Source organism: Gouania willdenowi, chromosome 17 (assembly GCF_900634775.1).
Source record: "Gouania willdenowi chromosome 17, fGouWil2.1, whole genome shotgun sequence".
In the NCBI taxonomy this organism is placed as follows: Eukaryota; Metazoa; Chordata; class Actinopteri; order Blenniiformes; family Gobiesocidae; genus Gouania; species Gouania willdenowi.
Window position 1 is genome coordinate 31,880,293 of NC_041060.1, and position 576,716 is coordinate 32,457,008.

The following is a 576,716-nucleotide window of genomic DNA, read 5'->3' on the forward strand; positions in this document are numbered from 1 at the left end:
ATCGGACACTCTCCTACCTGTCTCCCTGGTCACATTAGTTGTGGTTGTCCAGTCATCTGGAAGTACCTCCTTACCACCCACAGCCTGTCTCAACTCCTCCCTGAAAAACTCACAACACTCTTCTTTTTTCAGCTTCCATCGCTTGGTTCTCTGCTCTGCCTTTGTCCTCTCATCTTCCTCACCACCAGAGTCATCATACACACCACCGTCCTCTCACCTACCACTACTTTGCAGTCACTGATCTCCTTCAGTTTACATCAACTACACTAGATGTAGTCCACCCGTGAGCTCCTACCTCCTCTCTGCTAGGCCACCATATGCTCAGCCTCTTCTGGAATAAAGCGTTCACAGCCATTTTCATCCTTTTTGCAAAGTCTACCAGCATCTGTTCTTCTGTGTTCTTATCCTGGATACCAAACACGGCCATTACCTACTCATTACGTTTTGTTACCTGCACCAACATGTCCATTCAAATCTGCATCAATCACCACTCTTTCATCACTGGGGATACTCAGTGACTCCTCATCCAACTTACACCAGAATTTCTTCTTCTCTTCTAGGTCACATCCTGCCTGTGGGGCATCACCACTAACAAGAATGAGCATCACAACTTCATTTCCGTAAATTTCCAATCCCTCAAAAATATAAAGAAATACACTTCAAAATATTAATTTTGAAGTGTTTACCCTTTAAATGAGTTTATTGGAAAAAGAATGAAGACAAAAGAGCTTGCATTCTTTGAAGGTACTACAGTACTACTATTGGCTGTGAGCATAATCGTCTTTTCTTTACAAACTATACAGATTGGAATTCCCCCCGAGAACAAATTAAATTTCTTGTGAAATCACCATATATCACCATATAAAAGTTTTCTATACATAATTTTCACTTTGGTAACCTGCATTAAAGAATAAGCATTAACGATGGCGTTAATGTTTGCTGTGTGGTTTTTTTTTTTTTCATTGTTGTTTTCTCTTTGTATTGTATTGTGTATACAATGTCATTTAGCGTCCACTAAATGACATTGTAATGTTATTGTTATTACTATGTTGCTTTTGTCGTTGTTGCTAGACTGCAAATTGTCATTGTAATTCCTTTCTAATCAAATGAGATGTCTGGAAAAATAAATTAAGCAGGATAAGATATGTAAATATGTAAAGCACTTTGTGACCTCTGTCTTTGAAAGGTGTTATAGAAATAAACATTACTTACTTACATAAGATAAGTCTGTCTATTAGCCTGGTCAGGAGCATGGAATAAACTTCCAGTTATAACTTATGCTATTACACCATGAGGTAACAGAGGGGTCAAATGTATCCTATGCAGGATTTAAGTGGTCTAATATGTTATCAATATTTTATGAAATACCCCCAAGGTGTGGTGTTAGCAAAGCAACAAAAACACACAAGGTGTGTCTGTCTCTCTCTCTGTGAGCAAGTATGAGCAAGGTGTGGTCTGTGTGATTGATTATAACGTGTGTGCATTTGTGTTAGTAAGACTGTCTGAAATTCAGGGTGTGTCAGAAGAATTCTGTCATATCTGCAGCCTGAGGCAATGGTTTACAGTGAACTAAGACTAGTGCGGAACAAAAACAGGCTTGCAAATACAGGCTGCTATTCGATGGTTTAGCCATGTAATGAATGTTTCTAGCATATTCCTAGATTTCTGAAACTGTTTGTTGTGAGAAAAAGATATTAAACATTATGTTTACATTCAGAGAATAATGTTTTGTCATGAGAAACTAAACTGAACATGTACATCACAGAGTCAAACTTGTGTGTGTGTGTGTGTGTGTGTGTGTGTGTGTGTGTGTGTGTGTGTGTGTGTGTGTGTGTGTGTGTGTGTGTGTGTGTGTGTGTGTGTGTGTGTGTGTGTGTGTGTGTGTGTGAGGTGATGATGACAGCTTCATGGCACTCACATTTGCATGTCACTTTCTTTCCCCACAGACACACCGGTGTGTGAGGCAGTATTAGCTCAAATTAACACTTTAAGCTTGGGACAAACTTTTTAAAATGAAGTGTTGGTAAATACCGGCCAAAGACAAAACAGAACGGCCAGTGGAGAGGGAAACAGAGAAGAGCGGAGAAATACTGCTGCAAACACACACAACCCTGGTGGTTCGGTGATCCCCCCTCTTAACTGCTTCCTCCGGCGGTCTTGCCCTGGCTGTCCTGCCGTCCAACGCGCGCCCCGGGTACTCAGGTGCCGTGCACTCCAGAGACTAGCTTCCCTTTCCCCAGGGAAGCCAATCTCCAGATTGTGTGTCACGTTACCCTCGTCTTGAGGGCAAAGAGAAACCGACCTGTTCCCAGTTTGTGGCTATTAAACCTACCTTGACTATTTTTTCTGATAACATGTAAATAATGTCATGAATGTCATGCTGTTCTTCTCTTTCCTGCCGCTGTTAAGCTTGTGTTTGTTAGAGGTAATAAATACACGGGACCTGTGTGCACATTTTTTTTATGTTTTCAGTCACCACCTGGGATTGTGGAGGTCAGCAGTCTCTGTCATCGTTATTTTGGGGTCGTGGGCTGAAAAGTTTGGGAACCCCTGCCGGACCTAATGGAAAAAGTCCTGAAGCATTCTTAAATCCATTATCCTCCACAGGGAACTCAGTCCAGTGCTTATTTGCCTAGCTCATCTGCTGCACGATGACAAGTTAACGATTTTCCACCCCAACATGTCCAAAGGCCAAGACCAGGGTGGGGTTACAACAAGACCATCTCCCTGTGGTGCTAAGAAAGCCCTGTACCCCGGGATGCGTCCAAAGAGAGTTGTGACGGGATATTGGTGACATGACTGATGATGAAGTTAAAGAGATTGTTGTTGGTGGTGACACTGACCCTGTGAGTACTGAGTGTGGACGGCAGTAGTTGGACAAAGAAGGGCTGGTCCAAAGAGCATGGGTATGTTATCATTCTGTGTGAAACTTCATCATCTTATCTCTATCTTAACAGATCACTATTGTAGGTGGAGGATGAAGCAGGTTGGAGTGAAATGATTACCCCCAAAAAAAACCCAGCATGTCATCAGATCTCATAAAAGCTCCAGAGTCATAGCTAGTGATTATAATATCCAATTTTTTAATATTTATCTCAGAGGGGCTCTGGCCCCAGATGGTTTTTTTAAAAGCTTCTAGGTTCAGAAACCGAGATCGATATTAATGTGGGAGGACCACAAGAAACAATGGTAGCTCCAGGCCCCCAGCTAGTGGAACACACTTGTAGTGGTGAGTCTGACTTTTCATAATGAGGGTGAAGTATATGGTTTACCCCCTTTTTCTGTGCTTCCATGAAGGTAGAGCTTCTACCAGAAAAAGACCCTGGTAGCAGGCCAAGAAGAGACACCTGATGCACTTCATCACCTTGTGTTCCATCCCTGCAAAGAGGGATTGTATGCAGTGTCTGGAAGGAAGACTTCCCCCAGAACCAGGAGTGGAAAGCCATTAAATGTGATGTGTACAACTGCATCACAGCATTAAAAAGGGCACTTTTTGAAATGAAGTACTGAAATAATGAAAAGTACGTCTGATTGCCTTTTATTATCACCTCACCCAATAATCTTGATGAGTCCCCACGAGAAACATTAACCAGTATGGGTGTGTCATGTATGTGGGTGTGTGTGCGTGTGTGTGTGTGTGTGCGTGTGTGTGTGTGCGTGTGTGTGTGTGCGTGTGTGTGTCTGTCATTGTATAGTTTTCAGTGAATCACAACTGAGTAAGCATGGGCAGTATGCACAGCATGTGCAGACCTGCAGCAGAAGAGAAGTAAAAAGTCAGGGGTTTGAGGAGCATTTCTCAGATCACAGTTCAGCATTTACAAACATGAAGCGTACCGGATTTTCCCTCTACGGACTGTTGGTGGCAATTTATGTGGCCCAGGCAACGCACACGTACTACTGTAAGTGTCCTATTCTTCTGACTCAATAGATTAATTTACAAGGCAGGTCCTGTAACTACGTAGTGTGAATGCTTGCTCTCAAAGGTGAATGGAAAATATTTGTTTGACAATAGGGTGGCTGTGAGCAGTGGGAATGAGGGATCTGAGCAATGGGTCTTTAAGGTTTCTTTTCTGGCAGTAATAGAAATACAATCCTTGCCTTTATGACGCTTTAATTATCTTGAATAGCTGGCATTTGTTCCCAACCTTTCTTAGAAAATGTATTTGCTACTTATCTATTCTCTTTCCTCAGGAATGCTTAAACACCCCTCTCTCTACTTAACGTTTTGATCCACTCCTAATGGTGGCTCAGGCTCATATTAGACTTGAGCAAAGCACAGAGGAAAATGCTGACAAGAAAACCTATATTATACAGATGACTGACACAAGCACAGCATTTTTAATTTTGTTCATTCTAAAAAATATATATTCCTGATACACACACCTCAAACCAGATTATGTCTAACTAGTTATGCCAAACTTCATATCTGAGTTTATTTTGTCCTTTTTCTTTAAGAATACCTCTACATAGTGTCGTAGAGCCTGATCCTAAATCTTCGGATACTTTATGCTTTAGATGTTTAGGAATTCCCTATTAAACTGAATTGGTTGAGATTATCACTGACAGACCATTTCTTACAAGAAATAACTTTTTGCAACCAAGACAATAACATTAGTGGATGTTTCTGATTGTCTTAGTGTGTTATTGATTATATTGGCCTGTGGGTGATCATTTTTGCTCCTGATGTTGTTTATAGCCAGGAGTGCATATACGGTAACAATTTTTCTCTGGTGCTCAGGGGAAGCCCTTGGGTTGTTGCTTGGTGCTCAGTCTTTTTAAAAACATGATCTGTAACTACCTCAGGATATGTGTGTCTGTGTCCAAAAGTTTGTCTCTTGAACGTTGGTTTGACTTTTGAAAATTGGTTTGTTTCTTGAACGTTGGTTTGACTTTTGAAAATTGGTTTGACTTTTGAAAATTGGTTTGTTTCTTGAACATTGATTTGACTCTTGAACATTGGTTTAATTAACAGTGCAAGATGTAAACACCATTATTGCTTGTACTAGTAAGGGTTGTGGAGCAAGCTTGTTGGAAAATGGATACATGGAAAGTCAGGGTTACTTACAAATGGAATAAAAGTTAGTGTCAGAATAATTTGAGTGTTCCGAAACTGCAGAAGGGAGGCAACACAAAAATGTAAGAATCCGGTTTGCTTCTCTGAAGGCATGTTAGTTAGGGTGATGGACAAAAGTACTATTTTTGTCTGAATTTGTAAACATGGGGATTTTGTGATTAAATAGAAAATTCTGGACAATAACGACAAAATATCGCCCCTTTCCCTCTGCAGCTAAGTTGCGTTGTGAGTGTAATGGGAGGTCTCAGTACTGCCTTCCGGATGCCGTTGGATTGCACTGCCTTGACTGTCAGGGAAACACAGAGGGCCGCCACTGTGAGCGATGCAAGAAAGGCTTTTTTCTGCAGGGGCTCAGCTGCACGCCGTGCCACTGCAATCCAACAGGTGAGAACATGCCTGGGCTAAAATTTCTAGCGGGGGGAAAAAGCAGCCTGTTTGATGCTTGTTTGCACTGTTTAAGGTTCTGTGAGTTCTGCATGTGACCAGACAGGACGCTGCAGCTGTAAAGAATTGGTAACAGGAGAAAAGTGTGACCAGTGTCCCAATGGACCAATTGGGCCAAATGGCTGCTCTCAAAGGTAAGACATTATTTCCACCAGATCCAAGGGATAATTAAAATACAAGTCTCTCTCCAGAGTAATCTGAATAAATGTTATTTTATGTATTTAGATGTTTTTCCAGGCAGTAACTATATGAAACAATATCATATATTTAATATTAATACTAAGAGTTTAGAGGCTAATTTCCAACCCCCATATTTAGGGTGTGATTTACTAAGATCCCCAGAAAAAAACGCTACATTTGTTCTACATGTTTGCTCGTGCTGTTTTTGCCGAGTGAATGAAGTCATGAAAAGATGGCAAGATGAAAATGTTTGTTTATAAGTGCTTTTCATGAGCACTCGAGGACACTGTAGAGTCAATAAACAATAAAACAAAAAATGACAATACGATAGAACATAAAAGCACAATATCCCAAAAATAGAACTAAAAATGACAATGACAACAGTAATGTTGATTGAGTAGATTTACTGAATTTTTCAGACGTCAACTCAGAGAGGATTCTGGACTCATGACTTCAACGTGTTTCTGCTATGGTCACAGCAGCCAATGTTCACCAAAACCTGGTTATTCTATTCACAACGTCTCCTCCACCTTCACAGACAGTAATCGTTTTTTTCCTAACTGTATTTTTAAATAAAATACCATATATTCATTATTTTGTCATTTTTTAATATGCATTATTAAATCTTTTAGGTCCAGAAAATTGGAAGGTGGCAACAATGCAGGGCTTAACCCCAGATAATACTCACTTTCGCTGGTCACCAAAACACCAAGACTTGGAGGTAATCTCCAAGAACAGTTTGCCAATTTACCTGTATGCCCCAGGTGAGAGAACAACCAGTCTTTTTCCTTCACCCACTTTTTTCACCTCTTCCCAAACTGACCAGTTTATTTCACTTTCTACAGATTCTTACCTTGGAAACCAACTGCACAGTTACGGTCAGAATTTGTCGTTTTCACTGCGCCTGGACCGTGGCATCCGTTATCCATCATCAAATGATGTCATCTTAGAAGGAGCTGGGTTGAGAGTTGGTGCTTCTTTAGGGGACTTACGATTTACTATTCCCTGTGGAAAGAAGATTGACTACAGCTTCAGGTTAGGAGACGAAAATCACGTGTGTGTTTTAAAGTGTTTCTTCTGTACGAGTACAAATGTGCAGCATCAACTGTCAATATAGCACATTTAGTAATTGCAAAATTGATTAGATTTACTGGAAGAGAGCAGACAAAATGAAAGCTAAAAATGTAACAAATATCCCAGAAAATGTTTTTTTCATGACATTAAAAACTCAGTGGAATATGATTAAATTTGTGTTCTTTTTGGTTGAATGAACAGGCTTGATGAGAAGCCCAGCAGTGGATGGAGTCCTCGGCTCTCCACCTTTCAGTTTCAGACACTGCTGCAGAACCTTACCGCCATCAAAATCCGATCAACATTTGGTGAAAATGGTAAGGTGTTCATTTATTAAATGAAATTGATCAAATTTTATGCTGCAATTTTTGTTCTTTAAGGACTCTTTTCCAAAAGCTTATGTTGTTTTTAAATAGCACAAATATGTTGATTTATCTACATCAAGAATATAAAGAATATAAAGATTCAATGACAATTTTTTAGCTGAAATATTTTCAATATTTAGCACACTAATTTACAGATAGCTAATTTTCCTCACTTTTAACATAGGAATTCATGTCAAACACCACATTATATGTACATTTCAATAAGTTTCATGTGTAAAAAAAAGGGCTTAATGTGATATATAATTATTTCTATTTATAAATCTTATATTTCTATATAAATTATTCATTGTATTTAAATTCTTAATGTTAATTCTGAGTGTAAAGCAAAACATTTAGAGAATATTCATATCACTAAGGAAGCCACGCCCTGTCCAACCCTCCAAAGCCAGTAGCACACTGGACTTTGTAATGAGCACAAAGACTAACAGGGATTGCCACTCCGTGCGTATATCTAAATTTAATCTGGGTAAATGAGTTATTCACGCTGCACAGTTGACATTATTTTCTTCATCCCTGCGGGATAGATTCTCTGTGGCAGGAATCATAAAAAGATTTCTTTATCTGTTAAATATTGAGAATATATCAGCAAGAACCTGTAGAAAATGTTTTCTTAACTACAATAAATATGTAATCTGGTGTATATTCTCAAGGCTGATCTTTTATGTGCTTAGGTCGTGGTTACCTTGACAATGTGCGGCTGGTGTCGGCTCGTCCAGGTAATGGGATTTCAGCCAGGTGGGTGCAGACTTGCAGCTGCCCGCAGGGACATGAGGGGGATTTGTGTGAGCGCTGTTCGCCGGGGTTCCGTCGCAGCGTCCCAGAAGATGGAGCCTTCAGCTCCTGTGAGCCCTGTAGCTGCACAGGTGGTAGCTGTGACCCCAAAACTGGAGATTGTTATTCTGCAGATGAAATTCAAGGAGATTCCAGCTGCTCAGAGGGATTTTACAGAAACCCCACGCAGCCTGACACCTGTGTAAAGTGCCCTTGTCCGCAGGGCATTTCTTGTGCGCTGGATCCTGGGGCCTCTTTGCCCCGCTGTCATGGCTGTCCCAAAGGAACCACTGGTGAGTGTGAAATGTGCAGCTTACTTTGTGAGTTGTAATTTCAACTGAACAAAACTGAAACTTAGTTTGAAACCTCTGGTATAAAACTCAAGGCAAGCTTTTCACCTCAGGTAAATGTAATCTGAAATGAATTACGTGCAGAAAGATGTTTTTTGGGGTCCGTTCCAAAATTTTATTGAGTGAGGTTTTAGTAAGATTAGTACGTACAGTTCTGATCTGCATGCAGGGTTGGGTAGGCACGGCGTTGCAAATCAAGACCACCAACACCATATGTTTCTACTGGCGTGTGTTAATCTAATAAAATCAACATCATAAAACACCATTAAAGAAACATAAACAATTATTTAATATAGCCTCCATACTCTCCCAACAAAATATACCTCATGACACGGCAGCACATCCGTTGTTTGTGTTAGAAACACAGAAACAAGGAGGAAATGACAACAACAACAACTCAGAACAGCCTCGGTGAGGAGCATCCACAAAGTCAATCCTTCCTTTTGTTCCATTCACTGTGAAAAGTACCAACAATGTTGTGACCTTACCTTTGCTAAAGGTCTGGTAGCTCAGGTGTTGGTCTCCCATCTTTTAAAAGCTGTCGTTTTTCCTCAAAAGAAAGTTTCTTTATTGCCTCTAGTGCTTTCATCTTGCCTGTTGTGTTATCCCGCCCACTCGCTAGAGAACGTAGCAGCAGCCACGCTGGATCAATTCACTAATGCACTCTGAGCATACGTATAGCATTTAGCATAGCACGGTTACGTCCAAAGGCAGCGTAGAGAGCTGCCTTTTTACGTGGTTTTCATCTTGGGGAACCAACTGCGCATGCGCAAAGACATAAAAACACGCTATGGGAACAGAGGCAGAGGAGCAATGTGCTTTTGGGAGGGGGTGTGGCCTCCTCCTGCCTTACAGCGGAGTGACACTGTGCAGCATCTCTGCCGTACTAGGAAAGAGCGATGTTTAGTCATTTGGGCTATGAAAAGCTCAAAATGCTGACATTTTCAAACTTATAGGTACTGTAGGCTATTGGAAATGGAAACTCAGATGGTATTTATAGGCGAGAGGGACCACATAACGGTAGAACATCTCCAACATCTTGCGATACCGGTTGAAATATCTGAGCTTCCTTAGGAAGATGAGTCAACTTTATGAATCATCGTAGTGAAATTGTGGGCTGCCAATCGCTGGAACCCAGCAGTTGGGTTACGGTTAAGGGACTTGCTCAACATCCCACAGTGATGGTCCACAGGTGTGATTCGAACTGGTGACCCTCCGATTACAAGCATTATCACAAGACATCAGTTGTCGATCATCATCTCATTGGTCTTTGCCACATTTGGGATCAAATAGTTCCTCCCACTCCACAAAATTCCTCCCCTTGGCCTGTTCTCCTCATCCTGTCCATTCCTTATACACCCAAGTCTGAACTGTATAAAGGGAACAGGAAGGGAGACAGTTCGGTCAGTACCACTGACCTTCACACAGGATAGAGCCATTCCAACGTACTGTGGTCTGTTAGTCAGGTAGTCAGTGATCCATGAGGTTGTAGGAGAGTCCGCCCGATCACCTACTCCCTCAGCAGCACCAGCTGGGTGGTGTTTAATGAACATGCAAAATCAAAGAAAATGATTCTCACAAAGCCACCAGAGTCATCCAGATAACGTCTGATCTTGTTGCAGTGGGTAGATAATGGCGTCCTCAAGCCCCACATGAAGCTGATACAAAAACTGTAGAGGATCTGTATAGATCTCTCCAGCTGCATGTTCCAAGACCTTCATCACGTGGTGGTGAGGGCCTCTGGTCGATTCACTGAGGGCAGATGGTGTCTACTTCTTTGGTACCAGTGCAGGGAAGGATGTTTTCCACACCACCATCATCATCACCCTCAGGTTCAGGTTGAGGAGGTGTTGTAGAACCACAGACAGCAGAGCAGCACAGGTCATAAGGACCCTGGGACTGAGACCACCCGGACTCAACACTTTTCAGCTGTCGTTTAACATGGCCGGAGGTGACAGAGATGGGGGGACGGGGCTTGTTGAAGATGGAAAGGTTCTCTTCCTTAAGCTCTGGTCCTGTAAAAGAGGCCTGGAAGTGTGAGGGATTTTCAGTATCTTAGCTGGTCCTAGCACTGCACACTTCAGCAGAACACTGTGCATCATCAGACAGATAAACCAACCACATAATCAATCCGCCAACCTCAGATAACGACCCTCATGGAGATTGTGTCTTATGGTATTTGGATCTTGTGGATATAAAGTGCATTTTAATGAAAACAAGACGCCTCAGAATGTGGGTTGTGGAGTTGGTTATCTCTACCTACTTGTTTCTTGGGCTGTTGTTTTATAATGCAACTTTCTGTTTGATAAAAACACAAGATTAAAAAAATGAAATTAAATCTTAGGTTACACAACTGTTTTTATTGTCCCACTTCTAAATGGTAAATGGACTTGATTTTATATAACGCTTTATCACCACTGAAACAGTCTCAAAGCACTTTACATATCAGCTCATTCACCCAATCACTCTCACATTCACACACCAGTGGGACAGGACTGCCATGCAAGGCGCTAGTCGACCACTGGGAGCAACTTAGGGTTCAGTGTTTTGCCCAAGGACACTTCGACACATAGTCAGATACTGGGATCGTACCCCCAACCTCTCGATCAGAAGACGACCCACAACCACCTGAGCCACGGTCGCCTATCAAATCTAAAGCATTTGATATAGATTTACATGTGATTAACCTTAACCGTTGTACTTGCTTATTGGTTAAGAACAGTAATTAGAGCCTAACCATTCAATTTGTTTTACTTTTAATTGATTCATCATTCACTGACTGCTTTACTATCACATATCAACAGTAGGGCTTCTAGTTTACCAGAAGGTGAATTATACTAAAACCAATGTTGCACCCAATGGAGAAAAATCACTTTGCGTTATTACTTTGTTATCTTTAGTGTGAAAATGAGTGAATGTCTCGTACGAAGGTATTTAAATGACTACCTTATTTCAGAAATCCCATTTCTTTGTGTGAAACTGTGTCTGGATATTTTTTATTAATACTTAAATGTAATTAAGTGCTTTTTGTTTTTGATTTCTTATGGTATGCAAGTTAGTTGTTTAGAAGATTTAATGAAGTTACTTTTCAATCAATTTTGCTATTCAGTATATTTTGGTGAAAAATCATGAAAACACATCAACAGTGATAAATGATGATGAGATAATATCTGCTGGTAATTCTAGGCCTTCGCTGTGATACCTGTGAAGAAGGATTTTATGCCGTCCAGGGGAGCACCGGCAGTCAGCCGTCCTGCAAGCCATGCCAATGCAATGGCCACATAGATCTCAGTGTCGCAGGAAGCTGTGATCGCAAAAATGGGAAATGTTTAAAGTGCATGAACAACACTATGGGCCAAAGCTGTGAGACCTGCATTAAAGGTTTCTACCACAGCCAACTCACCGATGCGTGCAAACGTAAGAATTATCTTCAGTCCTCTTCATATATAACTATTAGTTTAGTTCCTGTTTGATATGGGAAACTGAAAAGTCAAATATCACATGTGTATGTAAAACATGCACAAACAATGGACGTCTTATTACATGATTTACTGTCCATCCAGTGTTTCACTGACATTTTAAATTGGATTGTAAACATCTAGAAAGCACGTACATTGTTCTCCACTTCCCGTTTGTCAAAGTTCACAGTTCTTTGTTCAAATGTGATTAACAGTTGGTATCTGCACTCTTTCTCTCAGCATGTAACTGTCATCCTCAGTCGGAATCAGAACAGTGTGATGATTTGGGTCAGTGTAAGTGCAGACTGGGCTTCGAAGGTCAAAAGTGTCAATGGTCTAGCTGTCCCAGCTGTTTCAACCCCATCAAAAAAAAGGTATTGTTTTTGTATAATATCATCATTATTATCATATAGCACAGGTGACGTCAAAAAGACTGTTTAGCACATGTGCCACGAGCTCAAATGTGAACATTTCAGTTAATACAAGCCTAGTTTCCTTATTGTTCTGGACCTGAGCAGGTCTGGTCCTGGTTAGTAGGTGGATGGGAGACCACTGAGAATTCCAGGTGCCATAGTGGGGTGACAGTCACCCCAGTGGTATCTGTCATTGTGTCCTTGGGCAAGGCACTTCACCTACATTGTCTGGTATGAATGTAGTGAGTGAGTGTTGGTGGTGGTCGGAGGGGCACTATGGCAGCCTCACTTCCGTCAGTCTGACCCAGGGCAGCTGTGGCTACAATTGTAGCTTACCACCACTAAGTGTGGAGTGAAAGAATAATCCCTTAACTCTGTAAAGCGACTTTGAATGTCTATGATATAAAATTGATCCATTATTATTATTACTAGTCGAGGTCCTGCTGATGCCTTCCCCAGCTCTCATCAAGGCACACCCTGCATAGGATGCCAGTCTATGCAGGGTGTCACACTTCCTCAGGGTATTTTTGTGTCTCATGAAACATCTTTGATCTGTTGGCTTCTTAATAATTATAAGCCCCTCAACTGGCCTCAAGCCATGACATGTCAATGTTTTTGTACAGGTCACATGACTGGGTCATAACATTATTCCTCTTTTCTTGTACTTGCAAATAATATTTATTAATTGTAACATGAGGCACTACCAATGGCATTATGGGAGAATTATGACACTATGTATTATACGCAGCAAGTGAGTTAAAAAAAACTAATTATAGTTGAAATATTCTAGATGGAGGTCTACTCTGATGAACTAAAGAAACTTGAGAGACAAGTCATGGATGGTGATTTGAGACCATCTAACACAGCTCAAATGAAGGCTGCTTTAAGAGAGGCTGAGGAAATGGTAAATGACATGCAGGACAACGCAGAGCTGCTAGCAGGTAAGGAGCGTCATGGAACTGAATTGTTGTTGGTTTTATCCCAGGGGTCTGCAACCTTTACTCTACAAGGAACCATTTAACCTCATCTCACCTGGATTAAAGTCCTCCTGGAGCCATAAATACCTTCTCAATGAAGACAATATAGTGTATTAAATTACATACAGTCAAAATTATATAGAATAATGTTTGATTTAATTTGATTTGATTTATATTGATCATGTAAATGGAAACTTAAAAACAGTTTAAGATAAAATAAAATAAAACAGTATCTTGCAAATTCTTACGCATCTCAGTTTATATGAACACAATGTTGAATAAAGAAGATTCTTTCTAGTTAATGTATTTGAAAGGCTACAAAAATAACTTCAATTTGATAACACATGATCATGTGATCAATTCATGCTAATTGCTCATTTCTTGCCACACATAAAACATATTTAACATGTACATTGGTGGTTAAATGAATGTGTTCTCACACAATTAAAATCTGTATTTTCTTCCAGAATAGTGTTTTTGTTGGTTTAGTTATTTTACCAGGGATTTAAAACTTAAGGTTAGTCACAGGTGCAGGAAAGTTGATGATCTGTAGATGTTGCAGGAGGTGAAGTAATAAGGTGCTGAGTCATTGTTTAGGTTGACAAATTGTTATATCTTGATTTTATTTGTCATTAATCATTAATAGCTTGTATAAAAAATAACTCTTTATTTCAATAGTTTTTTTAAAGCTATAGGGAGCTTTTATAAAAGAGTCAAAGAGCCACAGGTTGCAGACCCCTGGTATATCCAATTATTGTTTACTTAACAATTGATTCCTTTGAAAATAAACATCATAACAAATATTATGCATACATAGTTTGGATTTGTGTGAATAATAGTACATTTGAAATGTATAGGCACTTTTAAAAGATGAATGCTAATAATAATTAGTTTGAAAAGAGAGAAAATGAGTTTACACCTTTATGTGACGCCATGTCTTAAGGCAGATGGGCATATTTGGGTAAGAACCAGCTTAGCAACTTCACAGCTCCAGACATGACAAGAACTGTAGCCTTTAAACCATGGGGCCCAAACCTGTGGCCTGCGGGCTATTGGCTTCATTTCATGCATATAGATGGAGACACAATCTGTAATAGAAGCCGCTAAATATTTGCACTTCATTTTGATGAAACATCTGTTCTCAGGCTGGGCGATTTTGCCTAAAAGAAAAAATCTTCGATTTTTTAAAGAAAAATTGGATTTTCGATTTAATTTTTAATGCACTTTAAAACGAATGCAGACATCAGATATATTGTCAAAAGTGCAACTTTATTGCTGTGATTGTCCTCAAGAGTTAAAAAGTATAGAACAATCCCAAAATAAAAAGTAAATGAGGCTCCGTTATTCAACTATTTCAAGCTTTAACCAGGTTTAAACAAACGTGCAAAAACTTCACAGTAGCTTCAATTTTCTGATTAAGAAATCAGATTTTTTTTATCACATATAACATTACAATTAAAAAAATAATAAACTGTTCCCTTAGCATCTCAGCATAGTGCGAATAAAACATGAAACATGCCTTTGGTGCACATATAGCCCACTCAAAGGGTAAACACATGTAAACAAAGAGGGGGCGGGCTCACATCGGAACACAAAACAGTCCGAAAAAATTGTGGTGGGAAAAAAAAATAAAAAATAAAAAATAAAAAATCTTTTTTTTTTAAACTCAAATTTGCAAAATAAAAATAGTTTTTATCTACAAATTCGATTGATCGATTAAATCGATTGTTTTTGCCCAGCCCAAATCTGTTCATTACCCTGACTCTACCTAGCGACAGATAATGACAGAATAATGTCAAACTTATGTATAAAACTTCAAATAAACCCATTTTTGTGTATATTTGGACTATAAATGGAATCATCTTTGAAGCGATAGATTTGATACCCAAGGTTAACACGTGAGCACAGAAAGAAAAAAAAAAACATTCCAGCGTCATCCAGGATGTCTCACACCTGTATTACTGTCCTTTTTGTGTCTGACAGAGCTGGAGAGGAAACTGATCAGCCGTCAATCGTCAATCAGCAAGAGTCAGCTGAACCATGGGAAAGACATACAGAAAATTGCTGATTCTACTGATGAACTTAAACAGCAACAACAGAAATATAAAACAAAGGCCAAACAGGTTCAGACACTTCTTGATGAGATGGAAACCAAGTTGGGGGAGGCCAAGAGAAGCCTTCAACGTATTGTAAGATTTATCTCTAAGTTTGCAATATTTACTTGTCACAATTTTTGAAACTTACAGAGGGTTGTTTGAAAATACTTTAAACTATTATCATTTTCACCAAAAGTGAAAACTAAACCATTTAAAGGTCCCATGTCATGCTATTTTTCACTCACTACTTGTTCTAAGAACCCCAAAAACATAGTATTTGAGGTTTATTTTCCCAAAGTCCCTCTGAAAAGTCACTTTCTGAGCAACTCTACACAAACAGGCTGATTTGTGTCCTACATATGCATATTCATGAGTGGGTGTGTCAATAGACGGGACACTGACTTCCTCCTCCCCGTACGGTGACGTAGGGCCAGAGGACGGCCCGCCCTCTTCCCACCCACTCCGTAGCTGAGCTCATGCTGCTTTATAAACACGAGACAGAGCGTGGGGGCGGGGCATTCACCGGTGCATACATAGACTGTAGAAAATACATACGTAGCACTGTGAGAAGGACGCTGAAACGCTCACCTTTGTGGGCGTGTCTGTTTACATGTCAATCACGGCAGAGAGCTTCCTGAAGGCGTGGCTTCTCCAGCTCAGTGCCGCATCAAATTCGCCAACAAATCACCCTCTAACTAACGATTGAAGGAATCAATAAAAAAACACTTTGGGCCTGTGTATGAAGCCCTAATAGACCTTTATCACATTTAAAGCACAGAAAACTTAGTTTAGCTTTACACAGGTCATTTAATATTTTCTTTTTTTGAAAGAAGTTAGCTAATTATAGTGGCTGTAAAAGCTCACAACACAGAATGACGAATGCCGCAACAAAACACGAAAGCTCACAACACGACACAAAGGCAGTCCGGTAAAATTTGGAAAGGATCAGGCCCGTGTAAGGATCAGGCACTGACACCAACGTTAACGTCACTCTTCTTCGTGGATTTTTTCTGGACTGCTTTCGTTTGTATTTGTGTGCGCTTTCTTTTGGTGTTGTGTTGTGAGCTTTTACAGCCACCGTAGCTAGTAGGTACCAACCACACGTTTACTTTAGTTTCAGCCGCTTTTGTTACAAAATGTAATGTCAAGAATTCTCAAAGCGGAGATTCAAGCTTTTGTAAATACATGATTTAATATCTTTATTAAAAAGATCTACACTATCGGTCAAAAGTTTTAGAACACCACACTTTTTCCAGTTTTTTATTGAAAATGATTCCGTTTATTGTGTCATTGCACTCTGAAATGAAAGCATAGAACACAGGATGGAATCCATGAACAACACTGTTCATCTGATGCTCATGAGGATCTGGTACCACAGTGTGTTCCAACACTGCTTTTATGCAGACAGAGGGGGTTGGAAGTAACCATGGAACACATGTAGGAAGTCGTAGCACCAGCTTTCAAGGCTGATTCAACCTTCATTGCTGCAGAACAGCTTTAAATTGTGAACCCACTTTGTGTTCCTTTGTATAATTCTGAAATGTAATTATTTTTCAGTTTTGGGTAACCAAACCTTTTTACTTACCTTACTTACCTTTGTACTATTTAAGCTATTCATTGGACTTGCACGACTTGAATTGCAATAAATAACTGGAAAAATGAGGGTCGAACAAAACATTGAGGTGTTGCAGGACGGAGAGCCTCCATGGCTGAGTTTGGACACCTTAGAATGAATGACAGGATGATGATAATGTGATTTAAAAGGTGGTGCTTTCTGTATAACAGGAGCTTCCTCTTGGCGATTCTCCGCTGGATTCAAATGTCCTGTCTAGGCTGATGCAGGCTGCCTTGGGCCTGGCAGATAAGTAAGTACATTTTATAGATTTAATGACTGATAAATTGTTTACCTACTTCAAAACATATTGTTAAACTAGTTTCTTTATTTCTGTTTTTATTCAGACATAACACAACCGCAAACGCTGTGGGGAAAACCGCCTCTGCAGCACTCGCGGATTCAGAGAAGAGTCTAGATCTTGTCAAAAATCTGGTCAACAAAGAAAACAAAGTCAAGGGTTTGGTCGAAAATTTGTCTAAAATGTAAGTCACAAAAAAAACTTTGAATAAAATACATAAAAATGTTTTACAATCAGAAATATTATTCATTCTAAAAGATGTTTTGCATTTAGCCTTCCTGTTTAAATCTAGTAAGGCACCAAAATGCGTGTCTTATTATGTCTTCAATATCCTAATAAACATGCTGAATGCTTTCTACTTTCACATAAATGTATGAATTCATTCAAGTTTTGCTTCAAGGAATCAAAACTAATATTCAAAACAAAGATGATGTGACACACTATAAAAATGCGAATCAATAACTAATAACTAATCCCATCTACATGTGCACAGGTTTGACCAGATTCCAGGTCAGGTGAAGGGTTTGGAGAAACAAGCCATTAGTGTTGCTAATGAGGCTAAAGACGAGAGCAAACGGGCAGAAAACATGCTGAAGGAAATTGGCAAAATGGAGAGCAACATCTTGCCTGTTTTAAAAGTAACAACTACAGTCTGAGGTCTAAGTACATTGGTCAGTCTCGGTAATACGTATGTTGTAAAAGGTGTTTTCTGTTCCTGCAGGATGACATTCGCACCATGGTCTCCAGAATGGACAAGGTGAAAAAACAAGTTGGTGAAAACACGTTGGGATTAGATGATCTGCGAGATGCCGTCCAACTAAACAAGGACAAAGCTGAGAAAGAACTCACGACGGGCAAAGCTGCACAGAAGGTACAACTAGGGAGTGTTGTTTTGTGTTGAATTGATTATTTAAAGCAGTGGTTCTCAAACTTTTTAGGTGCATGTACCCCCTTTTTATATTTCTGAATCCAAGTTCCCCCTTTGTCCGACTACAACTATTTAAAAACAACTATAGAACATAATGATGGAATGAACGAGTGATAACACATATTAAATAATCTCATTTTGTAAATAAGTGGAAAGAAACAATATTTAGGGCAATGGTTCACACACTTTTTTGGACTGTGACCCCAATTTGGTATCATCATTTTTTTACAATAGTTTTTGATCATGTTTGAGCTCTATTTTTTATTTTATATTTTTGCATTTTAGTTTAACTAGATTTCTATTTCACAAAGTGAAAGTATAGAAATACAGTTGTTTAAGATTGTGAGTTGTTTCAATAAAAAAAAAACTCAATAATTAAAATGAAAAACTAGGGATGTAACGATTCACTCAACTCCCGATACGATTCGATTCACGATACTGGGTTCACAATACGATTCTCTCACGATTTATTTTACAAAATGGGACTGTAGACAAATATTTTTTGGGGAAAAAACTAGAAAATACTGTATTATTTTCCTTTTATTTTTCATTGTCAAAAGAATCCCTTGATAAACTATTCAAAACAATGCAATTTAACTAAAAAAAATCTTGAATGAAATAAATAAAGGAATAATAGAAATGAAAATGAAGCCTATTAATTTAAATTCTGGTTCTATAATAAACAATGCAAAACTGCATAATAGTTCTTTTTCTTTTTAAAAGTGCAACTGAAAATGTATTTTGTGCCTTAACAATTGGACTTAAAAAAAAAACGTGATTACACTGATTTACGTCATATTTGTTTGGACCAGCAGAGGGCGCTGGTAACACAGTGGTCGGTTGGCATGCAGAAATTCTTGCAGTGAAGAAGAGAAGCTATGCTAGCAGACAGAGCTAATAGAAAAACGTGACTTTTACAGATATTCAAGTAATATTACAGATATTCTTTCGGTGCTAAAGGGGCAATTAATCATTTATTAACATATTTAAGATTAGAAGGCAGCCAGAAAGAAAGTATTAGCAGACTCCGCCCGACGCCTACACTTGTACACTTGCCCTCTGCTGGTTAAAAAAAGTACTGCGATTCAATTTTCAGAAAATCGATATCAACCGTGATACCTATGAATCGATTTTTAACTGCCTTACGAATAATCGTTATATCCCTATTAAAAACAGGTGCTTCCTATCTGATTAAATTCTTGACGACTGGTTGAAACAAACTGTATCATAAAAGTTATTTGTAGTCCTTGCTTCGACTTCAAAAATCCATCTATAAACAATTTGAGCAATGTTTGCAGGAAGTGGACAAGCTGAAAGACAGAGTCGACGTTGCCAAGGTCAACGCCGAGAATGCTTTGAAAAACATCAACCTCAACACAAAGGAGTTGGACAGTGCCCTCGACACCATACGAGGTACGACAATGACCCACAACCTCTCCCATATAAAGACTCCTTTTCAGGAAACATTTCTTTTCTCCGCAGGCTTTGATCACCAGATTGACACCAGCAAAGCTGCTGCAGACGAAAGCATCAAACGTCTTCCTAAAATCAGTGGCATTGTTAAGCAGGCTTCCAAAAACAACGCTGAGATGCTCTCCCACCTGGGGACCGTGTCTGAGGATTTCAACGATGCATTGGGAGCTATTAACAACATGGAGGCTCTGGTTAACAATCTGGAGGTGAACAAGAAGTGAATCAAATATCGAAACAATTCGTACAAAATAGGGCAAGAAAGAGGAGATGGCAGATTTCAACGAGCAGACAGTGGCGCATACAACATATAAGTGACTACTCAGCATATAGTCATTAAAGAATATTTCATTTCCTGAAGAAAATGCAAGCGATGATGCACTGCATTAGCTTAGCATTAGCTAACATTAGCATTAGCTAGCATTATCATTAGCTGGCATTAGAATTAGCATTAGCTAGCATTAGAATTAGCATTACCGAGTAATGGCAATAGCATAGCATTAACATTTAACCTAGCAAATAGCTTAACATTACCAATAAGGTTGAAATGGGTTGAAGGTCGTTGCTGGCCTGTCGTCTGTTGATGTTTGAACTGCTAGTCTGAACTAGCAGATGAAGATATATTTAATGAAACATATTGGCAAGTAAGAATAAGCAATATTGGAAACGTCTATGGATCTGTCATTCAGAATCCACCCCACCTTATACAGTAGCTGGAGTACAAATGAAACCCTTTACAGTGACACAGCGCTTTGCTCCAGTCCTGAAAAAAGAAGCCAGCGGGTCAGAAAATGGATGGATGGATAGAGTTGATCATCCTCCATTAAAAATGAAAAAAATGAGATATACTGATAAGATTGCAGATTGTTCGATTCCTTCTTTAATCACCCTGTTATTCTTCAGAAAACACTTGGTTCTCTTCCATCTCATGATGATCTGCTGAATGAAGCCACCAGACTTAATAGAGAAGCTCAGGCCCTGAAAACAACTATGACTAACACAGCTGTAGGTCTGTCATCAGAGCTGGATGAGGCCAAGAGGCTGGAGGCTGATGCTGAGGATGTGAGTTTCTTTGACTTTAAAATGAACAATGAATTAATACATTCACAAAGAATCAATCAGGACAGAAGCAAAAAAGGAAAGGATGGATGGAATGGAAAAGGGACGGATTAATAAAATGGTTTGAATGTTTTTCTGTGCAGGCATCTATTGGGGCAGCTGCTGCTTTCAATCATGCCAAACAGGCAAGAGATGTTGTTAGTAAAACTCTGCAAGATGTCAACACTCTACTCGCCAATATGAGTAAGTACAGGAAGTATTAGCTAAAAGTGTTTCAAGTAACTTGTGTAATCGCTAAACCTTTAACCTCCTTCTTCTTCTTCTTCTTCTTCTTCTTCTTCTTCTTCTTCTTCTTCTTCTTCTTCTTCTTCTTCTTCTTCTTCTTCTTCTTCTTCTTCTTCTTCTTCTTCTTCTCAGATAAGCCCGGTGTCAAGGTTGATGAAAAGCAACTTAAGCAGTTGGAGGACGAGCTGGCCAACGCTCAGCGAGAAGTGGAGGACAATCTAAGGCCAAAACTCCAAGACATGGAGAAGCTTGAAGACGCTCATCGCCGCAGACTCGAAGGGATCAAAGTTGACATTGAGACAATTCTGGCAGATATCATTAACTTGGAGGACATTCTGAAGTCCATCCCAAGTGGCTGCTATAACAGTGCACGTGAGCTGCCATGAAGACCATCACCTATAAAATACTCCCGTGTTTGGGTGCTGAATGGGATCTGGGTCAATGACCTTGAGCTGGGAGAGACTCCATACACAGACATGTCTCCTGCTTTGACGAGTCTGCCTTCATTCATTGTGCGACTTTACAACTCTTTAGGTTGTTTATTTTGTTGAGCAGTTTTGGGGTCAATTATATTTTGTTCAATCACAATTCAATAATGATTACAGTTACCAGCATTTTTTCCAATTACAAAAAAATTACAATTGTTTTTTATCCTCAGAAAGTCAATTACAATTCAGTTCTGAACAACTAAAGTTTAATTACAATTAATCACAATTAATGAGCCTGAAATAAATAACCTAATAAAAGTTAACCTTCCTCTTGTGTTAGCTTTCTGTTAGCATCTCTTATGATAACGGTCATGAATCAGCTGTAAAATACACTAAAAACAAATATTTATCATCTAATTTATTTCCTATCTATTGTTACCTTGTTACGCTTCATAATCAATGAAAATATTTTTGGTGTGGGCATCTGAGCCTTTTTTGTGTCAGTATACCCCTCAATTTAAATGTTTTTAAATGGTAAAATGTGGGAAAGCTTGATATGAAACATGTTTTAATAATTGTTAACTAGATACTGTATGTGTAGAACTGTACATAGAACTGTTACATGGTTCCCCAGTTTAGGGTTGAATCTTAATTAACAATTTTTATAGAATTTTCATGCCATTTACAATTACAAAGTAAATTAAATGAAATCAAATATGATTTCATTACGATTACAACAGCAACAGATTTTTAAAATTACAATTATAATAACACCATAATTGTAATTATTTATCAATTACACAAATACAATTATACCAATGCCATAATTGTAATTAATGATCAATTACAATTATAATTGACCCCAACCCTGGTGTTGAGACTCACTTTGCTAATTCAGTTGACTTTAAACTTTGCACTGCTTCTCTAAAAAAACATGACTTTTGTTTGTTTTTTTCCACTATATGTACGTATTTGAAACAGTATTAAGAGCTCTTTAAACAAAAGTATTTTAATAGTTTGTATTAACACATATTCTGACTTATTTTTAGACTTACATAATAAAATTTTGTTGTTGTTGATAATTTATGTCTAAATGTCTTTGGTGTTGGTTGGTAACATGAATGTTCACATTCTATTGTAAATAATGCTAAAAACATGTTTGTTTACAGTCTGTAAGAGAACAAGCACTTTTAAATCACTTTTCTTCTTTACAAACAAAGACATATACTGTATATACATGCATATCTATATTTTTACATCAACATTGTTTAGTTGAAGTTATGTGATTTAGTTTTGTAATTTAGGACATTTGTTTGTAGTTGGTTTTATATAGATACGTCTTTTTAGATTAATATTTTAAGAGGAAGAATCTTAATTTAATTTTGTTAGCTACTGCACAGAGGTGGAAAAAGTACTCAACTTATTTATTTGAGTAAAAGTACAGATAATTATTGTCAAAAACTATTGCAATACAAGGAAAAGAAGCATATTGTTCAAATTTTGCTAAAGTGAAAGTACTAAACTACTACAGTACCTGCCATAACATTAAGAAAACACACAAAACCCACCAAATCATATCAAAGACTTGTTGAATAGACTCAACATCTACAACAAATTCAACTGCATTCACCAACCAATATACCATACAATAAAAACACATCACAAAGCAACATCTGTATTTTTTAATCACATTGCAACATTTGAGCATCACTAAGTGCATTAAAAACTAATATAATAATTTGTTCAGCCAACCAGACCTTTTCTTTCTGTAACAAATATACACCTTTTCGCGGTGACATCATCATCTGGGACATTTGCCTCAGCAACGCCCTGCACCATTTTAAAGGTGCAGTCTGCAACTCTTATAAAAATGACTTTTTGTCCTATTTGTGGAGCGAATATCTCCCGACGCGGTGCCTGTTCAACCTGAAACTTTGTCGACGGCTTCCAAATACCCCAAGTTTGCGCATCTGTTATTTTGGAGTAATTTGGTAATTTCAAAATGTTTATTTTAATTTTATTTCACTTCTGGATAGCAGGTCTTGTGTATGGGGGGTTAGCGCACCATCTATATCTATTTCACTGAACAGCTCACGTCCACACACACACACACACACACACACACACACACACACACACACACACGCACACACACGCACACGCACACACACACACACACACGCACACGCACACACATTATCAGGACTCTACACAAACTTATCCAGTGGTGGCACTTGTGTGACCAACTTTCTCTGTTGGTTGGGGGGTTGTACAGCATAGACATATATGCTGATGAATAGTTGACTTAACTGGCGTACTGTAGTTTTGTATGACGTAAAGATTGACAGTGACTTGAGATATAGTTGCAAAATGTTTTAGTGTCAATATTAACCTATTTGTAATATTATTATTATAACAGTACTATTATTACTATTACTACTTTCACTATGAATATCATATCCCTATCTAATTGTACTGCTACTGTATTATTGTGATTGTTATTCTTATATTAGTTATTTATTTTATAGTTACTCGATTATCATATTATTTTGACAACTCTACTTAAGCTCCTCCCACTATATGAATACATACTTCCGACGGGCACTGTACTAGTACTACATGATGCACGACACACGATTTAACAGAGACTCGGCCCGAACTCAAAAATAGACGCAGGAGTGAAAAATTGGCTCAAAATGGGCCAAAAATCGGACAGTGTATGCCGGCATTAAAGGCACGCTGTGTACCTTTTGGCCACTAGGGGCGCTATATCTGTGGTCAAACATAAGACTAACAAAGATTGGAATCAGTTTGACTGACATATTACAGTTACACACTTGTTTTCAAGCTTGTGTAAAACTTTGGCACAGTTGTGGCAAAGTGGGCTTCAGCCTGAACATGTGCATCTTTGGCCTTATGTTTATTATTATCACCAAAACTGATGCAGTTAATGATCATACATTGAATTATTTGGCTTTATATGTGATGTTAATCTTTAGTTTTGTGGGCAGACTACATATTTCTGTAATTAAAACATGATTTATTGTCACTCAGTATCAAAAATGTTCAAAATTTCAAATGATCTGTAACCACTAAGGGTCCTACTTCAATCTAAACAAAAACTAGCCATGTCGGTCATGTAGAAGCTTAGAAAAATGTTATTTGTTATGGGTCTGTGATTTTCGGAGAAAAGTTTGTCCATGGATTCTCAAGCAGGGTCTCTTCATCATTCTCAGGGTCCATCTCTGCTGAGGCGATTAAACGTGATTCGCTTCTATCGAACTGGCTCTTGCACTGACGAGTAACGTATAAAAGTATAAAAGTATACGACTGGGTCAAACCATCCACAGAAAATGTTATGTATCAGAATTAAAGTAAAATGACAAAGACAGCTCAACATAAAGGCTGTTCTATGCATTCTTTACTTGTAGGAATGGGAGGGAATCACGCTGTTTGATGAACTGGGATGTAATGATAGAATAGTGTGAAAGAAGAGCAAACAGAATGCAGTTTATAAATAGTAAGATTTATTTATATATTTTGATGAAGATGTTGCAGACATAATTGTAAACTGTTGGTTGACTAAAATAATGTGTCACCATGCACTGTTTCAGTCAATCAATCATCTTCACTTGTCCAATGTTTATTAATATGCATTCAATAACTTTATCGACAGCCACTAATTCAAAGGTTGCATTACAGTTAGCAGTTAGAAAGAAAAACAAAAGTTAAAAACACAGAAATGAACAAGTCTATTAAGCAAAGAAATGAAATCAAATATCAGCAACACTTTACAAGAAACTGAAAAACACGCTCACCTGCACATACATTTATATCTCATGCTTTGCATTATAAACAGAGTGAACAGATATGGACAAATGTGGGAAACAATTCACACAAGAGTAATAATTCATTCATTGTTGTCTTGTATATACTTCTGTCAGTGTTCTTACAAGATACTAGATTTTCCCTTTTTTTTTTGCAAAAGTGTGTTAGATTATAAAATACACAAGAGTTTGTGCCAGAACTGGACTGTCAACGCATGCATAACAGAACGGGCCAAAAGAAAGAGAGAATGAAAAATATACATTACAATCTACAACCACAATGCTACAGCAGCCAATGAGATACTTTTTTTATTTATTTTTACAAAGGATGTTTATTAAGGATGCAGTCATCCATTCCTCCTCATCACATGTATTAACATCATTAAACAAGTACCTGCTGCCTGTAATTGATTGCATACCAATGGTAAGTGAAGTTGATGACGTGAACATAGATTTATTTATTTTTATCAGATTCCCTTTCATAGTGGAGAAACAGCTACAAAACTCACATATCCAAACTGGTGTAACCTCATTTGATCAGAATTATTTTACTACTTCTACCCATCCTAAAAACCCATTTATGAAGTCGTCACATAAAGTGATTTAATGTTTCAAATTGATGGCCACCATGCATAATGGTCACTGAGTAAAGTATTTTCCTGTCATTTTGTGCAGTTTGTAAACAGCTTGTGTGTCTTTGGAGTCATTCTGTTTGTTTAAGTGCTTGTTGTGGATGTCTTAGTTGTCATTTTGTGTATTTCAGGAAACTGTTTGCATTTTGCTGTTGATTTGTGTGTTTTCTGAGTTATTTTGTGTATTTTGTCAGACTATACGTTCCTTAATACAATTTTTGGAGATTAGTGTTGGGGGCTGCATAAAATTGGACCGAGGGTACATTTAGTCCCCGGGCCGCCAGTTGCCTATGCCTGATTTAGATTGTTCCATAATCTGACCCCCTGAAGTGAAATGCACCGTTCCCAATTTGGGTTTTTCAAATATCTCTATTTCTTGCAAGTTATAATTACTTTCACTCATTAATTTTTTCTGTCTTTTACTAAATTATACATTTTTACTAATTTTTGCTGTATGAATATTGGGTTTGTATGTTCCCTGTATCCATTTCCACTAGTAATTATAAGCACTCATTTCTGCAAAAAAAAATTGAATTTGTGTATGATTTACAGTTATTGACTTTTTTTGCTGGCTGTAAATTATATCAAATTGATGATGAGTGGCCGTACATGATTTAATGTTTCCAATTGATGGCCACCATGTGTAATGGTCCATTGAGTAAACTGGTCCATTTCAACAGTTGGGATGTTGAAAGAAAACAAACCATACTAACAGGAGGCAGAACACTATATCTTTCACAGAAGACAAACAAGGTGGTTGTAAATTAGGAGGCGGCTGATGGTGTATATGTATATACATAGTTGTTTAATGAAGCCCCTCCCACTGGGTTGCAGTTTATCCAGAAGCGTTAATGTAGAGCTGACTGTGCAGGATGTAGTCAATGACAGGCTGGCAGAGGTAGTCGATCACATGACCATCGCCATGCTGCAGCGCCAGTCTGAGGGACAAAGGGTGAGATTAGAGCTAAGGATAGAGTTGACAGTTACTCCTAGCTTTACCAAGAGAAGCGAGTGAGGGAGTTTGTTTATTTATTTCAAGACATTGAAACACATTTCTTTCTATTTAACTTTAAAAAAAAAGGAAAAAGATCAACAAAAAGTATGGAGGACGAGGAGTGCCACATTTAAATAAATAAATACGCCATTAATGAATGAGTTAAAAGTGTCAATCATTAATGAATCGTGCCAATAATTGATTAAATGTGTCAATAATTATTTAAATCCATTTGACATATAATTTTCATTCTGAAAAGTATGAAGTAAAACTACGGGCGCCCTGTCCAGGGTGTACACCCGCCTAGCGCCCAGTGTGAGCCGGAGATTTCATGAATCAGTTTTATCTGTTAAACTCGCTCGTCAAAGTCTGTGGGGGCGGGGTTAACATCAATTCAGCCAAATCTATTGCTTTGGTCTTCACTGTTTCCAATCATGGCGGCTACAACAATGGAGGATGTGCATGAACTTTCCAGGGAGTTGGTGAGAGAGATTTTAGACCTCGCTGAGAATGTAGAAGCAGTAATATAGAACAAAACCATCTAACAGATTATATAGCGCCATCCAGTGTATCAGCATAATGTTTACTAGCTGTGCCTCAATACATTGTCAGGGATCGTTTTAGCTTGACTTGATGTGCAGGCAACCAATCAAGTGTTAGGAAACCGCCCCCACAGGCTTTGACGAGCAAGTCTGACAGATAAATGTGGTGAGGTCGTGACGCTCTACCGCTGCTTGCAGCGTTCTATTCCTGTGTTCTGCTACTGTGTTCTGCTAACGCTAATCAAACTTGTTGTCATTGATATTCTAGCCTTGAAAACACTTGTTTTAATTTTTTACCGTACCGTTAAACGTACAAAGGTTAAGTAAAAAGCAATCTCGCCTCTTATAGGCAGTGTAATCTCCTTTAAACTTCCTTTTTGTCCTTAGCTTAGCTTAGCTTAAATTTAGCACCTATGGCTTCTCTCTCCTGCCCGGTGTGTCAGATGTTTAGTTACTCCTCGTCCTCCTTTAGGGACAATGGTAGTTGCATAAAGTGTAGCGTACTGTTAGATATGGAGGCGAGGATCAACAATCTGGAGAAGCGGTTCCGCACCCCTGATACCAAACCCGAAGCTAGCAAGCAGGACCTAGCCGGTGCGGACCGTGCTAGCGCTAGCTCTAGCTTAGCTTCCCCCCCGGCCAGCAATGAGTGGGTTACTGTTCGTGGTAAGCATAGTCGAAGGTCAAAAAGCCGCTCGGGACACCACCATGTTCACGTCTCAAACAGGTTCTCCCCCCTCTGTGAGGACAACACACTCACCGGGGAACAAACTCTGATAATTGGCGACTCCATAGTGAGAAACGTGAAGCTAGCGAAGTCAGCGGGCATCGTGAGGTGCATCCCAGGGGCCAGAGCGGGCGACATAGAATCAAATCTAAAGTTGCTGGCAAAGAGTAACCGTAAGTTTGATAGGATAGTCCTATCAAACTGGAGTGCCTGGAGAAAGACTTTGAGACACTCATGTTTACAGGGGAGCTTTAATTCCTCTTTAATTCAGAATAAAAGTTATTCTCATTAAACTGTCCTTGTAAACACTTCATTTTTAATGGAATTTAAAATTAAATAGGGAGAGAGCGCGCTGATCACTTCTTCTTCGGTCGTATCATAGACAGCGCCGCTTCTGCGGTTTAAATGATCAACTTAGGGAGTTACTAAAGGAAAAGTTCACCCAGAATGTAGGCGTATTCAAGAAGTTAACAGCTTTAATTTTGCCCTGCTAAATGAGGAAGTGTAGTACAGTCCTCTGCTGCTGCCATCACAGTGACGGCCGGGGGAGTTGTTGCTATACAATTCAAACATTTACCCATTTATATAAAGCATATAAATTATTTATGGTCATATACAATTTGCATTTGTACATAAAGAAAAAAATACTTTTACTTTAATCAACAGATTCAAGGATTCAAAATTGTTCTTTTGTCTCATACTCCATGTAAAGAGGTCTTATATTAGTCTGTTTTCTTTTTAAAGTGGTGCAATTTTTGAGGCTTTAGACCAATTACATTTATGTATATAATATCTTCCCTACAATATAAACATGTTCAAAATATAACAATTTTTTATAGTTTGTGTTTCCACTGTATCCATAATAACAATGATATTTCTCAACAAGAACTGTTGATTGATTTGTCACATGACTGTTCCAGGGTTTGAGTTTGTTTCTTTAGTTCCACATCTACCTGTAGCTCTTTGTTTTTTAGACTACTGACAACTTGTTTGTAGTTTTATTTCAGCAAGTTTCACTTTTACAGTTACAGTTGGGGACATTTGTAACTGAATACCCTAGTTACAGTACAGCAACCACATTAAACTGTATCTACTAAGTGAATTAATAAAAATGGCCTGTGTAAAGACTTTTTCAAATGAAAAAAGTATCATGTGAAATCTGACTGTTTATCTGCACAACTCAAAGAATCAGAATCGAACAGGGGTCTGCAAAAAAAATATCTTCTCAATGAAGACAATACAGTGAATTAAATTATATACAGTTAAAACCACATAGAATAATGCTTGATGTAATTTGATTTGATTCATATTGATCATGTAAATGGAAACTTAAAACCAGATTAAAATAAAATAAATTGATATCAACAACTTTTTGTAGTCATTTTGTTTGTTTAAGTGGTTGCTGTGTCTGTCTTTGTTGTCACTGAGTATTTTAGGAATTTCTTGTGTGTTTTTGTGTTCTTTTTGCAGTTTGCTGTTGATTTGTGTGTTTTCAGAGTTATTTTGGACCAAGGGCTACATGTGGCCCCCGGGCCACCAGTTGCCTATGTCTGATTTAGATTGTTCCATAATCTCAATCTCCATCCCTGAAGTGAAATGCACCGTTCTTTTGTCACTGTTCTCAATTTGTGTTTTTCAAATATCTCTATTTCTCACAAGTTATAATTACTTTCCCTCTTATTAATTTTTTTTGTCTTTTGCAGAATTTTGGGTAAGATTTTTAAATAACCTCTGTACATGATTTTAAAATATTGTTTTCTACCAAATTATACATTTTTACTTGTTTTTGCTGTATAAATATTGGGTTTGTATGTTCCCTGTATCCATTTCCACTAGTAATTATAAGCACTCATTTCTGTAAAAGAAAAATTGGATTTGTGTATGATTTACAGTTATTGACTCTACTTTTTTTGCTGGCTGTAAATTGTATCAAATTGATGATGAGTTACCGTACATAGTGGACTTGCTCTCTAAAGCAGCGATTCTCAACTGGTGGGTCGGGACCCAAAAGTGGGTTGCGGACCTGTACTGGGTGGGTCACGGACAGCTTGTGAAAAATAAATAAATACTTAATACGTCTTTTATTTTTAAAGAAACTTTTCTTTTGACAGGCATGCTGTGAAAAGCATGCTGCACAGGAAAATATATAGATTTATGTTTTAAAAATATATATATATTTGTGTTTTTAACAGCTTTTTTTCAAAAAACTAAATTTGGTTAGTTGAATTCTAAAATAAATCAGAAGGCAAATACGTATTTGGCAATTTAAAATTGGCAAAAATGACAACCTGTATCTGGACTGGTTGACAAGTCATATAATGCAGGAAAAACAGAAGACACTGACCTTCGCTCAAGGTCAAGGAAATGTTGTTTAATGGTACCAGTCTGAGCACTGTCTTTCAATTTATGGCCAAGTTATAGGGAAAAAAGTATTTCTTTTTGGTTTTTTGACCTTGAGCGAAGGTCAAGGTCACACATTGAAAGGAAATGTTGTTCAGTGTACCAGTCTGAGCACTGTATCTGAATTTGTTGAAAAAAGGAAAAAAGTATTTTTTTGTGATGTCATGAACTTTGACCCCTACTGATCTTTGTACTGGTAGGTGGTACAGCTTCAGTCTAATTAAATAAAATAACCCACTTAAGATGAGTTTTTCCTAAATGTAAGCATCAAACCTGTATGATATGGAAAATTTTGGTTTTTGACACTTGACATTTTGGCTCCAAAAAAAGTTGACAAATCCTCCTTGATATTTGCCCTATGAGATGATATACGTGTCATTAGTGCTGCATTAATAGCCTAGGAGTAGTTCTAGGACAAAGGAGCTGCAGAAGAAAAATAATAAGAACTACTACAATTGGTAGTGTTGTGGGAGTAAAGACCGGTCTTGGTCTTGAGACCAAATTTTAAAGGTCCCGTCTCGGAAGCATTTTGACTCGGTCTTGTCTCGGACTCGGGATTTTCCCTCAAGACCGTTCGAGAGCAGCACTAATTCCTGTTATTTTTAAACTTTTTTATAATGTGATAATAACACGGAGAAGATCGGGATAAAACAATCCTTTATTCATTCTTTAATCCACCCCGTATAATGACCGCGACCTTCCTTAATGTGACTGAGTGACGTGTGTCACACACACACACAAGCAGGAGAGAGAGGCGGAGCTAAACATGTCCGCTAACTTGTTGCTTGTGAAAATTGGTTTCACGAATCACAAAGAATACATTTGCAAAATCACAGCAAAGAGGAAACACTCTGTGGTGTGTAGGTGACCAGACATGTTATTTCTTGGCAGAAATACTTTTAAACACTTGCTGTACATTCAGCTGACATAAAAATCTTGTTTTCAAATATGTAGAATTTATCAGTAGCAGTTTTAATGTTTTAGTTAATTTTTTGCAGGCACCTTTTTTGTCCGTCAAATGTATTAAAAAGAAACTAAAACTAAAGAGAGAATGTTATTTAACTGTCAAACCTTGTCATAATTTTATTTATTTAAATATTTTTTTAAATTAAAAAATATATATTTATGGTCTTGACTCGGTCTCGGCTCCCGGAAGTCTTGGTCTTGTCTTGGTCTCGGTGCATTCTGGTCTTGGGCAAGTCTTGGTCTTGGATTGTGTGGTCTTGAACACAACACTAGTATTTGTATACACTATAATTGTTTTGGGAATTTTCAATTGCCAAATATAATTATGAATTAACTGTTAACTAACAAGGTGATGTGCACAGCATTTAAGAAAAGCCATAAACATCCCTAGCAACACCACGCTAACCTTTATAACCCACATAATGTCTTTTGTCTTCGATTCTGTCTGAGAAATAATTCTGGGTGTTTGAGATATTTTTTTGTTTAGTTTTATAATCTTTTTAGAATGAGTGTAAAAACCTCAATTCCATCTGGTTTGAAACTAATCTGTTTTTAAATAGTATGGAAAATTCAAATGTACGTACATTTATCTCTAGTGCACGCTACTAATAGTACAGCATGTTCCTCACCTGCTTCCCACTATCACACAAAAATATAGTCTCTCCAAATACACCTGTCGTAGATTATTATTTGCCGTAACTATTTAAACAGGTAAAATAGTAGAGGAAATCACCCTTCTCTGTCATTCATGCACAGACTATTATGTGTTTTTGTTTGGCATGTATAGCTCACCTTTTTAAATGCAGTTATACCGAAAAATGAAGAGTTTTGTGCTGTCTTTCATTGAGTTTTGCCATTTTCTCTAATCATCACTGCAGCCACGTTCATTTATATTCCTAACAACATTAACTGAAAATCACAGCTCAGCAGATATTTTGGGGCGGATTCACTAAGATCTGAAATAAAGGGTAGTAAACCGCGTGCGTCCCTAAATCCTTTGGTGGCGCTGTTTCTTCACCTGTTGTGGGGAATTCACTAAGATTGTGATGCAAATTGGTAGAAGTGGATGAGACCAAGTGGAGGCAGGTGGACTTCTCTGTCTGCTGCACAAACATTTAATAATGTAGAAAACAAAATAAACAAAATAAAAATGCTGTTTAATAAACTTTAAAACCTAATGTTACTTTTTGCTCTAATTTAATGTGGGTGCTCAACCAGGTCCTATAACTTTGCTCTTATCAGTTCATGGAAAACAGGCAGATTTGTTCAGAAACCATCCTATTGATCTGTTGATGCCATTGAGCTGAGTTATTAGCACTGAGCACTATTAGAAGATGATCTACTGACCATCATCCAGCAGGTCTGAGTCACGCACACTCTCAAATGAGAACGATGTGCCATCGCTGCGTAAATTACGACCTGACGTTCCTTGCCATCAACGAAAGGTTGACGGTCAAAACATAGAGAGGAAGACACAGGTGCTCCCTGGAGCGGTGTGTCCGGAGCGACATCCATGGAGCTCCGCGCAAAGTATCTTCTGCACAGCAATGTCACCAGACTCCACACGGGCAGCCTCATATTCAGCTTTTTCTCTCCCTTACACACACTTTACTCTGCATTTTCTTATTCAGTGGCTGTTAACTCACTCAGTGCCATTGAGGAGATAGCTTGTCATTTCAAATCCAAACGCTCAGTGCCATTGATGAGATAACTCGTCATTTGCGTTTTTTCATGGGGATTACTAGAAAACACCCTGGCGGAGGTCCCTCCTCAATATCTAAGCTGTGAGGTGAGCAGTACACCTTTAGATGAGAGTGGTGATGTGATGTGGAGATGTGTGGACCTGAGTGGATTTTTGATAATGTTGCGATCATGAGATAAAACCGTCAACTAACCGGGCCAAACGGGTCATCCCTGCGTAGCAAAAAAAAATGCTTTAAAGTCACTGACAGGGTTTTTTTTAGAACAAGCCTGTTTTCTCAGCTTTTTGCTCTGAAACTGAAGATTTGTGTGAAACTTGCTCTATTCAACGGCTGATTACAAAAGAACGAAACGAGCCAGAAACAAATTCTTTTTTTTGATGAAAGTAGAGGCTTCAATCTTTCAGAATATGGTGTCAGATTTCAGATAGTCATAGTAGAGAATATTCTGTGGGTCTTTAAAAATCAGTCAAAATGCTCAAAAAACGGCTGGCACTGAGGGGGTAGAAAATCTGAAAATGGCTGGCACTGAATGAGTTAATATTGACTATTGTTTTATTGAAATGATTTTCTTATACTAGAAAGGTTAACTGCAGCATTTTTTTCCATCGCCGCTGTGTTTTGTGTCAACATTTACTGCAGTTATGATCTCTGCGTGTGAGTTTGCACCTGCCTGTGGGTTGTACTATTTTTCGGCGCAGAAACAGTCACCGCAAACAGTTCCAGATTTGATCAATTGTTCACTGCATTAATTTATTTGCATTTCTACTTCCCATTTTTTTTGCTCTCCTTCTGTGATCTGCCTACATTACATGTTCATCAGAGGGAAACAGCCGTGATTCCCCGGGGTTTGTACCCCTTATTAGCGCGTGGACTGACAATTGCACACGTTTTAATACCCCTAAATCTTTAGTGAATCCGCCCCTTAGTGTATAAATATGAGTATTAAAGTTTTTATCCCACCTGCTTTTGGTCGAGCTAACGACAGACATTGGATGGTCGTTTGCGTTCTTCACCACAATGATGTTGTCCTGAAACAGGGGATTGCACAATGTTCCAACGCGCTCCTTTCATGTGTATTTTTGCATGTTAAAGAATAGGTGACTGTGCTCAGACCTTATACTTGCGAAGAATGGAGGAGTGGTTCATGATCTTCTCTGTGTCTGCGCCGTCTCGTGGAACAACAACAATTCCGAAGTCACCTACGATTACTTCCATCTGAACACAAAACATTTTGGCATTGCGTTAAAAAAAATCGGCATCGTTATCGTCATGCAATCAAAACTGCAAATCTCCATCTTCAAAAGACTTTAGGGTCATTAAACCTTTCAATTAGAAAATGCTGAATGTTAATGGACAGAAATAAAATAAAATGTATGAATTTTTAATGAACCCGTACAACCACTAATATTTCTTAGGTTCATCAGTAAATATATTTATTACTTACGTTTTCGTGTGCGTAGCCAAACAAGACTCTATGTGACGACATCTGTGTCTGTAAACTGGAAACCAGTTGTTTTTAGTTGTTGGTGCTTGTTTAGTGCTGGTGTGCACAAAATTGTGGACTTACACAAGAGAACAAGACGTCCAATGATTACCAATGGTTAAACTTATGTAATTACTGTAATATTTAATAATAATAATTAATAATTATCCAAATATGTAGCGCAGGTAATCTAGTCAAGACTCACACGAATCACCAAATGCTTTTCCACGGATCACATGGACAGATCGAGTTACGAGTTAGTTTACATTACTTTGTGCATTGACTGAATATTTACTATGTTCAATTAATAGAATTAATTTAGTTGTCAAATATTGATCAATAATTCTGGCCATCAGTAAAGATTAGAGCTGAAAAAGTGCAGATTGTCCGTCTCAAGATGAAATTCAAATTAAACTAATGCTGTAAACCTATTTTCATGGAGCGATATTAAAGTAGTCAATGAAGTGTCAACCAAGGGATTACACAAACAGTTATGCAAAATTAATAAAAAGTTGTTTCAAATTAAATAATGTTGATCCAAACATGCAGATCATTAAAAGTTATTTGTATGGCAATAAATGTGGGATGAAGACACAGATATAGAAGTAAAGAAAATAAGTTAAATATATGTACATTGATGTTTTTGAATAATTTTGGTTATTAACAGGAGTAGTGACTAAAACAGTTTTCTCTCTCAGAAGTCTGTACAAACCATACATATGTAGATTAAATCGCATATTTACTTTTGAAGGGCTTGTGGATGAGGAAATGGTGTTTGCATTTTATGAATCTCAATTATGGGTGAGATATAAAGTACTACAAAATGAGACAAGTGAAATTCATGGTAAAGCTATAGTTACACACATTGTGTGTTACAAGGAGGAATATTCCAGTCCAGTATAGCAGAATAGTAGTTAAAGGGAAAGCGAAACACTTTAACAACTGTATATTTTATATAATTTGTAATCAAGCATTTAAGTTTTGTTTTGTTAGTTTTGTTTTGTTTGTTTTTTTGTTAATTTGAGCAATGGAAGTCTTTACAATATCGCAATTTTTGTGACCATGTAATCCACTATGCTTGTGTAACGTCCCAGTCACAGAATTTTTTCCTTGTTTTCACTCTAAACAAAAGAGGATCACATCGGCATCTTTACGTTTTCCTGATTTTTTAAAGCAACCAAACGCAGCACAAGTTGACATTTTGACTGAAAACGCTGCTAAATGATCTAAAAAGCAGACTGAATGCTTCACACTAATAGAAAACAATGGACTGTTTTCAGGCAGTGGAGTCTAATGTTTCAGAATCTGGTTTTAGATGTCAGATTGTCATATTACAACATATTCTGAGTCTTTAAAAATTTGTCAAAATGCTCTTAAACAGCTGACACTGAGTGGGTAGAAATTTTGAAAATGGCTGGCACTGAATGAGTTAAGTGTGCAGGAGTAGGGGGTACATGGCTTCAGTTTAAAGGTGTGAAGGGGTACGGGACTGTGGAAAGTTTGGGAACCACTGCCCTACACCATTAAAGAGTTAAGGTTTTGGCATTGCCACAATATACAAAGCAATGCTACATACATTGAGTATGAAATGCGCTATATAAATAAATTTGCCTTGCCTTGCCTTAAAGTAATCGGGTGTGTCTTTGTAAACAACATCGAGTTTTTGATAGGGTAAGACTATAATGGATAGAAATCGAGCAGATACTGTACATGTAGTTGAGAAAAGCACGACATGGGATTGAGACAGGCTACAATTTGCTTACATCACTGTCCTTCCACAGGCCAGGGATGCAGAAGGATTCCAGAAGATCACTGCCACACAGGAGCAAGATGCGTAACTCTACCAACAAACAGGCAGGGGAAAAATAGACAAATAAACATCCAGTAAACGCAATGTTTACTGGATCCACAAACTACGAGGAGTTCACAGGAGGAAAGAAGAAAAACCAGGAGACAAGGCATGGACGTCAAAAGAAACACTCACCGATCTCTTCATAACGAATTGCTGTTCCCAAATTGGCATTTTCATCTGGAACAAAGACACAAAACAGACACGTACAGTAAGTAGTGTCTATGTGAGTCACCCTTACACAAGTAAACATTTCACTGCATAAATAAGTATTGTAATGTAAAAATAAACTCACAAACACATCTTTAATAAAAAAAACTTTATGATCTATTTTTCTTACCGACAAAAGTGAAGCGTTCCATGTGCGGGCGGATGCAACAGATTTTGCCGAAATTCTCACTGACCTTCCCCCACAGTTTGACTGAACAGATACAGTAAGTGGTTATGATCATGCTGTTCAGAGACTATACTCACACTATAGATGTCACATGACTCACTGGCTGTGGGGGCGTGATTCATATTATTGTGGTCCTGGTAAATGGGCGGAGCATGGTTCTGTGGCTGACCAATCACAGGAGTAGATGGGGTGTTGACATTAGACAGAATGCAGCCAGTGACCCTCTGTGGAACAAAGCAATAAACACATAAATCAATAAATAATAATAAAAAAAAATCTTCAACTTTGCGTCTTATTATTTACTTGTGTTCAAACTCCCACAACTTGAATCATAAAAACACAAAGAACTTAAATTTCACAAACTGTTTTTCTGCTTTATCACAGGGAGTGTATTCCATAAAGGAGGGTTAACAAATTCTGAGTCTATCCATAAACTCTGGGTCAACATACCCAGTGATGGGAAACTCTGAGTATCTGATTCCATTACAGCTGGTATGAAGTGGGTCAATCAACCCTGAGTATGTAAACCTTGGGTTACTTACGTGCACGTGCGCAATAAAAAGCCATCATCAATGAATGGAAGGTTACATGAACTACCATGGCAACCACCCGGAAGAGAGTGACTTATTCACCCTGATGGGTGAAATAAGCCGGCGTTTGAGGAATATGAACCTGTTCTAAAGGTGGGTTCACACTGAACACACCTTCAGTGACTATAGTTGCTTAAATCAGCCGTGATTAGTCATGCTTTTTGGTTCCTTCATCACTTCATCGTTTCAGTGATGTGACGAGCGGTGAATAATATGAATAAAATGTGTCTGGGGAGACGTGGCAGCAGCATAGGATGGTTGCATAGAGAACCCTCCCGTTACACTGAATATAAAGACAGTGACTGCCGCTTCATATCGCATCATTTATATGGATTTTTAATGTAATATTGTCGCCAGAGTCATCTCAACGTCCAAAAAATATGTCATAAAAAAAGACTGAAGCAGGACGCAAACCCCTATGCTTCCAATCCAAGTCTTAATTCACAGCGCCATCATCTCTCCTTTACATTCTCCACAGATTTGTATTCAGGGAACTTTACTACAGATGTCAGTAGATGTTTTAATGCAGATCAACCTGTCAGTGTCTTTCACTTAATGCTATGCATCCACAATGTTAAGAAAACTACCATTGCAAACAAAATTTAATTTTTAATTTTAATTTAAATTGGCACAACAATTGTAATGATGTGAGCACATCTGTAATGTTACAAATGTGTCTCAGAGAACAGTGTCAAGGTACATTAAAGTGTTCAGAAGCAGTGTTTTGGTGGGCGGAGCCAGGTAGAAACCCAGGGTTTCTTTGACAAAACCTGCCAGCGACCGGGTTTAGTTCACGTACAATGTTACCATGGTGACATACTCAGAGAAGAACATACCTCGCGTTTAGGAATGGGATACTCAGAGTTTCCCTCATTTGAGCCCAAACATACTCAGAGTTTGAACAAAACCTACTTTATGGAATACCACTCTGCTGCACAAACAGCAGCACAGCCCTATGCTGTTTGCTAAATGTCATTAAGAAATGTCCCATATCAATTACATAGGGTTCGGGTCAATTAGGGTCACAATAATCAAAATCACTCAAAACACACAAGATGACTACAAAAATAGCCAGAATCTATGAAACAACAAAAATGAAAAAATAAAAACCATTAAGAAAAATTCTCATTGGACAGGCAGTTTTCATTACATTTCCATTTCCCATGTTGTTGAAAGTTGCTACAAGCATGATGCGCATCAGTACAGAGTCCCACTGTAACTACGTCACTGTTTTGTAGTCCGTTCCGCTGTAGTGATTGCACGATGCTACGGTAAATTATATATGTTTTAAAAACCAAATGTTACCATTTATTCTGAAATGTGAGACAAATTACAATCATAAAATCATACTTATGTGTTAAAACGTAAGACTTTTGAAACATTGATTTAAGACAAATAAGGCCTTATTTTTAGATTCATGAATGTAATGCCTTTTAAGACTTTTTAAAGATCTGCAGGAACCCTCTATTAGCAGCTTGAAAAGTAACATAGCCTAAAAAACAACATATGGAGTATAGAGCATATACAGACTTTAGAGTTGATTACTTTGAACGCGGCAAGCTGGTGGTTCACCAAATCCATACAAAGCAATTAGCTTGAAATAGTTCAGGGCTTCCAAGCTTTAAATACAATAAGAAACGACAGCATCTGCTGGACAAACTACAGAATTATGATTATCCAACAGTGAGGTGTCTCAAATCTGTGAAGATTATATCTATTATTTTTACCTACTGAGGCTTTATTTGTAGCTGTGACAGTTTATCAATGTTAAACTGTCAAATACATCTTTAAAATCTGATATAATCCCATTACCAAACAGTATATTAAAGCTGATAGTAATCTATTATTTTATTATTTATTTATTTTTTTGTTCAAAGTGTTTTTATTGTAGACATGATACAAATCAGAAGAAAAGAAAAAACAATGTCTTTTTTTTTTGGCGTATAACCTCCCTCCCCCATCCCACAGAACATTCCCACCCTGTTGCACCTTTAAAAAAAAAAAGTTTGCAATAGAATAGAAATATGAATACAACATCATTCTGATAAAATAAGAGAGGGATCCACCTGTTTAATGGATGGGTTGCCAGAAACTGAAAAACTTACTGGCACAACCTCTTGCAGAATAACGTATCTTCTCCAGTGTTAGATGACATAACAGATCAACAAACCACATTCTAAAAGATGGAGGGTATTTGTCTTTCCATTTAAGCAGTATAAGCCTTCGGGCAATAAGTGTAGTAAACGCAACCAATTCTTTTTGATTTTGATTAAATTTAGAAAATTGTGGTACAATGCCAATTATTGCAATTGTGGCGTCCGGTTCAACATTAATCTGAAATACATCAGAAAGAAATCTGAATATGGATTCCCAAAAGTGTGTCAATTTTGAGCAAAACAAAAACATGTGAGATAGTGTTGCTGGTTCAGTTTCACAGCGATCACAGTCTAGGTCAGGTTTAAATTTCGTCAGATTCACTTTTGACCAATGCAACCTGTGAACAATTTTAAATTGAATTACCCTATGTCTTAAACAAATTGAAGAAGAATAAAAGAATAAAGAATAATAGTAATCTGTTATTTTAAAGTAGTGGTAATTTTTTTGGGGGGTATTTTCTTAGGCTTACTTATCTCAATCTTTAAAATTCTCACACTGACAGATGAAAAAACTCTGCCATCATGACAATAACATCTGTGCCCTGGATATAAAACCTATAAGGAACATGTCAGTAATCTATTTGTGATGTACTATGGCGTCACTCAGGGAATGACATTTTACTCGCTACAATACGAGCAATCGAGAATGTGACATATTAACTAAGGCAGGAAGCACTGACCTTTCAATCTGACACGATGAATCACCGCTACACCACACGGGACCAGTGGGGTCATGATGAACAAGAGAGGACTTATGCACAGTATGTTACAGTATAATAAAACAAATGCTTCATTAATAAGACCCAAACTATTTAAGTCTTACAAGCAAATTAACTGCTTCTTAGTTCAGATGGATTATTATAATGCATATCAATATTCATCCAAATAGAAGATCTGTGGTGACTAAATATGTACATGCATATGTACAGTAATGTTCTTACACAGTGAGAGTGAAAAAAGGTCAACCTCATTGATTTGACATGAGGAAATTGCTAAAAAAAAAAGAATATTGACATTATTTAGTGGATTTTTTTTGTTGTACAATTATGCTCTTTGCTCCAAGAACAGCCTGTACCCAGATCGCGTCTCATCCTCATCTGAGAGTAGATCAAAATTTCTCTTCAATTTATGAACAAAAAAAAACACAGAATATCTCCGTTATGTAGTATTAAAATATAAAGACTCATCTAAGATAAACATCATGTCACTCAGACACCTTAAAGCTGCAGTATGTAAGTTTTTTGGTGTTATTTTGTGAGAAATCCATAATCATCTTTGAGCATATTGTAATCCAAAGTGTTCTGAGTGGACAGTGAATCTCTTCTTCTCCTCGCCCTTTAAATGAAATTTAGAAATACAGGATGCCGAAAAAAGTCACAAAGAGTTGCACAGTTGTACGCGTGCATGCAAGTGTTCACAAGAAGACCGATGAGTTTCATTCAGGAGGGGAGGGGGGAGTGTGGAGCGTATCAGAATTCTACATACTGCAGCTTTAACCCGACCTAGCCTCAATGAGGAGGAAGAGACAGACAGCCTACTAACTCTTTTTTTCCCATAGTTTTGTTGAGATCTTTTAAAATATTTTTAAACGTTTAAAAAAAAATTATCAAAATGTGGCTTTTTTTTTTCCTTATATTGAATAGGTTTAAAAAAATTGAACTAATAATTATCGATATGGACTGTTATAAAACACTTATATTGTGATACATTTTTCAGGCATATATCGCCCAGCCCTACTTCAACACATAGGCAGGTATCAAACCCACAGCCTTTCTGATGCATCGCAAAGTCCGAATTACATTGGCAGCTGTTTGGGGAAGGCTGCCAGTCAATTCTGATAGATTGTTTAGGGCTCTTAACACTCAGACTCATGCCATAAACAAACTAAAAAGTAAGCAGGATGCCACTTTGGAAAGTCTATGCGAGATGGAATCTAACTTGGAGAAGATAAAGCTCAGCTTTCGAGATAAGGCCACCATATTGGGTTTACTGCTTGAGAGATGGACCCCAAGGCTGATGGAAAATTGTTTGGCTTGGCTCCCCTCAAGCCAGCCATTCAAGGTTGGTTTATCTGTCTATTCTCCAGGATGTTTGTGTCAAATGACACTCCGTCCCCCCCTCCTCCTTCACTTCCCCACCGCTACCATCTGGAAACTTTGTTTCTGAATCTGATCAACCCAAGGTCGTTTCACTTCATCTGCGACGGGCTGAACTGTATAGAATGAAGCATACGAGATCATGTTTCAAAGCCTTTCTTTGGCCCACCGTCCCCCCTCCCTCCCACGTAGTGGCAGTAGGAGGGGCGAGCGAGGCGCCTGTGAGACGCGTGCCCCCCAGCGGCTAGCTGCAATCCTTTCCTCAGCCCCAAACCCTCAACCCTCCTCTCCCCCCTCCTCCAAATAGAAATTAATGTCATGTTTTCCCACCTTCATCAGATCGCGGTGATGCTCCAGGACACTGCATGTGGTCTGCCAGGTCTCCTGGTAACATTCCCAAGGGTCCACCCTACACACAACACAACCACCAAAATAAACTATGAATAGAGATTTTTAAAACTATGCTGTAACTACGGGAGAGTGACGTCAGCTTGACTGCTAAATGTGTACTGCAAATCATCTTTGTGCCTGGGGTTGAATAAACCTTTACCTGGTCAGCAAACCTATCATAAAGTGCTTTACATTAGCCCTGTTTTCTCTGAGAAAAACAGTCAAATCTAAACATGTGCGTAAACTCTCAGTCAATAACATTTTTGCATGGCCACATTTATGTAACAATACAGGGTTGCCTGCTGGCTTGCTTTAACAAGTTCAATGATAAAGTGAATTTTTTTTTTTTTTTGTTGAAGTTGTTATTTTTCTCAGCATTTTGCTCACTGACTATTCCTGTGTGAAAGTGATCTAGATCCTGTGAAAATCTCATGTAGATCAAATATCAGGGAAAAAAGGCACATTTTTAAATGTTTACTTATTATGGATATTTTGTGATATTTAAAAATATATTTTTTCATCTTTTTGTGCAAAGATGTAAAGTTGAATCGTATTTGCCAGACCTTGCCTGGATGTCTCACCTGATCCAGTCAGAGGATTGGACAGCCAGCTGACACATGTTGAGCCGATGTCTGCCAACCACGAGACCCTACAAGGACACAGAGCAATGCTTGCTGTCTGCTGCACAGATCAGACCTTCAACATGCAACATACATACAATATGTAGAACAACAAAATGTTAAGTGCTTTAAAACAGTTTCTGTTGTGCTTAAAAAGCTGTCATTTTATTTGGTTTTAGGATATTTATAGATGAAAGTCATTTCATTAGAAAGCTTCATATTTTGTGAGGATCAGTTGTTTTTCAATCCCTGTGATGATAGAGGTCTCTGTGTGTGCCTTAGATAGTCATCCAACTTCACTTAACTGGTCAGACACCAAGGGGTCTATTCTCCCGTCTGGACTTAAGCGCTTTTTTGCGGGTCTGGGTAAAAGCCGGAATTCTGAGCTACGCACGCATGCACGCACGCACGCACGCACACAGAGATAGATATTCCTTGCTTAAACTGACCAAATCTTAATCAATAAACCTGATTAGATTCAGTAAACCACTGAGCCTTAAGGGGAATTTGTAATTGGATGATATTAATTCTGTTCTCATACATCTTTATATGACATATAATTAAAAAGGAGCATTCAGAATAATCTATGTCCTTACAACTTACATATACCTTTTAATTGTATCTTACTTTATCTTTGACATACATTTTTGTTAAATTATGTTTTTTTTTATTTATTAGTATTTATTTTGTTTCCTCACAGAAGTAAAAATGAATATTTTATGAAATAATTGATTAATATTTCTAAAAAACGGAATAAAAAAAAAAAAACAATGTGGAAAACACAAAATTTGGGAAAAAATTAAAAAGTAATTTGGAAAATACATCACGAAATAAACAGTCCCTTGAACCATTTCCTCATTGAAAAAAAATATTCCTCCGTCAGAGTTTTAATTAATCGCGCAGCAGCAGCTAAGACACATGTTAGGTGATCATAGCTGCAGCTCCATGACGCACGAGTCCGAGTGGCTTCAAATGTAACTAAGTCCAGATTTCTAGTGCAATATCATGTTTCACCTTGTCAGGGCGCTGCACTTATTCCAGGGTTAGAAGTGCGTAAGAGGATAGGACTTAAGCAGACGCCGGCAGCCCCCAGAGCGCCCACCCCCCACTTCGGCGCTGCAAGCCGCCCCGGACCCACATGCCGCGAGGGACGGCCCCAAGGCAACCAGGAAACGAGACAAGCGCCAAGCCCCACCCGCAGGGAAGGGGCACCCCCACGCCCCACCAGGCCGGCACCGCCCGGAGAGACCCCGCAAAGGGAGCCCCCAGCAACACTCCTCCACGCCCCCCAGAGACCCACCGCCCCGCCACGCCCGACCGCACCCCCCGATCCCCACACGGTAGCCCAGCCATCAACAGAGGGGCCGGGCCCCCACCTGACAGGCCCAGATGTGTGAATTTACCCACCACGCTGTAATGGTGCCTCTCCATTCCCCAATGGAGAGGCACTTCCCTATCCCCTGAGTGAATGTATGTGTTTAGTGAATGTATGAAGTGCTATTAAAAAAGGGTGGATGGAGGGGGGCGGTGCTCCCCATCCAGCCTATGTGTATATATGTGTATGTGGTGCAATAGCTCCGGAGGGTGGAAGTGGTGGTCCCACCCTCCGGGGGGTGGTGTGTTGAGGTGTAATTAAAATTGGAGGGATTAGTAGGGCAGCCAGAAGTGGGAGTGCCGCCCCCGCGCCACTACTTAGTAGCGCAGGCGGCGGCCCCCTCCACCCCCAGCCCCACCATCCAGCCCCCCAAGGGTTTGGTATGTGAGTGTGGTGCAACAAGTGGGTGAGCCAGACCAGCTGGGAGTGAGTGATGTGAAGTGTCCATGTAGGAGGCCTGTCTGGTAGGAGCCCGGCCCGTCCACACGGCGGGCCACCGGAGAGGGCAGACGGCGCAGACGGGCACACGGCACCGCGGGCCCCAGAGACTCGCCGAGCAGCACAACCGGAGACCCCCCTCGGCACCCCCCCGGACCGCGGCGGCCATACGGAGCATGGCGGGACCCCCCCCAGGCGGAGCCAGGCACCAGCCACATCCCCCAGCAGTCCAGGAGGCGACCCCCGCCGCTAGCCAGCCCAGAGCGGCCCGCCCCGCCAAAGCAGGCAGCGACCGCGCAGGAGAGAGGCCAGCTCCCACACCAGGGCCAGCACAGGCCCGCAAGACACCACGACATAGCACCCTCCACAGGTGGGCGGCCCCGGCCCCCCCGACGAGAGAGGATGCCACCAACCACCCAAGCAGGGCCACCCCACCAGCCACGGACTGATAGGTAGGCGAACCCATGCTCCCCCAGCCAGGCACCGCAACCCCACATCAATGTCGCCAGCAGAGCCCCCCCCACCCACGGAGACCACCCCCAATCACCCCCGCACCGACATGAGACACCCCCGACGCCAGCACAGCCCGGAGGACAGCGGGCCCCAGCCACCAGCCCCACCCCGCCCAAGGCGGCGCGGCACCTCGCCGAACCGCAGCCCGTCGCCGGGCAGACGGTGGGGGGGCGCACCCAGAGACTCACCCCCGGGGCACCCCCGCCCAGACACGGCACCCACGGGGCCCGGCGCCCCCAGCCAGCAGACCAACCACCCCGACGCGGATCCGCCAGGACAGGAGCCACCGACCGCGCCCCCACACACACCCACCTAGCCCCAGCGTGGGCGAGGCCCCACAACTAACCTCTCCCTCCCCCCGAAGCTACACATCAATTTTTTAAAATTCATTTTTTTTTTAGAAATATTAATCAATTTTTTTCAGAAAATATTAGTTTTTAACTCCTGTGAGGGAACGAAATACTAATAAATAAAAAACCCATAATTAAACAAAAATGCATGTCAAAAATAAAGTAAGATGGACTTCCGGTGACGTCATGGTTGGAACAACAGGTTAGAGACGAGGCTCCGTAAGAAAAAAGTTAGAAAACAGTGACAACTGCAGATACAAAAAACTTTCAGGGTGGAAAATAGCCCGTGAACAAGATGTCCACCGCTGCGAAAACGAGAGGACAAGGAAAACCAGGACAATTGAAAGAAACTGACAATAAACCACTGAGCACGAACATCGCTAGCTTAGATGCTATTAGCCGCGAAGAGCAGGTAACACAAGAGGCCGAAATGTCTTTGTTACAAGAAATGAGAAAACTTCGCGAAGAAAACAGTCAGGGGCATAAACAAATAACACAGACCCTTGAACGCCTGGAAAAGACCGTGACTGATATTAAGGAGCAGCTTGGTGACCATCAGCAGAGCATCGGTGAGAGTGAGTGCTGTGAAGATGCGGGGGCTGGCCAGCACCGTGTTCTACGATACCTGTTTCAACGTGAAAAACAACTCACAGCTGTTGGTGATGATTTACAAAACAGGCTGAGAAGAAACAACCTCCGAATATTTCAAATACCTGAGGAGAGTGAAAGCGGAGACGTGGTTACGTTTGTGAAAGCCCTGCTTCCCGAAGTACTGAAGTTACCACCTAACTTGGACATAAAAATTGAAAGGGCACACCGCTCACTTCAGTCCAAACCGACAGATCCAGCGGCTCCCCCCAGATCAATCATTGTGAGATTCCTCGACGTAGCGGTGAAAGATATTGTTCTGCAGCAAGCATGGAGCCAAGGAAAGTTGATGTTTCAAGATAAGAGGATTTTCTTCGATAAAGATTATTCTCCTGAGCTACAGAAGAAGCGAGCTAAAGTTCACGCAGTCGTCAAGCAGTTAAAGCAGAAGGGCATTCAGGCAAAGTGCCTGTATCCAGCGCGACTGAAAGTCAAGATGGACTCGGGAGAAAAAACTTTTTCCTCGCTGACAAATGCCGTTGACACTTTGAGAGGGATGGGCGTAGAGGTGCAGTGTGGAGAGAAGGAGCGCATCGAGGAGAAACTGACAGGAGGATGGAACATCAGCGCAAAGAGGAAAAGAACCAGCATGCTGGCGATAGATGACTTGAAGTCCATGATTCTGGAAGAAGATGAGGCTGAATAGTCGGAGGTATATAACAACTAAAATTCACTTCAGTTCGATTTTAAATCAGGGCTGCTAAAGGTATACATATTGTTGAGCGTGTATGAACAATGCATAGACTGAAAGTAATAATAGCATAATACATAATAAAAATGTAAGTTGTCACAAAGCAAAAAAAAGAAAAAAAGAATAGAAGATCATCTGACGGACTCTTGACGTTTACATGAGTGGTTCACACTCACTAAGACTTTTCTTACATGCTAGTGTAATATTGGTCATTGTTGCACATTGTGTGCTTTTCACCACAGAGGGATTAGGTCACAACTCTCTGTCCCATTATCACCAGGGGTCAGACATGGTTATAGTTTATTTCTTGTGTCTGACTGGAAATTTGGAAGTTCTGTTCTATGTTCATAATGTTATTGTTTTGTGTTATCTGAGACAGGTTGCAAATTTCTTTTTGTTTAACTTTGTATATTTGGAGTTAAATTATTTTATTTCTTTTTGTCTAACAGACGCTTGTGAGAGGTTGTTTTACATTATATATATAAATACAATGACGGCATTACTTAATTTAATTACCTACAACATAAAGGGAATAAACAACCCAGTTAAAAGAAAAAAGATACTTGGGCAGTTGAAGAAAATGCAATGCTCTATAGCTTTACTTCAAGAAACACACCTTACAGCAACAGAACACCAAAAATTAAAAAGAGAATGGGCGGATCAGGTTTACAGTAGCTCTTATGGGAAATGCAAAAAGAGAGGTGTAGCTATACTGTTTAATAGATCTGTGTATTTTCACTGTGAAAAAGGTCATAGGAAGGATTGCTGGCTGTAAATTAACTTTTTTGAATGCCTATGCACCAAATGAAGATTGTCCAACATTTTTCAAAAAGCTTGCAAATTTGGTAGCAGATAATGGGGAAGGTGTGTTGTTAATGGGTGGGGACTTAAATTGTGTACTGAATAATAGAATAGATAAATTACCATCATCCTCAAAACCTCAAAGTAGAATGTCTAAAAGTCTAATGAATATGATGAAGGAATTAGGGTTGATAGATGCATGGCGACACCTTCACCCAAAAGAGAGAGATTTCACTTTTATGTCACAGGTGAATGGAAGCTACTCGTGGTTGGATCACTTTCTGGTGTCTAAAAAAGACACATACAGAGTTAAAAACTGTGTTATCAATCCAATATCTATTTCAGATCATAGCCCAGTGCAAGTGACACTTGATTTGGGAATGGAGCCATGTAGGAAGTATTGGAGGATTAATGTTTCATTATTGACAGATGTTAATGTAAGAGAGGAAATACGTTCAGCAATACTGGAATATTTTGCTTTGAATGACAACGGAATGGTCTCACCTTCTGTTTTATGGGATGCAGGGAAAGCCACAATAAGGGGGAAAATAATATCAATAGGATCAAAGTTAAAGAAAGAAAGACTTAAAAAACAATTGGAATTAGAAACTGAAATCAAGAGATTAGAAAATGAACATAAACAAAGTGGAAAACAAAAAGTATTTAATAAACTAAAAGAGAACAGAACCAAATTGGATGAGATTCTGACATATAAGGCAGAAGGTTTATCGATAGAAAATACTTTGAATTGGGAAACAAGGCTAGCAGGTTATTATCATTTCAACTTAAGGCACAAGCAAGTCGAATAATTCCTAAAATCAGACAACCTCATTCCAATGATGTCGAAACTAGTCCAAAAGCTGTAGCAAATACCTTTGCCAAATATTTTGAACAATTATATAAGGGTCAATTTCAGGAACTGAAAGAAGAAAAAATACATGATTTCTTTAATAATCTTAAACTAGACAAATTGACGACAGATGAAGCCTCTGCGTTAGTAGAGCCAATTAGAGAAAAAGAGGTAAAAGAAACAATTATTAAATTAAAAAACAATCAGTCGCCAGGAATAGATGGGTTTGCAGGAGAATATTATAAAGTGTTTGTCGATGACCTCACTCCGGTATTATGTAAGTAATATAATTATGTGTTAAATTCAGGGAACCCTCCAGAGTCATGGTCTGAGGCTATCATCACAGTCCTGCATAAGGAAGGAAAAGATCCATTGCAATGTTCGAGTTATTGTCCTATTAGCCTCCTGTGTGTGGATTATAAAATACTATAATTTTAGCAACTAGAGTACAAAAATACATTAAGAAATTGGTAAAACCGGATCAGACGGGGTTCATTTCAGGTCGTCATGGGACAAATAATATAAGGAGAGCATTAAACCTGCAGTCACTTATGGTAAGGGGTACTCAAACGTCAATGCTTCTCGGCTTAGACGCTGAGAAAGCATTTAACCACGTAGATTCTCAATTTTTAGAACGAACATTAGCTGAGATGGGCTTCGGTGAAAAATGTACTAGTTGGTTCCGACTGTTGTACAAGAACCCCAAATCAAGAATTAGAGTTAATGGACATTGTTCTGACTTTTTTAATATAGAGAGAGGAGTAAGACAAGGTGATTCTCTCTCACCCATTCTTTTTGCTATCAGTATCGAGCCTCTAGCGGAGGCATTACGGCAGGATGTTCAGATCGAGGGGGTTGAGGATGGTGGGGGGAGAGTTCATAACATCTCCCTCTTTGCTGACGATATCCTGCTCTTTATAAAGCATCCTCTTACTTCAACACTTTGATTAATGCAATGCCTAAAAGAATATGGAGACATATCCGGATACAAAATTAATCAAAATAAATCAGAGGCAATGATGATATCAGGAACATGGCCTAAACATCTAAACGAGATAGCGTCATTACACTGGTCTAAACAAGGATTTAGGTACTTGGGAAATATTATAACACCGGAAACAACAAAACCTTTTAACGCAAATTATAATAAGCTAATTAAACAAATAAAAAGTGATCTGGCTCGCTGGGAAGTTCTTCCTTTGTCATTGTTTGGCAGAGTTGAGACCGTAAGGATGAATCTTCTCCCACGTCTCCTATTTTTATTCCAGTCGTTGCCCATAAGAGTTCCAATTTCCACTTTTAATATGTTAAACAAATTCATTTCTCAATTTATATGGCAACACAAAAGACCCAGAATTAAACTTAAAACACTTCATTTGGCTAAAAGTAAAGGAGGTTTGGCTTTGCCAAATATAAAATTTTACTATTGGGCAGCTCAACTAGCAGCAGTTGTGACTTGGATCGGTGGAGACGGGGAAGCAAAGTGGACTCAAATAGAACAAGGGGAAGTTAAGGATGCTCAACTATCTGCCCTACCCATTATGGATATAAAACAGGTCAATAAAAGGAAGATTAGCAATGAATGGATAAAACATACAATAAAGGTATGGGCAGAAGTAAAGAAAATGCTTAAGGATGTTGGAACAATTTCTCGAGCTATGCCTATTGTGGGTAATGTAGATTTTCCACCTTCAATGTGTGACCATGGTTTTAGGAGATGGGCAGCTAAAGGCTTCATTATTTTTAACCAACTCTTTGAAGAAACACATCTAAAATCTTTCACACAACTTCAGGAACAATTTGATCTTCCCTCAAGTGATTTTTATAGATATTTGCAAATTAGGCATTACATTACAAACCATAAGGAAAAAGAAAGAATTGGCAAAATCCCAAACAGCATAGAACAATATTTTATCACAATTTCTGAAAAACACCTCCCCATTGGTAAACATGTTTCTCATCTTTATAAAAGATTGTCAGCAGACATTGTTGAAAATACTTGGAAAAGTGGGAATTAGAAACCAATACAGTCATAGAAGATGAGCTATGGGACAAACTCTGTGATCAGAATCAGAAATGTTTTTAATGGCCATGTACAGTTTTAAGGACAGTACAAGGAATTTGTCTTGGTAGTTGGTGCACAAAACAAACAACAAAAAAAATAAAAAAAAAACCAAAGAATTACCCAGCAACAATAATAATAATAATGATAAATATAAAGGATGAGGGATAAATAAAGGATAGATAGAGAATAAAGGATAAATATAAATATAAATATATATATATATATATATATATATATATATACAGTGCAGCAGATAATGTCATCATGGAGGTGGTGATCGGGTGGGGGGGGTTCAGTGGGTGCCAAAAGGGAATTAATAGTCAACAGTGGAAGGAATTCGAATGGAAACTTAAAATGCGTTATTTTTATACTCCTCTGGTTATTTTAAATTATGTGAAAGATCCCTCTTCAGCTTTATGCTGGAGACAATGTGGTAAAATAGGTGACCATACACATATATTTTGGGACTGTCCAGTAATCCTTGCATATTGGAAAAGTATTAAAGAAGAGATGGAGAAAATTGTAAAAAGAGAAGTCCCCTCAAATGTACTCTTTTACTTACTGGGTGTTATATCAGTTGATGATTTCGATGCTGACCAAAGATACATTTTACGCGTATTACTACTTGCCAAAAAAAATATTACTGTTAATTGGAAGGCTCTGAAATCACCAACAGTAATTGAATGGAAACAGAGACTAAAACAAATGTATGTGATGGAAAAAATGACTGCATCATTACAAATGAAAGCTGACCTTTTTAATCAGTGATCAGTGCTGGTTAAACAATATTTAAATCTACAGATTAAAGGAAAAAAAAGGGAGAAAAAAAAAGAAAAACGGAGGAAGGAAAAAAGAAGAAAAAAAGAAAAAGCAAAAAAAGGAAAAAAGGGGAAAAAAGGAAAAGAAAAAAACTGCCCTAATGTAATGTGCGGTTACTGGGGTGTGTGTGTATATGTATGTGTATATGTATATGTATATACATGTATGTGTATGTATGTGTATGTATATGTATATGTATATATATATATGTGTATGTGTGAGTATGTGTATGTATATGTATGTATATATATAGATATATATATTTGTTTTTTTTTGTTTTTTTTTATTTATTTTTTTTTATATATTGTATATCGGATATCACTATATTGCTGTGTATTAGTGTGCCACGTATGTTGAGAAGTGAATGGTCATATTATGTGCATCGTATGTGTACAGAACACTTTTATTTATTTTCATTATTATTTTTTGTTTTTCATTTGTCTCAGATAATGTTCTTTTTGTTTTGTTTTGTTCTGTGAAAAATATAAATAAAAAGTTAAAAAAAAAAATAAAGTAAGATACAATTAAAAAGAAGATATAAGTTGTACTGTGAGGAAAAAAAATTAATACCAATAAAAAAGAAAACTATTTTGAAACAAAAATGTATGTCAAAAATAAAAATGTAATTTAAAATAATGAGTAAGATATAATTAAAAGGTAGATATAAGTTGTACTGACACGGATTATTCTGACTGCTCCTTTTTAATTATTCATGTCATATAAAGATCTATGACTATATATGATCAATGAATTAATGTCACTCAATTTACCCTCAGGGATCAATGGTTTACTGAATCTGAGGAGGTTTATTGATTAAGTGTTGATCAACTTAATTTAAATTAACCTAATTTAAATTATCCTGATGACATCATTCCAGAACGTAATGATAAAACAAAAATAAACGGAGCACAGCAACGCTATGAGAAATGGAAGGAGCTTTACAGACACTTTAAAGTTAAACTGGCACTGGTCTGTTCTGATTTAGCAGTCAGGGATGATTTGTGTATTTTTTTTGCCAGGTTAGACGAGGTTTAGGTAATGTTTGAAGCGGTTAGGATGAGAGTGGGGAGGAACGTCCTTTCCCTCACGGTGACACCAGGTTTCCATTTTCATTGTTTGATTTCGTGATTCCAATAAAAAAATAAAAGATTTTATAGAGCCCTAGTGTAGTTGTTAGTGCACTCATACTTGCTGTAGCAAAAAAAAGAGAGAGACTTGCTGCAGCGCATACAAGCGTGTGTCCTGTAACCATCTCTGATTGGCCAGCAGCCCAGGAAGGCGGTTCTCTGCAATTCTGGTGGGTGAACATGTATATCACTCAAATGATGGAGACAGAAGAAAAAACCTCCAGCATCTGAGGTTACGTTATCACAGTAATGAAAAACTTAATATCGATGCAATTAAGGTTAATCGTTCAGCCTTAACACTAGTGCATTCATGTCAGAGTCTTTAAAACACCAGAAAACTTTCCAATAACACAGGATAAATTCCATACATTTGTCACTTGTGTCTATTGAGAAAAAAGTCACTCAGAGTTCCACAGTTGTGTGCATTCACGAGGATACCGGTAAGGGACGATAGGTTTAGAAACAGGGAGGGATGGGTGAGTGAGGTTGTTTCTTTATAGATCTAATGATTCTACAGCTTGATGAGTCTGTAGGAGTCATGACATTGGACCATGCCTAGTTCGGTGGTTTGTGGTGTCTAATGTAGTCATCTTATTTTTAGAAAATTATGCCTGAGATTTTTTCAAGTTATGCTGCTATATGTTTAAGATGCTGGTAAATCTTCTTGGGTACACTTATGCTTTAACCAAACAAATAGAATGCACCCATGCAATAGTTTAAAACAAGGGCTGCTTCATGACATGTACAGTGCCGGAGAGATCTAATAGGTCTGTTAATCTAGTCCTGCTGCTGTGAGGTAGAGGATATGAACAACCTGATTGTTAAAAAGTAACGAAAGGTATCAAGCTGTGCTTCATTTAGAAAGGAATAGAAAATCTCTTCATATGAAAGCTGACTATCTGTAGCATTTATTATTCATGCAGTATTTCTAAAGACTGAGCAAAAGTAGGACAAGACCCTCATTAATCCTGACAGGGAGTGTGGTAAAAGGACACGGCAGCAGCAGAAAGCTAAAGAACACTCTTACAATGTATTCTACTGATAGAGCCAAACATGGTACTGCAAGGGTTTTTTTCTTTCTGCAATCTGATGCAATTTTGAATGATTAAAGATAACAGTCATATTTTCTTTAGATCTGCAGCTTGGTTATTGCACAAAGCTGCTGTATACCTGAACATATCTTCACATTAAAATTCAATTACAAAAAAAAACCAACTACCAATAGCTGGAATAAGGTCATCTTCAACAACTCAGGTGATGTTTGATTATCCTCTCCCAAAAATGTCTTCATGGGTATTAATCAGTGACGTGCCGTGACCACTAGGGTTGGGTAGGCACGTTGCAAATCGAGATCACCAATGACAATTTCATGTGTTTCTGCTGGCAAGTGTTAATTCAATTCAAATCAATTTTATTTGTATAAAGCAATTTCCAACAAAGTAATCTCAATGCGCTTATCGAAATATAAAATTCATAATATGAAAGAAAAAACCCAACAAGATCCACATGAACAAGCATTTAGCCATCTAACATCAAAATCAACATCATAAACACTATTAAAGAAACATGAACAATTATTTAATATAGCCTCCATACTCTCCCAACAAGATATATCTCATGACACGGCAGCACATCTGTTGTTTGTGTTTGAAACACAGAGAAAATGACGACGACAACTCAGAACAGCCTCAGTATCCACAAAGCCAATCCTACCTTTCACTGTAGAAAGTACCAACAATGTTCTGACCTTACCTTTGCTGAAGCTCTGGTAACTCAGGTGTTGGTCTCCATCTTTTAAAAGCTGTTGTTTTTCCTCAAAAAAAAGTTTCTCTATAATCTCTGGCGCTGTCATCCTGACTGTAGTGTTATCCCCACTAGCCCACTAGCTAGAGAACGTAGCAGCAGCAGTCACGTGGCATCTATTCACTAATGTACTGTGAACTTAGTTATAGCATTTAGCATTGCGCGGTTACGTGCAAAGGCAGCTCTCTACGCTGCCTTTGCACGTAAATGGTTGTCATCTTAGGGACCTGACTGCGCATGCGGAAACACGTAAAAACACGCAATGGAAATGGAAGCAGAGGAGCAACGTCCCTTTGGGAGGGGGCGTGGCCTCCCTCTGCCTTACAGCAGAGAGAGAAAAAAAAAAAAAAAAAAGACTGTGCAGCCATTCCAGGAAATAGCGCTGTTTAGTAATTTGGGCTATGAAATGCACAAAATGCGTACACTTTCAAACTTATAGGTACTGTAGGCTATTGGAAATGGAAAAACAAATAATTTACAAAAATATTATAATTAAAACAAATAATCAAAATAACAATTCACCCTTGGGTAGGCACTGCCTACCTTGCCTATCCTAATGGCACGTCACTGGTATTAATAAAGTATATATGTCTAACTATTTTGTTGATCTTTACCAAATTAATTTCCAGAGTTGAAAGTAATGGATTACAGGCACTCACATTACTGTAATTACTTTTTTCAGTATATTTCTAAATCAGTAATTTTACCTGTACTTAAGTACTTTTTAAAATAGGTAATTAATTACATTTGTACACCAAACCATTACTGAGTAAATTCTTAATTTTTGGGATTATGTTTTGTTTCCGCTTCATGGTTTCTTCTAGTTTATGAAGGCACCTTGAACATAATCCACATGTTTTTAGTCGTGCCATTTCTGATCAATGCCTAGCAACTTTCTTGGGTTCAGGGTGGTGTTTCTACCTATGATATTGTTACCCACATGGCACGTTTGGCCTGGCACTGTTTTAGAGTTCATAATAGTAGCAATACGTAAAGCCTTATAATTTTTGAATTCATTGGTGTTATTTTATTTAAAAAAGAATTGTACATTTTGACAAACCTTTTATTTTGTGCAGATGCCTTTGTGGAAAATTAAGTCTTGTAATAAATCTATTAAAATGTGGTTTCTTGCTTTTTAAGTTTATACATGAGATTTACTGTATGAAAAGGAACCATGTCAAGATTTATTATCAAGAACAAACATGGGGGATGAAAGTAACTCGTAACTTTTACTTTAAGTACTATTTAATTGAGCTACTTTTTACTTGTACTTTAATATTTTATGTATGACTTACTTGTACTTTTACTTGAGTCCAATTTCAGTCAAGTAACTGTACTTTTACTTGAGTAGGATATATCAGTATTCTTTACACCTCTGTTAATTTCATCATTACTCTATCAATGTGATTCTTGCCAGAGGTGCAAATGGTCAGGTGGAATCAGCAGTGCTTTCTGTCGAGTTTCACAGGCTTAGCCAAAACAGAATTAACCAAGAAAGGCAGGAACTTAAATAGAGCAGGGAAAACATATCATAAGGAGCAGGTGTCCATGCAGGTAACAGGAAGTGGCAACAGAGGAGGTGGAAGATAAAGGAAGACTATAGACTAAGGGGATGACATGGATGCTCACACTTACTTAAGTCATTCATTTCAATATCCACATAAATGTTGACTGTAAATACTGTCACTGTCTGATTTATACTCACAGGTTTTCCATAGGAGTCATGTACTGGGGAGATAATTCCACCAATCACAATGAAGCGTCCAGTTTTGTGGAGATAGTCTCTGGCTTTTTCTGCAGAAAATACAGAGAGGAAAGCAGATGAAATATAATAACACAAACTATTAGAAATATTTCGTCATTTGTCTTTTTGTTTAGAGTTTTTGGAACACCGTCTAAAGACAAGCTATTCTATCTGTAGTACTCTGCTATCTTATCTTACACCTCACGGAACTTTAATTTGAACAGAGGATCTATTTCTTTGCTATGATCGTTTAATTTTACAACACAAGTGAAGTACATGCAGCGCTGGTCTCAGCAGAATGAGCACTGGTCACGGTGGATGTGTACATTTTATGTTCTTAGGCTGAGCGTACCTCATACAAGATTGGTGTGAAGAGTTTTGGCCAGTTTGGGCAACTGAGCTTTTACAGTATGTGAAATCAACAAAATGTGGGGGTGTGGTTTTTGAGTCATACTGTAATGCAGCTAAAATACTAGTGATGCACCAAAATTCCGGCCACCAAACATTTTTGGCCGAAACCAGAAAATGCACTTTTGGGCCATTTTCGGGCAAAATTTTTTGAAAACACTTGGATGAAGCGTGCGCGTTCATCTGGAAATGGGAATGGTCCGTGGACTCACGGAGCAGCTGTGTTTCAATACATCTGAGCACTAAGAGTTGATGGAGCACGTGTGTTTTATGTTTCTGTCACACCAATACCATAGTTATGTCACGCGTAGCCCTCCGTTAACAAAGACTACACGGCAGCCATGCGCATCGCTGCACCTCAGCAGTAGAATCTGGTTTCAGTCTGTCAGAGCACGTTTCACAGAGATGCTTTTTACAACATCATGACTGTACTTGGTCCGCGTTATAAAAATCATCACTTGGAGGGGATTAAAGTGGCGCGCACACACTGCGATCTTGAAACTCCTTCACACAAATCTTCAATTAGCAATCAGTCTGCAGACCTTAAAAGGTGCAGCGTCTGAGTTGTTCTTGGATAGAAGGAGTCTAAGGCAGATACAGTAAGAGAGAGTAAGAGGAGAGGGGTCCGAGGAAGGAGGGTCCGAGTGTGAGGTGGTGGTATAGTTGGAAGTAGGGGTGTGACACTCAAGAGACGAGACGAGACGATATTGGGTTCACGAGAATGAGACGAGTTTGAGAAAACTACAATAACAAAATCTATGACTTGACCAACAGACTTTTTTTTAACTGAGTGGCACATGCATTTTGAAATGTTCTATTAAAACTCTTTATATGCATGATGTAAGCATGAGCTTTTAATAAACATCTTTTTTCAAGTGCAAACAATATTATGTGCAAAACCAAATCAAAGTTCTACTCTGTCAATACAGAGTGCAAATAGTGCAAACAGAGCCTGACCAAGTATGTCATTAACAACATGCTGCAACTACACAGCCATGTTCTTTTAACTCTTAAACTTCTTCCACAAATTGAAACGAGAACTCAAATTTCCTCCTCTTCTTCTTTTCCTTCTCCTGCTTTAGGTTCAAAGACACATTACTGCCCCCACAGGTCACAAATAAAAGTTTAGATAGCTCACAAAAACAAAAACAAAAAATTCTTGTGAGAGATTTTTAACGCGATGAGAAATCTCGTTGAGTTTAATCTCGCGGCACAATATCTCATCACACTCCTAGTTGGAAGTGCTCAGGTTTTTGATGGAAGTGATCATGTCATCAAACATTGCTATTCACTTTTAGAGAGATTGGATGGAGTCCAACCTGTTCTAAACAGAAACATTGTCACAAGCTTTGTCAATTCTTTGCAAGAATTTGACAGCGCCGTATGCAAACGGCACTGGTTTGACAGCTACGTACAGTCAAGGGCTACAATGACAATCAATGATGCACTGATTCACACAGTGCTGTATTTTGTGTTGTGTTGTCCACTGAGTAATGGTTGATTGGAAGAGCTCATACACTTTTTTGCAAGTTGTGTTGTTTGAAGGCAATATTTGCTTCCTTAAAATGGTATAAGTTGATAGATCTATGAATATGACATTGAATGCAATATTTAAATTCTACCATGAGGGAACAATAAAGTAAATAAAGATGTGGAAATGTTCATCTTTCCCAGTCTATCCAAGCCCTCAGGAATGTTCTAACAAAAGCCTTAAATAAACTTAAGAAAGAGAAGCCACATGAATATATACTACATGTTGTTGTAGTAATTTTTCTGTTCTGATTGACTCAGATCTTCAGATTAAATCACTCACAAAAACAGCTTCTACCATCTAAAGAACATCTCCAGTTTGAAAGGTTTCATGACTCAGAAAGATCAGGAGAAAACGGTCCATGCTTTTATCTCCAGCAGACTGGACTATTGTAATGGTCTTCTGACAGGAATCCCCCAAAAGAGAATCTACAGCTACAGCTGGTTCAGAACGCTGCAGCTCAGGTCTTAAGCAGAACAAAGAGGTCAGAACACAGTCCAGTTTAAAAGTCTTTACACTGGCTCCCAGTCAGCCTCAGAATAGACTTTAAAGTTCTGCTGCTGGTGTATAAATCTGTGAATGGGTTTGGTCCAGAATACATCAGTGAGATCCTAGTCAGGTATGAACCCAGCAGGTCTCTCAGATCTATGGACACAGGTCAGATAGTGGAGCCCAGAGCTCACAGTAAACATGGTGATGCTGCTTTTAGTTGTTATGCTGCAAAGAAGTGGAACAAACTGCAGCAGAGCTGAAGTCAGCATCTAATGTAAACATTTTTAAATCAAAGTTAAAGACTCTTTTTCTACTGCGCATGATTGAGGAATATTTTTAATAATGTTATTGTTGATTTCAAACTGTTTAATGTGTTAGTGTTTTAATTTATCATTAAACTGTTTAAAGTTCTCCATTGTACTTTTTAATCTTTTAAATTTCTTGTGTATGAAATGCGCTATACAAATAAATTTGCCTTGCCTTGATAAAGCCATTTGGAATATCAGCAGAACCTTAATTCTGTCTCTGATATTTTGAAAAAGTGATCACTGCTGACATACAGTATACTCTACAGAGTTTCAAGATTTTATTATCATAACTTTAGTACTGAGCAGAAACTCAGGATTGTTGTTTTTCTCTTCTATTAATAACAAATAATAAAAATAAAAATTCTTTCTTGATACATACTGAAGGCTAAATCATTTTAAGTCATTTAGAAGAATGTCCCTCCACTCTGGTTTTCTTGATTGATTCTACTTTATAAATCCCGAGGGGAAATTCAGTTTCAGTTATGTCCTGACCAAGTGTAATGAAGCAAGTCCATTAGGGCGATCGTGGCTCAGGTGGTAGTGGGTCGTCTTCTGATCGAGAGGTTGGGGGTTCGATCCCAGTACCTGACTATGTGTCGAAGTGTCCTTGGGCAAGACACTGAACCCAGTGGTCGACTAGCACCTTGCATGGCAGTCCTGTCCCACTGGTGTGTGAATGTGAAAGTGATTGGGTGAATGAGCTGATATGTAAAGCGCTTTGAGACTGCTTCAGTGTGGTGATAAAGCGCTATATAAATCAAGTCCATTTACTTGTTGGACAAAAGACGTATGCACATTATGTTTTTAAAAACAAATGTTTATTGATTGTCTTTCCCTTGGTTGTGGACCTGCAACAGAGAGTAAAGTATGAGTGAAACTAAATGTAAAATGTAGAATTGTGTGATAAATGAACTTACCCTGTATCTCTGGTCTGGTTCCAGGTGTTCCGGCTAAAGGAGTCCCCAGGGAGCCGGAGCACTTTAAGAAAGTTCCAGGAGGGACCATTGTGTGAGGAGCAGGAGGGGTGTTTGATTTAAATGTTGTGCTAAATTAGATGTATTTTAATACAGACACAGTTAACTTAATGAAACATATATATTTGGTAGAGGTTATGAAATGTGTTTACATTGTTAGATTTGTAATGCATAGTTTGAAAGAATAAAATTGTTGTTTTTAAGAACTTGCCCGTGCTTCAGAATAGGCTGGCGCTTGATCACATGCCAGCCTATAAAAGGTGCTCAGCTGCATTGTTGGAGAAGAGTGCTGCATGAACTGAGCTATGTTTGGAGTGCTGCACATGGTTTAACCCTGTTTTTGCCTATAGTTTCTTGTAAATACTTTTCTACTTTTGAAGTAATTAATAAATACACTTTGGTCTGCACCTGGAAACGTGGCCTCAGCTCTACTCTGTTCCTCTGACCACTTAAATGAAACGGCCTACCAATGACACCAAGAAACATGAAAAGACAATCACATATAACATAGGGTGGGACAGGAACAGGGAACTGTGGAGCAGCCAGCAGCAGGGCGGCGCTCCGTTTCTTAGATGAGTAATTTGAAACAATGGGTAAGAAGAAGAGGTAAAAAAGACAAAACCAACTAGGCCCTTGTAGAGGGGGCGGAGTTTGGGATCATGAAAAAACTCCTCAGCAAACATTGCGACAAAAACCAACAAACACAACATTCAATTCAATACAACAGCACATTAGCACCAGGGGGATAGTCTTTAGGATGGGTAGTTCATCTCAATGCCAATGACGTGGGACAGCATTGGCGTAGAGATGACCTCGAGAGTTCGTTAGCCAGGATGAAGATCCCAGGTGTTCATGGGAAAGTGAGGTAAAGGTCAGAGCGTTAAATCAACATACCGTCCATAGAACAGTGTGGAGAAAAAAAACAGACATTGACAACAGGCTATTTATCTCAGGGGGCCGAATCAATGAAGATAAGTTGTTTTCAGACGGGCTAGTCACAACATTTATTACCAGCCTTATTGTTCCCGGTCATTCATATCCAATAATCCAATAATGTGGCCATTTCCCTTGACAAACTCTCCTCTCCTCCTTAAAATTTCACCATGGTGGATTCCATCTGATAGTCCTGAGAGTTCGGCCCCTTCCGTCAATGACTAGCGGCTTTCCAATAATGCTGCCAACGTAATCCAAATTTTGCAATAAATCAGGAAAATGCAGTCCTAAGGACATACGGGCTCTCCTATAGCCCGTTCTCCTTGTTGAGAAATTTGACCAATAGCGTTTAGCGACCAGCTGATCAATTCCATGATTTAGATGCAGATAGAGGCTTTTATTAGATTATGACAAGACAAAAATAAGACAAAGAGCAGCACACAAGGAAAAAAGGAGGAAAAAGCATCAGTCTCCTTTGAGAGCAAGGAGGAAAAAATAAAAATAAATGTTGCTGCCTAAATTAGTGCTATAGATGATCATAATGAGGAACTGACTTGTTTATTGTTCTGTTTTTTGAAGTGGGGTAACAGTGTAAAGGGCTGCACTGTTAATGAGATAATCTGCTTCTTCGGGATGAAATACACTTGGACAAGTGTAATCTGACGGTAGAGGGATGCTGACTTTCTCTTAACTTTGCAATAGTATTGTCAGCCAAGGTTGTGCTATAGGGTGCACATATAGCGGGAAGACAATTGACAGTGATCTCCCAAAGGAAAGTTATGAAATATTAATATGGTCAAATGAGCAATGGTGTTGGCGTATAATAAGAATTGACACATGCCTGTAGTGATTATTCAGCATTCATCACAGGGAAAACACAAATAGAAAAGTTGTTCTTGGGAGGAAACAGGAGTACCCAGAGAAAACCCACACAGGCACGGGGAGAACAAGCAAACACCAGACAGAAAATACCCAAGTTTCCACCCTGGTGTGTGAACCCAGGGCCATCTTGCCTTGAGACTAATGTGCTAATCATTACACCACTATAGCATCCTAACCCAAGCATCTCTCAGAAGAAAAAAATGCATGAAATGATGTCTCTTCTGTGCCAGAAAAATCTAAACAGAATAAAGCAGTCATTTGGAAGTCAAACGTCAGAATAATACAGTTTCCTAAAATCTGAAATATGATCATTAACCTAATGAACAGTGTGTAACCATTTCTTAAGTATTCAGACTGTGTACATTGGTAAATTTCTCGTACAGTTATCTTAGGAATTATATTTTACCCAAGTTAGATGTCTTTTAATTCCCCTTTCCCTCAACAAACAAAAAAGTATTTTGCCTCTGGCAATGCCAAAATCAGAAGGATTTCTGCCCGACAGAACCACTGATGTCTATTAGGCCATTGGATAGCGCATTGGTCAGAAGAAGTGAAGCCACTTACCACCATATTGGTATAACAAAAACATTTGGCTGCTCAAATTTAACATTTTCACGTGGTTAAAAACTGACATTGAGCAACCCGTAAAATGAATTGGAATTAAAATATTTACTGTTAATATTATGTAGCTAGGCATATACTGTATGTAGTCTTTAGTTGTTATACACTTGCATCGTATGTCTGCTTTCTATCTGGTCATATGCTCTTGGTACCATGTATCAGGAATCAAACGTATGTAATATTGATAATGATAATGAGGAGCTGTGGACCATGGGCAGCAACTTCAGCCATCGCATCATATCACCACAATGCAAGACGGAGCGCGTCAGGCGTTCATTTGTGCCCACTGCCATCAGACTGTTTAACTCCACTGTTTAACACAAGAGCTGTCACCACACTGACCACCCCTCCAACCCAATTCCTTTGATTGTAATTTACAAATTGTTGTGTTTTTTGTTTTGTTGCTGTTTCTGTTTTTTCTAATTCATGTCTGACCTACAGTTCTTATATCTTGCACAATTATCTTGTGTTAATATTATTGAAGGAAACAATACAACATGAATTATAGCACAATCAAACAAACACACATCCCTTTTGAAGCTGTGCGCTGGATCAAAAAGTCCAAAGATGCAATGAAAAAAGGTCCGCAAAACTGCGTGGTTAGTTCCCAATTTTAATTAATTTACACCAAAAAACGTGACGTTTCGGGTTGAACGCCCTTCATCAAGCATGAGTTCAGCGATAGGCACACCTGTTTTTGTAGTGTGCTTGATTGAACAAGGCAATCACACGACACATGATACATGTCAGTGTTAATAAACGGACATTTATATTGCAAGTATTTACAGTCGCCATGTATACTAACTTTATACACTTTATATATATATATATATATATATATATATATATATATATATATATATATACTGTATATATGACAAAATTTTACATTCTTGACCATACAAGCATCAGGGTACCCGTCATATAGTATGGAAATGTTATACTTTATCATGTAGGTGTGTCCTAGACTGATCTTAATGTGGTGTAGTGGCCAATGTGGAGATCACAGTTAAAAATACAGTAATAGATGAGTAAATTACAATATATAAAGAGTGAGTTACAATAAATAAATGTCCATTATTATGTTTTTTGGTGTAAATTAATTAAAATTGGGAGCTAACCACGCAGTTGTGCGGACCTTTTTTTCATTGCAACATATGAATTATACACAATAGAGAGCGGTTTCCAGAACTTTAACAACTTATGTCATAATATGCCATTAAGCCTGTTATAACAGTTACAGAAAGATTATTAGCAAACCAAACCGATGAAGAATATATATTTGAATAAAAGGGTATAAGGCTGAATATCACACTGTTGGTCTGATAACAAGGATTATGATTTGGGGGCGCACGGTGGATTAGTGGTTAGCACATCCGCCTCGTTTGCATGTTCTCCCCGTGCTGCGTGGGTTTCCTACGGGCCCTCCAGCTTCCTCCCACAATCCAAAAACATGACTGATAGGTTGAGTGGTGTCTTTAAATTACCCATAGGAGTGAATGGGAAGTGAGTGGTTGTCTGTGTGTGTGTTACCCTGTGATGGACTGGCACTCTGTCCAGGGTGTACCCCCACCTAAAGCCCATTGAGAACCAGACATAGGCACGAGCAAGACCCAGGAAATGGATGGATGGATTATGATTTGTTCATTTAATATTTTATTTGACTCCACCAAAACAAATAGGTCCATAACTGGAAGGGAGACAAGATTGTTGCTAGGCAACACATAATAATTTCCTAACTGACAGTTGACTGTTTTTATAACACCTGAACATTATGGGTTTTTTTTTTTTTGTCATTTGTCATTTTCATTAGTTCACTGTATTGTTTCCTATTGAATTTAAGTAACTGTGCCTGATTGTGACGTCAGAGCATTAAAAATAGAGCCAAATCGAATCAGAAACCCGCAGTTAGCTGTTGTTTGGTATACCAAGATGGCGGCCGGTGACTTAAACTACGTGTCTGGGCTTGTTCACAAATGCGTTATCTAGTGGTGTATTATAGAAATGAGTGGTTCGGACCAGCCATGGACCGAGAACCAGGGCTTCAGGATCTTCTGGGTTTGAGTCCTCTACAGGGTGGAGCACATTCCCGTCATGTAACGGATAGTTTGGTGCGTGATGTCAGAATCGCAGCACATTTCAGCACCACCCTCACGGAGAGCACCATGACACATCATCTACAGACCTGCCATTTTACAGCCTGTATACATCATTTTAACAGCTAAAAGACGACATTGTGTCCCTGTAAACATCAGCACTTATACACAGTGTGTGCGAACGAACGCTTACCGAACATATGAATGTGTCCCTTGGTGATAGGGTTGAAGCTACCGCAGGACAGCAGAATCACGTGCGTCTTTTTGGATTCTGTCATATTTTCCGGTGTTTCCCGTGTGCGATTTGGTGTCAGTGTGGCCCCGGTCCGTGTAGCTCTGTAGTACCGCTGGTTGTTGAGGACTGGCGGTCTCTGCAGTGTGTGTGTGTGTCTCTGCTCTATGTGTGTGTGATGCTGGAGGAAGCAACGTCATGGTTTTAAAGAGACATTCACAGAGTGAACGTTATTGATAATGATTGGACAGGCCTCAGCAATTTAGCGCCCTTGGTAAGATTTTAGGTGGCGTCGCTTTGCGTCACATTAAATTCTACTGCCAAATTAGACATCCTCACACAAGAAAATAATTATACATACGTCTTTCACCATCTCTTTTTTTTTTTTTGGTTGACAACGTTTGTAATTTTATCCCAGAGATCTTTAGTCTTTTAATAGTGTTTATATTATTCATATTACACATATTCGGACTCGGGGGGCAGCTCAGCAGCAGTGTGGAAGCGAGGGCAGTCCCCTCGCTTCCACACTGGTGTAGGTCACTTATTGCTTAGATATTGTCAGTTTCTTACATTTTCACTATTTTATGGATACGTACAAGTGTATAATAGGGCACAATAATGTAGAAATTACTCTTTTTCCCGCTTAAAATCTGTGGCCCACTTGAGATCAGGCTGTTCCGTATTTGGCCACTAAACTAAAAAGTCTTTGATACCCCTGATTTCCATCATCATTATAATGATCCATCGCTCTCTCTCAAAGTACCCCCTGTCGTGCCATTGCGTACCCCAGGGGTACACGTAACCCAATATGAGAAACACTGCTCTACACAATCCGACAATCACACATCTTCTGGCCAATCTGGTGATGGGAAAAACACCCAAGTGGTCCATGAGGAGGCCTAACAGGATGCTCATAACGGCTAATCCGCACAGTCACTGACAAGGCCACACATGGGGGGCACCAATGACGGTCCTGAGCCGGAAAAGGAGGGCTACCAGGTGGAAAACCTAGTGAGGGAACCCGGGTAGCAGAGTCGGCGCCAGACAAAAAAGTTATTCTATATATACATGTTTGTTTTTTAGTGAGCGGATGGTCCACAACCTCGGTACCAAACAACTCCACCATGATTATCATTTGGTCTTCGCCAGGGTGAGTGTTTGTTCTCATCTTATTTTATGTGTTAAGATGCTAGCAGCTAGCAGTAACGGCTATAATGTAAACAAACTTAACAACAACGTTAGCCTTACGGTCAAGGACAGAAGAGGTTTGTTTGTCACATACATATATACTACTACTGAATAGTACTGTGTACAGTAAGTGTGCAGTAGGGGTGAAAAGAGAAGGTAAATAATATAGTAAATAAGCATTTAACAACAACCTAATGCTATACAAACACAGCCTCAATAAACAAAGTTAGCTCTGATGAAATTGTCGCTACAGACATGGGCATTAGCAGACTCTGCTTCTCTCGACCGCAGACCTAGGTTTAAAATCCACTTTTTAAAGCATTGTTCTGTGAGGTTTTTACATTTCTCACCTTTGTGAACGACAATCTTCGGTATTCTATAAAATCTCTTTTCCCTTTCCTCGGTTAGAACGATTGGAGCAGCCGTAAACTCCACAAAACATAGGCATTTGGATTATTTCAAGCGACTTCACCTCCTGCCCTCCATCTGAATTTTGCGCTCTCACAATGCACCAATGTGACATCACGTGAAAGTAACCTATTAGTTGTGCTGCTTCCAGTGATATATATTATGGTACAGTTTTTATCCAATCATATTTCAGCTAGCTTGTGTTGTCAGGGTCTATGAAATCTAAAGCCTTCAGAATCAACAAAACAGGCTCCCGTGCGCTGTCAGTGAATGGACAGTCAGTTGCGATAGCCAATCAGATCTCATAGAGTAATAAAACGAGTGGGGTAGGGGGGCATAGTAGGTCAGCAGGGGAAGCACGGCCCGCAAATGCCCCCCCCCCTGACGCCGACACTGCCGGGTAGACACAGCAGCAGGGGGCCAACCACAGCATGAAGGCAGAGTGGGCACCGTCAACCAGTCCAGGTCCCTCCGACCACCCAAGTCAATAATGAAGTTCTTTGGCCCCGACTTCCCAACCCGAAAGGGCCCATCATAAGGAGGATGGAGAGGGGAACTATGGGCTCCATGCCGGAGGAAGACAAACTCGGCTGCCATGAGATCCTTGGGGAACTGGGACCAGGCAAACAATGGTGCACTGGAACAGGAGCCAACACCCCCTTAGCAGCCGGGCAGGGTTGGGGTCAATTATAATTGTAATCGCGTCATTGATAATTAATTACAATTATGGCGTAATTATAATTGTAAGTTAAAAAATATGTTGCTGTCGTAATTGTAAATGAATTGCAATTGTGCTTAGATAATCGACTTTGTAATTGTAGTTGCCATGAAAAATCTACAAAAATTGTCAATTATAATTTAACGCTAAACTGGGGAACCATGTTACAGTTCTATGTACAGATCTACACAAATGTAGTTAATTATTAAATAATGTTTCATATCAAGTTTTCCCACATTTTACCATTTGAAAAAAAATGAAATCTAGGTGTATGCTGACACAAAAAAAGACCCAAAATATATACATTTTCATTGATTATGAAGCCTAACAAGGTAACCAATAGATAAGAAATAAATTAGATAATAGATATTTGTTTTTAGTGTATTTTACAGCTGATTTAGGACCCGTTATCATAAGAGATGCTAACAGAAAGCTAACACAAGAGGAATAATTTCTATTAGGTTATTTATTTCAGGCTCATTGTGATCGGAGCCATATAGAGAGAGATTTGCGACAATGCTTGACCGTCACGTGATTCATGTAGACTCAATTTGTTCCCGGAAGTTATTGATACGCTGATAATAATAATATCCAATATGATTATTTAAAGTCTTACCATTCAAAAGTGCATCACAAACTATCTAATCCGCACGAGCTTCATTGCGCTGCAACAGTCTACTGCTCACTTCCTCTTCTGCTTCCACACTCCTCTCCCAAGCTTTTAACGTTTGATTATGTCATTTCTGTATTTACTTTATTGTTGTTAGTTTCTTTTTCTGAATTGTGTAGTTGCTTTTAACAACTGTAAAGTGTTTTAGAGTTTTTGAAAAGCGCTTGTAAATAAAATGTATTATTATTATTATTGTGGGACAAGCAAGATTTCCGAGTGTGAAAAGGACAGTATGAGTTCTCACTTTGAAAAGGTACATTTACGAGGTACACAATTCACTAACCAGGTTCATGATTATTTTTATTAAAGCTGATATCCGGAGTTTCTGAGAGACGTGTCGATGTCCCGCCCTAAACGGCTCCACTTCCTCCCCCTGCCTCTGCCAATCTACCAGAAGCCACGCGTCTACATTTCTGCACGTGCAACGCAGAACATAACAAGGTCGCATCGGGTCACGTTGATATAGGTCTATGGGTCATCGTTATTTCTTATTCATCGTTATTCTTTTGGCGATGGACATTTCTGAAGTAAGAGCCAAGTCTCGAGTTCTATGGACACAGGTCAGATAGTGGAGCCCAGAGTTCACAGTAAACATGGTGATGCTGCTTTTAGTTGTTATGCTGCAAAGAAGTGGAACAAACTGCCAGCAGAGCTGAAGTCAGCATCAGGTGAACATTTTTAAATCAAAAAATTTTGGTCATGTTGTTGATGTAATGTGTTTGTTGATTTTAATTGATTTTACTGATGACTTTAAATGTTCTTATTGATTTTAAGCTGTTGAATGTTTAATCATGTAAAGCACATTGAGTTGCCTTGTGTATGAAATGCGCTATACAAATAAATTTCCCTTGCCTTGCCTTGCAGTGCCTTGCCAAAACCATATTTACCTGTTTGCTGTTGTGACGCGCGGCCTTGTTTCTGTGCACAGTTACGCATTCACTTTGATTGACAGTCTCCGCTACATGGCTGGGCGATCACGCCGCTTTTTTACATTTGTATGTGGGTCTATAGGACGAAGGCGGGACTTATATACTTAAATGTATATGAATGACCACCCCGGCAGTAGACCATAGTAAAAGACTAGTTAGGTATTTTTTCACATTTCAAAAGAATCATACATAAACATAGATTTCTCAGAAACTTCGGATATCAGCGTTAAGCTATTATTTTTAATTCGATTTACAAATGTGAATGAACTGCACAAGATGGACAGGTTGATAAGTGAAACAGCTTGAAAAATCGGGAAAAACCAAAATTTTCAGCTCGTATGCAGCATTACCTTCAGCAGCTAACTAGGACTTTCTGCCTCGGAGACCGACACCATGTTTACGTAAAAAATCTTTCAAGGAATCAACGCTCCAATGGGTAAAATAATCTAAATCTCTGTCAAACTCACTGTCAGCCAAGGCGAGTTTATCCCTCTTGATCTTTGAACGCATGCGCGAGAACCGAAAGTTCCAAGAGTGTGAAAAGGCTTATTCACCAAATGTGTTCCAAAAGTCACGTGAACAGAGAGAGCCAGGGTTGGGGTCATTTATAAATGTCATAGTGCAATTACAATTAATGTGTAATCATAATTGGAATTGTAAAAATCTGTTGCTGTCATAATCGTAATTAAATTGTAATTGAGTTCAAATAATTGACTTTGTAATTGCAATTGCCATGAAAATTCTATAAGAATTGTCAAGTATAATTTAATGCAAAACTGGGGAAACATGTTACAATTCTATGTACAGATCTACACATATGTAGTTACCAATTATTAAAATATGTTTCATATCAAGTTTTACCACACTTTACCATAAAAAACTAATTGAGGGGTACACTGACACAAAAAGGGCTCAGATGTCCACACCAAAAATATTAAAACCTATATTCTAATTGATTAGCAAGCCTAACAAGGTAACCAATAGATAGGAAAGAAAGATGATATTTGTTTTTAGTGTATTTTACAGCTGGTTTAGAGATGCTAACAGAAAGCTAACACAAGAGGAATATTAACTTTTATTTAGGTTATTTATTTCAGGCTCAGTAATTGTGAGTAATTGTAATTGAAGTTTAGTGATTGAGAACGTAATTGTAATTGACTTTCAGAGGACAAAAAAATTGCCTATTTTTGTTTCCTCACAGGAGTTAAAAACAAATATTTTATTAAATACAAAATTAAAAAAACGTGGAAAACAATATACAACTACACAAAAATAATATATTTTTTTTAATTTACTACTTTGTATGCACTCATTTCACAATACAGAGGCAAACTGTACAATAATGCACAATATCTGTAAATGTGCATAATTATTTACTCATGTCAAATAAAATGTAACAAAGACAACTATATTACTCATGAAATATTTTTAATGCAGTATCAATATACCGGCATTCTATCCATGCGCAGCGGCCCTATTTGGCCAGTTTAGGTCACGTGATAGGTCAGTCATTGACCAGTTTAGGTCACGTGATAGGTCAGTCATTGGCCAGTTTAGGTCGCGTGACTAAGACTAAACCTTACCCTAAACCTAACCCTAACTTTATTTTTTCCAATATTGGATGATAACCTAAACCTAACCCTAAACCTTACCCTAACTTTATTTTTTCCAATATTGGATGATAACCTAAACCTAACCCTAAACCTTACCCTAACTTTATTTTTTCCAATATTGGATGATAACCTAAACCTAACCCTAAACCTTACTCTAACCGGACCCTAAACCTAATCCTAACCCCAACCCTAAGACGCTACGTATGTGTACTTCGGTAACCATACCAACGGTTGATTCTACGCTCTGACCCTTCCCCTACTTTCAGGAACACCTGGGCTGGCTCGGCTAACGAACTCTCGAGGTCATCTCAACAGCAACGCTGGCCCACGTCATCGTAATGGAGAACTATGAAGAGTCTGCAGCTGAGTCTCAGCAAACCAGGCTTATCTCAATCAAACAAACACTTTCACTCCTACATTCACATACACAAACTTTTTTTTTCACTTCTCCTCTTGCCCCAACCCCTCCTCCTTCTCTGCAGATTGTGGCAGGAGGGAAGTACCCCTGCCTGCAGTCCGCAGTTCGGGGCGGAGCTCATTGCGGCATGCTTTTGTGCTGTGTGATTCTTATACAGTTAAAAATAATCAACCTCAAAATAAATAAATTGTGCCATATAAATAATTTTATGTCACATAATTTTATAGGCATACAAAATAGATATGGGTTAGGCTTAGGACTAGGGTTAGAGTAAGTCTGAATGCTATTGGTTTATTGAACATTGAGCACCGCCCCGAACTGCAGGCTGCAGTCAGGGGCTTCTAGCAGGAGGCGAGCCATAAGGGCAGCGCCATCCTGTGGCTGACCTGTGAACTACCATCTTATAAGACCCATACCTTGTGCTGTTGTATTGTACTGAATGTTTCGTTGCAATGTTTTGCTGGAGAGTTTTTTCATGATCCCAAACTCTGCACCTCTCTACAAGGGCCCAATTTGTTTTTTGTCTTTTTTACCTCTTTCTCTCACCCGTTGTTTCATATTTCTCATCTAACAAACAGAGCTGCTCCACAGTTCTCCAGTACCTGTCCCTCCATGTGATATGTGATTGTCTTTTCATGTTTCTTGATCGGGATATAACTCAAACTGAATTTTCCCCTCGGGGATTAATAAGGTATAATCAATCAAAAAATCAATCAATCAATCAATCAATCAATCAATCAATCAATCAATAACACTGGGGGTTGTCCGTACGACAACCGTACAAATAGACACTTTCTATTTATTTACAAAATATTTCAAATAAAATTTTAGGTACAGTATAGAATTTCCCTCTGTACCCCCTCATCTGTCTCTCTCTCTCCCTCCTCCCTCTCTCTACCTCTGTCTCTCTCTCTCTCCCTTATTAACAAAATTAGCCCCCCCCCCCCCCCCCCCCCCCCCTCTCCCTCTCTCCCCCCCCCCTTTCCTTTCTCCCCCTCGCTCTCCCTTCCCTCCCCCCCCCCCCCAACCCACTCCTTCTGGCCGCTCTCACCGCCTCATATCTCGGTAGATGAGCAGAGCCGCCTTCCCTCCCCGGTCCCTCACACCTTCTCCGACTCACCTGCGCTGAAAGTCCTGCTCCATGTTTCAGTTCCTGGGTTCTACCACCTCCACCCTCTCCACTTCACTCTGACACAACAAGTTTTGCACCTGAATGACGGGCGGCCGGTTCGACTTTGACGATGGTGGCACCTACTGTGGAGGCTGGGAGGATGGCAAGGCTCACGGCCACGGTGTGTGTACCGGACCCAAGGGTCAGGGCGAGTATTCTGGTTCGTGGTCGAACGGGTTCGAGGTGGTGGGCGTCTACACCTGGCCCAGTGGGAACGTGTACCAGGGGTTCTGGGCGCAGGGGAAGCGGCACGGGCTCGGAGTGGAATCCAAAGGGAGGTGGATTTACCGGGGAGAGTGGGCTCACGGGTTCAAGGGACGGCATGGGGTCCGGCAGAGCCTGAACACACCCGCCAAATACGAGGGTACCTGGAGCAACGGGCTGCAGGACGGGTACGGAGTGGAGACGTATGGAGACGGAGGTGAGACACACACACAGAGAGAAAAACTTTAACTAAGTGTTACTACAGTGGGTAATGTAATGATAAACATTTTGACAGTGTAATACATAAGAGAATGAGGGGGTGGGTGTGGGGGGGGTGATATTATTATTGCACAGTTGTCATTAGGCCTCAGGCATTCGCTACCATCTTAAAATAGACTGGAGTGTGTCATAGAAATGGCCACATGGATTCAGTAACACTTCTCAAACCTTTGGCTGCACATTTTTAAAGTATGCAATGCAACTTGAGAACAAATGAAAGAACACAAGACAAGAAAGATGATACATAGATAGATGTTGGTGTGAGATGCTTTAATCTGTCATAAAACTCTCAGTGAAATGTAATATCATATGTAGGTTTTTTATTTATTTTTTTAATGTGGTATCATTTAAGTCAGTGGTTCTCAAACTCTTTTGGCTCTAGTCCCCCCTTTGTCTGACGACAACATTTTGCTGAGAAAACTATTTAAAAACAACTATAGAGCATAATGATGGAATGACTGAGTGGTAACACACATTTTAAAGAATGTCCTTTTGTAAATAAGTTGAAATAAACACTATTTTGTGCATTGGTTCTTTTTCTAATTGTTTTGTTAACATGATGTTTGAGCTCAGATTTTTTTTTTTTATTTTTATTTTTTTTTACTGCATTTTAGTTTAAGATTTAAGATTGTGTGTTGTTTTAATTTTAAAATAACAATATTTTAAAAAATTAAAAAATTGATTTTAATTTTTCAGAAATTTCAGGCGACCCCACATAGGTTCCCAACCCCAAGGTTGAAAAACACTGATTTAGTGGCTCCTGAATAGATTTATTTCTATAGTTTTTATTATTTCTGGTCATCTCATGCCTGGGGTCTCTCTCTTAAGTACCCCCTGTAGTACCATAGAGTATCCCTAGGAGAACACGTACCCCCATTTGAGAAACACTGCCCTACACTACAACATTTTGCTAAGACAACTATTTACAAACAACTATAGAGCATAATGATGAAATGTAGCGCATATATTAAAGAATCTCATTTTGTAAAAGGGTGGAAATAAACAATATTTATTTCATTATCTCATTTTGATATTAAGAATTTCTGGCGACTACAAATAATTTTTTTTCTAGAATTTGTTTTTTTATTACTTTTGAGCTCAGATGTTTTTTTTTTTTTTATTACTGCATTTTAGTTGAACGAGATTTATTTTTCACAAAGTGATTGTTTTTAAGATTGTGTGTTGTTTTAATTTAAAAAATAATAATTATTAAAAATAAATTAAAATCTATTCCAACTTTTCTGAAATTTCAGACGACCCCACATGGTGTCCCGACCCCAAGTTTGAAAAACACTGATTTAGTGGCTTCTGAACAGATTTATTTTTATAGTTTTCATAATTTCCGGTCATCTCACTCCTGGGGTGGGACCAAGACTGACACTTGTTAATTTTCCACTTTTTCTCTCTCTCCCATAATGTGCCCCTAGGAGCACACGTACCCCCATTTGAGAAGCACTAATTGAAGTGATATTTAGCATATAATATCCTGAAGATATTCTTTTTTAAATAATTTGTAACCATATTTAGCTTCAGTTTTTTTTCATTAAATCAAATCTCATTAAAATTATTAAATTATTCCTATATTCTTTTAATTTTTTAATAAATACTCAAACACTTTTGGCTCATTGAATCACAGTGCGACGTGTTGTCAAATCATTGAGTGCAGAGCGAGTACATTTCATTGACTAATTTTCACCAGCGTTTATTACTTTCGAAAACGAAAACGGTTTTTGAAAGTATATTTGTTTGCGTGTGTGTGTGTTTGTTTGTCTGTTTGTGTACACAATAACTTGAAAAGTTATGAACAGATTTTGATGAAATTTTCAGGAAATGTTGATAATGGGTCAAGGAACAACTGATTAAATAGAGGTGATGTTCTGGCTTCCAAAAGAAAAAAAAAAAAAAATATATATATATATACTGTATATCCCATTAATTTCCCAATCCGCACTGTGGAACTCCTGTTAAACATTGTACACAATAACTTGAAAAGTTATGGACGTATTTTGATTACATTTTCAGGAAATGTTGATAATGTAACGTAGACCGTCCGTATGCCATATAAGATTCCATTAATATGTGGATAAATGTACTGATTCCTGATCATTTTAAAAAATCAAAAAATCCCTGTCATCATTGGCCAAATTTCAATTTGAAACATTCTCAGTTTGTAATTGATTGATCTTTGTGAAGTTTGTCTCAGTTATGTCGGGTTGGAACTAGGGATGTAACGGTTACCGGTATCACGGTAAAATTTTCGATGGTGAAGGTTATCGTTTATGTTTTAATTACCATGGTAACTGGTTGATAACCACAGTGTGGAAAACCTGTGAGATAGTTTATCAGTCTCCTTACACATGTGCAGACATGGCAGAGGGAGGACGTGATACTAGCGGCCTAATACTACTAATACTAATCGAAATCATCACAGCCTTTTTGTTTAACTTTAAACTAGTGTTAAAGAGTGGGACATTATGTTAATTAAGTTAATCAGCAGTAATCTGCTCTGTGAAGAAGTTGTAAAGTTTTTCTGGAGGCAGGAGAATAATACTAATCGATAAATGCAAATCATTGTAATTAAAAAGTAACTAAATCTCAGAACCACTTTTATTTGGGTATTAAGTGGTGCTGTTGATTGTTTCTATTCCAAGTCAAGACATTTTAGTCAAAGTATTTCCATTTGGCACATTTTGATGTAAAAATGAGTGACTATGTGTAACTTAAAACCCATCTAATATTGGCGGTGGTGACCTTTTGGTGGCTATAAAATCTGTAGGAAGGACTTCCTGCTACTTCCTGCCCTCTCAGCCCTCAATATAAAGAAATGATATAAACAACTCAATGCTGTGATAGTTGTGGCTCTGTGCTTCTATGAAGAGTTGATTCTGGTCTAATCAGAAGGTAAATCATGTTATGTGCATCTGCTGCACAGCCATTGTGTACCTATCCCTGTCTGTTTGGACTCTCCATCTGGCATACCGGGCATCGTCCCGGTGGGCCATCGATCCGAAGTGGGCCGGACCGGTCCATCACGTTTTTTTATGAGCGAATGGAGGCAGACTTTACAGGGCTCTACACTAACTTTTCCAGTCGTGGCACTGGTGCGACCAACTTTCTCAGAATTTGGTCACACCCCTTTTTCCTTTTTTTTTTTACCCTCTTCCCCTGGTCAGGGTTCTGCAACCTTTACTCTACAAGGAACCATTTACCCTCATCTCACCTGGATTAAAATCCTCCTAGAGCCATAAATACATCTTCTCAATGAAGACAATACAGTGTATTAAATTCTATATAGTTAAATTTATATAGAATAATGTTTGATTTGATTTATATTGATTATGTCAATTAATTATCTTACCAGGGATTTAAAACTTAAGGTTAGTCACAGGTGCAGGAAAGTTGATGGTTGATATTCATTCAATTGTAGAATACTGTAGATATTATGTTGAAGGTTAAAATTTATGTAATCAATTGATTAATAATAAATGGTCAGTTTTTCTCATACCTACTGTTGTTGAAGCCTTTTCTAAAATTCCCCACTACAAAATAAGTAATAAAAGTATGTGTGATTCGTGCTGATATTGTATCGGCCAAAACTCAAGGATGCAATATCGGTATCGTATCGGAAGTGAAAAAGTTGTATCGGATCATCCCTAGCAGACATGTTAACAGGTGACCAAAAATGGTCCAAAAGTGGCAAAAACGTGGCAAAAAGAGTAAAAAGTGACTGAAATGTGCCAAAAGCAATCAAGAGTGGCCAAAAAAATGGCCAAATAAAGAGAAAACAGGTGGTATGTAATGGCAAAGAGTAGCTTCAAAGGGCAATATGTGCCAAACAATAGTGAAAAAGGGCAAGCTAGCATTTTAATACAGTCTTTTCGGAGACAAAAACGGCAAAATGAAATGACTAATGAAAACTTTAGACTTAAATTAAATCACGTAGGCCATATCATCAAGGATCTAAAACAAGCACACAGCGCTAACATATGAAGACGGTGCAACTGCTAATGCTAACAAAACAATGACAGGGACATCTTATCATCACACTTTTTAGCGTTATTTACAGCTTACCGAAGTGCTCTGTTCGTCGTCTCCAAAGATAGAAGGAATTGAACCCTCAATCAGACAAAGTCTTTCAGCAAATCCTTCTTTATACTGGTGGAGGTTGCAGAAGCAGTCATCCTTGAAGTGCTTTGAACACACAAAAATGATCTTACCCACAGATGTGGGTACATTTCTGTGAAAAATAAAACTCAACCAGACACTTTGAAAAGGTTCTGATGGTGGGAGACGGTGTAATGAAGCTTGTGGGTTACTACATCCAACAACTGAACATTTTGACTTATTCTCTCGTAAGTTTGGCATCCTGGAGCTTGGACTACAAAATAAAATCGAGAAATAAAAATGGCGGATTGCTCGAAGTGTTGGACCTGGAGTTGATGTACTAATTTGGCAGTTCCGCTGCAAATACTGTGATGTAATAGTTCAAAAAACATAATAGAGAATAGAAAAATTTAAACAGATTGAAAAATATGAGCAAAACAGAATATAAAGATATCTACGGAGCACCTGAAGAGACTAATTTATTTTTTTCTGTACTTCTAAACACTACGTAAATATACAACAAAATGCATTTAAGGGCTAAAAAAAGTGGATTTAGCATGATATGTCCCCTTTAATGTTTTCAGGGGGAATAATAATTAAAATGAAGGCATAAAGAGCCATAGTTGAGCATCACTGACCTAATAACAGCTTCTACATGGTGTCTGTCTATGGTAATGTAGTCTACTGGTCTGGATAGAAAATGCCGGGGCTGGATTTTGGTCCTAGTCCACCTCTGTCTCTGGCTCTGGGATTAAAAGCACTATGCAACTCTTTGTCTCCCTGTGTGCATACATGTTGCATATATTCTTGACCATATAGTATATTGGTATATTTTAATTGTTGTGTTGTTCAGATTTTAGAAGTGCTAAAAATGTTCTGAGCAATTTTAAAATGTGAAAAACACATTCTACTGGATTTCTTTTCCAAAATCATTTCTTTTGTATTTTTGTTGAATGACATAGTGCCTTAATAGTGTGGCTACTACTTATTACTTACTCAGACCTTCTTTCTCTCTAATCACAACCACATAGCATTTGAGAATAAGCTGCGTCTGTTTTAGAGCTGCGAGCCTTAGAATTTGCATTCTATAATATGTTATTTCATATCTGCTTAAAGTAAAACTTTACACATAGCAGACTAACAACTTGGTGGTGAGGTCAAATGGAGTCAGTATTTCTGACAAGTGTAACTTAAGTAACAGAAATAGAAAGCTCTGTCATGCATTTTCTTCCCAGGGCCAGGTTTCACATTTAATTTAACGACAAACAGTTGCCACAGTTTGAAAAAGCATCATCATCATTAGTTTGAAGTGGTATATACTGTACATGCTGGGCCTGATAATAATATAGTGTGATAATGGAGTGGCAGAAGCAGCTATGACTTTTTATAAGTGTTCTCCAGCTTTTGTTAAACCACTTTGACTGTTTTTATGTAAATGCTTTCAGTTTCAAAAAGAGTTTTTTTTTAGAAATTAGTATTTTACTTTTTTTACTTTGGTTTGCTTCAGAATGTAGTCAAACAGCTATTCAGCTGCATGTTGTCTGGAATAGTCCATCTAATTCATCTAATTCTTACAAAAAACTATGTAATATCGGGCCGATATATAGACTTTTTTCAAGATCGGCCATTGGCCAAAAAAAAAAAAACTATTATTATTATTTTATTTTTTTTTACCATCACCTGCCGTCCCTAAGGAAGGGTAAGAAACACTTTATTATAGGAAGAAGGGAGGATATAAAAAGAGAAGGAAGTGTTACACCTAAGTGATTGTTTAGCCCTAATATTTAGATGTAATAATCACATGACATTACTGTGTAATGGGAGCCATTAATGTGAACACATGAACTATAATTAAAAAAATATAGTGTTTCACAAATTGGGACAGAGTAATAGTGACATTAATATTTATGCTAATGTTTATTTCACACGTCGTGTGACATGTTAGTTTTTATTCTTCCATACAAGTGTTAAAGTTGACCATAAACAAATCAGTGGCTCTTTGTGGTTTGAGGACAGTACTTTGCGTACTTTGTACTTGGTCTATTCCTTTTAACTTTTATGAAGCCCTTAGCGTTAGCTCTTAGCCCAGTCTTATGTTTTGGTGGGTTTGCTTAGCTTAGCTCAGTTAGCTTTAGTTGAGTTTACAGAGCGTTTGAACAACATCTGATCACAGCTACAGAAGATCTGTAGGAAACAGTTGTTTGTTGTTGAGGACTAGACCACAGGGGATTGTAGCGTCTGAAACATTGTTGGTTCATGATAACTATAGCTTCTAATACTGGCAAATATTCTGACCCCTAGTGGTGAAAAACAGATACATCTTTGCGTCCATTTCTTTTTGTCTAATCATTACAGTCTAGAATTATGCCATCAGGATCATTTAAATTAAGTTAATCAATAAACCTGATCAGATTCAGTAAATCATTGATCCCTGAGGGGACATTTTTATTTTTGACATACATTTTTGTTAAATTATGGTTAGCTTTTTTTGTTAGTATTTATTTTGTTTCCTCACAGGAGTTAAAAACCAATTATTTCCTGAAAAAAATTATTAATATTTCTAAACAAAAACTAAAAAACAGGATTGTTAAAAGTTAATGCGGGAAAGACAGAATTCAGAAAAAAATCAAACGGAATTTGGAAAAATATAAAATGGATTTTATAGGACCCTACAATGAGATAGAGCTGCCATACAATGTTCAGTGTCTTCAACACATAGACATGTATAACATTGGAATTGAACCTCCAACCTCTTGATCAGAAGACAAACTCTCTACCAGCCATAAATGTCATTTAGTTGACTAAAATAAACTGAAATAACTGAAATAGTCGTAGCACATCTGCCTCACAGTAAGAAGGTCCTGGGCTCAAACCCAAGAGTTTGCATGTTCTCCCCATGCTTGTGTGAGTTTTCTCCGGGTACTCCGGCTCTCTGATACAATCCAAAAAACATGACTGTCAGGTAGATTGGAGTCCATATTGCCTGCAGGAGTGACTGTGAGTGTAATTGGTTGTCTGTGTTGCCATGCAAAGGACTGGCGCCCTGTCCACGGTGTACCCCCGTGGGCAAGCGGGTCAGACAATGGATGGATGGGTCTTTATGACCTAATTTTGACTAAAACTTGCATTTTAGTCAGCAGACTATGACTGAAACCAAATGAAATTTTGCTCTCAAAATTAACACTGTTGTATATACTCAACTGTACATACAGTATATTTACAGACACATTATACGGTATATAATATTTAACAGTGCATAAAAGAGAAAAATAAATGTGCACTTTGCTATCAGAGATTTTTTAATTTTGTCGCTATTAGAATGATTTTATGTATTTGGGCCTCTCCGGTGGGGGCCTGGCCCCTCTGTTGGTGGCTGGGCCACTGCATAGAGCAAAAGCACATCAAGATGGTGCGGTCGGGCGTGGCGGTGGGTCTCGGGGGGGCTTTGCCGGGGTCTCTCCTTGCGGGGTCTTTCCGGGCTGTGTCGGCCGGGTGGGGCGCGGGGGTGCCTCTCCCCCTTGGGTGTGGCTTGGTGCTTGCTTTGTCTCCTGGTGGCCTTGGGGGCGGGCCCCGCGGTGTGCGGGCCCGGGGCGGCCTGCCTCGCCGGTTTGGGGGGTGGGTGTGCTGGGGGGGTGCTGGTGTCCTCGCCGGGGTTGGGGCGGGGTTGCTTGGCGCCTCGGGGTGATGCTGTTTACTGGGGGGCGGCGCTAGCTGTTCCGGTGGTGGAGGTTGCTGTCGGCCGCCTGGTGGGTCTATCCTGCCGTTTGCGGACTGGTGGGTGGGTCCGGGGCATCTTTGGCTGGGGGCTGCTGTCCCGCACTTGATGTGTGCCGTTGGGGTGCCTCCGTCCCCGCGGTGGGGATCGCCGGTTGCTCGCGGGCCGGCGGGGGGCGCTGCTCCGTGGCTGGCGCTGTCCGGGGGGCGGCGGGCCCTGGGCTGCTGGCCGTGGGCTGTCCGGGGCTGTGCGGTCCTGCTGGGCCGTGGCCGGGTCCCGGGCGGGGGTGGGGGATGCGTCCCGGGGGGCTTGGCCCGGGGGCTTGCCCTTGGGGGGTCCTGGTCCCGGGGGGTGCTCCTGGGGCCCGGGGTGCTTGGCCTGCTGGCCGGGCCGGTCCTGGCGGGGGTCTTTCGGGGCGGGTGGCGCGTGCCGCGCCCTTGCGTACCTACTGGTGCGGCCCCTGCTTGGGCAGTGCCCCGTGAGGTAGGGTGTCGGGGGCCGGAATAGGGGGCCACATCCCGGCGGGGCGGTCTGGCTTGGCCCTTGGAGGGGGCCCTGGCTTTAAAAAAAAAAAAAAAAAGAACTGAAGCTCGTGGCGCGGGCGGCATCAGTGAAGGGTGATCTGGGGCGCCGTGGGGGGCTAGGTTGGGGTGCCTGGGGGCCGGCGGGGAGACTCCCAGCGGCCCCCTGGTGCCTTATGCGGCTTGGGGTGTGGTCGTCCTCCCTGGGCGGGCTGCTCCTGGTGCTGCATCCGTTCCGGGTCCTTCTGGCCTGGGGTCGGGCCCCTGCTGGCTCTGGGCTCGCCGGCGGGTGCCCACTGGCTGCCTGTTCGGCGCGGTTCTGGTCGTCTGCTGGGTGTGGGCTTCGGCTCCTCCGCTGGGGCCTCGGGCAGGGAGTTCTCTGGGCCCTCCCCTCGGGGGGTTAGGCGCGGGGGTGGGGTGGGGGGGTGGGGGGGTCGATGGGGTGGGGGGTCTGGGGGTTGGGGGTGGGATCGGTGGCGTGGTGCGCTGGGTCCTTGGCTCCTTGGGGCTTTCTCGGGTGTGTATGGGGGGGCGATGGCTGCCTCTCGGCTTGGGATCTTGGGGGCGTTCGGGGGACTGCTTGGCCGTGGGGTGGTCGCCGGGGGCCCTTAGGCTGCCTGCTCTTGCTGCTGGCCTGACTGCTTCTTCGGGCCCGGGGGCGGCTCTTGGGTTTTGCAGTGGCGGTACTTGGAAATACATTTGTCATGGATGCACTGGCCTTGGGCTGTGGGATAACACTCATACTGGGCTCAACCTTAGACACGTTGTTCCCAAATACCTGTTTTATGGAATTTCCACTCACCTCTTCCTCTGTTCACAGCCACCACCATTATTCCTAAACCACACACTGGTCACCAAACTGGCTTGACAACACAACAATAAACACAATATACACAACCACAATTTCACATCGCATCACTTAAAACTATTCCTCACCCATTCCATATCCTATCTTGTATCCCTCTTCCCTGCTAACTTCCCCACCCCCCTCCAACCCCTCACCTTGGTGTAACACTGCCCTCTCTTAAAAAAAAAAAAAAAAAAAAAAAAAAAAAAAAAAAAGAATGATTTTATGTAAGGATCTTCTGACATAGGACACTTAAGAAAGATCAAAGAAGTTTACATTTCTGCTTGGAACAAGTTTAACAAGTAAACAACATCATTTTGTAGTTCTGGAAATGCCAACATAAATGTATACACACCTGAATAAAAGCATTGTCTCATACTGTATGTACACACTGTATCATGCCATTTGTCAACACATGGTGGAGGCACCTCATACACAGGCAAACAATCTGGTAAAACAGTAAGAATCATGGAGGATGCATTCATCGTTGCTCAACTTTTTGGATTTTTCACACTCACAATGTTTCATTTTTTCAGCCTTATTACGTTACGATATCAAAAGGTAAAGAGAGAAAAGAATGTCATGAGGTCATTGGCCCCTATTTTGGCGACCTAAAGCGCAGTGTTTTGATCACAGCGTTTGATTTGTCAGACTAGTGCTTTGCTCTCTGCACTGTTAGAAATGTACTTAAAAACAGGCTTGGTGTAGAGATTTTAGAACACAGTTCAGTTGTAGGACAGCACGGTGCAACCTGGACCAATAATCAACAGCATCCCTGTCAAGTTTTGGATTTGAAAATAAGGGCTGGGGGTTTTTTGTACCCCCCTCCTCCCGACACGCAGTGATGACCCGTTTAGCGCGGTTAGTTGATGGTTTCATCTCATGATCACATTATCAATAATCCACTCAGGTCCACACATGTTCTGTGTTAGTATGTGGAGCTGTGAGCTGCTGGATATGTCACAATATCACTCTGTAGCACCATAATCTCACTCGTTCCTGTTTCTTCCTGCTTTGCTGGGTAGCATCAGTGGCTAATCTCTCATCTAAAGGTGCACTGCTGCCATCTTCAGGGCACAGTTGGTCACTACAACATCCCACAGCTTAGCTATTGATGAGGGACCTCCGCCAGGGTGTTTTCTAGTAATCCCCGTGAAAAAAACGCAAATGACGTGTTTCTCGTCAATGGCACTGAGTGAGTTTATATACAAGTCAACACGTTGCATATTTACTGTTAATTTCACGTTGCTTGTCTTTAAGTTAGACATTAACATTTTATTTTCATCACATATTTTCTTATAATTTCTCATGCTCACTCATGTGGTTCTCTGGTATTCACTAACGACTTATTAGACACATTTATTACAGACTTTACATTCTTTAACACTTTTTAAAGCAGTGTATATTTGTGGAGCTTGTGAGTAAATGATTTTTCATGGTGACTTAAGTCGTTCCTTCCGCTGTGGTAGACGTTAAAATCTCAGTTATTAATCTAACAGAATGTGTAACTGTGTCCCATCCTGCTGCTATTTAGGAAGATAAACTCTGTGTCACATTTTACAATGTATTTACACCAGTTCTTTGGTTTTTTTTTTCGCCGGAACGTCTTCATTCATTCATCTCTCTTCTGAGTTGTTTCCTGGTTTGTTGCCGCTGTCGGCACTAATTTCGTGAGAACTGTCACTCAGGCCATTTCAGGTGACAGTTCTCGCGAGGCTAGTGACGGCGTTCAGTTTAGTAAGGCATCTTTTAATTATTATTACATTAAAATACGGGATATTTATGGGAAAATATATGGGAAGATGACGGGAAAGAGGGGTAAAATATGGGAATTTCCCAGCCAAAACGGGATACTTGACAGGTATGATCAACAGTCCTTTTCTTAGGTAATTTTACTAATATTGTTCTTTCTCTGTAATGTTATGCTTTACAAAAAAATTAACTTTTTCCCTGCATCAACAATGTGCAAAGAACTTCATCATAGTATGATGCCCATAATACTGCCTGCCAAACTGATTTGCTTGACCTGACACTTTTCTCGTTGGCTAACTGAGCAGTGAGAGAAAGATTAATATAACAGATAAATTCATCAACAGTTTGTCGTGCTGTTTGCTTAGCTTTTATAGCAGCATTGATTTGTTTGCAAATGTCTTGTCCAGTTTCCCATGCTCCTTCTTAAAGTACCGCCAAACTTTAGACTTGTGTGTCTTCATAGGAATGCTAAATATCTCCTCTTCACCTGCTGTCTCGCTTACCTGCATGGTTTCTGTTTACTAAATGCAGCTGCACCAAGCCAAAGGACAATGATGGTGTGTTCAATGCACCTCGAAAAAACAGGTGCAGAGGAGATCAACTATACAGTAACCAATGTAACGTGGGTTTTTTCCAATGCAAGGTAGTATCGATATTGATCCGATATCAGCATGAATCATACATTTAAAAAAAAAAAACAGAGAACAATAGTCAGCAACAGTAGTTATGAGAAAAACTGACCCATTTATTATTAACCAATTGGTTACATACAAATTGTATTCTACAATTTAATAAAATAGGTAAATCCGGAAATTTTAATCTGATATCTAATATTTGTTTTCAGACTAATATCGGATCGTTATCCAATATCGATATCGGATCGGGACACCCCCACCTTTCATATTTGAACCGATACTGTACTGGTTCCTGGAAATCGGTATCGTTACTCAATGGTACCAGTTTTCATACTTTTGTGTGTGTTTGTGTAGAGATGTAAGGATACAGTCAACCAACGATTTCATTCGAATCCCGATATTGGTTTCAAGATTCGATTCGAATTCCGATTAAAAAAAAAACAAACAAAAAACTCAAATCAAATGATGCACTTAACTCCTTTCAGTTTGGAGAAAAAAAACAGATTAGTTAAAAAGAGTTTTAACAAATATATTTTCTTCTTAGAACCTTCTTAGAAATTGTTTGAACTCCAAAATAAACTGCACATTTCTTCATTTATCACCATGCAAAGTTGAACAAATATTTCTATTTTTTTAGAACTTACATAATAAAAATGTAAGAAAAGTTTGCTTTTTGTTTGCTCTCACTTAAAGGTACACTGTTTAACCTTTGGCCACTAGGGGCACCAGCCTCCCTTGTCTTTTGATTGTCTATGCAGACAGTAGTTGACCTGTAACTTCGGGATAAGGATTGGCTCTAAGGGCTGGGTTGGTCGGGCTGGGGTTCGAAGTGGGGCTGGGCTTGCGGCGCGGCTGGAAGAGCAGCCGCCGCCCTCCTCTCCCCATCGCCAGAGTCCCGGCGCTCGGCCCTCCTTGCCGCGTCGGTGGCGGTCCCCTCCTACTCCCTGGCCTCGCCGATGTCGTCGGCCCCTTTTGCCAGGGGTTAGCGCGGCGGTCCGGGACGGGGGATGGGTGACCCGGCGTGCGCGGAGCAGTGTCTGGCGCCGGGTGGAAGGCCGGTCGGCGGAGTCTCGGCGGCATCTTTTTAACCTCCTCAGAAGCAGTTTTAAACTTTTTGCTCGCCTCGGGAATGACCGGGAGTTGAACAGGCGGACAAAGTGTAGCAAAGGCCTTAGCCCAACAAGTATATCCAAGCCTGTGGTCATGTGACTGTCGTAAAGTGATACGTTCTCCAGGCATTCTCCAGGTCACATGACCTGGCCAAAGACGGTCCGTCTCTCCAAACTTACATAGTCGGTATTTCAAGAGGGAAGCCCCGCTCGGAGCACTGATACTGTCAAGCGCTGTATATTGGCCTGAGGAATCATTTAAAAATAACTCATATGGGTCAACTCTTTAGGTCAAAAAGTCCTCAGTGTGCCTTTAAAGAGTAACTAAACTCCAAAACCACTTTTTTCTGCTGAATACAAATGTATATTTGGGTATGAAGTAGTGCTGTTGATTCATCCTCGTCCAACTCTCTGCATTTTAGTCAAACGATTTAAATTTGGCACATTTTGTTGTAAAATGTCAGTGACTGCTATGGATTGAAATGGCTATTTCATTTTTGCTATTGGCAGAAAACAACATTATGTGACGTTTTAGGACCATCTTGCATCACAAACAAGCACTGTTAGCCCCACCCCTTTTATAAAAAGTAGCACCTGTAGGTTGATTAAAAGAAGAGCGAGTAGAGAGGAATATTGAGTAGGGGTGTGACGAGATCTCACAAGATATATGTATATACATATATATATTGGTTTTTTTTGTGTGTGTGTGCTATCCAAACTTCTATTTGTGACCTGTGGGGGCAGTAATGCGCCTTTGCTATGTCGAGCCTGCCAAAACCTAAAGCAGGAGAAGGAAAAAAAAGAAGAGGAGGAGTAGATTTTAGTTCTAGTTTCAATTTGTGGAAGAAGAAGTTTATTAACAGTTAAAAGAACATGGCTGTGTAGTTACAGCATGTTGTTAATGACATACTTGGTCAGGCTCTGTTTGCACTATTTGCACTCTGTATTGACAGAGTAGAACTTTGATTTGGTTTTGCACATGATATTGTTTGCACTTGAAAAAAAAGAATTATTTTATTTTAACTTTTATAAATTTTAGTTTCAGTTTCAATTTGCAGAATAAGTTTATTAAAAGCTGACGCTTACATATTCCATGTAAAACATTTCAAAATGCATGTGTAACTCACTTAAATAAAAGTCTGTTGGTCCAGTCATAGATTTTTGTCATTGTAGTTTTCTTAAAATCTCGTCTCGTCTCGTTCTCGTGAACCCAATATCGTGTCTCGTCTCGTGAGCTGAGCTGAGTATATCGTCGCTAATTTCCCTCCTACTGGCAGGTCAGGAGAAAGCAGGGGTTTAGTTACTCTTTCAGGGCAGGTTGACAGTGGGTCTGATGGACCTGTAAATGAAAACAAGCATTTACATAACGTTACAAAGTGCAACGAACTGAGCTGATAATGATAACTATAATACAAGTTAAAAAGTCAAGCTAATGTCTAATGTCTCACTTGCATCACCAATGTAATGGCTATTTCTTCCCCCATGTTGCTGGCTGCAGACGACTAATATGTGTTTAACCAGGTGTTTCCTCAGATTAGAAAGATTACATAAATGTTGATGTATGCATAATATGCATCGCATTTTGAAAAGCGGAGCCATTATTTTGAGCGGTTTTGATCAGCCATTGCTGAACCATCAGCTACTGACGTCATAACGCTCTTGTGCGTGCAATGCTTTAAAAGTGCAACTGAAAATGTATTTTGTGCCTTAACAATTGGACTTTAAAAAAAAAAAAAAAAAAACTGTGATTGCAATGATTTACGTCATATTTGTTTGAACCAGCAGAGGGCGCTGGTAATACAGTGGTCGGTTGGCATGCGGATATCTTGCAGTGAAGAAGAGAAGCTATGCTAGCAGACAGAGCTAATAGAAAAACGTGACTTTTACAGATATTCAAGTAATATTACAGATTTTCTTTCGGTGCTAAAGGGGTAATGAATCATTTATTAACATATTTAAGAGTAGAAGGCAGCCAGAAAGAAAGTATTAGCAGTCTCCGCCCGACGCCTACACTTATGGATAGCTGCTGGTTAAAAAAAGTACTGCGATTCAATTTTCAGAAAATCGATATCAACCGTGATACCTATGAATCGATTTTTAACTGCCTTATGATTAATCGTTACATCCCTAATTAACACCTCACGACCAGCTCCCGATCAGCAATCGTAGGTTGTAAGGATTTCAAAGATGTTTGAAATCCAGTCGCTCCTCCTTGAAGCAGGGCCACGGACTGGCGTAAACGCTCACACTGCGCATGCGCAAACACCGTAGGACCGCTGTAAAATTGACGGACTGTACTGCCCACGTCTGTCCAACCAGCTCCTGGTCCATCACATCATCGTCTTTTCTTTTTTAAAGCTCTTCTTGCTGAGATTTGCGAGTGTCTCTCCTCTTCCGGGGTTTTCTTCTTCGTCTGTTTTAATGGCGACGCTTCAGTGTTCTTCTTCTTCTTCTAATTTGTACGTTGCATTTCCTGACGTGTCGTGTATGAACGTACAGTGTGAGCAGTCAGATCGTGTCAGAGTGTCGGTCCGTACAGTGTGAGAACATGAATCGTGAGCTGCGCACATTCAGGCTCTGAGTCTGAGTCGCACAGTTTGAGCTGGAGCTGAGTGCAACGATTGAAAAAAATCGCACAGTGTGAGATTTTTTCAATCTCACACCTTAACGGTCACTGTGCAAGGATTTGTTTAGGTCCTGAAATATGGTAGCATTAGATTTGACGTAGAGCGCGCTGAGCGGAGTAATGGAGCGCATGTGGAGTGCGCTTATCGAACCTGAGACAGGGGGCGGGGAAGAACGCGCCAAGTGGAGTGATAGTGTACACACAGCGCATGTACGATTCCACCCAATACCAGCTGCAGTTCGCGTGAGAGGCTTCTCAACACAAAATTGGATAAAGTCAGATATGAGGGCCTGATACTGTGGAGGACCTCATCAGAATCAGTATTGAGGGGCCAGAACTGATGGACTATGATGCCAGGGTTAGGAGACCCCACTATAAGAGCTGGACCCTCTGAATTGAATTCCATGGGGTGAAGCAATGCAGATGCTAAGTTGTTTATGCTACTATTAAGTTAGAATAAAATAACAAAACAGGCTTCCAGCATCCATCCCACCCCTACCACTCCCTCATACGTTCATACCACAATCACAACCACAATCATCCACACATTCATAGTGTTGTGACAGGAAAGCCAAATAAAAATATAAATAAAAAAAAAGGAATGAAAAATAAAATAAGATCAATAACACTAATCAAAAATACAACACAATTACCAAACATTTATAACATAACAAATGGCACACCTTTAAGAAGTACACCTTATAACTATATCTCTAACTCAAGTAAGCAAACATTTCATTTCTTTTCATACTCAGTTATTCTGTTGTTTTTTGTTGCTATAATTATTTCTAGCATATCCTGATGATAAACTCTATTTTTAAAGTGTTAATAAATAAATTTGATATCGTTTAAGCTTTTAAAATAGACATTTTACCCAGCAGGATAATCATATTCAAAAAGTGTGTACATTTACCATCAAAAACACATAAAATATTCTGTGGTGTGATTCCCAAAACAATATTCATAGACCTTAACCATGACTGTACACTGACCCGAACGTGGACAAAAATAAAACAACTGCATCAGTCACAGCTTGTTGCAGAAAAACTTAATTTTGACAGTTAAACTTTAAAACATTTTTCAAATATATCTCGAGTCACTGTCAATCTTGACTTCATACAATCTACTGTACACCAAATTCTGTGGCACCACTGAGAAAGTTTGTGTAGAGCCCCCCTGACCCAGCGGAGCACCCACAATAAATTAGGGGGAAAAAAATTGTTTTAACATTTTTATTTGTTTATGTAGTTTTCTACATTATTAAATGTTTGTGTAGCAGACAGAGAAGTCCACCAGCCTCCAATTGAACTCCTTGTGTTTCTGTGCACTCACCTCTCCACGTTAAACGAGCAAAATGTCTATCAGAATCAGAATTTAAATAGGGTGGTCTCAACTAGGAGTGTGATGATATCTCAATACAGCGATATTTTTTCTCACGATCGATTATCGATATGCTTGCGCTAAGTATTGATTTAAAAAAAAAAAAATTACATTTCTTTCTGCTTTTTTACTAAGATGTGCAGGTAGGTTTTCGCATATATGTTGTCACTGTTTGTTGAAGGAACCAATATATTGTTTACTGGAATATTGCACTATAATGGTGTCATTGGTAAGAAAGACCCTATTTTTTGTTTACAGAAAGCACTATTGGAGATACTTATTCATTTACGTTGGTATGTTGACACTTATTTACAGAAACGTTGCACTAAAATAGTGTCACTGTTCGTAGGACACTTTTTCAATTTATTGTTTTTCAGATATAAAATAAAAATTGTATTTTTTCACTTAATCTTTTTTTTCTTGTTATGTCATAGATTATTGCAGATTTATTTTTGACCAATATATCGATAATCGCAGTATCGCCATATCGTGAGATAATCGTCATTGTGAGCTTTGTATCATGTATCGTATCATGAGGTACCCAGAGGTTCCCACCCCTAGTCTCAACCATGTCTATATGCGCACCTACTAGTGGCTGAATGTTAGTGAATTCCCCACAGCAGGTGAAGAAACAGCGACACCAAAGGATTTAGGAACGCACCTGGTTTACTATCCTTTATTTCAGATCCACCCCTATTAGGGATGCACCGTAATGAAATATTATGGCCGAAGCCGAATAAAATATAAACGCTTGGCCGAATCCCGAATGTCGAATGCGGTTAAGTTTTTCACTATTTTTTTTTTTTTTTGAATAGTGCATAAATAGCCTAGAATACATTTTTAGACATGTTTTTTAAAGAAAGTAAATGTGTATTGAATATTCTGACATCTTTTAAATATTCCAGTAGCCTTTTGCGTCACACGCTACTGTTCGGCCTTGCTTTTAAGTCACCAAACCGAAGGCTGAACGTAGCTTTTTTTGCAGTATTCGGCCGAATGTATTCGTTTACAGAATATTTGGTGCATCCCTAGCCCCTGTGTGTATTATATGTGTATTTATGCCCATTTGCACACACACTTTGAGAACATTGAAATCAGTTTGGGGGATAGAAGCTCCTGAGTGATTGGATAAGTGTAATTCTAGAGGAAAAGCAACATTAAAATGCTAAATTTTACGATATGATGGACATAATATTGTAAAATATTTAATGGACGCACTATTTAGGGTGTGTTCATGCATTTAGCATGAACATGAAAATGTGCCCTTTAAGTCCTCATTAAATCAATAGTATTGACTACTGTTGTCACTTTTTACACCATAGAAACAAGTTGAATGAAAGCATGTGTCTTTGTAACTAATATGTGTGTATTTTATTTTTTGGTCACATTAAGTATGGCGGTTGAGGAGCCACTTGCTATATGAAACCATCTCTGTTTCCAGGCTAAGGGCTGCTTGTCTGCTAACCTTTCCATATTTAGTCCAGCTTAACACCCCAATGTGGCAGGAGAGAGTTCCTCTTTTAAACATTCTCAGCCAGTGCTTTAAGATTTAGTCTTAAGGGGGGTTACACACACTCCTACAGATGGTTTACACAGACTTCAATCTCTCTAACATGTCTATGTACTGTACTAGAAAAGCAAAGTAACAGGAGAAAATGGACGCTAGCAAATGGAAGGTCCAGAAAGCAATGAATAATCACATAATCACAAATGTGAAAAATTAATACAAGCTAACTATAGCATATGGTAAATGTAGAAGGACAAAGAAAAAGCTTGATGACTTAATAGGAGTTTGCACGCTCACATAATGCACTCAGCAACCGAATCCCAGGACACAAACATGTAAAACAAGTACTCGTTCAGATCTTATATTTTCTGGAAGAATGATAAGTTGATGGTTTCTGGCTTTGTATTTTACATTTAATAATAAGATTTTTGTTTTGATTCAAATAGCCTTGATATCTACAAATTATTAAAGGTTTCTGGTGTCTTCAGTCAAATTTTGACTATTAGCTGTTGAACTGAACTCTCGTGCTATCTGATGTCTTCATGTTTTAAAATAGCACATTCTGTAACTAAGGCCTGCAGAGTCTGAGCCAGAGCTTTCCCAAACCAGGCCACTCAGTTAACTGTTTTATCACCTAAAGGCGTGCATTGTTGGTAGTTTTACACAACGCTGTCAAACAGCTGTCAATACATTTAAGACCTGAGCTTGATATTCATGAAGGTGTTTTTAATGCAGTTTTTTAAAATCCAAAATTAGATTATAACGGTAACTCAAAAGATTTTAAATTATTCAAAGATATATTAAATTTTTTTTTATTTTTTTATTTTTTTCAGTAAGCACACACAAATGTATTATATTTTCACTGGCATTTATTTGTTTGTTTGTCTGTTAGAAGGTCAGTTGTAGGCAATTTTGACAAAAAATGACCTAATTCTATTAGTCTTTTTTTGATTAATCTTTAATATGACTCAATCAGCCCACAGACTTTATCTTGATCAAATCTGAATTGTGCATTTAATCAGGATTTGTTTTAAACTTATGACGCCCATACATTTGGACCTACCGTATTGTTATTAACGGGGTTATACATTTCTTAACATTACTCAAATGAAAAACTTGCAAATTCTATCCCAATGTTAGTTCTGTGGGGGTATGTTACAAATCTAGATTACCTGTTATCACGCTAACTTCCAGGGTTTAATCAGTGTTTGCTTGACTACAAAGCTTGCTAACGTCTATGGAGCTAAATCACCATGGAAACTTATGCTGAACGACAAACCTGGTCGCAAGCAGGTTTTTCTCTGGCTAGGATTTTAACGAGTGCTAAAGTACCGCCTCCTGACCAATCAGATCTTTTAAAAAACGAGCTGTCCAATAAAACAGCTGACAGCTGATGAGAGAGAGAGAGAATATTTAGACATCAATGCAATCCTTTCATTTACTGATGACATCCTATAGGAAACATAGAGATTTTTATCTGATGGACTGATGAAGTCTGCATGCATCGGGCTCTTTCACACTGATTAATTAATTAAGTAAAGTCAAGTTTTCTGTGGTGATGCAAAGAGCTTCAGTTCTGTAGATAATATAAAATATAAATATATTCAACCTTATGAATTAGGCTGATATGTATGAACGCAGCATCAGAGCCACGGACAAGTTAAAAAGAGAAGAGAAAGTGAAACTGATTCTCCGTTTATAATCTCACTAATTAAATATTATTTACACTCATCAATTCCTGCATTAATTACTTTTTGCTTTTACTGCAGTAACTGTTTTGTTTTTGGTCTGAATTTTGTATTTTAATTCTTCATATTTTTAAAGAATTATTCCTCATTTGTGACGTTCTACAGTTCCTCCGTGTGATTGGTCTGACGCTGTAATATCCACCTCCGTCACTAGAGCGCGCTGGTTAACCAGACTGAAATCAACACGCTTTCCTCAGCGTGATGATTTTAATGAAAGCATTAAAAAAATGGGGTTTTATAATGTTTATTTTTAATTAAAAAATAGAATCATACTAAATATTACCAGCAACTCACAAAACAACAAAAACACACAAAATAAGAGAAATATATATACTGAATAATAAAAAGGACAAACAACACAGAAAAAACAGTGAAACACAAAATGACATAAAAAAACAACCAAATTACATCAAAAACACACACACTGAGGCAAAATTATACTGAATAATAAAAAGAACTGACAAACAACAGGTGGCACTAAATACAGTTTCATTCCATTTATTTACAAAATGAGATTCTTTAAAATGTGTGTTATCACTCATTAATTCCATCATTATGTTTTATAGTTGTTTTATCCACAGTATTCTGAGCAAAATGTGGTTGTCCAAAGGGGGTACTTGGATTTAAAAGTTAGAGAAAAAGCCAAAAAAGTTTGAGAACCGCTGTTCTACACGATTAAAGTAGTTACATGTATTTATTTTATTCAATTATCTGTTTTTTATTTATTTATTTTCCCCATTTATTTGTTTTTATTTTTGATTTGAGTTGTCCATAATGTATATTCACTGTCTTGTATTTTACTTTTCTCTTCTCTGTGCTGTTGTGTTTGGGAGGTTGGGTTGGTGGGTGGCAATGGTGGATATATGTGTGTTCAAACTTGTGAAATAAAAAATCTAAAAATAAAGTCTGGGGGGAAAAAATACATTTCTTAACAGTATTTAGTGTGAATGATCATGGAACCATGATCAGAATCACTGATCCAGAGAACTGCCAATATCTGGCAAAGGGGATATTTGATGTGTAGGTTTTGCTCTTGTTACTACAGTAGTGTCAGAGTCAAAACGTCACAGTCTCAAACAGAGAGAAATAGGATCATGCCCTCTGGGCCATGTTTTCTCCATCCAAACAGTGAATCTAGGATCCAGGATTTTTGATTTAAATTGAGTGGTCAGATTCAGCTAGGTCATTGTAGAGACAAGGTCAATTTTACATCCGTGCTTTGCTGTGATAAAGCCTGAATAACTCATTATTCATGGATATTTTCACTCCAGTGTTATTGATGGAGCTGTGCACAGTGCATTGTGAGTGGCACTGCAAAAAGAGAGTCAAAACAATGTGGGATTTAGTTTATTTGCTGTTGGCTGGACTTTTTTAATTTAGACTTTAAAAAAAAAAACTGAACACAATAAATTCAACTTTAACAGGGAATCTGATAACCTGGTAAGAGCCAGATTGATGTGTAGCCCCTCCCTCTAACTCAAGCTCTCCACATTGATCTGCGTCTGTGTGCGAATCCTTTCAGAACCAGGGAGGGACATGAACAGAATGCTTGAAGCTGATTGGGCGAAGCGCCTATCCACCATGATTTCTTTTAGCCAATCACACAGTAACATATGATGATGTCATCAGCATGTGCCGCAGAGACGCTGCTACAACAACAACAAGGCTCCACTGGTGAAAATGTTCTTTTGGGATAGTGATGCTGCGGACATTATGTCGTTGAGTGACTTTTGCCATTTTTGCAACACGAGTATGTGAGTTAAGGTCACGTTAACCATCCTCCTGCTTCGACATCTTTTTATTTTGATTCAGAGCTATGCTAATAGCGGTAGCCCAGCTCGTTCCTCTCCCCATAACTGCGCATGCGCCAGTTTTGCGTCGGCGCTTCTGCCTACGTCACACCTAGATATCCCACCCTAAACCACAAGACTAGCTCATTATTGGTTCTAACCGTTTCGGTTCGGATTCAAAAGGCAAAGGTGGGAACAGTACAAGATGGATTCTGGTGTTTGTGAACACCAGCAGAATCCATCTTGTAGGCAAGGTTAGGAATCTGATGCATGTATTCAAACCATTCGCCAATTTCTTCACAGCAGCATGTTGAAGCTTTGCATAAGCTGTAATTAAACACAATGTGCTACACCTGTGACCCACTGTTCCTCTCTCCACTAACCATCAGACCACAGGTGCATACTGTATGTGCGTTTTCTTCAGCACAAATCTTCTTTGAACTCTTTAAAAGTTGTTTCAACAACATTTGTTCATGAACGCACATTAGTAGGAATAAAATATACCATGACATCTTATTTGAAAGAAGGCTGTATGTTTTTTACCCAAGCTCTTAACCTACTTATTAAAGCTGGAGCCCATTTTTACCAGTTTTAATACACATTTTTAACAATCATCACACACACACAATCACTAGGGGAATATCCATTGCCTGGGCCAAAAAAGCTAGCTTTACTTTGTCTGCCTTTAGCTATGATTACGGCATTTATTTATTTATTGTGGCATTGTTTCCACAATGTAATTCTGCAATGTTACAACAGTTGCATTAATATCTTGTAATGATGACTGGAGAATCAGCTCCACCACTGTGCAAAATGTCTTCCAGTACATCCCACTGATTCAAAATGGGCTTTAGTTCTAGTGTCAATGTCACTCCCTGAACCACTCCAATCTGAGATGAACTGTGCATGTGCGTGAACCCATGCCTCTGCTACACAGGATAACAACAGTCACAGAGGCACGGTTAGCATGTCGGCAGTATTACACAACAAATAGAGCAAAGGCTCGCAGTTTGTAATTCCTGTAACGCAGAAATAAGCCGTGGTGTAGTCATTACACGTTGACATGAAAATGTTACACATGATGCACTTTATTATTTTTGTAGAATATTTGACTTTTAGGAGCTTTTATCTTGTAAACTGTTGCAGATTATTTTTAGATTTATATTTTTTTACATTTAAATATCCACAAAACTGCTGCATTTGGACATTTACAAGGAAACTTAAAACTCAGGACACTTTATTTGCATTGTTAGTTTGCATTGTAGCTTATTATTTTATCTTCTTGCCAAACCATGTGATTTTCTTTATTTGTAAAACTAAAATAATGCTGGGCATCATTTTAAAATTTGATAAATGAAAGACTAAAGGAAGTGATCTAAATTAGTATTTTGGACAGCAATGTTCTAAACTTTTAATTTATATTTGAGATAACTACCACATGTGCAGTTAAAACAACATTTTTGTATTGTTTCACAGGCATTGTTCAATGTTTTACAATAAAATAAGATTGGAATATTCATGGTGCATGCTCTTTAAAAAAAAATGGAATTGGCCAAAAAAAAGTTGATCGGCCAGAAAATTGCAATCGGTGCACCCCTACTTTGAATATGTTTGCGTCGTCAGGGAAGAAAAAAAATCCATTGCTGAATAACCTGGCCATTTAGTATATTTATGTTGTCAGCTGATCGCCTAACATTGCTGAACCGAGACCTGACCAACCCCAGATCATAGCTCCGCATCTCTTTTCTTACCCTGATTCATCTATCACCCTGAAATGATGTCATTCTGGACTCAGACCACATCACATTTTTCCATTGTGCTCTTTAGCAAACAAACACACGACTACTGACTGGCAGTTGGAGGGGAGGAGTCACAGAGACAGTGATGCAGAAACAGGTCAATGTCCAAACAATCATCTAAATAGTGAGGAAGGCGATAAGGGACTGAAGCACACCTCAGTGGAAACAAGAGGGAGCCGAACACTCGCAGGGAACACATATTGATAAGAACAGGAGGGAACTGCCACCCGCAGACAGAGAAAATGGGAAGAAAAACAGATGTAAAAACCCACATACATGATCAAAACAGAAAGAAGTTCAGATCATAAATGTTTTCTTATAGCTACACAGCTGTTTAGGCCCAATCACTTAAGTTCCCTTTGCATTGTGCATGTGGGAATGCTCTTACTTTCACTATTAAACAAAAAAACAAGGTCAAAAACCAGCAGAGTCAGAACTAATCACTAAGAAACGCTGGATTACTGGTCAGGAACAAACACAGACAATCAGAAAGTGAAGGAGTTGAACGAAATAGAAAGACTAATGACCAGTGTTTGGAATAACGCCGTTTAAAATAACAGCGTTTTTTTTTCTTCAGTAATGGGGTAATCTAACTAATTACTTTTTACGCCGTTACAACGCCATTAACGTTACTGAACGTTAAATGCTGTGCGTTACATGCATTGATTGAATAAACTGTTGTACGAAAGCATCCCTAGCTTCATACGCAGCTGTAGTGAGGAGGTGAGTGGTTATGATTGGCTAAGGCGGCGTCATGATTCATGGTAGCCAATCAGAGCCAGTGTTTTTACACATGTGCCAGCGCACGCGACACACACACACACACACTACAGATTGGATGAAGCAGCAGAGATGGTGAGCGTGGAGCAGTCTGATGATAAGTTGTCATTTTTAAGGTGGCGATACAAACACTACTTTAAATTAATTGTGGTCAAAGACAAGAACGTGCATGTGAAGTGTTCATTATATCCAGGAGAGAAGACTTTGTCCGCATCCGTTGTAAGCAACTCATATTTAATGAAGCACCTCACAACGACACACGCATCTAAAAAAATCTGAATTCTTTGACATATAGCAACTTTTTTTTTAACAGTAACGCAAATAGTTACTTTCCTTGGTAAAGAGTTACTTTTATTATAGAGTAATTCAGTTACTAACTCAGTTACTTTTTGGAACAAGTAGTGAGTAACTATAACTAATTACTTTTTTAAAGTAACGTTCCCAACACTGCTAACGACTGATTGGTGGCAGCTGGGAACTGATGGGGCAGGCTAAATAGAGGGTGAGGCAGTCTGGAATGCCTGATTCCTGAGACTTTAGATGTGTCCCTGCCATCAAGGACTGGAGTTGCCCACCCCTGATTTAAACCTTCAGATTTACATATTTTTCACGACCACAGCTCTCATCAAAGTGCTAAAGGTTGAACTAGAGGTGGGCTATGTGGGAAAAAAATAATATTACCATTTCTTTGATTCAGACCATTTAAACACTTATTAACTATTTAAAACCATCGTCCTAAATGGAAAAACAGGGATAAAAGATGATTTAATTCAGGGTACTTTTCAAACGTTTTCAAAAATGTATGTAAGCAATTTATCACACAAGTTTGAAGTAAAATTAACATCAAACAAAAAGGCTCACATGCGAAACTTCAACTTCTTTTAGTCACACAGTGTTTGTTTAACAAAAGTTGTGTAGCATTAGCATTAGCAACACTTGCTACATAACAAGGCAGCAGTCTAGTGATTTCTATTTGTTATCGAGGTAACACTCATATTAATAAAATCCTACTTTAAGCAGTGTTTTGAACCCCTCATTTCACACAGTTTAGACAATCATGTCCTTTACAACATCACACATTACTGCTTTGGTTACATTAGGCCTGGGTGATATGGACCAATATTCATATCTCTATATTTTTTCTTAAAATGGCTATAGGTGATACAAACCATTTATTATATATTTTTTTCAATTGTTTTACAAGAAAAACAATAATTGTTCGTGGAGAAAAATACCACAAAGACCCTTTTATTAATCACTAGCAGCACAATATAAACATTTTGTGCCACTTTTGACTTTTTCCTTCATTAAGGCTAAAATGTGTGATTAAATTCTAAAGTGTGGCGTCTTTCAGGGCAGCTCTGAGTTGCTGAAAGTAGTTTTAAACCACATTCAGTACGTTGCCCCTTTAAGAAAGTAGCAGCCTGGAATAAAGGTGCAATGATTAGTCGACATTGTCGACAAAAAGCGTTAACAGAATTAGTCACCGACAAATGTTACGTCATTACCTTCATTTTTCAAGCTGTGGATGGAGCTGGACATTGTTTTTCATGAAGAGTGGCACATCTCACCTTCTATATATCTTTGCTCAGAGCTAGGGATGTAACAATTAATCGTAAGGCAGTTAAAAATTGATTCATAGGTATCACAGTTCATATCAATACTGTGAAAATTGAATCGCAGTACTTTTTTTAAACAGCATATTTATCCTTCTCTTGTCCAGAATCCTAGGTGGCGGGCGGAATCTCCTACTACTCTCTTTCTGGCCTCATACTACTCTTAAACATGTTCATAAATGATTCCTCACCCCTTTAGCACCGAAAGAATATCTGTAATATTACGTGAATATCTGTAAAAGTCACGTTTTTCTATTAGCTCTGTCTGCTAGCGCATAGCATCTCTTCTTCACTGCAAGAATATCTGCATGCAGTAGTAGTAGTAGGAGTAGTAGTAGTAATAGTAATAGTAGTAGTAGTAGTAGTAGTAATAATAGTAGTAGTAGTAGTAATAGTCGTGATAGTAGTAGTAGTAGTAGTGATAGTAGTAGTAGTAGTAGTAGTAGTAATAGTAGTAGTAGTAATAATAGTAATAGTAGTAATAGTAGTAGTAGTAATAGTAGTGATAGTAGTAGTAGTAGTAGTAATAGTAGTAGTAATAGTAGTAGTAGTAGTAATAATAGTAGTAGTAGTAGTAATAGTCGTGATAGTAGTAGTAGTAGTAGTAATAGTAGTGATAGTAGTAGTAGTAGTAGTAGTAGTAGTAATAGTAGTAGTAGTAGTAATAATAGTAGTAGTAGTAGTAATAGTAGTAATAGTAATAGTAGTAGTAGTAATAGTAGTGATAGTAGTAGTAGTAGTAGTAGTAATAGTAGTGATAGTAGTAGTAGTAGTAGTAGTAGTAGTAATAGTAGTAGTAGTAGTAATAGTAGTAATAGTAGTAGTAATAGTAGTAATAGTAGTGATAGTAGTAGTAGTAGTAGTAGTAAACAAATATATTTAAAAAGCTGGAGCTAACCTGCCTAGTTGTGGAGGTAATTAGGTTTAAACCAATCACATAGTTCCTTTTACTTAAATAAAGTCCATGAAATAAAATAATACATAATAACATCTTGTTTCAAAGAATTCTTACAAGTTAATAAATGTCAAATGTTATCCAAAATAATCACATTTACTGTTCAGAATAAACACTAGTATCAACAGAAGGCAGACAATAATATTTCAAAGTGGGTACGTCACTAACTAACTGATGAGTGCAGAGTTAAACATGCTCTCAGACGTACACACAGACATAATAAAACCTATTTGAAAAGATTAATATCTTAAATCATGAACAAGAAAATGTATCCTAACTTTAATTTTCTTGATAATATAAATGTACACTGCAACTATTATACAGACAAGCAATTCAACTTAATTACGATAACTTAGTACAGCAGAGTAGCGTCTGTGTTTGGAATGCCAACAGCTGATTAGCATACGGCCTTCTTTGGCTGTACAAACGCTTTTGTTATTGGTTTAAGCCAAAGAACTTCCCATTCATCCTATGAGTCCAACAAATGCTGCTTCAGCAGCAGAAGCGGAAGAATAAAGCCTGGTTTATTTGACGGGTGTGGGACGTTGCAAGGTGTAAATGCCAAAAATGACGCCACCGCGCACCCCGTGCTAAAGGCGCGCGCTTTCACGTCACCTGGTCGTGCACCTCCAGTATTTTGAAATTCAAGTGCACAGAGTGCTTTTAGAGGCACTCAGAACACATCCAAAGAACTCCTGAATAGCAGTTGTGTATTCTGTTTGTAATATGATGCATGTTTCTTTTATTGCTTTATTTTTTATTGACTTTGCTTGTTTCTTAGTTTTGTAGTTGTGTGCTGTGCTGTTTGTATTTTATTAAAAAATCAAAATCAAGGACATCACTCTATAAAAGCAAGGAACTTCTGTGTGCGTGTGTGTATGTGGAGCGCAGTGTCTGTTCGACCTGAAGCTTTTCTTAACTGCTTGCACATAGCCCGAGTGTGTGCATCCATTATTTTGGACTTTTTCGGTGTTGCCAAATGTTTATTTTCATTTTATTTTGAGCTCCCTATTTCAATCGAGTGTGATGTACTGAGTGCGCATCGTACTGAGATTTTTTATGCACAAATATGCGCATGCACGCACATGCGCACTACCGGAAAATGAATTATTAATAATTCATTTTTGTTTTTAAAGTGAATGGACACGTTTTAAAAAGAAGCGCAATATTGAAAATGGTTTTGTACTGCTAAAAGTTATTTAATTTAATATTTATTTATTATTATTATACTTCCGGTTACGGTTTAAAACAAGATAATGTTTGTTTGTCGCGAAAAGCTGATGATCTCTCAGATTCTTTTTATTCACCGAGAAAGGAAGTAAAATAGGACCTGCGTTCCATCTCAGCTGGTGCCCGTGTTACCTGGTGACAAACTACCGGCCGTGAACTTGATCTTTGCTGTAGAAAAACGTTCAGATATAAACAATATTTAGTCTTTTTTTGTTACAGTCACGTCGTTTCATTAACACACAGGAAACAACAGATAAACATACAAAGCGGAAACAGTTCTTCCTCTTTGGTTTTTAAATTCTACCTCATTACAGCAACCTAACAAAAACACTTTAAAAATTCTTCATCATCATCATCATCAAACATACATAGTCCATAGCAGACACAACACAACATATATATCAACAAATAAGACAAATGTATTCACAAGACACAAAAATAACAACAAAAATACACAGAATTCCAGAAAAATATACAAAAACATAACCAAAAAATCTACACAAAATATCACACAAAATACAACTACAAATACATCTCTCTATAAAAGCAAGGAATCTCTGTCTGTCTGTCTGTCTGTCTGTGTGTTCCGCAAATATTTTTGCACATCAGGATCAGACTGACCTGAGAGTTTCAACATGGCTGCTGCTTGGTTCAAGGGTGTGCAACGTCGTATTTGTTTGGACTGCTGATGCTGTTAAGTAATTATTTCATAAATGCTTTACAAATTCCGTGTGCATCTAAACTGACTGTTGTGGATTAATGACACTAAACAAGTCCAGACCGAGTCTGTTCTGGTCTGAGGAGATCTGGATCCGCTAGGACAACAAACTGGAATGGGAATAGATGGGGTTCAACTCCCTACCGTGTCCTTGCTAAAAGCCAAAATATATGAAAACACAATAGTTATCACTCTACACATTTCACAACAAACCTGGCTGTGCTCTCCATGCAGATGCCTCGTTGCATGCAACGGGCGCACAGACCATCTTCTTTTACGACGGGGCTTTTGTCTGGTCAATAACCACAAACAGCAATTCCTGCTCCCTCCTCTGTGCCTGACTTACTGCCGCCATCTTTATTGTTTGTTTATTTCCTTCCGCAGGAGGAATACAGAGCCGTACTGCTACTATTTCCTGTAGAATTTTCTCTACCGCCCCCTGTCTTGGCTGCGGGTAGTGCAACGGCAAATGCGCCGAGTATGCGCCTTTGGAGTGTGCGCGCGGTCGGCTAACGAGCCCTTTAATCATAGCAACACTCAGCTGTTTGAAACATTCACCAGAGTCGCTTGTTGCAGACACGTCACTTCTTTCTCCTCCTCACTTCTTTGACCAGAGAAATAATCTAGTTAAGATGGTATTCCATTAAGGGTGGAGCGATTTATCCATTAGATCGATGAATTGATTTGTTTGAATCGATCTTTGCTCAGCAACTTGGCCTTAATATCGTCCTTGAATTGTATCGGTAACAGCGAATCATGATTTGAATCGAATCGTTGCTGAAAACAAATACATACGTACATCCCTCACTTGTTCCTCTGGTTTAAATCCAGAGTGATTGTCACATGTCCACAAGTGTGAAATTATATACTTCAGTATTTATTATGGTTATGACTAACTTCAATTTACTACATGTTTACATCAATATCCGTGCCTTCTACTTGTTACATTACAGCTGTGTCTTTAGTTTCTTCAATTTTACGGGGAAAAATTGACCAAACATGGGGCAGAGAGAGGAAAGTCAAAACCTGTAGAAGCTGCGTTGCAAGGTTTAGATTGTTGTGTTGAAACTAAGGCCTTGTTCCCACGTAGCTGGGTATTTTTATAAACATATATCCACCATCCTCTGTTTTAAAAGATAGTTATGTCCACACATCGTTTTAAAAAAAAATCCATCCACACAAAACTGTATAAATGTGCTATCCACAAGCGAATGGACGTGACTTTCTGTTGTTGGCAGCTTTATGTATTGGGGTCCCGAGTCCACCGTTATAGATTTGCACACCTGCCTAACAACGTTTGAGACCCTTCCCATGTAGGAGGCCTGTCTGGTGTGAGCCATGCCCGTCCATGCAGCAGGCCACTTGAGAGGGGCGATGGTGCAGATGGCACGCGGCCGCTCGGGGCCGGCCTGCGGTGGGGGTCGCTTCCTGGACCACTGGGGTGGTCCCCACTGTGCCTGGGTAGTGGGGGGTGCCGCGGGATGGGTTTACGGCCGTGCTGCTCAGCGCTTTCCTGGGGCCTGGTGCGCCCGTCCCTCCCCTCCCCAACAGGGAGCAACCGTGCAGCAGATAAACCCACGCCCGCACCAGGACCAGCACAGGCCCACACGATACAACACCGTTCACAGGGAGGCGGCCGCGGCCCCCCCGGCGAGAGAGAACGCCATCAACCGGCCAAGCAGGGCCACCCTACCAGCCACAGACCCACAAGCAGGCGTACCCAAGCACCTCCAGCTGGGCACCTCTACCCCACACCAATGCCACCAGCACAGTCCCCGTGACTTGTGACTTTTGGAAACTCCGGTTTTCTATGTCCACACTCAAACGCAAAACCAGAGTTTTCCCAAATCTTTACTTTAGTTTGAGTTTTCCAAAAGCCCTGTTTTTAATTACCTTCTCCTCCATTTTGGTGTGGATGATTGGCCAACTGTGTGACTCTCATGGTGAATGTATGAGGGTTGGCAGCTATGGTTAATGCTTGTGGGAGTTCAGAGTTATAATGGTTCTAGGGGGAAAAAACTGTTTTGTAAGCTGTTGATCCTTGACTTGATGCACTTGCAGTGCCTCCCCAAGTGCAACAGGTCAAACATATGGAACTCAAGATGTTGATGATGTTTATAGCCTTAATGAGTAAAGCATGATCAAAATTGCAATTAATTTAATCTTCTACCTCAATTTCAGTTGTTGCTTGATTATCCCACTCTCTACAGAGTTTATTATGTAAATATTCATAATTAAAAAAACTGCAAAGAACAAGGGTTAACATTTATGGAAAAGTGAAAGGTCGAACTTATAGCACTTTGATATGCAGCCAGAGACAAACATTGTCCGATCATTTCTTCAAAGCAAAGCACATGTCAAAAATGAAACCAACAACTTACTGGTTTTAAAACAGCCTGAAACTGTCACATGTATGGTGGAAAGTGCCGGAGCTTGCTTATGGCTCCTGTATACTGTATGTTTTAATGTAATGACTCTTTATTGGCCACTATTTATACATAGCTTTGTAAGCTCAGCCCCATGTTGGCTCACAGCGTGCCGTGCGTCATACAGTATGTGGTGAAGAAGCATGCAGAACCAAATAATGGGGTGGGCGTGTCATGAGTTGTTCATGGTTCGAACTCTGGAATTAAAATTCACAGACTCCACACTCGTGTCTACTTTTGGATTGACCTACACAACATTACAGTACTCATTTTGAAGAACTGTAACAATCTGTAATGGGAATGTACTGTGTTTAATAGAGCTAGCAAAAGTACAAACATCCGTTACTTAAAGTGTAAGTACACCCCCAGATTTTTGCTGATCTGCCACCAGGGGAGAAATTTAAAAAAGTGAGTCAATGAATGAATCATTAAATGTGCGACAATGTGAAGACAATGCTTTGGAGACATCAGTTACACAAAGTATGTTATGAAGGTGCATTTTGTCAAATCACCCTTGTTTTTTTTTAAAAAGGTAACTCTTTTTTTTTTTTAAACATGGGTTGGTATTTGATTTTGAAAGACAATCTTCTATCCTGTTACTTATGAAATCAATGCATAAATCATTTCATGTTGTGTTTTTGTCTTTTTTTTAATGTTTTCTCTGTCACTTGAATCATGCTCTCTGTTTTTGCCATAGGTACCTATCAAGGTCAGTGGACTGGTGGGATGCGTCATGGCTATGGCGTACGTCAAAGTGTTCCATATGGTATAGCTTCTGTCATCCGCTCGCCCCTACGAACTTCACTTGCTTCTCTTCGCAGTGAGCAGAGTAATGGTACAGTTTTGCGTGAGAGCCTATCTGACAGTCCTGCTGGGACACGTGGTGGATTTGTACTCAACTTTCACTCAGATGGAGATGGTTCTGATAAAAAGAAGGGTCTTTTCCGCCGTGGGTCTCTTTTTGGCAGTTTACAGCGACTGCGAAAATCAGATTCACGCTCATCCATTTCTAGTAAACGGAGCTCATCTCACAGTGATACCAACATGAGTCGCATCAGCTCAAGCGATGCCAACTCAACCATTAGCTTTGGAGACGGAGACGCAGGTGATGATTACTTACCTCTGGAGGACAATGTAGATGCCACAACCACTGAGTCCTATATGGGTGAATGGAAGAACGATAAACGCAGTGGTTTTGGTGTGTCAGAGCGCTCAAATGGCATGAAATATGAAGGTGAATGGTTAAACAATAAGCGCCATGGCTATGGTTGTACTATCTTTCCTGATGGGACAAAGGAAGAAGGAAAGTACAAAAACAATGTATTGGCTCGAAGTATCAGAAAGCAGCTGATCCCACTGAAGAATACCAAAACAAAACAAAAAGTGGACCGTGCCATGGAGGGAGCACTGAGAGCAGCAGCTATTGCCAGAACCAAAGTAGAAATTGCCATCTCCAGGTAAAATAACGTTGCATGATCACCAGATAGATACTGCTGAAACATTACATTTGTAGCACACTTAATAGTTGTAGACTGAAAGTAAAGTATATATGAACAAAGTTTATCATGTAGAGGAAGACAACTGTTCAAACGAGGGACTGTTTTATTCAATTTGGTCAGTTCTCCATATTTGTTCTGTTGTCATAATGGTATTTTGTTTTTGCTCCCATTTTCATGAGTTGAACTCAAAGATCTTTCTATAAAACACAAGGAGTGGCCTTTTATTGTGGCCACCCTGAGGCACACCTGTGCAGTAATCATGCTGTCTAATCAGCATCTTGATGTGCCACACCTGTGAGGTGGGCTAGATTATCTCTGCAAAGTCCTCACTATATTTGTGAGAAATATGTCTTTTGTGTTTATAGAAAATGTTTTAGATCTTTGAGGTCAGCTCGTGAAAAATGTGAGCAAAAACAAAAGTGTTGCGTTTATATTTTTGTTCAGTGTATATACAGTACATATTAGTTATTTGCTGGCGGTTTGTGTTATATAAAGTTTCATTCAACATTCTTGGAAGATTTTGGAAAGCATTCTAAAGTAATGACTTTGACAATTTTGACAATCCAGTTTTCAATTAATGATATCATCTTTTGATGATAAAAGGATAGTGTCACTTACTTTGCATTCTCAGTTTGCTATAACATATATCCGAAATACGATCAAGACTTTCTATGGAGAATTTTCTCTGTCCAGAAATATAAAAACAAAAACAAAACAAAACCATCTTTTTCCAAAGAAGCACATTTATTGCCAACAATCTCCTTTCTCAACTTTTAGCACATATTTTGTAATTTTTTAGCAAAATATTTAGGGATGCACCAAATATTCGCCCACCGAATATATTCAGCCGAATATTGCAAAAAAAGCAACATTCGGCCTTTGGTTTTGAGTTAAAAGCAAAGCCGAATAGTAGCGTTTGATTTTGAGTCGGAAAACTGTGTGCACGTTGCTGCAGAACCACAGTAGCTCCTCCTTTCCCCACACAAACACAGCAGACTCTCTCCTTACCGCTGTCCGTCCGCCACCGTGTAAAAGTTGGAAACCGTCCCATTCCACAACGGAGTCCGTTGTTAGCGCTGTGAGCCACGAATCCGTTAACATTCCCATTGTTTCCTCCTCAGTTCACAAGCGATGTCGGGTCTCGCTGCATAGGCTGGTGTAGCATTAGCACGGAGTGCTAACAGCTGATGTGTGTGAACAATGGCCGTGGCTCCAAGCAGTGACTCCCAACACGATCAGCAGCAGAAAAAGTAGTGCGGTTTGGGCGTCCAGTAGTGCAATTAGTATTTACATATATGGCAATAAAGTATAATGTATATTCTTTATTAAACCGCAGTGTTTGTTTTAGCTGTTAAATAGTTGGAGAGGGAGGAGCTCACATTCTAGGAGGCGTGTTAGGTGACGTCACCTGCCAACGTGGGCAAAATCCAACTCGCCCTTTTAAAGCTGACTGAATAACAAGGGAGGGAGAAACAGAACTTTTTCAACTTTGTCCCTCTAAATGAGGCTAAAGGGATGTATCTCACTGTAGCAAAACCATTATAAAAGGATTTTTTTTTAATCATACCTCCCCTTGAAAAGGCTAGTCAGGCTGTCAGAATATTCAGTAAACATTTACTTAAAAAAAAAAAAAAAAAAAAAAAAAAAACATGTTTAAAAATAGATTCTAGGCTATTTATGCACTATTAAAAATAATAGTGAAAAATTTAACCGCATTCTAAGCGTTTATATTTTATTCGGCTTCGGCCTCAAATTTTCATTTCGGTGCATCCCTAAAAATATTTGTGGTCTGCTGTCACATTAAATTACTCACACATCTTACAGTTATCCAAAGAGTGATCATAAAACACTATTGAGACAAATACAAAAAATGTCATCCATGTCATTTTGGGATGCAGAGGTTCAAAATCAACTTGTAACAGTTTCCATAAAGAACGATTGCCTTAAATGTGTCTCTTTTAATCTTACTGGTGGCACACTACAGAAAATGTGAGATGCAATTTTTAAAGGTTGCAGTGGTGCTATAGGCAATAAATGCTGGACATGGCTCAGGAACGCACAGTTCAACATTTCAGCTTGGATCATATTTGTGACCTTTGCAAACAAACTTATGGCGACAACGCAGAGGAGAAAATGGAAGTAGTGCAAATTAATGTCCATATATGACATATTAATTATTAAACATTTTAAACATTACAGTGGCTGTGTATTAAGACAGTAACTAAATGCTAATAACTTTTTAGTAACATCTTAGTTTGTGGGTTGTGTGTATTTTTGCAGGACGTCCCATGCTCGGGTCAAAGCCGAAACTGCTGACCATGCAGCACAGACAGCCAGTCAGGATTCAGATATTGCAAGAGCTGTGGCCCGTGAACTTTCTCCAAGCTTCCATCAACCAGGTACCATAACATTTACTCTGGCTCACTTACAACTTGAGTGATGGTCAAGGGCTTAGATGAGGAAGATCAATTGAGTTATTTATGCAACCAAAAAGTCTGACATCAAATATTTGGAAATTCATTTTTATTTTATTTTTTACAGATGGGGGTCCAATCCCATATAATAAAAAGACAATTTGTAACCTCTGATAAATGCTCCAATTCACACAACCAAGACTGTTGACCATGCAAATGGTTTAAGAACAGCATCAAAATGAATATTTGCTTCCTAGTAAGTTTGAGACAGGAATGGCCTTCTGCCCTGGCTCCTTTTCTGCTTCTCAGTCTACAAGTTCTACAAGTTCTCGATGACTGTAGAGGGCTTCAAGAGGAAAGTCAAGAGAAAGATCATAAAGAGAGCTAGGCTTCTGTCCAGGGTTCTTCTCACTCAGGGCTCTATTCTCCCATGCGCGTAAGTCCAAAAAGCCGCGCAGCGACGCTGTTTCTGGCTGCGTGCTATTCTCCACCTGTACTTAAGTCAGTCACTACGCGCCTCATCCCAGTTACACACTGTGGGTGGAGCAGCCATGAAATGTGGGTGTTCCCATTTAAATATGGCTTTACGCGTATTCTCCCGTCCGCGTAAAGGCAGGCATACACTGTGCGATTCTTGGCCCATTTTGAGCCGATTTTCAACTCGTGCGACTATTTTGTGGGATCGTGCGAGTCTCTGCTAGATTGTATGTCATGCATCGTGTAGTATACATGGGTCACGAGAAGCGATTAACACGTCACGACCAGCTCCCGATCAGCAATTGTAGGTCGTAAGGATTTCAAACATTGAAGCGCGTAACTGCAGGTGCACAAAAAAGCACTTCAGTCCAGATGGGAGAATAGACCCCATAGCTTTTAAAGCAAGAATAGGAAGCTGCGATTGTAAGGCAGTGGTGGCCTAATGGTTAAGAAAGCTGACTTGTACACAGAAGGTCACCGATTGGATGCCACTGTAGGTCGTCACTGTGGGCCCTTAAGTGCGGCACTTAAAAGCTCAAACAAACTCTGGCAGACTCCACGCAGAGTCCGCCAGGCCCATTAAGTGCAAAGCTAACCGGGGGTTTCCACCGGATACGTCTCCGCTGCGCCACAGCACTGATCCGGTTTTGCCAAGCTGTCCGCCGCCCGGTAATCCCCACTGGTTGCGTTTTGAGTGCTCCGGTTGGACGACTGTGACGTCACGAGACAGAGGAGTTCTCACGATATTTATATAATTGCGCGAGTTAAATGTATGTGTTATAAACGCAACAATAAACAGATAAACAGGTCAGTTTTAGGAGAACAAGAAGGTTGGACTCTGGATTTATCATAGCCACATTTTTTATCAACAGCCAACAGAGAAGAGATAAAACTGCACCAGTAAAACATGAACTAAATCAAAGTTGCTGCAGTTTACAGTGTAGTTACAGTATGAGAGGAAACAATTGCAGTGAATGTGACTTTGTTTTTACACATTATGACGTTTTGGTGATGTATGTACTTGAAATATAATCTGAAGTGTTTTATTTTGAAAAGTAACCGGATATTTTTATTGCGGAGTACGTGCTTAATTTCCTGTTTAGCTTCATCTGCTCTGTGCTGATTGATGCGTCATGCTCCGGTGTCCGCTAGAAATAGAAGCCCTGCGTATATCTGACGGAGGGCACCGGACTGTCGGAGCTGGGAAGGAGCAGACACGCAGCGCAGCGGACCTGGTGGAAATTAACAAGTAGACTAAAGTGGAAACCTATCAGCTCCGGTGACGTAACACAGCGGAGCCGCATCTAGTAGAAATTGGGTGTTAGAGTCTGCTGTGTCACACAAAACACTGCTAGGCATGTATTTTTCTCATCAACCCACACTAAATGTAACATGGACCAGCATTTCACCCGCCTGGTGAAACAGAGCAGGAGAGATGAAGTCGAGCATTAAGGAGAGACTGGTAGACAAGCCATGAAAGTACCGACACCTTTATAACATATCCCAGAACGAGTACAAATACTACAAAGAAGTGCTAAGAATTGTGGGAAATTTAGGGTTTCTAACATTCATGCTGGACAATACCTCCAAGAGCTCATTGAGATGAAAAACCTCTTTTTCAAAGTCTTTCAAAGCATTTTCAGGACTTCCTTCATACCTACAACCATCAGACTTTATATGTGTATTTATAGATGTGTGTATTTATTTATTCTATTCTATTTGCAATTATTTTGTTTTCAGTGTTGCTTTTTTTATAGCTCTTTCTCATTGTACTAACCCTGTGTATTTGCTGCTGTGAAAACAAAATGTTCCAATTGTGGGACCAATGATTTATTGTTGTATACATTTATCTTACTTGTCCTTTATGTTTATCTTATGTGGTGAACAGTGAAGGTTACCAGCCAATCACTTATTATCCATCACATTCATTTTTATTAAGTACTGTTCCCCATCTCACTATCATAGAAAACCTTTTAATCCATACGTAAATAATAAAATATAATATAGTATTTTTAAAACATTTTTTATTGACAGTTTATTTTCGTTAGCTGCCTTGTATAACTGATCAAATATGTTGCTGAAATAGTTACAAATAAAATTCTAAATGAGTACACATCAAGCTACAACTATGTTGCTTAAAATTAATTCTACTCACAAGACAATATAAAAAAGCTCTGGACAAATACTGTTTAAAGTCAGTCAGTTGCCTGAACGTTGCCTGAAAGTTTGTAGTAGACTTTTACACTTGCGAGTTCTACCCTTTTGTTTGGTAAACTGAGTGACATGCTGCATACCCGTGCCCAGTGGCCCCAACCTTTTGTGTGCCACGGACCACTGTCATACCAGATCAAGTTTCTGTGGACATGAAGGGGAAAGTGGCTTGTGCAGAAAGTTTGAGGTGGCGTGTTTATTACTTGCATCTCCCCAACAGCATCTCTGCGCTACCCTTCCTCACCAAATTAAGGTATCAAGGTACCAAATGGTCCATTGATCATTACCGCATTGATCAGCACCGGAAAATAGTATGACCCACAGGCAGGTGCAGACACACGCAGAGATCATCGCTGCACTGAATGTTGACACAAAACACAGCGGAGATGGAAAAAAAAGACTCCAGTTAACCTTTCTAGTGTAAGAAAATAATTTAAATAAAACAATAGTCAATGTTAACAGCCACTGAAAGTGTGTAAGGGAGAGAAATGCAGCAGAAAGGATGTGCTCGGAGCTCCTGTGTCTTCCTCTACATGTTTTCACTGTCAAACTTTCGTATCACGTTGATGGTAGGAGCATCAATTTACGCAGCAATGGAACAATGTTCTCATCTGAGAGAGAAGGGGCTCAGAAGGAACTGACGGAGCAGACACATTAGATTATGGGGGAAAACAACATTAGGTTTTAAAGTTTATTAAACAGCGTTTTTATTTGTTCATTTTGTTTTCTACATTATTAAATGTTTATGCAGCAGACAGAGAAGTCCATCTGCCTCCAATTTACCTTCTTCAAATGTCGTTTTGTGCTTCTGTGCACTCATCTCTCCACGTTAAACGAGCAAAATGTTCATTTAAATAGGGCGGTCTCAACCACGTCTATACGCTCACCTACAAGTGGCGCAATGTTAGTGAAATCTCCACAACAGGTGAAGAAACAGCGCCACCAAAGGATTTAGGGATGCACCTGTTTTTACTCCCTTTATTTCAGATCTTAGTGAATACGCCCCTTAGTTTCCCTGTGATGCCATTAGGTCCGCCTCTATGTAATAGGAGAGAAAGATGGGTGGTGGTAGCCAGGGGTGGAAAATAACAAATTACATTTACTCTTGTTACTGTAATTGAGTAGCTTTTTTGTGTACTTCTACTTTTTTGAGTAACCTGTAATTTTACTTTTACTTAAGTAAATTTAGTTTCAAGTAACAGTACTTCACTACATTGGAAATAGATTCCGTTGCAGAGTAAAATAAATCCTGCACGCTCGTCCCATGTCTGTTTTCGTTACATAAATTACAATATTTAACCATATTTTTCATCAGTCCCTGGGGGTTTACTGGTGTGAGGCCGAGGGCTCCGCAGCACCTCATCTTCCCTCCCACCGCAGCCTCTTCCTCCCTCCCGTCCTCACGGGGTGATCCTGCCTATCGATCTCTCTGGTCTCCCTCCAGAGTCTCCCGTGCGCCTCGTCCTCCAGCAGTGCCTGATAAGCCACTGTGTGTCTTTACGCATTGAGAGTGTGTTCCTTTATATAACAGCTACAGGTGTTGCAGCCAATTGATCAGCAGTTTTGCACAATGATCATGTGATTTCAATTACAATTATTATTATTAATATAAAACTGTATTTGCAGGCATGCGCATTTCAATCCCGGGCGTCAGTATAATTTTTGACATAAGCACTTACCTCATCGAATTTACATTCTTGACATTTATTTTATTTTATTTATCCAGGTTAGCCACACCATGTCTTGTTCTCATGCACGTTATTTTGAAATGGTGGTCTTTAATAATAATTTAATAAAACGGAAAATTGTGTGCCCCTAGGGGTACACGTGCCCCCATTTAAGAAACACTGGTATAAATGGTTATTACATAATATACTGTACATTTCCGTGTGGAAAAATTCTTTAAGACTTAACGAAATGTTGGTATCACCTGAATCACATCTGTAGAGTCACTGTGTGCTCACATCTTCTCATGCCAGATTAGGTGAATGACCTTCACAGGCTTCAACAGTATCTGGGAGTCTTATCTGGTAGAACTTCTACTTAATTTGCATTGTATCCATTGTCTTAAAGCTGCAATATGTAACTTTTTTTTTGGCATCATTTGGTCAAAAATCCATAATCATCTTTGAGCATATTGTAATCAAAGTGTTCTGAGTGGACAGTGAATCTCTTCTCCTTTTCCTGGTCCTGTAAAATGACATTCAGAAATCAAAGATCTTTTTACAAATTCATGCTACATGAAAACATGAGCTGTTTTTGGCAGAAGCCTCCATAACAGCGTGAGACACAACAGTTACACGGTGAATCAAGAGGAAAAAGGCAGACCGAGGTAGAGAAGCAACAGTTTACAGCCACAAACACTGAGGGAGGTCAGTACCACACACACACTTGTGTCAGGGAGAGAGTGAGGACAGATGGGATGAATCGTGTGTAAACCAAGAGAAGCTTATTCAAGATGAATAACTTTTATAGCCTGGATGCAGAGTGATGATCAGTAGGCAGCTGGGATCACAGCCGCCTCTGTGTGCTATCTGGCGGGGACGGCAGCAGTCGCTGCTAAGGACAGTAACTACAGAGTGATACGTGTATTCATGTTAGAGTCTCTAAAACACCAGAAAAATCTCCAATAACACAAGATAAAGTTCATACACTTGTCACTTGTCTATATTGAGAAAAAAGTCACTAAGAGCGTTCACAATAGACACCGGTAAGGGAGGTTTTTTGTTTCGGTTTCAAAACAGAGCAGAGAGAGGATTCTGCAAACTGCAGCTTTAAGAATCAGATGTAACACCCAGTGAGAATAACACTTATGCAAGACTGCCTTGTTTTTGGCACTTTCTCTGATTACCGGACTCAAAACGCTACTCACTTTGTTCTTCTTCTTCTTGTTGTGTACACTAGTTAAAATCACGACTCCGCTGTTATTCGTGAACGGATCGGGCTGAAATTTGGTAGATATACAGTTTTTCTCGAATGTCAGGACACATTTCAGGAAACTGCCCTCCATTTTCTCTAAACTCTAAACACAAAACACTTTTCTCAAGCTAGCTCCACAAAAACTCGCAGTCTCTTTACAAAACTAAACTCTCACTCCAAAACCCAAACTTTCACCACAAAACTGTTGCTCCTATGGCCAAAACCAAACTTTGACAACAAAATGGTCCTCACAGCTTGCAAAAATGTAAACACTATTGGATATCTATCACACACTTCAATAAAAATTGAAAACACAATGTTCAGGGTGTGATGTTCTCAGTACCCCATCATTTGTATAGTAATCACATCTGTATAGTAATCAATAGTAAGTCACAGATTATTTTTAGGGGAATAGAACCTCATTTATTGACAACCTGTACAAACATACTTTTTCCAAAACAAATTTCAAAAGAGAACAAAAGCATACATGGGGATACATGTCACAAATTCTTACAGTAAAGAGGTTCTATGGGGTCTGTGGGGGGGCCTGTGCAGGGGCCTGTGGGGGGGCCTGTGCGGGGGCCTGTGGGGGGGGCTGTGCGGGGGACTGTGCACGGGCCTGCGCATCACGTCGTCGGGTGGGGTCAGGCCACAGGACCTCGTCCACATCGCAGGCTATGTTTTCCCTCGCCAGGCAGCGGGGGAAGAAAGCTCTGGCATGCCGGACCCAGCCTGAGTAATCCCCCACATCATCACAGGCCAGGTCCATGGCCCTGAGGAGGTTCTCTCTACTATATGGTTGCCGGTCATACACCTTCCACCGCCATGATGAGAAGAACTCCTCTATGGGGTTGAGGAAAGGTGAGTAGGGTGGCAGACATACATTGAGGAATTGTTGGTGTATATTGAACCACTCTCTTATCTGGTTGGTGCGGTGAAAACTGACGTTGTCCCAGATGATGACATAGATGGGAGGAGGCTGTGCTGGAACCAGATTCTGCTGCTCACGGTCAATCAGGATGTCCCGTCGGTCTCCCAGGAATGTGAGGAGACGCTGGGTGTTGAAGGACCCAAGGAGAGCCTGCCTGTGGAGAAGCCCTTCTGAGGTCATGGCTGCACATAGGGAGATATTCCCCCCACGTTGGCCAGGAACGTCCACAATTGCTCTTTGGCCAATTATGTTACGGCCTCTCCTCCGTCTCTTGGTGAGGTTGAAGCCAGCCTCATCCAGGAAGATGTATTCATGTTGTCTCATCATGGCGTCCAACCCCAAGATTCTCTGTGGAAATGAATAGAGTATGGGTAGTGTCACAGAAGGAGTACTACAGTACACTGTGGGCTACTGTGCAGTACAGTGAGCTTGTACACCCACTGTACTGTGAACAATCAACATTGTATACCCGTATGTATACTTACTTGCACATACTGGAAACGTAGCTCTTTGATTCTGTCCGAGTTACGCTCAAAGGGAACTCTATAAGCTTGCTTCATGCGTAGCTTCTGGCGACGGAGGACTCTGTCTATGGTGGCCAAACTGACTCTGTCAATACCTCCAAAATTTATGTTGTCAGCTATGACTCTCTCCTTTATTTCCCTGAGTCTGATGATGTTGTTTTCCCGGACCATGTCCACAATGAGGATCTCTTGCTGTGCTGTAAATAGGGGAGCCCTTCCACCATGATGTGGCAATCTTTCAACCCTATAGAAACAAATATGCTTTCACTCTTCAAAAAAAGACTTACAATCTACAATACAAACATCAATGGAAATGTCCAGTCTCCCAAAGCAAACGTAATGTGGTGAAACCAATTTAGATTGTGGGCTACAAACATTTAGACAAAGTAACTACAGTACATACCTGTTGTGTTGTCTGAATGCCCGAATTATGGTGGACACTGAGAACCTGCTGAGGTTGGGTTGGACTCTTAGTCCAGCTTCTCTCAGTGACATTCCATGGACAATGACATGGTCAATGACAGTAGCTCGCATTTCATCTGTGATGATTGTACGTGGTTGTCTTGCTCTTCCTCCTTGCACTCCTCCTCTCCCTCCTCGCCCTCCTTGGCCTGCTCCTCGCCCTCCTCTGACACGAACTCCGCCTCTGTACATTCTGTTGCCGTTTGGCACCTTCAGCAAACTGTGCATTCTAAACTGGCCTATATAGGTGTTGTCACATCATTGGCAGGTGTCTTCAATTTTGAGTCGTTGTGCATTCTCAAGCGGCCAATATGGATGGTGTCACATGTGTCTTCAATTTTGAGTCACAGTGTTTAAGCAATGACACCCGTGCTTTCATTGTGTTCAACTTTTGATGTCTGAGTCTACCATTTTGCATTGTGTGAGCAAAAGTGTGTTTTAGCAAGTGTGAAAGTGTTTAGCATAAGTGTGAATGTGTTTAGAGCAGTGCAAATGTGTTTAGAGTTCTGCAACATGTGTTTTGGCAAATGCAAATGTGTTCAGAGTTTTGTGAAATTGGAGATTGAGGTGAAATGTGTTTATAGTTAAGCCAACTAGAGGCCAGATTTATTAAAGTGTTTAGGCAACTGGTCATTGTGCTCAGAGATCTAGAAATTGTGCTTTAGCAATCGAGAAAAACTGTAATCTATGGATGTGTACGCATGGACGCTCGGAGCCCGATTTTTGATTTGGGGCCCCAAAAGAAGAAAAAAAAACGAAAGTCGATTTCTCATTTATTTGCAAGTCAAACGACGGTTGGTGGTACCGAGTCATTGGCACATACCAATACTGTATATAAATTACCCCGTACGTGTCAAAGGGTCGCCAGGGGACCCCCGGGGTCCCATTTTTCAAATGACTACTCCGTTAGTTCTCGTTAGATCAGAATGCAGTTTGGTATGAATGATTATGATGAGATGCTCGGAGCCCTTTTTTTAAAATGGGGCCCGGGAGCCTACCCCCCATTTCTGGTAATTTCTAATTTTATGGGAACATAGTCATGTGATATATCGTTTCAAAGGTAATTCAACATAGATTACAATTATGCCTCGCACAATTCGAATAGGGGCCCGTGGGCCCATCCCCCTTTTTTCGGCAATTTCTATGAAAGTTGTTTTCTCATTTATTTGTGAGTCAAATATTGCGACAATTGGTGGTACCGAATCATTGACACATACCAATATGTGAATGGGACCCATTACTCCATATGTGCCATGGGGGCGCCAGAGGGCCCCCGGGGTCCCAATTTCAGATGACTACTCCTCCGTTATTGCTCATTGAATCGGGCTGTAATTTGACATGGATATTCTGTGAGCAGATGTCAAGAGCTTCTCTGAGACTTTTTTGAAAGGGGGGAATGGGGACCCACCCTCTTTTCCGCTTATTTCTAAATTTATCGGAACATACTTAGTCGTGTGATATGTCGTTTCAAAGGCAATTCAACCTGGATTACGATTTTACGTCACACAGTTTGCTTTGCTTTACTTGGTGGAGCCGAGTCATTTGACTAAATTCTCGGGAACGTGGTACGTGCTATTCTGCATGGAGACATTCCACAGGCCCGGCCGTAGTTCATCGGAACTTGTTTTGTGAAGTTGTCTCTCTTTGCAACAAAGAAATCACACAATAATTATATCTCAGGTCCTACCCATCAAATCATTATGATGTGAAATTTCTTACCACACTGCAGGTGTTCCTGAAGCACAATGTCTATAATATGACAACTAAAAAATGCTATGATAAAACAAAAGCTGCTTCACCCTGGGGTGGTCAATGCTTCTTCCATTTGTCAGTAAGCCTTTGCCTTTGAACAATGACAAAATATCTAATGGTGTTCCCTTGTATGTGTTTCCAGGACCTGATTATATCAGACAAAAGTACAATGAGCCACTGGAGGTGAATGAGGCTCCAGCAGAGACGAAGAAGGAGAAATCTCCATCAAGCAGCCCTCATTTCTACCGGAAAGGAACAACACCATCTCAGTCGCCATCTCAGAGCCCCGGTCCCAGCCCTCCTCCTTCACCCAAAGAATATAAAAAGACCATCTTCAGCAGTAAAAGCCCTCCCAGCGCTGCTCCCACAAAGCCTCCTGGGAATAAAAATAAACTACCAACAGCTGAGTCATTGGCAACAGGTAAATGTTTTTTTTCAACAACTTTTAATATAATTTAATTTTCTGTACAAACAATACAACATTCATACAGTTTTAAAAAGATATTTTTGTCCCACATCAACAACTAATGAGTAAACAATTAATTGCTGTATAGAATATTTTTTAGTTTTTTTTAATAATTTATTCATTATATTAGAAAAAAACTGCATTTTCCATCCTCCACTGCAGGAGTGCCAGAGAACAGGTCATGTGATTAATGTTTTAACCTCTTCAGCCCCACCAGACCAACCCACAGGTGGCAGAATGAATGAATAAAATAACACATTCTATACCTCTTCGTATTTCTATGAAACTCAGCTAAAACTGTAGCCAACTCAAAGTCAGACAATAGACAGCACACACACCAGTCCATTATGTTTAAAGAGGGAAAACTCCGCAAACTCTGCCTTTTTCCAGTCCTATTTTTCACAAAATAAACACAGAGCTGTATAACAAGATGCAACATGAAACTGCAGGCCGAGCTGAATCCACTGATATGCAGGTTGAGTATGTTATGTACCAAAACAATGCCACAAAATCAGAAAATACACAGCGGAAAAGGTCAGCAATAATTTCGTAACAAAAGTCACCCCAATGTGCATAAAACTCCATATTTTTCTAAATACAAATCATGTTGTCAGATAGATCCTGCCATTACAAACATTCAGGCATTTCTCAGTCGAGAAATCCATCCAATGAGCGAGTGCTCGTGCGCAAAATGGCAGGTCCCTCCTTCTTCCAGCTCTGGTTGGCCAAGGCTAAAGCCTGGTCCCATAGTGTTTGATATCACCAATTCCTACAGGTTCTGAGCTTTACAAAGCATTGTTGAATAACACCCATGCGTAACGGCATCAAAGAGTGGAACGAAAAATAGCAGAAACATGAATAAAAATGTTTATTTTGAGCCAAATTGGTCAAACATGAGACTAATAATGATCAATTTGACTGAAATATTACAGTTACACACTTGTTCCCAAATTTGTGGAAAAATTTGGCACAGTTGTGGCACAGTGGGCTGAACTTTTTTGTACAAAAACATGTGTATCTTTGGCCTTATGTTTATTATTATCACCAAACTTGCTGAAGTTGATGTCCATACATTAGTTTAATTATTCCTGCTTTTGTAGCCTTCCCTACTGAGAATTGACTTTATAGTGGATGTAAATCTCTACAGATTTCTGTGTTTAAAACATGATTTATTGTCACCAGTGTTGGGAACATTATTATAGTTACTCACTGCTCCAAAAAGTAACTGAGTTAGTAACTGAATTACTCTATAATAAAAGTAACTCATTACCAAGGAAAGTAACTATTTGCGTTACTTTAAAAAAAAAAAAAAGTTGTTATATGTCAAATAATTCAGATTTTTTAGATGCGTGTGTCGTTGTGAGGTGCTTCATTAAATTTGAGTTGCTTACAACGGATGTGGACAAAGTCTTCTCTCCTGGATATAATGAACACTTCACATACATGTTCTTGCCGTTGACCACAATTAATTTAAAGTAGTGTTTGTATCGCCACCTTAAAAATGGCAACTTATCATCAGACTGCTCCACGCTCGCCATCTCTGCTGCTTCATCCAATCTGTAGCGGTTGTGTGTGCTGGCACATGTGTAAAAACACTAGCTCTGATTGGCTAACATGAAACATGACGCCGCCTTAGCCAATCATAATCACTCACCTTGTTTCTAACCCACCTCCTCACTACAGCTGCGTATGAAGCCAGGGATGCTTTCGGATAACAGTTTATTCAATCAATGCACGTAACGCACTAAATGGCGTTGTAACGGCGTTAAAAGTAATTAGTTAGATTCCCTAACGCCGTCATTTTAAACGCCGTCATTCCAAACACTGATTGTCACTCAGTATCACATATTTCCAAAAGTTCACATCTGTAACCACTCAGGGTCCTATTTCAATCTGAACAAAAATTAGCCATGTAGGTCATGTGGAAGCTTAAAGAGACATTATTTGTTATGGGTATGTGATTTTCATTGATGTAATAACATTGTGTGGCAGGACCATTGCTCAGGTATGGGTTTCAATTAGAGCTGCAACTAACAATTATTTTTGTAGTTGACTAATGTATGCATTATTTTTTTGGATAGTCAAATAGTCGCGATTATTTTTCTGTTCTGAAGCACATATTTTGGGCTGCACTTTTTAACACCTGCTTAAATCCTTCCACCTGTGAACGTGTCACTGTTGTACTGTGTGAATTAAAACAATACGTAAAACATGTATTTGTGGTGCAGTTGTTACATTGAACACAAAATATAATTGAAAAAACAACAAAATCATGAATAAATTAAATATCACTTAAAGTGTAAGTTGTCCTTAACAAAGTAGTAGTAATAAACAAAGAGTGTAAATAAGTAACTTTAAAAAGATGGAGCTGACCTGCAAGTTGTGGAGGTAATGAGGTTTAAACCAATCACAGAGTTCCCTTTACTTAAATCAAGATAAAAATAAAATAATAAATAATAACATCTTGTTTGAAATAATCCTTACAAGTTAAGAAATGTCTAATGTTATCCAAATCACATAGTTGATAATAAATGAAAGAGGTTTACTGTTCAGAATAAACACTAGTATCAGCAGAAGTAGAAAAAAACATCACTAACTCACTGATGAGCTAAACATGCTTTCAGACGTACACAGACACAATACCTGTTATTAATTAATACCTATATGAATCACAAACACATTAGCATTTGATTAGAAATGAAAGATTGGGGAAATATCAGTTTTAATGACATCACCCCCCATGTACAAACCATGTCCGCTGTGTTTCTGTTTGGTGGTTCCCTCCCTCCCTCCCTCCCTTTGTGTATATCTGTCGTACTTTATTGATTGAGAGCCAGGGGCGTAGCACCACATTTTGGGCCCTGGGTACAAACCATCTTGTTGGGCCCCTACTGTAAGTTATGTACACTTCTTTTTTTTTTTTGCCTGGAAACTATACTAGTATTCTCTACCTTTCTTTTTTTCCACATTAACCTAAAAGTTCCCAACCTTTTTTGGTTCATGACCCCATATTAATATCACAAATGTCCAGCGACCCCAGATATTCTTTTTTTTCAACAATTAGTTTTTGATCATGTTTATTACAGTGTATTACAAATACAGAGTAGCCAGGATTAGTGACACCTTAGATATTTTTGTACTGCATTTTATTTGAACTAGATTTATTTTTGAGAAAGTTTAAGTATAGGATACAGTTATTTGACTTGTATTGTGTGGGATGTGTATTTGAAAAATAATAATAAAAAATAAATCAATAAAAATACAATTTTAGTCCTTTTTTACCGACTTTTTTTTTTTTTCCACAATTACTAGACATTATAGGTGACCCCACTTTAATTTCAGGCGAACCCACATGGGATCCTGACCCTAAGATTGAAAAAAACTACAATAACCTAATGACTTCATATCCATTGCTTGTATTTTATAAATCTGCTACTATATTGTAGTGGTTTATTGAATATTGTGTTTGTGACATATTTTTGCTACAATTTAGGGGTGGCTGGTAATTTTTTATTTTATTTTTTGGGTGGAGGGGGTATAACTAAAACACACACAAAGAAAATGTGTGCAAAGGTTAATAAAAGTTAAAGATTAGGGATGTAACGATTAATCGTAAGGCAGTTAAAAATCGATTCATAGGTACCACGGTTCACATCGATGCTCTGAAAATTGAATCGCAGTACTTTTTTTAAACAGCAGAGGGCGCTATATATTAATCCTTCCAGAAGCGGACGTGACGGGTGGAATCTGCTACTATTTTCTTTCTGGCCGCCATTTACTGTTAAACATGCTCATAAATGATTCTTTACTCCTTTAGCACCGAAAGAATATCTGTAATATTACGTGAATATCTGTAAAAGTCACGTTTTTCTATTAGCTCTGTCTGCTAGCATAGCTTCTCTTCTTCACTGGTGGAATAACTGCATGCCAACCGACCACTGGGTTACCAGTGCCCTCTGCTGGTCTAAATAAATATCTGACGTAAATACAGTAAAATGACTGTTTTTTTTTTGTTTTTTTTTTAAAAAAGTCCAATTGTTAAGGCACAAAATACATTTTCAGTTGCACTTTTAAAAAGAAAAACTATTATGCAGTTTTGAATTGTTTACTATAGAACCAGAATTTAAATTAATAGGTTTCTTCTTCATTTGTATTATTCCTTTATTTATTTCATTCAAGATTGAATACTATATAAAAGGAAAATAGTATAGTATTTTCCCCAAAAAAATAAAGGAATATTTTTCAGTCATTTGTCAACATTCCCATTTTGTAAAATAAATCGTGAGAAAATCGTATCGTGAACCCAGTATCGTGAATCGAATCGTATCGGGAGTTGAGTGAATCGTTACATCCCTAATAAAGATAGAAACATTAGAATCATGGGGACACTGGCTACCTACTGAAAGACTTGGTGGAAGCAAAATGTTGTCTTCACTATATTTTTTATTTTTAATAATTTAATTTGTAATTAAGATTTGAATTGCAAAAGGAATGTTCCAACTTTTAAATGCGAAACAGTGCACAAACAAAACAATATATTGCCTGATTTAACCTTCTCTCCCTCTCCTTTCTTTCTTTCTTTGCGTTTTTGGCCTGGTTTTCCTTTCATGAGGAAAATCATGCTGCTGTGCATCTCCCTCTCCTTGTTACATCCATGTGGGTCGTACCATTTTCACTGTTTCAAAGGGGGTTGGTATCTAAGGTCTGATGCAGCATGAATCATTGTTTTAGTGCAAAACTGTGCTTAACAACCAGCTTATTTTCACACAGAGCCCTTTTCATTCCAATATAAATAATCTAAAAATGTTTAAAATGCATTTTTGTACATATATATAAAACAGACTTCTTATGCTGCGTTCACACCAAATGCGTCTTCTGCGGCACCGGACACATCTGCCCCACGAAACGTACCCTAACCCTACTTGCACAAAGTTGATGACGCAACCCTGCCCCTAACAGTCAATATATGGTACTGCAGCAGAAAGAAAGAAAGCAGGAAGCGGGCTGGATTTGATCAATAATTTACAAGATTAAACGATGCGTCGACCCCATAAAATCTGAGTCGATTAATTTTTGTAGTCGACATTAACGATTGTGTCGACTAATCATTGCAGCCTTAGCTTAATTTCCTGAGAAATGTAGCTTTGTTTGGGCTTATGCGAACAAGTGACCCAAGCCAAGAGCGCATCATCCATCCATCCATCTATTTTCAGACCCACTTGTTCCTGTTTTTCAGGGTTCCGGGGGTCTGCCGGTGCCTATCTCTGGTAAAGCGCATCATAAAAGTTGCTAATTAATTCACAACTCTGGTGTAGAACTGTCTGACGTGAAGCCCAAATAAAATAATGCATATGCAGACAAGGAGCGATCATCAGATTTTAACATGTTTCTTGTAATGAAGGCATCTATGGCTTTAACAACAGCTGGAAGAAAACACAAGAACTTGTGACGCACTGAGGAGAAAAAAGTGAGGGAGTCACTGTCGTGCTTCACCTTTGCGTCTTCTCCTTATTGCTGATCATATCCACACTGTACGAACTGAGTTATAGTGCATTATAAACAAGCAGCTCTGTAACGGACGGGAAAACTGCTGTGAACAGAAACAAAGTCAAAGTTAATAGATTTGTGTCAACAAACTTGCAATTTGTCATTCTCATTACTACAAAAGTGTTTTTTTGGCCACAGACATGTACAAACCACAGGAGTTGGGAGCGGTTGCAGCTAAGCCAGGAAGCAGAAGAACACAGGAGAAATGGCCATGGTTACATTATGTTTTTTAATTCAGAATTAGTTTATTCTGAATTAAAGTGTTCTGCTTCGTGTTTAAATGGAGATAGTAATTCCAAATTGAGGTTTACATGGAAAACCAGTTTATTCGGCTTCATTCAATTGACACTTTAGGTCTGGGGGTTGGGAATGGTTCTGATTGGACAAGGGGCGAACATGATGTATCACGTCTATCGGGGGGAAAAAACAACATTAAAGACCACATGAGAACTGTTTACACTTTTATTTTGATTGTAGTTTTGAAGCAGCAGCTCGACATACTTAGGTCAGTCAGAGCCAAGTGGTTAATGCAACAGCTGCTCTACCTCCACTGTACAGGATGTTGAGTGAAAAATTAACTTTGTAACGAACTGCGCATCACTAGTGAAGCTCTGGTGCTTCATGCCCTGATTAAATCTCAGTTTAAAGAGGATTTCATTTTTATACTGAATTTAAGGGAAATTAAAGCTTCCATGTAAACGTGCTCATTGTTTCTGATTTGTGAGCCTTGCTAATAATAATAATAATAATTCATTTTATTTAAAAGCACCTTTCAGGCCACCCAAGGACACCTTACAATAAAAACAGAATAATTAAAACAGTGCAATACATTAAAAACAGTATAATACAAAGAAGAGAAAACAAAGCAAGGAAGATGAAATTTGGGATGAGGATTTACAGAGAGTGGGCTGATTGGAAGAGATGAGTTTTGAGACTGGATTTGAAGAAGGTATGTTTCTGATGTCCGGAGGGAGGGAGTTCCAGAGTTTGGGAGCAAAGCGACTGAAATCTCTACTCCCCACGGTACTGAGGTGGGCAGTGGGTACAGTGAGTTGGATGGTGGATGAAGATCTGAGGGAGCAAGAGGGGGGTGGGGGGGATGAATTGATTCTGATTTTGATGGGGGGGCCAGAGGAGCTGCTGAAGGACAGGGAAGAGATGAGGTCGGAGGACTGGGTTCAGATGATGAGACGGGCGGCAGAGTTCTGGACCAGTTGGACTTAATGGAGTGATTTGTGAGGGACACCGAAAAGGAGTGAGTTACAAAAATCGATCCGGGAAGTGACGAGGCTGTGAAGCAGGATAGCAGTGGAGTGAGGAGTGAGAGAGGGGCGGAGACCGTTTATGTTGCTGTCGAGGATGACACCCAGACTCTTGACCTGAGGGGAGGGGGACACGGTGGAGCTGTCAATGGTGAGGGAGAAAGAGTTTGTTTTGGAAAGGATGGATTTGGTGGCAATGAGGAGGAGTTCTGTTTTATTCGAATTAAGTTTGAGGAAGTTGGAGGTTAATCAGTTTTTAAATTGTGAAAGGCAGCGAGTATGAGAGAAGGGCGGGAAGTTGAGTCAGGTTTACTGGACAGATAGAGCTGGGTGTCATCCGCGAAGCAGTGAAAATTAATGCCAAATTTTCTGAAGATATTTCCGAGTGGAAGGAGAAGGGGACCCAGGACGGAGCCCTGGGGAACACCAGAAATGACATGGGAGTGCTGGGAAGTGAAGGTTTTGAGTTGGATGAACTAAGTGCGGCCTGAGAAGTAGGAGTGGAACCAGTGGAGAAGAGTCTATTGAGGAGGATGGGGTGAGAGATGGTGTTGAAGGTCGAGGTCAGATCTAGGAGGATGAGGATGGAGATCAAACCAAGTCTGCTGCCATGACGAGGTCATTGGTGATTTTGAGGAGTGCCGTTTCAGGGCTGTGGAGGGGACGGAAACCGGACAGCAATTTTTCATAGAGGCTGTTTTGGGTGAGGTGGGAGTGGAGTTGAGAGGTGACAATTTTTTCTAAGATTTTTTAAATGAAGAGAAGGTGGGAAATGTGGCAGAGGCTATTGAAATCATTAGAATGGGGGTGATAACTACAGATTTAAAGAGAGAGGGGAGTGCATGATGGCTGATATGAAGGGAAGCAGAGCAGTAGGGGATGGGATCAAGCTGACAGGAAGAGGGTTTGGATTTTTTAATAATATTTTTTGTTTGCTAATCACCACTATTCAATTTGAAATGTGTACAAATACAAGCCTCTTCTTTTGAAAAACCTTCCATTATTCTGTATTCACAGGTATAACAAAGGCTGCATCAAAACTTTCTCTCAAACAAGATGCACGTCAGCAAGAGCTCCATCCAGCCACAGCGACTACCCTTAACAGTTACCCAAGTAATGGGCAGATTCACTCCCAGTATCATGGCTACTATGTTAAGGCAGATAAGATTCCACCACCTGAAGATCTCCTTGATGTGGAAGTTGACTTTCACCCTTCAAGTCTAGCACGTTTACCACCACCAGCAAAACCTCCTAACCCATCACCAGTCCCTCCCAAAGAGAACTTCAAAGCACCGGAACCTCCCAAACCAAAAAGACAGGAGACAACCAAACAAAAGAATCTTGCAGAGACCAAGAAAGCAAGTATGGAAATAACCTCTGAAATCCTAGAGGAGGAACTGGTAAGTACAGTCAAATTACAGTCCTGGTTACTATATGACCCCATTTTAATCAGTGTTAGTGAATACTTCACCAAGCAGGTATTATAATATTTAAGCATAAAATAAATATTGATGTTAATAATGTCTTTGTTGTAATGCTAGTAGTAGTTGGTAATGCTTTTATGTCCCACCAAAGAAGTAAATTGTGAAAATTTAATATTACTTTCTTTGTATCACAAAATCCTGCTATAAAATAAAAAAAATTATTTAAAAGGTACCAATACTGACTTTTTCAGAATTAGAATTGTGCTGACTTTGATTAGGAAAGATACACCTGACAACTATAGCCTGAAGTCAACTTCCCAAACGAGGCTAAACACAACAGGTCGACACCAGCACAGAAAAAACATGTAAACAAACATCATCAGTGGACAGAAAGAATGTTGAGGGGCGGGGTTAATTACATTTTTCAGTTACATTTACTATTTCAATTACCCATGTTCAATTACAATTATAGTTACAAGCATTTTTTCCAATTACAATTAAATTCCAGTTATTTTTTTATCCTCAGAAAGTCAATGACAATTACATTCTCAATTACTAAAGTTCAATTACTGAGCCTGAAATACAGAACCTTATAGACGTTAACCTTCCTCTTGTGTTAGCTTTCTGTTAGCATCTCTTAGGATAATGGGTCATAAATCAGCTGTAAAATACACTAAAAACATATATTTATCATCTAATTTCTTTCCTATCAAATGGTTACCTTGTTCGGCTTCATAATCAATAAAAATATAGGTTATAATGTTTTTGGTGTGGACATCTGAGCCAGTATTCCCCCTCGATTAATGTTTTTAAATGGTAAAATGCGGTAAAGCTTGACATGAAACATATATTAATAATTATTAACTACATATATGTAGAACTGTACATGGAACTATAACATGGTTCCCCAGTTTAGCGTTAAATTATAATTGAATTTTTATAGAATTTTCATGGTCATTCCAATTACAATGTCAATTATCTAAACTCAATTACAATTTAAGTATGATTACAACAGCAACACATTTTTAAAATTACAATTAAAGCGAAGTGACGCGAAAAACATTCCAGACACTCCAGCGTGTGAGGAGGTCAATAGGACATGTTCAGGGAAAGGAGAACATTAGTCATCAGATTGTTGCTGGCTGATGAATCTACACAGATGATATAAATCTCCAATGAATTGGCACATAAAGCTGTTGTGGGTCTCACTGCATAGCACCTGTCCAAACATGGGTGTGTTTGCAGCTCATCAGCATCTTCTGTGACCAGAATACTCATGCAGTGTAGGGTTGTGCCAGTCAAACTTTGACCTGGTAATGTAACTAGACCCAAACCCAACCAGATGGGTGTGGATTTGTACCACTGTGCCCCTACCTTTGGTGCTCACTGCATGTTCTCCTTGACTGTGTGTGGCTTTTTTCTTAGGATTCCAATGACTTAAACAGCAGCGGTCAGCACTTTGTGTAATGTCTTGTATAGTAGCATGAGTGTGATTCATAAGATCATAATAACTAAATGAACTGCTATTCTATCCACAGGGTCCCAACTCAATCTTGGTGGCTCTTGTGATGCTGTTAAATGTGGGCCTAGCAATCATTTTTGTCCACTTCCTCACCTGACCAAATCCTGACTCAGGTAACAATGGAGCGGAATGTTTATGTCATTAAAGGTTTATAGTCTTCCAGTTAATGTTGACTCTATGCTGTTACTTTTTTCTTTGTCCTGACTTTTGGGGCAGGATCATAAAAAACCGGGGTTTTGCCAATATTCCCAGCTTACTAAAACCTTTGGGTGCAAGCATGAACTATTTATAGTTCTGTAGAGCTGAACTGTCTCAGTTTGATGCTACCATCATTTGTTCCTGTGCAGTATAAGGATCTGATTATGTACAGTATGTGTGATATACAGAATAATGATTCCTAAATTTAAAGAAAGTAATGTTGCCGTATGTATTGACATTTGTTCATTTAGGCTGATATAGTTTTATAAGAGTTTCAGAGTGGACACAGTCTGTGTCCACATATTTCTAAACTTCCACTTTTCTGACATCACAGTGAACTCATTCAAGCTCACTGTCTGAGCCTTCATCTCTCAATCAGCCAGAAGAGCCTTAAAAAAACAAGCCACAGCACTGGATGGAACAGTCAACACGAGTGAAATGGAGGATTGAAAATGGAGGCGAGGAGACGGAGCTGCAGTAGGTGAAGAAAAATGCATGGACGGGCAAGAAGTGGAAAGAGCACACAGAGAGAAAGATGAAACCAGTGCCACCATTACCCTTGGATGGACTGTCTTTAGTGCCTGAGGCCATGCTGATTGGACTGGGGATGATTTGTGACTGTGCTCAGAGTGCAGTGAAAGCTAAGGCAGGCGGTAGCAGGTTGGGAAAGGGCCTCTCAGCACCATGCCCATATTCTCTGTCAGGGTCAGAAATAAGATGAGCCCCAGGGAACAGGAGAAATGTGACTGCCTGCAAAATGTGTGTGTCCTCTGTGTGGCGTCCATTTTCAACCCACTGTTAATCAAATGTGGAAGGATTTGAAATGTTGCAATAAAAACTTTGTGCCTTGTCAAGCTGAGTTGAAGAGAATTTGTTTCATAAGTTGTCGTGCGCTGAGGGCGTGTCATAGTGTTGGATTCTGAGTGAGAATCACATCATTTAAATGAAGCCAAGCCTGCGTAAAGTTCATGTGTTGGTTGTGGTGGTGTGGGGGTGTGGGGGTGTGGGTACGGGTCTTGAGCCCAGATGCACTTTGAGCTGATGGAAGCCAACAGCTGCTTTATCCTTTTACAGAGTGACGTGCTAGCTGAGGCAGGAATGTGAGGCACTGGGATAGTTTTCCCCTGTGCAGGCAGTCCACAGCTAGTCGCTGTGTTTCAACCACTCAAAGGATTTGTTGTTTGCGTGTTTCTTAGCTACGGCTTATTCAACTGGTCACTTACAAATAAGGTAAACAAGTTATCCCACGAAAGGTTTGTGGCTCTAAAAAAACATGCAAATGTGATAGCAAGAGCAAACAAACATTGCAGTTGATCTAACATGCGCAGCAAATATTGCATCTGTCAAAAGCGTTAGCGTTAGCAAAAAAAAAGGCAACAGAGAGGAGCAATCTACTGCTTTGAATTTTTTTTACAGCATTGACTTTCTCAACCATTGGGTTTTTCCTGGATATACCTACATGTACAGTATGTTGTCGTCTTAAACTAAACAAGCTTCACATTCTGTATTGCATTTATTCTTTCCAGTTCTTAGAGAACTGGGAAGTTGAATTTTCTGGTGCACACAACCATTAAAGGGTACCTGTAGTGAAAATGTATAATTGTTTAATTTATCACCAATGAACAAAATATGTGCAACTTTTCATTAAAAAAGCACATTAAAAGGACTTTTTAGAATGATTTCATACCTTCAGGCATCAACAATGGAGAGTCGCCATTTTGCACATGATATGACACACGTTCATTGATTCCTGTTAACTGTTGTTAGGCAACAGTGTTTCGTTGGTCCAGTTTCTGAACAATGGCGGAGTGTAAAGCCAATGGTTTCTATAACAAGAGGAAAAACCTACAAAAATTTATTTTGCGTCTTTAAGCCAAATAATGACACTAAGTCAGAGTTAAACAGACGTTGGCTCTATAATATCTGTACGGGATACGCTTAAAATGTTTCCGTTCAGACAAAATTTGGTGGTATGCGAGGACCGCTTCAAGCTGAGCTGCTCTGAGAGGGACCTGCGGGCTAAGCTAATGGGCTAAGTTAATAGACTAAGCTAATGGCCTATGTTAATGGGCTAAGCTAATGGGCTAAGTTAATAGACTAAGCTAATGGCCTATGTTAATGGGCTAAGCTAATGGGCACCAAGCTAAAGTTATATCTGAAATCAGATGCGGTCGCGACAGAATTTCTTTACAGAAAATCTCAAAGCATCTTGTAAACGTACCTGTTCAGAGCACTACTACATTTCTGCTTACATGGGCAGGTGCCATGGCACTAACCACGCCCCCACCAGATTGTTCCCTCTTACTTCCTTGTAGCTAAATGTTGAGCTTTTACCTTTTCTTTACGGCGCCTCAGGTGCTGATCCTCGGCGCATCCTCCCTCCCGTCAATGAACAGATACCCTTTCACGCAGCTTTCATCACAGTTCATCACCATAATGTTACATTTCTAACACAGCCTCGTTTCTGCTGGTAACAACAGCTGTGTCCGTTAGCCTAATTCTGATGCTGAGTCAGCACAGAAGCATACAAGAAGCAGGTAGTTGGTGAGAAAGGTGATGGTTAACATACAACCTGGATGGTGCACTTTTATCATTAAAGTAGAGGTTACACACTGCTGCTTAGCGCTGAGAGCTAAACTACACTCCCCCATAATGTAAACAGACCTGTGGCACCTCTACCTCCCACAATGCACCAGTTATTTAAAGTGACAGGCTGGGCCGATCAACGAACGTGCGTTACATCCTGTCCAAAATGGCGGCTCTCTATAGTTGATGCCAAAAGGTATAAAATTATTGTAGAACGTCTTTTTAAAGTGTTTTTTAATAAAAAGGTGAACATATTTTGTTTATTAGTAATACATTAAACACATTTTTTGCTATACACATTTTCACTAGAGGTTTCCTTTAACTTCACCTGGCTTATCCCTGGGTCTCATGATGACAGAATACATTTATAAATGACATCATTCCCCATCCCCGTCTTAATCATCATAGAATATATGCATAATATATAGAAAATATTCATTTTTGCAAAGTCAAAATACAATTAAAATGAGACATATTTTTGCTATATTTACTTCAGGCAAGTAAAATCTAAGCTTGAAATTTTTAAAATTATGTGAAATATGTACAGGTTGTAACAGCACGTGCAATCTATACGCGTATGCACCTTTCTTAGTGCTCTTTATTTGAGATCTTAGTAAATCCGGTGTAATTCATACTCAAAACTATGGTATTAAAAAGCACTTGTGAAGTGCTTTAATGCTGGTTTTTATAAACAGAAGTGAACACATCAAACTTGTCTGTATCCATACATAAAACTTTTGAAGCAACGGAGCACTGCTTCAGGAGTCAATCCGTTATCACCTTAAACTAAGTCACACTGAGCGGAATCTGAAGCTAAAATAAAGAAATGGGTTAGGGTTAGGAAATGTTTATTTATTCATAAATGTATTTATTTATTTAATTGGGGGTTTGTTGTTTTCACTATTGAGTCTCAATGCACCTCATGTACTGCTTCATTTCTGTATTTCTTTAATTTTTTTATTGTGTTACCGTGCAAGTGAAAATGAGGAAATTTTCCCATGTGCACAAGTCAGAAAAGACGCACAGCAACACTGTTTCTGGAAGCATGCTACTCTCTCCTGCACTTAAACATAGTCGAGCCGACATCTGAGCATTAAGTGCAAAGCTCAGATTTTATGAGCGCATGGACTTGTCCGCGTACCTGGTGTCACACAAAACACTGCACGTACCGACCTGCATTTCACCGCCTGGTGAAACAGAGCAGGAGAGATGAAGAGCAAGAAGATCCCAGAAGGAGTGTAAGGGCTACAGACAAGTGCTAAGGATTGTGGGAAATGTAGGATTTTACTGAAAATTACTACGACGTGGTGTGCTCGAGTATGAAAGCTCTAAGGAGTGCGGACAGTCCACCAGGAGTCTGCTCCCGGATGTTCGCCCAAGTATGTTTGAGCCTCACTTATTCTGGCGAACTTGTAACTGTAACTGAGTCCATATTTCTTGTGCAATATAATGTTTCACCTTATCGGGGCGCTGCACTTACTCCAGGTTCAGAAGCACGTAAGAGGAAAAGAACTTAAGCCACTGGGAGAAGAAGCGTAAGCAGATTTGAATGGGAACGCTCACATTTCAGGGCTGCTCCATCCACAGTGCGTAACAGGGATGAAGGCGTGCAGTGACTGACTTAAAGCAGAACTAAGTAACTTGTGCTTAGCGCTCCCCCTAAAGGTTCCTTTGGTTATGTCACTGTCGTAAACACCCTGCACCCCCCGCCCCCTGCCCCACCCCACAGCTACATGAGCACCTTTGCTCTCCCAAGACAGTAGCAACCGATCACTGAAAAATCCTAATACAACAGTGACACTGAGGGTGCTTTACACATATATAGTCTCATGTGACCATGTGAACAGTATGAGGAAGAGAGATGAGTAAAATAAATGAATGATGTGGGAGTAATATGGAAGGGAGTGTGTAAATGTGTGTGATGTGTTTGTTTGTGTGCTGACAAAGCAGCTCTGGAAATGGATGGATGGACAGATGGATGGATGGATAGATAATTGTGTGTGTGCTGCTTGATGGAGTGCCGGGTTGCGAGTGTGTGCGTGCCTGTTGCACATCCACACACACTGTAGTCGCGGCGCCGTGACAACAGTGTGTGTAATTGCTGTGTGCTGCTGCTGAGCTGTCACTGCATGGAGTTGCTCTGTTCCTCAAACAAAGGTCTTCTCTGCCTTATTTTTCTTGCTCCGCCTTGATATAAGTTTGTGAAAAGTGAATTTGTAGACAACTGTGTGCAGCCACGGGGCTGGTCATAATCTAGCATTAGTTTGTACTGGGATGCCGTAAAGCAGGACGTCTTGCCACCGGGTCAGAGGCAGAAAAGTTGTAAGTACTGTTTTCTGGCCAGAGACAACATGGAGAAATGAAAGACCCCCCAATCACCCCATAAACACTTGTATTACCCTCACAGGGACTACGAGAAGGACTTATTAAGGTGAAAAAGTGACTTAGTTCTGCTTTAAGTACAGGGGTAGAATAGCGTCCAGCCAAAAACCGCTGCTCTGCGGCTTTTCTGACTTCTGGGAGAACAGAGCGCTGAATGAAAACACTTTGTGAGTGTGAAGTTGTGAATTTTTCACTGGATGATAGTGTGACTTCCTCAACCTCCATGAAGGTCTCAGTCCTGCCAGCTTCAGATGGCTCCTTGATTTAAACTGAACCAAATACAAACCCACCTTGTAGACGCAAAATTTACCAGAAAATCCATCTAATCATTTTCAGACCCGCTTGTTCCTGTTTTTTAGGGTCACTGGGAAAAGAAAATCCAACACTGTTTCATTTTACTTTTATAGACCTATTGCTGTGATTTTGCTGATAGTTGAATTTACTTTTAATTAAAGCCAAAGATAAAAGATGAGCTGATGATGGAAATTCTATTCATTCAGCCTTTTTTTATTTCATCATTCTAAAGCATGACAGAACATAGTTTTATGTTGTTTTTTATTAAAAACTGTAGTCTATTATAAAGTATAATGTGGGTTATTTTGGGTTATTTTTTTACTGCACCCTTCACAGATATGACATCTGCCAAAGCTTCTTAGTTTCCAACAGCAACACGTGCAATAACTGCGTTTTCATGATGAAATAGGCTCTGCTTTTAGTTCATAGGTTGACAGATAATCTGAAACACAACTTCTTCTCAAGTATTTAAGTTTTGCTTTGAAATAATTAAACAGATCAACTGTTTATTTTAATTTTAAATGGTTTTTAATTCAATAAATAAATGTGAGTCAGTGGCATGTCTCTGATACTTTGAGTTTTGGTGTTAGAAAATATTCTTTTAGCCCTGCAATCCTGAACAAGCAGGTCAGAAAATGGATGGATGGAATAATGATTTGTGTTGGAAATAAAGCCACTCATGTAGAGATCTATGTGATTCTAAATCAGCTGCAAATGTAAATGACTTTTCTCTACAGCAGAAAAGAGGAAATCAAAATCATCTCATTGTCTTTAGTCTCAGTGTGACGTGTGTTGTTTACACTATTTTAATCAAATCCAATAGCATTTAGCCATAGACCTTTATATTGTCTTGCTCCTCCTGCATTGACTTTATACTGTATGCTAATGTTTGTTATTCTTCTTTCTTTGACAGTCATGATTGATAATGATGTATAGTAATGTAATCATTTTATAATTTCACACAATGGTGACCATACAAAGCCATTTGCCTGAAGTTGTTCTACCTATTGATGAAAGCCAGACTATCCAGTCTCACTAACTGGTTTGGATGTCTGTTGAATCCACTTCCTTTGGATCTGACACATTTACATTTTATTTCAATGATGGCTCCTTGTTCCTGAGAATAGACCATCTGAGCAACCAAATCTTACTTTATTGCCACCGACAGTCTTATATTCCATCTGACCAGTACTGTATGTCTTATAACTGGGCAAGGTAGAAGTTTCCTACATCATATATTTACAGATTGTATGTGTTTGACGGGAATTTTAATCCCAATCAAGTATTAAGAGTAGTTTATCACATAAGGACTAAGAAATGACCAAAAGTCATTCAAAGGTCTCATGTCATGTTATTTTTCACCATCTCCATTTGTTCTAAGAACTCCAAAAACATAGTATTTGAGGTTTATTTTCCCAAACTCGCCTGTTTTTCAGAGTTTTAGCCTCTGAAAAGTCACTTTCTGAGCAACTCTACACAAACAGGCTGATTTACAGCCTTCTTATGCATATTCATGAGTGGGCGTGTCCATAGACGGGACACTGACTTCCTCCTCCCTGCACGGTGACGTAGGGCCAGAGGACGGCCCGCCCTCCTCCCACCCACTCCGTAGCAGAGCACATGCTGCTTTATAAACACGAGACAGAGCGTGGGGGCGGGGCATTCACCGGTACATACATAGACTGTAGAAAATACATACATAGCACTGTGAGAAGGACGCTGACATGCTCACCTTCGTGGGCGTGTCTGTTTACATGTCAATCACAGCAGAGAGCTTCCTGGAGGCGTGGCTTCTCCAGCTCAGTGCCGCGTCATCAAAGTGGAAACGCATCATCAAATTGTAGCGAGGTGTTTGAGCTCACCCTGTAGTAAGAAAGGAGCAAATCACCCTCTAACTAACGATGGAGGGAATCAATGAAAGAAACACTTTGGGCCTGTGTAAGAAGCCCTAATAGACCTTTATGATGTTTAAAGCACAGAAAAGTAGATTTAGCGTAACATAAGCCCTTTAAGTACTGGGAAGAACATGAGTCGATGTACGTGTTCTATCTTCTCTGATGTTCCTTACAGCACACAAACAAACCTCAGACGTTCACTCTCGTCTCAATAAACGCTTTCAAAGCATTAATAAAAGCACCGGTTGTCATGGCACCAAGTAGTTTAATGTAGAAAAACAAGTTAGTCAAAGACAATATTTTCGTTATTTGTTAGTCTTTAACAGTTACAGTTGCAAATCAATCTACTGTACATCAGTGTAAGTGAGCGTTGGGGTTGTTTCTGTTCTATCACGAGGTAGATCAGCCATCATTTCTTTTTCAAGAGATCTTTTGTATTTTCTGCAATCAAAACACTTGTTTCATGACCTTGAGGGGGTTTTTTTCCTGAAAGTACGAGATCAGTTATCCAGAAAGGTCATGTAGATTGACTATGGCATCCTCTTAAACTACCCCTCTTCATCTACAAATGGGTTAAATGTGTGTCTTTAAATTTGGTAGTTTCTTTCTTGAGTTTTAAGTTCCTCCTTTCCTCAAAGAACTGCTGTTTTTGAACAAACTTTTCAGGTACTGAAGAAAAGGTTGTGTTGCAACCTTTGCAGGAATCCTCTCATATATGAGCAGATGCTGGTCTAGTAAACCTCTAAAACCTAAAACAGAGGTCTCCATAGACCAATTTCTTTCAGCGTGCTATGTTAATATGAGAGATTGTGTTATTTAGTGTCCTTCTACTCAGTTTATTGGAATGCTAAAAGTTCCAAAGACGCTAGCTACAGGTTAAATATTTGTGTGACAGCATGGTCTACTGTAGTAAGAAATGTGTTGTACATCATGGTGTGCTAGGACCCACTCTGACTTCTCTGTGCATAGATATGGAAGAGATGGAACTTGTTACATATTTTTACCATGATTTGAATTTGGTGATGCAAATTTTAAAATGTGTAGCTCAGGAAGTAGAGGGCTTGTCTTCTGTTCAAGAAGTTTGGATTGCGAGTCCATGGCTCTACCCTCCATGTGTTAAAACTTTTTACTGTCATTATTTCAATCAATCAAACTTTATCTAACAGCACAAATTACAACAAAGGTCATCTTATAGTGCTATCAAAATATAAAATGGATAACAATAAGGAAAAAACCCAACAAGATCCACATGAACAAGCATTTAGCGACAGTGGGAAGAAACAACTCCCTTTTAACAGGAAGAAATCTTCAGCAGAACCAGGTTCAGACGTGGCAGCCATCTGCGTGTACTGGTTGGGGTTAGTGGACAGAAGGACCAACAGAACAGGATAGAGAGATAGAACATCAGAGTGTCTCAGACTAGTTGAGCCGTGAACCACAGATCAGGAACTGCCATCATCAGCTTTACGACACCTGAAATAGAGCAGAGAGAGAAGGACGAGGAGAAGACACTGACTGCAGAAAAACATGATACATTATTATCAAGTCAGCCTGTCTTGGCCTTGGACCTCACTATCAGTGGCCTAGTTAACACTTATCATAAAAGTAACAAATCTCTTCCTGTTTATTGGTAAGCTAACAGCAACTCCAAGTTCTGTAAATGCGACCGTTCACAGACGAGCTCATGTCTGCTCTAGTGGTTTGATTATGTTATGATTCTATTTAACCATCATGGGATAAGTACCGTATTTTCCGGGCTATAAAGTGCAAGAAGAAAAATCCTCACAAATTCCGCAGCCTAACTTAGGCCGCACTCTATTGGCTGATGAGGGTGGCCTTCAGACAACTCGGCCAATCAGAACGGGCAGGTAGGCGGTCTGCTGTACTCAAGTTAGGTTACAGGGAAATGTCAGTGTTTCAACTGATAAGTATCTTTACTACATGAAGTCTCCTCCTCACTGCTCCACGTCTACATATCAGTTCATTTACAGCTTTTTACTGGAACCAGACTGATACACCACTTCATCTGCTCTTCTTACCGTGAACTACCACTGAGCGATCACAGCGAGTCAGAATACGGACGTGATCGCTTCTGAACAAATCCAACGTGGTAATTTGGTAACTTTATGTTATGTTACTATTACAAACTGGATGACTTTTACTGTAGACGTCTGTCCGTCCTCATTACAGAAGCGTCTCCATCAGCCTCAGAGTCCAGAGCAGCGATCAATCCTGAACAAACCTAACGCAGTGATTTAACAACTTTATGCTGTTTATCTTTCTATTACAAACTGGATGACTTTTACTGCCTCCATGCTGCTGCTGGGGGTGCTCTCTCTGTCTCTCTCTCTGTCTCTCTCTCTGTCTCTCTCTCTCTGTCTCTCTCTCTCTCTGTCTCTCTCTCTCTCTCTCTCTCTCTCTCTCTCTCTCTCTCTCTCTCTCTCTGTCTCTCTCTCTCTCTCTCTCTCTCTGTCTCTCTGTCTCTCTCTCTCTCTCTCTCTCTCTCTCTCTGTCTCTCTCTCTCTCTCTCTCTCTCTCTCTCTGTCTCTCTGTCTCTCTGTCTCTCTGTCTCTCTTTCTCAATTTTGTGGCGGCGGCATGAAGCTTATAAAATCGTGAAAAATCCACAATTTAGCCGCGTCATTGTTAAAGCCGCAGGGTTTAAAGTGTGAGAAAAAAGTAGCGGCTTATAGTCCAGAAATTACAGTAATAAGTAAAGAAAAAGGTGCATAACAACTATTATTCTAAAGCTGTTTTCCTTGATTGTCAATAATGTATTGCCCTAGAACATATTTTATTTAATTATTAGTTATAGTGTACATTAGAGACTTTTCAAACTGTATTTATTCCTCTATTTACATTAATTTACATTAATTTACAAGTGTTTTTTTTCCCCGTAGTTTATTCTAAGGAAATCAATAATACCTTGGCCATTGTGTTTTTATCACTAACTGTCTGTATTGTCTATGTTTAAATATGGCAAAAGAGGCAAATAATACTTTATTTTGAAAGTGGCTTGACAATGTTTTGCTGTCATCTTCACTAAAACTCTTACACTGCGTCTCACTGAAAAGTTGTCAGAGAGATTAAAACTGAATAACGAATATCAGCGTTTGATTGGGATATAAAATAGTTTGGAGATTTTTATTTGTTCATACTCTGAAAAGCCTCAGAGTCAAAGTAAATAAAGTTACTTTATTAGTTTTCACTCAAAAGTTTGAATCTAATCTTCAAAACCTTTAAACAGCATCTTTCTCTGCTTCATTTCTCCATACTCAGCGCTTGTATAGTATCATAAATACATATTTACAATGCTAAAATATCAACAAAAGCAAAGAATGTAGCCCAAAATCCTTGGAAATCATTATTTAAATACCAAATACCAACTATCATTAGTACGTAAATAGTGCTTCCTTTGTAATTGTCAGAAGTGTGATTAAATGGCCTGTACAGCATAAATTAAGCCTGTTTCACTAAATTACAAGAAAAGACAGTATTTTATTAAACAATAGGACTCTTTGTTTGTGATAAATTTGTCCAAAAAATAGGAACATTTTTCTTTTCTTCTTTATTTATTTATTGATCAATGCCTCCGAGTACCCACTACAATGTGCTGAACACCTAGGAATATGTCTTTTATTTATTTACATTACATTTATTTATGATTTGAAAAATGTTCAGTAGATTTTGGATTAGTTTGGACTATTTCTTGTATTTATTATTTTCCTTGTCACTTTCTGAATGATATAAAGAGTGATTGTTAACCTGTCATTGTTGTTGTTAAATACTGATATATACCTTGTTTAACTGCTGTTTTTGTTTGTTTGTTGGTTTAGTCCATAGTTTTCCTGAGTTTGCCTGAAATAAATTGTGCTGTACTGTTTGTAACACGCCTGACTCAGCCATGTATCATCTAATCACTGATGGATTTAGTTTTTAATATTTGCAATGATATTATGACTAGCTAAAGATCTGTGCAATCAAATTAAATGATCTAAAAATGAATAAAAGCATTAAAAAACATATAGTAGATATTTTTCATGTCCTATCTGAGATATTATATGTAAATAACATAAAAGTGAATCCAGAATCTAGCGCTGAATTTATTTTGCCAATGATATTTTTTTTTTTTTTCAATGTTTAACAAAATTCAATGTTTAAAAAAATTCAATGTAAAAAAAATTCAGTGTAAAAATATTCGGAGTCAACATCCGGGTAACCAAGGAGAAGCAATCGATCCCTGTATCAAATCAATCAATCAATGTCCAGTCAATCAAGTTACACTCCATTGGTCAGATTTATTAACATTATACAGTAATGAACTATTATTAGTGACACATTAGACGTGAAACAACAGTGTTATAAGGAGGTTTAGAGCGTTCGTCTTCCTGTAGAGAAATATCGTGGGATGAGATTGAATGAAAACATGTTCAAAGCACAACTATATACGACATTTACAAACATCTTTTTTATTTTACAAACTACACTGAATAATTAAAAAAAAACAGACAAACATCAACAACAAAATGACACCAAAAACACACAAAATGACACATGATGATAGAAATGATTAGAACATGAACTGAAAATACAAAAGTTATTCTTGGTCTCACATCAGGCAGGAAATGACCAGAAATGATACAAACTATAGAAATAAATCTATTCAGGAGACGTTAAATATTGTTTCATTCCACTTCTATCATTCACTCTGTCAGGTCTTTGTTCACAGAATTCTGAGTAAGATGTTAGTCAGACAAAGGGGGTACGAGGATTGAAAAGTTAGAGAATGGACACCTATGGAGCATTTATCCTCTAAAAAACCACATTCACACATGGAAACAGATCCACTACCTTCTGGGTGGAGCCATCACTAATCCACAGCTGTTAGCTGATGATGACATGACAAATAAGTGAAACATTACAGACTTACACAACAACAGTTTGAACATGTGATACACATGCTACCGTGACACCAGTAGCGTGTAGACAATGACTGGGAAGAGAAGTGGGACTTTCCGTAGCCCCGCCCCACACAGTCTTCAGTTTGATTTGTTCCAACTGAGAAGTTGTGAAAGTTGGCGAGGCTCTTCTAAGACCAGAATAGTAATGGTGTCTGACAGCTGCAGGCCTTCCTGGAGACCATTGTAGCATTTAGAGGTGAGGCGTCTGCATGTGTGCTCTGCTCCACTAAATGAATGACTCGACACTAAGGTGTGCCAACAACAACAAGCCGCCATGTTGACTGTGTCTACGTTAGTAGCATATATAGTTGTACACTGTGTTATTCACTAGTGCTATATGTATTTCTGCCATTATGAATAATCACAACCTCAAAATGATGCATTTTGTAAAAGAAATATTTTCCAACATCAATAAACCAAATAAAATGTCTATCGTCTTTAAAGTGACACAACTAATAATTACTAGTAAAACTAAGTAATGGTCAGTGTATGTTTTGGTCAATGAATTTTCCATTCAGAAAAGGAAATAAAAAAACAGGTTATTTGATTTTTGTTTTCAAATTGAAAAACTAAAATTGAAATTCAAGGCATATTTCTTCATCAGGTTAAATAAGGGATAAACAAACATTTAAATATGGTTTGATTTTCAATTTTTGTTTCTAAAACCAAAAAACAGAAATACCAAAAAACAAAAACAATAAAAACACCAAAACATATGAATCATCTTTATATTTTCCCACTATGGTGCAATATATTAGCAGTGATTTCTGCAGATGTTTTGCCATTTCTAAAATGATTTCGGAGTACGATTCCAAATACATTTTTAAACAGGAGGGAAAATATCGAGATAATTCATTCATTCACCAGAAAACCAGAAGCACCCTCATATGTGCTCTTATTTTGAAAAGAACAACTTCCGGTCTCACCATAATTGAAAAACGGGCGTTGTTGTTTTTTTTGGTCCTCTGATATTTCAGTTTTTTTGGTTTTTGAAACAAAACATTTAAAATCAACGGATTCTAAATGTTTGTTCATCCCATCTTTAATATGTGGATAATTATCATTTAGTCAAGCTGTTGTGGAAAGAGTTTTTTTTAACATTCGTGCAGATTTTGTCGAAAGGATTTTGTTTTTCAGGTGAAAAATCAGTGACAACTGTCGATATAGAATAAATGAATGTCATGTGCTCTTGGCTTTTTAAAACTGTCTCTACTTTGTCATGTCACTTTAAAAAAGCACCTGATAAAAGACGACAAAAGCTGATTTTTTAGAAATGTGATAAATTATACCAAAGACCTGTTGAATATTACAAAAATCTAAAATACATTACAAAATGTATTGCAAATTCTTATTGAATATATTAGGATTAGTGTTTAATAGCTATCACATAAGATGGTTCAACTCATTCCTGAATAACACATCACTATGGAAAGTCATTATTAGTACATACAGTAGAAAGTCATAATCATGAGAAATAAAGCCATATTTATGAGATAGAAAGAAATAATTATGAGGAAAAAATTATTTTTTTTCTCATATAGTCATAATTATGAGATAAAAAGTCATAACTATGAGAAGGAAAGTCATAATTATGAGATAGAAAGTCGTAATTGAGATGGAAAGTCATAATTATGAGAAAGAAAATCATTATTATGAGAAAGAAAGTCATTATTATGAGATAGAAAGTCATAATTGAGAAAGAAAATCATAATTATGACAAAGAAAGTCAAAACTTTGAGATACAAAGTCATAATGATGAGACTCAGATTTTAAACTGTCGCTACTTTTCCACGTTACTTTAAAAAAGACCTGATAAAGTAATAATAAAAAATTATGAAAAAGCTGATTTTTTTTAGAAATGTCATAAATCATACCAAAGACTTGTTGAATATTACAAAAATCTGTTTGTGAATTCAAAATACATTACAAAATGTATTGCATTTTTTATTGAATATAGTAGGATTTGAATGCAAGCTGAAGGCTGTTTAATAACTGTTTTATAACTAACTCTCCTGATAAATGAAGGCAGGTTTTCTCTTAATATGCAGGTTTTTCCTAAAATGTCTATGATGCTAATTTTAGCCACTAAAAAAAAAGTCATAATTATGAGCTAGAAAGTCATAATTGAGATAGAAAGTCATAATTATGACAAAGAAAATCACAATTATGATAAAAAAATATTCTTATGTAAAGTTGCAAAGAAACGTACGAAAATGTGACAGAATCATTTTGCAATAAAGACCTATTTATGTACTTATACTATTTTCTACATTATGTACCATGTGTTGAGAACATAATAACAGTGTTATTCAAAGTGTCTTTAGGAATGGTAACAGTTAGTGTTGGTAGACTGCTGCAAATGCTCACTTTGTATCTCATAATTATGACTTCACTAACTCAAAATTATGACTTGCTGTTCTGGTGATTTTTATTTTATGTTTTTAGTGGCGGACGGGCTTCCATAAATGTCTATAGTCAAATGTTCACAAGTTTTTGTGAACGTATTATAATCAGGGACATTGTGGTTAAAAAAAAGTCTTTGAGTTTTTAAGATGGTGCTAAAGATAGCGTTATGATGCTAAAGTGGGAATTATTCTGCTCAGTTTGACTGGTCATTGTTTGTAATTTACCGGTTCATTAGACATACTGCTGTTTTCTGTTTACGGTACTTTGATCTTGTTTCAGGTGGAGCTTAAAGCTGCAGTATGTATGTTTTTTGGCATCATTTGGTTAAAAATCCATAATAATATCTGAGCATATTGTAATCCAAATTGTTCTAAGTTGACAGTGAATCTATTCTCCTTCACCTGGCTCTGTAAATGAAGTATAGAATGATGCTGGACTTCAGCCAATCAGAGATCTTTCTACAAACACATGTGCTCCATGAGCTGTTTTGGGCGTTACTATTGGCTGCTCGAGTGAAGTCAGGCGTGTTCACGTACCAAGTGCAATGTCATTGCGGTATTGAGGAACAGACCGCTTTGCGTCCTTGCCGACGGCAGCAGCCACGGCTCAGGGCAGTAACTACAGAGCGATACGTACATTCATGTTAAGGTGCTGTCACACCGAACGCGAGTGAAGTGATCAATGTAAATGACGCAACCTCAAGTTATCCCCCCTCAAGCAACATGACTCGTTTGATTTGAGTGACTAGGTCAAGCGTGACCACGTCGCTCAAAGTTGAAAAATGTAAACTTTTTACGCGACATTAAGCAACAACTCTCCTGTCCTTCACTGTGTGTAGAGCGGAGGCTGCAGCCCATCCCTGCTCCCTCCCGCCACAGTTCAGACGGCTGCAGCGGAGGCTGTACAGCTTCCTCAATTAATCGGGGCAAAATTAAAGCATTTAACTTCTTGAAAACCACAGTAACTACTGATCATAACACATTCTGAGTGAACTCAACATTTAATATCTCCGTAAGTTGATCATTTAAACCGTAAAAGTGGAACAAGAAGGAAAATGATCAAGTGATCAACCCTCTCTCTCTTTCTCTCTACCCTGTCACCGACTCAACACCCACACACACACACATTGTTCCCTGGTGATTGCGTCAATGAAGTGATGGAGTGATGGAGTGACCAAAAAGCACCACTATGCAAGCGACTCATCAGGGGCGATTTTAGTGATTGGAGTGCTGCGGTCTCGTTCGGTGTGAACGCACCTTTAGAGTCTCAAAAACATCACAAAACTTTCCACTAACACAAGATAAAGTCCTCACATTTGTCACTTGTCTCTATTGAGAAAAGGAGCGGAGGGAGGATTCTACATACTGCAGCTTTAAATCTTTCAAACATTGTTACATGAACTCTGCTCCTTAAAGCCATTGCTGCTCTGTCTGCAAAGAAAAGCTTTCAATAAATGACAACAGTAGGCAGCCGACCTACAGTCTCTGTCAGTCACTACTACAATCTATACCACACAGAATGCTGTCACTCACTACTACAATCTATACCACACAGAATGCTGTCACTCACTACTACAATCTATACCACACAGAATGCTGTCACTCACTACTACAATCTATACCACACAGAATGCTGTCAGTCACTACTACAATCTATACCACACAGAATGCTGTCACTCACTACTACAATCTATACCACACAGAATGCTGTCAGTCACTACTACAATCTATACCACACAGAATGCTGAATATGGCCACAGAGCTTTAGTTGTCTATAATCATACAGAAAGTACGACAGGGCTTATTTAAAAGCTCAAATGTGGAATGGATAATAAAATTCTACCACATGCAATGACACAATAAACGTAATGGGCCGATAAAAAAAAAAGTCATTGGTAAGTGACAAATGAAATACAATTACAAAAGCTTCTGAAATACAATTTGAATATATTAGGGTTAGGGTCAGATCTGGAGGAGATTAAACTATTGAAATAAGTCTTAGGTTGCCCCCTGGTGGTAAAAAAAAATAACCAACAGAAGCTCTTTTTTCTTTACTACCCAATAATAAAAAAGCAAATCTATGGTAAACAACCAAAAGTAGGACAAAAAGTCAGCAGTAATTTAAAATTATTTGAGCAAAAAATAAAATATATTTACATTGTTTTCACACTTCATATTAGTAAAGGATTTGATCCTTAGGGAATATAATAAAAGTTTTTTTTTTAAAAATAGGGATTTTGGGATAATTATCATCTTTTTTTTTTTTTTTTTTTTTTTTTTTTTTTACAAAATTTTCCTCATCACATGTGAAAACTATTGTTGATTTTATTTTATTTTTTTCTAATTTAATAACAGAAAAATCCAACTCAATGAAAATTTGGTGTCAAAATAAAGATCTTTATATTTTCCCTCAGTAAAAAATATATATATATATATATATATATATATATATATTGACATATTATACCCTCCAATTAAAATCAACAGTTTTTACATTATTTTTCATTTCTGATGCTTTTATACTGGCTGTGTAGTTGCTGTGGACTTATAGCTACACATTCACACCAGAACATTTTACATTTAGTAAAGTTTTGTATATTTATAAGTTTTGTGGAATATTCATTTGTACTTTATAATTAGTGTCAAGGTTTGTGTATTCTGATGCTTTAGTTTAACACATATTCTGATGACAGAAAGTAGAGCTGTAGAACAGTGGTTCTCACACTTTTTTTGGCTCAAGTCCCTTTTCTCTTATTTCTGAATCCTAGTACCCCCTTTGTTTAACTACAACATTTTGCATCGAAAACTATTTAAAAAAAACAATATAGCATAATGATGAAATGAACGAGTGATAACACACATTTTAAAGAAACTAAATAAGTGGAAAGAAACAGTAAATGCAGTGGTTAACAACCTTTTTTGGATCGTGACCCTATTTTGATAGTTTTCAATCATGTTTGAGCTCAAATATTTATTTATTTTTACTGCATTTTAGTTTAACTAAATTATTATTATTATTATTATTAACTATTTATAATTTTCAGAAATTTCAGGCGACCCCCCATATGTTGAAAAATAGATTTAGTTGTGTTCAAGACCACACTATCCGAGACTTGCCCGAGACCAGAATGCACCGAGACCAAGACAAGACCAAGACCTTAAACATTTTTTATAAATTTAAAAAAATATTTAAATAAATAAAATTATGACAAGGTTGGACAGTTAAATAACATTCTCTTTAACTAAAATATTAAAACTACTACTGCTACTGATAAATTCACAATTATTCTACATATTTGAAAACAAGACTTTTATGTCAGCTGAATGTACAGCAAGTGTTTAAAAGTATTTCTGCCAAGAAATAACATGGCTGGTCACCTACACACCACAGTGTTTCCTCTTTGCTGTGATTTTACAAATGTATTCTTTGTGGTTCGTGAAAACAAATTTCACAAGCAACAAGTTAGCGAACATGTTTAGTGTCACACACGTCACTCATATCTTCATTATACAGGGTAGATTAAAAAATGAATAAAGGAGTGTTTTATCCAGTTCTTCTTGTTATTATCACATTATAAAAAAGTTTAAAAATAGCATTAATCAGTGCTGGTCTCGAACGGTCTTGACCTGATCCTGATCCTGATCCTGATCCTGGGCAGCCAGAGTCAAAATGCTCCAGAGTCTGAGACGAGACTTTTAAAATTTGGTCTCAAGACCAAGACCGGTCTCTACTACTACAACTAGCCCTAGAATAGAAGCATAGGTGTTAGATGGCAACAAAACACACTGCTTAATTAAACAGGAGGAGGAGGAGCTGTGGTGGGGGTGGGTTGCCAGGCGTTTGCAGACAAAGCGTGCGGAATTAGGCGTGTTTTCAGTGGTTTAAATCCATGGCCATGACTCACTCTAACCAATGGGAAGCATGGAACATGATCAGCTGCATGATTAACTGAATTAGGGAATTGCTAATGTCAGCTGGTGGGACTGGCTAGCTTGACTTCTGTTCCTGCCTAACTAACACAATGCTCAATTTGTTGAATTGGTGAAGGTGATGAATGTAGATACAGACAGGGTTCCCACACTTTTTCAATCCTTTTCCAAAATATTTTACCAAATTTCCATGACTTAGTTCTGAACTTCTGGGATCTATTCAAGACCATTAGAGTGTAAGCATGAGCGGGCCTTTCCAGAGTACTAGTGTGTCACGGTTAGTGGCACAGGGAATACAAATAGCATCGTATAATGACGCAATTGCCTTTGACACCCATTTTGCGATATTGTTTTAAATAACGACGCATCAGCTATTGAATGTAACATTAAACAACATTTAAGTGCTACCATGTTTAATTATAAGATCGCAATGTCAATTTGCAGACATTTATTAAAAGTGATGTACAACACAAGGTGTTAGTGTTAACGTCCCATAGTAATAGCAAAGGTTGGATTTTAAACATGAAAATAAAATAAGCTACATTTCCAAAACAGTTCAATTACTCCATGAGTTTTCAAGACTGGAAAATCGGTTTTTCATATTCCATAACTTTTCCAAGAATTTCATGACTGTGGGGATCTTGTAGAGAGTTACTCATGCTTGATATAGGACGAACGGACGCACACACACATGTTCCGGGTGTATGCTGTGGGTGTATTGCATCGTTGTTTGTTTCCGTCTTTTGTCTTGTATGTTGCAAAGCAAAATAAAAAATAAATAAAGAAGGCATAGTCTGAAGGCGGTTGAACTAGTAGTATTTTACAACATGAACAACACTTAAATAAATTACATAATTCCTACAACAAACATGAGATTCCTTAGTTAAGTTTGACAAAGTAGCTTTATCTTCTCTGCTAATTCCAGACAGTGGAGGATTCGGGTTTTCTCCTGCTGCAGCTCGTCCACGCTCACTTGACCTAAGATCTTGGCAGAGAATTTTATCAGGTCTTGCATGAAGAGGCTAACTGGCCCTCTGGGTGCAGCAGGGACTTGGGTCAAACTGAAGGAGTCAAAGTGAAATGTGACGTTTTTGGCTCTGGGTAGTCCCGGCTGTCGCTCCTCAATCCATGTTAAAGGTCTGAAAAGCACAGGAAACGAATCATTTCCATCTGTTCAGTGTTTGTTGGTTTGTGCACATGTACAAGTGTTGCCTTACTTGTTGTCAGCAGTTAGGAGCTTGGCAGTCATCTTAGTAAAGCTTTTCACAGGGTCCTCCTCCAGTGTGGCTGCAGTTACTGTGAGCTCACCAAACAAGTCCACCAACCAGGTGAGTCGAGATAGCCCACTGAACGCTGCAAAGCCAAATCCTGGTTTCAGACGCCCACCTTCAAACACAAACAGCCGTTATTTCTCTCCCACACGCAGACATTGTCTACATTCACAACCAAACAAAACTAATATTTGTTTGAACAATAACAGCTCTGTGAACCACGGTTGGAGTCAATTACATTTTTCAGTTACAATTACCGTTTCAATCATCCATGTTAATTACAATTTACAGGGACCAGCATTTTTTCCAATTACAATTAATTTACAACTGTTTTACAGTATATCCTGAGAACTCAATTACAATTACGTTCCTAATTACTAAAGTTAGATTACAATTACTCACAATGACTGAGTCTGAAATAAAACTTAACTTTCCTCTACTGTTAGCATCTCTTATGATAACAGGTCCTAAATCAGCTGTAAAATACACTAATAACAAATATCTATCATCTAATTTCTTTCCCATCTCTTTGTTACCTTGTTAGGCTTCATCATCAATAAAAATATAGGTTTTAATATTTTTAGTGTGGGCGTCTGAGCCTTTTTTATGTCAGTATACACCTAGATTAAACTTTAAATTGTAAAATGTGAGAAAACTTGATATGAAACATAATAATGAACTACATATGTGTAGAACTGTACATAGAACTGTAACATGGTTCCCCAGTTTTGTGTTAAATTATAATTGACAATTTTTAAAAAAATTTCATGGCAATTGCAATGTCAATTATCTAAACTCAATTACAACTTTATTACGATTACGACAGCCACAGATTTTTTTAAATTACTATTACCATTACGCCATAATTGTAATTCATTATTAATTACGCAATTACAATTATAATTGCCCCAAACCCTGCTGTGAGCTATAAGGAGACTACGTTGAACATCCAGGACTGTATTACCGACCACAAAAGTGAATCTGACAGTAAATAAACACAGGTAGGCCATGTTCAAGCTGAACTAAAGCGTCTCTTCTCATCTGCCATTAGTTTTTAACACTTTTGTCAACAGGGCTCTTGTTTTGAAGTTAACCAGAAGTTTCGTTAGTAAATAGCGAACAATATGGAATCTCCGGAATGTCGGACTTAATTATGTACGTGCGCGTCACTTTCTCACTGAAAATGCTTTCAGAACTTTCAACAATGGAGATATTTAGCCTCAGTGTGCTTCAGGTTTTTGTTATTGGAGGTTTGAAAAACATCTTGGGAAACTTGGAAGTATACTTTAGTGGGAATAGTCATTATCCTAATCATACTTATAGTAGATAGTGGTGAATAGTATGTTAGTAAGCCATTAGTGTAGTTTGATCTTTTAAGTGATCTACTGCGAGTCCATTATGCCTGTAGGAATTTACATAGAAAACAAGTCCCAACTCATAATCTTAAACTATTACCTGTAAAGTGAAGAGTGCCTTCCTTCAATACTTTGTCCTGCACCTGCTTCTTCAGTAGCTTGTAGTCCTCTGAAAGCAGCTCTATGTGTTCTTCATGAAGAATCACTCCTGATGTGCACACAGGTCGTTAATGGGTCAGTTTCTAATCACAAACTGATACTAATGATTTGTGTTGTGTGTACTTCTAATTGACATGGAGCTTTGCACATGTGAGCATAGATATTACCTTTACTCTGAGCCAAGTCCCAGAGCTCCACTGCTGCCGTGTGATTCGTGGTCATAGGATATTCAACACAGACATGTTTCCCTGCCTGCAGAAACATTCTAGGACAACAGGTAGAGGAGAGGATAGATATATATACACAGTACAGTGCACAAATAGAATCTACAGTGTTTAAAGAGTCCTTATGCTAGGGTTACACAGAGAGCAAACACGTTACAAATGTCAAATCTGACTGATGACAACAGAGCACAACCTAAGTGGACAAGGTTTGTAATAGCTACAAATGTGCCCATAATCATTGATAAGTGAACACACTTATCGCCCCGTGCTGAGATCCTTTTCAGCACGTAACAGAGCTTGTGTATCCGAGTGTTTCCTTACTTAATTTCTCACCGTTTCAAGATGCCACAGCTGAAAAACATGTCACAGCTGGGACCTCCTCCTGCTGCTCCTTAGAGCCTAAACATACTTGGGTGAACATCTGCAGAACGGACTCCAGGCCAATTAAGGGCAAAGCTCAGATTATAGAAGCGTAAAAGGACTACAGAGAAGTGCTAAGGATTGTGGGAAATGTAGGATGTTACCAGAAAGTACGACGTGGCGGTGCGCTCCAGTAGGAAAGCTCTGAGGAGTGCTGCCAGTCCGCTCCGCCTATGTTCCACCGGAGTGTGTTTGGGCCTTTAGAAGGGGAGTGATAAAGATGGAACAGAGGTGCAGCTTTTTGTTCTACATCTACTCCATAACTCAACGTAACACTTCCTGTTTTCAAGTTGGGCTGTACCATTTATATGCAAACGGTGGGGTTGCGGGGGACAGTTATGCAACCATTATTGTAACAAAATGTGTGAGAGCGTAATACAATCTGCATGTCTGTACATTGTTCCATGTGTGTTTTAATCTGTGTGTAGAATTTGGATTTGTAAACAAAGTTGTCTGTGTGTCTGTATTGACATCCGTATGCGTCATCAAACCGGGACACACTGTACATGTGACTTTTGGAACACATCTGGTGAACGTGATCTATAACTTAATCTTGTAACTTGTGTAATACCGCTACAAACCAGCTGGTACCAAGTGACAGACACTCCAATCGGAGGCCAACTTCATAAAACATTTTGATTTTTTATTTAATAACTTATGTCATATATGCTGGTCAGATAAGCAGCATTTTTTCTGTTTTGAAAAGTCAAATATTATTGGTGAAATCGTGTTCCATTTGTGAGATATTTGGATATTCATGGAGAAATTACAGCGAGACCTTAAGCACGTCACATTCTGTCAGATCGAACAGGACTAGAACAGAAATCCACTCCACCTTGATTCCCTCCCCAGGTTCTGGACCATGTTTCCACTAACAATAGTTTTATGGTCCTGCTCCTGTTTTCATACAGTCTGTGGATGTTTCTGTAACTCACTGCTCACGCCTTTGTTTTGTCGTGTAGTGTAGTATCCAAATAAAGTGGTGACTGACTATTGACTGTGAGGAACAATAGACGTTAGAACTTCTACAATTTCACACTTTTGCAAAAACAACTACAGCTTTTTTTTGAGGGCAGTAATTTATTTGTTGTTGCCAGTTTTAATACCCTGAGCCACTAGCGCCAGGCGTCACACACGGAAATTTGAAGAAACAAGGAGCACCAGTAGATTCATTATATGTTTCGTTTATTTTTATTTCTGTTTTGATTTTAAATTAGTAAAACAAAATAACCACACCGTTTATTTGTTATTTTAATTCTGAAACAAAGTAACCAAAGAACAAACATTGGAGTTGTATGTGTTTGTCTGTTCCCTCTTTTGAGGCAACGATTTATCAAGTCATCATTTAGTATCCATAGAGACGCTGTGGGACCTCGTAACTGATCAGTGGTATTAATCTCTTTGTTAAGACAAATAAAGCGGTGCATGTACCGAGCGTCCATTTCCCCTGTTTTTCTTCGGATTTTTTTTTAAGCAATAGTTTCCTCTTGTTCTGTGTTTTTGCAGGTGGTTTGGTTGACAACAACATGTCTTATGAACACGTGTCTTATTAATAAATTATGGAACGTATTTATACAACATATATGACTTATAAGCTACAGTTATAAAAATATACAGTATATAAATTGTCTTGTGAAGTTGGCCTCCAATTGGAGAGTCTGTCACTTGGTACCAGTAACAACTGGTGGTTTCTAGTGGTATTACATGAGATACAAGCTTAAAAGTTACAAATCACATTCACCAAATGTGTTCTAAAAGTCCTGTGTGCAGAGACAGCCAATGGAGCGCGATGACACACGCATACGGATGTTGATGCAGACACAGATTGTATTACATACACACAAATAGTTTTGTTACAATAATGGCCCCATAGACAGTCACATAACCACAGTCTGATGATCTGATGGAGGAATATGGAGCACGGTGGAGAGATGTGAACTATCCAAGATGTGATGATGTGATGAATTTGGGTGTGTGAAGACAAAGTTGTGTTCAAAATTATTCAACCCCCACTGCAGTTAAGTATTTTAGCAAGTCTGACATTTATTTTTTAACCTTGTTTATAATCAGATCAAATAAGAACTTGTAAAATAAACAAGTTCAACTTAAATTACAAGAATTTTTTTGTTATATACCAACAAATGTCCTTTTTGTGATTGCCTCACTGACAAAATTATTCAACCCCCTAAAGATTCGACCCCCTAAAGACCACTCTTTTGGACAGAAGCTTCAATCAAGTGTTAAAAACACCTGTAGATGTGAACAGAACCATAACGGGCAACAATTAAGCAGATTTAAAAGGCCTGCGATACTTGGACAGTTAATGGTGTCTTTGCAACATGGTGAAGTACAGGGAATTGTCAAAGAAGTCAAGAGAGGTGGTAATTTCTCTTCATAAGCAAGGATATGGATATAAAAAGATAGCAAAGTCAATAAACATTTCAAGAGACACAATTGGAAGCATAATTCGCAAGTTTAAAGCTAAAGGCAGAGTGGAAACGCAACCTGGAGGATGTTGTCAGCAACTGTACGGTACCTGAAGCGAAAGGTGGAGAAAAACCCCCGGGTGATAGCTGAGGAACTGCGACAGGACTTGTCAGAGGGAGGTACTCAGGTTTTGGCCCAGACAATAAGGCACACACTGCAAAATGAAGTCCTCTGTGCCAGAACTCCCAGGCGCACCCCCCTGCTGACTCCAAAGCACAAGAGTCGACTCCAGTATGCCAAAAACCACGTGGACAAGCCACAACGGTTTTGGGATACTGTTCTTACTGTGGAGCATGATGGGGGGGTCAGTCAGGCTCTGGAGCTGTTTCGCTTCTTCAGATACAGGGAATCTCCAACGTGTGCAAGGTATCATGAATTCAACTGCCTACCAGGAAATCTTGACTTTAAATGTCATGCAGTCAGAGACAGAACTGAAGCTTGGGAGACGTTGGACCTTCCAACAGGACAGCGATCCCAAGCATACCTCCAAATCTACCAGAGCTTGGTTGCAGACAAAGGGTTGGAGGATTCTGGAGTGGCCATCACAATCGCCCAACTTAAATCCCATAGAAAATCTCTGGTGGGACTTGAAGAGGGCAGTTGCAGCACACAAGCCAAGAAACTTGTGTCTCGCTATGTTTCATGTCTGAAGGATGTTATTATTGCCAAAGGGTGCTGTACCAAGTACTAAATATGTATGTGACTATGGGGTTGAATCACAGAAAGGACATTTGTTGGTATATTAGAAAAAAAAAGTCCTTATTTGATCTGATTACAAACAAGATAAAAAATAAATGCCAGACTTGCTAAAACACTTAACTGCAGTGGGGGTTGAATAATTTTGACTGGATATACCCATTTGGCAACATTTGCCACACTCATTGTGCTGTGTACCATATTGTGACTATCCACGTGCCCATGTCTGTGACCAAATGTCACAAAGATTGACAATTTGCCACTGAACTGTGTCAGAGCTCTGTGTATCCCCAAAGGAGAGAACGTTATTACAGATGCGATATGTACCTGACACTGTCCGCGTGAAAAACATTCTCTGTGCAGATGAAGGCCACATGAACGTCATCCCTGCTCAAAGCCTCCTCCATTGAGATCTGACTCACTCCTTGCTGAGGATCCAGAGTTCTCCTGTTAGAGAGTCCACAGTAACAATGCTGCTGCAATTCAATCTGAATTCATGTACGTACACTTTGAGCAACATCCTCTTACAACAGCTGCTCCACTCTCACCAAGATTTAAAGGAGCATAGGGCAGGATTTGTGTGTTCAAAACCAAAAAGAATGAGCCCACACACTTATCTCCCTATTGCCCTGAACAGGCTGTGTACTGCATGATTTACAGAAATTCATGTTCTGAATTGCCCCTCGTATTCCTGCCTGTAAGTTTAATTGTGGGTCCACCAGTTGGTATGTTTGTATATCTCCCCCCTAACTATCTTTGTTGGCTACGAGCCCTCAAACAGTCACCAGGAGCTGCAACGTGGCAGCCCACTGCTCTCTTAAATCTCACTGTCATTTTCACAGCATATTTTATTATTATTATTATTATTATTATTATTATTATTATTATTATTATTATTATTATTATCATCAATCCACAATTCCCACTGATCTAAGAGTTCAGTAAAAAGATTGTCTTTTTTTCATAATCCAAGATATTCTTCCTAAACTTTTATAGCTAACCATTATTAGATCATCAGTCGTGTTGAGTGTTTAAATACACATCTTTTCTAAAAAAAAATTTTTTTTAAAATGTCTTCAGCATTTAAAATTGAGATTAAATGTTCACATATACATTATACCTGTACATTACCGAGATATGAAGCCTTTGACTGTGAGTTTTTCAGCTGCAGTCCCAACCAAAGGTGCCAACATATCTCGAATCCGCACCGTTCCTGCTATACCGACACCAACCACCACTGCCCCAAGCATTCTGAGAAAGAAAACCATGAGAGACGTTAACGACCACATAACACGTCCATGTTGCCACTCACATCTGAGAATTAGTTCCTATTGTTACATACAAGTACATACAGATTGATGTTTTCACATACAGTAAAATATAAATGGACTTGATTTATATAGCGCTTTATCCCCACACTGAAGCAGTCCCAAAGCACTTTACAGATCAGCTCATTCACCCAATCACTCTCACATTCACACACCAATGTAAAATATACACATATATACTGTATCGTGGCAGTAATCAACTAAAGTTGCATCTGTCTGTTTGCATACATGAGTCCGTAACTTATTTCAACAGTTTTCTACGATAAGGCATTGTATGAATTATCACTTATTTCCTGAACACAAGTGCAAACTTTACCTTGCCTTAACCTATCAACATTTCTAAAACTTAAAGTTTACGTACAACCCCAGGTTTTTGCTGACCTGCACCCATCATGTGACCTAAACTGGCCAATGAGGGCGTTGTGTACGGATAGACTGCCGGACAATTGACACGCATTACGTACTGACAGCCACTGCCTTTAAAAAATGCCTTGATTGTGGGCGTGGCTCCTGGAGCACCAAGACACACCCACTTAGAGCACAGCGCCACATGCAGAGACAGTCGGGGATACTACATGATGTGGCTGTACACATACATGCACACATAACTTGATTAATTCTCTGATTAGACGAGAATCAGCTCTTTACAGAAGCACAGAGTCAAATACATTTTTGTATTCAGCATAAAATAAAAATTGGGCTTTAGTTACTCTATGGAAAATGAAATCTAGGCATATTATGCTCATCTGTAATTGGGTGGAGTTTATTGGTTCCAGTGAAGCACACTTTTCTTTATAGCTTCACTACCCCATTTGTCCAACTACAAGATTAAATCAACAACAGATCATATTGATGGGATGAATGCGTAACACACATTTATGAACAGTATTATTTAGTCAGTGCATTATCATTTTTAGCTACCCCATTAACCCTTTATTTTAGCCCTGACCTAGAAACGGTCCGGAAAACATACCCATAATCCCAGGAGCTATTGATACATTTCTGTCTCAATAGACACGTCCTATAAATAATGTCTACATCAGACGAAGGCAACTGGCGGCCTGTGGGCCACATGCTGCCCACGGTCTAATTCCGTGCGGCACAAAATGACTGAAAAAACCCACAAAAAGCTGAAAAATACACAAAATCTAGGCCAAAAAACAAAACCACTTCAAAAATACAAATAAACATAAAAAATGACTCCAACAACACACAATCAAGCAAAAAACACAAATTGACAGCCAAAACACCAACAGATAACAGAAATAAATAACACAAAAGACTCCAAAAACACACAAAATAACAAAAATACACAAAATGACTCCAAAAACACATGATTACAAAAATAAAAATACAAAACACACAAACTCTTTGTTTTTCTTGTATGAACAAAAGAAAGTGTCTATTTTTTACAGATGCCGTACGGACAACCCCGGGTGCTAGTTGTACGGTTAGAGAAGTACACGTACGTAACGTCTTAGGGTTAGGTTATAACCCAATATCGCAACAATTTTTAGGGTTAGGTTTAAACTTTACAGTTGGGTTTAGTCTTAGTCACGTGACCTAAACTAGCCAATGACTGACCTATCACATGACCTAAACTGGCCAAATAGGCATTGATACGGCAACCGTACGGATAGCCACTGCCTTACTGAAAAGATTTCTAATTATTGTAAATGGTTGATAACGTGACCCTCGGATCTGACAGTCACGTTTTTGTTCATCTCTGGTTCACATGGTCAATAACTAATGTTCAAGTCCTTTCACACGTCTCCATGTCACCACTGACAGCTTTCTTTCATGTATCGTGTAGACATTGGCTATTCGTACGGAAACGTATCAATTGGCTCCCGAGCGCCCCCTCATTGGCCATTTCAGGTGACGTATTAGGTGCACCACGTGACTTAAAGTACCGTCAGTTTTATTTTAGCTCATATTTATTTTTAGCTACTCCGCTAACCTTTTTATTTTAGCTTTAAACCTAAACCAGGAAATACCCTATTTTTTTTTTCTTTCGTTTATGTATTTTTAACCCTAACCCAGGAAATAACCATCCATCCATCCATTTTCTTACCCGCTTATTCCCGTTTAACAGGGTCGCGGGGGTCTGCCAGTGCCAATCTCCAGCTCTCATAGGGCGCTTGGCGGGGGTACACCCTGGACAGGGCGCCAGTCCATCACAGGGCAACAGAGACACAGACAACCATTCACTCTCTCATTCACTCCTATGGGCCATTTAGAGACTCCAATCAACCTTACAGTCATGTTTTTGGATTGTGGGAGGAAGCCGGAGTACCCGGAGGAAACCCACGCAGCACGGGGAGAACATGCAAACTCCACACACAAGTGTCCACCCCAGGGCTTGAACCCAGGACCTTCCTGCTGTGAGGCGGACGTGCTAACCACTAAGCCACCATGCGCCCAGGAAATAACCTGAAATGTTTATTTTCGTATATGTATTTTTAAAGGTGGAATTTGCCGTGTTAAATATGTTAAAATATGTTAAAATCAAAACATATTTATGATAAACGCGGAAGTGTCTATTCATACGTTTCCGTACGAATACGGAAGCGTATGAAGTGTCTATTCATACGTTTCCGTATGAATAGACATTATCAGACTTTTCCCATAGAACGTTCGACTCTACGTCTCTGTTACATGTAAAGACTGAACGGGGCTCACCTGTATCAGCTGCTGGCGACAAACTCAAACTGTACTTCTGCCTTTCGAAGCCTCTCCTCTACCGAGCTTTGACCCACAGCTGATGAGTTAATACCGATAATTAAACCCCTACAGCAGCGGAGCATTAGCTGTATAATGATGGGTGGACACTCGCTGAGAAACAACCACATTTAACCCTGACGCACAAAATAAAAGATCATCACGTGATTAATGACGTCCACGCTTTGGTAACAGTTACGGGTGTGTCACGTTTCTTTATTATTTCTTTGAGGTTATCTTCACATTTTCAAAGGGCAGCAGTAATGACGCCTCTAGTCTCTGTTATACCACTGGATAACGCATCATTTTTATTTATTGATTTTCTGGCTTACGCATTATTGAACACGCCTATTCACAAAGATGAAGTCACCGGCCGCCATCTTGGTATACCGAACAACTGCCAGCAGGGCAGGCTACGGGTTTCTGATTCCATTTGGCTTTTTATTCCCCAGGGTTGGGGTCAATTACAATTGTAATCACTGTAGGCTACACTACATTATATCCATCCATTATTTATTTATTGAAGGAATTAAAATGCAAAGAACAAACAAGATTAAGTTTTTGGGTGTGATGACGATAGATGATAAATTATCATGGAAATCACAGATTACACAAAAGTTAAAATATACAAAATGATGGCAATTCTCCACAAGGTAAAGCAGTCACTGAATCAAAAGTCTGTGTATATATTGTATATTTTACATCTCACTGATTGTTTCATATCTGACTTATTGCATTGACGTGTGGGACACTGCCTGTAAATCATACAAATATATTTTTTCTTTTACAGAAATGACCACTGTGAATTATGAATGGAAGTAGATACAGGCAGGGAACATACAGTACAAACTCAATATTTATACGGCAAGAATGTCTTAATTTGGTGGAATATAACATTTTAAAAAACCATGTACAAAGCTCATTTAAAAATCTTACCCACAAATATGCAATAAAAAATCATTAAGGAAAAAAGTTATTATAAATTGATAACAGTGATAAAAAAAAGGTGCTTTTCAGTTCAGGGGGTCAGACTATGGAACAATTTTAAATGACGATATCAAATGATCAAGATCACTTAATATGTTTGAGAAGAATGTGAAATATAATATGCTGAAGAAATATGAAACAGATCATGTAATTGATGTTTCAAATTAGATGTGACAATGGCTGCCCCAAGTGTCCGCCCAAGGGTTTGAACCCGGTACGTTCTTGCTGTGAGGAGGCGGTGCTAACCCCTATACCGCCATGCATCACTCATTACATGACAGTATTAGCATTTTTGCTTGGAAATGAAAATTCTACTATTAAAGTCATTTTTCAGAAATAAAATGTCATAGAATTCCCACAATTGAAATGAATTTTAATTCATATGATGTTGATTTTACATCATTTGGCTTCTCTACAGCTTGGGTAGGTCCACTATCTATCTGTCGCTAACAGAATCATTCAGTGACACACCCAAACAGCTGTCGAAACAGATAATGAAGATTGTAAGATGGCAAAAATAACAACAAAAAGTTGTATCACTTGTTAACAAACAGCTTGTTGACCTCCTGTTGGTGTGAGGGGTGATTTATTCCTAAACCTTTAGTTGCTACTGGTGCGTCAGTGAGGGAGACAATCTGCAGCTCGTGATTTTTGTCCAGCAACGGCAGGATTTCTATAGCAACACATTATTAAAATTGGCTGATGACAGCTAATGTTCCCAATTTCTGGTTGAATGATCCAATGCTTGGTGAGTTTGGCTTCACAATGATATGAAAAGCTGACATTGATAAAGCAACATCACTGCTTTGGTGCTACAAACCAGTTTTTCCTGTGGTAACTTATCTGATGCCCTCTCATGATTCAGTACATTAGATGGAGCTTGTGGACCAACTTTAACAGTTTGGATTCATATTGGAAATCAAAATCAAGCATGCATAATGCACACACACACAGAGGTGGTGATAAAATGTTGATTTTACTCTTTTTTTGTTTTTCTTTATTTTATTAATTAAAGTGATAAGTTGTATCGATTTACATAGATATTTAGTATATATTAAATAAAGAATTGCCTCATTTGCACCTACACACATACTCCATTCACCTTCTCACTCGTACTCATTCCTGCACACAAACACTCAGTCAGCAGTGCACAGCAACCACTGCCCTGCTCTATGTTAATAAAAAAGAAATAAAACAAGCAAACATGGGAAAAAAACACAGACCATAAACAGAGTGCTACCATTAATGAGCGATGCTGATCAATAACACCACCAACCATAACAAAAGGTTTTACTCTTGACTTTTATTTTTTATTAACATAAGCATTTTACATTCTTAGAGCCTCAAACGTTAAATGCTTACAATATTGTTTGAGGACAAATTTTGCAATTACACATTTTGCTGTGACACTGGGTTTCTCCAAATACACAAATCCTATGAAACTCTGCAATGTTTGCAGAGGCCACAGTTTTCCCAGACTTGGCAGCCATTTTTAAACTCAAAGGGTTGAAAAAAACTTTACATTTTTCCAAAAATCATGCCATTTTCCTTAAAATGACTTGTTTGTTCCTGTTTTCAGGGTGGCGAGGGTCTGCTGGTGCCTATCTCCAGCTCTCAATGAAAACACCCTGAACAGGGCACCAGTCCATCACAGGGCAACACAAACAGACAATCACTCACACTCGCATTCACTGCTACGGGTAATTTAGAGACTCCAATCAACCGAACAGTCATGTGTTTGGATTGTGGGAGGAAGCTGCAGTACCCGTAGGAAACCCACATAGCACAGAAAGAACCCAAGTGTCCACCCCAGGGCTTGAACCCAGGACCTTCTTGCTGTGAGACAGACATGCCAACCACTACGCCACTATAGGTCCATATGAATAAAATGATATATAACTGGCCTGTGGCCTACAGCATCTTCAGGCTGTGTGCCCTTAGCTTTAAAGTCTGTTAAGCAGTCACCAAATTTATCATATCAAAAAGCTGCATGTAAAAAGAAGACAATATTTTAATAATGCTCAAATCAGTTTATTTCATAATTTTTCAACATATATAAAATTTAAAATATTTGTAGCAGAAAACTAACAGTTTGATCAAGTTCTTGCAAAAACCCTAAGTTTCCTGGTCAACAGCAGCCTGCAAAGCCAAAACGGCGTCTGTGGAAGACAAAGTGGACTCAAATAAACATAAAAAGTATGACTGAATGATGATGAATTCTTATAGGCCAATATGAAGCTGCCCTCTTAATAGCATCAGCAGAAATCATAGCACTAGCCTTGAGTGGATGAAGTACGGCTTCTTCCGAACCTCTTAACAAGGCAGTTGTACTTACCCAGTAACTTGTGGGCATGATCCAGCAGGTCAGGAAGTCCTTTTAATGTACTGTATGAGATCTGGTCCATTGCCTTTACAAAGTCACTCCCCCTCTAAGAGATAGGAGGACACATTTAAAAAGACAAAAACTTGTGTGCTGTACAGCAGACATAGGCAACTGGTGGCCCTTGGTCTATTTTTGTGCGCCCCCCAAAAATTGTATTTCAACAAGTTGGAAGAAATATATAGCCCAACATAACACACAAAATAACTCCTAGAACACACAAATCGACAGCAACATGCAAAATGCACAAAAAATTCCAAAAATTCCCAAAAGACAACAAAAACAGACACAACTACTACTTAAATAAAATGACTACAAAAACACACAAAAAAAACAACACTTTACAAAATAGCTATAAAGACACACAAACAACAGATATCAACAATAAAAATGCAAAATATGAAAGAAAAGTACACACAATTACAACAAGAACACAAAAAAATAACAAAAAAACTGACAAAACCAGACCAACCTTATTACCCTTGTATTAATGCTCAGATCTGTTGTTATTCTAGCCCTTGGATCAGATACAATCACATTTTTGTGGCCCCCGCTGTAATAGAGTTGCCCATCCCTGCTGTACAGAAACAATGGAGGTAAAAACAAAACAAAAAAAACAAACAACAACCTTGAGCTGTGCATGAACTTTCTCCTCAAGCTCTGCCACCTGAGATATTGCACCGTCACTGGATTCCATGGATTCCTACACCACAAAATTATTCCAAACATTCATGAAAGACTCATAATTAAAAACAAGCTTGCTGTACAAACAGACCTCTTCAGACAAGCTTTGTGCAGGCTCTTGAGCTTTATCTGTACCCCTGGCTTTGGAGTCGCCCTTCAGCTCCTTTACCCTATGAAAAAATATTTTTGTCCAATTGAAAGTACTTCATTTGAGAACAAAATAGTTGCAAACTGAAACACCCCATTAGCTAAAATAGTCACCTGTCTGCATAACGTAGTGTGTTCATTGTATATGCACATGAAGTCATGCCTGGAGCCACCAGGGCAATCTGTGAAAATAGGGAAATGTATACAAACACATGTAAACCAGATCAGTCAGCAAATATTGTGGAAATAATGCTGTAAATTAGAATTAAACACGCCAAGCTTGGTTTTGATGTACCATGCATGTCCTGGACTTCTCCCCAATGAAGGAATCTCTAAGGACTTTTGTCAAAGTGCTCATTCGAAAAGGGATGTGATCACTATTCATTCCCATTGAGCGGATGCACTCCTGCAAAGACCAAGAAAAGACAAAGTTTGTTCGGAATTTTAATTCTTTTAACTGAAATCTGCTTAAAGGTCCAGTATCATGCTATTTTTCACCAATCTTCATTGGTTCTAAGAACCCCAACAACATAGTATTTGAGGTTTATTTTCCCAAACTCACCTGGAGTTTTAGCCCAGAAACCGAAACTGAACCTCCCTTACCGGTATATTCTGGGCGCTCTTAGTTCTTTTTTCTCAATATAGACTAGTGACAAATGTATGGACTTTATCTTGTGTTATTGGAGATTTTTTTTTTTTAGAAACTAACATGAATGTACGTATTACTGTAGTTGCTGTCCCGATCAGCTGCTGCAGCCATAAGCACATACAGAGGCGGCTGTGATCTAGGCTTCCTGCTGTTCCGACCAGACTGACAACCATCACTCCACTTCCAGACTGTAGAATTAATTCACCTTGAAAAAGCTTATCTTGGTTTACACGCATCTGTTCTCACTGTCTCTGACACCTGTGTGTGTGTGTGTGTGTGTGTGTGTGTGTGTGTGTGTGTGTGTGTGTGTGTGTGTCGGACCATGCGCAGTCAAGGGAAAGTGCATTGCATTTTTTTTTTTTTTTTTTAAATGACTATTGAAACTGATACCATTGCTATTTTTATGACCCCGCTGTATACGGTATTACCGCCCAAGCCTAGTAGGCGTTGACACACGCTACTTCAGCGCTGCTTCAGGGTGTGTGTTTATCACAGAAGCAGCAGCAGTAAATAATTAACAGTCTTCCTTCTCCTCGTCTGACCACAGGGATAGTCCATTTAAGACGAGTCCAATGCTAAAAGTTACACTGATTGCGAGCGCTCTTCATTCTATCATAATTTGTGAGATGTTTCGCTATGGGATGTATCCTCCATCCGCTGCCCTCAGAAGCATTAATATCAATCTGCTAATCCGGATTGGCTGGAAAAACGTACCCGTCCGCCAGGGACACTCCCACCTCCTATGAAAGGAGGAGGCGGACAGACACCCTCCACTTGAACACCTGTTCTCTCTCTCAGCATATCTTGCGTTTTTGTTTCATCAGCCTAACTGTCCACAGGCGGATCTTCAATTTTCAGTCGACAGACGCTGATAGGGCTAACGCCTTGCATTGGACCACACCAGGTCGTAAAAGAAGCCAGCCCTTACAGGTGCCTCATCCCTCGACTGAGGTGATGGAGAGCCACGGGCTGCTCCGTATGCCGCCGGTAGAGCCACTCGTTGCGGCGCACCTGCTGCCATGACAGCGCAGGCTGCCTACCCATGTTACTGACCAGAGCAAACAGTCTCCAATCTGACCTGTCTGGCAGAACCTACGCTGTGGCTGCGCTGTTGGTCAGAGCGCTGAATGTCCTCTCCCTCCTCACAGCTTATCAAGCAGAGCCATGTGAGGAGTTCGCTCAGTCACAGGACCCAGCGATGATGGAGGAAATATTGACCGCTGCCGACATGTGTCTCCTTACCCAGCGCTGCTCAGTGCAGGCCATGGGTAAAGTGATGGGCAACATGGTTGTTCAGGAGCGAGCACGTTGGCTTGACCTAACTCAACTGCCAGACACAGGGAAAAGCAACATCCTGGATGCTCCCGTTGTCCCGGAGGGTATCTTTGGCTCTGCACTGTCTTCAATGCAGCAGCGATGTGAGGAGAAAAAGAGGGACAATGAAGCTTTCTGCCTCAGTCTTCCCTGAAAGCCCCCAGTCACATCTCCACCTGCACGACAGAGGGGGTTCCCACAAACTGCTAAGACACCAAGACCGTTCGCTCCTCGGCCCGCCTCGCCGCAGCCTCAATGAGACTGGCCCGGTAAACCCTCAGCCTCAGCTGCTGCGCCGGCACAACCTGCTCAATGCACACAGGTGAGGAGGAAAAAGAAAATGACCTGACCGCTTTCTTTCCCCCCGGCCACATCCTGGGCCGGGGGGAGTGTCTGTCTAGGACATTAGTGCAGCAGTGAGTTGGACCTCGCCCCTCATGTTAGTCCGCTTGAAATAGCATAGAAGAGAGGAAACAGAACTTTTTCAAGTTTTGTTTCCTCCTTCCCCACAGGCTAAAGGAATGTATATCACTGTAGCAAAATCATTATAAAGTGATTTTTTTAAAAAAGTGTGTGACAAAAAGTTCAGCGTTCCACTTTAACTTTCAAAACAAGGATGATTTTTTGGCAGCCACATCTTGGTTCATGCACGGCTAACACACATTGGTCCACCCACCTTGAGAGCCAGCAGGCTGCGGTTTATCTCTGCAGTCTCCACCAAAGTGTTACGATCATTGCTGCTAACGTCTGTGCCTCGCTCATTACCGGCAAGATCAACCAGGGAGAACTTGCCGTACAGTGTGGTGACCCAGTCATTCCGCCGTAGGATGATTTGAAGGACTGCGTGAGAGCGGGATGATTTGGCGTTGGCTGAAGTCTGGCCTGAGGTTCTGAAATACAATTTGGTAAGAACGAATTATGAAAAACCCTGAAATATTTGCTACATAGATTTTTGTAAACTTTTTTTGCTCTTCCAGAAAACATTTTGTAGCAATACAAATACCTGTATGCACTACCGATCTGTATAATTTTGATCACTTCCTCTGCTTTAGTAACATGTGACTCCTCCAGTCCCACCACCTGAACCTGCTGTTTGTCATCTTCCAAAACACGAAGCTTGGCCTTCTTGTTCAGTAGGTCATATACCTGATTTCAAAAAGCAGAATTGTAGCTCCAGGATTTAAATCATTTGGCTAAAACAAAAAAAAAAAGAAGCTTTCTTACTTTGCCGTTATAGATCTCAAAGAAGCTGACGTACACAGAGACATCCAGGTTTGAATATCTGCTGTGGTTCAAGGAGGCAAAAACATCCTGGGCTGTAAAAGGAATCATAAGTTCAAATGAAAGTCAATTTTGGTTAACTGCTTTGTGGCGTAGAACCTAAGGACCAACTTTCCCTTAAGGCTCAAACATACTCGGGCGGACACCCGCAAAACAGAGTCTGCGGGCCAAATAAATGTATAGGTCAGATTGTACTACCGCGCTGACTTCTCCGTGTAATTGGTGTCACACAAAACACTGTTCGACATTGTATCGACCTGTATTTCACCCGCCTGGTGTAACAGAGCAGGAGAGATGAACACGAGCTTAGAGGAGAAACTGGCAGACGAGCTACAAAAGTACCGACACCTTTAAAACACGTTCTAGGAGTACAAGGACTACAAAAAAGTTCTGAAAATCATGGGACATGTAGGATTATAATGGAAACTACTATGCGGTGGTGTGCCCGAGCATGTGAGCTCTGAGGAGAGTCCACGCAGAGTCCATTGTGCGTGGAGTGCACCCAAGTATGTTTGAGCCTTTACACGTCCAATACGCATGTTTAGTTTTATTTGATTATAGGAATGTGTGAAAACCAGTGTGCAAGCTAAAACATGAACTCAACATAGATTGATAAAGTGAAATCTATGACTTCATCTCTGCAACTCAACTAAATACAGGGATACTGTGTATACCAGGGGGTCACCAACACGATGCCCGTAGGCACCAGGTAGCCCTCATGGATTATGTGAGGGGCCCTCAGGGGCTCTCGTCACTAATGAGCTCCATCTGATTAACTTTTCAGGATTCAAACTCACAAATATAAATACATATGTAGTTAGTACTTAGTAAAGTCAAATACTGCTGCACCTGATAAAGTTTTAGTACTAGATTAACCATCTTCATTCAATGTTTATTTTCACTAAAACACTGACCAAAGTTTTTAAGTGCTGCAGATTTGATGTATGGTCAGTGGTATGTAAAATAAGACATAATTGTTACATTTTTCAAATGTTACATGCTATACGATCATTTAAAAGTTGTTTGTTAGCAGCTCATAGAACAGGAAGATGATACATTTCAATGAAATGTAATTAAAGAGAAATAAAAGAAGAAAATAAAGTGTAAACTTATACACAATTCCAACCTTTTTAAGTTACTGCCAGTCTTCCTTATTATCTTACCCTCTAATTAAAGTGAAACCGTGAATATTTAGTATGTAAGCACTTCTTACATACTAAATATTAGTATAGTAACGCGTAGCCATTTGGACTATACAGTACCTACAAAGTAGCTCAGTTTCAGAAAGGCTGGTGAACCCCGGTGTATACAATCTTATTACAAAAATAATACAGTAAGAACTAGTTCCAGTGAAAGCATTCAGACATGAGCGACTGAAGCAGGAGCATCTCAGGATTGTTTTCTGTTACCTGCAAGTGCGTAGATACCTCGAGCATTGTTTTGCTGCTTCCCATTGAAATCTCCACCCATTGTCTAGAAAAAGAACAAAAGTGAAAAGTTAACATTCACTCAGCCGAACCACCAATTTGTATTAGGAGGAAACTTACATGAGTCTTTCCGGAGCCTGTCTGACCATAGGCAAAACATGTAGCCATGCCTCCTTCAAAGACAGATTGTACCAAAGGTTTGGCGGTAAACCTGAAACCAAACAAATGAAGAACCCATTCAAAAATGTAGATAATTAGATATGCTGCATAAAACACACAAGTGAATATTATTATTATTATTATTACAGTTTATTGGGACCAAAATTAATAACTTGATATTTCTTCTCATAATAGTTTGAATTACAAAATATAACTTTAGATCATTTTAATTCAAATAAAGTCTTATCAGAAAGACAATTCTAGGTTAAATTTGCTGAAAAAATAGGGATGTCTTGTTACAAGTTTTTCACTCCGATAAGATCCCGATATTGCAGCCTTGAGTATTGGTCGATATCGATCCAATAACAGCACGAATCACACATACTTTAATTACTTATTTTGTAGTGTGGAATGTAACAAAAGTCAGCAAAAGTAGGTATGAAAAAAAGTGACCCATTTATTATTAACCAATTGGTTACATACATTTTAAACTTTAACATAATACCTACAGTATTCTACAATTTAATAAAGATAGGAGATTGTAGATGCAGTCCGATAAAATCCGATATTTGTTTTCTGACTGATATCCGATATCAAAATCGGATCGGGACACCCCTAAAAAAACTTGTGTGTGTATCACAAAGATGAGCACCTAGCAGCCCCAAAAGTAAACGCACAAAATGAAAACAAAACATACACAAAATTACTACAAAAACAGAAGAAAAAAAAAACACACACACCACAAATACTTAATAGGACAACAAAATACACAAAAGGTGAAACAACATGCACAATAGGACAACACAAATGCAGATTGGAAAGCTTGTATACTGACCCAGTGGAGGTAGGGCGGTATAGAGAATTATTTCTTATTTCATACTTGTTTCACCAGGGAGTTGTCTGTACCAGGGTTGGGGTCAATTCCATTTTTCAATTATCATTCTGTTTTCAATTATCTAAATTCAATTACAATTCATATATGATTACAGTGACCAACATTTTTTCCAATTCCAATGATTATTTTCACTTAAAAACAGCCCACATGGGATCAAAGTACTTTACTAGTGATCTTGTGTAGTTTGTATATGTAATTTATGTCTGTTGTGATGATTGTATGTATGTGTATGGAGACGTTTTAGCATCTTTAAGTTTACATTTTAGTGCATTTATTAGAGGTCAACCGATAGGGGATTTTCACAGACCGATGCTGATACCAGTTTTTTTTTTTTTTTTTTTTTTAAATTTAGCCGATGGCCGATATACTTTTTTTTAAAAGCACATTGATTATGAAAGACAATTGAAACACTCATATGATATAAATGTATAAATTAGAAATTAAATTAAATATACCAATAAAACGCTTAACATTTATTGAACTTTAAATATACCCGTATAGAACCAAGTAAAACAAAAAGTACAGGACAAAGCCGTAAAGCACGACAACAATATACAATATGCAAGTAGTGGGTTTAAACTAAATACCTATTTTAGGTATAACCATTCATTCCTTCCCTCTGTTCACAGCCACCGCCATTATTATACCTAAGCTTCACACTTGTCACCATATGCACAACTACAACATCACATCTCACTTTAAAACAAACAACTCTTTCCATTTCCTACCTTGAGTCTCTCCTCCCTGTTCCCTTCCCCCTCACCTAGGTGTAACACTGCCCTCTCTTGTTATATCCTCCCTATAATAAAGTGTTTCTTACCCTTCCTTAGGGAGTGCTGGTGATGATATATATATATATTATTTTGGCCGATGGCCAATCTTGAAAAAAGTCCATATATCGGTTGAACTGTAGCATTTATTATAGTATCTTATGTAAAAGCCCAACTGGGACAAGAGTTTGAGTTTTGCAATAACTATAAACTCTTTGCAGTAAATATCAGTTACATTCACACTATTGTGACTATGTAAAACTGTATCGTCCAAATTTAAATAAATCCATATCCAAAGTTAGAATATATTATGATTATGCTGTAGAAGCCATTTTAATCACATTTCTGACAAATGGAGACAATAATTAGCTACATTTTACTATTTAGGTAGTCACATTAAAGTTGCATTGGTATTTAAAAAAAACCAAAAAGACAGTCTTCAACATCCCCTGCCAGATTGATTAAATGACCTAAATCTAAGAACTTAGATGTATATTGCACATAACAAAATATTATCACATCAGAATATAAAATTACTAACTCTCCTAAACGGTTTCCGAGAAAAGCTGTCCCCTTTGAAGATACCTCGAACAGAGTAAAGCACAAGGGCAACAACTCCGAAAAAAATAATTCCGTGCTTCTTATTTTCGAACTACATCAAGGTATTGATATCATGAAGACACACAACGAATTTCATTACCCTATCTTAAATGGTTTCTGAGAAAAGCTGTCCCGTTTGAAGATACCTCAAACAGAGTAAAGAAAAAAACGGAAAAAGGGCAATAACTCAGGGAAAAATAATTGCGCGGTTCTCATTTTCGAACTCCATCAAGGTATTGAAACCTTAATTTGGTTTTTGTGTCTTAAACGGTTTCCGAGAAAAGCTGTCCTCTAACGGACGGACGCAGGGAGCTCAAACCTATATTCCCCTTCACCATGTGTGGCATGGGATAATAAATTCCACTTTAAACTACTGCTTAACTTGTAAAACTATCAATATAAACATGAAGCAGTTCAATATACACGTCAAATAAACAACCACTTATATCAAACCAACTTAGAAAGGGTAATAAAATGTGTACTTTACTTGTAGACAAGCTCATTGGTGGAGCTCTCGTCAAAAGAATAATCAAAGTGGAAAACTTGGTTGTCCAGATACTTAGTGAGGTCAACTTTTTGTTTTGGCTCATGAACCATCAGTTCTCCTTTCCCAGATACCGTCACCACATCAATCTCCTTTTTAATCAGCTCTGAAAAACACCAACAATTCAACATGAAAAAAAAAAAGGATACAAATAAAAACATTAATGCACATTTACTCCCCTCTACCTTGCTTGTTTAATGGTCGTTTGCGGACACACACAGAAATCCTGTGCGGTTCATTCTGTAAAATAGAAAATAAAATTAGGATGATGAAAAACTAGGAGTAGACATCGCAAAAGACATGGTTTAAGGAATGTAGCATCTAACGCACCATTTGATTAGCTAAGACAGGGCGGACTTCCAAGGTTTCTCTGAACTCTTGGATCATCTCGTAGAACTTCTGGTTTGGTCGAGAGACCTCTCCCAACTGAAAAGGAAAAAAATACAAGAACATAACTATAGAAGAAAAGGATCAAAACATAAAACAGATGGAATGGGTTTGTAAGAAATAGAAATCACCTTTGCCATCTTGGTTTGGTTGTCAGGAGGCTTTATAGCAGAAGACTGCCTTTTTTTACTCTTCATCATTTCTGGAGGTGCCACAGACTTTCTTCTGCCTGCTACAAAATTACAAATCAAGCAAAGCAACACAAAAGATGAGTAGAATTCAAAACTGCTTTCAATACAAAGTGAATACTTGAGGAATGCTAATGGATATCGTTTCTTCCCACATCTCAAAGACACTTGAGGTTCATAGAAGGTTTTAAAAAGATTATGTTCTCGTTTTTTTTTTCCCCCTCTCCGATTGTATTCATGGTTATAATCTCCTTTTTCCCCCCATTAGAGCACAAATCGGTTACTGACCTTTGGGAATTGGTGGAGGAGGCATGACCTCAGGTTCACCGTTTTTCTTTACAGACTCATAATTAAAGGGAAGCGACTGTAATGGTTCATCGGGTTTCCTACACTGCTGATTAAGAGTTTCTGTTCAAACACAACAAAAAGCAAAAACATCAGCTTTTCACCTTTGACAACAAGAAAAAGCCCTGAAAGTGTTCTCTAATGGGAAGATGCTCAAACCCAGTCTGACTTTAACTTAAAAAAGGTATCTATTGAACCAACACATCAGTGAATATAACTTTACAGTTTATCTTTGGTCCATGTTATCTTATAATTGGTCTGTGACAGAATATAAGAGAAATGTAACTATACAGAGTAAGAAATATGTTTTTTAATAACCAACAAAAAAATGACTTTACCAAAATGCAACCCAACAGTGTCGGTGATGGCTGCTGATGAGCACGGGTCAGGATGACTCGTTTGTTTTGGAGTAGCAGACTCCCTGATTGGTACAGCTGGAGGCTGAAAGAGACATGTCTGCCGTGCCAGGGAATGAGAGGAAACTGAAAAGGACAAAAACCAGAGTCAGCAAGCAGCAGGATGGGTGTATTATTCCCCCAAACACCAATACAATGAGTCCGTGCACAGTAATGGATTGTTCAGTTGTAGGGGTTAACCACAAAACCAACCACTTTTGGATTCTGAGTGGTCAGTCACTTTTAGGTGATATCAGATGCACAGAATACCAAATGACTCATAAATGTGGCATTTAAAATAGATTTTATTGATCTCAGTTACATAATAAAGTTAAAGAGCAACTAAACCCCAAACCTTTTTGCTGAATACATATTTATTTAGGTATTAAGTAGTGCTGTTGATTGATCCTAGTCCAACTTTTAATATTTTAGTAAAAGTATTTAGTTGTAAAATGTCAGAGTTACGGCTCTCTAAGGGTTGAACGCCAACCATTGCAATTTAATTTTGCTATTGGCTGAGACGGATTATTTGGAACAGCCTTCACTGTTGGCCCCGCCCCACTTATAAAAGCCCAGAGGAGGGAGGAGGCTTTCCTCCAATCACAACCCTCAGTGAGCATTGATTGACAGCTTCAATGAAGAACTCCATGTTCCTGCGATTATGTTTTTGACTCTGCTTCTATAAAAAGCAGATTCTGGTCCAATCAGAGGGTTCATTAGGTTATGTGTGTATAACAGACACAAAGTATGTGTATCCCTGTTTGTCTCTACGTGTGCGCTAATGTGCATGTACTTCTAGCTGCCGTGTGTGTGTGTGTGTGTGTGTGTGAGGCTGTGGTGTTCTGAGGCTCATGGTGGGAGTAGAGCATGGACTGTTTGTGAGTAATATAGCATCTGTGTGTGCGGTGTGCTTATGCTTGTGGGCTGCGTATTGTGTGTAGTAGTTGAGAAGACAGTGGTCTGTCACTACCGGCACTGTGTGCTGCCTGAGTGGGCGTGTCTTACTGCTACAGCAGTAACGCCCATAATCAAGGCATTTTTCAAATGAACCCCGTAGTGGCAGGTCAGCATTTCTGCAGGGGTTAAGTTAAGCCTAATTTAAGGTTCTGCGTAAAATCCCCCGCCGTAGACGCACAGACCCCATCCCCAGTAAAGCCTGGTTTAAGGTTCAGCGTCAGGACCTACGCCGGGGGCAATGCCGTCAAGAGGTTGGCCCTTTTACTTCTGCATGGAGGGAATGCCTCACTATGCGATTGGCCATCCTGCCGCTAGCGGGTTGTGGCTGTGTTGTTGTTACAAATGAGAATTAAAAAGCCCTTGTTTATCTTCAGGTCACAGAAAAATACATTTTGTTAAAGCATCTTAAAACATAATTTATTTGTGGATTATTACTTACCTACTGTACTTAACCATGTGTGTAGTGTTGGATACAAACATTAAAACAACGCTTTCAAAACGTGCACTTTATTTTTCAATATAAACACAGGAAACTCATAAAGTATAAAAGTGTATCGAGCTGACTGTCGACTGCTACAGTCTACAGTTACGCTGAGGTGAGGGGCCCCCGACCCTGCTGTAGAGCGGAGAGAGAGCAGCGAGGTAATCGGGTTCACGGCCGCCGGAAGTGGGGAGTTGAGAGCGGGACAGCGCTGTATAGATCACTTTAAACATAACGTCATGTCTGCTCCTCTGGTAGCCTCCACAGAATGTTGGTCATTGTTTACTGTTAATGAAACACACACTGTAGGTACAGGGATGAGAAAGTAGTAATAATAATAGTAAACTCACACTTTTTGTCTGTGATTGACTCCGTTTGGCGGTGCTTCATGAAAGGAAATAATAAAACTTTTAGTCCGTCTCGGTTCTCTCTGTGACTCAATCCACTGTAGAAACAACTCTCATATCTAAAAGTTGAAATATGGCGGTGTGACTGGGAAAGGCAGTGACCGGGGCTGAGGTTTGGAGCTGACCAACGTAAGGTTATGGGGGAGGGGTCTGCGCCTACGGCAGGAGATTATACGCAGAACCTTAAAATTAGGTTTAACCTTATGTGCGCCTCCCAAAAAATCCTGACTACACGTCGTCGCCTTGACACGTAGTCACCTAGGGCTTTGATAATCCCATGTTTTTGGCACATATATAGTGCATCAGTGTGTGTCCCCCAACCTCCATTACACAGAGGGGATCCCCACTAATCCTCCAGCTTTTTGTGAGGCTGAGCTCCGCCCCTTTCCTCCACCTGTTGAACAGACGTTCTTCCTATGGAGAGTGATCCACATTTTCTCCTCCGCTTTTATGTGTGATCGTTTATTTTTCACCTGTCAGTTTGATGAGGCAACGCAACACGATCTGCCTTTCTCTCATTCGTAATGTTCACTGCGTCACCAAATTACGCTCTCCTGCGTGTGTCCACCTCAACATTTAATACCTCCACTTTACATCCACAGTGAAATTTGTTTTATTCGCAAGTTTTCCCCCTCGGTCCACCATGACATTCGTATTATTCATTTAGGGCGTTCACTTGACCTTGTATGGGCACCAAATGGGCGGAGTTGATTGTGATTTATAAACCGAAACTGGCGTGGAACATAAGTGCGCCCTCGTTTATAAATCGTAGAAAAAGGATTCGTATGCATTTCCTGGTTTTTAGCGTACGCCAGCTGAAGTGTGCTCACCAAGCACACTTTTATAAATGAGGCCCCCGGTCACTGCCTTTCCCGGTCACACCGCCATGTTTTAACTTTTAGCGTAGCGATACAAGAGTTGTTTCTACAGTGGATTGAGTCACAGAGAGAACCGAGACAGACTAAAAGTGACAGTTTTATTATTTCCTTTCATGAAGCACCGCCAAACGGAGTCAATCACAAACAAAAGGTGTGCCTTTACTGTTATTACTACTACTCTGCCTCGTCCCTGTACCTACAGTGTGTGTGTGTGTGTGTTTCATTAGCAGTCGACAGTCCGCTCGATACACTTTTATACTTTATGAGTTTCCTGTGTTTATATTAAAAAATAAAGTGCACATTTTGAAACTGTCGTTTTAATGTTAGTGTCAAACAAAACACACATGGTTAGGTACAGTAGGTAAGTAATAAAACATTTTTCTGTGACCGGAAGATAAACAAGGGCTTTTTAATGCTCATTTGTAACAGCACAGCCACAACTCCCTGGCAGAAGTAAAAAGACCAACCTCCGCGTCACTTTGCCGGCGTGCCCCCGGCATTCGTCCTAACGTTGAACCTTAAACCAGGCTTCACTCTTTATAAAGTCAGGCTGCCGGTCAACTCTGCAGTGAGTTCACAGCTGAAATGTGTCACGACTATCATAGGCACGCACAATCACAACGTGAATCTCACACACAGCCTTACAGACACCACTCAGGGGCAAATGGCACTGCTCTCCCACCACCTCACATACACAGCGTTAAGTACACGCACATGCAGAAAAACGGGAATACACACATGATGTGTCTGCACATATACACAGAGCTTGATGAACCCTCTGATTAGCGCAGAACCTGCTCTTTATAAAAGCAGAGTCACTAACATCATCGCTGAAGAAAGGAGTTCTGCATTAAAACTGTCGATCAATGCTCACTGAGGGCTGTGATTGGAGGAAACCCTCCTCCCTCCTCTCAGCATTTATAGGAGGGGCGGGGCCAACAGTGAAAGTTGGTGAGGCATGATGGTCACAATAATCTGTTTCAGCCAATATCAAAATTTAATTGTAATAGCTGCGTTCAACCCTTAGAGGGCAGTGACTGACATTTTACAACTAAACAAAAAAATTGAAATACTTTTACTACAATGTGAAGAGTGGGACTAGGATTAATAAACAACACTACTTAATACCCAAACACAATAACATGTATTCAGCAGAAAAAAGTGAGTTTGGGATTTAGTTACTGTTTAAGCATCATCTCCCAAAACCAGTGAACAATGACAACTCAATGACAGCCCATAATGCCTCTCAACTTGTATAGTGTCAACTATGAGAAACCAAAAGTAAAATTGAAATGATTGCCCAGATGTACAAAGACCCACATGCATTGATTTTCACTTATAACCTAAATAGTGAGAATTTAACGTCAGCAAGATTATGGAACCTTGATTTGTCTCCCAATTATTTAGGCAGTATTCAAACTGAAACCAGGCAATGCAACGCTCCTGCAAAATTGCATGTACCTTTGATTTTAACCCAAACATCTTAACTATAAAAACTTGATCCAGGAGATTTGCCATCATATACAGAACTTAAAAAGGACCATGTCTGTTTCCTGCATTGCCTGGTATGGTCTGAATGGAACAAGAATGCCTCTCTAACCTGACTCTTCAGTCGTGCCGATCATTGCTGCAGGAGCATTGGGAAATTAGTTATTTGGTGATGATAATGAACACAAGTTTATAGATTATTGACCCATTTTATGTACGTACAGGAAGCAAGAGCAGGAATCCTTGATGATCGAAGTCGTCCGTCATACTTAGAGGACATAAGACACAACCCATCAGTCATTTAGTAACTCAAAGAGGCAAAGTTAGATTAACAATGGACTGCAAAGTGTTTGTTTTTTATCTATTTGTCTTGCAGGGCTTACCTTTCCCTTTATAAGAGGTGGTGCTTCTGTACTGCTTGTGGTGACTGAGTTCATATGGTAAACAAGTTCTGGATTGAGTTTACACAAGTCATTTATCTCAACCTACAACAAAGGACACAATTTTTAAAAAGGTATTATCTATTTCAGAAAATAAGGAAAACTGAAGGTCCATCTTACCTCTTTCATTTTAACCATGTTCCCCTGAGTCCACTCTACCATGGCAGTTTGTGTGACTGCATTCACCTTACGTACTAAGGCAAACTGAACCCGACCTGGTTTGGAAACAGAGCGTTAGTCAGATTAAGTTGGTGATTTGTGTCAGATGCTGACATCCAGAGCTCTGCCTAACTAATGATCAAAATACATTTAAGAATTAGGATGTTTTTGAATGGCTACCAGAGTAATGAACCCTTCCACTGCGATTTTTGGCCCACTTCGAGCCGATTCTCAACTCGTGCGACTATTTTGTGGGATTGTGCGAGTCTCTGCTAGATCGTGTAGTATACATGAGGTCACGAGAAGTGATTAACATCTCACGACCAGCTCCCGATCAACAATCGTAGGTCGTAAGTCGCTCCTCGTGAGGGTATCGCACAGCCGAAGCAGTGCCACAGACCGGCTTACCGTAAACGCTCACACTGCGCAGGCGCAAACACCGTAGGACCGCTGTAAAATTGACGGACTGTACTGCCCACGTCTGTCCAACCAGCTCCTGGTCCATCACATCATCGTCTTTTCTTTTTTAAATCTCTTTTTGCTGAGATTTGCGAGTGTCTCTCCACTTCTGGGTTTTTCTTCTTCGTCTGTTTTAATGGCGACGCTTCAGAGTTCTTCTTCTTCTTCTAATTTGTACGTTGCATTTCCTGTATCAAGACCCCGACGTGTCGTGTATGAACGTACAGTGTGAGCAGTCAGATCGTGTCAGAGTGTTGGTCCGTACAGTGTGAGAACTTGAATCATGAGCTGCGCACATTCGGGCTCTGAGTCTGAGTCGCACATTTTGAGCTGGAGCTGTGCACAACAATTGAAAAAAATCGCACAGTGTATCCCAGCCTTTAAACATCCATGTTTGCTCTTTGATGATGACCTATCGATAGGATGTAAGATTTTCAACCATATCCCAGAGGTCAAACATCTTTTAAAACAGATGAACGGGAGTTCCCTATAATTATCAACACAGTGCCCACGGGCACCAGGTAGACCACATGGACCAAGTGAGGGGCGCTCAGGAGCTCTAGTCACCAATTACCTACATCTAAAGTCTGATTTACTTTCCAGGATTCAAACTGAAAGATAAATATATATGACAGATGTAGTTAGTAGAGTTAAATACTGCTGCATGTGATCAAGTTTTAGTATTAAATGAATCATCTTTAAATGTTTATTTTAACTGAAACCTTGTGACAAATGCTTTTAAGTGTTGCAGATTGGGTGTATGGGTTGTGGTATGTTATATATAATATGATATATAAGATATATATTTAAAAACACAAGGGGGATTTTTGTAAAACATGACAATTTTTGATGAAATGTAATGAAATAATTGCATAAATTAGGAGAAATAAAGTGTTGCACATTAAAACTTAAACATTTCATACCTTTTTACAGCTACCCTTCCTTATTATCTTACGCTCTAATTAAAGTCAAACCATGAACATTTGGTATTTAGTAAGTACTTTTCTAATTGGTAGCCCTTCAGACTATTCAGTACCTATGAAATAACTCAGCTTCAGAAAGGTTGGTGACCCCTGCTCTACATCATCGCTGTCTTATTTATTTATTTGTTTTTGTATCTCATATGACCCATTTACTTTACGCATAAATTAATTAGATAAGCTCCACTGTGCCATTTACTCAGTTTCTCCAAATACCTGCATTTACTACGACGTGGTTGTTTAGGAACACTTTAAAGGAGGCGGCCCCCTGTTCATATCCGGCCCCCGAGCCACATGTTTTTGTTTAGTTAGCATGTGTAAATGTAAATAGGCTATCATGTGTCTGTAATGTCTAGAGTAGATAACACACTCTTCATAGCAGCTTGTGTGGAGTTGGTATATTTTATTAAACTCAATCTCTTTTTACTGAAAATGCAGGTAACCTATCTCTGCTATAGAACCCCTACAGTTTGCCTACAGGCTGAACGTTGGAGTGGACGACACACGTTTTCAACAGCATTCGTCCGGTGCTGCTGCGAGGGAAGCTGGAGGATGTGGGAGTGGAGGAACATCTGGCTGTATGGACCAGTGACTACCTCATAGACAGACCGCAGTACGCAAGGCTGCGTAAGTGCATGTCTGATGTGGTAGTCTGCAGCACGGGGGCCCCACAGGGAACGGTCCTTTCACCGTTCCTCTTCAGCCTGTACACGGCGGACTTCTTCTACTCCTTCTGGAGAAGGAGAAGGGCTCCACCACACACACCGGTGAACATTCTGGGCTCGGACATTGAGCAGGTGGTCAGTTTTAAGTACCAGGGTGTTCACCTCAACAATCAAATGGACTGGTCTCACCACACTGACCTGTAGCCATGCACAGGAAGGACCAGAGTCACCTCCACCTCCTGAGGAGACTGAGGTCGTTAAGGTCAGCAGACACTTCCTTTGGACATTCTATGACTCTGTGGTATCCTGTACTAGGAGTGTGACGATATCTCGATACGGCAATATATCACGATATTTTTCCGCATGATTGATTATCGATATGCTCGCGGTAAGTATCGATTTTTTTTTTTAACCTTTCCTGCTTTTTCACTAAAATACACTATACTGGTGTCACTGGTAAGAAAGACCCTATTTTTTGTTTACATAAAGCACTATTGGAGATACTTATTCATTTACATTGGTATGTTGACACTTATTTACAGAAATGTTGCAATGAATAGTGTCACTGTTCATAGGACACTTTTTTTCATACCTACTGTTGCTGACTATTGTTTTTGCCTTTTCTAACATTCCACACTACAAAATAAGTAATTTTTTTTCTTTAATAAAAAAAAACAAAGTAATAAAAGTATGTATGATTTATGCTGATATCGGATCAATATCGGTATTGACCGAAACACAAGGATGCAATATCTGTATCGTATCGGAAATGAAAAAGTTGTATCGTGACATTGCTATTTGTTTCAGAAAGCGTTTTAATTGCAGTGGATTAAGGGTTGTTTTATGACCATCATGTTTTGTGACTGTAAATGTACTTTGTATTTCTATTGTAATTTTGTGAAGCACTGTTACTTCTCTGTCTGTGAAAGGTGTTATACAAATAAATATTACTTACTCTCCTTGGACTGTCCGTAAATATGTATACATCTGTATCCTTTATAATTTTTCAGAGGTGTAAAGAGTACTGATATATCCTACTCAAGTAGAAGTACTGTTACTTAATTTAAATTGTACTGAAGTACAAGTAAAAAGTAACTTAGTTAAATAGTAATCAAAGTAAAAGTTACTAGTTACTTTCATCCTACACATTTATTTTTGGTGATAAATCTTGGCACGGTTTCCCTTGAAGAGACAAAATCTTGCACAATTGGAACCCAATTTAATTTCCACGTATAAAATATAAGGTTTGTAAGAATATAAATATATATTTTTAAATAAAATGACACCAATGAATTAACTTTAAAATAAATAAAAACAATTATGTGTAGAAATAGAAATATAATTTACTTAAGTACAAGAAAAAAATGACTGATTTAGAAATATATTCAAAAAAGTACAAGTACCCATAAAAGCTACTCAATTACAGTAATGTGAATACTTGTATTCCATTACTTTCACCTCTATACTTTTTTATATTTTTTTTCTATTTCTATGTATATATAGCTTCTATTATTGTATTGTTTATTTTATCTCCGTTATTGCACTATTTTTGGGTGTCTTTTAGGTTTTCTGTGTGTGGCCTTCTGTTTCTTTTTCTGATGTGAGCTGCCATGACAGTGAATTTCCTCACTGTCAGATAAATAAAGACACTCTACCACACGATATACAGTAAACTCATATCAGTCAATATTGATAATTATTGATTTGTCTTTTTAACCTATTCAAAATAAAGACCAGAAGAAAAAAGGCCAAATTCAAATACTTTTATTTTAAATCTAATCTTTAACATTTAAAAAGAGGTCAACAAAACTATGGGAACAAATTAATTAAAATTTAACTGTTAAATGTGCAAATTAAATAAATGCTTAATCAAAGAAAATGTGCAAAGCATTTTGTAAATAATAAATCAGTACACACACCTGAGGTAGACATGAAACAAACAGCAGGGTATGTAGGGCTGCTCGATTATAGATAAAATAATAATCACGATTATTTTAGTCATAATTGTAATCACGATAATTTGTCAACCAAAAAGTTATTTTTTTTTTGTCCAAAACAATGTCAAATATATTCTATTATAAACATGAATAAAACATGTACCCCTGAATTAAACAACTCAAAGTTAGCATTAATAATCAGTGTGTGCCAAGCTTTATTTGTTGTAGATGTCCAAAATCGTAAAAGTTTGTTTTATTTAGCAAAAAAAGTGTATGTAACGTAAAAAAATATATGTATTATTATTAATAATCGTTTTTTTCTCAATTATGTTTTTTGTAATTGTTGGGTGTAATAATTGAAATTGTAATCAAATTTTGATTGATTGCACAGCCCTAACGGTATGTATTAAAAAATAATAATACATGTGATAAAATATAAATCACTGCTACTGAATCTTGTTTATTTTATATCTGATAATGAGTTACATACAGTTACAGTATGATTGACAAATGTCACTCTGATTTCATATAATTAAACCAGATCTAGTTTGATGATTTAATCATTAATTACTGAGAGAAGAACTAACAGGATATTTAGGTGTAATTATCACAATAGTTACATTAATGTTTAATGGGACCAGATTTGTCTGTGAACACGTGATATATAATTAAACAATATTGCGTTTCACATGTTGGGACGGATGAATAGTGATGTTAGTTTCATATATTTGTTCACACTGTCATGTTGGTTTTATTCTTCCATACAAGTGTAAAATCTGATCATAAGTACGTTAATCTGTGGCTCTTTGTGTTTTAATGACAGTAATACTTGGTATATTCCTGATATGGAGTGGTTAGCGTTAGCTCTTAGCCCAGTCTCATGTGTCAGTGGGTTAGCTTTTAGCTGAGCAGCGGTGGCAATTACAGCTCTATCGCGATATATATCGTTATCGTTTTATCGCCCTTGCTTACCCTACGTTACATACATATCAATCCTCATCATGCTAACGATACGCTATCGGACATCCTAACACAAGGCCTTGCTTTGGTTATTTCCACCCCAGTCATTAGATAAAAATATTTAAAAGCTTACCATCACTGCGGCGGATCTGTATGGACAATCCAATAAGTCTGGAGAGATTGTTTTCCATTTTTCCTACTGTAAAAACACGATAAAAGTCAAGGAAGTGCCAATAGTCAGTGTTGCAGTGGCAGAAAACTGCGTAGTTTGGAGCAAAAACAATATAAATAGTGTTAGCTGGCTTGTATCATTAGCATATGTTTATCTGTTCCTTTTCCCTATAATATATAATCAAACTCACGATTGTGTTTGCTACTACTACGACTGCTACTGCTCCTACGACTGATGCTGTTGCTGCTGCTGCTGTTGCTGCTGCTGCTGCTTCTTTTTCTTCTTCTTCTTCTACGGTGTCTGAGGGTTTGGTGGTTAGCGGTCGAAATTTAAATTTCTTCTTCTGTTGATTTTATTGGCGGTTGGCACTCCCAAATCAGTGCACTATCGCCATCCACTGGAAGTAAAAGTGAGCACCTGTAGTAAAAGCACCTGTAGTGAAAGCCTCCTACAGGTTTACTAATAGCGTAGTAAATATTTACACGTAGACGTACAATATTTTGCTATCTCTATGATAAACCCAAATTATAATCCTAACCCTGAAAATTAAAGGAAATATTATTATCTTTTTTCAACATGATGGACGCGCATGCGCATTGTCTACCGTAGGAAACTTTCACGGTCGGTTTATTCTACACGACACCGGGAGTCTGAAAGGACCAACATACAATAAATAAACCAAATATTGACATAATAATAATAATAATAATAATAATAATAATAATAATAATAATAATAATAATAATAATAATAATAATACTTTATGAAGAAATAAATCAATAGATACATTAAAAAAAAAAAAGTAAATGTCGTAGGGTTTTCTCTGGGTTTGCGGTGAAGTTACATTTTAAAAGTGCCTATTAGCAATTGTTTTTTTTTCTTCCATTCATTATAGAAAGGATATAGTGACATAATTCTTTGTGGAATATGAAAAAAAAAATGGTTGAGTTTTTAGCAATTTATATTTGTGTATGGAAAAAAAACTTCCCTAGGATGATAATTGTATTGATTACTAAATCATGTGAACCATCAGCACTCAGCATTGGGAGCTGGTGGTGATAAAGTCAGTGATCACCGAAGATGAGTGAGTGGAAGCAGCAAAAGGGACATACTACTGCCAAAAATAAACATTGAATTTAATTGTTTCACTGATAAAAAAAAAGGCCCATACATGCTTTTCTTATCTAAGACATTTGAATAAACTACTTAAAACAGTGGTACTCACTTCTGCTCACCTGTTGTAAAATACCTTAGAAAGAGCCACAATCTAGAGGTGACAAGTGGCAGAAATTGGTTAAAATGGCAATAAAAATAAGTTACATGGAGGAAATGGTGAAAATGCACCAAAAATGAATGAAAAACAGTGGAAATGATGAGGAAAGATAAAACAAATTGTCAGAAAGTAGCAAAAATGGAAAAGAAGTGACAAATAAAGGTCCAAAAGTGGCAAAAACTTGGCAAGAAAAGAGTAAAATGTTACTAAAATGGGAAAAATGCAGTCATGAGCAAATAAAGAGGAAACATTTGATATGTAATGGCAAAAAGGCAGCCTGGATGGGCAGAATGTAGCAAATAGGGCAAAAATGTGCATCAAAAAGAGGCAAAATATAAGATGAAAGGACACGTGTTATTTATTCGGCAAAGGTAGCTTATTTGGATGAAAAAATGGCAAAACATGGTGAAAGAAAGGGCAAAAATAGGGGGTATGGATATTTATTAGCAAAAGACGCTAAAATCTGAAAATAAAAGGGGAAGAAATGGGACAAAAGCAGTCGCAAAATGGCAAAGAAAATTGATTAAAAAAATGGGTTAAAAAGATTCCCCATTCTAAAGTTTTGTGGGTGAAGAACAATTTATATTGTTAGTTAGTATTCACAAATCTAATTTGTGTATAGCCTCAGAGCAGACATTTTCCTTTCTGAATAAACTACCATTGATTATGTTGAGCAGTGGACTGGAGTATGGTTGGTTGTCCACTAGATGGCGGTACAACATTAAATTACATAAGCTGGAAACTGATAAACTATGCATTTGGTCACATAAGTTATATCTGTGCAGCGAAGTCCACTTTAACAGTTTATCGTAGTCTCTATGAGTCTGTTAAATATGTTTTATTGTAGTTATTTTTTTTAATTAATACTTGTTTTTGTAGCTGCCACCTAGTGTTGCAATTCCGCCCCCAGGTGGCGAATGTGAGAAAATGCATGTGACTGTGACCTGTGACGTAGAAGAGCGGTGCATTGTGGGAGTGTGTGATGTGTGAAAGAGGTGTATTCTGGAAAAAAAAGTGTGTTGCCGCGCGGATTATAAGGAAAAACATTTAAAAACCATTATATAAATATGTATATATATATATATATATATATATATATATATATATATATATAACACAATTGCTTCGTAATAATAGTAATTAATTGTTATATATCAATGATTTGTCGATACAATTACATTTCCAAATATAAACCAACCCTCGTCTGCTGTAACACTTGATTGGCTACAGTTTAGTGACGTTTGCGGAAGTAGGAATGAACTTCTCAAGGTATGGTAAGAAGAGCGTGTTGTTATGTTTGACTGTAATTCTCAGGGTAAAATGAATGTATAATGTGTATATTAATACATCTGAAGCTCATATGAAGCATAACCAGCTCACGTGTCTGTTAAAAAGCTGACACTGAAGCAGAGTGACCTTGGTTCGTGTTAAAGAGCTTTCTTTTTACCATGATACTGTTATCATATATATATATATATATATATATATATATATATATATATATATATATATATATATATCATTGGCCACATTGTGAGGACACGGACAAGTTGTGCTTTTTTGATAGATGTTTATAAATGAAATATTAACCATTAAGTCAAATCTTGTGCATACCTAACGAGCACAAAAAAACCTTGTTTATGGACAATAAAATACTGATGTTGCCAGGTGAGATTGTCATGGAGATTGGAGAAAAACAAAACTAAACAATGGCCAGGATGGTGGTCCATCAAAGCATGGTAAAATATAAAATGAATAAAGTTTCAGATAACCTTGATTAGAACCCTGCATTAGGTTTTGACATGATTTAGAAAGACATTTATTTGGAAGAAAAAGGAGATATTTTAGAGCAGTGATTCTCAACTGGTGCTCGGGACCCAAAAGTAAGTCGTGGACCTGTATTAGTTGGGTCACAGGCAGCTGGTCAAAAATGAATAAATACTTCATGTTTCTCATGTTGGACTTGTCTTTTATTTTGAAAGAAACTTTTCTTTTGACAAGCATGTTGTGAAATTCATGTTACACAGGAACAAATATAGATTATATATATATGTGTGTGTTTGTGTGTGTGTTTTGAACAGCTATTTTTGAAAAACAAAATTCTAAATTTAAAAAAAGTGGGTCGCAATTTAATGACCGTAGCAAAATGTGGGTCCCAGTGTGAGACCAGTTGAGAACCCCTGTTTTAGAGGTTGCACAAGTTAGTCAAAGTTTGCTGGAAATTGACTGATTACTTTATACATTATATACATGATACCGTTAATCAAGCTGAATATGAAGGGAAGCAGATGAGGGATTTTGTCACTTTGAAACTTTTTTTTTTTGGGTCACTTTCTTTGAAACTTTGCATCTGCCACAAAAAGTAACATTTTTATGCAGGTTTCAGTTTGTTTTTTCAGAACAAAACCACCAAACAAACCATTCCAACATGCCTTTTTTATTTGGCCTGCTATGTTATAGTATGGTATTTTCAAGTGTTTAGTAAATATTAATTAATTTACATAAAATAAATAATTTGGCCAGATACGGCACCAAATGCTTGTCTATGTACAGTATATCATCTTTTTTGACCACCCTGATGGTCAGTTAAGCTATCAGTTTGCCTGGAAATGAATCATTAACCTTAAGCATCCTTTTCCTTTTAGTTCTTATACATGTTTCATAATGCACTTTTTTTAATTTTTTTTTACCAAACATTAGGTTTTTTTTGTTTTGCAGTGGAGAAAAAGAAAATGAGGGTGTCCACCGACCAGTTACAAAAGCTCACCATCTTCACCACCATGCTGACTGGTGCAGGGGTCATGACCATGTACTTCCTCATGCAGAGTAAGCGTTACCCACTTCTCACTCTTTTTATTTACAATGAGCAAATGTTTACACCGTAAAATAATAATATGATATAAAAAGTATAAAGAAATTAAATAATACAGATATATACATATTTATAGACAGTCTCAGGAGAGATGCCTTAGACCAGTGGTCCCCAACCCTGGGCCGTGGACTGATACCGGTCCGTGGGTCAATTGGTACCTGGTCGCACAGAAATAATACATAATTTACATTATTTCTGTTGTTTTTATGTATTATCTGAGCCTGAACGATGTTTTATTTTGGAAAATTACCAGATTCTCTCTGCTACATCTATCTATCCCTCACTCTTGATGCATGTCAGGATGCCAGCCTCTGTCACCAGCTGGAGCTTCCCCTTTAAGCACATTTTAAAGGGGATGCTCCGGCAGGTAAGTTACCGCTAAAGTGAAACCTCCAAGATAGCAAAATTAACAAAAAAACAAACATCTTTGCGCATTGTAAAAGAAAGAAAGCTACATTTAACAAACAATACTAGGAGTTCTACTTAAAATATGGATTTATTGTGACAGGTAGTTCCCACGCACTAAGCCTGCGATGGAACCGTCTCGTTGCAGAGAAACGAGCTCAGGTCTCCTACTGATTTAGCGTTATGGGGAGTTGTGTTTTTCATGCACTTTATATTTGTTTTTGTGGCATATCTAATGTTGTAGAACAATTTAAATATCTCGGGGTAGTCTTTGATTCCAACTTGAATTTCAAGCAGCATGTTAAGAAAATTGAGCATCTAAAGGTCTATAGACATGCCATGATATTCAGCCACATAAACTACTGTTATACTACTTGCTCTTATACCTCAGAGACTATCCTGAAGCCATTAAAGTCTCTCTTCAAGAGAACACTAAAAGTTCTGGACAAAAAGCCTTTACAGTATCATTATTGTAACATCTTACAACATTCTGGATTTTAACAGTTATCAGGTATTCATGGATGCTTGCCTCATCTTTAAAGTTTTAAATATGAGGGGACTGCAACGTACAAAGGCGCAGGACTAACTTTGGCCAAATGGTGGGTCTATCAGAGGCACACAGTCATAGAACAGGCTACCAGCCCACGTCAGAAACTGTGATACCTATTTAAAACTACACTGAAACAATGGTTGAAAACTAACCAGACATGCACTCACAGTTAGATTATTCACTTTTTACCTTGGGCCTCAAAGTCTTAATCTTAACCTATATGTAACTTGTCTATGTTCTACGTGTAATGTGTAATGTCCTGTGATTTATTTATTCTTTGTATTGTGTCTTGTTGAATGTGTACTGTACTAACCTGCCTTAGGACAATGGATGAAAATTAGCCGTTGTGCTAACTCTGGCATATTTACGTTGTTGCTCTATGTTGACATGTTGATGGATATGCATTGTCCTAATTCAAATAAATAAATAAATAAATAAATGAAAATGTTGAAGGCATGTTTAACCCTGACGCTGCTAATAAAGTTGTATACACAGTGGATTCATGTTTAATATTTAGAAAATGACAGGTTTTTTTGTTTGTTTTTTTTTGGCCACATCTTAAAGGCCGATCCGAGAAAATATTGTCAGACATTAAACCAGTCCGTGGGGCTAAAAAGGTTGGGGACCCCTGCCTTAGATGGTTTTATTGTCCAGTCGTACAGCGCTGGAGATGAATGACCTGTGGCAGCATTCAGTCCTACACTGTGGGTGTTTGAGTTTACCACTGAAGGAGCTGCTCTGACCCTCCACAGTCGGTGTTGATTTGATCAATGTTCCCGTCATTACAGACATCATAACATAGTGTACTGTACTTCTCTTTCTTCTCCGTCCTCTGGCTTTTCCTCAGAGGAATACTCTGTTTAGAGCTGCTTGTAGTGGCTTTAGAGGTAGCCATGAGATTGTGAGCACTTGTGAAATTACATGATGAGCACAGACTTGTAAAAAGTAACTTATATTTAGAATAGAGCTCGATCAATTAATCAGTTCGGTCGATTAATCAAGACAATTTTAGCTATCACCGATTAATCATTATCGTCAATAGCCTGGCCGATTACTCAGAAAAATATACAAAATTACAGAAAATGACAACAAAAGTACACAAAAAGACAATTACTCTGCAAAACACTCCAGAAAACAACAACAGAAATACACAAAAAATACTCCAAAAAAATGTCAGCACTAATACACGGTATGACTCCAAAAAACTGGACAAACACATAAAAGGATTACAGAAATGCACAAAATGCTTCACAATGAGAAAGACGACAACAAACATACACAGAATGACAGAAAAACACACAAAATTACCATTAAACCTCTTTGTTCTTTCCTGTATTAATACATGAATGTTAAACATGTGGCCCTCCGATCAAACAAATGCATTTTTTTCAGCCCCGCTGTGATAAAAGTTGCCTACCTCTGATGTACAGTATATATTCTGTGTATGTAATCATCTTTTTTCATATAATATACACATACAGTATATATTTTGATATATCTGCTATCGACAGATACTTTGGATATCGGCTTTTTAAAAAGCCCAATATTGGTATCGGCATCGGTCCTAAAAATCCCATATTTTTCGGGCTCTGATTTAGGAACTTTTAGGTGGAACTTGTAGAAACAGGGGAGGGTCCCCTTAAAGAACTAAATATTAACCTTTACCAACTGTGTCAATGGTTTGTGCATCTTTCCCTATTGTGAACATTCTGATGAACTGATTATACTGTGCTTATTTACCTTTTCTGTGCCTGCTTAGAAAAATTTGCTCAGGCTGAATACCATCGACTAGCTTTACAAGAGCTGGAAGGGTGTCAGAATGCCATGAAAGTCCTGGGGGCTCCACCTTTGAAGGTCCACAACATTCACCTGACAGACAGAAATAACCGTATTGATCAGCACGTTGCACGGGTAAGATGTTTTACACTCTGAGTTTAAGATGAAATGATAGAGATAATACTGAATACTTATACTTAAACACAGTGTAAAGCCAATTCTGACATTTTCTTCTTAACACATTAAATATGTCATAAATTAAATTAAATTCAATTCAACTTTATTTATATAGCGCAAAATACAACAAAGTCATCTCAAAGTGCCGAACAAAATATAAAGTCCATAGTAAAAAAGAAGAAAGAACCCAACAAGATCCACATGAACAGCATTTAGCGACAGTGGGAAGAAAAAACTCCCTCTTTTTTATAGGAATTAATCTCCAGCAGAACCAGGTTCAGAGGTGGCAGCCATCTGCTTCTTCTGGTTGGGGTTAGTGAACAGAAGGACAAACAGAATAGGATGGAAGGATAGTCCATCCAAGTGTCTCAGATTAGTTGAGCTGTGAGCCATTGATCAGGAACCGCTATCTCCAGCATCAAGACACCTGAAACAGAAAAGAGAGCGGTGGGCGTGGCGAAGGCACAGACTGCAGGAAATATATATATATATATATTTGGGGCGGATATCAGTGTAAATGGTGTGAAGCAGTGTGAGCAGTATGATGGGTATGCAACAAGGAACAGAAGTTGGGGGGTTGTCTACAACCTGGCACAACCGTGTCCCTGGACAAAACATCTCATAAATGTATTCTTTAAAAGATGTACAAAGGCATTCAACTATTTATTATGTAATTGTGGAGCAAGGTTTCACAAACTGTGTTTCTAATTCCAGTGTTCAGCATTTAATGGGCGGGACAGAAATCATAGCCGCGTTATGTAACGGAGCCATCATTAGCATTAACCCGACCCTGCTGCTGAAGCACACCAAACTTCCACGGCCTTCGGCGGGCGCAATTCGGCCTATGGACTATGGACTAGGGATGTAAAGATTAATCATGAGGCAGTTAAAAATCAATTGAAAGGTGTCACGGTTCACATCGACACTTGCAGTACTTTAAAATATATATATTTGAAATTCAGGACACACCACCGTGTTTTAAATCAGAAGTGTGGAAGCATTTTGGCTTCCCCAAGACAAAATGAAAGAAGTGAGAAAGAAAGAAAGAACATGTGAAATCCAGAGGGGAACAGAGAGGAAAGGGAGAAACAAGAGAGAGAGAATGAAAGTCATAGTTTGTTTATTTATATTATTTCTTTGATATGAGATTTGTTCAAAGTCCAATTGTTAAAGTACATTTTCAGTTTTAAAAAGAAAAGGAACTATTATGCAGTTTTGCATAGTTTAATGTAAAGTGAATAGGCTTCTACTTCATTTGTATTATTTCTTTATTCAGTATTTAGTTTTAATTAAATTGCATTGTTTTGCATAGTTTGTCAAGGGATTCTTTTGACAATAAAAGACAAAAGAAAATAGTACAGTATTTTTATTTTTGTTTTCAGTCATCATTTGTCTCCAGTCTCATTTTGTAAAATAAATCGTGAGATAATCATATCGTGAACCCAGTATCGTGCATAGAAACGTATTGTGAGTGAAGTGAATCGTTGAATCCCTAATTCAGACTCAAGGGAATAAAACGCATTCGCTGGTGCCGCATTTTCCATGAAATGAGCACGTTTATACACCACAATTTGGTTTCTCCTTGCTCTCTCCTATAGACACAGTAAGGAGGCGGTGCCCTTCGGCGTGTGGGCGTGGTTCCAGCACCTCTAACTGACACGCCCCCAGTGTTTCAGAGCAGAGAGAAGTGCTTGTTTTTCCACGATTTTATTTACTTGGTAATTTTTTTTCATTTTTCAAATTTGGCTCAGTGGTCAATGACACATGTTTCTGTGGTGTGACAAACTCATAACACACATTTATTTCTGCTTTACACAGACTTTAAATCACTAGTTGTACAGAATCTCACTGTATTAGTAGGCCATTAAAGATAACACTGAATTAAATAATTAAAAATAATAATTCCTGATAGGGAAAACATGTTAGGAAAAGTTTAGGAAAGTTTAAAACCACACTAAATTAAATTATATAAAATCATTTTGTTTTGTTTTTTTTAATGGCATGCAATCATTTAAACTGCATTTTTATAAGAGAAATTATCCTTTTTATTATCACAATGTGATAGTCTAATCTATTCTAACTGCTATTTTTTTTTTTTTCACTAAACATAAATTTTGCTTTGTAAAATGTTTTTTTTCTCTTTTTTTTTTCAACGAACCAAAAGTAAATGTAATTGGACACCAGTTAAAATATGTCGGAGCTTCTTTTGTGCGATCTTAGACTGGGGATGTAATTCTGTGATCATGTCTGAAATTCTTTGTGTTTTTAGCTAAAGATCCCTGTGACGGGGGAGAGAACCGGTGGTTATCTCTATACAACTGCATTTCGAGACTCTGACACAAACAGGTTAGTACACACAGTTACAGTATGTGAAGGATAATTCATTTTATACCATCAAAACCTTTTCCCCATTAATTAAAAATGTCTTCATATGGTTAAAAACCTCAATATTAAAATGTTAGAGGAATTTTGTGGTCTTTGTTTGATCAGATAATCTGGGCCATGACAGTGACAGTAGGGTGGTCCATGATATCATGGTAAAAAAATAAAGTATTGTAACCCAGCTCCACAAGTTTAAAAATGTTCTTTGTCATGAAAAATGATGCAGTGCAAAAATGGAGCAGACGCATGTTTAGAGGTCACTCAAAGCGCCACAATTTCCCTCCATACTCCAATTTAAGCGACACTTATCCAAAAAACATTGCAACTGTAAAATAACAAATATACCATTACTGCTAATGATTATCACTTAAAGCTGATATTCGGAGTTTCTGAGAGGATGTCTTGATGTCCCGCCCTAAACAGCTCCACTTCCTCTGCAATCTACTAGAAGCCACACCTCTACTTTTCTGCATGCGCATTGCAGAACATAATAAGGTCACATTGGGTTGCATTGATATAGGTATGTGGGTCAGGTAGAGCCAAAATCATATTTACCAGTTTGCTGTTGTGATGCGCGGCCTTGTTTCTGTGCACAGTTCTGTATTCACTTTGATTGACAGTCTCAAAAACAGGAAGTTGAAACCTATTGGCTGGGCTTCCATTTGTATAGGTGTCTCTAGGATGAAGGAGGGACTTATATACATTAATGTATATTAGGGCTGGGCGATATATCGAATATACTCGATATATCGCAGCTTGTAGTCTGTGCGGTGTTGAAAATGACCATACCGTTAAACTCGCGGACTTTTTTTTTTTTTTTTTTTTTTTTTTTTTTTTAAATATCTTAGTGGCATTATGCACAAAAGGTGCACTTAAATTTAGTGTTGTTTTGAAATGTCATCTTAATGACAACATGCACAAAAGGGCACTATTTGTTTTAAAATATTGTAGTGGCATTATGTACAAAAAGTGCACTTTAATTTTGTGTTTTGAAATGCCATGTGAGTTGCATCCTGCACTAATGTCTTGTTTTGAAATGTCTCTGTGACAATTTTGCACAGAACGTGCACTTTCTGTTGACAATTTTATGTTTGAGCCACTCACTGTTTAATAAATACAGTTATGTCAACTTTGACTTAGTTGTGATATCCCCTTTTTTGCATGAAAGTTTAAAATTGGCATATATTATGCAGTATGATCAAGAATGTTTTAATGTAGACATATAGAATCATCATACTGGTGTGATTTTGTGCATCAAAGTGTTAATTCAAGGGTAATGCAAAATATCGAGATATATATCGTGTATCGTGACATGGCCTAAAAATATCGCGGTATTTATAAAAGGCCATATCGCCCAGCCCTAATGTATATGAATGATCACTGGCAGTAGACCATAGTAAAAGACTAGTTTGGTATTTTTTCACATTTTAAAAGAATCATACTTAGATTTTTCAGAAACTTTGGATATTAGCTTTAAAATGTAAGATTATTGCATAAAAATGCAATATTAAAATGTTATGGTTATTTAAGCAGGTTCTGATGTTCTTCTTGCTGATCTTAGTTACAGAAAAGCTGTGTGGAATCTACAGATTGTTTACAAACTTTATTATTATGTCGTTTATAAACCGTATTAACTGTCAGCAGACTGTTTACAGGTACCTTCTAATTGGTCAAGAATATAACAGCCAAAAGTAGAAGTTTGGCTGCTACACAAAGGAACTGACCAGCTGTCTGCTACGCTGGATGAGTTAGGTATACGAGATCAAGTCCATGGTCTAGTGTTTGATACCATTGATAGTAACACAGGTTGGAGAATGGTGCATGCATTCATATTGAGTAAATCACTTGGGTTGCTTATCACCATCATGTCATGGAGCTGTTACTTTCCAGTGGTTTCCATGCCTTGTTTAGACCAGCGAAAAGCCCAGATGTGGTGATTCTAACAAAACTGATCATCTGTTGATCAGTCGGCAGCACAGGAAGTTGCCTCTGGTGACCTGTTTGATCTGCACACTAATGTTCTTCAAGCAGATATGGTGGGAATTTGCAAGGCAGCTGAGGAGTTTGTCAAACTTTGCATGATCTTCCTGGGTGGCGCAGATTTAGCAGATATCTCCTTTCGAGCACCTGGAGCATTCCATCACACACGATGGATGCAAAGGTCATCTACGGTCTCAACATTTTCTTGTTTCAGCAGCATTGACAAGTGATGACAAAACATTTTGAAAGAAAAACAACACACTGCAGACATTTTAAACCATGGACTTGGGTTATAGATCATTCTGTGAGCTTAAAATAGTGAATTAGTAAAACAATTGTCCAAACTTTTATTTCTCATTGTGTAAAATTATTCCTTTGAGTGACCTCTAAATATTCACCAATCAAGCTAAAAAAAAATGGCATAAATGTTAGTAGGCATGCATAGAAGAAAATGAAAGTTGTGGAGAAAAAGTTCCTCAAAGTTTTTATTTTTGAACCACCCAGACCACCCTACAGTGTCAGGTTTCAAATCAAGGATTCTTACCACACGTCCATTTCTATAAGAGTTTCAGGAGAAAAAACCAAAGTTGTTCTGTAGGATGTCTGAGCTCCAAGGTTTACCACTTTTTCAACACACACACACCCACACACACACACACACACACACACAATAATAATGTAAGGTATGATTTATTTCATGCCTGTTGTTAAATACGCCTCATATTTGTACTTTTTCCATACAAGTCTTTGTACTTGAGCCCCTGTTGTGTTAGTTGTAGTTTTTCAATATCACCTTCACACTCTTCGTCACAAACTTGGCAAGCCTTGTGGGCACTGTTGTGTGCCATCTTTGGGAGTTGAACTATCCGAGTCATCTTGAAAGGCCTTTTCCAACTACAGAATGGAATAAATGCATGAGCAGATTTGACTTAAGCTATTTTACAGTCTTTAATTTCTGGTCTTGTCCCGTGCTTGTAAGGCCTGATGGAGAGCAGTGGGACAAACATTTGAAATGAGGGTTGTTTTTGCTGTGCTGTGCGGTAACGGGAGGTTAAAAATGTCCGAAATATTTGAAAATAAAAGATAGAGAAGCTGAGGTCATTTGTATCCTATCCTGCCCTATGGATTCAAATGATTTTCAGTAAAGTGATTTACAAACTTCTGATATGTCAGTAAAAACATACCTGTGAACTGTAGCTTCTTCAGTGTTTTTGGTTTGCATTCTCTGCAGGTGGAACCTACATCAGGCAATTTTAAAGCTTCGAGAAGGACAGATAATTGACCTACTGAAGTCTCCACCAGGATCTGCACAAACCTCAGAAGAGGGGGAGGACTTCAGTCAGTAGCACTGAATTACTTAACAAACTGTTTTTGATGACTAAAGGAGTGTGTAAAACAACCTGCAGAATGAATTCCCTGGAGCCACAGAAAATGTGTAAGCAGGAACAAGGAAGTTCAAAGTCTTTCAACCATTTGTTTACCTTCTGAAAACCACAAGAAGGCCTAAATACACGCATATAAAGTCTAAGGGATCAAAGACCTCTTTAGTGTACTTATGTTGGTTCAAATCTGGAGAAAAATCAATGTTTGCTTTTAAATGTTTTTACATGGTTTGTTTGTTAACTTTAACAGTAGAGACGTTTTGGTGTTTCCACATCCTTCACCCTGTTTGGGACTGGTAAAATGGTCAATATTTACTCTACTCTATCTTTTCTTTGTGTTTTTGACTGTTATCAAATACAGTTTTTCAATAAGTTTTACATTATAAGTTCCCACTCTGTACATTATTCCCCAAGTCATATTTACAAAGATTTTGCTTGTTCCCTGTGACCACAGTGATTAGAATTTGGAATCATGCTTTAAATGCAAAATATAAAATGGTTATGATTTTGTTATTGTACAATGCAAATAATTTATGGCAGGTGTAGAAAAAAAAGCTGATATCAAATGTATACACTAAGTGTGTGGTACGACCGCTGTCAATCCAGAAGTTCTTCACTTGCATTAAAGTGAAGCATGTGTAAAATGGCAAAGTCACTGCAAATCAAAATTATATTTATGTATTTATGAGCAAACATTACACATACTTTCCTTTAATAAAGGAAAACCTTGTGCAGAACCAGACTTTGCCTTTAAAGGTTTTTAGATTTGTCGCAACACAGATTGTAATTATGCCTCCAACATTAGAATTATAAAAAACAACTTCCTTTAAGTTATTTAATAAAAAATAAATCAAGCAATCATTGACTTTATCTTATCCTCAACCAGCTTCTAAAAACCACCGTGAGAAAAAATTGGGTTGTTCTCAGAAACTCAGGAAAACCAGATACAGTTTGCTGAATCCTGATTGGGCCCAAGAACGCCCCACTGACCCCAGAGGCCCCTGAGAGTGGGGCCCCAGGGCGTAGTTGACCAATGTCCAGCGACACCAACCCTGCCACCCTCCAGGTAATATAATAGTAATCCTTGAGACACCCTTTAAAAAACTCCCACTTCGACTCTTAGCGACCAAAGATGGCCCCCCTCATATAAGTATTAAAGGCCCCATGTCATGTTATTTTTCACCATCTCCATTTGTTCTAAGAACTCCAAAAACATAGTATTTGAGGTTAATTTTCCCAAACAAGCCTGTTTTTCAGAGTTTTAGCCTCTGAAAAGTCACTTTCTGAGTAACTCTACATAAACAGGCTGATTTATGTCCTACTTGTGCATATTCTATAGACGGGACACTGATTTCCTCCTCCCCGCACGATGACGTAGGGCCAGAGGACAGCCCGCCCTCTTCCCACCCACTCCATAGCAGAGCTCATGCTGCTTTATAAACACGAGACAGAGTGTGGGGGCGGGGCGTTCACCGGTACATACATAGACTGTAGAAAATACATACATAGCACTGCGCGAAGGACGCAGAAATGCTCGCCTTCGTGGGCGTGTCTGTTTGCATGTGAATCACGGCAGAGAGCATCCTGGAGGCGCGGCTTCTCCAGCTCAGTGCCGCATCAAAGTGGGAACGCGTCATCAAATTGGAGCGAGGTGTTTGGGCTCCCCCTGCAGTAAGAAAGGAGCAAATCACCCTCTAACTAACGATGGAGGGAATCAATGAAAGAAACACTTTGGGCCTGTGTATGAAGACTAATAGACCTTTATGATGTTTAAAGCACAGAAAAGTTAGTTTAGCTTAACATGGGCCCTTTAAAACAAATAGTATATCATTCTTTTATTTATTTTTTACTTTCAAGACTTTATTTGTTATTTTAGTAGGTTTTGGTATGTTTCCAGGCCCTTTTTGGAGTAGTATCCAGCTGCAGCTCCTGAGCGGAAGCCCCTGATGGGACACAAGCCCCAGGCTGGACAGAAGTGACGCAGAATACCAGTACCCTGATCCACTCTTCTGGCAACTTTGCAAAACTTACCTTACTAACCCTAACCCCTAACCACTACAGCCTCCACTTCCTGGCTAAATTTGAGGTTTGTTGCATTGAAAAATAGCTTCTGTACATTATTGCATAAATGACCATTTTTTAAAAAAACATTCTAGTTTCTTATTTTGGAAAAATAACTTTATTCTGCTTGTCAAATCCCTGAAAACATTGAAAAATTAGTACTCACTGAAACTCTGTACACTGTTGGCGCAATTTATGTCAATATAATTGAACTTATGTCCTGACCCCGGTACGCTATTGTTGATACGTTATTGTTGTTACTGGAAAATATGTGATACTATTTTATTATATTATTTGTATTTTTTATTTTATCCTATTTTATGCTGCTGGATACTATTGTGTTTTTGTCATAGCACAGATGGCACCTGTTTTATTTCTGGTTGGGACACAAAATATGCAATATCTTCCCAAAAAAGCATTGTAAAGTGGAATAGTTGATCGGTTTATTGCACCCTTAAATAGATCATAATTTATAACAACATTTATTTTGATTCATTATAATTTTTGGAACAATGGCAGTTCCTTAAAAAAACTCATACTTGGACCAAAAATGGTCCCTCTGATATAGGTGTTAAAACAAATGATATCTTTTGTATAAATTATATATGTTTATCAACTCCAGATCCTACCATGATAACACAAAATATGCAATACTTTCCAAAACAGAGTTGAAAATTGGAATATTAGAGATTACAGACTTGAATAGGTCAATGATTTATAACACTGACTTGAATGCAATGTATAGAATGTATTAGAAACACATTTAGCACAAGCTAACAGAAATCACAAAACCTCAGCTGTATCTAAACACAAAAGATTGACAACCAAACAACAAATACGTTTTACAACTTCTAGCATAAGCCAGTGTTATGTGCATTCGGCGTGCATGTCCTCCACATTTGGTGCAGTGGTTCTGCAACATCTGCTTTGTGGGCTCAGGATGCATTGCTTGTGCTTTCTGGAGGGCTGTGGCTGTGGAAATTGATTTAAGTGTCGGTGGGCGGGGGGGGGGGTTAATAAGCATTTTCACACTCTGGTCAACAAGCACGTTCACTCTGTTGATATTTACAACTTAACAGCGTTTGTAATTTTAGTCCAGAGACCTTTATTGTTTTAATAGTGTTTATGTCATTAATATTACACATATTGGGACTCGAGGGGATGACCAGGGATTTCCGCTGTATGAAGCTAGGGCAGTCCCCTCGCTTCCACACAGGTGTTCCCTGGTGGACGAAAACACCGACAACCTGGGTCTCCAGCGTGCAGAATTTGCACTCTACCAGGAATGATGCACGTATCCCAGCACTTTTGTAAAACCGATGAGAGAAACAGTGTCAAAGCCACAGACCTCCTCTGCTTCCACACTCATTCTCACAAGTGTTTAACTTGTGATTTTTATGTATTTTCTGTATTTACCTATTTATTGTTAGTTTATTTTTTGCCTTGAGTAGTTGTGCTTATAAATAAAATGAATCATTATTATTGATGGGACAAGCGAGATCTCCGAGTGTGAAAAGGACAGTATGAGTTCTGACTTTGAAAAGGTAAATTTATGACACAAGATAAACACTAAACAGGCCGATAAGTGAGACCGCTTTGGTTGGTACTGTTTGAAAAGCCAGAAAACCCCCCTGAATTTTCAGCTCCTGTGCAGCATTAGCTTTAGCAGCGTAATCTTTAGCAGCTAACTCAGCATTTCTGCTTTGGAGAACGGTACCATGTTTATGCAAAAAAATCTTTCAAGGAATCAACGCTACAACGGTAAAAAAAATAATCTAGATCTCTGTCAGACTCGCTGTCAGCCAAGGCCAGTTTATCTCTCTTGACCTTTGACCTCGTGTGCGAGAACTGAACGAGAACAAGATTTCCGAGAGTTTGAAAAGACTTATTGAGCATTTGCATTTATTCTTCTTGAAACATTTTATTTACAAATTTAATCAAAAATATGCTAAATTCTCCAGGTGTTCAAACGTAACAGATTTATTTTATTTCCATGTACCAGTTTTCTACAAATAAAACAAAAACATACATGGAATTTGCTGGTTTAAAATCCCGTCTTATTATTATTGAAGGGACATTTGTTTTACTTTTTACTTAAGTACATTTAGTAGCATGTACTTTTTTTTTTTTTTTAACTTTTACTCAAGAAAGGGAGCAACTTCAATACTTTTATTTTTACCAGTCATTTTTTTATTCAAATATCTATACTTTTACTTAAGTACTGAAGACTAGTACTTTTGCCACCTCAGGTAATCCGTTACTTTCCCTCTGTGTGTTTGTGTACATGGGGAGGGCGGAGAGAGGGGGGCGGGGTGTTGGGGATCCAGCCCCTCCTCCTCCTTCTGTTCCTGTATCACAGACATTGGACCAAACCAAATGCTGTGAATAAAGGGGGTGCATCGATGAATCGCCTGATTCAGCCGTTGGACAGCTCCAGGTTCTGTCGGTGTGTCCGGTTGAGCACCTGCGCCTCTGCTGAGCCTTCAGTCGGACGGTGGTCGAAACCTGCAGGTTAGAGTTTAGACCTCGGTTTAGTCCATTTGCGCCAGTAAAACGGCTTTTATAGACATTGAGGGAAGGACGTGGGCGGAAAGGTGAAGCTTCCTCTCCAGATAAGAAAGGAAACAACGTGAATCCCGCAGAGGGACCGAGAGCTGCCCGTCTTTGTGTGGAAGGATGGCGCAGGTGGTGATGGTGCTGTGGGTTCTGTGGTCCGCCATCAGCTCTGCATCCTCAGCAACGAGTAAGTACACACGCACACGCACACGCACACGCACACTGAGCGAACACGGTGGACGTGGGCTGGGATGGCACATGGTTAATACAAGGATGCTGAGTCAGCGTCCTCAGTGCGGAGATTTTCTACGTCAATTGAAATCCCAGGTCATATGTTGGTGTTATCAACGCATTCAGCAGAGATGGGCAACTTCTAGAGCTGCACGATTATTATCATCATGATTATTTTGATCAATATTGTAATCACGATTATAATCACAATTATTTATCATGTTAGGGAAGAGTCTGTTTCTTTTGCACTACTTTAAAAAAAACAAACAATACATGAACAGTTAACGGTGAAAAAATGAAGATTTAGATTTTTTTTAAAAAATTATACAAAAGAAAGAAAGAAATTAACCCAAGAATTTAAAATGTATAAATGTCTGTGTCACTACTGTGCCAGGATAGTGGAGTGTTTCTAAGGCTCCGCACTCACCACTAATGTGGGTTTGAATTCCACATTTCAATTTTATTTTTATTTTTTTATTTTAACATATTTAACACGACAAGTTCCACCTTTAAAAAAACATTAATGACAAAAAATAAATAAAAGAGGTAGCTAAAAATACAAATGACGGAACTTTAAGTCACGTGGTGCACCTATCATGCGATCTAAACTGGCCAATGAGGGGCGCTGCGTATCCATGGCAGTCTATGGATACGTTTAACCCGGATGCGTGGCCATATTGGAAGCACTCGGAGGTAAACACTGCGATGGATAAATGTCCGAAACCACAGAAAAGCTCCTCAAAATGCGCTACAGATGCAAATGCATACAGGGACGGACTTGGTCCACAGGGAAGGACACAATATTTAGAAAAGTTACGGTTTATTGGTGTTGCAGATCCATTCCAGTTTGCTCCCTCGTCTTGGATCAATAACGACCTGGAGAGTCTTCTGTCTGATATCATCCACTACCTGGTTTTAACCCTAACTCAATCTGGGTTTGATAAAGATCTGACCTTTTACCTGGAATACAATGAGAAATACAGCACATTTTAGCTCTACATTTTAACAACTGTGTTGCTACTGTAGCAGGCTATTAAATGTAATTATATTAAGTCAATAATGCGACATACAGTAGCTTGATATGAATTATATTATTATCATCACACTAGAAAATGAGTTAAAAGCCGCTGCTGTCAACAATTCAGTTAACTGACAAGAAATGGACGAACAAATGTAAATGTTCAGATGTTTGCCCCGTAGATCCTGGTTTAGCTTCGCTAACCACAAGCTCCTCCTTTCCTCTGATAACTTTTGACATTGTTCTCCCTGATCTGGTATAACTATTGAAAGTCAATAAAACTCCTAATGTTTTTCACAGTCTGACCGATTGGCACAGCCAAAAACACGGAAGTAATTTACTATTTCCTTTCATTTGATGTTCGGGATCTGCTTTGTTTATCTGCTGAGTACCTCCAATATGGCCACTTCTGGTTTGATGACGCGATATGAAAACCCTCCATTACTGAGTGCTTTGGCGAAATGCAACTCATTGGAAACAATTACAGCTCACAGCTCTCACCAATCCACCAAATGACTCAAAGCTGCAGCTGACTAATGATTTAGAAAGTGTCTGATTTGATATGCAGTGCAGCCCACATTTTAAATGTAAATATTGCTGACGATCAGGTTAATTTAATTGTGGCAACCACGATTAAAATTTGATTAATTGTGCAGCCCTAGCAACTTCTATCAGAGCGAGGGCCACAAAAATGTGATGTCTGATCCGAGGGCCACATTATCAACATTCATAGCATTGAGAATAATAACCAATCTGAGCATTCATACAGGAAAGAGTGGTTGTGTGGGTTTTCTTGGCGTTTTTTAATTAATTTAGTCTATTTTCTTGTCAATATGGCAAATTTTTGTTGCCTTTTTGTGTGTTTTTTGAGTCATCATGCACGGTTTTGCTATATTTTTGGTGTCATTTTTGTCCTTTTGTGTATGTTGTTGTTGTTGTTGTTTTTGTAGTAATTTTGTGTTTAAGTGGTTGTTTAGTATGTCTTTGGTCAACGTTTTGTGCATTTTTCTGTCGTTTCCTGTGTTTCTGGAGTTTTGTGTGTTATGTTGGGCTTCATATAATGTCATGAATTATAATTGTGTTTTTGGGGGGCCGCACAAAATTAGACCGTGGGCCGCCAGTTACCTATGTCTGTCATACAGTGTACAGAGTGATACACTCACTGGTGACTCCATCCATCCTGAACATTTCCATCAACATAATGTGGGAAACATGGTTTTATACTCAATTGATCCATCCTTAAATAAGCTTAGGTGTTCACTTTCTTTTTTTTAATGTCTCTAGCTGTTAAAATGTTATTGAATCTTTTTGTAACACCTAAAAACATTTGTCACAATGTTTTAGTGAAAATAAACATTTAAAGATGGTTAATTTAATACAAAAATGTATAAAGTGCAGCAGTATGTAACTCTACTAAGCCACCGACTACATCTGTAATCTGTGTTTATTAGGGATGTAACGATTAATCGTAAGGCAGTTAAAAATCGAATCATAGGTATAACGATTCACATCGATGCTGTGAAAATTGAATCGCAGTACTTTTTTTAACCAGCAGAGGGCGCTACCCAGAAGTGTTGGCAGCGAGCGAAATCTGCTAATACTTTCTTTCTGGCTGCCTTCTACTCTTAAACATATTCATAAATGATTCATTACCCCTTTAGCACCAAACGAATATCTGTAATATTACGTGAATATCTGTAAAAGCCACGTTTTTCTATTAGCTCTGTCTGCTAGCATAGCATCTCTTCTTCACTGCAAAATATCTGCATGCCAACCGACCACTGGGTTACCAGCGCCCTCTGCTGGTTCAAATATCTGACCTAAATACAGTAAAATGACTTTTTTTTTTTTTTAAGTCTAATTGTTAAGGCACAAAATACATTTTCAGTTGCACTTTTAAAAAGAAAAAGAACTATTATGCAGTTTTGTATTGTTTACTATCGAACCAGAATTTAAATAATTAGCTTCTTCTTCATTTGTATTATTCCTTTTTTTATTTCATTCAAGATTTATTTTTAGTTAAATTGCCTTGTTTTGAATAGTTTATCAAGGAATTCTTTTGACAATGAAAAATAGTATAGTATTTTCCCAAAAAAGTAAAGGAATATTTTTCAGTCATTTATATACAGTCCCATTTTGTAAAATAAATCGTGAGAGAATCGTATCGTGAACCCAGTATCGTGAATCGAATCGTATCGGGAGTTGAGTGAATCGTTACATCCCTAGTGTTTATCTGTGTGGGTTTGATTTTAGATGGAGCTCATTGGTAACGAGAGCTGCAGAACAGGCCTGAGGGCCCCTCACCATGTTGGTGACAGGCAGATGTGCTAACCACTAGGGCTGGGCGATATATCGAGATTCAAGATATATCGAGTTTTCCATTTTTGGTGATATAGAAAATTACAATATCGATTTTAATATATTTCATAGCTTATTATCCTCCGCCACAAAGTGTGGAAAGGGGATGTAGGTTTGTCTGTCAGTCCGAGTTAAAGTGGACAGCTTTTCTCGGAAACTGTTCAAGATAAGATAACCAAATTCGGTGTGTGGCTTCAGGGTTTCAGTACCTTGATGGTGTTCGAAAATGAGAAGCGCGCAATTATTTTTTCCGGAGTTATTGCCCTTGTGTTGTCTTTTTTTTTACTCTGTTCGAGGTATCTTCAAAGGGGTTTAAGATAGGATAACCAAATTCGGTGTGTGGCTTTAGGGTATATATAGATCCTTTGATTGTTTGAACATTGTGACATATTTTGTTGGGCGGGGTTTAACCTGGAAGCAAACCACCATAGATTTACATAAACACTAGATGACTTACCCCGCTGTTAGACAATGGGGAGCGGCGTAGCAACGTGGTGGCCATCTTACTTCAGACAGTTGGCCCCCCACTATTACATCGGGGTCAATGGTGCATGTACTATTTAAATAACCCTAACTTGCTCAATTTTAAACCAATTTTAAAACGGCACGTGGCAATTTCAACATGTACATCCTATGTCATACCTACGTATAATAAGGTTTGTAATAAGGCAAACCGTTTGTAAATCCCTCAATATTTTTTTGGAGTTAAGGGTTTTTTTTTGTTTAAGCTGATCACTCATCATCCAACAGCTAACGTAGAGCGGGTCAGAATATCAGAACGTCAGTTGAGCTACGGTGGCGAATCCCGCTTGCGTCATCTAGTGTTTATATATACAGTACATCTATGCTTTAGTCAGCGCTGCTTCCTGTTTTTGCCTCCAGCCACGTCACTCGTGAGGTGGGCCATTAAGGGGTCTATACCGTGATGGAGTTATTACCCTTGTGCAGTTTTTTTTACTCTGTTCAAGGTATCTTCAAAAGGGACAGTTTTTCTTAGAAACCGTGTAAGATAGTAATTTTAAAGGGGACATATCATGGTTTTAAATCCTTCCTTTTTAGATATAAATCATACAGTTGTGGTCTATATAAAGCGGAACTGCACTGCTTGGGTCTGAATTCCTCATTATTATAGCTCCCCAGGCCCCTTTTCTACCCCTTTTCTGATGTGCTTCTAAGAGCAACTCGTTTTGGTGCGGTCTCTTTAAATGCAAATGAGACACTTCATACCCCGCCCCCTCTCCAGGTTCAACTCCACCCTGCTCGGCCATTTTTGTAGTTTGATAGAAGAGATATGGCTATGTAGCGGCGCAGAAAAAGTTTATTCACACGTTATTTACACAATGTCAACAACAGAATACTTGTCCATCCAGCCTTACATGTTCCAGCCAGAGTCTGACCCAGCGGAGCGAGATGAAAATGAAGATGATGAACCTGCAGAACCCTAACAAGTGAGCTAACACAAGCACCGAGCTAACGCTAGCGCCAAGCTAACGTCACAAAATGCATTTTAATACAGTCTTTTTGGAGACAAAAACGGCAAAATGAACTGACTAATGAAAACTTTAGACTTAAATTAAACCACGTAGGCCATATCATCAAGGATCTAAAACGAGCACACAGCGCTAACATATGAAGACGGTGCAACTGCTAATGCTAACAAAACAATGACAGGGACGTCTTATCATCACACTTTTTAGCGTTATTTAGAGCTTACCGAAGTGCTCTGTTCGTCGTCTCCAAAGATAGAAGGAATTGAACCCTCAATCAGACAAAGTCTTTCTGTAAATCCTTCTTTATACTGGCGGAGGTTGATGAAGCAGTCATCCTTGAAGTGCTTCACGCACACAAAAATGATCTTACCCACAGATGTGGGTACATTTCCATAAAAAATAAAACTCAACCAGGCACTTTGAAAAGGTTCTGATGCTGGGAGACGTTGTAATGAAGTGTGTGGGTTACTACATCCAACAACCAAACATTTTGACTTATCCTCTCGTAACTTCAGCATCCTTGAGCTTGGACTACAAAATAAAAGCGAGAAATCAAAATGGCGGATTGCTTGAAGTGTTGGGCCTGGAGTCGATGTCCTAATTTGGCAGTTCTGCTGACGTTATTGTTCAAAAAACGTAATAGAAAATAGAGAATAGAAAAATTGAAACAGATTGAAAAATATGACCAAAACAGAATATAAAGATATCAACGGAGCACCTGAAGAGATTAATTTGAACTTTTCTGTGCTTCTAAACAATCTAAATATACATCAAAATGCATTTAAGGGCTAAAAAAGTGGATTTAGCAGGATACTGTATGTCCCCTTTAAATTCTGATGTGATAATATTTTCTTATGTGTACATTTAAGTTCTTAGATTTAGGACATTTAGGAAAAGCTTGTGAGTTATAATGACAACCAATCTGGTGGGGGATGTTGATGACTGTCTTTTTGTTTTGTTTTAAAACACTTGTTCTAAGAGTCGCTACTTTCACTACTTCTCAGGACAACATTAAAAGCAGTTAGATGGATTTCTGAGAGCGTCCACCCAGACCCACTCAAACTCATTTTAATTCAGAGGCCAAATACGGACCAGTTTAATCTCAAGTGGGCTGCAGAGTTTAGGTGCTACACTAAGCAATTTTATCATTCTCGAGTTTACACTTCCACCTATAAATGAATTTAAAGTATGTAAGGCACCGACAATATCCAAGCAGGATCTTAAATTTGTTAACAAGTTTTATTTAATTTGGGGAAATTTCAGGGAAAATTGTATGATTTTGGCAAAATTGAGAGTACTTACAACCATTTGAAGTTAAAAATGACCATCTTGTGCCATCTTGTGATATCAGCATGGAAAAACTCTAAGCACTCGAAAATATATGCAGTTTCATTGAAATTGTGTATTTTGAGGTACTGAGATACTGTATCTACAACTGAATTAGTTGGTAATTTACAGAATGAGTCATGTTTTTGCCCTTGATTTTTACTTTGTCCTGCGGGCCGAATTGGGAGCTTTAAAGGGTCGGATTTTGGCGCCAGGCCTTGATTTTGACACAGGTGCCCTAAACAAGACACACTACAGAACTCACTCACACATTCTGTCCTTTCTAGGAGAAAAAGACAAAAGTGGCACATTTGTTGCAACTGTTGATTAATCAATGTGCTTGTGTGGCAGATGCAGTATTTATTTGCCTCATAGTGCCTTAGTGCCAGCGAACGACAGTGACAGTGTGCCAGCTGTTAATTTCCATGGGATATATTAAAGTATGCAAGCAAAGGTCAAGCTTCATCATTATTCTTGACTGAATGTGGAACAGCACTGTAGTGTTTAGTGCTTCCGGCTCACGCTTTGGATATGGGTTTTCTTCAGGTACTCTCCATAAAGTTCTTCCTCTCACACTTTAGAAACATGTATTTTAAATTATTTGGAGTCTATAAATGAGAGCGTCAGTGTGTATGTGTTAGCATAAGACTCGTGTGCCTTCCTCTTTGCACCTCAGGGGGTTATTTACCAAAGAAGGGGTTCTATAATACAAAAGGAATCAAATATGAATACAATTTAATGATCAAACTTCAGGTTTTCTAATGAAGAATACCTCTTTCAATGTTTTTTTTTGTTTCCACAAGGCACACTAAAAACATTCATATGCTTAGTTTATTCTGCAATTATTTTTAGCTGTCACTCCAAGTTCAAACCAGTTTTGTGTTTTTGCTTATTATAAACACTCAGGATTCACAAAGATCTGAAATAAAGGGTGGTAATCCAGGTACGTCCCTAAATCCTTTAGTGACGCAGTTTCCTCACCAGTGGCGTGGAATTCACTAAGGTTGCAGCAATCATGAGTGCACGGGCAGAACTGGTGCAGACCGCCCCTATTCAAATGAGCGTTCTGCTCGTTTAATGTGGAGACGTCAGTGTGTACAAGCACACTGACATTTGAGCAAGTTAAATTTGAGGAAGGTGGACTTCTCTGTCTGCTGCAAAAACTAAACAGAAAACTAAATAAACAAATAGAAAGTTGTTTTAAAACCTAATAATATTTTTTCCCCCTAATTTAATGTGGCTGCTCCATCAGGTGCTGTAACTTTGCTCTGATCAGTCCATGAAAAATATGCAGATTTGGAGAAACTCTCCCCCTGGGAGATACTATTCATATTAATTAGAGGGAAACGCCCTAAGTGGAATGAGTGCACATTCTGACGCGCTAAAGAGGCACAGTCCTGATTCCCTGGGATTTGTACTCCTTATTAGCGTGTGGAGTAACGTTTGCACACATTTTAATACCACTAAACCTTTAGTAAATCCAGCCCAGTGTGGGGATTTTACAAAGATTCAGATTACATGAAGATCTTTATAAAATGTTTTGTGTGTCAATCAGTTATTGTTAAAAAAAAAGATACCCAAAAAAACAAAGTCTGTTGTAAAAAGTCAAATAATCTTGAAAAGCAAGTATAGTAGTAGTAGTAGCAGTGAGGCATACTTGAGACACTGGAGTACGTCCATGCAGATGCCTGATCATGCTTTGAGGCAGATGTGCTAATCACAACACAACTGTGTCATAAAGTTTAAAATTAAACTACACAATACAGGCTTTTTCAAGCACAAATGAGGCAGATGTGGTAACAGCCTGATCATCCACATGTAGTTTCCTTCTGCTGGTTAAAGTATTTTAACAAGCTTGAAACAATAAATTCAAAAAACAACATAAACTAGAATATTTGCATTTCCTGAAGAAAATGCAGGTGCTGGCCTGCGTCACATTGCATTAGCATTAGTATAGTATTAGCATTAGCTAGCATTAATAATAATAATGGATTGGATTTTATATAGCGCTTTATCATAGACACTCAAAGCACTTTACAGAATTAAGGCATTATTCTTTCACTCCGCACGTTGTGGTGGTAAGCTACTATTGTAGCCACAGCTGCCCTCAGCAGACTGACGGAAGCGAGGCTGCCATAGTGCGCCATCGGCCCATCCAACCACCACAAACACTCATTCAAACACTACATTCATACTAGGCAATGTGGGTGAAGTGTCTTGCTCAAGGGCACAATGACAGATACCACTAGAGCAACTGTCACACCACTGTGGCACCTAGATTTCTCAGTGGTCTCCCATCCCACTACTAATTAGGCCCAGACCTGCTTAGCGTCAGAGATCTAACGAGATCGGGCAATGACAGGCTGGTATGGCCTCATAAATTAACATTAGCATTATTTTAGTATTAGCATAGCATTAGCTATCATTAGTTTAATGTTAACCTTGCGTTAGCATTAGACTAGTATTATCATTAGCTTTGCATTAACATTAACCTAGTATTAGCCTAGCAATGGCATTAGCCTAGCATTAGTCTAGCGCCATCATTAACCTAGTATTAGCAGTAACCTAGCATTCACAATAATCTAGCATTTTTCTTTTTTTTCCCCCTTTTTTTCTTCTCTTTTTCATTTTTTTTCCCCCTTTTTTTTTTTTTTTTTTGAAAAAATAAGCACTCACCTAGCAATAGCTAAATATTAGCAATAAGGTTGGAGAAAGTTGAAATGGTTGAAGGCAGTAGCTGAACATGTTAAAGGTCCAAATCAGTTGAAGAATGCTGGGGATGAAGGGCTTAAAAGTTGAAAAAGTCAAAATTTCCAATAGAAATGAATGGGAAAGAAAAAATGTAATAAGTCAAAAAGTTTAAAAGTTACAAATGATAAAAGTACAAGCATAAATCTCGGGAACGTTTTTAATTTTTTGATAGCTTATTTGGATGTGTTAGCGACAATGGAAGAAAAAACAATGGTGAGGATGCCTCCTGCATCCTCACTAATAAAGGTTAGTAGCCTATTACTGCTTGGCATTGTGAAAAAAATGGATGTCTCAGTCTGAATGGGATTCCCCTCAATTATTTTTCATGGTTGTCTAATTATCCCAGGGGTCGGAGAAGAGCATGGTCTGATCAGAGCACCACAGTGATAATCCTTCCTGCTCTGACCTGTAGTTAAGGATGAAGCTGACTCTGAAATTGAGCTTTGGCAGCAGTGGGAACACTGGACACACTGAGAATGCTCACTGCACATCTCAGCTAGTCCCACTGTCTCTGTGAATGATGTAACAATCACCTCTGTCCATTTTGAACATCTGCAAAATGTTTAACGCAATAAATGTACAGAGAAGAAATGTAAAAATGTCTTACATTTGCAGGAACAAAAGAGATCCACCTGCTATAGAAGGAGCAGAAAATAACTAATGATGAGGCCCTGGCAGGAAACCTTTCAGAGTTGACATGTTCTCTTTCTTTCACAGTTCAATGACATGTACACAGTGACGTGCCGTGACCACTAGGGTTGGGTAGGCACGTTGCAAATCCAGACCACCAATGACAATTTCATATGTTTCTGCTGTCAAGTGTTAATTCAATTCAAATCTACTTTATTTGTATAAAGCAATTTCCAACAAAGTCATCTCAATGCGCTTATCAAAATATAAAATTCATAATAAGAAAGAAAAAACCAAAACAAGATCCATATGAACAAGTATTTAGCCATCTAACAAAATCAACATCATAAAACACCATTAAATAAACATAAACAATTATTTAATATAGCCTCCATACTCTCCCAACAAGATATATCTCATGACACGGCAGCACATCCGTTGTTTGTGTTGGAAACACAGAAACACAGAGAAAATGACAACAACAACAGCCTCAGTGAGGAGCATCCACAAAGCCAATCCTTCCTTTTGTTCCATTCACTGTGAAAAGTATGAAACATTTTCTGACCTTATCTTTGCTGAAGCTCTGGTAGCTCAGGTGTTCGTCTCCATCTTTTAAAAGCTGTCGTTTTTCCTCAAAAAAAAGTTTCTTTATCGTCTCTAGCGCTGTCATCCTGCCTGTAGTTTCATCCCGCCCACTAGCTAGCGAAGGTAGCAGCAGCGGTCACATGGGATCATTTCACTAATGCACTGAACTTATGTATAGCATTTAGCATAGCGAGGTTACGTCTAAAGGCAGCATAGAGATCTGCCTTTGGACGTAAATGGTCGTCATCTTGGAGAACTGACTGCGCAGTTTTATTTGTAAATAAAATGTGTTCCCAGAGCAAATTTCATTTTAACATTTTTAAGAACTGGTACTTGGAAATAAATTGAATCTTTTACCCTTTATGAATGCCTGGAGACTTTAGCACTTGAGTTTAACATTTTCAAAAACTTGAAAATGTTAACTATAAAACTAAGGGACCTGCCTAACAGAAAAAAGCTCAAACTACAAAAGTTTTGCATCTTTTTACGTAGTGACGTCATCTTTGAACATCTTAGAAGTAACAACCTCATTTTTAAAATATAAAGAGTAGAAAGTACAGATATTTGTTTAAAAAAGTAAGGTGTAAAAGTAAAAAGTTGCCAAAAAAAATGAATACTCAAGTAAAGTACAGACACCAGAAAAAACGAATTAAGTAGAGTAACAAAGTATTTGTACTTTGTTACTTGTCACCTCTGACGTTAGGAACTTGCCTGTAGGATTGAATGGGAGTGTGTATGTTTTTTCTATATTCGTTCCTGTCCAGCGAGTACCAACAATATAGACAAAATTTCGTATCTCCATTTTGCTGTCAGATATCTGGATATGATGCTATGTGGCTATGGCGACCATGACTGCAGGAATAAGCTAGTGTAAATACTGTAAGTGTAGATGGCTAAATGAATGAAAGGAATATCTGGTACCCAGACATTCATGCAGCATTGCTATTTAGATAATAGATATTGTTATTTTTACTAAATAGATAGTGTCTTGTGCAATTATCCGTTCTTGCTATTTCTTTACGTGGCTGTGGAAGTTTGTTGTATCTTGGTTTTGTTTGTGGGCTGTATGTTTAACACCCCTGGAATAGAGCCTAAATACTAGATAAAATGCAGTAGACAACTTCAATATTGTACTTGGTGCCAATATCTCTTTAACCTCATATTTTAAAACTGTAACAATAACCTGCGATCTGTTGAATGTTTTATCATGTAAAGCACATTGAGTTGCCTTGTGTATGAAATGTGCTATACAAATAAATTTGCCTTGCTTTGCCTATTGTCTGTTCAGAAAAGCAAATATCGAATATCTGGTGAAGATCCTTCTAGCAAAGCTGGAAAGAAGGTCACCACTAAAAACTGGCTCAACACCGAAGGACCGAACCTCAAAAAATGATGATAATTATGGATGATATTCTTTAGATCAAAAGACTTGCCTTCAAATTAAAAATTAAGGAAGAATGCTGTGATTTAAAACTGGGGAAAATCGTTGATAATTAAAAACAAGAAACATTGTGGTGTGTGACTATATAGTCACACACCACAGGCCTTGTTCATGTTATATTGTACACACCCTTTAAAGGTCCAGTATTATGCTGTTTTTCACCCATCTCCATTTGTTCTAAGAACCCCAACAACATAGTACTTGAGGTTCATTTTCCCAAACTCGCCTGTTTTCTGGAGTTTTAGCCTCTGAAAAGTCACTTTCAGAGGGGCTTTCATGCACATGCATGAGTGGGCATTATTTTGCTATGTTGCATCTTGTGGTGTGGATGGTGATAACAAAAAGGTAGTGTGTGGAGCAAATATCTCTCCGACGCGGTGTGAGTTTGACCTGAAACTTAGTCAATGGCTTCCAAATACCACAAGTGTGTGTATTTGTTATTTTGGAGTAATTTGGTGAAGCAAAACAGTCAAACCGTTAATTTTAAGATTACGGCTCCCTCGGTAAGAGTGCTGTATTGAGAGCGCTACTTGGTGTTGCAAAATGTGTATTTCTCGTGGTACTTCCGTGTCTCTCTTAACAACCTGCGACGGATTGCGACGTGTGTGAGAGATGACAATAGAAATGCACAAAACTACACTAAAAAAGATACAAAGATACACAAAATGATTCCAGAATCACACTGCAATGGCAACAAAAAACAATAATTATACAAAAAATGCACAAAAAGACAACAGAAAGATACAAAAATACACATAATGACTCCAAAAACATACATTGCAGAAAAATACATCAAACAAAAAAAATATAAAAATGAGTATAAAAAACAACATTTATCATGCACGTCCCATAAAATTAAACCAGGGAAATCGCACACGCTATTTTATGTTGCACCCGCAAATAAACCCCTTTATAACACTACAGAGTACAGAGTATGCACACCTCTTTGTACATCCAATCTTCAAACATATTGTCATTTGGCCATAATTGACAACTGTACTTATGCTCCCACATGAATGCATACTTCCGACGGGCACTGTACTAGTTCTATATTAAACCGCAGTGTTTGTTTTACCTGTGATGTAGTTTGAGAGGGAGGGATGAAGAGGATTGTCAGGAGGAGGAGTTTCCGCGATGTCACGTCACAGCGCGAGAAAACTCCAACTCGCCCGTTTGGAGCTGATTTTTACAAAATGTGGAATAACAATGGAGGGAGAAAACAGAACTTTGAACCTCTGAATGAGGCTAATAGGATGTATATCACTGTAGCAAAGTCATTATAATGTGTTTTTCATAATGCTGCGCCTTAAAGAAGTAATGTCTTGACATTTTTTTTGTTTATCATTTCCTTTTATTTCATAATGTTTTTTTTGTCATGTGGAAAAAAAGGTATACTTACTAAATAGAATAAAAATTGGAAAAATAAGAAAAGTACATATCTGCAAAATGGTAATAGAAATTAATTTTAAAATACAATATGTTCAACTCTGTCTTTTGGATAATGAAGCAAATGATTGTGCTGAAGAAACAGCAGTACTTGTGTTTTTTAACTGCTTTAAAAACAAGAGCTGAAAGAAAGTAAGCAGGGTCGTAGAAGTACATTTGCACAATGTAAGAGAAGAGACAATGGTAGTAGCTGTTGTGGAGGTTCTTAAGAGGACAGATAATCTTTCTTTTGTTATTTTAAGCAGTTATGTCATTGCTTTTTGTATAGCATACGAAGGGACTTATTACCATAAACTGCACCTGTTTCCACACACTTACACACACACACACACACACACACAGAGACAACCGTTAGAATATTGTCAGTAATAAACGGTGTGTTGTGCATACTTTGAGTTGCTGCCATAAGACACAGGGATGAAGGTGACATTGTTTGTTTTTGCTTTTTTGTCCCAGGGAAATGTGAAGACAGCTTGGCCACGCCTCTTCCTTACAGCTCTTTCACTAGCTCATCAGTATATGGTCGAGGATATGGAGCTGGTTATGCCAAACTCAATCGAAAACAAGGTATGTCACATTTTGCACATGCCCTTTTATTTATTCTTTTTTTCATTTTTAACATTAATTTACATGCACTCTGTAACTGTTTAGCCTTTTTTGTTACATTGACTAGCTTTTCCCCCATAATGCACCTTTCTTAAAAGTCTCAAACGCTGTTTGAACTTTCACTTCCATTTATTCTGATTTTCAAAGGCGTTCCTTTGTTCCCACTGTCAACACCACTGTTTAACTCAAAAACAACCATTTTCCTTAATTTGTCTTTTTTTGTTTTTATATTACATTTTTTTCTAATTTATGTCCGTCTCATAGTTGCACTATTATCCTATGTTAGTATTTTTTCTTCTTCTGTTTACTTTTGCTATTCGATGGTGTTGCTGCAATGTGTGAATTTCCCCTCTGGGGATCAATAAAGGTTTATTCTGTTCTACTGTATTGTATTCTAACAACTAATTAGACCTCACTTTACTGTATCATTGAGAGTAAAAAAGGTCATTTTTATCGATCTTATTTTTTATTGTATATTTTATTTTTTGCCTTAATTTTTCCTTTCTATATTTGTATTTAGCTTTCTTGTTTGCTTGCTCTTTGTGTCTTTGGCTGCTGTGACGTGTGAATTTCCCCACTGTGGGATTAAAAAAAGGATCATCTAATCTAATTAGCTTAACATATACCAATTTATACAGTTTCCTGTTGTTGTTCTACTGCAGCAAAGGCAGGTTGTTGCCTCCAGCAGTCAGCAAAAAAGTGTGTGTGGACCAGTAATCAGTTGTGTTTTTTATGTTTTTAAAAGGATGTGATAATGATGATGAGCATACATATATTAGCTGTGTGGTTCTAGTTTCAGCCTGGCAGGAATTGTCAGTCTGGCTGTGGCAGTTCCAGCGACATTCATTTTGTCTTCTTTTTGAATAGTATGTTGAGTTGTTTTGTTTATTCAGACAAGGTTTTTCAAGAATTTTTATCTCCTGACATGTTTCGACTCTCAACTGCCAGTCTTCCTCAGAGGAGTTTCTGCTGATCGCCTTTGATGGTTCCTTTGAAGTTTCACTTGACTTCCATGTCATAGTTCCAGCAACATTCATTTTTGAATAGTATGTTTTGTTTTGTTTATTCAGACAAGGTTTTTCAGGAAACCGTGTCAGTGGCACTTTGTTTTTTACTTTAACGCTTGACACAACAATTTGCTTTTTTAAGAAAAAGACATATTTTAGGCCTCATACATTATTAAAACAAAAAAAAGATGTAAAATTTGAAAATTTCTCTCAAATTTTGTTTTCATTGCCACCGTAAACACTTTGTTTGTTGACATTTTTGTAAATTGCATTGTGGGATGTGGGGCCTATACTACGAAGCTGGATAAACATATACAGACTATTTCTCCGTTAGCGTGCTTCTCTTAACTCAGAGGTCTGCAACCTTTACTCTTAAAGGAGCCATTTTGTCTAATCTCACCTGGATTAAAGTCTTCTCAATTAAAACACTAGTGTGTTAAATTCTAGACAGTTACGATTATATCGAGTAATGTTACATGAACAACATTTTTTTGAGTTAAGGTATTTGAAGGGCTACAAAAAATAACTTGAATTAGAATAAACACATGATCATGTCGGTCAACACATGCTAATTGCTAATTTATTGCAACATATCAATCATGCATATATTTTGTGCCTTAACAATTGGACTTAAAAAAAAAAAAAAAACAGTCTGCACTGTATTTACGTCAGATATTTGTTTGGACCAGCAGAGGGCGCTGGTAATCCAGTGGTCGGTTGGCATGCAGATATCCTTGCAGTGAAGAAGAGATGTTATGCTAGCAGACAGAGCTAATAGAAAAACATGACTTTTACAGATATTCACATAATATTACAGATATTCTTTCGGTGCTAAAGGGGTAAAGAATTATTTATGAACATGTTTAAGAGTAGATGGCGGCCAGAAAGAAAGTAGTAGCAGATTCCGCCCGCCGCCTACACTTTTATACGAGAAGGATAGATAGCGCCTTCTGCTGTTTAAAAAAAGTACTGCGATTCAATTTTCAGAGCATCGATGTGAACCGTGATACCTATGAATCGATTTTTAACTGCCTTACGATTAATTGTTGCATCCCTAATTAAAACCTATGCAAATGTCATTCCAGCATTAATAAGGGGTACAAGCCCCAAGGGAATCAAGACTATGCGTGTTGAGCGCGTCACAATGTGCCCACAATCCATTTAGCACCTTTCCCTCTGAATAATATCAGTATAAGTAGGCGGATCTCACAAGGGGAGCAAAAAAATGGGAGGAGGACAGCCGAAAACAGTACGACCCTCAGGCAGGTGCAAACTCACACGCAGAGATCATATGTTTACTGAATGTTGACACAAAACACAGTGGAGATCGAAAAAATGCTCCAGTTAACCTTTCTAGTATAAGAAAATAATTTGAATAAAACTATAGTCAATATTAACACCCACTGAAAGAAAATGCAGAGTAAAGTGTGTGTGAGGGAGATAAACAGCTGAATATGAGGCTGCCCATGTGGAGTCTGGTGTGGCTGCGGTGCAGGAAGTCACTGTGCGCGGAGCTCCATGGATGTCGCTCCGGACGCATCGCTTCAGTGAGAACTCTAGTGTCACAATTATGGCGGGAGCATCAGGCCAGGATCAGCTGACCAGCTGCGTAATTTACACAGCGATGACACAATATTCCCATTTGAGAGTGTGCATGACACAGCGCTATTCAGAAGCTCAGACCTGCTGATGATGGTCAGTAGATCGTCTTCTAATAGTGCTGATTGACTGATTGACAGACTCTGTTGCTACAGTAACTCAGATCAATGGCATCAACAGATCAATAGGACAGTTTCTGTCCAAATCTGCCTGTTTTCCATGAACTGATAAGAGCATAGTTACAGGAACTGACGGAACAACCACATTAAATTAGGTTAAAAAAATTAGGTTTTAAAGTTTATTAAACTTTAAAACCTAATTTATTAAACAGCATTTTTATTTTCTTATTTTATTTTCTACATTATTAAATGTTTGTGCAGCAGACAGAGAGGTCCACCTGCCTCCGATTTCACTTCTTCAAATGTCATTTTGTGCTTCTGTGCACTCACCTCTCCACATTGAAAGAGCAAAATGTTCATTTAAATAGGGCGGTCTTATCCATGTCTATACGCGCACCAATGTTAGTGAATTTCCCACAACAGTAGAAGAAACAGCACCACCAAAGATTTTAGGGACGCACTTGGTTTACCACCCTTTATTTTAGATCTTAGTGAATCCATCCCACAAAGTACAGACAGACGGATTGCATTGCACACAGAAATACTTTAGTTACAATAATGGTCCTTTACAGATGACTTGACACCAATGGGCAGGGGGAGGCGAGCTTTGATTATTGGACAATCTATTTAGCTCTCTGCCAAGATGGATATCACAACTACTTTTAGAATTATGACAGAATAGGCTTTTCTCCATATCTGTAACTACTGAATATCTCCCTTTGCACAGTTCCCACGCAAATGTACCATTTTTTGCAGGTCGTTTGTGAAATTGTTCGACTGTAGATGCTATTTTAGCTTTTTGTAGGTCACAACTGTTGTGACTTTTGCCTTGGCCAATATGTGATGGGCTTGCAAGCGAAATCTGATCTGATCGATTTGTTTTTACAGATATCTGCCAATCAGTGACGTGCCGTGACCACTAGGGTTGGGTAGGCACGTTGCAAATCGAGACCACCAATGACAATTCCATATGTTTCTGCTGGCAAGTGTTAATCAAACAAAATCAACATTGTAAAACACTATTAAAGAAACAAACAATTATTTAATATAGCCTCCATACTCTCCCAACAAGATATATCTCATGACACGGCAGCACATCCGTTGTTTGTGTTGGAAACACAGAAACACGGAGAACATGACAACAACAACTCAGAACATCCTCAGTGAGGAGCATCCACAAAGTCAATCCTTCCTTTTATACCATTCACTGTGAAAAGTACAACAAACATTTTCTGACCTTACCTTTGCTGAAGGTCTGGTAGCTCAGGTGTTGGTCTCCCATCTTTTAAAAGCTGTTGATTTTCCTCAAAAGAAAGTTTCTTTATCGTCTCTAGCGCTGTCATGTTAGTGTTTTCCTGCCCACTCGCTAGAGCGAGAGAGAACGTAGCAGCAGCGGTCACATGGGATCAATTCACTAATGCTCTGTGAACTTAGGTATCGCATTTAGCATAGCGAGGTTACGTCCAAAGGCAGTGTAGAGATCTGCCTTTGGACGTAAATGGTTGTCATCTTGGGGAACTGACTGCGCATGCGCAAACACAAAAACACGCTATGGGAACAGAGGCAGAGCAGCCGCTTCCTTTTGGGAGGGGGCGTGGCCTTCTCTTGCCTTACAGCGGAGTGAGACGGCAGCCGTCCCAGGAAATAGCACTGTTTAGTAATTTGGGCTATGAAACACACAAAATATGGACACTTTCAAACTTATAGGTACTGTAGGCTATTGGAAATGGAAAATAATTTTTTTTTAATTATATTATTATTAAAACAAATAATCAAAATATCAATTCACCCTTGGGTAGGCACTGCCTACCTTGCCTACCCTGACTGCACGTCACTGCTGCCAATAATGATCAGTTCCTGGATCAATGCATTATCTGTACAAGCTGTATATTTTATAGTGTGTTTACCTGTTGTATAAAAGACTGTGAACACACAGTCATAAACAAGTCCACCTCAACAGCATGTACCAATTAATCCGACACAAACAAAGTCATCTTAAGAAATGTTTTTTTTAAAAGTGGAAAATGTTGTGAACATTGAAGAAAAAGTTTCTGTCTTTCATTTTGCCCAAAATCTTTTTTAGGTTCTGGGGGTTGGTCGCCCTTGGATACTGATCATTACCAGTGGCTACAGGTAGACCTCGGATCCAGGAAGCAGGTGGTTGCCATAGCTACGCAGGGTCGCTACAACAGCCTCGATTGGACCAGCAAGTATCAACTTCTTTACAGTGACATGCAAAAAAACTGGAGGCCTTATCTGCAGGATAAAAACATTTGGGTGAGATGTGTTCCCATTATATGTTACTATTCATACCACACAATTTATCCAATGAAAACTGATAAAGTCAATGTAGTTGTTTTAGTGACCGCACCCTTTGACTTATCTAACTGGAATGTGTTTTCTACAAAAAGTTTGTGTCCTAAGAATATGAAAAAAGAAATCACTTTTTTGCAGAATAAAATGTTACCAATATATTCATAAATGAGGTTTAAATGAAAGCTGAGTTTCTATCACAACTTTACTTTAATGGAAGAGTTAATTATAACTTTTATCTTATTCTCCCATGTATATTAGTCCAAAAAGCTGCGTAGCGGCGCTGTTTTTGGCTGTATGCTATTCTCCCCCTGTACTTAAGTCAGTCACTACGCGCCTTCATCCCAGTTACGCACTGTGGCTGGAGCAGCCTTGAAATGTGGGTGTTCCCATTCAAATCTGGCTTTACGCACATTCTCCGGTGTGCTCATTCCTGGAATAAGTGCAGCGCCCCAATAAGGTGAAACATTATACTAGAAATATGGAGTTGGTTACATTTGTAGCCACACAGACTCGTGCGTCATGCAGCAGCAGCTGTGATCACTCAGCTGTTGCTGCGCTATTAATTAAAACTCTGATAGACTTCTGTCCACGTTGGTCACAGTGATTCAACTATTTTCATACTATGTCCAACATAAAGTCACTGTTTGATCCACTACAGAGTGAAACAAGCTGTCATATGAGGATGAGGATGCACCAGAAACTGTTCCCACACATATTTTAATGAGGCTCAGCTCAGGTCGCTTTAAACAATTTATATTTAAAACAGTGTATTATGGAAGCCAATAGTTCTGGTTCACTGCGAACATCCCTCTGTTTTAAAGCAGGACGCTCTGTGGCCGAGTTATTTCCTCATATCTCCATCATCTAACTCTGTCACGCTTTACAGCGATGATGATGATGATGATGATGATGATGATCAAGGAGAGATATTTTAACTGTGACTCAGTCACACTGCAATAATCTGATCAATGATTTGATCAAATCAACCTGTTATATTGTTTAACAATGAAGGCATTTCAAATTAAATTAACTTTATCATTTTCACGGATTTCAATGACATTTACAAGCGTTGGGAAAACTCCATGTTCCGTGATTACGAGACAGCCCAAAAAAAATGACATCACCGCTTCCTTTCCTTCAGCCCGCCTTCATTCACACATACGCGCTTTGTGGCTCCTTACGCGCGGTGGGCGTGTCAGCAGCCTGGACTGGAGAATACGCAAAGGAGAGAAGCTCGTAACTGCAGGCGTGCAAAGAAGCGCTTAAGTCCAGACGGGAGAATAGAGCCCTTAGAAAACCGTGCCTGGTGTTGGCCATAGATGTGTTCTTTTAGTAAGCTATGATCATATTAAAGGCTCAAACATAGTTGGACTACAGGCCAATTAAGTGCAAAGTTTAGATTTTACAATCGTGCGGAGTCCGCTGTGTCCCAGAAAACACTGTTGTATGTATTTTTCACATCGACCTGCATTTCACCCTCCTGGTGTAACAGAGCAGAACAGATGAAGCCGAGCTACAAAAGTACCGACACTTTTAAAACACGTCCCAGAAAGAGTAAATGGACTAGAGAGAAGCGCTAAGGACTGTGGGAAATGTAGGATTTTACTTGATACTACTGCGCGGTGGTGCACCCTTGGAGAAGTGCGGACAATCTGCTCCGTGTACGTTTTTTGCCCGAGTATGTTTGGGACTTAAGGCTTTGAATTTATCATTTTGGGCCCTTGAACCTATCAAATGTGTAGTGGCCTGGCTGAACTCATTCACCCTGACACAGAGCTGTGTCAGCAACAAAGTCCAGGTGTCGATCAGGACTCAGCCACTGCCAGGAGCCTTTAAGGACTGGTGTAGGGGACAAGCAGGCCTGTGGTCGTTGCAATTCATTGTCTTCTTCCCCCTCCGACACTGTAGCACACACGCTGGCTGTCCCAAGGCTATTTTGATGTCCCCACTGTGCCCTGCCCCCCACCTGTAGCAGGCATGCGCTGACCGTGCCATGCCTCTCTTTTCTTGCCATTTAACTTTGGATCAGATCACTTTTTCTTCACCTCTGCAACATTTAACCCAGTGAAACTTGTGCTGTGATAACATACTGTCACTCATTTATTGGTAACACTTTATAATAACTATCCGTTATAAGTAGTTAATAGATCATTAATAAAGTGTTAGTTAATGAGTTATACATTGCCTGTTGAATATTTGTTAACAGTTTAACAATTCAACGGTGTCTTATAGATAACCAATAGATAATTTACAAGCTGTTACTTAAGTTGTAAATTACAAGTTAACTGTATGTTAATGATTTATTACTACAGTGGGAAAAATAAGTGTTTGATACAATGTCGATTTTGCAAGTTTTCCCACTTCCAAAGACTGGAGAGGTCTGTAATTTTTATTATAGATGCACTTCATCTGTCATTGACAGAATATATAATAAAACATCGACAAAAACACATTGTATGATTTTCAAATACGAAATAGAAAAATGGAACTTAATATTTAGTTCAGAAACCTTTGTCTACAATTACAGATGTCAGACATTTTCGGTAGTTCTTGACCAATTTATATAATTTTATATACCGTATTTTTCGGGCTATAAGGCGCACTTAAAATCCTTTAACTTTCTCAAAAATCGACAGTGCGCCTTATAATCAGGTGCGCCTTATGTATGAAATGAATATGTCAAAATGTTTTAGTACAACTTTGGTAAACTATGATGCTGCACCTCTTGATGGAGTTTTGGCACTTTAGGGCAACCGTAGTCAGGCGCCTTGTGGAGTGATATGTACCAATACTGTGCTTCAACATACTGAACTGAAAAAGTGAGTGTAATGTTCTGTATTTTATGTGTTAAACCTGAACAATGTTGAGAGTTATTGTTAATGAGTTGAATAAAGTTTGACTTATCTGACTATTTTCTTTCACTTAATGCGTCTTAATAATAATAATAATAACAAACCGGTGCGCCGTATGTTCCGGTGCGCCTTATGTATGAAAATAGACCCAGTCAGAGTAAATGAGGAATAGTTGCAACTTTAGAATAACGTCCCAATAACGTATATAAAGTTTTAACTGATACTTAACAAGCCATGAGTAAGTAGTTTAGTATTAATAGTTCTATTAATATTTTATAGGCACAGTTATAATCCAAATCGTAAGCAAATATTCAACAAGCTATTTATAACTCAGCGTCTAACAGTTTATTAATGATCTATTAACTACTTATAATGGATGGTTATTATAAAGTGTTAGTTTATTTATTTTTACATTTTTTATTAATGATGCAACTACTGTGACCACTAAACATATACTATCATTTTTCTGGCCTCCATCACCCAAATTCCATATCCTTCTATTTTCTGCCATAATTGAGAATAATATTCCATTTGTCAGTACGCTTGTTTGGATGTAAATCCCTTCATTTGGTAATTTGACCATTTATGGTAGAATGTGATATACGGTATATAGGGTGGGGTATGAGCTTTCTAGATAGAATTCTAAGGAAGTGTTTGCACACACAATTTCATAGACCAGATTTGGTTTTTGGTTTTGGTTCACAACCTTTACAGTACTGATATAAATGATTGTTTTTAGACATTTGAAGGCAACGGGAATAGTGAAGGTGTGGTTCGTCATGAGATGCAGCATCCCATTCTGGCGCGCTATATCCGCTTTATCCCATTGGACTGGAACAGAGATGGGCGTATTGGAGTGCGTTTGGAGCTCTACGGCTGTACATACTGTGAGTAATAAACACGGACCAACCTGTTATAATGATTTGTTCAACACATTCACATAATCATATATACATTACAATATTATGTAACAATCTGTGTATGCATGTAAAGTCCTGAGTGTATGAACATGGACAGTATAGCCCCAGAATCAGTCATTTTACTTCTACTTAAGTACCATTTAAAAGAAATAAAGTGATTTGTTACATTTAATTTTTTTTTATTTTTGTCGCTTGCTTCAGGGTCGGATGTGATCAGCTTTGACGGCCACAGCGTGATATTGTACCGCTTCAGGAGTAAGAAGATGAAAATAGTAAAGGATGTCATCTCTCTGAAGTTCAGAACTACAGCTGGAAATGGAGTGCTGCTTCACGGAGAGGGACAACAGGGCGACTACATTTTACTGGAGCTCCACAGGGCAAGACTGCAGCTCAGCATTAACTTAGGTAGCTCCCTGCACGACAACAAACCTTTTCACACTCTCTGAAATCTCGCTCTCGTTCAGTTCTCATGCATGAGGTCAAAGGTCGAGACGGATAAACCCGCCATGTCTGGTGTAGGAAGCGAGTCTGACAGAGATTTAGAATATTTTACCCGTTGTCGCATTGATTCTTTTAAATATTTTTTGTGTAAACATGGTGTCGGTCTCCGAGGCAGAAATGCTGAGTTAGCTGCTAAAGCTAATGCTGCACACGACCTGAAAATTCAGGTTTTTCCTAACTTTTCAAACTGTTTCACTTCAAATTTGTAAATTGAATTAAAATAATATCTTAATAAAAATAATCATGGACCTGGTCAGTGAATGGTGTACCTCGTAAGTTTACCTTTTCAAACTCATACCGTCCTTTTCACACTCGGAGATCTCACTTGTCCCATCAATAATAATAATATATTTTATTTATAGGCGCTTTTCAAAAAATCAAAGACACTTTACAGTTGTTAAAATAACTACACAAGTCAAAAAATAAACTAACAATAATAAAGGCAAACACAGAAAATACATAAAAATCACAAATAAAAAGCTTGGTAGAAAGAATGTGGAAACAGAGAAGATCTGTGACTAGGGATTGGAACTGATAAGAATTTAGCAATTTTGATTCCATTATCGATACTGCTTATCGATTCGATTCTCTTATCGATTCTCAGTGGGTGAGGGAATGAAATAATACAAATGGATTTGTTTGCTTTAACTCTTTATTATATTATCTTTGTCTCTTTAATTTCCTGCAGAGATATCAACTCTCTTTTAATCCACCAGGTATTGATTGTTTTCACTGGATAATAATATATACAAAAGCGCTATATAAAATTAATTAATTATTATTATTATTATTATTACAACAATACATTTTACAAACATTTGAGAATATTAACAGTGCTCCTTTTGAACTTGAACAAATTGATCCAAAACTAATTCAGACATAAAACAAATAATTCTTCTGTATAAAAAGAACATATTAACCAAAAGTACAGCTGCACTTATTGTTATGTATTTAAATGGTAAAACTTTAGTTTAGCCTTTGTTTACATTTCTATAAATAGACCTTCAGAGACGTTGTTACATGTGACGTCATCAGCCGTGTGTGTGTGCGTGTGCGTGCGTGCGTGCGAGAGAACGTGTTTGAGAACATACTAAAGACAACGATCAGTACCAGTCCGTCTCCCGTGTCTGATTACTTGTTATGAGGACATGAACTGGTGATGAGGTGTGTGTTCTTGCTGAAGTTTGTTGAACTTTAGCGTGAGCGTACAGAACCCAGAAGTGACTAGCGTAGCAACAGAGACGCTACAAACACAGCACGGAGGACAGCACAGCTGTGGGTTGAGGAGGTGGATTCTCCATGGTGGACAGCAAACAACTATATGGTGGAAGGAGCTTCACTTGGTGCTAGCATAAACACAATATACAGGACCTGGAGGAGTTTATTGTTACGTATTTGCGACGTAAGAGGAACTGATAAGCGGAATCGTCAGGCAAGCAAACAAACGATTCCTAGGAATTGGATTACTGGGAGCCGGTTCTCAGAAAGAACCGGTTTTCGATTCCCATCCCGATCTGTGACTTTGATACCGTTTCTCACATCGGTTTAACAAAAGTGCTCGGATATGTGCATCATTCCAGGGTAGAGTCCAAATTCCGCCCGCTGGAAACCCAGGTAGTCTGTGTTTTCATTCACCAGGTGTCACCTGTGTGGAAGCGAGGGGACTGCCCTCGCTTCCATACTGCTGCTGAGCTGCTCCCATCAGTTTTTAAAAGTGCTCGGATCGGCTGAAAGTGGCATCAGCGGAAAACCCTGGTCGCCCCTAGAGTCTGAATATGTGTAATAATAATATAAACACTATTAAAACCCTAAATATCTCTGGAATAACATTAGAACATTAGGTTGGAAATATTAACAAAGTAAACAAGCTTGTTTATGTTTTTATCCCTCACGACCTATGACCCCCCAGGTCACGCATGTGCAGTTCCAGGGTGTGAAAAGGCTTATTATCATGCATAGAAAACATGTTTTTTCCCTTCAAACTTCCTCAAAAAATGTACAACCTTTGATTTGCACACTTCTGTCACCAGGCAGCAACCAGTATGGGTCTATTCAGGGTCACACAGCTGTGACCAGTGGGAGCCTACTGGATGATGACCACTGGCATTCAGTTGTTATCCAGCGCTACCGAAGAAATATCAATTTCACCCTGGACCACCACACGCAGCCCTTCCGGACTAATGGAGAATTTGACCATTTGGATCTGGACTATGAAGTAAGATTTGATTTGGTCATATTAACCTCTGTTCATCATTTGATAACAGGGTTGAGGGTCAATTACATTTTTCAGTTACAATTACGTTTTCAATTGCTCATGTTCAATTACAATTCAATTACGATTACAATACTAGTATTTTTTTCAATTACAATTAAATTACAATAATTTTTTATCCTCAGAAGGTTGATTGAAATTACGTTCTTAATTACTAAAGTTAAATTACAATTAAATACTATTACTGAACCTGAAATAAACAACCTAATAAAAGTTAACCTTCCTCTTGTGTTAGCTTTCTGTTAGCATCTCTGATGATAACGGGTCCTAAATCAGCTGTAAAATACACTAAAAAAAAATATCTATCATTTTTTGTTTTTGGTGTGGGCGTCTGAGCTTTTTTTGTGTCAGTATATGCCTCAATTTCTATTTTTTTAATGATAAAATGTGGTAAAGCTTGATATGAAACACATTTTAATAATTAATAACTACATATGAGTAGAACTGTACGTAGAACTGACCCAGTTTAGCGTTAAATTATAATTGACCATTTTTATAGAATTTTCATGGCAATTACAATTACAAAGTAAATTCTCCAGACTAAATTACAATTTAATTATGATTATGACAGCAACATATTTTTAAAATTACATTTACAGTTATAATTATGCCATAATTGTAATTAATTATCGATTATGCGATTACAATTATAATTGACCCCAACCCCGTTGGATGATAATGTTAGAGTGTTGCTAAGCATAAATCATGTTCTGCTTGTACTATTGGTTGTTCTGAGCTGTGCTGAAATGCATTAAAACCCTGCTTTCCTGAAAACTGGACCGTCACTTTTCCTGCCTCGGTACACAGAGGAGTTTAGGATGCTTGAAGTCCAGATTGTCTGGTTTTGTGTTCACACATTGAGTTAAACTGCACCATTAGCTGCCTCCTGTTGTCAGCTGTGGTTCCTAGTTCAACATAGAATAGCCACAGTCAGGGTGGAGCTATAGGGGGGACTGGGAGGGCGGCACACCCCCGGCTTGGGGCCCGGATAGGAGGTAGGACTTAAGGGAGCCGGGTCTCTACCACGGCTCAGGGGAGCTGGAGAAGGCGGGCCCTCCATGACATGTGCCCAGAGGCACCCAGAGGATAGTCAGTCACCTATCATGCAGATTTATACAAGTTTATATAGATCTATGTCATGTGACGTATGCATACTAAATTAGATGCATGCTCGCGCAGGCTCGGTGCAAAACAACCAAAAGACTGCTGAGGAGACGAGCGCTATCTCAGTCTGGATCCAGTAAAAAGTGACCATAAAAAGCTGTAAATGGACTGATATGCAGACGTGGGACAGTGAGGAGGAGACTTAATGTAGAGATGGAAACTCATCGTTGAAACTGATCAGAATACGCAGAAATACACGGAAACCTTAGCTAACAGGATCCAGCAGCCCGCCTACCTGCCTGTTCATAACAGTTATAAGCATCTGGAGACTTAATGCTTTTAGGTTTTCTTTGTTTATACACAGGGTTTTTCTATCAGATACTGTATGTATAAATGTCTGGTCATTGAACATCGGGCCAGGAGCGCACATCGGATGACACTCATTTTCAGGAATGCTGCATGGATCCCACAATCGTTCACCTGTACTTAAAGTGAGTTTCCTTAAATAAGCTGACGCGTCCTCAGGTGACAAACTTTCTACATGCTACGAACTATTTTAGAGTCTTAACAGCGGTTCATTCATTGCCATTTTTAAAATTTTCAAGCGTCACATATGTAAACCACGTGGTTTCTGCTCCGTGAATGCGCGCTCACGTCAGTCACGTGTCCCGTTCATTCTCCAAGTTGAAACTCATTAAAAACCAGTTGAGGATCACAGTGGGACAGTAGAGACTGAGTGGACATGGTCATGTTGTCCATAGAGAATGAGAGAGCAAAGAAAATGAACATACAGAGCATCACGGACGAGTTCGCAGAGCGCAAGGCTCATCGTATGCTCTTCAAATAGTGGTGAGTAGGCCTTTAGTACTTATAGTGTTTGTGAACATGTGGGCCACTGTGCCAGTTTTACTAAACTTTATAGCTACTGATACAGGCTCTGAGTTGAAATGTTAGTGGGTGTCAAAATAAAGCGGTCGCTATCCGTGGTGCTGAGATGCTTATAATATGTGTTAGTGACCATCCTAATGTTTTTGTTCTCTTGTTTTGTTAGACTTGATGGACTTCAAAATGACATAGTCACTCTCCATGGTGCTGAAGCTTGCTAGCCCCGCTGTTTGCGGGCATGTGTATGTTGTAAAATGATGTTATCATGAGCTTTATTGTTTGGGTTTAAAGGTCATTTGCCCCGCCCCCGGCCCGGCTCTGATTTGTTCCGCTACTGGCCAGAGTAAAGGGAGAGGAAAGCACCAACTGTTTATGAAGGAGAACCAGAGCTGTGCCCCGTGACTCAACGTGTTATTGTGTTTTCAGATTAGCTTTGGAGGGGTGCCTGTATCTGCCAAACCCAGCTCAGGAGGAAAAGAGAACTTTGTGGGCTGCATGGAGAGAATCACCTACAATGGAGACAACATCACCAACTTGGTGCGCAGGAAGAAGGTGGACACCACAAGCTTTGTAAGTTTGATTATTGCCAGTAGGTCAAATTTACATTTTACTTGAATCTATGTTGTTTGTGGTGGAAAGCTTGGACCAGTAACATTATGGCCTAATAACTTAGGGCTCTATTCTCCCATGCTTCTAAGTCCAAAAAGTCACGCAGCAGCGTTGTTTTTGGCTGCGCGCTATTCTTCCCCTGTGCTTAAGTCAGTTGCTGCGCGCTTTTATCCCAGTTACGCACTGTGGGTGGAGCAGCCCTAATATGTGGGTGTTCCCATTCAAATCTGGCTTTACGCACATTCTCTTGTCTGCTTAAGTCCTTTTCCTCTTACGCACTTCTCACCCTGGAATAAGTGCAGTGCCCCGATAAGTTGAAACATTATATTGAATTAGAAATATGGAGTTAGTTACATTTGAAGCCACACGGACTCGTGCTTCGCGCAGCAGCAGCTGTGATCACTCAGCTGCTGCTGCATGATTAATTAAAAGTTGTTGGTCACAGTGATTCAATTATTTTCATACTATATCCAACGTAAAGTCAGTTTGATCCACTACAGTGTGAAACAAGCTGTCATATACAGATGAGGATGGACCAGAAAATGTTCCCACACATATATTAATGAGACTTAGCTCAGGTCGCTTTAAACAATTTATATGTTTCACTGCAAACATCCCTCTGTATTAAAGCAGGACGCTCTGCGGCCGCGTTATTTGCTCAAATCTCCAGCGCATCTAATTCTGTCACGCTTTACAGCGATGATGATGATTATGATGATGATAAAGGAGAGAGATTTTAACTGTGTAATTATTATTATTACAGGGTTCCCGCAGATCCTTAAAAAGTCTTAAAAGGCTTTCAATTCATTAATCTAAAAATAAGGCCTTAATTGTTATTAAAATATCTTTAATCAATGTTTCCAAAGTCTTAAATTTTAACTCATAGGTATGTTTTTATGATTGTAATTTGTCTCACATTTAAAAATAAATGGTAACATTTGTTCAAAAAAAAAAAAAAAAAGTATAAAGAACATGGGAAAAAGTAAATTTAACGAAAATTGCCTGTCCAACAAAGATTTTTCTTAATTTTTTTAATTTTTTGTAGTTTTGTTGTTGTTTTATAGATTTCTGGATATTCCTGTCACCATTTAGGGCGTGTACTTCAAAGTTAGATAATGATATCTTGAATTCATCTCCGTTAGCAGGCTTCACCTAACCAAACATTTTCAGAAGCTGTTCTACTAATCATGATTACAACCTAAGCGAGTTGATTTCTATGGAGGACCAAACCTGCCAAAAGTGTAAACAAATAAATAGATACATGTGTAAATAAATATTGGAATAAATAAATAAAAGAATAAATAAATAAATAATTAAATGCATGAATAAATTAATGAAAACTGGTAAATAAATGATTAAACGTCTTAAATTTATTTCCACATTTATTTATTTCCACATTTCTGTGTCCGTATGCTAATGAGGTAGGAGGGACTAACCTCAGTCTCTTTCTCTCTTGAAACCACCCAAAACAATGCTCCGCATTTACAACTGGGTAGTACTCTCCATTCTGCTCCATGGCTTGGAGACATGGCTACAAGAATAGATGGTTTTGATAATAGGGCTCTCAGAATCATTGAAAACATCAGCTGGTCCAAGCGGGTCTCCAACAAAGTGCAAAGAGCCCACACGTGTCAGCCTAGAGCATCTTACCTGGCTGCGCAGAGACGCAGCCAGGTAAGATGCGGGTCGATGCGGGTCGACATCATCGCAGACAACACAGAGTTGCCGTGGAGGATGCAGATCTGCTGGCACGGGACCATCACCTGGTTGGCTCAACGCAAGGGGACAGAAGACCGCCCTCACCACAGGAGCCCTAGTTAGTTAGTTTAGTGATGCTTGTAAAAAGTGGCCTGATCTGTCTACTACATGACTTGGGCCCTGGCTTGATCTCTATTCTTCTCGCGCTACATTCCCTAATATTCTCAACTCTCTGTCCTTCTTCACTGCAGCGAAACCTGACTTTTTCCTGCACTGAGTCCAACTCTTTTCCCGTGTTCTTCAACTCCACCTCCTTTTTGCTGCTGCCAGGACAGAGTGACAGCGACACTCTGTCGGTCAGTTTCTCTTTCCGGACGTGGAACCCCAATGGGCTGCTGATGTTCACAGCACTGGCTGATGGCTGGGTGGAGGTGGGGCTTACTGACAGCAAGGTGACGGTCTATATGAATGTGACGCAGAAGAAGAATACACGTATAGACATCTCATCAGGTAAACCCAGCTGCTTGTTTTGTTGTCATCCATTGTGGTTTTTCCATTTATAATGGCTTTCATTATTTTTTCCCTCCAGGTTCAGGGTTAAATGATGGCCAATGGCACAGTGTCCATCTGAATGCACTGGAAAACTATGCAATGCTGACAGTGGATGGTGATGAAGCCTCTACAGTAAGAACGGCTATCCCAATCCAGATACAAACCAGAGGGAATTACTACTTTGGAGGTAGAGGCTTTAATAGTGTGACTAAAGCCTGTATTCATGTGGGACAGTTTTTCTTTTCTGACTGCAATTCATCAGTCATTAGTGACTCTTTGACTTTTCCACTCATCCTCAGGTTACTTCCTGTCCTCCAACACTCGATCATTCAAACGCTCATTCCAAGGATGTATGCAGATGATCCACATAGATGACCATCTTGCAGACCTGAGAGCTGTGGAACAGGGGATCATAGGCACCTTCGAAAATGTCAGCCTGGACATGTGTGCTATCATAGACAGGTACAGTATATATTTATGACCAGCAAACACCAGGGCCCTCATGTACAAAAGATAGAACGGCAAAAACGTGCGTATGTCAAAATCCATGGCAAAATTTTGATTTATCAAAACTGGAGAGAGCGTGGAAATGTGTTCCAGTCCTGAGTCCTCAATGTTTCAGAAGTCTTACATTTTATCACATAAGTATGATTTAATCATTGTAATTCATCTCACATTTCAAAACACAGTAAATGATAACATTTATTTAAAAAAAAAAAATATAAATTACCGTAACATCGCAATCAGTGACGTGGTTGCAGAGGTACTCTGAGCAGATGTGCTTCATACTTGTAGCAACTTTCAGCAACACGGGGAAATGTAAATTGCCTGTCCAATGAACATTGTTCTTTATGGCTTTTCTTAATGGTTTTGTTTTTTGTATTTTTGTTGTTGTTTAATAGATTTCAGGCTATTTTTGTCATCATTTGTGTGTTTTAAATGATTTTGTGTATTTCAAACTGACCCTATCCCTATTGGGGCGCCCATGGATTAGTGGTAGAGTAGGTCGGGAGGTTCGAATCCCGCTCTATCCAAATAATTGTTGCTGTGCACTTGCCCAAGGACACCCACTTTGTCTTGTATGAATGGGTATGAATTGTTTATGAATGTTGGTGGTTGTCAGAGGGGCCGTAGGCTTGAAATGGCAGCCACTCTATCAGTATGCCCCAGGGCAACTGTGGCTACATTGTAGCTTACCACCACCGGTATGACTGATGTGAGTGACTGGCTTGAATGAATCATGGTTTCTGTACGCGATTTGAGTCTCCTTGAAAAACGTGCTAATATAAATCTAAGCCATTATTATTATGTAATCAATGTAGCATTTTTTCCCCCAATTGTGTTTACTGTGAAGTTGATCTTAAATTTATTGTCAAATGGCAATAAAAAGTCTTGTATTTAATTTAACTGAAGCTGTAGGAACCCTGTAAATAATATGAACCTCTGAGCTGCTGTTGAAATGTATCATTTACACATTTGTTGTGAGTTACAGTTTTTTCAGGTCATCTGATCTCTGAGTGACAGACATGTTTACGTCTGAACACTTCGTTAACGCTTCCAGTTCAGCATCATTAGTACACACACACACACACACACACACACACACACACACACACACACACACACACACACTTATGACAGAGACAAACATGGAGACACACAGAGGGACGAAGACAGACAGGGAGACATAAGTGTTACTACATCATTGTGGCTATTTTTTTAACATTTATTATTTTTGTGCTATGTAAATTATGCTTCTTTAATGTGTTTTGTGTGTACATTGTCCAATGTCACGCTTGCTTTGGTGATTTAAATATGTTTGTCATGCCTATAAATACCTGCACGATTTTGACAAAAAAACCTATTTGCGATTTTTCTGACAGCTATTGCGATTCGATTTACAAGTTTTAAAATAGTTAATACATTTAAATGCATATGCGTTTTATTTTTTTTTATAAAGTATCTATCTATCTATTAGCATTTCCATCCATCTCTTCTTTAATTCGTTTCCCACTTCTTAACACACCCACACACAGTCAACTATCTTCACTGTTGAATCATCTCTGTCATACATGTTGCTGATCATTTTAAAAATCTCTTCTTTCCTGTGTTACTGGTGGTGAGAGTCGCAGCTTTTTCTGATCCCACTGAGTGGAATCCCAGTGTCGATCTCATTTGAATATGATTTATATATGTATATGAGGGAGGGGGCACATGTGTGCTCACATCCACACTGATTGGGAGATTCAAAGGATAGTTGGGTGGATCCTACGCACAGTTTCATACATCATCATTGTTACGAGCATACGCCTGTCTCTGGTTTAAGACATACGCTTATTTCATGCCATTTTTCATGCAAGTCTTTGTACATGAGACCCCTGGACCTGTGTTCTTCCTAACTGTCCTCCTGCTTGGTTTTCATGTGTCCGACAGGTGTGTTCCTAATCACTGTGAACACGGCGGTCGCTGTTTGCAGACGTGGGATTCATTCAGCTGTAACTGCAGTGGAACTGGCTACAGTGGAGCTACCTGCCATACCTGTAAGAGCACACTGCTGCAGATAGGGATTGGAACTGATAAAAAAAAACTGTAGCGATTCCGATTCCATTATCGATACTGCTTATCGATTCGATTCCTTATCGATTCTCATTGGGTGAGGGAATTAAATAATACAAATGGATTTGTTTGCTTTAACTCTTTATTATATTATCTTTGTCTCTTTAACTTCCTGCTGAGATATCAACTCTCTTTTAATCCACCAGGTATTGATTGTTTTCACTGGAGAATAATAATATACAAAAGCGCTCTATAAAATTGATAAATTATTATTATAATTATTACAACATATGACACATTTTGGCTACAAACATTTGAGAAAATTTACACTGCTCCTTTTGAACTTGAACAACTTGATCCAAAACTAATTCAAACATAAAACAAATAATTCTTCACCTAAAGTACAGCTGCACTTATTTTTGTGTATTTAAACGGTAAAACTTTGTTTACATTTCTATAAATAGACCTTCAGAGACGCCGTCCCTGTTGTGTTACATGTGACGTCATCAGCCGTGTGTGTGTTAGTGTGTGTGTGTGTCTGTTAGTGTGTGTGTGAGTGTGTGAATGTGTGTAAACGTGTGAAAGAGCAAACTAAAGACAACGATTAGTACCAGTCCGCTTCCCGTGTCTGATTACTTATGAGGACATAAACTGGCGACGAGGTGTGTATAAAGTCCGTGCAAGAAGCAACTTTAGCATGAGTGTACAGAACCCAGAAGTGACTAGCGTAGCAACAGAGACACTACAAACACATCACGGAGGACAGCACAGCTGTGGATGGAGGAGGTGGATTCTCCGCGGTGGACAGCAAACAACTACATGGTGGAAGGAGCTTCACTTGGTGCTAGCATAAACACAATATACAGGACCTGGAGGAGTTTATCGTTACGTATTTACGACGTAAGAGGAACCGATAGGCGGAATTGAAATACAAGCAAACAAACGATTCCTAGGAATTGGTTCTCAGAAAGAACCGGTTTTTGATTCCCATCCCGATCTGCAGATCATACTGTCATTCCACCATCTAGGAATTATGCTTTGATCTCGAGCCAAATGTTGTATAAAAATCATATCCGTAATAGGATTGATGATTCACGAGAGAAAAGTGGTTTGTGCATCTGTAATGGCAGATTGGAGAAGTTGTAACGACAGAGTAATAAAAGAAAAACATGCGAGTCGAGTCTACACATTTATGAATATCTTTTCTGTGACTTCACATTCAGATCACGCATGTGTGAATATTTTCTTTGGGTTTAAATCTTAAATCTACAAGTTTACATTTTTTTCAACCATCATTTGTGACATGAACTTAATTTGATGTGTGGGGATTTTTTTATACACAAGCTCACATCACATTCTACAACCTCTCATTTTGCAAGCTCTTCATAAATGAGTTGTATAGTTGGTATAACTACAAAGATGTTTTACGTGGTCGTTTAACAGCAGCTATGCTACAAATAGGGGTTTAGTAATGTGTCAGCTCAGCTGTATGTCATTGCCTCTCTACTTTAGCGCTGTATCAGCAGTCTTGTGAGGAGTACAAGCACCAAGGAAAGAGTTCAGGAAGCTACTGGATTGATCCGGACGGCAGTGGCTCCATCGCACCCTTCAGGGTCAACTGTGACATGGAAGGTGAGGATATCATCAGATGATTGGCTTTTGGGTAGAACATCACATCGATGCAGTGTTTACTGTACACAGAGACAATGTGAGCCATCTTTTTTAATAGAAGAAAGAAGTGAAGTATGGAGAAACCATAACAATGTACCTAATGGGAAATAGACAGAACATGTCAATGATTAAGTGAGTTCCTCAGTAGGCCAATGTTTTTTCTTTCAGAGGAAAGGGTTTGGACCACACTAAAGAACAATCTGTCGCCCCAGACGTCAGTGGTGTCAGGTGGAGATGAAGATGGGAAAGCAACGTTGCAGATTTCTTACAACGTGACAGCTGAACAGGTACTTGATGAAAACGAAACTCTGCCCCCTCTGGGCACACTGGCATGTTATGAAGCTGAGCATGCTCCTTAGAAACGTCTATGCTATAGAGCAGTGTTCCTCAAACTTTTTTTGGCTCAACTTTTGAATGAAGGTACCCCCTTTATCCTACTACAACATTTTGCTCAGAATTTTGAGATAAAACAACTATAAAGCATAATGATGGAATGAATGAGTATTGTAATCAAACACATTTTAAAGAATCTTGTAAATAATGGAATGAAACAGTATTTAGTGCCTCCTAAATAGATATATTTTTATAGTTTTTATCATTTTTGGTCATCTTCTTCCTTTTGTGGGACCAAGACTGACCCTTACATTTTCAGGTCACGTTCTAGTCATGATCATTGCTATCATCCTTTTTTTCTGTCTCATTTTCTGTGTCATTTTGTGTATTTTGTTGTTGTTTCTGTTCTTTTTATTATTCAGTATATTTTTGTCTTATTTTGTGTGATTTTTGTGTTGTTGGTATGATTTAATTTATTCTCTCAGTGTGTGTGTGTTTCTGGTGTTGTTTGGCTGTTTCTTATGTCATTTTCTATGTTTTTCACTTATTTTGTGTGTTTTTGTTGTAGTTTTGTGAGTTGCTGGTAATATTTACTGCAATTATCATTTTTAACTAAAAAATAAAATTAAAAAACTCCATATTTTTAATGCTTTCATTTCTTAATTTTCCTTTCTCTCTCTCTCTCATGTACCCACTGTAGTGCCATTGTTACCCCTAGGGGTACACGTACCCCGATTTGAGAAACTCTACCACAGAGTAACTGCAATAGGAGTGTCAACCTCATTATATTTCAATGATAATGCTTTGAAAAATGTTTTAAGGGGCACATAAAGACAGTTATTTGCATCCTGACCAGGTGTTCTCAATCACAAGCAGTGCAGAGAAGTGTGAACAGTACGTAGCGTATGCCTGTCGAATGTCCCGTCTGCTAAACAGCCCAGGTGCAGTATCTTCTTCATTTGACGTGTTCAATCGAGCTGCAGATCTCTGTGGGTGTGTCACTCTTCAACTCTGCTCTGCCGTAGATGGAGGTCCCTTCACATGGTGGGTGGGAAGGACCAATGAACGGCATGTCTACTGGGGAGGCTCTGGACCAGGGATACAGAAATGCTCCTGTGGTATTGAACATAACTGCACTGACCCAAAGAAGTACTGCAACTGTGATGCTGATTTGCGTTCGTGGTGAGTGCAGCTTTTAAAAGGTTAAAAAGAAGATCACAGCCACTGAATTACATCCAAAAAACACTCAAAGCTTTTTGTTTTGTTTGTGCTGCTGTGTGCGTGCATGTGCAGGAAGGAGGATGCTGGTCTGCTGCTCTATAAAGACCATCTGCCTGTTAGTCAAGTTGTGATTGGTGACATAACCAGGGCTGGATCTGAGGCCAAACTAACAGTGGGACCTCTGAAATGTCAGGGAGACCGTGAGTGTTTGACAAGCATAAATGTTGTCATTCTAAATGTCAACACGAAGCAATGTGTTGACCATGTCCTGCTGTTTCTGCCTGAAGGAAACTTCTGGAACGCAGCTTCTTTCACCAGCCCTGCAGCCTACCTCCACTTCCCTTCCTTCAAAGGGGAAACCAGCACTGACGTCTCCTTTTACTTCAAGACATCCTCCAGTCATGGAGTCTTTCTGGAAAATGTCAGAACCAACAACTTCCTTCACATTGAACTCAGAGGTTTGTCTCAGCGTGTCAACACTGAATCATGTACCGTCATTTCCAGGCTATAAAGCTCACTGTTTTATTGGCCGCATTACAATAATTTAGCAATTTTCTAAGAAGAATCAACGCAAATGCCACAGCCTAACTTAGGCCGCACACTATTGGCTGATGAGGGTGCCCGTCAGACAACTCGGCCAATCAGAACGGGCAGGTAGGCGGTCTGCTGTACTCAAGTTAGGTTGCACGGAAATGTCCGTGTTTCAACTGATAAGTTTCCTTTACTACATGAAGTCTCCTCCTCACTGCTCCACGTCTACATATCAGTTCATTTACAGCTTTTTACTGGAACCAGACTGATACACCACTTCATCTGCTCTTCTTACCGTGAACTACCGCTGAGCGATCACAGCGAGTCAGAATACGGACGTGATCGCTTCTGAACAAATCCAACGTGGTGATTTGGTAACTTTATGTTATGTTACTATTACAAACTGGACGACTTTTACTGTAGACGTCTGTCCGTCCTCATTACAGAAGCGTCTCCATCAGCCTCAGAGTCCAGAGCACCGATCAATCCTGAACAAACCTAACGCAGTGATTTAACAACTTTATGCTGTTTATCTTTCTATTACAAACTGGATTACTTTTACTGCCTCCACTCTGTGTCGTCGCTATGACGAGGCAGTGTGCATCATGACAAAATGAGTGATCAGAATGATTCAGTGGGAGCAAGAATGATTTAATGTTAATAGTTTCATTGTTCCACCTGGTCTAATGTGACGGAGCTCAATTTTGTGGCGGCATGAAGCTTATAAAACCGGGAAAAATCCACATTTTAGCCACGTTATTGTTTAAGCCGCAGGGTTCAAAGTGTGAGAAAAAAGTAGCGGCTATGTTGCTGTCATTTTGCATTGTTTCCGTCTGTGAAGCTCTTTATGTAGAAGTGAGCTAGAGCAATTACAAATGACTGGTACTATATTAAAGAAAAAGTGAACAATAAGCTACAACTACTAACAGTTTTATGTTTGAAGTCATTGAATTTTCCACTTAAAGAAGAGAGAAACAAAGTGCTTGCATTTACACAGATATCACATGGCATAAAAATACAGAAAATAAAAATATTCAAACACAGAAATCCCGAGACCTATTTCTAAATTTTTTAACCTTAATTTTATTTTTTAATATTTTTCCATTTACTTATCATCACATGATTTCAGAAAAGAAAGACTAAAGGATGTGGCTGGTCCCCACAGGGAGTGTGATTTTAAGTTCTAGACGTGTGTAATGTAATGACAGCCATAATGAACCACACCACATTATGATGCTATGTGCTTCTCAGACCATTGTCCTCACTGTTTATATTATGGTCATTTTAATGGCATTAAAGAAAGGTAATATGGGACACTATTCATCAATTGAAAATTAAAACTGCTTAAAAATACTTTCACTTGATATGATTAAAAACTGTAGCGTTGTAGCACCGTCAAGCTGTTTTTCTCTAAATAAAAATACTAATATTTACAGACTCACCCAAATAAATACTGATTCAGATCTGTCAAAATAAAAAAGCTGAGCAAAATTGTTCAGTAATAATATAATCGCAAAAAGCAATTAAAACTGCAAGCAGTGATAACGGCCCTCACACCTGCCGCGCTCGTCTAGGCACGAGGCGACGCCTTCCTACCGGCACGTTTAAAGTCAAACTTCATCCCGTACATCACGAAGTCTTGTTGCGGAGTGGGGCATCTGTCTCCAGTGAACATCTGTGTGGTGCCGGTGAAAATGATGATGTTTCATAAAATGTCTTTACGCTCTAGCACAGGGGTTTTCAAAGTGTGGGGTGTGCGTCCGCTGGGGGGTGCCAGAGTTTTTCAGGGGAGGCGCGGTGTGCGAGAAAAAAATAAACAGGAAGAAATTTTGGTAATATTTCTCAGAAAAAGCAGAAGAAGAAAGGGGGAGTGTCTGTGACAGCCTGTATTCAGGTATTTCTGAGGCTTTTTGTCTCTTTCTCCTCATTGTTGTGTCTATGGTTGGTTTCTCAAGCATCTGACCACAGGTGTAAGTGTGCATAGGTGTGTGGGAGTGTCTCAACTTTCTATTAAATTCATAAAAGCTTTAAAGGCATGACGAAAATATTATATTGCCAAAGCAAGTGTGACATTGAACAATGTACACACAAAAAGACATTAAAGAGGCATCATTTATGTAGCACAAAAATAGTAAATGTTTGAATGAAAAAAGTGCTTTTCTATCACCACCAGGGGGCAGTAAGACTTGTCACGTGAATTGTCATGTCATTGCATGCGGAACGTGTTTTTCGTTCTGCTCATGAGTTTGGGTTTGGATTGAATGAGTTTCGGTTGAGTTTCCGGTTTTAAAATTGATGAAACTTTAGCACCTCCTGTAGGCCTGGAAATGTTGTAAAATCTTACCGTTTTAACAACAACGCTTCTCCAACTTGTCAAGAACATTAATCTAAAATTTCAAGTGTAAATTATGAACCGTCTAGGTGGAGTTTGCTATGAAAGACATTGTGGTTTGGCCAAAAATTGGCTAACTTTGGCCCGCTAAATTCAAAATTGCAGACGTCTTGTTGAATATAGATTATAGATCCATTTTTGCTAGTCCATCCAGCTAGTTTAAACCAGTGGAAAGTTACAAACTCTAGGTGGCGCTAATGAGTCCTGATATTGCATCAAAAAACTACATTTCAAATTATTCACCAAACTACTGTACATATAGAAGTACAAATCTGTACAGAAACAATAAAGCCTTCACACCACATTTGGTGCTCAGGCCCTAAAAAGAGGTGGAAGGAGTTTTGCCAACTCATCAGTTTGGGTTTTATAAATGTTGAGTGACACATGAGAACTGAATGTGAACAATGCAGATGTATTGTCATCGCTAACAGTGATTGCGTTGCATCCTCAGGAGGAGCTGTGGTCCATTTCTCCCTTGACGTGGGCACGAAGCGAGTGGAGGTCAGTGTTCACTCACCAGTGCCTTTGAACGATAACCAGTGGCATCGTGTGGAGGCTGAGAAGAATATTAAAGAGGCTGTGCTGAAGGTAGATGCACTGCACAGAGAGGTTAGAGCTACTCCAGCTCAGGGACAAGCTAAGCTGGAACTCTACAGTGATCTATACATTGGTAAGCTGTCACACACGGCTCCACCCCACCATATGCAAAGTGCCACTCTAGTGTTTTATTATGCCCCAAAGTTCAGAACTATTGGATAAATAATTTTAGAATATTGTCTGAAGTCCATAAAAGTCAGACACCATAATACTAAACAATTATAAACAATGTTTTCTGTCTTATAACATTATCACTGCCAAGAAGTTGCTTCAAGTTCTCACACATTGGAAAAAGAAAGAACCTATAAAAATGTGGCTTGGTGAACTTAAAAATACTAAGATAAGATACACACTAATAGATGTGTGGTCTCCTTTCTTACAATACCTCTCTGTGAGACCCTGTTAACCTTAATGTCTAACTCCTCATTATAATCATCTGATAGTTTGTCCAGTTGGACGTTTGGATGGTGGGTAGGTGGGTAGGTGGGTAGGTGGGTAGGTGGGTAGGTGGGTGGGTTGGTTCCTGTGTATTTTGTTGTTGTTTGGTTGTTCTTTTTATTGTTCAGTATATTTTTCTCTTACTTTCGTGTTTTTGTTGTTGTTTTTGTGTGTCGTTGGTATTATTTGCTGTAAATTATTCTCTGTGTGTGTTTTTTGGTGTTGTTTGGTTGTTTCTTATGTTGTTTTGTATATTTCTCTGTTATTTTTGTGTATTTTGTTGCGATCTTGTGTATTTTTCTCTCATTTAGTTTGTTTTTGTTGTCATTTTGGATATTATGTTGTTTTTCTGTTCTTTTCATTATTCAGCACATTATTTTCTTATTTTGTGTTTTTATTGTCATTTTGTGAGTTGCTGGTTATATTTAGTAAGAAGAATAAATATTCATAAAACTGCATATTTTTAATGGTTTCATTTGTAAATTTGCCAACCCCAAGGTTGAAAAACACTGATTTAGTGGCTCCTGAATAGATTTATTTCTGTAGTTTTTATCATTCTCTCTCTCTGTCTGTCTCAAGTACCTCCGGTAGTGTCATCGCATACTCCTAGGGGTACATGTACCCCCATTTGAGAAACGTACCCCTCTAAATAACGTGTCAGTGTTTGAAGCAGTTCAACCAACAAGACGTCTGCTCTGCGTTGCCAGATAGAGCTTGTAATTGTACCAATAAGCTGTCAAATATCCATCAAAATGTTGCCTACATTGCCTCTCTAAACCCAACCTGGCAACACAGCTATTGTTGTTTTTCCTCTCCGCTCAGCTGAAGCGTGTTGTTGTGGGTCAAACAGTCAGTGACACGTTTCTATGTTCTGTCTGTACCAGGGGCCTCCAGTGGTCAGAGGGGGTTCCTCGGCTGCATGAGAGCTCTGAAGATAAACGGTGTGACCATCGACCTGAACGAGAAGGCAAAGGTAACCCCTGGAGTAAATCAAGGTTGCCATGGTCACTGCTCCAAGTATGGGATGCACTGCAAGAATGGTGGGAGGTGCATAGAAGAGTACAATGGATACTCATGTGATTGCTCCCTCACTGCCTATGATGGACCTTTCTGCACTGATGGTACCCGCCTCCAACATCAACATGTCCCAGTCCACTGCTCACGTCATTGTGTGCTAAAGTATGCTGCGGTTTTGTGTGTGTGTGTGTGTGTGTGTGTGTGTGTGTAAGATGTCGGTGGGTATTTTGAGACAGGAACACTGGTGCGTTATGACTTCCAGTCTGATGCCGTGCGGGACCCCAAGAGCCTGTCAGATGTAGGTGCTCCACTCGAAGCCAACCTCACCCAGGAGGAGCTGGTGTTCAGCTTTAGCACCTACAGTGCCCCCAGCATCCTGGTCTACATCAGCTCCAGGACTCAGGACTATGTGGCCGTGGTACTGAAGCACAACGGTACACATTTCAATTATTTCTGACATTTAATGATTAATGATTATACAAACACCAACGGCATGAAAAAGGTGACAACAAAACCCATTGTAGGGGGGTCTGGGGGGGGATACTCCCCCGGATAATTTTTTTGATTTAACCACAAATTAAGCAATCTGGAACACTCTAAATAGTACAATAAGGCAAAATACACTATTTTCTTCAAGCCTAAAAAGTTGTGGTTTGTGAAAACTTACAATATATATATATGAGTAGCTAAAATTTGTAAAATATTAAGTTAATTATTGCCATTTTCTGAATTTAAAGTTTTTTAATTTTGTTGTGACATATTTCCCAACTGCACTCTATCACTTAATACATTTGACATTAACATTAGTAAACGGATTAAACCCATTAGATAATTGTAGGTGCGTTTCCTAATTAATACATGTACTAGTTCAGACATAAGCAACTGGCAGCTTGGGGGCCAAATGCAGCCCTTGGTCTAATGTTATGCGGCCCCCAAAGTAAATGTACAAAATGAGAAAGATGAGAAAAACAGAAAATACTCAAAACTACTACAAAAATGAGCAAAAAGCAACAGTAATACACATAATTACTCAGAAAAATATACAACTTTACAGAAAATGACAGCAAAAGAACACAAAAATATAGAAATACACAAAAGTTACTCTGAAAATGCAAAATGGTAGCACAAATACACAATGACTGCAAATAAACCTATATTTTAGAGGAAAGATACACAAAAAAACTACAGCAAAGCACAAAAATGTCTGACAATGAGTAAGACAACAACAAACATACACAGAATGACAGAAAATTACGATAAAAACTCTTTGTTTTTTCCTGTATTAATGCTCAGATCGCTCATTATTCTAATGCCGACATGAATGTTGATCATGTGACCCTCCGAGCAAACAAACCCATTATTGTGGCCCCACTATGATAGAAGTTGCCAATATATTTGTACAAGTTATAAATATTTGATAAGAGTACATGTACAAAAACATTTAAGCAATAAAAAACAAATGAAAGTTAGAACTTATATGGTTGAAATTAAATAATCATTCAGTTTCCTTTGCACATTTAACTATATAAATAATCAACTAAGGATAACAAATTCACTGTCTTTTAAAAAAATATATTTGACAATCATGTTTCTTCTCTAACGTAATAAACCATAAAGGACAAAATACAATAAACAGGAACTGATTCCCTGTGAAAACTATATTTTTATGCATTTTGTAGTTGTTTTATACTTTGACATCCTTTAACTAATATTAGCCAATGAGAACATAAACAGGGCGTACTAACCTGGTATTAGATATAAATGTATGTGATGACACGGCAGGTGTTTTATGAGGTTAGATGTGTTCCCTCCTTTGGCTCCTGTAGCTTGATGAAGCTTCTCTTTACCGTCTGTACTTTGTTTAAAGTTAAAATAGTTCCAAATATAACTTTTGGAGTTTGTTTTTTGAGCAAAATTAGTGATGCCACTGATGATTGACACTGCGGCAAACTCGCCGCTGGGGTCTGGTGCTTCAGCCATGGTGAGTGTGTTGTCTAGTGCAGTGACAGTGTGTGCGTCTGGGCGAGACACAACTTTAGGCTGTTTGTTCAGCTGACAGAAACACACGAACAGCCAATCAGCTAACAGACGGGTGGAACCAGCGTGTGGAAACAGCCTATCATATCCGCGGACGTCACCAGTGACAGGCAAACACGAATTATTCAGCAGCTGTGTTGTTTGGTTGCCATGTTGGTTTGTTTTAAAGTGAATAGCATGCAGTGAGCGTAGACTGTGCAGTAAGAAGCCAGGAGGACAGTAGAGGCAGCCGCTATGACGAGGACGACTGGGATTGGTTATCTCTGTCAGTCAATCAGAGTTACTAGAACTACGGCAAACCGCGAGGACCAAAGTTTATTATCGTGGGAAAAAAAAAAAAATAGAGGAAATATAAGTGTGAGAAATGTCAAGTGTGGCATGTGGTGTAAGAATGGGTCAAATTGCGTGACTGTCACACTCAAAGTGTGAGGCTTGGCAGCTCTGCAGTACATATACTAGGAGTCATCAACCTTTCTGAAGCTGAATTACTTCATAGATACTGAATAATCTGAAAGGCTACCAGTTAGAAAAGCACTTCTTAAATACATAAATGTTCACGGTTTCACTTTAATCAGAGGCTAAGAAGGCTAGCAGTAACTTAAAAAGGTAGGAAATGTTTAAGTTTCAACATGCAACACTTTATTTCTCCTAATTTATTCAATTGTTTCATTTTCATTACATTTCATATAAAATTATCATCTCCCTGTTTGACTAGCTACTGACAAACGACTTTTAACTCATCATATAACATGTAACATTTGTAAACAACACATTATATATATCATATTATATATAACATACCACTGACCATTAGGGATGTAACGATTCACTCAACTCCCGATACAATTCGATTCACGATACTGGGTTCACGATACGATTCTCTCACGATTTATTTTACAAAATGGGACTGTAGACAAATTTTTTTTTGGGAAAAAACTAGAAAATACGGTACTATTTTACTTTTATTTTTCATTGTCAAAAGAATTCCTTGATAAACTATTCAAAACAATGCAATTTAACTAAAAATAAATCTTGAATTAAATAAATAAAGGAATAATACAAATGAAAATGAAGCCTATTAATTTAAATTCTGGTTCTATAATAAACAATGCAAAACTGCATAATAATTATTTTTCTTTTAAAAGTGCAACTGAAAATGTATTTTGTGCCTTAACAATTGGACTTTAAAAAAAAAAAAAACCCGTCATTGCACTGATTTACGTCATATTTGTTTGGACCAGCAGAGGGCGCTGGTAACACAGTGGTCGGTTGGCATGCAGATATCTTGCAGTGAAGAAGAGAAGCTATGCTAGCAGACAGAGCTAATAGAAAAACGTGACTTTTACAGATATTCAAGTAATATTACAGATATTCGTTTGGTGCTAAAGGGGTAATGAATCATTTATTAACATATTTAAGAGTAGAAGGCGGCCAGAAAGAAAGTATTAGCAGACTCCGCCCGCCGCCTACACTTATGTAACCAGCCCTCTGCTGGTTAAAAAAAGTACTGCGATTCAATTTTCAGAAAATCGATATCAACCGTGATACCTATTAATTGATTTTTAGCTGCCTTACGATTAATCGTTACATCCCTACTGACCATACACCAAATCTGCAACACTTAAAAACATTTGTCACAATGTTTCAGTGGAAATAATATTTTAAAGATGGTTAATTTAATACTAAAACTTTATCACCAGTATTTAATTCTACTAAATGCATATGTATTTATATTTGTGAGTTTGAATCCTGGAAAGTAAGTCAGATTTCAGATGGAGCTCATTGGTGACTAGAGCTCCTGAGTGCCCCTCACATGGTCCATGAGGGCTACCTGGTGCCAACAGGCACCGTGTTGGTGACCCCTGACATATAAATACACACATTTAAACATATACATACAAATATACTTATATATGCACATATACATACATACACACTAGGGATGTAACGATTAATCGTAAGGCAGTTAGAAATCGATTCATAGGTATCACGGTTCACATCAATTCTCTGCATTTATCCTTCACTTGTCCAGAAATATAGGCGGCAGGCAGAATCTGCTACTACTTTCTTTCTGGCCGCCTTCTACTCTTAAACATGTTCATAAATGATTCCTTACCCCTTTAGCACCGAAAGAATATCTGTAATATTACGTTATATCTGTAAAAGTCACGTTTTGCTAGCATAGCATCTCTTCTTCACTGCAAGAATATCTGCATGCCAACCGACCACTGGGTTACCAGCGCCCTCTGCTGGTCCAAACAAATATCTGATGTAAATACAGTGTAGACTGTTTTTTTTTTTTAAAGTCCAATTGCTAAGGCACAAAATACATTTTCAGTTGCACTTTGAAAAAGAAAAAGAACTATTATGCAGTTTTGCATTATTTACTGTAGAACCAGAATTTAAATTAATAGGCTTCTTCTTCATTTGTATTATTCCTTTATTTATTTCATTCAAGATTTATTTATATTTTATAAAGATAATAAAGGAATATTTTTCAGTCATCATTTGTCTACAGTCCCATTTTGTAAAATAAATCGTGAGAGAATTGTATTGTGAACCCAGTATCTTAAATCGAATCGTATCGGGAGTTGAGTGAATCGTTAAATCCCTAATACACATGCATGTACATAATATGTAAATTATATTAATATTTTACTATTTAATATTTACTACAAATGTTATCAAATGAGGTTTAAATACAAAATATAGTGTGGCAATATTTCAATTCATAATATACTCTATTCAAATATATACTTTTTCTACTCGATTTGTGTGTGAAATATGTGATGTTTCATTATTGAATGAAACACAGCTGAAAAATAACTCTTATACAGTAATCATTGTTCATTTATGTGTGTGTGTGTGTGTGTGTGTGTGTGTGTGTGTGTGTTTGCACTCACAGGGACTCTCCAGATTCGTTACAGTCTTGGGGGGCTGTCTGAACCTTACACCGTGGATGTGGACCACCGTAACATGGCTAATGGGCAGCCCCATTCTGTCAGGATTACAAGGAATTTGAAAGAGATACGGCTGCAGGTGTTTATTTTGTCATATGTGTTTAATTAATGATAGAGATATTCTAACAAACAGTAGATGCTACAAGAAGAATGGCTTTTTTAAATTGTATTTATTTATTTTAATGTGTGTATCATTGGTTCTTTGGTTATTCTGTTTTAAAACCAAATCAAAAAACCACAAATAAACAGTGTGGTTATTTTGTTTTACTGACTTAAAACCAAAACAGAAATACAGAAAAATCATTAACCAGACAAGCAGCGTTTTTCTGTTTTAAAATGAAATCTTGTTCTGTTTGTGTGATATTTGGATATTTAAGGGAAAACAATGAACTAGAGCTTCATGTTTTAATCTCACCACACACAGAGGGCCCACAGACGAACGTTTAATACCCGACAAAAAGAAGCAACACAGGAGTCACATTACTGATGAACTAATGAATTGAAATGTTATTAATACATAAATAAAAAATAATAATGAATGTTATGTAAAACATGATATGTGATTAAAGGAACCAGAGGTGGTGAATGAATCTACTGATGTTCCTCATTTTGATCAACTTCCGTGTGTGTTAACGGCTGCCGTTAGTGGCTAGCAGTATTATAACGTGCACAAAATATCTTATTTTACTGCCCTCAAAAATCTGTAATTGTTTTTGTGTCAAGTCTGTTCCTCACTCCAGCCTCACAGTAGATAGTCAGTCACCAGATTATCTGGATACTATTTAGACCATAACACTGTTTGGTAAAGTTGGCAGATATTCACAGATTCAGACTTCGAGCATCAATAACTCTTTAACGAAATGTCATTGACACACATTTACGCCTCTTTACCATCGGTGTGAGGTGGACAACATGATATAAGATCATTTTATCAAACACAGCAGAGTCTTTGGGTCCCCTCTGTGTAGTGAGCCGTAAATATCCAAATTTCACACAAACAGAAGATTTCATTTTGAGACAGAAAAACGCTGCTTGTCTGGATTTAGATTTTTCTGTTATGGTTTTAAGTCAGTAAAACAAAAATAACCACACTGTTTATTTTGTTAATTTGATTTGGTTTTAAAACGAAATAACCAAAGAACGAAGGGTACACGGATTTATTTTGTACCTGCATGTATATTGGGCTGGATAGTGGATAACTGGTGTTTAACCCAGTCCTGTCTTTTATTTTCCAGTTGGACCACTACCCCATGTCCACGTACAATCTGCCAGAGGCCTCTGATACCCAGTTCAACTTAATTAAAAGTATTTTTCTTGGAAAGGTCTTTGGTAAGTAAGCAGCTAAACATGGTTAACCTAGTTGTTGTAATATTATCTATTTCTGTGTGTTGTTCAGTTTGTATAATTATAAGCTACTCTATATACATCTCTGTTCTTTCTGAGGTTAAGGTATGTGCCTCAATGCTCTATTTAATTTACATCCAGGGACCCCAAGGTCATAACATTCCTGGAAAAGTTATGGAATAATTTAAGTGTTTTGGAAAAGATTTGGAAATAGTCTGATTTATTTTAATGTTTAAAATGAAAACTTCACTATTACTATGGGACGTTAAGCAAGTCCTTTAACCCTAACACCTTGTGTTGTACATCACATTGGATAAAACTGTCTGCTTATTGAAATAGTCATCTTATAGTTAAACATGGTAGCACTTAGTTATTGTTTAATGTTACATTTAATAGTTGATGCATCGTATAAATATTGTAAAATGGGCCATTGTACGATGCTATATGATATATAGGTGATGCACACACTGTCAGACCTGCTCATCTTTGCTCGCTAATGGTCTTGAATAGATTCTAGCAGTTCAGAACTAAGTCATGGAAATTTGGCAAAATATTTTGGAAAAATTATGAAAACTCATTGTGAAAAAAGTGTGGGAACCCTGCACATCCGTCCATTTGTCTCTAATTAAAGGCTAATATTTTTCATATTTTTTCAGAGCCTCCCCATTTCAGTGTCAGTTTACACATTTTTACTTCATTTAAGTTTCCTTCATCAGATATCATTACAGTCTATTAAACGTTTAATGGAGTTACCTATTCATTTCATATTTGTACAGTACATGTGCTGAATCAAGCACTAGATTTTGTGTGTTTTTGCCCTTAGACCACCTGTTTCATTATATTATATTCAGTGTCAAATTGCAATTTCTGCTTGATTTTGTTGGAAAATAAATAATAATGATAATTATAATAATAATAATAATACAAATGATTTAAAAGATAATAATGAGGGGTGGTGTTTAGCTCAGTGGGTTGAGCGCCCGCCCCATAAATGGAGGCTGTAGTTCCTCACCTGCAGCCGGTCCCAGGTTCGATTCCCGGCTTGGGACCCTTTGCTGCGTGTCATTCCCTGCTCTCCCTTTCCTGTCAAGCAACTGTCATATAAAGGCCACTAGAGCCCAAAAAATCCTTTAAAAAAAAAAAAAAAATGATACCATTTATTATTCATTTTCAATTTCCTTTCTGTACTTACCGCTGAAAATCAAAGGCCCTGCACAAATATAAACAGCTGGATGGTGTGACACACACACACACACACAAAGATTACAGTTAAATAAAATAGCTGTTTGATCAAAGAGATCACCTCATGGTGATGAGCACATGTTAGCATATATGTGCGTAATTTGTTTTTCTTCCTTTCAAAATACCACGTTGATCTCGTGAACCCAACATTACGTATGGTATCATGAACTCTATGTGTGATAGGGCTGGGTGATATAGAACAAAACTCGTCTTGATATTTTTTCTCAAAAAGGCGAAAAACAATATAAATCTTAATATTTTAAACTCAATAAATTTTTTACCAGAAAGTCAATTCTGGGTTAAATTTGCTGATGAAAAACAATATGTGCTTTTTATCCTCTAAGGCAGTGGTTCCCAACCAGGGGTACGCGTACCCCTAGGGGTACATGAGCACATTGCAGGGGGTACGTGGAAAAATTAAGAATTGAGTTCCAAGATAATGTAAAAATATTCTCAGTCATTTCATAAGTCCGTCAATAAAATGGTACATGTGTAGTTTAAATGCCTGTTTAAAGGGGACGTAATCAAAGAACCTCCTTTTGTGTTAAATGTCATAAAAGTTATTTATAACACAGGCAGGTTATTTATTTGTTTTGTATTTATTTATTTATATTACTTTTTTTTTCTAATTTCAACTTTATTATTTTTCTTTAATGACAATATAATCATAATATATTAGTATTAATAATACAAAAGTTTACTATAATATTATTTCTTATATTTATAATTTTTATTGCCTTGAAGGCAACATAATGTTATGTTTAATTTAGGTTAAATAAGAAGATAACGCCTGAATATTAACTGTTCATTTTATAAAGATGAAATAAAATGACTTGCGTTGAATATTCAGTTGTGTTATGTTCTACTTTTGGAGAATCATGAACACGTGTGAGTGAGGGGGTTCTCATGGTATGACACAAAGTCTCCGGGCGTACACAAGACAAGAAAGGTTGGGAACCACTGCTGTACGGGACAGCACGTGTGAGTGAGTTCTGTAGCGTGACGTATTTAGGGGAAGATCTGGGTTAAGAGGACGCACTCAATAATCAAATAAATCAGCGTTTCATGTTGTTCTGAGAAGCAACGACTCCTAAAACAACTATATTAATACAAAATAACCTATAAAAAAATATAGATATACATCTCAGAAATATGGATACATCGTAAAGAAGGACATTGTTTGACTGTACTATTGTAATAGTACATGTAATATTTTAAGTACTTGTATAATGTGATTTCTACTTTGTGATCGTATGAACAAAAACAAGTTAAAGAAAATATAGATATATCTCCATATTCTATGTTGTCAAAAAAGAAAACTTGATGTATCTTGAATCATGATATATTGCCTCTCTATTGTATGGTCCCACCCCTACTACAGACACATTTTAAATCCTGTCCTCTTATCTTTGTCTGCATGTCACATGTGTGTGGACCTCCCACATTGCTGTGTTTCTACAGAAACAGGACAGATTGATCCCATATTGATCGACCGCTACAACACACCTGGTTTTGTGGGTTGCCTGTCCAGAGTTGAACTGAACGGCATTGCTCCATTGAAAGCCGCGTTGCGGTCAGGAATGACAGCACCCGTCAGCACCCATGGAATATTGGTTCCTTCCAATTGTGGGGCGTCGCCTTTGATCATCTCTCCCATGGCCTCAGCCAGCGATCCCTGGCACATGGACACAGGTAGGAACCATTGCAAGGCCATTTAAAGTTAAAAACAGAATGATATCTATTAATTCTACTCTTCCACAGCTGGAGTTGTCTTCCCCTTCAATGAGAACTTGCCTCGGGTTGATGGAGTGGATCAGAACACAGTCCTGATTGGAGGTACAGTGAATGCTTTCACTCAGATTTTTGCCTCTGGTTCAGTCAAGGACACAAAACCTAGTGTGAAAATATGGTTTTCATGAGAAAAGTCATATTTTTTTGTGCTTAAAATGACCAGATTATAATTAATCTTGACCAAAGGTAAATCAAAAATACATTTTAGCTAAAAGGGAACCAGAAAATCTCTAGAGATGAACCGCACAAGGGAACCTTTTTTCCTGTCTGCACTTAAGCATTTTTTACACACATTTACAGTATTTTCCGGGCTATTAAACGCACCGCTGTGTTGGCCACATTCCAATCAATAGGTTTCCAAGAAAAATGAACATGAAGGCCACTCTGTGACATAGGCCACACCCTATTGGCTGATGAGGGTGTCCTTTAAAAGACTCGGCCAATTAGAACGGACATGTAGGCAGGCTGCTGTACTCCTGTGTATTTCCGTGTATTTTGATCAGTTTCAACTGATGAGTTTCCTTTACTACATGAAGTCTCCTCCTCACTGCTCCACGTCTACATATCAGTTCATTTACAGGTTTTTACTGGAACCAGACTGTTACACCACTTCATCTGCTCTTCTTACCGTGAACTACCACTGAGCGATCACAGCGAGTCGGACTCTGAGTCAGAATACGGACGTGATCGCTTCTGAACAAATCCAACGTGGTGATTTGGTAACTTCTAATATTACAAGCTGTGAAAGTGACCATAAAAAGCTGTAAATGGACTGATATGCAGACGTGGAGCAGTGAGGAGGAGACTTCATATGGAGACTTCAGTTACATTTGTAACTAATCTCTATGGAGAAAAAAGTCACTAAGAGTTCCACAGTTGTGCGCGTGCATGCAAGTGTTCACAAGAAGGCCGGTGAGTTTCATTCAGGAGGGGAGGGGGCAGTGTGGAGCGTCTCACGATTATACATACTGCAGCTTTAAGTGCTTATTTACCAGGAGGCGGACTGGACTTTCTGGAAATCACTGAATGTGGAGTTTTCTTAAAACTTGTAAATATCAATAAAATCCATGAAAATGATAAAGCACATTTTGTATTTGAAAGGCGTTATTCATTGAAGAACACGTTATTTTATCCACAGTTTAAATATTTCTTTCCCTAATACTAACGACTAATGCTGCGTTCACACTGCAAGCCTTAATGCTCAATTGCGATTTTTTGTTCAGATCCAATTTTTTGTTTGTCCGTTCACATTACTATTTAAAGTGTGACATGTATCAGACTCTAGTGTGAACGGTTTGTGTCCAATCTGACCCGCGTGGGCGTTGTCGTGTTTGTCTCAAAGGTTTTGTGCAGTGAAGCCGGAGAATGAATGAGCAGGTGCAGAGGAGGGCGACGAGAAAGAAAAAGAGACAAATAATGTTTTGACCCAAACCTACAGATCTGACATACATTAGGTATTTACATCAGAGCCCAACCAGAAACCCACAGTTAAAACCTATTTACCTGGCAACAGCCTCGTCTCTCTTACAGTTGTGGACCTACAGTATTTGTTTTTTGCAGAACCAAATAAATGATGAAATAAAGAAATCGTGTAATAGTGTTGAATCTTAAAATGTGCTTGTAGGACTAAAAGCAGTATCACACAATGTAAGACTCGTGCCTACGACCAAAACACACCAGTGCTCTCAGTACAACTGTGATATTGCTTAAATGTAATGTATTGAGTTTTCTCAAGTCTTGAACTGGTAAATTTGTAAGTTATGAACAAATTAGAAATTCTCATCTCAATCAATGTTTCGAGGTAGTGATGCAGAAACGCTGGAATAAATTAATATGCTTATTATTAGTATAATCAAATTCATGGCTTTATGATTAAATACTAACCTCACTAATATTAAAGCATTGTAATTGTATAAAATGATATTATTACTTCAAAGAATAAATCAATCGCTGAAAGACAGTCAAATTAAACATTTGCATTTAAAGCTGCAGTATGTTTTTTTTTTTTTGTCTTCGTTTGGTCTAAACTCCATCCTAAATTAGATCATATTTTAATCCAAAGTGTTCTGAGAGTGCTCTGGTCCCCTTGGTTCACCACTTAGCTGTACCTTTTTTTGAGAATCATAAAGAACAAACTTGGACATCCATTGTTTAGTTTAGTATGGTAAAAATAATAATAATAATCCAGAAAGAATTTATAAAACAGCTCAAACTCAAATCCTCATTAAAGGTCCAGTATTACTCTATTTTTATTTTCACCCATCTCCAAGTGTTCCAAGAACCCCAACAACAGAGTATTTGGGGTTTATTTTTTCAAACCTGTTCTCCGGAGTTTCCGCCCTCTGAAAAATCACTTTCAGACCACTCTTAAAAACAGGCTGTTTTAGGGCCTTCGTGCATATGCATGAGTCGGATTCCAACAGTTGATTACCACAGCGGTCGTCTTTTTCTATCCACACACTGCACATTACAGTAAAACGCATTTATTACTACACATTTACGGCTATTGTGATTGTGAGTCCGAAAAACACTGCTTCTGTGTGTGTGTTTTGTTTTACCACTGTGTCTCATTGGGTCACGGACACCTTGGATCATGTCAAAGGTGATACGAGGTGATATAACAGCTACTAAAAATTCAACTTGCGCGGATTATCTACATACTGAATAATCTACATACTGAATAATCTATATACTGAACGTAAACACAGTATATTAACTGTGGATAAAGGGCAGTGATGGTCTCGTGGTTAAGGGAGTGGGCGTGTAATTGGAGGGTCACTGGTTCAAATCTCACCATCGCTGTGGGAGGCTGAGCAAGGAGCTCACATTCTTATATAGGGTAGGAGGAGCCAGTATTGTCAGGAGGAGGAGTTTCCACCTTATGAGTCATAAAGCGAGAAAAATTCAACTGGACCATTTTGAGCTGACTTTTTACAAAATGTGGAATAACAAGGGAGGAAACGGAACCTTTTTAACTCTGGCCCTCTGAATGAGGCTAAAGGAATGTATATCACTGTAACAAAACCATTATAAAGTGACTTTCTACTCACCTTCTAATTGAAATGCTTTATTTTATTTTCAGGAATTATCTCTGTGGTAGTCTTTGTTGTCCTCTGCATCATGGTGTTTGCGATCCGACACGTGTTTCGTCACAAAGGCTCCTACCACACAAACGAAGCCAAAGGAGCAGAGTCTGCAGACTGTGCGGACGCAGCCATTATCGTTAATGACCCAGCCTTCACTGAAACCATCGAAGAGAGCAAGAAGGAGTGGTTCATTTGAACCATGGACTCATCTGTTCAGATGTACTTTTATAAACATGGGGAGAGCGTAGCAAGAGCACAGGCCACAGGACTGCACTGCAGGGCCCATGTGGAGCAGTTTTCTATGCGTTTATTTGTGATAAGGACAGTGCCATACAGCTGCCAGCGCTGGCTGAATGAACACTAAACGAACATTTTCAGACTTTTTTTCTTTTCTTTCTTATTTTTTTAACCACATTGTAGGTGAACTTGCATCATCAAACTATTTATTGTATTTAAAGGATATTTATTTGATTGCTTCATACATTTGTACATCTTTGTTTATATTTCTGCTGAAAAACTTGAAAAAAGATGGTGATTGTGTGTTAAGCCAACGCCAATGTCACAAGTCAGTCACATTGTTTGCCTTCTGCTGCAGTGTATTAGTTTAATCTTAGACGACTGAACACTTTGAGTGTCAATATGTAATGTGAGACAACGGATACATTGATCTTTGTTAGGTTCAAACTGTAGCATCTCCTTTTTGTTTGTGTTAGAGAGGTTTGGGGTTCTTTTCTCATTGCCTTGCTGACTAATAACTACAGCTTCTAAAGAGTAAATGAAGCCCATTCAGTGTACATTAGCGCCTTCTTAGTAACCGCTGCACAAACACACACGTACACACAGTGTGCCAACTAAGCTCTACCAACATTAGATACTTTTAAAACAAATTTTTAAACTTAAAAACGCCATTTTGCCACATTTCTACTGGCGGTATTGGATCTACTCTTTTTTTGGACGTTTCCACTGGGAAAGAGCACCTCCTCCATGGTACCCTGTCCTGCCTTTTTTAGTACCTCCTTTGATGAGGTTCCAAAAAAAGCTGCCCTGGGGCCTCATTTATAAAACTGTGCCTAAGTAAGATCAGCTGGCGTACACAAAGAAACTGTCAGACTTATAAATAGAAACGCACGGGAAGAAACTCCTTACTCCGCCCATACAGTGCCTGTAAAAGGTCAGGTGAACGCCCTTAATGAATATTCACTATTACAAATTTATAAATCATGTAATTTTAATTACAATTATTAATATAAAATTATTTGTAGGCGCACACGCACGTCACTCATTCCCTGGGGTGTCAGTATAATTTTTACTCATTTTGGCAAATATATCCTGCATATATGATATGTGTTGTGAAATGTGTTCAATTATTTCACACAAATGTATCAATTTCACAGAGCTGTCATTAATGTCATTCTTCTCCTGTTGGGGGCGGAGTTTCCCATTTCTCATGATTTTGTGCGTACGGCGGGTCAGCGCTGCCGTGGAGCTGCGCACATTATCTCGCCAGGTTTGTTTGTTTTTTTTTCTATAAATCGCAAATGTTACTTATAAATGGCGTACGCTTTTATTTGTACGTACGCAGCGTTTATAAATGAGACCCCTGGACTGAAAATGTGACGTAGGCTGAAAGCAGACACTGATTGGTTCAGAGAATCGCTGAGTCATCAACTCACGCACAGAGACGAAGCATTTAGCCGCCATTGATTTTTGTTGGCGATTGTGAGGATGGCAGCAAAAAAGTTCAATCTGTGGAGTCTGGCAGTTTTAGCGTTGGTGCTCAATGGAAATGCTACGGAAAACTGTATCGGGTCCCGAAAGCGAGGAGTGCAGAGTCGTGTAGAGCCGACACCGCCAATAGAAACGCACCTATTAATAATAAACCTAAGGAGTCTAAATAAAAAGTTCTCAACGTTTAAATTTAACCAGATAGTTGAATCTGAATTAATAGAAACTCTGACATGAATCTTCTGCACAACTGCCATCACGATCATCAACTGATGTAAAGCCTAAATTAAGATCCATACATTGTTAGTAAGTCATAAGGATATGTTAGTGTTCTCGTTTATTTTTGGATAATCTTAAAAGATGTATTAGACTTTGACCTATGTCTTGTGTTTTATTGTTTTTCTGGAGCAGAAACCGCTGTTTAGAATAAAATCTAACCCCAAAGGTATAGAATCGAACCTCTGCCATGTTTCATTGTTAGGATGAGTGACGATCAATTTAAGCAGATGTTTTGTCTCCTCTGTATGGGACGTCCTAACAAAGCCCAGGATTACTGAGGATCCTCGATGAGGGGTTGGGGTCAATTACAATTATGTCTTCAAATATCCATGTTAAATTACAATTACAGTGATTGGCATTTTTTGCAATTATTATTTCCCCCCCTGAAAGTCAATTACAATTAAAGCTGTAAGCAGCGTTGAACGGGTCCTCACAACTACACACGTCGGGACGTGGCACACGTTGAGGTGTGTAGCATGTCGGGGTGTGGCAGAAAGTGTTGAGACGTAGCTGACCATTTTCAAGGATTATATCACAAACGCAATGTTCTGTGCAAATATAATGTCTATGATTTCCTTTTACCAATAGGTGGCGCTATGACTATGAATGATGGTTAGGTTAAACCATAACTCAAGTCTTAATAACTACTATAAGCTTTGCACTCTCGTGCCACGTGATCCCTCTATGCTGTGAAAAATTCCTGGTGAGAAACGTGTTGTGGTAGAAAGAAACAGCAGTACTTACTCAGATCAGCCAAATCCTCAGTGTACTGAAGTAAGAGTTCTTCAGTACACTGAAGAAGATGATGCCAGAATTTTGCAGAAAGTTCCACAGTGATGATGTCATCAGTCCAAGCTGGGAGACAATACAATTTTCAAGGGGGCGCTATTGAGTTATTTTTCCATTAACATGTGCCATTCCCCCAAAATATCACATTTTTCTCCAGTCCTAATATACGTACACATTTTCAAGAGTTTTTGAATGTGTTAAGGTCGTCAAAATGCGGTCATTTCGCCGTAAAAATTAAATAATTATAATAAAAACAAAGTGTATTACAATAGGGTCCTACGCACCATTGTGCTCGGGGGCCTAATTACATTTTCAATTATTAAAGCTAATTTACAATTACCATGTTAGGCTTCCTAATCAATGAAAATATTGGTAATAATATTTTACTTCGAGATTTTATTTCTTTGTTAAATGGTAAAAGATTCTGAGAAGTGACAGGAAAAGTTGATTTGAAACATTTTAATAATTGTTAATTATTCTAGGTGACACATACAACTGTAACAGGTTGAAGTTTAATATAATTGTAATTGACAGTTTTTATAGAATTTCCATGTCAATTACAAAGTCAATTATGTCAACTCAATTACAATTGCAACTATCTATTCCAAATATGATTACAATTATAATGAAGTTATAATTGTAATTAACTACCAAATACGCAATTACAATTATAATTGAACCCAACCCTGCCTAATGATGGGTGAACACGTTGGTGAAAAAGTTTATGTATTTTTCTAAAAACAACAACCTGTGACTGTATTCATGGCTTTTCTGCATTTCATTGATAAATGCAGGTTCACTATGAATATAACTAATTTTATTTTTGGATAGTTCCTGCACTCAGCTTCTATCACATGTCAAACTCAAGGCCAGGGGGCCAAATACGATCCTTTGGAGCATCAAATTCGGCCCCCAGAAGAAAGTAAAAATGACAGAGAAAACATGAATCATTGTGTGAATGAAACTTAACTTTTACAGGTGCTCACAGTTTTACGATGCTTATATTGCATGATTACTGTCATTTTTAATAAGTGTTGAGGGAAAAAAAATCTAAATTCTTACAAAATCTTTCAATTTTCCTCAAATGATTACATAACATTTTCCTTAATTAAATAGAAATTTGTCACAAAATCGAGAAAATTTAAAGTGAAGACTGATATCTGTCACTTATTGCTTGGATATTGACGGTTTCTTACATACTTTGTATTTTATGTAAACGTAAAAGTGCAAATAGGGGAAGAGACCTGGTAAAGAAGAGATCATAAGGCACAGACTGAGAGAGGGAAGCAGTTTTGGGACACAAGCTCAAGCTTGATCACCCTGTAGCTGGCCACCGTTGATGGGACGTCTAGTGTTAAAAAAGGCCAGAACGCCCCCTGACTCAAAGGAACACTACTGATGATGTGTCCCAAATTACATTCTTCCCATATCTGAGACACAGACCTCATGTTTGCTACCATCTTTTGGCACAAAGAACAGTTTAACATCATGTCCTGTGTTTAATGATTCTATTTTGGATACTTTTGGTTTCTTACATACTTATACTTTATGTAAACGTAGAAGTGCAAACTAGGGCACAATAATGTTGACATTACTCGTTTTCTCGGATAAATATGTGGCTCACTTAAGATGAACTGCTCCGTATTTGGCCCCCTGAAATAAAATGAGTTAGACACCCCTGCCTTAGACTGTTGTCTTTTAATACAGTGCTGCTTCTCGTCACACACAGAGAAAAGTCAGCGCGCTCACTCCAATGAAGAGTGATGAATATTCCCACCAGATGTTTTGCAGAAATGGCCTTTGTGAGGGAAACATTCACTCTTTTCTCTGATCAAATGTTGCTAATGAAATCCTTCCTTTGTGTGACACTGCATGCTGTTGTTTCAATGTTATATTACAACTCTAAATAGGAATGTTCAAGTCTCTAATGTTAGGATGAACACTACATTTAGATTTGCCTTTTACATTTTTGGTTTTGCAGCAGCAGGTTTTTCTCTGATCAACGACGGCTTCACCCACTCATGTTTTCTCTCACACGTGAATGTTTGGATAAAAATGAAAGTGCTCTTTGTTTGAAACTCCTCCTTTTTTTCTACACTATGTGATGTTTCTACACTACATTCTGAATTGATAGCTTGCACCCAGACCTTTGATTGTATTGCCGTTAGATTCAGTCGACTAGAACAAGGTGTAATGGCATGCTTTCTGACACTGAAAGGCCGTCGTGTTGCTTTTTTCTTTTCATGTTAGATGTAAAATCTTGACTCTTTCTATTGAGTAGACATTAAAGTTTGAGGTCAAGTCTCTTCATTTGAAACGTCTCCTTCTCTCTGAAAAATCACAGCTGATGTTTTCCGTGCACAATGTAATCACAAAGTTTGAAGAACAATATAAGGTGTTCATGTAAATAGGCTTATTTATTAAAAATGGAAACAAAAGAAACACTTGTGAAAACCAAATATACCTTTGGTATACTATCAAGATACTCAGTCTATAGCAGAGTTTCTCAAATGGTGGTACGTGTACTCCTAGGGGTACGCAATAGCACTACAGGGGGTACTTAGAGAGAGAGGGGAATTAACAAATGAAAGCATTAAAAATATGGGGTTTACCAGCAACTCATAAAACGACAACAAAAACACAAAATGAAAGAAAAACACACACGATCACTACAAAACACACAAAAATAACAGAGAATCATACAAAACCACATAGAAAACAACCTAATGACAACAAAAAAACACTGAGAATCATTTAAATAATACCAACAACACACAAAAACAACAACAAATATACTGAATAATAAAAAGAACAAACAAAAACACACAAAATGATGATAGAAATGATCTTGATTAAAACATGAACTGAAAATAAAAAGGTCAGTGTTGGTCACACATCAGGGGGTCCATCACTGTAAATGTAAACTATAGAAATACATTTATTCATTAGGCACTAAATTATGTTTCTTTCCACTTATTTACAATATGAGATTCTTTAAAATGTGTGTCATCACTCATTCATTCATTCATTATGATCTATATTTGTTATTTCACAGAATTCTGAGCAAAATGTGGTAGCCAGACATTAAGGGGTACTAAGAACCACTGGTTTAGAGTCTATTACTGTAGAAAAATATAATGAAATGCACACAGACAATTAATTAAAAACTAAGGGGACAGTTTTCTTCACAATTTTAGTCAATGAAAAAAGTTTGCTGTTTATTTTTCATTTCTAAGTTTTATAGTTTCTGGTGGTTTAGATTGGTGTTTCTCAAATGGGGGTACGTGTACCGATGGCAGTACAGGGGGCACTTGAGAAAGAGAGGAAAATTAAGAAAAAAAGAAAGAAATCTATTAAGGAGTCACATCAGTGTTTTTCAACCTTGTGGTTGGGACCCCATGTGGGGTCACGTGAATTTCCTGAAAAATGTAACTTTGAAATTATTATTTTCAATGAATGTGACACAGACTGAAAATAACTAAAATGCAGTAAACAAATCTGAGGTCAAACTTGATCAAAAACTAATTCTAGAAAAAATTAAATGTCTTTGGGGTCACCAAACATTCTTGATATCAAAAAAGGGTCAAGATCCAAAAAAGGTCAGGAACCACTACAGTAATACTGTTTGTTTCCACTTATTTACAAAATGAGATTCTTTATAATGTGCGTTATCGCTCACTCATTCCATCATTATCATCTCTAGTTGTTTTTAAATAGTTTTACTTTTAAAAAGTATGAGAAGCACTGGTTTAAATCATGTCCCCTTAATCATTAAAACAAAAGTGATCAACTACTGAATCTTAAAAAAACCAAACATTTATTACATCACCATTGACAAATGCTATAAAACATATAAAAGGTAAAAATAATAAAGTGTGAAGGGGAAAAGTTCAGAGCCAATGAATGTGGGACGTCAGTTTGTGATCAGCGTTACCAGGCTTCGCTCTCGTCTAATGTGATCAAACCTCCAAAGTAAGCCGTCACTGTCTTGAGTTTGTTGTTGAGGAGGTTTTGCTCGACCTCCACCTTCCCTCCTGTCCCTGCCAGAGAAGCTACCTGTAAACACAAAAACAATCCATTAAATACCCTCTGAAGTCGCATCATCACCTCATGTCAAAGAAGGTTTGGGTTATCGAGTCTTTATTTATTGCCCCTTATCAAATGTTAAAGCAAACACAGCTCGACAGGTTGTAAATGATTCTGTTACTCATCAATATGAACAGTTTTTCTAAGTTTATCTGTTTGAAACACGTTATGCATTAAAAGAGTCTTTGTCTTGATGTGTAAAGTGTGTTAAGTGATATTTACCATTAGAAAGGTTGTGAAGCTTGTCCAAGTACATCTGCTAAGCCATAGTTTATTGTCATATATCATTAACAACACTTTAAAGAAGTCCCTCCCACAATGGGGACGGAATTAAAAGGTTTGATTAAACGCTACAAAAACACAGCAACAAAGATACATAGGAAATGTTTCTCCTTAATCCGTGAACCAAATCAAAACAACCAATAAACAGTTTATTTTGTTTTACTGACCAAAACAGAAATAAATAAATAAAAATTATTTTGGATATTTAAGGGAAACCATGGATGAGAGCTTCATGTTGTAAGCTCACCACACAGAGAGACCCACAGACGGGGGCAGACTTTGACTCTGCCGTTTGATAAAATGATCTTGTATCATGTTGTCCACCTCACACCGATGGTAAAGACGTGTCATTTGTGTGACGATGACATTTCATTAAAGAGTTATTGACGCTGGAAATCTGAATCTGTGAATAACTTTACCAAACAGTGTTATGGTCTAAATAGTATCCAGATAAACTGGTGACTGACTATCTTCTGTGAGGCTGGTGTGAGGAACAATAGACGTTAGAACTTCTACCATTTGACACTTTTGCAAAAACAATTACAACTTTTTAGACGGCAGTAAAAAATATATTTTGTCCACACTATAATAACATGGAAGTTGATCATAAGAAACGAGGCACACCAGTAGATTCATTACACCACCTCTGGTTCCTTTAATCACATAACTTGTGCATGTTTGACATAACATCCTTTATATTAATAAAGTTTCAATTCACCAGTTCATCAGTAATGTGATGATGCGTTGCTCCTTTTGGTCCAGGAGTAAAAGTCCGCCCCCCTCTGTGGGTCCCCTCTGTGTGGTGAGATTAAAACGTGAAGCTCCAGCTCTAATTTCCCCGTAAATATCCAAATATCACACAAACAGAAGATTGAAATTTTCTGTATTTCTGTTTTGGTTTTAAGTCAGTAAAACAAAACAACCACATTTTATTTATTTTAATACCCAAAGAACCAAGGGTACATGGATGCTTCTTCTATTGGGAAGATTTCATTCCTTATTTTTATATCAAGTTAAGTGTTATTTTTGTTAATAAAAAAATAACAGCATTCAAACCTGATCCATGTCAGCGTTACGAGGCAGGAAGTAAACAATGTTGTCTGTTATCAGCTTGGCCAGTTGAAAAATCTGAAATGTATGAACAGTTAAAGAAGACGACCATTTTGTTTTTATTATCTATCTACCAATCACGTGAAATTGTTTTGTTTTATCTAACAAATAAAACACGGGGACACAAGGATTTAACAAATGAGAGAAATCTATCCAGGACTTCTTGCTCTAAATGGAAAAGGTAACGGACAAACACTGGTTAGCACATACTACTAGTAGTGGTTACTGGTAAAAGGGACACCAGCTGTGAGTTGTAATAACACACACATTATACTGTACACTACACCTACAGTACACGTGTAGGAAACCAAAGGATATCCATCAGGCTCCATCATGGTCCTGATGTCAAACACCTCAGCTGTCAGGTAGTCTGGACCTCCCCATGGGGGGGACAGAAAAACCACATCTCCATGGAGATGAGGCGCCAGCAGGAGGAAGTCTCCTTGCACGAAGTCGATTTGCTCGGCAACGTTGTAAACATCAGCGTTGTGCCTCGCCATGTCCAACCTTACTGGATCAATATCAATGGCCAAGACTGGTAGAGAAGAAACGCAGTGAAAAGTGAGTAAGAACGACCATTTATTGATTGATATGCATTTCACTACAGAAAATAAATGTATTTACATCAGTTCAGATACAGTGTTTTTCCAATACAAACCAATAAATAGGATGAAGTCTGAACGACTTGTTGTTAGAGTAACTAAACCCCTGCTTTCTGCTGACCTGCCACTAGGGGGGAAATTAAAAAAATACCTTGATTATGGGCGTGGCTGCAAGACACGCCCACTCACGGCCTACAGCACTGACAGTAACAGACCACCGTCTTCTCAACTACTACACACAATACACAGCCCACAAGCATAAGCACACCGCACACACAGATGCTATATTACTCACACACAGTCCCTGCTCTACTCCCACCATGAGCCTCAGAACACCACAGCCTCACACACACAAAGACACACACAGCAGCGAGAAGTACATGCACGTTCACAGACAGGGATACACACACTATGTGTCTGTACATACACACAGCTTAACCCTCTGATTAGACCAGAATCTGCTCTTTATAGAAGTAAAAAATATCACAGCAGCTGAAATAAGTTCCTCATTAGAGCTGTCAATCAATGCTCACTGAGGGCTGTGATTGGAGGAAACCTAGGAAACCTGTCTTACTAAATTGTGACGAGTGAGACTAGGATAAATAAACAGCACTACTTAATACCCAAATACATATGTATTCAGCAGAAAACAGTGGGTTTGGGGTTTAGTTACTTTAAAATAATGAAATTCTCAATGAGACATTCCTAATTTTACCTCTTTTTCCAGTCAGGGCGAACTGGATGGCATTTCCTCCCACACCACAGAAGGCGTCAATCACCAGCTGAGAGTCTGGGAAACAATGCTTCACCTTTACAGCGATGTGTTCAGCAATCTTCTCTGGTGTCACTGAAAACCAACCCTCTGAAACACACGTGTGGTATAGAAATCAGATGGACAGAATCTGAGATGTAAACGTGCCGAGTCAGAGGAAAACTTTTCGTCTCGTGTTTTTTTTAAAACGTGATATGAATGTAAATGTTACTGAGGCGGGCCATTGGTCGGGCTTAAAGCAAGCAGAGAAGATGTGAAGATAAGATATATCACCGACTACGCACACAAAACTCACCAAACTTTTCCCCTTTAACAGTTGTTTGAAGTGTATAGTAAAATTAACAAAACCCTTTCCTTCTTCATGGCTTCATTTCAAAGATGGAGACTCCATCATTTGTAATAAATATTGCTAAACATTTGAATGCACGAGGGGAGTAAGACGTCATATTTGATGAAACATCTGACGACATGACGTGGTGTAATTAAAAGCATGCGCTGTTTGCGGGGATATGATTTATATAAATAATAAAAACTGTTAATTTCATGTCATAGATGCATAGTTGGGGTCAATTATAATTGTAATTGTGTAATTGATATCTAATTACAATTGTGAAGTAATTAGAATTGCAATTGTATTTGAAAAAATGTGTTGCTGTTGGAATAATTCAGATAATTGACTTTGTATGTGTAATTAGTAAGTAAGTAATAAAAGTGCAACATCATAATAGAATAATAAAACATGGGTACATAAACATCATAAGAACAGCAGCATTAAAGGATAATAAAAATTAAAATCCAGTAACTAAAAGCTTTACTGTAAAGTGTAGTCTTCAGCAGTTTTTTTAAAAGTGTCCCTGAGAGACTGATGCAGGTTATTCCAGAGTCTGGGAGCTACAGCCTGGAACGCCAGGTCTCCTCTGGTTTTAAATTTAGTTTTTGGGGTCTTTAGGAGACCCTGACCTGAAGACCGAAGGCATCGCCCTGATGAGTAGGGGCACAACAAGTCTGAGATATATTTAGGGGCCTGACCATTTAATGCTCGGAACGTGAGAACTAATATTTTATATTCTATGTGAAACTTAACTGGAAGTCAGTGCAGAGTAGCAAGAATGGGGGTGATGTGGGATGTTCTAGAAGCACCAGTTAAAAGTCTGGCAGCAGCGTTCTGAACGATCTGGAGTCTGTTTAGGGTCGACTTATTAAAACATGTAAAAACAGAATTACAGTAGTCAATACGAGATGATATAAATGCGTGTATGACCAGTTCCAGATCTGATTTTGATAATAAATGCCTCACTTTAGAGATATTTGTCAGGTGGTAAAAACAGTTTTTAGTCAGCTGATGACAGTGTCCCTCCAAAGACATGGACTGATCAAAAACAACCCCAAGGTTTCTGAGGCTGGTTTTAACAGATGAGTCCAGATCACCAAGAGAGTTTTTAATCAGAGGATCTTTTTATCAGGAGCAATGATCAGAGTTTCTGTTTAGTTTGAATTTATCTGGAGATAATTTGATGACAACCAGTTTTTGATACAGGATATACAGTCTAAGAACTCTGATAAAAAGTGAAACTCAGTCATTAAAGGAGCAGTACAACTGGATATCGTCAGCATAAAAATGATAAGACACATTTTTAAAACCACGGATCAACCGACCAAGAGGCATCAGATACAATAAAAACAAAACAGGCCCCAGAACAGAGCCCTGGGCTACTCCACATGACAGGTTGGACATATTAGACATTACATCATTAATAGCAACATTAAAGGTTCTTCCATTAATGTAAGAGGTAAACCACTGGAGAACAGTACCAGAAAAGCCCATTTTTAAATTTTGAGTTTATCAACCAGTATACTGTGATCTACAGTATCAAAGGCAGCTGTCAGATCAAGTAAAACTAAAACTGTGTAACGACCAGAGTCAGCGGCCATCATCACGTCACTAGAAACTTTCAGAAGAGCAGGTTCAGTGAAGTGGATTGATCTAAAACCAGATTGATATTTATCATAAAAATCATGTTGTTCCATGTATGAGGTTAGCTGCTTAGCAACCACTTTCTCCATGATTTTAGACATGAAGGGAAGCTTAGATATGGGCCGGTAGTTGTCATTAACTTGTTTTTAGATAAGGCTATAGTAAGGCATAAAAATAAAAAAATAGGATTTTTTTTAAAGGCATAAAAATGGGGAAAAAATAAAAAGTTCTTCTGAGATAAGGCTATAGTGAGGCATAAAAATTGAAAGATTTTGGAACTTTCTTTCTGAGATAAGGCTATCAAAAGAACTTAAAAACTAGAGCGGTAAGGTTATGTTTTACCCTCCGTTTATCTGTCTGTCTGTCTGTCACTTAGCAAGATAAATTGAAAACTTATGAATGGATTTGGATGAAATTTTCAGGAAAATTGATGACTGGGACAAGAAAAAGGTGATTACATTTTGGTGATGTTCTGGCAACCAAAAGATAATATATAGAGTATATCCCATTAATTTTCCCATCCACACTTTGGAACTTCTTGATGATGTTCCACAGTGACGATAAGTTCTCTCAGAGTCAACAGCTCAATGTTGACAGGCAGCCATGGTAACACAGCTCAATGTTGAGAGGTAGTTATGGTAATCCTGAGTTTACCATGTTACTGTGAATGGAGCGTGTTCGCTGAGCTTGAGTTGCTTGGTGGTGGTCTTGCGCTCTCTGAGTGCTTTTCTAGTTGTATATGTTACACACATTGTGGTTGGCGTGAATATTTAATTCTATTTTTTATTTTGCACCCCCCGGCAAGAATCTCAAACTCCGTCTATGCTTAAAAGCTGAACTTTGCATCGTGACCCAGTGCCAAGCACATCCTCAGCCGCCGCAAGTGTCGCCACTCCTGGATTACATGAAGAAAGTCCCAGTATTACCAGTGTCTGTTTTATATTTGTATTTTCATATTTAAGGCATTAATATTGTCCAGATGCATCACTCCTAACTGTTGTCCACGCACAAAATGGGGCCTGAAAGACTTCCATGCAAAATTTGTGATTTATAAAAATAAACGTCTATAAAAAGTTTAGAATAAATAAATAAAATAAAATAAAAGAAACGTAGGGTGAAAATGTGTTAACTTACCCTGGCGTACAAATGAAAAATCAATTTATGAGCTCTTTTGCATTGACCATTTATTGTAGAATGTGGGTGCTTTGAGGGAAGGATATGAAGTGAATTCACCTGTGAAACCTTTTGGCTGTGCTGTGGTTTATTAAGAGAAAGGCATGTACAGATGAGTTCAGCACGTTCGAAAAAAAATGTTTTTTTGTGATGCAGCACATTTTCAGATTTTTTAAAAATGGATTATACACAATGTTTTGGTTAGTACTGGTTAAAGTCTTGTTAGAAAAATACCAAGTAGTAACCGGCATCAGAAAAATACTCAACTGATACCCAAACCTAGCCTCACCCAGACTCTGCCTGCAGCAGCCCCCAGGTTAAATGAATTGGAGACCCCTTTCTCAAAATAATGTCTGACACATTTTAGCGTTTCCGATAATCAAACAATATTTAAAACTACACAAAGACGACCATATTGATCTAGGTAAAGTGTGCGCACCTCGATCCAGCCTTATTCCTTCATCAAAGCGAGAGAAGAGCCTGTATCGCTGAGCCCAGTATTTGGCCAGCTCGGGTTCAGCTGCCATTTCTGCTGGGACCATCTGCTTCCATCCATGTTTACTCTTCTTACGCTTTTTTCTGTCTTTGGGAATTGAATCTACAGGGAAACACACACAAACTACTCAACTGCACCAAGACGCCATTTAAAATGATGTCAGGGCTCGTTACCTTCGGCTTTATCAGGCAGGAGAAAGTCTGGCATTTGCAGATTTTCTAGCTTTCTCCCAGGTTGTTCCTCGTTCTCTGCATCTACACTCCCACTTTCTAAAACGCAGAACGTGACTCGCTCTGTGGACTTCTTCCCACAAAGCTCAGACCTAGAACATTCTTCTTGTTTTTCTTCTTTGACCTCCACACTCTTTGAGTCCGTGTCCTGGCCGTCTTCCTCGTCCGTCAGTTCTTCTTGACATGAAGTCATCTGTGACTCTCTCTCAACAGCTTTGAGGAACTTTTGGACCTGTTAGAAAAACACAATTACCTTTATCCTCAATACTGAAACAGACAGAAATGAGCAGGAATGTCTCGGGTGCCCGAGTGTTTGTGTGTGCGTGCCCACAAGTGTTTGCGTGTGCGTGCGGGCCCACAAGTGTTTGCGTGTGTGTGCATGAGTGTGTGCAGGGGCCTGAGTGTTTGTGTGTGAGTGCACAAGTGTGTGTGGGCCCAGAAGTGTTTGCGTGTGTGTGTATGAGTGTGTGCGGGTGCCCGAGTGTTTGTGTGTGCGTGCACAAGTGTGTGTGTGCCCACAAGTGTGTGTGGGTGCCTGAGTATTTGTGTGTGCGTGCACGAGTGTGTGTGTGTGTGTGCCCACAAGTGTTTGCATATGCTTGCACAAGCCCACAAGTGTTTGCGTGTGCGTGCATGAGTGTGTGCGGGCACCAGAGCGTTTGTGTGTGCGTGCACGAGTGTGTGTGTGCATGACTGTGAACGAGCCCACAAGTGTTTGCTTGTGAGTGCATGAGTGTGTGCAGGCGCCTGAGTGCTTGTGTGTGCATGCACGAGTGTGTGTGGGCCCACAAGTGTTTTTTAAACACTTTTAAATAATGGTCATATATAGTTTAATGTTTTTACCTAAAGTGTGAGTGATGGACACTGGTCTGTAATGGAGTGAGGCTGGATTAATTACATTTAGACAGGGGTTAAAGTAACTTATCACATTTGAAGCTGAAGCTTCTCTGATCCTCACCTTTAATCCAGGTCACATTTTTCCCTCGACATATTTTACATTTTAAAAAGCTCATGGAGAGAAAACATGAAGAGACTTTAAAGGAAGTGAAGACTGAAATTAACACAAACAACAAACATGTTCTCACTGCTGATATATGGACACATGAAGCCAAGTACCTTAGGGTTTCCTGCCACTACATTCACAATGGGACGATTAAAGGCTGAAATTAAAATTGTGTTTTTTAAAGTCTGATTCATTGATTAATTTAATGACCAATTAATTGATTATGAAAATAATCGTTAGTTTCAGCTCTATTCACACTGAAAGTTTGTTTGGTTTTTAAATTCAGATGCATTTCATTTCTTTGCCTTTATTTCCAGGCTTGCCCCTACATACGATGCATGCATGAGACACCCCAGAAGCTCCATGGACCATACCAAGTGTGTAGTAAAGTGCTACCTTGCTCAGGGAGATGCTGATGTGTGGCTGTGTGTCATCTCCACCCGTCTCAGTTAACCTGGGCTGCTTGTTGACCCATCTCATATTCTTGCGTTGCCTTTTGTGTTTGAGAGCTGTGCCATTTCCAAAGCTGAGCACACTTTTGAACCTTTAAAACAAATAATTAAAAGACAGAAAAACAGTATGTGTCAAATTTAGATGAAAGCTTCAGAAATAAAATGACCTTTAGTACTCTGTTTTTTATTTATTTATTTGATTTCAAACAAAGACAAAATTCATCCTTAACAAATCTGAGACTAAAAGAGGTTGTATGAAGTAATGTGCAGGCGGTAAAATGTTAATAACGGGATTATTATTCCCATCATATTCATATTTAATGCTTTTATCCTCTGTCATCAACCCCACATGGTTCCCATTGGTTTACCTAAAAACATACTGAATGTTTTCCGTGCAATATGCAGGGATGTAGATAGTGTGTTTCACCTGCTGGGAAAAAGGTTCCAAGACCAACCACCCAAGTATTTTAGATTTTGGTAAATTTTCTGCAATGCATTGCATTTAAAACTGGCAACCAATGAGAACCAGTGACACCGTCTGACTTGCTACCAATCTTCATTTAATTTCTCTTCTGCCTTTGTTCACTAAAGACAAATACAATTTTTTTATTATCAAAATCCATATTATAATACCGTCAGTGATATGTGATTACAGAATCTCTCCTGGTCCTGGTCACACTGCCCTAAGCAGGCCAGATACCATCGTACACTGATAACATTTGCCAAGGTCTCTTCTCAGAGACTGTCATTGTTATGCTTAGCACTATCAGCAGCATACAAAACCCTGAGAGCACAGAACAACTACAGAGTCATTGGGACACACACACATGGAAACCTCTGTATCCCAGACCGGTCTGCCTCTAAAACCCTTTGACCAAATAAACCCAGCATCCACATCTGACCAGTAAATCCTACATCCTGACTCCGTCTCATTCCATTTAAAACTGCCACAACAGTCAGTCTGCCCCAGGGCAGCTGTGGCTACAATAGTAGCTTACCACCATTGAGTGTGGAGTGAAAAAATAATGCCTTATTTCTGTAAAGCGCTTTGAGTGTCTATGATAAAGTGCGATATAAAACCCAATGCATTATTATTATTATTACTAGTGCAGTGCCAGTCGAAAGTATGTATTCATATAATGGGAGGAGCTTAAGTAGAGTTGTCAATTATGGCCAAATTAGTATGTGTTTGAAGGTTGGATTGACAAAGAGTACTCTGTACTCTGTGTTATAAAGGTGTACATACTCTGTAGTGTCATAAAGGTCTATATTTGCGGGTGCAAAGAAAAATAGCGGGTGCGATTTCCCTGGATTTATTCTATGGGACATGTTAGAGTCGAGCATTGAAATTAACCTAGCATTAACCTAGCAATAGCTGAACATTAGCAATAAGGTTGAAAAAGTTGAAATGAGTTGAAAAGGTTGAATTGGGTTGAAGGAAAAAGCTGAACATGTTAAAGGTTTAATGGTTCAAATTGGTTGAAGCATGGCTGGGGATGAAGAGGTTAAAAGTTGAAAAAAGCTGAAATTACCAATAGAAATTAATGGGAACAAAAAATATGTCAAAAAGTTTAAAAAGTTCCAAATTATAAAAGTACAAGCATAAATATTGAAAACTTTCTGAATTCTTTGATAGCTTATTAGTCATAATCGGACAAACGGTGTAGGAGGAGTTAGCGACAATGGAAGAGAAAACGGATAACAATAGTTATTAATTACAGTTATATTGTTTAATATTCAACATTTTTTGTATCACACGAACAAAAAAAAAGCTAAATCTCTCACCATAGCTCTTCTCATTATATTTCGTTTAAAAACTGGACATAAGGCAATACGTAACCTATGTGTTTCTACCATGTGCTTTGTTGTTTTTACTTATTTTAAATTCAAAGAAGTGAAAAAGTCAATTCTAAAATCAAAATTTTAATCACGTAATATTATTAAAGTCATCATCAACATTATTATTTAGTTTATACCTTATTTTCTGATCCTTGGTAGAAAAGAAGAATACTCTTGTGTAAATTTATTTTCATTTTGAACAAGTGATGGTTGCAATGTTTTCACTGGTGTCTGTCCATCTGTCTGTCTGTTGATGTGGATGTTTGTTAGCAGGATATCTCAAAAACTTCTGAAAGGATTTAAATTAACTTAGCTGATAGACTGTCAAAAGGAAGCAGTGGTTTCATTTAGGAGATATACAGTATCCAGAACAAGTTTTAAAGCATAATGTGGATGTTTGGCTGGTTCTACAGCACCACCTGCTGATCATGAGTGTGACTAAAGTATTGGTAAGAAAAATTCTGACTTACACAGGTTGTGAGTTGTGTTTGAGTCCCAGTTTGCTCCAAGCTTCTTTAGCAGTCAGACACGGATTCTCTTCTATATCCAGCTCATGACTGCAAAGAGAAGAAGGCCGATCATTAAAAGATTTCCTGTCATGTATCTTAAATAACTAATCCTTACTCTTTTAAAAGGGAAAAAGCTCTTCTCATAAATACAAATATTTTCAGAAGAGATTAACCACTGATTAAAAAGTCAAAACCTACTAAAGCGGATACCGTATAATAGCGTTAACCTAACCACAAGGAACAAAGCCCTAAACCTAAAAATAGACACTAAAAACTAAGATTCACCATCTACACATAGCTCTAATGGGATGCAATGGGATGATGTCCAGTCAGACACAGTTGTGCCAGGTTGTAAACAACCCCGCACTTCTGTTCCTCATTGCATAACCCATCATACTACTCACACTGATGTCCAACCCATATATCATTACGTGCAACCAGTACAAGACAAAACCTAGTCTGTAGCTGTAGCATTTCAGAGCATGGAGGATACCGCAAGACATTAATGTTAACGTTATCCCAACCACTAGGAACGAGTGTATCATAGTGTATCATGTTTTTCCTGCAGTCTGTGCCTTCTCCTCGCCCTCCGCATTCAGAGTCAGAGGTAGCATTAACATACACTTTCCTTTTACCTTAAGAAGTGTGTGTGTGTGTGTGTGTGTGTGTGTGTGTGTGTGTGTGTGTGTGTGTGTGTGTGTGTGTGTGTGTGTGTGTGTGTGTGTGTGTGTCCGGTGCAGATAGATTATAAGCTGTATGGCGTTTTGAATGATTGGCAAAATAAACGTTATAGTCCATATTGACAGGTGGACGGTGGAGGATAGAGGTGAAGTGCACACACACGCGTGTCCGCTGCAAAAGCAAACAGTCGTGCATCGCTCCGCTGTAGGACTCTCTCTTTTAACATGCTCATACTCGTATGTGTTGTCCTTTTGGAAGTTTAAGAGAAAAATAAAAGGTCAGACTGCAAAGGAAAAACTCCAATAGATGCCTATGTGTACAGCAAACATACATTGTGTTTCATTTACAAATCAGGACGAACTACTAGGGTATCACAGTGGTATGTAAATGTGTTCTTTCATCGTGCGTGTGCTATTGCTGCTGCTACTGATATCACGGCAAGTTTCTGGTACGTTCACACCAAACGCATTTCGGACGTCAAAATTGTGCCTTGCACGTTGTTGGACGCTTGTGCTCATTGAATACAGACGCTTGTCACCTGTGTCAAAAATGCTCAGGACGCGCATCCAGCGCGTCGAGGGGAGGGGCTTCTCTGTTGTCGGTGGTGCTCATCGAATGGATGATATTGTTACGTTCATAATTCACCCAGTGCCTGTGATATGGTGGGGAACATAATGTTGAGAAGGCTGTTTCTGGTCAGATGTATTTTGGTGTGAGTCAGTGTGTGCACTGTGATGTTAGAGGGCTATAGAGAAATGTGGTTGAATGGAGAATATAGTTTAGAGTTCCTTGCTGAACACGCCACCTCCAACCCCCGTTCATCGGCTCTACATTATTGAAGGGTGGCTTGGTTTTATTTACGTCATTTCTGAATTCACCAGAGCTGTGCTCGGACAAGAGTTGCTTTCAACACTATTTCCGTGTTTCCAGTGCCCAGTTTGACGACCTGCTGACCTGCATCGGCGCTCGCATCTCCGACCAGGACCCCAACTACAGGCGCTCTATGCCCGCAGAAGAGGGCCTGTCCAACTGTCTCCGCCTCAGGTTAGTGTTTTTTTTCTCTTCTCATTCTGAATGTGTAACGTTTGGGGAACGCTCCTGATTGGTCGACGCGCCGCGATATGCCCCAAAAGTTGAACAATCCCAACTCCAGCGTCTGCCACGCAAAAAGCTTCAAAACGGGACGCAAAGCGGGACCTCCGACGCTCCCTCAAAGCGCGTCCACCATGTATTGTGAATGTACACCTGCCGCTTTTGACGCTTTCGACGCGTTTGGTGTGAACGCGCCATTCCTCCTTGTCGCGTCAACGCGCTGCCGTCTGGTCGCACCCGGGATAAAGGACGAGGGTTAAGGGGAACAGCTACCTACGACGAATGAGTGCATGTCTTCACTGCCTTGCACTTTTGAGTTAGTTATTCTCAGGCGCCGTCATCTTTGTTTTGATCAGACGACGTATCAGCGTGCACATTTTGCGTCAACGTATTTTTTTGCGTTGACATCATCAATGACGTCGACACGTTGTCGTGGCCCTAACTCTGATGGACTGATCAATGGTTCACGGCTCAACTAGTCTGGGACACTCTGATGTTCTATCTCTCTATCCAGTTCTGTTGGTCCTTCTGTTCACTAACCCCAACCAGTCGAAGCAGATGGCTGCCACCTCTGAACCTGGTTCTGCTGGAGATTTCTTCCTATAAAAAAGAGGGAGTTTTTTCTTCTCCCTGTCGCTAAATGCTTGTTCATGTGGATCTTGTTGGGTTCTTTCTTTTTTACTATGGACTTTATATTTTGTTAAAGACATCACATTCTGGATGAGCTGTTACTTTCTCCTTCTTAACCAGGATAAAATCGAAGTGATTTTATTTGGTCCAAAACACCTTAGAGAGAATTTATCAGAGCAAATAGTGTCTCTAAATGGCATCATCATATTAAACAAATCTCAAGGACAGCCTTCTTCCTGCTCCTTAATATCTCTAAAATCAGGAATATCTTGACCCGGGGTGATGCTGAAAAATTAATCCATGCATTTGGTACATCTAGACTAGATAATTGTAACTCAACTTTCAGGATGTCTCATTAATTTACTAAAAAGTCTCCAGTTAATTCAGAATGCTGCAGCTAAAATACTAACTGGAACAATGATGGCAGTTCCTGATCTGTGGTTCACAGCTCAACTAGTCTGGGACACTCTGATGTTCTATCTCTCTATCCTGTTCTGTTGGTCCTTCTGTCCACTAACCCTAACCAGTACACGCAGATGGCTGCCACCTCTGAACCTGGTTCTGCTGAAGAATATCTTCCTGTTAAAAGGGAGTTGTTTCTTCCCACTGTCACTAAATGCTTGTTAATGTGGATCTTGTTAAGTTTTCTCTTTCTTATTATGAATTTTATATTTTAATAAGCGCATTGCGATGACTTTGTTGTAAATTGAGCTATACAAATAAAGTTGAATTGAATTAAAATATACCATTTTCCTTTTACAGTTGTGTTGGTCTACCCCAGTGGTTCCTTAACAGGGCTACGTATACCCCTTGGGGTACAGGAGCACGTTGCAGGGGGTACTCTGAAAGATTTAACAATTCATTTAAAAATAATTGGGAAATGTTTCTAGTATCTTTTTAGGCTTTTTTTGGGACACATTCTCTGCAAACCAACAGAACTATTTCATAATAAAACACTACATTTTCTTGTAATTTATTGAAACAGGATCATTTTATGCTGGAGAGGCCATTTTATTACACTTCTGACAATAAGAGACAACAATTAGCTAGATTTCACAAAGGAGACTGTATTTACTTACTATTGAAGTAATCACATAATTGGTATTTAAAATTTCCACTTTAAATTCCACTCATTGTTTTAAATTGGTAGATTAAGCCTTAGGAAACCAATGTTGTGAACCAATGAAACACAGTTAAGGGGTTAGAAGAGCACACTGTTCCACAAATGAAAAAGCATATGAAATTATGGAGAGGGTACTTGTGAGATGAAGAGGGGTACACATGATTAGACAAAAATGAAAGAAAGTGCACGAGGCAAAAATGATTGGGAACCACTGATCTATCCTTTACATTTGTGCTTGTCATGCAACACAGAGCTTTGGATACCACTGTACACAAAAAACTCACCTATGTCTGACTTTAGACAGTCCTCCTCTGGGTAGTTTATCATCATCTTCATCATCATCCTCTCTGTTCATCATCCTCTCTTGTGAGCCAGCAGGTGTGTCAGGTCCACCCCCAGGCAGCTGAGCACCTGACACGTGCACAGACTCATGTTCAACATTCAGCATGTCGTACACTATTGTCAGTGATGAGCAGGGATGGGCTCAATTACAATTACGTTTTTAATTACCCATGTTCAGTTACAATTCAATTACGATTACAGTATCCAGCATTTTTTCCAATTACAATTAGAATATTTTTTTTCCTCCTCAGAAAGTCAATTACATTTATGTTCTTAATAACTAAATTTCAATTTATCACAATAACTGATAACTAACCTAAAACCTCTTGTTTTAGCTTCCTGTTAGCATCTCTTATGATAACGGCTCCTAAATCAGCTGTAAAATACACTAAAAACAAATATCTATCATCTCATTTAGTCCCTATCTATTGGTTACCTTGTTAGACGTATTAATCAATTAAAATATAGGTTAGTATTTTTGGTGTGGGCGTCTGAGCCTTTTTTGTGTCAGTTTACTTCTCAAGTTTTTTTTTTTTTTTTTTTTTTTAAAAATGGTAAAATGTAGGAAAGCTTGATATGAAGCATATTTTAATAATTATTAACTACATGTGTAAAATTGTACACAGAACTGTAACATGGTTTCCCTGTTTAGCATTCAATTGTAATTGACATTTTTTGTAAAATTTTCACTGCAATTACAATTACAAAGTCAATTATCTAAACTCAATTACAAGTTTATCACGATTACAACAGCAACATATTTATAAAATTACAATTATGCCATAATTGTAATTAATTATCAACTAGGCAATTACAATTATAATTGACCCCAACCCTGTTAATGAGAGAATCAAACACCTGTTGGGTCAGACGTGCTCTGCTGTGAGGAGGCAGAAGACGTCTTACGATCATTCCCACCATCGGAAGGACCGTCGCTACCACAGGATTCACCCTTTGAATTCCCAATGACATCAGTCATACTGACACATGGCTGCTCTGCTGCTGAGGGACACTCTTCCACCACTGCCAACTGTTGTCCAAACATCTCATTTAAAATCTCCACGTTCTCTTCTCTCTTTTCTTCAGTCGGACACGTTGGATCCCCATCTACAGACGTGGTATTGTCAGTGCAGGTGGTCCAGCCTTGTGCTGCCCAGTATGAATACTGTTCCCAGTAGGAGTAGTACATCTCGGTGGCATGCGAGTCCCAGGCACTTTTTTTCTCAGCGGAGTCCCAGGGAGCGACCGATGTTTGTTCATCCTCTGGGTGTTTCTGCAGCCAGCTGCTCCACAGCAGAGCTTCCTCATGCTGAGCTGTAGAGATGCACCGTATGTTATTTAAACACATTGATCTGACTCCTCCTACAGGACCTCCTCCTCATGTGTTCCTACAGCTCAGGATAAGAAACACTTAAAGAACCGCTAAGTTTTAGAACAGACAGGCAACTGGCAGATGTGGCAAGGGTTGGGGTCAATTATAATAATATAATTACCTACAATTATGGCGTATTTAAAATTGCAATTATAATTGAAAAATCTGTTGCTATTGTAATCATAATTGAGTTTAGAAAACTGACTTTGTAATTGTAATTGACATGAAAACTCTTTCATTGAAACATTTTGTTCTTGTCACAGAAAATAGGCCTAAAAAAGTTGACCTGACTGGTCTGAACTATTTAAAGGATATATTTAGTATAAGGTAAATCAATATAAAGATATTGGCTATGTCTTAAAGAAACAATAAATTAATATTTCACATCAACAATAGTAATCAGGTTTCTCACCAGGAATTTTTCACAACATAAGGGGATCGCGTGGCACGTGAGGGAGTGCCACCGACGCATAACATTTTGAAATGTATAACTTTCTGAGGGGCAAGTTTAGTGAAGTAATGCTAAAGTTTGTTTTTTGTTGTTTTGTTGATCTTTGTTCCAGCCTTACTTTAAAGCTAAATGTTATTTGTTAAATTGGTGAAAGGTGATGATGAATGTTGCTAGAGAGTTACTCATGTTTGGTACACAGTGGGTACGGAAAGTATTCAGATCCCTTTAAATTTTTCACTCTTTTTTTCATTGCAGCCATTTGCTAAAATGAAAAAAAGTTCATTTTATTTCTCATTAATGTACACTCAGCACCCCATCTTGACAGAAAAACCAGAAATGTAGAAATTTTAGCAAATTTATTAAAAAAGAAAAAGTGAAATATCACATGGTCTAAGTATTCAGACCCTTTGCTCAGTATTGAGTAGAAGCACCGTTTTGAGCTAGTACAGCCATGAGTCTTCTTGGGAATGATGCAACAAGTTTTTCACACCTGGATTTGGGGATCCTCTACCATTCCTCCTTGCAGATCCTCTCCAGTTCTGTCAGGTTGGATGGTGAACGTTGGTGGACAGCCATTTTCAGGTCTCTCCAGAGATGCTCAACTGGGTTTAGGTCAGCGCTCTGGTTGGGCCAGTCAAGAATGGTCACAGAGTTGTTCTAAAGCCACTCCTTTGTTATTTTAGCTGTGTGCTTAGGGTCATTGTCTTGTTGGAAGGTGAACCTTTGGCCCAGTCTGAGGTCCTGAGCACTCTGGAAGAGGTTTTCTTCCAGGATATCTCTGTACTTGGCCGCATTCATCTTTCCTTCAATTGCAACCAGTCGTCCTGTCCCTGCAGCTGAAAAACACCCCCATAGCATGATGCTGCCACCACCATGTTTCACTGTTGGGATTGTATTGGCCAGGTGATGAGCAGTGCCTGGTTTTCTCCACACATACCGCTTAGAATTAACGCCAAAAACTTCAATCTTGGTCACATCAAACCAGAGAATCTTATTTCTTGTAGTCTGGGAGTCTTTCATGTGTTTTTTGGCAAACTCTATGAAGGCTTTCATATGTCGGGCCACTCTACCATAAAGCCCCGACTGGTGGAGAGCTGCAGTGATAGTTGACTTTGTGGAACTTTCTCCCATCTCCCTACTGCATCTCTGGAGCTCAGCCACAGTGATCTTTGGGTTCTTCTTTACCTCTCTCACCAAGGCTCTTCTCTCACCATTGCTCAGTTTGGTTAGACGGCCAGGTCTACGAAGAGTTATGGTTGTCCCAAACTTCTTCCATTTAAGGATTATGGAGGCCACTGTGCTCTTAGGAACCTTGAGTGCTGCAGAAATTCTTTTGTAACCTTGGTCAGATCTGTGCCTTGCCACAATTCTGTCTCGGAGCTCCTTGGGTAGTTCCTTTGACCTCATGATTCACTGTGAGCTGTAAGGTCTTATATAGACAGGTGTGAGTCTTTCCTAATCAAGTCCAATCAGTTTAATTAAACACAGCTGAACTCCAATGGAGGAGCAGAACCATCTCAAGGAGGATCAGAAGAAATGAACAGCATGTGAGTTAAAGATGAGTGTCACAGCAAAAGGTCTGAATACTTATGAACAGGTGATATTTCAGTTTTTCTTTTTTAATACATTTGCAAATAATTCTACATTTCTGTTTTTTTCTGTCAAGATTGGGTGTTGAGTACATTAATGAGAAATAAAATTAACTTTTTTTATTTTAGCAAATGGCTGCAATGAAACAAAAAGTGAAAAATTTAAAGGGGTCTGAATACTTTCCATACCCACTGTATGTATACTGTATATGATGTGATATATATATATATATATATATATAGATCCTCCACTAATAAATACTCACACACACACCGTATAGACAAGAAAAAACATTTCATTTATAAGTAATATCGGAACAAAAACACGCGCGCAAATGACGCGCAAAGGACACACACATTAGAGCTTTAATCGGGCTGAAAAAAGAAGACAGGCCCCGAGAGAACACGGCCCGAACCATCTGACTAGAATGATGCCGATGTCTCTCTAAGCCCAACAAGTTTCAACCAAACGGTATTTGCATCCGTGCGCGCATCTAGAATGATTCGTTGTGAGTTAGAAACATAAGGAACAGCTTAATGTCATGCTACATGCTGGTTGAACCTACATTGGACGGCGGATACAGGCAGCATCGGGGCAGCTAAGTGGCTGCAGGGGTCCTCAGGTAAAGACGGGAGCATCTGAGCAAATTGCCTTTATTAAACAGATGGTGCAGCTGATGTATGTGTTTCTGGGTTATGCAAATTAAAAAGAAAGTTAAAACAACCTGTGCACGCCTGGAAGTCACTTTTCTGTCCAAATGTGCAACAATTATTACGACAGTATCGATTAAAAAAAAAAAAAAAAAAACCAGAAAATCCATTGCTCCGTAGGGGAGCAAATTTACAATGTCAGGGCCACTTACGCTCAACAGCACTGGCGAGAACCCTGGTAATAGAACTTTTGTAATTAAGAACATAATTGTAATTGATTTTAAGAGGATAAAAAAATATTGTAATGGGACAAGAGGCCTGTCAATGTAATTGTATGAAAATGTAATCTGAAGTTGGATATTGAAGATGTAAGTGTAATTTGAAAATGTAATTGACCCAACCCTGGATGTGGCCCCCAAAACAAATACCCAAATTTGTAATTCAAGAAGTTGGAAGTAATATAAAGCCCAACATAATACACCAAAATAACTCCTAAAACATACAAATCAACAGCAAAAATGCACAAGTACACAAAAATAAAAAATACAGGAAATGACTCATAAATACAAAATTGCAACAAAGAGACACAACAACCGCTTAAACAAAATGATGACAAAAACACATAACAGAAAAGCTCCAAAGGCACACAAACTGTCAACAAAACTGCGCAAAATGGAAAATACAAAAAAACAACATAAAAAATGCAGAAATAGACACCAAAATGCAGAAAAAACACAATTACAAAAAGAACACGACAAAAACACACATATTGATTTAAATAACACAAAACAATTAAAAACTGACAAAACCACAGACAAAAAAACCCTTCCCCTCCTTTATTAATGCTGAGATCTGATTGGTCATTATTCTAAATGCTGACATTAATGTTGAAAATGTGGCCCTTGGATCAGATAGAATGACATATTTGTGGACCCCACTGCGATAGAGTTGCCATCCCTGTTTTAGAATGTCAATAATAAGTTCATAACATTAAATGTGAATGACAAACCATTAGGACATTCTCTTGATTGCAGGGCAAGTGATTTAGTAGCAAACTTTTTTTTTTTCTTTACAAATTTTTTCTTGCAAAAACCACCAAACTAAAGCATCTCTTGTTTTTGCGTCCGGGCACAAGGAGCAACAGAGCGCATGGGGGGCGTGACGTTGGACGTGGGGTGGGGGGTATAGCGCGCTGAGCTCACAGAGCTTAGTGAGCACATGTGGGGGTGCTTATCGAATAAAATCAAGATGTAACAATTTGTTAATCTAAAATAAATCACGTTGTGCAATGACTCAGCACTTCCTACAACATCTACAGATCATCAACTTTCCTGCACCTGTGACTAACCTTAAGTTTAAATCCTGGTAAGAAACTAAACCAACAAAAACACTATTCTGGGATTTTACAATAGAGATTTTAATTGTGTGGGAACAGATTAATTGAAACCACCAAGGTGCAGGTTAAATATGTATGTTTTATGTGTGGCAGAAATGAGCAATTGGCATGTGTTGATCACATGATCATGTGCTAATCAAATTTAAGTTATTTTTGTAGCCTTTCAAATACATTAATGTTCTTTATATAACATTGTGTTCATGTAAACTGAGATGTGTAAGAATTTGAAGATGTAAAATACTGTATCTTGATGTCAATTTATTTTTATTTTAAACTGTTTCCATTTACATGAAAAATAAAAATCAAGTCAAATTAAATCAAACATTACTCTATATAATGTTAACTGTATATAATTTAATTCACTGTATTGTTTTCATTGAGAAGATGTATTTTTCAGCTCCAGAAGGACTTTAATCCAGGTGAGATGAAGTTAAATGTTTCCTTGTAGAGTAAAGGTTGCAGACCCCTGACCAGGGGAAGAGGGTTAGGAGACCCCACTATAAAAACTGGACCCTCCAAATTTAATTCCATCCCGTGAAGCAATGCAGATGCTAAGTTGGTTATGCTACTGTTAACTTAATTCAAGTACAGCATTTCTGCAAAATAAAAAACAGAATACATGTAACCTGTTGTTATGCTTTGCTGTTATTTAAACATTTTTGTTACGTCTTATTTTAAAATTATATTTAAAATTAATGACCTGATATTTCAGCCACTACTTGTTGCAGCAAAACCTAATATTGACACTAAAACATTTTGCAAACATCATATCTTGAGTCATTGTCAATTGTTACTTCAACTACGGTGCGCCACGTACGTCAACTATTCACCAGCATGCATGCTGTACACTGCATCTGAATTGTTTAAGTTAAAATTCATTTTAGTACTGTAAAGAACCAAAATAAGAAAAAAAATGTCTGTCCAAATATTTATGGACCAAACTGTATATTGAATCAGAATCAGAATCAGAATCAGAAATGTTTTATTTGCCATGTACAGTTTTGAGGACAGTACAAGGAATTTGACTTGGTGGTTGGTGCACAAAACAAGCAACAAAAAGAAATAAAAGAAATAAAAACAGAACAACAAAGCACAACCCAGCAACAATAATAATAATAATAATGATAAATATAAAGGATGAGGGATAAATAAAGGATAGATAGAGAATAAAGGATAAATAGGATAAATATAAATATAAATATATATATACAGTGCAGCAGGTATCAAGCTGGTGGAGGTGATCGGGTGGGGGGGGGGGGGGGGTTCGGTGGGTGACTTGGGGTGTGGTCATGTGGATGGTGGCAGAGGGAAAGAAGCTGTTTTTGTGTCTGGAGGTTCTGGTCCTGATGGACCGAAACCTCCTACCAGAAGGGAGAGATTGAAACAGTTTATGACCGGGGTGGGAGGGGTCGGCCACAATCTTTCCTGCACGCCTCAAAATCCTGGAGGCGTACAGGTCCTGGAGGGAGGGCAGATTGCAGCCGATGACCTTCTCTGCAGAGTGGATGATACGCTGCAGTCTGGCCTTGTCCTTGGCCGTAGCTGCAGCGTACCAGATGGTGATGGAGGAGCAGAGGATGGACTGGATGATGGAGCTGTAGAAGTTCACCATCATCTTTGTTGGCAGACTGAACTTCTTCAGCTGCCGCAAAAAGTACATCCTCTGCTGAGCTTTTTTGATAAGGGAGCTGATGTTCAGCTCCCACTTGAGGTCCTGAGTGATGATGGTCCCCAGGAAGCAGAAGTACTCTACAGAGCTCACTGTAGAGTCTCCCAGGGTGAGGGGGTGAGGGGGGCTGGGTTCTTCCTGAAGTCTGCTATCATCTCCACTGTCTTTAAAGCATTGAGCTCCAGGTTGTTCTGGCTGCACCAGGACACCAGCCGGTCTGTCTTAAGGACTTAAGTCAATATCGGAGCCTGATAACTGGGCTACAATCAATCTCATGCAAACTGGTAAATGTGCTCCGAATACTGACGATGCAATGTCAGTTAACTGGAGAATATGTATTTTATTTTTGTCAGAAACATCACGTGTGATTGTCGCATCTTATTTTTCTGTAGCGTTAGATCTGATGGTAAAATCAGATCATCGTTTTCAATAGACTGTAACAAATAGGTCTACAAATTCATTGAGTCGCATCAGAACAAGACTTTGTTAAAGAATAACTAAACCCCAAAACTCAAGGTCGACCGATATGGGATTTTCAAAGGCCGATATCGATGGCCGATATCTAAAGCCGATATTTGATGTACTTTTTTATTTTAAAGCGCATTGATTATGAAAGACAATTGAAACACTTATATGATATAAATGTATATATTACAAATTAAATACACCAATAGAACTCTACATTTATTGAACTTTAAATATACCCGTACACAACCAAGTAAAACAAAAAGTACAGGACGGGTAAGTAGCAGTAAAACACGACAACAATACACAAGTAGTGGGTTTAAACTAAATACCTGTTTTAGGTATAACCATTTACTCCTTCCCTCTGTTCACAGCCACCACCATTATTATACCTAAGCTTCACACTCGTCACCATATGCACTACAACATCACATCTCACTCTCACTTTATAATAATCAACTCTTTCCCACCCTTTCCATTCCCTACCTTGAGTCTCTCCTCCCTGTTCTCTTCCCCCTAACTTAGGTGTAACACTGCCCTCTTTTTTTATATCGTCCCTATAATAAAGTGTTTCTTACCCTTCCTTACGGAGGGTTGCTGATGTTCCAAAAAAAAATAATTTATTTTTTTTTTTTGACCGATGGCTGATTTTGAGAAATGTCCATACCCCATTTTTTCTGCTGAATACATACAGTATGTGTTTGGGTATTAAGTAGTGCTGTTGATTGATTCTAGTCCAACTTTTAATATTTAATAAGTATTTTAAATTTACGTATTTACTTGTAAAATGTCAGAGTCACTGCCCTCTAAGGGTTGAACGCCGGCTATTACAACTGAATTTCGCTATTGGCTGAGACGGATTATCGCGTGTCACCAACTTTCACTGTTGGCTCCGCCCCTCCTGTAAAAGCTGAGAGGAGGGTTTCCTCCAATTTAGGGACACTTTAAGGACATTTGTTGGGAAATAGTGGTTTTCTTACCCCAGTAGCTCTCCCAGCCATTGTCCCGAGTATCTTCTGCCACATCAAGTTGAACAATCGTTTCTTTTTTATCATTACTGTCAACTATATCATGAAGGAAAAAAATACAATTGATGACTCAAGCCAATCTAATAGTGTATGTTTAATGTATTGTGTAACCACCTCTTCTTACTTTGAACATCAACAGGTAGACTTTCTTGGCGATCTTCCTCATCAGCTGACTCGTCCCAGAACTGTGTGAGATTCCTGCCGGTTTCCATGGCCTGTCAAAAACACCAGCACATTCATTAGTAAGGATGCAGGAGGCATCCTTTCTCTTGTTATCCATTTTTTCTTCCATCTGCACCAACTACTCCACAACATTTATCCGATTTTGACAACTAAGCTATCAAAAAATTCAGAAAGTTCCCGAGATGTATGCTTGTACTTTTATTATTTGTAACTTTTAAACTTTTTTACTTATTAAATTTTTTCTTTTCCATTCATTGCTATTGAAAATTTCAGTTTTTTCAACTTTCAAGCCCTTCATCCCCAGCTATTCTTCAACCGATTAGACCTTTAACATGTTCAGCTACTGCCTTCAACCCATTTCAACCTTTTTAACTTTATTGTTAATGTTCAGCTAATGCTCAGTTAGAGCTATTGCTAGGCGAATGCTAGACCAATGCTAATGCTAGGAAAATGCCATTGCTGGGTTAATGCTAATGCTAGGCTAATTCTATTGCTAAGCTTATGCTAAGCTAATGCAGTGTGACGTGGTCCAGCACCTGCATCTTCACTTGCATTTTCTTCAGGAAATGGAAAGATTCTGGTTCTTCATGTTTCTTCATTAATGCCCAAGTATTCTAACGAGTGCACACATTCAAATGCACATGCATGGACTACACGTTATTGGACTGTGGAGAAAGCACTGTAAGACATGAAGAATGTCTCAGACAGAGCAACAGAACAAGCCACTTTACCTTCTTCTGCCTAACTGCTCTTCTCTGCTCAGAGGAGCTGGCAAAGGCCAACGGCAGACCCATCATGGACATGAGCTGGGACTCTTCATCCAAAACCTCTTCCTCCTCATCATCATCATCATCATCTGCCTCTGTGAATTAGAAAATATTTCCCAAAATTGTCTTTCCAAAGTTCATCGCCACTTCTTCCTGAATTGTGTAACCGACCTTGAGCTTCGGGGTCAGCCTGTTCTGAGAGAAGTAGTTTGTTATCAGAACGATACAGCTCTCGATCCCTGAAAGACAACCACGAGAAGAGAGAAATGTTCAAATCATTACCCATAAAATCTTACAGTAACATCAACTCAAAAACAATCAGCTAATGTTTCCAAAGACTAAAATTAGTCGTCTTAAAATTAGGGATGTCCCGATACAACTTTTTCACTTCCGATATGATTAGGGATGTAATGATTCACTCACTCCAATATGATTTGATTCATGATACTGGGTTCACGATACGATTCTCTCACGATTTATTTTACAAAATGGGATCGTAGACAAATAATGATAGAAAAATATTCCTTTATTTTTTTTGGAGAAACAAAACAAAAAATACTGTACTATTTCCCTTTTATTTTCATTGTCAAAAGAATCCCTTGATAAACTATTCAAAACAATGCAATTTAACTAAAAATAAATCTTGAATGAAATAAATAAGGAATAATACAAATGAAGAAGCCTATTAATTTAAATTCTGGTTCTATAGTAAACAATGCAAAACTACATAAAAGTTTTTTCTTTTTAAAAGTACAACTGTTACGGCTAGGGTGGGGGGTGCTATGGGGCCTCCCGGGGGTCGTGTTGGGTGGGTGCAGGGGCGCGGCGCGTGGCTCTTGGCCTGGTGGATCCGCGTCGGGATTGGCTGGTCTGCTGGCTGGGTGCACCGGGCGCCGTGGGCGCCATTCCGGGGCGGGGGCGTCACGGGGGTGGATCCGTGGTCTGGGTGTCCGGGGGCGTGCTCTCCTGTCATCTGACCGGGGACCGGCCGCGGCGCGTGGCGGCGCTGCGCAGCCTTGGGCGGGGTGGCTGGTGGCCTGGGGCCCGCTCGTCCGGGGGTGCTGGCGTCGGGGGGTGTCTCGCGCCGGTGCGTGGGTCGTCGGGGATCGCCTCCGTGGGGGGGGGGGGGGGGGGGGGGGCTCTACTGGCGCCGTTGGTGTGGGATGGCGGTACCGGGCTGGGGGTGCTTCGGTACTCGGGCTTGCCGGTCCGTGGCTGGCGGGGTGGCCCTGCTTGGCGGTAGATGGTGTCCTCTTTCGTCGGGGGGGCCGGGGCCGCCTCCCGGTGGAGATGTTATATCGTGGCGCCGGGTGGGCCTGTGCTGGCCCTGGTGCGGGCACGGGCCTCCCCCCTGCTCGGCCGCCCTCCTTGGCGGCGGGGGGGCGTCGCTCTGGGCCGGCGTGCGGCGGGGGTCGCCCCCTGGAGCACCGGGGGATGGGGTTGGTGCCTGGCTGCGCCCGGGGGTGGGCCATGCGGACGGGCCCGGCTCACACCAGACAGGCCTCCTACATGTACACTTCACCTCACTCCCAGCTGGTCTGGCTCATTCACAGAATGCACCACACACCCATACCCAACCCTTGGGGGGCTGGATGGTGGGACTGGGGGTGGAGGGGGCCGCCACCTGTGTCACTATGTAGTGGCGTGGGGGCGGCACTCCCACCTCTAGTTACCATACTAATCCCTCCAATTTTAATCGCACCTCAACATGCCACCCCCCGGAGGGTGTACTCACCTACACCCTCCGGCCTATTACACCACATACACATATATCCACAGAGGCAGGATGGGGAGCACCGCTCCCTCCTTCCCCCTTCTTTTAATTACACCCCAATACATTCACTAAACACACACATTCACACAGGGGATAGGGAAGTGCCTCTCCATTGGGGAATGGAGAGGCACCATAACAGGGTGGTGGGTTGGTTCACATATTTGGGCCTCTCCGGTGGGGGCCTGGCTCCTCTGTTGGTGGCCGGGCCACTGCTTAGAGTAAAAATACATCAGGATGGTGCGGTCGGGCGTGGCGGTGGGTCTCGGGGGGGCTTTGCTGGGGTCTCTCCTTGCGGGGTCTTTCCGGGCGGTGTCGGCCTGGTGGGGCGCGGGGGTGCTTCCTCCCCTTGGGTGTGGCTGGGTGCTTGTTCGTCTCCTGGTGGCCGTGGGGGCGGGCCCCGCGGTGTGCGGACCCGGGGCGGCCTGCCTCGCCGGTTTGGGGGTGGGTGTGCTGGGGTGTGCTGGTGTCCTCGCCGGGGTTGGGGCGGGGTTGCTTGGCGCCTCGGAGTGATGCTGTTTACTGGGGGGGCGGCGCTAGCTGTTCCGGTGGTGGAGGTTGCTGTCGGCCGCCTGGTGGGTCTGTCCTGCCGTTTGCGGACTGGTGGGTGGGTCCGGGGCATCTTTGGCTGGGGGCTGCTGTCCCGCACTTGATGTGTGCCATTGGGGTGCCTCCGTTGCTCACGGGCCGGTGGGGGGCGCTGCTCCGTGGCTGGCGCTGTCCGGGGGGCGGCGGGCCCTGGGCTGCTGGCCTTGGGCTGTCCGGGGCTGTGCGGTCCTGCTGGGCCGTGGCTGGGTCCTGGGCGGGGGGGGGGGGTGCGTCCCGGGGGGCTTGGCCCGGGGGCTTGCCCTTGGGGGGTCCTGGTCCCGGGGGGTGCTCCTGGGGCCCGGGGTGCTTGGCCTGCTGGCCGGGCCGGTCCTGGCGGGGGTCTTTCGGGGCGGGTGGCGCGTGCCGCGCCCTTGCGTACCTACTGGTACGGCCCCTGCTTGGGCAGTGCCCCGTGAGGTAGGGTGTCGGGGGCCGGAATAGGGGGCCACATCCCGGTGGGGCGGTCTGGCTTGGCCCTTGGGGGGGCCCTGGCTTTAAAAAAAAAAAAAAAAAAAAAAAGAAAACTGAAGCTGGTGGCGCGGGCGGCATCAGCGAGGGGTGATCTGGGGCGCCAGGGGGGGCTAGGTTGGGGTGCCTGGGGGCCGCCGGGAGTCCCCCCCGGCGGCCCCCTGGTGCCTTATGCGGCTTGGGGTGTGGTCGTCCTCCCTGAGCGGGCTGCTCCTGGTGCTGCATCCGTTGCGGGTCCTTCCGGCCTGGGGTCGGGCCCCTGCTGGCTCTGGGCTCGCCGGCGGGTGCCCGCTGGCTGCCTGTTCGGCGCGGCTCTGGTCGTCTGCTGGGCGTGGGCTTCGGCTCCTCCGCTGGGGCCCGGGCAGGGAGTTCTCTGGGCCCTCCCCTCGGGGGTTGGGCGCGGGGGTGGGGTGGGGGGGCCGATGGGGTGGGGGGTCTGGGGGTTGGGGGTGGGATCGGTGGCGTGGTGCGCTGGGTCCTTGGCTCCTTGGGGCTTTCTCGGGTGTGTATGGGGGGGGCGATGGCTGCCTCTCGGCTTGGGATCTTGGGGGCGTTCGGGGGGCTGCTTGGCCGTGGGGTGGTCGCCGGGGGCCCTTAGGCTGCCTGCTCTTGCTGCTGGCCTGACTGCTTCTTCGGGCCCGGGGGCGGCTCTTGTCATGGATGCACTGGCCTTGGGCTGTGGGATAACACTCATACTGGGCTCAACCTTAGACACGTTGTTCCCAAATACCTGTTTTATGGAATTTCCACTCACCTCTTCCTCTGTTCACAGCCACCACCATTATTCCTAAACCACACACTGGTCACCAAACTGGCTTGACAACACAACAATAAGCACAATATACACAACCACAATTTCACATCGCATCACTTAAAACCTAACAACTATTCCCCACTCATTCTATATCCTATCTTGTATCCCTCTTCCCTGTTAACTTCCCCACCCCCCTCCAACCCCTCACCTTGGTGTAACACTGCCCTCTCTCTTTTACATCCTCCCTTTAATAAAGTATTTCTTACCCTTCCCTAGGGAGGGCTGGTGACGGTCACAATTATGCAATGAAATAAATAAATTTATTTAATTGCAATAATAAAATATGCATTGCTGTTAAAAGATTGCACTTCTTGTAGTGTTAACCTTCGACAGCATGTGTAGACAAGGTAAAAAAAAAAAAAGTACAACTGAAAATGTATTTTGTGCCTTAACAAATGGACTTTAAAAAAAAAAAACAGTCTGCATTTGTATTTACGTCAGATATTTGTTTGGACCAGCAGAGGGCGCTGGTAACCGAGTGGTCGGTTGGCATGCAGCTATTCTGTGCAGTGAAGAAGAGATGCTATGCTAGCAGACAGAGCTAATAGAAAAACATGACTTTTACAGATGTTCACGTAATATTACAGATATTCTTTCATTGCTACAGGGGTAAGGAATCATTTATGAACATGTTTAAAGAGTAGAAGGCGGCCAGAAAGAAGTAAGTAGTAGATTCGCCCGCCGCCTCAGCATTTGGACAAAGAAGGATAAATATAAGGCGCCCTCTGCTGTTTAAAAAAAAGTACTGTGATTCAATGTTCAGAAAATCGATATGAATCGTGATACCTATGAATCAATTTTTAACTGCCTTACGATTAATTGTTACATCTCTAGATACGATACAAGATATTGCAGCCTTGAATATTGGCCGATATCGATATGATATCAGCACGAATCATACATACTTTTATTACTTTTTTAGTAGTGTGGAATGTTAGAAAAGGCTTGATCAAGTGATGTTACTCAAACAGAGAACAATAGTCAGCAACAGTAGGTATGAGAAAAACTGACCCATTTATTATTAACTAGGGCCGGGACAACGCGTCAACGTAATCAGTGAAGTCAAAGCAAAATATGCGTGCCGATGCGTCGTCCACCCAAAACAAAGATGGCGGTGCAGTCTGACCTTTATTTGTACCTTCATAAAGGACACAACACACACACACACGAGTATGAGCATGTTAAAATAGAGAGTCCTACAGCGGAGTGATGCACTCCCGTTTACTTCCGCAGCGGACACTTCTGTCCATTTCAGGACAGGACACAGAAACGCGCATGTGTGTGCACTCCACCTCCACTGTCCACCTGTCAATATGGACTATAATGTTTATTTTGCCAATCATTCAAAACGGCATACAGCTTACAATCGATCTGCTCAGACACGCACACAATTCTTAAGCAGGGCTCGAGACTGCAACCAAAATGGTCGCATATGCGAGTATTTTTTCAGTGTGCGAGTGAAAATTCAATCTGGTCGCATCCGTGCGAGTTCGTATAGGGCGACCTTATTTCATACGAAGCGGATGAGCGCTTCGTCACATCCCACAAAGTGAACTTCTCTATCTTTCTCTCCGCGCTGCGGGATTACCATAAAACCGTCTATAAACAGGCACTGCAAATTGATGGCGAGGTTGACCAAGGATTTCGGAGTCGAGGCTGGCTTGACCGCAGTGCTGCGGGTGAGGAGACGGTGCATGCTCACAAAACTTTGCAGCGGGTATAAACACCAATGTGCTCCTTTGGAGTGCGCGCGGTCCACGAACGGAGCCAGACATAACGAGTCCTTCACCGAGTGCACACTCATATTGAGGGCAGCAGTAAAGGAAAAACCACCCGAACAGTGATAGACCGTACAAGTTCATCAAAATCAGCATGGAGGGATTAGAACTGATTAGAGATGTAACGATTCACTCAACTCCCAATACGATTCGATTCACGATACTGGGTTTCACGATACGATTCTCTCACGATTTTTTCATTTACAAAATGGGACTGTAGACAATTTTTTTTTTGGGAAAAAATTAGAAAATACTGTATTATTTTCCTTTTTTTTTCATTGTCAAAAGAATTCCTTGATAAACTATTCAAAACAATGCAATTTAACTAAAAGTGAATCTTGAATTAAATAAATAAAGGAATAATACAAATGAAAATGAAGCCTATTAATTTAAATTCTGGTTCTATAATAAACAATGCAAAACTGCATAATAGTTTTTCTTTTAAAAGTGCAACTGAAAATGTATTTTGTGCCTTAACAATTGGACTTTAAAAAAAAAACAAAACGTCATTGCACTGATTTACGTCATATTTGTTTGGACCAGTAGAGGGCGCTGGTAACACAGTGGTCGGTTGGCATGCAGATATTCTAGCAGTGAAGAAGAAAAGCTATGCTAGCAGACAGACTAATAGAAAAACATGACTTTTGCAGATATTCAAGTAATATTACAGATATTCTTTCGGTGCTAAAGGGGTAATGAATCATTTATTAACATATTTAAGAGTAGAAGGCAGCCAGAAAGAAAGTATTAGCAGACTCCGCCCGCCGCCTACACTTCCAGATAGCTGGTTAAAAAAAGTACTGCGATTCAATTGTCAAAGTCGATATCAACCGTGATACCTACAGTATGAATCGATTTTTAACTGCCTTACGATTAATCGTTACATCCCTAGAACTGATGGACCATGACACCAGGCCAGATGTTCAGCTGTGGTTCTCCCAGGGCATGTGTCTGCAACCTGTGGCTCTGGGGCCTAATGTGGCCCTTTGACTCTTTTGCAATGGCTCCCTATAGCTTTAAAAAACTACTGAAATAAATAGTTTTTTTGCTGTTTTTTTTTTTTTTTTTACAAAGGCTAATAATGACAAATAAAATCAAAACATAACAATTTGTTAACCTAAAATAAATCATGTGCAATGAATGACTCAGCACCTTCCTACTTCACCTCCTGCAACATCTACAGATCATCAACTTTCCTGCACCTGTGACTAACCTTAAGTTTTAAATCCCTGGTAAGAAACTAAACCAACAAAAACACTATTCTGGAAGAAAAAGAAGATTTTTGTGTGAGAACAGATTAATTTAACCACCAATGTACATGTTAAATATGCTTTATGTGGCAGAAATAAGTAATTAGCATGTGTTGATCACATGATCATGTGTTATCAAATTCAAGTTACTTTTTGTAAACTTTCAAATACATTAACTAAAAAAATCTTCTTTATATAACATTGTGTTCATGTAAACTGAGATGTGTAAGAATTTGAAGATGCAAGATACTGTTTTATTTCTTGATGTCAATTTATTTCATTTTAAACAATTTTCAAGTTTCCATTTACATGATCAATATAAATCACATCAAATATTTTTCTATAGAATTTTAACTGTATAGAATTTAATTCACTGTATTGTCTTCATTGAGAAGGTTTTTTTTAATTATTATTATATTAATTAGCATGCATGACTATGCTGTACACACATTTCATCTTGTATTTGGCTCCAACAAAACAAGTAGTTCCAGAACTGGCGGCAGAGAGACAAGGCTGTTGCTGGGCAACTAATGCTGAACGATTAACCTTAATAGGAATGAAAGTTGTTCTACTGTTGTGGACGAGACCAACGATGTCAGGGATTGTAGAGTCTGAAACATCGTAGGTTAATGATAACTTCTGATACTGTCAAATATTCTGACCCCCCAATGGTGAAATAATTTGCCTCCATTTATTTTTGTCTAATCATTACGGTCTGGAATAATGTCATCGGGATCATTTAAATTAGGTTAATATAAATTAAGTGGATAAAAACAATCAATAAACCTGATCAAAATGTGGAATGAAGAAACAATTTTGTTGTTAGCAGGAGGTCTGTATTATAGACCTAAAAGTGTTTCTATTAATTAAACATATAAAAATAAGAAAAAAACATTTCAAAAAATGCATTCTAATGGGAGATTTTAATGTTGATTATTATTAGCTAAATCTAATAATTAAAACAGTACGTCACACACAGAGAGAGAGAACAGAGAGAGAACAGAGAGAGAGAACAGAGAGAGAGAACAGAGAGAGAGAACAGAGAGAGAGCAGAGAGAGAGAACAGAGAGAGAGAACAGAGAGAGGAGAGAGAGGAGAGAGGAGAGAGAGACAGAGAGAGACAGAGAGCGAGCCACAGAGAGAGAGAGAGAGAGAGTATATTATTATTAAATAACTAATAATTCAATTTATTATGCAATTTAATGCAATTCCTAATATGAGAGAAGTGATAACTGAGTGCGTGACATGAGAAACCCGTAGTTTGCTGTTGTTTACATTGCACTACAGGTAGTTTTAGAGTACCAAGCTGGCTCGTGACTTACTGAATAAAGGCTCTGGAGCAGCGGCAACAGACGGTCAGTGTAGATTCCTCTGAGTGGGTGTGGGAGAGGAGAAGCTCCGCCAGTAGCTGCACCCTGCTGCGCTCCAGCATCATGGCTGGACCACAGCTTGTAAAGCCCCAGAAAAGCAGCACACAGTGCCAAGCACGAGATGAGCCTAGCTAGCTAGCAGCTGCAGCTACAGACCACACCTCCTACAAACCACGCCCACACCACGCTACGGTGGCTTTGGAGGCCCATAGCACTTAGAAAGTAAACACAAGACAAACATTCACAGTGCATTATTATTTTCCTCCTAGGTGCTTCAAGTACCAGATGTTTGGGCACATAGCTGCAGTGCGTCGTGGCAAACGTGCTGTTGACCAGGGCTTGTGTGAAGAAGGTGCTAAACTAAAACGTGTAAACGTGAGAGCACAGCTCAGCTTATAGAGGCTGTGAAATGAATAAAAGAACAATGGAAATAATAATAACATGCTGAAAATGAAAATGGAGGTTCAAATGTGAAGGCAGTGAGAAATATATTTCACTCTCAGCTCAGAATGTGTTCCTATAAGCCTTTTCACACTCTGGAACTGCGCATGCATCTTTTGGGGGTATGTTACAAATCTTGATTACCTCTTATTGTGCTAACTTGCAGGATTAAATCAGGGTGTGCTGGACTATGAAGCTCGCTAACATTTTACGGAGCTAAATCACCATGGTAACTTACGCTGCCTGGTCGAGAGCAGGTTTTGCTCTGGATTTTAGCAAGTGATGAAGTCCCACCTCCTGACCAATCTTCTCTTAGAAAGCGAGTTGTCCAATAAAAGGTGATGTGTGAACACGTCACTGTGTAGATCTGTAGACATCAATGCAGTCCTTTCATTTACCGATGACATCCTTTAGGAAAGATCTGATGGACTGATCTACAATCAGCTGATGTAGCCTGTGTCTTGATCGTATGTGCAAACTTTTCATATATTAGTCATATATTAATTCAATGAATTAATACATGACTTCACTCATCCGCACATATGGATTGAGACACAGGCGTCATCAGCTGACTCTGTGAGTGCTTAAAAGCGTCACATTATTTCTGATATTAATCCATTGAACGGGATATCCCATGATCCAATGTATTAATATGATAAATAATCTCACGCTTTTAAGCATTAACAGTGTCAACAGCTTTCTGCCTGGGTTCTTTCATTCCTGCCTTTTCTGAAACAACAGTGTTGTTTTTGTTCTGAATTATGGATTTTAATTATTCATCAATTTAAACTTAAGCAACACCTAACCTGGTCAGACCAAGTTATAAAGTGGATCAAATCTGAGGGAGTATAAAAGGTCCGCCTCCTGGTGCGCAGCACTACTGTTACTTTTTACTGTCATCATGGATTTAAATTAATTATATTTATTTAAGATTACAAGCTGTTCCTCCTCTGAAGATGCTCGCTCTGTCAGTTTTCTCCATTATAGTAGTTGGTCAGACGCTGCAAACTCCACCCCTTTCATGTGAAGTGCACGTACTCAGGCTGAAAACACTTGGCTTAAAGTTGTGACTGACTGTTGTGAGACAGCTCCTCTCTGACAGGAAATGTTTGGTTAGTTGAAGCCCTCTAACAGAGATTAATCCAGGATCTAATTATCTTGATTCGTAGCATAGGGCCCAGGTGTTTTAATAATGTAGCCTTTTCACACTCCAAAATCTCGCTCTCGTTCAGTTCTCGCCCGATAGTTGAATTGTCAAGAGGGAAACCTGAATTTTTAGCTTGTGTTCAGCATTAGCTTTAGCAGCTAACTCAGCATTTCTGACTTGGAGACCTATACCATGCTTACCCAAAAATACTTTAAAGGAATCAACTCTGAAACGGGTAAAACAATCTAAATCTCTGTCAGATTTGCAGCCAGCCATGGCGAGTTTATCTCTCTTGACTTTGACCTAATGCGCAAGAACTGAACGAGAGCGAGATTTCCGAGGGTGTGAAAAGACTTGTCATTGCCCAATTCTTTCACGGGCGGTGGACGCCAAAGATGGCTGCCTGAGCCAGAGTGCGTGAGGACACAAGGCACCAAACTTACGAAAAAAGTAAAAGTAACAAAAGGAACTTTTATTTTACTCGCTTCTCACCAAACTGTGTTGCAATTCTCCCACGCAGTCAACGAGTGAGTGTGGATTCAAGAGGCGGCACGAAGAGACCGAACTCACAACAACGCGGGGCAGATGCACAGTCGTTTGCCGCTGGTGACCATGATTACGCTCAGACTGCAGGTGGTTAGGACAATATTGAAGAGGACTTTTCCCCGCTGCCTGTTACACCATCCAAATCCTTGGCGACCAAAAAGAAAGCCTGTGAAATTGAACTGAACCCCGCTATGTTGACGCAGGTTTAAGACACTTAGTAACAATAGAGCTGATGCCATTGAAAGCAGAATCACTTTCCTGGAGGACAAGCTTGAATGTGTGACCGTGGACTTGAAGACTGTTACTTACGAGAATGGATACTTTGGAACAGAGAGTCACTCAAGTGGAGCAGCCTATCGCGGCCATGCAAAGGAGGATGGACGTAATGGAAACCTTCATGAGAAGACAAAACCTGAAACTGGACGGTGTGCCTGAGTCCATACGGGAGGACGACATCCGTGCAGAAGTGATCAGAATCTGTCAGAAGGTCGTACCTGACATAAAGGACCTGCTGGTGCGGGACATTGATGTCGCTCATCGCCTGGGGAGACGCAGCGCCGTGGAGGAGAGAACCAGGCCGAGGATCACCATCCTGCTCTTCATCTCTGGGGAGAGCAGAGACGCTGTCTGGAAGGCAGCGAGTATGTGCCCCCACCTGCAGCAACATGGCCTGTGATTCAAGGAGGACCTGTCTAAAGGGGACCGTAAGAGTTGAAAAAATTTGTACCCCTATGTCAACAGTGCACGCGAGGCCGGGAAGACGTGGGAGGACGAGCCTTCATCAAAGGAGAAGGAGAGATTATTGCAAATGACTAAAACATGCTCAAAGAGAACCAGGTTAGTCCTGACTTTTGTTTAACGACCATATTTGGCTTTAATAAAGAACTAATACCTAACCAAAGCAAAGACAGTGATGACTGATTTTGACTGAGCCAAAGAGACTAAATTACTGATTTATAAGCTGCTACAGGTGTCATGGGGCTGCCTTCTTTTTTTCTCATCCTAACAGAGGAGTCAGAGACTAAGTCTCGTTTGCTTTTCTTGAAACGTGCAGATTTTTATATTGGCAATATTCAGCAGGTAAACAAAGCGCAGGCACACTAGCAAATCCTGAATTTTTAGAGGAAATGGTGAATTATTGCCGTGTTTTTGGCTGTACCAATCGGTCAGACCGTGAAAAACATTTGGAGTTTTATAGACTTCCAAAAGTTATAACAAATCAGGGAAAACAATGTCAAAAGTTATCAGAGGAAAGAAGGCGTATGTGGCTAGAAAAGCTAAACCAGGACCTACGAGGCAAAAATCTGAAAAACATCCAAATTTGTTCGGTCCATTTCTTGTCAGGTAAGTGAATTTAAACTTAGATATTGATAAGTGCTGTAGACCTGGGGTTGTTGGACTAATGCATATCAAACTGGAGATCCTTGAAATGAAAACCTCTTGGCTAACATTACAACTTGGGTTTCATGAATCATGATATCATACAGTTTAAGGTTAGGTTGATTAAGACATTATTGCATTACTTACTTTGGCCTTCACTACACATCTGTCATTGATAACTTGATACTGCATCTCCCTCACCCGTCCACAAACCATCTGGTTATAGGCTTCCAAACATCTATAAGATTTAATGTCTTCTGCCGTGTATGGGCTTAGCGAGAAAAACAGGTAGTTGACAATATCTGGATACATAATAGACAGAAGACTCTCCGGGTCGTCATTGATTCAAGACGAGGGAGCCGACTCGAATAGATCTGCACCACCAACAAAGTGTAACTTTTCCAAACATAGTGGACCAAGTCCTTCTCTGTATATCTTTGTATCTATAACACATTTGGAGGAGCTTTTCTGTGGTTTATCCATCGCAGTGGTTACCTCCATGTGCCTCCAACATGTAGTGTTTTCCCCCGAGTACTGCCATAATGACCGCGCATCCGGGTTACTGCCCAGAATGTGACATCAGTGAAAACCCTCTATGGGGAAAATATATATATATATATTTGGTAGTAATAGATCAGCAGTGGTTGCTATACTAAAGGGAAACTTCAGAGGGAAAATCATCAAATATCTCACTGACGTTAATGGTTGATTGGTTATATTGATTGTTGAAAATGATAATGCGGTGTTTATTTTGGTAAATCTATGCAACAAATGATAAAAAAAACCGAATACAACTTTATTTCAAACCACTGAATGCAAAGTGAATACCTGGTTCTCTAACTTTCCCACAGCCAAAATCATATGGGGCGGGGACTTTAACACTGTAATGAATGTCAGGGATGATAGATGTAAAGACAAATTAAATAAATAATGTATGTAACAGGATGGACTTAGTGACCTTAAAACTTAAATTAACTTACATTTCCTTGATATTAAGAACAATTGTTATTTAAGTATAAGTTTAGTTTTTTCATCAGTTTGAGATTAAAAATGTAATGTCATCATCATGTAAAATAATCATGGGAATATTGTACATTTGTATCCATGTGTATTTGGAGGGGCTAAAACATCTACAAATGAATTATTTTGTAATTTACTCAACGATAGATGTTTTTTCTGTGATTTTTTACTTTTTCCCGCGGGCCGAATTAGATGCTGTAAAGGGCCGGATTTGGCTTCCGGGCCTTGAGTTTGACACGTATTCTAAACTGTCAGAATGTTCCAGTAACTTACTGTGAAGCTAAAATTCATCTATAGCAGTGGTTCTCAAACTGTTTTGGCTCTAGTTCCCCCTTTTCACTTTTGAATGCAAGCACCCCCATATGTTCGACTGCTCGAAATTCTGTGAAAAAACAACTTTAGAGTATGATGATGGAATGAATCAGTGATAACACATTTAAAAAAATCTCATTCTGTAAATAAGTGGAATAAAACACTATTTAGTGCCTGCTGAATAGATCTATTTCTATGGTTTTTATTACTTACGGTCATCGTACAGCCTGATGTGGGACCAAGACTGATCTTTGTATTTTTTCAGTTCATGTTCTAATCAAGATCATTTCTATCATCATTTTGTGTTTTTTTGTGTCATTTTGTGTATTTTGTTGTTTTTGTGTGTTTCATTTAATTATTTTTCTGTATTTTTTACTCTTATTTTGTGTTTTTGTTGTAGTTTTTTTGTGTTGTTGGTATTATTTAAAATATTCTTTCTCAGCGTGTGTGTTTTGGTGTTGTTTTGTTGTTTCTATATCTTGTTTTGGATATTTCTCTGTTATTTTTTTGTTGTTGTGTGTGTGTTTTTCTCATTTAGTGTGTGTTGTCGTTTTGTGTGTGTGTTGCTGGTAATAGTATTTGTGTGTGTGTGTGTGTGTGTTTAGTGTAATTTAGTGTATTTTGTACTTTTTCTTATTCTGTATATTTTTCTCTTATTTTGTGAGTTTCTGGTAATATTTAGTATTATCAGTTTTAACTAAAGATACACATTATAAAACAACATATTTTTAATGCTTTCATGTGTTAATTTTCCACTCTCTCTCTCAAATACCACTTGTAGTGCCATCACGTACCCCTAGGGATACACGTACCCCTATTTGAGAAACCCTGACCTGTAGGCTAAAGCTGAAGAGAAAGAACTAACCGACACACGTAGACGTCCTATTTCTTCATTATTTGTCCCTGTTGATTTGTTTTTAGTTAAACTTAAAAATAATGTTTAAATTGTTTAACCTACAAATCTGTTGGTATTACAGTATTTAACTCAGGGCCGGTTATAGGCAGGCATATATGAGGGGGCAGTCAGAAATGTGAAGGGACCTTCATATGTACACATCATGCTCCAGCACTTTGTTTAACCTGTGTTTATAGTAACAGTGTTTCTTCATTGAATTGTCTTGTTAGCTACCTTATGTGTCCAACCCCAAACTAGAGAAGTGGATTGACCTTAGTCAGGCCTCTACCTTCACACCTGTCCAACTTGGTTGTCCCACCTGAAGACTAAGCTTCCTAAGGTTCCTAAGAGCACAGTGGCCTCCATAATCCTTAAATGGAAGAAGTTTGGGACGACCATAACTCTTCTTAGACCTGGCCGTCTAACCAAACTGAGCAATCGTGAGAGAAGAGCCTTGGTGAGAGAGGTAAAGAAGAACCCAAAGATCACTGTGGCTGAGCTCCAGAGATGCAGTAGGGAGATGGGAGAAAGTTCCACAAAGTCAACTATCACTGCAGCCCTCCACCAGTCGGGGCTTTATGGCAGAGTGGCCCGACGGAAGCCTCTCCTCAGTGCAGGACATTTGAAAGCCTGCAGAGAGTTTGCCAAAAAACACATGAAAGACTCACAGACTATGAGAAATAAGATTCTCTGGTTTGATGTGACCAAGATTGAAGTTTTTGGCGTTAATTCTAAGCGGTATGTGTGGAGAAAACCGGACACTGCTCATCACCTGCCCAATACGATCCCAACAGTGAAACATGGTGGTGGCAGCATCATGCTATGGGGGTGTTTTTCAGCTGCAGGGACAGGACGACTGGTTGCAATTGAAGGACAGATGAATGCGGCCAAGTACAGCGATATCCTGGAAGAAAACCTCTTCCAGAGTGGTCAGGACCTCAGACTGGGCTGAGACAGAACTGGAGAGGATCCCCAAATCCAGGTGTGAAAAACTTGTTGCATCATTCCCAAGAAGACTCATGGCTGTACTCACTCATATTAATGAGAAATAAATTAAAGTTTTTTGATTTTAGCAAATGGCTGCAATGAAACAGAGTGAAAAATTTAAAGGGATCTGAATACATTCCGTACCCACCGTATATCATCTTCGTGTCCCCTTTTCAATGGATTTTTCTGCTACATTTATTTGAGGGGGCGTTGCCCCTTCTTGCCCCTGCCAGGAGCCGCCCTCGATTTAATTTTTTTTTTTTAGCCATTCAGCCAAAGTCATTTTTGACTTATGTGCACTTGTGTTTTTTAAACATGAACAATTTGTTTCACCACAACACAGGGGGAATCTAATTATCCAAAATGTACTGGTGCACCAAAATATTTTCGTACCTAACTAAACACTCATTAAAATTCCCTTTTCACTACTATGCCATTGGCACATTAGATTAAGAAATTATTAACAGCTCTCCACATGCAATTATTAGATTAGACACAATAAGTGACTTCTTCCAGAGCTTGTTTCTACTGCTCTATATTTCATTGGCAGCAAAAAATGCCAAAAGCAACATTTATTTTGAAGAACTTACAGCTATAGTTTTTAAACCAGTGAATAAAACCTATAACATCACTTTTTGTCTGATTGAGTCTGTGTTTCATTAACTGTAAATTCTGGTTATATGTTATTTTCAACAGGATTGGTCAAATTCAGAGACAGAGGCTACATTGTATGTGACATTACATCAGTGGTTCCCAACCTTTTTTGTGTAGTGACTCTATTACAATTTTTTTTCTTTCTCCAATTAGCATTTAATGTTTGTTGTTGCCAGGATTAGTGCTCAAAGTGACAAGATGCACCAGCTCAGGTATCCTTATATCGTTTATGCTATTTTTATACTTATTTCATTTCAACTAGATTTTTGTTTGAGAAAGTCAAAGTATAGAATACAGTCGTCTAAGATTGTTTTGTATATGGTGTTATAATTTGAAAAAAGAATAAAGATAAAAAAATCTTAAAAACACATTTAATCAGTATTTTTCTATTATTATAAATTGGACATTTCAGAGAACCCCATTTGAATTCCAGGCGACCCCACATGGGGTCATGACCCCAAGGTTAAAAAACACTGCATTCCATTATGTTTTTTTTAAGTGTGCAGTGGTGGGGGGTACATGGATTCAGGTTAAATGTCTGAAGGGGTACGGGACTGTGAACAGTTTGGGGAAACACTGTAAATGACAAACTATCATAGGAGTCTGTTGTTGGGTGAGTATTGGCAAGGATGTTGCAATACGATACAATATTATCACGATATTCTACCCAGTTAATATCAAAATTAAACATAGAGATGAAAAAATCAAATTGCTGTATATGTTCATCAGTAGATATTGATCATTCAGAGGACAAATTAAGTCAAAACTATTTGCTTCAAAACATCCTATTTATTATTAGTGTTTTTGCACATTTTCTGTGAAAAAAAGAAAACAGTGTTACACACTGACATCATAACATAAAGTGCAACCAGTTTCTTTTCACTGAAACTACTGTGTAGAAGTCTCAAAGTAACCATGACAACATAATGACGGCATTGTAACAACTATAAGTGAGAACATTAAGGATAAATCACCCTGAGTTACTGACAATGTGCAAAAATAAGAAAAAATAATTTCTCCTTTTGTATCAGTTTAAACATTGATCTGAACAGATGATATGAAAATAAAATGCCTATATACATAAATATTGCAGGCATTACACACTGCCATCATAAAATCAAGTAGCCATTGCAACACATTGAAAGCATTGTAACCACTGAAATATTGCACAAATACACAAAAGTATTAATTAAATATCAGAAACAATAAATAAATAAATTCATTTTTTAAATAAAAAGATCTATTTAAAATCAGCACTCAAAAAAATTGCGATGTATCGTGAAATGGTTTTTTTTTTTTCACACCCCTATTGTTGAGCAATAGTTTAACTAGATCCACTCAGCATGGAATAAATAAAAAACAGGGTTTTACGTGTATTGTAATGGTAGAAAACAACCTGAACTGGAGTGGGTACAGAAAGAACGCACACAATTATCTCACTAACAATGTGATTTTATTACCAATAAAGCAAGCTGTGGTTTCTGTAGGGGGTCAATGAACTAATGTAACTAAAAGACTCACGACCCAACAGTATTCAGGTCAAATATCTGATAAAATGGTTCATATGAGTTCAATGACTTTATACAATACAAAAATACAAAGACTGTTTTTCTTTCTTCAACGTTTTACTTCATGAACGCCACGTCTGGGATCTTTCCCGCCGTCTGAAACAGAAACAGTTGCTACTTTAGACATCAGCACATTTAAACCATGACGTGGATTGTTTAGAGTCATGTCACCTTTAACTGAGTGAAGATATGTGCTGCTTTGTTCAAGTCCCACTCGTTGTCCTGCAGACACCTGCAACACACAGACAGTGTTTACCAGTGAGCTGTGACATTCATCCCAGTCTGGTAGACGGCATTAGGAGAGGACACTTACTTCAGGGACCATTCCAGCTTCATGCCTGACTTCAGGGAGAAGGTGCTGACCACCTCCTGCTGTGGGGCAGTGAGGGTGGGCACTTGGCTGGAGGAAGGGGGCGGGACAGGCGCCACAAAAGCTCTGCTGATCTCCTTCGTTGTAGCCATTCTGATGAAGAGCTGGTCGTTGATGATGCACAAACTGTTCAAGTATGAATGAGGACCACAGGGTTCAACGGTTAGAGACTTTCTATGGTGTTAATATTACAGTAATATAGGGCCACAACAAGGCTGCGTCCCTATAGTCCCTCCTAACTCCTTTCCTATCCACTGTCCTTTAACACCTGGAAGTGTTTAAGTGGTGGCCATGATAAAAGAGTGTTCAAATTTTCTGAGGAAAGAGGCGTGGCCGTAGGATTATTACATCACCTCGTGGAAGTGCGTCTGATTATCAAAACAAACGTGATCATCTTTTCTTAACTCCTCTCCTAACGCCTTTCCTTAACTCCATGACATCTTCCACAGGGTTAAGGAAAAGTGCATAGGAAAGGAAAAAGGAGGGACACAGTTCATCTTTAGTTTGACTGCACTGACAGTAGTCAGCAGGGTTGGGGTCAATTACATTTTTCAGTTACAATTACGTCTTCAATTACAATTCAATTACGATGACAGTTATCAGCATTTTATCCAATTACAATAATTTTTTATCCTCTGAAAGTCAGTTACAATTACGTTCTCAATTACTAGTTTAAATACAATTAATCAATTAATTACTGAGCCTGAAATAAATAACCTAATACAAGTTAACACTAATACACTAAATATCATCTAATTTATTTCCTATCTATTAGAAATAGGCTTCCTAATCAACGAAATTATAGGTTTTGATATGTTTAAAATGATAAAATGTGGGAAAGTTTGATATGAAACATATTGTTAACTATATATGTGTAGAACTGTACATAGAACTGTAACATGGTTGACCAGTTTAGCCTTAAACTATAATTGACAATTTTGATAGAATCTTCATGGCAATTACAATTAAATAGTCAATTATCTGAACTCAATTACAATCTAATCATGATTATGACAGCAACAGATTTTTTAAAATCACAATTACAATTATAATTATGCCATAATTGTAATTAATTATCAATTAATCAATTACAATTATAATTGACCCCAACCTTGATTATATTGTTGCTACAATACAAATTTGATATATTTGTTAAAGTTGTTTGTTATTATTATCATTATTATTATCATTGATATGAGAACTAAATATGGTAAATTGGAATATTTTGAGATTATATTATTTAATATTTATTACCACACAAAAGTACTGAAAAGTGGTATCGTTGAGTACCGATACTGATTTACGAGTACCGAGTATCGCTTTAAATGTGAAAGGTGCCCATCCCTAGTAATCTCTACAATAACAATGGTTGTTGTGTAAAAGCATTATTGTTTATCATTTTATTTTATGGACAAATAAATATACATTAGGTAAATATAGGAATACACAGAAAACACATGTGGTGATACAGTATTTAAAGATATGAAATTGAACATGTTCAATTTCATGTTTGTTCATCCAGTCATACTAGTGGAGGCAAGCATTATCTGAAGCTACAGCTGCCAATCAGCACTTCGGTTTTACGTGTGTAACTTACCCAGAATCCACTGCTGGAACTGTGATGAAAACTCTGGAGAAGGCCCTTATAGATTCTTTAGATTTATCATCTACAACAACTGAAAAAGCCCAAAAACCCAGGAAAGCGTTAGTGAGAATAGATGAGTTGCAGTGGATCTTCTTATAACCATGACGACTAAGATACTGACCTTCTTTGAAGACTCCGCCCACTGTGAATGACAGCAGCGTTTTCTGTGAAAACAAAGCAGTTTGGCCGAGTGTGAACAACACAAATGATGTAACTCAGTGTGTGGCAGATCAGACGTGAACTCACTGTGTAGGCGTTTACGTCCACGGTGAAAGAGGTGATGTCATGCTGAGTTTTTGGCAGCTCGTTAAGGAGCGCCACCACATTCAGCCGTGTGTGCTTCAGCAGACGGAAACGCATCGCTAGGGCAGGTGAAAACAAGACAAACATCAGGTGGGCTCCATCATTACTAGGGTTGGGTATCGGTTACTACTCGCTACTTTTTCAACGCTTCTGGTGCTTAATCGTTATTTTAAACTAACTTCAAAATCTCAAAATGCCCTTTTATTAACAGAGCCAAATTTAACACATTTAACTAAACAAATAAACTATTATTAGATCAAATTCACATCAGGGTTTCCCACACATTCATTTATTTGTGGCGGATAGTGTCACGCACCTTCTTTCAGGCCGTGTTTTGTGCATGTGCTACGGTTAGAAATGAGGTCATTGATCAACAATCTGAGCAGCGGCACCGACGTCATGTGTATCAAGTAATGTTTGACACCAAATTTTTTGTTCTTATTGGACCCGGTTACTAGCATTTCCATGCTAACTGGTCCCATACTAGTTCCAGGTTTCGGTACCCAACCCTAATCATTACAAGTCATACGTTCACTTCAGGAGAACTTACTGGAGTCTTTGGTCCTCTTCAGGTTTCTACTGTCTTTGAAATATTCTCTCAGACTGCCCCTGAAAAACAAAGACATCAGCAGCACTCAAACACAATGTAGCCATTTTATCAAAGTTATACACGTGTGTGTGTGTGTGTGTGTGTCCTTACCCTGATGGATTCTGGACATTGCATGGTGTTGTTAGTGAAAATAATGCCTCATCATGGTAGGCCCCCAGCAGTGACTGTCTGTCTCCAGAGTCGTACACACTGTAGTACCTGTGAAACAAACAAAACACACTCTGCATATCAACACCAATCACTGATGTCATTTCCTACTTATTGTTAGAAACGCTGTGAAACAACAGAGAAAAGTGTTAGAAACTCACTGTTGCAAGAAGCGCTGAATGTAGACTTTAGCGTCATCAGAGCCAAAGCAGCTTCCCTGTGTGATCACATGGTCAACATTTAGCAGGAGAAATGAGACGTTCATCACAGAAAAGAAAAGGCTTGAATCTAAAAATATAGTGGCTTCTATATTCTTTTACTTTGACAAGTGACGTTTTGAACACAACAGACAACTCAGCATCACACTGACTAACCTTGCAAGGTGGGAGAGTGGTGGGTGTGTCCACATCAAAGCCAATGTGTGGGGGGAGGTCATTTCCATCCTGATGAGGGACAATACACAGTTTAGTACAAGTTGGAAAATATCAGTTCATTTGGCGATTATCTGGTGTTATATGAAACACGACTGACACTGGCCATAACATTATCCTTAGAAACCACTGGACCAAAACACAAACTAAACTCAAGGTACCAGAACAAAGCCAATCTGTGACCTCTGAACTAATCTGGTTGGTCCATGTGGATAAAAACAAACTCAAACTAAATGAACCAGTAATAATAAATATATAGTGACTGGTACATCGTACTCAGGTCTGAAGCTGTGGAACTCATTATCCACAGAATTTAAAACCATATCGGAGTTTAAAATGTTCACTTCTAGGGTTTAGTCTTGGCTGAAAACAAACCAAAGTAAATAACTGTGTGAATGTATGTGGGATTGTTTATGTGTGTGATTGAAAAACTTTTATACAAATGTTGTATTAATGCATTTTATTATTGTAAATTGTGTAAAAAGGCCCAACCAGGGACATGAGCTGTGAATTAGCATTAGCTAGAAGCTCTTTATGCGTCGCATCAGCTGTAAACCTTAATCGTAATTATGTTTATTGCATCGTCTCTGAAAAATAAATAAATAAATATTTGGGGAAAACAAAACTACTTAATTATTTGAAGACTTTGCATCTTGTAAACAACTACACTATACTGTACTTATAGCTGCTAGATAAGATCTTTTTATTTTTTATTAGTTTTTAAATCAGATAAAAACATACTGTAGCCCTCAGATTAATATATGGAAGATATATCTAAATGTAAAAGGTTGAAATTGTTGCTTGAAAGTTTATTTCATTCAATAGTTAACAATAATTATTGTTCCCAGCAGATTTAACAGAACTGATAATTGACAAAAAGACTTTAAACACTAAGGTCCTCTAGTATCAAAACTCTGGTGGTAGAAATGAAGAGTGAGTGACCATGAACTGCTGATGAATGAATAAGTGAGTAGACCTACCAACTTCAGAAGCCGGGGAAACTTCTGGCGCACAGCACTGGTATGTAAACAAAATTGAAAAGCAGAGAAATTAGTGTGAGAATTCAAAGTTGACACAATAAGTTAATCACTGTAGAACTCAGTAAGACCTGCTGCTCCACTAACACATTCATTTTGTTCACTGCAACACTACGCTGGGCTGTGTAGAACAGCTGGGAGATCACATTTCATTTATAAACATCTGTTTCAGTATGACCAGCGCCAGGAAGGATTTCAGCTTCCTTATTGTTGAGTATACGCTAACATACATGCCTGACCATGTCCCACGTTCACCTGAATGCCCACCCTGGAGTGTACTTACCAGCAGGTATACTCACCCTCTGCCCCACTTTGGTGATACACACAGATTTGACGTGGCAGAGCAACACATACACAAACACGGTCTACCAGTTTGAGCTGAAAACTGCCAAACAAATGGTTTTTTCTAAAGACAGAAGTGATACGCTGCTGGGAGAGAGGTGGTTACCACCAGTCTGGCCTTAACTCCTCCCACTCTGGTTAAGATGCAGGGCAACCAACGAGTCACCGTCACTCAAGAACAAAATGGAGTCTGGGTGAAAATTATCAAGTACATTTTACAGACACAAAGTAAAAAAAAAAAGCTGGTCAGGATGTGTTGAGTGAGTGAGTCTGATTATCAGCAGAAAAACCTGAAGACAGACTGAAACCAGAAGGACAGGAGGTGTCTCCATGTGCTAAACCCAGCAGTCCCACCACACATCCCAGTTACTGTTTCTGTTCAAAGAAGGCCTGAACCATTAATTGCATTTGCGATATTATCGCAATATCATAAAACACAATTTTCTGATTGCAAAGGCTGCATTTAAAAAAAAAAATTTTCCTTGTCCTGTCGTGTTAAGTTCAGAGAGTGTTTAAGAAGTGCTGTCCACATGTTTACATGTTTCATGGAAAGTGAAGTTAGTTTGATATGTTGAAGAGGTAAAGCCACAGATTTGTTTGCTTTATTATTGTAATCTGTGCTTTAAAATGTATATTTATTATCTATTTAAAGTTTAAATAAATCTGAAATTGTTTATTATGAAACAGATTGATTTAATGTTTGCGTTCATTGATAAATTCATGACAAGATCGCATAATCCCATATTAAATCACAATATTGAGGGAAAAAAAAAAAAAATCGCAATTCAATTGTTTTCCAAAATTGTTCAACCCGAGTTCAAAGCCAAGGTAACTCGGTCAATACATTTAATAAAAAATGTTTTTGAAGTGATTATGTTTTCATAAACTAGATTAATGGTAGAGTTTTGAGAGTAAATGTAGCTTAAGAGTGATTGTCGTCTTCACTGCTCTCCCTTGGATTGAGCTTTGTGTACTGATCACATCACAGGCTTTTTCAGGCAAAGGTGGAGCTTCAACCTTCCATCCAAACACATTTACATCTGCAGTTTAAGATATGAGCCAAACGCTCCACTTCAATGAAAACAAGAGGCTTGCCTTAGGCCTACACGAGAATGTGTGTGGAGGCGGACGGTTGTTACGTCTTTGGCTTGCCACTGATTATGAGCCCCGCCCCTCTCCACCTCAACCCAACAGCATCACCCGTAGAGTCCTGTTGTCTCCATCGTTCATGACTGCGCTCAGCGAACACAATCCCACAGAACTAGAGGCTGAGTAATCGTGACTGTGCCTGCCTTAGGTTGTCCCGAGGTTGGCAGTGGGATCTTACCCGTCATGGGCTATCCAGCCTTCCATACCCGCCTGTACAGGGAGCTGAATGGGCCATCTTGCTAAGAGAGGAGGGGCTGTATCGTCTGTGGGTTTCCTTGATTTCAGTGAAGTTTAGAAGAACAGATGCATTCATTGCTCTCTCCCACATACATGATATGGATGGTTTTGCAGTACTGCTCAAAAGATCCTACAAGGTTTTCATTTTTAAAAAATGTTAACGATCTGTAGAAATTGGTTATATATTTAAAATAAATTCACATATATATATAACACCTTAGCAGTTTGCTTGTGTTTTGTAGCAGTTAATAAGATAACTAACCAGGATGTGAGAACAGGAGAGCTGGGTAGAGCTTCACGGGAAAGCGTAAAAAGAAAGATATCCCACAGAGAGACAGTGACAAGACCAAAGTGGTGAGAGCGCTAAATTCTGCTCTGGTCACGTCCTTTCATTTGATTACAGATGACATTTAGTTTTAAACATGAAAAAGAAATGTTAATCACAGGAAAGGAAGTAATTTATAAGTCACCAGAATGTTTTTTATACTAAACTATAGTGTGTCGTAAAGTACATGTAGAGGAAAGTCCACGTGCACAGAAACGTGAACAGGGTATAAATGTCTTTGGTGTTTTTTCCCACTATTTGGACCCTGGTGTGAGATGTGCAATAGTTTTGCTGCTTATTGTAATATTCTGTACGTATAGGCTTTGCACCGATCTGATCAGGTTTATCAGATCGGCCGATATTTAGCATTTTATGCAATTAATGTGATCGGCTGTAATGTCTTAATTTGCCGATCGATCAATTGTCGTAATGAAACTTTCTGTCAATGCTCCCATTGCATTGTTTTATTGTCTCATTTACGCCAAAGAGTTGTTTGCGTTATGTGACACGGCTTTATAGTATTTCACTCTCATTTGTGCATAAAGGTGAAAACCTATGTGCAAACCACTAAAATGTCTCTCGGCCTATAGCGGAGCGGCTGAGCACTGGACTTCTTCCCCAGTTTACTGGCTCTGAAAGCTGTCAGTGTGTGTGTGTGTGTGTGTGTGTGTGTGTGTGAGTGTACACGCTTGTTTTGTTTACTCAGCATGTTAAAAGGGAGAGTCCTAGAGCGGTTTCGCTTTCATACCAGAAACTTCAGTCCGTTTCAGGGTGATGGTGGACACAGAAGAGTGTGTGCGCCCCACCTCCGCTGTGCACCTGTGAATACAGACTATAAGCAACAGCATGTTTTGCGATGCGACAGTCAGGATATATGTGTTTGCTCCTAATGCTAATGCTAATGGAGGTGTGGTCTGCCTCCGCAGCTTCATCTCCAACTCTCTCGTAGTCGACACAGCTGCAGTTCAAAGACTAAATTAAATGGCTGAGTTCACATTTACACCAGTGCTCGGTCTGCATCACATTTTTAAAAGTGGAGTCATGACGCTCTTGTGCGTGCAACGTTATGTTCAGGTACTGTATGGAAATAACCAACTCTTCCACTCCCACAGTCACAAAGGCTGCGTTTAGGTCCTGAAACATGGTACCATTTGATTTTCCGTGAATCTGTATCAGGTCGTACCAAAGGAATTTGGACATTACTTAAAAAACAAAAACAAAACAAAACCAACCTGAATTCATATGATCGGATCAGTAATCGTTTTTTTTTTTTTTAAACTCACTGACCGGTGATTGGCTAAAAAAACCTGATTGCGTAAAGCTCAATGACATGTGAAGTGACAAAACCATCAACCCCCAGTTAAGTGCACTGTTAGACCCTGTGATTTAACAACCATACACAAAGCACTTTTCTCCATTTGGACATTGTTGGGGCTTCCTTGGTTTACAAGTTCTCCATCAACTGGGAAAATTCAGTCATTCATTAGGAACAAAAACACACAACAGCAGGTTTGACGTACGGTGGTTGCATGTCGTGGGAAACTCAGATATAAGACGTTGGATTAACAAAAACTGCCTTCGATAACAAATCATCAAAACATTAATTTTTTAATCAAATCTTTTTCAATCTGCAAATGTTTACACAACAAATGTATTTCACGGGCTGAACACCAATAACTGGGCGTCTGTTTTAATGAACTATGGAAACATTAGCTTCTTGGATGCAGAGCGGTCAGTCAACTATTTTTAGGAATCATAAGAAAACAAGTTTCCAGAACTACATCTGGTAAACAAACTACATTCAAATATTCAGGATTTTAACATTACAATTACAATAACAACAGTCACAGTAAATCTACTGAGCTCATGTGTAAACATCTCTAACAACCCAGAATAGAAAACTGACCTGACGTATGAAGATGGGTCTTTGAAAAGGTCACAGAGAGGGTTTCTGACCAGCCACAGCTCCACCAGTTTCAGCCCCTTCAACTTGTCCAGCTCATGTTCGCTTTTCAGCTGAGGAACAAACAGGAAGCCGGTGGGCGTCAACACATGAACCTTCAACACTACTACACAAACATGACAATGAAAGCCTTGGAGCGGCCAGTCTTACGTCGTTGTGTGAAAGGTTCAGGACCTTCAGATGAGGCACTTTGGTCACAAGCTCGCTGAGTTCATCCAGTCTCTGGATGCAGTTGTGACTGAGGTTCAAACTTGTCAACTGCAAAGAAAACATTGATTTCATTAGGTCTGGACTTCACTTTGATGATCTAACTTTTAAAGTATCCACAATATATGAAGATACACAGATTGTTGCTGATTGTCGTACGACCGTTACCTGAGGAATGTTTCCTTCAATGATCTTAATAACAGCCTCCATGTTTGTTTTCCTGTTTAAAACCACTTTGATATCCCGGGACACCAAGTCTGTTTCAAAGTAAAAGTAAACAGATAAAAGTTTCAACATTCACGTCCACTTATGAAATAATCCACAAGGTAATATGTAATCATGAACAACACAATTCTGAAGATTTAAAACATTTTAGGTAAAAAAAACATTATAACATTATGAAACCAACTGTAATCAATGAATAATAATTCTAACCACAAAAATTTAAACTGTATATAATGACCTGGTGCTTCCAGCCTGTTAACCCAGAAACACAAGCCATTTAGATTGTGTTTTAAAAAGCAGTGATTGATAAATACTTCCACTATATAAAATAACACATCCCCAATAAAAGGTGTTTCCTTTGAGATGTCAAAGGACGTGGCCAAGTGAATAATCTAATGCCAAAAGAGGTGGTGTGGTTACCTGGGTCTGTGTGAATACTTTTCAGATCCAAAGCTTGTTGTGAGCAATCAAAACGTTTTGACATGCATTGCTAGAAAAAAGAGGAAAAAAAAAAAACCATCTTTAAAACAGTTCAAAAACATTCTTTTAAATCAGGGATGCTCATGGTTAACTATTTAACCATTAACAGACAACAACTTTGACCAATTAATGCTAACATATTACTTTCTGCAAGTCCTAAAAAACAAGATGTGCTATTGTATGTACTATTTTGTATGGATGTTAACATTTGGTTGTGGCATTATTATTTAAAATAACTCAAAATTTCCAGTAAATTCCTATACATAATTCCCATGAAAAGTTTCTATTTTAGAATATTCCCAATTTAAAATTCCTTTGGACATTTACTGGAAATCTTCCACCTCTTTGCAAAACTAATTGTGTCACACCACAGACAAAACAAGTGCATCCAAGAGAATATCAGTTGTTTGAGTTGCTGTCAAACATAAAATGTTTAATATTATAAGATCAGAATCAGAAGTACTTTATTTATTGCAGGTGGAGATTACTTGAGTTACAGGCACTCAAGAAATATTATAAATAAAAAGAATAAACGTTAAAGAAAGAAAGAAAGAAAGAAAGAAAGAAAGAAAGAAAGAAAGAAAGAAAGAAAGAAAGTAGAGAATCACACTCGCCACCACAGACTCACAAAACATCCTCAGCATTTTTCTGCAGATGTTGAAGGACCTCAGAAGTCTCAGAAAATAGAAGAGGCTTTGGTCTTTCCTGTAGAGGGAGTCAGTGTTCCTCCCCCAGTCCAGTTTATTGTCTATTACCACTCCCAGGTATTTGAACTCCTCCACAATGTCTACACTGACCCCCTGGATGATTTGTTATCACTGACCTTCAGATGTTCCAATTCTTCAACCTTCAGATCAGGGAAGAGGAAGTTGGGGGGATTACTGCGGTTGACGTATACCTCCACCTTGAGGAACATCAGTCAAGAAAAAACAAGATCACAAACTAATGAGTGAAAATGATCACGTAGAGCCTGTGAGAACATTTAGCAAACAATTCACTAAATGCAAAGAATACATTTATCAGTAAACATTGTTCACAGTGAGATGAACTGAACAAACACTGAGAACCAGTTGGTGGTTTTGACTGTAGTTTTCAACTGAGCTCAAGACTAATTACAGATCCTGAACACAAAGTTCTCATAGAAGTGAGTTTGTGTTTCCAGTTGTCACCACAAACGTACCTTATAGCCATCACAGTCTGTGACCTTGCGAGAACACTTGCGCAGGGCACTGGCAGTGATGAAATTATCAACGTAGAAATGAACTTTATTGTGGTCTTCATGGTACTAGTAAATAGAAAAAATGCAATTAAAACATAACATTTAGGTGATTGATAGAGATATAAAAAGTATTAGTGATTATCGCAAGTAAATAAAATACAGGGAAAAGTGTTCAAACTAAGAAGCACGCTGTTATAATCAAAGTATACAAAGGATGATAAATACAATGATAAAGCAAAGGCATTTCCTCCATACATCGCAAGTGAAAACAACAGCTTTTTATCTCAATCACTTATTAGTAAATGATAAAATCCTGCCAACACTCACCTGAATAGGAGTGTAAGGGATGGAACAGATGTCCTGCAGAGCTGGCACTAACCACTTCTTGTCATACTTTGTGCCGTGAGGAATCTGTTGACAAGGCAAACAAATTGGGATCCTGTTAGACCAATCACAAAGCAGATTAACCAGATGTGAGTGTGAGCTTACACACCGTGATTTTGAACCAGCCAATTTGGCTTCTATTTCTTCCTCTGAAAGATCCTCTCCATCCTCTTCCTCTGCCTCGTCTCCAATCTCTGTCCATACGGCCGTCTCCTTTCCAAGATTCTCTCCCAGAAGGATTGCTGAACAAGACATAATAATACTGATGATGATGATTTCTGTACAAGAGCAAAACGCAAGTGACCAAACAGTGCTAAGGATTGTGGGTTTTCACAAAAATTTCACAGGAAACTACTACGTAGTGGTGCACTCCAGGCAGAAAAGTCTTTTTTTTTTGCAAGTCCAAGTCTTTGGTCACGAGTCCAAGTCAAGTCTCTAAAAAATAAAAGTCTTATGTCTCTTCTGGTTGTAATGAGCCTTCTGTCATCTGCTGCTATCTGGTTTCAAGAATACTGCACAGTTATATCTAAGAAATTCAAAGCATTGACTGTATTATTATCACTCCTTTATCTATAGCATACAGTACCAGTACTGATTAGTTGTTATATGATCACTTTAAACAGGCTATTGCAATACCAATCTTTGATTTGTGTACTGCAGACTCTGCAGTCAGCTCTCCTTTGTTTTTGGTACAGTCCAGTTTGAAGTTGTTGTAACCAAATGTGATGATAAATGGTACAGCTGCAGGTTGCACACCTTTGAACCAAGCAGCAGCCATGTTGAAAGTCTCAGGTCAATCTGAGCCTGATCTAGGGCCCAATAAAATCCACGTTAACGGAATCGCAGACGGAATCACGGAATCGACCAATGAAAATGGTAAAACGCAGAAATGGAAAAAATCGGCATGAAACACTGTCACCATGGGGCAAAGAACTTTTTTTTAACGGGGAAATGTTTCCGGGGACCGCTTATTAGGTGCACCGCCCTCCCTCCTCCTGTTCAGGTTGCATTAAACTCATCTTAAACCACCACAAACACCCTCTAAAAAGCAACACAAATCATCACTGACTCTTAACTACAGAGCCTCCAGTGCCCGTTTAACTTTGCTGTGCCTGTGAAGCTCCGCCCGTAATTCGTGTAGCGCTGCTCCATGAGAACGTGATCAGCTTTAATCGTCTTCCCCTGCTCAGTGTTCGAACTGTTGTGTCTGTCCGTGCCTCATAGGTACACAGTCACAGTCAGCTAGCTACCTCAACTACAATCGTTTCAGTGGAAACTTCCGGTTTACAAAATAAAAGTCAGTTGGAACAATGTTATTAGAATGTTACATTCTAACAACATCTCATCAGAGCTACAAGAAATAGGATCATTTAAATTAGGTTCATTTAAACTAAGTTAAATTAATTATCAAACCTGCTCAGATTCAGTAAACCATTGATGCCCAAGAGGAAATATACTGACATTAATGCTGTTCTCATCTTTATATGACATAAATAATTAAAAAGGAGCAGTCAGAATAATCCATGTCAGTACAATTTATATCTATTAATTGCATCTTGTTTTATTTTTGACGTACATTTTTGTTTAGTTATGGTTTTTTTTAATTTACTAGTATTTATTTTGTTTCCTCACATGAGTTTAAAACTTATATTTTCTTTAAGAAATGATAAATATTTCTAAAAAAACGGAATTTAAAAAATGTATTTATAGGGCCCGACTTATCCACAGATATATTTGAGACACACACACCTTGCTTTATAAATAGATACTGTAGTAAGAAACAGGATTGTGACAATTAAATGAAATGTCTGGGTTAAAACATGTGGGACCATCTCCAACTGTGAACCAACATTTGAAAAAGCACGTCTTATTCACATTGGCTTGAGCGCTGCATAGCTATTAATTATTGTTGTATTACTGAGATACTTTTTCTATTATAATGTATGAATTGAATGTTGTTTCAGGAAAACCATCCATTCTTAGGAAGACAATATTTAATGAAAGTCAACACTTACTATCTTTGCTGAGAACTGCTGTCCTGAGCGCTGTCGCTCATGGTCACATCTCTATTGATGCCAAGCCTGGACCACAGTCCAGATCCTCCAAATCCACCACGGTGGTTCCCCCGATGCCGGTCTCTGCAGAACGACGATCCCTTGTCGGGGCCTCGGCCTTTGCGAAAATGTTGGAGTGCAATTCTGTCATTGTCTTCTGTAAAAGAAAATCCACATCATAAACCTATAATTTTAGTGAGTTTAGTACACATGCATAGCCATAAATGCAATGTTACTAATAATAACAAAATTCATTCTTTCAGATTTTGGCCTTGGTTTTTTTTTTTCATTTTTGATTTTGGCCAAGAATTTTCCTATAGCACGGTGGATCTCTATGCTTTGTCTTAGATTGTACAATGTGCAGTGAAATGTATTTTTGTACCAGCATTCAGTTGCCATAAAAAATATTAAAATTATACATTTACGATATAATTATATAATGAAATATTTTAATAAATGAATTGACTAAGCAAATTTAGTCAGTGAAATTAAATTAATCTGTGTCGATAAATCAAAAAATCAAATAAACAGTGCTGTTATTTTTATTTTATTTTACTGATTTAAAACTCAAATGAAAATACAAAGAACGTGAGCAGCAGCTACGAGATGAAACATCCAAAAAATAAATCCTAAACAGTAGAGGTGTCCCAATCCAATAATGATATCGGTCCGATATCAACCAGAAAATTAACATGGATTTTATCAGACTGCATCTAAATTCTCAAATATATATATTATTAATTCAATTGTAGAATACTGTAGATATTATAGGTGAAGGTTAAAATGTATGTAGCCAAGTGGTTAATAATAAATGGGTGATTTTCTCATCCGTACTGTTGCTGACTATTGTTCTCTGTTTGAGTAACATCACTTGATCAAACCTTTTATAACATTCCATACAACAAAATAAGTGATAAAAGTATGTATGATTTGTGCTGATATCGTATCGGATTAGTATCGGCCAATACTCAAGGCTGCAATATCGGTATCACATCGGAAGTGGGGAAAAAGTTGTATTGGGACATCCCTACTAAACATTCCTAGTGTGTGAGGAGACATGGTCCAGGACCTGTGGAGGGAAACCAGGTGTAGTGGACATCTGGTCTGGTTCTGTTCACTCTGACAGTGTTTTTGGGGTTTTGTTTATAGATCGGGCCCTATGTCCCCACAAATATAAATCCATCCGCCTTAATAACTAATACTGAGATATTACATAACCTAAAAGGATCCATAGATTGTAGGTATAGTGTAGTTTGGCACATGGTTTACTTGTATTATGACAATATACCAGCTGTGTACAGAGACTCCATGACACTGTGTTACTACCACTCTGGACCCTATTCCCAGCTCTGCTGACCTCCCTCCTCATTTTGAAGTCGTCTTCCTCTAAGGCAGGGGTGTCCAATTCCGGTCCTCGAGGGCCACTATCCAGCATGTTTTAGATGTTTCCCTCTTCCAACACACCTGATTCAAATGATTAGGATCGTTATCAGGCTTCTGCAGAGCTGGATGAGGAGTTGATCATTTGAATCAGGTGTGTTGGAAGAGGGAAACATCTAAAACATGCTGGATAGTGGCCCTCGAGGACCGGAATTGGACACCCCTGCTCTAAGGGAATCAGCAGATGTTTGATATTAACGCTGAGCTCCACAGAAGTCCCTTACCGTTGTAATTAGCCATGTTCCTGTGACCGTCTTGTCTTTCAAAGATAAAAACTCGGCTCCGTCGAACAGTCCGTGGAAGACGGACTTCTTTGAACACAAAGTATAAACCCAACAGAAAGACTAATCCACACTGCCCCAACGTGTGTGAGAAAAACACACACAAATGGCTTCGATAAGACGATTTCAGCTTCTAAGTTAGAATAGAACGACTTGTGACGTAAAGATGACTACTTCCTGTTTACTGTCAGCGCTCGGTCCTTTCAACGCATGCGCATAGACTACGTCACTTCCTTCGCTCGCAACAGCTGGGACGTGATATTGGAACGTAAATTTGACCATACGATGTTTGTTAAATATTCCAATAGTACGCATTTAAATGTATGACTGTTATTTTGTGTTTTTAATTGTAAATTTAAATAAATACGACATTTGTTATATATTTATAATATATTATTTTATTAATATATATATATATATATATAAAATAAATAACATAATACACAACATTGACAATCAAAAACCAAACATCAAATCAAAAACAAAATCAATCGGAATTTACTCAAAACATAAATTTCAAATGATTTTTAAATAGCATGGTTTCAACCTTTTAAATAGTACAATGGAAACATGTAATTACTGAGAATTAAAAAGCCTTATTCAAAACGGAGAATTACTTTTATGTCATTTTTTATTATCATTGTTATTATCAATATTATTAATAACATTATTCTTTTTGTTTGTGGGCCCAAGGTATTTCCAAAATGTATACGGAATTATTTATTAATTTTTTACATTATTTTTATTATCATAATTTTTTTTCACAATAATTATGAATTGAATTCAATACCTGAAAAATGTAATTATTAAGTAAGAATTAAAATACCTTATTTTGATTTGAAATATTTTAATATTGTTGTTATACATAAAAACATACATAAGTTGAGAATCACTGCATTATTATGATGTAAATTTAGGTAAATGCCAAGTATTTTTTAACTATGCTAAAGTCAGGATAACACAGTTGTTAGCTAAATTTGCACAATAGATATATGTACTACAAACAGTTGTACTGTAGTATATTCATTTCGGATGGCTGGCAGCCTTGGTGGTAAATATGTCACTTAAAGCAGAGCTCTTATTATTGCTTTGTGTGAGCAGCTCCTAAATCAGTGGTTCTAAAACTTATTTGGCTCAATCCCCCCTTTCTCTGATTCCTGAATACCCCCTTTATCCAACTGCAACATTTTGCTTAGAAAACTTTCTAAAACAACTATAGAAGTAAGGAATCTCTGTCTGTCTGTGTCTGTGTGACTCAAATATCTCTGCGAATCAGGCTCAGATTGAACTGAGACTTTCAACATGGCTGCTGCTTGGTTCAAAGGTGTGCTACGTTGGATTTGTTTGGACTGCAATGAGACCGTTAATTAATTATTTCATAAAATTGTCCACCGGGATTGGACAATTTCGTCAAATTTTAGAACTGATGACATCATCACTGTGGATAAAGCCTTTGCTGGCTTTGATCACGGGGAAACAGGCACCGCAGGGTGTGTGTGTGTTTAATTCAGAAATAAATTTGCATTAGGAATTAAGTGTTTACAGGGTCAGTTTAAAGAGAATTTAACTTGTATTCTGATTTTTTTTTTTTTTTAACAATTATGAATTGGATTCAATACCTGAAAAATACCTTATTTTGATATCAAATATTTTATTATTGTTGTTTTACATAAAAACATATAAAATCTTGTCAGAACTTTTTTTATTTATCACCAAATGTTTTGTTTGTTTTACAAAATAATTATTATTTACAACAATGACATCGTCTCAATGATACATATTATTTTCTTTGATGTCTGCAGTGAAGCGCACATACTCCACACAACAATGTCAGGAAGTTTGCTTTGTCCCAAAACAACGAGTATGCGCGCATATATGTGCTGGCGCACTACCGGTAAATGAATTTTTGCTTTAAAAAATAAATAAATAAATATATATGAGTATAATACATATATATATATATATTTTTTTTTTTTTTTTTTTTTCAAAGTGAACTGACGTGTTTTAATTAGGTTTGTTTTATATATGACTTGTTGCACACTGTTGGTCTCTTTTTTATCATATGAGGCTTTCATTATCAAGTATAATGTACAGATAATGCAGTTCCCATTCCTTTTCTCAGACTCGTTCAGAACATTATGCTTACGTCTGATATCATAATCTCACTGCCTACTTTAACAATTGATCAAGTTAATCTTGTTGATAAAAAATGCAACAACAAAATTGTTACCTATATTTCAATAAACAAATGTTTTGTCATTTTAATAGAAATATTAGACATGACTTAGAAAACTCATTTAAACACAAACCTTTTTCTTTTTACTTATTTTATCCTATTGCCCCAAAAATTAAAGAAACAGTTTTTAATATTATTTCTGGCATAAACAACATTTTGTGCATAAAATATACAATTTTGACACTGAACCCTGCACTTTTTGTTCATCCTCCACAGAAACAATTTATTTTTTCGTTATGTAAAGACAAATGTTTTTTGGACTGACATTCACAGCTGGCTGTCTCTAAAAATCAATGTACCACCCTTTTCTTCCAAAGACATCATTTATTTCATAGACAATTTGGACTCACGTATCTCTGATGTTATAAATGTTATTTTAATAAATATTTTATTCAAACTTGTAAATGGAAAGATTCTACTCCTTTGTGTAATGTGTTTATTATTTGGTTCACAACCTACTTCAAGTCTCTTAAATTAATCAAACAACATACCAAAAAATCAGCCAAAATGTATAAAAGAAATAAAAATGTCCTTGCTCTTTTAAGATGCCATTGCCTTGTATGTGCCCTTTTCCTTTTATACATTTTCTTTTTTTCTTAATTGTTTATTTTGTGTATTATTGTGACTTGTACACTGATTTAAAATGTATATGTATTGTATGTATTGTTTGTAAAAATAATAATAATAATAATAATAATAATAATAATAATAATAAATAAATATTAAAAGTAGAAAAAAAGTGTCGCAAAAGCTCCATGGAAACACCTTTTCTGCAAATACACGTCACAGAACATGACGTACATGGTCACATGACGTGAGGTTCCTGGTCACATGACCACTTCTCCGTCGAGAAAGCATGACGTGGTACGTGTAAACAGAAGAGTAGACCGGGACATTTATTAGTGTTATACCTAAATAAAACAATAAAACATTAGTGCTACATTAGACGTGAAACAACAAAGGAATACATCGAGTTATGAGGAGATTTGAAGTCTTTCTGCAGCGAAGTCTCGCGGGATGAGATTTCACGGTAGGCTCCTCCTACCCAAAACAACCTTCAATGAAAATTCGTTCAAACCGTAATTATATTTTGTCGACATTTAGAAATATCGATTTCATTTGTGAAACTCTGTAATGGAAACCCAACTAATGTCTATGGTTCCGGCGATGAGATGAATGATGAGGGTAAGAAGGTTGTTTAATTTGACAAAACAACATTAGTATGAGCAGCGTTTATTCTTACACAGCTCGTGACAGAATGAGCACTGACACGTTTCGGCTGTGTGTACAGCGTGACCGCAACACCAGACATCTGTCTTCTTTCCAGCTGTGCGTCAGTAGATGATCTTGTTGGAGCGCGAGCCCTCAGCCCGTAGAACCCCATGGTTCCGTCACCGCCTGCTTGGTCCGTAGCTGCTGTAACTGACAGTGGAACAGGATGTCTGAGTTCTGTCTGACTTCGGCACAGGACACCGTCTCCTTCTTAGTAAGAATCTTTATTCAACTTCAGTTTTCTCTGTAAATCATTTAGCGAGAAATACAAATAGTAATAATTCCGTTTTGTTCTGAAAATATCAGTATTATGACAAGGAATGGAGCTTCTTTAATACGTGTTCATTGTCCTGTGTGATGGATAAAGTACAGATATAGAATTAAACTTTCCTACGTAAACTAATAAAATAACAGTGTTTCTCAAATGTGGGTACGTGTACACCTAGGGGTACGCGATGGCACTACAGGGGGTACCAGAGAGAGAGATAGAGAGATAGAGGAACATTTACTAATAAAGTGTCAGTCTTGGTCCCACCACAATTACTTACAAAGTAAGTAATTATTCTTTTTTTAATTAAAAAAAAAAGAAAAAAAAAAAGGATTAAAAGCATGTATGATTTGTGCTGATATCGGATCAATATCGGTATCGGCTGATTCGCAAGGCTACAATATCGGTATCATATTGAAAATGAAAAAGTTGTATCGGGACATCCCTAGCTGATATATTACAGAATACCACTGCAGTGACACAGAACATAGAGAGTATTCACACTATGTAACAGTCAACATTAGTTTTACTGAAGCTATGACAAAAAACACCCCAACAATTTAAAGAAAAGGTGCAGTTATTGTCAAATTCCAGTTAAATTAATTAAAAAGTGCTATTAAAAAAAAAAAAAATAATAATACATATATATATATATATATATATATATATATATATATATGTATAGACAATGAAACCTCTGTTGTAATGAAAATATTATACAGTATAGTATGTAAATAGAGTTTATAAGATTAGTTTATTTCTGCTAACATTTTTGATATAAAATCTGCTGCTATTTGCTTTTTTCTTTACTCGCTTGTGTTTTCTTCTGTCGTTAGCTGTCGTTAAACAAAGCAGCTGCTTCACTGGCTTCATCATATTGGCTTAGATTTATTGCAATAGGGCAGATTTTGACAGATGTATGCTAGTTTAAAGTGGACTTGTGGCACGTTCTGTGATATTTCAATGTAAGGATTCTATGGTCAAATATTGCATGATTCTATATTTTAAAGAACGGTTGGTAATCCCACTGATAACAACAGACGTCACCCATCATCATCATCATCCAGCATAAACACTAAGTGCATTATTTTAGGAAGAAATGGCTTTGTTCCTAATGCACCCTCACTAACTGTGATAAATCTATGACACAGGAAGTGGTGCCCATTGTTAAATCTCCAGTAGTTAGTGAAGTTTTCCTCTCTGTTACAGATGTGTGTGTTCAGCGCTTTGGAGGAGTGGGCTGGTCTTGGTTCCATCGCGGACTATTTAAGTGTCCTGGAGTACCTGCTGTGGGTTTTTACCCCCCTGGTCATCGTCTTCATTTTGCCTTTTCTCATCGTAATCCTGATCTACCTCTCTATTCTTTTCCTTCATGTTTATAAGGTGAGTCAACACTCTTTGTGCACTGAACGTATGTGCCAAGAAATACTGTAATTACTGGCAAATGAATTCCTAAGAACTTAATCACAATCACAAGATTGTAAATACAGTTACATTTAGCAGAATATTTAACCCAAAGCGACAAACAACACAATCATTTAGGGTTAGGGGTAGGGCGGCTCAATTAATTGAAATTAGATTATGATTTTGATTATTACACCCAACGATTACAAAAATAACATAATCGAAAGAAAAAAAAACGATTATTAAAAAAAAAAAAAAAAATATTACATGTTTTATTCGCAAAATAAAACAAACCCACTATTTCGGACATCTACAAATAATAAAGTTTGGCACACACATTATTAATACTAACTTTGAGTCGTTTAATCCATGCACATGCAAGCTCCTCCCCTCCGCCCCACCCCTCTCAAAGCTAAAGATAGCCTGCAGGCTAACACGAGGAAAGTTGTTGCTAGTGGTCTTGAAACATGGCAGGAGAAACGCAGCAAAAACACTTGGTAACAAGTGGCAAGTCAAACTCTCTTCTATTGGAACACTTTGGGTTTGATGATGAAGACCTAGAGCAAAAACACATCACGTGCAAGAAGTGTTTTGTTTTGTGCAAAAGTGAACATACTTGATTTTAGTGTTTGAAGGATTTTATTTATATTTAAAAAATATATTTTATGTTTTTTTTTGTACAAAAAAATAAATAACTTTTTGGCTGAACGTGCGCATGCCATAGGTTGACAGTCTGAAGTTGCATCCAAACATCTCCTAGTTTGTCTTTTGTTGCCGTAAATAAATGTCATTGTCACGGGTACGTGACCACGCTAAAGGATGCACACAAAACATAGGAAAATGGAACATTAGATTACCTGTCTAGAAGGAAAACAGACACTCTTTTCTGGTGGGTGTTCCGCAGCCATTCACTATATATCGCGGCAGCCAATGAGGAGGCTCCTTTGTGGGCTCTGCTCACCCCTCCTTTCTCTAAATCCTGTGATTGGAGCTGGAGGAGGTGACCGCCAAGATTTGGCCTTCCGGGGTTTTATTAACTAAAATATTTAATTATAATACACAGACAGCACGCAGACATACGATTTTTTCATACATGGTTACTTTTATAATATACTATATGATGCTAATAAGAATCTTTTTTTATTAAAGAAAATAATTTGAGTACCCCAGCTTTAAGGTGATAATCATTTGTTTTGTCAAACCGCTGCATCGCATTGGGTCACAAACACATCAGATTTTGTCAAAGGCAATACGAGGCGAAATAACGGCTACTAAAAATGGAACTGATTGTGAGCGATCACACTGTGCTTCAAATTATCTATATACTGGATAATATTTATACTGTACGTAAATATAATAACTTTAGATAAAGGGACTAGTGGTTAAGGGAACAGGTTTGTAATCGTAGGCTCACTAGTTCCAATCTCCCTGGTCCATCACTGTGGGATGTTGATCAGTCCCTTATCTGAACCCTAACTGTTCCCTGGGTGCTACACCATGGCTGCCCACTGCTCCTCAGGGAGGTGTAAATACAGAGAACGCATTTTATGTATGTAGTTTCACATGTATTAAACCGCAGTGTTTGCTGTAGCAAAACCATTATAAAGTGAGTTTTTCATAATACTACCCTTTCAAAAAGAAGAGTTCATATGTTTTTTAAAGTAAATTTCATCAAACATTTCATTCATTTCATTATTATATGTAGTATACTGTATGTATGTGAACATATAGCCTTTACATTCAATCTCTGAAGATCCAAACCCCTGTGAGAGTGTGATGGTCTGCACTTTGTTTCCAGCTGCATCTCACATCATCAGCACCAAACACAGCTGCTCACTTCATTAAAGACCCAGGTTAATGAGTCACCCAAATCCTCTGAGAGGCTGCTGTTCATACATCAGGGATGTAAATTCAGGAAAACTTTCCAGAATGCAGAGATAAACACAGGAACAGCACTTAGGACCCATTAGCCCACCAGTGCCACCCCACCACAAGATTAATTGGTGCATATCTGTGGTGTTCTCAGCCATAGGCCACGACCCTATGGTTGAGAAGCATTGCCCCAATAGCTCTAATAGGTTCATGAGCACATATAGATGGAAGTCTGTCTCAAGAAATCCAAGTACTTGATTGGTATTTTTACTTAAAGTGGTGACCCATTATTATTAGACACAGGTCGTTTTACTGTCATGACATACTTGAGAGTTTTTCCACCTCTTCTCTTTTTGTTGGACTTTCAGGTTTGGGGTCAATTACATTTTTCAGCTACAAATTAGTTTTCAATTACCCATGTACAATTATGATGACAGTGACCAGTATTTTTTTCCAATTAGAATGAAATTACAATTATTTTTTATTCTCAGAAAGTCCATTACAATTACGTTCTCAATTACTAAAGTTTGATAACAATTAATCACAATTACTGAGCCTGAAATAAATAACTTAACTTGTGTTAGCTTTCTGTTAGCATCTCTAATGATAACAGGTCCTAAATTAGCTGTAAAATACGCTAAAAACATATCTATCATCTAATTTCTTTCATATCTATTCCTAATCATGAAAATATAGGTTTTGATATTTTTGGTGTGGGCAACTGAGCCTTTTTTATGTCAGTATACCCCTATCTTTAAATCTTTTTTTAATAGGTAAAATGTGGGAAAGCTTGATATGAAACATATTTTAATAATTGTTAACTACACATGTGTGGAACTGTACATAGAACTGTAACAGAGGTCGACCAATATGGGATTTTCAAAGGTTGATGCAGATACAGATTTAAAAAAACAAAAATCGGCCGATATCTAAAGCCGATTTTGAAAGCCGATATAAAGACAACTGAAACACATATGATATAAATGCTGCCCACACGGGTGCCTTTATCCTATTAATTATATCCTTATCCTATTAAGGATATAATAGGATTAGGATTATTGATCAGGCACAACTATATATTATATCCATATGTTATTATATTGGCTTTATATTTGTAAGCCTATTGGCTTCTACGTACCTCTCCCATGCACATGCTATTATTATTATTACTTTTTTTGTGTTGTATATTCATACATCCGAATTGATGTTTTTAATGTTTTTTGTTTTTTGTTTAATGGCTGATCTTGAAAAAAGTCTTTATCTATATCGACCAGATATATCGGTCAACCTCTAAACTGTGACATGGTTCCACAGTTTTGCGTTAAATTATAATTGACAATTTTTATAGAATTTTCATGCCAATTACAATTACAAACTAAATTATCTAAACTCAATTACAATTTAATTACAATTATGACAGCAAAATTTTAAAAATTACAATTATAAGTGCGATTTATAACTGGTCGTGGAGTGGCTCATACATGGGAATAACTTTTATTTTTCTTCCATCAAACACACCATGATCCTTGTTGCTTTGATGTACATCAAATGATTAATGAGCAAATCTGAAAAGAAAAAGAGGATTATAATTGATTGACAGGCTTTATTTTCCAAATGTACCTGCAGAGGAAGAATCAGCTGAGGGAGGCATACAGTAACAACCTGTGGGATGGAGCCAGAAAGACCCTGGCTACTCTGTGGGATGGACATGGAGCCATATGGCATGGTAACTAACTAGCATCAATTGCTGTGCTTCAATGTAAAGTGGTTTCTTTATGTACTTTTATTTCTCAAAAAGTACAAAAATGTCATGGTTTCACTTTAATTCGAGGTAAAGATAATGGCAGATTACAGGCAGCAACTTTAAAAAGGTAGGAAATACCTACATTTAACATGCAACACCTAATTAATGCTGGTGCAGGGCTCTCGCCAGCGTTGTTGTAATTTTGCTCCCCATGGAGCAATGGCGCCCCCTACATTCAGTTTTCAGTATGTGGGATTTTGTTGTTTTTTCCTTTTTAATCGGTACCATTGTAATATTTGTTGCACACTTGGACACAAAAGGAACTTCCAGGTGTGCATGGGTTGTTTTAACCATCTATTTAAAGGTAGGGTAGGCGATTTTCAAAAGCTAGCATGATTGTGAATGTAGCCTCCCCAATAGCTCCGCCTTTACCCCCTCCCCTCTGTGCTCCGTCTCACTCACATGCATGTGCACAGCTGCTGCAGTAGAGGAGCTCAGCTCATCGCTTGTATTGTGTAGAAACGTTGTTGTCTCATTCAGCAGTAAGTAAACAATAAACTTTACCATTATATATGTTAAAAACATGTTTTAACTCTGTCAGCGGTGACGCGCTTTCAGTGTGAGCTCGTGAGAACGAGCAGGGAGACAGGGTTAAAAAAAAAAAACGGTTTGTTTTTTTCCATTGGTCGAAGTTATTACAGATTTACAGCTGCGACAGATGTTGGATTTTCTTCGTTCCTTTTTCAGAGCACATAAGATTTTCATTTCTGTCAGGACATAAAGACAATTTCAACCAAAACTGCCTACCCTAGCTTTAATACAGGCGTGTCCATAATAGTCCCAATATTACTGCAGGTATAATATATATATATATATACACAGTATATAGTAAAATGTTAGTTCTTCTCTCTCCCTCTCTCTCTCTCTCTCTGTCTCTCTCTCTCTCTCTCTTTATATATATATATATATATATATATATATACATACATATACAGGTGCATCTAAAAAAATTGAATATCATGAAAAAGTTCAATATTTTTGGTCACTCATTTCAGAAAGTTAAACCCAAAAATACAGTGTCTGAGACACTGTATTTTGGGTTTTGATTATCTGTAAACCATAATCATCAACGTTTCAAGAAATAATGGCTTGAAATATTTCACTCTATGTGTCATGAGCCTTTATGGGTTTAACTTTCTGAAATGAGTGACCAAAAATATTAATCTTTTTCATGATATTCTAATTGTTTGAGATGTACCTGTATATATACCAGGCATGACCCCTCACCAATTGATTTGATTTGCTGTTGTGTTCATGTTCGAAATAAAATCAGTGTATTTACCACAATGAAAATGAAAATAACGATAGTAATAAAAAAAAAAAAATCAAAAATCAAACAAAGCAAAGTAAGAATAAATGGTTACAAAATCCTGCACATGAAGCCTGTACATGTTTGAAAAGGAGTAGAGGAAGTACAACCTTATATGACCCTACCACTTGTAATAACAAATAACTTTTGGCTTTATAGTAAGGCAGTAATAAAGATTAAAAAACAAAACAAAACAAAAAAAAGTACTTAAGCATTATTTCACTAAATTTGGCATCAAAATTCTCCTGTTGAACCCTTCTATTGTTTAATTTACAAATGACCATTTTAACAACACAAACACCAAATCTGCAGCATATTTTGTTAATTCAATACTGAACTTATCAAGAACAGCCGTGTGTAACTCTGTTTAGGCACTGACTACATTTCACATCTGTATTTATCTGTGAGTTTAAAGTAAATCAGATTTTAGGTGGAGCTCATTGGTGCCTCTGGTAGAACAGACAAAAATACAAGTTAGAGGTTCCAAAGAGCACCATATCAGGATTTATTGTATCTCCCTCATTAATCTCTCATGTAGCTTGATTTGTGGAACAGGCTATGAGATTCACGGGCTGGAGAAGATTCCTGACAAAGGAGCCGCTCTGATCGTGTATTACCATGGAGCCATTCCAGTGGACTACTACTACTTCCTGGCCAGAGTTATCATTCAGAAGGGACGGAGCTGCCACTCGGTTGCTGATCACTTCCTCTTCAAGATACCAGGTGCACACGCTCATGCATTCACACACAGTTTCACAGAACTCAGTGTCTCGGTGTGAACGCTTCACAGCATTGTCAGCAGCGCCACAAAGCTTCACCCAGTTTGATCATAGCAGGAGTGTGTGTGGGAGCAGCCAAAGCTCACATGTACCGAGCACTGAGACACAGCAGGAAGAGCACAGCAGAGTCTTCTCACATGTAACATGTGCTGGTGTCTCTAGCTGCGTTTGCGTTACAGATTTTCACAAAATAAAAGCGATATATCTAAATGTCGACAAATATTATTGCGCTTTGAATGTGTTTCCATTTAATATTGTTTTGGGCAGGAGCAGGAACTCCTGTGAAAATCTCATCCCGCGAGACTTTGCCGCAAAAAGACGGACGCTCCAAACCTCTTCATAACACTCCGTATTCCTTAGTTGTTTCACGTCTAATGTGGCACTAATCATTTTTAAGTATAATACTAAAAAATGTCCCGTTCTCCTCTTCTGTCCACACGTACTTCGCCATGTTTTTTCAGAGAGAAGTGGTCATGTGACCGTAGAGCTGGGTTATATGCCTGAAATATGTATCACGATATAAGTGTTTCAATTCAGTCGATATCGATAATTATTGATTTGTTTTGTTTTTTTAACCTATTCAAAATACGGACCAGAAGAAAAAAGGTCAAATTTAAATACTTTTATTTTAAACGTAATCTTTAACATTGAAACAAAACTATAAAACCCCAAAAATAAACTGCTCAATGTACAAATGTAAACATTAAACAAACAATATGTGCAGCACATTTGATAAATAATCAGTGTACACCTGAGGTAGAACTAACATCTCTGACATGAAACAAACAGCAGGGTATGTATTAAGGAAATATTATGGGGGCCATTTTGGCATTTATTTCCTCATTTATAATGAAATTATTTTCTAAAAAAATAAAACAAAAAAGCACATGAAATAATATAAACCACTGCTGCTGAATCTTGATTATTGAATATCTGATAATACGTTCGATAAAGTTATGGTTGATAAATATCTCTATAATTAAACCAGATCAAGTTTGATGATTCAATCATTAATTACTGAGATCAGAACTAACAGGATATTTAGGTGTAATTATCACAATTGTTACATTAATGTTTAATTTGATCAGCTTTGTCTGTGAACACGCAATATATAATAAAATAAAATAATTTCACACGATATGTGACATTAACTTTTATCTTTCCATACAAGTGTTAAATCTGACCATAAGTAAATCTGTGGCCATTTGTGGTTTGATGACAGTAAGTCGTGTACTTTTCACTCGTCTCTTTGGTGGTTAGCATTAGCTCTTAACCCAGCGCTCACTGACCGCTGCGTTATCATTTCATGTGGTGAATCATGAAACTACTAATGTGCACAGCTACTCAAGCCGTCCCTCTGCTTATATCCCCCAGAATGCATTGTGATTTGGGGTCGCGGGTTGTTTCCAGGTTTTTTTTTTAATGGATTTCAGTAAAATTGTCCAAATTCTATCGCACATATTTTCTATTGATTTTGATTACATCTCTATAGCGATATATATCGTTATCGTTTCATCGCACAAGCTTATGTGACCATGTACGTCACGTCCTGTGACGTGTATTTGCGCATTTCCAAGGGTAATGGAAACGCAGCTTCTGCTACGTCAGAAAAAGTGCCAGAACAGATCAGCTATGTCCAGGACTTTATTGTTGGCAGTGGCATGTCACCGTGACGACAATGGCACTTTATGCCAGTGGTTCTCAATCTTTTTTCTCTTACTTTTGAATGCATGTCCCCCCTTATGTCTGACTACTACATTTTGCTTAGAATTCTGTGAATTAACAACTGTAAAGCATAATGATGGAATGGATGAGTGATGATAACACATGTGAAAGAATCTCATTTTGTAAATAAGTGAATGAAACAGTATTTAGTGGCTCCTCAATAGATTTATTTCCATAGTTTTTATCATTTCCAGTCATCTCCCTCCTGGTGTGGGACCAAGACTGATCCTTGTATTTTCAGTTCTCGTTCTAATTAAGATCATTTCTATCATCATTTTGTGTGTTTTTGGTGGTCGTTTTGTATATTTTGTCTTATCTGTTCTTTTTATTATTCAGTATATTTTTCTCTTATTTTGTATTATTTAAGTTATTCTATCTCAGTGTGTGTGTTTTTGGTGTCGTTTGGATGTTTGTCATGTTGTTTTGCATGTTTCCCTCTTTGTTGTCGTTTTGTGTGTTGCTGGTAATAAGTATTTTACTCTGTTAGTGCGTGTGTTTTTTGTGTCATTTTGTTGTTGTTTGTCTGTTCTTTTTATTATTCAGTGTATTTTTCTCTTATTTTGTGTGTTTTTGTGTTTGTTTTGTGAATCGCTGGTAATATTCAGTGTGATTATCATTTTTAACTAGAAAAAAAACTTTTTCATGCTTTCATTTGTTAATTTTTCTCTGTCTCTCTGAAGTGCCACCGTGTACCCCTAGGGGTGCAATACCCCAGTTTGAGAAACACTGCTTTTTGCCATTAAATTGTACAAGTTTTTAAAGACAGAAGTAGATTTAAATATTACAATTGAGGGAAAAGATGCAGAAGGTCATAATGTGCATTGATTCTGCTACAGTGGTGGTGCACTTCATGCCAGGGTTGGGGTCAATTATAATTGTAATGACATAACTGGAAATTAATTGCAATCATGACATAATGTTTTTTAAAAAATATGTTGCTGTTGTAATTGTAATTGAGTTCAGATAATTGACTTTGTAATAGTAATTGGCACAAACATTTTGTAAAAAGTGTCAGCAAATATCTAAAAATTGTACTGAAGAAATTGAAACATGAAGCCCAGCATATTACACAAAATAACTCCCAAAACACACAAATCAGACGCAAAATTCACAAAGTACACAAATAACTCTCAAAATACACAAAATGACTCATAAAATGACAACAAAGACAGGTGCAATAATGACTTAAACAAACACAATAAGCACTATAACACACAAAACAACAAAATGTTACAGAATAGCTCCAAAGACACACAAAACTACATAAAGTGACCCCAAAAACACACAAATCGACAACAAAAATGCAGAAAATGACAGAAAAATACAATACATTAAAACAAGAACACAACAAAAAAACAACAAAACACACAAAATGACTAAAAACTGAGAAAACACCAAAACCACAAAGTTAAAAAAAAATAATAGAAAAAACCCCTTTTTCCCGTGTTAATGCTCAGATTGGTCATTGTTCTAATGCTGACATGAAGGTTGATTATGTGGCCCTTGGATCAGACACTATCACATTTTTGTGGCCCTCCCTGTGATACTTGCCCATCCCTGGTTTACACGTACATAGTTAACAATTATTAAAACATGTTTCATATCAAGTTTATCTCTCAGTTCTTTTGAGAATCAATTTAACATAAAAATAAATCAGTTGAGTGCTATACTGAGAGGAAAAATGCTCAGACTCCCACACCAAAAACATTCATACCAATATTTTCATGGATAAGGAACCCTAACAAGGAAACCAAGAGATGAAAAACAAATTGGACGATAGATCATATTTTTTGTGTATTTCACAGATGATTTGAGACGTGGGTGAAAACCGAACAGTTATCATAAGAGATGCTAACAGAAAGCTAACACAAGAGGAAGGTTACGTTTATTGGGCTTATTTTGTAAAAGCTAAGTAATTGTAATTGAACTTTAGTAATGGAGAACGCAACGGTAATTGATTTCAGGGGAAAATAATAATAATTTCAATTGTAATTGGGGAAAAAAAATCCTGGTCAATGCTTTTGTAATTAAGTTGTAATTGAACATGGATAATTGAAGATGTAATTGTAATATAAAAAATGTAATTGTCCCCAACCCTGCTTTATGCTGCCACAGACCAGGGAAACATTGTTAGATGTTGAAATCATGAAATGATAGCATTTACAAACTAGTTGTTTAAGGTGTGTACAGACATTTGAATGCTGACTTTTCATGACTCATCAATGTGAGAAGAGCTGGTTTTTTTCGATGCAGTGGTTTTACTACTTTCTTAGTTATTGTTCAGCAGATTCATTGAAATGATGCTGTTCTGTCACACAGCAAAGCCTTGATTTTATACATATTTTAGCCATGTTTGTAGAGAGCAAACATTTTAAAATTAATTTTGTTCATTTGTGCTTTGGCGTCATGTGACTAATTATTTTATTTATAATTTTACAGTAGTTATTTCCTGCTGTTGTACATTTTATTTGCTCTAGGTATTGTAGTTTTAAAATGTAACCATCCAGGAAATGACTTTTGACTGTTTTCTCTGCTAAATGTTTGTAAACTGCTGTGATTATGTTTTTAATAGCTTCTTCTACAGTTTTCTATAGCTGATCCTTATCTTTGTCAAATTCAAGGCTCGGGGGCCAAATGCAGCCCTTTAGAGCATCCAATTTGGCCCACAGAAGACAGTAAAAATTATAGAGAAAACATGAATTATTGTGTATAATATATATTACCAAATAATTCAGTTATAGATATCGCAAACTCATAAATTCAATGTAAATCCACATTAATTTTAGGGGCTGGAAGTTTTTCCACGCTTATATCACATGAATGCAGACATTTTTCATGAAATTATGGAAAAAATCTTGTAATTTCTCACAAATATTTACACAAAATTACACAAAAATTGGTTCCAAAATCAATAATTTTCAAAGAAAAGATCTGTCAGGGACTGATATTGAAAACTATTTAATTCAATTAAATTTTATTTATATAGCGCAAATTACAACAAGTCTTCTCAAAGCGCTATCAAAACATAAAACACAATAATGTTGAAATTGCTCTATTTTTTTCCCCACATAAAATCTGTGTCCCACTTTAGATCAAACTGGCCCGTATTTGGCCCCTCAACTAAAATGAGTTTGACACCCCATTTTATATATATATATATATATATATATATATATATATATATATATATATATATATATATATATATACAGTATATATATTGATGCTGCAATGATCACATTTCTCAGATGAGAAACTAATAAAGTATTATTTTGTCTTTCTTTATTCCAACTTAGTCCCGACCCCGGCCGTCGCGCCGTTCCCCGGTGAGGGGGGGGCGACGACGGCAGCACGGCCAGGGAATGGGGGGGGGGTGTGCCACCGTGCCATATACAAAATACGATTTTCATTTTATTTTATTTTATTGACTCAGATTGTGTTCTCTCAAAGCCTTTTATGTCCTTTCCCCACAGGTTTATCTCGTCAGCTGGTGTTTTTACTCTAACTGGCTGTGTTTTGAACTTGTAGGTTTCAAGCTGCTGTTGGAGGTCTTCAGTGTGATCCATGGTCCTCAGGAGGAGTGTGTCCGTGCTCTGAGGAGTGGACATCTGCTGGGGATTTCTCCTGGTGGTGTGCGGGAAGCTCTCTTCAGCGATGAGACCTATCCTCTCCTCTGGGGCAAACGCAAAGGCTTTGCCCAGGTCGCCATTGACGCCCAAGTGGTGCGTCAGACTCATCACAGCTACCCACCGATGTTCATACCAGCTTAGTTCACGTTTGCCCTCATTTATCAACCTTGCGTGAAAACGGGTGCAAATTTGAGTTCACATTTGGTTGTACGATAGGACCAACGTGGGATTGATGAAACATTTGTATTTGACTTGTATTGTAGTACTCAAGACCACATTTTAAAGGTCTTGGTCTTGTCTCAGAAGCATTTTTACTCAATCTTGTCTCGTCTCGGAGTGCTCGGACTCGGGATTTTCCGTCAAGACTGATCAAGACCAGCGCTAATTCCTGCTATTATTTTTTAATGCGATAACTAGGAGAAGAACTGGAACCTTTTGTCCATCAAATGTATTTAAAATAAACTAAAACTAAGCAGAGAATATAATTTAACTGTCAAACCTTGTCATGATTTTAAAATAAAGAACTGTTATGGTCTCGGCTCCCAAAAGTCTTGGTCTCGGGCAAGTCTTGGTCTTAGATCGTGTGGTCTTGAGCACAACACTATATTTGACAAATCCAGGCTTACAAATGATCGGGTGTTGATAAATTCGGCGGCTGAATTCGATCGTCATCAATTTGTTATACCCCGCCCACTGAGGTTAAACAATAAAAGAAGCTTTTCCATGATGAAAATCGGCATCCTCAAATCTTGAAGCGGAGAAAAACAAACATATGCTTTATGACGGTGTGAAAACTGAAATTAATGAAGCGCAGTTGAGCGCTCTATGGAAGAGGATCAGTTACTGAGCAGGTGACGTCTGCCCCCCTGTGTGCGCTGCAAGCAACTTCACAGCAGAGATTCTGGAGACACACAGATGTTTATATCAGTCAGTCTGCACGCTTTAGGCAATAACACATTAAAAGAAAATAACGACCGCAACCCTTAAAAAAAACAACTTAAACATGACTAAATGTTGTTCCTTGTGTGTGCTTATTATGCCTTCAGCCAAACTCACCTATAATTCATCACATTACCGTTTACTGCAGCGCATTTGGAAACGTTTAAAGAACTATTTACATTTCAAAGCATGAATGAGGTGTTATATCCTCTGCTGCACCGGGTGAACCTATGCAGTCCTGCTCGGTAGCAGAGTTTATTGACAGGGTTATTGGGTATTCCGTGAAAGGAAAACCAAAAAAGTTGGTATCGGTAATAAGGTTGGCTTTTTAAAATTGAATTTGTTTTAATGATCCATTTAGATCTGTTCTGAATGTGTGTCTGCTTATGTTTAAATGACAGCTGAGGCTTGTTTTTTTACTTTATTTTCAGTCTCAGTCAGATTTTGCTGTGCTGCAGCACAAATCCACACACGAAGTCAGACGTGACGTCAGACCGTAGCGTATGATCACGTCAGAATTGATAAATACCGAAGCTTGCGTAAATTTGGTGGAACGTATGTCGTACGCTCAGATCTGAATGAACGGACTGTTGATAAATGAGGGCCATTATGTTCTGTGTTGATTCACATTGTATGAGGAATTTTAGACGTGTTTCTCAATCTTTTTTGTCCCGTTTATTCCTTTTGTATTTTTGTCAAATCATGTGTACCCCTCTTCATATCATAAGTACCCTCTCCATAATTTCATATGCTTTTTCATTTGTGGAGCATTAATTGGTGAAGTGTTTATCTAGTAGTTGGTCAGGGAAAGATCTGCCTCACTCGTCCCTTAGATAGAAAATAAATGAAACCAGAGGTCACGAGTGAATGTGGACTTCATTGACTTGTCTAAATTATAATGCTTCAGTTGACACATAATGATTATTTCACTGCTATTTTGTTTTCTCTCCTCAGCCGGTAATTCCAATGTTCACACAAAATGTGCGAGAAGGTTTCAGATCTCTAGGAACACTCAGTAAGTATGTTTTTCTTTTCCTGTTATGGGTTTTGTTGGTTTGCCTTCGTTCAGTTAAAAATGATAGGATTTATCCCCCTTTACAAAAAGCCATCCATATTATAAAGCTGTAATACTGGCAGTGGGTCAGGTACAACCTGTCCATGGGCCACATACATTTGTTTTTTCTTGAAATACCAGACTGTGCTACAATGTGGGGAAACGTTTTTTGTCAACCTAGAAAAACTTGTTAATCTATTTTTGATCAGTCACACTAAATTAAATTGGGGCTTTTTTGCCTTTATTGGTCATGTATACGTTGTTACACAAATATTGAAATTTGTCCTCTGCATTTTAACCCATCCCTGGGGAGCAGTCGGTAACCATTTTGCGATGCCTGGGGAGCAGTTCGGGGTTAAGGGAATTGCTCAACATCCCACAGTGATGGCCCAGGTGAGGTTTGAACTGGCAACCCATCGATTACAAGCCCAGGGTTATGGTTAGGGGTAGGGTTAATATTAACTGCTATTAACTAGGGGTGTTGGAAAAAATAATACATTCGTCTGTATATCGTAATATTATGTCACGCGATTCTCGGATTGATTCAAAATGCGTCCATATCGATTTCTTTTTTTTTTTTTTTTTTCCTTTATTTAATCTGGAAAGTCTTTTCCACTGCAGGAGACATTGTAACTGCACAAAGAAGTGCTGAAACCTGGACATGTTGACCAGCTTGTGTTTTTTCAATAAAATCTAAAAATAAAGTACTAACTTTTTGCATTTATTTGTCGTTCTAGGCATAAATACCTCAGTTAAGTTGCACTAAAGTCATTTTGCACTAAAGTCAAAGTTGGTTTAAAAGCCACAGGCAGATTGTTTGTTATTTTCTTATTTTAAGTTGTTGGCACATGGCATGTTAAAGCCAATGTTTTGAGTGTAAAATATGCCAATAAAATATATTTCATACATAATGTTCTCATCAAATTTACAGATTAGTTGTTTCTTAAGTCATATATTTAAAAATAAAAAAAATCACAATAATCGCCATATACTTTAATATCGGGACATATCGTATTGTATCGTGATCTATTTATAGGGATATTAATTGTATCTCCAGATGCCTGGCAATACACACCCCTACTATTAACCACAAAAAGTCCTTTTCATATAACATTTCATTTTTGTGTGTAGAGAAACCATGTCGTCTTACGCTTCCCAAAGTTTAATGAGCTGCGTATCAGAAGAGTATTATTAGCAGTTATACACACAATTACATCAACACCATCATGACTTTTTGAGCATTTCTCTCCCCCAGCAATTCATTCTCTTTTGGTCATCGTCTAATCTGACTTAGTTGAGCTGTTGACATTCAAACTGATTGTTTATTATGTATTTGGACAACTGGCTGAACATATCACATCCATGTCTGCTCATTATTTCATTAATAAACATCAGATAAAAAGTCATACATTTAGTTTTTAGACTCGTAGTCTCTCAGCTCTTAACATGAAGCGCTTAGTGTTGTCGGTTTGGATGAACTGGACAACCACAGAATACTAGTGTGTCTTTTCCTTACATTCTCTTTGGTAAATCACAATTTGCCTTATCTGTGTAAAAAAATAAAACTAGAATATTTGCATTTCCTGATGAAAATGCAAGTGAGGATGCAGCTGCTGGCCCGTATCACACTGTATTAGCTTAGCATTAGCTTGCATTAGCATTGACTAGCATTAGCTAGCATTGGCATATGTCTGGTATTAGCATAAGTCTGGACTTAGCATTAGCCTAGCGTTAAAAGCTGAAAAAGCTGAAATTTCCAATAGAAATGAATGGGAAACAATTTTTTTTTTTTTTAAATAGGCAAAAAGTTTAAAAGTTATAAAAGTTGCGGAATTCTTTGATAGCTTATTTGTCAAAATTGTACAAAAGGTGTAGGAGGAGTTAACGACGACGGAAGAATCTATATTTTTATTTGTAGAGTCATTACAGTAAGCACAGGTTCCAGAAAGCTGGGTTAGAGTTGAACAAAAACTCACTTAATGAAAGTGATTAAAACGTGATCACACACATGAGTACAGAGCCAATTTGTTGCCCATTGTGTCACTGTCAGTCAAGCATAGACCTTTACTAATGCTTTGTGTTCACCGTCTGCTATGACTTGTCTAGGGTTTTTCCGTTGGCTCTATGAGAGGTTTCGCCTTCCTGCAGCACCTGTTTATGGTGGATTTCCTGTTAAGTTTCGAACCTTCCTTGGTGATCCTATCCCCTATGATCCAAACATAAATGCCGTGGAACTTGCAGAAAAAGTAAGTTAAACAGCGACACAACCTTTTTTCCTTTAGTTTTCCAACTCATCCTTTTATTCGGGGCCAGGCAGCATAAGCTGCTAGGAACCTATTGTTCTTTCTTTTTTTTCTTATTCCTCCTCCTCTTCTTCTGAATCCTACTTTCCATGCGTGCTCAAACAATCACCACATTTTGCACAAATATCCAGTTTCATGCCAGATTGCCTCAGCCTCAAAATCCGACCAGTCGTCACAGTCCTGTACATTACATTGATCATTAATTTATACCTGTAGTTATAGCCACATATAAACTACACACATGTAATGGTGTATTTACTGTAATTTGTAAAGTACTTTACATTTAATAATCTCAAAGTGCTACAGAGACAAGGGCAGAAAAATAAATACATTCAAGAGATAAAAGCAATAATAAAACAGAGATGAAATCAATAAAGCATAATTTGGCAAAAAGCTTTTGTAAAAATATAGGTTTTTAGGCCTTGTTTAAAGTTTTACGCTATTTTTCACCCAACTCTATTTGTTCTAAGAACCCCAAAAATATAGGATTTGAGGTTTATTTTCCCAAACTCACCTGTTTTCTGGAGTTTTAGCCTCTGAAAAGTCGCTTTAATGACGCTTCTAAAAACAAGCTATTTTAGGGCCTTCATGCATATGCATGAGTGGGCGTGTCTGTAGACGCTGACTTCACGTCTTTCTCTGAGATGTTTGTTTTACCGGTGAGGTAGTTTGAGAGGGAGGAGCTTACATTCTTATAGGGTAGGAGGAGCCAGGATTGTCAGGAGGAGGAGTTTCCCTCATTATGACGTATTAGTGGGGAAAAATCCAACTGGCCCGTTTGGAGCTGACTTTTTTCAAAATGTGGAAAGCAGGAAACAGAACTTTTTTTCAACTTTGTCCATCTGAATGAGGCTAAATGAATGTATATCACTGTAGCAAAGCCATTAGAAAGTGATTTATTCATAATACTGCCTCTTTAAAAATGTTCGAGAAAAGGATTTGATATCCTATAGAACCTGTTTTGGAGCCATGTAATGTAACCCTCGTCTTCTCTAGCTGGTAATATGACAAAAATATCTGTGCCAGTGATAAACTGGGAGAAGTGGAGGATTTTCATCTGAGTAAAGCTTAGCTCGTGACGCAGTGGTTGACCAACAAGAGTTCTGCGTCAAGAGAACGCGTTTCTTTGCAATTTTACTGCGTGCGTGCGTGCATGTGTGTGTGTGTGTGTGTGTGTGTGGGGGAGGCGGTTTCAGAGCTGCATAAAAAGTCCTTGTTTATCATCTGCTCACAGTAAACACTTTTAAGTTTTAAGCATCTTAAAATGCTATTTCTTTCAAGATGAATACCGGTACTTACCTACCTATCCATGTGTGTATGGTGTTGGAAACAAATATCAAAATGACAGTTTCAAAACGTGCACTTCAATATACAGTGGGTATGGAAAGTATTCAGACCCCTTTAAATTTTTCACTCTTTGTTTCATTGCAGCCATTTGCTAAAATCAAAAAAGTTCATTTTATTTCTCATTAATGTACTCAGCACCCCATCTTGACAGAAAAAAACAGAAATATATAAATTTTTGCAAATTTATTAAAAAAGAAAAACTGAAATATCACCTGTTCATAAGTATTCAGACCTTTTTCTGTGACACTCATCTTTAACTCACATGCTGTTCATTTCTTCTGATCCTCCTTGAGATGGTTCTGCTCCTTCATTGGAGTTCAGCTGTGTTTAATTAAACTGATTGGACATGATTAGGAAAGGCTCACATCTGTCTATATAAGACCTTACAGCTCACAGTGCATGTCAGAGCAAATGAGAATCATGAGGTCAAAGGAACTGCCCAAGGAGCTCAGAGACAGAATTGTGGCAAGGCACAGATCTGACCAAGGTTACAAAATAATTTCTGCAGCACTCAAGGTTCCTAAGAGCACAGTGGCCTCCATAATCCTTAAATGGAAGAAGTTTGGGACAACCATAACTCTTCTTAGACCTGGCCGTCTAACCAAACTGAGCAATGGTGAGAGAAGAGCCTTGGTGAGAGAGGTAAAGAAGAACCCAAAGATCACTGTGGCTGAGCTCCAGAGATGCAGTAGGAAGATGGGAGAAAGTTCCACAAAGTCAACTATCACTGCAGCCCTCCACCTGTCGGGGCTTTATGGCAGAGTGGCCCGACATATGAAAGCCTTCATAGAGTTTGCCAAAAAACACATGAAAGACTCCCAGACTATGAGAAATAAGATTCTCTGGTCTGATGTGAGCAAGACTGAACTTTTTGGCGTTAATTCTAAGCGGTATGTGTGGAGAAAACCAGGCACTGCTCATCACCTGCCCAACACAACCCCAACAGTGAAACATGGTGGTGGCAGCATCATGCTATGGGGGTGTTTTTCAGCTACGGGGACAGGACGACTGGTTGCAATTGAAGGAAAGATGAATGCGGCCAAGTACAGAGATATCCTGGAAGAAAACCTCTTCCAGAGTGCTCAGGACCTCAGACTAGGCCAAAGGTTCACCTTCCAACAAGACAATGACCCTAAGCACACAGCTAAAATAACAAAGGAGTGGCTTTAGAACAACTCTGTGACCATTCTTGACTGGCCCAACCAGAGCCCTGAGTGCTGAGTGTACATTAATGAGAAATAAAATGAACTTTTTTTAATATTAGCAAATGGCTGCAATGAAACAAAGAGTGAAAAATTTAAAGGGGTCTGAATACTTTCCGTACCAACTGTAAACAAATGCAACGAGCAAACAAAGTTTTATATTGCAACACTCATGGATCGAGCTGTAGAAAACACAATGTCATGTCTGTGCTCCTCTGCATCTGTCATTGTTTGCTATTAATGAAACACACCATCTATTTTTAATGAAGCACACATTATTTATGTGTGTAGAAGCTGGCTGCTGTGTGTGTGCTCGTGTCCTATCTCCATTTTATATCCATGGGTACTGGGCCATCTGGGCTGGTCTTCTTCTGCTCATTGGAGGTTGTAAATGAAGAACCTGGTGCACTAGTGCTACCTCATCATGTGATGAGAAGCTGAATTGTCTGTAAGGGTTCCATTGCTGTATCCATGATCTGAGCTGTTCTCAGTCATTTTTAAAAGTCTCTGAAATCGACTGTGGAATCGAGGGCACAACCACCTGAGACGGAGTCTCATTCACAGTTAATGTTCCTAGAGTCTTTCATTACATGTTGTACTCATGTTCTACTGCAGTATTTACACAGAGTGTCTCAGAACAACTTAGAGTAATTAGACGTGCCAAAGATCCTGTATGTATGCTAGGTGAACACTCATGGTGACTTGCATCTTTTCCATGTTGTCAAAGGAGTCGTGTCCTCTTTTAGTGTAAATGTATAAATGTACAGTGTTTGACAAGTTATTATGAAGTAAATGTACAAAGTACATCACAATATATATAATCGCATATGAGCTTTTGGATAAAAGTAGGTTTTGAATATTGAATTGACTGAAATAGGCTTTATATTGGTATTGTATGTAATCATAGTTTTGGTTTTAAATCACTTTGTAAACCTTACCTTTTTAAGGGGCTTTGTTAGTACGTAAATGAATTTTATGTGCTTATCTGAATTATTTGTTTGGTAATTATGCAAATGATAATTTTAATCATTGCTCAGCAGCACTGATTTGTCATATTTTAAGTTTCCTTCATTTCTTTCATCCCTCCAACACATTATTTTAACATTTTAAATATTTATTTAGATTTTTCATACGTATTGTATTAGTTTTATGTAAAAAATAAAATAAAATAAATGAAAAAGTTAACTAGGCCTCAATCTTGAGCTTTAAGTTCCAGTATTATTCTAGTTTTCACCCATCTCCAATTGTTCTAAGAACCTCAACAACATAGTATTATATATTATTATTACCGTATTATTGTACTCTGAAAAGTCCCTTTCATGACGCTTCTAACTGTTTAACTGTAGCTGTTTTTAGGGCCTTCATGCATATGCATGAGTGGGCGTAAACACAGCAGCAGGAGAGTAAATCATTAACAGTCGCTTCCTTCTCCCCCTCACCTATTCTGACCACAGAAATAGTCCATTTAAGGTGATAGTCCATTGTTTTGTCCGACCGCATTGGGTCACAAACACGTCAGATCATCCCATAAAAGGTGATACAAGGCCATGTAACGGATGCTAAAAGTGAAACTGCACCCTGCACCGCAGGGAAGTAAACTCTCAACAATCAGCTGTTTCAAACACGAGCTGATACGTTGCTTTCTTTTTTTTCCACTTGTCTGCACATGCTGTCAAAGGTCAACACTACAAGAAGTGCAATCATTATGAGACAGCAATGTATGTTTTGTTATTGCAATGAAATAAATTTGTTTATTTTATTGCTTAATTGTGACCATCACCAGCCCTCCCTAAGGAAGGGTAAGAAACATTTTATTATATGGAGGATATAAAAAGGGAGAGCAGTGTCACACCTAGGTGAGCGGGTGGTGGGTGAGGGGAAAGGGAGCAGGGAGGAGAGGGGAGAGACTCAAGGTAGGAAATAGAAAGGGTGGCGAAGAATAGATTATTTTACAGTGAGAGTGAGATGTGAAGTTGTAGAACACATTGTGCTTATTATGTTGTGTAATCAACCCAGTATGGTGACAAGTGTGAAGCTTAGCTATAATGGTGGTGGCTGTGGACAGGGGGAAGGAGTGAGTGGTAGTACCTAAAGCAGATATTTGGGATTAACGTGTCTAAAGTTAAGCCCAGTATGAGTTTTATCTCACATCCTAAGGCGTGCAGTGCATCGTAGACCAGTATATGTGCAAAAACCGCTACTGGAAACCCAGGAACTGCCCCGGGCCTGCAGATGCAGCCAGGCCGGCAGAAAGAGTGGGGGCCAGGGAGCCCCAGGCCACCCCCCCACTGCCGAGCAGCCCCCCAGACGCCCTCGAGATCCCAGGCCGAGAAGTAGCCACCGCCCCCCCACACACACACCGAGGAAGCCCCAAGCAGCCGAGCACCCAGCGCATCCCGCCCCCCCACCCAACCCCCCGAGGGAAGGGCCCAGAGAGCCCCCCCACCTGAGACCCCAGCAGAGGTGCCAAGGCCCACGCCCAGTAGACAGCCAGAGCCGCACCAAACGAGCAGCCGGCGGGCCCAGAGCCAGCAGGGACCGGAGCCCAGAGCCAGCAGGGACCCGGAACGGAAGCAGCACCGAGAGCAGCCCCCCTGATACGTTGCTTTCTTGTCCTCCTCACCGTTTCTGACCACAGGAATAATCAATTTATGATAGAGATGTCTCGATACAACTTTTTCACTTCCGATACGATACCAATATTGCAGCCTTGAGCATTAGCTGACACCGATATCGAACTGATACGACATTAGCACGAATCATACATACTTTTATTACTTATTTTGTAGTGTGGAATGGAATGTTATAAAAGGCTTGATCAAGTGATGTCACACAAACAGAGAACAATAGTCAGCAAAAGTATATATGAGAAAACTGACCCTTTTATTATTAAATAATTGGTTACATACATTTTAACCTTCAACAATAAAATCTACTGGCGCCCTGTCCAGGGTGTACCCCCGCCCAGCGCCCTATGAGAGCCGGAGATTGGCACCGGCAGACCCCCGCGACCCTGTTAACGGGAATATGCGGGTATGAAGATGGATGGATGGAATAAAATCTACAGTATTCTACAATTATATATATCAGAGATTTTAGATGCAGTCCAATAAGATCCGATATTCATTTTCTGAGTGATATCGGAACGATATCTCTATCACATCGTGACACCCTTAATTTAAGATGATATTCCATTGTTTTGTCCTACCGCTGCATCGCATTGGGTAACAAACATGTAAGATCATGTCATAGGTGATACGACACGTTAAACTAAACGTATAAATGTTAACTGTGATATCAACCTCCCTTCGCTACGTTTGTTTTATATGTGAGGTAGTTTGAGAGGGAGGAGCTAACATTCTTTGGGTAGGAGGAGCCAGGATTGTCAGGAGGAGTTTTCACATTATGACCCATGAGGGGGGAAAGTCCAACTCGAGGGAGGGAGGAAACAGAACTTTTTCAACTTTGACCCTCTGAATGAGGCTAAAGGAATGTATATCACTGTAGACTAAGGCTTTGTTTACTCCTGCTGAAACCTTTGGCCTTCAACCTTTTATTTTAAAGCTTCTGAGTCAAACCTAGTTCTCTGCATACCTGTCAAAGTTTTGGATTTGAAAATAAGGGACATTTTCTGGTTCACTACGATCCGTCCCACGCGCCCAACCAAGCTCTAGTGTCCCTTATATTTTAAGATAAGTGTACAATAAATCTAAAAACCCACTTATCAACCACTTACTAAATACAATTATGTGATTATAATCTGGTAGGTCAACCTTTATTAACATTGAAATGCTGTGAACATTCCTACTAGAGCTGGATGATATGGACCAAAACTCATATCTTAATATATTTTCTCAAAATGGTGATATACAATATAAATCTATATAATTTATTAAATAAAGTCTGACCAGAAAGAGAATTCTGGGTTAAATTTGCTGATGCTAAATGCTACACAGGCTCATTTATTAACAAACAGTTGATCAATATGTGACACTCATTAATCATCTAACTGAGCTTTACATGTTGTTCTGAGAAGTAAAAGCAGCGACTCCTAAAACTAGTATTTTGACAGATAATAAGCTATAATATATATATATAAATATATATTGAAAATAAGGGATATATATATATATATATATATATTGATGTATGAAATAATATAGTTTTCTATATCGCCAAAGTAGAAAACTCGATACATCTTGAATCGTGATATATCGCCCAGCCCTAATTCCTAAATTATAAAACAGCCTAAATAAAAACATAAATGTGTATATGAAGCACATGTGTTTATTTAATATACTTATAGTTTATATACAAGTCAACACGTTACATATTTACTGTTAATTTCACGTTGCTTGTCTTTAAGTTAGACATTAACATTTTATTTTCATCACATGTTTTCTTATAATTTCTCATGCTCACTCATGTGGTTCTCTGGTATTCACTAATGACTTATTAGACACATTTATTACAGACTTTACATTCTTTAACACTTTTTAAAGCAGTGTATATTTGTGGCGCTTGTGATTGGATGATTTTTCATGGTGACTTAAGTCGTTCCTTCCGCTGTGGTAGACGTTAAAATCTCAGTTATTAATCTAACAGAACGTGTAACTGTGTCCCATCCTGTTGGTCTTTAGGAAGATAAACTCTGTGTCACATTTTACAAAGTATTTACATCAGTTCTTTGATTTTTTTACTGGAACGTCTTCATTCATCATCTCTTTTCTGAGTTGTTTCTGGGTTTTTTGCCTCTGTCGGCACTAATCTCGCGAGAACTGCCACTCAGGACATTTCAGGTTTCAGTTCTCACGAGGCTAGTGACGGCGTTCAGTTTAGTAAGGCATCTTTGAATTATTATTACATTAAAATACGGGATATTTACGGGAAAATACTAATACGGGAAGATGGCGGGAAAGAGGGGTAAAATACGGGAGTTTCTCTGTGTGGAATAAATTCTGGGTCTTTTACGCATTTACATTTAATTTGCCGTTTTCAACAGTTCTCATTGATGTTTAAGTTGGTATCTGTGGTTTTTGCTCTGCAGGTGCAGCTGGGAGTCCAGTCCCTGATCGACAGCCATCAGCAGATCCCTGGAAACATTCTGCGTGCTTTATTAGAGAGATTCCCCTCCAAACACAAACCACAGTAAACATCAGCAGAGACAAACTGGCCGTGGTGGGACAAATGGCTGCAGTGCGCACAGTCGAGTCTGATTTTATTTTTTTTGTAAGAACAATAATGGTGAGGGCATCTTTTTTTACTGCTCTGTCATCTCAAACCATTGTGGTTAAAGCATTGATACATTTTTTTAATTTTATTTTTCTACTAATTTATGAAAAAAAGAAGGAGAACACGTAAGAATCATTGTCATCTGGGTGCCAATGTTTATCTCAGAGTACAGTATAAGTTAGCACAGGTCAAACCATGACTGTCTGGAAATAATAATTCTCACTGTTATTATGAAACTTGAGGTTTGTCCTGTCTGCTCCTCTGCAGACCACGCCTTTAGTGGTGAAAAGATACACGGCTTTGTGTAGCTTTGCAGATTATTGCAGAAATTGTAGCATTTTTATTTTTTTACCTGAAGGATTACATGAGCTGAAGGATTTGGTCCCGAGAACAGAAATGAAAAAACTCATCGCCTCTTTATTTTACCAATGGTCTTTTTTTTCCTTTTTCCATCTTGATGTTCTGAATGATTTCCTGCACTTTGACCAATTCTGTAATCTTGAAAATGTCCACAAAAAAAAATGACAATAAAGCTGATTTCTTTGACATGAGCCAAATTATTATGACACAAGAAAAGAACAACCTAGTTATCCAATGTTTGTATTCTTAGCAGGGTTGAAGTTAATTACATTTTTCAGTTACAATTACATCCATGTTCAATAATGATTACAGTGACCAGCATTTTTTCCAATTACAATTATTTTTTTATCCTCAGAAAGTCAATTACAATTACAGTCTCAATTATTCACAATTACTGAGCCTGAAATAAATAACCCAAAAAAGTTAACCTTCTTGTGTTAGCTTTCTGTTAGCATCTCTTATGATAGCGGGTCCTAAATCAGCTGTAAAATACACTAAAAACCAATATCTATCATCTAATTTATTTTTGATCTATTGGTTACCTTGTTAGGCTTCATAATCAATGAAGATATAGGTTTTCATATTTTTGATGTGGACATCTGATCCTTTTTTGTCAGCTTATCCCTTAATTTATGAATTTTTTTAAATGGCAAAATGTGGAAAACTTGATATAAAACATATTTTAATAATTGTCAACTACATATGTGTAGAACTGTAACATGGTTCCCCAGTTTTGCAATAAATTATAATTAACAATTTTAATATTTAAATATTTAATATCTATTCTCAATTAATTTATTATGTTTTCCTATATGTAAGCACTGGTGATATGCTGGACATTTCTGCATGTCATGCGTCAATGCCTCAGCCATCTTTCATTCATGTTTTGCTCCAATAATCCAGAAACACAACGGGTTGGAACGTCTCCACCACATCGTATCCTTCTGTTTAATCCAAATCCAGACGCTCCCTTGCTCGGCCTCATCTGCCAACTCCTTTAAGGCCTTTTTTCTTTTTTTTTAGCACGGGACCAGTCACTCCTGAAGTCTTACAGAGAATGGATGTTCCAATGAAACCTCTACAGCTGACTTTTAAACAGCTTTTCTTACCTAATGCATTGAGCTCATTGTCAGTCCTGTGATATATGCTGTGAAAAGCTGTCTGTGTCCAATACTAAGTTGTGGAAGATGTTCAAATTGAAAAAAACAGTCTCAGGTCCTTAGGAAACCTTTCTGTTACTATTCCATTTATTTGAATATTTGGCATGTCTGAGTACATATTTTACCCTAACCATGGACTTACTTTCCCTGTGTTGGTGTTAATGTTTTCATTCTTGTGCAAAATAAAGATAGAAACGTATAAACTTGTTTCATGTGTTGATGATGCCAAGCAAAATAAACAAGTATTGACAGTTAAAACAAACATGTAAATGACTTTGCTACTATTTAACATGCCTGTACAGAAGGAACTTGTTCTTCTGTGTCTAAAGGTATGTAAGAAATCAACAGACATTCCTGATATCAAAGGTTTTGGGTGGTTTGATCCATTCGTTTTCAAGCCATTGACAGGATCACCATCACACACCCCAGTACCCCCTTTTTTTTACTTTTGAATCCAAGAACCCTCTTTGTCCAACTACAACATTTTGCTCTGAATACTACATGGTTCCCACGGATCCTTAAAAAGTCTTAAAAAGCATTAAAATCATGAATTTATATTATATGTATGTCATTAAAATGTCTTAAATCAATGTTTCAAAAGTCTTACATTTTAACACAAGTATGATTTTATGATTGCAGTTAGTCTCACATTTCAAAATACATGGTAACATTCATTTTTAAAATGTTTTATAATTTACTGTAACATTGCACAATCATGACAGTACAAGACAGTGACATGGTTGCAGCGGGAAGCTCAACCACATGGGGAAATGTTCATTTTATTTAACAAAAATACAAAAATTGCCTGTCCAATGAAGATTTTAATGGATTTTTTTTTTTTGTATATATATATATATATACTGTATATCTGGCTATTTTTTGTAGTCATTTTGTTTGTTTTTTTTAGAGTGATTTTGATTATTTTAGTCTGATTATTTTACTGTCAGTTGTACATCTGCATGTCTTAACTTTAACTTCAAATGGCAACAAAAAGTCTTGGATTTAATTTGACTGAAGCTGTAGGAACCCTGTACTATGAAACAACAACTCCAGAGCATTATGATGGAATGAATGAGTGATAAAACACATTTTAAAGAATCTCATTCTGTAAATAAACGCAATGCGGTATTTAGTGCTTATTGAACACCATTATTTCTTTTTTATTTTATTTTATCATTTTAGGTCATCTCATATTTTCAGCTCACGTTCTAATCAAGATCATTAACATCATCAATGTTATGATTATCATTTTTAACTAAAAATAAAAATCATGAACCCCATGTTTTTAATGCTTTATTTTCCTCTCTCTCAGGGGTACCTGAGAGTGGAATATATATATATATATATGCTTTTTCAACCTTACTGCTAATGTTCAGCTATTGCTGGGTTAATGCTTAGCTAATGCTAGGTTAGTGCCAGTGCTAGGCTAATGTTAATTGTTAATGTTAATGCTAGGCTGATGTTAATTTTATGCTAATACTATGTTCATATTAATGCTAGATAATGCTAACGTTAATGTTAATAGCTAATGCTAGCTAATACCAATGCAAATTAATGCTAATGCTAGCGAATGCGAACGACGCGGGGAAGCCCCCGCATCCTCGCTTGTATTTATTCAGGAAGTGCAAATATTCTAGTTGTAAGTATTGCTTTATTAACGTACATACGCACATTCACATTGTGATCAGTTGAAACCAGAAGTTTACATACACTGTGCAAAAAGACACATAACACTTTTTTTCTCGCTGTCTGAAGGTAAATCAGACAAAAGCTCTCCTGTTTCAGGTCCGTTAGGATTACCAAAACTATTTCATTTTCCTAAATGCCTCAATAATGAGAGATCATTTCTCAGATCATTTTTAATTACTTTCTTCAAGGTCAAAAGTTTAAAAGTACTGTCTTTAAACAACGTGGGGAAGCCCAGATGATGATGTCATGGCTTTGGAAGCTCCTGATAGGTTAACTGACAACATGTGAGTTAATTGAAGCCACACCTCAAACACTCTGCTTCCTTGTTTGAAATCATGGGGAAATCTGAAGAAATCAGCCAAGAAATCGTGGAGCTCCACAAGTCTGGTTCATCCTTGGGTGTAAGTATAGACATCATGGGAATGTCCAGTCATCACACCGCTCAGGAAAAACACGGGCTCCGTTTCCCAGAGATGGACGTGTTTTGGTCCGAAATGTGCAAATCAACCCCAGAACAAAAGCTAAAGACCTTGTGAAGATGCTGGCTGGTAAGAAAGCGTCATTATCACAGTGAAACGAGTCCTGCACCGACATGGGCTGAAAGGCTACTTAGTAAGAAAGAAGCCATTACACCTAAAGAAACATAAAAAAGCCAGATTACAGTTGGCAAAAAGACATCAAGATAAAGAGCTTAACCTCTGGAGACATGTCCTGTGATCTGATGAAACTGAAGTGGAGCTGTTTGGCCATAATGACCATCATTACATTTGGAGGAAAAAGGGGGAAGCTTGTAGACCTGAGAACACCATACCAAGTGTGAAGCACAGAGGTGGCAGCATCATGCTGTGGGGCTGTTTTGCTGCAGCAGGAAATAAAGCTCTTCATAAAAAATAGACGGCGTCATGAAGAGAGAACATTACGTAAAAATATTAAGGCAACATCTCCAAGACATCAGCCAAGAAGCTAAAACTTGGGTGCAAATGGGTCTTCCAAATGAATAATGACCCTAAGCATACTGTCAAAATAGTTAAAAAGTGGCTTGAGGAAAACATAGTCAATGTCTTGGGGTGGCCATCACAAAGCCTGATCAGTTACACCAGAGTTCCAGCACAGTACTGTGAGAAGCTTGTGGAAGGAAACCCAAAACATTTGACCAAAGTCATGCAGTTCAAAGGCAACGCTACTAAATACGTATGTAAACTTCTGACCTCGAAGAAAGTAATAAAAAAAATATCTAAGAAAAGATTTCTCTCATTATTGTAGCATTTAGCAAAATTAAATAATAAGAGCTTTAGTCTGATTTCATTTCAGACAGTGAGAAAAAAAGTGTTACGTGTCTTTTTGCACAGTGTATGTAAACTTCAGCTTTCAATTGTACATAAGACAACATGTACCAACACATAGGCATACATGTCCTACACAATTATGTACTGTACACCAAAATCATGAACACACATTTCAGCCTGTCCCATCCATGCAGTCAATGTCGACTGGTGTTCACATTGATTTTGTAAACTCTCCTCAGCTCTGTACGGGTTCTCCGTCCACTGAAGACGACTCAACAAAGCAGGAGAGCATCGAACAAGACTCTGACTGACGTCATCAAATGCAGTGAAGAAACAACAACTGAGCACAAATCAGACTTTTCCATCAAATGAAGACTTGTTTGAGCACCCTTCACTCCGCCTCTCATCCTGTTCCTTTTTCCTATATCATCAAAACATTCTGAAGCTTTTATGTATAAAAAAATCCATATTAGACACAAACTGCTGTGTAAAAGTTACTTTCATAAGATGTGGTAATGTTTTTTATTAAGTCAAATATCAAAGTGATAACTGCTAAATGCACCTTCACACTATCACGGCTTAACTTTCTCATGTCCAGCATCTTGTTAACACAATGTGTACATTGATAATAACCACCTCCAACGTGAAGTAAACTGATAGAATCCATTAATAAGCAGATTAGTGTTTCCTATATTGTGTGAACCAAGGAGATGGTTACAATAATATCCAATTGATTTCATTCATTAACAGGGTTTGTGAATTTCTTCCATATTTGGCTGAACACATAATAATAATAATAATAATAATAATAATAATAATTAAAGCCGCGAGCAGCGTCATAGGGTCCGATGAAGCGGCCGGGGGCGGTAACCGACGGTCACGTATACCACTGTTGGGGATTTGGGAATTGGCCTGGAGTTGTAAGCGTTTTCGTATAACGGCGTAGTTATAGCGAAGGATTTTCCTGTGTGATTATAGGCCCCTCCCACTGGCCATGATGGGTAATTTGGTCATCGAAAGTTGTTTATGGATGGACAATCATCGTGTGTATCAAATATGAAGCAGTTTGAACTTTGCATTGGAGCGTTATAAGCATTTTCCTATTACAGCGTGTTGATGGCGAATAATTTTCCAGTGACATTTTAGGCCCCTCCCACTGACCACAGTCTGTTGTTTCTTCAATAGGAATTTGCTCCCCTCTGTGTAGGTTCATCCTACAGTGTTTTGAAGTCAACACGACATATCGTCTGTCCGCTACAGCTGCTCGTGTAGGACGACCACAGAAGCGGCGCCCTCTGAGAGCGCAAGGCATTGTGGGTGTTTTTGGTCATTGTTTGTTGTTTGGGGCTGTATGGTCATCATGTGTATCAAATATGAAGCACTTTGAACTTTGCATTCTGGAGTTGCAAGCGTTTTCGTATAACGGCGTAGTTATGGCAAAGGATTTTCCTGTGTCATGATAGGCCCCTCCCACTTTTCACAGCCTGCTCTATTTGCCATAGCAATGTGCTTCCATCTAATAAGATTCATCCTACAGTGTTTTGAAGTCAACACGACATGTCGTCTTGCCGCTAGAGCTGCTGGCGTAGGACGGCCCAAGAAGCGGCGCCCTCTGAGAACGCAAGGCATTATGGGTAAATTGGTTCTCGAGTTTTGTTTATGGCTGTACGGTCATCATGTGTATCAAATATGAAGCTAACCGTGTACATGACCTTAAATGACACCGGTCGAAAACACAAGGCATGATGGGAAATGTTTCAAAGCAGTCATGACCAAGCTTGGGCACATGTCCTTTGTGTGAAATTTGAAGCTGATCAAAGTTTGTGTGTCAGAGTTATGGAGATTTGGAATTTTTTGCGTGCTAACGAAAATTAGCATTGCATTTTTGTGGCGGCGCCACGACCAAACCGTGACAGATACGAAAATTCTTTCGATAACTTTTCATCTTCAATGGGTCCTATGTGGTGTTGCCAAGTTTTAAGCGAATCGGATGAATCCCCTCAGACTAGATAGCGCAGATGCGTTTCGAGGGCGAAACGCCATTTTTGACCTTTGACCCAAGATGGCTGACTTCCTGTTTGGTTTTGGGCGGGGTCACAATGTAACTTTTTGCTCATTCTGGGGCGAAGACTACATGTGGCGATTTTCGTGCAAATCGGTCAGACCTGGCGGTCGTGTGGTTCCATCGTTTGTTTTGGCGGCGAAAACGCACGCATAGCGTGTGTTTTCTTTCCGTTTTTTTTCACACCACCAAATTATCAAATTTTTCGCCAGGCCTGAGGTGCGTGCAAATTTCAGTGAGTTTTCGGGCATTTTTAGGGGGTCGAATTAGCGATCAAAGGCGGACGGGGTATAATAATAATAATAATAGGAAATAAAAGCGAAAACAAAGATGCTTTACAGGAGACATAAGGACTGAAGAACATATGTTAGTTGAATGTGGTGTGAACACGTGGGTTTTTAATGTTTGTAGTGGGTCTGAGGCATGGATGTTTGGGGGGAGAGAGTCCCAGAGTGTGGGGGCGGCTGAGGTGAAGGCTCTATCCCCTGCATTTGACAGCATAGTAGGAGGTCAGAAAGGTATGGAGGGGCCAGGTTATTAAGGGATTTGTAGGTGATGAGCAGGATCTTGAAGTGGATACACTTTTTTATGGGGAGCCAGTGTAGTTGTTGAAGTACAGGGGTGATGTGGTCACTGGAGGAGGTTTGGGTGAGTAGCCTGGCTGATGAGTTTTGAACATGTTGGAGTTTTTGTAGGTGGGTAGAGGGAAGACCATGGAGGAAGGAGGCTGTTGCAGTAATCGAGTCTGGAGGAAATGAAGGCATGGATTAGGGTTTCTGGTTTTGGAGAGGGTGGGACGAAGGCGGGCGATGTTTCAAAGATGAAAGAAGGCTGTTTTAGTGATTTGGCAAATGTGGGGCTGGAATGAGAGTGTAGGGTCGAAAATGACTCCAAGGTTTCTGATCTGCGAGAAGGGGGTGACCATGTGACCAATGATGGAAAGTATGAAATCCTGAGCGGGGGGGGTGGGGCGGGGGGGATTTAGGAGCAATGATGATCATTTCTGATTTATTGCAGTTCAGTTTGAGAAAGTTGGTGGTCATCCATGATTTTATTTCAGAGAGGCAGTTTGTTAGGGCGGAGACTGAGCCAGGTGATTGTTTTTGTGGAAAGGTAAAGTTGTGTGTTGTCAGCGTAGCAGGGAAATTTTAGTCCATGGCGGCAAATCATACTTCCAAGGGCAGAATGTAAAGGATGAAGAGGAGGGGACCAAGCACCGAGCCTTGAGGGACTCCGTGGGTTACTGGGAGTGTGTGGGATGTGCATTTGTTTATGAAGATGTATTGGAAACGGTTTGTAAGGTAGAAGTGAACCAGGAGAGAGCTGAACCAGTGATGCCAATGAGGTACTGTAAACGGTGGAGAAGGATCAGGTGGTCAATGGTGTCGAAGGCAGCACTGAGGTCAAGAAGGAGGAGTATAGAGAGGGATCCAGAGTCTGAGGCAAGCAGAAGGTCATTGGTGACTTTAATCAGGGCTGTTTTAGTGCTGTGGTGAGTGTGGGAACCAGATTGAAATGTCTCAAATGACGCAAAGGAGTGGAGATGTTGTTTCAGTTGATGGGCAACACATTGCACGAGGATTTTTTAAATGAATGGGAGGTTAGAGATGGGGCAGAAGCTGTTGGGATTTTCATGGTCCACTCCAGATTTTTTAAGTGTGGGTGTGATAACAGCAAGTTATATTGTGTAGTTTTATTGTGTTTTTAAATGTGGCACTTTGAGATTCCTTGGAATGAAAAGTGCATTATAAATAAAATTTATGAGTGATCTTCTTCAACACCTCGCAGGCGGTATCGGAAACAGACATCCGTGGTTGGCAACAGAATCCCCAACCCTGCTCTGCCGAAATCCAGCGTAGCTTGACTCAGCCCATCTTCCAACTGCATTTCAAAATACAGCAGCAGCAGACACAAAAACTGCTTCATCTCATTCAGAGCAAAGAATCGTCCGGGACACATGGAGGAGCCTGAGCCAAATGGCATTAGGAAGTACTTGAGCTTTTGGCCATTCTTGTAAAAGTCTGTCTTCATTGTGTTGTCCAGAACGTAGCGATCGAACTGGAACATCTGGAGCACAAAGGGGAAGAGAATGTGTTCAAGTACACAAGAGGCAATGTGTTACATATTATATCAGACAAAGGCAACTGGTGGCCCTCGGACTATCTTTGTGTGGCCCCCAAAAACTAAATTGTAATTCATGATGTTGGAAGTTATATGAAGCCCAATATAATACACAACAACAGCAGAATGTCAAGAAAAGTACACAAAAAACAAGAAAAAACAAAAAAATTAAAAGTACAAATTGGGTTGGTTTAAATCCTACGTATCAGACAGAACCCACTTTGTTCATGTTAATAATCTCTCCTCAGCACACGCCAGAGTTAATCATGGAGTTCCACAAGGTTCAGTTCTGGGACCAATACTCTACATTATATATGCTTCCACTAGGTAACATTATCAGAGAACATATTATAAATTTCCATTGTTATGCAGATGACACACAGCTTTGTCTCTCAATGAAATCTGATGAAACTCATCAGTTATTAAAATTCCTGGCTTGTCTTAATGACATCACATCCTGGATGAGCCACAACTTTCTCCTTCTTAACCAGGATAAATCCGAAGTTATTTTATTTGGTCCAAAACACCTCAGAGATAAATTATCAGAGCAAATAGTGTCTCTGGATGACATCACTCTGTCACCCAGCACCACAGTAAAAAACTTAGGCGTTATCTTTGACACTGACTTATCCTTTAATTCTCATATTAAACAAATCACAAGGACAGCCTTCTTCCACCTCCGTAATATCTCTAAAATCAGGAATATTTTGGCCCAGAGTGATGTTGAAAAATTAATCCATGCATTTGTTACATCTAGATTAGATTATTGTAACTCTCTACTGTCAGGATGTCCTAGTAACTCACTAAAAAGTCTCCAGTTAATTCAGAATGCTGCAGCTAGAATACTAACAGGTACTAACAGGAGAGATCATATTTCTCCAGTATTGGCTTCTCTTCATTGGCTTCCTGTAAAATCTAGAATAGAGTTTAAAATCCTCCTGTTAGCATACAAAGCTCTACATGATCAAGCTCCTGTGTATCTTAAAGACCTGTTAGTGCCCTATTGTCCAGGCAGAACACTCCGCTCTCAGTCTGCTGGTCTCCTGGAAGTTCTGAAAGTATCTAGAAGTAGAACAGGAGGCAGATCATTCAGCTACCAAGCACCTCACCTTTAGAACCAACTCCCAGTCTTAATACGGGAGGCTGCTACTCTCTCCACCTTTAAAAGTAAACTCAAAACCTACCTATTTGCTAAAGCACATACCGTATAATAGCGTTAACCTAAACACTAGGAACAAAGCCCTAAACCTAAAAATAGGAACAAAAAATTAAGATTATATAGTAGAATACCAACATTATATTCAAACACGATCCACCATCAACACATACTGTAGCTCTAATGGGCTGCAATGGGATGAATGTCAAGGCAGACACAGTTGTGCTGGGTTGTAGATAACCACCCACTTCTGTCCCTCGTTGCATAACAAATCATACTGCTCACAATATACACTGATATCCACCCCATATACTGTATCCTGATCAATGGCTCACGACTCAACTAATCTGAGACACTTGGATGGACTATCCTTCTATCCTATTCTGTTTGTCCTTCTGTCCACTAACCCCAACCAGAAGAAGCAGATGGCTGCCACCTCTGAACCTGGTTCTGCTGGAGATTTATTCCTATAAAAAAGAGAGAGTTTTTTCTTCCCACTGTCGCTAAATGCTGTTCATGTGGGTCTTGTTGGGTTCTTTCTTCTTTTTTACTATGGACTTTATATTTTGTTCAGCGCTTTGAGATGACTTTGTTGTATTTTGCGCTATATAAATAAAGTTGAATTGAATTGATAAAACACACAAAATGACAACAAAGATACACTAAAACACACCAAACAACACATACAAAAAGACTTTAAAATTACACAAAAAATTCCAACAAAAATATAACAAAAACACATGTAATGACTTGAAAAACACAAAAAAAAAGCCACAAAAATTTGCTATATTGGAAAGAAAATAGCCAAAATGAATTAAAAAACACACCAAATGTCTAACAACTCAAACAACACAAAGGAATCCAGACAAAAAACTACAACAAAGCTCTTTTTTTCTTTCCTGTATTAATGACATAAATGTTGATAATGTGGCCCTTGGATCAGACCGTCACAGTTTTGTGGCCCTCGCTGAGATAGAAGTTGCCCATCTCTGCATTATAATATCATTATTGTGTAGTGAAGTCAACACTCTGATGTATAGTTAAATATGTCACCATTGTTCAATGACTATGTTCCTGTGCAAAAGTCACCAAATACTAAATAGACTTCAGTCAATGTAATGAAATTGCATCTGCAGCTGTGCAATGACACCTATATTTGAGGTTCTTATGAAAGGCTTTTTATTTCCTCAAAGCATTTTTTTTTCTGCAGAATTTACACAGATAATCAAAGTAATCTTTGAGACGTTTTTCTATGAGAGCTTAAATCTATAGCATTGTAGATCGACCAGATGTTTGGTTTTACTCATACATGCCATGTACCTGTGGCTCCTCGTAGATCTCAGGATCCAGGTGCATTGTCTGTGGATAAAGGGCAATAATGTCTCCTTTTCGGACAGCAATTGATCGATTAGCTTCCAGACGCAGATTAAAGTCCTCCTGGGCTACTCGAATGTTTATGGATGCTGAGGAGAGACGCAGGCTCTCGTTGATGGCGCTCTCTGTGGAAGACATTCATATTTTTGGAGGAAACTTTACAACACAGTTTACATTCCTTTGCGTTCACATACCCAGGTAGATAAGCTGGTCCAACTGGTCTCTGCTTAGTTTTAAATCTCTATCACTGCTAAACTTAATGCCGTGAAGTCGTAGAACATCCTGGATCTCCTGCCGAACAGCCTGCAGCGCCTCTGGGTGTCTCACCAGGTAGTACATGGCCCAGAAGGTGGCAGGGACAGTGTTACCAACTGATGCCCACAGAATGGCAAAGTGATGAGCTGGGGGCGATAACAGAGACATACTTAAACCAAATCCCTCCTACTTTTATATTAAGCCCCTCCACACATCTTCACAAACCCAGAACACATAAAACCCCTACAACCACTGCAGTTAAGCACTTGCACTGTTTGATATGTTATAAATACATCAGTTCTGTCTCTATGTTGCCTTGTATATTAAATGCACTGTAATGTACAAAAAACTGGCCTTGCCTGTGAGAAAATACATTTCCATTTATCTTAAAGGGTTCGTAAGACAGAATACATTTTCTATATGACATAATGAAGATTCAGATATTTAAACAATATGAATGAAATATCAGCACTGGTGTGATTCGGTCGTACATAATAACACCAGTACTGATATTTCATCACAACAGTACGACCTCGAGTGTGATATTGCTTTCATACAACAGTTCTACAAGCGCATTTTATCAGTTAGCAGTAAAAAGTGACAAGAGATTATGATTTGTTTGTTTATTTAGTCATTTTGCTCCACAAAGTGGAGAGTTCACACACTTCATTCACACTGCAGGCAAATGTGACCTAAATCCGATCTTTTTGCTCATATGGGATCTGTATCCGATCTGTTAAAGACAGTCTGAACAATACAATTCTGATTTTAATAAACTCCCCAGCACTGAAGCCACTGACATCCCTATCCCACCACTGTTGACTCTGACTCTGCATCCAAACACTCTGCTGTAAAGATGTAGCACATCACAGTAAACAGCTAGAGTAATAAACCTTCTTCTTTTTCACTCTCTTTAAAGTTATGAAGTGCTGACTTTTGTTGGAAAGAACATTTCTCAGTGTGACTCACAGTCCTACACTGGACGCCTCCATATTTACTTCTGTAAACACCGTGGGGTCATGTGTCACCTTAGGACCTCTTCTGTGCATGCGCTTCACATCAGCGTGCATTCCGGTCATACTCCAAACTGATTGAAGACACATTTATTATGTAATATGAACGACCACACACACAATAAAAAAGCCCAAGATGTAACGGTAATTAACGGTATTAGATCAGCTGTACAGCGGAGTGATATGATCCGTAAGAAGTCCCGGTGCTGCTGTTGCTCTACATCAGCACTCTTGGAATGTCTGTCGTCCAATCAGATCACTTGGTAGGAACTAACTTCTTAAAGGGCCTTAGTTAAACTAAATCTACTTTTCTGTGCTTTAAACATCATAAAGGTCTATTAGTCTTCTTACACAGGCCCAAAGTGTTTCTTTCATTGATTCCCTCCATCGTTAGTTAGAGGGTGATTTGCTCCTTACTTACTACAGGGTGAGCCCAAACACCTCGCTACAATTTGATGATGCGTTTCCACTTTGATGACGCGGCACTGAGCTGGAGAAGCCACGCCTCCAGGAAGCTCTCTGCTGTGATTGACATGTAAACAGACACGCCCACGAAGGTGAGCATGTCAGCGTCCTTCTCACAGTGCTATGTATGTATTTTCTACAGTCTATGTATGTACCGGTGAACGCCCCGCCCCCATGCTCTGTCTCGTGTTTATAAAGCAGCATGAGCTCTGCTACGGAGTGGGTGGGAGGAGGGCGGGCCGTCCTCTGGCCCTACGTCACCGTGTGGGAAGGAGGAAGTTTGTGTCCGTCTATAGACACGCCCACTCATGAATATGCACAAGTAGGCCGTAAATCAGCCTGTTTGTGTAGAGTTACTCAGAAAGTGACTTTTCAGAGGCTAAAACTCGGGAAAATAAACCTCAAATACTATGTTTTGGGGTTCTTAGAACAAATGGAGATGGTGAAAAATAGCATGATATGGGACCTTTAATAATCTAACTCATCATCAATGACATTAGTAAAACATTTACAGTAAATATTTATATGAGAACAGGTTAAGTTGTATTTTTATGGAAAAAAAATAGAAAACGTGCGATCAAAGTAATAAATTGTTGTGCTTTGAGATTAGGGAGCTGTGACAACACGCTGATGAAAACCCAGCAGGCACTGAATCTGTAAAACCTGCTCGAGTCATTGTAAACTAGGCATCAATTGGGACTAAAACCCATGATCTCAACAACGAAACAATTAAATAGATATGTGTAATGCCTGGAATAAAAAGAATCTTCCAAACAATCCCAAACTGACTTTATCCAGACACTCAAACACAACATTTTAAAAAGAGCAACACGTCCAATTAAGGTTAGAGAACAAAAACATTTTAACTACCTGCTTTATCCTGGTCCCCCAGTGTTTCGTACTGCTCGAACAGTTCAGACCTACGTTGGATAAACTGAGACGTACTGGACCAATGAAACATCTGTCTCGGATGGAAGTAGTTGATGAGCTTTTTCCGAATGGCTTTGGTCTGACCCAGCAGCCAAATAGGGATCTGAGCAATAAGGAGTGGGAACATGTTGTCAAACTTTAAAAAGTCCTCCTTTAGCGTGCTCATGCCTCTGTGGCGACTGGCAGATGGTGGACGACCGTACATGGTCAGAAAGGTGGCTTCAAACATCACAGAGTAACAGAATTCATACATGCTGCCGCTCCTCCAGCCTTCCTGTCCCATGTGATCCTGACGAAACAGCAGCATCAGGTTGGACATCATGCTCTCAGTCAGTAACGTCAGGTTGTCTCCCTGCAGCAGTTGGAATGATCGTGAGATCTGCTCCTTCAGACCAGGAAACCTTTGGTTGATGACGGGTGGGTAGCCAAAGGTGACAGGGGCAACCTTCTCGGAGAACTCATGAAAGTCAAGCTGCCGACCTTGTTTGATGACATTCGGGTACAATAATGGGTTCATGATGAAGGTCATGTATTTACCTGCAAAGCAGATCAAGAAGTAAATTACTAAATTAGTAATGGACATTGATGAATAATCAATGCGACCGTGGCTCAGGTGGTAGTGGGTCGTCTTCTGATCGAGAGGTTGGGGGTTCAATCCCAGTACCTGACTATGTGTTGAAGTGTCCTTGGGCAAGACACTGAACCCTAAGTTGCTCCCAGTGGTCAACTAGCGCCTTGCATGGCAGTCCTGTCCCACTGGTGTGTGAATGTGACAGTGATTGGGTGAATGAGCTGATATGTAAAGCTCTTTGAGACTGTTTCAGTGTGGTGATAAAGCGTTATATAAAATCAAGTCCATTTACCATTTTTTACTTTTAGAAATAAAAAAGCAGAAACAAATAATCTCATAACTTTGGCCTTAGAAGCTGAAAAATGTTTTTTTTACCCTTGTCATGTCATAAATTCAGAGGTGTAAAGAATACTGATGTATCCTACTCAAGTAAAAGTACTGTTACTTGATTGAAATTGTACTCAAGTACAAATACGTCATACATAAAATACTCATGTACAAGTAAAAATTAGATAATAAATCTTACCACGATTCCCTTGCACACAGTAAACATCTCATGTATAAACTTAGAAAGGAAGAGAGCAAATCTTAATTTATTTTCCAAAAAGTAATCTGTATGAAATAATAATTATAATAATAATTATTTAAATAAAATAACACCAATAACTTAAATTCAAAATTTAAAAAAATGTCAGGCTCTAAGTATAGCTACATTATGAACTCTGTTTAATGCTGTGGTACATGACGTTTAATCTGATTGGTCAGCTATGATGTGATGCATTTGATTATTGTCTGATCATTTCATTTTTGGTAGTTTCACAATGTCTGTTGATCATTTTAAAACAAAAAATAACAATTTACTCAGTAATGGTTGGGTGTAGAAATTTAACTTTTGCCAATAAATGTCAAATTTGTTCCTATTTTTTGTCCATTTTAGCAGGTTCTTTTTTACACTTTTATCCAATTTTTGTTCTATCTTTAAACATTTTTGGCCACTTTTCATCTAAATAAGCTACATTTTACCAATCACTTGTTTTCTTTTTGTCCAACATGTTGCCTCTTTTTGTTCCACATTTTTGCCTTTTTTCAATATTGTTTGCCACTTTTTGCCCCTTTAAGTTGCCCTTAGCCATTACATACCACCTGGTTCCTCTTTATTTGGCCATTTTTTGTCAACTCTTGACTGCTTTAGGCCCATTTTTGCCACTTTTCACTAGTTTCATGCCACACTTTTGCCATTTTTGGTCTATTTTGGGCCACCTGTTAACATGTCTGCCTCCATTCGCTCGTCAAAAAAAAAAAAAAACGCAGCGGACCGGTCCGGCCCACTGGGACAATGTCCGGAATGCCAGATGGCCAGTCCACCCATGGCCTCTAGTTTTGAACAGGAAACGGGAATACCACTATAACAAATTACGTTAGCTAGATTCATACAGTAATGCTAACACCATTGTTTACAGCCAAAACATGTTTTAGATCAACAATCAATAACTTTGTAAAGGTTGTGTGGTGACATTTCTTGTAATGTGATAAAGTTATTTCTAACGTGTCCCTTACAGAACTAGTGTGAGTGTAAGCAGTGATGGTGAGGTGGCAGAGGGGGCATTGTTGCTTTTTAGACACGAGTTCATATTTGGCACTTGTATTACTTTGATAGAAAACTGATTAAAAAGTTCAAGCTGATAAATTAATATTGAAAGTGTAAATACACCCCAAAATTGTTTCTCTCTCTCTCTGCTGAATTTGTATGTAAATGGGTTTGAAATTAGTGTATCTGATTAATCCTAATCCAACTCCTATGAACATATTGACTTATTTACAAGGACATGTGTTTGAGACGATGACTATCATTGGTGTTACTTTAAGTAAGGCCACTATAACATGTGTCTGCAGCACTTGTTTCATGTTTCATGTGATTGTCATAAATTGAATAAAAACCTCCTGAGAGCTGGACCAACACTTTTAATGACTCCCACCCAGGGCCGCGGCCAGGGTTTTTGGGCCCCATAAAAAGAAATCTCACTGGGTCCCCCACATTTTCAAATTGATACTGTTTTACTTAAAACTATGCATTTTAATGATATTTTTGACTATCATTAATTAGTAAGGGAAGCACGGAAAATACAATGACATTTATTGAGATTCAATTATTTGTTCTGTATTCCAAAACAATCTCTTACTTTAAAAAATAAAAATACATGTTAAATTTTATGAAATGTTATTGTTCCAAAAAAATTAGAATTTTCTGGCTATATTTTGTGTTTTCAGGCATTAGGGGTTCAAATCGCTCTGAAATAATACAAATTACCAGCTTTTTTTTTTTTTTTCAGTAATATGAGCTACTATGGGGAGAAGAGTGAGTCGTGGAGAAATTTCCAGAAAACAAGTAAACAGTGTTACCAAATGCCTTGTCGATATGTGCGATTGTGCATTAGTGTTAAATGGTCTACACGTGTGTGTGGGGGTCACAAAATGACCCTTGACAAAAGCAGTTTCTGTTCAAGCACAAACAGAACCACCAAGTCGGGTTTGGCTCTTTCAGTCACGTGTTTGTTACACGAAACGTCACCGCTAGGCACCAGAAGCTTCTGCTAGAAAGACTACAAACAAGTTGGCGCACGAGAAAGCCAGGAGTTTGTTTAATTCAGCGGTAAATTTTATTTTAGACGACCAGCAACGGACAGTAATGCACGCCTTTAATTCCCAAAGAGACATTTTCACGGTGCTACCTACTGGTTTTGGAAAGAGCTTAATATGTCAGTTGGCCCCACTGCTAAAAAAAATATGTCGCTATCTGAGAATTCGGTTGTGGTCGTGGTGTCTCCTCTGCTCGCACTCATGGAACAACAGGTAACACAGGCCTCCAAGCTGGGAATTACCGACATGCAGACGGGAATGAATACCGGCGCGGAGCTCTTCCGTGGCAACACCATGTACCCTCAGATTCTTCACGCAACAATGACACAAGTCATTAACAACAATCTCTGTCGCACTAGCCATTTCAAAAATACTGTATGTTTATTTTTATATGTTTCACTTCCGCTACCCTTGGATCGGTTGACTCAGCTGCCTGTTAACTCTAGAAAATGGCTGTAGTTACATGATGTGTTTTAATTTGGAATTATAAAATCGGAATTAAATCATTCGGAATTAAAGTGTTCTGCTTCGTGTTTACATGGAAATGGTAATTAAATATAAATAAAGTGTTTTCTGATTCTACTGCTACAAAGAAGTGATTCTGGTCTACTCAGAGGGTTTATCAGTTACGGGTGATATGACCCTAGACCATGTGCACTTTGTACCCTTTTTGTTTGTGTGTGTGTTGTTTGTGGCCAACTCCAGTCCTCGAGGACCTGATTCCTGAGACTTTTAGATGTGTCCCTGCTCCAACACACCTGGTTGAAACCAATGTGTGGTCATCAAGCTCTGCAGAAGCAATGATAACGAGCCATTCATTTGATTCAGGTGTGTTGGAGCAGAGACACATCTAAAAGTCTCAGGAATCCAGCTCTCGAGGACTGGAGTTGGCCACCCCCGCAACTAATGTCTGAACACAACATTCACTGTTGAGTGTTGAACACTGTTTTACGGGTCCGTTGGAAGTGGTGAGTACAAGGGAGGAGAAGGTTGCAGCATCCACCTGGAGCCTGGAGATGACCAATCAGAAGTCCCAGCTTTCTCCAATCAGAAGCAGCCACTTTGTCACCAGCTGTCCACGCCCACCGCCTCAATCACACTCACACGCACACACAAGCTCCACGTGGGAGGAACATGTTATAGGGAAAGGTTGTGTGTTGAATTCTGACAGTAGTTCTGATTCATGTTGAAGTTTATTTTGTTCTGCAGCAAAATTAGTAATAGTGTTTATTTCTGATCCTGTGGATAATATAGGCTTTATGAAATACAAATAATTTACACGTTATGATGTAGGCTTACTGAGCTGTATGAATGCAGCACGGTTCACTAGAGTCATCGGAACCATAGACTGCACCCAACATGAAGTGGATACGTGAATAATAGAATAATGACTGTCATCATAAAATGAATTAACGCATTAACAAAGTCTGCAATTTATTGCCAGAATTCCTTTCTGGCTTTTTGTTATTATTAATGGATTTTAATTATTGATATTTATTAGGAATCCGTGTACCCTTCGTTCTTTGAATATTTAGTTTCAAAACCAAATAAAAAAAACTGATAGTTTTTGTTTTTGTTTTATTAATTTAGAACCAGAAACAGGAAAATGAAAAAATCAAAATACAAACAAGCAGCGTTTTTTCTGTTTTAAAATTAAATCTGGTTCTGTTTGTGTGATATTTGGATATTTATGGGGAAACTAGGACGAGAGCTTCATGTTTTAATCTCACCACACAGAGGGGACACACAAACAGACTTTCACTCTGCGGCGTTTGATGAAAAATAATCTTGTATCATGTCGTCCACCTCACACTGATGGCAGAGGTGTAATTTGTGTCAATGACATTTTGTTAAAGAGTTATTGATGCTGGAAGTCCGAACATGTGAATATCTGCCAACTTTACTGAACAGTGTTACGGTCCAAATAGTATCCAGATAAACTGGTGACTGGACAGACTTTTACTCCCGGTCCGGACATAAAAAGAAGCAACACATACTGTAAGTCACATTACTGGTGAATTGAAACGTTATTAATACATAAATAAATCAAAACCAAAAAATAGATGTTACATAAAACATGCTCATGATATGTGGAACCAGAGGTGGTGTAAAGAATCTATTGGTGCTCCTCGTTTCTTGAGATCAACTACCGCGTGTGTTGACGGCTGCTGTTAGCGATATCTATAACGTGCAAAATAAAAATGTACTGCCCTCAAAAAAGCTGTAATTGTTTTTGCAAAAGTATCAAATGGTAGAAGTTTTAACATCTATTGTTCCTCACACCAGCCTCACAGTCGATAGTCAGTCAGCAGTTTATCTGGATACTATTTGGACCGTAACACCGTGAAACAAAATGTAAACGTGAGCAGCTTTTTACGAGCTAAAACATCCACAGACTGACGTTATTTTATACGGAGCAGCTGAGCGCTTTGTCACATCCCACCGAGTGCACTTTCTCTCTCTCACTCTCCGCGCTGCGGGTGAGGAGACGGTGCGCGCTCACACGACGTGGCTGTGGGTAATGTAAACACCAATGTGCTCCTTTGGAGTGCGCGCGGTCCATGAACGGAGCCAGACATAACGAGTCCTTCACTGAGTGCACACTCATATTGAGAGCAGCAGTAAAAGAAAAATGCGCTGAGCTCAGCGATAGAGCGTACAGGCTCATCAGAATTATCATGAAGGGACCAGAACTGATGGACTATGATGCCAGGCCAGATGTACAGCTGTGGTTCTCTCAGGGCATGGGTCTGCAACCTGTGGCTCTGGTGCCTAATGTGGCCCTTTGATTCTTTTGCAATGGCTCCCTATAGCTTTAAAAAACTACTGAAATAAAGTAATTTTTTTACAGAGGCTATTAATGATTAATGACAAATAAAATCAAAATATAACAATTTGTTAACTTAAAAAAATGACTCAGCACCTTCCTACTTCACCTCTTACAACATCTACAGATCATCAACTTTCCTGCATCTATGACTAACCTTAAGTTTTAAATCCCTGGTAAAATAACTAAACCAACAAAAACACTAACAGAGATTTTATTTGTGTGGGAACAGATTCATTTAACCACCAATGTACAGGTTAAATATACATGTTTTATGTGTGGCAAGAAATTAGTAATTAGCATGTGTTGATCACATGATCACGTGTTATCAAATTCAAGTTACTTTTTGTAGCCTTTCATATAAATTAACTAAAAAAAATAATTTCATATAAAGCATTGAGTTCATGTAAACTGAGATGCATAAGAATTTGAAGATGTAAGATACTGTTTTATTTATTGATGTCCATTTATTTGATTTTATTTTAAACTATTTTTAAGTTTATCTGTATACAATTTAATACACTATATTGTTTTCATTGAGAAGATGTATTTTTCAGCTCCAGGAGGACTTTAATCCAGGTGAGATGAGGTTAAATGGTTCCTTGTAGAGTAAAGGTTGCAGACCCCTGACCAGGGGAAGAGGGTTAGGAGACCCCACTATAAGAACTGGACCCTCTGAATTTAATTCCATGGGGTGAAACAATGGAGATGTTAAGTTGTTAAGTTGGTTATACTACTAATAAGTTAATTTAAGTACAGCTTTCCTGCCAAAAAAAAAAAAAAAAACAGAATACATGGAACATGTTGTTATGCTTTATTGTTATTTAAAAAAAAATTGTTACGTCTTTTTTTAAAATTATATAAAATAAATTACCTGTTATTTCAGCCACCGCAGTGCAACCAAATTCTGTGCTGGTGCGACCAACTGAAAAAGTTGGTCGCACCTTTTTCTGAAATTTATTTCAGTGCCAACACTGGAAAAGTTAGTGTTGAGCCCTGCTATTGTGTGTGGAGACCTGGTCCAGGACCTGGGGAGAGAGGTGCAGCGGACTTTACTTCTCGCTCTAATTTCCCTCGTCACACAAACAAAACAAGTTTAAAAAAAACAAAAAAAAAATGAATAACTTATCTGGTTTTTGGTTTTCCTGTATTTCTGTTTTGGTTTTAAATCAGTAAAACAAAATAACCACACTGTTAATTTGTTATTTTGATTTAATTTTAAAACGGAATAACAAAAGAACAAAGGGAAAACGGATTGTTAGGAATAGTTGTCTGTTCCTTCATGGTGAAGTCACTGCTCTGCAGGGTTCCTCCTTGTTTGTGATTGGTCAGATGCTGCAAACTCCACCCATTTTATGTGAGTGCGCACTGATCCAGTTTGGCACAGATATGTTTATCCAGCTTTGTAATAGAGAATCCAAAGGCTAAAGACCATAGAAACACTCAGAGAATACTTTACTGACTTCAAGCCAATTGGAGATTTAGAACAAATGTCTCCTGCCTCCACTGCATCTCTGAACAACAGGAAAAATGTGCTATTTAATTTTTTAAACCTAAATCAGATATAACACTTGTTGGACACTTTATTCCTTGAAAATTTTTATGTCAATTTATTGTTATTTATTAAGGTTATTCAGATAACAGGGTTGAGAACCTCACTTGATCACTAGTACACATTACAGTGTAATATTCTTCCATCGTGTCATACTTTGAGTTATCAAAAAAAAAGTGAATTTCCATCACAGAACACAATTTAAAGGAGCAGCATTATTCAAAATTGGGGTTAATTGGGGTTCTTAGAACAAATGGAGATGAGTGAAATAATGCATAAAATTGGACCTGTAATATACCCATATTCTAGTGCTGAAGAACTAGTGATGCTAAGCCTGGGTTACTGCCCTATTCTACAGATTCTTGGTTGAATTTGATGAATAATTATATATACATCTTTATCTTTATTCATAAACGTTATCGTTATTCCTCCTTCATTGTAGTAAACCAGATTAGCCTTTGATGACCTATCAGTAGTGTAAAGATATGAATGTGAAAGTAGAAAGTACCTAACGTGTCTGAACATGTAAACAGAGAAACAACTTTACAACCAACCTGCAATCAAGACGGTGAACACATCTCCAAACTTCTTTTTGTGTTCTTCCAGAAATGTGTTTGCATTTTTCCCAAACTCCAGAGCTTTTCCAATGAAAGGGATCCAGCCCTTTATTAAAGGGGGTTCGTCTTCTCTCCTGCAATACACAAGACATACATATTTCACTGCAGTAGTGAGACAGGACCTTGGATTTTGGGATCTATAGAAGTGAACAAAAAGAGATGGCTCCTATTTGGGGGTTGATTTGCCCAGACCTGCTTAGCCTCTGGGATCTAATGAGATCGGGCAATGACAGGCTGGTATGGCCACTCTGTAGAGAGCATGAACTGCATGAAGAGTATGAGCCATTTTTTTAGAACATTGTCAAAGAAGCTCCCTTAGGCATTACTGTGGTGTTTCCACCTCTGAGGAACAACTAGACTCTAAGTCTAAACCACAACTGAAGCATGTGCAGTAGGTCAGCTGACTTCATACAAATGATGAACAAAGAAATCTCCACATAAACATAAAACCTGCTTTTAATAAGCACGATAATAACAGAGAACGTGGCAGAGAAATTGCCACATCAATTACATAGGATTAGGGTCATTTTTCCTAGTGTATAGTGCAGATGTGCAATTGGCGGCTCTCAAAGTAAACACACAAAAATATACAAAAATATAGCCGCAACCGGCAATAAACGGCCCTCACCTTCACCCTATAACAGTGAATTTTACACTATCAATGCATTGACATTGATTTGTTTAGACAGAAATGTATTATTGAGATACAGTATAAACTTAAGACAAATTTATGATTTTTGTTGTTGTATTAACACATCCAAGAACATTGCTGGAGTTGTAGTTGTAGTGGTATTGGTAGTAGTAGTAGTAGTAGTAGTAGTAGTAGTAGTAGTAGCAGTAGCAGTAGCAGTAGTAGTAGCAGTAACAGTAGTAATAGTAGTAGTAGTAGCAGTAGTAGTAGCAGTAATAGTAGTAATAGTAGTATTGGTAGTAGTAGTAGTAGTAGTAGCAGTAGTAATAGTAGTAGTAGTAATAGTAGGAATAGTAGTATTGGTAGTAGTAGTAGCAGTAGTAATAGTAGTAGTAGTAATAGTAGTAATAGTAGTAGTTGTAGTAGTAGTAGCAGTAATAGTAGTAATAGTAATAGTAGTAGTAGCAGTAGTAGTAGCAGTAATAGTAGTAGTAGTAGTGGTATTGGTAATAGTAGTAGTAGTAGCAGTAACAGTAGTAATAGTAGTAGCAGTAGTAGTAGTAGTAGCAGTAATAGTAATAGTAGTATTGGTAGTAGTAGTAGTAGTAGCAGTAGTAATAGTAGTAGTAGTAGTAGTAGTAATAGTAATAATAGTAGTATTGGTAGTAGTAGTAGCAGTAGTAATAGTAGTAGTAGCAGTAGTAATAGTAGTAATAGTAGTAGTAGTAGTAGCAGTAATAGTAGTAGTAGTGGTATTGGTAGTAGTAGTAGTAGCAGTAGTAATAGTAGTAGTAGTAGTAATAGTAGTAGAAGTAGTAGTAGTAGCAGTAGTACTAGTAATAGTAGTAGTAGTAGTAATAGTAGTAGCAGTAGTAATAGTAGTAGTAGTAGTAATAGTAGTAGTTGTAGCAGTAATAGTAGCAGTAGTAGTAGCAGTAGTGGTATTGGTAGTAGTAGTAGCAGTAATATAGTAATAGTAGTAGTAGTAGTATTGGTAGTAGTAGTAGTAGTAGTAGTAGCAGTAATAGCAGTAATAATAGTAGTAGTAGCAGTAATAGTAGTAGTAGTGGTATTGGTAGTAGTAGTAGTAATAGTAGTAGTAGCAGTAGTAGTAGTAATAGTAGTAGTAGTAGTAGTAGCAGTAGTAATAGTAGTAGTAGTAGCAGTAATAGTAGCAGTAGTAGTAGTAATAGTAGTAGTAATAGTAGTAGTAGTAGTAGTAGTAGTAGCAGTAGTAGTAATAGTAGTAGCAGTAGTAGTAATAGTAGTAGCAGTAGCAGTAGTAGTAGTAGTAGTAGTAGTAGTAGTAGCAGTGTGTTAAAGTTTGAGCTGACAAGTTTCAAGATTTAGCCAACTTCCTATTAACACAAAATGGAATCTCGATACAAAATAACACGTTAAAAAATAAAGCATGAGTCTTTTTGATGGAGAGGCCAAAACAAAAGTTCATGAAAAATTCCAGACATTTTTTATTTTTTCCCCCCATACTAAATTGTAAACGCACCAATTTCCGTCATTGAGCTGGTTTAGGGCCGAGAGTTTACCAACTGATTTACATTTGCAAATCAAAGTTTGTATGTGCAAATTGGAGCATTTTAAAAAAAGATTAATTTTCAAAAGGTTTTGGCCAAAATGCAAGTCATCAAAAATCTATAAATTGATGCCCCACTTCTCGAGATGTTCTCCAGAGATTTTAAGCCCATCAGTGAAACACCCTAGGAGAAGTGCGTTAAAATACGTTTGCCCGATATTCAATTGTCTTCACTCTGTTGGGGGCGCTAACGCGCCAATGTCCGTTTTTTCACATTGAGCTGGTTTATACGGTGGCTGGGAAGTGTCAGGTGAATGCATTTACAGAAACGAACACAAGTCACAACACGAATGCAAATCGGCCACAACAGAAGTGTTTCCGCAATGGAAGTGTTTTCGACGGATGGGTATTTTGCTATGATAGCCTGATATGAAAAATATAAGAGTATCCTAATCAACTTTCACTTACTTTCATACGTGTTTCAATGTCTTCTTCTTGTTCTTCTCTGTTCTGGTGGATTAAAAACATCCGCCAGAAACGTGTCCGTCTGTATTACCGGTCCGTCGGAAACACTTCCGTTGTGGCCATTTTGCATTTGTGTTAATTTCTTTAAATGCATTCACCTGACACGTCCCAGCCACCGTAGGTTTAGGACTGTGAGTTTAACAACTGATTCACATTTGATGCAAATCCAACTTCATATGTGCAAATGGGAGCATTTAATAAAAAATAAAAAATACATAAAATTAGGCCAAGATTTACGGCTCCACCTTGCAAACACTGAAAAAGTTATCAAAAATCTATGGCTAACTTTTGAAGTCCCACTTTTCTAGAAGTTCTCCAGCAACTTTGAGCCCTGTTGGTGAAACGCCGTAGGAGGCGCTAATGTGCCAATATCCGTTTTTCCACATTGAGCTGGTTTAGTCCCGGGGGTTTAACAACGGATTCACATTTGATGCAAATCGGAGTTTGTATGTGCAAATGGAAGCATTTTCCAAAAAATTTATATTTTGTCATTTTTGCCCAAAATTCACGGCTCCGCCCTACAAACACCGTAAAAGTTATCAAAAACATTTTTCGTGTCCCACTTCTCGAGATGACCTCCAACAATTTTGAACCCCGTCAGTGAAATGCCCAGGAGAAATGCGTTAAAATACAACGTGTGCGATTATGGCCTCGTGACACGGTTAGCAAGATGGCTGCGTATGCTAAACACTCCGTCAAGCAGTGTTTATTTTATCCTGATGATTTTGTCCACGACCACGAACTAACGGTCGTAATGTGTCAGAAGACTGCATAACTGCACAAGGATGTCGAAACCAAAGAAGAACGCCACCAGTGGCGATATTAAAAAGCATTTGAGGGCTCAAACAACAAACCAAGATGGCGACGACGTCGGGGCCACGTCCTAAGTAAATTAGGAAGGGTGACAAATTCCACCCAATTATATGACATCTTCAGAGGATGTGGAAAGAGGTTTCAAAATATTACAAGCTGTTGTTCAGCCTCGGTGAGAATAAAAGCATGGTCTCATGGGTATGGGAAAAAGATTTAGGGAATTATTTTGATGACCAGGACTGGGCAAAAATATTTGCAAATGGTCGTATTTTATCCAAAGATCTAAGAGCGAGACAAACGCAGTTCAAAATATTACACCGCTTTTATTGGACAACAAGTAGATTATTTATAATGGGGTTGCTAGATTCAACACTATGTTGGAAATGTAAACACTGTAATACTTTAATACATGTGATGTGGTCTTGTCCACAAATCCAATTGTTTTTGATGAGAATACATAATTGTACACTTTCATTTCTGTCCATCATTGTATGTTCTTGGACACTCAAAGGTTTTGCTGAACTGGCCTAATTGTGTTTTTGTAGTTTTATACATTCATTGACATGTACATATAATTGTGTCTTGTTAATGGAAAAATAAAAAAAGTTAAAAATAAATAAATAAAAAATACGTGAGCAAAAATAGCAATTTTGCCATTTTCAATTTAAGATTCTGGACTTCCTGTGTATTTTTTGGCATGGTCTGGATAATATTTTTTACTTGTCTTGTCATGGTCTACTTCTGTGTTAATTGTCATGATTCTACAATTAATTCATTTTGTGGCAATTCTTATCTCGTAATGCATTTTTGGAGTACTTGGGGGCGCTGGAGCATCAAATTTTTGCATTTTTAAAATCGGAAACAGCCTGAAATTAGAGAAGCGTGCAATTTAATTTTGTTTGAATTTTTGAGACTCTACATAAGGGTTCAGTGGGTGAAAAGTAGGTCAGCGGTTTCTGACACCGTGAAAGAAAGAAAGAATAAACCATGAACTATACATTTTCGGAAAACGCAGGAGCATGCCTACAACATGCCATGGGTCCCTGGTCACTGACGGGCACGTGGCGTTCGCATAGGCTCCGCCCCTTCCCTTGTAGCATGGCCACTACAAGAGCAAGAGGCCCTTCACCAGCTTGTGGCGCTAGGGCCTAATGACAGTAAAATACACAAAAAAAGTAAAAACAGATGCTGCCTATTACCAGAACTCTTTGCTATCTGTATCGAGCCCTTGGCTCAGGCAATTCGGCAAAATAAAGAAATAAAGGGAATTACAATAAAAGGGTTAGAACACAAAATTGGACTTTTTGCGGATGATGTAATAGCTTTCCTTGAGAAAAAAAATACGTTTCCTATATTGATGACACTTCTTAAGGAGGATTTGGGTCTTAGAAATGTTTATTATATATCCTGAATATATATATATATATATAAATATAATAAACATTTCTTGGACCCAAATCCTCCTCAAGAAGAGCTACAAGTGACGGGTTATGGGATTCCAATGTGCAGCAATGCACTATATCTTTGTAATTTCCCTGATGAAAGTCTAGTGGGAAACGATATATATCTGGTTAAGATTCTTCTAGTGGCTTCTAAAAAAGCTATTACCAGGAACTGGGGAAAGACCACCAACAATAGCTGACAATTCTTGAAGGAATCGACACAATGGAAAAACTAACTCATTAACTGTGACTCCAAGAAGCTCAAATGGACTGAATACAAAATACAGAATGGCAGAACAATTGGTTAATGGTGTAAATGCAGTGTTGTTACCCAAACAAGGTTTTTGATGTTGTTTTTGTGTTCATAAAACTTAAAAAAAAATTGAGTGAAAAAAAAGTAAAAACAGACTAAAATAATCAAAATCACTCAAAAAACACTAGATGACTACAAAAATAGCCAGAAATCTATCAAACTACAACAAAAATAAAAGCGATTGAGAAAAGTCATTAAAAAAATCTTTGGACGGGCCGTCCTCTGGCCCTACGTCACCGTGTGGGGAGGAGGAAGTCAGTGTCCCATCTATAGACACGCCCACTCAGAAGTATGCATAAGTAGGTCGCAAATCAGCCTGTTTGTGTAGAGACTAAAACTCTGGAAAACAGGCGAGTTTGGGAAAATAAACCCATCTCCAGATGGGTGAAAAATAGCATGACATGGGACCTTTAAGGATCTGTGGGAACCCTGTGCTTGTAGCTCGTTATCAGGGTTTCTGTAGAGTTGTGTGACATCACAATCATTAGATTCAGGTGTGTTGCAGCAGGGAGACATCTAAAACATGTAGGATTGACGCTCTCGAGGAGAACCGGTAAATTTGATCACCCAATAGTTATTTTTTTAAAGAGGACATATCATGCTAAATCCACTTTTTTAGCCCTTAAATGCATTTTGATGTATATTTAGATTGTTTAGAAGCACAGAAAAGTTCAAATTAATCTCTTCAGGTGCTTCGTTGATATCTTTATATTCTGTTTTGGTCATATTTTTCAATCTGTTTCGATTTTTTAGATTCTTTATTACGTTTTTTGAACAATAACGTCAGCGGAACTGCCAAATTAGGACATCGACTCCAGGCCCAACACTTCAAGCAATCCGCCATTTTTATGGTTCATTACAACGTCTCCCAGCATCAGAACCTTTTCAAAGTGCCTGGTTGAGTTTTATTTTTCACAGAAATGTACCCACATCTGTGGGTAAGATCATTTTTGTGTGCGCGCAGCACTTCAAGGTTGACTTGCTTCATCAACCTCCACCAGTATAAAGAAGGATTTGCTGAAAGACTTTGTCTGATTGAGGGTTCAATTCCTTCTATCTTTACAGACGATGAACAGAGCACTTCGGTAAGCTGTAAATAACGCTAAAAAGTGTGATGATAAGACGTCCCTGTCATTGGTTTGTTAGCATTAACAGTTGCACCGTCTTCATATGTTAGCGCTGTGTGCTCGTTTTAAATCCTTGATGATATGGCCTACGTGGTTTAATTTAAGTCTAAAGTTTTCATTAGTCAGTTCATTTTGCCGTTTTTGTCTTTGAAAAGACTATTAAAATGCATTTCGTGACGTTAGCTTGGCGCTAGCGTTAGCTCGGTGCTTGTGTTAGCTCACTTGTTAGGGTTCTGCAGGTTCATCATCTTCATTTTCATCTCGCTCCACTGGGTCCGACTCTGGCTCCAACATGTAAAGCTGGATGGACAAGTCTTCTGTTGTTGACATTGTGTAAATAACATGTGAATAAACTTTTTCTGCACCGCTACATAGCCATATCTCTTCTATCAAACTACAAAAATGGCCGAGCAGGGTGGAGTTGAACCTGAGAGGGGGCGGGGTATGAAGTGTCTCATTTGCATTTAAAGAGACCGCACCAAAACGAGTTGATCTTAGAAGCACCTCAGAAAAGAGGTAGAAAAGGGGTGGAGCTATAATAATGAGGAATTCAGACCCAAGCAGTGCAGTTCCACTTTATATAGACCACAACTGTATGATTTATATCTAAAAAGGAAGGATTTAAAACCATGATATGTCCCCTTTAAAACTTTGATAAAACATTTATCTCTGACCTCAGTGTTTGCCACTTTACTTGATGTAGTAACGTAAACTTCTTTAAATTTTTAAACAGTAACTAAAACCTGTGGTTTTGTCTGACGTGCGTCTAAGCTGGGGCTCCTGGAGCTGTTATCACACGATCTGTCTATACTATCAAATCTCCAAAGAACAATCTATGCTATGCTTGTAACTACGGTAACTACTCAATACTCACTATACTTGTGTAACCCTTATCCCAAGTAGCTATGTTATATATTCCTTAAGTGTGTAGTACTATGAGACAGGGCCTGAGTTTGTCATTTAAACCGTTTTATTATTATCCTTAAATGTACTTGCTTTATATTTGACCATAATTTACCTTTCTTGACTTAGTCAATTAAACTTAAATAAGGACACCACTCAACCAAACTTTAAATGTAATAACCCTGTCACAGATATTTATTTATAAAAACAAAAAATAAATATTTTAGAAGTCTCTATTTGGGAAACTAAACACAAATGCTTAAAGTATTATATAAACAAAATTGCTCAAATAAAATACCGGAATAAAACTTCTTTAGTTTTTGCTTTTAAACCTTAAAAAAAAAACCCATCTTCTTACAACATTTCGTCAGAGGTAGAAAGAAAAAAAAACAAACATTTAAGCTTTTAGTTCACACCAAAAACCCTTTTTGTAGCTTTTAAACAAAAATAAATACATTTAACTCAAATTTGGTATTTTTTAAATAAATCTTAAGGAAAATTCACTCTTTGAATAGGACTAATAAAATTAGAAAAATAAAAACACACACACATTTTACCTAATACAAAACTGAAAAATTGCCAAATCAAAACTTAATGTGGGCCCACACAAAGCATGAGTCGAAGCTAGAATGTGTTGGGGCCTAAAACTAAGATGGCCACTTCACTCGGACAAAAAAAAAAAAAAAGGAACGTGCAACTTCAGTTCAGTTTGTACTCACGAATCCCAAACGAATAACAAACGTGGATATACAGTCACTTTATGCACTGTAGCCTAAATGTGTTTAGTATATTTACTATATTTGCAATTCTCTCATCGACATGACCCGGTAGCAGGATTCTCAACAGGAATGTTTCACAGCGTAGGGGGATCGCGGCCCGCGACTGAGAGCCACCGGTGTGGAAAATTTAGAAATTTTGTGAAGTAAAGTTTAAGTTTTTTTTTAATCTTTGTTCCAGCCTGACTTTAAAGCTAAAAGTAATTTACTGAATTGGTGAAGACTCATGATGAATGTAGTTAGAGAGTTACACATGGTTGGTATAGGACCTCCACTAATAAATACTCACACACTGTAGAGACAAGTAATAACATTTTATTCAAAAGACTGATTCCAAGATGCACTTTTCAAATATAAATGAGGTATTATGTGGGACCTGCAGTAATATTGGAATAAACACACACGTGCATGGACACGCAGAGGACGTGTAATGACCTTTGGCCCCCACAAAGACCTGGGCCAAAACTAAATACAACTATTTATTATGGTTTTCTTTCTTCTTCACAATTAACAACAATAACAAGTAGTGTAACGTAAGGCTTGTGAACTGTGCATAGCTTAGTACAGGGCTATTCAATTAAAAATTGACTCGGGCCAGATTTTCAGACTAAGGACATGAGCTGGGGTGGACATTTTTAGCAGACAGTGAGCAAAGTTAACCATTAAAAATAAACACAAATAGAAAAGATAACGAACACACTGGATGTTTATTAACGTATTGCTACATCCAAAAGGACATAAACACAGCAGAAGAGCAGTGCTTAACTAAACCTGTGTTGAAATATGGTTTCTTTAAATTTTACATTTCAAACACATTAACACAAAACACATTTTGATACAATACAATACAAGCACATGTTAAGGTACATGTGAACATAAAAACAAAGTGCAGATTAGAAACGACAGCTTTGGTTTTGGTCACATCTGAAAGTGCAAAAAAAAGTAACTTAGCAACTTTTCAGAACTTGAGGTATTTTTCTTCTCTTGAAATAAAAAACAGAATTTGTCCATATTTGGTCTCATCTGAGACGGTCACATTCTGAGTGCATATAATCAAAAACAGTGGGCACGGTGACACAGTTACTATCCCATTGAAATTAAATAAAGCTGACATCAATGTGCATAAAAAAGTGCAACTAAGTGAAATAATAAGTTAAAAGAAAATAGTCACATAAATACATAAAACTACATTTTGTTTCTGCTATAGCACACTACTTTATTGCACTTAACATTAGGCATTACATCTCAACTTATGTAGATGTGAGTGAAACACTTTGGATGTTTGGCTCATAAGATGTCAATACCATCCGAAGGCAGTGGTTAAGAGTACTGTCAGTCAGAGAGCAACGAGAGCTGTTTTTTATCATGTTCATGTGTGAAAAGCTTGATTCACATGTGGATGTTGATTCAAACATACTGAGAAAGTGGACTGCAACTTTCTTAATGTTAGGGAACTGGTGTACATTGACATTACACCAGAACCTTGCAGGTCCATTGCTGTGAAGCTCGTGAGCCATGGTTCAGGATGACTGCATATCCACAAGCTCGAGTATGAATTTCCCCTCATCAATAGAGGGGACCACTTGCTTTGCTTTGGTGGATAAGTCCTGGTGTGTTGCAGCAGTGAAGGGATTTTTGGCAAAGCTCATCACATCTGTGGGCAGAACAAGCCTCTTGAGTCGACTGGTAAAGTTCTCTTTCTACCGAGCAACGAAACCTGTCATCACGTCAGTGATATGGAAGGTGGATGAGCCTTTGGAGAGCCACCTTACGTCGTTGTGCAACAATAGGTCCTGGTGCTCCGCAGACATCCCCGACAACAGCTGGCGAAATAAGCAATGTTGGAGGCTCGATGTTGAGCGAATAATGTTTATTATAGCCATCACATTGTCCATTGTCTTTTTAAAATGGCCGCTCAGTTTTGCACACAATACAGTCTGATGCACAATACAATGCAGGGTTGTCATCTGAGGCGCAACAGCGGACCAACGTGCAGCCAAACCGCTAACTTTTCCAGCCATGGATGGAGCCCCATCCGTAACAAACATGCACACGCGCTTCATGTCCAGATCATTATCTTCAAAAAATGATGATATTTTTTCAAACAGTATCTCACCTGTTGTTTGTCCAGCAGTTCCTCTTTGAAAACGTTCCCGTCAAAAAGACGGACATACATGCAAAGCTGTGCTGTGTCAGTTCTATCTGTTGACTCGTCTACTGCTACAGTCATATTATCAGCTTTTCTGAGCTCTTTTAGCAGCGTCTCAAAGACATTTGTGGCGAGAATGTCAACTCTGCGAATGTTGGAAGTGTTAGACAGGGGTACCTGTTTGATAGCAGATGTCACACTCTTCTTAACTTTATCGTCGGTTAAGGCTTTGTCCACGACAGCCAACATGCAGTCCTTCACAGTTTCTAAGTCTGTGAACGGCCTCTTTTTCTTTGCCAAGATCCATGATACACGAAGGGAAGCTGCTGTGGCTCTTTCCTGAGTTTTTAGCCGCCCTCTCATGAGGTCCCTCGGTAAAGTTTGTTCGCAGCATGTTTTTCAGTGTGGTGTCTCCGGACATTATGGTCTTTCAGCCCTGCAACGCACTCGTTGCAGAGTAAGCACATTGGTTTGGCGTTCGGACCTGGTGGTAAAGTAAATAAATACTTGTCTGTCCATGATGGATTAAACCGACGGTTTTCCTCTTCAATTTTCGTTTCAGGGTAGAAAAACACATGCTGAGATTTTCACCTGCATAGAACTGCTAACTCCGCCTCAACAACAACACAATGCATTGTGGGTTGTGTTGCATTCAATGTTTATAATAATGTAGGAATTTTTGTAAGAACATTTCAGTGTTACTAAAATATGTTTTTCTATACTTCTCGGACCCAAGTCATTTAGCAGTTGCCTTTGGGCCACTTGAGGGTTGCTTTCGGGCCGCATGTGGCCCGCGGGCCGCTAATTGATTAGGGCTGGCTTAGTAGACTGTTTTACAAAGTAGTGCAATTTAGAGTTTAGTGTACTGTCATAAAAGGTAAAATAAAAATAATAATACAATAAATTATTATAGGAATAAAAACATGTATTATCAGGGTAAGATTAAACAAAAAAATATAGAAAAAATGTATTGTGCAAAATTATAATCATGTGGATTCTTCATATAATAACTTTTCCACGTGTCTTTAAAACTTTTGATCTTCTCATCCTGTCCCGTACACTGACTGTTTTGCTCTTGCCAGCTGATAAAGACTGAAACCACAAGAACTCTGATCTCGAGGTCGAAGTGCCCGTGAAAGCCGGGAATCTGGCTTTTATACTTCACAAGATGTTCCACAAGGCTCAAACCAATGAGGAGATTCCATGAAACTGCCCCGTCCAAGTTTCACCAGAGATAACACGCAAACCCCTCCTTACCTTTGGGAACCTTAAACTCTAAGCCCTGCCTTCACTCTTTGAAAGAGTCTCTTTAAAAACTGATGTTAGTCTCTCTGCCTCACACACTCTGCAGACAGCTTAACTGGCATATCCTCTCTGTAAATGACCTGTGTCTTTAGCCCCCCCCCCACCCCCCCCCCCAAATAAATAACTTCTAGGAATACAGAAACTTTGTTTCAAACACTTTATTCCAAAAGCAGCACGAGAAAAATCCACAACAAACTAACAGGTGTTTGTACACAACTACACATTGACCTAAAAACACACCCTAAATTGGGTTTCACTTTTTAGTGCTTTGTTGAAACTAAAAACGTACCCGTGTTGCCTTGGTGTGGGCAAAGTCATGAATCATGTCCTCATATGTTGGATGTTCAATGGTGTGGTTTGTGCTTATCACTGCCAAATTGCTTACACTTTATTATAATTTAGCCAAAAATCTTTTATTCAAAGGGATAATAGATAAATACATGAATAAATACAATAATAGTTTGGACACATTTGATGATTTATCTGATTATTTGTTAAATAATAATTACATTTATTGCAAAGATGTAAAGGAGAAAATGACAAAACTATTTATTTGTGGGTTTGATTAGACCAGGGATCTGCAACCTTTACTCTCAAAGGGGCCATTTTGTCTAATCTCACCTGGATTAAAGTTCTTCTGGAGCTGGAAAAAAATACCTTCTCAATGAAGACAATACAGTATAAAATTTAGGGGTGGGAATCTTTAGGCACCTCACGATTCGATTCAATTACGATTCAAGGGGCTTCGATTTGATTCTAACGCGATTATTATTCTATGTTTTATTCACAAAATATCTGTTGCATTCACTGTGTCCACACACACTGTATAAAAATATATATTATTTGTAGTTAGAAAAAAAGAGATACATTACCATTCATTATCCTATATTACACTAATGGAAGAAGTATGTGAACTGAAAATGTACAAGATTTTGAAACAAAGGGAGTAGCAGCCTTTCTTGTAACATAACTTAAATTGAAAAAAAATGTCACTGCTATCCTACCCGCTTTCTGCAGCGATGCTATGACTTCTGTTTTGGTTGGTTGTAAAGCTTCGGGATAGCCGTATCAATAAAGTACTGTAGGCTCCAAAGTATGCAGCAGCGAACGAAAGCCCTGGTTTTCCACGACCGAATAAGGACGTAAATCCTTAGCCACAAATGTTGCAATGGATTTGTTAATCCACTTTACCTTTTCCAAAGAGGGTGGAAGCTTTGTTGTGACCTGTCCGATTGTTCTCTGGTTAGCAGAGCAACTTTTAGCCACAGCAGCAGCCGACTTCGCCTCCTCCTCCGGGTGAAAGCGTGCTATAGGGCTTCTCATGTTCGTTGTGTTCCCAATTAATTTTAATTTAATGTTAGTGTAACAGAGCTTATATACAGGGTGGCTCTTGTCCAGTTCATTTCCACCGTGGACATTAAAGAAACATCAGATTTGAAGCTGCACGGGGCTGGTCTTAACTCCCGCACGTCCATGCTTCCTTTATTGTGATGCTCTCTTTAAAGTGTCTCTCTGGAAACGCGCTGCAGGCCACAGTTCCGCGGCCTTTTTGTTTCGCATTTTTGTTCAGACTTTTAAACGAACTCTAAAATTTCGATTTTCGATGACTGGAAATTAAAGAATCGATTCAGAATCGTCCACCTCCGAATCTCGATGCATCTAAGAATCGATTTTTTTCTCCCACCTCTAATAAAATTACAGTATATACAGGTAAAATATTATTGAATAATTTTACGAGTTAATGGATTTCAAGGGCTACAAAAAAAACTTGCATTTGATAACGCATGATCATGTCGTTCAACACATGCTAATTGCTCATTTCTTGCCATATCAAGCATGCATATTTAGTCAGCATGTTGGCAGTTAAATAAATCTTTCCCCACACAAATAAAATCTGTTTTCTTTCAGAATTGTCTTTTTGTTGGTTTAGTTATCTTACAGGGATTTAAAACTTAAGGTTAGCCACAGATGCAGGAAAGTTAATGGTCTGTAGATGTTGCAGGAGGAGAAGCAGGAAGGAGGCACAGTTATTGCACAATGTGATTTATTTATAGGTTAACAAATTGGTTTATCATAATGTATTTGAAGGTAATGTCATTAATCATTAATACCCTCTGTAAGAAATAACAATTCATTATTTTAATATGTTTTAAAGCTATAGGGAGCCATTGCAAAAAAGTCAATAGAGTCACATGAGGCTCCAGAGCCGTGGTTGCAGACCCCTGGATTAGACAATTTGATGAACCCCATGTGAGACTCATTGGTCACTAGTTAAAATAGTCCCTACCTATAACATAACACCAGTAATGCAACCGCAGACATCAGTAAGTAAACAAAACTTGCTCAAAGAAGATTCACGTAACCCTATCCGTCACCAGAAAGAGGCCATAAAAACGATTGTGTTCAGGAGAAATATGAAACAGATGCTGCACAGACTGAGAAATAAAAGCCTTAAAAAATAAAGAGACATTTTCTAGTTTCAGGAATGTCCCTCATTCCACTTCTCATCGTTATTGACTCGTTTCTTCGTTTTCTGTCAACATTTTACACACTGTTGTTTGCTAAAGCAACATTTAAAGCACATTTTAAGTGAATATCTACAGCAGATACCACAGCACACTTTCACAGGTGTGGAGAAACACATTCCTCCATGATTAATCAGGAAGGATTATACTGTACAAGTCTAATTAAAAAAAGGTTATAAGAGTGAAGCATGTCTAAGAAATAGAGAATTGAGAGGAAAGCGTAAAGATTCACTATTGGAGCCGACTTCTTCACTCAGAGCGGAGGGTCACTGAGAACCGTTTAACTTTCACGCACGGTGCACTGCGTGCACGTAGCATAGCGAATAACCTTAAATCTGCTCTTTTCTGAAGGGGCTCTGGCAGCCTGCGCCCAAGGCTGCAAACAAAGCGTGTTCTAAACTGTCCTTGTGCGCTGACGTCTCCAGGTGTTTGGACACCTTTGGGTGACGTGGCGGTGAATGTCAAGGTGCGTTTGTGTGTTTCAGCCCAGCCTCAGAGCAGTAGCGCAAGTTTCATTTTTTGTGCCACCCCCTAAAGATAGCCGCCCTGGGCGGCTGCCCATGTTGGCTATATTAAAAACTGCCACTGGGGGGCCCTGTATAACCCCTGTATAAATCTGCATCATGGGTGACTCTCCATACTCTGTGCGCCTCTGGGCACAAGTCATGGAGGGCCCGCCATCTCCTACTCCCCTGAGCCATGGTAGAGGCCCGATTCCCTTAAGTCCTACCTCCTATCCGGGCCGCGTGCCGCCCTCCCAGCCCCCCTGTAGCTCCGCCCCTGCCTGTGGATGACATCACGGGGTTAAGGAAAAATGTTAGGAGACTTCCTAAAGAAGTTAGGGAAAGGCCATCACGTTGCTTTGACAATCAGAAGCACTTCTACTAAATGACGTAATAATATGACAGCGGCGAAGGTTAGTGACGTCTGCCATGGTGAAAAAACTACAAATTTCCAAAAATGGACTAAAAGCGCATTTATAACAATTTCCCCAGTGTCCATAACCGCTGATATAATCTCAAAAATCACAAGGTTTGAATGTAAATGAAAGGAAAAGAGGCTACCAGGCTACGAGGAACAAAAGTGAAAATAAAAGAATGTCACATTGACAATGGTTGCTCACGCTCACATTTAGAAATCAGCATATCCAAAACAAGTATGATTTCATGAAATTGTTACACTTATGCACGATATAGGCGTACATAACATTGTAGGCATATACTGTACATGTACAACCACACAAAGCATATGCTGAATAAAACATGTTTACATGGGAGCTTTAATTCCTCTTTAAAGCTGAATAAAAGTTAATTCCTCTTTAACCTGACCTTGTAAACACTTAATTCCTAATGCTAATTTAATTCCAAATTAAACTTAAAATCTGATTTAAGTAGCTGGTTTATTCCGATTTTAATTCTGACTTAAATATTTCCTTTTTCTTGTAAACACTTAATTCCTCTTTATTGGGGCCAAGTTACGCTAAGTTGACGTTTCTGTGCTTTGAACATCATAAAGGTCTATTAGTCTTCTTACACAGGCCCAAAGTGTTTCTTTCATTGATTCCCTCCATCGTTACTTAGAGGGTGATTTGCTCCTTTCTTACTGCAGGGTGAGCCCAAACACCTCGCTCCAATTTTGATGATGTGTTCCCTCTTTGATGACCAATTTGACGCGGCACTGAGCTGGAGAAGCCGCGCTTCCAGGAACCTCTCTGCTGTGATTGACATGTAAACAGACACGCCCACAAAAGTGAGCATTTTTTTTTTTTTTTTTTTTTTTAAATAAAAAAAATAAAAAAGTGAGCATTTTAGCATCCTTCGCGCAGTACTATGTACGTATTTTCTACAGTCTATGTATGTACCAGCGAACGCCCCGCCCCCACGCTCTGTCTCGTGTTCATAAAGTAGCATGAGCTCAGCTACGGAGTGGGCGGGCCGTCCTCTGGCCCTACGTCACCGTGCAGGGTGGAGGAAGTCAGTGGCCCGTCCATAGACACACCCACTCATGAATATGTATATGTATGCCACAAATCAGCCTGTTTATGTAGAGTTGCTCAGAAAGTTACTTTTTAGAGGGTAAAACTCTGGAAAACATGCGAGTTTGGGAAAATAAACCTCAAACACTATGTTTTTCGGGTTCTTAGAACAAATGGAGATGGATGAAAAATAGCATAATATGGGACCTTTAAGTTAATTCCGGTCGTTCTGCGCATGTGCAAAAATATGGCGATGACGACATAATCGAGGATGGCTGCCCGGACTCCAGCCGAGATTATTTATTTAATAAGAGCCTCAGGAAAGAGAAAAGGACGGAAGTATAACCATGCGGACATTCACACGAACACACACGGACCTCAGTAAACAGAACAGGCTTCACCGGACGGCAGGCACTAGGACCCGGAGGCGGAGTAAATGCGTCCCCGTACTGCATTCACAGGCTGTAATATCACCAGTTTATCATTGTACCTGTAGTTAGAGCTACTATCTTTCCCAGGGAGCAACTATTTATCCCTGGTGGTTGTTTTCCGAAGTTTCACTGGGCTTTCTTTACCGGTGATTAGTTCCTATCTCTCTTCTGCTCCGCGGACCAAACTGAAAAAGTGTTTTATTGTCAAGCTGCTGCTTCAAAACTACAATCATAATAAAGGTGAAAACAGTTCTCATGTGTGGTGTTTTGTGTTATAACCGACAATAAAAGGTTTGTTGTGTGTTTTTTCCGATAGACGTGATACGTCACGTTCAGCCCCCTGTCCAATCAGAGCCTTCCCAACCCCCGACTTAAAGCGGAATTAAATAAAGCCGAATAAACCAGTTTTTTTCATGTAAACCTCAATTCAGGAATTACTATTGCCATGTAAACATGAAGCAGAACACTTTAATTCCGAATGATTTAATTCGGAAAAACTAATTCTGAATTAAAAAATATCATGTTTTATGTCAGTTATAATCTGATAATATGGCTTACATCAGAAGATATGGGTTTTACATTATTTAAAGTTGTTCAAGGCATATTATTGGATTAGAACTTACATGATATGAATGTATTTTCAGTCTTCTGTGAGCATGTCCCATTAAATGTTGTCACTGCAAGGAATTGTGGGTCAGCATTAAGTGGTCTGCTTTGGTAAATGATGCATCAGTGTTTCCTAGGCTAAAGGAGGTTATAAAGGAAGCATTGAGCCTCCTTTCCTCAGCTTAAAGAGAATTGGAACACTCTTTATCATGGCCGTCACTTAAATACTTCTAGGGGTTATGGAAAAGTGGATAGGAAAGGAGATAGGAGGGACTATTCCTAGTTCTCATAGGAAGGGCGGGGTTAACAGGGCTGATTCGAGGCATGAAAAGCCACCAAAACATCACAAACAACTATTCTAAACCAATAGCAAAATGTGATTGTAATAGCCCTGTTTTAACCTATAGAGGGCAGTCACACTTACACTTCTACAACAAAATATGCCAATTTTTTAAATATGTTAATTACACTGTTAAGAGTTGACAAGAATCAATCAACGACACCAATTTATACTTAAATACAATTGTTTTCAGCAGAAAAAAGTGGTTTAGTGGTTAAGTTAATGTTTAAATCTGGGGAAGATTATTTTTTTAAATCAGATAAATCCAGTGTAGGCCTCACAGACCAACCAATCAGAAATCATTTGAGTGACTTTTGCCGTTTTTGGAACACGAGTATGCGAATTAAGGGCACGTTAATCATCCTCCTGCGTCAACATCTTTTTATTTTGATTCAGAGCTATGCTAATAGTGGTAGCCCAGCTAGTTCCTCTCCCCGTAACTGCGCATGTGCCAGTTTTGCTTTGGCGCTTCTGCCTTCGTCACACCTGGATATCTCGCCCTAAACCACAACACCGCCTCGTGATTGGTTCTAATCGATTCGGTTTTGAAAGGCTAAGGCAGGAACAGTACAAGATGGATTCTGGTGTTTGTGAACTGAACACCAGGAGAATCCATTTTGCAGGCAAGGTTAGTGGTGGCGTAACCGTTAAGGAGTCATGCTTGTAATCAGTTCAAATCCAACCTGGGCCATCACTAGATTTACTATGTTGGGGGGTAATAACTGTAAATAATCTGATTTTAATATTTAAACTATTAGAATTATTCCACATTTGTAGAATAATAATATTGAAACGGCAGAGGTGACAAGTTACAACAATTATTTTCTGGTATCTTGTTACGTTTAAGGCCTTTGAAAATAATGACACGACGTAAAAACACGGAAACATTTTTAAGTTTTTAAAAAATGTTGAACTCAAAGCTGCTATGGTTTTTATTGAGCATTTGCACTTTTTTTCTTGAAACATTTTATTTACACATTTTTATCTATAATGAGAGCTAAATTATTCAGGTGTTCTAAAGTGGAACAGATTTAACTTGTTTCCATGCACCAGTATTTTACAAGTTCATTTAAAAAAAAAAAAAAAAAATATATATATATATATATATATATTTTTTTTTTTTTTTTGCTGGTTTAAAAACCATGACTAATTATTGAAGGGACATTTTACATTTTTACACAAGTACATTTAGTAACATGTACTTCTTTCTTTTACTCAAGTAAGAGAGCAACTTCAATACTTTTACCAGATTAATTTTTTAATAAAGTATCTATACTTTTACTTGAGTACTGAAGACTAGTACTTTTGCCTCCTCTGTGAAACAGTAACACTTAAAACTGAGTTAGAAGTGATTTTAAAAATGTAAATGCATTCAATGAAAAAACATTTTGAAAATAAAGTTTGTAAAATATACACAGTAAAAATGTAGCATTTCCATTTCATCTTGGCAGAACCAAAACTATGTGAACGTGTGATGGCCTGCAGATTGTTTATCTCAGATCATCTCACAGTTCAAATCCACAGAAGGACCAAACACAGCAGCTCACTTCATAAAGACCCAGGATAAAGAAACTCATTTTGCACTGAATCAAAACACACAAATGCCTTGTCTGCATTATCCCAAATCTTATAAGTTCTCTGAGAGGCTGATGTTAACACAACGGAGAAGTAAAGTCAGGAAAACTCACAGAAAAATCCAAAATAAACAAAGGAAAAAACTTAAGAATCAAATGATCCAGTAAGGAGGAAACATAACCATGATGGTGATGGACTACATGTGTTATTACAGAGTTCTAGAGACAGTGAGTGTGTGGGGGGATGAAGCCACAATAAAAAAAAACACACACTGAGGGCTAAGGCTTAACCCTAATACCAGAGGTGTTACTGTACTTAAGTATTTTTTTCTGGTATCTGTAAGTTACTTGGGTATTGTATTTATTTTTTGGGAAACTTTTTACTTTTACTCCTTACATTTTAAAAATGAGCTTGTTACTTTTAAGACCTTTAAAGGTGCAGTCCGCAACTTTCAGATCCCTCTCTCCCCCTCCCTCCCCGCTGCTCTCTTGCCCTGCCTCCAAACTTTTCAAAGTCCCTCCCTCAGAGGAGCTAAAAAGCTAATGTTAGCCAGACAGCAACATCACAGAAATATAACATGCTCTGTTAAAAGCATATTACTGCAGCGCTTCTCTCTATATATGTGCACACACCTCAGCAGCAGCAGCAACAACACAGTGTCACTTACAGCAGCCACACGGAGGCTGCTGCGCGCACATGAACAAACACATGCACCACAGAGTTCTAGTGTAACAATTACAAATCAAACATAATGTAAATCAAGCAGCAGTAATTACCTTTCAAGCAGAAAAGTCACCAATTCCATGTTCTACTCCTCCAGACCATACACTGTAAAAAAGACGGCACTACAGCCGTCTTTTTTTGATATGAAAGTTATATATCATATCTAAATGCTTAATCTTATATCTAAATGTTAAATCTAAATCTAAATGTTTAATCTAAATCTAAATGTTAAATCTAAATCAAAATGTTTAAATCTAAATCTAAATGTTAAATCTAAATCTAAATATTAAATTTAAATCTAAATGTTAAATGTTAAATCTAAATCTAAATCTAAATGTTTAACTTAAATGTTTCACACTGTTGTGTTGGGAGTGTACTGTGAAGGGCAGCTTGTCCACCTGCCATGACCGCGCGCTCGATCTCCGTCGCCGGGAGAGAACCAGCCAACAATATCACCCAGGTAGGCATCGGTGAAGAGGTGGGAGGGAACGGCTGTGTGTGTCTCTGCTTGTGTATTGGTTGAGATTACAAGGGGCTGGGTCAATTAGCATATGTGCGAAACATTTAAGTTCAACATTTAGATTTAACATTTAGATTTAGATTTAACATTTAGATATAAGATTAAGCATTTAGATATGATATATAACATTTTGATATAGATTTAAACATTTAGATGTAACATATATTTACATTTAGATTTAAACATTTAGATTTAATATTTAGATTTAAAATTTAGATATAAGATTTAGCATTTGGATATGATATATAGCATTTAGATTTAGATGAAATATTTAGACTAAGATTTAACATTTAGATATAACATACAACATTTAGATTTAAAAATTAGATTTAGATTAAATGTTTAAATATAGATTTAACATTTAGATATAACATATACCATTTAGATTTAGATTAAAATATTTAGATTTAATGCTCTTTTTTTTTTTTTTTACCTCTGTGCTATATATGAGAAAAGTGAGATAAATAATGAAAATGTCTGAGCTACAACTTTTAAACTAAATTTTGACACTTGGCAACCCATAGTTTCCATGTACCAGTTTTCAACAAGTTCTTGTAAAAATACAATATATGGAATTTGCTGGTTTAAAATCCTGTGTTATTATTGAAGGTACATTTGTTTTACTTTTTACTTTCACCAGTCATGTTTTATTCAAGTATCTACACTTTTGCCACCTCTGGTCCAAACTGTTGTATATGCGTCACTTTGGACAAAAACGTCTGCTAAATAAAATTGTATTTCTTGTACTCTCACACTGTGGCCCTGAAACGTTATTTTGTATGTATTTTCCACTTTGGGAACAATAAAGTTTTATCTTGTGTAATCTTGTGTTACCCTGAGTTGTGAACGACTATTGACCAACATTTTAACGCCACCGAGTTGCAAAAATAAGAAGAGTCAACATGTTCTGTGAGTGAGGAAAAGATCAGTTGGTGAGAGAAATGACGATGGTTCTAATGCTAATGATCCAGAATCCAGCACTGAACACTGACCTTCTCCTGCCGACCAGGACCCACAGGACTGGGGAGAGGAGAAGCAGCAGCAGCAGCAGAGGAACCATGATGCTGGTAGTGAGCAACATTCTGAACTTACTGGTACCAGCGCATCCGCACTCTGAGCACTAACACAGCATTACATCACATAATAGTTCCGCTTGGGACCTTCAAAATAAAACCCGTTTGCTACCAGACTTGTTTAATTTTGTTACCTATTTGCAATTATTCCCAGCAAACTTTTGAAAATTTGACCTGAAATGTAATTTATTTTATCATTTCAATGAAGATACAAAATGAGGAACCATGAAGAAGAAAATGAAAATGCAGTTTGGATTATTTATGATTTAAAAAAGTAAAATACAACTATGTTCTGAAAATGAAAAAAGCATTTCTGTTAATCCATTTTAAATTGAATTATGGTACAGATATGCTTCCCCCCTCTCTCAATTTCAAACAGAAGTGGCAAAAGTACTAGTCTTCAGTACTCAAGTAAAAGTATAGAGACTTGAATAAAAAATGACTCTGGTAAAAGTACAACTATTGAAGTTGCTCCCTTACTTGAGTAAAAATAAAAAAAAAAGGTATAAAATGTACTCAAGTAAAAAAAAAGCAAAGAGTAAAACAAATTTTCTTTCAAAAATAAGACAGGGTTTTTAAATCAGACAATTCCATATTTTATTTATTTTTTAAACTTGTAGAACACTAATACATGGAAACAAGTTCAATCTGTTGCCATTGAACGCCTGGAGAATTTAGCATTCAAATAAATACAACTTGTAAATAACTTTTTTAAGAAAAAAAAATGCAAATGTTAAATTAAACCCATAACAGCTTTACGTTTAACATTTTTAAAAATTTAAAATGTTAACTAGAAAACTAAGGGACCTGCAAAACAGAAAAAAAGCATCTTCAAACAAGCTTATTTTTTAAAATGTAAGGAGTAGAAAGTACACATTTGTTTAAAAGAGGTGAAAAATTAAAAAGTTGCCAAAAAAGAAAAATATTCTAGTACAGATACAAAAAAAACTACTTAAGTCCAGTAACAAAGTATTTGTACTTAAGTTACTTGTCACCTCTGTTTTCAAATTAATTAAAAACCACTTTATTAGCATGACAAACAAGTTTACATTGCCAAAGTGTGACAGAACGATGAACATAAAAGAAGGATAAGTGTTAAAAAAAAGTAACTTTTGTAACTTTTTTAGTTGTGACTTTTTTGACAGGTTCATCATTTTTCTTTTAATTCAAAGAAATGACAACCACATTAACAAAAATACAGCAACTGAATCAAAACACATTCAGTTGATAACATTAACAATCAAGAATCGAGCAGAAAAAAAAAATAAAATAAAACCAAAGCAACTGTCACAAAAAACTAGATCTCAATAATGTAGGACATTTTTACAGCAGGTATAAATTAGACAAAGTCGGCATAGTTTTTAAGTAATGAATAATAAATATTTCCAACTCATGTACATAATATCAGTGATGTGCCGTCAGGGTAGGCAAGGTAGGCAGTGCCTACCCAAGTCGGAATTAATATTTTGATTATTTGTTTTAATTATAATATAATTATAAATCATTTATTTTTCCATTTGCAATAGCCTACTGTACCTATAAGTTTGAAAGTGTCCACATTTTGTGCGTTTCATAGCCCAAATTACTAAACAGCGCTATTTCCTGGAACAGCTGCGTCTCACTCCGCTGTAAGGCAGGAGGAGGCCACGCCCCCTCCCAAAAGCACATGGCTGCTCTGCCTCTGTTGCCATAGAGTGTTTTTATGTGTTTGCGCATGCGCAGTCAGTTCCCCAAGATGACAACCATTTACGTCCAAAGGCAGATCTCTATGCTGCCTTTGGACGTAACCTCGCTATGCTAAATGCTTTACATAAGTTCAGTGCATTAGTGAAATGATCCCATGTGACCGCTGCTGCTACGTTCTCTAGCAAGTGGGGAGGGATAACACTACAGGCAGGATGACAGCGCTAGAGACGATAAAGAAACTTTTTTTTGAGGAAAAATGACAGCTTTTAAAAGATGGGAGACCAACACCTGAGCTACCAGAGCTTCAGCAAAGGTAAGTTCAGAAAATGTTTAATACTTTTCACAGTGAATGGTACAAAAGGAAGTATTGGCTTTGTGGATGCTCCTCACTAAGGCTGTTTTGAGTTGTTGTCTTTTTCTCTGTGTTTCTGTGTTTCCAACACAAACAACGGATGTGCTGTCGTGTCATGAGATATATCTTGTTGGGAGAGTATGGAGGCTATATTAAATAATTGTTTATGTTTATTTAATGGTGTTTTATGATGTTGATTTTGTTAGATGGCTAAATACTTCTTCATGTGGATCTATTTGGGTTTTTTCTTACTTATTATGAATTTTATATTCTGATAACGCATTGAGATGACTTTGTTGTAAATTGCTTTATACAAATAAAGTAGATTTGAATTGAATTAACACTTGCCAGCAGAAACATATGAAATTGTCATTGGTGGTCTGGATTTGCAACGTGCCTACCCAACCCTAGTGGTCACGGCACGTCACTGTGTAATATATATGAAAAACACGATTGCCCGTAGAGGTGTGTGAGTTTATTAAAATCATCAAGACCTAAAATAGTTTGTCAGTTAAACACAACAGTAAAGCTGTTATCATCCATCCGACTGTTTTATTCAAACTTTAAGGAAACAGTTAAATCTTAAACAGCAGCACTTACAATAATAAAGAGTCATGTGCAGTAAATATATAATAAATAAATACGTTTAAAGAAACAAACAAGCAGCGATGAGATCTGAAGAACAATAACAAGTAATATCGTGACTCAATAGTGTGATCTGTGAAAACAAAGAGCCCTGGCAATAATGCAAGGTGTTATGTTCTGTTGGAAGTTTAGTTATTCTGTGTCTTTGTTTATTTTGAGTCTAGTCTGGTGTTAACTCTTGTCTGTGTTTCAGGGATTCCTGCTTGTGGCTCCACCCCCCAGTGATGTCTGTGTGAGTGCTTGGTGATTGAGTAGCTCCCTCATGTTTGCACCCAGGTGTGGCCCATTCCTAATCAGGCCTCCTCCACTATTTAATGAGTGCTTGGTCACAGTGTGGTTGCTGGTTCGTTGTGTAATGTCAGGTTCGCTGTTGTCTCCCTCCACGTGTGCTGTAATTCCTGTTCTTGCTTCCTGTTCCTACTCCCCTGTTTTTTTGGATTTTGAGTTTAGATTTGGGGATTTTTGCTTTAAAGAATAAACATGGACTGGTTCCAAGAACGCTACTCGTCTATCCTGCCTCCATCTCTCCTTGCATTTGGGTCCACACCCACACCGGACCGTGACACAAGGTGGTTGGTCATTATCTTTATTACAAAGGACAGAATGTTACGGTGATAAAGGCCTCAATAAAAAATGGTGCGAGTAACAGTCCTGCCACATCAGTGACACACTCAGAATCAATAACAATCAACAAGAGCCAGACAGGGCAGGATGTGTCAAGTGAGTAAAGCTCCAATGGTTGCTACGACAACACATCCCGTAAATAACTTTAGAAAACACTTTAAAAGGTCAGATGAGCAGAAAAAGCTCAACATGGAAAAATGGATATGTTTAAATCTATATATATATTGGCTCTGGATATGAAAAAATGTATGTTGTATACTACTGGTCAAAAGTTTGAAATGACTTTGTTGTAAATTGCTTTATACAAATAAAGTAGATTTGAATTGAATTAACACTTGCCAGCAGAAACATATGAAATTGTCATTGGTGGTCTGGATTTGCAACGTGCCTACCCAACCCTAGTGGTCACGGCACGTCACTGTGTAATATATATGAAAAACACGATTGTCCGTAGAGGTGTGTGAGTTTATTAAAATCATCAAGACCCAAAATAGTTTGTCAGTTAAACACAACAGTAAAGCTGTTATCATCCATCCCACTGTTTTATTCAAACTTTAAGGAAACAGTTAAATCTTAAACAGCAGCACTTACATTAATAAAGAGTCATGTGCAGTAAATATATAATAAATAAATACGTTTAAAGAAACAAACAAGCAGCGATGAGATCTGAAGAACAATAACAAGTAATATCGTGACTCAATCGTGTGATCTGTGAAAACAAAGAGCCCTGGCAATAATGCAAGGTGGTTGGTCATTATCTTTATTACAAAGGACAGAATGTTACGGTGATAAAGGCGTCAATAAAAAATGGTGCGATTAACAGTCCTGCCACATCAGTGACACACTCAGAACCAATAACAATCAACAAGAGCCAGACAGGGCAGGATGTGTCAAGTGAGTAAAGCTCCAATGGTTGCTACGACAACACATCCCGTAAATAACTTTAGAAAACACTTCAAAAGGTCAGATGAGCAGAAAAAGCTCAACATGGAAAAATGGATATGTTTAAATCTATATATATATTGGCTTTGGATATGAAATAATGTATGTTGTACACTACTGGTCAAAAGTTTTAGAACACCAGGGGACAAGTGACCTGGTGTGCGCGGGGCGGTGTCCAGCGCCAGGCAGAAGGCAGTCAGCGGAGGGGGCCGGGTTTCAGCAGCGTCTTTTTAGCTTCCTCAGAAGCAGTTTTAAACTTTTTGCTTGCCTTGGTCATGACCAGGAGTCGAACAGGCGGAAAAATACTAACAAAGACCTTAGCCCAGTGAGTATACAGTATCTGAGCCTGTGGTCACGTGACTGTCGTAAAGTGATACGTTCTCCAGGTCACATGACCTGGCCAAAGGAGGTCCGTCTCTCTAAACTTACATGGGTGGTATTTCGAGAGCAAAGCTCCGCTCGGAGCATTGATACTGTCAAGCGCTGAGGAATCATTTAAAATAACTCATAAAAATGGTCAACTCTTTAGGTCAAAAAGTCTGCGGTGGGCCCTCAAAGTAAGTCTGGAACAAAGATGAAAAAAAAAAAAAAAACTTTAGCTTTGCTTCAAAATAGTTTGGCCCTCAGAGAGTTATAAAATTCTACGCGCCAGTGGCTCTCGCTCGCGTGCCACGCAATCTCCCTACTCTGTGAAAAATTCCTGGTGATAATCCCGCGACAGTCATATAAATAGCAGTGTGTTTGCAAGCGAGGTTAAAAAACAACACATTAACACTGCAGTTGGGCATCCACAACGTGACATCACAACAGTTGATCCAACAAATCATAGTATGACAAAGAGAAGGCAGGAGCTGGCTTCTGTGCATTGGTGTTTTGTTTATATGGCTCCTGCTTATTGAGACGCAATGGTATGGTTTGTAACAGATGATCAGTTGTGATTGTTTTCATATGTAAAACACTGGTTGAAAAACGGTGCAAAGCCTCACTTCATTGTTTGACCAAACCCAACAACTTTTGGTTCAGTTTTTGGTTTGGAATTAAGAGTGGGAGAGGCATGGAGAATTTGGGGGTCACCAGTAAAAAGAGCGAGACAGAAAGTTAGCCGCAGTTCCGAGCCAGCTGGAGCCGTCCTGTCCTGATCCCATCCGACTCACTGCCTTGTCTGGCTCCTGAGATGGACTCTCGTCCTCTGGTAGGTAGTCCGGCAGGTCTAAGTTCTGCTCCACCTGGACCGCTCCATCTTCAGGGAATGGATATAGAATCTGTGAAAACGGGAATAAAAGCAACACGCGCAGACACACACACACACGTCATTGAATGCTTAAAGATCATTTCCTTTTTCTGTACTTGGATCCAACATAAATATGCTTAAAGGGAAGTATTATGAACAAAATCACTTTATAATGGTTTTGCTACAGTGATATACATCCCTTTAGCCTCATTCAGAGGACCAAAGGTAAAAAAGTTGTTATTCCACATTTTGAAAAAAGTCAGCTCCAAACAGGTGAGGTGGAGGTAAAACAAACATAGTGAGGGCAGGTTAATATCACAGTTAATATCTTTATGATCAGTTTAAAGGTTAGCGTGAGCGCTCACAATCAGTTCCATTTTTAGTAGCCGTTATATCGCCTTTATGGGATGATCTGAAGTGTTTGTGACCCAATGCGACGCAGTGGTAGAACAAAATAATGAACTATCGTCTTAAATGGACTATTTCTGTGATCAGATGAGGTGAGGAGGACAAGAAAGGGACGTAGCAGCTAGGGATGGGAATCGAAAACCGGTTCTTTCTGAGAACCGGCTCCCAGTAATCCAATTCCAAGGAATCGTTTGTTTGCTTGCCTGATGATTCCGCTTATCGGTTCCTCTCGCAAATACGTAACAATAAACTCCTCCAGGTCCTCTATATTGTGTTTATGCTAGCATCAAGTGAAGCTCCTTCCACCATATAGTTGTTTGCTGTCAATTGCGGAGAATCCACCTCCTCAACCCACAGCTGTGCTGTCCTCCGTGCTGTGTTTGTAGCATCTCTGTTGCTACGCTAGTCACTTCTGGGTTCTGTACACTCGCACTAAAGTTCAACAAACTTCAGCAAGAACACACACCTCGTCACCAGTTTATGTCCTCATAACAAGTAATCAGACACGGGAGACGGACTGGTACTGATCGTTGTCTTTCGTTTGCTCTTTCGCACACGCACACGGCTGATGTCACATCTAACAACGGGGATGGCGTCGCTGAAGGTCCATTTATAGAAATGTAAACAAAGGCTAAACTAAAGTTTTATCGTTTAAATACATAATAAGTGCAGCTGTTCTTTTGGTTAATATGTTCTTTTTATACAGAATAATTATTTGTTTTATGTCTGAATTAGTTTGGATCAAGTTGTTCAAGTTCAAAAGGAACACTGTAAATATTCTCAAATGTCTGTAGCCAAAATGTGTCATATATTGTATTAATAATAATAATAATAATAATAATAATAATTAATTAATTTTATACAGTGCTTTTGTATATATTATTATCCAGTGAAAACAATCAATACCTGGTGGATTAAAAGAGAGTTGATATCCCTGCAGGAAATTAAAGAGACAAAGATAATATAATAAAGAGTGAAAGCAAACAAATCCATTTGTATTATTTAATTCCCTCACCCATTGAGAATCGATAAGGAATCGAATCGATAAGCAGTATCGATAATTGCTAAATACTTGTCAATTCCCATCCCAAGTAGCAGCTCATGTGAGAGTTCGAAACAGCTGACTGTTGAAAAGATTACTTACCTGCGGCGCAGCGCGAACGTTCACAGGACTTTAGTAGCTGTTATACCGCCATGCATCATGCAAGTTCGGCATCTGACTTCATTCGCGAAAACGCCATGAGAAGCCAGAACTACATTAGAGACAGTCCAAGGTGGTCTAGGAAGACTATACTGTCCAGTAACAGTAGAAGAGTGTTTAAAGGCTGTGTTAATAAGAAAAAAATATCCCAAAACTAAGAAGCAGTGGGGATACTCAATGCTCAACAGCATACCCTCAGTCAGCTGACCTCCTGCAAACACTTCTGCTGCGGTTCAGTCTCCATCTGGCATTTCTTTTGAGGTGGAAACAAGTAATGTGTAATGGGGCTTCTTTGACATTTTGACCATCATTCTAAAAACACAGCTCATACTGAATAGCTATGGTCGGTGTTTTGTAGCTCAAAATAAAATAACCCTAAATCCAGTGTCTATTATTTAGAAGGTTGTATTTGTGTACTTAACATCAAACAGAGGGCTACAAGAATAATTCAAATCCAAAAGGTCTAGTTAGTATTACTAATGGATAGACTGCTCTTATATGAAATGTTTAAATGGCTCAGTCTACACTTTGCTCTGGAATCATACATAACATCAAAATGTGTCCAAATTGTTCTTAGTTTTCTTTCACTCTTTTCCATCACTTCCCTTCTGTGTGCTGCTAGGGGTGGGACAAGATCTTGCAATATTAAGATGTGTGGAGATTTGTATCGCGTAGGTGTTCATTTCCCTTTAGATCTGACATGTTGACCGTCTACCCTTCGTTGTTCTTCTTCTAGTCGATAGATGCAGCAGAGGCATGTTGCTGCCCCCACAGGTCAGCAAAGAAAGTGTGTGTGTGGACCATAGACACTATGGTGTTGTAGAGTACTCTATGGATGAATGTGAATGAATGTTTGTAAAAGGATGTCATGATGATGATGTTGATGATAAGCATACGTTAGCTGTGATGTTCTAGTTTATTAGTCATTTTGGAAATGGAACTTTAAGATGTTGTACTTTAAAAATTATAAGTCTTATCGTATCATATCGTAAACTCTTTGTATCGAATCATTACATAACCAAACCGCTAGAGTGGACATGGGCTCATCTGTAAATGGTCGCATTTTCTGGTTCAATAAACATGAAGAGATTCAAATTCTGATGTAGCTGGTTATGATTTACAGTCCACATAAACAGGACTGAATCATAACATAACCTAACCACTGGAGCGGACATGGGCTCGTCTGTGAACGGTCGAGTTTACAGACCTTTGAGTCGCTGTTAGCTTACCAATAAATGGAAAGAGATTTGTCACTTTTACAATAAGTGTTGACTAGGCCACTGATAGTGAGGTCCAAGGCCAAGACAGGCTGACTTGATAATACTGTATCATGTTTTGCTGCAGTCAGTGCCTTCTCCTCTCCCTTCTCTGTCGGCTCTATTTCTTCTGTCGTGAAGCTGATGATGGCAATTCCTGATCTGTGGTTCACGGCTCAACTAGTCTGAGACACTCTGATGTTCTATCTCTCTATCCTGTTCTGTTGGTCCTTCTGTTCACTAACCCCAACCAGTCACCGCAGATGGCTGCCACCTCTGAACCTGGTTCTGCTGGAGATTTCTTCCCACTGTCGCTAAATGCTTGTTCATGTGGATCTTGTTGGGTTTTTATCTTTCTTATTATGAATTTTATATTTTGATAAGCACATTGAGATGACTTTGTTGTAATTTGCGCTATACAAATAAACACAGAGTCTCCCGTGGACTCTGCGCTTGTGGATGCTCTGCAGAGAGGGCAGCGGAGTCCTGGTGATCTTCGTAGCAGTCTTCACTACTCTCTGCAAGCGTTTGCGGTCCATGACAGTGGTGTTGCCGTACCACACGGTGATGCAGCTGGTCAGGATGGGCTCAACAATGCAGCTGTAGAAGTTGCTGAGGATCTTTGAGGACATTCCAAATTTCCTCAGCCTCCTCAGGAAGTACAGCCGCTGTTGAGCTTTCTTCACCAGCTGTGTGGTGTTGAGGGTCCAGGTGAGGTCGTCTCTGATGTGGACCCCAAGATATTTGAAACTGCTCACCCTTTCCACTTCCAGCTCCTGGATAGACAGTGGCTGATGAGGACGCCTCTCCTTCCTCATGTCCACTATCAGCTCCTTCGTCTTTTCCGTGTTGAGGGTGAGGTTGTTGTCCTCACACCACGTCACCAGACTGGACACCTCCCCCCTGTAGGCCGCTTCGTCTCCACCAGTGATACGTCCTATCACTGCGGTGTCGTCCGCAAACTTCAGGATGGTGTTGTCCTTGTGGGAGGCGACACAGTCGTGGGTGAAGAGGGTGTAGAGGATGGGGCTGAGGACACAACCCTGAGGAGTGCCAATGTTCGTAATAAGGCTGGCTGAAGTCCTGGACCCAATCCTGACAGACTGGGGCCTGCCAGTAAGTCCTGGAGCCAGTCACAGAGGGAGGGGTGGAGTCCAAGGGAAAACAGTTTGTGGGTGAGTTTGTGGGGGATGACCGTGTTGAAGGCAGAGCTGTAGTCTATAAAGAGCATCCTGATGTAGGAGTCTTTATTTTCCAGGTGGGAGAGGGAGAAGTGAAGGGCAGCAGCAATGGCGTCCGAGTTGGACCTGTTGGGACGGTAGGCATACTGCAGGGGGTCCAGTGTGTCCGGTATGCTGCTCCGAATGTGTGTCAGCACCACCCTCTCAAAGCACTTCATGATGATTGGAGTGAGTGCTACTGGCCTGTAGTCATTCAGGCAGGTGGGGGGGCTCTTCTTGGGGAGGGGGACGATGGTGGTGGTCTTGAAGCAGGAGGGCACGGTGCTCTGACTGAGGGAAAGGTTGAAGATGGAGGTGAGCACGTCTGTCAGCTCGTTGGTGCATGCTCTGAGGGCCCGCCCAGGGATGTTGTCTGGTCCTGCTGCTTTGCGGGGGTTTATCCTCCTCAGGGCCGTGCGTACCTCGGCTGATGAGACGACCAGTGGGGGGTGGGAGGGCGGTTGGGGGTTAAGTAGATGCCTCCTCTCTGTGCTGGGGTTGGAGGTCTCAAAGCGTGCGTAGAAAGTGTTGAGGTCATCTGGCAGGCTGTCTGAGGTGCTGGTGGTGCTGGAGCTGGTCCTGTAGTCAGTGATGTGCTGCAGGCCTTGCCACATCCGCCCGGAGTCAGCAGTGGAGTAGAAGTCATCCAGCTTCTCTCTGTACTGCTTCTTGGCCGCTGTGATGGCCTTCCTCAGTCCGTACTTTGCAGTTTTGTACTCACTCTCATTGCCAGATGTGTATGCAGCAGAGCGAGCACGCAGCATGTGTCGTGCCTGACTGTTTATCCAGGGCTTCTGGTTGGGAAACTTCTTGACTTGTGCGGTGGGTACGATGTTGTTGACACAAGTGCTAATGTACCCAGTCACGTACTCAGCATAGTCCTGTACGTTGACAGAAGAGTCCTCCAGTGTGGCTGCAGCTCTAAACACATCCCAGTCTGTCCTAGCAAAACAGTCCTGCAATGTGCCCTCAGTCTCTGGGGTCCAGAGCTTAACCTGTTTGGTGATCGGGGGTGAGTGCTTCAGTCTTTGTCTGTAGGCCGGATACAGGAACAAAGAGATGTGGTCCGATTGTCCGAAGTGGGGGCGGGGTGCAGCCCTGTATGCCCCACGTATGTTGGTGTAAACATGATCCAGGGTGTTTTTCTCAAGGGTGGGAATGTCCACATGCTGGTAATATTTGGGAAATACAGACCGTAAGTTGCAGTGGTTGAAGTCGCCGGCGGCAATCAAAACGGCATCGGGATGTGCCGTCTCGAGTTCGCTGATGACGTCGTGGAGTAGCGCTACGGTAGTGTTGGCTCGCGGCGGAATGTACACAGCGGCCAGAAACACAGACGTAAATTCCCTTGGTAGGTAGTAGGGACGACATCTCAGCAATAAAAACTCCACGTCCGGTGAACAGTGCTTGTGTACGGTCCGTATATCTCCGCACCACGCGTTGTTGATAAACACACACACACCGCCTCCTTTCCTCTTACCGGAGGCTGCTGTCCTGTCTCCGCAGTGCACCGAGTGAGTCTCGAGCTGCACCGCCGACTCCGGGACGTTGTGTGAGAGCCAGGTTTCGGTGAAAATGAGGGCACAGCATTCTCTCATTTCCCGGTGTGTTGACATCCTGGCTCTTAGCTCGTCCATATATCTTGTTGGGAGAGTATGGAGGCTATATTAAATAATTGTTTATGTTTATTTAATGGTGTTTTATGATGTTGATTTTGTTAGATGGCTAAATACTTGTTCATGTGGATCTTGTTGGGTTTTTTCTTACTTATTATGAATTTTATATTCTGATAACGCATTGAGATGACTTTGTTGTAAATTGCTTTATACAAATAAAGTAGATTTGAATTGAATTAACACTTGCCAGCAGAAACATATGAAATTGTCATTGGTGGTCTGGATTTGCAACGTGCCTACCCAACCCTAGTGGTCACGGCACGTCACTGTGTAATATATATGAAAAGCACGATTGCCCGTAGAGGTGTGTGAGTTTATTAAAATCATCAAGACCTAAAATAGTTTGTCAGTTAAACACAACAGTAAAGCTGTTATCATCCATCCCACTGTTTTATTCAAACTTTAAGGAAACAGTTAAATCTTAAACAGCAGCACTTACAATAATAAAGAGTCATGTGCAGTAAATATATAATAAATAAATATGTTTAAAGAAACGAACAAGCAGCGATGAGATCTGAAGAACAATAACAAGTAATATCGTGACTCAATAGTGTGATCTGTGAAAACAAAGAGCCCTGGCAATAATGCAAGGTGTTATGTTCTGTTGGAAGTTTAGTTATTCTGTGTCTTTGTTTATTTTGAGTCTAGTCTGGTGTTAACTCTTGTCTGTGTTTCAGGGATTCCTGCTTGTGGCTCCACCCCCCAGTGATGTCTGTGTGAGTGCTTGGTGATTGAGTAGCTCCCTCATGTTTGCACCCAGGTGTGGCCCATTCCTAATCAGGCCTCCTCCACTATTTAATGAGTGCTTGGTCACAGTGTGGTTGCTGGTTCGTTGTGTAATGTCAGGTTCGCTGTTGTCTCCCTCCACGTGTGCTGTAATTCCTGTTCTTGCTTCCTGTTCCTACTCCCCTGTTTTTTTGGATTTTGAGTTTAGATTTGGGGATTTTTGCTTTAAAGAATAAACATGGACTGGTTCCAAGAACGCTACTCGTCTATCCTGCCTCCATCTCTCCTTGCATTTGGGTCCACACCCACACCGGACCGTGACACAAGGTGGTTGGTCATTATCTTTATTACAAAGGACAGAATGTTACGGTGATAAAGGCCTCAATAAAAAATGGTGCGAGTAACAGTCCTGCCACATCAGTGACACACTCAGAACCAATAACAATCAACAAGAGCCAGACAGGGCAGGATGTGTCAAGTGAGTAAAGCTCCAATGGTTGCTACGACAACACATCCCGTAAATAACTTTAGAAAACACTTTAAAAGGTCAGATGAGCAGAAAAAGCTCAACATGGAAAAATGGATATGTTTAAATCTATATATATATTGGCTCTGGATATGAAATAATGTATGTTGTACACTACTGGTCAAAAGTTTTAGAACACCAGGGGACAGGTGACCTGGTGTCCAGCGCCAGGCAGAAGGCAGTCAGCGGAGGGGGCCGTGTTTCAGCAGCGTCTTTTTAGCTTCCTCAGAAGCAGCTTTAAACTTTTTGCTTGCCTTGGTCATGACCAGGAGTCGAACAGGCGGAAAAATACTAACAAAGACCTTAGCCCAGTGAGTATACAGTATCTGAGCCTGTGGTCACGTGACTGCCGTAAAGTGATACGTTCTCCAGGTCACATGACCTGGCCAAAGGAGGTCCGTCTCTCTAAACTTACATGGGTGGTATTTCGAGAGCAAAGCTCCGCTCGGAGCATTGATACTGTCAAGCGCTGAGGAATCATTTAAAATAACTCATAAAAATGGTCAACTCTTTAGGTCAAAAAGTCTGCGGTGGGCCTTCAAAGTAAGGCTGGAACAAAGATGAAAAAAAAAAAAAACTTTAGCTTTGCTTCAAAATAATTTGGCCCTCAGAGAGTTATAAAATTCTACGCGCCAGTGGCTCTCGCTCGCGTGCCACGCAATCTCCCTACTCTGTGAAAAATTCCTGGTGATAATCCCGCGACAGTCATATAAATAGCAGTGTGTTTGCAAGCGAGGTTAAAAAACAACACATTAACACTGCAGTTGGGCATCCACAACGTGACATCACAACAGTTGATCCAACAAATCATAGTATGACAAAGAGAAGGCAGGAGCTGGCTTCTGTGCATTGGTGTTTTGTTTATATGGCTCCTACTTATTGATTTACAGTCCACATAATTGATTTACAGTCCACATAAACTGATAGTGAGGTCCAAGGCCAAGACAGGCTGACTTGATAATACTGTATCATGTTTTTCTGCAGTCAGTGCCTTCTCCTCTCCCTTCTCTGTCGGCTCTATTTCTTCTGTCGTGAAGCTGATGATGGCAGTTCCTGATCTGTGGTTCACGGCTCAACTAGTCTGAGACACTCTGATGTTCTATCTCTCTATCCTGTTCTGTTGGTCCTTCTGTTCACTAACCCCAACCAGTCACCGCAGATGGCTGCCACCTCTGAACCTGGTTCTGCTGGAGATTTCTTCCCACTGTCGCTAAATGCTTGTTCATGTGGATCTTGTTGGGTTTTTATCTTTCTTATTATGAATTTTATATTTTGATAAGCACATTGAGATGACTTTGTTGTAATTTGCGCTATACAAATAAAGTTGAATTTTACACACACACACACGCACACGCGCTAATCGTCTGTATTAAATAAATAGTGCTGCTGATGTATGTGTTTCAACAACATTGGGGGCCCCTACACTCAACAGCGCTAGCGAGAACCCTGGTAATAATTCCTGTATACAAACAGTGATAATATAATCTTTTTATTTAAACAACAGCAATATCTGGTTAAATTTCTGTTTTGTTAATAAATATTTTGGGAAATGTACAAATGTAAATACTTGCCTCGTCTCCATTTTCTGCTTTCACTACTTGCTGAGCCTTCATCACTTGGGTCGAAGCAATTGCAGAGGCAAGAGCCTAAATACAAAAATACTTTATTATTTCCTCTCATCATTGCTGTGGTGCTTCTACATTTATATAAAACCTTCCTGTCACCATAGTTTAACAAATAAACACAAATAAACACGATGCTGGAGCTCTCAGTCTGCTTGTGGCTTTTTAATAAATTCTAAATGTATACGAATTTTGGCACCAGAATGTATACAGTAGAATTTCAGGTTAAGGTTTTAAATGTAGCTCAACCACAAACTAAAGGATTACAAATCAATAAATCACATCAATAATGGAAAACTAAACTAAAATAAGGTGATCATACATACGGTTTTTTAATTGATAAAACTATTTTCGAAGGAAAACAGTACATTCAAAGCAATAATCATCAAAGCCTTCTCATTCCAATGTGATCACAGAGCTAATGATAAACGTTAGGATAAAGACTGCAGAAGAAATGTAATGCTGACTATATTAGAAATGTTGCACAAAGCTTTACCTCGGCCTTCAGGTCTGAGCGGATGCGAACGATGCATCTTTTGACGGCCATCTGGAAAGTGAAGCTGATCACTCCTCTAATCTTTAAGAGAGCTTCCTCACACAGACTCCTCCGACTCTAGCCGGGAGAAATCAGCATAAATTAGAAAAAAAAGTAAATTTTGTAACTTTTTTAGTTGTGACTTTTTTGACAGGTTGATAATTTTTCTTTTAATTCAAAGAAATGACAACCACATTAACAAAAATACAGCAACTGAATCAAAACACATTCAGTTGATAACATTAACAATCAAGAATCGAGCAGAAAAAAAAAAGCAACTGTCACAAAAAACTAGATCTCAATAATGTAGGACATTTTTACAGCAGGTATAAATTAGACAAATTCAGCATAGTTTTTAAGTAATGAATAATAAATATTTCCAACTCATGTACATAATATCAGTGATCTGCCGTCAGGGTAGGCAAGGTAGGCAGTGCCTACCCAAGTCGGAATTAATATTTTGATTATTTTTTTTAATTATAATATAATTATAAATCATTTATTTTTCCATTTGCAATAGCCTACTGTACCTATAAGTTTGAAAGTGTCCACATTTTGTGCGTTTCATAGCCCAAATTACTAAACAGCGCTATTTCCTGGAACAGCTGCGTCTCACTCCGCTGTAAGGCAGGAGGAGGCCACGCCCCCTCCCAAAAGCACATGGCTGCTCTGCCTCTGTTGCCATAGAGTGTTTTTATGTGTTTGCGCATGCGCAGTCAGTTCCCCAAGATGACAACCATTTACGTCCAAAGGCAGATCTCTATGCTGCCTTTGGACGTAACCTCGCTATGCTAAATGCTATACATAAGTTCAGTGCATTAGTGAAATGATCCCATGTGACCGCTGCTGCTACGTTCTCTAGCAAGTGGGGAGGGATAACACTACAGGCAGGATGACAGCGCTAGAGACGATAAAGAAACTTTTTTTTTAGGAAAAACGACAGCTTTTAAAAGATGGGAGACCAACACCTGAGCTACCAGAGCTTCAGCAAAGGTAAGTTCAGAAAATGTTTAATACTTTTCACAGTGAATGGTACAAAAGGAAGGATTGGCTTTGTGGATGCTCCTCACTGAGGCTGTTTTGAGTTGTTGTCTTTTTCTCTGTTTCTCCAACACAAACAACGGATGTGCTGCCGTGTTATGAGATATATCTTGTTGGGAGAGTATGGAGGCTATATTTAATAATTGTTTATGTTTATTTAATGGTGTTTTATGATGTTGATTTTGTTAGATGGCTAAATACTTGTTCATGTGGATCTTGTTGGGTTTTTTCTTACTTATTATGAATTTTATATTCTGATAACGCATTGAGATGACTTTGTTGTAAATTGCTTTATACAAATAAAGTAGATTTGAATTGAATTAACACTTGCCAACAGAAACATATGAAATTGTCATTGGTGGTCTGGATTTGCAACGTGCCTACCCAACCCTAGTGGTCACGGCATGTCACTGTGTAATATATATGAAAAACACGATTGCCCGTAGAGGTGTGTGAGTTTATTAAAATCATCAAGACCTAAAATAGTTTGTCAGTTAAACACAACAGTAAAGCTGTTATCATCCATCCGACTGTTTTATTCAAACTTTAAGGAAACAGTTAAATCTTAAACAGCAGCACTTACAATAATAAAGAGTCATGTACAGTAAATGTATAATAAATAAATACGTTTAAAGAAACAAACAAGCAGCGATGAGATCTGAAGAACAATAACAAGTAATATCGTGACTCAATAGTGTGATCTGTGAAAACAAAGAGCCCTGGCATAATGCAAGGTGGTTGATCATTATCTTTATTACAAAGGACAGAATGTTACGGTGATAAAGGCCTCAATAAAAAATGGTGCGATTAACAGTCCTGCCACATCAGTGACACACTCAGAACCAATAACAATCAACAAGAGCCAGACAGGGCAGGATGTGTCAAGTGAGTAAAGCTCCAATGGTTGCTACGACAACACATCCCGTAAATAACTTTAGAAAACACTTTAAAAGGTCAGATGAGCAGAAAAAGCTCAACGTGGAAAAATGGATATGTTTAAATCTATATATATATTGGCTTTGGATATGAAATAATGTATGTTGTACACTACTGGTCAAAAGTTTTAGAACACCAGGGGACAGGTGACCTGGTGTGCGCGGGGCGGTGTCCAGCGCCAGGCAGAAGGCAGTCAGCGGAGGGGGCCGGGTTTCAGCAGCGTCTTTTTAGCTTCCTCAGAAGCAGTTTTAAACTTTTTGCTTGCCTTGGTCATGACCAGGAGTCGAACAGGCGGAAAAATACTAACAAAGACCTTAGCCCAGTGAGTATACAGTATCTGAGCCTGTGGTCACGTGACTGCCGTAAAGTGATACGTTCTCCAGGTCACATGACCTGGCCAAAGGAGGTCCGTCTCTCTAAACTTACATGGGTGGTATTTCAAGAGCAAAGCTCCGCTCGGAGCATTGATACTGTCAAGCGCTGAGGAATCATTTAAAATAACTCATAAAAATGGTCAACTCTTTAGGTCAAAAAGTCTGCGGTGGGCCTTCAAAGTAAGGCTGGAACAAAGAAACAAAACAAAAAAAAAAACTTTAGCTTTGCTTCAAAATAATTTGGCCCTCAGAGAGTTATAAAATTCTACGCGCCAGTGGCTCTCGCTCGCGTGCCACGCAATCTCCCTACTCTGTGAAAAATTCCTGGTGATAATCCCGCGACAGTCATATAAATAGCAGTGTGTTTGCAAGCGAGGTTAAAAAACAACACATTAACACTGCAGTTGGGCATCCACAACGTGACATCACAACAGTTGATCCAACAAATCATAGTATAACAAAGAGAAGGCAGGAGCTGGCTTCTGTGCATTGGTGTTTTGTTTATATGGCTCCTGCTTATTGAGACGCAATGGTATGGTTTGTAACAGATGATCAGTTGTGATTGTTTTCATATGTAAAACACTGGTTGAAAAACGGTGCAAAGCCTCACTTCATTGTTTGACCAAACCCAACAACTTTTGGTTCAGTTTTTGGTTTGGAATTAAGAGTGGGAGAGGCATGGAGAATTTGGGGGTCACCAGTAAAAAGAGCGAGACAGAAAGTTAGCCGCAGTTCCGAGCCAGCTGGAGCCGTCCTGTCCTGATCCCATCCGACTCACTGCCTTGTCTGGCTCCTGAGATGGACTCTCGTCCTCTGGTAGGTAGTCCGGCAGGTCTAAGTTCTGCTCCACCTGGACCGCTCCATCTTCAGGGAATGGATATAGAATCTGTGAAAACAGGAATAAAAGCAACACGCGCAGACACACACACACACGTCATTGAATGCTTAAAGATCATTTCCTTTTTCTGTACTTGGATCCAACATAAATATGCTTAAAGGGAAGTATTATGAACAAAATCACTTTATAATGGTTTTGCTACAGTGATATACATCCCTTTAGCCTTATTCAGAGGACCAAAGGTGAAAAAGTTGTTATTCCACATTTTGAAAAAAGTCAGCTCCAAACAGGTGAGGTGGAGGTAAAACAAACATAGTGAGGGCAGGTTAATATCACAGTTAATATCTTTATGATCAGTTTAAAGGTTAGCGTGAGCGCTCACAATCAGTTCCATTTTTAGTAGCCGTTATATCGCCTTTATGGGATGATCTGAAGTGTTTGTGACCCAATGCGACGCAGTGGTAGAACAAAATAATGAACTATCGTCTTAAATGGACTATTTCTGTGATCAGATGAGGTGAGGAGGACAAGAAAGGGACGTAGCAGCTAGGGATGGGAATCGAAAACCGGTTCTTTCTGAGAACCGGCTCCCAGTAATCCAATTCCAAGGAATAGTTTGTTTGCTTGCCTGATGATTCCGCTTATCGGTTCCTCTCGCAAATACGTAACAATAAACTCCTCCAGGTCCTCTATATTGTGTTTATGCTAGCATCAAGTGAAGCTCCTTCCACCATATAGTTGTTTGCTGTCAATTGCGGAGAATCCACCTCCTCAACCCACAGCTGTGCTGTCCTCCGTGCTGTGTTTGTAGCATCTCTGTTGCTACGCTAGTCACTTCTGGGTTCTGTACACTCGCACTAAAGTTCAACAAACTTCAGCAAGAACACACACCTCGTCACCAGTTTATGTCCTCATAACAAGTAATCAGACACGGGAGACGGACTGGTACTGATCGTTGTCTTTCGTTTGCTCTTTCGCACACGCACACGGCTGATGTCACATCTAACAACGGGGATGGCGTCGCTGAAGGTCCATTTATAGAAATGTAAACAAAGGCTAAACTAAAGTTTTATCGTTTAAATACATAACAATAAGTGCAGCTGTTCTTTTGGTTAATATGTTCTTTTTTACAGAATAATTATTTGTTTTATGTCTGAATTAGTTTGGATCAAGTTGTTCAAGTTCAAAAGGAACACTGTAAATATTCTCAAATGTCTGTAGCCAAAATGTGTCATATATTGTATTAATAATAATAATAATAATAATAATTAATTAATTTTATACAGTGCTTTTGTATATATTATTATCCAGTGAAAACAATCAATACCTGGTGGATTAAAAGAGAGTTGATATCCCTGCAGGAAATTAAAGAGACAAAGATAATATAATAAAGAGTGAAAGCAAACAAATCCATTTGTATTATTTAATTCCCTCACCCATTGAGAATCGATAAGGAATCGAATCGATAAGCAGTATCGATAATTGCTAAATACTTGTCAATTCCCATCCCAAGTAGCAGCTCATGTGAGAGTTCGAAACAGCTGACTGTTGAAAAGATTACTTACCTGCGGCGCAGCGCGAACGTTCACAGCACTTTAGTAGCTGTTATACCGCCATGCATCATGCAAGTTCGGCATCTGACTTCATTCGCGAAAACGCCATGAGAAGCCAGAACTACATTAGAGACAGTCCAAGGTGGTCTAGGAAGACTATACTGTCCAGTAACAGTAGAAGAGTGTTTAAAGGCTGTGTTAATAAGAAAAAAATATCCCAAAACTAAGAAGCAGTGGGGATACTCAATGCTCAACAGCATACCCTCAGTCAGCTGACCTCCTGCAAACACTTCTGCTGCGGTTCAGTCTCCATCTGGCATTTCTTTTGAGGTGGAAACAAGTAATGTGTAATGGGGCTTCTTTGACATTTTGACCATCATTCTAAAAACACAGCTCATACTGAATAGCTATGGTCGGTGTTTTGTAGCTCAAAATAAAATAACCCTAAATCCAGTGTCTATTATTTAGAAGGTTGTATTTGTGTACTTAACATCAAACAGAGGGCTACAAGAATAATTCAAATCCAAAAGGTCTAGTTAGTATTACTAATGGATAGACTGCTCTTATATGAAATGTTTAAATGGCTCAGTCTACACTTTGCTCTGGAATCATACATAACATCAAAATGTGTCCAAATTGTTCTTAGTTTTCTTTCACTCTTTTCCATCACTTCCCTTCTGTGTGCTGCTAGGGGTGGGACAAGATCTTGCAATATTAAGATGTGTGGAGATTTGTATCGCGTAGGTGTTCATTTCCCTTTAGATCTGACATGTTGACCGTCTACCCTTCGTTGTTCTTCTTCTAGTCGATAGATGCAGCAGAGGCATGTTGCTGCCCCCACAGGTCAGCAAAGAAAGTGTGTGTGTGGACCATAGACACTATGGTGTTGTAGAGTACTCTATGGATGAATGTGAATGAATGTTTGTAAAAGGATGTCATGATGATGATGTTGATGATAAGCATACGTTAGCTGTGATGTTCTAGTTTATTAGTCATTTTGGAAATGGAACTTTAAGATGTTGTACTTTAAAAATTATAAGTCTTATCGTATCATATCGTAAACTCTTTGTATCGAATCATTACATAACCAAACCGCTAGAGTGGACATGGGCTCATCTGTAAATGGTCGCATTTTCTGGTTCAATAAACATGAAGAGATTCAAATTCTGATGTAGCTGGTTATGATTTACAGTCCACATAAACAGGACTGAATCATAACATAACCTAACCACTGGAGCGGACATGGGCTCATCTGTGAACGGTCGAGTTTACAGACCTTTGAGTCGCTGTTAGCTTACCAATAAATGGAAAGAGATTTGTCACTTTTACAATAAGTGTTGACTAGGCCACTGATAGTGAGGTCCAAGGCCAAGACAGGCTGACTTGATAATACTGTATCATGTTTTGCTGCAGTCAGTGCCTTCTCCTCTCCCTTCTCTGTCGGCTCTATTTCTTCTGTCGTGAAGCTGATGATGGCAATTCCTGATCTGTGGTTCACGGCTCAACTAGTCTGAGACACTCTGATGTTCTATCTCTCTATCCTGTTCTGTTGGTCCTTCTGTTCACTAACCCCAACCAGTCACCGCAGATGGCTGCCACCTCTGAACCTGGTTCTGCTGGAGATTTCTTCCCACCGTCGCTAAATGCTTGTTCATGTGGATCTTGTTGGGTTTTTATCTTTCTTATTATGAATTTTATATTTTGATAAGCACATTGAGATGACTTTGTTGTAATTTGCGCTATACAAATAAAGTTGAATTTTACACACACACACGCACACGCGCTAATCGTCTGTATTAAATAAATAGTGCTGCTGATGTATGTGTTTCAACAACATTGGGGGCCCCTACACTCAACAGCGCTAGCGAGAACCCTGGTAATAATTCCTGTATACAAACAGTGATAATATAATCTTTTTATTAAAACAACAGCAATATCTGGTTAAATTTCTGTTTTGTTAATAAATATTTTGGGAAATGTACAAATGTAAATACTTGCCTCGTCTCCATTTTCTGCTTTCACTACTTGCTGAGCCTTCATCACTTGGGTCGAAGCAATTGCAGAGGCAAGAGCCTAAATACAAAAATACTTTATTATTTCCTCTCATCATTGCTGTGGTGCTTCTACATTTATATAAAACCTTCCTGTCACCATAGTTTAACAAATAAACACAAATAAACACGATGCTGGAGCTCTCAGTCTGCTTGTGGCTTTTTAATAAATTCTAAATGTATACGAATTTTGGCACCAGAATGTATACAGTAGAATTTCAGGTTAAGGTTTTAAATGTAGCTCAACCACAAACTAAAGGATTACAAATCAATAAATCACATCAATAATGGAAAACTAAACTAAAATAAGGTGATCATACATACGGTTTTTTAATTGATAAAACTATTTTCGAAGGAAAACAGTACATTCAAAGCAATAATCATCAAAGCCTTCTCATTCCAATGTGATCACAGAGCTAATGATAAACGTTAGGATAAAGACTGCAGAAGAAATGTAATGCTGACTATATTAGAAATGTTGCACAAAGCTTTACCTCGGCCTTCAGGTCTGAGCGGATGCGAACGATGCATCTTTTGACGGCCATCTGGAAAGTGAAGCTGATCACTCCTCTAATCTTTAAGAGAGCTTCCTCACACAGACTCCTCCGACTCTAGCCGGGAGAAATCAGCATAAATTAGAAAAAAAACACCTGAACTGTCTACATTTAAAAACAAACAAACAAAAAATAACTATAACTAGACCTTTTTTCCCAACAACCCAACACTTCATCAGTGATGCACTTCCTGCTGCTAATCCATGCAGTGTAATCAAATGCCCACTCACCCAACTCTAAGGGTCCTGTTTTTAAGCCCTAAAGCATTCCCATCAATGGATGACTAAGGCCTCCGATTTTCCGTGATAGTGGAAAACGGAAAATCAAAAAATGTAGAATTTTAACTTAACGGACCTCACCTGGAAGTGATTGACGGCAATGGCTGCTGTGTTGAAAGCTGCACATTTCTCTGCAGCGCGTGTGTGAGAGAGAACCAATGGAGGAGATTAGAGTCTCACACACGCACGCGCACACACACACACGTCGATCAGGTGGGCTTCACTATTGATCACCGTCTACGTGACATGCGTGCAGGTATGTGAGTGTTGAGTGAATAACGAACCACCATTTAGTCCGGTTACAGTCTGTGTCACGACACCCGTCCATAGGGTGGTAGTGACTGTAGTGTTACGCTCTGAGTCAGATCTAAGTGTTTACATGTTACGCCCCCCCCCCCCCCCCCCCCCCCCCCACACACACACACACACACACACAAAACAAAGACAACAACAAAAATATGAAAATGACTCAAACTACACAAAACTAAATATTTATACAAAAAATACACAAAAGACAACAGAAATGCAAAAAACTACACTAAAAAAAAATGACTCCAGAATCACACTACAAATGCAACAAAAAACAATAATTATATAAAAAATTCATAAATGACGTAAAACAAAAAAAACTACAAAAATATACAAAAAGGCTCCAAAAACACACAAAATGACTCCATAAAACATATATTACAGAAAAATACACCAAATGACAACAAAAATATAAAAATGACTTAAAACACACTAAACTAAATATCTATACAAAAAAATACACTAAAATGACAACAGAAATGCACAAAAATGCACTAAAAAAGGCACAAAAATACACAAAAAGACTCCAGAATCACACTACAATGGCAACAAAACACTATAATTATACAAAAAATGCACAAAAATACAACGTTGTTTATTAATGTATTATAGTTACTGGATTGTCATTATGTTTTGTTATTGCTAATATTATTATTGTTTAATTTTACTACTACTGTATGTTATTGCCATTATATTCTCATATTCTTTTTTATAATTTTATATTATAGTTAATAGTATTTTCATTGTATTATTAGTATTGCTATATCATCATTATATTATTTTATTATTATTTAATATTGTTTATTAATATTAGTTTTTTTCATCAAATTATAGTTACTGGATTCTTATTTTTAACTTCTTTAGAAATTATGTTTCAAAACGTTTATTTTGATTTTGAAATCAACACAAATTAGACCAAACGAGACATGAGAGAGAGGAGCGTCTAGAATAGATAGAATAGTACGTAGTGTGCTATTACTACTAAGAACCAACCCACTAACACTCTAACCTCTAACATGGTGTGATGGTGGGAATCCAGCTGCAAAAGGACTCACTCAGTGTTTTCCTGTGTGCCAGTCCCAAGCCTGGATAAATGGAAATGATATGTGATTAAAGGAACCAGAGGTGGAATCTACTGGTGCTCCTCGTTTTTTGTGATCAACTTCCGTGTGTGTTAACGGCTGCCGTTAGCGGCTAGCAGTATTATAATGTGCACAAAAAATATTTTAACTGCCCTCAAAAAAGCTGTAGTTGTTTTTGCAAAAGTGTCAAATGGTAGAAGTTCTAACGTCTATTGTTCCTCATTCTAGCCTCACAGAAGATAGTCACCAGATTATCTGGATACTATTTGGGCCGTGACACTGTTCGGTAAAGTTGGCAAATACTCACAGATTCAGACTTCTAGCATCAATAACTATTTAACGAGACACAAATTACACCTCTTTACCATCAGTGTGAGGCGGACAACATGCTACAAGATCATTTTATCAGTTTATCAAACGTAGCAAAGTTAAAGTCCACCCATTCTTTTAAAAAAGAAGAACACTGCTTGCCTGGTTTTTGATTTTTCTGTATTTCTGTTTTGGTTTTAAATAAGTAAAACGAAATAACCACATCATTCATTTGATATTTTGATTCGGTTTTAAAACGGAATAACCAAAGAACCAAGGGTACACAGATTACTAAACCCTCACTGACATGTTTTGAGAAAATATCACACATTTCCATGATTTTTTTTGCCATAACATGGGTGGTCTATGGTTAACTTTAGCAAGGGTAGCAGACAGTTGATATAGAAGAAGTTTTTTATTAACCTCATTTAGCATGTTTGGCACCATTTTGAAACGTTTAATAGCCTGTAATGACATTTGATTAGAGAAAGTCGATGAAGCGGAAACAAAACAAAAATGTGTGATCTGACACAGAGATGACACGTGTGCACTCTAAGAAGAAGAACTTAAACAGAACTTCAGAGGCTCTAGATCAGTGGTTCTCTACTCTTACTTTTGAATCCAAGTACCCCCTTATGTCCGACTACAACATTTTGCTCAGTATTCTGTGAAAAAACAACTATAGAACACAATGATGGAATGAATGAGTGATAACACACATTTTAAAGAATCTCATTTTATAAATAAGTGGAACGAAACAGTTTAGTGCCTCCTGAATAGATATATTTCTATAGTTTTTATTATTTATGATCATCTCCCTCCTGATGTGGGAACAAGACTGATCCTGTTTTTTTATTTAATTTTGTGTGTTTTGTTGTTGTTTTTCTGTTCCTTTTATTGTTCAGTATATTTTCTCTTATTGTTGTTGTTTTTGTGTTGGTGATATTTCATTTATTCTCTTTCAGTGTGTGTGTTTTTGGTTGTCATTTGGTTGTTTCTTATGTTGTTTTGTATGCTTCTCTGTTATTTTTTGTGTATTTTGTAATGATCTTGTGAGTTTTTCTCTCATTTAGTGTGTCTTTGGTGTCATTTTTTGTATTTTGTTGTTGTTTGCCTGTTCTTTTTATTATTCGGTATATTTTTCTCTTATTTCGTGTGTTTTTCTTGTCTTTTATGAGTTGCTGGTAATATTTAATATGATTATAATTTTTAACTGAAAAAATAAACATTGTAAAACCCCAATATTAATGTTTTTATTTGTTAATTTTCCTATTTGAGAAACACTGCTCTAGATAACATCTAGTCTAGTGTATTATAAGATAATATTATTTCACCCATAAAAGGGGAACTTTAGTTGTTACAGCAACAATAAATATACAGGAGTTAGATATAAAGAAAAAGCTCTATTATCTTAGAGTTAATCAGGAATACATTACGAAATGAGGAAAGGCCCCAGCACTGGGGCTTCCAGCTTACTGAGTCATCCAGTCCATCAATTTGGAGAGTGATCGTCTTGGCTCTCTTATTAGTTGAGCCCAAGAAGAACTGGGCCCTCCGGCGGTTACGAACAGTCTCCTCTGCTGACCCAGAGTCAGCAGCGTTTATCACCTGAAGAAGCTCGTAGATCTCTGACGCCAACAGCTTTGTCTCCCCAGGAGTTGTTGACCTGGTGACCAGAAGGAAAAGGAAGCAGAGATACTTTTTAGAATAGCTTTGGTTTGATCTTGATAGCTTGTTCAAAAAGTGAATTACACTTTACTTTATAACAGGGTTGGGGTCAATTACCCTTTTTTAGTTACAATGTTTTCAATTACCCATGTTCAATTACAATTCAATTATGATTACAGTTACCATTTTGCATTTTTTCCAATTACAATTATTTTCATCCTCAGAAAGTCAATTACAAGTTTGTTCTTAATTACTAAAGTTAAATTACATTTAATCACAATTACTGAGTCTGAAATAAATAACCTAATAAAAGTGTTAGCATCTCTTATGATAAAGGGTCCTAAATCAGCTGTAAAATACACTAAAAACAAATATCTATCATCTAATTTATTTCCTATCTATTGGTTGCCTTGTTAGGCTTCATAATCAATGAAAATATAGGTTAAAATATTTTTGGTGTGGGCGTCTGAGCTTCTTTTGTGTCAGTTTACCCCTTAATTTCAATTTGATTTTAATGATAAAATGTGGGAACGCTTGAACATATTTGAATAATTGTTAACTACATATGTGTAAAACTGTACATAGAACTGTAACATGGTCCCCAGTTTAGTTTTAAATTATAATTAAACATTTTTATAGAATTTTCATGCCAATTACAATTACGAAGTCAATTATCTAAACTCAATTACAATTTAATTACGGTTACCACAGCAACAGATTTTAAAAATTACGATTACAATTCTGATTACGCCATCATTGTAATGAATTATCAATTATGTGATTACAATTATAATTGACCCCAACCCTGCTTCATAACATAAGTGCTGTTCATATTGCACTCCTTTATCTGTAATGTTACATTTCTATCCTCACCTCACATGAATCATGAAAAAACTAATGACCTAGAAACTTTCCTAAATCTGATTTTAAGATTAAAAAAAAAAATCTAAACTATTCTTTGTACTTGTATCACAACAAATAAATAGATAGTGTGTTTACATGAGCATTGAACTCACTTCTGCACCACATTCTGAAGGCTCAGCATCATCCCAAGCTCCTCCTTTAGCTTCTCTCGGTTTGCTCGGCATTCTGCCAAGTACCTTATAGCCTGTAATGATATTTATTCAACAAATCAAATGAGGGCTGCGTCTGAATAGTCCCTCCTATCTCCTTTCCTATCCACTATTCTTTAACCCTATGGATGACATTACAGGGTTAAGGAAAAGTATTAGGAGAGGAGTTAGGAAAAGGCCATCACATTGTTTTGACAATGAGACACACTTTCATTAAATGACGTAATAAATCGACAGCGGCAAAGGTTAGTGACGTCTGCCGTGGTGAAAAAACGAAAATGGAAAAAAGCACATTTCTACCACTTTCCCCTGATATAATCTAAAAAATCACAAGGTTTGAATGTAAATCAAAATAAAAGAGGCTACGAGGAACAAAAGGTAAACTAAAAGAACATCACATTGAGAATGGTTGCTCACGCTTACCTTCTACTCAAAAATATGAATTATGTTGAATAAATGTGTCTGATCCCTTTTTCTTGAACCACACAGTGCTCTGTTTTATGTCAGTTATAATCTGATTGTATGGTTTACAAATAAGATATTGGTTTTAGATTATCTAAAGTTGTTCCAGTCATATTATTGCAATGATAATTTACATAATCTGTGTGAGTTTCCGTGAAGGCTTGGATGTGTGCATCCTTTAAATGTTGTCACCGCAAGGAATTGTGGGTCAGCATTATCTTGTCTCCTTTGGTAAATGATGCATCAGTGATTCCAAGGCTAAAGGAGGTTATAAAGGAAGCACTGAGCCTCCTTTCCTCAGCTTAAAGAGAATTGGAATGCCTCTTATCGTGGCCACCACTTAAACACTTCCGGGATCAAGGAAAAGTGGATAGGAAAGGAAATAGGAGGGACTTTTCGGACACAGCCAGGGTTTTTCAAACAATGGCATTAAATGTCAGGATGCAGCTCACCAACAAAGCAGAGTAGACCACCTGAGGGTTGGGGTGGTCCAGAAACAGGATGAGTCCTGGCAGGCAGCCCTGATCCTGGACAATGGCTGTGCGGTTCATAGGATCGGCAGCAAGATCCCTGAGTTGGTTGACCACGACGAGAGCATCAGGCTCGGCGCTCATGATGGCAGACTGTCACTCACCCATGCAACACATCAACTGTGGACAATGGTGAAAAAAGCTCATTGTTTTTCATGTGGCCCTGCTGGAACGGTCTCAAATTGCTTTTTTATTTTAAAGCAGAGGTGGTAAAAGTACTAGTCTTCAGTACTGAAGTAAAAGTGTATATATATATAGAGTCAAGCCCAAAATTATTCATACCCCTGGCATATTTTGACTTAGTTACTTTTATTCAACCAGCAAGTTTTTTCTTGATTGAAAATGACACAGGTGTCTCCCAGAAGATAATAAGACAATGTACAAGAGACCCTTATCAATAATTAATAGAAAAGCCTATATTGGCTATTACAGCAATCAAACGCTTCTTACAATTGTTGAGCAGCTTTTTGCTGGTGTCCACTGGTTTTTTTTGCCCATTCATCTTTAGTGATGAGTTCCAACTCTTTCAGGTTGGAGGGTCTCCTTGCCTGATCTTCAGCACCTGCCACAGATTTTCAATTGGATTCAAGTCAGGACTCTGGCTGGGCCACTGCAACACATTGATGTTTTTGTCTGCTAACCATTTCTTCACCACTCGCTGTATGTTTTGGGTCATTGTCATGCTGAAATGTCCACTGGTGCCCAAGGCCAAATTTCTGCAGAGAGCTGCTGTTTTACACCTGTTGAGTTGATTAAACAGCTATTTCCAATGAATCAGGGTAATTAGGATGCTTTAGAACAGCTTGGACTGCTTGGAATGGTGTAGAACTTTGGATTTTCTCATACACTGACAATTTGCAAAGGGTATGAATAATTTTGGACATGCCACTTTTTGTTCAAATGTAAATAAAAGCTAGGATTTTTTTTCAAAATCAAAGTCTGTAAAGGATTTTGACAAAGGATTAGTCAAAAAGTACACAGTAAAACTACTAAATATTATGCATGCACGTAGTCTAGGACGTACTAAGTTCAGTGAAATATGAATCATGGACTACTTATAGAAAGTCAAAATATGCCAGGGGTATGAATAATTTTGGGCTTGACTGTATATATATATATATATATATATATATATATATAGGTTATAACCCAATATCCCAACAATTTTTAGGGTTAGGGACGAGTTAGGGTTAGGTTTAGGATAAGGGCTAGTCTTAAGGTGCGTTCACACCGAAACGACCGCAGCGCTGCAGTAGCTTCCATCGCCCCTGATGAGTCGCTTGCACATAGTGGTGCTTTTTGGTCACTCCATCACTTCATTGCTCCAGTGACGCAATCACCAGTGAACAATGCATGTGTGTGTGTGTATGTGTGTGGGTGTTGAGCCGGTGACAGGGTAGAGAGAAAGAGAGAGAGGGTTGATCACTTATTTTCCTTCTTGTTCCACTTTTACGGTTTAAATGATCAACTTACGGAGATATTAAATGTTGAGTTCACTCAGAATGTGTTATGATCAGTAGTTACTGTGGTTTTCAAGAAGTTAAATGCTTTAATTTTGCCCCAATAAATTGAGGAAGCTGTACAGCCTCCGCTGCAGCCGTCCGCTCTACACACAGTGAAGGACGAGTCGCTTAAGTCGCTTAAAAAGTTCAGATTTTTCAAATTACACATCACGTCACTTTAGGGGGGATTACTTGAGGTCGCGTCAATTACATTGATTTTAATGTAATCGAGTTGCTTCAGTCGCGTTCGGCGTGAACGCCCCTTTAGTCACGCAACCTAAACTGGCCAATGATTGACCTATCACGTGACCTAAACTGGCCAAATAGGGGCGCTGCGTACGGATAGAATGACGGTATATTGATAATACGTACGGATAGCCACTACCAATAAAAAATGAGTCTGGTAAAAGTAAAAGTATTGAAGTAAAAAAGTACATGCTACTAAATATACTTTAGTAAAAAAGTAAAAAGTAAAATAAATTTCCCTTCAATAATACGACTGGGTTTTTAAACCAGCAAATTCCATATCTTTTATTTTTATAAGAACTCGTAGAATACTGGCATACTGGTTATATATGTTACCTTTGAACACCAGGAGAATTTAGCACTCATAATAACTACAATTTGTAACTAAAATGTTTTAAGCAATTCAACCTAGAGCAGCTTTCAAGTTTAACATTTTTAAAAACTTGAAAATGTTAACTATAAAACTTAGGGACCTGCGTAACAAAAAAAAAACCTCAAACTACCTTTTGCGTTTTTTTACGTCATGACGTCATCTAAGAACGTCTTAAAAGTAATGAGTAAGGATGCACCAAGATGAAAATTTGTGGCTGAAGCTGAATAAAATATAAACGCTTGGCCGAATACTGAGTGCGGTAGTTTTCACATTTTTTTTTTTTTTTTTTTTAAATAGTGCATAGATAGCCTAGAATACATTTTTAAACATGTTTTTTTGATTTATTATTACCATCACCAGCCCTCCCTAAGGAAGGGTAAGAAACACTTTATTAAAGGGAGAATATAAAAAGAGAGGGCAGTGTTACACCTGGGTGAGGGGGGGGGAGGGGGAGCAGGAGAGACTAATGGTTGAAAATAGAAGGGTATTTGGGATCAACGTGTCTAAAGTTAAGCCCACTACGAGTTTTATCCCACAGTCCAAGATATGCCAGTGCATCGTAGACTGATGGAAGTGCAAGAACCGCAACTGCAAACCCAAGCGCTGCCCAGGACCCAAAGATACAGCCAGGCTAGCAGAAAGAGCGGGGGCCAGGGATCCCAGGCAACCCCCCATGACCGAGCAGCCCTCCAGACGCCCCCAAGACACCAAGCCGAGAGGCAGCCACTGCCCCCCACAAAAACATGTTTTTTTAAAATATTCCAGTAGCCTTTGGTTTTCAAAAAAGCACAATAAAGTTTTTCATCTATATTAGCCCTTCAAACAAAACAAAACATGCATTCCAAAAAAACCTAAAGTGCATTAAAGTGGATAAACCCACGACAAATTAATTATTTTCCGTTTGGCACAAGTCTGCTTAGCCACAGTAGATAGGCTAATAATAAAATCTGTTTTATTTTTTTCCAAAAATGACTCAGAAAGATCAGGAGAAACTGGTCCATGCTTTTATCTCCAGCAAACTGGACTATTGTAATGGTTTTCTGACAGGAATCCCCCAAAAGAGCATCAAAAAGCTACAACTGGTTCAGAACGCTGCAGCTCGGGTCTTAATCAGAAGAAAGAGGTCAGAATACATTACTCCAGTTTTAAAGTCTTTCCACTGGCTCCCAGTCAGCCTTAGAATAGACTTTATAGTGACTTTAGCAATACCTAACAAAAAAAAAAAAGGTGACCTGGGACGCTCTGTCGGTGCGCCTGGGGGCTGGCGGTGCGGAATGCAGCGTCCCCTCGTTGCCCTGGGCGGCCGATGGTGTGGTCGTTGTCCCTGGGCGGGCTGCTCCTGGTGCTGCTTCTATTCTGGGTCCTTCTGGCCTGGGGTCCGGTTCCTGCTGGCTCTGGGCCCGCCGACTGCCCATTCGGCGCGGCTCTGGCTGTCTGCTGTGCGTGGGCCTTGACCCCTCTGTTGGGGTCTCAGGCGGGGGGCTCTCCGGGCCTTCCCCTTGGGGGGTTGGGTGCGGGAATGGGGGTGTGTGTGGGGGGGGGGGCGTTGGCTGCCTCTCGGCTTGTTGTCTTAGGGGCGTCTGGAGGGCTGCTGACTTGAACTGTGGGATAAAACTCGTAGTGGGCTTAACTTTAGACACGTTGATCCCAAATACCTGTTTTAGGTATTACCACTCACCCCTTCCCTCTGTCCACAGCCAACACCATTATAGCTAAGCCTCACGCCTACAACTTCACATCTCACTCTCACTTTACAATAATCAACTCTTCCCCACCCTTCCATTTTCTACCTTGAATCTCTCCTCCCTGCTCCTGTCCCCCCCACCCCCTCACCCAGGTGTAACACTGCCCTCTCTTTTTATATTCTCCCTTTAATAAAGTGTTTCTTACCCTTCCTTAGGGAAGGCTGGAGATGGTCACAATTATACAATAAAATAAACTATTTTATTTAATTGCAATAACAAAACATGCTTAAAAAGATTACACTTCTTGTAGTGTTGACCTTAGACAGCATGTGCTGACAAAGTAAAAAATTTAAAAAAACTAAAGTTCTGCTGCTGGTGTATAAATGTGTGAATGGGTTTGGTCCAGAAAATGTTAGCTGCAAAGAAGTGGAACAAACTGCCAGCATTTTTAAATTAAAGTTAAAGGCACTTTTTTTCTCTACTGCGTATAATTGAGAGGGAGATTTTTGGTCATGTTGTTGATGTAATGTGTTTGTTGATGATTTTAAATGTTTGTTGTTTGATTTTATTCATTTATTTATATTTCCCCCAACTTTAATTTTCTTACAGATTTTAGGCTGTTGAATGTTTTCTGTCGCACTTTTTGATCATGTAAAGCACATTGAGTTGCCTTGTGTATGAAATGTTCTCTACAAATACATTTGATTTGCCTTGCCTATATATATATATATTAGTGGAGTGTATTGCCAGGCATCTGGTGATATGATTCATATCCCGATGCACAGGTCACGATACGATACATTCCAGTATTAAAGTATAAGGCGATCATTGCGATTCTTTTATATATATATATATATATATATATATATATATATATATATATATATATACAGTATATACAACATAAGAATCAACTAATCTGTAAATATGTACACCTTCATGAGAGCATTATGTATGAAATATATTTTATTGGCATATTTTACACTCAAAAGATTGGCTTTAACATGCCAAGTGCCAACAACTTAAAGGGGACATATCATGGTTTTAAATCCTTCCTTTTTACATATAAATCATACAGTTGTGGTCTATATAAAGCAGAACTGCACTGCTTGGGTCTGAATTCCTCATTATTATAGCTCCACCCCTTTTCTGATGTGCTTCTGAGAACAACTCCTTTTGGTGCGGCCTCTTTAAATGCAAATGAGACACTTCATACCTCGCCCCCTCTCGGTTCAACTCCACCCTGCTCGGTCATTTTTGTAGTTTGATAGAAGAGATACGGCTATGTAGCGGCGCATAAACTTTTTATTCAGAGGTTATTTACAAAATGTCAACAACAGAAGACTTGTCCATCCAGCCTTACATGTTTGAGCCAGAGTCTGACCCAGCGGAGCGAGATGAAAATGAAGATGATGAACCTGCAGAACCCTAACAAGTGAGCTAACACAAGCACCGAGCTAACGCTAGCGCCAAGCTAACGTCACAAAATGCATTTTAATACAGTCTTTTTGGAGACAAAAACGGCAAAATGAACTGACTAATGAAAACTTTAGACTTAAATGAAATCACGTAGGCCATATCATCAAGGATCTAAAACGAGCACACAGCGCTAACATATGAAGTCTGAAGACGGTGCAACTGCTAATGCTAACAAAACAATAACAGGGACGTCTTATCACACTTTTTAGCGTTATTTACAGCTTACCGAAGTGCTATGTTCGTCGTCTCCAAAGATAGAAGGAATTGAACCCTCAATCCTTCTTTATACTGGTGGAGGTTGCTGAAGCAGTCAACCTTGAAGTGCTGCGCGAACACAAAAATGACCTTACCCACAGATGTGGGTACATTTCCATAAAAATAAAACTCAACCAGGCACTTCGAAAAGGTTCTGAGAGACGGTGTAATGAAGCGTGTGGGTTACTACATCCAACAACTGAACATTTTGACTTATCCTCTCGTAACTTCGGCATCCTTGAGCTTGGACTACAAAATCACAGCGAGAAATAAAAATGGCGGATTGCTCGAAGTGTTGGGCCTGGAGTCGATGTACTAATTTGGCAGTTCTGCTGCAAATACTGTGATGTAATAGTTCAAAAAATGTAATAGAGAATAGAAAAATCGAAACAAATTGAAAAATATGAGCAAAACAGAATATAAAGATAACTACGGAGCACCTGAAGAGACTAATTTCATTTTTTCTGTACTTCTAAGCACTCTAAATATACAACAAAATGCATTTAAGGGCTAAAAAAGTAGATTTAGCATGATATGTCCCCTTTAAAATAAAATAAAAAACAATACAATACAATCTGCCTGTGACTTTTAACATGACTTTAGTGCAACTGAATTGAGAAGTACAACAAATACATGCAGAAAGTTAGTATCTTTCTAGATTTGTATGAATTTTTTTTTTCTATATGGATGCATTTTTAATCGATCCGAGAATCACGCGACGCAATATCGCCAAATCGATTTTTTAACACACACACACACATATACATATATATATATATATATATATATATATACATATATATATATATACATATATATATATATATACATATATATATATATATATATACATATATATATATATATATACATATATATATATATATATATATACATATATATATATATATATATACATATATATATATATATGTTGCCTAGCCACAGTTCATGGTTTTTGTGTGTTCTGTTAACAGAACCCAAGTTCTTTGAACTTCCTCCTGCTCCTTTTGAGCACAATTGTTTTAGTTTTGTTATTATGTCAAATAAGTTTGTAATATGCTGCTCAAATAAATAAGCAAATGAAAAAAAAAAAATCGTGTGCAACTAACAAACGTGTATTTTCCTGTCATATCAACACATAATAAACACTATGAGGTGACAAAAGTGACGCTGAAAGAAACAACAATGTTAACGCTAACCTCTGACGGTCCCCGGCACGAGCTGCTGACGTCGGCTGGCCAATCAGCGTCTCTCCATCCTCCCACACCGGAAACGGCATCAACCTCGTCGCGTTGGCAGTTGAACAGCTTCTCTCTTTTCTGCTCTGTCACATTAAGCACCTCACCGTGTCAAGCACTCAACTCTTTGTGACACACACGCAACACGGCAACGTATCAACATCAGTGAGTGTGATTGGACGATGAATACCCATGTGACTGTTTCTTCTTCTTCCTTTTTTAATGGCGGATGGCAACCATAGTTAAGGTGCATTACCGTCACCTACTATACAGGAGTGTGAAACCATATGGGGTGCTGCCAAGTGTAAAAATGTTATATCTAAATGTTAATTCTATACCTAAATTTTAAATCTAAATCTAAATGTTATATGTTATATCTAAATGTTAAATCTAAGTCTAAATGTTAAATCTGTAGTGTTATCCAGAATGTTGTTACATGTGTTACCACTTGGGGCAGACCATGCATAGAGTGTGAGTGTGTACTGCATGAAAGGACAGGAGTGAAGAAGGTATGTGTGGCAGCCATCATAATAAAGAGGCTCCGTGTTCACCCAAAGCAGCGGTCTTTATTTGTAAAAGAACCCAACACAACAAAATCTTATATATAAATGTTAAATCTAAATGTTAAATGTTCAATCTAAATCTAAATGTTAAATCTAAATGTTTAAGTCTAAATCTAAATGTTTAAGTCTAAATCTAAATATTATATATCATATCTAAATGCTTAATCTTATATCTAAATGTTAAATGTTAAATCTAAATGTTAAATGTGTTGGGAGTTTACTGTGAAGTGCAGCTCTTACACCTGCCATGACCGCTCAATCTCTGCCGCACAGAGAGAACCAGCCATACATATCACCCAGGCAAGCATCGGTGAAGAGGTGGGTGGGAGCGGTTTTGTGTGTCTCTGCTTGTGGGTTGAGGTTACAAGGGACGGGGTCAATTAGTATATGTGCGAAACATTTAAGTTCAACATTTAGATTTAGATTTACCATTTAACATTTAGATTTAGATTTAAGATTTAGATTTAACATTTAGATTTAACATTTAGATATAATATGGGTCCCCCCAGAACAGCTGGAGGAGGTGTGCATGGATCGGGAGGTCTGGGCATCTCTGCTGAGACTGCTGCCTCCACGACCCGGCCCCGGATAAAAGCAGAAGAAGATGGATGGATATAATATTAAGCATTTAGGTATGATATATAACATTTAGATTTAGATCTAAACATTTAGATTTAACATTTAGATTTAACATTTAGATTTAACATTTATATATATAAGATTTAACATTTAGATATAACATATAACATTTAGATTTCGATTTAAAATTTAGATATAGATTTAACATTTAGATATAACATATACCATTTAGATTTAATGCTTTTTTTTACCTCTATATATGTGGTAAATGTTGTGTTAAATGTAGGATAATGTGCTAAATATGAGAAAAGTGAGATAAATAATGAAAATGTGTTAGCTAAAACTTTTATACTAAATGTTTACGTTTGGCACCCCATAGAACCAGAGCTTCTGGGCTACATATTTCTAAATTCTCTTATACAATCCGGTTTCTCTTAACAACTCAAACAAGGCTTTACATGTATTCCTGTCATTATTAAGAATGTTTTTAAGTGTAAATTTCATCACTCCACTTCTCCAAAGCTCTTTCTCTACTGATTTTTATAGCTCACAGTTACAAATTGCATGTTCTACACCAGAGGTAGACAACTTTTATCACAGCGGGGCCACAAAAATGTGTTTGTTTGATCGGAGGGCCACAGGTTCAACATTCCTGTGAAGGTTAACGCAGGTGGGAAAAAAAGTTTTTATGGTAATTTTGTGTTTTTTTTTTCTGTCATTCTGTGTATGTTTGTTGTTGTCTTGCTCATTGTGAGGCATTTTGTGCATTTCTATTGTCCATTAGTCTATTTTTCCTATAAAATATGTTTTCTGGATCCATTTATTTCCGTTTATTTCTGCTATCATTTTGCGTTTTTTGAAGTAATTTGTGTTTTTCTATTGTCGTTTTGCTTGTTAGTACTGTGGGTTTGCAGAGTCATTTTTCATGTTTTTCTTGTCTTTTTGTGTATTTTTGTTGTCGATTTCTGTAATTTTGTGTATTACTGTTGTCATTTTGTTCATTTTACTGCAGTGTTTTAATACTATGTATTCTTGTTTTTGTTTTGTGTATTTTTCTGTCATTTTGTACATTTACTTTGGGGGCCGCATAAAATTAGGCCGAGTGCCGCATGTGGTCCCCGGGCCACCAGTTGCCTATGTCTGTTCGACACCCTCTTCCTCTACCCCACATTCACACATACTGGTAACATGTTTTCCAATTAATTGCAACAGTTTATTTAATCCTCCATGTCTTACTCTTCCCAATACAATCTGCTCTCTTTTGTTTCCCTGTAATATTGATATTTTTCCCACTCTCTTTTGAATAGCACGTGACTGTCGGTCGGTCTATCCTTCATCCCATAACTTCTGCCATTCACCAATCATTTTATTTTTGATCATAGCTTTAGCTTCACATTTACTGAAGTCTAACATTGACTTGTCTCAGGGCCAGCGTGGCTAAAGTATCAACAACTTCATTTTCCTCAGTTCCCCAGTGTGCTGGGACCTATAGAAGCCTAAAAGAGCCATAAATAAATAAATAAAAACAACATTTTGAAATAATACCATTTTGATGAATAACAGACAAATATATAATATGGCCATTGAATTGTTAAATAAGGTAATATTTTTATGAAATACGTTTTGTTATTCTTAAATATCTATTTCCACAATGGTCTTTTTTATTTCATAATCTCCTTTTTTACAATGGCCTTTTTTTATTTCATAATGTTGTTTTCCACAATGGCCTTTTTATTTCATAATGTCGTTTATAACAATGGCCTTTTTTTTTAATTTCATAATGTCGTTTTCCATAATGTGGCCTTTTTATTTCATAATGTCGTTTTTCAGCAGAATGACTTTGGTCTGTCAATCAAAGAACATAAGGCAGAGCCACTGATGTGATTGGCTGATCCTTTACACAGACATGAGCAGCAGCACTTACAGTATCAATTCATGGAGACTTATCACTAATGCTGATCAAGCTCCTGTGTATCTTAGAGACCTGTTAGTGCCCTATCGTCCGGGCAGAACACTCCGCTCTCAGTCTGCTGGTCTCCTGGAAGTTCCTAAAGTATCTAGAAGTAAAACAGGAGCATTCAGCTACCAAGCGCCTCGCCTTTGGAACCAGCTCCCAGTCTTAGTACAGGAGGCTGCTACCACCTTTAAAAGTAAACTCAAAACCTACCTGTAGGAGCCATTTTGTGTTTATTGTTGGCATGATATTTAGTTGTGGATATGTCTTATATATTAGTTTCCACTAGGGACACCAAAGGGCACTGGGGTGTGTGCATATAAGGGCATTGGTGACAGGAAGGGGTGTAACAGGTAGGGGGAGCACATACAGTTCTCACCAGACAGGCTTTCATGGTGAAACTCAGCACTCAGACAAACAGCTGGAAAGGTGTATGTTGTTCTCCTTTTGACTTATCAAACATTACAAATAAACCCAACTCAACTACAATAACGGCTGGAACATCATTGATTGCATCTGCGTAAGACTTCACTCCTACCTGTGTGATAATGACAATCATTGGAACAGTGGAACAAAAACTGGAAAATTGCCATTACAATTAAGTGAGAACTACGCTCTATGAGTGAAACTTGTAACAATTCAAAGAAATAAGAAGAATGAGATGTTGACATGCGATTGTTTTGTTTCACATGCCTGGCGTCCATGCACAATCAACTAGAAATGACACTTGCCCTACACACAATTAACTGGAGGATTGGAAACCACCGGAGCACAAAAGACTGGGTATGTGCTATCATTAAGCTTTATTGGATAAGCTAAAGGAAGCGCTGCATTGGACAGCAGCTATGGTGGAGTCAGCTAACTGAAAGCTACAATGTGCAACACATCAGCTGTTTGAAACATTGCATCATCAAGGCAGGGGTTTTCAGTCACAAATGTCTGCTGTCAATTCCGACGTTCAGCCACAAGATGGCGACATTGATAAGGATCCCAAGAAGGAAAAACGAGTTATCAGACCCACTGCAAAGGGCATGATTTTATTTGTTGAAACATGTCAGAAGTCAAGAAACTTAAAATGTAAACAAGCTAAAAAGTCCATGGAAATGCTGAAAGAGCTCATGAAATTAAATAAAATGCAACTGTCGTCAAAAACAACTTGGAAGAATTAATAAAACTCTGTTATGAAGCCAAAGAAAAGCATGAGTCACTGATGAATTTACCACTGCCTGAAAATGAATGTGAAAAGCAAAATCAATGGTTTAAACACAAAATGGAAATATATGATGGCTTCATACAAGATGTAAAAATGTGGTTATCTGAAGTTGGACAGAAACCACACACCACTGCTGAAGGCTTAATTGCCACACAACAAGATGAGGTAATCTCAGATATTATTGAACCTGATGACAGTGTGTCAAACGCCTCAAAAGCTAAATCAAACCACAAGTCTATTTCTTCATCGCGTGTATCTTCAATTTCATCAAGTGTATTTTCAACTTCATCTGCCTGTATTAAAGCTCAGGCAGAAAAGGCTGCACTCATGGAACGAGCTGCTGCTTTGAGGAAAAGGCATGAACTTGAAGCCCTAGAGGAGCAGTTGAAAAGAAAAAAGGAACAACTGGAAATAGAGACTGAGCTGGCAGCAACCAATGCAAAAATCAATGTATTAAATGGGAGAGACGGTTCCAGAGTATCTGATGGGATGAACTCATATTTGAAAAAGGCAACTGCTCATAAGGAAGGATCAGCGAAGTTGAAAGCACCTGCAAGTGAACATTTTCCTGATCAAGTGCAACAAGGACAGGATATGTGGAAGGAAGCTGATTTTTTTACCCAGCAACAAGCAGTTAAACCAAAACGAACAACTCATGGACCATCAATTAAAGCTCATGATGGGACGCATGTAACCCAAAACTCCCTTCACAGGCATGAAGAACAGACTTATATGCAAGAAGGTTTACAAACATATGTTCACAATACACCGCCTGTATTTTAATCCTTACAACCAAAGTGATCTCTGTGACATAATTCAGAGACAAAATGACATTACCGCTCTTCTGGTTCAGCAAAATCTCTCTTCGACCCTGCCATCAAGAGATATCCCTGTTTGTGATGGAGATCCTCTGCTGTACGAAACTTTTATCAGGGCATTTGAGAGAGGAGTGGAACAAAAGACTCAGACCACAGTGATTGCTTGCATTTCCTAGGACAATACACAAAGGGGAATGCAAAAGACTTAGTCCACAGCTGCCAACATATGCCTCCAGCTCAAGGCTATCAAAGAGCAAAACATCTTCTCAAAGAACATTTTGGGAATGAATATAAAATCGCCACTGCATATATGGACAAAGCATTTGCCGGGTCAGCAATCAAATCGGAGGATTTAAAAACATTACAAGCATTCTCATTGTTTCTCAGAGGTTGTTGTAACGCAATGACACATCTCACCTATATGGAAGAAATGAATGTTGTTTCCAATATGAAGACCATACTTCTGAAACTGCCTTATAAGCTGAGAGACAAGTGGAGGAATAGAGCATGTCAACTACAAGACCAGCATGGACATCGAGCTACATTTTCTGACCTGGTAGACTTCATAGAGAGAGAAGTGAAGGTACTGTCAGATCCACTTTTTGGAAACATCCAGGATCCTAAGCCAGTTGTAACCGTGAAAAGCTCAACTTCATTTAAACCAAGAGGAAAGTCAGGACCAAGAGGAAGCAGTTTTGCAACAACGGCAACACCTATAGAACCACAAGAACAAGAAAATGTGACAACAAATGGAAAGGAAAGAAATGTATCAAACCCCAAATATCAATATTGTTTGTGTTGTAATAGGAGTGGTCACACATTGGTGCAGTGTCCACAGATGAAGAAGAAAATTCACAGAGAAAAAATAGACTTCCTAAAGGGAAAGGGAATCTGTTTTGGGTGTTTGAAAATAGGACACATGAGCAAAGACTGCAAGAGTCGATTGACGTGTGATGTGTGCAAGCAAAATCATCCAGAAATACTTCACATTGAACAAAAGTACAAAGTAAAGAAACTTGAACTTTCTGAAATGAATGAGAAACCAACTGCGGGCACTGCTGTTCTCTCACCTCATACATGTGGGCATATTGGGGCCGGTGCTGAAAATTGCATCTTCTCCATTGTACCAGTACAAGTAAAAAGCCAAAAAGGAGATACAGTGCTACAAACATACGCATTTTTGGATAATGGAAGTACATCTACGTTTTGCACAGAAAGCTTAATGAGAAGACTAAATATAACAGGAAAAAGAACCAATATTCTTTTGCAGACCATGAACCAAGTATCATCATATCTCAGGTTTGGAAATATCTAGTCTGGAAAAGGACAATTTCATTCTATTACCCGATGTGTTCACACATAAGACTATGCCTGTTTCCCAGCTCTGCATCCCCAGACAAAAAGACCTCATAAAATGGCCTCATTTGAAGGATATCAAAATTCACGAAATAGACTCTGGCATAGACCTTCCTTTTTGGGACAAATAATTCAAAGGTATCAGAACCTTGGGAGCTGGTCAACAGCAAAGGAGATGGACCATATGCAGCAAGGACCTTACTGGGGTGGGTCATCTACGGTCCGCTGAGAGGAGACAACATCATTAGAGATCCAAATGGTGCTGCTGCTGCTGCTGTCAATCGAATATCCATTGTGAACCTAGAGGAGTTGTTAATCAAACAGTACAATCATGACTTCAGTCAAAAACAAAAATTTAAAGAAGAACTCTCTGTACTAGAATCTGGTAAAAATTATGTCAAAAGATGCAGTAATTTGTACAAACTGGATCCTGTGCTGGATAATGGACTTTTAAGAGTAGGTGGTCGACTAAACAAACTAGTGATGCCTGAAGAGTCAAAGAATCCAATTATTCTCACAAAAGACCTTCACATATCCACACTGTTGTTGAGACACATTCATAAACAACTCGGACATGGGGGAAGAAATCATTTGCTGGCTCGCCTTCGCAAAAAATACTGGATTATCAAAGCAAACTCTGCTGCAAGAAAAGTCATAACAGACTGTGTGATATGTAAACGACAGCGAGGAAGAATTGGAGAACAAAAAATGGCAGATTTGCCCCTAGAGAGGATTCTGCCAGACAGGCCTCCATTCACAAATGTAGGAGTTGACTACTTTGGTCCTATAGAAATTAAAAGAGGACGGAGTCGCGTTAAAAGATATGGTGTAATCTTCACCTGCATGGCAAGCAGGGCAGTACACCTTGAAGTTGCGCATACACTTGACACAGATTCCTGCATCCATGCATTACGAAGATTCATCTGTCGAAGAGGTCAAGTTTCAACATTAAGATCAGACAATGGCACAAATTTTATTGGAGCAGAAAGAGAATTGAGGGAAGCACTAACTGGCTTGAACCAAGACAAAATCCATAGTGCTATGCTTCAGCGTGGGATAAGGTGGTACTTTAATCCCCCAGCAGGATCCCATCACGGCGGTGTTTGGGAAAGACTGATCCGAATGGTTCGACATGTGATGCGTTCCGTTCTGAATCAACAAGTTCTTGATGAGGAAGGACTGCAAACTTTCATTTGTGAAGTGGAAGCAATATTGAATGATAGACCCATAACCAAAATTTCAGATGATCCAATGGACCTGGAAGCACTTACTCCAAATCATCTTCTTCTGTTGAAAACCAAGCCACTACTACCACCTGGACTCTTCGTAAAGCAGGATCTATACATTAAACGCAGATGGAGGCAGGTGCAGTATATGGCAGATCTCTTCTGGAAACGGTGGATACAGGAATACTTGCCATTAATCCAAGAAAGACAACGATGGCCTAAGGAAAAAAGAATATTTCTTCCAGGTGACATTGTTGTGGTGGTTGATTCCACTCCCCCACGAGGTTCCTGGTTACTGGGCAGAATCCTGGAGACTAAACCAGATGCGCAAGGTCTGGTGCGCACAGTTAGAATACAGACAAAGAGCAACATATTGGAAAGACCAATAACAAAGATATGTCTGCTCCAAGAAAATACAACAGCAAGGACTGGTGGTAAAGACCAGATCCCAACAGGTGCTATGTTCTAGAACCTCTGGCCCTAAAAATGAAAAGACTAGATTTCATGCCACCACATACATATCTTGTTAAAAAAAAAAAAAAGGGAAAAAAAAGAGAAAGAAAATGTACTGTTTATTGCTCCTTTAACTTTTGTTGGTCTAATTGTTTATTTATTTACTTAAAACAATTAGGGGCCAGTGTGTAGGAGCCATTTTGTGTTTATTGTTGGCATGATATTTAGTTGTGGATATGTCTTATATATTAGTTTCCACTAGGGACACCAAAGGGCACTGGGGTGTGTGCATATAAGGGCATTGGTGACAGGAAGGGGTGTAACAGGTAGGGGGAGCACATACAGTTCTCACCAGACAGGCTTTCATGGTGAAACTCAGCACTCAGACAAACAGCTGGAAAGGTGTGTGTTGTTCTCCTTTTGACTTATCAAACATTACAAATAAAACCAACTCAACTACAATAACGGCTGGAACATCATTGATTGCATCTGCGTAAGACTTCACTCCTACCTGTGTGATAATGACAATCATTGGAACAGTGGAACAAAAACTGGAAAATTGCCATTACACTACCTATTAAACCTACTTACGGCATACAGTAATAGCGTTAACCTAACCACTAGGAACAAAGCTCTAAACCTAAAAATAGGAACTAAAAATTAAGATTATATAGTAGTGTGACAGGTGTTAGGGGAGGTGCACTAATTAAGAACACTACAAATAGTGACCTGCAGGAGGAACACAGGTATTCCAGCTACTGGGTTGTGGAATGTGGCAGGTGCTCTAATCAAGACTGCTGCAAATGGTGACCTGTAGGAAGAACACAGGTTGTTCAGCCATTGGTATGAGGACAGTGGAATAGGGCAGGTGCACACCTTATTCCACATGAGCATGCAGAAGGTGCAGGAAATTCTGTTAGGTGTGTATATGGTATGTTGTGTTGGTGTCTAGCACATGGCATTTACATCTTTATTATTTCAGATGTGCTTCCCTGCTTGTTCTCTGTTTGAGTAGAATACAGCTGGTTGTTGGTAGACTACCGACGGACCAGGTACTTTAAAGTTTGTTTGTAGTTGATCTTTTATTGATATGTTTTAATGTTTTTTTGTATTAAAGTGTTTTGTTATGGTTATTAATGTTTTCTTTGCAGAGCATCGGGGTCCATACGCTGCTCTTGCTGAGAATAATTTGTTTGTTTTGTTTATTAGTTAGGCTTTGTTCTAGTCCGTCCTGACACGTGAGCCGGTCAGGGGCAAATAGCTGGGTTTTGCCCGTGGGGCGGGCTAGTTCGTAATTTTTTCTTCTCTTTATTCATTTTTTGTTTTGCGTTTTATTTGAACTTGTGCTCCCCCCTTGTCACCAATACCCGGTAAGCTCTCAGTCAGGAATTCAGGTGGGGCCTTAAGGGTGTAAGTGTGCCGTGCATATTCACGTGTGTAAACTCTTTGAGAGGAATATTTGAATTGCAGTGTGTAATTGTTGTGAAACCATATCCCCCCACCCCCCCAATCCTGTTACCATAATTGAGAGTTGAACTGGGAGTCTGGTATGGTGAGGCTTATTAATCTTTATGAACTGGTTTTAATAATAAAGCTTCTATCTCCCTACCTATTTGACTGCTTCTTTTGTATTGCTAAATGCTTAAGCGGGTGTAACATTGCTTTATTTTATTTTTTAATTATTATTAATACTTTTATTCAGTTTACCTCCCATTGCTACCACTGTGTCGGTCAAAGAACGGCCATGACCGATGTCCAGGAAAACTAATCGAAATAGCTTTGATTGACAGACTGAAGTCATTCTGCTGAAAAAACGACATTATGAAATATAAAAGCCATTGTGGAAATAGATATTTAAGAATAATAAAACGTATTTCATAATAATATTACCTGATTTAACAATTTAATGGCCATATTATTTATTTGTCTATTTATCGAAATGGTATTTATTTCAAAACATTGTTTTTAATTTATTTAATTATGACTCTTTTGGGCTCCCATAGGGACCCACATGAACCTGTATCTAATTTTAAATTGCATAATCTAAACAGAGTTTAAAAAATGTCAGACATTACATATGACTGCTTCTTCTTCCTCAGCTTTTGATGCAATACCGCCACCATCTGCTCTGGTGTGTGAGTAAAATAATAAACTCCAAAGCAAATCTTAATTTACTAACTCATACCCATCAAACAGATCTCTTTAGACCTCGTTGGAGAACCTTAAGAAGGCCAACAGCACCCTCACCTGTGCTCTGTGTGTCACACACTCAGCACTGAGAAATCCATCCATTTTATGACCCTCTTATTCCTGGTTTTTCAGGGTCACGGGGGTCTGCTCGTGCCTATCTCCAGCTCTCAATGGGTGTTAGGTGGGGGTACACCCTGGGTAGGGTGCCAGTCCATCGTAGGGCAAGCACTGAGAAAATGAATCAAAATCAAACCAAACTAGAGCACTCAGAGAGCGCAAACCTCCACCAAACTCTGGATCAGTGATCCTGATCATGCTACCATGATAATTCACACTTTAAAGCAGTGGTAGGTAACTTCTATCACAGTGTTTGTTTGACCAAAGGGCCACATTATCAACATTTATGTCAGCATTCAGAGTAAAGGCCAATCTGTGCATTAACACAGGAAATAACTATGTGTGTTTTTCTGTCATTCTGTGTATGTTTGTTTAGTATGCTCTTTTCTGTTGTCATTTTGTGTATTCTTTTTCTAAAATGTATCTCTTTTGGAGTCGTACTGTGTATTTGTGTTGTAATTTTGTTTGTTTGTATTACTGTGGGTTTGTGGAGTAATTTTTTGGTGTTTTTCTTGTCTTTTTGTTTACTATTGTCATTTTCTGTAATTTTGTATGTTTTTGATTTAACAACACATGTTTAAAAAAACAGATTCATAGCAACATATGTGATATTTCTTTTCTGGTAAACATAAAATGTTAAATATGAAATCTAAATGATAAATTTTAAATGTAAATGTTAAATGTGAAATCTAATTCTGAATGCGAAATAGTACATCTAAATGTTAAATGGTCAATCTAAATCTAAACGTTAAATCTAAATCTAAACGTTCAATCTAAATGTTAAATCAAAAGGTCACAGGTGAAACTAAATATTTAGCTAATATGCAAATTCACCATTAAGTTTTAGATTTAGCATTTAACATTTAGATTATAACATTTAAATTTAATATTTAGCATTTAGATTTAAAGGGGACATATCATGCTAAATCCACATTTTTAGCCCTTAAATGCATTTTGTTGTATATTTAGAGTGTTTAGAAGTACAGAAAAAAAATCAAATTAGTCTCTTCAGGTGCTCCGTAGATATCTTTATATTCTGTTTTGGTCATATTTTTCAATCTGTTTCGATTTTTCTATTCTCTATTACGTTTTTTGAACTATTACATCACAGTATTTGCAGCGGAACTGCCAAATTAGTACATCAACTCCAGGTCCAACACTTCGAGCAATCCGCCATTTTTATTTCTCGCTTTTATTTTGTAGTCCAAGCTCCAGGATGCCGAAGTTAAGAGAGGATAAGTCAAAATGTTTGGTTGTTGGATGTAGTAACCCACACGCTTCATTACACCGTCTCTCAGCATCAGAACCTTTTCAAAGTGCCTGGTTGAGTTTTATTTTTCACAGAAATGTACCACATCTGTGGGTAAGGTCATTTTTGTGTGTGTGAAGCACTTCAATGATGACTGCTTCATCAACCTCCACCAGTTTAAAGAAGGATTTACAGAAAGACTTTGTCTGATTGAGGGTTCAATTCATTCTATCTTTGGAGACGACGAACAGAGCACTTCGGTAAGCTGTAAATAATGCTAAAAAGTGTGATGATAAGACGTCCCTGTCATTGCACCTCATACTACATTCATAAAATTCTAATAGAAAAAAAAAAAATAAATTAGCCTTACAACTTTCAACTCTTCATTGAAGTGAATCAGAATCTACCAATTTGATCCAGTACTCATACAAATGAAAACCCAAACACCTGGCTAGAAATAGAACTGGACTGCAAATATATTAAACACTGACTTCCCATTTATCACTACTACTCTCAAACATCACAGCTGCTTTAAAAATCTGTCGTAGTGCCAGTTATGTTGTTTTTAACTTAGTAGATAATACGCTGTGCCTTACTTATTTTGCATGATTTTGTGTGGTTCTGATGAGAAGATATTTTATATCCATTTACTTAACAACCATGTAGTTATGAGTAGAGTGGAATAAAACTCATACTTTACAACTTTACAAGATGCACTAACTTGCATTAGTGCTGACCAAAGTTCTTGTTTAAAATACTGGATGTTCACGTGACTTTACAAACAAGCCACATTATTTACAGCTACATCTAAAGCTAACACCCTCAGCAAATCCTGGATCCCATCCAGTATCTGATTAGACTTAGAACAGTCAACATATCACTGAGATAATGCATTGTATAAAACAAACAAAGGTTGTATTCTCCAACTTTGCCTCAATTTGTTGAAGTTCTATTAAACCAAAGTGAAGAGCCCAGGTTGCATTTCACCTTCTTTGTCCCTAATTGACAACTTAAATGCCGATGTGGGGAGTTGAAGATAGGAACTGCATGCTCCGGTGGAGCGACGAGTATCAGCCATCATCTATCAGAGAAAAGTGCTCACCTGAGACAGGTTCAGCCTGTCTAATGGAGCAAACTGTTGACTTAGACTAGAAACCATGTTTAAAAACCAACCAGAAAACGTGACGTGACTACTTCTATCTCTCTATTTATAGGAAATGTATAATTATAATGTGACTCGCTAATGAGTCCAGGTCAAACCACTATTACAAATGTTATAAGATTAATCCAAAAATCTAAAGGACTTTAATTTTATTAAAACTTGAATTATTTATAACTGGTTCCAACATGGAAAAACATAGTTCATGTTTTGGTAAAAACTGTTAGTGTTTTGTTTAGTATAAAAGTGTCAAGTAATTTCCAATGAAATGTTCCAGAAGAGATCTTTTGAAAAAGCAATAATCTTCTGCCCATATTTATGCATATTTGTACTTATTTTATTTTAATTCTTGTTCTATTCTATATAATTCTATTGTGTTGTTTGCACATTGTGTTCTTTGGCCGAAAGTACAGCCAGCCACGGTGTCACGGTCTGATTTTACCTTGTACTGAGCTTGATTATGAGCACGCGCATGACCGGAAAATGAATTTTTGCTAGTTCCGCTGTGAGTTTTGCTACTTCCGCCGTGCTGAGATTGAAAATTAAATTTCAAAGCTAATGTTATTTGATGAGTGCTGAATGGCTCCTTTTTTTGGGGAAAAATGTGCAACTGCTCAATATACAAGGCAGGAGAGGGTCCAACGCCACAAAGAAAGGATAGACAGGTTCATCTTCTTCATGATGATGGGTAATTTATTTTCCAAACATGATTATAATATACATTTCAATAAATAACGATTAACCTAATGTAACTTTTCAATAATAATTGATGGTTGACTGATGTGATGTTTTAAGCATTTTTTTAAAAACAGTACAACAATCTCTGTGCATGGCTATTCCAGCACGGGTATATCTCAGTACGTAGCAGTCACGTACTGAGATTGTACGGCGGTAATCTCAGACCGTGACATACGCACTACCGGAATGGTGATTTATTTTTTTTATTTATTTTTTTTTTTTATTGGTTTATTTGAAAGGGGACAGTGCAATTTCATATAACCCATGAACAAACATGGTTAAAAAAAGCCAGAATTAGCCAGAAGGCTATTTTTCATCTGTAGTCCCCTGGCCAAGATGTAAATAGGCATTAAAATACAAGCATGACAATACATGTACAAGTCAATAACAATAACAGTACCTGTTACAATATTAAAACACGTGTTCAAAATGCAGCGCAACATGCTCGATTTTTAATGTTGGCAGACGTACATGTTAATAAGATAAATTTTCTCCTAGCTGTTTAACCTCTTCAGGTATTGAGTTCCACTCAGCAGCGCCCCTAACTGACCAGGCCGAGCGACTGAAAGCACTCCTGCCCAGAGGGATGACACAATCGCCTCGAGTGACGCGCTCAGAGCTGTTTCTTTGGCTGACGAACTCTGCCAGAGGAGCTGGGGCCAAATCATGTTACTTTGTATATGAGACTCAGATCTGCAAATCTATGGAGACTGTCCCAATTTAAAAGGTGGTACTTTTTTAGAATTGCACAGTGATGATAGTGCCTTGGTTTTCTATCCAAGACTTTAATGGCTTGTTTGTATAATGTTTCCAAAGGTCTTTTTGCACTCTGACTTGCCTGAGACCAACTTGTTAGGCAGTAGTTAAAGTGGCTGAAAATCATGGAATGTAGAAAAATTATTGCAGCTTCGGTTGATGTTTAATTTCGGATTGAGCGGAAATTTGCTAGATTAAACTTGATATTTTTACATAATTTGTCAATATGGGCTTTAAAGGTGACAAAAAAGGTGGTGTAGTAAAAGTCTTCGGGACAAGTGACTAATGAAAATATGCAGTTTATTAACACAATCAAAAGTTCTAACAGGTTACAAAGGATGAGTCCTGCCGATAGAATATATCTTTTGGGGGTATGTTCTTAACATTAGCACATCACCATTTAAGGGATCAACTCAGTTCTGGGTTGATGTAAAGGAAAAAACAATACACAGATTTGTGGAAAACAAGTCATACATCTGGAATAGTTCTAGGTTTCCAGGCCTCAGAATAACAAGTATCAACCTGGGTCAACATTCTTGTGCCCCAAAAGATGTACACCTCCCTTTAATGTCAAAATGAGGTACCTCCAGAGCCTCAGGATTTATTACTCAAGGGGAACTTTGAAGACATACTACACCCAAATTCTTGTGAAATTACGCATGGAGTTGCTGCTGAAATCAGGGCCTCATGTTTAACCTATAGTTTACTTATGTGCATCTTGCCTGGAGTCAATTCTTTATTTATTATCACCATTTAAAGCACAAGTGTCACACAAACCACAGCTGATGTTTATTATCTATTTTAATTAATAACTAGGATTCATTTCAGCATGTTTCCTTTCTCCTACTTGAGGTTTGTGTGACATCTGTGCTTTAAATGGGGGGTGGTGGGATCCCTATTTTGACAGGTCAAAAATGCAGCCTGAAAATATATAATTAAAGAGGCCATTGTACGTTCCATAAAATAAAGCAGCCTATACTCCCGTGCTTGACGTAATGCTTATTGTACTGAGAGGACACTTTTTGACATCCCCCCCCCTGACCACCACCACCAAAGCCCCAGCACCCAGCTGCAGCTGCATCCCTGAACGCTCAGGATACCAGGGGGAGCGATACAGTTTTGCTCTGTGTGTCTTTTCACAAAACTATGAATTCACACAGTGTACCATTGTTTGGACATGTGTATATTTAGTTACCTCTGTCATAACCTCTGTACACCATGTCATGACATGTGAGAATGTGTTTGTTCCCGTGTTTAAACTCACAATCTTAATCCTTAAAACAAAACTACACACCCAATGACAAACAAGCAGACAATGAGAGATGTACACTTCACACACCCCCTCATTGTTTGTCAGCTCAATACTCTAACAGTACCATTGTTTGGAGGTGTGTATATTTAGTTACCTCTGTCATAACCTCTGTACACCATGTCATGACGTGTGAGGATGTGCTTGTTCATGTTTACACCAAAACTACACACCCAATGACAGACAAGGTATACTGTCTTTTTTTATTTATTTATTTTTTTTACATTTCTTGTCAGTCAATTTGAGCATGTTTTCAGTAAGTTAAACAATAGAAATTAATGAGGGGTTCTACTTTTTGTTTCATAATTTTTGTGTGGTTATTATCAAAAAGAATAAATACTGCCAAAAGTGGTGTTCTTCAAATTCAATTAACCTTTAAAGAAATCAATGACTTGCTTTATAAAATAATACTCCTTTTTGGACACCTCATTTCGTATGCATCTTCTCTTATCTGTATTTAAATTTGAAATAAATAATTCATTTTGTCTTTCAAAGTGAATGTTGTACCAAGCAGCTAAAAATGGAAGACTAAAAAAATCACTCTAAACATGTAGAAAGATGTTTATGTTACATTTATTGTAAGTTGATAATCTATATGTGGTCAGAGGCGCTGTAGGCACAATATGGCAGCCAACCATGCGAAAACAATGAGCAAAACAGAATATAAAGATATCTACGGAGCACCTGAAGAGACTTATATGATTTTTTCTGTACTTCTAAGCACTCTAAATATACAACAAAATGCAATTAAGGGCTAAAAAAATGGATTTAGCATATGTCCCCTAAAAAACCCAAAAAGAACTATAAGTTAGTTGTAAATGTAAAACCTGAAGGATGTTTACATTTGTTGTCAGCTATTGGAAAATTGTATGTCCTTTTCATTACATTATTTTAAATTTATAGTACAATGGCTTATTGGGTTGGTTAATTAGGGGTGATATTAAGACTAATCTTGGCATCATTTGGTCAAAAATCAGGCTGACAGTCTCCCAGGTGAATCCTAAGCACTCCCTTACTGTGGAGCTGCAGCAGGCGCTCAAACTCAGACGGCATAGCGTGAAATGCCTTTTTTGCTGGTACATTATCATAGTAGTGGTTAGTCAAAAGATTGAACCTCTCTGGGTGAATCTCAAATGGCCAAAATCCATAAAGATCCACTCTCTTACAGACTTCTAAAGCCAGGCTAACGATCATGAATCCAGTGCTGAGCCGGGCTTCCCTGAGGCCAAGAGAACTCCAGAACGAGTGCAGTTTTTTGTGATATTTTGGGTTTGCGAAGACTGGTTTTATAGGGCTTTTAAATTCTTTGATGACCCTGGCAGCTCGTATACTAATCTTAGTGTTGTAGCGTAAAGAGAAAGCAGGTAACCACAAATAGGAGCTACCGTAGGCTTGCATAGTCTCCAGGAATTGGGGTGTTTTATTTTTATTTAGAGCAGCAAACCTGAAGGAAAACAAGAAAATAAAAGAATGTGAAGCAACATACTGTACATGATGAAGAAATAAATGTATACCAACATTCAATAAAATGACATATTTCTATTTTCCTACTGACTTTATATAAAAGATGCTCGGGTTTGCTGTCACGAGGTCAGTCTTGTTGCCAACATGCATTTTAAATCTCTTGTCCACTGGAGGTAGGTTACACCTGAAGAATGAAAGAAGATGACAAAAACCCCTAAATGGTCTCTTCACCAAAGTATAATCAACGTTTAATATGTCTACAATAAACCACTCTCTTACCTAAACACAAACTGAGCAGAATCAATCTGTTTCCCACATGTGCTGTTGATCAGGATTCCACCGTTTCCCACCACAGAGCAAGTGTCCAGCTTCTTAGAGGAGAAAATGTGTTCCTTTAACCAACGAGAGCAGAAAGACGTGAGAAGAAAAAAACTATAGTACTTTTAAAACAAACATTTCATAAAAAACTGACCTTGAGATATGCTTTCTTTAAATTACTTGTCTTTTATTCATTTTAAATATTTAAATATTGGGAGGTCTGACTTCCCTCAAAACTAAAGGCATTTGGGTAAGCATGATGCACACACTTTTACAACTAAAATTGCTGTCAAGTAAAGTGGAGAATGAGGTCACTTTCTTCCAATGGCCACCAGCAGTTTGACTACACTCATATAAAAATAAAATGAAAGCTGAAATACAATTAAATGTATTTGAGCAGATTAAAGCTGCAGTATGTAGAATCGTGAGATGCTCCAAAAATTAATTTTGTTTGTTATGGTTAAAAATATTTTCTTTATTTTTTCCTATTTTATTTGTTTTTAAGTTTAAACTACTTGTCAGGGATTTAACAGGAGGAAAATTTTGGCAAAATTGCTATGAATTTTCACTAAGCTTGTAAAACTAGCTGCAGACACAAAAGAACAGAAAACCTAAGGCTTTGCAGTAACATGGAGTCAGGCTGGAATTGACTGTTAAGTCTCAGGACTGGTTTTGCAGCATTTAGAGAAGGTTATTGAGAGTGTTGACCTACTTTAAAAAAGGTGCTCTACATTCACTCAAGTCACTCAATGCTATATCTTATGCTGTGTAGGAATCAACAGCCTGTTTGAAGAAGAAACTTGGAAACTCCCATGTCTCTTTGTTCCTTTATTCTGACATCATGGTTCCTTTTATTAACCGTGGAGCAGTTTGTTTGTGACGTGCACTGTCCCCATAAAGTATACAGGACTAACCCTCAGATGTTGCCAAAATAATCAAATATCAGGAATAACATAATGAGCATTTCAACAATTTTTTGGCACTTACTATGAAAATAGCAAATTCAGTACAAGCAGATAAACTGGCTTGACCATCCAAAGTAAACTAAATACTGTATGTAACTTTAGTGTATTTGCATAACCCGGTTATGTATTGTGAGTAATATGAGTGAGTAATATAAGTGAGATGTCTCACTATGGGGTGTACGCCTCCGCGTCATATCTCAGAAGCTCTATCTCATTACGCCAATCCTGATTGGCTGGTGAAATGTATTTCTGCCGCAGGTAGTCCCTCCTACTATAAGTAGAGTGGGTGGGGAATACACCGCCATTCAAATAAGAAAACCTCTTCTCATTCATTCAGCAAGAAGGGCTGTCTGGTGAGACATATTACTCAGAGAACCGGGGTTATAACATCAGTTTTGATGTTTCACTATGGGAAACTGCAAGTGGTCGGACTTGGTGGGCAGGCTCGGTTTTTGGGGTACACAGCAAAAGGCCGGGAGAGCAGGTGTGCTGCGATCAGCGGTTCTACTGGGAGCATGCGGACCAGGTCCAGGCTCTCCATAGCCTAACAGTCCGGTACTGAGCTCCTGCTGCTGAACGGCCGGTCCTTCCATGTGTGCGTCACCTCGTCCAGCAGTTCCGTAAAGACAGGGAGCAGTTGCTTCGTCGTACCCCTGGTCGCGGGGAGCGCTTCCCTTCATAGCAGGACAGGGCCACTGGTAGTAATTTTGAACGGGGTGCTGTGAAAAAATTGGTTGTTTTTTTTTGAACAAAAAACATATGAGCCTATAGGTCTATTTAAAAAAATCACTACTTTATTGTCATATACACTTCAGTGCACACAGCCATGGTCTGTAATGCACAGACATCATCAGTTCTCAGATGAATGTACAGTTAGTGCTATAAGTTAAACTTCACAAGAATGCTATAACAATAATTTGGTCAGCTGACATGTATGGAATCACAGGAGTACCAAAAATAAAAAGAAATGCATGTAGAAATATAAAGAAATTCAATAATACAGTTAGTTTTAAAATGCAACCGCCTTCATCGAGTAGCAGAAGAGAATTAGGTTAAAGTCCAAAATACACATAATATCTTACGTGTGTCAAAATCATTTCCCAAAATATTCATAAAAAATTAAGAAATTGTGCAAAATATTTTTAATTGGCAATTTTTCTTAACTTATAATTATTTAATTTAATTAAATTTTTGTTCTTTTTTAATTTTGTATATGAACAGTATATATATATTCCTTTCCCCCATATATTTGACTATTATGAACTTGTTATTGTCTCCTCACCTCACCCTCTAGTAGGACAATACCATTAATATATCACACACGCACATGCACACGTGCACGCACACTTACTGTATTATAATGTATAAGATTTGTAAATATTGTCTATGGTATATGGAATTTTATCTGTAATTGTCTCTAGAATGGAAAACAGAAGAAGAAAAAACATAATTAATAATAAATCAGCAGTGCACAAAGTACAATTCTAATTCATCAGCAGTAGTTCAAAAAAGGCTGCATTTTTTATCTCCCTCTCACCACTAGGGGGTGCTGCAGCACCCCGAGCACCCCCACTTCCCGCAGCTCTGTAACGGAACCTGGTCGTCTCGGTCACGACGGCAGGCCACGGGATGGACAGACGGGTGGCCGCATGTCTGCAGACAACCAACATGTTCGAGCCGGGGAGAGAAGAATCTGGTGTGCTTCTCTTAGCTCCCTCAATGGACGCAACAGTGTCGACGGGCTTTGCAACCCGAGCCGGGGTGAAGAAGATGTCGTCGTCCTCCTCCTCCTCTTCTGAGATGAGGAATTCAGAGGTAACGACATTATCGTCCCTGCAGTCCAATTCCAAAATGTCCTCCCTGGGAGGAGAGACAAAGACGATGTTGGACTAGGAACAGCTGGAAAAGAGTCCCTCCGCAGGCTCCACACAGGTCTCCGTCTCCATCCTCTCCGCAGCAACAGCCTTGGTGCCGAGAGGGCGAAGGAAGGGTCCCTGCTCTGACTGGCTGACTTGGCGTGCCAGCCGCCCACGGAGGCTCTTCACCGTGAAGACGGCGCAGTGGTGGCAGGGACCGGGAGCGTTCAGGAAGAAGTGGTTAGCTCGCACTGGCACGTGGCTGCTAGCCGCTAAGCTAATGGAGGACTGACATCCAGCGCCTGGTGACAGCGTGGGGTGGCGAGGGCGGTGTCGTCGCCGAGCCGCCAACTGGTGTGTTGGGTCCGGTGCTTGACAGCCGTGGTGTGGTGTAGAGTGAAGCGGTGAGCCGAGTTGAAGACAGGTGTGTCAGCGGTTGGCCCTCGACGGTCGTGGAGGGCATCGAAGCAGTGTAATCTGAGCGTGGAGCACTGCCGAGGTGCCCTTGAGCAAGGCACTGATCCCCAACACTGCTCTGGTGCGCTCCCTTCATTGTAAAAGCAGCCCCACTCTGACATCTCTTCCATTAATGCATGTCCACAGGTCCTATTTGTGCCTGTGTGTGATTCGGGCCTATGTGTGTGACAAACATGTCCCTAAAAATAACAGTGTAATGTAATTTCCTTTCAAGGATTAATAAAAGTATTTCAAATAAAATAAAATAAAATACCTGCGGTGGAGGAATACATTTCACCAGCCAATCAGGATTGGCGTAGTGAGATAGGGCTCCTGAGATATGACGCGGAGGCATATATCCCATAGTGAGACATCAAAACGAATGTTATGAAAGAGAACTCAGCATGAAAGAGCTAAATTTATGTTTGTGTCTTAATATTCAATAGATTATTCAAGTATGAAAAGAATACAGCCCTTGTTATTTCAGAAAGATGCTCTGTGTACGATGAAGGTCACCAGTGTTTCCCAGAATGACCCAAAGTGAACAACCATTACAGAAATTATGTAATGTCAGGATTACACTGGGAGCAAGAGAAACAGTCTTGATGGTCATTCTACTGGGTTGAATATGTATCTGATGGACAAATGATCCCATCTTTTTAAAACAGCCCAGAATTTTGTGAGAGCATATTCAGAGGTCCTTATAAAATAGTTAGCTGTGAATGATTTGCCAAAAATGAAAAAAAATCTAAATCCATTTTCATTCTGTATAAACTATAGCTGTCAAAATTAAAAATAATTTTAACTTGCGTTAATCGCTATCTGAATTATTTTTCATGGTGTCCCTGGTTCATCTGAGGTTATTTTTGTTTGTTTATCTTTCAGCAAGCCGTGTTTGCAATTTAGGTTGACTATCCTTTACGTTAATCAACGTATTTTGTTTTAGTGTACGTGTGGAATTTTTTTTTTAACATGTATAGGATGTAAACTGTTGTGTTTAATAACATTATTGTTCACAGTTAAATGTGTTGATTCTTAGATTTCTGAAGTTTATAAAAAAGCATAATTGTAAATTACAGAAGGGAAACAAGGTTGTAATTGAGTTTAAAACAGTGGTTTTTAGTGGAATCGATTATTTCCAAATAAAGGATATTCTGCAAAATTGAGGCACTAAACTAAAGTGAATCACAATTAAGATTTAGATCACAGGATTTTAATCGGTTTATTAAGAGAGACATATTTTGAAAACAGCCCACGGCTCTATAAAGCACGATATAAATCAATTACATTTGCCATTTATTTTCTACATGAGAGCACTAAATATGTTTTAGGATTGCATTACAGCAGGCATGTCCCAAGTCCGGCCCGTGTTCAAATTTCCACTGGCCCGCAGCCTCTGTCATGAAATCAATAATATGTGGCCCGCCGGCGCCATTGATCACAGTAAAAAAATAAAAAAAATAAAAGTACATAGCAATTTTATATTTCACTGAATAAGACATCTGAATTATAACTGTTGGTGTTTACATGTTTTGAATTTACAGTGAGCATTTCATAGTGAATAATATGTGATGTTGCACATGAACCTAGATATATTTAATATTCCAGAAAGTTCATTTTTATTTTCCAGACAGATTTATTTGTGTTCCATATGAATAAATGAGAAGTGTTCCATTTGCAATACAAAATTCATAAAATACTTTATTTGCATTTGATGTTAATGGTTCAAAGAATTTCAGGGTGAATGGTTGGCCCCCACATATTTTCACCTCGCTAAATCTGGTCCTCTTTTCAAAAAGTTTGGACACCCCTGCATTACAGGATTGGATTGTAGTTTTCTATTTTCTGAGTTTTGTCAAATTAAGTTTGGTTTGAAAGGAATGGCAAAAGATTTTTTTTACATAACTACATTTTAAATTTGGCAATAATGTTTTTAATTTCAAATGCAGATATTTCATACTTAGTCAGGTTTTTCCACATTATATTTTAAAAAAAAAAACAATGTAAATTTTGTCCAATCTTAACCTGCTGTTAAAGCTGCAGTTTGCAGAATTCTCTCTCCGCTCCGTTTTGAAACCGAAACCGAACGCTCTGAGCAACTTCTCAATATAGACTAGTGAAAAGTGTATAGACTTTATCTTGTGTTATTGGAGATTTTTCTGGTGTTTTGGAGACTCTAACATGAATACACGTATCACTCTGTAGTTTCTGCCTTGATCAGAGGCTGCTGCCTTCGGCTCATCCCGCCAGAGAGCACACAGAGCCGGCTGTGATCTCAGCTGCTGCTCTGAGCGGACTGATTATCATCACTCTGTATCCAGACTATAAAATTAATTCACCATGATTATGCCCACGTGTTGTAGAAAGATCTTTAATTGGCTGACACCCAGTTCATTTACAGGGCCAGGAGAAGGAGATGAGATTCACTGTCCACTCAGAACACTTTAATTACAATACGCTCAAAGATGATTATTGAATTTTGACCAAAAAAAAAACAAAACAAAAAAAAAAAAAACTTACAAACCACAGCATTAACAAGAGTATTTGGGTACAGAACCCAAACAATTACATAAGAAAATTACCAGTAACATTTTAATTGACGGGGTATACTTAAGGCTGACATTACGCTGTCATTATTATAACATGACACCTGTCATTAGCATCACTAAGGTGTCATGAAGACTGTCATTATGTGTCATCCTAACATATACATAAGATAATAATTACCTCATGACCTATATTTATGTTAGTCATGACCAACATATTCAATCAGTCTTCTTAAAACAACTTCATGCCAACAGACTGCCTAGGGGTTTTAAGCTTCATCTCGTGGTATCTTTGCTTCATTGATAATAGCTTTTTATTTATTTATATGCTCTTGTGCGCGTGAGTAACTCAAGGTTTACATACTCGGAGTTGATTGACCCACTTCATATCAGCTGTAATGGAACCTGATACTCAGAGTTTCCCATCATGGGGTATGTTAAATCCTTCCTTTTTACATATAAATCATACAGTTGTGGTCTATATAAAGCTGAACTGCAATGCTTGGGTCTGAATTCCTCATTATTATAGCTCCACCCCTTTTCTGATGGGCTTCTGAGAGCAACTCGTTTTGGTGCGGTCTCTTTAAATGCAAATGAGACACTCCATACCCCGCCCCCTCTTCAGGTGACACTCGGTTCAACTCCTCCCTGCTCGGCCATTTTTGTAGTTTGATAGAAGAGATACGGCTATGTAGCGGCGCATAAACTTTTTATTAAGAGATTATTTACAAAATGTCAACAACAGAAGACTTGTCCATCCAGCTTTACATGTTTGAGCCAGAGTCTGACCCAGCGGAGCGAGATGAAAATGAAGATGATGAACCTGCAGAACCCTAACAAGTGAGCTAACACAAGCACCGAGCTAACGCTAGCGCCAAGCTAACGTCACAAAATGCATTTTAATACAGTCTTTTCAAAGACAAAAACAGCAAAATGAAATGACTAATGAAAACTTTAGACTTAAATTAAATCACGTAGGCCATATCATCAAGGATCTAAAACGAGCACACAGCGCTAACATATGAAGTCTGAAGACGGTGCAACTGCTAATGCTAACAAAACAATAACAGGGACCTCTTATCATCACTTTTTAGCGTTATTTACAGCTTACTGAAGTGCTCTGTTTGTCGTCTCCAAAGATAGAAGGAATTGAACCCTCAATCAGACAAAGTCTTTCTGTAAATCCTTCTTTATACTGGTGGAGGTTGATGAAGCAGTCATCCTTGAAGTGCTTCGCACACAAAAATGATCTTACCCACAGATGTGGGTACATTTCTGTGAAAAATAAAACTCAACCAGACACTTTGAAAAGGTTCTGATGCTGGGAGACGGTGTAATGAAGCGTGTGGGTTACTACATCCAACAACCAAACATTTTGACTTATTCTCTCGTAACGTCTGCATCCTGGAGCTTGGACTACAAAATAAAAGCGAGAAATAAAAATGGCGGATTGCTCTAAGTGTTGGACCTGGAGTTGATGTACTAATTTGGCAGTTCTGCTGCAAATGCTGTGATGTAATAGTTCAAAAAACATAATAGAGAATAGAAAAATCGAAACAGATTGAAAAATATGAGCAAAACAGAATATAAAGATATCTACGGAGCACCTGAAGAGACTAATCTGATTTTTTCTGTACTTCTAAGCACTCTAAATATACAACAAAATGCATTTAAGGGCTGAAAAAGTGGATTTAGCATGATATGTCCCCTTTAAAGGGACAGTATTATGAAAAAATCACTTTATAATGGTTTTATTGCAGTGATATACATTAGCCTCATTCAGAGGGCCAAAGTTGAAAAAGTTCTGTTTCCCACTTCCCTTGTAATTCCACATTTTGTAAAAAGTCGGCTCCAAACGGGTGAGTTGGATTTGTCTCGTGTTGTGATATCACAACGGGAAAACTCCTCCTCCTAACAATCCTGGCTCCTCCTTCCCCACATAAGAATTTGAGCTCCTCCCTCTCAAACTACCTCAGAGGTAAAACAAACACTGCTGTTTGATATAGAGTATGCAGGGCTGGAGGGCTACTTTAAAAAAGTAATCCGGTAAAATTACAAGTTACCTGTTAAAAATGGAATGTAACTTACTCTAAGTACCACTATATTAAAGTAATGTAACTGATTACTTTTAGTTACTTTTTGAATTACTTCAATACAAAACATGCAAATAAAGACAAGAGGATAGAATACCTGAAACCTGCTCACTGTATATTTTAAACAAACATAAAATACCCTTTTCCACTACATTCACGGAAATTTTTAGTTTTACACAGACTAGAAGAACCCACGGTTGTTTAAATAAATAAGGGCTGGGATACACTGTGTGATTTTTTCAACCGTTGCACTCAGCTCTAGCTCAAACTGTGCGACTCAGACTCAGAGCCCGAAAAACAGGCTGTGATTAGTGGGAGGGGCCTATAATGTCACCGGAAAGACTTTTGCCATCACATTCTAAATGCTGTATCTCGGCTATTTTTCAAAGGATTCGCGTCAAATTCACTGAATGTGATTTTTAATTGGTTTTCCCTTTCATACTGGGTTTTTTCCACCAGCGCCATTTAGCACGCTATAATAGAAAAACCGCTATAACTCTCATATACAAATATATATATTTTCTTGTATCAATACATTTCACTGATTACCTTTTAAAACATTTTTAGATCAATTAGTATCATTCGTCAGGCCAACTTGTCGAGCACAGATCGATGTTACATCCTTCATTGTAAACCATACCTTTGGAAATCCATCAAAAAGAGCTGGAGTCACATCAGCTTTGCTCCTAGATTCCCCACTGAAAGAAATCACAGAGTTGAGAGGAGTGTTGGCCTGGGTAATGATGGCTTCTTCAGATCCATTACACTTGCTGCTAAGACGAAATCTGAAGAGAGAAAGAAACTGTTAAGTAATTAGAGATACATGACACATTTCATACTTTCAGATAAAATGTTGTTCTTTAGAAACATGCTCCCAAATGTTTGTGAATAATGGAGCTTAGCAGCAGGTAAATCACTACAACATTCTACATTTGTTCTGTTTGGAAGAGACAAAACGTATCGTTAGCCTCTCTGGTAGCTCGTCTAATGCTAGCGTTGGTGTGTCCGCGCACGGATGTTGTTTTGCTTGTTTGTGTACATGTGAGTGCGTGTTTGTGTGTGTGAGAGATACTTTTTCTTATGCCAGATTAATCAGTTTAAGCCTGGTTTAAATGTGCTATATAGATAAACTTAAATTGTACACAATGGAGGTCAAAATTTTAAGATCAAGCCTTAAGTTTGATTTTTTAACATACAGTCTGAGTGAGGCATTTAGACAGGGGTTGAAGTAACGTATCACATCTACTCAAATTTGTGTAATGAAGTTTTTTTTTCAAGGTACTTGTAGTTGTAAAGCACAGTTATTTGCCTTGTGTATGAAACGTGCAATGTGTGTGTGTGTGTGTGTGTGTGTGAATTGCTCTTTGGCCGACTACCTTGTGTGTGTTAACCTAATACTGCAAATAAAAGGCAATGACAAGTTTCATGATGATAAACACACGACGTAACCACAGAGAGAAGCTGTGTTGACTGAGAGCATCCACCAAATGTTTGTCACTGACATGAGGCCTGTGTCGATGGTTGAAGATGAAGCTTCACTCCAATGCTCTTCAATCCAGGTCACACGTGTAGCCATTGAAGACTACCTTTGAGTTACCCGCCACTACATTAACAATGGGATGAATAAAGAGGCTGAAAATAATAATGTGGTGTTTTTTTAAATCCGATTCATTGATTAATTATTTGACCGATTAATCGTATACATTAAAATATTTTGTTGGTTGCAACTCCAGCTCTCAGCATCACCAACATGGATAAAATAATGAATTAGTTTGTCAGTGAGACAGCACACTGGCTTTATCACCTGACTAATCAGATCGATACCTTTCCCATAGGATGCCATTGGTTATGAATGGTGCGTCTATACATTCTTTCTCACCAGATCAGGTCCATGCCGCAGTGTGCCTACAGAATGATCCACCTATTCTTGGGCAGTTCCAAGATAACTTATTGATTGGGAGGTGGAGCTTTAATACTCTCTTGGATCTTATCTTAAAGCTGCAGTATGTAGAATCCTCTCAGCTCCGTTTTGAAACTGAAACCGAAACGTATTCTCCCTTACCAGTGTCTTTGTAAACGCTCATAGCGACTTTTTTTCTCAATAGAGACAAATGACAAATATAAGAACTTTATCTTGCGTTAGTGGATAGTGGTTCACTGTCCACTCAGAACACTTTGGTATACAATATGCTCAAAGATGATTATGGATTTTTGACCAAACGATGCCAAAAAACTTACATACTGCAGCTTTAACCTAGTTCTGACCAGGTTAGCCATTCAGCATAAGTTACCATGGTGTTTCATTGATAAAAAGTTATTGGCAGCGCCGTAGTATAGCGCACACAGAATAAATCCTGGAAGTTATCAGGCTTCATACTACAGAGCCGACAAGTCTTGTTTAGCTGATAAAAGTAGAACAGGAGGCAGAGCATTCAGCTATTAGGCTCCTTGCCTTTGGAACCAGCTTCAAGTCTTAGTACAGGAGGCTGCTACTCTTTCCCACCTTTAAGACTAAACTCAAAACCTACTTATTTGTAAAAGTGCATACGTATAATAGCGTTAACCTAACACTAGGAACAAAGCCCTAAACCTACTACTCGTTCTCATTCCACTCACACATAATTTAGCACCAGGTGTTTCCATGCAGGCAGACCTGCTAATACTGTATCATGTTTTTCTGCAGTCCATGCCTTCTGCTCACCCTTCTCTCTCTTTTCTGTTTCAGGTGTTCAAGGCTCAACTAGCCTGGGACACAATGATGGTATTTCTCTATCCTGTTCTGTTCTCCTCTTTCTATCCACGAACCCCAACCAGTCAAAGCAGATGGCTGCCACTTCTGAACCTGATTTCTTCCCGTTAAAAGGGAGTTTTGTTTTCCCCACTGTAGCTCATGCATGTTCACGCACTTCCGTTGTGGCCATTTTGCATTCGTGTTGTGACCTTTTTGCATTTGTGTTCATTTCTTTAAATGCATTCACCTGACACTTCCCGGCCACCGGGTTTCCGCAACGGAAGAGTTTCCGATGGACCAGTATTACAGACGGACACGTTTCTGGCGGATGTTTTTAATCCACCAGAACAGTTAAGAACAAGAAGAAGACATCGAAACGCGTATGAAAGTAAGTGAAAGTTGATTAGGATACTCTTATATTTTTCATATCAGGCTATCATATCATAATACCCGTCCGACTGTCCGACTGTAATACCGGTCCGTCGGAAACACTTCCGTTGTGGCCGGTTTGCATTCGTGTTGTGACCTGTTTGCATTTGTGTTCGTTTCTGTAAATGCATTCACCTGACACTTCCCAGCCACCGTACTGCAGGTGTTGGTCATGCGCACACCGGTGTGCAACCCCACAATGTTGAGTAAAATGAGCTAAAGGACAGTTTTATGTTCAATTTTCTCTTGTATGATGCCAATTGACAAAATTAAAGCTTTTTTTTAATTTACTTGGAACATAAAACAGACAATTTTTATTTTAGCGTGAAATTGTTCTCACGTAAATTCTTGATGATTGTCATCCTGTAACTTCCAGGGTTCAGCATAGTATTTTGCTGCTTTTGCAAGGACTTCTCTGTAAAACAAGCATGCCAGTTATTAACTTAGTCATGTCATGAATAAAAAGGGTATATGATTCTACAGGTTCCATTGCACATAGTTTTTCACTCACTTGCAGCCTTTACAGTCAACAACTTTCTTAGTAACGTGTTGAGGAGCATTTGTAGATCTGTGAAACAAGAAAAACACATTTAAGTCAAGATGATGCTCATAATGCCAAGCTGATCAACTCTGAGCCCACTTAAATGTAACAAAAATATGAAAAATGAAAAAAAAAACCACTCATTATTTGATAATTGTTTCTAAATCCAAAATGAAAAAAACAAAAAACGCCTTGTTTTTCAAATTCAAGCTCTTGCTTCGGTACAGAAAACGGAAAACGGACACATTTATTCATTTTCTCCACTGGACGTGACCCAGAAGTATACTCTCATCCGACGTTAACGGCTACGCTAACGGCTACGCTAATGGCAGTTTGGCATGACAAGATTGCTGCTTCCAATTGGGCATCCAAAACGCGTCCTTTTCACTTTAGCTGGTGTTGGGCACAGAACCTCCTCACTGACATTTTGGAGGATTTAGAGACTCCTACTGTAAGTGTTGCAGAGCTAAAGATATTGCGGAATGTGTAACGCTTCACTTCCGGGTCATGTACTTTGGCCAATCGGTAATGGGGAAAACAAATAAAGGTGTTCGTTTTCTGTTTTTCGTCTGCTATAAAACAACCATAAATGATGTGCATATAAAGCACAAAACAGCTGCTCCAAAATTAAAACAGTAATTTTTCAGCCTTAGTACAGTAATGTAAAGTAAGCTGTGCGTATTCCAGGTGCACATTCTGCTGTTGAAAATGCTTATAAAAATAAATGAAGGAAAAACAAATTCACAGCATTTTTCTCAGCTACACAATGCTAAACATATCAGGCTAATGAGCTTCTGTTAGCAGTGACTCAGCAGCAGCGACAGGCTTCTTATTTACAACAACATACCGTGCAATAGTTTAGCTGACCTGTCCCTGGTCGTTATTGGTGGCTTAAGATGTTTTATTAGTTATTATACCATTTACCTCAAACCCTGTGATTTTCTTTATTTGTAAAACTAAATGCTGCTGTGCACTTTATTTTTGTCTAAGAGCTCCAAACAGGTCTGCAGTGGAACCTGTTGGACAAGTTTGTTTTGTTTTTAAAATGTGAAAAATGAAGAACTAAAGGAAGTGAGATAATTTAGTATTTTGGACAGCAATGTTATAAACTCTAAATTAAAACAACACGTTTGTATTGTTCAATGTTTTACAATAAAATAAGATTGTAACATTCAAGTTGTATGCTATATATATATATATATATATATATACATACAGTATATATGGTGGAACTGGTGGCTTCGAGCATTATTGCACGAGTTACATGTTTCAAAAAAGTACAGATAGCGTTTACCAAATGTGTTCTAAAAGTCCTGTGTACAGAGTGTTCCAGTTCAATGACATTCATACGGATGTCAGTATGAACACAAAGATTGGATTACGCACAGACAAATAGTTTTGTTACAGTAATAGCCCCATATTAAAACATCTAATGCTTGAAGAAGCTTCAGCTCACATTTATGTTTACAAAAATGTGAGCTAAAATAATTAATATGAATTTAAATGACAGTATTTATAGGATAAAATTGTAAGTTACAGCCATGGTTCCACTTGTTGGTACACAGACAAATGTTTTCAGTTTATTGAGTGAACCTGGAGTCCACATTTGATAACAAAAAAAATGACAGTGTTTCCATGAAGTGTTTCTCTTTCTGTGACACATCATTGAACGGACACATCAACTGGTCAGATCAGAAACAGAAGCTTACATTAACTGCCTCCTTTTGTTCATCTCAGAGGTTCTAGAGGTGTTGTGTTTCATCAGAGGAACCAGTTGGTTATAGCCTCTAGACCATTGAAACAAAAAGAACAAGTGAGAGTTAGGGAAAGAACCAGGGTTGAGGTCAATTATAATTGTAAAATTAATAATTAATTACAATTATGGCGTCGTTATAATTGTAATTAAAAAATCTGTTGCTGTTATCATAATTGTGTTTAGATAATTGACTTTGTCATTGTCATTGCCATGAAAAATCTATAAAAATTGCAAATCATAATTTAAACGTAAAACGGGGGAACTATGTTACAGTTCTATGTACAGTTCTGCACATATGTAGTTAACAATTAATACAATGTTAGTCAATCAAGTTTTACCACATTTTACCCTAGAAAAAATTAAAAAAAATATAAATCTAGGGCTATACTGACACAAAAAAGGCTCAGATGCCCACAACTAAAATATAAAATCCAATATTTTCACTGACTATGAAGCCTAACAAGGTAACCATTAGATAGGAAATAAATTAGATGATAGATATTTGTTTTTAGTATATTTTACAGCTGATTTATGACCTGTTATCATGAGAGATGCTAACAAAAAGCTAACACAAGAAGAAGGTTAACGTTTATTAGATTATTTATTTCAGACTCAGTAATTGTGATCAATTGTAATCTAACTTTAGTAATTGAGAATGTAATTGTAATTGACTTTGGGGATAAAAAAATAATTGTAATTTAATTGTAATTAAACATAGGTAATTAAAAACAATCATAACTGAAAAATGTAATTGACCCCGAACCTGGATTTACAAATTGTAATCACTAAAACTTTAGTAGAAATATTCATTAACCAAACCACAACACTGATTAATTCTTGATCATCTACAAAAGGAAAATATCAGATTTAAAAAGATTAGTTTTAGACAATTAAAGAATTTAAATTTATAGCTGCTGAAAAAACCCATCACCCATGTTTTACAACCTTATTTAGAAACAGTTTAAAAGAAACATTTTTATATCTTTGCTTTGATTGAGACCAAGAAAGAGGTGTCGCTGAGACAAATGTTTGGAGTCAGTCATGAAAATCACAGAAATGACAACTCAATTTAATACTGTTAGTCAGAATTTTCTTTTAAAATGGGAATAAATAGACAGACAATAAGGGTGTGTGTGTGTTTTATAAATATTACTATTGTGCTTCCTCTTCCCCTTTTTAAGTTAACAAGAAAACTGCCGTTACCTGTTCTCAGTCTGTTTTAAGTCAAATTGCAGAAGTACATGATGACATGTGTGAAGTTAAAATGATATTAACATTTGTGTTTTCTTTTACATTTACTTTAACATCCAAACAGACAATCAACTCCACACTATGGAGTATTAAAGGTTAAAAAGCTATACACACAAGGCAGGGGTGGCCAATCCTGGTCCTCAAGAGCCACTATCCAGCATGTTTAAGACGTTTCCCTCTGCCAACACACCTGAAATGACCAGGATCGTTATCAGGCTTCTGCAGAGCTTGATGATGAGTTCATCATTTGAATCAGGTGTGTGGGAAGAGGGAAACATCTAAAACATGCTGGATAGTGGCTCTTGAGGACCAGGATTGGCCACCACTGGCATAAGGCATTCAGATTTGTGTGAGAGTTTTACTTACTGGTGGTGTGAAATATCCAGAGTGAGATTGAACAGGAGAAATCCCAAAACAAAAGTAAAGATCAAAAAGTAAAAAGCTTTTTGGAAGATCGGTGGTCTCATTTTGTTCTCCTTTGATGGCTTGGTCAATTGACTTGCATCACCTGGGGTAATTAGAAAATCTGCTCTCCTTTCTCACCTGTTTCTCCTTGCCCTCCTTCTCTTGAATGCTGTCTGCATTTTTTGTACAAGTTTAACAAGGTTCTCTCAGCCTGACAAATGTTTTTTTGTCTCTTGTGTAAGCCTGACTGAACCTTTAAAGCCCCACCTCACACCCTATCCCTTTTTGTCTCATCACTTTTGTTGTTTCTGTATGTTGAAAAAGAATGTGAAATGCTTTAATATTGCATTTTACAATGTATCAATAAGAATAGATTGTTAATAATTTTATAAAAAACATATACAGTACTTTGGTCAGGCAATGATTACACACTATCTTATTTCTATTCATCAGGAAGCAGAAGTATTTAGTCTAGTTTATTTTTTGTTAAAGGAAGTGAAAGTAAATAGGTGAATATTTCCCACTCCTTTTCAGAATACTAAAACTATACCAGTTTTCTTGTTTAATGTCAGTATTTTTTTCTTGTGTCCTATATGTTTATTTGATTACACACATTAATGTTATTCTAGGATTGATCTGTTTTTAATTTCAAACTCATTATAAAGTTAGGACTAGAGAATGCAAAAGGTTCTAGGTGGAGAATGAATGTCTCACTTTTACAAGATGAATCCTTTAAGGAATTGATGAGTGATAAATAAATATTGGAAGCACAGAGCATATTCAAAGTGTCTGAGAAGCATCTAAGGCTTTTGTGAGAGGTAAACTCAGTATATGCTTCAAAAAAGAAAAAGGAATGTCAATTTAAAATCCAAGAATTGGAAAGAGAAATCAAATAAAAGAGAATACATAATCTGAGCAGTATGACGATATACTGTATCGAGATATTTGTGGGCTTAAATTTCAGTTAAATTAAATATATAATAAAAAAGTGGAATATTCCTTGTTTAGGTTAAAAACAATATTTTATGAGGGAGTGGAAACAACTGGTAAAGTTAAAAAAGACAAGTTAAAAAAAGAAGAATTCTAGTCCATGCTTTTGTTACCTCTCGACTGGATTATTGTAATTCTCTTTTAGCAGGCTGCCCGAGCAAGTCGCTTAAGACACTTCAGCTGGTTCAAAATGCTGCAGCACGTGTACTGACTAAAACTAGGAGAAGAGATCACATTACTCCTGTATTAGCCTCTCTGCATTGGCTTCCCATAAAATATAGAATAGAATTCAAGATTCTTCTTCCCACTTATAAAGCCCTAAATGGACAGGCACCAGTCTATCTCAAGGAGCTTGTAGTGCCATACAATCCCCCCAGAACACTACGCTCTCAAAATGCTGGACTACTCGTTGTTCCATTTGTCTCTAAAAGTAGTATAGGAGGAAGAGCTTTCAGTTATCAGGCCCCACTTCTCTGGAACCATCTACCAACCACGGTTCGGGGGGCAGACACCCTCTCTACCTTTAAGGTTAGGCTCAAAACATTCCTCTTTGGTAAAGCTTTTAGTTAGGAACCAGCTCATAGCTCATAGTTAAGATGCAATAGGCATAGACTGCCGGTGGGGGGTCTGGCATGCTCGGTTGGAGAGAGGTTGGAGAGGGCGTTAAGAGAGAGGTCATTTAGGTTAGAGAGGGACCGGAGAGGGTCCCATTCCTCTCTCTAACACTCCCTCTATGTCTGCTTCTTCCCTTGTGTGTTTGCTCCTGTACTCCTTCTGGCTTTTGTCTTGCAGGTCCGTGGGATCCTCAGTGTGGAGTTACAGAGTCTCAACAACTCTGTCTCCACCCTTTCCTCTGCACACACCCAACACAGCATAACGTGGATGGCTGTTCATCATAGGAATGGGATCCACACAAGGTTCCTGCTGCTTAACAGAAGGTTTTCCTTGCCACCATGATGAATTCATGTTGGGTGTGGGATACATATGTATGTGTATATACGTATATATGCATATGTGTGTATCCATAAAATGAAGAGTCCATCCTTAAGACTGCTCTACTGTAAAGTGTCTTGAGATACCATTGGTTATGATTTGACGCTATACAATTAAAAGATTGATTGATTGATTGATTGGCACTAGGACCCAATCAATTTAGTTTTGGGACGCTGGCCGTTTCATGCTCAACGTGTTTCCCTTCCCCAGCTTTTAATTTATTTAATTTTAGTTTTAGTTGAAACAGTTAGATTTTTGGAAACAACAGCTTGCTTGGTTCGGACGAATCCAACATCAAGTGACGTGCGTAACAGCCGAAATTATCCCGTAATAATCAAAATGTTATGTAAGGGGACTCCAACATCCTGCATATTAAAACAGCATACGGGAACATCCGACCCCACAGCCGTGTTGATATTTAACGGCAAAACCCCCTCAAGGATAAAAGACTGAGAGGCTGCAGTATCCCGTAGGATTTTCATGGGGACTCTTTTACCGGCACTGGACAAAGACACAAACCCGTCCATAACAAACGGTTTAAAATCAGCGTAATCCTGTGGGCTCTGAGCCAGAGGTGAACGACTAATTTTAGATACCGTTTCCACCACAGCTACGATTTTTGTGTTCTTATTCTTTAACACCGGACAAGAAGCAATGATATGGCCTTTCATTTTGCAATAGAAGCACTTCACTTCATCTTTGCTTTTAACCTCCAGCGCCCCTTGTTCAATTCCCCCCTCGGACCCAGAACCAACCAGCGCAGCATCCACCGTTGGACTTATATTTTCCCTGCTATTCGCGCTAGCGCTCTCAGCCCTAGGGAAGGAAAAGGGGCGTTCCACAAATACAGCTTTGTGCGTCAATACATATTCATCAACAAGCACCGCCGCTTTAGACACCTCATTAACTTTAGATTCATTTAAATATGTGGTTACTTTTTCTGGAAGATTGTTCTTAAAGTCCTCCATCATTATCAACTGTTTGAGTTGAACAAACTCCGTAATGTTCTGAGAAGAGCACCACCTGTCAAAAAGAACTTATTTCTCCCTCACATATTCCACATATGATTGGTTAAAAGATTTTTTTAGTTTACGAAACCTCTGCCTATAAGCTTCTGGGATCAGCTCATAAGCTCGAAAAACAGCTGCTTCAACTTTATCAAAGTCTTGGCAATCCTCCGTGGACAAGGATGCATAAGCTTCCTGTGCTTTCCTTACCAGTGAGCACTGCAACAACATGGGCCACGCGTCCTTTGGCCACCTAAGAGACACGGCTACTCGTTCAAAAAGGATAAAATATTTATCAACATCCATTTCATTGAATTGTGGGACAAGACGAATATTCTTACCGATATCAAACCGTGTCTCTAACTGCAGTTGATTTTGCATGGCCAGCTCCAACTCCCGGAGACAAATCTGAGTTGCCTGCTCAACTTTTTTCTGTTCCAGAGACAGTCGTTGGAGCTCCACTTCCAACTCCTTTAAACGAACAGCATCGTCTGTACCAGATGATAACCGTGGGCTTTTTGGAACAACAGAAGGAGGAAAAACCTCACACTCCACTAAAGCACGGAGCAACTCGGATTTAATGCAGGCTTTTTTCGCCTGACGTGAGGCTGAAACTTCATAATGTTCAGCCAATGGAAGTAAATTCTCTTTAGTGCACTTGTGCAGAACTGTTAAAGTGGGTGATGCCACAAAATCCTCCAGGGAAAAACTAACCGACATAATTGCTCAGATTTGCACACAACCACAAAAGACGCAAATAATCACCCACTCTGCTCAACAACACTAGGTACTGGAAACTAAGGGCAAACCACCTAGAAAACAACTTAACGATTGGAATCAAATTTTGTTTGGACAAGCCCCCATAAATATGTTATGACCCGAAAGGAATGAACATATTTATAAAGGACACGGGAAAACCAGGATATCCAATTTAAACGTTTTTATTTATGCATTGCTGGGTTTCCACTATTTCCTGAGGGGAAAAAAAGAGCAATCAACCAAGCACTAAATCCCATGTCCCAAAACTAACAACAAAACAAAGAAAGACATAGTAACGATTTACAAAGTAAGAACTGAAAGTTGGACCTGACGAGTCAGCTAAACAGAACAAAAAGGTGCAGTTCCAGGTTCACCCTGTACAGGGCCCGCTGAGCTGAGGCCACACCCAAACTAAGAAACGAAAGCCAACCCCGTCTAAACCCACCCAAAGAAAACATGAAAACAGTACTACCGATCCCGTCAGGTCTAAACCCAAAACATAACCTTAGAATCAAAAGGATCCAGCAGTATCCAGCCAGTCCAGGCGCGGCTGTGCCTGCGGCTGTCAAACGCTGACCAGACGAGCACGCGCCCGCAGACGAGGCACGCCACCGGCAGCAGAGCAGAGTCAGGGGCGGTCTGAAGATGGGGAGGGTTGAGTTACCCTACTGCCAGCCTATTTATAGGCAGGATAGGTGCGCTGTGCGTAACAGTCATCTACCAGCAAAGAAGTTGAGATAGATGAATCTCCAGATTCATCTACAGATAAAGCAGAGTCCATAGCAGCACCAAGTCGATGCACAGTTACAGAATCAGAAGTGCTGTCTGATGACCAGAATAAGGGAGAACAAGAAAGGCATGATGTAGAAGCTGTATGTGAAACTGTACCAGTTCAAAGGTCAAGTAATTTTATTAAGATATTGACATAGATAAATATGCAGTTACATTCAACATGTGCCTGTAATGTTTGTTTATTTTTTATATCTCACACTGCTATAATAAGGCAGCCGTCAGTTCTACATGCCACATAAAGTGCCCTTATTTTTCACTGAGCACCTGAACCCTAAAATGTCTGTGCACGCCACTGACCCGTCTAAATGTGGCAGGATGAAGGGAGGACAGCGCCACCAAGAGAATTTCACCCCAGGAATTTAAGCATCAATATTCGCCCACAGGGCGCACAGGTTTAATAAAGACCTTACTAGGCAGAGAGCGTGTTTATAAATATAATTTATTTAATAATATATTAAATAAATAAATAAACAGGGTAAAGTCACATTATTTTCATAAACAGTGCTTTAAAATAGAGTCCAATACTAAAACTGTATTTATATTTAAAAAAAAAATAAGGGGTTGGCCTGAAAACAGTTGACTAGAGGCCATTTAAGAGCTGGACTGGCACCACGTCAGTGCACAGGCACCAGTCTCTGTCGCCAACATGCAGAACATCAGCTTTAAAGCAGCAGACGGGACCTAGGAGGAGGTGGCCGATGACAGGGCCCCACCCACCGGGCAACCTCTACAAAAACAATACCAGTTGTTACATTGATGGATAAATTAAAAATAAAAATAAAAGGATCTGTGTACATACCAGTGGCACAGGTACAACGTCCCTGGTGACAGGAAAGGAAAGCAGCCGTTCACAGCTCCAAATTACACTACCAAATAAAGGGTAAATATTAATGAGCTGGGGCTGAAAAGCAGACAAACTCAGACCCACCACGGAGACCGAGTGTTACCTACGCCAGATTATCTCCGAACCATAGTAAGGAGGTCTGGTAGGTCACTGAGTATTAACCCAGCCGTGACTCGTTCCTACTGGTAACACCAGCGGTCTAAATGTTATATGTTTTATCTAAATGTTAAATCTAAGTCTAAATGTTAAATCATATATACATGTTAAATCTAAATCTAAATAATTTATGTTAAATCTAAATGTTGAAATCTAAATGTTGAAATCTAAATCTTAACATTATATATCATATCTAAATGCTTAATCTTATATCTAAATGTTAAATGTTAAATCTAAATGTTAAATCTAAATCTAAATGTTGAACTTAAATGTGGGGGGTCGTGGAAGGTGGACGAGCTGTTGTGTTGCGGGAGTGTACTGTGAAGTGCAGCTCTTACACCTGCCATGACCGTGCCCTCGATCTCCACCGCCGGGAGAGAACATCACCCTTATTTTGAAATCCAAAACTTGACAGGTATGGATTAAACCCATAACATCACTCCAGCATCATAGTCACAACAGGTAACAGGACGTTCAGAACAACCCTCCTTTTACACTGCAAACCTGGTTCATACCCTGACACATTAAATTAAAACAAAAGCCATTACACATTTCTCACTCTTATTACAGTGTAACAAAAAAAATGTCCATTGCACAACAGGTACACACTGTAAGCAAAGAGGAAAGTATGGCAAAACAAAATACTGTACCTGACAGAGGGTGCATTATGAAAAAGGCAACACCAATTACATCTGTCTCATTACAAAATCTGAGTTAAACTTTACCACATGGTCAGATATCAAGGGATCAACATAATAACCAGCATCCATAGAAAGGTTAGCAGTAATAACCATAGTCAGAAAACAAAGCTATGTCACATTTCTATACAATCAGAATCAGAATCAGAATCAGAATCAACTTTATTGACCAAGAATGTATGTTATACACACGAGAAATTTGACTTGGTGAACTGTGCTCTCTCTAATAGTGTAAACATTAAATAATAACAATCAACTAGAAAAAATAATAATAAATATAAACATAAATATAAACAGTAGTTAGACTAGAATGTGCAAAACTAAATAAAATAACAAGATAATAATAATAATAATAATAATAGTATAAAAAAAAATAAAATAAATAAAAACAATAATAAAATATGAAAATAATAAGATAATAGTGCAGTGGTGCATTGATGAGTAGTGCAGGAGAACATTTAAATTGAATGAAATAGTATGTACATGAACATTATATTAAACCTTCGTATAAAACAAGTCGACTTTTGCAAAATATCAACAATACTTCTGAGAACATTACAAATTTTTATTTATTTTTTTACATTACATTACATTTTTTTTTTTAAATCAACAACCCAATCACCAAACCAGTTTGGTGGTCTACGCTCCCCCCGAGGTCTTGGAGCAAGAGTTTGGAGAACAACTGTGTGGTTCCCCGGTTAAATCTTGAATGACATCCTCATCCAGCTGAGGCTGAGAAGAGTCGTCAAAAAGCAGGACGCCACCAGGTGAGCTGGTGTCTCTGGGGGTCTCCACCACCGGTTCCTCTTCCTCTGCAGGCGTATCCCAGAGGTTCAGTGGTCCAATGTCCTCGGCCTCTTCATCTGTTGAAAGGGTCAGCGCCTCCACTGGTGCCGGTACATCAGAGTTGTGGAAGACCCAGCTGTTGTCCAATGGAGTTCTGTAGTGAAAAGGCTTCAATTTGTCATGGTGAACAACTTTGGTCTTGGAACTTGGACTCTTCTGGACGCTATAGATTAAGTCGTCTAATACACCCACAATGAAATAGGGGCCTTTGTAGGCAGGCAGGAACTTCCTCATTTTATTCTTTCCTCGCTTGGTGCCTTTGATTAAGTGCCACGCTGCAGCACCGACTTGATACTGAACTTGACAGATGTTTTTGTCATACTGTTTCTTGGTGTGCTCAGAGGATTTTCCCAAGGCTTCCCATGCCAGCTGATGGGCGCGCTCCAGCTGCTGTCTGAGCTGCATGACATATTCAGGGATGGTGTGGGTGTCATTTTCATCAGGAGGAAGACCCACGACCAGGTCGACAGGCTCTGTGATTTCTCGCCCAAAGAGCATCATGTTTGGGGTCAGGCCAGTGGAGCTATGTTGGGTTGCACGATAGGCCATGAGTGAGTAGGGGATCATCAAATCTCAGTCCCAGTGGCACCGCTCGGACATCGTGGCCAGAGCTTTCTGTAGAGTGGCATTGAAGCGCTCAACTTGTCCATCTGACTGTGGATGAAAGGGCGTGGTACGTGTCTTTTCAATCCCCAGGAGTTCACACATACCCCTGAAGACAGCCGACTCAAAGTTGGAGCCCTGGTCACTGTGCAAAGCCTGTGGTGCACCATATCTGCACACCCACTCTGAAACAATCTTTTCTGCCACCGTGGGTGCTTGCTCATTGGGAACTGGTTAAGCCTCCACCCACTTACTGAATTAGTCTTGAACCACCAGTATGAAACGATTGTGCCTTTCAACATACAGTTGTGTATCATCAGCATAGAATATAGTGATCTATAGTGTCAAAAGCTGCACTAAGATCTAATAAAACCAGCACTGAGAGTCGTCCTTCATCTGAAGCCCAGAGTAGATCATTAGTTACTTTAACTAAAGCAGTCTCTGTGCTGTGTTGAGCTCTAAAACTTGACTGGAAGTCCTCGAACAGGCTGTTGTTTTGAAGAAATTCACAGAGCTGAGCCGCCACAACTTTCTCAAGAATCTTTGAAATAAAAGGAAGATTAGATATAGGCCTGTAGTTTGCTAAAGTGCTGGAATCAAGAGTAGGTTTTTTGAGAAGGTATTTGATTACAGCTACTTTAAAGGACTGTGGCACGTAGCCTATTGATTGAGATATATTTATTGTCTCCAACAAAGATGGGCAGACCAAGGGAACAACTTCTTTAAACAGCTTAGTTGGGATCGGATCTGAAAGGCAGGTCGATGGTTTGGAGGATGAAATAATAGAGTTAAGTTCCTGAAGTCCTATATGTGTGAAACAGTTTAGGTTAGGCCTATTTACATTTAATGGTACAGCAGGCCCAGGTAAAGGCAGGGAGTGGCTAATTTTTATCTCTAATCTTATGAATTTTATCGTTAAAAAATGTCATAAAGTCCTCACAGCTGAGGGCTAGAGGAATCATGGGCTCAATAGAGCTCTGACTTTGTGTTAGCCTGGCTACAGTGCTGAAAAGGTACCTCGGATTATTTTTATTTTCTTCAATTAGTGAGGAGTAGTATGTAGATCGACTATGTCGTAAGGCTGTCATGTATTTACTATGGCTTTCTTGCCAGAGTATTCGTGACTCCTCTGTTTTATTGGAGCGCCACATTCTCTCTAATTTACGGGTTGTTTGTTTGAGTGTGTGAGTTTCAGAGCTAAACCACGGAGCTTTCCTCTGACGTTTAATAGTTTTTTCCCTCAACGGGGCAATTGAGTCCAAGGTGGATTTTAGTAGACTAGCAGAGCTATCGACAAGCAGATCCAGTTGAGAGGGGTTATAATTAATATCATAGTTATTTATTGGATGGTGCACTGAGTTTAAGGCAGCAGGAATGGCCTCTTTAAATTTAGCCACAGCACTATTGGACAGATTTCTACTCGTAACTATTTTATTGCACAGTGCGAGATCCTCTAGGATAATGTTAAAAGATATTAAAAAGTGATCTGATAGCAGAGGATTTTCAGGGTAGACTTTTAGTTCATTAATATCAAGGCCATATGTTAGAACAAGATCCAGAGTATGATTTAAACGATGAGTAGCTTCATTAATAGTTTGAAAAAAGCCAACTGAGTCTATTAGGGACATAAAGGCTGAGCTCAGGCTATCACTATCTTTGTCAACATAGATATTAAAATCTCCTACTATCAGTATTTTATCAGAACTGAGGACTAAGTTTGATATAAACTCAGAGAATTCTTTTCACCAAAAAGAGTTATTTCTTTACGCCCATAGTCCAAATAGGCCTGCGTCTGCAGCAGGTATGGATGTCCCAGGATAACCTCGGTGCTTTGGGTGGTGTCTGCCATAATGAAGTTAACTTGGGTGATGCTGTTTCCAATATGCACAGGTAAAATTACTTCGCCCAAAACAACGAAGCCTTCAGGGCCGATGCCTTGCAGAATCTGTACAACAGATGCTGCAATGGTGGTCTGAACTGAGTTGGGAGGGAGTTGAAATGATGCAGAGGCAGGACATTCTTCCATGCACCAGAGTCGAGCAGAGCACAGATTTGTAGTCCATGAATCATTATTTGACACATCTCATCTAATGGGCTCTTAGTACAGATAACTACTGTGCTTGGGTCGGGGGTGGAAGTGAAAGTGGCATTCCCTTGTGGATCAATGAGAGGAGGGGCAGTTTCTCTTTAAATGTCCTACACCGGAAAAGTTGTGACAGATAATTTCATTAAGGTTTGTCTTTTTAAACTTGTTTTGGTAAGGTCGTTGCTGCTTATTGAATCTGGTGGCTCCTGGTAGTTGCTCAAACTCTGGAACGTTAGCAGCTTCGCGTACTGTAGCAGTTCTGGTTAACTGTGTTGCAAAGCCACACGCACTTGGCCGTGTGAGCTGTGTGACTGCTCTACCAGCCCTCCTGCTGGTCTTGTAGCAGTGTGCAATTTCATAGACTTATCTAGGGTGTCCGGGTGCTCCTCTAGCAACTTTTGAACAACCTCGGCTTTGGCAAAGGTGTTGGTGAAGACCTCCACGCATATGAAGTCCTGCTCTAACTCTGTGCGGTCAGCATACACAATGGAGACCTCATCTCTGAGGGTGTGCAAGGCTCCTGACTTGTTGTCTCAGCTCGATGCCAATGGCTGCAGCATGCTCTGAACGCGGACCACAGGCAGCTTCAATCTCCTCCACCATGCGCAGATAGCTCCAGTGATCAGATTTTGGATTTTTGTGGACGATGGCCCCAGCTGCACCCCTCAGACTGAACTTCAACTGAACAGCCTTTGTCTTTTCAGTCCAGTGATTGGCTTTTGCACAGCTTTCGAACTGATAGAGGAAGTCCTTCCAATGACCAGTCCTGTCAAAATGTCCTGGTTGCAACATGGGGATTCTTTCTTTTTGTCCATATTGTTCTTCATCACTTGTGTCCATATAGTCATTAAACATAGTGCGTGGTGAACAGCAGTGCGGTAGACAGTCAGCTCGTCTCACACCTTTTAATTCATCCTCATACATTTCATGTCCTCTACCTTCTGGGAACGCTGCACTGCACGATGAATAATAATGCTGACCCTGTGTGTGCACCTCTGGACGATGCTGGACAAGCTGGGAGGCATAGTGAATAGATTGTGGAACTTTTTGTGGGAATCTGGCTTTAGTGGGGATGACAGGGCTGCTGATGAAACAATCACAACCCATTTGAGTAAATTGTTCCGTTAATCGTACTTTTTTTTTTTTGTTATGATTTTGCATTGTCTTTTATCTGGGGAACACTGCAATTTGTCTCTGGTGTCACATGAATAAAAATAAAAACAGTGTTTTTATTAGTTGCTTTGGTGGATTTCTCTGATCAGTATTTACATGTGCACAATAATAAATGCATTTCTCAAAACAACTAGTACAAACTGCAAAACCTAGTGGATGACTCAAACGTGTCACTTGTACAAAATTAATAGTTTCATGAGTATTCATGTCAATGAAAGTGTCAATGTCATTAAAATGACAAGTCCTTCCATTGTTTATGAACAAGATAGTCAAATGTTTAGTCATTTTTTCATTATGACTGTTTACTCTGTGTAAATATTTCTTAGTTACACTACTTGAAAATGCTTAACAAACTACAATGTACTATTTACAAAGCCATTTGTAAACAACAGTAAAGTTACACATTACTGCATTTAGTGAGATAACAACATACTGATATTTCACATTTTTAGTAGATATGCTCTTTGCAATTCTAATTTGGTCCCAGCATTGTGCAAAAGAGAAAAAAAAAAACATTTACCAATTTAAAGTCCCTTTGTGTAGAGCTGTGAACTATAAACAACATTGCAATACATATCAAAATTGAACATACAACTGGACATCCAGACATTCCTGTCTATGTGTCCACATATTTTCATAGACATCACAGCAAAAAACTTCTCTGTCAATGAAGCAATGAGTATCTCCTCGAGTGGCGAATGTACCCTCTGCAGGACTCAAGGGTCACAAGACAATATCACATGCAAACAGCAGAATAGCACAAGAATAGGCAAATTCCAGGATTGACAGGCATCCTGTTAAAGGCAATACTCAGCTTTTAAGTGAAAAGGAATGTTGCATAAATGAATATCATGTTAAGCAGTCAATACACCTCAATGTCGTCACAGGCTACATTTTAAGATTCTCTTACTGGTTTGTAAGTGTCTTAATAGCCTTGGTCCTTCTTATCTTTCAGAACTGCTGTTACTTCCTTCCGGGCACTGAGGTTCTTGGGCGCTGATCTTATAGTAATCCCCAGAGTCAGGACACACACTCACGGTGAGGCCACGTTCCAGTTCTACGGCCCTCATCTGTGGAACAGTCTGCCAGAGCACCTCTGGGCTGCAGAGAACGTTCATATTTTTAAAAATAGCGTATGAAAAAATGCATATGCATGAGTGGACGTGTCTGTAGACACAGACAGCAGCTGATCACTATAGCGATTGTCTTTCGCTATCCACACACTTATTTTCAGCCAAAAAACACACAATATTAAAATAAATGGCTATTTAAGTGGCTATTGTGATTGTGAGTTGAACAAACGCTGCTCCACGGAGTTTGGTGTGTGTGTGGCAGCAGCAGAGTAAACTGAGTCAGCTGTTTCAAACACTCACCTGAATATTAAAGTGCTAAGTCTCTTTCTTGTCATCCTCACCTCTGCTAACAGCCAACAGTCAATTTAAGGTAAATGGTAAATGCATTGCATTGGGTCACAAACACGTCAGATAATGTCAAAGGCGATACGAGGCGGTACAATGGCTACTAAAATGGAACTGATTCTGAGCGCTCACACTGCTCACACACTAAAGGTAAAGGGAGCAGGTTTGTAATCGTAGGCTCACTGGTTCCAATCTGGTCAATCACTGTGGGATGTTGATCAGTCCCTTATATTAACCTTAACTGCTCCCTCAGAATGGAGAAGTTTCCATCTTATGACATAATATTGGGGGAAAAAATCCAACTTGGCCGTTTGGAGCTGACTTTTTACAAAATGTGGGGGGGAGGAAACAGAACTTTTTCAACTTTGGCCCTCTGAATGAGGCTAAAGGAATGTATACTCAATTAAATTGAATTAAACTTTAATTATATCGCGCAAATTACAACAAAGTCATCTCAAAGCGCTTAACAATATATAGAGTCCACTGTAAAAAAGAAGCAACCCAACAAGATCCACATGAACAAGTATTTAGCGACAGTGGGAAGAAAAAACTCCTCTTTTATAGGAAGAAATCTGCAGAGAGAAACTAGGTTCAGAGGTGGCAGCCATCCACTTCGACTGGTTCAGGCAGGCATACACTGTGCAATTTTTGGCCCATTTTGAGCCGATTTGTGACTCATGCGTCTATTTTTGGGATTGCGCTAGTCTCTGCTAGATCGTGTGTCGTGCATCTTGTATGAGTGGTGTGTTCAAGACCACACTATCCGAGACCAAGACTTGCCCGAGACCAGAATGCACTGAGACCGAGTCAAGACCAAGACCGAGACAAGCCGAGACCGAGACCAAGACCATCATTTTTTTTAACATTTATTTAAAAAAATATATAAATAAATAAAATGATGACAAGGTTTGACAGTTAAATAACATTCTCTCTTTAGTTTTAGTTACTTTTAAATACATTTGACAGACAAAAAAGGTGCTTGCAAAAAATTAACTAAAATATGTAATATAACTACTACTGCTACTGATAAATTCACAATTATTGTTATAATTATATGTACAGCAAGTGTTTAAAAGCATTTCTGCCAAGAAATAACATGGCTGGTCACAGTTTTTGCAGATGTCCAACACACAAGGCATCTTAAAAGATTTCAAAGATGTAAGAACAATACGAGCCAATAGGAAATACTTTATTTGGAACTTCAACATCAATTATTCCGTAACAATTCGACTGTAAATTACATCAAATGCCCAGCCGAAACAAGTCATATACCAAAATACAAAAACAACTACAAATTCAAGCTCACAAAAAGTGCTTAAAGAAGAAGAAGAAAAAAAAATCAAGCTCACCACCATGACAAAACAAACCAGTGTGACAAACATGTCTCCAAAAAAATAAATAAATAATAATAATAACCCATGCTCACATAGTGCTTAAAGAAAAACAAAGATAAAAAAACAGTCATCAATATCACAAAGCAAACCAGTGTGGAAGCTAAAGACAAACATGTCTCAAAAAACAACAAAATAAATAAATAAATAATAATAGTAATAATAATAATAACCCAAGCTCACATAGTGCTTAAAGAAAAACAAAGATAAAAAAAACAGTCATCAATATCACAAAGCAAACCAGTGTGGAAGCTAAAGACAAACATGTCTCAAAAAACAACAAAATAAATAAATAAATAATAATAGTAATAATAATAATAACCCAAGCTCACATAGTGCTTAAAGAAAAACAAAGATAAAAAAAACAGTCATCAATATCACAAAGCAAACCAGTGTGGAAGCTAAAGACAAACATGTCTCAAAAACAACTAAAAATTCAAGCTCACATAAAGTGCTTAAAGATAAAAAATCAAAGTCACCACCATGACAAAACAAATCGGTGTGGGCGTTAAAGACAAACATGTCTTAAAACAAAAACAAATAAAAGTTCAAGCTCACATAAAGTGCTTAAATGAAAAAAATCTATGGCACCACCATGACGAAGCAAACAGGTGTGGTAGCTAAAGACAAACATGTCTCAAAACAGTCCAATTTCATTCCATGAGAAATCACAATTTAAAGCAAAGCAATGTTGCATTTAAGAAAAACAAGCGACTGCAGCATTTTGTGACTCATACGTGCACGGTGGGGTCTCATAATAATGCCTCCTCTACTAAAAACTCCCTCAACCGGTGCAGAGGTGGCAGGAACTGATAGCACTTTCAGTGCAAACTTGTGGAGCTGTGGAAACCGGTCACAGTTTTTGTCCCAAAAGACAAGTGGATTGTCAGTGTGAGGGTCCTGGATGGCATCAAAGTATTTGTTTATTTGAGTTCTAATGCTTGAATCCTGTCCTGAGTTATGGTTTTTGTGAGCCTTGTAGCGAGAAAGGAGGCGTGGGACTTTGATAGGTGGTGCGTGAGTTGGTACGTTAGCATTTGTAGCTCTGGGGTCCAGTGCATTTCCTTCAGTATCCTCCACCATTAATTTCTCTACCTCGGAGATCAGATGTTCTGCAAAACAGAGACACAAACACATACAAACTGATTTGACTAGAATTTTGGACATACACTATGTTTAGGTATCAAATTATTTAACACAATATTTTGGCAACAAGTGTGTTCCTAATAAGTTGAATATAATTATGATTAATATTTTAGCTTTTAAAAGGTTATATAAAAATTACAAACTATTTAAGGCTTCTGCATGATAAAATTGGATGCATAAAAAAAATAATTTAGTCATAAAAATAGCAAACCAATTTCTCTAAATGTGTGCTGACCTGTTAGTGTCTTCTTAAGTTAATCTTTGAACCTCTTCTGTGATGTAGCATTTTCTCCATTAGTGACATCCAGATCCACCCAGCTAAGTTGAAGTGTGGATCAAGCATTGTTGCTAAAAAGTAAACATCATTGTTGAAAGGTTCGTCTCCTCTCTTCTCTCCATCCATGTTTGTTTTCAAAAAAATTCCACTGAATCTTTTAATCAGGGACTGCCGAAGGGCAGTCACTAATGATCGACACTGCAGCCGGGCTTCCTCCATCTCCATGAGGTGTGTATTGAGGTCCAGAACAGTCGGAACCACCATGCTGATGGTTATGGATTTTTCTCCCTCCGTCAGGTCGGTGGCCTCTGAGAATGGTGCTAAAATTTTAGTCAATTCATTTTGCTGGGCCCACTCACGAATGCAATACACCACTTCTTCGTGATCCCTGTTGCACATTTCAGTCAGAGCTCTGTGGTCCAGAGCTGTGATGGCCTGTATTTGTTTAAAGGTGCTGTTCCATCTAGTGTTATTTGCTGCCGCAATAGTTGTATTACAGTCAAATGTGGCCTCAAACTTGTCTTTGAACTGTGAGCTTGTGTGTAACAGAGTTGAGAGGCGTGAGGTTTTGGCTATGGTGAGGGAGATGGACCTCACTTCCTTCATGCCATCATTCACAACCAGCTGTCAGGAATGAGCAAAACAAGAAAGACGCTCACCTGATGCCCAGAGAAGCTCATGGTCTTCACCAGAACTAAGGTCCTCCCACATGTGATCTTTGTCAAGGTTTTCCCCTTCACTTTCACTGTCATCAGACTGTTGTTGTGGCATGTGAACTTTGAAAGCACATTTCATGTTTGCAGCATTATCAGTGATAATGAAGCTTATCTTATGATGGATATCATATTCCTCTGTGATCTCCTCAAAGGCAGAAGCAATTCTTTCTCCACTATGTTTGCCTGTAAAACGTTTACAGTCAAGCAAGTAAGATTCAAGTACGTAAGAGTCCTTTGACTTGCTGCACAAATGGGCAGTTACACCCAAGAAAGAACGAAGCCTGCGATCCGACCAGATATCAGTTGTTAAGGATACAGCTGATACTTTTGCCAGCTTCTCCAAAATTGATTCTTTCACATTTTTTACCAGCTCTGGTATTCGTTTTTCAGAAATTGTTTTTCTTGAGAGAGAACGTACTTGTTATCCAAGATCTCAATAAAATGTCTAAAGTTCATATTGTCCACAAGGGATATTGGCAGACTACATCCAATGATAAGGTCTTTCACAATGGCATCGCTGATGACCTGCTGTCTTGGTGAGTGTGGACTGTAGAGCTGTACTTTCTGTGAAAAGAACGCTATAGATGGCTGCCTGGTATCTGCCTGTTGTCCAGCCTTGTATTCCAAGTACCTAAAAGTCAGGTAGAAAAGAAAAAAAATGTATCATACCAAAAAGAGATTAATTCCAAAGGTTAAAATCATTCAGAGAAAAATGGCAAAGCATTATACAATGAAATAAAATTAAATATATAACCCAAAATGATGCATGCTGTGGGTGTCCAAAACACCTTATAAATGTCTTAATAAAAAGCACTATTGTCTTCCATATAGTTGTTTTTTATTAATTGTCTTTGTAATTAAGTGTTCATTTATAGTAATAGTACTATATATCGACCATTTGCATTTGAACCAAAAAAAGAGAGGTAATTTACTTTACTTTCAATTATAGCAGACGTGGTCCTCCATACATGTGTCACCAACCTGTTAAACCCAAGCTCCTTTATGAGAAAATCACATAATTATAATAAATATTCAGTCAAGCACAGATATTAGCTGCTTAGAGCAGCCTCTAACACAATGAAAAACATTTTTTTTAAATCACATGGAAGTAAGACCCTTAGTAATGTGAAATTTTGAAAATATGATATTGAGTGACAATAAATTATGTTATAAATATAAAAATCTGTAGTTCAACTAAAAAAAAATATATCCAAAATTTAAATTAAATGGGAAACCATTAATAATGATAAAATAGGCCAAAAACACACGTTTTTTTTTCTTTCTTTTTTTTTTTTTAAAGTTGAGATGGAAGCAGTTTTGACAAGTGTGGACTGTGCCATTAAAAAGAATTACAATCATTTGTAGTAAAACCTAAATTATTCTTCATTTATCCCATATGGGGAAATGTGTTCCCAGAATTTCAACCATTTCCGAGAAGGAGTGAGCAGTCATGGTGTAGCATGTAGCTGCTGCGGTTAATCATCCACACAGTTAAAAAGTGTTGACCAGCATCGGGCTCGAACCTACAACCTTACAGTTACAAGCCCGCTTGCTAACCACTATGCCACTACTACTTCGTATCAATGGAGTGACCAACACCAACGTCTCTGGCTCACATGTCTGTTATATAAAGCCACTGAGTTGTAAAAGACAAAGTTAGCTTTGCTAGCGTTAGCTTACCTGTCTCTGGGATTCCTTTCAAGATGTCTGATGAAGTTAGGCGTCGTCCCCGCTGTTTCGCTCAGTTGCAGACTGCAGAACCGACACACCGCAGTGTTTCCTTTTCGCTGTGCTTTTGCAAATGTATTCTTTGCGGTTCGTGAAACCAAATTTCACATCCAACGAGTTATGTTTCGCTCCTGCCTCTCTCTCCTGCTTGCTTGTGTGTGTGTGTCACACACGTCACTCAGTCACATTAAGGAAAGTTGCGGTCATTATACGGGGTGGATTAACGCATGAATAAAGGATTGTTTTATCCCGTTCTTCTCTTTGTTATTATCACATTATAATTTTTTTTAAAAATAGCAGGAATTAGTGCTGGTCTCGAATGGTCTTGAGAGAAAATCCAGAGTCCGGGCAGCCCGAGTCCGAGACAAGACCGAGTCAAAATGCTTCAGAGTCCGAGACCTTTAAAATTTGGTCTCGAGACCAAGACTAGTCTCGACTACCACAACACTATCGTGTAGTATACATGGGGTCACAAGAAGCGATTAACACCTGACGACCAGCTCCCGATCAGCAATCGTATGGTCGTAAGGAAATCAAACATGTTTGAAATCCAGTTGCTCCTTGTGAGCTTCACGTGCGCTTCACGTGAGGGTATCTCACTGTTGAAGCAGTGCCACAGATTGGCTTACCTTAAACTCTCACACTGCGCATGTGCGAACACGAACACCGTAGGACCGCTGTAGAACTGACGGACTGTTTAAAGTCTTTTTGCTGAGATTTGCGAGTGTCTCTCCACTTCTGGGTTCTTCTTCTTTATCAGTTTTAATGGCGATGCTTCAGCGTTCTTCTTCTAATTTGTACGTTGCATTTCCGGAAACAAGACCCCAACGTGTCGAGTATGAACGTACAGTGTGAGCAGTCAGATCTTGTCAGAGTTTCGGTCTGAACAGTGTGAGAACATGCATTGTGAGCTGCGCACATCCGAGCTCTGCACATGAGTTGCACAGCTTCAGCTGGAGCTGAGTACGATTCAAAAAATTGCACAGTGTATCCCAGCCTTTAGCTAACAGAAGGCCAAACAGAATAGGATTGAAGGATAGTCCATCCGAGTGTCCCAGACTAGTTGAGCCACAAACCATTGATCAGGAACTGCGAGCTCCAGTATCAAGACACCTGAAACAGAAAAGAGAGCGGAGGGTGAGGAGAAGGCACCAACTGCAGGAAAATTATGATACACTAAGATACAATCGTTCCTAGTGGTTGGGTTAACATTAAACGTCTTGCGGCATCCTCCATGCTCTGAAATGCTACCACTACAGACAAGATTTTGTCTTGCACTGGTCACACGTAATGATTTATGGGGTTGACATCAGTGTAAAATGTTGTAAAGCATTGTGAGCAGTATGATGGGTTATGCAACAAAGTACAGAAGTGGGTGGTTGTCTACAACCCGGCACAACTGTGTCTGACTGGACATCATCCCATCGCAGCCCATTAGAGCTATGAGTAGATGGTGGATCGTGTTTGAATATAATGTTGGTGTTCTACTATATAATCTTAATTTTTAGTTCCTATTTTTAGGTTTAGGGCTTTGTTCCTAGTGTTTAGGTTAACGCTATGTTGTACGGTGTGTATTAATCATTCATTCATTATTCTGCAAAATAAATTTTTATTTAACCATTACAGCTATTAGCCTGTTCTGACATGTCACACCTGTTTACAGCTTTTTGTAAAGACACAGCTGCAAAGCAAATGTTGTTAAGTAATACCCAAAACAACACCTGTTTTCCACAGAAGGTGCTAAAACCATCACCTCGAGGTGTAAGAAGTCACACTTTAGGTGTAAGAAGTCACACTTTACTTAACAGGAAGACAACGCCTTGTTAATGTATCAAGTGTTGACCACAAACAACAACAACTAGTATGGAAACCACCCTGTGTGAACACCTGTTACGCCAGCTGGGCCATGACATCTGTGTGAACTTTTGTCCTATTTTTCTATTCGCTTAGGTGGTCAGATCATGTATTCTGACATATTATCACGCCATGCTTCAGGCTATATATACCACTGATATATTGTGTTCGGGGGCTTCTCTTACACGGACATTCTAGTTGTTCATGAAACCCCCTTCTTTCTCAATCGGCTGATAGTTTAAGACTTTGATACTTTGAAACTTTTTTGATTGACTTTTAATTTTTGTAAACCTATAATAAAAATTCATTAACTATTAAGAAGCCTACTTGATTAAATTAACCGCCTGCAAACACCCACATCTGAGACGGTGCCTGAGTGGAGGACACACTTCTAGGCCTCTGGTAAGTGAGCCTGCCCTTGGTATCCTCTTAATAGGGGTGCCCGGGGTGGGCTAACTCATGCTGTTGTAAAAAAGAGTTGTTTCCAGCTTCGACCTATATTGGATGGGTCTTAATATCAATCCCACAAAACTATAGCGAGACTACTCAGAGACCAAAAATAGGATAGACTTCCAATAGGAGGAAGTACACTTAGTCCTTTTCTTTATTAGATAACAATAATAGAGGATAGGCAGCCAGCTTCGGTGACAAGGTAGAGGGGGAATTCTTGTTTGAGTACGACAGTTTTAGATCCCCTGCCGTTATAAAGTCCCGCGGGCTAAAGACACGCTATTATACGGTATATGCTTTAGCAAATAAGTAGGTTTTGAGTTTACTTTTAAAGGTGGAGAGAGTAGCAGCCTCCCGTACTAAGACTGGGAGCTGGTTCCAAAGGCGAGGAGCCTGTTAGCTGAATGCTCTGCCTCCTGTTCTACTTCTAGACACTTTAGGAACGTCTAGGAGACCAGCAGACTGAGAGCGGCGTGTTCTGCCTGGATGATAGGGCACTAACAGGTCTTTAAGATACACAGGAGCTTGATCACCTAGAGCTTTGTATGCTAACAGAAGGATTTTAAACTCTATTCTATATTTTACAGGAAGCCAATGAAGGGAAACCAATACTGGAGAAATATGATCTCTCCTGTTAGTACCTGTTAGTATTCTAGCTGCAGTATTCTGAAATAACTGGAGACTTTTTAGTGAGTTACTAGGACATCCTGACAGTAGGGAGTTACAATAATCTAATCTGGATGTAACAAATACATGGATTAGTTTTTCAACATCACTCTGGGCCAAGATATTCCTGATTTTAGAGATATTACAGAGGTGGAAGAAGGCTGTCCTTGTGATTTGTTTAATATGAGAATTTAAGAATAACTCAGTGTCAAAAATAAAGCCTAAGTTTTTTACTTTGGTGCTGGGTGACAGAGTAATGCCATCCAGAGACACTATTTGATAATTTCTCTCTAAGGTGTTTTGGATCAAATAAAATCACTTCGGTTTGATCTTGATTAAGAAGGGAAAGTTACGGCTCATCCAGAATGTGATGTCTTCAGACAAGCCTGGAGTTTTAATAACTGATTAGTTTTGTCTGATTCCATTACGAGATAAAACTATATCATCTTTTATATTATGTTCTCTGATAATGTTACCTAGTGGAAGCCAGGGTTGGGTTCAATTATAATTGTAATCGCGTAATTGATAATCAATTACAATTATGGCGTAATTAGAATTGAAATTGTACTTGAAAAAATGTGTTGCTCTTGCAATTGTAATTGAATTGTAATTGAGTTTAGATAATTCATGAAAAACTTTATGGCTTACACATATCAGATAGCACTCACTGTTCTAGGCCAGCCTTGTCCCTGCCTACAAAATACATGAGTGACCAACAAGGTCACTTTAACAAGGAATTTAACACTTAAGCCTCACAATGGGCCATCTATGGTTTCACACATCGTCCTCTATCCCGGGTGTAACCGGACGGCAGTGCGTCAACACGTCAAAGAGGAAACACCCGCCGTGACATCAGCGCTGGGTGTTTCCTCTTTGACGCAGCAGCAGCAGCACACACACTATTCTTAAGGTAAAAGGAAAGTTTATTTTTGTTGGAAAAACACTTTCTGTATTAGCATTTGGAATTTTGAGTTTAAGAAAAATGTGAGTGGCAGAGTGTATTACTTTAAGCTGTTGTTATTTTCATGTGAATAAAGAATTAAAAGATGCACTTTTTTCAGTAAGCTAGGCCTATGTGTTTTCAACATAAATCTTAAATTCTGTTGGTTCATGAAGGACACCATGACTGGCTGCCGGCTCCCACTGCCTTTTTATTTTTTATTGAATGCTAACTCTGACTCTGAATGCATTATTTTGTACTTTTATATTCTTAATTGAACTTTATTTTGGAATTTTGAGTTGAAGAGCAATATAAATATATCGTAATGTTATGGAATTAATTAATTTTAGATATGTAAATCAACATGTATAAATTATTCGATGATCGAATTGAGTCAAATCGAATCAAACTGGAAAAATTAATCATTAGATTAATCGCTGCATCAAAAAAAGAATCGCTAGATAAATCGTTTAAAAATTAATCGTTTATCCCTGCCCTAACTGAGAGCGCCTTTAATTTGAAGATTATCTATGACTTAAGATCTTACTGGCACTGCTCGGCTGAGGAGGAGATGAGAAAAAGATTGGGGACTGGGGGGGTCATGACAAGGAAAGAAAAAACAAAAGTACATGAGCACACTGTTGGCATTTTAGTACACCGTAATAAACCATTAATACCAAATGCTTTGCCAGACTTACAGTGCAGGACAGTAGTACATTCTTAACACTAGCAGCAAACTGGAACATGGAACTGCAGACATAAAATTAGAACAGAGGAATCAGCAGACACTGATTGTGAGACAAAAATACTCTCAAAACACAAGTAACATTGGCTACTCCTTGGTTATGCAGTGCCAACATGTAATTTATGCAAAAGTCCTTCACAATGGGTATTCTACAGTGCCAAAGATGCACATAAAGATGAAGCTACGTATTACATTGCTATTACTGGCTGGAGACATAGAACTGAATACTGGCCCACAGTTCCTAGGTCCGAGTCTCACACCAGCGGCTCCCTCACCTGGTTCTGGGAGCAGTCCCACCAGCCATACACCTTTGATTTCACTGTTTCCACTGGCTGTGTCTGACGATGTGCGCATCAGTGTGGGTGCTGTGGGATATGCGGTGTTTCCTCTCTGGACACATGAGTTGTTTGATGTTCCTTGGATTTACCCTGATCACCTTGTACGCAAGCCGGTGGAGGGGAGAGTGCTTCCTGGTATTCCTCCAGCCTGACCTGGAAGCGGCGCGCACGTCAGGGACCCGACAGGCGGCATGTCCAATACTAACAGTAGCAATCTGTTGGCTTGTCCCACGACACCCAGGATGGCACCTGCTCCTGGAGGGGTCACCAACAGGACGATCTTGACGCAGAACATCTTGCAGCCCACCGGGAGCGTCTCTGAGCTCCAAATGGACTTATGGGTCACTTTAATCACATGATAGAGAAACCCTCCAGAATAATTTCATTCTCCTCAACCTGTATTGATTTATTATTTATAAACAATCCAGAAAGAATTGTTAAGACTTTATTAGCTGGCTTGTCTGATCATAACATAATCCTCTGTGTGTAGGATCTTCTTGATAAAAATGCCTGCGTATGGCTGTCTTCTCAGACCTCAAGAAGGCCTTTGATACAGTAAAACATGATATCCTCCTTTCAAAACTGTACAAATTCAATTTTTCACAAGAAACACTGCTCTGGTTCAAATCATACTTATCTAACGGACAACAATGTGTATCCAACTCTGGCAACAAATCGCAATACCTCAAGTGTCCAGCAGGGGTCCCCCAAGGCAGCATTTTGGGACCTATTTTATTTTCTATTTATATAAACTAGTACAGTGCCCGTTGGAAGTGTGCATTCACATGGGAGCTTAAGTACAGTTAATTATGGCCAAATGAGTATGTGTTTGAAAGTTAAACTGTAGGACAACCTGCATGTCTTTCAATCCCTTTTTAAGAGCCTAATTATAATCATTTCACTGAAGAACACCATTAGCTCCATGAAGACGATCGTGGATCAGTGGTAGAGTGGGTCATCCAATAACTGAAGGGTTGGGGGTTCAGATCCTGCTCTATCCAAGTCATTGTTGTTGTTTCCTTGGGCAAGGCACTTTATCCACATTTCATACAAAGGGTATGAATTGTGCACGAATGTTGATGGTGGTCAGAGGGGCTGTAGGCACAAAATGGCAGCCAACCATGCATGATGTGAATTAATAATGGTTTCTATAACTTCAGTAATGAGCTTTGAGTCTATTTGAAAAAAGTGTTATATAAATCTATATAAATGGTTGTTACATGAAGCACAAATTCAATTATCGACCCATGTTATTAGTCAGACTGGAAATTTCAAGTGCTTTATATATTTTCTTAATTCTTCTTATTTAAGTAAGGACAGTACAAATCAATGAACATTCAACAAATGTAATTATGTCAGAATATAGCCAAAGGCTAATTTCCATCTGTGGTCACTAGACAGGCTGATGTAAAAAAAAAAAAAAGTCACACTTAACAATAAAACAATGTACAAAAGGATTACATACAGGACACAGAACATAGGGATCATACAATACAGTAAGTTTACATTTTAAATGGAACACTGGGATCAAAACAACTACACTATCAAGGGAATGAACTGGATGCTGTGAGGCAAAGAAAAGGACAGGGGAAAGAAAAGCAGTTCACTTCCACATACTCAGAGTTGGTCAGTTAAAGGAGTGCATACAGGTCCCCCAAAAAAAGAAGAATTTGAAATCAATCATGATTACATGAATGGAATTCATTGTCCATATTTATAAATATGGATTTAGGTCAGTATAAATTTACATTATTGAGTTTCATTATCTTCTAAAAAGAAAAAAAAACCCGATTTAAAGTGATATTGTGCATTGCCGTGAGATGTTTCTTTTTCTCTCTTTCTCTCTCTGAGTGGGTGGGGCGAGTGGTGGTGTGTGGGAGCGTGTGTAGCTTTGAGTGGAAGCGTCCTATCTTTCTACTTTCTTTCTATACTGTGCAAATTTATTAACGGATTGTTTGTAAAGTTAAGGGTCCGTGTTTTTTTTGTTTGTGTTGGTGCCGACCAGCACTCGCCGCTCGGCGTGGTGTGTGGGTTTTGTGTTGGGACGGATAACGGGGTCGAATGTGGAGTTTACCGGTCTAACGAGGAAGCACGGTGTAAAGGTCGCCGGTGCTTCCCGATACTCGGTAGATGAATGTGCCCAGGCTGTTGCTGAGGTGGTCGGATCTCAGAGTGTAAAGTCCGCAGCCAGGATGAATGAAGCAGTCGTGCTGTTTGTTGACTGCGTGGAAAAGGCAAATGCGGTAGTGGAGAGTGGAGTGGTTATTAATGATATGTTTGTTGCCGTATCTTCTCTGTCCCTGCCGGCAAAACGAGTGACTTTGTCGAACGTTCCGCCTTTCATAAGTGATGATTTTTTTGTGAGAGTTGTCACGACATGGGAAAATAGTCTCTCCTATAAAAAAGCTGTCGTCGGGATGCAACCGCAGTTGAGTCATGTAGTGTCACACAGATGCCAAGTGTACATGATTTTGAATAAAAGAAATGAGGAACTAAGTCTTGTGTTAAGTTTGAGAGTGGATGATTTTGATTATGTTATTTATGTTACGTCTGAAAATATGAAATGTCTCCACTGCAAGAAGGAGGGGAACCTGATCAGGGCGTGTCCAGATTTTGGTGGGGGCAGCAGGTCAGCTGATAAACAGACCGGTGGGCAAGAAAAGGGGGGTCAGGAGAACACCCAAGGGCTTACGGGTGAGGAGCAAGGTAGATGAACAAGGTGAACGTACTGAGGAGGGCAGGTGGGCAAGAGCAGAATGACGGGAATAAAGGAAAGGTAGGTGGAGAATTAGAGATTGGAGAACAGATACAGAGTGGGACCGAGGCAGGTAAACGGGTGCAAAGGAAAAACAGGCAGGCAAGTGAGCGTAGAGAAGTTGATGAAGAAGAGAAAAGAGTTAAAGAAACACGGAAGTGTGTTGATGAAAGGCAGGGAGAGAAACAGTTACAGATTGGACAAGAGAATGGTTTAGATGGCAATCAACAGGTGAACAGGTACAGAATGGGGCAGATGAAGGACATATGAGTGAGCAGACACAGAGTAAAGGAGCTGAAGAACAGGCTGAGGAGTTGGTAGAAACAGAGGTCACAGCATCCCTAGAGGGGAGCGCTGATACTGCAGAGGAGGGGATGGAGGAAGAGGGCTTTACTCCGACCACCTCTCGTTTCAAAAGAAAAACAAAAAATAATTGCTGTGGTTTGCAGGAAACGAGTAAAACAAGTAAAAAGTAAAAGTAAAATCAGGGCGGGAACAGAAAGAATCTGAAGGGTCAGAGTTCAGTGCTGATGAAGTTTCTTCTCAGCTAACTGATCATGAGACAACTGACTCAGTTTTTTCAAAGACAAAGAAACAAAAAAGACTACAGTATTGAAAAAATAAAGCTTTTTCTGCAGAAAACAAAAAACATGTGGGGAGTAAAAACTGAAAACTACTTCCCTGATAAAAAAGATTTTCTTGAAACAGTCAGAGAAGTCGAGGGAAAGGCTGTTTTACTGACCAGGAGTTGTTTCGACTGAGAAAACATGTTTCCAAACTTAGGATGAAGCTAACTAAAGGTAATGCTGATGGTGGTGATGATGATGAAGGGAGAACTTTGTAGGTCTCCCTTCCAGATGAATGTGCTAGGAATTTCCTTTCTCTTCATATCTCTCTTTATGAGTCAATTTAGGATTGGCACTTTAAATCTTAACGGGGCAAGGGATGCTAAAAAGAGAGTCATGTTGTATGAGAGCATGAAATTGAAAAAACAGATATTATGTTTTTACAGGAGACACACAGTGACACCTGTAATGAAGTAGACTGAAGGAGGGAGTGGGGTGGACACATTGCACTGAGCCATGGTAGCAGCAGCAGTGGAGGGGTCACTGTGCTGTTCTCTGACAGATGTGGGCCCATGTCCTTCACTGTGACTGAGGTGATCACTGGCAGGCTGTTGGAAGTTCACTCTATTTTTGAGCAGTGTGAACTTTTTTTGGTAAATGTCTTTGCTCCTGCCAATATTCCAAACAGACTGCTGTTCTTGAGTGAGATTAACTCATTCTTAAACAGTGTTACTCAAGACACTTTTTTGATTTTAGGAGGTGATTTTAATTGTACTGATGAGGACTCTATAGATAGGAATCATATTGAACCACATCCTGCTTCTAAAAGACTTTTGAACCAGGTCATTGAAAATCATGAGCTTGTGGACGTGTGGAGATCTTTTCACAATGAGAAGCAATACACATGGAGTCATAGCAGAGATGGTTTTATTTCTTTAGCCAGACTTGTGTTTAATGATAGTTTTATTGTACCTGCCCTCTTTACTGACCACTCCCTTGTTTTGTGTAATATTTTTATTAACAATTTTAAAACCAAAAGCGCTGCATGGTACTTCAACACGTCTTTGTTGCTTGATAAAAATTTTGTAGAGAGTTTTAGATATTTATGGAAAGATTTTAGGACAACATGTACAGATTTTAAGTCTTATAAACAGTGGTGGGATTGAGGTAAGGCCGAAATTCGAACGTTCTGTCAGCAGTACACTCTCAATGCCACACGGGACATCACAAGATCCATGAAAGCTCTAGAGGCTGAAATTGTGGAACTCCAATCCCTGCTAGAGTCCACAGGAAAACAAGGACATATTGAAGTCCTAAAAACAAAAAAGTCAGCTCTTACAGACCTATAAGGAACCAGAGCCCAGGGAGCACTGGTCAGATCCAGGTTTCAGAGTGCAACTCATATGGATGGTCCATCCAAATTTTTCTTTGGGCTGGAAAAAAAGAATGGGCAGAGCAGGCACATCCATGTTCTGAGATCAGCAGCGGGACTGGAGCTAACGGAATTCAATTCAATTCAATTCAGGGGCTGGTGCTACCACACTGTCAGAGAGCTTTTGTTGTTTCAGTCAATGCTGATGACATTATTTTAATGATAAAAACTTAAACTGAAATAAATAATCTCAAAAAAATAGTGCAGGAATTCAGCAAAGTGTCATCTGCAAAGGTTAACTGGGCAAAGAGTGAAGGCCTGGCACTTGGGTTTAGATCCGCTCACATGCCTAAACTACCAGCAGGTTTACCTTGGGGGAGGAACGGTTTTAATATCTTGGTGTGTTTCTAGGGGATGAGGCCACCGTACAGAAAAACTGGTAGGGGGTGGTAGAAAAGGTGAAGGGGAGGTTGGAGAAATGGAGATGGTTGTTACCACAAATGTCATACAGAGGAAGGGTTTTAATTATCAATAATCTGGTCTCCTGTTGTCTCTGGCACAAGGTGGCATGTTTAGAGCCCCCTGCTGGTCTCCTTAAGCAACTACAGTCTATTATGTTGGGGTTATTTTGGGTGTGTGTGCTGTTCCTATCAAGACATGAAGGGGGGCAAGGTCTGGTGCATCTTGCCAGTAGGGTCTGCCTTCAGACTCCAATTCCTTCTGAAATTTCTCAACGGCCCAACTGATGTTGTCTGGAGATCAGTGGCCAGATTTTTAAAATGGTGAATGTACTTGGTCTAGACTCTTCCCTGTTTCTTATGAAAACTGACTGTTTTAATCTGTCTGCTTTTTATCAGAGCTTTTTTAAAACCTGGACACTGTTTTCATCAAAAAGACTGAAGCGCACACTGTCTTTACACTGGCTGCTGGAGGAGCCGCTGATTCATGAGGCCCGTCTGGATGTCCAAGGGATATCCTTTCCAGGGCTGTCCCATGCTCTGACATCTACAGGTCTTACCACCCTGAGAAATGTGTTGATGTGGCAGGGCCTGATCTGAACAGGTGTGCGTCTGGAACAGCTGCTCTTGGTCTTCGCTCTGCACGCTTTGTGGACAGAGCCCTCAGACTTTGGAAGGCTCGACTCACTGAGGAAGAAAAAGAGATGCTTCACGATTACTGCAGCAGAGTGGAGCTCCCTGATGAAGGTGATCCTTTTCCTGAGCTGGGCCTCTCCTTGGGTTCTGGCAGTGGGAAAATGGAAGTACTGGTTTTTTACACTGCTACAGGAAAGCAGTTTTATTTTTTGTGTGTGAATGGACTGAACATTAACGAACTGTGCAGCAGGGTGGACACAAAATGGAGACAATGGGTGAAGTTGGGTACCCATATAAAACCAGTATGAAGGTTTTATATAAAGACCCTCTAACAAAGAGATCAGGAGACCTGCAGTGGAGACTTCTACACGGAGCCGTAGCTGTAAATTCTTTGGTGTCTCGCATTAATCCACAGGTTTCTGATGAATGCTTTTACTGTAAATCCATTGAAAATATTGTACACTGTTTTTTGGAGTGTGACAGACTGACAGAACTGTTCGAACTTTTAAAAAATGTATTTATTGTTTTCAAAGAAGTGTGGTTACAGACTGTTTTTATACTTGGGGCAGGTTACAGGAAAGAAAATGCAGTAAAACGAAAACTTAAACTTCGTAACTGGACAGGCTAAGCTTGCGATTTACTTAAGTAGAAAAAAAAAGCTCAAGAACAGTAAAGAGGTGAAGGACCTGTTTGTGTCCATGGTGAGAGCCAGAATGTGGGTGGATTTTAGGTTCTATAATGCAATGGAGAATCTTGAGGAGTTTCTAAGCTTATGGTGCTATGAAGAGAATATCTGTTCTGTGGTTGACAAGGAACTCATTTTCAGTCAGTTATTTTAATGTGAGTTAAAATGATGTAAAAGTTTTGGATCATGTTGCAAAAAAATGAATTGTAAAATGGTATAATAAAGTGTTTTCTTAAAATCAAATCTCTCTCCCTATATATATATATATATATATATATATATATATATATATAGTGCATTGCACATAGCACATTTAAGATTTCTTTATTAATAAAAATATAAATTAGTTGTAAATGTACAACCTGTTAGGATGTTGTAGGATGTCAGCTAATGGAAAATTGTATGTCCTTTTCAATACATTATTTAAAATTTATTATGTTGGGTTGGTTAATCAGGGATGATATTACTTATTTTGTCATTAAAGCTGCAGTATGTAGGTTTTTTGGCATCATTTGGTCAAAAATGCTATAATCATTTTGTTGCGTATTGTAATCCAAAGTGTTCTGAGTGGACAGTGAAAGTCTTCTCCTTCTCCTGGTCCTGTAAGACAATTAGAAATACAGGAGCATGATGCTGGACTTCAGCCAATCAGAGATATTTCTACAAACGTGTGCTCCATGAGCTGTTTTGGGCGTTGCTATAGGCTGCTTGACTGAAGTCAGGCGCGTTCACATACCATCGATAGTAAAAGTGTGATGATGGATGTTCCAGCAGAGGACTCCATCGCAGCGTTAGGTACACTGTTACACAGCAAATCAAGCAGAAAAAGGCAGACCGAGATGGAGAAGCAACGCTTTAGAGGTACAAACGTGTTCTGGAGGAACTGACAGCTTGGTGTCCTCGCGGATCCCCGTGACTAACTCACGTACTGGTGTCAAAGGGATAGTGATAACAGATGGGATAAATTGCGTATAAATCTAAGAAATACAGTCTGGATGCGGAGGGATGGGTGTAACTCGGCCCTGAGCGGCTGCTGAGATCACAACCACCTCTGTGTGCTTGTGGTGGGGACGAGCTCACGGTGCTCAGGGCAGTAACTACAGAGAGATTCGTGCATTCATGTCAAAGTCTCCAAAACACCAGATAAATCTCCAATAACACAAAATAGAGTCCATACATTTGTCACGAGTCTCTATTGAGAAAAAAGTCGCTAAGAGCGTTCACAAAAGATACCGGTATAGGAGGTTAATTTTTGGTTTCAAAACGAAGTGGAGAGAGAAGTCTACATACTGCAGCTTTAAGAAGAAGGTACATTTGCTTGTGCATGTTTACCTCCAGGATCTAATCCTCACCAGGCTGACAGTCTCCCAGGTGAATCCTAAGCACTCCCTTACTGTGGAGCTGCAGCAGGCTCTCAAACTCAGACGGCATAGTGTGATATTTTTTTTGTGCTGGTACATTATCATAGTAGTGGTTAGTCAAAAGATTGAACCTCTCTGGGTGAATCTCAAATGGCCAAAATCCATAAAGATCCACTCTCTTACAGACTTCTAAAGCCAGGCTAACGATCATGAATCCAGTGCTGAGCCGGGCTTCCCTGAGGCCAAGAGAACTCCAGAACGAGTGCAGTTTTTTGAGATATTTTGGGTTTGCAAACACTGGTTTTACAGGGCTTTTAGGTTCTTTGATGACCTGGGCAGCTCGTATACTAATCCCAGAGGTGTAGCTTGAAGAGAAAGCAGGTAACAGCAAATAGGAGCTACCGTAGCCTTGCATAGTCTCCAAGAATTGGGTTTTTTTATTTAGAGAAGCAAACCTGAAGGAAAACAAGGAGATAAAAGAATGTGAAGCAACATACTGTACGTGATGAAGAAATAAATGTATACCAACATTCAATAAAATGACATATTTCTATTTTCCTACTGACTTTATATAAAAGATGCTCGGGTTTGCTGTCACGAGGTCAGTCTTGTTGCCAACATGCATTTTAAATCTCTTGTCCACTGGAGGTAGGTTACACCTGAAGAATGAAAGAGGATGACAAAAACCCCTAAATGGTCTCTTCACCAAAGTATAATCAACGTTTAATATGTCTACAATAAACCACTCTCTTACCTAAACACAAACTGAGCAGAATCAATCTGTTTCCCACATGTGCTGTTGATCAGGATTCCACCGTTTCCCACCACAGAGCAAGTGTCCAGCTTCTTAGAGGAGAAAATGTGTTCCTTTAACCAACGAGAGCAGAAAGACGTGAGAAGAAAAAAACTATAGTACTTTTAAAACAAACATTTCATTAAAAACTGACCTTGAGATATGCTTTCTTTAAATTACTTGTCTTTTATTCATTTTATTTGCAGGTATGGTAAATATTGGGAGGTCTGCATTTGGGTAAGCATGATGCACATACTTTTTATAAAAAGTTACTGTTGATATAGTCATTCTATTTCTGTCTTGTGCAAAGTTTAAAGGTTGCTAAAAGTACAACTAAAACTCAAGTAAAGTGAAGGATGAGGTCACCAAGACATGTGAGACAAGCGTAGACATGTCTTTTGTTGCAACAAAAAGGTTATGCATTAAATGTATCTGTTTATTTGGATCTCCATTAGCTTTAGCCATTGCTACTCTTCCTGGAGTCCACACCCAATACAGTATATATATATATATATATATATATATATATATATATATATAGTTTATAAATACATATTTCACATCACACAACAAAGCAAACAAACAAACAACTAAAACAAAACAAAAACAACATTTATACATTCAGACTTAGTTCCATTTAACAATCAGAAGATTGGTTATTCAGCAATATACATATTGATGATGTGGATTATTATTCATGGTTTATTTTTTAACATACTACTGTATGATTGCATGTCCAATTGCTCTTAATTAACCATAATAAAATATATTTAGGTCAACTTTTTCAAAGCCTATTTGTTGGAACAAACAATAAATGTCATCTTTAACAACTACAATAACTGATCGTTTTCTAAAATGTAAGACATCTCTTTAAAAAAATACTTAGATGTAAACTTAGAAATTCCTTCCTGCATGTATATGTCTATCTCTTGATGAGCTCGTGTCTTTGACCCTGACAATCACAAATGTCTTACGTATCATATCAAAAGAAGACACATGACCCAGCCATGTGACAGGCAAAGGAGGAGAAACCAGATAACAACATGGAATAAAAATGCTGAGAAAAACTACGATCAAGACGCTGAGAGTGAGCCGAGCCTGACGCCCACAGCTGTGTATTTATGATGAGTGCCTGTTTCTCCTATTGACCTGATATTGTTATTGATTGATTTCTGTTCATCTGTAAGAAATTGATTGATTGATTCAGCAAAGCAAAACCTCTATGTCTCTCTGTATGTAATCTCAGGTACTGAAGATGACAGTATCTTCATCGACTCGAACAATATCATTATACATTTACAGTTATTTATCAATATACATATATATTTATAAATCACATAAAACTAATCAAACTTATCCTAATTAATTGTATTCAGTAACTTTCATCATTATGCACCAAGAGCTTTTTTGTTGATAAATGTTCTTTCAGTGGTTTTGAAATCTAAATGTGTTATTTTCTTGAATAATTTGTCTTGGGAAAGCATTCCATGTCACCATGGCCCTGTACATCACAGTGCTTTTCATTTTATTAGTCTTTGCTTTAGGTAGAGTGAATCTACCTTACGTATTATGTCTTGTTTTATACACATGTTCATCAGAACTAAAAGACAATCGTTTAAATAAAATCGTTGGCTGAGTTGCAGAAATGTTTTCTGTGTATCCGATACACAAAATTTGACTGTCAGGTTTGACTACACTAATGTTACATGGAATTACAGCTGAAGTACAATTAAATGTATTTGAGCATATTAAGTAAGTGATTGACTCTACATCCATAGGAAACCAAAAGGCAGATACAGGAGCAACTTCACCCAACAATGAGATGTTGACTGCTGTAACAGTATTATAGATTATGACTATGAGGTACTAAAAGACATGCAGGCTGCTGAACCTAAACATAAAAAAGGAAACTGGAAATATAAAAATGTGCTGTACAATGTTACCAGGCATTTACACCTGACCAGAGGAAAATCCCTTCCTCCCAAACACTGGAATTTAAATCTTAAGCCAGGGTCATGTCATGTCTCAGCAGGAGAGATGGTTAAGAAGATAAACTTAGTTGCTTACAGCCTTTGAATTCTCAAATTACTCAAAAAAAAGTTGGGAAAAAAGCTGTAAAAATCATTTTAAGAAATCGTTGTGCTTTTCATTCACAGTCTGCCAGTTAGTAGAAAGCAGGGTTGGGGTTATTTATAATTGTAAATGCATAATTGATAATTCATTACAATTATAATTGTAATTGTAATTTTAAAAACATGTTGCTGTTATAATGCAGCATAAATGCCACAGGATATTAAACTTTTTGCTGTACACAATCAAAGCTTTAAAAACACATAAAACCTACAACATTAGCTCTCATAACACTTGTGGCGTGTAAGTGCAGAGGCTAATGTGCAGCTACTCTTCATCAATGCTGTTTTCACAAGTTATTGTGTAAGAAAATGAGTTGGTCAACATGCTTCCAATTAAGTGTGCTCCGTGGTGAAGTTACACAGTTATACGGCGCACACAGCGGTCCGTGTTTCAAGATGGTATGGGTGGGAGGCCGGCATTGCCGCTGACCTCTTGGGCCAACTGTCGTGGGCCGGTCCCCGCCACGGGAAGCGGCGATTTGGGAGCGGGCCAGAGAGACCCTAGGCCCTTCCAGACTGACCTGGAGCCACCCAGTGAGGACGCATCACTGTACAGAGACACTGGTGCCAAAAAAAGCACAGATACCTCTTGGCCAACTTTTAAATCATAAGATACAGCATGCGATTCTTTCGAATGCTTAATTTTCATCTGGATGAGTGAATCTCATGCTCAGTAACTGTGGAAGCACTGATACTGTGGAGTTCCATGAAGTTCACCAGACATGTTCACCTGTATGTGAGTCCATGGTTCCTGAGGCCATGGCATGGGTTGTAAGGGTGGAGGTGGGAGAGGGCCGGTTTTACCACTGGTGAGGCAGGCCGCAGAGTTGCTGACCAGATCCTCGATGACTGATACCTGGCCACCAGACCAGGCCCCTGCAACGTTGCTTGACCTTTACAATACCCAGATGGATAGTCGTGGATCATGGCCAGGACCCCTTCTCTCAAAGCACTTGGGACCACGGTGCACAGCCCTCTCGCCACGCAGATGTCATTCCAGCAGGAGAAGTCACCTCTGACTCGTTGAAAGGTTAATTAATGGTAATTCCTTAGAAACCCTGGCAGGCCAGCCATTACAAATGAAAGTGTAGAGCTGGGTGAGAACAGGGTCTTGTGCAGAAGCTGCCTGAAGTTCTTTCAGGGAACCAGCTTTCTCAAGGGGTGTGTGCAGCAAGAGGATCCGTTCCAGTTCTGAGGAGTCCTGGTTGGTGTCTGGTGCAGAAGTGGGCGTGGCTCTGGAGAGGAGGTCTGCCACGACATTCTCCTTGCCAGGGGTAAACTGTGTAGAAAAGTTGTACGCCTGTAGCCTCTCAGACTACCAATAAAGGAGCAGCAGTGTGTGGCCTGATCCGGTTGTTACCAGGAGGGCTGTGAGGGCCTGGTGGTCGGTTAATAGAGTGAAATGTCGACCGTAGAGGTACATGTGCCACCGCTCACATGCCCAGACGCAGGCCAGCTCCTCCTTTTATGCCACAGAGTACTTTTGCTCAGTTGGCGTAAGCTCCCTCGAAGCGAATGCCACCGGACGCTCAGTCCCTTGATGGGATTGAGACAGGACTGCCCTGACTACAGTGTTGGAGGAATCACAGGTCACAAATGTGGGGCTCATGAGGTCAAAGTGGCCAAGTACAGGTTGGGAGATTAGTTGAGACTTGGGCCGGCGGACTGTGGCAAAGCATGCGGGAGACCAAGCCCAGGGTGCATCTTGCTTCAGTAGGGCACGCAGTGGTGCGATAGTATCAGAGTAAAGGGAAAGGAAACGCAAGTACAGTAATACGTGGTGTCACGGCAAATTTGCGGTTGACCTCATTTGGAGACATGATTTATTGCTCTGGTTGAATGATGGAGTCCAGTCGAAAGATGATGATTTTATAAAAAAGATTTATTATAAAACTAAATAAAAAAAGAGTACAAAGATGGACAAAAATCAGTGACCGTCCGGCCGGACTTTCGAAGGACAGAGTGGCACAGTTCTAACTCATCACGTATATTCCCCCTCAGTCCCCCTCCCTCCTCCCCCCAGGAGATAAAGAAAAGAGAGAGGAGGAGGTGAAGGAAGAGGGTGAAAAGGGACAGTTTCCTCTTAGGTCAAAACAACCAGTTCTCTGGTATCTGCTGATTGTCATGGGTGCAGCTGGAGGTGTGTGCGTGTATGTGTTTGTGTGTATGAATGGATGTGTATGGGGTGTGTATGTGTGACTATGTGAGTGTGTGTAGGCATGTGAGTGTGTGCACAGAGGGTGCCTCTGTGTCTGACCTTGGTGATTCATGTGTTTTGGGAAGATGACCTGACCCAGAGCTAGAAGCAAAGTTGAAGACATGAAGAGCACACAATGGAAAGTTACAACCGAAGGCTTAAGGAATAAGGTGTATGAGTAAATATATGAGTAAATATATTAATAAAGATAACTAATAATGTTTGCCATAACAGTGGTTATCCCCAGAAACGATGACAGCTGCGCCGGGCAGTAGGGTTCAGGCAGGCGCAGGTTTACATCGACGTTTGAGTGCAGCGGGCTCAGGCCTTCAGCGGTCAGACGAAACCCCACAAACTCGATAACAGGAGCTGCAAAGATGTTCTTCTCACCGTTCAGTGTGAGGTTGTGATCAGCGAGCCCGTCCAACACCTTGGAGAGGAGGTCGTCATGTAGGGCTGATGTTGTTCCGTGTACCACAATGTCGTCCAGGTACACAACCGCCCCGGGAATGCCTGCAAAGATGCCATGCAAGGCGCTAGTCGACCACTGGGAGCAACTTAGGGTTCAGTGTCTTGCCCAAGGACACTTTGACACATAGTCAGGTACTGGGATCGAACCCCCGACCTCTCGATCAGAAGACGACCCACTACCACCTGAGCCACAGGTGGTAGTGAGTATCTATAACTAATTACTTTTTTAAAGTAACGTTCCCAACACTGGTACTAAATTAAGCATTAAGCTATTTTAACTAATTATATTATTTTGTACCAACAAGTTATTTCCAAAGACTTGCAATAATCTTGTATTTACCTTAATAGGCTATATTCAACCTTAAAAAATAGGCTATTACTAAAACTGTTATTTTATTCTAGGCAGCTACAGCAGGAACGCAGTAGGTCATCTACCAGCAAAGAAGTTGAGATAGATGAATCTCCAGATTCATCTACGGATAAAGCAGAGTCCATAGCAGCACTAAGTCGATGCACAGTTACAGAATCAGAAGTGCTGTCTGATGACCAGAATAAGGGAGAACAAGAAAGGCATGATGTAGAAGCTGTATGTGAAACTGTACCAGTTCAAAGGTCAAGTAATTTTATTAAGATATTGACATAGATAAATATGCAGTAACATTCAACATGTGCCTGTAATGTTTGTTTATTTTTTATATCTCACACTGCTATAATAAGGCAGCTGTCAGTTCTACATGCCACATAAAGTGCCCTTGTTTTTCACTGAGCACCTGAACCCTAAAATGTCTGTGCACCCGTCTAAATGTGGCAGGATGAAGGGAGGACAGCGCCACCAAGAGAATTTCACCCCAGGAATTTAAGCATCAATATTCGCCCACAGGGCGCACAGGTTTAATAAAGACCTTACTAGGCAGAGAGCGTGTTTATAAATATAATTTATTTAATAATATATTAAATAAATAAATAAACAGGGTAAAGTCACATTATTTTCATAAACAGTGCTTTAAAATAGAGTCCAATACTAAAACTGTATTTATATTTTTTTAAAAATAAGGGGTTGGCCTGAAAACAGTTGACTAGAGGCCATTTAAGAGCTGGACTGGCACCACGTCAGTGCACAGGCACCAGTCTCTGTCGCCAACATGCAGAACATCAGCTTTAAAGCAGCAGACGGGACCTAGGAGGAGGTGGCCGATGACAGGGCCCCACCCACCGGGCAACCTCTACAAAAACAATACCAGTTGTTACATTGATGGATAAATTAAAAATAAAAATAAAAGGATCTGTGTACATACCAGTGGCACAGGTACAACGTCCCTGGTGACAGGAAAGGAAAGCAGCCGTTCACAGCTCCAAATTACACTACCAAATAAAGGGTAAATATTAATGAGCTGGGGCTGAAAAGCAGACAAACTCAGACCCACCACGGAGACCGAGTGTTACTTACGCCAGATTATCTCCGAACCATAGTAAGGAGGTCTGGTAGGTCACTGAGTATTAACCCAGCCGTGACTCGTTCCTACTGGTAACACCAGCGGTCTAAATGTTATATGTTTTATCTAAATGTTAAATCTATATCTAAATTTTAAATCGAAATGTTAGATTTAATATTTAGATATAACATGTAACATTTAGATTTAGATTTAAAATTTAGATATAGATTTAACATTTAGATATAACATATAAATCTTATATATGAACGTTAAATCTAAATATTAATTCTAAATCTCAATGTTTAAATCTAAATAATATATGTTAAATCTAAATGTTTAAATCTAAATGTTATATATCATATCTAAATGCTTAATCTTATATCTAAATGTTAAATGTTAAATCTAAATGTTAAATGTTAAATGTTAAATGTTAAATGTTAAATCTAAATGTCAAATGTTAAATCTAAATGTAAAATGTTAAATCTAAATATTAAATGTTAAACATCTACCCCAACCGACCGGAAATAAACTGCATTACCCACATGTAAACAACCCGGTTATGCCTCCACCTCTGCAATGCAACACCTCTCTTAAAGCTCCAGGCCGTGCCTGTAACTCCACTCTGGATGATTGAACCCTGAGCCCCCCCAATTTTTTTTTTTTTTGTTAATGTGAAAAAATAAATAAAAATCAGACACGCATTTTCATTGTGAAAAAAACAAACATACATCCGATAATCTTTATTAATGTGAAAAAAAATCTGATGTAAATTTTAAATATATATTTAAAAAATATATATACAACCAGCATTTTCAAAGTTAAAAAAAAATAAAAAAATGCATTAAAAAAAAGGCATTTCAATGTACAAGTGCGCCATCTAATGTGCAAACCCGTGGTTTTTGTTGTGTTTGTTTTGTTTTGTTTTTTTACTGTATTTTCTCCTAAACGGCCTCCCATAGTACACATTTAAACATGTGGATATTTTGTGGTGTTTTTAATTGTTATTTAAAGAAAAAAGAAAAACCACCGCAAGCCGATATAACGTGTATAAAGAAAGACCGGTGGAGGGCAGTATTGCGCATTGTAGCGCGTCTACACTGCCAGAAATAGAAAAGAAGAAGAATATGCACAGTCAACTTTTATATCCAGTTGATGGCAGTAATGCACCGTCATCGACTATAAACCGCCATTATACTCCATACAGAAGAAGAAGAATTTTTTTTTTGAAGAAGAGCTATTCATATGATAAAACAGCTAAAGTGGCGGGCGTTCACTGTGTGCTTTCCCATTGTTGTTGAGGGTTTGAAAAACAACATTTGATGAACAGAACGTGAAGTTGTTAGCGGAGGACGGACAGCACGGAGACACAGCAGGTGGGTCAGTATTTAGTCTTTGTTCCGGTTTGAGGACACACGAGAAGCAGAAATGGAGGAGTGGGGGAGAACTCATTTTATTTTATTTATTTTCTATTGAACAAGTACAGATACAACAAAAAAGGCACCTTTTTCTTATAATACAGATTGTAGACAAAGTTAAAAGACAAAACAAAAGAAGAAACAAGGGGCTAAACAATGTACTTACAATCAAACAACAGTTAGGCCATTGAAATAATAATAAGTCTAGAGGTATATCTGTCGTGAAGAAAAGATAAAGAACTTCAGTGGGCAAATTAGATTTAAATAAACATTTATGAAGATCATATTTACGTTAAAATAACAAACAATATAATTCACACCAAAATTAATTATATTCATTATCATTAACAGACAAGCCACATTTACATGATACAGTGAACTTAAGTTGAATCCCTTTAGGTAGAAACCAATTCTGAACATCACTCCAAAAACTCTCCTGTCTAACAAAAAGGAAAAAAAATATATAAAAATCCTCAGTCCTGACTTGACTAAATACACAGTAACCAACATCCAAATTAAATCTCTGTCTGAGTCAATATTTTGTGCGGTAAACATCATGAATAACCGTAAAACTGATGTTCTTTCACTGAATAACCTAAATATTTGAATCTTACCTTCTTCCTTTCGTCAATTTTAAAATGTTTGAGGATGTAATCTCTTTTAACAGAGTTAGTGGAACAGGAACTCAAAAGTGTTTATCAATTTGTTGTTACGTTTAAGGTTACAAAATTCAACATCATTAATATAAAGCTGTCTTAATTTAGGGATAACTTTGTAATGTATTGTATCTTGTTTAATCATATTTTTAAGTGACAGTGGAAGAGCCTGAACAATCTGGTTGTATTTTTTCTGAGTACAAATGTGGAGGAGAACTTACTGTCAGAGCAGCGTCTGTGCTCGCTGCTTTTAACCTTCCTGTCCACAGTACACACACTGCAGCTAATGGATGCTTTTATTGGCTTAAATATGGACTTCAACACGTTGGAATGAAATCGAGCAGGATAATGACACACGTGTTCTCCAATGTCTGGTCAGCAGGTGAAGATGTAGCTGATTGTTGATGTGAATTTGGAGTCATGCGCATTCGATTGAAGAAATCAGAAAAGTGCAAAAAAAAGACGGCTCTTGAGGTCGGGACCCGGCGAGTAGTTCCCTCTGCATATTTACAAGTTTATACATTTTATTTTACTATTGTGTATAGCTCCTGTTATAAACATATGCTACATCTGAATGAGATAACATTTTAAATAATTATAATTAAAGCTAAATAAATAATAAAAATACAACTGGTTTCCATGTGTTAACAAGCAGTAGGACCTAGTCGCCGGTAAATAAAGCCCAGTAAAACTCTGGAAAACAATAACCATGAATAAATATTTGCTCCCTGGTAAATATAGTAGCTCTAACAACCGGTACAATGATAAACTTTGGTGATATGCGGCAGTACGGGGCAGAATTTATTCTGTCTCCGGTAGTCTATGTCTCCGAAATGTTTCCAGGTTTTAGTAAAGAGGGCTTTCACGGCGCGTCATCAACCCGGAAGTTGCCATTTTGGAGATAAGCAGCCGGTTTACAAACAGCACACAAACGAGCAAATCCTTAATTCTGAGAGTAAATGGTGAACTATTGCCGTGTTTTTGACTGTACTTATCTGTGAGACTGTGAAAAACATGGGGTTTCTTAGACTGCCAAAAGTTCTAACAGATCAGGGAGAACAAATGTCTGTATTTTATAGTCAGTAGTTCTACATCAGGAGAGCAGTGACATGAGACTAGCTCACCATTTGCACCAGTTGTTATTGGTGTATTCCAGGGAGCGGACATTAGAGCGCAGGATGGAAGGAAGCCACGTTCTTAGTTTTTAGCTTGGTTGCTAGCCCCGCTCCTGCTTCCGATCACACCGCTTACGTCTCCTCTTCTGGCGGACACCGCTACGAGGTTCCACTGCTTCACAGGTCACTGGATGTAGCCGGCGTAGCAATCTGAGGCTCGAGGTCCAGAGTGGTCGCATTTAAAGAACTATAACTGTTTGATTTGCATAAATATAAGATTGCCTGGCGGTCTTATACTGTTTTAGAGTAACTACGCTGCAGGTTCACTGTGAAATTCTTAGAACTGACTGAGTTATCTGCTGATATATATCCGTTGCTAACGCGAGCTGCTGCAGCCACAGCTGACCTCCAAACTTCTATAAGATTTAAGGTCTTCCGCTGTGTATGGGCTTGGTGAAATCTAGGTGGTTGATGATATCAGAATGCATAATAGACGGAAGACTCTCCGGATCATCATTGATCCAAGCTGAGGGAGTCGACTTCTATGGATCTGCACCACCAATAAACCATAATTTTTCCAAATATCGTGCCCTTTCCTGCGGAGCAAGTCCTTCCCTGTATGCCTCTGTATCTATAACACATTTTGAGGCACTTTTCTGTTATTTATCCATCGCAGAGTACACCTCCGTGTGCCTCCAACATGTAGTGCAGCTCAATTAGTCAAAATTTGATTTTGATTAATACACCCAACGATTACAAAAATAACATAACTGAGAAAAAAATTATTATTTATTTATTTTTTTTTACATATGTTTTATTCGTTAAATAAAACAAACCCACTATTTCGGACATCTACAAATAAATTATAATAAAGCTTGGCACACACATGTTATTAATACTAACTTTGAGTTGTTTGATCCTTACCCGTGCAAGCTCCTCCCCTCCGCCCCACCCCTCTCAAAGCTAAAGCTACCCTGCAGGCCAACACAAGGAAAGTTGTTGCTTGTGGTCTTAAAACATGACAGTGGCAAGTCAAATTCTCTTATATGGGAACACTTTGGGTTTGATGATGAAGACCAAGAGCAAAGACGCATCACATGCAAGAAATGTTTTGTTTTGTGCAAAAGTGAACATACTAGATTTTAGTGTTTGAAGGATTTTATTTATGTTTAAAGATAGGGATGTAACGATTCACTCAACTCCCGATACGATTTGATTCACGATACTGGGTTCACGATACGATTCTCTCACGATTTATTTTACAAAATGGGACTGTAGACAAATTTTTTTTTTTGGGAAAAAAACTAGAAAATACTGTACTATTTTCCTTTTAATTTTCATTGTCAAAAGAATTCCTTGATAAACTATTCAAAACAATGCAATTTAACTAAAAATAAATCTTGAATGAAATAAATAAAGGAATAATACAAATGAAAATGAAGCCTATTAATTTAAATTCTGGTTCTATAATAAACAATGCAAAACTACATAATAGCTATTTTTCTTTTTAAAAGTGCAACTGAAAATGTATTTTGTGCCTTAACATTTGGACTTTAAAAAAAAAAAAAACCGTGATTACACTGATTTACGTCATATTTGTTTGGACCAGCAGAGGGCGCTGGTAACACAGTGGTCGGTTGGCATGCATATATATTGCAGTGAAGAAGAGAAGCTATGCTAGCAGACAGAGCTAATAGAAAAACGTGACTTTTACAGATATTCAAGTAATATTACAGATATTCTGTCGGTGCTAAAGGGGTAATGAATCATTTATTAACATATTTAAGAGTAGAAGGCGGCCAGAAAGAAAGTATTAGCAAACTCCGCCCGCCGCCTACACTTGTGGTTAAAAAAAGTACTGCGATTCAATTTTCAGAAAATCGATATCAACCGTGATACCTATGAATCGATTTTTAACTGCCTTTGCGATTAATCGTTACATCCCTATTTAAAGAATATTCTTTATATTTTTTTTTTTTACAAAAAATAAATAACTTTTTGGTTGACAAATAATCGTTTGAATAATTGTGATACAATTATGACTAAAATAATCGTGATTATCATTTTTTCTATAATCGAGCAGCCCTACCAACGTGCAGTGTCAACATCCGCTTTCCTCCAACATGGCCATGCATCCGGGTTACTGCCCAGAAAGTGACGTTGGTGAAAACCCTCTATATCACTCAGAGTGACGTTTTAGCACAATGGCACACCGTTAGTTGTAAACAGTCACTTTCTCCTCAACTTTTACTTTTATTTGTCGTGTAATTTTCATTTGTGTTACTAAAAGTGTAGAATAACTTTGTAGTGATATTTCTACTCCCTCTCTGTTCATTTGAACACTGGTCTGCTTAATTAGTGATGCCCATATAGTAGGGCTGCACAATTAATCAAATTTTAATTGCAATTAAATTTACCTGATTGTCGGCAATATTTACAATTGAAATATGGGCTCTGCATTTCACTCTGTAATAATGTATTTATTTAGTCAACATTTGGCACATTTTAAATTCTTGGGTTCATTTTTTTTTTTTTTTTTCCCCACTTTGTCTGCACCTCAAAGATCAACACTACAAGAAGTGCAATGGTTTTAAGACAGCAGTGCATTTGGGTTCATTTTTAAAATTCTTTTTTTTTTCGTTAGTATAATTCTTATTTAAAGTTTCATTTCGCACTGCAAACTGTACATATATTGTTTGTTTAAAAGTAGGGCAGTAAAAACAGATCTTTTTTCTTAACATGATAAAAAATTGTGATAGTAATTGTGATTACGATATTCGTAAAAAATAATCGTGATTATAATTTTGGCCATAATCTTGCTGTGTTGTGTAATTCAATGTAATGCAATGCCAATATATTTCACCAGCAGGCATTTTTGCTCCTTCAAAAATATCAAAACAAACATCAGCTTACTGTGGCTAGTCATGGTTTCTGATCTCACTGAATGAAACGCATTTACCTCGGAGGTCGAAATTGATGACCCAGATCTTTCCAGGTTCTGAGTGCAATCAAACATAGCATAGGGCCAGTGAGAGCATCAACATTAGGAGTGTGTCAATATCTCGATAGATCAATATAGCGCGATATGTTTTTGCACAATCGATTATCAATTGTGCAATCAATATGCTTGCGCTAAGTATCGATTTAAGATTTATTTTATTCTTTTCAAAAACCATTTCTGCTTTTTCACTAAAATGTGCAGGTAGATTTTCACAGAAATTTTGTCACTGTTGAAGGAATATATTGGTTACTGAAAGACCCTATTTTTAGTTTAAAGAAAGCACTATTGGAGTTACTTATTTGTTATGTTGAAACTTATTTACAGAAATGTTGCACTAAAATAATGTCACTGTTCATAGCACACTTTTTCAATTTATTGTTTTTCAGATATATAAAATAAAAATAGTATTTTTTTCACAATGTTTTTTCTTTCTTCCAATCTCATAGATTTGTCATTGATTTCTGACCAATATATTGATAATCACAGTATTATTATATTGTGAGATAATCGTTTTTGTGAGCTTTGTATCGTGTATCGTATCGTGAGTGGTTCCCACCCTAATCAACATCAGGGTCGTGCAGAGACTTTTATCACAGCTTTATAATATATGATTCAAAAAGGCAAGGCAAATGTATTTGTATAGCGCATTTTATACACAAGGCAACTCAATGTGCTTTACATGATTAAAAAGTGCAACAGAAATCATTCAACATCTTGAAATCTATAAGATCATTAAAGTCGGTAAAAAAAAAAAAATCATTAAAATCATCAACAACAACATGACCAAAAATCTCTCTCTCAATCATACGCAGTAGAGAAAAAAGTGCCTTTAACTTTGATTTAAAAATGTTCACATGTGAAGCTGACTTCAGCTCTGCAGCAGTTTGTTCCACTTCTTTGCAGCATAACAACTAAACACAGCATCACCATGTTTACTGTGAGCTCTGGGCTCCACTATCTGACCTGTGTCCATAGATCTGAGAGACCTGCTGGGTTCATACCTGACTAACATGTCACTGATGTATTCTGGACCAAACCCATTCACAGATTCATAAACCAGCAGCAGAACTTTAAAGTCTATTCTGAGGCTGACTGGGAGCCAGGGCAAAGATTTTAAAACTGGACTAATGTGTTCTGACCTCTTTGAAAACTTTAATTTGACACACATTTCAAACCTTTTCAAAAAGACAAACTGTATAGCATCAATATGACTAATTACTTTACGGAAGACAGCAAGGTTATAAAAGTTTATATTCACTATTACATTTAGGTTGTGTGTACATGCTATATAGGATGTTATAAACTACTACATGTTTAAATTAGTGAGGTATTCACAATATAAATTCATATTATTATTATTATTGTATTTATTTTATTTATACTGTAATAGTCCAAAATTATGCAAATATACATGTTTTAGTGAAATAAAGGACTAGCTGCTTCATTGCCTCAAGAAACTGGAAAACCACCGCAACTCACTGATGGTAAAATGATACGTCTCTTTAATATACTGCCATGACAAAAGAAACATAGTAAAAAAGAGGCCTGACATAGTTTTCCCCTTGGCATGCTGTGGTTAACTAGCAGCTATACCTTATGAGAGGTGTGTGTGTGCACAGAGTCTGACGCACACACTCACTAAGGATGTTCACTTCAATTTGTCAGTCTTCTTAATATAAGAATACACCGTAAACAAACTGTAAAACATTGCAAAACCTACACACTGGTCCAGACTATCAGTTGTATAAGGACTACTTCTGAGTCTGTGGTTTTTAGACTCGACGAGCAGAGTTTAACTATCGGGAACCTGTGGACATGCAGGTAAGCCTGGGCTGATAACAGATTTTGCTGGTCGATATATTGTCCCACAAATTTTTGCCGATAAACAATATTGTCGGTTTTTTTTTTAGACTAAATTAACCACTAATATAACATATCATAAAAATGCAAGTACACTCTTTCAAATGCAATCAACTTGTATTTCTCATTAGTTTGATTTACCATTGTAATTGGAATGTCAAGAAGTTTTAAATATTTGAAACAAATAAAACAAACAATTCAAATAAAATGGATTCTCATTCTCTGTTACCAAAAAAATGCGCTTTAATAAATGTCATAAACAAAAAAAATAAGATAGACCCTGTCTGTAAAAAAAAAAACACTTCAAATGCAAAACCACACACAACCAAAGCAATAAATATTTATCAAGTCTCTCTCAAAAAACAAAATTGCACTTGCAATAAATATGAAACATGAGGCACAGAGGTATATACGTAGTTGTGCATTCTTTAACAGGTAAAACTTCCAATCCAGTTAAAACTTTTGTAAACAAAAATACTAGTGACCCCGCCTCCCCCGGTTTCATTATGTTCCATTTTCATTCAGTAAACCAAACAGAATGAACCAAATAGTTTCTAGTTTACTCCGTTCATTCTACTATGGAACAAACATGCAGGTGCTGAGGGTGAACCTCCTTATCATCCTGCCTGTTACTTAGACTTAGCTTGGTTGCTAGCCCCTGCTTCCGATCACACCGCTTACGTCTCCTCCGCTGGGTGTAGCTGGCGTAGCAATCCGAAGCTACGTAGTAGGTCCAGAGTTGCCGCATCTACCGGACTATAACTGTTTGATTTACATAAATCTAAGATTGCCTGACGGTGGTATACTATTTTAGAGTAATTACGCTGCAGGTTCACTGAGAAATTATTAGAACTGACTGAGTTATCTGCTGTTAATATCCGTTGCGCCCTCAAATATTCCATCTTTGGGAGGCCCCGCCCACTGATGTCAGACAAACATTTGCAAGGAAATAAATATTTCTGAGATGAAAATCAACATCCTCTCAGCTGAGGTGAAGAAAAACAAAGATGTTACTTTTGGTGGTGTGAAAAGTGGAATTTAAGGAGCTCATTTTAACGCTCTGTGGAAGAGAAAAACGGAGGAAGTTAGTGTTTTCGCTAACGCTGGGACTCAGGCTGAGGCTTGAATTAAATAATCAATAACTGCAAATGATGGTTTAAATGAAATGTTACTCATCCACAGCCTGAAAGCGTAAATCCCTGTTATTTCATCAAAACAATTCTTTATATTTATAGTCAGGCTGGCGCCCCCCACCCTCTCCCCTGCCATGTGCGCACGGAGTGATCAAACCTTATATCAGGGCAGAGAACCTGGACAGACGCACATAAATTTGTTTATTGGCCTCGGTTGTCCACACGTTGGAAGCAATAAAATAACACATTAAAGTATGTTAACAAATCCTTTCAAAAGCATCAATGGAGGCTGAGCTTGCGTGAATTTGCTCATGTCTGAACATACGAACGGTTGATAAATGAGGGCCAAAATGACTGACCGAGGGTTGATCTGAGGTATTACCATTTTATTTTGTTCAGTATTTTGGGCCACACAGACAGATTTTTTTACACACACAAATAGAGTGGAATTCATTGGAACTGCTTATTAATTGTTCAGGTTTTTGTCACTAAATACTATTTTTCCCATTTTAACCACAAAGGCTGATTTCATGCTGATGTTGCAGGTGAACAAAGGTGTCTGCAAGAGGATTGTGGTTCCACTCAGCCGTGACAGCAAACATGAACTCCGCAGAAAAGGTGAGAAAAGAGTCAATTGAAGTCTTTCAGCAAACAGGAACAAAAACATTCACGGGCAGATTCACTAAGATCTGAAATAAAGGGTGGTAAACCAGGTGCATCCCTAAATCCTTTGGTGATGCAGTTTCCTCGTCTGCTGCAAGGAATTCACTAACATTGCAGCAGTGATTACCACACATGCAGAAGTGGTGGAGACCGCCCTATTTAAATGAGCATTTTGCTCGTTCAGTGTGGAGAGGTGAGTGCACAGAAGCACACAATGACATTTGAGGAAGTTAAATTTGAGGCAGATGGACTTCTGTGTCTGCTGCACAAACATTTCGGGGGTATATTACGAAGCAAGATTACCTCTTGTTGTGCTGACTTCCGGGATTTAATCAGTGTGTGCTGGACTACGAACCTCGCTGGAGTTTAATCATTAAGGGGTCTATTCTCCCGTCTGGACTTAAGCGCTTTTTGCACATCTGCAGTTACACGCTTCAATCCTACGCGTATTCTCCAGTCCAGGCTGCTGAGACACCCACTAAGCGTATAGTCGACCAAAAGCGTGCATGTGTGAATGAAGGCAGGTTGAAGGAAAGGAGGCGGTGATGTCATTTTTTTGGACTGTTTAGAAATCACGGAACATGGAGTTTTCCCAACGCTTGTAAATGTCATTGAAATTTGTGAAAATGATAAAGTTCACTTTTAATTTCAAACGCCTTCATTGATAAACAATGTAACAGGTTAATTCGATCAGATCATTGATCAGATTATTGCAGTGTCACAGTTAAAATATTTCTCCATCATCGTCGTCTTCTTCATCGTCGTAAAGCGTGACAGAGTTAGATGCTGGAAATCGCGACGCACGAGTCCGTGTGGCTTAAAATGTAACCAAGTCCATATTTCTAGTGCAATATAATGTTTCACCTTATCAGGGCGCTGCACTTATTCCAGGGTTAGAAGCGTTTAAGAGGAAAAGGACTTCCACACACCGGAGAATGCGCGTAAAGCCAGATTTGAATGGGAACACCCACATTTCAGGGCTGTTCCACCCACAGTACGTAACTGGGATGAAGGCGTGCAGCGACTGACTTCAGTTCAGGGGGAGAATAGCACAGCCAAAAACAGCGCCGCTGCGTGAATTTTTGGACTTACGCACATGGGAGAATAGAGCCCTAAGGCTATTAATACTGAACAACTAACCTACTCGCGAGCAGGTTTTTCTCTGGGCTTGGATGTTAGCAAGTCGTAAAGCCCTGCCTCCTGACCAATCAGTTCTTTTAGAAAATGACCTGCCCATTGATAGAAGGTCCTGGTTGGTGCAGATCTGACAGCTGCGTTTAGGAAAGAAGATTATTAATGAACAAATGCAATCCTTTCATTTACCGATGACATCCTTTAGGAAAGATATAGAATTATATTTGATGGACTGATTTACAGTCAGCTGATGAAGCCTGTGTCTCGATCGTATGTGTGGATGGGTGAAATCATTCATTCATACGCTGACCACCTCAGCAGGGACATCATGCTACAGTTAAACAATGTGCTCTCATCTCTCATTCCAGTGTGTGTGATAAATAGGTGTACTTAAAAGAAAAACGTGTGTGCTGTAATAAAGTTTAAATGATTAGAGCGCTCTCCGTTTATCATCCAATGGATTAATATCATAAATAATGTCACGCTTTTACGCATTAACAGTGTCAGCTGCGTGTTTTGATCAACGGTCGTAAGACAGCTCCTGTCTGACAGGGAATGTTTGGTTAGTTGAATCCAATTTAGATTCGCAATATTGTAGAAAACAAAATAAACATTTGTATTTTTTTTTAACTTAAAAACTTTAATGTGGGTGCTTCTCCAGGTCCTGTAACTTTGCTCTGAGTCCATGAAAAATAGGCAGATTTGGACAGAATTGTTCTACCATTGATCCAAGTTAATGCAGCAATACAGTCTCAGTCAGTCAGTCTGCACTATTTGAAGATGATCTACTGATCATTATCCAGCAGGTCTGAGCAGCACTGTGTCACACACTCTCATTTGTGAACATTGTGCCATCACTGTAAATTACGCATCCGATCAGCTGATTCTGGCCTGACATCAATGTGACACGACAGTTTGATGGTCAAACCATGGAGAAAAAGACAGAAGCTCATTGGAGATGTGCGTCTGATCCATGGCGGTCTGCGCACAGCGACTCTCTGGCTTTGCACCTCAGCGAACACGCACACACCGGACTCCACACGGGCTTCAGGCATCCAGCTGATTTCTCCTTCACACACGCTTTACTCAAACTTTATTTTCTCTTTCAGTGGATGTTAATATTGACTATTGTTTTATTGGAATTGTTTTCTCATACTAGAGAGGTTAACTGGAGCACTTTTTTTCCTTCTCCGCTGTGTTTTGTGTAATCATTTACTGCAGCGGGTCACTGCGTGTGTTTGCACCTGCTTGTCAGTCGTATTATTTTCCTGTGCTCAGTCACCGCAAACCGTTCCAGATTTTATGAATTGCATTGCGCTCACTGCATTAATTTATTTGCATTGCGATGTGCAGCAAGCGCGCACTCCTGATTCCGTGGGTTTTTAAAAATGTATTAGTGCATGGAGTGACGTTTGCACACGTTTTAATACCCCTAAATCTTTAGTGAATCCGCCCCTGAATGTGGAACCAGTGAAGAACACCTTCAAAGCTGAACATCAGCTGGACCTCTGGTGGAACTGAACTCCAACTGCTCAGTGACACAGAGAGGAAGCACAACAACAGATAGTTTGTATGAATGCAGTGTGTGAATAAGAAGAACCTATAACAATCAAAAGTTAGAATTTATTGTTTTTATTTTTTAAGGTTTGAAGTTCATTTCGGTCAGTTCTAGTAATTTTTCCTCTTCATTACCACGTTGTAATCCTCTATACTTCACAAAAGAGATACAGACTTTCCAAGAATACACTTTCCACCAACCAAAAAAGATGTGGGCTGAAGCACTGCTTGTATTGCCCACTTCTTACTAACTCACACAGCACAACTGGTTTAGTAGTAGTTTGAGAAATGTTTCCCTAAACCTTCACACTTTCAGTCACAAGTAAGAGAGCACTAGAGTGTATAGTAAACTTTGATTTGAAAAAAAAAAAAAAAAAATAGATAGCTTGATTGAGAATTGCTGTAGTTTTACACATTTGACTTATAACACCTTTTCTATTTGTCTCGTACTGAACTTCTAATCATTGATCACCCAGAAATGTATCTTTTGTAAACCAGTTTCTTCCAATGTCAGCAATCTTAAGTTAAAATTATATGTTTTTTTTAAAATCATAGTTTGTTTTTCTTCAGTTCAGTGTTAATTTGTTACAGTCAAACCATTTCTCGATTACTTTTATTTCATTTTCCTCTTTAATCGCAAGATATTCGTAAAGATTTGTATCATCAGCCAATAAGACATATTTTGACAGCCTTGCCATAATTACTAATATAATATCTATATACTGTAGTAAAGGTCCAGTATTATGCTATTTTTCACTAATCTCCATTTGTTCAAATAACCCCAACCACATATAATTTAACGTTTATTTTCCCAAACTCACCTATTTTCCAGAGTTTTAGCTTTGTGAAAATTCACTTTCATGATGTTTTTGAAAACAGGTTTTTTGGGACCTTCATGCAGTGGACGTGTCTGTAGACACAGACTTCATGCCTCTCTCTAGGAGAGGGTGATCACTATAGCCATTTTCTTTTGCTATCCACACACTCTTGTTATTGTTTTCAGCAAAAAAAACCCTGCACATTACAATAAAACACATGGCTATTTAAGCGGCTATTGTGAGTCCAACAAACACTGCTCCACGATGTGTGTTTATCACATCAGCAGCGGAGTTGGTCTGTCGGCTGAGTCAGCTGTTTCATCTGTTTCAAACACTCACTGGAGCTGCTACGTCGCTTTCTTATCATTCGCACCTTTACTGCCCACAGAAATAGTCCAATTAAGACGATAGTTTACTGTTTTGTCCTACCGCTGCATCGCATTTAGGGTTGGGTATCGGTTGGGTTTTTTCCGATACCGGTGCCTACTCGGTATTTTTTAAACAGTTCCGGTGCTTAAATCGGTTCTTTAAATTTTTTTAACCACGTACACTTATTTTCAGGGCCAAATTCAACACAATATTACCTTAAATAATATATATACAAGTAACATATGGAAATAATAAATAAGCAAAAACATTTACATAATATCCAATAAAACAATATTATATTAAACTATATAATACTGGAGATTAATATTGTTATCAGGATTTTAATTGTTAATAATCATTAATAGCCTTTGTAAAAAAAAAAATGTAACTCTTCAATATTTTTTAAAACTATAGGCAGCCATTGCAAAAGAGTCAAAGAGCCACATGTGGCTCCTGAGCCGCAGGTTGCAGTAAACCCCTGAGCTAGCCAAACTGTTGCATTGCTGTGTAAATGCAAAACTCTGCCTTCTAAATCCGGTGTTAAAGCTTAAGTTCAACATTTTGTCTATAAACACGACTTGTTATGAGCTCAACATTAAACAGAAAGTCAGCAGACACTGAGTTGAAATATAGACATAGCTCATATGTTGTTGTCACACTTTGCATGGCAACAGTGTTTGCTAAGAGGAAAAGCTGCTGTCATCATCTGTGATGACGTCCGGCACAGTGGCAGCGCTGGGAGCAGGACTCACTTCAATTTGTCTGAGGAAGTTGACACTCGTTGCTGATGTGCTTTGCTCCGTGTCACGTAGGTTATCAAACACGGTACATTGTTTGGCTTTTAAGTAAACTCTGTGGTCTTTTATCCTCTCGCTATCAGTAATGAGTGTGCTGAAACTGCTAAGTAGGCGGGGTGGCGAGGCACCGGAACGAAATGCACGTTATTATTCGGTCTGGTCTACCGTTTACGTCGGAACCGGTGCCATATTGGTACCGCGTTTTGGTACCCAACCCTAATCACATTGGGTCACAAACTCGTCAGCTCATGTCAAAGGCCTGAGCCCGAAGCAAACCCGACGTAAATTATTACATAATTGCCGGTAGATTAGTAGCGCAGTGCCTCGCGCAGCGAGGGGAGAGAGGGGGGTCATGCACACACTCACCACATCCCAAAAGGTACTGTAATGACGTGACTCGAGCCTTTATCACAGTTTTACAGGCTTTAATGACAGTCGTAGTAACACGCCAAAAATAAACAAACACATAAAGAACCGTCTTATACCGTCATACACTCACTACAGTGGGAACAGAATTGTTCACTCTTCTCCCCGCTTACGCCCGCCCTTTCCCCAGCCTCCCAGCCAATTAACACTCAGAACACATGTAAACAAAGACACACATCAGTTAACCATTGAATACACACAAGTGGAACATAACCAGAACATAGAACCCAGTCCGTTACAGCATTGCAGACCAGACCGGGCGGCCCGTGCAGACCTGACTGAAGCACGCAATCATATTTGTTCCCTGCGCCCCAGTAGCAAGTGAGGAATGAGCAAAATCAGCAAATGATATTCAGTGAATGTGAACGTTGAACAACAAAATACAACACAACGTCAATATCCCGTCCCGCGACTAGCAGAAATCACTTTAGAAATGATACCACAACAATATAGAAATGTTTTTGTGTTCATTAAAAAATAATATTAATGTAACAGAGATTTTAAAAAAAGAAAAATAAGTTAAAAATGAAGCCCGGCCAAGAATTTAAACTCTACAGAGAACACATTTTTTGCATGTACAGTAGCTTTACATATATGACAATAAAGTATAATGTATTTTCTATATTAAACCGCAGTGTTTGTTTTACCTGTAAGGTGGTTTGAGAGGGAGGAGCTCCCATTCTTATGTAGAGTAGGAGGAGCCAGGATTGTCAGGAGGAAGATTTTCCACAATGTGACGTCATAATGTAAGAAAAATCTAACTCGCCCATTTGGAGCTGACTTTTTACAAAATGTTGAATAACAAGGGAGGGAGGAAACAGAACTTTTTCAACTTTGGCCCTCTGGATGAGGCTAAAGGAATGTATGTTACTGTAGCAAAACCATTATAAAGTGATTTTTTTTCATAATACTGCCCCTTTAATCATTTTGATTTACATGATTTGTTGGCGTGTATTGGTGTCCATCAGTAAGGTAATGAAGGATGTTGAAATATATTTTTACGAGCTTCACCACAGCCCCTGAAATGGATCTGTTTCTCTGAAGCTCTCTGCTAAACGCTCATATATGGCTAATAAATAAATATTTTTCTAATCAGATGACTTTGTTTTTTTTCCTTCTCTGTGTTTTATCTCCAACTGGTTTACAGGACTCTGGAAGCCAGAACAATGTGAGACCGCAATGCTCTCAGGACAACGAAGCTCACCGAACACAAATAGACAACTCTCACAGAAAAACGTCAGCCACAGCGAAAAGAGTTCAACAGAAGAGTAAACCTAGAGTCAAACCCAAACGACATATATGTGACCAATGCGGGAAAGCATTTACTTTTAAATCAAAATGCAAAAAACATCAACAAACGCATTCCGGAGTTAAACCGTTTAGCTGTGACGAGTGTGGAAAGGCTTTTACAAATGCTCCTACTTTAAGAAAACACAAAATCCTCCACACTGGAGTCAAAGACATCAAATGTGAGGAGTGTGGAAGAGCTTTTGCTCTCAAGAAGTACCTGAAACAACATCAGCTTGTTCATAGTAAAGAGAAGTCTCACAGGTGTGATAAATGTGGGAGGAGCTTTACTTTGAAGGCCACCTTATTGCAGCATCAACATATACACAGAAGATTGCAACCGCACCAATGTAAGGATTGTGGGAAGACTTTTGTGCGTTCTTCACAACTTAAAAGTCATGTGTTAATTAACTGTAGATTAAAACCGCCAGGATTTTATGGAGATAAGAAGCCTTTTGCAACTTTTGCAGCCCTCAGAGTACATTTATTCAGGGAACATGGAATCAAACCATATACCTGTGAAAAGTGTGGGAAGAGCTTTGTTACCTTTCAGTCTTTGCAAAGTCATCAACAAGCTTACTTAAAGGGGAACATTTCCTCTAACCATTGTGGAAAAACGAGCCTAAATAATGACAAACAACTACACCGCAGGACGAATGTGTATCGCTGTAACCAATGTGAAAAAATGAATAATCGCAAACCAATGCGTACCTCACACCTGGCATACCACACTGGCCATGAAGTGTGTTGCTGTGACCAGTGTGACAAAGTTTTTAAAAAATATAAAGAATTTAAACGTCACCTAATCAGTCACTCTTCAGAAAGGCCTCACAAATGTGACAAGTGTAGCAAAAGTTACAAGCACAAACGTGACCTTAAATCCCATCAACAAATCCATAAGAAGACACCTTTCAAATGTGACCAATGTGGAAAGAATTATATCAGTTCTGAGAAGTTGAAGGTCCACAAATGTACCCACAGCAGGAAAAGTTCCTCCAAGTGTGGCCACTGTCAGGTTTGTTTCCATTCAAATGTAGTTTGCAGCAGAAAATGTCTCTGTGTGTTTGTGAATGAATGATTCTCAGTGTTTGTTTCTGTTGGACAGCAGAGCAGCACAAATGGAGCCTCCACTCAGCCCTGTCAGCACTGTGAGGACAGCCTCTCCTCACCAGGGAAACTCAGGCTTCGTAGACGTACTGACAGGACGTATACCTGTGATCAGTGTGGAATGACCTTTCGCAGTTCATCTGCTCTCCACTCTCATATCTGTGTGGGTGGAGACATGGAGCAGGAATCATCTTCAGATCCCAGCGACACACGGATGGTGATGACACCTTCTGGTTCCAGTGTTGGACTGAAGAACTTGGAGATCAGGCTGCACAGGATTCCATCATAGACCTGCTGTCAGCTGGAAAACAGACACCAACAGTTCAGGAAGTTGTTGATCTTGGAAGCCCTGGTATTGTCCATTTGTCCTCACTGGTCTAGGCCGATCGAAGAGTGAACTTTACTAGTGTATTTATCCGAGCATGTTCCAGGGAGGGCAGTCAGCACAACAAGGAAAGAAGAAAAGAGTGTGAAAAATAATGGGATAGAGATGTGTGGCAGAAAGGGTGGAGAAGCACAAAGTCCAAGAAATGAGAAAAGGTAAATACATTGATCAGATGGAAAGGGAGCAGGAAGAAATTATCCATTAGTTCAGTTTCTATACAGGATATGACATTTTATAGTTTGTTTGTACCTGATGTATATGAGGAATGATTCACATTTATATTTTTATCTTCGGAAAAAAGAAAAAGATAAACGTAAAAAAAATAATAATTTATCCTGATCTTTTATCTATCCTTTAGTTATACATCATCCTTTATACCTATTATTATTATTATTACTGTTGCTGGCTTGTGTGTTGTTTTTTTGTTCTGTGCACCGACTACCGAGTCAAATTTCCTGTGCTGTTTTTTTAAACTGTATTTGGCAAAATAAACTTTTCTGATTCTGATAATTATATACTGACAGATTCAGTGTGAATGCCAATATATTGGTCCCTCATGTTTTTGTATACTGTACATAATAATTAGTCATCTTCTCTGCCATCTATAAAAACTAACCTAACTTCTAGATGACATACATGCTGTATGCAGGCCATTTTCATTCATGTACCTTTAAATCTATTTCTTTTCTATGTTTTTATAGGGATTTCTATTATTAATGGCCTTTAAATGAGTCTCAAAGCCACGCCATAATGTTTATCCATGGATTGAAATGTATGAAGTCTTTATTGTTCAGCAGGAATCCCCGTGCATGCTCATGTGCTTATCTGAGAAGTTCCAACAGTTTCTCAATAAAGACGTGGTTTCCACACAAACGAAAATGTGTCATTAGTTTATTAGAGGGAAAATTGTATTGGTTCGGGCCAGATGAGCACTAATATGAACCCAATATGATGAGAACGCAGCCCTCCTGTTTGTTCTTTGCTGTTGGAGCACCAGGCTCCATGTAAATAAGGAAATGGGTTTGCTATACAGTATGGAGGCATCTTTGAGAGAAGTTTGTGTAATGGTACTGTAGGCTGTTGTCATTGCCCCTTCAATGTACTGACCTCCCAACCTTCAGATCCCAGCTCAAAACACGCTTATTTTTAATAATGTCTTATTGTACCCGTATTTATATATTTTTTTAATGCTATTTGCGTTCTCTTATTTGTCTATTTCCATATTTCTTCTGTTCATGTCCCTTTATGTTTATGTTTTATCTTTGTAAAGTGTCTTTTAGCACATGTAAAAATGCTTTCTAAATGAAATGTACTATTGTTAATAAGAATGATCATCAATGAGCCTCCGTCCTCTGATGCGTCTCAATCTATATATGGTCAGACTTTGTAAAGCAGAATGAAAATGTGTAAAAAGCAACAGTAAAATGCTCAAATTAACACTAAGATAGTCATATAGACTTAGTATTGTTAACTATTTTATGGGGTGTGTTCCTGCATTTAGCATCAGCGTGAATGTTGGTGTAATGTACGGTTTAAAGTCCAGTTTAGCTCTCAACGCACAGCCCTCTGATAACAGGACCATTGCCTAAATGAGCAGAGTATTGTTTTGGTGTCATGTGCGTTTTAATTTGGAGGAACACTTGGACCTGGTTGCCAGGTTATTCATTTTCCCGCTTATGTGATGTGATAGTGTTTGGTAAGTTACTTCATATCTGAATGAAGTTCGGGTCAAAGGTGATATATTATATCCTGGATTAGTAACAAGTGGTTGGGGTAGCCTGTTATCGAGAATATTCAACACAATTTATGCGGGGAATCGTCGGCTGTATCTGGCAACCAGTGTGGGTCAGGAACAAAGCAGTAAAATGGTGGACGGACAGAGACGGAGGTGCTGATGGTAGAATGTTCCTCTAAAGGTGCTGAGGATTGTAAAGTGAGCATCAGGACAGCTGGAAACACCGTGGGAAAGAAAACACAATGGACGCTAATTCACCAACGAGCTGGATGATGACTGCCGTCAAACTGGAAGAAGAAGAAGAAGAAAAACTGTTATGGAGGGAAGTGAAGCTGGGTGAGACGGACAGTGAGGATGAGGATGAAGATGATGATGATGATGAAGGCTGCAGGAGGAAAGCTGAACCGAAGCTCGAAGAAACGGAGGAGTTTCCGTCCAACGCCGCAGATCAAATCTCTGTGAAGGAAGAGGTTAGAACACAACTAGTACTGCTAGTTTCATTCAATCACTCACTCACCACATTCATCCACTGTTACACATTGACTGGAGACTAGTTTAACTGGTGACATGCTTCTGTTAAATTGCGGTAAAGGGGCCCTATATATAACATCGAATAGATTGGCGCAACCTCGGGATGCAATTTAAAGCTGCAGTATGTACGTTTTTTTGGCATCATTTGGTCAAAAATCCATAATCATCTTTAAGCATATTGTAATCCAAAGTGTTCTGAGTGGACAGTGAATCTCTCCTCATTCTCCTGGCCCAGTAAATGAAGTTTAGAAAGCCAGGAGCAGATCCAAAGATCTTTCTACAAACACGTGTGCTCCGTGAGCTGTTTTGGGCATTATTATTGGCTGCTCGACAGGCACGTTCACGTATCATTAAGAGTAAAAGTGCAATGACGGACATTCTAGCAGAAGTCTCCGGTGTTAGACACAACAGTTACACATCAAAGCAAGAAAAAAAGGCAGACCAAGGTGGAGACAGTTTAAAGGCACAAGGACTGAGGAAGAACGGACCCCTTTGCATCCTCTCGGATCCCCGTGACTGTGCAGGATCTGCCCCACGTTCTGGAGTTGAAGGGAGAGTCAGAACAGATGGGAAACATCGTGTGTAAACCTAAGAGAAGCTTATCAATTCATTTTACAGTCTGGATGCGGAGTGATGGTTGTCGGTCTGCCCTGAGCGGCAGGCGCCGCCTGTGTGAGCTCTTGTGCGGACGAGCCGACGGCAGCAGACGCTGTTCAGGACAGTAACTTCAGAGTGATGCATCCATTCATGTTAGAGTCACTAAAACACCAGAAAAATCTCCAATAACACAAGATAAAGTCCATTCATTTGTCACTAGTCTCTACTGAGTAAAAAGTAGTTAAGAGCGTTCACAAAAGTTACTGGTAAGGGAGGTTAAGTTTCAGTTTGGAAACGGAGCGGAGAGAGGATTCTACATATTGCAGCTTTAAAGTCCCACCCTTGATACGCCTCTTAACATGCCCATCAAATATGGCCTTTAGCAATCTACTCTAGATGGCGGTAATAAAAGTATACGGATTGAAGCTGCCGGAAAACCCCATGGAAGAGGATAAAGAAGAAGAATAACAACAACAACAATGGAAAAACATGGAGGACACAAAGGTGCAAAATAGTAAAAGAAAATGAAATGCTAGAAATATTTCAAAAACCTAGGCAAAAAGATACAATGCCCAACTTGTGCATTTAGGCCAGGCTGTTATTTGGGCAGTCACACACATATCATTTAGTGAACCTCTGCTCATCAGGCGGCGGGATTCATCCGGATTCTGAAAGGTTGGTTGAAAATGTAAGCAGTTGATAAGATTTCCTTTAATTTATACAATAACCAATGGTGCAGTTTGTCTAGATATTAATGTTTAATGAGACATAACAGTCTTTCTTATCCCAAATGCTTTATGATTCACTCTTGAGATTAATTGATTGATTTACGAGATGATTGATCTTCGTGATTTATTTAAATGGGAATGTGTAAATAATCTATAGTAGTAGCATGTTGTGAATATATTACATGGCTAAAATCATTTAGTAGCTGTTCTATTCATTGCTACATTGAAAACTAACTTTGATTGAAATATATCTATATTTGCTTGTGTACTTACCAGAAATAAGAATTTTAAATATAAGTTCAAAACGGGATGAAATTTTTTTTTCCAGTGATGATCCGAGACGTCCATGTGTAGTCGCCATGGCTTGCTGGTCCAGAGACACCACAAAGAAACACACAGAGGTAATCTGTATGGTCCATTGGTAGCACCGGTGCTGTCAATTGGTCACGCCCATCTTTTGTCATTGTCCCCCTTAAGCTGAGTGCTTTTCAGTTATTTTCAACCTATTAAATCATAATGTACAGTCCTATTAGTGACTGGGCTGCTGAAAGAGAGTCAAATGTGTTCTCTCATCATAACACATGTGCAAGTGCATTAAATATGGCCCTATAAAATCCACGTTAATGGAATCGCGGACAGAATCACGGAATCGATCAATGTAAACGCAATCTACCGTTGAACACGGATGAAACGCTGTCATTGTGAGGAAAAGGAGGTCCACTCATTAGGTGCAACGGATAATTTTAATTACGTTAATTGGAATTAATTTGATCAAAACCTAATTGATAAACCTGCTTAGATTCAGTAAACCATTGATTCCAGTACAATTTATATCTACCTTTTAATTGTATTTTACTCATTATTTTAAATTACATTTTTATTTTTGACATATAGTTTTGTTTTGTTAATGTTTTCTTTTTTTTCTTTTTTATTAGTATTTACTTTGTTTCCTCACTGAAGTTAAAAACTAACATTTTCTGGAAAAAAATTATTAATATTTGTCAAAAAAAAATTTATTTAAAAAAATTATTGTGGAAAACACGGAATTTGGGGGGGAAAAAAATTAAACGCAATGTGTAAAAAAAATGTATAGGGTCCTAATTAAAGCTGTTAATGAAGAAAAGCCTCTCTGCTTTATCACACTGAAATCTGTGATAAACGCTACAGGCGTCACCAAGCAGGTTCTCTGCATTAATTGCAGCGTGCATAATTTATTGTGCGTTCCGCTTTAATCCCATCCAAGTAATGACCTTTCAGGGTATTTTTCATATGGGAATTGCTTGGCGTGCAAGTCTTGTTGGAGGTCCGGGGGGATCCCTCCCAGGAAATTTCTATATTTATAACCCTCTGAAACACTATTTCCTGCAATTTGTGGGCCACATCTTATGAAGTAAAGCTACAGTTTCATTAATTTTATATTTTTCTATTGTTTTATTAAATTTTTATGGTTTAGATCATGAAGCACATGTTTATACTGGACGCACTCCTCAGAGCTTTCATACTGGAGCACACAGACGCATAGTAGTTTCTAGCAAAATCCTACTTTTCCCACAATCCTTAGTGCTTCTCTGTAGTCCTTGTAGTCTTTCTGGGACGTGTCAGTCTGTCCTCTAAGCTCATATTCATCTCTCCTGCTCTGTTTCACCAGACGGTGAAATGGTGGTTGGTGTTACATTTAATGCGGGTTGATGTGGAAAAATACTCTGCGCGGTCATAAAATCTGAGCTTTGCCTGAGTATGTTTAAGCCTCAAGCGGAGGATGCAACATCGGGGCAGCTAAGTAGCTGTAGGGGTCCTCGGGGTCCTCGGGTAAAGGCAGGAGCATTCGAGCAATTTGCGTGTAGTAAATAGACTTTGATGTACTGTATGTGTTTCTGTGTTGTTCAGATTAAAAAGAGAGTTAAAACAACCCATGCACACCTGGAAGTTCCTTTTGTGTCCAAGTGTGCAACAATTATTATGATGGTATCGATTAAAAAAGAAAAAAAAAACAACAGTAAAGCGTAGGAGCCAACATCAGAGTGTAGGGGATCAAAAGATAAGAAGAAAACAGCAATAATTAAGAAGGATAAAACACAATTAAATCTATTGAGAAAAATAAAACCATAGAAACGATAGGATCACTGAGAATTTGTGGTAATTTGCACAAATTAACAAAGTAAAATACAGAACAGTAGATACAATAAAAAGCTAAAAAATAACATGAACTAAACAATTAGCTGAAGGCTAAATTAAACAAGTGGGTCTTGAGCCTTTTCTTAAAAATATGAACGTTCTCTGCTGCTCCGGCAAACTGTTCCACAGGCGGGGGCCGTGGAACTGGAACGACGCCTCACCGTGAGTGTGTGTCCTGACTGTAGGAATATTAGGACCTCAGTGCCCGGGAAGGTTCATATGGTAAAAGTAGTTCTGAAAGATAAGAAGCCCCAAGACCATTAAGACACAAAAACCTATAAGAGAACCTTAAAATCAATCCTGAAACACACGGGGAGCCAATGGGTGTAATGTGTTCCCGCCTCCTGGTCTTCTTCAGGACACGTGCTGCTGAATTCTGTAGTAATTGTAAACTTGAACTAGTCTTTTTGGGAAAACTAGAAATCAGGGCAGTACAGTAGTCATTTCTCCTGTTGATAAAAGCATGCATTAGCATCTGTTCTTCAAATGATAAAAAAAACTAATTTTGCTATATTTTTAATAGGGATGCACTGAAATGAAAATTTGTGGCAGAAGCCGAATAAAATATAAACGCTTGGCCGAATGCCGAATATCAAATAAGGTTGTTAGGTTTTTCACAATTTTTTTAATAGTGCATAAATAGCTTTGAATACATTTGTAGACACATTTTTTAATGAAATGTTTATTGAATATTGACATTTTATAAATATTCCAATTGCCTTTGTTTTTCAAAAAAAAAGCACAACAAAGTTTTTCATTTATATTAGCCCTTCAAATAAAACAAAACATGGATTCCAAAAAAAAACTTAAGTACATGGAGGTATGATGAAAAAAAATCATTTTATAATGGTTTTGCTACAGTGATATACATCCTTTTAGCATCATTCAGAGGACCAAATGGCTGTTTCCTCCCTCCCTTGTTGTTCCACATTTTGTAAAAAGTCAGCTTTAAACAGGACAGTTGGATTTTGCCCACGTTGGCAGGTGACGTCACCTAAAACGCCTCCTAGTATGTGAGCTCCTCCCTCTCCAACTATCTAACAGCTAAAACAACACTGCGGTTTAATATAGAATATATTATACTTTATTGCCATACATGTAACTGCAAACTGCACTACTTTTTCTGCTGCTGATCATGTTGGGAGTCACTGCATGGAGCCATGGACCCATTGTTTACACACATCAGCTGTTAGCACTCCATGCTAATGCTACACCAGTCTATGCAGCGAGGCCCGGTGTAGTGTAAGAAGGAAACAATGGGGATGTTTACGGATTCGTGGCTCACAGCGCTAACAACGGACTCAGTTGTATGCGGTATGCGGAAAGGAGAGAGTCTGGCTGTGTTTGTGTGCGGAAAGGAAGAGCTGCTGCTCTGCTCCTGCAGCAATGCGCACACGCTTTTCCGATTCAAAATCACTGCATGTTGTTTGATTGCGTCATTGTGTCACATGCTACTATTCGGCCTTGCTTTTAACTCATTCCACTGAAGGCCGAATGTTGCTTTTTTTGCAATATTCGGCCGAATATTCGGTGCATCCTCAATTTTTAATATGAGGAATAAAAGTGAGCTCAGAATCTTATGTGGTCTGGGAGAATGTTCCAGATGCGGGGTGCCGATGAGCAGAAAGCACGGTCTCTCATCGTGCATAGCTTAGGTCTGGGTGCGAGGAGGCAGTTTGAGTTGCTGGACTGGGGGCGTCTCGAGCTGGTTCTTTCAGGTAGGATTGAGCATTGCCATAGATGCACTGGTGGGTGAGATTGGAGATTTTGTATTGAATCCTGTATTCAATAGGAAGCTAGTGTAGGAAGTTCAGGATTGGAATAATGTGGTCAAATTTGCACACACTCATGAGATTTGTAGCTGTGCTGTTTGGGACGTACTGAAGCTTTTGAAGGCTCCCATCTTGAATTATTATTGTCTTTTTTATAAAAGAACATTGTATTTGCTGTCTTAGGCAGTTTGGACCAAGTGTGTGCACCACATCACAAACCAGCACACATGGATTGAGGCATCTGGATTAACTAATGGAAGATGTCATCACAGATTGTCACATGATCAAAGGCCCACAAAACTCTCCTGTCATTCATCTGGGACAAGTGATTCATAAGAAATATCCCGTACATCACAAACATTAGGTACTTTTTTGTTGTGCATTTTTTTTTTAAATATTATACATTAAAGTTATTAACTTGTGATCATTTACACATTCTTTCATCTTCATAGGCACCTTGGAATGTTGGAGGTGTTTACAACGACCTGTTTAGGTCTTGCTCAAAGAGAGGAGCTTTCACGTAAGTATGTGTTTATGCACACAAAGTAATTATGATGATAAATAAGTTTAGCTTCAGTGACTTCACAAATCTTTATTTTTTTACACTGTGGCAATTGACTTTGTATAACCTGCAGTAATTGATTACTACAAGCATTACCCACTGGCTTTTAACAAGAAAACAGGAGCCACCAAGAATACTTTTCTATATTTTTAATTACACATTTTTTTGCACTGTTAAAGAAATAACTTTTTTAAATTATAAACTGAAAATGTGTTTTTTGTAGTTACAGTTAACAACGCAACTGGAGTGAATGTCCAGTGAAGGTCCTCAAGACATGTTGATGGATGCAAAGATTGGTTGAGGAAAAGTGTGTGCAAGAATTCTTCTAATCTGATTCCATTATAAATGTTCAATAAATGTTATTATACAAATGGGCATTGTATTAATTTCCTGGAATTTCCTAACAAAATATTTGATGATGCATATTTTCCACATCGATGTGGAATTTTGATCCATATCTATGGAGCACATTCTGTTATAGTGATCTAAGCATATTGTGCATTCAAATATCAAAAGAAAAATATGGCTTTAGGCAGTCAAAATAACTTATATGTTGAATTCATATTCCATAACTGAAATATTTATTACGCAATGTTAAAAATATGTGTGTGTATATATATATTATGTCCAGTATATGTTAAAAAGCCAGAATATTAGGAGGTTTTAAACACTTGTTACAGAAATTTATACGATAATTACATTAATCTCCTGGTTCTAGTTCTGGTCAGACTGTCCTAAGCAGGCCAGATACCACAGCACATTGTTGCTGTCATAATTGTAATTACATTGTATAATTGAGTTTGGATGATTGACTTTGTAACTGTAATTGCCATGGAAAGTCTATAAAAATTGTCAATTATAATTTAATGCAAAACTGTGGAACCATGTTACGATTCTACACAAACTGTAAGTAAGTACATTTTATTTCTATAGCGCTTTTCATACATACAATCACAAAATGCTGTTAAAAGCAATTTAACCAAAAGCCTTTCTGAAAAGCGTGGTCTTCACATGTTTTTTAAAAGAGTCCACACAGTCAAGCTCTCAGAGGGACTGGTGTAGACTATTCCAGAGTCTTGGCGCCACCGTCTAGGAACGCTAGGTCACCCCTGGTTTTAAAATGAGTTTTAGGGATCATGAGGAGACCCTGGTCTGATGACCGGAGGGTGCGCCCTGTGTGTAGTTAATAATTATCAAAATATCAAGCTTTTTACTATTAAGAAACAAAATTAAATCGAGGGCTATATTGACACAAAAAAGGCTCAGATGTCCACACCCAAAATATTAAAATGTACATTTTCATTTATTAGGAAGCCTAACAAGGTAACCAATAGATGGGACATTTAAAAATGTAGGACCTGTTATCATAAAAGATTCTAACAGAAAGCTAACACAAGACTAAGGTTAACTTTTATTAGATTATTCATTTCAGGCTCTGTAATTGTGATTGTTAGTCAATGGACTTTAGTAATTGAGAATGTAATTGTAATTGACTTTCTGAGGATAAAAAATAACCTTAATTGAAAAAAATGGTTGTCACTGTAATCGTAATTGAATTGTAATTGAACATGGGTAATTGAAAATTTAATTGTAACTGAAAAATGTTATTGACCCCAACCCTGCTACGTATTATTATCGATCTATTGCACAATAGTTACAGTATTTGTTGTATTATATATATATATATATATATATATATATCACTGTTACCAGTACACTTTGGACAGTGGTTGGAATACAATTTCACTGACCTGTTTGAGTATGCTGCCACTTTTCTGTCCAGGTAACCCATTGCATAGCTTTCACTGTCCGTATTTGGATTCTATGATATGCCACATATAAATACGTTGCAATAATTTCCAGAACTATACTGAAAATACTTAGTATTCACCTTTTTTTTGTCTGCGATCCAGTTTTCCTGCTTGTCCTCTTTGTTTTTTTTTTGGGACCCTGATTTTTTGAGAATAACAAAACATTAATGCAATAGATGCATTTAAAAAAAAAAGTTTCACCATGTATTTCACATGATCGTAATTAATTGTATTACATTCATACATACATTCAGTCATATCATGCTGTTACATTCATACATTAGCCCTGTGGTTCCCAACCTTTTTGGAATTGTGACCCCATTTTGATATCACACATTTCTGACCCCAGAGACATTTTTTTCTATAATTAGTTTTTTCTAACATGTTTGTTATACTGTGTTACAAATACAAAGTGGCCAGGATTAGTGCACCAAGTGACAAGATGCGTCATCTCTGATGTTTTTATACTGCATTTTATTTGAACTAGATTTATATTTCAGAAAGTGAAGCATTTAAGATTATGTGTGGTGTTTTATATTGGAATTTCTTTTGAAAAATACATATATTTTGTATCAGTAAGTTTTCGATTTATATCAATTACTAGACATTACAGGCGACCCCATTTGAATAACAGGCGACGCCAAGGTTGAAAAACACTTCATTAGCCTAATATTTTGCTATAACATATTAACACATCATATATACACTAACACCTGTAACAACAATTTTTATACTCGGATGTTGGAATCAAACATACCTGATCCTGTGTTTGATTATGTTGCACAATACATTCAGCAACAGATTCAATTGAATTGTTGAGGAGAAAATACGGCTGTGCACTGGCCCCACCCACCCAAACAGGAGTCACACCCTGTCCCTGCATACTCTGAATGCAGGGACAGTACCTATACAGTGCCCCTTTAAGTTAGAAACATATTCACAGATTTGCATTTCTCTCAATATATGATGATGTAAAGGTGGAAAAAGCCCATGCTTATGTCACAGATGTCGTAAGCAATAGTAAATAAATAGGCACATTTTGAACTGGAGGAAAACACCTCGACTGCTTTTTGTTTGTCCAATGACAAAAGTTAATTTTTTTTCAATACAGGAGTGATTTATTTCCAGGTATGGCAGACAACTATTAAGAAACACTACGAGAAGAGGCCAGGGGATGATATAAGGCTAAGTTACCAGTGCTAGGGATATGTGAGTGTCCATACAAAGTACCAAACAACACTTGGATGAACAATCCAAAGCATTGGCCCAATTTTACCTTCTCAGATCTTTACAATTACCAAATAAACTAACCCCCTGAGCAACTCGCATAGTAAAAATTTTGCGGTAAAATTCGCACATGCCATTAATCACAGTGTACCTTATAACGGATATAAAAACAACATATTGTCATCTTGAATGAAAACTAAAGCCACCGAGATGCCCCTAAAATCCTCAATCCTTATTTCACATCTTAAATGTTCCCTTACCGGTTATAAAATGTAGAGCGAACACGTAGGAATGGGACATTTTTGGAGACTAGTGTCACGGCAAATTTGCGGTTGACCTCATTTGGAGACAAGATTTATTGCTCTGGTTGAATGATGGAGTCCAGGCGAGGCATTGATGATTTTATAAAAAAAGGTTTATTATAAAACTAAGTAAAAAAGAGTACAAAGATGGACAAAATTAGTGACCGCCCCGGGCGGACGTCCGATGACAGAGTGGCCCACAGTTCTAACTCATCACATATATTCCCCCTCAGTCCCCCTCCCTCCTCCCCCCAGGAGATAAAGAGAACAGGGTGGAGGTGAAAGAAGAGGGTGAAAAGAGACAGTTTCTTCTTTAGGTCAAAACAACCAGTTCTCTGGTATCTCCTGATTGTCATGAGTGTTGGAGGTGTGTGCGTGTATGGTGTTTGTGTGTATGAATGGATGTGTATTGGGTGTGTATGTGTGACTATGTGAGTGTGTGTAGGCATGTGAGTGTGTCATGCCTCTGTGTCTGAGGGATAAGATGTGTTTTGGGAAGCTGACCTCGAGAGAGCAGAAAACATGAGACAGCAGAAATGAAAAGGCTCAACTTAAAGCCTTAAAAAGAATAAGGTCTATGAGTAAATATGTTAATAAACATAACTAACAATTTTGCCCTGACACTAGTTTTTAAACATCTGTCCTATGAAGGAAGGCCAGCGTTTTCTCTACACACAACAGCTCTTTGGCATGGTGAAACCTTTTCTGTTACAATGGGAGTCAATACATTGTTAGCGTTGTTTGACCCCCAACAAATAAGGCAACTTGTGTTGCTAGGCAGAAACATCCCAACTTACCCGGGTGCCCGACTTCCTGATTGTCCACTTCTGTGTTCTCAGTGTAACACAGAGAACAAACTCTTTTCTCAATTAGCTAAAACGATACGTTTCAATGAGCTGTGATCAAGAGCGGAATGGGTAGGGACTGTCTACAAAGTGCAACGCCCAAAGGACATTTCAACAATAAAATTAATAACTTAAAGGAGCAAAGGGAAAGATGAAGTATTAAGACTCTATACTGACACGATGGCCGTCAGGGTAACTATAGTCATCGGTTTTGCAGCGCAGCTGATGCTGTGACAAGAGGTTGCATACCAAACTGAACCCTGAAGGGACCTGGCAGTTTGGGTTTGGACAGACATTTAGATAGATATTTATATAGTGTCCTTGTGCGCAGCATTTTTTTCATTTCTGCAGCAGTAGCAGTGAATGCAGGTTTAGCACTGCAGGACCATCAAGTAGAGGAGGACAGCATTGAAGCCACAATAATTTTTCTGCACAAGAACATGGATTATCCTTAGCTTTTATACATGGATTATGTAAACTATGTATTTTTATGTAATTTATGTTTTTTAGAGTCATGTGTATTTTTGTATCTTTCTGTTGTGTTTTTGTGTAATTTTTGTTTTTTGTTGCTATTGTAGTGTGATTCTGGAGTCATTATGTGTATTTTTGTATCTTTTTTGGTGTAGTTTTGTGCATTTCTGTTGTCATTTTGTGTATTTTTTGTATGAATATTTAGTTTTGTGTATTTTGAGTCATTCTCATTTTTGTTGTCGTTTGGTTTATTTTTCTGTAAGAAATATTTTTTGGAGTCATTTTGTGTGTTTCTCGAACTTTTTTGTATAGTTTTGTGCATTTCTGTTGTCATTTTGTGTACGTTTTGTATAAATTTTGTTTAGTTTTTTTGTTTTATGTCATTATGTGTATTTTTGTACCTTTCAGTTGTCTTTTTGTATAATTATAGTTCTTTGTTGCCATTGTAGTGTGATTCTGGAGTCATTATGTGTATTTTTGTGTCTTTTTTGATGTAGTTTTGTGCATTTCTGTTGTCATTTTGTGTATTTTTTTGTGTGTGTGCATGTGTGTGTGTGTGAGACTTGCTACTCCGTGGCTCACACACACGCACTCGCTTTAGCCGGGCACATGCACGCACGTCAGCGATTCACATCAGGCCCAATCAGTGAGACTTGAGAGCTTTGCTACTATATCACTGTGAGGAGCTGTGCAGTAAAATAGATATAGATGGTGCGCTGGCGCCATATAGAAGACACTGGGTGTGTTGTGCGCCTGTTTGTGTTTGACATCCACTTGTTACCCCATGTGCTGATCTGATATTGACAGTAACAGTTATTTGTGAATTAAAGAGGGCTTACCACTTAAACAAATGTAAATATGTTCATGTTATAATGAAAAAATGACGTTTTAACTGTCAGGTTTGGTTCGGGCTTGGATATAAATATCTGAATGCCTGTCAGGTTTGGGTCAGACGAAAAAATGCGGCCGATCCGCACTCCAACTGTGACATGGTTACTTATTTACTCGTCGTTCATGTGACTGTTTACTGCAAGACCTCACCACATGCCTCCGCAGAACTAAACAGTAGTTTGGTCCACTGCGCTTGTCTTCTTTCAGTCTGCAAGCAGTCTTCTTCTTCTTCTTCTTTATTTCTGGCAGAGTGGATGCCTCTCCAAGCTGTCGAGAACGTGCATCAGTGTCATTTGACTTCGCATTCGAGTGCCAAAGCGGGAAATCTGGGCCTGGAACAGCAATACAAAATGCATCACACAGTCTGTTCAAGGCAATAAGGAGAAATGTGTGTGGGCTCATTCTCTTTGGTTTTGAACGCTTCATCACCCATTAGCATTAAAACACTTAAAATGAACGTTTATTTTTTCACAAATCCTGCCCTATTCACCTTTACAGTCTTTATTAAGTCTCCCTTATCTACTACAGCAAATATTTTAGGAAAAACGGGTATTTTGTCTTTACACACGTTGTACCCTGAAAACAATATACAGTATGAAAACAAGCAATATATATCACAGGGTTAAAAAAAAATGGCAACCAACGTGAGTTAGTTTAAATGGCTTAGTTTGAACATATAAATAAATAAATACATAAACGGCTGGACAACCAACCAACAAAGATTGTTAAATTTCATAGAACTGTGTCACAAATATCCAAATAGTGGTTCAGCTGAATTTGGGGACTGGAACTTGAATCTCTTCCCTGATTAAGATCAAAATTTGCTTTGTATGGAAGTACTGTCATACTGACATACTGTCAATACTGTAGGCAGTATTGACAGTATGTCAGGCAAATTAGTGGTAATGATAGCTCACCACACTATAACTTTTAACTTGGCAAACATTAATGTCAAGCCCTGGAGGTGTTATTAATAATAATAATACATTTTATTTGTAACGCACTTTTCATTTAGGGAATCTCAGAGTGCTACATGAAAACACACAAATTTAAAAACATTAATAAGTATAAGCCTTCTTAGAAGGTGTTTTCAAATTAGCTTTAAAAGAGTCCAGGCTTTGTATTTGATCAGCTCCACGGGGTGACGGGGAGGCTGTTCCAAAGCCTTGGCGCAGCAGAGCAGAAGGCTCTGTCCCCCATGGTTTGGCGCTTGGTGGTAGGAACATGGAGGTGGAGTTAGCTTTCTGACTGTTAGCTAAAAAGACACGTAGCTTACCTTTCCCTTTTTCAACGCTCATGAAAAAGATGACACAATTTTGGAGTCATTATAGATGATGTTTTGAAAATATAATTTGATTTAAAAAAAAGACATTCTTTACATAGTTTGCAGCAATTAGAATTTTGCTTTAATGCTAACAATTGGAATTGATTTTTTTTTCTTAATAACTGATTTCCTACATTCTACATGTCCTGCCATGAAAAGTTGGCTGTGCTTAATATAATAATTTAATTCTGATCATTAATGTTATATTTAGTGTTGTGTGGCACTCTGTCAGAATTTGGACACAATCACTCCTGAACAAACCAAACGTGGTGATTTGGCAACTTTTTGTTGTTTATTGTTTCCTTGTATTACAAACTGGCTGATTTTTACTGTATATTGGCCTTTCTGATGCTCCGCTCTCTCTCTCCGTCTGTCAGTTCTTACGTGAGTCCAGAGCACCAATCGCTCCTGAACAAATATAATATGATGGTTTTGCAACTTTATGTTGTTTATTATTTCCTACGACTAAAAACTGGCTACAATATCTTACATTATAAACCTTATACTCTCTTCCCACCTGTTACATCCCCTGCTGTTTGCCTGCCAAACTCCTGTCCCAGCAGGCCACGCCCTTTTCCCCGCCCAGCTGAAGCAGGTGCAGCTGATCATCCATTGATGAGACCTCTTGTAACTGCACTCAAGGTCTGTCTGGTCATCTTGGTTGATAATTATGTGCTCGTGATACTCCTGTGAGAGGAAGTTGTTTGTCTGTGCAACGTTTGTTGATCTTCATTTGTTTGGTTTAGGTTGAAGTTGGCGATTTATTGATTTAACTGAACCCTTTAAAGTTTGTTGTAAGCCTTGCTCTTTTGGTTAAACAATTAGTGTTTAGTTTATTTTGTTGTAATAAATAACTAGGCTTAATAATTAAAAAGATCACCAATCCGATTACATGAATTTATTTTTTTTTTTTTAAGGTATAGACCAATTTCCTTCAGTGCTACCTGATACAGATTCATGGAAAATCAAACGTACCATGAATTTCCATGCAGTACCTGAACATAACATTTTATTTCAGTGTGTGTGGGGGTGTGGCCCTTTAACTACGAATGAATGCACTGGTCGCTTGACCAGTGTGCGGAATGAGGGAGCGTGTGTGAACGGAGCAGATGGATTAAAAGCTCTATGCCAGGGGTGGCCAATCCTGGTCCTCAAGAGCCACTATCCAGCATGTTCTAGATGTTTCCCTCTTCCAACACACCTGATTCAAATGATTAACTCATCAAGCTCTGCAGAAGCCTGATAACGATCCTGGTCATTTCAATCAGGTGTGTTGGAAAAGGGAAACATCTAGAACATGCTGGATAGTGGCTCTTGAGGACCAGGATTGGTCACCCCTGCTCTATGCCATTTTTCTTGAGTGATTGGCAAAATAAACGCTGCAGCTGTTGAAATAAACCGTAGTCCCATGTCATACTCAATGACTGCTGTGACGAGAGACCACACTGGAACTACATGAAGCCTCCATTAGCAGAGCAAACACATATATCCTGACTGTGGCATCGCAAAACTTGCTGTTGCTTATAGTCCGTATTCACATGTGCACAGCAGAGGTGGGGCGCACCCTGAAATGGACAGAAGTGGGCGGTATGAAAGCGAAAGTAAATGGGAGCGAATGACTCTGCTCTAGGACTCTCCCTTTTAACATGCATAATAAACAAATAAAGAAAACAAGCGTGCACACATACAAACACACAGAAGCTAACAGCAGACGCTGTCCCCGCTTTCAGAGCCAGTAAACTGGGGAAGAATTCTGGTGCTCAGCCGCTCCGCTCCAACCGAGAGACATTTTTGCCGTTTGCACATAGGTTTTCACCTTTGTGCACAAATGAGAGTGAAATACTATAAAGCCGTGTCACATAAAGCAAACAACTCTTTGGTGTGAGTGAGACGATAAAACAACGCAATGGGAGCTTCTACAGAAAGTTTCATCACGACAATGATGTCATTTATCGCATCGGTGAATTAAGACATTATAGCCAATCACGTTAATTTCGTAAAATGCAAAATATTGGTCGAGCCGATATCGTCGATCAGATTGGTGAAAAGCCTAAAATAAACACAACCTTATTTCTGAATTATATTTGTTTCCTTGCTTTTTATCCTGGTTTTGTTATTGTTCCTTTCCCATACACCACCATAAGGAACATAACACCGCCTTAAATGCATACGAGCCTGCACCACTCCTCGGTCCAGAATCTTCCATTTATTACCGGCATTTGCTTTTAATTTAGGCATACACCTTATTTTAGGCTTAAAAAATACAAAGAAATATTCAACAGATGTATGACTTTTGCTGTCACTCGCTCCTCATGTGTGCTTTCTCTTTCCCTTCATTGTTTTTGAATGTTCAATTCACAGAGATGTTCAGTGGCTGTGCCGGTTCAGTCATCCTACTGTAGTAGTGACTGTAATATTCTGAACTCCTGACCGTCCCTTTCACTGGACGCGTGCCGACTTACTGAAAAAATCCACACATAGACATATCCGTCATATTGGCTGTATCCCCAACTTTAAATGGCGTCCTATACGCTACAGTACCCAAGAGCAAATGTAAAGTAAAAGTCTTAGTAGTTAAAGCACAAGGGTAGAAGAGTTTTAGGTTTTTTACTGGGCTATAAAGAGCTACTACTACTATACTACTTGTATTGCATTTATTTTGCGACAACTATGCATGTTTTATTCTCACACGAAAATACATTCATAACTGTCAGCTGCTCTCTGTAAGGAAGTATAAGCTAGACTTTATTAGGAGGTAAGATATAAAAAGAGAGGCTGGTGTTACGCCTGAGTGAGGGGGGTTAGGGAGGACAGGACAAATAAGTGTGCAAAGAGAGGCATGTTTGAGCTGTTGGTGTAACGTGTTGTTACTAATGTGCGGAGGAGTGAAATTCACTGTGCCAGTGTAGTGACATACAGTATACAGAGAAAACGTCCCACTGCTGAGATATTGTGAAAGAAAAGAGGGAGTAGATGTGTGACTCCTAATGTAACAGAGCTATTTTTTGGGAGCAAACATTTCCATATTATGTCACGAGGAGACATGATTTGAGAAGCACTTCCAGTGGCTCCAGGGGGGCCAAATCTGGCTCTACCCAGGGCATGAGGCACCTTCCTCCGTGTCTGAGCCTTTTATATCTCAAGATATCATCGCAAATGCAATACATTTTTCAGCCTTAGTAAGAATGAAGTAAAAACACTTTCATGCATCCATTTATAGGACTCCACATCCCACAATGCTATGTGTGAAACTGCCAACAAAGGAAGTGTTTACACTGGAAATGAAAGCAAACTTTCAAGCTGCAATTTCAACCTTTTTCCCTTTCCTACAAGGCATACACTATTACTGTATCTAATAAAAAATATTGTGGGGAGCAGCTTTATCAGTCATAACATTAGAAGCACTAATATGAAGCTTTTACAGATATTTTAAAAATATATTTAATTAACTGAGCTTATCTAATACAGACCAGTAGTCTGACTGTTATGGAAAAAAAAACGTTTTTCTGAGTTCATACTGTAATGTTTATTTGGACAACAAAGGAGCAACTGCAGTTGAAAGCAGCAACAAGCAACACAATCAGAAGAAGGTCATCAGTTAGAGAGGTTACCAATTAAAGCACAACCTGTTGTTTGGTCCTTTTTAAGTAACCAATCTGAGTAAAGGAGCTTCAAAGCCACTTCATTTGATCAGAGACATGTGCTCATTTCCATCCCTGCCACTGAGCAGGAGATCTCTTCCAGTTTGAAGGTACCTTTTTCTCCCCATCGTCGCTGATGCTTGTTCACGTGGAATTGTTGGGTTTTTTCTTAACAATTTTATATTTTGTAGTCAGTGTTACGTGATGACTTATTGTTGTTATTAGTGCTATACAGTATAACTAAAGTTGAGCTGAGGAAGCAGTGTGAAGCGTTGGTCAATGTTCTGCTGGTAAACTTTGGTTCCTGAAGTCCATGTGGATGTTCTATTGAAGTTGAGCTCCTATAAAGCCTAATGCTATGTCTGATCCATCTTTAACAGCCACTGTTCTGTTGTTGAAGGGAAAATACTACTGTCTGTGGGGACATCGACACAGGGACAGGATATACTGTAGCTTAGTTTGGTCCACAACATTTTGACACTGAATCATAACTTACTTAAACATTTCTTTTTGAATTGCATGGGATGTTTTTTTATTGACTTATAACTACGTTAAAATGTTTTCACTGAAGTATTTGATAACTTTTATTTACAATTAAAAAAGCCCTCAAATGAGTTAATAATGGTAATTCAATATTAAGGTTGGCTCATTATACTGTACATTAACTCTAAAGTTTAAATGCCAAGAGGGAAGGAGCAGCAGGCTGTTTACAGCCTAACTGGAGACAGAAGGTATTGTAACTGAACTTGGTATGACATAAGGAGTGTGCACGAGGGCACCTGCTGGGATGAGACGAGCACGAGCTTCGAAAAGTGCTGAAGATGTAAGAATAAATGCTTAGACAAGCAAACTGGGTGGGTCCCATCAGCCAATGAGAAACCAAGGGGTCAAGGGGAGGCTCTTTGGGTTAAAGGATGGGTATTATGTAAAATAGACTTTTTATATAATGTTACTATGTCATTTCCTCATTAAAAACATGCCTGGAGTGTTGCCTTGGCTCATTCATGTATGTTTGAGTAATCTTTAAAAACTCTGACGGCAGCCATGTTACGTGCAAATACGCCCAAGTCCTCCTAGGAACGCCCCCACCTCCTAGAGACGCCTCAGACCTTTCGTCACCAGCCGAGTTACCACCCACCGCTCCACAGCAGAGCCCCTCCCTCTCCTACGTTCTCTTCCTTAGTTCAGCCCACAGCACCCACTTCTGCAGATTTAGCTTTTCATTTCATTATTTTAAATACTTTTTAAGAAACCTATGGCTTATGTTGTCTGTACTCATACCCCCCCCCCCCCCCCCCCCCCCCGCTTCCAGCTCCGTCAAAGCAGCTGCAGTAGCAGAAAACAGCTGAGATAACTGCGTGTTGATTGGTCTACTCTGCTCACTGTAGTAGTTGCCTGCCTTTTCAGATGACTGCATTAAAACAAGAGCTTACTGTATTTGAAAGTGGATTAATAAGTACACAGACACAAAGCAATGTACTATAGCGCCAGCAGCAGCAGCACGGGTAAGCATGTGTGTGCGTGTGCACGTGCGTGTGTGTGTCAGTGACAGGGAAGAAAGCTCTCCGTCCATACGTCAGCATTCCTCACTTTGATACTTGTTCTAATGTATTGTAGTGATGTAAAAATGTAGAAAGTAGCCAAATACAGCACACAGAAAAACAGAAGTAAACAAAATCCATGCGTGTTTGTATGAGTACTGAAGGGGGAGTGTTCATGGGCGCGTCAGACAAGCTTTGAGTTTCCTAAAGAGACAGAGGCGAAATCGAAGCATCATGAACCATGTGCAAGAGAGGGAAATTTATTTTAGGTTGTTATTAATATTTGCTGCATTTTCCAAAAAAATGTGGATAGCATAGTTATTTGAGTATGCTATAGAATGGTACTATGTGCCTGAAAAAAACATCACACCCCCCTTTAAGTGAACGGCTATAAAATTGTGTGAAATGAGGTCTTCTCTCGCAGACAAGCGGTTTGTTATTGTTACCTATACCAGTGTTTCTTAAACTTTTTTGGCTCTCGTACCCCTTTTTTCTTACTTCTGAATCCAAGTACCCCCTTTTTGTCCAATTACAACATTTTACTCATAATTCTGTGAAAAAAAACAACAATGGCGCATAATGATTGAATTACTGAGAGATCACACATTTTAAAGTATCTCATTTTATAAATAAGAAGAATGAAACAGTATTTAGTATTTAGTGTGTTTTTGTGAATTTCTGGTAATATTTACTATGATTATCATTTAAAAAAAAAAACATTATAAAACCCCATATTTTTAATGCTTTCATTTATTAATTTTCCTCTCTCTCTCTCTCTCTTTCTCTCTCTCAAGTCCCCCTGTAGTGCCATTGCGTACCCCTAAGTGTACACTTACCCCCATTTGAGAAACACCAATCTATACAATAAAAAACTGATGATCCGCTGAAAACTTTGAGTGGACGTCTTTTTGATTTGTGATGGATACTGACGAGATGGGGACCTCACGGTAAAAATATATAGGTGGATGTTTTGAAGTTAGAGATATCATATCCTTGTGTGGGAGGAGCTGGCGAGTGGAACCAGATCACCCAGAGACAATCTTCCATTCAAGCACTTGACCGAGATCAGACAACGTTGTCGTTAGACAGGCTGATTAAATCCACATCACTGTCTAGGTAACAAATGTTTCAAAGGACTTTGTTTTGTTCATATCTTTGTTTCATCTCTGTTCTACAGGACCCTGGAAACCAGAATAAAGTGAGACCTCAATGCTCTCTGGAGGATGACGCTCAGCAAATACAAACTTCAACCACAGAGCAAAGACTTCAACAGCGGAGTCAACCCGGAGTAAAACCCAAGTTACATGCATGTGATGAGTGTGGGAAGGCCTTTACCTTTAAATCACAGCTCACGAGACATCAACAAATCCATTCTGGATTTAAACCGTTCAGCTGTGATGAGTGTGATAAGTCTTTTGGGAGGAATTCTACTTTATTAACACATAAAGCCATTCATACTGGAATAAAGAAATTTGAATGTGATGAGTGTGGAAAGGCTTTTAACCAGAAGCAGCACCTAAAAAGCCATCAGCTTGTTCACAGTGGAGATAGACCACATACGTGTGATGAATGTGGGAAGGCCTTCACTAAGAAGAGCAACTTATTAGAGCATCAACGTATCCACAGCGAATCCAAACCGTACAGATGTGAGGAATGTGGAAAGGCTTTCAGTCATTCTGGAAACCTCACGCAGCATGTATTCATGCATCGTGGAATTAAAGCGAACAGATGTGAACAGTGTGGGAAGGCCTTTATTCAAAAATCTGATTTAACAAGGCACATGAAGACTCACTCCAGAGCAGAGTTGTATCACTGTGATTACTGTGGAAAAATATATTATTACAAACAAACCCTTACTGAACACCTGAGATCTCACACTGGACATGAATTGTGTCGCTGTGACCAGTGTGACAAAGCTTTTACAACATACCAGCAATTTAAACGTCACCAAATCAGCCACTCCTCAGAGAGGCCTCACAAATGTGACACATGTGGCAATTCCTACAAGGACAAATATGTCCTTAATCGCCACCAACAAATCCATGAGAAAAAACCTTTTGTTATAGTGGTTTTGGATCAATAATTGGAGACAGAGTCAAGATGTACGGTTGTTGTCAGATGCAAAAACAGGGTTTATTGTCAAAGGTTCCAGTTGAGAACGTGCAATTTGATGATCTTAGATCATGAAGGATTAGAATGTGAAAACAATCTGTCATAGCGCTGAGATCATAGAACAGGCTTTTGTGCAAAAGTGAAGACATTAAAGAAACTCTCCCTCGGTAATATGGCAGAGGATTGATACCCACCCCGAGCCCGACGGGACCTAATGGTACACTTACATACTGACAATCTGTCCACCTAAAGAAATATACAACCTATAAACTCATTAAAAAAACATCTGAAATGACCTTCAATCTCTCGAAAACCCCACATAAAAAGAATATTCTATAGAAACCTGTATTCAAGTGAATTAGTTAGTCAGTGCAGTTAGTCAATACCTCAATTTAAGTTTTGATCTTAGTACATAAAACAAAAAATAGGAGTTTAACACCGGTATGTGTATATATATATATATATATATATATATATATATATATACACACTGTATTGGGAGGGAAAAGTTGTATAACTTTGTGACCTCCATCTGTAAAAACTAACATCAATAAGTGATCTCATTACAAATTTTTCAATTATTCAGCCATCGTCAGTCCAGTTCATGTCAAAGATTTAATCTAAAACAAGCTCATTTATCATTTAATTATGATGCAAAAAGTCTGAGTAATCAAATATCTATGTATTTCCCTAATTAGTGAGGATGCAGGAGGCAAGAGAAATATACATATTCATCAACATTTAAGTTCATATGTGAGTTTGTAACCTATGGCCAATTTTTATCTCTCTTTCCTTGGCAGGTTGATAGAAAACTATGACTTACAAATACTTGTGAAAATATATATCTTAACTATCACAGATAAACCAATAACTGCAAGTACATTGTGTCTGATTCATGAAAGTGCTTATTGTACTTGTAATTGCACATGCTCAGGGTACTATTATGAATTGCACACTGCCCTAAAATACATTTATAGATAATTGTTAAGTGTTTCGATTCCAGCAGCCCTTTCCTCAGATCTTTAGTGAATGACTATAGTGCTGCTAGGTTCCTTATGTGAGACAGTATATTAATCCATGATTGACTGGATTCTATAAAAAATGACAATTGCAGAAAATACAGACTTTCTAAAAGACCCCAGACAGTCACCCCTGGACACTTCTCTTGTTCTATTATTCCTCCTTATAAAATATTTTAGGAGAGGTGGAGATACAGTAATCCATTTGAGATTTTGTAACCCAGGACTGACTCTGCATCTTTTCTTAGATTTTCCCAGTTTTTGTCAAGTTTTGGATTTGAAAATAAGGGAAATTTTCTGGCGCCCACTACGAGCCGTACCGCCCGCTCAACCAAGCTCCAGTATTTCTTATAGTTTAATATAGGTGTACAAGAAATCTAAAAACCCACTTATCAACCACTTACTAAATATAATTATGTGATTATAATCAGGTAGGTCAACCTTTATTAACATTGAAATGCTGTGAACATTCCTACTAGAGCTGGATGATATGGACAAAAACTCATATCTCAATATTTTTTCTCAAAATGGTGAAATATGATATAAATCTAGATAATTTTAGTTCAAATAAAGTCTGACCAGAAAAACAATTCTGGGTTAAATTTGCTGATGCAAAATGCCACACAGCGACATTTATTAACAAACAGCTGCACAACATGTGACACTCATTAATCATCTAACTGAGCTTTACATGTTGTTCTGAGAAGTAAAATCAGCGACTCCTAAAACTAGTATTTTGTTTCACATGATATATGAAATATTATAGTTTTCTATATCACCAAAATAAAAAACTCGATACATCATGAATCTCGATATATCGCCCAGCCCTAATTTATAAAACAGCCTAAATAAAAACATAAATGTGTATATGAAGCACATGTGTTTATTTAATATACTTACAGTTTATATACAAGTCAACACGTTACATATTTACTGTTAATTTCACGTTGCTTGTCTTTAAGTTAGACATTAACATTTTATTTTCTTACATAATTTCTTATAATTTCTCATGCTCACTCATGTGGTTCTCTGGTATTCAATAATGACTTATTAGACACATTTGTTACAGACTTTACATTATTTAACACTTTTTAAAGCAGTGTATATTTGTGGAGCTTGTGATTGGATGATTTTTCATGTTGACTTACGTCGTTCCTTCCGCTGTGGTAGACGTTAAAATCTCAGTTATTAATCTAACAAAACTGCTGCTCTTTATGAAGTTAAACTCTCTGTCACATTTCACAATGTATTTACACCAGTTCTCTGTTTTTTGCTTCATTCATCATCTCTATTCTGAGTTGTTTCCAGGTTTGTTGCCGCTGTCGGCACTAATCTCGCGAGAACTGCCACTCAGGACATTTCAGATTTCAGTTCTCGCGAGGCTAGTGACGGCATTCAGTTTAGTGAGGCATCTTTGAATTATTATCACATTGAAATACGGGATATTTACGGGAAAATACTAATATGGGAAGATGGCGGGAAAGAGGGGTAAAATACAGGAGTTTCCCGGGCCAAAATGGGATACTTGACAGGTATGAGTATATGTTGGGCTTTTTAATTTCCTTTATACTATTAATGCTTTTTTTAATAAAAAAAAGCTTCAACTGTTTTACATGTGGTTTTGTTTGTCAATATCCAGCTAGTGATAACATAATTTAAATGAGACATAATCATTGAATTGAAATAAAGAAAATCTTGTGTAAGCACTCAGTTAATGATTATGATAAGAGTGTAAAAACACTTCTTTTCTTTTTTTTTTGGTTTTTTTTTTTCAGACATTAAGTGTAAGAATAGTAGTAGGAGGAAGGCTGAAACTGTCAAGCAAAGGTAAAGAGCAACATCTACAGTACTCTTACACTTATTGTTTGAAAAAAGAACTAAAAAATGTCTACAGTAGTAAGAAGACATGATGAACGTTTTTGAGCACTTCATCTTATTCCTTAATCATAACTTATATCTACATGTGTTAATGGTATAAGGTTGCTGTTCCTGGCCTAATGTGTTGCTTCCTGTACAAGACTTTCACTAAGGTCCTGAATGTTCCTCAGTATCTGATTAGACTTTGTACTTGTAGACATGTCGACACATGTATCTTACTGTATAAATTGGAGACAGACTGGCTGTTGAACAGGGAAACTTTAAGAAGCAGCACCAGGTTGTATTCACAAACTTTGTCTCAACTTTGCAAGTTTATTAAATTGCATCAAGGACACTTCTTCTCCGTGCTTTTTCTTTCTTTTTTTTTTATGGTAAATTATCCTCTAATCTAATAATGGTCCGTTGTGAGCCGCATGTTGCAACTTTGTTCTCCAGTGGATCAATGGGCCTGAAGGTCTGCACAGCGAGGAAGCTTTTCCCTCTGTTTGTTTGTTAGTTTGTTTGTTTGTAATCTTTATTTCGAACATGAGACAGTGAAATCAACACAACAAAACAAAAAAGTAATAATCCGTAGTAAATAAATATTATATATATATTTATTTACTACGAATTATTACATATATATATATATATCAATCATTATCATTAACATGCTCGAAAAGGACTAGGAAGAAGTTTAAAAACGTATTTAATCCTACCCTATAAATGTATACACACATGAATACACACACGCACACACTTAATTTCTTATGTACAACTCTACATGATTGTCAATATGTAATATAGTAACATATTTAATGTTTATCAATGTACGCTAATATAATGATAATTACACCTGGGTTTATAAATTAATATTTCAGTGTCAACATATCAAATATTCATAGAAATAAAAACCAAACAAAATTTCAGAAATAGATACATAAATATATATATAACTCAGAGCCACCTATCTCCACCCCGAGAGCAACCACAGATTTTTTTATATTTATTTTTTTTATTTTTTTTTTTTTCTACTTGTCTGCACATGCTGTCAAAGGTCAACACTACAAGAAGTGCAATCATTATGAGACAGCAATGCATGTTTTGTTATTGCAATAAAATAAATTGATTTATTTTATTGCTTAATTGTGACCATCACCAGCCCTCCCTAAGGAAGGGTAAGAAATCTTTTATTATAGGGAGGATATAAAAAGGGAGAGCAGTGTTACACCTAGGTGGAGAGGGAGGGGGAAGGGAGCAGGAAGGAGAGACTCAAGGTAGGAAATAGAAAGGGTGGGGAAGAATAGATTATTTTACAGTGAGAATGAGATGTGAAGTTGTAAAACATATTGTGCTTATTATGTTGTGTAATCAACCCAGTATGGTGACAAGTGTGAAGCTTAGCTATAATAATGGTGGCTGTGGACAGGGGGAAGGAGTGAGTGGTAGTATCTAGAGCAGGTATTTGGGATTAACGTGTCTAAATTTAAGCCCAGTATGAGTTTTATCTCACATCCCAGTGCCAGTGCATCGTAAACCAGTATATGTGCAAAAACCGCTACTGCAAACACAGGAACTGCCCCGGGCCTGCAGATGCAGCCAGGCCGGCAGAAAGAGTGGGGGCCAAGGAGCCCCAGGCCACCCCCCACGGCAGAGCAGCCCCCTAGTCTGAACCAGAACAAAGAGGTCAGAACACATTACTCCAGTTTTAAAGTCTTTACACTGGCTCCCAGTCAGCCTCAGAATAGACTTTAAAGTTCTGCTGCTGGTGTATAAATCTGTGAATGGGTTTGGTCCAGAATACATCAGTGACATGTTAGTCAGGTATGAACCCAGCAGGTCTCTCAGATCTATGGACACAGGTCAGATAGTGGAGCCCAGAGCTCACAGTAAACATGGTGATGCTGCTTTTAGTTGTTATGCTGCAAAAAAGTGGAACAAACTGCCAGCAGAGCTGAAGCCAGCATCACATGTGAACATTTTTAAATCAAAGTTGAAGGCACTTTTTTTCTCTATTGCGTATGATTGAGAGAGAGATTTTTAGTCATGTTGTTGATGTCATGATGATTTTACTGATGATTTTAATTGATTTTATTGATGATTTTAATTGATTTTACTGATGATTTTAAATGTTCTTATTGATTTTAAACAATTGAATGTTTTATCATGTAAAGCACATTGAGTTGCCTTGAGTATGAAATGGGCTATACAAATAAAGTTGCCTTGCCTTGCCTTGCCTAGATGCCCCCGAGATCCCAAGCCGAGAAGCAGCCACCACCCCCCACGCACACATCCAAGGAAGCCCCAAGCAGCCGAGCACCGAGCTCATCCCGCCACCGACCCCAACCCCCAACCCCAAGGCCCCCCGCTAGCATCCCGCCCCCCTCACCCACCCACACTCAAGCACCCAACCCCCCGAGGGGAGGGCCCAGAGAGCCCCCCCGCCCGGGACCCCAGCAGAGGAGCCAAGGCTCCCTCCGGCGAGCCCAGAGAAAGCAGGGACCGGACCCCAGGCCAGAAGGACCCGGAAGGGAAGCAGCACCAAGAGCAATGCCCCCAGCGATGACGACCACGCCCGTAGCAGTCTAGGGTACCAAGAGGACGCTGCAAGTCACCCCGCCGGCCCCCAGGCGCACCGACAGAGCACCCCAGAGCGCACCAGATCACTTTTCCTTGATGCCGCCTGCGCGATGAGCCCTAGACAGCCCCCCACCCCCCAACCACCAAAGGGCACAGCCACACCGCAGAGCCCGGCTCCCAGGGCGCCGCCCAAGCCGGGGCCACCCGGCGCCGCACCCGCAGGCATAGTAGGGCGCGGCCCGCACCACCAGTCCTGAACTTTGGAAGGAGCAGTCCGTTGCTGATCAGGCTCATTTGGTTGATGATGACTGTGTGCAGAGGGTGGTTGGCATCGTCCATAATGTCCAGCACTTTGTCCAGTGTTCTCCTCTCTGCCACCATCACCAGAGTCCAGCTTCATGCCAACCACAGAGCCTTCCCTCCTGATCTGTTGTTCAACCTGGACAGGTCCTTTTTTGAGGTGCTTCCCCCAGCACACCACTGTGTAGAAGTGGACGCTGGCTACCACAGACTGGTAGAACATCCACAGGCGTTTCCTGCAGATGTTGAATGACCGCAGCCTACTCAGGAAGTACTGCCTGCTCTGTCCCTTCTTGACCAGGTGGTTAGTGTGGGTTGCCCAGTCCAGTTTGTTGTCCAGCCACAGCCCAAGGTACTTGTAAGAGTTTGCAACCTCCACATCAGCTCCCTCAATCAGAACTGGTCGCAGTCTTGGTCTGGACTTCCTAAAGTCTTGACCTCCTTTGTCTTTGTGGTCTTGAGCTGTAGATGGTTGGTGCAGCTCCAAACAACAAAGTCCCTCACCAGGTTTCTGTACTTTTCCTCTCTGTCGTCCCTGATGCACCCAACAATGGCTGTGTTATCAATGAAGTTCTGTGTCAAAGGTCAGAGATGTAACAGAAGTCCGAGGTGTACAGGGTGAAGAGAAGAGGAGCCAGCACCGTTCCTTGGGGCGCTTTGATGCTGCTGATCACAGTGTCAGACGTGGTGTCCTTCAGCCTGACATACTGTGGCCTGTTGGTGAGGTAGCTGGAGATCCAGGAAACCAGGTAGGGATCCACTTGCATTCTGTTCAGTTTGTTCTGAAGCAACAAGGGCTGGATGGTGTTGAAGGCGCTCAAGAAATCCAAAAACAGAACCCCCACTGCGCCACCTCCCATGTGCACCAGGCCATCCATGTGTACCTGCCAACCTAACTTTCACTAAACTCATCTATTTTCAGTAGTTAGATGTAGTGGCATGTGTGACGTGAGTGAAACTGCAGTAATCAGGTGACCTTCATTATGTAGCACCGTCTACGTAACATGTAAACACTTAGATCTGACTCAGAGCGTAACACTACAGTCACTACAACGCTATGAACAGGTGTCGTAACACAGACTGTAACCGGACTAAATGGTGGTCCGTTATACACTCAACACTTACATACCTGCACACATGTACACGCCTGCACGCATGTCACGTAAACGGTGATCGATAGTGAAGCGCATCTGATCGGCGTGTGTGTGAGACTCTACCTGGGACTCTAACCTCCTCCGTTGGTTCTCTCTCACACACGCACTGCGGAGAACACAAACCGAAAGTGAGCTGTCTAGTGAAATAGATATAGATGGTAAACTAGCGACCCCTCACACTCTGAGGTCAAAAGCTGAATAGGTTTCTCTTCTTGGCCGTTCAGAAGTGAAATAAAAATAAATATAAATATTTTGAAATGACCAAATTACTCCAAAATAACAGATGCACACACTCGGGGTATTTGGAAGCCATTGACAAAGTTTCAGGTTGAACAGGCACCGCGTCGGGGAGATAATAGTTTAGACTAGTGCAGTGCCCGTAGGAACTATGTCTTGCTATAGAAATGTGGGAGGTTAAGTATGGATGGTTTACATGGGAGCTTTATTTCTTCTTTAATTCAGAATAAAAGTTAAATCTTCTTTAAACTGACCTTATAAACACTTAATTCCTAATGCACATTTACTTCTGAATAAAACACATGCACACATACACACATGTGGATAGCACCCCGGGCTGCTGCGGCGCCTCCACCCTTTTTTGTATAATTATTGTTTTTTTTTTTTTTTTTGGTGTATTTTCGTGCATTTCTGTTGTCATTTTAGTGTATTTAGTTTAGTGTATTTTGAGTCATTTTCATGTTTTTGTTGTTGTTTGGTGTATTTTTCTGTAATATATGTTTTTTGGAACCATTTTGTGTGTTTTTGGAGCCTTTTAGTATATTTTTGTGCATTTCTGTTGTCATTTTGTGTACTTCCTGTATAAATAATGTTTAGTTTTTTGTTTTACATCATTTGTGCATTTCTTGTATAATCATTGTTTTTTGTTGCCTTAAGTAGTGTGATTCTGGAATCATTTTATATCTTTTTTTAGTGTAGTTTTTTGCATTTCTGTTGTCTTTTGTGTATTTTTTTGTATAAATATTTAGTTTTGTGTATTTGAGTAATTTTCATATTTTTGTTGTTTTTCTGTAATGTATGTTTTTTGGAGTCATGTGTATTGTTCTTATCTTTCAGTTGTCTTTTTGTGCATTTTTTGAGTTTTATTTTACTCATTTAGTATATTTTTATTATAAATACCGTGTGTGTTCTGTGAAATGTTTGAGACGCTGATAACCAAACTCCATAGCGATTGTAGCGCCAATCAGAAAAACAACCAAACTGCGCAAAACAACACGTAAAGCTCCAAACTACATGAGTGAGTAAGTATATTAAAGTATTATCTACAATTCGGCTGTCTTTTTAAAAAAAAACAAAAATCATTGTTTACCTTCGAACCGAGTGGTCAGAGCTTAGCTTCCATGCACGGCACCACAGAGAATCCACAGTTTTCCAGATGGAGAATTGAACAGGTTGAGGTCAATATCGACTCTAGTGAAATAGAGTCGGTATTGAACAATTACACGGACAGTTATATGGTTTAAACCAGTGATTCTCAACTGGTGGGTCGGGACCCAAAAGTGGGTCGCAGACCTGTACTGGGTGGGTTGCGGACAGCTGGTCAAAAATAAATTAATACTTAATACCTCTCATGTTGGACTTGTCTTTTATTTTGAAATAAACTTTTCTTTTGACAGGCATGCTGTGAAATGTATGTTACACAGGAAAATATATAGATTTATGTTTTAAAAAAGATTATATACATGTGTTTTCAACAGCTATTTTAGAAAGAATTAATTTGGTTGGTTGAATTCTAAAAAAACTGGGTCACGATTTAATGACCGCAGTAAAATGTGGGTCCCAAGGTGAGACCATTTGAGAACCACTGGTTTAAACAATGGGAAACGTGTCTGCAAAAGACTCATCAGTGGCTGACGGTTTCAAATGATATGTTCAGAGAGCTCCCGTGTTTGAGATGCTAACAATAGCATGGCACAGGAGGAAGTGGAGTCTGCCGTGGCTCACACACACAAACATCAGTGACTAACATCAGGCCCAATAGGGCTAGTATATCAGTGCGAGCGCGGCTGTTCAGACGCTCCTCTCCCCTCTCCGGTTTAAAACTATCTCACTCGTGTGTTTACAGTCCGCGTCTGCTTGGCTGTGTGCGCAAGTGACTCTTGCTCAGGTGAGAAGCTGTGTAGTGAAATAGATATAGATGGTGCGCTAGCGCCACCTCACACCCTGAGGTCAAAAGCTGAATAGGTTTCACTTAACATGCCGTCCAGATGTGAAATGAAATTAAAATATACATTTTGAATTGACCAAATTACTCCAAAATAACAGGTGCACACACTTGGGGTATTTTGGAGCTGGACATAATTATAATCAAATGAGTCATTGACATAATTGCGAAACACTTACCCATATTTTCAATTTATTTTTTAAAACTGGCAAGTTTCCGGATCAGATGAAAGTAGCCAAAGTTACTCCCATCCACAAAAGTGGTGCAAAAGATCAATTTGTGAATTACAGACCCATATCAATCATACCTCAATTCTGTAAAATATTAGTAAAACTTTATACAGATAGACTTGACAAATTTATTGATAAATACAATGTAATAAATGATAGCCAACATGGATTTAGAAAAAGCAGATCACTGGAACTAGCACTGATAGAACTTATGGAGGAAATCACAAACAATATTGATAGGAAAAAGTTTTCAGTGTGAATTTTTATAGACTTAAAGAAAGTAATTGACACGATGGATCATAACATACATAAAAAATATGGAATTAGAGGAATTGCTTGGATAGAATTTTATTTAACAAATAAAAAACAGTATGTTGAATTTGTGACAGCACAGGTCCAAGTGTGGCAGTATAGTGTGCGGTGTCCCACAGGGATCTGTGCTGGGACCTAAATTGTTTCTACTATATTAATAAATATATATAATATATTTATTAATAATATAATAATATTATTATCTATAATAAAAACTAAAATTATGTTTTTTGGAAAGCGTGACATAAATCGGCAAATGCAAATAAAAAATGACAATATTGTCATTGAAAGAGTCTAATCTACTGTACTCTTATTTTACTCCATTTAACGTACTCTGAGGTGCAGGGAAACACGTTTAAAATTAACACAGAAGTATTATGTAAAATACAAAAAAAGCAATTAGAATTGTTATTTTTGCTGGATATCGAGAACATACAAATGCACTTTCTCCATTCAAAAATATAAAATTTTTGGAACTTGTAAAATTCTGCACAAATCTATTTATTTTTAAAGTGAAACAAAATCAGCTTCCAGCAAATATTCAAAAAATGTTTTGTTCGAGAGAAGGAAAGAACAACCTGAGAGGCAATAAAAATCTGAAAAAACAGTATTCTCAAACTACTCAAAAGTTTGTGTGTTACTAGATGTGGAGTGGATACATGGAATGTTTTAGATTTAGACTGTAAAAATGTGGTACAGTTCCAAAAACTTTATAACAATCACCGTCTTCAAAAATACTCAGAAAAAGAAAGTGGCTAATTACTCATGCAAACATGTGCTTTTTCACCTTAAGTGCACAACCCTAAATGATTACATACCTTTGTTCCTTTTGCCTTTTGCTTTTTGTTTTGCCTTTTGTCTTTTTATCTTGGTTTGTACAACCATAAACGCTAATACATTATACTCTAGTTCATCAGCTGAGATCAAGACCACAAACAATAATACATGTTATGCTTTGTTTTTTTTTTTTTTGTTTTTTTTTTGTGGATATGAATTGTGTAAATACAGCACTATAAAATGAAGCAAGAGAGGTAGGATTTCTTAAAAGTTCTTTGAACTTCCACCTACTCCTTTTGAGTGGCATCTTTGTATTATTTTCCTTCTGTAATCTTTGTTTTTATTGATATGCTTCTCAAATGAATTCAATAAAAAAAAGATAAGAAAGGTGTTTCTTTGATGTACAAAACCCTTGAGGTGTATATACTGTACACTGAACAAAAATATAAACGCAACACTTTTGTTCCTGCTCCCATTTTTCATGAGCTGAACTCAAAGACCTAAAACATTTTCAATATACACAAAAGTCCTATTTCTCACAAAAATTGTTCACAAATGTGTCTAAATCAGTGTTTGTGAGCACTTGTCCTATGCAGAGATAATCCATCCCACCAATCACATGATTATTGCACAGCTGTGCCTAATGCTGCATTCAATTGCACTCAGAACCCGGAAAGATTCGGGTAGTCAATTTCGACCTCCGAGGTAAAAGCGTTTTATTCAGTAAGCTCAGAAACCATGACTGGCCATAGCAAGCTGATGTTTGTTTTCATATTTTTCGAAGAGCAAAAATGCTTGCTGGGGAAATATATTAGCTCCTTGGATAAGAGAGAAAGAAAGAGAGAAACGTCCTACACTTTAAATAAGACTTAAACGCACCAGCGGGTGAATCCTGCATGCTTCTTAGAGTCATAGACTGTTGAGAGTGCATTCAACTATACGGTACCATTATTAACGCAGAGCGGAGTTCAGATGAACATAGTAGGGATGGAAATACCACTACAGCGTTATTCTGCACTTTTAGTAACACACATGCCAAATTAGACGGCACATAAAAGTAAAAGTTGAGGAGAAAGTGACTGTTTACGTCTAACAGTGGGTGCTGCCATTTTGCTAAAATGGTCATTCCGACCGTCTCGGGGTGCTAGGATCTTGCCAAGTCAAGTCGGGGTTCCAAACTCAAGGGCCGTTTTTTTTCCACTTTCGTTTTGTTCTGTCGGACTCTTCCGGGTGCAATCAAATGCAGCATCAGGCTGGCCACAATAAAAGGCCACTCTAAAAATGTTCAATTTAATCACACAACACAATGCCACAGCCGTCTCCAAAAACGTTTCAGATAATTTAGCAATACATCCAACCGGCCTCACAAGGGCAGACCATGTGTAACCACACCAGCCCAGCACCTCCACATCCAGCATGTTCACCTCCATGATCGTCTGAGACCAGCCACATGGACAGCTGCTGCAACAATCAGTTTGCATAACCAAATAATTTCTACACAAACTGTCAGAAACCATCTCAGGGAAGCTCATCTGCATGCTCATTGTCCTCATCGGGGTCTCCACCTGATTGCAGGACATGTCACCCATTGAGCATGTTTGGGATGCTCTGGATCGGCATATACGACAACGTGTTCCAGTTCCTGCCAATATCCAGCATATTTGCACAGCCATTGTTTACGTCATCAAAGAAATGTCACGTACAGTGGGGCAAAAAAGTATTTAGTCAGCCACCAATTGGGCAAGTTTTCCCACTTAAAAAGTTGAGAGAGGCCTATAATTTTCATCACAGGTATACCTCAACTATGAGAGACAAAATAAGAAAAAAAATCCAGAAAATCACATTATAGGATTTTTAATGAATTTATTGGTAAATCCATCAGTAAAATAAGTAATTGGTCACCTACAAACAAGCAAGATTTCTGGCTCTCACAGACCTGTAACTTCTTCTTAAAGAGGCTCCTCTGTCCTCCACTTGTTACCTGTATTAATGGCACCTGTTTGAACTCGTTATCAGTATAAAAGACACCTGTCCACAACCGCAGTCACACTCCAAACTCCACTATGGCCAAGACCAAAGAGCTGTCAAAGCACACCAGAAACAAAATTGTAAACCTGCACCAGGCTGGGAAGACTGAATCTGCAACAGGTAAACAGCTTGGTGTGAAGAAATCAACTGTGGGAGCAATTATTAGAAAATGGAAGACATACAAGACCACTGATAATCTCCCTCTATCTGGGGCTCCACGCAAGATCTCACCCCGTGGGGTCAAAATGATCACAAGAACAGTGAGCAAAAATCCCAGAACCACACGAGGGACCTAGTGAATGACCTGCAGAGAGCTGGGACCAAAGTAACAAAGGCTGCCATCAGTAACTCAAATCCTGCAGTGCCAGACGTGTCCCTCTGCTTAAGCCACTACATGTCCGGGCCCGTCTGAAGTTTGCTAGAGAGCATTTGGATGATCCAGAAGAGGATTGGGTGAATGTCATATGGTCAGATGAAACCAAAATAGAACTTTTTGGTAAAAATTCAACTGTTTGGAGGAGAAAGAACACCATACCTACTGTATGCCATGTATCGTGAGATTTTGAGTGAAAACCTCTTTCCATCAGCAAGGGCATTGAAGATGAAATGTGGCTGGGTCTTTCTGCACGACAATGATCCCAAACACACCTCCCGGGCAACGAAGGAGTGGCTTCGTAAGAAGCATTTCAAGGTCCTGGAGTGGCCTAGCCGGTCTCCAGATCTCAACCCCATAGAAAATCTTTGGAGGAAATTGAAAGTCATAAAATATCACTGCTCGAGAGGAGATCTGCATGGAGGAATGGGCCAAAATACCAGCAACAGTGTGTGAAGACCTACAGAAAACATTTGACCTCTGTCATTGTCAACAAAGGGTACATTACAAAGTATTGAGATTAACTTTTGTTATTGACCAAATACTTATTTTCCACCATAATTTACAAATAAATTCATTAAAAATCCTGCAATGTCATTTTCTGGATTTTTTTCCTTTCCTCATCTTGTCTCTCATAGTTGAGGTATACCTATGATGAAAATTACAGGCTTCTCTCATCTTTTTAAGTGAGAGAACTTGCACAATTGGTGGCTGACTAAATACTTTTTTGCCCCACTGTATCTGCCAGTACCAATTAGAACCATGGGCTTCAATGTGAGATGCTGGGATCACGAAAAAGGAGGAACAAGCTTAAACCAGACGCTATTTCCACCCTATTTTCCCAGAAAACATCCCAACCGGTTCGTCATTTTAGTATGAGCTGTGCCGAGAAGAAACAACAACAACAGGTATGTAAGCACTGCACAACCACCCGTGCCCGGGCTGCGCCTGCTCATATTTGCTCTGTCGGAGAAATTCCATCAAACGGCTGCTCCGGTGTGTTGATGTGTCTTCTTTCACTGCAACTACCAAGTCAAATTCCTCGTATTGTTCTAAACTGTACCTGGTCAATAAAGCTGATTCTGATTCTGATTCTGATTTATGAAAGATAATAAGTTGCTCTTTACAGCCAGTGTCGGTACATTGTGGTAATTTTACTCACACGTAACGGAAACATTAAAGATGCTGCTTTGTTTTGACAAAATTGACACGTGGAACAGAGAGAACCAAGTGAGTGAGAAAGAGAGAAATTAAAACAGACCAAATAACGTTGGATTTATTAAAAATGAAAGACTCTCTGATGATAAAAACCCACCATGAATGGAGGTTCAAAGGGATTTAAAAACAAAGGAGGAAACTGAGCCTATAAAGGAAAGATCAGTTTAATTTCTGGATCAATAAATGTCATTCCTATTTTTGTGGAGCTAGTCTTTGTGTACATTAATATAAGTGTAAATACAATAGATGCTTTTAATGTGTGAGACAGTTTAGGACAGAGTATTTGTGTGTTTGTTTAAACTTTGTGTGTCTGTGTCCATCTGAGCATATTTATCTCCATCACTTTCAGTTTTCCTTTTGATGAACATGACATTATCTAACTCTTCTATTATTTCTTCTTCTTTAAGTCCATGCAGAGTGGACACGCCCCTCCCTGGACATTAAAACCATGAGCTGATCCTAGTTTCCATCATCTGATCTAGACCCATCACTTCTACAGACAACAGACAGAATAAAGCTCAGAGTCAACATGGGAACATGGGATGTGCTTATTTATTGAAATGTATATTAAATGATTATTTAATTTTCTGTAATTTTATTTTCTAGGAGATGTTTTTAATTGTTTCAATAATTTAGAGACTTAAGGAAGGTTTACATGATATGTTTTAAGGACTGATTGTTAAAATGCATAATAAAGGTGATTTACTTGAGTCACCACTGATTTCAGATTTTTTTAAGTCTTTTGTATAAAAATACTTTAACAGGACAACAATGATGTGCAGAGCTGCAGTAATGTTGGCTTCATACAATAATAATAATAACAACAACCACTGCACACGCCACCAGAGAAGCTTCCAGTGAATAATTTACAAATAAAAAAAAAAGTTCACTGATGGTCACATTGAGATCTCAATGTCACCATCAGTGAACTTTTTTTTTTTATTAAATACAAAGTAAACTACATGCAAACAGAAAAACAAAGGTAGAAATAGTTTATTTAAATTGTGAAATTAGTGAGTTGTTAAAGTGCTGAGATGCATCGGAGGGTCTTCTTCTGCAGAGACGTGATGATGAGGGGTTCGAGTAAAACCCAGAATTCCAAGGTAATTTTGAGGGTATAAACATGCATATAAACACATTACTGGTATATTAACCCATATAAACCAAAAAATATAGAAATGTGACATTTTACTGCTGCAAATGTGTAACACATTACTGGTATTTTGAGAACAGGACACATGTAGATTTCTGAGGAATTCATTATAGTTGTGCAGGACTAACAGGAACTCCACATACTGAAAATTGGTATTGTCACATGTGCACTAACACGACATGGCCTAATAAGAGAAATAAAATAAGATTTAAAATAAATAAATAGTTGCAACATTTTGTAGTCTTGTTCCAGGTTCTGCTGTCATAATATTCCCATCCTTGTACTTCCAATGTTTAAATGTTTTGTTTTTAAGGTTCATGTTACATTTTGCAAAAGGTTGCACTTTATTTCTGGCTTATTTATTTTTGTTTGGAAAATTATTACCCTTTCTTTTAGACATTTCATTTATTTGGGCTTGTATTTGTGATGTTCTGTTTTTGGTTACATTTGGATGAATAAATTACACAGTGACGTGCCATGACCACTAGGGTTGGGTAGACACGTTGCAAATCCAGACCACCAATGACAATTTCATGTGTTTCTGCTGGCAAGTGTTAATTCAATTCAAATCGACTTTATTTGTATAAAGCAATTTACAACAAAGTCATCTCAAAGCGCTTATCAAAATATAAAATTCATAATAAGAAAGAAAAAATCCAACAAGATCCACATGAACAAGTATTTAGCCATCTAACAAAATCAACATCATAAAACACCATTAAATAAACATAAACAATTATTTAATATAGCCTCCATACTCTCCCAACAAGATATATCTCATGACACGACAGCACATCTGTTGTTTGTGTTGGAAACACAGAGAAAATGACAACAACAACTCAGAACAGCCTCAGTGAGGAGCATCCACAAAGCCAATCCTTCCTAGAAAATACCAACAATGTTCTGACCTTACCTTTGCTGAAGCTCTGGTAACTCAGGTGTTGGTCTCCATCTTTTAAAAGCTGTCGTTTTTTCCTCAAAAAAAAGTTTCTCTATCATCATGACTGTAGTGTTATCCCACCCACTAGCTAGAGAACATTGCAGCAGCAGTCACGTGACATCAGTTCACTAATGTACTGTGAACTTAGGTATAGCATTTAGCATAGCTCGGTTACGTGCAAAGGCAGCATAGAGAGCTGCCTTTGCACGTAAATGGTTGTCATCTTGGGGACCTGAGTGAGCATGCGCAAACACGTAAAACCACGCAATGAGAACGGAGGCAGAGGAGCAACGTGCCTTTGGGAGGGGGCGTGGCCTTCCCTCTGCCTTACAGTGGAGTGAAAAAAAAAAAAAAGACTGTGCAGCTGTTCCAGGAAATAGCGCTGTTTAGTAATTTGGGCTATGAAACGCACAAAATGCGGAGACTTTCAAACTTATAGGTACTGTAGGCTATTGGAAATGGAAAAATAAATATTTTATAATTATATTATGATTAAAACAAATAATCAAAATATCAATTCACCCTTGGGTAGGCACTGCCTACCTTGCCTACCCTGACAGCACGTCGCTGAAATTAATATACTACACTTTGCTCCCCAAAACACTTTGTTCGTTGTGATTCTACAGAGTATGTGTCCCAGAACACTGAAAAACCATATAGATATACCTACTGTATATATATATACATACATATTTATACATTAGCAGCAGTACAATGTCCAATTTCCATTTTTTTCTGGGTTATATAATAGCCAACCACACGTGTCCTGTTCACAAAATACCAGTGATATGTTGTACATTTGCAGCAGTAAAATGTCCCATTTAGATATTTTTTGGTTTATATGAGTTAATATACCAGTAAAATGTGTTTATATGTATATTTATACCCTCTGAAATACTCGGACCTGATGATGAGCTGCTACACTCCGTTACTGTCCCACTGTCGGCTGATCAAAGAGAAGTCCTGACGGTCATGTTGTCCTCTTCCTCCATGAGTTCTCTGTGGTGTCGTCGATATATCTTGAGGTAATGCCAACTCTGACCTTTTCATTGGCAAACGAGCACTTCTGACACCGCTATCATTACGGAATGGAGTCTTCCAACCATCTCTGGAAGAACACCTTTGTAGAAGAAAAATCTTGCTTTGATTGTTAGACTGTTCCAAAAAAGACCATCAGGAAGGATTCTTTCAACATAAACACCTCTTGGTGTCCAAACAATAAAGTCACAATATTCCACATTGCATACAAAGATTTGTGCCTGCACTTGATAGTAGTATTGATGGAATTTATCAAGGTAAATCCCATCCTCATCTTTCTTTAAACAATAGTTTGGGCTGTTTACTAAGTCAGTTGGTTAAAGTTCTTGTGCATTATATGGGCATTTGATTTCACTTAACTTTAGGGATGTAACGATTAATCGTAAGGCAGTTAAAAATCGATTCATAGGTATCACGATTGACATCGATACTTTAAAAATTGAATCGCAGTACTTTTTCTAAACAGCAGAGGGCGCTATATATTATCCCTTCTCTTGCCCAGCAGTGTACGCGGCAGGCGGAATCTGCTACTTTTTTTCTGGCCGTCTTCTACTCTCATCTATGTTTATAAATGATTTATTACCCCTTTAGCACCAAAAGAATATCTGTAATATTACGTGAATATCTGTAAAAGTCACATTTATCTATTAGCTCTGTGTGCTAGCGTAGCTTCTCTTCTTCACTGCAAGACATCTGCATGACAACCGACCACTGGGTTACCAGCGCCCTCTGCTGGTCCAAACAAATATCTGCCATAAATCAGTGCAATGACTGTTTTTTTTTTTAAAAGTCCAATTGTTAGGGCACAAAATACATTTTCAGTTGCACTTTTAAAAAGAAAAAGAACTATTATGCAGTTTGGCATCGTTTACTATAGAACCAGAATTTAAATTAATAGGCTTCTTCTTCATTTGTATTATTCCTTTATTTATTTCATTCAAGATTTATTTTTAGTTAAATTGCATTGTTTTGAATAGTTTATCAAGGGATTCTTGATACAGTATTTTCTAGTTTTTTTCCCCCAAAAAAATAAAGGAATATTTTTCAGTCATCATTTGACTACAGTCCTATTTTATAAAATAAATTGTGAGAGAATTGTATCGTGATCCCAGTATCGTGAATCGAATCGTATCGGGAGTTGAGTGAATCGTTACATCCCTACTTAACTTACACCCGACCCACAGCATATAAGACCATCTGGAGATTCCCCTAGGTAGGGATATTTACTACACACTTGTAGACCACTACAAACTATTTGAAAATCTTCATGTTGATGTCTTTCCTTTTCAATATATGCTTGTCTTGCTTTTGTTTCCTTGCCACATCCCCATTTTGTTTGTTGGGAAGTAAATTTGTAGCTATCAGGGTAGGAAATCTTTATAACCAGTGATGTGATGGCTTTTTGGTGTTTGAATGACAGGCTGCTTTGAGATTAGACGCAGTAATACGTTCTGCCCTTTGCTTAAACCAGACCTTCGAGTTTGCCTGATTTTTTGTTTTGCTTTCAATTACAGTCGCTTTACTTCTTCTTCGGAAATTGAAAGTGAAATGTTTTCAGTCTCTTTGAGCAGTTCATTATAGTCCAGACTAGTGTTTTGCTCTTTAAATATTCTTTGGCAATAATTGAGGAAGCAATGTCTCAATGGGTACGTAGGATTCAATGAATAGAGCTACCAATGACAACACTGCAGGTTTGATTGATGACTTTGAAATACTTCAAAATAAGTCAAGTTGCTCTTCCTCGGTGGTGATAACGTTCTCTTTTTGTATTGCTTGAATGTTCCTCAAAGCCGATGGCTGGATATTTACTTCCACAAGCTGTTAATGTTTTTTTCTTGGACAACTGGAAACACATCTCTGATACAGGCACATATAGAATTTCTTTAACGTATGTTGATGGTAACCACCGGCATATTTCTTGAGTGCATGTCGTTGAATTTATTTTAATAGCTTCATACCTAGTTACAAACACGCGGGGATCTGCCGGTGCCAATCTCCGGCGCTCATTGGGCGCTGGGTGGGGGTACACCGTGGACAGGGCGCCAGCCCATCACAGGGCATGAGACAAATCAGTTATAAATAACTGGGAGACTTAGATTAACACTAAAAAAAGAGCAAAATGCACAAAATCTAAATTGTTAACAAATAAGAATAATTCAATATAAATATTAAACTTAATACACATCAAACAACTCATATAAATATACCTAATAAATCAAATAAAGCAGAGCCAATAGACCCCCAAATGATAAATAATAATGAATCAATCAATAATCTTGAACATAATTTGTATTGCTTTATATCAGCACTAAATATCATCTTTAACTAACTACAACAACTGATCATTTGATTTCTAAAGGGGATTACTTACCCTTGCGAAGACTACAACTTTGTCAGGATTTACTTTTTTACACTGCACGGTATTTATCCATCCAGAGACATAAAATTTGTAAGCGTACATTGACTTGTATTTCTTCAACTGACCAATTGATGCCCATGAGGTCTGTACGACAAGATAGTTGAAGTTATCGGGATGTTTGATCGACTGTAGCAACTCTGGAACTTCACTTAAATGACTTTTGCTTAGAAAATAAAGATCAAAACCTATTTTTTCAACTTCTTCTTTGTATCTCCCTTTTGAAAGACCATCTAGAGTGGAGAAATATGTCAATACAGTGAACACAGTTGTAGCCGCGCTGTTTGCAGATGCCATATTTTTTGTTTTTTATATCCTCCAATATGGCAGTGCGTGGTTACGCAAGCAGTTTTGTTTGGTTGCGTGGTTGAAAACTATCTATAGCAATTTTCTATTGCTATCCACACATTCTTTTTATTGTTTTCAGCTAAATTACAGTAAAAGACATGGCTATGTAAACAGCGATTGTGATTGTGAGTCCAACAAATGCTACTCCGCGGTGTGTGTGCATGTGGCAGCCACAGCAGAGTCTGTCTGTCAGCTGTTTCAAACACTTACCAGAGCTGCTAAGTCACTTTCTTGTCATCCTCACCTCTACTGCCCAAAGAAATAATCAATTTAAGATGATGGCTCACTGTTTTGTCTCACCGCTGCCTTGCATTGGGTCACAAACACGTCATATAATGTCAAAGGTGATATGAGGCAATATAACAGCTACTAAAAGTGGAACTGATTGTGAGCTCTTCGGATTATCTGAACGTAAATATATTAACTGTGGATAAAGGAACACTCACCATCTCTCACAACTACGAGAGAGCGCAGTACCGAGGCAACCATCCGCGGCGCCATCTTGGTATATCCATGTGCGTTAATTCCAGAGAAATAAAACAATAATGATTGACTGATTAGTGCTATAGTGTGAAACTGTACAAGTTCAAAGGTCAAGTAATTGAATTAAGATATTGACATAAATAAATATGCACTTACATTCAACATGTGCCTGTAAAGTTTATTTATTTTTCAAATCTCACACTGCTATAATAAGGCAGCCGTCAGTTCTACATGCCGCATAAAGTGCCTTATTTTTCACTGAGCACCTGAACCCCATAATGTCTGTGCACGCCCCTGGGGCCAACCATTAACATCAAATCAAAATAAAATATCTAATGAATTTTTTTTTATTGCCAATGGCACACTTCTCATTTCTTCACACAGAACACAAATATATCTACACAAGTTTTCATAAAAATCACTGCCTTTCATATTTGAAGACCACATCAAGTAAATACTATTACACAATACACAATGAAATGCTCACTGTAAACTTCTAAATTCAATATGTGAACAGGAAAAGAGCATAAAAGAATAAATGATACATAGATTGAAAAGACTTGGTGCATTTTCAAAACTGGTTATGATAATCACAAAAAAGAATTAACTGAGATTTCAGAATTTGCTCACCACGGATTTTACAGTGCTATTTTGGATGCATTTTTTTTTTTACAGCGTATGAACGTGCGTTGTGTTCTGTGTCCTGATTGGCTCATGCTGCATCCACGCACCAGCGATATAAACCACCAGTGAAAAAGGTCGGTGTGATTAGCGGCTAATGCAATCCTAGCTCAGTGCTACAATGTCTGATCGCTAGCAGTGTGACTCTCAAGTGCTGCATGTTTGAAAACAGGTTTATGTTTTAAAATCTATGAAGGTTTGAACGTGAGAGAAATGTTAATTCCTGTCTGAGAAAAGTGTATAAAGTGTGTGGTGAAGGGTTTTACAGCCTTAAAACATGTATAATAATTTTAAAAAATAAAGCTGACTACTTTATTATTTTTAGACCGTAACCCCCGCAATAAACGAGGGACTACTGCACTGATATTTCGACTACAGTACATTGTCTAGGTCTGGCTCAAAAAGAGTGGTTTTAATGCAAGATGTCATGCCAGGTGAGGCCTTTTGTCTTCACGCGATTCTTGTTAATGTTCATAATCTTGTCTTCTCACACAAGAATGTCGAGCCATACAAGCTCAGCCTTTTTTTTACCTAATGTTTGAAAGTATTGGAACCTGCCTCCTCCTTCTTGATTTTTTTTTTTTGGTGGTTGGCATTCATTCGTTGCATTACTGTTACCCCAACCGGGCTCTACATCTTCCCTCCACTAGCTTTGCTGTATGTTTTTTACTTCTTCATATTCAAGAATTTCTTCTTCTGATTTGTTTTCCCATGATCTCTCTCTCTTCTTTTTCCTTCTGCACTCTTTTTACTGCTTCAGCATAGCTGATGTCATTAAACCTTTTTGCTTTCTTCCTTATCTCACATTTTCTGTCCCAAACTCGGTATTCTCCTTCACAGTTGCAGCATTTGGAATAAAAGGAGATTTAAAAACTTTAGGTTTATCATTGCTTAATAAAAAATTCTAAACTAAAGAAAGACAGGACAAGCTAAAAAAAAACAGATTAAAGAACATTTCATAGATACAAATATAATTTCTCTACATCACAATTCTATGAGCTGTAAACAAAGAGTTCATAGAAATGTAAATCTGACTTAATGGGTCAAAAATAGGAGCTGAACTGGACTTTCAAACAGGATTTTTGCTTAACATTGAAGAGTATGTACATTTCAATCCATGGGGGAACATTATGGGATGGCTTAGATACTCATTTCAAACCCATTACAAATCCCTTGAAAAACAGATTTAAATGTACATGAAGATGGGCTGCATTAACACAGCAGATTTGATTGGTAGACTATTGGAATGTCAGTAGTTTTTACAGACTGTAGAGAAGGTAACTAATGATTATTATGTACAGTATACAAACACATGATGGACATCAGAATAATGTGTGTAATAAGGTGAATCTTTCTTTATATACATCATGTATGAATACATAAGTTATAGAATACATCTATCAAACCACATGACTGCAGTAATTTTTTAATTGCAAAAGCTGGCAGAATGCTGCAGTCTAATAAAATCCTGTAATTTCTCACAAGCAATTCTACATGACTCCCCAAAAAATGGCAAAATCCCAAAACAAGAATTTTAGAAAAGAAGAAACTTCAGGAACTGCTATACGTCACTTATTGATTGGATATTGTCAATGCCTTAAAAACTGTATATCAGTTATATGTAGATGTGCAAACCAAATTACTTTTATATTGATTTTGCCATTTTTCTCACCCAAAATCTGTAGTTCTTTAAGATCAAACAACATTGGGATCATCCGTGTCTCGCTGAGATCTGAAGATGATTCCTGTTCCATGTCTCCATCCACACAGAGTTGTGAGTGGAGAACAGATCAACTGCTGAAGGTCTTTCCACACTCGTCACAGGTGCTAGAGACTGACATAAAAGCACATATCATGTTGCAGTTACTGAACAACGAGCAGCAGGTGCATCTGAGTGAAACACAGCGATAAAAATAATAAAATAAATCACAATTAGAATCCATCCTAGCAAAAAAAAAAAAAAACAATATTAGTGAATTGGAAAGATAAAAAATCCTTAAACATAAACCAACGGCAAAATCTCCTCATAGAATTTATTTCCATGGAAAAGATGTCTGCTCTCAGAAAAAATAAAATAACCTGCTTTGAAGAGTGTTGGACTCCTTTTTTAACTGCATTAAATCTCGATTTCTTAGCCTGGTGATCTAGCCTGCAAGCGACTGCCAGCACCACTCTTTACGAACACACTAATCCAACTGTAGACCTGGACCTCCCTGGGCTTGTGGGGTGGCCTGGGTGGCTTGGGTGGGTTGCCGGGGTGTCTGGGTGCCTCGGCGGGGGTGTGCGTTCCTTCTGGATGTCCTCGTGGACCCTGGGCTGTTTGATTTTGCTCTACTGCCCCCTCCGTACATGTCTGGGTGGCCCATGGGGCTGGTGTATTTCTTTCCCGTCCTCCCCTCCTCCCATCCCTTTGCTCTTACGCCTGCTTTCCTGTCGGCCCGGGGTGATGGTGGGGGGCCTGTGGCTTTTGCCTGGGAGGCGGGCAGGGCTGCGCCGGGTGGGTTATCTTGGGGGTGGGCCCGTCGGGGGCCCTGGAGTGGTAAGGTTTGGGGTGGGGGGCATTGCCTTTTGGCTTGCGCTGTCCGGTGGGCGGTGGGGCCTGGGCTACTGTCCTTGTGCCGTCTGGGGCTGTGGCCGGTTCGTGGGCTGGGGTGGGGGGACTTCGCCCGGGGGCTTGCCCTTGGGGGTTCCCAGTCCCAGGGGGGTGCTTTTGGGGCCCGGTGGGCTTGGTCGGTCCTGGCGAGGGTCTTCCAAGGTGGGTGGCACGGGCCACGCTCTTGCATGCCAGTGGATGGCATGGGCGGCACCCTGTGAGGCCGTGGTCTGGAGCTTTAACGCCTCTGGTCTGCGCGCACCGCATGCCAGTGTGGCGGTCTGCTGGGCCCTTGGGGAGGGAGACTTTAGCAATAACTAAGGCGCATCGCGCTGGTGGTGTCAAAAAAAGGCGACCTGGGGCGCTCTGTCTACGATGCACTAGCATGCCTTGAACTGTGGGATAAAACTCGTAGTGGGCTTAACTTTAGACACGTTGATCCCAAATACCTGTTTTAGGTATTACCACTCACTCCTTTCCTCTGTCCACAGCCACCACCATTATAGTTAAGCTTAACGCCTACAACTTCACATCTCACTCTCACTTTACAATAATCAACTCTTCCCCACCCTTCCATTTTCTACCTTGAATCTCTCCTCCCTGCTCCTGTCCCCCTCCACCTCCTCCCCATCCCCTCACCCAGGTGTAACACTGCCCTCTCTTTTATATTCTCCCTTTAATAAAGTGTTTCTTACACTTCCTTAGGGAAGGCTGGTGATGGCCACAATTATACAATAAAATAAATTCATTTATTTAATTGCAATAACAAAACATGCATTGCTGTCTAAAAAAGATTACACTTCTTGTAGTGTTGACCTTTGACAGCATGTGCTGACAAAGTAAAAAAAAGAAAGGCTCACAATTGCAACATAGACAATTTGTTCGTTAACATCACAATCCTCAATAACTGTCTTCTAATCAAATTTGATACTCTTAACATGTTAAAATTCAGAACAAAAATTTGAACATTTGTAGTTTTAATCAGAATAAACTTTTTTTTTCTCAAACTCACTTTTCATCTCTTCCATACGTTATTTCTCTCTCCTACAGCGTCTACTACAATCAAGTATGCATATTGGGCAATGACATCACTTTGCGACTACTAACTATTTTTAGGACAGCAAATAGCTACTTTCCTTACTGAGGAGTTGACAACACTGGTCTAGGAAGCCTGGGGTTCCCTGGTGAGGAGAGGCTGTCCTCACAGTGCTGACAGGGCTGAGTGGAGGCTCTATTTGTGCTGCTCTGCTGTCCAACAGAGACAAACACTGAGAATCATTCATTCACAAACACACAGAGACATTTTCTGCTGCAAACTACATTTGAATGGAAACAAACCTGACAGTGGCCACACTTGTAGGAACTCTTCCTGCTGTGGGTACATTTGTGGACTTTCAGCTTCTCACAACTGATCACATCCTCCCCACACTGGTCACATCTAAATGGTTTCTTCTCATGAACTCGTTGGTGACGTTTAAAATAAAATTTGTACTTGTAAGATTTGCAACACATGTTACATTTGTGTGGCCTTTCTGACGAGTGGCTGATTTGGTGAAGTGTCAACTGTTTATATGTTGTAAAAACTTTGTCACACTGGTCACAGCGACACACTTCATGTTCATTGTGAAATCTCAGGTGTCTGGTGAGTGAATGTTTGTGGTTATATGTGTTTCCACAGTGGTCACAGCGATGCATCTCTGCTCTTGAGTGAGTCTTCGTGTGCATCGTTAAAGCTGATCGTTGTGCAAAAGCCCTCGCACACTGTTCACATGTGTACAATTTGATTCCGCTGTGAATGGATACATGTCTTTGCAAGGTTCCAGATTGACGAAAAGTCTTTCCACATTCCTCACATTTGTACGGTTTCAAATCTCTGTGGATACGTTGATGCCGCAATAAAGTACCTTTCTCAGTAAAAGCATTCCCACATTCATCACACTTGTGACATTTCTCTCCACTGTGAACAAGCCGATGGCTCTTCATCTTATGCTTAAGAGCAAAAGCTTTTCCACATATGTCACATTCAAACTCTTTAACTCCAGTATGAAGGACTTTGTGTGCTTTTAAGGTACAATTCATCGCAAAAGACTTTCCACACTCATCACAGCCGAACGGTTTGTCTCCAGAATGAGTTCGTTGATGTACAGTGAGCTCTCCTCTATAGGTAAAAGCCTTCCCACACTCGTCACATGCATGTGGCTTTGGTTTCACTCCAGGTTTGCTCTGCTGTTGAACTCTTTGCTCTGTGACTGAAGTTCTCCTCTTAGATTTTTTTCTTTGTACTGGCTGAGCTTCAAACTCTTGGGAGTATTGAGGTCCAGAGTCCTGTAAAACAGTTAGAGATTAAACAAACAAAAGTAAATATTGTGAAACACAAATGTGGCTGTTAAAGATGGATCAGACATAGCATAAGCTTCAGTAGGAGCTCAGCGTCAATAGAACATCTACATGGACTTCAGGTACCAAAGTTTACCAGCAGAACATTGACAAAAGCATCACACTGCCTCCACAGCTCAGTGGCAGGGATGGAAATTAGCACTTGTCTTTGTTCAAATGAAGGGGATTTGGCTAGAAATGAAGTGGCTTTGGATGTTATTTACATGTTAATGAATAACAGGGCTTGAGACGTGCAACCTTTTTTTCAGCAAGTGCGAGAAAGAATTTAATCTGGGTGTGAATTTGTTTCAATACTCCCTCTAACACAGGCGTTGAATTAGATATTGCGGTTGAAAATCGCCCTCTTTCACAGGCTTAGTTTCTTCCACATGCACTCCCTCCAGTTCTGAAGAAAGGGTCGTCCCGTACATGTGCTGCACATATGCACATCATCACACACTAAAGACAGACAATTCACATCAACAACCATTTTGACATTTCAACAAATTAAGCGATCTATCGCTGAATATTTTAAACAAAATGAGGGGATAGAGGAATAAGATTGCTAGTGTGTAAACGTTTACACACCAACATTTTAATCGACTGTCAAAAACTACTCATTTACTCATTTCTTTTGACACAATAATGCATCAGCAGCATGTTTTTGTGTTTGTTTAAATGATCAATGTTTGATTGACTTTCTAAGGAATCCTCCCATCTCCACCTCCACTCACCCTGTGAAAAGTTAGCACTTTGTTGCTTGTCTAACGGAGCACGTGGACTTAATCATTTTACATAAATAAAGGGTGGGGGGAGTGGGGGATGGGGTTGAGAAATGTTTCCAAAACAAATAAAGTTAGTGTAACCAAATACATTGTAAATATAATATGTGTGATTGTGCCTTAATCACAGAGTTTCATATTATTTTGGCAGTATTATGACAGTATTATGGTCCTCTCTGCGCCCCTCTTAATCATGGGCCCCTTATTCCTTATTCTCCCTTTTCCTGTGCCCCTTGGTGCATTTCAGGAACACAAAGAGGGGTGAAAAAAATGACTGCGGATGCACAGAGTATTTTGTAACATTGTTTTGGATACATGTTCTTCACTTTTCCCCTTCCACTATAAGAGAAAGTAATACAAAATGTCACTGAGTAACATTACCTGGGTGTCATTTTAGGCCCAACTCTTAGTTTAAAAAAAAACATATCAAACAGATGTGCCAAAGTCTCAGGTACAATATCAAAACTTTCAAATGTATTAGAAACTTGTTAACACTGGACGCTGCTCAAACCTATTTTAATGTAATGATTATGTCTCGGTTTTATTATTGTATAACATGCTGTCCTAGGCGAGTAAAACCGCTCAAAACAAACAATCGCTCAAAATCCTCGACCGAAAACAGCGACAACACCATCACGGTTTAGTCCTTCAAAAATATAGACTGTTAACTTTTGACAACATTCAAAGATTTGCATTATTACAATTGTCCCATAAAATCTTAAATAACTTTGCACCAGCACCTTTTAAAGCAGAATTAAGTAACTTGCACTTAGCGCTTCCCCTAAAGGTCCCTTTTGGTTATGTCACTGTCGTAAACACTCCACACCTCCCGCCACCTGCCCCACCCTACAGCTACATACACACCTTTGCTCTCCCAAGACAGTAGCAACCAATCACTGAAAGATCCTAATACAACAGTGACACTTAAGGTGCTTTCACACCAAACGCGACCTCAAGTTATCTCCCCTAAAGCGACGTGACTTATGTAATTTGAGCTACAAGGTCGAACTTGACCGGTAAACTTCTTGAAAACCACAGTAACAACTGATCATAACACATTCTGAGTGAACTCATCTCCGTAAGTTGATAATTTAAACCGTAAAAGCTGAGCAAGAAGGAAAAGAAGTGATCAACCCTCTCTCTCTTTCTCTCTACCCTGTCACTGGCTCAACACACACACGCACACACGCACACACACACACACACACACACCTCTGGTGATCACTCACTGGAGTGATGAAGTCACCAAAAAGCATCGCTATGTGCAAGTGACACATCAGAACTGCAGCAGTGCGGTCATGTTTGGTGTGAACGCACCTTAAGGGTGCTTTCACACATATAATCCCATGAGACCATGTGAGCAATATGAGGAAGAGAGACAAGTAAAATAACAGTGTGTGTGATTGCTGCTGAGCCATCACTGCATGGAGTTGCTTCGTTCCTCTGACAAAGGTCTTCTATTTTCTGGCTCCACCATGATAGAAGTTTGAGGAAAGTGAATTTGTAGACCACCGTGTGCAGCCACGGGGCTGATCTTAATCTAGCATTTGTTTGTATTGGGCTGCAGTAAAGCAGTACGTTTTGGAGCCAGGAAAGTTGCAAGTGCTGTTTTCTGGCCAGAGGCAACAGGGGGAGATAAAAGACCCCCCAGTCACCCCATAAACACTTGTATTACCTTCATAGGGACTACGAAAATAATTTATTAAGGTGAAAAAGTGACTTAGTTCTGCTTTAAGAACTTTATACGGTTCACTTCTGCTGTGACAACTAGAACCACATGAGCTTCCACCAAGGGGCAGTGTACCATACCCAAATGTAAATCTTAATTTGCACCATCATCCTTCTCAAATAAAGCAAGATAAGAATGGAACGATCTCACAACAGACCTGAAAAGTCAAACTGCCTATTTTCTGTTCACTGCATCAAATCAAAGGTACTCACACGGACACTGAGGTGGACTAGAGTTGTCACGATACCAAAATGAGTAACCGCAACACTATACCAGACAAAGTATCACGGTTCCGTGTAATATCGCAATACTGAAGGCTTTTTTATTATTATTTTTATGAACTGCAATGTATTTGTGCAAGTTAGAAATACTTATTAATTACTTATAGTGTTGTTTGATGCATGATAAGAGTATATGAACAAAAGCATATAAGCAATAAAAAACAAATAAATGAAGTTAGAATTTATATGGTTGAAATTTTAAAAAAATCTTTAAGTTTCTTTTGCACATCAATTTATGTTTAACAAATATAAATAATCAACTCAGGATAAAAAATCCACTGTCTTTTAAAAAAAAAATCTATTTGACAATAATGCTTCTTCTCCAACATAATAAACCATAAACGACAAAATACTTTAAAGGAGACATATCATGCTTTTAAATCCTTCCTTTTTACAAATAAGTCATACAGTTGTGGTCTATATAAAGTGGAACTGCAATGCTTGGCTCTGAATTCCTCATTATTATAGCTCCACCCCTTTTCTGCCCCTTTTCTGATGTGCTTCTGAGAGCAACTCGTTTTGGTGCGGTCTCTTTAAATGCAAATGAGACACTCCATACCCCGCCCCCTCTCCAGGTTGCAGAGGTGACACTCGGTTCAACTCCACCCTGTTCGGCCATTTTTGTAGTTTGATAGAAGAGATACGATTATGTAGCGGCGCATAAACTTTTTATTCACACGTTATTTACAAAATGTCAACAACAGAAGACTTGTCCATCCAGCCTTACATGTACGAGCCAGAGTCTGACCCAGCGGAGCGAGATGAAAATGAAGATGATGAACCTGCAGAACAACGTCTTCATATGGACGTTAACAAGTGAGCTAACATAAGCGCCAAGCTAACGCTAGCGCCAAGCTAACGCTAGCGCCAAGCTAATGTCACAAAATGCATTTTAATACAGTCTTTTCGGAGACAAAAATGGCAAAATGAAATGACTAATGAAAACTTTAGACTTAAATTAAATCACGTAGGCCATATCATCAAGGATCTAAAACGAGCACACAGCGCAAACATATGAAGTCTGAAGACGGTGCAACTGCTAATGCTAACAAAACAATGACAGGGACGTCTTATCATCACACTTTTTAGCGTTATTTACAGCTTACCGAAGTGCTCTGTTCGTCGTCTCCAAAGATAGAAGGAATTGAACCCTCAACCAGACAAAGTCTTTCAGCAAACTTGACTTATCCTCTCGTAATTTCGGCATCCTTGAGCTTGGACTACAAAATAAAGTGTTGGGCCTGGAGTCGATGTACTAATTTGGCAGTTCCGCTGCAAATACTGTGACGTTATTGTTCAAAAAACTTAATAGAGAATCGAAAAATCGAAACAGATTGAAAAATATGACCAAAACAGAATATAAAGATATCAACGGAGCACCTGAAGAGACTAATTTGAACTTTTCTGTAGTTCTAAACAATCTAAATATACAAAATGCATTTAAGGGCTAAAAAAGTGGATTTAGCATGATATGTCCCCTTTAAACAGGAACTGATTCCTTGAGAAATCTATATTTGTATGCATTTTCTGGGTGATGTCATTGGTGTTTTGAGATTAGATGTGATCCTTCCTTTGTACTGTATGTATATAATTTCTAAAGATTGTTTGTACATTGTAAATATCTCTGTAAATAAAAAAAGAACATAAATAATAAAAAAAAAGATCACTCTGAGTTTGTGCGAAAAAAAACAAACAAAAAAAGTGTTTCCTCCTTTGGCTCCTATAGCTGGTGGCAGAGTGGATCTCCTATTGCTTTACCATCTCTGCCTCGTTTAAAGCCAAAATAGTTTAAATGTGGCTTTTGGAGTTTTTTGAGCAAAATTGACAAAATTGACTGACATCGACGACGCCGCGGTAGACTTGCTGCTTGGGCCCGGTGCTTCTGCCATGTGTTCCTTGTGTTTGTGACTGTAAGCGTGTGCACGCGTCCAGGCGAGACAGAACTTTAGCTTGTTGTTTGTTTTGAAGCGAGTATCTACCGAAGCGGAGCTGTCTTCATGGAGTTCGTTCTTGCCGGTAGAAACACACAAACAGCCAATCAGCTAACAGACGGGATAACCCAGTCTACCATATCTCCGGACGTCACCTGTAACAGGCAAACAGCCAATCATTCAGCAGCTGTGTAGTTCCATGTTACCATGTTGGTTTCTTTTCAAGTGAGTAGCATGCAGTGAGCTTAGACTGTGCAGAGAGAAGCTGGGAGGAGAGTGGAGGCAGCCGCTATGTAACGGGAACTGGCACCGGTAGTATCGTAATCCATGATAGTACAGTCGTGTAGAAATTCTAGTATAGTAGGAACCGTTACAATTTGGCACCGCGGGGTACCGTGGGTATCGTGCAACTGTAAGGTGGACACTATGTTTGAACCACATTACAACTTGCCAATAATGTATATATATTCATGAACGAGAACAGATTAAAGTGTATTTTTTCTAAATGTACTGTACTGAACTTGTGGTTAGTGTTTACAAATAATGACAGAATGAGAGAAAGTATTTGTGCAGGTGTGTTGCTGTAAATGAGAGGTGTCAATGTAATGTACAGGTGTGATGCTGTTCGTGTGTGTGTGGGTCAGTGTCAGTGAGAGTGTTCTTTATTTATTGCTCTTGTACATGTTTTACTATTGTAATTGATTACATGCTATTGTATGCTGTATATATTTGTTCTTTTCTTTTGTCTGCACATGCTGTCAAAGGTCAACACTAAAAGAAGCCCACGAACCTGCCACAGTCTGGCTGGACCACACAGCCCCAGACGGCGCAAGTACAGTAACCCAGGCACTGCTGCCCACCGGACAGCGCAAGCCACGGGGCAATGCCCCCCACCGGCGCACGAGCAAACTGGTGGCCACCACCGCGGGAAGGAGACACTCCAACACCGAAACCCTTTAACTTTGCACCGGCGGGCATGTGGTTTTGCCCTGGATGTCAAGCTGTACTTCAGGGTTCTCACCAGCACTGTTGAGCGTAGGGGCCCCCGACATTGTAATATTTCTCCCCTACGGAGCAATGGCGCCCCCTACATTCAGTTTTCAGCATGTAGGGGAGATTTTCTCTTTTTTTTCCCTTTTTTAATCGATACCGTCATAATAATTGTTGCACACTTGGACACAAAAGGGACTTCGAGATGTGCACGGGTTGTTTTAACCCTCTTTTTAATCTGAATAACCCATAAACACATACAGTACATCAAACGCACCATCTATTTAATTGATTTACTTGGATGCTCCTGTCTTCACCTGAGGACCTTTGCAGCCACATAGCTGCCCCCGATGCTGCCTGTGTGCACCGTCCAATATAAACAGTAGCGCTTTAACACATGATGTTGCTCGTCATGTTTATAACGTGCAACAGATCATTCTCTCATGTGAATCTGAGCTGCTTGAGTTTTGCAACACATTTTGCGAGACGTCTGTAGCAAAACTGATTCATGCTCGTAGAAATGGCCCCTCCCCTCCCCGCTCCCCCATGTGTGTGATTGACCAATCAGAAGCGAGGATTTAGAGACAGTGGGCTGTGTCTTTTTAGCGCAGCAGCCAGTGATATGACCGAAACAAAGTCATTTTTCTTCACGGTAAAAGCAGGATACTGAAATTTGCCTCCACAGATTGATAGAAAAAGGTTGTTAGAGTCATTTATGAACAAAAGTAGTCATGGAGAGTGCTTCTCCTTGTTTAAATTTAGGTTAATGCTATGTGGAGATGAGAATCGAGAGCTGACGAGAGCGGTTAATGTATTTTACAAAATCTACAATCTGTATAATGTGACGAAGCAATAAAACAATTAGGGCTGCAACTATCGAATAATTTTGGAATCGAGTATTCTGTCGATTTTTCCATCGATTAATCGAGTAATCGAATAAATTACACTTTTGTGTTTTTAAATAACTATATCAATAGTGTGTAATGCAACATGAAAGGCCTCTTAAAATGAGCATGCAATTGACTGTTATTCCTCTCAAAAAGCGTTTTTATTTAAACTCAACACTTCACGCTTAACAATTGGCTCCAAAACTAAGCCTGTTTAACAAATCTTTCTGTGAAAGCCCATATGAGGACAAAAAATAAATAACAAAAAATGTACAGGTACAAAACAGAAAAAAAAGAGAACTTGCATGTGCAAGCCTTTAAACGAGCAAATGGTGGTTACAATGCAAAAAGGTCAACATATTGACATGGTCAGGAGTAAGGCTTGCCCTACGCTTTGAGGCAATGTTCCCAGCAGCAGAGAACAAACGCTCTGAGGGCGTTGAGGTGGCTGGAATACTCAGAAAGGACTTTGCAAGCTTAGCCAGGGTTGGGTATCTTGCTGCATTTTCTCTCCACCATGACAGTGGATCCTCTTTTTTGGAGAGAGGATGTTCACCAAAATACTGCAAGACCTCCCTCTGCACCTCTCGATTTTGCTTCTCATCCTCATCCTCTTCATCACTGCAACTGGAGTCTGATGATGATCCAAGAACATTGCGAGATGATCCCTGGGCTTGAGTAGCTGGGCATTCTTCCTCTGTGTTGGTGGTGGATTCATTTCCCTGCTCATTGGGCTGTCTTCCTTGCCTTCTGACAGTTAGTGCCATTGTCTGAATTGTGCTTTGGACCTTAAATGATTCTTCAGAAGACAAGAACTTAAGTTTTCTGAACCGGGGGTCCATGGCAGCAGCAAGGAGAGCTGTGTTGGGGTCCTCAGGCTTAAATGTAAACAGGTCTTTCCACCTGTCAGTGATCTGTTCAGCAGCAAGATTCTGAAATGCCTTCACTGGTGTCGTTTCGAAAGCTGGACTCAGGGTGGATTTCTTGAGGGTTTGCACCAGCTGGGGAAGCGCAGACAGGGTCACATATTGTTCACCACTCAGAAACACTGTAGCCCCCTCGAAAGGTTCAAGAATCTGAGTCAGCTCTTCAGTCAAGATCCACTGCTCTGGCTTCAGATCCAAGTAGTGATTCTTTCCCCGTGGGTTGACTGCAGGATCAGAAAGAGCCGCAGTCACCGGCCATCTCTGTTCAAGGAGCCTGGATAGCATATGAAGTGTGTTATTCCAGCGAGTACTGACATCTTGTACCAACATGTGCTGTTGCACTCCCATTTGCTGCTGCTTTTCTTTAAGTTTTGTGCAGGCAAGTTCACTCTTTTTAAAGTGCTCCACCAGGCATCTTGCAGAGGCCACACAACTTGAGATCGTTTTGTTACTTTTCAGTGTATTCTGCACAACTAAATTCAGTGTGTGCCCTGCACATCTAACAGAGGCCCATCCGTGTCTCTCTTTCAGAATTCTGGCAGCTGCCACTACATTGGCCCCATTATCATGGACAACTGCCTTCAACTTTTTAAAAGGAATGTGAAATTTGGTAGCAGCCTCCTCCAGCCAATCTGCAATGTTTGAGGCTGTATGCCTCTCCTCCAGAGGCATTGTAGTAAGGGAGAGGGACTGCATTTCCCAATCATCTCCCAAAAAATGACATGTGATCCCCAGATAAGCCTCTGTGGCCACACTTGTCCAAATGTCTGTTGTTAGTGCAACACAGTCTGTCTCCTTAAGAACACTCTTTAATTTATCAATCATTTCGGAGTACTTTTGCTCCACCATATTTGTGAAATGGGTTCTTGATGGAATGGTGTATTTGGGATTGAATGCTTTTATCATATTTCTAAATCCTGTGTCATCCACCATGGACAGTGGGCGCATGTCGGTGATGAGCATATTTAAAATGCTCTTAGTGAAAACTGCAGTTTCTTCCACAGTGCATGATGGACCTGGCCGGACGAAACTGTCCATGCGCGACTGTGAAGTGCTGTGGGAAGAAAAAAAAACAAAACATTGATTTATAAGACAAATGCTCAACCAAAATTTATATGCTAATGTATGTAGGTTTTCAATCTTTTTTATTTATTAAATTAATTAATCTAAATATATAAATGAATAATTAAATTAAATAAGGTAGCATAATTGCAATAATAAATGCAACTGATGGTCAAACGCGAGTTTTGAGATCATATCAGTGGCGGATGCTTTAAGACTACAAGGGAACCTCAGCTTCCCCTAAAATCAGTGGTCAAATATGTAGTGTTGTGTGTACATTTCATTGACTAAATATATGACAGAACACATGTATGTTTAGTTCAGAATCAGCTTCTTATAACAGGAAACTGACAGTGACAGCGTGATGTTCTTCATTCATTACCGCAGCGTCACAGTGTTAATAAACTGTGGTGAAGTTCAGCTTCAATTGACTTCAATGGGATAGGATTTAGGGGTTGATCCACTGCAGTCAAACTAGACACTCATTGGATAAATGCTCGGTTATGACGCACTTAGTCCCGCCCATCGGACGCCGGGCTTCACGCCGGGCTTTTGTTGACAACAAAATGTGAATTCCACTAGAATTCACATTTAAATAAACAGATACATTTTCTGAAGTAGGCAGAAAATGAGCTTCCCCTGCATGAAAGACCAGCAGCCGCCACTGGATCATATACCTGTATATAACCTGTGTGTGTGTGTGTGCTCGCGCGCGCGTGCATGTGCCCGCGAGCGGAGTTTGCGGTGAGGAGGGATAAATTAATGAGATTTTGGTGCATTTTCTCTCTCGTTATTTGTCATGCCTTTATGGCACTGTCAGCTCATGACAGGCTATTAATAATTACAAGCACTGCACAAATATTCTGAAAAGCGATAGTGTCAGTTAGTAATCGTAAAAATACGTTACCTTGTTGACGGGCCGACTCCGCTCGGAGAAGCACTGTTAACGTGGGGGTGCTTTCTATTCAGGTGCTGCAGCATCGAGGATGTACTGTTATGGTACGCCAGGTCCGTTTTGCAGTAAATACACTGCACCATGTTGTCCGCTTTACGCAGCGTAAAATGATTCCACACCTTGGACATTTTCTGTCTTTTAAAAGAACTTCTTTCATTTTCGGCCATTGTTTGTGTGTGAGCAAAATAAATACCGCCACTTGTTAAATGCGCGTCAGTATTACAGTCCGTGTGAAACAATGATCTCGGAGCTGCGGAGTGGTCTTCAAAGCGGGAGTGATACCATGGCAACGTGAATTAAACGAAGCCTCGAGGCAGAAAATTTGCCTCGAGGCTTTTTTGTATTCGAATTACTCGAGTTACTCGAGGAATTGTTTCAGCCCTAAAAACAATGAACATGTATGTGTCTTCGGCCAGTCATTTGACCGCTGGGACCAGGCAGGGAACAAGCGGGTCGTCCAGGGTGTTGTCGGCCCCATACGAGGCCTGCTCAACCTCTCTCAGCCTGGCCATGAGAACTGACCATGGCATATAGCTACAGTTCATGCGCAAGTCCTCGGATAAGCCTGTCTTCAGATGATTGATGCCCAAACAGGGTGGGCAAAGATCGTGACCGTCCTCCACTTCAAGCTTGGTCAGGCAATCTATACAGGAGTGCGCCATGGCAACATCGGGAGCAAGGACACTGCCTTCACCGGGAGTTACTGTGCAGCGCGCTGACAGCTTGAGCGGGAGCACTGCTGCTGATCGACGGGCTAACCCGGTTCTAAGCAGCCTATACCGTGAGGAAACCCCCAACAAAGCTGCGGGGCGCATTGTTAGCTTGAGCGTGAACACTGCTACTAGCGATATGCCACCACACTGGCTGAACCACAGCCTGAGCCGAAAATAAATGGGCTCATTTCCTTGAGCAGGCGCGCTGCTGTTAACTAACCACTCCTAAAAGAAAACAGCCGAGGCTGCGATACAGAAAACGACAGCCAAAGCTGTGAAAAACACTGACCGAGGCTGCAATCGCCTCGTTAGCTCGAGTGAGAGCACTGCTACTGTTATAGGTGCTCGACCAGTGCATATGTGAGACGTAGATATACAGTGTTAAAGCACCACCTCTGGCAGTCAGTTGGGATGAAATAGAACTTAATGCTTATTTTTAGTGATTCAGCAAAACAATGATTCTTGGCTAAAACCGAAAGTAAGGAAACCAAGGCTGGAAAACCAAAACACCGAAAAAAATTATTCAGCCATTTATTAGCACCATTACATTTCTGGCTATGCGTGTGTACTGACCTCACTAAAATCAATGCATTATAATTACATAAATGAATATTCATGCTTCAAAGAATGAATCAATTAAAAAATTATATGAAAATATTTATTTAGAACTGTATTTTCAACAATGCACAATATAAAATCTAATTAAAAAAAAATATGTTCAACTTCACCCCACTGTTGTATACATTAAATAATAACGTAAAAGGCATATAACTGAGTGGGCTGCTGAAGGATGGTCAAATTAAATATGTTAAAGGGGACATATCATGCTAAATCCACTTTTTTAGCCCTTAAATGCATTTTGTTGTATATTTAGAGTGTTTAGAAGTACAGAAAAAATCAAATTAGTCTCTTCAGGTGCTCCGTAGATATCTTTATATTCTGTTTTGCTCATATTTTTCAATCTGTTTCTATTTTTCTATTCTCTATTACGTTTTTTGAACTATTACATCACAGTATTTGCAGCGGAACTGCCAAATTAGGACATCAACTCCAGGTCCAACACTTCGAGCAATCCGCCATTTTTATTTCTCGCTTTTATTTTATAGTCCAAGCTCAAGGATGCCGAAGTTACGAGAGGATAAGTCAAAATGTTGGGTTGTTGGATGTAGTAACCCACACGCTTCATTACACCGTCTCCCAGCATCAGAACCTTTTCAAACTGCCTGGTTGAGTTTTATTTTTCACAGAAATGTACCCACATCTGTGGGTAAGGTCATTTTTGTGTGTGCGAAGCACTTCAATGATGACTGCTTCAGCAACCTCCACCAGTATAAAGAAGGATTTGCCGAAAGACTTTGTCTGATTGAGGGTTCAATTCCTTCTATCTTTGGAGACGACGAACAGAGCACTTCGGTAAGCTGTAAATAACGCTAAAAAGTGTGATGATAAGACGTCCCTGTCATTGTTTTGTTAGCATTAGCAGTTGCACCGTCTTCATATGTTAGCGCTGTGTGCTCGTTTTAGATTCTTGATGATATGGCCTACGTGATTTAATTTAAGTCTAAAGTTTTCATTAGTCATTTCATTTTGCCGTTTTTGTCTTTGAAAAGACTGTATTAAAATGCATTTCGTGACGTTAGCTTGGCGCTAGCGTTAGCTCGGTGCTTGTGTTAGCTCACTTGATAGGGTTCTGCAGGTTCATCATCTTCATTTTCATCTCGCTCCACTGAGTCAGACTCTGGCTCAAACATGTAAAGCTGGATGGACAAGTCTTCTGTTGTTGACATTGTGTAAATAACCTCTGAATAAAAACTTTATGCGCCGCTACATAGCCGTATCTCTTCTATCAAACTACAAAAATGGCCGAGCAGGGTGGAGTTGAACCGAGTGTCACCTGAAGAGGGGGCGGGGTATGGAGTGTCTCATTTGCATTTAAAGAGACCGCACCAAAACGAGTTGATCTCAGAAGCACATCAGAAAAGGGGTAGAAAAGGGGTGGAGCTATAATAATGAGGAATTCAGAACCAAGCATTGCAGTTCCGCTTTATATTGACCACAACTGTATGATTTATATCTAAAAAGGAAGGATTTAAAACCATGATATGTCCCCGATTTACAGGTCGGTCTACGTTCCAACCCTCACCTATGGTCATGGACTTTGGGTCATGACCGAAAGAACAAGATCACGGGTACAAGCGGCCGAAATGAGTTTCCTCCGTAGGGTGGCTGGGCTCTCCCTTAGAGATAGGGTGAGAAGCTCAGTCATTCGGGAGGGGCTCAAAGTAGAGTCGCTGCTTCTCCGCATCGAGAAGAGCCAGATGAGGTGGCTCGGGCACCTAATTAGGATGCCCCCTGAACGCCTCCCTAGTGAGGCGTTCAGGGCACGTCACTCCGGAAGGAGGTCCCGGGGAAGACCCAGGACACGCTGGAGAGACTATGTCTCTCGGCTGGCCTGGGAACGTCTCGGGGTCCCCCCGGAAGAGCTGGAGGAAGTGGCCGGGGAGAGGGAAGTCTGGGCCTCCCTACTGAGGATGCTGCCCCCGCGACCCGGAAACGGCTAAGCGGGAGAAGATGGATGGATGGATGGATAGTTTACAAGGCAGATTTGCCTTTACAAATATGGACCAACCCTCAATGACAAGTCTATGTATTCATGTCTATGGCAATGACAGCCTGTTTCCAAAATGTTTCCAGATGTTTCTGGGTTTAGTATCTCCCTGCGTCAACGCAGACGGCCGCGTCTTGACGCAGTAGCATATATCAGGCTTTAAGTGAGTGAGAGCAACCAGCACATACCTGTCAAGTATATGGCCGGGAAACTCCTGTGTTTTACCCCTCTTTCCCGCCATTGTCCCATATTAGTATTTTCAAGTAAATATCCTGTATTTTAATGTAATAATAATTAAAATATCTGAAATGGCCTGAGTGGCAGTTCTTGTGAGATTAGTGACGACAGTGGCACCATTCCCAGAGACAACTCAGAAGAGAGATGATGAATGAAGACGTTCTGGTTAAAAAAACAAAGAACTCGTGTAAATACCTTGTAAACTGGGACAGAGAGTTTACCTTCCTAAAGAGGAGCAGTTACACGCTCTGTTAGATTAATAACTGAGATTTTAACGTCTCCTACAGTGGAAGGAACAACGTAAGTCACCATGAAATATCCACCAATCACAAGTTCAGCAAATATACACCGCTTTTAAAAAAGTGTTAAAGAATGTAAAGAAATAAGAAAATATGTAATGAAAATAAAATGTAAATGTTTAACTTAAAGACAAGCAACGTGAAATTAACAGTAAATATACAATGTGTTGACTTGTATATAAACTGTAAGTATATTAAATAAACACATGTGCTTCATATACACATGTTTTAATTTAGGCTGTTTTATAAATTAGGAATTAGGGCTAGGCGATATATTGAGAAGATTTTTTTATTTTGGCGATATAGAAAACTACAATATTGCACGCACACACACACATATATATATATATATACAGTATAAAAGAGTTGCTACTTTTACTTCCCAGAACAACATGTAAAGCTCAGTTAGATGGATTAATGAGTGAGTCCTAACCCAGAACTTCCCCATGACAAGCTACACTACAGAACTCACTCACACGTGCTGTCCCTTACAGGTGAAAAAGCCAAAAGTAGCACATATTGATCAGCTGTTTGTTAATAAATGAGCCTGTGTGGCATTTTGCATCAGCAAATTTAACTCAGAAAGACAATAGTCTTTCTGGTCAGACTTCATTTGAAATAAAATGATCTAGATTTATATTGTATATCACCATTAGGAACGTTCACAGCATTTCAATGTTAATAAAGGTCTGCCTACCAGATTCTAATCACATAATTGTATTTAGTAAGTGGTTGATAAGTGGTTATTTTAGATTTATTGTTATCTTAAAATATAAGGGATACTGGAGCTTGGGTGGGAGAGCTGGTAGTGGGCGCCAGAAAATTTCCCTTATTTTCACATTCAGAACTTGACAGGTATGACCAGGATCAGTGAATGAATGAAACTAGCAGTACTAGTTGTGTTCTAACCTCTTCCTTCACAGAGATTTGATCTGCGGCGTTGGACGGAAACTCCTCCGTTTCTTCGAGCTTCGGTTCAGCTTTCCTCCTGCAGCCTTCATCATCATCATCATCATCATCATCATCATCCTCACTGTCCGTCTCACCCAGCTTCACTTCCCTCCACAACAGTTTTTCTTCTTCTTCCAGTTTGACGGCAGTCATCATCCAGCTCGTTGGTGAATTAGCGTCCATTGTGTTTTCTTTCCCACGGTGTTTCCAGCTGTCCTGATGCTCACTTTACAATCCTCAGCACCTTTAGAGGAACATTCTACCATCAGCACCTCCGTCTCTGTCCGTCCACCATTTTACTGCTTTGTTCCTGACCCACACTGGTTGCCAGATACAGCCGACGATTCACCGCATATATGATGTTATCCACAGAAATGCCCGAAAAACCATCTATTCATCATGCAAATGAGTCAGCGACGTGCCCTCAGGGTAGACAAGGTCGGCAGTGCCTACCCAAGGGTGAATTAATATTTTGATTATTTGTTTTGATAATATAATTATAAATTATTTATTTTATATTTCCAGTAGCCTACTGTACCTATAAGTTTGAAAGTGTCCGCATTTTGTGCGTTTCATAGCCCAACTTACTAAACAGCGCTATTTCCTGGAACGGCTGCGTCTCACTCTGCTGTAAGGCAGGAGGAGGCCACGCCCCCTCCCAAATGTGCACGGCTGCTCTGCCTCTGTTCCCATAGCGTGTTTTTATGTGTTTGCACATGTGCAGTCATGTCCCCAAGATGACAACCATTTACGTCCAAAGACAGCATAGAGAGCTGCCTTTGGACGTAACCGTGCTATGCTAAATGCTATACGTAAGTTCACAGTACATTAGTGAACTGATCCCATGTGACCGCTGCTGCTACGTTCTCTCTCGCTCTAGCTAGTGGGGCGGGATAACACTACAGGCAGGATGACAGCGCTAGAGAAACTTTTTTTTGAGGAAAAACGACAGCTTTTAAAAGATGGAGACCAACACCTGAGCTACCAGAGCTTCAGCAAAGGTAAGTTCAGAAAATGTTTCATACTTTCTACAGTGAATGGAACAGAAGGAAGGATTGGCTTTGTGGATGCTCCTCACTGAGGCTGTTCTGAGTTGTTGTCATTTTCTCCATGTTTCTGTGTTTCCAACACAAACAACAGATGTGCTGCCGTGTTGTAATGGGGGTTGGGAAGGTACTGGGGATGTTTGAATAACAGTGAATTGACCAAATGTTTATGGAGGGAGAGTAAAGCGACCGGGTGTGAGCACCCCTTAGTTACCAAGGAGGACAGCAACCATGATGTCACAAATTTATTAAAAAGATTAAGGTAAAACAGATTAAAATGCCCACAAATTAAAATCAATGTTTGCTAAAATCTATTAACGATGTGGGCTAATGAACGAATAAAATAAGGGTAAAAGTCACTGTCCACAATAGAATGCAATGTGCAGCTACGCCCAGGTCCTCCGCTCTCCCTTGTCCCAAAGCGGTAGATCCCACTGGTCACAGGCTCAGGGTCCCCTGAAAATGTAAAACATAGGCCAGCATGGGGGTCCGAGACTACGTCTGAAGGAGGGGTGTTGCCACGTCACTTACAGGGCAAGGCAGAGTTCCCCTCTGCCTTTGCGTGTATGTGGCTCTTAACACTCCAATCAGTCTCGATACTTCCCGCTGGCTCCAGCCCTCCACACGCTGGGACACCTACACAGAACAACTACCGGCAGTCAAACGTCCCACAACAATATCCCCGATCTGACTTTGTCCAACAAGTGTTACTACGGTCCCATAGGGTACTCACACGGAAGGCAGAGTCCTCCTCTGCCCCTGCGTGTATATCGCCTCGCAACACTTGTGATCCCGGCGTGCTTGTGGTCCCCGATGCGTGTGCCGTCCTGTGCCCTGGGAACCTGGAGGGCAGAGTCCTCCTCTGCCCCTGGGAACCCGGGGAGGACCCACAGCTTCCCTGCTGCTCCTTCTCCTGTCTGTGTCGTTTTTCCTCCCCCTGCTCCTTCTCCTGTCTGCCCCTTTTATTGTGCTCCAGCCACAGGTGCTGATTAACCTCAGGTGTGTTGATTAGCCTCAGGGTTTGGACATAGTCATGTGATGGGGTTGATCAAATTACAGCATGTGATTGGCAAGGTTCATAAAACAAAAGCTAAAATGCACTGCAAAAATAAAACCAATACAAAACACACTAAAACACAGCACACAATAAAATACCATTTCACAGCAGGATCACAGTGTCATGAGATATATCTTGTTGGGAGAGTATGGAGGCTATAGTAAATCATTGTTTGTTTTTTTAATGGTGTTTTACGATGTTGATTTTGTGAGATGGCTAAATACTTGGATCTTGTTGGGTTTTTTCTTTCTTATTATGAATTTTATATTTTGATAAACGCATTGAGATGACTTTGTTGTAAATTGCGCTATACAAATAAAGTTGATTTGAATTGAATTAACACTTGACAGCAGAAACATATGAAATTGTCATTGGTGGTCTCGATTTGCAACGTGCCTACCCAACCCTAGTGGTCACGGCACGTCACTGCAAATGACAACATAAATATCACCTTGAACTACACTTTATTCTTTCTTTCAAACAGCTTTATTGGCATGGGAAACAAGTTTGCATTGCCAAAGCATGTGTCACATAGAACAATGTAAACACAAAAAAGTAGTAAATATTAAAAATAGCAATATTTGTCTTGTACAAAACAATAAAACTGCATAAGATAAAATAATGAAATGAAAATAAATAAATAATAAAATAAAATATTCACTGTTTGCTCACTACAGTCCGCAATCAACTGAAAAATGTTTATTCTGGCAACCACTCTCAATGTCTACGCTTAAGCATTGAATCTGCGCCCAGCACGCAGCCACTTATTTAAGGAAACTCACTTTAAATACAGGTGAACGATTGCGGGACCATGCAGCATTCCTGAAAACGAGTGGTCAACAGATGTGTGCTCCGAGCCCGATCTTCACTGGCCAGATATTTATACATATCTGATAGAAAAACCCAGTGTATATACGAAAGAAAACCTAACAGCATTAGGTCTCTAGATGCTTATAACTGTTATAAACGGGCAGGTAAGCGGGCTGCTGGATCCTGTTAACTAAGGTTTCCGTGTATTTCCGAGTATTCTGATCAGTTTCAACGGATGAGTTTCCATCTCTACATGAAGTCTCCTCCTCACTGTCCCAGATGGTGCTCCATCCGCTCCCGTGCACCATCTCCTCAGCAGTCCTCTGGTTGTTGTTCTGGGCCCTTCCCTCGGGGGGTTGGGTGCTTGGGTGTGGGTGGATGGGGGGGCGAGATGCTGGCGGGGGGCCTAGGGGTTTTGGGGTCGATGGCGGGATGCGCTGGGTACTCGGTTGCTTGGGGCTTCCTCGGATGTGTATATGGGGGGCAGTAGCTGCTTCTCGGCCTGGGATCTCGGGGGCGTCTGGGGGGCTGCTCAGCTGTGGGTTGGTGGCCTGGGGCTCCTTGGCCCCCACTCTTTCTGCTGGCCTGGCTTAATCTGCGGGCCCGGGGCAGTTCCTGGGTTTGCAGTAGCGTGTTTTGCACATATACTGGTCTACGATGCACTGGCACGCCTTGGGATGTGGGATAAAACTCGTATTAGTCTTAACTTTAGACACGTTAATCCCAAATACCTGCTTTAGGTACTACCACTCACTCCTTCCCCCTGTCCACAGCCACCACCATTATAGCTAAACTTCACCCCTTCCCACCTAGGTGTAACACTGCTCTCCCTTTTTATATCCTCCCTATAATAAAATATTTTTTTACCCTTCCTTAGCTGGTGATGGTCACAATTAAGCAATAAAATAAACACATTTATATCATTGCAATAACAAAACATACATTGCTGTCTCATAATGATTGCACTTCTTGTAGTGTTGACCTTTGACAGCATGTGCAGACAAGTGAGAAAAAAAAAGAAAAGAACAAAAAAGTTGCTGTATATGTTTATTAGAAGATATTGATCATTCAGAGGACAAATTAAGTCAAAACTCTTTGCTTCAAAACATCCTATTTATTATTTATTATTAGTGTTTTTGCACATTTTCACTGAAAAAAAGAAAACAGTGGTACACACTGCCATCATAAAATAAAGCGCAACCAGTTTCTTTTTACTGAAACTACTGTGTAGAAGTCTCAAAGTAACCATGACAACGTAATGACGACATTGTAACAACTATTAGTGAGAACATTAAGGATAAATCACCCTGAGTTACTGATAATGCACAAAAATAAGAAAAAATAATTTCTCCTTTTGTATCAGTTTAAACATTGATCTGAACAGATGATATGAAAATAAAATGCCTGTATACATAAATATTGCAGGCATTACACCATCATAAAATCAACATAACCATTGCAACACATTGAAAGCATTGTAACCACTGAAATATTGCACAAATCCACAAAAATAATTTAAATAAATATCAGAAACAATAAATAAATAAATTCATTTTTTAAATAAAAAAATCTATTTAAAATCAGCACTCAAAAAAATTGCAATGTATCGTGAAATATTTTTTTTTTTCACACCCCTATAGTTGAGCAATAGTTTAACTAGATCCACTCAGCATGGAATAAATAAAAAACGGGGTTTTACGTGTATTGTAATGGTAGAAAACAACCTGAACTGGAGTTGGTACAGAAAGAACGGACACAATTATCTCACTAACAATGTGATTTTATTACCAATAAAGCAAGCTGTGGTTTCTGTAGTGGGTCAATGAACTAATGTAACTAAAAGACTCACGACCCAACAGTACTCAGGTCAAATATCTGATCAAACGGTTCATATGAGTTCACTGACTTTTTTCAATAAGTCTACTGACTGACTAAAAGATCCACACATAGAAGTCATACATACGTTGAATATTTGTTTTTATTTTCTTTGCCTGAAATAAGATGGTAGCTAGAAAAAAAAAGTCAAATACCGGTAATAAATTTAAGTTTTTGGACCAGGGAGCGGTGTGCACATGCATTTACGGTGGGAAGAGTGTATAAAAAGTAGGGGTGGGGAAAAAAATCAATTCACATAAGAATTGCAATTCTAATCATCCACAATTCTTTTTTTACAATTTTATTTATGATTTTTGACAGCTTATGACAACATAGCAAATACAATAAATCTTTTCTTTGCTGTACAAATGAACTATTTGAAAAGGCCAAATACCTAAAACTGCAAGAAATAATACACTACAACACACAAATTCTCGCATATAGGGCATCACTAAATACACTCCCATACCAAATACAAAAACGTTTCACATACAAACACACTGCTTATGAACTAAGACTTAATAATGTGTTTATACAAGAAAGGGTTAAATCTAACATTGGAAAATACAGCACTGTTAACAGAGCTATTACCAGCTGGAATAACCTTGATGCAGAGACAAAACAAGCTGCAAACTTGACTAGATATAAAGAAAAAACACGGAAGACATTTTTGCAAGAATACGAGATCAACACATCAATGAGAAAGAAGATGAACTTTTCTTTTGAACTGGAGGAACACAAACAACGTCTGGGAATGAAATCTACGGGGAAGAAGGAAGACAGGAACAACGATGGAGAGGAAGAATAAAAAAAATAATTAAAAAAGAAGACAACACTGACTACAGATGAGAATAAATCCTACACAAAAAAGGACAAAAAAAAAAAAAATGAAATTGTGTTCAGAACCAAAGAATGTTTGACCAGAGAGACGAGCTCTGATGTAAATTTTCTGTGTTCAAAATAGGGGACGGGACTCGGATAAGCAACCTGCTTCTCTCGTCTCCTTTTTCGGCATGTACAAAAAAAAAAAAAAGAGAAAAAGAAAACTTCTGTGAATGCAACCATGTCGGAAATAAACTGAATAAATAAATAAAAAAATTTAAAAAAATAAAACAACACATCCTCAATAAAAGGTGTTTCCTTTGAGATGTCGAAGGACGTGGCCAACATTGTGAATAATCTAATGCCAAAAGAGGTGGTGTGGTTACCTGGGTCTGTGTGAACACTTTTCAGATCCAAAGCTTGTTGTGAGCCATCAAAACGTTTTGACATGCATTGCTAGAAAAGAGAAGAAAAAACATCTTTAAAACAGTTCAAAAACATTCTTTTAAATCAGGGATGCTCATGGTTAACTATTTAACCGTTAACAGACAACAACTTTGACCAATTAATGCTAACATATTACTTTCTGCAAGTCCTAAAAAACAAGATGTGCTATTGTATGTACTATTTTACATGGATATTAACATTTGGTTGTGGCATTATTATTTAAAATAACTCAAAATTTCCAGTAAATTCCGATACATAATTCCCATGAAAAGTTTCTATTTTAGAATATTCCCAATTTAAAATTCCTTAGGACATTTACTAGAAATCTTCCACCTCTTTGCAAAACTAATTGTGTCACACCACAGACAAAACAAGTGCATTCAAGAGAATATCAGTTGTTTGAGTTGCTGTCAAACATAAAATGTTTAATATTATAAGATCAGAATCAGAAGTACTTTATTTATTGCAGGTGGAGATTACTTGAGTTACAGCCACTCAAGAAATATTATAAATAAAAAGAATAAACGTTAAAGAAAGAAAGAAAGAAAGAAAGAAAGAAAGTAGAGGATCACACTCGCCACCACAGACTCATAAAACATCCTCAGCATTTTTCTGCAGATGTTGAAGGACCTCAGAAGTCTCAGAAAATAGAGGAGGCTTTGGTCTTTTCTGTAGAGGGAGTCAGTGGTCCTCCCCCAGTCCAGTTTATTGTCTATTACCACTCCCAGGTATTTGAACTCCTCCACAATGTCTACACTGACCCCCTGGATGATTTGTTATCACTGACCTTCAGATGTTCCAATTCTTCAACCTTCAGATCAGGGAAGAGGAAGTTGGGGGGATTACTGCGGTTGACGTATACCTCCACCTTGAGAAACATCAGTCAAGAAAAAACAAGATCACAAACTAATGAGTGAAAATGATCACGTAGAGCCTGTGAGAACATTTAGCAAACAATTCACTAAATGCAAAGAATACATTTATCAGTAAACATTGTTCACAGTGAGATGAACTGAACAAACACTGAGAACCAGTTGGTGGTTTTGACTGTAGTTTTCATTTTGAAGTATTCTGAAATCTTTGTAAATGGTGTTTTCAAACTGAAGATCCTGAAGATCAGTTTTCAAGCCATTTGCATGAAAAAAGTAATAAAAACATTTATCATAAAGGCAGGTGAGCTCAAGACTAATTACAGATCCTGAACACAAAGTTCTCATAGAAGTGAGTTTGTGTTTCCAGTTGTCACCACAAACGTACCTTATAGCCATCACAGTCTGTGACCTTGCGAGAACACTTGCTCAGGGCACTGGCAGTGGTGAAATTATCAACGTAGAAATGAACTTTATTGTGGTCTTCATGGTACTAGTAAATAGAAAAAATGCAATTAAAACATAACATTTAGGTGATTGATAGAAATATAAAAAGTATTAGTGATTATCGC

General features: G+C 38.8%; 19 protein-coding genes and 1 pseudogene across 37 annotated transcripts in view; 6 read left to right on the forward strand and 14 right to left on the reverse strand.

Annotated features, from left to right (window-relative positions):
* Nucleotides 1-3,697: 3,697 nt before the first annotated feature.
* Nucleotides 3,698-21,533, forward strand: lamc2 (laminin, gamma 2). The gene is made up of 21 exons (XM_028472775.1): nt 3,698-3,899; nt 5,288-5,458; nt 5,535-5,652; nt 6,118-6,239; nt 6,331-6,462; nt 6,544-6,733; nt 6,974-7,086; nt 7,827-8,219; nt 11,463-11,693; nt 11,975-12,108; nt 12,938-13,088; nt 15,108-15,313; nt 17,006-17,085; nt 17,180-17,317; nt 17,627-17,771; nt 17,855-18,004; nt 19,360-19,474; nt 19,544-19,740; nt 20,435-20,593; nt 20,734-20,833; nt 21,008-21,533. Exons 1-21 carry the CDS (start codon nt 3,824-3,826, stop codon nt 21,259-21,261), a joined length of 3,375 nt encoding a protein of 1,124 aa, XP_028328576.1. The 5' UTR covers nt 3,698-3,823; the 3' UTR covers nt 21,262-21,533.
* Nucleotides 21,534-25,274: 3,741 nt separating this feature from the next.
* On the reverse strand, nt 25,275-64,599 carry nmnat2 (nicotinamide nucleotide adenylyltransferase 2). The gene is made up of 11 exons (XM_028473535.1): nt 64,338-64,599; nt 55,861-55,949; nt 42,637-42,704; nt 41,996-42,074; nt 36,924-37,047; nt 36,767-36,847; nt 36,562-36,606; nt 36,341-36,417; nt 34,208-34,309; nt 34,055-34,122; nt 25,275-26,700 (listed from the first exon to the last, which is right to left on the reverse strand). Exons 1-11 carry the CDS (start codon nt 64,420-64,422, stop codon nt 26,598-26,600), a joined length of 921 nt encoding a protein of 306 aa, XP_028329336.1. The 5' UTR covers nt 64,423-64,599; the 3' UTR covers nt 25,275-26,597.
* Nucleotides 64,600-71,342: 6,743 nt separating this feature from the next.
* Nucleotides 71,343-127,231, forward strand: LOC114478892 (junctophilin-1-like). Of its 2 annotated transcripts, XM_028472222.1 has the most exons (7): nt 71,343-71,912; nt 103,930-104,689; nt 107,012-107,130; nt 116,564-116,842; nt 124,714-125,096; nt 126,659-126,755; nt 127,175-127,231. In XM_028472222.1, the coding sequence occupies exons 1-6, from the start codon at nt 71,534-71,536 to the stop codon at nt 126,737-126,739; spliced, it is 2,001 nt and encodes a 666-aa protein (XP_028328023.1). In that variant the 5' UTR covers nt 71,343-71,533; the 3' UTR covers nt 126,740-126,755; nt 127,175-127,231. The 2 variants fall into 2 exon arrangements, with proteins under 2 accessions (XP_028328023.1, XP_028328024.1); XM_028472223.1 differs by lacking the exons at nt 103,930-104,689; nt 107,012-107,130 and having other exon boundaries at nt 71,344-71,912.
* Nucleotides 113,233-115,346, reverse strand: LOC114478893 (uncharacterized). Its single transcript, XM_028472224.1, has 3 exons — nt 114,611-115,346; nt 114,169-114,451; nt 113,233-114,031 (listed from the first exon to the last, which is right to left on the reverse strand). Exons 1-3 carry the CDS (start codon nt 114,895-114,897, stop codon nt 113,279-113,281), a joined length of 1,323 nt encoding a protein of 440 aa, XP_028328025.1. The 5' UTR covers nt 114,898-115,346; the 3' UTR covers nt 113,233-113,278.
* An 18,457-nt stretch (nt 127,232-145,688) lies between the features above and the next one.
* On the reverse strand, nt 145,689-156,124 carry blvra (biliverdin reductase A). The gene is made up of 7 exons (XM_028472898.1): nt 155,915-156,124; nt 153,036-153,155; nt 152,232-152,351; nt 148,245-148,342; nt 148,019-148,126; nt 146,510-146,678; nt 145,689-146,431 (listed from the first exon to the last, which is right to left on the reverse strand). The coding sequence occupies exons 2-7, from the start codon at nt 153,152-153,154 to the stop codon at nt 146,176-146,178; spliced, it is 870 nt and encodes a 289-aa protein (XP_028328699.1). The 5' UTR covers nt 153,155; nt 155,915-156,124; the 3' UTR covers nt 145,689-146,175.
* A 2,242-nt stretch (nt 156,125-158,366) lies between these two features.
* Nucleotides 158,367-179,427, reverse strand: kif2c (kinesin family member 2C). 3 transcript variants are annotated; one of them, XM_028472896.1, is made up of 23 exons: nt 179,279-179,427; nt 179,050-179,115; nt 173,877-173,971; nt 173,700-173,801; nt 173,539-173,584; nt 173,429-173,455; nt 169,049-169,192; nt 168,654-168,773; nt 168,309-168,409; nt 168,121-168,216; nt 167,976-168,030; nt 167,734-167,896; nt 164,943-165,033; nt 164,805-164,868; nt 163,339-163,430; nt 163,118-163,260; nt 162,791-163,004; nt 160,447-160,557; nt 160,266-160,333; nt 160,096-160,174; nt 159,949-160,023; nt 159,276-159,369; nt 158,367-159,099 (listed from the first exon to the last, which is right to left on the reverse strand). In XM_028472896.1, exons 2-23 carry the CDS (start codon nt 179,105-179,107, stop codon nt 159,056-159,058), a joined length of 2,082 nt encoding a protein of 693 aa, XP_028328697.1. In that variant the 5' UTR covers nt 179,108-179,115; nt 179,279-179,427; the 3' UTR covers nt 158,367-159,055. The 3 variants fall into 3 exon arrangements, with proteins under 3 accessions (XP_028328697.1, XP_028328696.1, XP_028328698.1); XM_028472895.1 differs by lacking the exon at nt 158,367-159,099 and having other exon boundaries at nt 159,179-159,369; XM_028472897.1 differs by lacking the exons at nt 158,367-159,099; nt 173,429-173,455 and having other exon boundaries at nt 159,184-159,369.
* A 2,087-nt stretch (nt 179,428-181,514) lies between these two features.
* coa1 (cytochrome C oxidase assembly factor 1) lies at nt 181,515-192,390 on the forward strand. 3 transcript variants are annotated; one of them, XM_028473149.1, is made up of 5 exons: nt 181,515-181,630; nt 183,080-183,187; nt 185,948-186,099; nt 188,411-188,487; nt 191,735-192,390. In XM_028473149.1, exons 2-5 carry the CDS (start codon nt 183,094-183,096, stop codon nt 191,847-191,849), a joined length of 438 nt encoding a protein of 145 aa, XP_028328950.1. In that variant the 5' UTR covers nt 181,515-181,630; nt 183,080-183,093; the 3' UTR covers nt 191,850-192,390. The 3 variants fall into 3 exon arrangements, with proteins under 3 accessions (XP_028328950.1, XP_028328949.1, XP_028328951.1); XM_028473148.1 differs by having other exon boundaries at nt 181,597-181,635; XM_028473150.1 differs by lacking the exon at nt 181,515-181,630 and adding an exon at nt 182,026-182,100.
* Nucleotides 192,391-196,372: 3,982 nt separating this feature from the next.
* On the forward strand, nt 196,373-253,785 carry cntnap2b (contactin associated protein 2b). The gene is made up of 25 exons (XM_028472790.1): nt 196,373-196,689; nt 210,235-210,345; nt 215,193-215,386; nt 219,017-219,164; nt 219,399-219,602; nt 221,729-221,913; nt 224,386-224,529; nt 226,518-226,776; nt 226,856-227,005; nt 227,118-227,280; nt 229,252-229,358; nt 230,887-231,006; nt 231,214-231,332; nt 232,235-232,319; nt 232,404-232,560; nt 232,672-232,799; nt 232,887-233,057; nt 235,974-236,192; nt 237,442-237,678; nt 237,787-238,008; nt 242,517-242,650; nt 243,807-243,900; nt 246,619-246,849; nt 246,919-246,993; nt 250,031-253,785. The coding sequence occupies exons 1-25, from the start codon at nt 196,623-196,625 to the stop codon at nt 250,228-250,230; spliced, it is 3,924 nt and encodes a 1,307-aa protein (XP_028328591.1). The 5' UTR covers nt 196,373-196,622; the 3' UTR covers nt 250,231-253,785.
* Nucleotides 205,188-205,305, reverse strand: LOC114479881 (uncharacterized; annotated as a pseudogene).
* A 2,842-nt stretch (nt 253,786-256,627) lies between the features above and the next one.
* Nucleotides 256,628-288,987, reverse strand: tgs1 (trimethylguanosine synthase 1). The gene is made up of 15 exons (XM_028472854.1): nt 288,787-288,987; nt 280,967-281,034; nt 280,760-280,890; nt 279,970-280,060; nt 279,798-279,881; nt 272,083-272,538; nt 271,167-271,293; nt 267,318-267,404; nt 264,953-265,100; nt 263,497-263,785; nt 263,267-263,425; nt 259,623-259,769; nt 258,624-258,840; nt 258,252-258,330; nt 256,628-256,883 (listed from the first exon to the last, which is right to left on the reverse strand). Exons 1-15 carry the CDS (start codon nt 288,897-288,899, stop codon nt 256,758-256,760), a joined length of 2,322 nt encoding a protein of 773 aa, XP_028328655.1. The 5' UTR covers nt 288,900-288,987; the 3' UTR covers nt 256,628-256,757.
* Nucleotides 288,988-297,470: 8,483 nt separating this feature from the next.
* Nucleotides 297,471-312,814, reverse strand: LOC114479690 (nuclear RNA export factor 1-like). The gene is made up of 21 exons (XM_028473508.1): nt 312,577-312,814; nt 310,874-311,069; nt 308,968-309,100; nt 308,802-308,885; nt 308,436-308,540; nt 308,079-308,159; nt 307,196-307,265; nt 306,719-306,807; nt 306,494-306,601; nt 306,287-306,396; nt 302,271-302,307; nt 301,234-301,302; nt 301,021-301,076; nt 300,803-300,910; nt 300,653-300,711; nt 300,046-300,161; nt 299,921-299,963; nt 299,752-299,830; nt 298,098-298,280; nt 297,956-298,016; nt 297,471-297,880 (listed from the first exon to the last, which is right to left on the reverse strand). The coding sequence occupies exons 1-21, from the start codon at nt 312,590-312,592 to the stop codon at nt 297,842-297,844; spliced, it is 1,842 nt and encodes a 613-aa protein (XP_028329309.1). The 5' UTR covers nt 312,593-312,814; the 3' UTR covers nt 297,471-297,841.
* A 2,882-nt stretch (nt 312,815-315,696) lies between these two features.
* tmem68 (transmembrane protein 68) lies at nt 315,697-341,554 on the forward strand. Of its 5 annotated transcripts, XM_028473783.1 has the most exons (10): nt 315,697-315,899; nt 315,974-316,054; nt 316,161-316,355; nt 317,619-317,792; nt 321,312-321,411; nt 323,354-323,521; nt 328,831-329,024; nt 330,825-330,885; nt 333,031-333,170; nt 340,824-341,554. In XM_028473783.1, the coding sequence occupies exons 3-10, from the start codon at nt 316,308-316,310 to the stop codon at nt 340,926-340,928; spliced, it is 990 nt and encodes a 329-aa protein (XP_028329584.1). In that variant the 5' UTR covers nt 315,697-315,899; nt 315,974-316,054; nt 316,161-316,307; the 3' UTR covers nt 340,929-341,554. The 5 variants fall into 5 exon arrangements, with proteins under 5 accessions (XP_028329584.1, XP_028329586.1, XP_028329583.1 ...); XM_028473785.1 differs by lacking the exon at nt 315,974-316,054 and having other exon boundaries at nt 316,197-316,355; XM_028473782.1 differs by lacking the exon at nt 315,697-315,899 and having other exon boundaries at nt 315,911-316,054.
* Nucleotides 341,555-348,349: 6,795 nt separating this feature from the next.
* Nucleotides 348,350-384,412, reverse strand: cyp7b1 (cytochrome P450, family 7, subfamily B, polypeptide 1). The gene is made up of 6 exons (XM_028473595.1): nt 384,286-384,412; nt 363,021-363,157; nt 354,820-355,416; nt 352,411-352,617; nt 352,163-352,341; nt 348,350-349,632 (listed from the first exon to the last, which is right to left on the reverse strand). Exons 1-6 carry the CDS (start codon nt 384,372-384,374, stop codon nt 349,324-349,326), a joined length of 1,518 nt encoding a protein of 505 aa, XP_028329396.1. The 5' UTR covers nt 384,375-384,412; the 3' UTR covers nt 348,350-349,323.
* A 2,681-nt stretch (nt 384,413-387,093) lies between these two features.
* On the reverse strand, nt 387,094-399,374 carry LOC114479039 (armadillo repeat-containing protein 1-like). The gene is made up of 3 exons (XM_028472464.1): nt 398,978-399,374; nt 398,431-398,505; nt 387,094-389,877 (listed from the first exon to the last, which is right to left on the reverse strand). The coding sequence occupies exons 1-3, from the start codon at nt 399,026-399,028 to the stop codon at nt 389,686-389,688; spliced, it is 318 nt and encodes a 105-aa protein (XP_028328265.1). The 5' UTR covers nt 399,029-399,374; the 3' UTR covers nt 387,094-389,685.
* Nucleotides 399,375-400,370: 996 nt separating this feature from the next.
* Nucleotides 400,371-419,021, reverse strand: LOC114479038 (armadillo repeat-containing protein 1-like). Its single transcript, XM_028472463.1, has 7 exons — nt 418,817-419,021; nt 411,997-412,194; nt 411,026-411,117; nt 409,818-410,007; nt 406,304-406,420; nt 405,757-405,831; nt 400,371-402,253 (listed from the first exon to the last, which is right to left on the reverse strand). Exons 2-7 carry the CDS (start codon nt 412,156-412,158, stop codon nt 402,062-402,064), a joined length of 828 nt encoding a protein of 275 aa, XP_028328264.1. The 5' UTR covers nt 412,159-412,194; nt 418,817-419,021; the 3' UTR covers nt 400,371-402,061.
* Nucleotides 419,022-434,209: 15,188 nt separating this feature from the next.
* Nucleotides 434,210-451,552, reverse strand: LOC114479291 (alpha-2,8-sialyltransferase 8F-like). 2 transcript variants are annotated; one of them, XM_028472892.1, is made up of 8 exons: nt 451,308-451,552; nt 449,644-449,721; nt 447,905-447,961; nt 447,734-447,808; nt 444,874-445,018; nt 436,279-436,391; nt 436,091-436,183; nt 434,210-435,979 (listed from the first exon to the last, which is right to left on the reverse strand). In XM_028472892.1, exons 1-8 carry the CDS (start codon nt 451,406-451,408, stop codon nt 435,502-435,504), a joined length of 1,140 nt encoding a protein of 379 aa, XP_028328693.1. In that variant the 5' UTR covers nt 451,409-451,552; the 3' UTR covers nt 434,210-435,501. The 2 variants fall into 2 exon arrangements, with proteins under 2 accessions (XP_028328693.1, XP_028328694.1); XM_028472893.1 differs by lacking the exon at nt 449,644-449,721.
* Nucleotides 451,553-481,775: 30,223 nt separating this feature from the next.
* LOC114478812 (uncharacterized) lies at nt 481,776-497,616 on the reverse strand. Its single transcript, XM_028472094.1, has 7 exons — nt 497,550-497,616; nt 487,144-487,430; nt 485,451-485,576; nt 485,080-485,241; nt 482,550-482,710; nt 482,362-482,454; nt 481,776-482,250 (listed from the first exon to the last, which is right to left on the reverse strand). Exons 1-7 carry the CDS (start codon nt 497,614-497,616, stop codon nt 481,776-481,778), a joined length of 1,371 nt encoding a protein of 456 aa, XP_028327895.1.
* Nucleotides 490,034-530,211, forward strand: LOC114479762 (zinc finger protein 525-like). 6 transcript variants are annotated; one of them, XM_028473610.1, is made up of 5 exons: nt 508,398-508,749; nt 510,055-510,095; nt 510,464-510,536; nt 514,266-514,446; nt 514,535-514,729. In XM_028473610.1, exons 1-4 carry the CDS (start codon nt 508,522-508,524, stop codon nt 514,416-514,418), a joined length of 495 nt encoding a protein of 164 aa, XP_028329411.1. In that variant the 5' UTR covers nt 508,398-508,521; the 3' UTR covers nt 514,419-514,446; nt 514,535-514,729. The 6 variants fall into 6 exon arrangements, with proteins under 6 accessions (XP_028329410.1, XP_028329407.1, XP_028329406.1 ...); XM_028473609.1 differs by lacking the exons at nt 508,398-508,749; nt 510,055-510,095; nt 510,464-510,536; nt 514,266-514,446; nt 514,535-514,729 and adding exons at nt 490,034-490,194; nt 498,547-498,619; nt 504,913-505,389; nt 528,247-530,211; XM_028473606.1 differs by lacking the exons at nt 508,398-508,749; nt 510,055-510,095; nt 510,464-510,536; nt 514,266-514,446; nt 514,535-514,729 and adding exons at nt 490,034-490,198; nt 498,547-498,619; nt 504,913-506,067; nt 506,161-506,591.
* A 19,920-nt stretch (nt 530,212-550,131) lies between these two features.
* Nucleotides 550,132-569,621, reverse strand: LOC114479764 (zinc finger protein 664-like). Of its 4 annotated transcripts, XM_028473611.1 has the most exons (4): nt 569,177-569,621; nt 553,830-554,816; nt 553,633-553,736; nt 550,132-551,732 (listed from the first exon to the last, which is right to left on the reverse strand). In XM_028473611.1, exons 1-4 carry the CDS (start codon nt 569,399-569,401, stop codon nt 551,726-551,728), a joined length of 1,323 nt encoding a protein of 440 aa, XP_028329412.1. In that variant the 5' UTR covers nt 569,402-569,621; the 3' UTR covers nt 550,132-551,725. The 4 variants fall into 4 exon arrangements, with proteins under 4 accessions (XP_028329412.1, XP_028329415.1, XP_028329414.1 ...); XM_028473613.1 differs by lacking the exon at nt 550,132-551,732 and having other exon boundaries at nt 553,129-553,739; XM_028473614.1 differs by lacking the exons at nt 553,633-553,736; nt 553,830-554,816.
* Nucleotides 569,622-574,871: 5,250 nt separating this feature from the next.
* The window catches only part of LOC114479766 (nuclear RNA export factor 1-like), a 5,801-nt gene continuing 3,956 nt past the window's right edge, over nt 574,872-576,716 (reverse strand). The window contains exons 4-7 of the mRNA XM_028473617.1: nt 576,533-576,637; nt 576,063-576,143; nt 575,215-575,284; nt 574,872-575,009 (exon numbers count right to left, since the gene is read on the reverse strand). Coding sequence (XP_028329418.1) covers nt 574,906-575,009; nt 575,215-575,284; nt 576,063-576,143; nt 576,533-576,637 — 360 coding nt within the window. The 3' untranslated portion in view covers nt 574,872-574,905. The remainder of the gene's footprint in view (nt 575,010-575,214; nt 575,285-576,062; nt 576,144-576,532; nt 576,638-576,716) is intronic.

Bases quoted from the DNA above. Each gene is read 5' to 3' on its own strand.
- LOC114478893 (XM_028472224.1), bottom strand. From the start codon at position 114,897: ATGCACAGTTTGCTGAAGGTGCCAAACGGCAACAGAATGTACAGAGGC. The intron at 114,452-114,610 runs GTATGTACTGTA...TTGTTTCTATAG, and splicing joins GCATTCAGACAACACAACAG to GGTTGAAAGATTGCCACATC. The intron at 114,032-114,168 runs GTAAGTATACAT...TCATTTCCACAG, and splicing joins TACGTTTCCAGTATGTGCAA to AGAATCTTGGGGTTGGACGC.
- LOC114479038 (XM_028472463.1), bottom strand. From the start codon at position 412,158: ATGAGCGCCGAGCCTGATGCTCTCGTCGTGGTCAACCAACTCAGGGAT. The intron at 410,008-411,025 runs GTGAGTTCAATG...TCTGGTCACCAG, and splicing joins CTTCAGAATGTGGTGCAGAA to GTCAACAACTCCTGGGGAGA. The intron at 405,832-406,303 runs GTAAAGCTTTGT...TTTTGTATTTAG, and splicing joins GCTCAGACCTGAAGGCCGAG to GCTCTTGCCTCTGCAATTGC.
- LOC114479764 (XM_028473611.1), bottom strand. From the start codon at position 569,401: ATGGACGCTAATTCACCAACGAGCTGGATGATGACTGCCGTCAAACTG. The intron at 554,817-569,176 runs GTTAGAACACAA...ACTGTTTTACAG, and splicing joins AAATCTCTGTGAAGGAAGAG to GACTCTGGACCTCAATACTC. The intron at 553,737-553,829 runs GTTTGTTTCCAT...GTTGGACAGCAG, and splicing joins ACAAGTGTGGCCACTGTCAG to AGCAGCACAAATAGAGCCTC.
- LOC114479291 (XM_028472892.1), bottom strand. From the start codon at position 451,408: ATGAGACCACCGATCTTCCAAAAAGCTTTTTACTTTTTGATCTTTACT. The intron at 445,019-447,733 runs GTGAGAACAATT...TTCTCTCTTCAG, and splicing joins GACAATCATCAAGAATTTAC to ATTTCGTCTTAGCAGCAAGT. The intron at 435,980-436,090 runs GTCAGTAGGAAA...GTTTTCCTTCAG, and splicing joins CCGAGCATCTTTTATATAAA to GTTTGCTGCTCTAAATAAAA.
- coa1 (XM_028473148.1), top strand. The intron at 186,100-188,410 runs GTAAGATGTTTT...TTGTGTTTTTAG, and splicing joins TTGATCAGCACGTTGCACGG to CTAAAGATCCCTGTGACGGG. The intron at 188,488-191,734 runs GTTAGTACACAC...CATTCTCTGCAG, and splicing joins CGAGACTCTGACACAAACAG to GTGGAACCTACATCAGGCAA.
- kif2c (XM_028472895.1), bottom strand. From the start codon at position 179,107: ATGGAAAACAATCTCTCCAGACTTATTGGATTGTCCATACAGATCCGC. The intron at 169,193-173,428 runs GTTAGAGAGGCA...TGTCCTTTTCAG, and splicing joins CGGCACGACTGAAGAGTCAG to TTTCCTCTCATTCCCTGGCA. The intron at 160,334-160,446 runs GTACATCAAAAC...CTATTTTCACAG, and splicing joins AGAAGTCCAGGACATGCATG to ATTGCCCTGGTGGCTCCAGG.
- nmnat2 (XM_028473535.1), bottom strand. From the start codon at position 64,422: ATGACAGAATCCAAAAAGACGCACGTGATTCTGCTGTCCTGCGGTAGC. The intron at 36,848-36,923 runs GTGAGTCATGTG...GTATCTGTTCAG, and splicing joins GAATCACGCCCCCACAGCCA to TCAAACTGTGGGGGAAGGTC. The intron at 34,310-36,340 runs GTAAGCAAATTG...TTTTGTGTTCAG, and splicing joins GCCTGTGGAAGGACAGTGAT to ATGGAAGTAATCGTAGGTGA.
- LOC114479762 (XM_028473606.1), top strand. The intron at 506,068-506,160 runs GTTTGTTTCCAT...GTTGGACAGCAG, and splicing joins CCAAGTGTGGCCACTGTCAG to AGCAGCACAAATGGAGCCTC.
- cntnap2b (XM_028472790.1), top strand. From the start codon at position 196,623: ATGGCGCAGGTGGTGATGGTGCTGTGGGTTCTGTGGTCCGCCATCAGC. The intron at 232,800-232,886 runs GTGAGTGTTTGA...TTCTGCCTGAAG, and splicing joins TCTGAAATGTCAGGGAGACC to GAAACTTCTGGAACGCAGCT. The intron at 237,679-237,786 runs GTACCCGCCTCC...TGTGTGTGTAAG, and splicing joins TGGACCTTTCTGCACTGATG to ATGTCGGTGGGTATTTTGAG.
- cyp7b1 (XM_028473595.1), bottom strand. From the start codon at position 384,374: ATGTTGCTCACTACCAGCATCATGGTTCCTCTGCTGCTGCTGCTGCTT. The intron at 355,417-363,020 runs GTTGGTTGTAAA...TCTGCTTTGCAG, and splicing joins GTTCACCGTCTTGATTGCAG to GTAAATACATGACCTTCATC. The intron at 349,633-352,162 runs GTACATGGCATG...TTTGTGCTCCAG, and splicing joins AGATCTACGAGGAGCCACAG to ATGTTCCAGTTCGATCGCTA.
- LOC114478812 (XM_028472094.1), bottom strand. From the start codon at position 497,616: ATGCGGCAACTCTGGACCTACTACGTAGCTTCGGATTGCTACGCCAGC. The intron at 487,431-497,549 runs GTAAGCGGTGTG...GCATCTTTGCAG, and splicing joins CTACACCCAGCGGAGGAGAC to GCATTCCCGGGGCGGTTGTG. The intron at 482,251-482,361 runs GTCAGTAGGAAA...GTTTTCCTTCAG, and splicing joins CCGAGCATCTTTTATATAAA to GTTTGCTTCTCTAAATAAAA.
- tmem68 (XM_028473783.1), top strand. From the start codon at position 316,308: ATGTCTGAGTTCTGTCTGACTTCGGCACAGGACACCGTCTCCTTCTTA. The intron at 317,793-321,311 runs GTGAGTCAACAC...ATGTACCTGCAG, and splicing joins TTTTCCTTCATGTTTATAAG to AGGAAGAATCAGCTGAGGGA. The intron at 323,522-328,830 runs GTGCACACGCTC...TTGAACTTGTAG, and splicing joins CTTCCTCTTCAAGATACCAG to GTTTCAAGCTGCTGTTGGAG.
- blvra (XM_028472898.1), bottom strand. From the start codon at position 153,154: ATGCTTGGGGCAGTGGTGGTTGGTGTCGGTATAGCAGGAACGGTGCGG. The intron at 146,679-148,018 runs GTAATAGTTTAA...TTGTGTTTGAAG, and splicing joins AGGCACTCTTCACTTTACAG to GTGGGCGTCTGAAACCAGGA. The intron at 146,432-146,509 runs GTAAGGCAACAC...TGTGCTTTTCAG, and splicing joins CTCCTAACTGCTGACAACAA to ACCTTTAACATGGATTGAGG.
- LOC114479690 (XM_028473508.1), bottom strand. The intron at 306,602-306,718 runs GTAACGGTCGTA...TTTTCTTTGCAG, and splicing joins TTGAAGGAAACATTCCTCAG to TTGACAAGTTTGAACCTCAG. The intron at 298,281-299,751 runs GTAAGTTACACA...ATACTTGAACAG, and splicing joins GTTCCAGCAGTGGATTCTGG to TTTGTGCATCATCAACGACC.
- LOC114478892 (XM_028472222.1), top strand. From the start codon at position 71,534: ATGACGGGCGGCCGGTTCGACTTTGACGATGGTGGCACCTACTGTGGA. The intron at 71,913-103,929 runs GTGAGACACACA...TTTTTGCCATAG, and splicing joins GGAGACGTATGGAGACGGAG to GTACCTATCAAGGTCAGTGG. The intron at 125,097-126,658 runs GTAAGTACAGTC...TTCTATCCACAG, and splicing joins AAATCCTAGAGGAGGAACTG to GGTCCCAACTCAATCTTGGT.
- lamc2 (XM_028472775.1), top strand. From the start codon at position 3,824: ATGAAGCGTACCGGATTTTCCCTCTACGGACTGTTGGTGGCAATTTAT. The intron at 18,005-19,359 runs GTACAACTAGGG...CAATGTTTGCAG, and splicing joins CGGGCAAAGCTGCACAGAAG to GAAGTGGACAAGCTGAAAGA. The intron at 19,741-20,434 runs GTGAACAAGAAG...GTTATTCTTCAG, and splicing joins CTCTGGTTAACAATCTGGAG to AAAACACTTGGTTCTCTTCC.
- tgs1 (XM_028472854.1), bottom strand. From the start codon at position 288,899: ATGATGCTGGAGCGCAGCAGGGTGCAGCTACTGGCGGAGCTTCTCCTC. The intron at 280,061-280,759 runs GTAAAGTGGCTT...TGTTTTTGACAG, and splicing joins GAGCAGTTAGGCAGAAGAAG to GCCATGGAAACCGGCAGGAA. The intron at 258,331-258,623 runs ATATCCTTTGGT...AACTGTTCATAC, and splicing joins ACCATGATGGAGCCTGATGG to ATTTCAGATTTTTCAACTGG.
- LOC114479039 (XM_028472464.1), bottom strand. From the start codon at position 399,028: ATGGCCGTCAAAAGATGCATCGTTCGCATCCGCTCAGACCTGAAGGCC. The intron at 398,506-398,977 runs GTAAAGCTTTGT...TTTTGTATTTAG, and splicing joins GCTCAGACCTGAAGGCCGAG to GCTCTTGCCTCTGCAATTGC. The intron at 389,878-398,430 runs GCAAGTATTTAC...CCGTTTTCACAG, and splicing joins AAGCAGAAAATGGAGACGAG to ATTCTATATCCATTCCCTGA.